At 38.8% G+C, this 487,587-nt stretch overlaps 1 protein-coding gene and 1 long non-coding RNA gene across 16 annotated transcripts; one reads left to right on the forward strand and one right to left on the reverse strand.

Annotated features, from left to right (window-relative positions):
- Positions 1 to 52,507: 52,507 nt before the first annotated feature.
- On the reverse strand, positions 52,508 to 486,569 carry FER (FER tyrosine kinase). 15 transcript variants are annotated; one of them, XM_077861816.1, is made up of 21 exons: positions 485,500 to 485,580; positions 461,379 to 461,524; positions 452,548 to 452,615; positions 439,949 to 440,215; positions 416,099 to 416,272; positions 410,119 to 410,218; positions 388,645 to 388,828; positions 385,886 to 386,023; positions 385,192 to 385,311; positions 370,878 to 371,000; positions 359,346 to 359,535; positions 300,849 to 300,941; positions 288,728 to 288,931; positions 278,517 to 278,639; positions 216,528 to 216,584; positions 208,657 to 208,772; positions 206,129 to 206,223; positions 161,607 to 161,730; positions 76,943 to 77,097; positions 57,873 to 57,995; positions 52,508 to 56,696 (listed from the first exon to the last, which is right to left on the reverse strand). In XM_077861816.1, exons 4-21 carry the CDS (start codon positions 440,153 to 440,155, stop codon positions 56,551 to 56,553), a joined length of 2,472 nt encoding a protein of 823 aa, XP_077717942.1. In that variant the 5' UTR covers positions 440,156 to 440,215; positions 452,548 to 452,615; positions 461,379 to 461,524; positions 485,500 to 485,580; the 3' UTR covers positions 52,508 to 56,550. The 15 variants fall into 15 exon arrangements, with proteins under 15 accessions (XP_077717942.1, XP_077717934.1, XP_077717926.1 ...); XM_077861808.1 differs by lacking the exons at positions 452,548 to 452,615; positions 485,500 to 485,580 and adding an exon at positions 486,365 to 486,569; XM_077861800.1 differs by lacking the exon at positions 452,548 to 452,615.
- Positions 58,964 to 94,749, forward strand: LOC144292134 (uncharacterized). Its single transcript, XR_013359632.1, has 3 exons — positions 58,964 to 59,323; positions 93,164 to 93,266; positions 93,663 to 94,749. It is a non-coding gene; the product is annotated as an uncharacterized LOC144292134 (long non-coding RNA).
- Positions 486,570 to 487,587: the final 1,018 nt, after the last annotated feature.

The raw sequence follows: 487,587 nt of genomic DNA on the forward strand, positions 1-487,587 counted from the left end.
AATTATTTAGTGATGTCTCAAATCCTTAGGAATAGATTGAGCTGAGTGCCCAATACTTCTTTAACAATGTGCACAGACATCATTAAATCTCGTATATAGCATTCTGACTTCTCTGAAACAACAAACTCAAAAATCTTCAATCTGGTTTCTCAAAACAAGCTTCAGAGGTTGCTGGGAGGTGGATTATGGTCAGAATTAATGTATTACCTACCTGCACTTCTTTACTAATTGCAGGTAACAGTTTACAGATTTTTTTCCCCTGTGGCCTAACCCAATCTTCCACTTTTCCCTATAGATGATTTTACCCAGGGAAAATCAGAAGTCAGAGAATGTGAAAGCTGGAAGCAACTTTAGAGGTCATGAGAGATACTCCATGATTGGTGGTTTAGATTCTTATGAAAATTGAAAAAAAATAAAACATATTAGCACACTCCCTGAGAACATGCATATTAAAAACATATTTGCAGAACTTCTCAGATCCCAGAAAAAGAATCTGGGTGTCTCGGGCTTGTAAGATTATTGAGATGAAGTGACTTGCTCAAGACCACAGAACAAGCTAATGAAGTCGGGGCTCAAGCCTAAAGCACAGGGGAGTCCTGGCTACCTGAGATTATTACCTGAGGCCCTGCTGCTACACAGCTGCCATGGGGGCCTTCACAGGAAGACATTGTCTAACAGACCAAACAGTCATAAAGTTTCTCCCTGTTCAAATATTCTGCTCCATTTAGTGTTGATTCCCAGCAATTACATCAATGACTCTGTTGATTGGCCTCCAGGATCATCCGTCGTTTAGAATATCCAACAATGCATTGTTAATAGAGTGCACGTTGACCGCAAAGAGAAAAGGCAAATCTTACCAAAGGTGTGGGGTTTCATGAGGTTGATGGAAGTGGTGTTAGAAAACTGCCTAAAAATCACACATGCTCAGACTTTGATAACCAAGGCCCCGGAGGGTTAGACTTCTTGACAGCTAAGAGGAGAGAGGGACACGGAGACTGTCTAGCTAAGCCCTCCGAAAGAAAATACTTGGCTGTGAACATGTTTAAGAGAATCCCCTGGGGAGACCAATGAAGCCCCTCACCCATTTTTATTAAGTGATCCTCTTTAGGGTCATTTAAACATCAAATGCAACTTGGAATATGTTGAAGTATAGTTTTGTTGGGAAGTAACACCAAACTCTGCAGGCTTTAATTTTTTACATCCTACAGAAACTTTTCTTTTCACTAACTGTACAATTTTGTTCCATTTTAAGTGAGCTCGCTTTAGATTGCTGCTTTTTCCCTTTACCCATTATTCTTGGATAATGGGTTTGTGCTTTACTTCATCCTAACTTCAAGAAGCAGAAACTTCTTTTATGTGTTGATCTTTAATTTCATGCTTCTGATCCCCAAAAACAAAGTGACTGGAGGACTGTCATTTTGCAAGTCTCCCTCTAGGATTTTTTTCAACCAGGTTCACAGATACAGAGCATCAATAATAATCTCTGGGCAATAAAATTGTTGTGCTACAAATTGAGTAAATTTTGATTAACTGGGAAGAACTTTTCTGAAACTCCATGTGCAGCATAACTCAATATTGTTTTGAAAAATGAGAATGTCATTGAAACCAAAGGGCATAGACATGAAATAGATGAATTCTGGGTTATTTATTGAATGCCTCTCATAGATAGAATTTTATAAAGTCTTATGTGGTTTGAATAATTTGTGACTGTACATGCTTCTGTTCCCAGACATTTTAATCATTAATGATACTGCAGCATAAAACACCCCCAAGACATTTTTACTCTCTTTGGTAATCTAAGAATGAATTATGAAGTTAACCTTGATAATTAGATTATTTGGGGTTATCCAGAAGAATGGAATTACTGTTAATTTAAACCATTGATCAGTTTCTTATTGGGGCTTTACAATGGCAGTCAAATTCGGGGGCTCATACTTAGGCACCTCTTCTGCTTAGGTAGCTGTCCAACATCTTTATAGTTTTTGCCCCAGTTTTTCTAAGGCTGAATACCAATGGCAGCATAGGGCTACTGGTAGGGTGACCATATAATTTATCACCTGAACTAGGGCAACTTTGAGGGGATACTTTTAATGAGCATGCTGGGGTGTGAACAAGGATTATCCCAGTACACAAGGACATGTGCCCACTGTACCTACTAATGGCCTGTTGATTCTTAGCGCTCAAGAGTCAGGGACTCCTGGCTCATTGTTTACAAAACTCCTCTACCCAAGACCCAGGTCCTGACTTATCAGGACACTGTGCCTCTTGGAAGCAGCTTCCCCAGGCACCCTCTGTACCTAGGAGAAGGCAAGCTCTGCTGCAGAGGATCAGCCCGGACCTAGCCCTTGGGATCTTCACCTCTACTTACTTACTTGTCCTCATTGGTTGAATTCTCTTTAGTAGGTCAAGGCTGAAATGAGATCCCAAGGATGAGAATGGAGTAAATCCCACCTAAGCACAGAAGGCTGAGCTGTGGTGTGTATGTGTCTGTGTGTATATGTGAGACAGAGTGAGAGAGAGATGATAATGATGAAATGGCGACAGCATGGAATCTTGTCACGGGTCCTGCCCTTTTCCGGACTAATGGCATGTTCTTTAATCTCTTTGAGCCCCAGTTTATCCATATGTAAAATGAAAAGGATATGAATCTCTACCTAACACGGTTGTTATAAGACCGAACAGTTTGCCTACCGTGCTCCATATCTAGTCTCCCCTTCTTCCTTTAGTGATAGAATTGGCCAAGTTCTAATGGGGCACACACTCTCACTCTCCAAACCAGCTGTTACATCCACCAGCTTTTCTCGTAGTTCTGGTGAAGGGGTTGCCTACAGCTTCCTGAATTCATCCTCACAAAGAAGCTGTGACCCTCCCCTCCCTCTTTCCCGTTTTATTGTGGCGAGGGAATGGCAATAACTGGAACAGCTAGCCTGGACCCAGAGATGACACCACCGTGCGGTGGAGACAATCACTTCTATATTAACACATGAGAGAAAAATCAGCGTTGGCCTCACTTCAGACTGTACTTGGGGGCCGGAACTCATACAAACAGAGCAGTGGCTTTGAAAGCTCAATAGAGATGGAGTCAAAAGGTACATGTTGTAGCCCTGCTCTATTGCTTGCATGACCTTGAGCATCTCTAAATGTCACTTTTCTCATCTTGTAATAGTAGAAATAATACCTGAGAGGCCGGTGATATGAAATAATGAATAAATATAGCACACCGTTACCACTTTTCTTTCTGAACCAGGGTTCATCTCCATGAGTTTACTCATTCATTTGCAGCCATTTAAGGATCCAGGCACTATCCAAGACGTGAAGTTATCTAGCGTTGCATAAGGCACCGGAAGTTTCCAAGCCTCCTGTGGGCAGAGACTAAATAGACCAACAAGAAATATTACCTGGTGATGAGTGTTACAGTGATTATGAAACAAGATGATGTTCTACAGATTGAGTAGGAGGGCACGATGGGACATGGTCAGAAAAGGGATCTCTGACGTTTCCGTTGAGACTGGATCACAAAAGGAGCCAGTTTGTGAAGATTTGTGGGGAAGAGATTCTGGACAGAGAGAACACCCAGGGCAAATAACCTATGGTGAGAAGAGCAAAGCTTATTCAACGAGGAGAAAGCCAGTGTGGCTGGAGCCGAGTGAGTAAGTAGTGGATAGTAGGAGATTAAATCAGAGGTAGGAGAAGCCAGATCATTTGTCCATATAGTTCATAGAATTAATTCCAAGCATAATGAGAAGTCATTAGATGGCTTTCCATAGGAAGGATAAAACAATGGCACTTCCCTTCAGGCTTCCTCAGAGGCCAATTCTGTACCTAAGTGCAGGCAGCACTTGTGAAAACATATCCTATTATTCAAGTCAAGCGGCTTCCTCAAATAGGGAGAAAATTCCAAGTACCGGTTATCTGAGAACGCACGGGGGTGTTACCAGGACAATGTTGACCCCCAAGGCAGGCACCACTGCTGAGTCCTTTATTGTCGTTCTTCAAGGAGATTAGTAGCTGAGAATTTTATGTCAGAAATGCCTGGCTTTGAATCTCCGTTCCTCTAACACCAAGCATCTGACCTTACATAAGTCACTCCACCTCCTGGAGTTTCATTTATTCTCATACATAAGATATGAAAAATGACACTAATTTCAGCAATCCCATTGGAAAGCTTCCATGGGATTTTGTATGTGGAATACCTGGCACAGTATAAAGACTCAATAAAAACACAGTACGTATATTTAGTTCTTGTATAGGCCTAGAATCCAATGAGAAATCACTAGGCCAGAAGAAATTAACTGTTAGAACAGGTTTGGAAATAACGTTTGCTACAACTTTGGTGTTCATCTTTCTGAGGGTCGCCTGCCCAGAGTTTCTCTCCCCAGAAGGGAAAAGAGAGAGACCTTGTGTTTGGTCAGCTTGAGCAAGTGCATGCGAAGTCTCCATAGAGGTACTGAGGTGGAGACTGGAGGCTTCAAGACTCTCCCTGGAATCCCACAAAGCCCCGTTGGAGTCCTCTAGCCTTCCCTGGTCTGCCTTCTCTCAGGCCCACACAGACGCCCCTCTGCTGCTCTCGGCCACACCATCACTCTCTGCGAGCTTTGTCTTACGACATTCCACATGGCTGTGTCTCGTTCCCACATTCAATAAAAAACATAAGCTCCTTGAGAGGAGAGACGACTTACCATCCTTCTCCTTCACTTGTGTTTTCCAAAGTGCTTTCAGGTACAGGCGGTGCTTAACTAACGTGGGAATGAATGAAAGAATGAACAAAGAGATAAAGAAGAACTCTCCGGTGATTACCCTTGCCTCCCTCCATTCCCATCTACCACGTATCTTCTGTTTGCCTTGGAATCCGTTGTCCACCCTTCTCCGTCCTGTCTCAGGAGACCAGGTCAACATGCCCTTTTGTCATCTGACTTCTGACAGCCTTGCTCAAGGAGAGGCAGTGGGCAAGAGGGTGAGGTCTGGACTAGCAAGTTCCCTTTATAAAACGACTCTTCCTGAGTTTCTGCAGCTGTTCCATCTCTCTAAGGCCCAGGGGTGGTAGCTCCCTGCTGTTGCTGGCCCTGGGAATCTCCTTTCTACCCCAACCCCCACCCACACCATTGTAAGGCATCCATTTTTAAAACTACTCTCAAATTAGTTACTTTAGATCTGCCATTTTTTCCCCCAAGGACACTAAGCTATCTCATATATGGGAACCCGGGTAGATGCAAGCGTGTCCTCTTCTAGATTAGGATTTGGGATCCATTTGTTGTAGAAGAGCAGATTCCACCTCTCCCCTTGGTAAACTTCCATTGTTTCCCAACCACACCGGATTGCTCTGAGCTGCTATAACTTGGGCAAATTAGGATGAAGCTGCCCGTTGTCTTGAAGAACTAAGGGAGTCGTTCATAAGGATTACAGAATTTACCAGGCATGAACCATTGCTGACAGTTAAATGTTTTTAAGAAGAGTAAAATAAAATGTCACATCATGGAAGAACTAAAAATACTTTTGAAAGTGTATATTGTGCGTGAGTTTTTTTCTGAGTTGCCAGGCTGTGGGTGTTGAAGACTCTTCAGAAGATTTGGTCTGTCATGTTTAGATGGTAGGTGGCAAAAGAAAGTCTTCTTTAAAAATTTCAGGATGTTCATTCCATTGTCTCTTGTTTAAGTGTGAATTATAGAATGTTGGATCCAAAAATAATTCGTGCTGGAGCAGTGAAGGCCACTTGGCAGCTCCCAGGGAGGACAGGTCACCCGGGGAATGGTGTCTCCCAACTACGCCCTCCTGGCGCTCAGGCCACCACCTAGATTACTCTTGCAACTGCTTCTCATGAAGACAGAACATTGTCTATCAAATAAAATCTTCGAAATGGCAAGGTAGGGTCAATATTTTGGAATTTTCATAGGAAAAAGCAGTAAGATATTTTCACTTGCAACATTAACGTGTCCAAAGAAGAAAATGTGACTGATACACATAAGTAAGACAGCAAAAGCAGGATTTGTGCCTGGCTGCAGTTATCGCAGTCACGAGGGATGGATGACAGGTGGGTTGGTGGCAAGTGGCCCACAGCATGTGCTCGTCATTGAGACGAGCTTGCCCCTCAGTCCCAAACCTTTCCTCAGGGGATTCACGGGAAAGCCAGGAACGGTGAAACTCAAGTGAGGAGTGGAGTACAGGCTGCCTGGTACCTGAGGTCGCTACGTGAACATGCGGCTTGTGAACACAGAAGGATACATAGACGGAGCACTGTCTGGACATTTGGGTGAAGTTTTATAAGGTATAATAATGTTTTTTGTATCAGGGGTGTTGAAGAAGAGGAAGAAGATGGGTAATGAGAGAACAGCATCTTCTGTGGGGAACTTTTTAATATATATTTCTGGACAATAAACACGCCTTTTTCAGAAGAAGAACAAGAGGAGGGGGAGGAGGAGAAGAAAAAATTAACTGTTAGAACAGGTTTGGAAATAACGTTTGCTACAACTTTGGTGTTCATCTTTCTGAGGGTCGCCTGCCCAGAGTTTCTCTCCCCAGAAGGGAAAAGAGAGAGACCTTGTGTTTGGTCAGCTTGAGCAAGTGCATGCGAAGTCTCTGCAGAGAAGGTAAGCAGCATCTGCGATTCGGCCACTAATCTCCCTCTGTTCTAGTTTTCAAACCAATTATTTTTCTGATTTATTCATTGAACAGAAGTTATAGGTACTGGATATACATCCTTGAGCCAATCAAACCAATTTAACTATCTCATTCTAGGGAGGCCTGGGAGGCTCAGTGGTTGAGCGTCTGCCTTCAGCCCAGGGCGTGATCCCGGGGTCCGAGGATCGAGTCCCACGTCGGCTCCCCACAGGGAACCTATTTCTCCCTCTGCCTGTGTCTCTGCTCTCTCTCTCTCTCTGTTTCTCATGCATAAATAAATAAATCCTTAAAAAAATAACTCATTCTAAAAAGGGCAGCTAAGTACTAAAGGAATGAACAAAGCAACTACAAAAGTCCAATCACCTGCGCATGCCCTTTCAAAGAAAAACATGCAAATAAAGGTTCTTTGTGAAAACTGGAGCCAGGCCTTGGGCCACATTACTGTTACCACCCCTGGCACCAGGTACAGACACACCTTATCCGAGAGATGCCCTGGAGCTAGACCTGTAAACGCTATTGGAGTTGCAGATGCACTGAGGGGTTAAGAGTTAGTACAAAATTTAGGGTGGCCAGAGTCTGTGACCCGGAGCCAAGACTCAGTCCTCTCTGGGCATTAGGACCCCATGTGCTTTCCAGAGATCCCTGGAAGGAAATGTTTGCATATTCCAGGTGTGATGCCTTTTAGTGACAAGGTGCTTGCCTTTGTGTCTGAACCAAACGTCATTTGCCTTTGCCAGTGGAAAGGTTAACAGCACATAATTTTTAAAAAATCCCTTCCTGCTTAGTTCCATCCCTCTATTCATATTACAGGAAATATAAGACTCTGGCAAATGAGTGTTACTTGGGAGCAGCCATGTGCTAGTTGTCAGTTTATCATCCCTTGGAGAGATCCTGGCAGCAAGCGAAGCCAAGATGGAGGAAAGCAAAGCCTGGGCCTGGAAAGAGGAACAGATATATGGTGACTGAGGTATTATTTTTATGATGCTACCGCCGTTGCAATCGTTGTGGATATGTGGGTGGAAGTTCAATGTGGAACAACGGTGTTTGAGAGTTCTGCGTTCCAAGCGCCACCCAATGCTGCTTGCACGCTTGAGTCCCTGGGGAGCTGATGAAAGGACATATACGTAGGGCCTTCCCTTGGATATTCTGGTTAGTAAGTCTGAAGTAGGGCCCAGGAATCTTCAGTTTAAAGAAATTCTCCAGGTGACTCTAAAGGACAGCCAGCAACAAGACCCACTGATCTTGGCCAATTCTATCCTCCGATAGAGAAGAACAGCAGTGGTTTCTGTGGAAGCATCAATGCCATGGAGTTCCCGAGCCCATTCGTTCCATGAGTGGGCAAATTTACGTACAAACTCCATGCCAGTATCATAATGCTAAAGGTGGCCCCTCTCTACTTCCCTGCTTTGACACTAACTTGTTCCCAGGAACAACCCAGGACCAATTTTCTCCCTCCTTTTCTGTTGGCCATTTCTTTGTGTGTGTGTGTGTGTGTGTGTCTAGAGGGAGGGAAGACAGGGAAGAGTCCTCAACACTTTCCTTTTTCTTCGTGTGGCAGTTTCTAGACTCCTCTGCACATCACCTAGGAGGGTAAAGAGTGTTTAAAATATGGTTCCCTGGAGGCTAGGTTTGTTGGATCGGAACTGAAAGGTAGGCCACTCAGGTAAGACATGCACGCCCCCCTCCGAATGGCCTATGCTCCCTAATTCCTTCTTCCTTCCAGCTTCCCGAACGCCCCTGCTCCTCCTTGAACATCGGCCTCGGTATTTCCATGTTCTCTACAGACACACCTCTGAGTGGATTCGTCATGCCCTGGGCAGGGCTGGTCATGCCCTGCAGTGGAACAGTAGCCAGTGGATCCGTGAAAGGTCAGGCAAGGCGGAAGGAAGGAAGAGAAGCGGGGAAATGTCCCGCTTCACTGAAGGATACATGATGTTTCACCATAAACATGGTGTTTATGCTAAAAAGAAAATAAAACTACGATTGCACGTGAACAGGAAATCCTTAATGTAAACTAATAAATGCATTTATTTTATTTTATTTTTTTTAATAAATGCATTTATGCTGCAAAATAAGCCAGAATCCAATAACACATTCTAAAATATCTACACGTTGTAGAGGGGCGGAGTTGTCAAACCAGCTCTATAAATTCTCACCAGCAGACACACACTGAGCTTCTATTTGGTAACCATGTTAAAGCAGTGAAGCTCATTAAGCATTGCTTTTTAACTTAGCAGCAACACTCCGGAGATGTCCTGTGAAAAGACAAAGGTGTGTGAGTAGAAGTGAAACAAAATGTGTAGCTCGATTGAAGCTTAAACTGCATTTTATCTCCAGTACAGCAATGGTCCTGTGGACTTGTGCCAAATATCTTTAAGGAAAAATGCAACCTCATCCTGGTGTGTGTGCATGTGTGGGAGCATGCACACACGTGCACATACACAACATCTTAAAATTAAGAATGCAGCATTTCCAGACATATGGCAGTCAATCAAAGTACGTAAAAATCTTACAACCCCAGATTCCTACTAAGGCCACTGCAGAAGAGAGAACGAAGGTGTCTGAGGAGGCCAGACAGGCTGCAATGTGTTTGCTGTAGGCTGAATAGTGGGTCTCCACAAAATTTATGTTGGAACCCAACCCCTGATGGGATGATATTTGTAGGTGGAGCCTTTGGGAAGTGCTGAGGTCATGAGGTTAGGGCCCTGATGCATGGGATTACTATCCCTATGAAAGAGACCCCATGGCGCTCTCTCCTCTTCTACCGTGCGAGGATACAGAAGGAAAATGCCAGTGTGCAAGCCTGGAAGTGGGCTCCCGCCAGGCTCAGAATCTGCCAGCGACCTCATCTTGAACTTCCCTGCCTCCGGAACAGTGAAACCTAAATTTCTGTTGTTTCCAAGCCACCCACTCTAAGGTGTCTTGCGATAGCTTCTCAAATGGACTGGAACAGTCTTCGTGGTTTTAGGATACAGCTCCACAGCCAGAGCCCTCAGGAAAGGTAAGAAGACATGGCTTGGTGCTTAGCTTTGGCTACTTACGGAGCAGCGTAAATCTTCAGTGGTTGTTCAACAATAGACAATATAATCGTGGAAGAGCTAAATACAATCTGTTACATTTTTTCCAAAAGCGGCAAAAAAAAAAAAAAAATGGGAGCATCTGTCACACTGTCTGTTATTAATACACGATGTACATCGAGGCGTGTAGGTACATACGAAGGAACGGGGACGTGTCAACACAAGGCAGAGAAACAGATGGTATGCTCCTTTAAACATGTTTTCTTGTCAACTTTGGTAGAACAAATGCTCCTGCTATGCTTTAATTTGTAAAGTATATATTTATTTTTAAACTGAGAATGTCTACCACATAAAGAAAAAATTTAATAGCAGTTTGGCGTTTCTTAAAAGTGATTTATCTCTAGCGCACTACTTTCCAAGCCAAGTAACCAATTTTACTTAAAAATTGAAAAATGACAGAGGATAATTTCTGGAGCAATTTTTCTACTCATGCCCTGTAACCTCTGAAGAAGTCAGGCCTAGGAAGACATGCACAGAAAGCAACAAAATTGTCAACATCTGTATTTATTTCTCGAAGGGAACTATCCAATCAGACATTAGAGGATGCCTTTGTGACCATGATTCTCAAATGGATGTGATTATTCTATCTTACTACTTTTAGAAAGATGATTTACAGCTCCCTTCTGCTTGTTTTTCACTTGGTATGTCTATTAGGTTTCCTTTTAAAGATTGTATTAAAAAAAAAACACATAACATTTGACTTGATGTAAAAGCAGAAAAAGAAATCGGCAAGCTGGCAGAAACAATTTGAGGTAAAAAATCTATCCGGGGAACCTGAGTTTCGGATCTATGACTGCAGTTCCTCCCGGGCCTGGAGATGGTCCCTTCGGCTCAGGGCCGGGGCCCCGTGCGCACGGCCGGAGGGAGGCCTGGCTGGAGTGCTTGAAAGCTTGGAGCAGAGGCAGTGGCCCAGGGGGCTTCTGTGATCTTCCCGGTGACCTTCTCGGGTCCCACACGTCACGGCCGCTGGACCTGAGAATCTCCTCCTCATCACGCTCCACCGTGAAGAGCCCTGTGCTTCCCACTGAATGAGACTCGGCCTGTTTTCCTCTCCCGACAGCACGTCTTCCCCCACGTGGGCCACTCCGCCAGGGGTGAGCCACCCAGCACCACCAGGGTCCCACCCATTCTCCCATTTCAGCTGAGCCACCACCTGCTCTACAAGAGCCCCCCGGTCCTCCCGGACAGCAACAGCCTCTCCACAATCACACAGGAGGCCTTGTATTACCATCTCCGATGGCTGCTGTGCCGATCACAAGGGTCTTCTCCGTCAGGGCGGAGCGAGGGCTGCTGCCATCCCGATGGCTCGCCCGTGTCTCCGTGGCTCCGCACCTGTCTGGCACAGAGAAGCCGCTCAGTAGCGCTCTCGTTCCCAGTGTGGGGAGGTTGAGAGTGACAAGCTCCAGGCCAGAGGGCGCTAAGAGGCGGAGGCGACTCTTGGGTGAGTTCGTTGTCAACACGTAACACGCTCGCCTCCGGGAGGAGCCCCGGCGTCCGACAGCCGCACGGCCTGGATGCCCCCCCAGACGTGCTGCTACGGTCCCAAGACAGGCCTATCCTCCGTGAGGCCAGCTGGTGCCCGGGCCCGGACAACTGGCGCGGTCTCGGGACGCTCTGGCTCTGGCTCTGCTGGCCTGACTGAGGCCCCTCACAGCGCACAGCCCAGGCAGCAGCCGCAGCAGCTCACCTCCCCGCCCGCGGCCCTCCCCAAACCAGAAGCAGAGGTCGCTCTGGATTGCTCCCTGCCTTTGCCCAGCCGTGCAGTGGGCCGCTGCGCCATTCCGCGCCTTCACCCTTCAGGGCTATCTGCTCAGTCTCTCTCCCTCCAACCCATATTTGCATCTGGGGCACCACCCACTTCTCCTTTTCACGCTCACCCCACCACACGACCCCTTGTCCAAATTATACTTCCTGGCAATCGAAACTCTTCAGTTGTGTTTCCGAACACTAGTTTTCCTCTGAGCTGTGAAAATACATGAGGATACTAGATAGAGTTGGAGACGTTTGTCAAAAAAAGAAAAGACAACCAGTTGAAATTTACTTGTACAGGAATTTTTTTAAAGGTTTTTTTTTTTCTTATTTTTAAAGATTTTATATATTTATTCATGAAAGACCCAGAGAGAGAGGCAGAGACACAGGCAGAGGGAGAAGCAGGCTCCCTGCAGGGAGTCCAACATGGGCCTCCATCCTGGGACCCCAGGGTCACGCTCTGAACTGAAGGCAGACACTCAACTGCTGAGCCACTGAGGCGTCCCACTTATACAGGAATTAATGCATTTTTGCTTTTTTATACCCATGTCCCTCTCATTAATTTATTCACATAATAATGAAAAAAATGAGTCGCTACCACATACCTGACATTTCCTCGGCACTTGGGATATGCGCAGAGGACCATGGAGAGACAGATCTCCCTGCCCTCTTGGTGAGGCAGTGGGGAGATGGGCAATAAGCGATAAACTTAGTAAATAAGTAAATTATATCCTATGCCATGGACAAAAGAGCAGAGCAAGAATTCAGAGCCTTGGAAGTTCTGCGATGGAGCATGCAGGTTGTGGGGGCTCAGATCACATCTGAGTGAACAGTAAGCCCAGTGGGACGCGGAGGGAATGAAGAGCAAAGGCCGCCAGGGGTAAGAGAAGGCCCTGTGGCTGGAGCATGGTGAGAAGGGCAAGTAGTGGGAGGTTTGTGTGACAACAGTATGGCCTTCTAAGCCATTGTAAAGTCTTTGTATTTTTTTTTTTTTAACCAGAGCAGAAGACATTTTCCTTTACTGTCCCAGAAGAGAGGGAGTGCTTGGAGGTCCCCGTGCCGAGAGGAGCCGTGGCCGCAGTCCTCACTCACTGTCCTGAGAACAGCCAGTTCCACCCACAGCAGCATCCAACCCAACTCACAGGTGTTCTCGAGCAGCCACTGCAGGCAGACCCAGGAGGCAAGAATGAACGTGAGAAGGGGTGAGGAGAGGTTTGAGGTTCAACCGAGACAGCAAGTGCTACTGTGCGTTTAGAAGGGTTTCCTGGTGCAGAGAGCTGCTCAACCAGAAGAGCCACAACCACAAAACGGTACCTATGTGCTTGGGGGGAAGTAAGAGGAAGAGTGCAAAGAACACCATGTGTGGCCTCGTAGATCTATAGGCTGAAAGCTCTGCCTAGGGAATTAAAAAATTAAAAAAAAAAAAAAACTGTAAAGAAAACGAATTCATGACCACCCCTCTAGGCATCTGAGAAAGCTACTGGGCTAGGAGTCGGGGCCACGGTGTCATGGTGGAGACAGATCTATTGGCGAGGGTGAAGGCGTCATCTGTAAATCAGGAAGTTGTGGCTATTAATAGGATTTCATGAAGCTGGCGGTGGGCTGAGGTGGAGGAGGCCATGGGGCTGGAGGGAAAAGGAGGGGAAGACACACACGGGAGCTAACGGTCTAGCTTCAGCAGCTGAGAACGTCTGCTTCACTGCAGCGCATTACGCTTGATAAGCTTCCCAGAAGTTCACAGAGAAGGATGGTGCCCTTGTTTCTGTGTTGCCTGGAAACTATCATCGTATCCTTATTCAGTTGGGTGGATTTTAAAAAGGAGAAAGGCAAAAAAAAAAATAGGTGCTACAAAGCCACTCATGACCCTTCCTCCCTGCAACAAGAGCACAGGGTGCTTGGGCTGTTCCTCGTATCAACGTGGGCGCAGCTGCTTAGGGGTGCTGTGTATCCCCCCGGCTCCCACTTCCTCTGCACACCCCTGCCTCTTGGGACCTCACTTGGTGTCACAGGGAGCGGCCCCCTCAACCTGCCAGCGCCGACCCCGTCCCTGGGACATTCCAGGAAGTCAGCAACCCCAAAAGTGGCCAAGAGGTCAAGGAAAACTTAGACGGAACAGTGGCCATTGTGTTCGATGACAAGGAGGCCATCTGTGATCTGGGCAAGGGACGTGTTCACGTGGGGTTGAGGAATGGAGGAGAAGTGGGGAGCTGAGGCCAGTTGGGGTAAGAGACGTGGCTGCGAAAAGAAGGGGGTGGAGTGAGGCGCTTGAATTTTAAGGCAGGAGGACCTCAGGCATTTTCAAATGTTGAACGTTAATGCGAAGGAGCCAGTTGCAGGGAACGGTTGGTGACGAGGAGAAGCGGGAATAACCAGCAGCACCGGCCCCGCCCGGGATGCGATGTTAATACGGTAAATGGTTGTGGCCTGGCCTCTGACCTGTGGCCGAAACCCAGCCACCGAGTGCACAGAAATGTCGCTGGCCGGCCCCTCACGCTCAAGTTGCTCCGGTTTCCCCCATTAGGTAGGATTCCGAGCCCCGGAGCCACGAAACAGAGCTAAGAAGTGACAGGTCATCTACCTCTGACGTTATACGATCCAGAAAAGACGCCCGCTGCTGTCACTCGCACACGACATCTTAACGTCCTCCGAGGTCTGCGACTAATATGCGAAACCGCGGTGACCACTTCTGGAAGCCATTCCCACGTTCACATCACGCACCTGATTTTCATTACCCGGGGAACTATTTTTTCCCCTCTAAAGACCTATCGCATCTGCTCCGCCTTTAATTGCTTTAACAACAGGCATCGCCTCCGAGCGGGACACTTACACACAGCGACTGGCTCGAGCCCTGCTCAACCGGGCTCTACCTCCGGGACCTGCGCCGACGGCACCTGCTCGGCCCAACCTGCTCGGCCCAACCTGCTCGGCCTAACCTGCTCGATGCGGCTTAATTTTCCCAGAAAATCTTACAGGAGATGCAGGTGGGAAAGAACCGCTCTGTGGCCTGCACAGCGGGACTATGTTTAGCGCCGGGGTTCCCATTCTAGCACGACTCGGAGCCCTGTGGGGTCCCCCCCCCGGGGGGCAAGCGTGCATAATGAATCGCCCCAGGATGGTCCGCAGGTGGCTGCTGGGGACACAGCCACAGATGCCGCCCTGGGCGAGGGCCCGAGGCCAGGAGGTCGCACGCCAGGAGGCAAGTGGAGCGCCCCGCCACCGGGCGCAGATGCTGTGACAACGGGACCACTGGGGATTTCCTGCAAGTGCGTAAAGCGTCTGGCCATGAAGAGAGTGGCAAGAGCCGCCACACCCCGCGGGGGGACACCCGCAGAGCTTGACGGCGTGGCAGGAGGCCCGCGGCCCGACCATCAGACGACAAGCCGTGCCACCCCGAGCGCCAGGTGGCCGGGCTCCTCGGCGACTCCTGGAGCCTCGTGGGCCCCGAAGGTGCGACCTCACGTGCCGGGAGCACAGCGGTCGACGCTGACACCGCAGCGTGTCACACGGGGTTCCTTATCCCACCCCGTCTGCTAAGAACTCGCTTCCTCATCGTCAGGGTGACTGACACCAACGGCCGGACTGAATATCCTTAGGCTTGGTTCAGGCAAAATTCTGTTCCCTGTGTACAATCTGTCCTATTTCTTTCTTCTTAAAGATTATTTATTTATTCGCTTGGGGGGCTCGTTTGGGGGGCTCGGCCTTGAGCGTCTGCCTTGGGCCCAGGGCATGACCCCGGGGTCCCGGGATCGAGTCCTGCATTGGGGTCCCCGCAGGGGGCCTGCTTCTCCCTCTGCCTGGGTCTCTGCCTGTCTCTGTGTCTCATGAATAAATAAATAAAAATCTTTTTAAAAAAGATATTTATTTATTTATTTATTTATTTATTTATTTATTTGGGGGGGGACACGAGCTGGGAGGAGGAGCAGAGGGAGAGCAGAAGCAGACTCCCCGCCGATGCGGGGCTCGATCCCGGGACCCCGAGGTCGTGACCCGAGTGGAAGGCAGGCGGCGGTGAGCAGCTGAGCCGCCAGGCGCCCTGGAAGCCGTCTGCCCCCGGGGAGCGGCCTACTGGGTGGGCCGTCGGTTCCGCCTCTAAAGGGGAGGCTGCCGGGGACGTCCGGTGAAGCCTTTGCAATTCTTCTCCGAGCGTCATGTGTTTGTACCAACAAACCACGTCGAATTCGGGGCACGTGGCCCTGGGGACTGCAACGTGGCGTCGCCGGCCGAGAAGGCCCCGTCGTGTGTTCTGGGGGGACTGGCTCAGAGGTGGGCGCGCCGGGATCAGTTTGTCCTGATCCGAGGCCACCCCTTACGTGATGACAGCACGTTTTCCAGTTGCCTTGAAGCGGTCGGCCCCTCTGTTGGCCAAAATGTTCCCAAGGCCTCCGCGTGGGAAGGCCCTTGAGGCGAATCCTGCGACTGTCCTGGTTGCTGCGCTCGGTGCGGTCGGCCCGTCGGCCCTTGTCACCCCCCCCGCCCGGTGCGTGGCTCGGGTGCTGTTCTGGGCAGCCCTGCGGCTCAGAAACGGCCCGACCTGGAGTCCCCAGGGGTCGGGGGCACGGCCCGGGAGGCGAGTGGGCACCTGGGAGGGCCTGGGTCGGACTCCATCCTGCGCCTCCGTTGGCATCACTGGCATCAGCCGGAGCTCCCGGGAAGGCGGGCGACGGTGGCCACAGAATGGAAGCACGCTGTCCCGGTGCGGGCTCTCCGGAAGCTGACCCTGAGACACGGTCTTAATGCTGACCCTGAGACAGGTCTTAGGCTGTTTGGAGGCTGCCCCAGGGACCCCGGTAGGGACGAGGGCAGGTGCAGCGGGGAGGGAGGGGCCACGGGGGGCATGGCGATCCGAGGCTCAGCCCCGCCGGGATCCCAGGGGTGGGACACACTTGTCACCCCCCGCCCCCGGGGAGGAGCGGCGGGGGAACTGGGCCCCGGGTCCGCCTCGCACCGTCGTTGGTTCCAGGCCACCTCTGGGAGCAGGGGCCACGGCGCGCCCCGAGGCCAAGGCACTGGGCAGGGAGCGGAGTCGCCGTCGGGGCCTGGGGAGGCCCCTCTTCCCGAGAGGCCCGCCGGAGACCAGCTCTGTGGCCGGGATGCGGGCCAGGTCCCCGCAGCGGAAGAGCCCTGGCGAGCCCGCCCCACCTGCTGTCTCAGCGTCCCGGCGACCGGGGGGCTCCACACGACCTGCGCTCGTGCCCCTCGGTCCTGGAGGCCGGAGGCCACGGGGCTGCCGCGGAGGCGCTGGGCACCGTGTCGCTGTGCCCCATGGCTGGAGGGGCTGGCGCGCCCCGCGGGCTCCCATCAGGCGCCCATCGTGTCCACGAGGCTGGAGGCCTCTCAGTCCCAGCTCTCACGCCGCCCCCGGGCATCAGGATTTCAACCCGAGGCTGGGGGACCGAACTCCCAGCCCCTGGTTGGCCTGGAGCTGCAGCTGGCGCAGCCCGAGGACACGGGGCCCCTGCTGTGCCCTCAGTCGTCTGCCCGGCCCGCCGCCTCCCCACGCGCCGCTGCCGCCTCTCCGTGGGCCACGGCACACAGGAGGGGACAGACTGTAAGCACCGAGTTTGGTTCCATGGAAGAAACGGGAAGAGGCAGCCGCGGGGCCCTGGCTGCACGAGAGCACCGTGGGGCGGTCGTGACGACGAGTAAGACACATCTGCCCCCTCCCTGGGGAGCTTGCCACGAAGAAGGTGAGACAGACAAACAGAAACTCCTCAAGGTGCCCAGGAGGTCGGAGGCACCCAAGTGCCCTGGAGGTGGAGGTGGTGTTGGGCGGGAGGAGAACCGGTGCTTCCTAGAGATCGTGGCGGAGGGCGAGGCTTTCGGGATGGACGGGGGTGGACGGAGGTCAGGGGGAGCTTTACAGAGACCCTGAGATGTTAACGGTCCTGAAATGAGAGCGTGATTAGGTGAGGGGAGGGCGGTGACAGGTACACACGAGAAACAGGCTCCCTTTTTTAGGGACTCGGTGGGGACAGAGACCTGCAGCGAGTCCAACGCGGCAGTAGAGTCTCAGCTGCTAGACAGCTTGAGGGCAGGATCGACTGACGTGCATGGGTCCTGCGGGCGTGCGGGGCTGTGTCTGGATCACAAGTGCTGGCTGGATGGGGCTGGATGACACAGCGGGACGGCCGCCAAGATACACCTCTGGAGGTGGAAGTGCAAACCCTGAAGAAGCTCCCTAGCGCACATCGGGTGGTAGGGTAAGGGCCTCCTGACCACGGCCCAGGCTGAGATCCAGGGAGCAGAGGATGGTCGTTAGGGGGCCCAGCAGCAGGTTCCGGGGCCCCGGAGGCTCCCAGGTCTGGGGCTCAGGGAGGAAGCCCAGCCCCCAGGGGCCAGACAGTGCCGGAGCATCATGACCCACACACCACAGCGTCACGCGGGCCTCTTGCTCTCTGAGGTCCTACAGCCCCGTTGGGGGCCAAGCCAGGTCAATGGCAACAAACCTGTGACAGTTCCACAGCAAGACTGGTAGCTCACCAAACAAGGCACGGAAGATTCAAACAGATGGTCACAAATGGAGAAGTACGACCCAAAGATAAGCCCGTGAAACATGTCCCACATCATTAAGGAAGAGATGTGAATTTAAACCAATAACGAGATCCCACTGGGCACTCCCTAAAATTTTTTAAATGGACGGTAGCGTGTGTTGGCGCCGAAGTCCCTCACGTTGCTGGTAGGAAAGCGCATGGTGCAACCACTTCAGCAGTCAATGAGCAAGTTCTCATAAATCAACGTATCCTGCCTATGCGACCCCGCAGCTCCACTCCTAGGTAACACCCCACATACCTAGAGGTCCACGTGCACAGAAAGGTCCGTAGAGCAGCCATAGTCATCATCTCCCCTGACTGGAGGGAACCCAAAGCATGGAACATCCATGCAGCAGAACGGCACTCGGCGCAGGGGTGGGGGTGGGGGTGGGGGTGGGGATACTGCTGGGGCAGCAGGGATGGATCGTGGCACGTTCTGTCCAGTAAAAGGAGTCAGACATGAAACGCTGCACATTGCACGATTCTATTTATAGGACACCCAAGAAAGACAAAGTTATGGAAACAGAAAATGGATTGGAGTTTGCTGGGCCCAGGGCCCAGGGTGGGGGTGGGAGCAGGAGGGCCCTTTATGGGATGAGGGAAATACTCTGTCCCTTAATCATTGTGACGGTTGTCCACCAGCTTAGATTTCTCAAAATTTATCATTCTGTGCCTCAAAAAGGAGTGGATTTTGCTTGGTATAGATTGTACCTCAATAAAGTTGTGTTATAATAAAAGTGAGGATGGGTGTTGCGGGGTGGATAGCCCAACGGTGGCGGGGGTGGGACGGCCTGAACAAAGTTGCCCAGCTCATCCCTTTGTACATTTCTGGATCATCTCCCAGTGCTCTGGACATGCAGCAAGTGGTCCTCTGCTCATGAGATCCTGGAGGCCGTGGCCTGTCCACGGGATCTCTGATGGGCGAACCGAGGGAGGACAGGGGGAGAGTACGGGGAGCTCTGCTAACCTGGGCTCTAGCTCTGCACTACCCACAACATGGCCAGTCCTCTCGCCCTTGGGCCTCTGTGTCCTCACGGCCGCATGCTCGCCTGTGACTGGATGGCCTTAGAGGAGGTGCTGTCAAGGTAATGCCACGTTGGCCGGGGACAAGATAGGGATCAGCTTGTTTCTGTTTCTTTGCAGAGATTTCCACCTACTCCAGGGCGCTCATGTCACCAACCAAAAGAACCTGGGGGAACTAAGGATGAATGGAAATGGGCAGTGACAACTCTTCAGGTCAAGGGAAGAGGGTCGTGTTTAGGGTCACAGGTATGGTCCGGTCAGGGTCAGGCCAGAAAACTCAATCAGAAATGTCTGCCTTGAGTGAGTGTGTCATTTGTTTCTGTCCTGCCTCTGACCTGGACTTGAATCAAGGGAGGAAAATGATTGCATTCTGTGACAGTGACGGCCGACAGGAATGTCAAGAGAAGAAAGGAGCCCATGTAAACAGCGAAGCAGTGTTCTCAGAAAGAAGGAGGTGTGGGAGAATGGAGTAGAATTCTGAAGGGGTGACTGGGTGTAAACACAAGTAGGGCCTCGGCCATCGCATTTCTTACCCGCGTCCTCATGTGTCGCCCCGCCACAAACGGGATGTGACTGCAATCTGCCAACACGTTTTCCATGTATGGTGACTCTTGAGTTCGCGACTGACCTTCTCCACTGAACCTAAATTCAGTTTTGCTGGTTATATTTGCAGGTGGCACACCACTGGGATGCAAAGGAGCTTTTCCAAATCTGCGGCCCTACAATTGCTCTCTTTTGCCGCCTGAGTTCATGGAAAACTATTGCCCTTTCTGCGGGATCTGGGGTCTGTTTTGGCTTCTCTCTTTTCCTTCCAGTCTCTCACGGGGGCCACCGGAGCCAAGATGTTTAAGACGAGGCACATGACGATCCAATCCCACCCCCCAGCAGCAGCCCTGCCGGCTCTCTGTTGACGCGTCTGGCGGTTATCTCCTGTCACGGATCAGAGGGGGAAAGCACGGCCTCGGCGAGGGATCCTTGACCTTTCCACCAGTGAAAGGCCTGCACCGGCACAGCAGACGAGCGGAGGTGCTTCTGCCACAGAGGGAGGGAAAGACGGAGCTCCCCGCAGTGTAACGGAGGCTTGCTTCGGAAAGAGAAGAGGAACGCAAGGCGGGAGCGCGGACTGCAAGGGCCCCAAAGCCCACATTTTGAGGGAGATGAGGCCAAACATGTGAGGTACGTCCACAGGTAAATTTCACGTAGGATCACTTCATCGCCGGGGCCCCGCAGAATATTTGAAAGTAAAAGGCTTAAAAGTGCAGCAGTAGTTGACAAGTCCGGCAGCTGAAGGACTCGTGAAGGTCGGTGACTTGTCACAAGTAGACAAACAAGAAGAATAAGTCACTTGCTTGCATTCTTCTCTTTTCATGTTGACAGTGGAGTAACTCACAGGATGATGAGTGACGTCGAGGAAAGAGACAGGTATTTGAATTTGTAGCTCCAAGCCCCTAAGGCTGCAGAGAATGCCGCAAGAAAGAGAAAAACAAACCCGTGCTCCGTACTCTGGAGAGGAAGGCGCCCAAGGTGCAGGGCCCGGGGCCCGGGGCTGGGTGCTGAACTGGACGGAGATGTGGGGTACCCAGAATGGACGCGTCTCGTTTAAGTGTCTCTCCGGGTTGTTGTTGTTGTTGTTTAATCACTTTATTTATTTATTTATTTATTTATTTATTTATTTATTTATTTATGTATGTATGTATCTATTTGTTTATTTATATTGGTCTCCATTTAAATTTGCTTGGTAGGGGGAACGTGTTCCCTGAAGGGGGAGCAGGACGTTGCGTGGGTTTCCTGGTCACCCTCCAGTTAGAACAATCCTCCAGTTATTCTGTGTTTCAGCACAGCCTTCGTTCAGAACTGACAAGCCCAGTCCCCTATGATAATCAAAACCGTGAACTAGGTTTAAAACTGAGGCGTCTCCACACACCACGCTAGGGCCAGCCCTGAGCAGAAGGCGGAAGGCAAGGTTGGCTTCCCTCTGCCTTCCAAGAGCTCGTACCCATCGCCCTCCGTAACGGGAAGGCTGTGCGGTTGCTGCTCCGAGTGCCAACCTCACTAAAAGCTTTCTTCAAATCCAGGCCCCAACAAAATGCTTCAGATTCTTGCCCTTTTTTTTTTTTTTTTTTTTTTTTTTACTGTCAAAAGGTGCAAGGGCTTTAAGGATCATCTGAATGCCTCCCACTCCTACGCTTTGAACTTCTTTTATTTTTTATTTATTTATTTTTATTTTTTATTTTTGAACTTTTTTTAAAAAATAGAAATCCATAAGGAAAAGACAATGAGCTTTCACCTGAGGGAATGACAGGTGGCTTAATTTACATCGTTTCCACTTCTTTAATGCAGCCTATTTTTTTTTTTTTTTTTTACCTTTAGACCTTATTTCTTGAAGGTGTTGGTTGGTCTTTGTTCTTTACTTTCAACTAAAATCATAAAATTTACGTATCTATTGACAAAGCTAAAGATTGTTCATAACGTTTCTATATGACCTTGGTTTAGCAAAGGGATGACCTTGGCCAGCGAAGTAGTAAGAAAACCGTAATTCATGGTGAGCATGTGAAGTGTCTTTCCGGGTACAGATCACAGTTCTATGTTCGATTTTTAGATGTGATAGTAATGCTTGGTCAAAGTACCAAATTCGTGATAATCACAGGCATTATGGGTAGCAGAGCTGTTCTTGCTTTTAAACACGTTGAACGAAAGACTACCCAGTGGTTTTTCTTTTTGTAAATTGCTTGATAGTTATTAGAAGTCACAAATATCTGTTACCTGACCTTTGTCTCCCTCTGTTATACGGTCCTGACCATATAATAAATAATTAATTTAATTTATTTATTTTAGGGTGAGTCCCTGAGCGTGTGAGTTGTGGGGAGGGGCAGAGGCAGAGGAGAGAGAGGATCTCAAGCAGACTCCCCACTGAGCACAGAGCCCGATGCAAGGCTCCATCTCTCAACCCTGAGATGATGACCCGAGCTGAAATCAAGAGTTGGACGCTTAAATCAAGAGTTAGGTGCCCTAAGGTTGTAATTACCTTTATTTGTTTTTGATGGATGAGAAAAGTGAGTTTCAAATGCAATCGACTTAATTTATACATTTTACAAATAAAATGATACAGTGATTTTGTCCCTCCAGATGTACTTTTCACCTTTGTCCCTACCTCCTCTGTGCCCGGAGAGGCTTACCTCAGCACACCCCATTATGTAGGTTCCCCTGTCCTCTGGCATTCGCTCACCTCAGCCAGGCAGATACCAGCAGGAGACAGGAAGAGGGGAAGAGAGAGTGACCAGAGTACAGAAGGGAAGTCGACACCTAGCTTTTTCCTGGGAAACAACCCGCTAATAATGGTGTGTCTACGACTCCTCCTCCTCCTCCTCGCCTCTTCCTTCCTGTTAACCTCTGGTTCTCGATGGCGAGCTACGGTGCTCCATCCGCATCCAACCGCCGCGCTGCGTAAACCAGACCGTACAGTGTTATTCCCAAACCAACAGGCTTTATTCTCTCCTTTCAGGTATTTTTTAGCGCGGATTTTGATTTTGAGCTTCCTTTGTGCAACTGCCTAGACGATTTATATGGTTTATTTCTGCTCTTGGCAGAAATCGGGGCAGACTTTCCGCCTAGTTTTCAAGGCATCTTAGGATCTTAGGCTAAGGCTCCTTGTTCCTCGTCTGCAGGACACTGGACCCGGAGCTCCTTGCTCCCCTGTTACAAACACAGTGTAACCCGTTCGTACTTACATCACACATCCCTTGCACATTATAAAATAGCGGCTATATTTTGGTTTTCTACTTGCACGGTTTCAGATTATTATTGCAAATGAATGCGTTGCATTTCCTCCTTCTGTAAAGCTGAGGTGAAAACGAACGTCCTACATAATAGTTAGATTTTTTTTTCTTCCTTGTTAATTAGAAAGCCTTCAGCTTCATTATTTAATCTCCAAGGACAGGATAAGTGATTACTCTGTATGAGTGAGTTGCAGTCTACAGTTCCATTTTAATTAAAATTTTTTTTCACAATATGGGAGATTTGTTAAGTAAATGTTAACAAAATAAGTGCTTGAGGACATAGGAGTCATCCTAAAGGTCTCTGTAAGATGATTACTTATCACACGATGATGATTCCCAGGAAGTTTACCTTGTATTAAATCAGCTTACGGGGGATCCCTGGGTGGCTCAGCGGTTTAGCGCCACCTTCGGCCCAGGGCCTGATCCTGGAGACCCGGGATCGAGTCCTGCCGCAGGCTCCCTGCATGGAGCCTGCTTCTCCCTCGGCCTGTGTCTCTGCCTCTCTCTCTCTGTGTCTCTCATGAATAAATAAATAAAATCTTTAAAAAAAAAGGAATTTCCTTCTCAAAAAAAATAATAAAAATAAATCAGCTTACGGTGGGAACAATGTGTTTTCCCGTAGTCACATTTTGGTGATATTTATATTCCGGTTTTCTTTGTGCCGCAGCCAACAAATCCTCACACGTGTTAAGAAACTGCCTCTTTGGCTCAAGAATTCCACTCTAGAAATTTGTATCGAGGAGACGAGAGCCAAGAACTCAGTATTCCCGGGACACGTGTATCCCAGTGACCCTCTGGAAGTCTCCGAGGACTGGTCGATGGACATTGGAGGTCGAGGTCCCCCTGTGAGGCCTCGTCGCATGTTGTGCCGCGGTGACTCCTGAGCAAGCTGTAAAAGTGATAAAATTTCATGTGGCCCTGGGTTGGGTGAAGCATTTTAATGAACTGCCGGCCGGGTTAAATCTGTCCTGCAGGAGCCTGGATGCCAATGCAGCTGTTATCTGATCAATGAAACAAGCCGAAGGTTTAAGAGATGCGGGGCCTGCGATTAGGGACAGGTAATCGGGTAACTGTCTATTAGCAGGACAAGCCCGATCGGTATTGATCAAGGAAAGGGAAAAGTCTGACTTGATTAACAAACCCTCTCGGCGTCAATAAAGTAATGGTGGGTTGTAAGGCTTGATTTTGCTTCCACTCTTCCGGAAGAGACCCGAGGCAGCCCAGGCTGGGGCGGGAGGGGGGGCGGTGTGGAGAAGGGGAAAGTATTTAGATGTCAGGAGCTTTTGCTGCAGGGGGGAAACCTGGGGAGGGAAAAGCAGGAGGACTGGGCTCGGGCAAGAGGTATCTGTGGGCCTGGAACCTTCCCAGAGTAGACTTCAACGCGGTTTTATGCTCTGCAGCTGCTAGGTTGGAGACTTGCCCCTGCACATCTGCTCTGGGGAGACAAGAGGGTCAAGGAAGAGAAACCTTTGTTGTATCAGGAAACTTCACGTCCCAGAACAGCCCCTCCACGGGGCTCCGAGAGCCCGGGGACGCCCCCCTGGGGAGCAGGAAGGGCTGCTACATGGGAATCCTCTTCATCTCCCTGAAGCAATTAGAGCCAGGCCCGGGGCCCTCTTCCTGGAGGAGAGCGCATGTTGCCGCAGGGTGGGTAGAGGGCAGGTGACAGCTGCACGTCCCCTCCATGTGCCTCGGGGCTGGAAATCAGAATTTTTATGTGGGTGCAGAAGAACAGGAGGACCTACGCTCGGGTATCCCCGCAGGAGGCGGAGAGGCGGCGCGCGGTTAGGCCTGGGGCCCGGGCCCCGCCGTAGAACCGAGCTTGGGGGACACGCGGCGAGCAGGCTGAAGATGTGGGCAGCCCCCCCGCCCCCGGCCTGGGCCCACCGCCCGCTGCGGGGCAGGGAGCACCACGTGGGCGCCAGCACCACGCCAGGGGAAGGGTCCTGCTCTGCACGTGGGCCCGTGTGTGGACGGGTCGTGCCATTTGGGGGGGATGAGGTGCAGGGAAGGCCCTTGGGGACATCTGCCTCTGCTGTCCTGCGACCCCTGGCTCGGGCCGGAGAACGGAGGCAGCTCCCGGCTTGATAAAACCTCACACAGAAACATTTTATTGCGGGGAAGTTTGGGGCTGGCGTGGCAAGGACGGAATCAGCTACTGGGGACTGCGGGGACTTCCAGGGCGCGTCTCTGCAGGCCTCGTGCCACTCTGGGTAAGCACGGTGCCCTTAGGGCCCCTGGCCCCGCCCGGGACCTCCTCCTTGGTGCCGCTGGGGGACACGGCAGGCGGGGCTGGGACGCTGCGCAGCCCTGGCCCCAGCCCCTCCCAGCGCCCGTCAGGGCTGAGTCCCCTGCCACCGGCTGCCTGCCACACCCTGGCGTTTGTCCCTAGACACGCGGTGCAGGAGCCGTGGGGTCCGCAGCCGGTCCCGGGCCCTGCTCGCCGTGGCTGCCAGGACGCTCACCGGGGGCGGGCGCACAGAGGAAGCACCCGCAGGACCGGGGGGTCACCAGCAGGACCAGGAGGTCACTGGCAGGACCGGAGGGTCACTGGCAGGACCAGGGGTTCACTGGCAGGTCACCAGGAGGTCACCCAGCAGGACTGAGCAGTCACTGGCAGGACCGGGGGTCACCGGCGGGACTCCCTCCACCGGCAGGGGCCGCTCCCCCGCAGGCTGCACCCTCCCGTTGGCTCCCGGGCACCCAGGGGCCGCGGGCCCGGCGCAGAGCCTGGCGCAGGTGCCCGCCCGGGCGATGGCAGCCGTGGGCCCGTTGGGGGCCGCCGCACCCTGGGGACCGGGCCAAGCGCTGCCGGCTCAGCTGCCCGCGCCGGCCCGTGTCTCCCCGCCCTCGGCGGCCCCGGTACATGGCACAGCCGAGTCCCCGCTCCGGGCTGGGGGCTCTGCCGGCCACGCTGCGAGGCCCCCGCTTGGCGCCAGTGTCGGGCTCCCCGGGCCGCGGGAGCAGCAGCGTCAGGCCGCGGGGCCCGGGGGCGTTTGTGTCACGGGCAGGTGACCGATGGCCCGTCACAGTGCTTCGGCCTCGGGGACCTTTGTGGGTGGCCAGTGCTGATGCTGGGCCCCTGACGGCCCCTCGACCGGGTGGCTGACGCGGTCTGAGCCCCGCACCGGAACACGGGACCCCCGGGGCCCGGCCCCTCGCCTCGGCCTCCGGGCGCTCCCGGGCGGGCTGTGATGGGGCTCGAGGACGGCCGCGCTAAGGTCCACCGGTGTCCGGAGCCTGCTTCTCCCCGGCCCGGCTCTCCCTCTCTCCGTGTGTCTCGTGAATAAGCACATTGGCGTCACCACCGTCCCCGGCGTGCCCGTGCCCGTGCCTCGCTATCCCGAGCCTCGCTCCATCCGTGAGTCCCCGCGAGCCGCAGGGAGGCTGAGGCACGGGCTCCTGCCGGGCCGTCTGGCTCTCGGGGAGGCCCTGGAGACCCCGCGGGTGGCCCCCGGCCCGGGCTCCGTCGTGGCTTCTCCAGATTATAAAGGTTCAAGGCTCCAGACCTGGGTTTGGGGGACGCTGGGGCATCAGAGGAAGCGCTGGCCCCGCTGCCCCCTCTGACCCCGAGGCTGGACGGGAAAGGCCGGGAGCCTCGGAAAGGACTGAGAAGCATTCAGCGTCATGTCACGTCTAGCCGCTGCGGCCACCACCCTCTTCCAGCTCGAGGAAACTTGGAAGTTCTAGAAATGAGGCAGCCGCCCTGGAAACTACTTGCCTCGTGCCAAGCGTGTCTCCCTCCAGCCCCCAGGCCGTGTGTTAGGGCCCGGCCCCAAAGGCGGACTAGAGAGCGGGCCTTGGACGGAGATTCGGGGCGTGGGGCCCCGGGGCAGGGCTCCAGGCCCTTGCGAGGGTGGCCTTCGGGGCTGGCTCTGTCCCCGGGCATGCGGGGGCAAGGCCGTGCGGGGACCTGTGGCAAGGCGGCTCTCGCAAGCCAGAGGGGAGCAGCCACCAGCAGCCAAGGGGCCAGAGCCTGGGTCCGGGACTCCTGACCTCCCGCGCCGTGGGTCAGTGGACATGTGTCCGCGGGGTGCGGGCCAGGCTGTGGGGTACGGGGCAGGCCATGGGGTACGGGCCAGGCTGTGGGGTGTGGGGCAGGCCACGGGTGTGGGGACGGGGCAGGCCACAGGGTGCAGGGCAGGCCGCGGGGTGCAGGGACAGGGCAGGCCACAGGGTGCAGGGCAGGCCGTGGGGTGCGGGCCAGGCCGGCAGCCCCCCAAGGGCTGTGCTTGGCCACAGACGCTGGCCGTTGCTGAGCCGCCGGCAGACAGCGCGTCAAGTGCTCTCCTCCCGATTGGATTCCGGCCGCGGTGGCGCAGAGGCGTCTGGTTCTGAGCATCCCCACCCCGAGGAGGTTACTGCACACTCGCCTTTCCGAGGGCTGATCCGTGGGGTGAATGGTGGGGTCCTCTTTACGAATGCGTAATTAACATGCCCTGATGCAATCAGTGGGGGGTCTCCCTGCCCCTTTCTGTTGCTAAAAAAAAAAATTTGACATTTATATTAGGGGAGTAGGAAATGTGCGACAGGGATGCCAGCCCCGCAGCTCTGTGGGGCGCCTCCTGGGCTGTGCTCCTCAGCGCCTGGGCTGTGGGAGCAAGGTGCGTCCACAGGGGCCCGGCCAGGGGACCCCCCAAGCTGGGCCGTGGCCCTGCAGCCGTCCCCGCCCACCCCCCCACCCCCCTCCGTGCTTCTCGCCCCCCCGCGGGCCCTCGGCCTCCTCCAGCCTGCACCCCCGCTGCAGCCTGGCCTCTGCGCCCCTGGCGGATGCCTGCCTTCAGCTACCCCGGCAGGGCCACATCGCCTCGGGGGCTTTCCCCGGCATCCCCGGCTCTGAATCCCGGGTCTCCGACTGACTCCCTGACAATGACCAAAGAGATCAGAGAGTCGGAGAGTCGGAGAGTCGGAGAGTCGGGCCAAGGGAGAGAGAGAAGGACAAAGGATGAGGGGAGGGAGAAGGACAGGAGGGGTCACCTGCTGCCCAGACTGTCCCGGTGAGTGCCTCCTATGGGAACACAGCCCTCTCTCGGGGAGCGGCCTGTCCTCCCTGTCTCACTGTGTCACCCCCTAAAGGTCCCCATCGTCCAGCTCCACGTGGAGCCTCCCGGGTGTGATGCTCTTCACCGCCAGCAACATGCTCTCCCCAGCGTCAGCCTGACGACCACTCCCCGTCCTCTGTCCAGGCCCAGCCGCAAGGCCACCCTATAGCTTGAAACCCTCCTCTGTGTCCCGACCCTTCCATGACCACTTCTGGTAGCAGGTACTGAACCATCATTGCATCAAGGGGGCTTGAGGGCAGGGATGCTCTTGACGTTTCCACCACGTCCACGACAGACTCCATGACTAGGAACCTTTGGTCCCCAAATGTCAGTAGCACCGAGGCTGAGTCCCCCGGGTCCCAAGGAAGGAGAATCAGACTGACACCGCGTCAGGGTTTTCAGCAGCAGTGTTAGGTTTGTCTTTACAAGACTGACTTCAGAGTCCTGAGTAGCAAGTGATTCAGTCCCCGAGTTCGTGCCCAGCGGGGCAGGGGGCGGTGGGCGGGGGGGGGGGGGGCGGCGGGTAACCTGAAGACACCCACAAGGTTTACTGCCCCCAGTACATTCTTTGGGAAACATTATTAGAAATCGTATTCCTGAAAAACACAAGTGAGGAGCCCAGAAGATTCATGGCATCAGAAACAAGAGAGAGAGAAAGAGAGAGAGAGAGAGGAATATGAGCCAGGGGACGGGAAGAAAGCAGAGAGAGTAAATACAAACGAATCCATCAGACCTGGATGCACACAGAATCCTCACTCAAGAGGACAATATAAAATCAGGAGTCACCAGCTCTTAGATGTAAATATTTAAAAGTCACATAAATATTGCTTAAAGTTGTGTTGGAAGGTCCTTACCAGAGACTAAAAGCAGAAACATAACGCTGGGGACTCGGGCTAGTGCCCTCCCCTCCGGTTACCCTTACTGTGTGTGTGTGGTTTTTTTTTTTTTTTTTTGAACCTGTGAAATGTATTATTTGTGTAATAAAAGTAAACTCATTTTTAAAAAATATCCATTTAATAAATAAAATTCAGAATCCCCAGGATTCTGAATATACGATCGATCTTTATGTCCCTAGTGTTTATCATCTCTGGGAAAGGGAAAGAATTGGGTGCAACCTGCGTGCCAACCACGGGGAACCATTACAGAAATTATGATATATCTCCTCCATTATGTAGTTATTAAAATAATGGGCTTATTGAAAACTCATGTAGAAATATGAAAAATGTTAGGAAATCATGTCAAATAAAGATGTATATATACATTTTATGATATTACGCCTATTTGAAAAAAAAAGGCTGAAAGAAAATTGTGCCCATGACAGCAGTGCCTGTGTGAAACGAATGAGCCTTATGGAAAATACATAATACATATTTTTTCTTTTACCCCATTTCCCCGTGTTCTACTTATAATGTTCCTTTTATGATTTTTTTTTTAAAAGCAGTCTTTCCTAAAAAGAGTAAGAAAGCACTGTTTGTCGGTGGCCCCCGGATGTCAGGGCACGCAGCCCCATGACTCTCATTTGGAGGAGGAACCTGGGTCTCTTCTGAAGCAGGAGGTCGGAAAATTACTGCCTTCTCGTCGCAAAAGAAGGCTGCGGGCTCCCGTCAACAATCCCCATCTGCGGTTACAATTTCTCCCTAGATGAAGAGAAAAGCAAGACTTCAGGAGCCGTGTGTATGTGTGTGCGTGTGCATGTGTGGTGTGTGTGCAGGTGTGCGTGCATGTGTGCATGTGCAGGTGTGCGTGTGTGTGCCTGTGCATGTGTGTGTGATTGTGTGCATATCTGTGTGCGTGTGCATGTGTGTGCAGGTGTGTGTGCGTGTGCATGTGCATGTGTGCGTGTGCAGGTGTGTGCATGTGCATATGCGCATGTGTGCGCGTGTTCGCAGTGTGTGAGTCACGCCTAAGAAGCCAGGCGCTAGGCTGCGGGATTAAGAAAGGCCGGGCTTGGGGAGGGGGCAGAGCCAGGCTGCGCGCAGGAAGCTTCAGGAGACTCGGATCCCTTTCGTTTGGGCCGTGGGAACGTATGGGGTGGACCCAAGCGCACAGATCAAAGGGGATTTTGTGCGGGACCAAAGATGTGCGACCTGGGGGACGGCCGGAGGCCGCGGGCGGGCCCCTCTGCTGTCCCGGAGGCGCCCAGCCTCCTCCTCCTGTAATAGGAGCCCCATTTAGCGGCGGGGGCAGGGTTTCCAGAAGAAAAAAAAAAGAGCGTCTCTTTTCCACCCTCCTGGAGCCCAAGTGTGCCGTGAGCCGCAGCCGTCGCCTCCCTGTCCCGCCGCCGTCCGTGGCCCTGGCCTGGGGCCTAAGGTTGCACTCCGCGGGGAGCCCAGCCGAGGCCTGCGCGACATGCCTGGGGCTGGGACAGCACCCCTGGGCCACCTGCCACCTGCCACCTGGCACCCGGGCAGTCGCTGCATCTTTTCTTTCCGGACGATCTTGCGTGCAGATGGGTGAGACCGAGGCGGGCCCCAGGGCCCAGGCCAGCCGCTCGGCACCCCCCTCTGCCCAGGGCTCAGGCTTTTACCTTTTCTGCAAGAAAGCTGCTGTTCCCGTCCCCTGGTGTCCCCTGGTGTCCCCACGGGCCGCGCCGTGGCGCCTGCTAACCCTCAGGCTGCGCGGCTCCGGGCATCGCCGGCCCCGCTTCCCTCCTCGCTCCCAGCTCTCGGCCCGGGGGAGTCGAAGGCACACGAAGGGCCCCCTGGCCCACGGCTCATCGGGGTGACGAGAGCCTGTCGGGTCCCAAGGAGAGCGGCGGTGCCAGTTAGTGAGGACGTGACCGTCCTGCATCCCGGGGACAGCCGCCAGGTGCCTGCCAGGAAGGGATCGGTGAGCCGTTGTGGGGCGGGGGGATCCTGGATCCGTCTAGAAGCGGAGAATCCAACCCGGTACAAATGCACATACTTTGAGTAAAAGGTAGCGGCCTGTAGGGCCCCCTCCTTGTCCCCGGAAAGCAGGTGCGGACCAGAGTGGCCGAGTAAGGAAAAGGCCTCTGGGGCAGGAGAGGCTGCAGGATGACCTGGAACTTTCTGGAGGTGCGCAGGTGACTGTGGGTGTGCTGAGGGAGCCCGGGAAGTCTGGGACAAGATGGTGATGGTTATTAAGGGATTAGCCTCACCCCGTAGGGTTATGTTCTATTATTTTAGTGATTTTAATGTGTTGTGTGCGGGGCCGGGGCGGGGGGACCATCATCGTGCCTCAGAATCGCTCTCACCTCCTCCTGACGCTTGCTTGGCGGCTGCGAGTCCCCGAGCCATTGAACCGGGCCCCGGGGAAGAGAGGCCAGGGGTCGCGGGTGGAACAGTGTCCCGGGGCGGCCGTGCACACCAAGCCATCAGCGCGGCCCTGGGAGGGGAGAGGCGGGGTGGGGGGCTGGGCCCGCGCAGGTGCTCAAGGACAGGGGGAGAGCTGCGGCCTCCAGGCCTCCAGCAGCATGTGCGCCCCGCGGGGTTCATGGACCACCTTCCAGCACCCCGAGAACCCACATCCCGGGGCCCAGGATCCCCTAAATCCGTTACGAAACCCAGTCCGCGCAGTGTTGCTGTTGGAGCAGCTGCAGCCTCGCGCCCACCGCACCGGCTCGGCCTGGAGCCCCGCCACGGCCCGGCTGCGCGACCTTCCCGCCGTGTGACCTTCCCGCCGTGTGGCCACGCAAGTGCACACGGAGCCCGACTTCCGAGATGAGAGGCCACGGGCACTGGATGCCCGGCGGGGGCGGCTTTCCCCGGCCGCCCCAGTCTCCTGTCTCTGGGCTCAGATTATGTTCCCGTTTTCCCCCCAAATCAGAATGAGGACAGTCTTCTGTGGATGACGGCAGGACCGTCGCGGGTGGGAAACAGGCTAAAGCCGCTCCAAGACGGCGGATGCGGGCGGGAACGCCTCTGAAGGCTCGGTAAGCGGGGCGCCCCGAACCCCAGCCCGGGAGTGGAGGGGAACCCTGGCCAGGATCCGGGGTGGGCCCGTCCTTAGAAGACAGGCGAGCACCTCAGTAATATCAACAGTGACGGGCAGCGAGGGTCCCTAACTAACTGGGGGGCAGAAGAACGAGGCCCAAGGCACATGAGCTGAAAAGGGGGAAGAAACGTGGGGTGGGCGCTCGAGAAAAACGGGGAGATCAAGCTGGGCGGCCTCTGGCTCGGGCTGAACGGGCCCCTCTTGGGTTTGGGACCGACACTTGCTTGCCCGGGGTGCCCGCCGAGCTCGGCAGGTGTGGGGTGTGCAGGGAGGCGCTGGCGGCCCGCACCCACACCCGGCAGGCCCCCCGGCTGCCCCCTGGCCCCGCGCCGAGCTGCCCTCCTGAGGGCCGGCCTGGGGGACGAGGCCGCCCGGCGCCCCGCGATGCCCACCTGACCTGGCCGGCCCGGGGCTCTCGGGCACCCCGCTCTCCTGGAACCTGTACTTGGCCGATGGCCCGGCAGCTGGTTTCCAAAGCAGAAGCAGGACTGGGCGGGGGGGATCCTTCCTGCAGCTGTCGGAAGAGGTGCCCCCTTCCCGCCTCCCCTTCCTCGGTGGTCCCCGGGGGCGGCCAGGGGGCACGGGGTGGGTGACCGGGGCGCCGTCCGAGGGCTCCCGAGGGCAGCCGGGGAGGGAGCCCGGGACTCGCAGCCCTGGGCTTTGGGAGAGGCCCCCTGGGCCCCCCGGTCTCTTCTGCAGCGTTCGGGGCTCCTGCAGAACCTCCGGGAGGAGTTGAGGCTGCGGAGGGGGCTGCCCGGCCTCCCCGGGAGGGGGCTGCGGCTGGGTGGGGACCCGGGCCCTCGGCCCTGTTGCAGCAAGCGGGGAGCAGCCACGAGCACCCCAGACTCCGGCCCCAGCTCAGGCCTGTTTCTAGGACGGGCCGCCTGCGCAGACGCCAGTAGACCCTGAGGCAGATGCGGTGCCCGGGGAGGGCTTGCAGGCTGCGAGGTCCCGGTGGGCGAGCTCGAGCCGCCGCTCCTGTCCCGGGCTTGCCCCCGCTGCTCCGCGTTTGCTCCACGCCGATCCTGGCCTCGGTTTCCCGCTGCGGGGTGGGGGGAAGCGGGCTGTCAGAGGCACCTGCGGGGGAGGGGAAGCGGGGCCATAAGAGGCACCTGCAGGGTGGGGGGGGGGGGCGGACACAGGTGATGCAGAATCTGCAGAGCAAGTGGGAGGTCACGGCGGGGCAGGGGCTGTGGTCACGGGCCTGCTGCAGGCCGGGCTGCACCTCGGCAGGTGGCAGGTGGCAGGTGGCAGGTCCCCCACCCCGTGCCCCTGCTTCACCGCCCAGACTCCTGCCAGCCCCCAAGGCCACCGTGGGAGAAACGCCCGCGAGGAGCTCGAGGTTCCAGGGCCTGGGCCCGAGGGTCACGGGCCGCGGGAAGGGGTGCAAGGCCAGGGCCCCGGGGACCGCCTGGAGCAGGGGGGGTGGGGGAGCATGGTGATCCTGCGCCAAGAATGGGCGCCGCCGGGGCAGGCGGGGCAGCTGCAGAGGGGGGAGCCGCAGCCCAGGACTCCCGTCCCCCAGCTCGGGACACAGACCTGCTGCCAGGCACTTGGGGGCGCAGGGCAGTCGCGGTGGGGGTGGCGGCCCCGGGAGAGGAGCCGGGCGGCGGGCAGCGCAGGGCTCGGAGGCTGGGGGTGGAGGGTGCCCCGATACCTGGCCTGCAGGTGCCTTGGAGACTGCGTGGGGGGAGCACGGTGACACGGGGGGGCGTGGTGATGCAGGGGGGCAGGATGATGGGGGGAGCAGGGTGTCACGGGGGGGCACATGGTGATGCAGGGGGGCAGGGTGATGGGGGAGCACAGTGGCACAGGGGGCAGGGTAATGGGGGAGCAGGGTGATGCAGGGGGCAGGGTGATGGGGGAGCAGGGTGACGCAGGGGGCAGGGTAATGGGGGAGCAGGGTGATGCAGGGGGCAGGGTGATGGGGGAGCAGGGTGATGCAGGGGGGCAGGATGACGCAGGGAGGCAGGGTGACACAGGGGAGCACGGTGATACAGAAGGCACATGGTGATGCAAGGGGGAGCACTGTGACCCAGGAGGAGCACGGGGGCTTCCTGGCTCAGGCTTTTGCTGCCAGCACTGCCCGCCCCCCCAGGCAGCCCTGGGCCCCAGGCGCTCCGCTCTGCGGGAACTGGGGTGCTAACAGGTGCTGCCGCTGCTCGTGCGGCTGTTTGGTTTGGTTTTTGTGAAGAACCCTGGCCACACAACATGCCAACTTCAGGGGTCCCGCAGGACGACTCCGGGTCTGGGGGTCCTGCAAGGCGCCCCCCCCGGCTGACCCCTGGCACCGACCGAATGTCTCGAGGACCCTTACCCTCCGCTCTCGGGAACTGTCGCCTCCGCAGGTGGTTTCCTTCACCATCAGCGCCCCGCGCCCCGCCATCCCAGGGGTGGCTGACTTATTCCCCAGGTGGAAGCTGGCGCCCTGGCCTCCCCCCAGGGCACTCCCCTCCCCCAGAGTGCCACCCCCACTCTGTTCCCTGCGCCTCCAGCTCGACCCTTCGCTTATTGCTTCAACTGCCACCCGTAAGTGAGATCCTGCGGTATGTGTCCTCCTGTGTCACTTCCTTCACAGACCGTAATGCCCTCCGGCTTCACCCATGTCGTTGCAGATGTCGCGCTTTCATTTCTTTTTATGGCTGAATTTTATACACACACACACACGTACACTTAATATATATGAATAAAAGAATCATTTACTTAATACATGCAGCAAGGTGTGTATGTGACACAGCGTCTTCGTTCATTCACCGGCGGAAGCGGGTCGCTGGCCGACCCCGGAGCCGGGAGTAACGCCGCAGTGAACGCGGGGGCCGAGGCCTCCTACAAGGTGTGTTCTCGTTTTCTTTTAATAAATGCCCAGAAGTGGAAGAGCTGGATCGTCCGTAGGAGGATCCTGCTTTTAAATTTTCGAGGAACCTCCCTACAGTTTCCCACAGTGGCCGCCCCGGTTTGCATTCCCGCCACCGTCAGGGTCCCCTCCCCTCCCGGTCTTGGCGCCCCTTGTTAGGCCTTGTCTTCGCGCTGGGAGCTTTTCTAACGGGTGTGACGGGACATCTCATTATTTTGATTTGCATTTCCCTGCTGCTGAGTGATGTCGCGCATCTTTTCATGTACCTGTTGGCCACTTTTATGTCACGTTTGGAAAAATGTTCATTCAGATCTTCTGCCCATTTAAAAAATTCGATTGTTTTCTTTGTCATTGAGTTGTATACATTCTTTATATATTTTGGCTATTAACCCCTTATTAGAAATGGTTTGCTGGGCGCCTGGGGGGGCTCAGCAGTTGAGCAGCTGCCTTCAGCCCAGGGCATCACCCCGGGGTCCTGGGATCGAGTCCCCGCATCGGGCTCCCTGCATGGAGCCTGCTTCTCCCTCTGCCTGGGTCTCTGCCTCTCTCTGTGTGTCTCTCACAAATAAATAAATAATATCTTTTTAAAAAGAAATTATATGCAAATATTTTCTCCCATTGGTTAGGTTTCCTTTTCACCTTGTTGATGGTTTCCTTTGCTGTACAGAAGCTTTTTAGTTTGATGTAATCTCACTTGTTTTTCTTTTGTTACCTTTGCTTTTGGTGTCAAATCCAAAATAATCATTGCTAAGATGGATGTAAAGTGGCTTACTTTCAATGTATTCTTCTGGGATTTTTTTTATGGTCTTAAGTTAGAGTCTTTAATTTTGGTGTATGGTGTGAGGTAGGGGTCCCATTTCATTCTTTTACATGCAGCTAATTTTTCCAGCAGGATTTGTTGAAGAGACTGTCCATTCCTCATCGGCTCCTTTGTCATAAACAAATTGACCATATTTATGGGGGTTTATTTCCAAGTTCTCTGTTCTGTTTCACTGATTTATGTGTCTTTTTTTTTAATGCCAATACCATACAGTTTTGACTACTATAGCTTTGTAACAGAGTTTGAAATCAGGGAGTATCATTCTCCAGCTTTGTTCTCCTGCCTCAAGATTGTTTAGCTACTAGGGGGTCTTTTGTGGTTCCACACAAACTTTAGGATTGTTTGTTTTTGTTTCTGTGAAAAATGCCATTGGGGTTTTGATAGGGATCACATTGAACCTGTAGCTTGCTTTGGGTAGTGTGGACATTTTGACAATTTAGCTTTCCCAATCCATGAGTGTGGAATACCTTCCTATTTATCTGTGTCATCCTCAGTGTCTCATAGTTTCAGTGTATACATCTTTCACCTCCTTGGTTAATTTTATTCCTATGTATTATTTTATTTTTGATGCAAGTATAAATGGGATTGTTTTCTTAATTTCTCTTCTGATAGTTAGAAATGCAACAGATTTCTGTGTATTGATTTGTATCCTGCAACCTTTAATGGATTCTCTGATTAGTTCTGCCAATTTTTTGGAGGAGTTTTTAGGGTTTTCTGTATATAATATCTTGTCATCTGCAAAGAGTGATAGTTTTACTTCCTCCTTTCTGATTTGGGTGTCTTTTATTTCTTTGTCTTGCCTAAGTGCTCTGGATAGGACTTCCAATAACTGCATTGAATAAAAGTGGTGAGAATGGGCATCCTTGTCTTATTCCTGTTCACTGAGTATAATGTTAGCTGTAGGACTGTATTGTATGGCCTTTATTATGATGAGATATGTTCCTTCTTTACTCACTTCTTTTTTAATCAATGGATGTTGAATTTTGTCAAATACTTCCGCATCTATTGATCATATGATTTTTATCCTTTGTTAATTTGGCATATCACATTGATTGATTTGCAGATGTTGAGCCATCCTTGCATCCCTGGAATAAATCCCACTTGGCCATGGTGGATGATCTTTTTAATGAATTGTTAAATTGGGTTTCCTAATATTTTGTTGAGGATTTTTGCATCTGTGTTCATCAGGGTTATTGATCTGTAATTCTCTTTATTGTGGCATCGTTGTCTGGGGTCTGGTACTAGCGGAATTGTGGCCTTGGGGGATGGTATTTTAAAAAGAGATATAGATATCTAAATTGGCCCCTCTGGATGGACTATATTAGCTGGGGGTCATTTGAGTGACAGACTCTGTGTGCCTGAAATCACTCCCTCCTTCCTTACTGACTTGACTCCTCAATTATTTATCCAACTAGAGCTTCCAGAAGGTTGCCCCAACAGTCCTATAATTATTCCCAGGTAGACCTGGATCCTCCAGGATACGGTTCAAACTGGGGCTGATGCCAGATTATGAAAGGGTGTGGTTTTTGTTTAAACTGTGACCCCTGCCACACACAGATTAGGTAACCCAAATTTGGAGGACTGTCATCACTTACATGTGACTCCGCAGCTGGAGAAGCTTTCTTTCTCATGTGTTCTGCTGATATCCTCACCGATATGCTCCTCCTAGCCCCCAGCAGCCCTCTTCACTAAGTCCTATGAGCAGCCTACTGCCTTTAGAGTCAACCAGACAGAGCAGCCAACATGCTGCCCTTGGGCTGACAAGATAATGGAAGGGACTGGTGTGTTGTGTAACATTTCTCTCTTCCAGCAGAGTCACATATCTTGCTCTGAATTTCATTGCCAGGACCTTCTCATATAGTTCAACCTGACGAGCAATATATATTTTTTGTTCCCCAGTATGCCTTTTAGATATATTTTCTGGAAGTCCACCCCTGTCCCTCCCTAGCGTTTTGCATGCATCCTAAATAAATCTCAGGTTGTATAAATTCAACATCAATGTTGATTTGTTTGAGGGAAAGGGCTCTGAATGGAACCAGTCAGGGGGCAAAGTCTAGCAGGGCCCCTGGCTGTACTTTCTAGTTTGCCTAGGACAGGCCCGTGGTCCCAGCTGAATTATTAAGGGCATCCCATTTCACTGTCAAGAATGTCCCATAAGTTTTTATGGTCTCCTCCCTTTCACTCTCCTAAACCCCCTTTGGTTTCTGTTAGCCAGTGACCTGGAGGCATCGCTCCACTTTGTGGGCGTGAACGTAGGGAGCTTCTTGTGAGTTCTGTTAGTTAATACCACCTCACTGAAGAGGTTCAATTAAGGCAGGTCCTTAAGCGTATCCTGTGCTGGAGCTGCACCAGGGGGTGTGAGACAATAGGTGGGCTAGGTCTTTGAAATGTAACTCAAGCTCTACTAATGTGAAATATTACAGCTGCTGTTACTGTCATGATTGGCCTTAATCGAGCGTAAAACATGTTCACAAGGTGACTGTGTCCCCCCCGCCCCAATTCCAACAGTGATAAATATTAAAGGACAGGCTCCCAAGAAAAGAGTGTGTTGACCACTGTGTCCTTTATTTCCTATATTTTTCCTCCTCCCAGGACTTACAGAATATTTCCATGGTGAGTGTGCTGTCTTCCCCTGTTGGACTTCCAGGCACCCCGAGTGGTGTGGAAACCACAGGTCCAGAGAGAGCAGTCAGCCCAAGAGGTGAGTCGCATTAGAAGATGGGTGTATAATGGAAGCCAGGGATGCTACGGGGAGCCTAGAACTGGGGCAGGCTGGAAGCAGATTCTAGAAGGGCAGAGGCAAGGGGAGAAAAGAAGGCGGCGGAAGTTTCCAGCATAACATTCATCAAAGGAAGAGGTAAAAGTGTTCAGAATCCTTCAGAGAAGTAAGCCAGATGGTGTGCCCAGCACCCATTATATTTTCTTCAAATAGGAGCATATTTCACTCTGGAACAAATAAGCAGATGGCAACTGCCACCATCCTACAAGCCATTATTGGTGCGTTTGCCTTGGTACAAGACAAATCTCCCTCATCCCTTAATCGCTGCACTGAAGCTAAGTTTGGGGTGACTCCCTCATCCTCTACCTGCCTCACAAAGGGGTGGGGAGGATGTAGCTCGGTCCTTCTGGCCCCGGGGATGGTGTTGCCCCCTGGGCCTTGCTGCAAGGCCTTCCTTCATGCTTCGCCTTTTGGGAAACTCCAAGGCTGAAAGAAAGATTCATCCTTTTCCTCCTCATCCGGGATTCTAAAGAGCATCTCCAAACTATAAAAGATGGGAAGAAAGCATCCCATCCATAAGAGACATAAAAATGCCAATTTCCTCTCTTTGAAAAACGTGCATCTGAGGAATGGAGGGAGTACACGTAATCGGGAGATGGGCTCCGCGCTGCGGCTCTCTGTCCACGGTGCTGAGCCGGGGGCGGGGGGGGGGGGGGGGGGGGCGGTGCGGACAGGCCGGGGCAGCTGGGGCGGCTGTCAGGCCCCGCGATCACCAGCGTCAGGGCTGGAGGCTTCATATGCACTTTTTCACCGTCAGCTTCTTAGCAGGAAAAATGCTGAGGAGCAAGAAGAGAGATTTTTAAAGCAGGTGTCGTCATGTGTCCCCCAGAGGAGGCCCGGGGTAGCGTCGGGGCAGCTCGGGGTGCAGTACTGATGCGTCTCTGAGTGCAACAGCCTGTGTTTGGTCCTTAGTGAGAAAAATATTATTTTTTAGATCTCAAGGCAAAATATCCCCGGCCATTGTCATGTTTTGATTTGCAGTTTGATACTTGACAGCAAATTATAGGGCTGAGAAGGCGAGGGCTCTTGTTAAACTAGCTGACCGCCAATTCAAAGCGTAGAAATCGAATAGCTGGGGAGCCCGCGTGGCCGCCCCGAGCACCGCTTTCCAGTGCGGCAGAGAGCCCCACTGGGCCTCGGATGGCCTCGCAGGACGCGGGCCGGTCCCGGCCTTACCAAATGCTGGCCGCTTGCATGTGGCCCTGACCATCCGAGCCAGGGAGCCCTTGGATTCGTACTTCTTTATTCTCTGAAGTTTTTTCATGCGGTTTAATAGGTATCTCATTGGTTTGATGGGCTGGTCATAGCTTTTTATTACTGCATATTAAAATAAATGCATAGCTATAAAAATGATAGGACACCCGGTCATCTCCAGGATTACCCTGGGGCTCTTGTGCCCCTTTAAGGAGCTACTGGGTGGGCCAGGCTGCTGGATGCACGAAGGGCCACAGCAATAGCATTGGGTCCATGAGCGTTTCTCGATTTCCCAAATGTCTTGCACTTGGTGTAGACGCCCTGGCTGTCTAGGTCTGCCAGAAACATGGGCTCCTCCGGTGTAACACCACTGATGCCGCAGGAGCACCGCTTAACTGGCTTTTACTATGTGCAGCTCACTTAGATAGACCTAATCTTTCAAAATGTTTATCTGTTTATCTATTGGGGAATAATAAAAGTGGATTTTTAGTGGTGAAGAGTTAGATATGCATTGGTTCAAGCCACCCCCCTCCCCATAAAAAATGAAGACTCTTAGCTCTGGAGATTTCCAGGAACGTACCCTGGGACGGAGTCCTGAAACTCCAATACCCTGACCTAGTCCCGTTCTCTTTCTTTGTGTCCCCTACCTTTGCGACTTCCTCCCCTTGACCCCTAGGGCCAAAGGCTCTTGACCACCTCTGTGTTAAATGGATGGGCACAGCTTTTCCCAGCGAGTGGCCATTCCCAGATCTCCAAAAGGCCGCAAGGCTGAGAAATGTAGCAAAGGTATCATTCAAATGGATTCAAACCGTAGAATCTGGGTCCAGTGTGGGTGGTTGGGATCCTGTGTTCAGGGACCATGATAATTTTTCCTTACCTCCAGTCCCTATTCAGGGCCTAGATCATAGATTAAAAAAAAAAAAATGAGTGCAAGGTTGAGTGAATTAACTCACTTCCCAGAAATGGGAAGTGCCTCCAGCGTGTCGTCTAGCACTCCTCATTGGAGCCTGTTCCCCGACGCAGCGAAGCCAGGGTTGTTCCCCACCCATTCCCTCCTAAGGCAAATGTCTCCTGACGTCTTCACAGAGGGCAGAACTAGGGATTTTCATCTTGCCACATGGGCTACAGTTGATGGACACGGGCATGTGGTTCGCCTGGAGAATGGGAGGGGGAACGTGCTGCTACTTCCAAAGCTATGGCAGGTAGAACCGAGGGTGACCCCAGTAAGTCATACCCTTTTATAATGACTTTCTCTGTGAGCGTGGTTGGAACCTGTGACTTTCTTCTATTCAACAGAATATGGCAAAAGTGATGGGAGGTCACCCCCTTGAACTGATTATTTACTTCACATGGCAAAGGTACCCCTATGATGATGTTTTGTTATATGAGACGCTGGTCTTCAAAGCCTGGAAAGAGAAGTAGCACCCACTGGCCTTGAAGAAACAAGCTGCCGTGTGTGAACTGCAGGTAGAGGGGTCACGTGATAGGGCATGGCGGGGGCGTGGGGGGTGGCCTGAGAGCTGGAAGCAGCCAGCAGTCTGGGGACTGACAGGTGAATTTTTCCCCCATTTGGGTCTCTGATGAGACCGCGGCCTGGGCTGACACCTGGATCGGAGTCTGTTCAAAGCCCCTGCCGCACAGGTTCTACAGTGGCTGCACCATTTCACACTCCCGTCAGCGATACAGGAGAATTCCAGTTGCTTCCGATCCTTGTCAACACTTGGTATGGTCGGTCTATGATCTCAGCGCTTGTGGTGGATGCGTGGCAGCACTTACGGACGGCGTCCGTCTGCATGTCCCCGATAATCAACGATGTTGAGCATCTTTTTCTAGTGCTTATTCACTGAAATCACCTATCTTCTTTTGCGAATTATCTCTTTCTTTTGCCCACTTACAATTATTGGATTGTCTTTTATGGAGTTGTAGTTGTTAGAGAAGTATTTTATGATTATTTTCTCTCAGTTTGTGGTTTGCCTATTTATTGTCTTTTGTGATGAGTATAAAATTTTAATTTTGATGAAATCGAATTATCAAATTTTTAAGGTTTTTGGTTTTTCTCTTCTGGAAACTTTTGACCATCCCTCTCCTACCCCAAGTCACAAACTCTTTTTTCTCCTCTAATGAATGAATCATTTCAACATTTCTAACTCATGAGTCATTTTAACTTATTGTGTTTTTTTTTTTTAGTATCATTCAAGCTACCTCAAAGGGGGTTGCTGTGACCCCAAAAAAGGGTTTTTTTCTTATACATATATTTAAAAAAAGGTTCATATATATACCCTTTTATTTCAAGGCCACTTGTTAAACAGATTTTTACTCCATTGTATTACATTGGCATCTTTGTCAAAGATCATTTGACAGTGTTTCCTTATATTCCTACTAGTGAGTCCTCCTCCAACCCTCAATTTTTGGCATCCACTGATCTGTTTTCCGTAATTTTTTTTTTTTTTTTGCCTTTCCAGAATGTCATATAAATGGAATCTTATGGTATAAGGTTTTCTCTTTTCAGTGTTACTGCGATGTAATTGACATGCAGAACTGTGTAAGTGTAACGTGTGTGGCATAATGATTCGACTTACATGTATTGTGAAATAATCACTACACTAAGTTTTTAACATCCATCATCCCATATGAATACAGGAAAAAAAAGGAAAAGAAATTCTACCGTGTGATGAGATTTACTTAGGATTTAGTCTCTTAATTTTTATACCCCACATAGCCGTGTTAGCTGTAGTCATGGTGTACGTTACATCGCTAGGACTTCTTTATAACTAGACGTTTGTAATCTTTGACCTCCTCTAGCCAGTCTTCCCCAACCCCTGCCTCTGGTAAGCACAAGTCTGATCTCTTTTTCTGTGACCTTTTCCTTTTTTTCTTTCTTCAATTAGATTGAACACACAAGTGAAATCACATGGTATTTGTCTTTCTGTCTGAATATTTCACTTAAGATAATGTCTTCCGTGTCCATCTACGTTGTGGCAAATAGCAGGATTTCCTTATTTTCTATAATATTCTGTCCATATATATACCATGACTCTTTTGCCCATTGATCCATTAGTGGACGGTTAGTTCTTTCCATGTCATGGCTGTTGTAAATAATGCTGCAACCGACTTAGGCGTGCAGATACGTAGTGTTTCACTTCCTTTGGCTATATTCCCAGAAGTAGAATTGTTGGGTCATTTGTTCTTAAAAATTTAGAATTATCTTGTTTATTTATAGAAAGATCTCTACTAAACATGAAATATCATATTTTTAAAGATTTTATTTAATCATGAGAGACACAGAGAGAGATACAGAGATACAGGCAGAGGGAGAAGCAGGCTCCCTGTGGGACTCGATCCCGGGACCACACCGTGAGCCCAAGGCAGACACCCAACCGCTGAGCCACCCAAGCGTCTCTAAACCTGAAATATTATAATTAGAATTTTTTTTTTGTAAATGTTAGAAAGAATTGATATTTTTATGATACTGAATATTCCTTGCCATGAAAAGATAGTTCTCCATTTATTTAATGATCTTTAAAGTTTTGAAATTTTGGGGGGCTAATGTTCATAGAGGGCTAGCACATTTCTCATTAGTTTATTCCTGGGTGTATTAAAGTTTTTGTTGCTATTGCAATAATATTTTTAAAGTATTCTTACTCTTATTTTTTGGTTAATTTTTTTTATGGTTGATCTTATCTTTAGAAATTAGCTAAATTCTCTTACAATAATTTCTTAGTATTTGGGGTTTGAAATGTAAATAATCATATCATCTATGAATAATAAAAATTATTTTCTTTCCATTTATGACACTATATTTCTTTTTCCTTGCTTCCTGTACTAGCGAGGGTTTCCAGTACAAGGCTAGATAGAAATGATGAGAGATATTGTCTTCTTTTGTCTCTAATTTTAAAAGAAACACTTTTAATGTTTCACCAGTGTTTGTTTACTGTGGGTTTTTTTTGTGTGTGTGTGTGTGTATTCCTTTATTTTAAAGAAGTTGTATTTTCCCCCCAGTTTACTAAGAGCTTTTGGTTGTCTGCAGAATTTTATGTTTTCCCCATTTTCTCTGTAATATGATAACTTACATTACTAGATTTTATAAAATCATTCTTTCATTCTTAGAATAAATCTAATTCAAAATTGGTATCTCACATAGTTTATTCACTGCTAGGGTAAGTAACCTCCTTACTTTGGGGGAGGCTCATTCATATTCATGGGGAAGACTGGCATGTAATTTTCTTGGACTTTTCTTGCTCTTTGTTTTCAGATTTATATGGCTTCATCAGGTGGATTGGAGAGTTGACTTTTTGTTTCTTCTTTCTCTCTGGAAGAATTTGTAAGAGGAAATTATCTGTTTCTTGAAAGCTTGTCGGATCACATCTAAAACTTGTACCCCTAGGCCTGGGATTGTCTCTGTAAGATTATTTTCTTATATATTCATTTCTAAACTTTTTGCTTTGAAATAATGGTAGATTTACAAGAGGTTTCACAGAAATGTGTAGAGAAATCCTGCGTGTGCTTCTCCTAACCTCCCACAAGATATGGACATTGGTATAAGTCATAGGGTTTATTCAGATTTCACCAAGTTATGTCTGCACTCGTCGTGTTTGTGTGTGTGTAGCTCGTGTAACTGGCCTGTAATTGTGATAGTGAGTGATCCCATCCCCACACGAGTCCCTTCTCTTACTCCTCACTTGCCACACCCATCCTTTATCTCTACCCCTACCTCCTGGCCTCACAAATCTGGTCTCCATTTCTGTTAATGTTATTTACTGAATGTCACACAAATGAAATGGTGCAATAGGTCTCCTTTTGAGATTGGTCTATACACTCGGCATAATTTTCTTGGGGTTCCTTCACATTGCGGGTATCACTAGTTCATCTTTTATTTGCTGACTAGTGCTTGGTGGTATGGGTGCGCCACAGTTTCCTCCATAGTTCATCAATCGAAGAACATTGGAGTAGTTTTCAGTATTTGGCTCTTCGGGAAAACAAAAGCTAGCAAATTAACTGTTATGTGGTTAAAATTTATTTTGAATGCTTCTGTGGTTTGAAGGCTTAAAGAAAATTGTTTTAAAGGTAACAGTGTATCTTACTCATGTGCTGCTCACATCTATCTCCTAAGCCTAGGAACATCATCTCAAATTGGCCTTATGATACTTTGAACCATGTTAAAGGATATTATTATTATTAAATTCCTCCAGCTTCTTTTAAGTATTGAAAAATAAGCTGCCACGAACATTTGTGTACAAGTTTCTGCATGAAATAACTCTTCATTCACAGGATATAAATGCTGTGGCAAGATTTTAAACTACTAATTTCTTTAACTGTTATAAAACTACTCTGAATATTTCTTCTTGAGTTCAGCTTTGGCAGGTCATCTTTTTTTCTAGGAATTTGTCAATTTGTTTAATTTTGTTTTCAAGTTTATGAGCAAACAGTTCATAGTATTCACTTATTACCTTTAGAGCCCCTTCTGTTTCAATGGTTATTTATATCTACTTTTTAATTCCTAGGATGTTCATTTTTTTTTTTTTTCTTGGTGAATCTCATCAGAGGTTGGTTCTGAAGAACCAACTCTTGGCTTTGTTGAGCCTCTCGATCCCCACCCCCCATAAGCAGTATGGCAGACAGTTCAATTTAGGGAAATATATTAAAATGCATTCTTTGGATTTTCCATTGTTTTTTTTTTCTTTTTTTTAAATGTTATTTATTTGTTTTCTGAAAATTTGTCCAGTTAACATCTTCCTCTGCTCCTGGATGGAAATTCAGACAAGTCACTCAGGGTTTCTCAACAAAGCACTATTGACATTTGGGGGCAGGTAGTCCTTGAAGGTGGAGGCATGTCCTGTGCGCTGCAGGGTGTGTAGCAGCCACCTGGCCTCTACCTGTTGGATGCCTGTAGCACAACAAAACATGTCTGCAAACATTGTTACGTGTCCCCTGGGGGACAAAATTGCTTTTGGTTGGAAATAGCTGCCATGACTTCTATGTTTAATATTAGAAAACAAAGTTCTAGGACAGCCCGGGTGGCTCAGCAGTTCAGCATCATCTTCAGCCCAGGGCATGACCCTGGAGACCCGGGATCGAGTCCCACATCAGGCTCCCTGCATGGAGCCTGCTTCTCCCTCTGCCTGTGTGTCTGCCTCTCTCTCTCTCTCTCTCTCTCTCATGTATAGATAGAAATCTTAAAAAGAAAGAAAGAAAGAAGAAAGAAAGAAAGAAAGAAAGAAAGAAAGAAGACAAAGTTCTAGAATCACATTTTTTTCTAAACATTTAAGTTGAATGCTTAGCTCATGAATTTTCAATCCTTTTCATGTTATAAAGTACTCCCTTTTATTTTTTTGTTTGTTTTGGTTGCCAGGAAATTCAGTGCAATTTATTGCCTAATTGCTTTAATTAGTGAATATCAGGTATTTGGTTTCCTTTCTCTGCTCTTTATAATTGTTTTTATTTATAGTTTTTTTTTTCTTTTAACTTATGTTTACTCTTGTAGATGACTTCTGGCCTTCCTGAAATAGTACTGGGGAATACATGTTTACAATACACGGATGACTATATTCATGGGTCATCTATTTTGGGGTAAAAAAAATTGAGGGAATACGGATATAGGCCTCATTCCAAACAATGAGAAGAAGAGAAAGAATGGGAGGGAACAATACACTGAAGAAGGGGAGATGATAGTTTAAGTCTGCTGGTCTCTCATTTCTAAGTTTCTATGCACATCAGAGCTCCTTAGAGGAGAGGCCGGATTGAGTTTGATGCAAAAAAGAAAAAAAAAAAAATTAGGAGTTAAGCTGGTCGGGGCAGATGGCTGCTGGTCTCCTTACTTGATGGAGAAGAGTAATAGTTCAACCATAACAGAGGAGGTGTTCCCATCTCTGGTTGGTGTTCCATGGAAGGCTAACGACGTGCGGTTTCTGGGGCTGGGGGCTGGGGGCTGGCTGTGACGGGGACTTCACTGCCCCACGTCTGTAGGATGGTGAGCCTGATGGGACACCAGTGAGCACATCTTCCCACTCCCACTCCTTCCCTTTCATAAGGCTGTTCCTCGCCCCCCGACCGTGCTCTGATACCGTGTCACAGTAACTCCCGGACATTGGGCAGGGAGACAAGAGGGGGCTTGTGAGCAGAGGGGAGGTCTTCAGGGGCTGCTTGGAAAATTCGCTTGGGATGAAAACCCAACAGGCTGAAATCATTCATTGGCTTTTATCCAGGTCTAGAAGGGAGCATTTGGGCTGCGTGCATGTGTGTTTTGCAGGAAAGGGAAAGAGCTTGGTGGACATGGAGTAAGACCAAGGGCTACTCAAGGGTGGGAGGTGGAGGTCAGCAGAGAATAGCTTCCAAGGTTGTCAGGACCTCAGCTCCCTGGGACATTTATTTTTCTATTAATTCTTGGCATTTATGTTATGGAGATGGATCAATTAGCCTCTCACAATGTTCTAGTCCATTGGCCTTATCACTTAACTATCTTTCCGTGCTACTGTCACCACAGGGAGGCTGCCAAAGAAACATTTTTAATTTGGAGTTACCTGTGTCCAGAGCTGGGGAAACACTGGAAGACTGTGTTTAATCAGCAGCCCCCCGGGTGACTAAACCTTTAGGGACTTTATATTTTTCTCATCGCCCTTGGATTCTAACCGCTGCATGGGGAGAAGCGAAGGGCCGGAGTCCATCTGGAAGGGCATTCAGGGCTTCCAGGACGACCTTGAGAAGGCTCGGAAGGTCACGAAGTTCAAAGCTGGACAGGGACTTAGCTACCTAGACATGCTGGTGGCAGGCAAGGTCCTTGCTGCAGGCACTAGGCCTGGACTCGGACGACCTGGGCACCAGGGGGGTAGCTGGAAGGCCGACTGGAGGCTCCAGGGCCAGTGGGAGGCTGGAGGACAGGGCTTGGGAACGCAGAGAATGCAGGGGTGCTCCTGGGGGGGTGACGGCCTCTCCCGGGAGGGACACCCTGCAGCCGCCCCTGCCTCCTTCCTGACTCAGTCCTGGGAGAAGGGGTCTCGGGCCAAGCGGGGGCCTCTGGCTTCAGCAGCGGGAGGGCCTGTCGGGATCATAGCAGACAGCGCAGCGGGGAGTCCCTGCTGGAAATCGGAATGCTTTTAGGAACGGGGGTGGGGGGGTGGGGGGGAGGTGGACGGTGATGGGAAGAAAAAACCCCAAAACAACAGGAGGTGGAGGGGAGAGGAAAAAAAAGCCGAGTCCTAGGTTATTTTTTTGTCCAACCTCATTTTACAGGTGAGGAAACTGTGGCCCGAGGGGCCAGGTGGCTTTTTTCAAACTTGCAATCAAGCGAGAGGCTGATGAGGATGCGACCCCGGGTCTCCCAGCGGCTTGTGTCAGCAGCAGGTGCCTTGGGAGGCGGCGTCCGGGCCCGGCCTGTGTGCAGTGCTCAGGGCTTGGTGCTGGGGGCTCGGTGCTCGGTCCTTGGGGCTCAGGGCTTGGTGCTCAGTGGTTGGGGCTCAGTCCTAGGGGCTTGGGGCTCGGTGCTCGGTCCTCAGATCCGGCGCCGACTCCAGGAGCTCACAGCTCTCGTCCCGGCAGCTCTTCACCCACCGAGTGGCCACGGCTGCCTGCAGTGGGAGCCCGCTCACCCCGGGCTCGTGGGGGGGTGGCCTTCCTGGGCAGGGGGGGGTGGGGGGTGCACCGCGACGGCCGGGGCTGCCCGAGGCCGAGGAGCACAGGTGCGGGGGGCAGTGTCAGAAATCAAAATCCCTGGAGGACGTGGTCCCGGGCTGGCAACTGGGCGCTGCCCTGACCGGGGATCCACTGAGGATCCCTGAGCAATGCTAAGGCTCAGGGCAGAGTGCTGAGGGGGCAGGGGGCGGGGGGGGACACAGGGGCTGGGGGCACAGAGGGGCAGAGGGGCCAGGGGCTCCGGGGGCAGAGGCACTGGGGCACAGACGGGCGGGGGGGGTAGAGGGTGAGGGGGCAGGTGGCCGGGGGCAGGGCCCGGGGGACAGAGGGTCGGGGGACAGAGGCCAGTGGGGGGCAAGGGGTTGGGGGCCGGAGCGCAGAGGGGGCAGAGGTGCAGGGGCAGGGGGCAACAGGTCGGGGTCAGGGCCCGGGGGGCTGGGGGCACAGAGGGGCGGGGGGCAGAGGGCCAGGGGGTGGGGGAAGGGGGTGAAGGGCAGGGAGGCCGGGCCTGAGGGGCAGGTCAGGGGCCAGGGGCCAGAGGGGCAGGGGGTTGGGGGCCAGGGGGCAGAGAGGGCAGAGGTGCCAGGGGCAGGGGGCAGGAGGTTGGGGTCAGGGCCCGGGGGGCGGGGGGCACAGAGGACCAGGGGGCAGGGGGTGGAGGGGGGCCGGGGGCGGGGTCAGAGCTGTCCAGCCTGTGGGTCCGTCTGTCCCCAGCAGCCCGGGCCTGCCCCCCAGGCTGTGGACAGGTGGTGTTGGGGGCCGCAGGGGCCGGGAGGCCACCGCTTCGAGCCGGACACCTGCAGAAGTCACAGGTGCGGCGGGAAGAAGGTTTCGGGCTGTGACCCGAGGCAGCTCGGGGATCCCGGCCCAAGTACCGGCCGCACCACTGTGGCCCCGTGGCCCGGCCTCCCTCCCGAACGGGCCCCTGGCCACCTTCCTCCCCCCAAGCCCTTTGTTATGTCTAAACAAGTCCTGTTATGAAACCACAAAGCCAGGGCACCTGGCAAAGGGCCAGTCGGCGCGGGAAGTGGGACTTGAAGTGCACCTGGGCTTCGACTTCCGAGTGGAGGGAGCAGCGAGGGACTGCGAGCAACACACACCCATCATCATCGGAACTCGTAAGCTTAATTACAGAGAAACCCAAAGCTAATAATTTTTTATGCACAGTTGCACCCCTAGGAGGCCAGTTACCATGGAGATCTGTCTCCTTCCTTCTCTTTCACTCGGAGCCGCTTATGTGGGAGAGGAAGCGAAGTGTAACCACAATGGAAAGATTCAGCGAGACGCCGCGCGGTTTGCTACAAATACTTAATATTTATTATGAGAATACAGTAGAAAGGCTCCGCGGACCTGTGCGCGGTCACTGGCCTGCTGGAAGAGAGGCTATTCAAAAATGATCCGAGTTTACAAAGATGATGAAATCCTGTTTTAAAGAACAGAAAACAGTCAAAAAACATTCTACAGTGTTGCCCAGGGTGGGAGGTGCGTCTCTTCCGAGGGTAAAAACTAACAAATAAAGGAGTGTTCAATACACATTCGAGCTGAAAATGGTCACAGACAGACAGACAACCAACTGCCCTTCTCAGTCCGCGGCCAGTCATCGTCCGACTTGTTCACAAAGCCACATACGCTCACCAAAGGCCTCGTGTGTAGGTTCTACACCTGGATTTTTTTTTTTTAATAAGCAGCACCCTATTTCCAGGTGCTACAACCTGCTACTATTGGCGCTGGAAGGGAACCCGGTGAACCGCAGGAGTGCTCTGCCCTGGTGATGCTGGCGGATGAACGCCTGCAGCTGGACCTCGAGAGCAGGCCCCCCGCACCCCGAGAGCAGGCCCGGGGGTCACAGTCCCCAGTCGCTTGTTCATGGGCCAGTGGGCCGCCCACCCCGAGGCCCGGGCCCGCGCAGCTCATCTCGGCCGGGCTCCCTGGGGGGCTGTCCTCGGGACTCTAACACACTGGGTGTTTATCCCCCCACCTTCATCTGGCTTCTCCTCCCCCCTGCGTCCTGGGGCTGCAACTTCAGGGCCCTGCAAGCTCCCGAGAACACATGGAACACACCCAGGAAAACACACCAGACAACCGTGCACAAGGCCTGAGGATCCACGCCGCCCCCCGGCCGTGCACCTGTCGCCTAAGCAGGCCACCCGATACCCTGGCCACAGAGGTGCGACTGTCGACGCCGGCCAGCACGGCCGCCTCCGCGGGAGCCCAGGACCCGGACGGGGTCTGTAATGAAGTCACACGGCGGCACCCGGGCCGACTCCCCTTCTGCCGTTTGCAAGAGGCAGAGGCCTGGCCTGGCGAGCTGCTGGGCCTGCGGGGCTGGCCTTTGGCCCGGGCTCTCCCAACAGACAGGCCCTGCATCCCACGCCCCCTTCTTAGACCCTCGAGTTTTGAATTCAGGGCCCCGGGGAGTTGGAGCCCCCATGAGGGGCGGGGGCGCGGCTCATCCTCACCCAGACCCCACGGGCATGAGCTTTGACAAGCGCGACGTGACAAAAACCTTCATCCTGAGAGCCTGGACTCCTCCGCTTCATCTTTCGCCCTCACATTTTTGGGGTTCCCCGGGGGAGTTGGGGGTCTTGCTGAGGGCCGTCTCCGCTTACCCTGCGGTGCTCAGAACACCGGCATTTCCCCTCCACGTGTCTTTCCCCTCCACGTGTCTGTCCCGTGATCCCAAACGAGGACTTCTCCGGGGGGCCGGGGCCGGCCCTCCCTGAGCACACCGGGTGGAAGGAGGGGTTCCCGCCGCTGACGGCCAGTCGGCCCTCCTAGCGCCCCATGTTACAAGTGTCCCCACACCTCCGGCGTGCTCATTCGGACATTAGCTGCCGGTAAAGGCTTTTGTGTTGTGTTAGAGGATTAGGTAACTGAACCTGAGAAAAGGAAACGCCGCCAGAAAGGGGAAAACAAAACCCTCAGAAACAAAAGCCTAACAGAAAAAGTTGCTCCCCGCGCGGCTGCCGCGTACCTGGCGGGGCACGAGGTCGGGAAAAGTCTCCTGAATGAATAAGGCGGAGAGACACCCAATGGGACCACGAGGGGGTCATGGTCCTGGGGGCAGCACTGCAGGCCTGGGCCTCTGCAGGCTGGGGCTGGGCAGGCCAGACTTCCACGGCTTACAGCGCAACCGAGGCTGACCTCGGGCCACTGTGACCCTGCCGGCGAGGGGGGCGCCTTCCCTGTACCCACCCCCCCAGCACTGGGGATCCCACCCCAGGACATGGCTGGGCACCTGCCCTGCACCCTCCCCCCCACCCCCGCCCAGCGCCCAGCTCAGGGATCCCACCTCAGCACCCGGCAGGGGCCCCTCCAGGGCCCAGAGTCCACCTCAGGGAGGCTGGGGAGCACAGGAGGCGATCAGGGCCATGGAACCAGAGAAGAGCGCAGTGTCCGCCGGGCGGCAGGGAGCCCTGAGGGTCCCTGGGGCCCTGAGTCTTCCGCTCCGTCGCCTGGATCACCTGACGGGCTCAGCAGGCCTGGCTGCAGGCTGTGCCCTGGGAGCAGGGGACAGACACAGGAACCCGGCCCCTGCCCCGTGGCTCCTCGATCCCCAGGAGGAGCTCGGCTCACGATGGTCCCTCAGGGCGTAACCGGGGGTGGGGGGGACAGGGCTGGCCGCAGCCCATCGGGGCCAGAGGTCTCTAACAGTGGGACCAATGAGGGTCTTACATACCTGGACTCTAAGCACCGCAGGGAAGGAGCCTGAGCGCTGAGGCCTCGCAGCAGGTGGGCTGGGGCCGTGAGTGAGGCCGGGAGGCCTGCACAGGGACAGAGGCCCACACGCCGGCCCGCGGCCTCTTCTGCTTCTTTTGGCTCCCAGATCCTTCTCATTTCCTATAGGAAGGATCTGGGCTGGAGGCACCGGTCTCCTGGCGCTTTCCGGTGACACTGTCTACGTCTCTGTTCTCCTGGAATTAGCCCACATCTGCAGCATCCCTGACAGCAACTGGCTCCTTGCTCTCCTGCCCCAGCACCTCCTTCACTGTCAAGCCTACGTTCTTACTCCTGGACAGGTTAAAGTGACTGGCACTCAGGTCAACAGGGTCTTTCTACCACCCAAGACTCTCCATCCTTATTAGGGAGCCAAGTGATTCTGAACGTCTATACTCCACAATTCAGAATTTAACCTCTGAGTCAGTGTGAGGCCGGAGGCCAGTTTTCAAGGGGGGGGGGTGAGCATATCCTAAGATTGAATTATGACTGAGCTACGGAGTTCATGCACCTTCTGTAGGACGGTATTATCCTTTAATACCGGATACTGTGGGTCTCTAAGACTATCGGTATCTCCTTCAAGTAGGTAATCTTGTACGTGAGTATTTCCTTTTGCAGAAGTGAATATACAATTCGGGATTCTCCCCAATAATATAGTATTCAGGCTTAATGTGAAACTAATCAAAACAGAGAAAAATAAAATTGAAATATTTAATAAAAAAAATGTCTGGTATGCATTGAGCAAATCAGAGTTAGTAATAAAAGAGGTAACTTTATTTTGATGGTAAACTTTCATGCTAACTTAATAGTATAATGGAAATGTAATATAAACTCATTTTCATATAAAATCTTTGTTTCCATTTAATTAACATATTAATACATAAAGAAGACGTGTCTTTTTTCAATGCCTGCCCTTTTGTTGCCCTTATTTTGCGTTGTTCTCGGTTCTGTGTGCGGGCTCTGACCTAGACCCAAAAGTCAGTCTTTGCAGACTGAGAACAGTGCCTACGGACGGTCAGTTCTGGTGGTAGGAGGCTCCTAACCTGCGGGTGCTGTGATCGAGGGGGGACCCGTAAAGGCAGAGGGCTGGGACAAATGGCCTGTCTTCAGAATGTGTCGGTCTCACTTCAGATGACCCCTGGCCACGTGACAGTGCCCACAGAGCAGAGCACCTGAGGTTGGCAGGTACACCCTTGGAAGGCCTGCCAACTCACAGGAAAGCACACTCCGGTGCAGTGCCTGAGCGCGCTCGTAATGACAGCACCACACCGTCACTGATTTTTGCATTGTAAGGTTGGTGTTCATCCCACGAACGAGGGCCTCAGTGTGGGGCGTATATTATGATTAAAACGCTTTCTTCTTGACACGGTCTTGCAGCTATTTTAGTGGTATTAGCCGAACTATATGAAACTATATGGCAAAACCAAAATGTGAGTATAAAACACAGACAAGGAAACCGTGTTGCGGCTTAAAGGAAATTAAACCTCTTTCAATGATTAAACATTAGCTTTTCTTTTAAAGAGAACCTTCGAATGAAAAAGTTGTGAAACGTGCACTGAACAATAGCAAATACAATTAGGCTCATGGTCTGTACTGATCTGCTGGTAAGATGTTTCAATAATGTCGTATTTGTGATAAAATGGTGATTTATGGGTGAAGAACTGTACTGCCTGTATTAGATTTGGGAGATAAGAGGGAAATGATTACATGAAATCTCTCACTGGGGACTCGGGGGCAGGATGGGCTGAAATAAGGCCTCTGGTTTTAGAAGTTTAAACAAAACCTATTAATCCTTTATTAATATTTTCCTGGAAGAGAAAGAATATATTCGTTTTGAGAAGTAACCTCAGATTGCATGGGATACGAAATTAATTTTCGGTTTCAGATATTGGTAGTAAACATTAATTTGACATTAAAAGATTTCATTTTTTGAAAAATGATGGGCTACCTAATTATTTGTCATAAAGGTTCCTGAGGGACTCAAGATGGAAAAATGCAGGTGAGTCAGGCTGCCTGGGCTCATCTTCTCCCCATCCCCACACTGTACTCATGAATTCAAGGAATCCTTGCAGGAGCTGTGTAGGAATGATACATGCAACTCTTTGGAAAAATCCATTAACAACACAAAGATTTGTGACCTGGCTTAATTACATTCAGTCTAGTGGCAATTGTGGTTGCTGTTTTCTTACTAAACAAGTTATAGGGGTCCTGTGCATTTCTGAAGCCTTCTTTCCCTTACATCAACTTGCAAATTCAGAACAGTATTTATATGTATGCTTTCTGGGTATGGATTAGCCTCTTAAAGTACATAATTCCAATAATTATCACTGACAGAAGGGATGAATAAATTATGCTCCAAGCACAACAAAATTAAGAGTAAAAAAAATGGTTTGCATAAGTTTTTCTTAAATGCATGTGCCTATATTAAATTTAATATACCATACAACTGATCCTGAAAGACTCCCAATGAGTTATTAATCCTCAACTATACTGCTGCCTGCTTTGGGACAAAGAATAAGATAGAATTTAAATGCTGCAGATGTCACGATGTTTTGAAAAGCTTCTTTAATTTAAGCACAGAATTATGATGTGAATTGCAAATTCTAACAGCCCGGATGAGTGAAATATCAATGCCACGTTCATTCTTTACACCAGAATGCAAAAGATTAAGCTTTGGGTCTTGTTCACAAAATTAAAGCCAAAACCGTCATTCCCTCTCCTTGCAGAGAGCTTAGCACTGAGGCTAGTCAGTGATGAGAGGCTGTTTTCTTTAAACAAAGAATATTACAAAGAGACTCGTTTGGAAGTACGGACAAAAGGTAAAAATGTCCCATCTGACTCGTTCTTTTGAAGGCTGGCAAGTGCCTGAAGACCCCGGCACTTAATTAATGCGTCTGTGTTTTGATTTACCGTATATGCCTTCAAAGGAGGTTTCCATTTATTTACCGTATCTGACAGAAGGGGAGACAATGCTGATTTTTTAAAAAGTTGCTTTGTCTGTTGCAGTGTGTTTTGCAGGGCGAGTTTATTCAGCTTTCATTGGAGTCTGGATGTAGTGATTATTAAATGTGCACACACCCTGCAAGGAAATTGAAATGACAGACACAAGGCATCTTCTTCTCTTCAGTATTGTCCTTTATACCTGTTAGAGTACTGGGTGCGGGTTCTGTGCACTGGTATTGGTGGGCAGCAAACAGCTGGAGGGGGCAGCGGGAGTTTTCTATCCCATAAGCTCTTCCAATAGATATAACCAAACGATCACTAAGGTGCTAGTTATCTGGACACAGGCCCGAGCACTCACTAAGAGCTCTCAAGCCACATTTACCCCTGAGCATGACCATCTCCTGCACACATATTTATCCTGAGAGGCAACTATATACAGAACACAGGGGTGAGTTCCCTGGATGCAGCTAATATTCAGCTCAACAGAAGCCTACCCTCAGCTCTGTGTTACGTGTTATCTACCTGGAGCATCCCCAGAACTGCGCCTGCACACCTGTCAGCTAAGATAAGGACGTCCAGGTAGCAGGATAAGGGTAAGTGAAGGGACAGCGGAAACGGGAGGGCTGTCCCTGTGTCTTCGCCCTCAGCGATGTTCATTTAACTTCTTAACGGTTTGCTCCTGCTTATTGGCAGCGTGTGTGTGATGGCAACATCAGTGTGTTGATGAACTAGAATCATGAAATCCTTTCAGCTCTGGAAATGGGTGGAAATCAAGAGGATTAACTACCAGGGTGTCTCCTCTGAGGTGAAGGTACTTAACCAAAGGTAGGCTCTTATTTCTGTGACCTTGTGCTCTGTAGTTTCGCTAAAAAGTTTTTTTGCTGCCATTAAGCTCTAACTAACTATGAACTTCTGGAAACATTTCTTACAATTTTTGTTGTGAATTCAGACCATAAAATAATAGGTCGGGGTGTGTGTGTGTGTGTGTGTGTGTGTGTGTGTGTGTGTGTGTGTGAAAAGGCATAACTCTGATAAGAAGGCAGACTTTATATTTTCCTTCTCTTCCCTTTGATTGCTTCAGTAGCTGCTCCTTTCTCCAGACCACCCCCCCCAATCAAACTTGCTTCTTGCTGGCACAGCTCCCAAAAAACCTCCTTTAAAGAGCTGCTATTTCAACCCTAAGCATGGGCTCTGGGAGGACATTCCATGCATCGCTGGCCAATGCCCAGACAAAGGAGCAGGGGAAACAGCTACCTTCCTAATAATACAGGAATGTGATGCTTCCCACACGGCACTTATTTCTGGCAAGAAAGAAGAGAAAAACCCTAAGAGGTCCAACTAATTCCCAATATAAAATGGTGTTTACAAACAGAATCTTGCCTTGGCAGAGCAAAGAGCCGCCTTTGGTTGGAATGTGTCCTGCAGACATGGCATTACCAATGCTGCTTTTAGCACCGATGGAGTAGGGTCTGTGGCATAGGGCAGCAGCCCGGGGACTGCACCTGAAGTAGAAAACCTCTGACAAACATCAGTGGTCCTGGTGTGGGAAAGATCTGCTCTTCCCTCACACCGAGAGGCTGTGCTTTTCTATTTACAGTGGCCTGAAATGGCAGGATTGCTGCGGTGAGCTAATAAAGCCCTTGGTAAGAGTGTCTGTTTCTTGAATACATTTTTGCCCTTGTCTTTTTTTGTGAGTGGCACATACTTCAAAACAAAACAAAACAAAACAGTTAATAACAAAAATCACCTTAGAAGACTGTTGCAGGTAATGTGGTATAAACTCATTGTTAGCGGGGAGAACGATGTCACTCTGCCGGACGCCCAGGTCCCGGAGGCGGTTGGCACTGCTCCGTCACTGTGTGACTTTCTTCTTGATGACCGTGAGCTCTTTCTGAAGTTCACTGAACTTGGGGCGGTTTTCAGGTTTATAATCCCAACACTTCATCATAATTTTAAAAATGTCCTCTGGGCAATGCTGGGGGGCTGACATTCGGTACCCTGAAGACCCAAGAGGAAGAGAGCAGAGGGTTCAGGAAAGACGGAAATGCGCACATGGGGACTTATGTGGCTGGTGATCTTCAGTACCTTATGTAGTAGGTGGAACAGAGACAGAAAACCCGTTTCAGGGCACACTGACTTCTGTTTTCTACAAGTGATGCAGAATTCAGTATTACAGAGCCATCGGGTTACCTTTTGGCTGGAATAACTCATTTTTCATGTGTTCATTTGTCACAAAGTCTGAGGCAAGATAGATCACATACAAACACATATTTTAGTTGCTCTCAGCATTTGCTTCTGCTTTTAGAATGTGCTGTTAGGTGGTGTGGGCCAAGCTTTAGAGAATCATCTATACAACCCAGGGTTCTGGAGATGAAGAGAGGATGAGGATTTTATAGACACTAATTCAAACGTGAAATAAAAATGAACAGGAGTTCTATTCCTTGACAGCCCAAGAACAGCCTTGAATTCGAAGCCACCTGGCGGTGTGCCGGGCCACGCGCACCTGCCTGTGGTCGCGGATGCGGGGAGGAGGATGGCTGAGAGGGGAAAGCAGGGGGCTGGCAAGTCCTCCTCCTGCACCAGGTCTACAGCCTGGCCCCTCCAGAGCATCAGCAGGCACCACCACCGCGTCGAAAGCATTCTCTCTGCTGCAAGCCGCAGACGACACAGGTGCACGCCAGTGTGTCACCATCACCCACCTGTTCCCGTTTCTGATCTGGGAGCAGTACATGGCTTCTTCAGAAACGTCAGAAAATTTTCAAACACCTCACTCTCCAGTCTAACTATGTTTCAATTTACGATACTATTAATGGCGCTCAGTTGGCACAGAATAAAAAAAAAAAAATAAGAGGTTGGGGAACGCTACTCTATTTTCTTGAAGGCAGGGAGAGGCACAGCCTTGCAGGTGTCATGCCAGGCCGGGGCAATGGGAGACAAGCCTGTAGCTCTGTTTTTAAAACTATTGGAATCCTTAGAAGTTTCTTTGGTGGTTGTTGGTTTTCGTTTTGTAAGCACCCCCCACCCGCCACCATCCATGGGATGCCAAAGCAGATACAGCGGCACCTCCGTGGTGTTGTTCACACGCCCTCCTCGTGCTGGGCCGTCCCTGGACCCGGTGTTAGCACGGCCCCCGGGGCTGGAGGCGAACCCTTCCACCCCATGTCTTTGGCTCACCTCTTTCCACTTGCTCCCGCGCCTGCTGATTTGTCATTCCGGGGTAGGGGCACACTCCTAAGCTGAAGGTCTCCCAGAGGAGGATGCCGAAGCTCCACACGTCGCTCTCAGAACTGTATCTCCCTGCAGGCGGACAAAACCATAACCAGGTAAGCGGGTGATGCGGGGGCCACTTCTGTTCTGCGTGCCTCTGCCGGGCACACGTGAGCGTACTTAAACTTGCCCACGGAACGCCAGTAACTAGTCACTGGTTTTCCTTTGCAGAACTAGTACTATTACCAACTAAATGAATAGGCAGGCTGCTAGTTTAACAAGATCAGCGTTCAAGTCGCTCCCCCCCCACCAAAACCAAATATCCGGCCAGCACGCCAGCCCACTTTCCCTGTGGCATTTAAATGAGATGGATGACTTACGTAGAAAAAGATATAAATTTGTAGACATCAAAGCCTTAGGAGACTAAGCAAGTCGGATTTCTGCAATTTTGTTTTCTGCCTGCATCATTTTCTTTCCATTAAAATCACAAACTTAAAACAATAATGAAAGCTTCTTCAGTTTTGTTTTGTTTTATTTTGTTTTTTTTTACTCATCACTGTGTGCAGATATTCCTACATCCTTAAAGTTCTCATTTTCTCCACGGTTTTATTTATGGAAAATATATTTTTTTCCTGCATATTTTGAATAGAGTAGAATCAATGTAGCTGGCTGATAAAAACAACTTCTTTAAATTACACGGTGCCTTGTGTTTCGTCAAAATATCTTGCTGCAAAAAAAAAAAACAAAAACAAAAACAAAAACAAAACTCTTGCTGCACCTGTTTTATTGAGCTACAAGAACTAATAAGCTCTTCAGAATTTTTTTTTTTTTTTGGTAGTCTTGTAGAGAAGCACAGAGATAAAAAGCACAAGATACCTCCTGGAGATGGATGTGGAAACAGAAAAATCCTTTCCATCTTCTAAGAGGCTAAGAAAATGTAAAGATTTTCACAACACATTTGTATTGTAATTTTCGTTTTACACCGAGAGCGTATACGATCGTGACGAAACCGCCCCTGTGGTGGTGTAAACGGATTTTTCCATGATTTCATTCCTATCCCCATGGTTAGCTGCCCGCCTCTACTCTGCTGCTCCAGGACCGGGAACACCCCTCCGTTATAAACGCCTTGTTACTTTCAAGGAAGAAGAGGCCTCTGTCTCTCGCTTGAACAAAGTCAGATGAGAACGGGAGCGAGCCTGCGCTTCGCGAGCTGAGTGTGGGTGCGGATCTTCCCCTGCAGCTGCGGGAATTAGCTTCCTTACTAGACAGTGATTATGGAAATTCACTACGCTGTTCGGCAGTAGGATTAGTTTTCTGGTCTGCCTATCCACTCTCTCCAGGTTCGCCAGCCCATAATTTAATATGTTTCAGGAAAGTCACTCAATGGCTACAAGATCAATTCTGGGAGAAAGTCAAAGGTACGCAAAACTAAATACTTTGTTTTTTGTAAGATAATACCAGGGTAGAGATCAAGAAGGGTATGTTGTCTATCGACCAAGATCACCTTCTAACAGTGAAAGTTAATAACCTCGTTCTATAACCTTGACTTTGAACCTGGTTTTGCTGGGATAATTTAAATTTATTTTTAAAGATATTTTAAATTTATCTACTTATGTTAGTGAGGTATAATTGATAAGTATTATATTAGCTTTAGTGTATAGCATAATGAATCAATATTTGTACATTTTGCAAAATGATTAATGTGGTAAATCTAATTGACATCCATCACCATACTTAGTTACAATTTTTTTTCTTGTGATGAAAACTGTAAAGGTTTACTGTCTTAGCTATTTTCAAATGAGCAATATAGGAATATTAATTACAGTCATTGTGCTTTGTTTTATATACCCATGATTTCTTTTTTTCACGACTGGAAATTAGTACCTTTTGACGCCTTTCACCCATTTTACCCATCCCCTACCTCTGGCAACCACCAACCTGTTCCCTGTATCTATAACCTAGGTTTTCTTCCTTTCTCTTTTCTTTTCTTTTCCCTCCCTCCCTCCCTTCCTTCCTTCTTTTTAAGATTTCATGTGAAAGTGAAACCATAAGTTATTTGTTTTTCTCTGACTTATCTCACTTAACATAATGAGCTTGAGGTCCATCCATGGTGCCACAATGGCAAGATACTATTTTCTACGGCTGAGTAATATTCCCTTGCATATGTATACCACATCGTCTCTATCTTTTTATCTGTCAGCGGACACTGATTGACATGTCATAGCTACTGTAAATAATGCTGCAATGAATATGGGAAGGCATCTATCACTTCCAGTTAGTGTTTCCTTTTTCTTCAAATAAATACCCAGAAGTTAAAATACTGTATCATATAGTTCTTTTATTTTTTTAATTTTTTTTTTTCCTTAGGAATCATCATACAGTTTTCCTTAGTGGCTTCACTACACATATTTTCACCAGCAGCGCACAAGAAGCTTCCCTTTCTTCACATCCTAACAAACATGTTATTTGTGGTCTTTTTGATTATAGTCCTAGTAACAGGTATGAGGTGACCTCATTGTAGTTTTACAGACACACACACACACACACACACACACACAGCCCCCACATCTTCTTTATCCATTCATCTATCAACAGACACAGGTTGCTTCCCTATCTTGGCTATTATAAATAATGCTGCGATAAACAAAGGAGTGCATATATCTTTTTGAATGAGTGTTTTCATTTTCTTCTGATAAACAGTAGTGAAATTATGGGACTGTATGGTGTTTTTATTTTTAATTTCTTGAGGAACCCCTAAACTGTTCACTACAGTGGCTGTACTAATTTACATTCCTATAACAGAGCAAAGGGCTTGTTTTTCTCCACATTCTCGCCAATACTTGTTCTTTCTTTTAGATTCTAGCCATTCTTATAGGTGTAAGGTGATATTTCAGTTTGGTTTTGATTTGCATTTCCTTGATGATGAGGGATATTAAGCATATTTTCATGTGTCTGTTGGCTCTCTGTATGTCTTCTTTGGGAAAAAATGTTCAGGTCCTCTGCCCATTATTTAATCAGATTATCTGTGGGTTTTTTGGAGTTGTGTAAGTTCTTGATATACTTCGGATATTAACCCTTATCAGATATCTCATTTACAAATATCATCTCTCATTCAGAAGGCTGCCTTTTTTGTATTGTTGATGGTTTCCTTTGCTGTGCAGCAGAGTATTTTGGTGTAGTCCCAATGGTTTATTTTTGCCTTTGTTTCATTTGCCTGAGGAGACCTACCTAGAAAAATGTTGCTAAGGCTAGTATCAAAAATATCAATGTTTTCTTCTAAGGGTTTTATGGTTTCAGGTCTCACATTTACATCTTTATTTTGAGTTTATTGTTGTGTGGTATAGTAAGACAGTGGTCCAGTTTTGTTCTTTTGGCTGCAGCTATCTAGTTTTCCCAGCACCATTTATTAGTATTTTTTAAAAAAATATTTATGTAAGTAATCTCTATACACAAAATGGGGATCAAACTCATGACCTTGAGATCAAGAATCATACACTCTTCCAACTGAGCAAGCCAAGTGCTCCATCCCAGCACCATTTATTAAAAAGATTGTCTTTTCCTCAATGTATATTCTGGTCTCCTTTATCATAGCTCAAGTGACCATATAAGCATGGTTTTATACCTGGATTCTTTTCTGTTCCATTGATCTATGTGTCTGTTTTTGTGCCAATACCATACTTTTTTGATTCCTACAGCTTTGTAGTATATCAGAATCTGGAATTGTGATAACTTCAGCTTTTTGCTTCTTTCTCAATACTACCTTGGCTCTTCAGAGTCTTTTTGTGATTCCATACAGATTTTAGGACTATTTATTCTAGTTCTTTGAAAAATACTATTGGTATTTTTTTTTTAATTTTTATTTATTTATGTAGTTACAGAGAGAGAGAGAGGGAGGCAGAGACACAGGCAGAGGGAGAAGCAGGCTCCATGCACCGGGAGCCCGATGTGGGATTCGATCCCGCGTCTCCGGGATCACGCCCTGGGCCAAAGGCAGGCGCCAAACCGCTGCGCCACCCAGGGATCCCTACTATTGGTATTTTGATAGGGATTGCATTGAATCTGTAGATGGCTTTGGGTTGTATGGACATTTTAATAATGCTATTTCTTCTAACCCATGAGCGTGGTATGTCTTACCATTTGCTTTTATCATTTTCAAATGCCTTTCTTTCATCAGTGTTTTATAGTTTTCAGAGTACAGGTCTTTCCCCTCCTTGGTTAAGTTTGTTCCTAGATATTTTACTATTTTAGTGCAAATGTAAGTAGAATTGTTTTAATTTCTATTTTTGCTACTTTGTTTTTAGTGTATAAAAATGCCATAGATTTCTGTATGTTAATCTGTATCCTGCAACTTTATTATTATTATTATTATTTTTAATTTATGATAGTCACACAGAGAGAGAGAGGCAGAGACACAGGCAGAGGGAGAAGCAGGCTCCATGCACCGGGAGCCCGATGTGGGATTCGATCCTGGGTCTCCAGGATCGCGCCCTGGGCCAAAGGCAGGCGCCAAACCGTTGCGCCACCAAGTGATCCCTGTATCCTGCAACTTTATTAAATTTATTTATTGTAATAGTTTTCTGTGCAGTCTTTTGGGTTTCCTGTGTATAGCATCATGTTATCTGTAAATAGAGACAGTTTTACTTCTTCCTTACCAACTTGGATGCGCTTTCTTTTTCTTATCCCACTGCTATGGTTAGGACATCCAGTACTATGTTGGATAAAAGTGGCAAGAATGGACATCCTTGTCCTGTTCCTTATCTTAGAGGAAAAGCTCTCAGTTTTTCACTATTGAGTATGATGTTAGCTGTGAGTTTTCATATATGGCCTTACTATGTTGAGGTATGGTCCATCTAAACCCACCTTATTAAGAATTCTTAACATGAATGGATATTGAATTTGGTCAAATGCATTCTGTGCATCTAACTGAAATGGTCCTATGATTCTTATCCTTATTTTGTTAATGTGGTGTATCATTTTGATTGATTTGTGACTATTAACACATCCTTGCACTCCTTGAATAAATCCTACTTGATTGTGGTGAATGATCCTTTTAATGTAATGTTGAATATGGTTTGCTAATTTTGTTGAGGGTTTTTGCATCTTTGTTCAACAGGGACAGTGGCATAGTTTTCTTTTTTTGTAGTGTCTTGGTCTGGTTTTGGTATAAAGGTAAGGCTACCTTATAGGATGTTTTTGGAAACTTTCTTTCCTCTTCCATTTCTTTGTATAATTCGAGGAATATAAATATTAACTCTCCCTTAAATGTTTGATAGAATTCACCCGTGAATCCATCTGGTTCTGGACTTCAGTTTGTTGGGAACTTTTTGATTACCAACTCAATTTGGTTATTAGCAACTGGTCTGATCAGATGTTCTACTTGTTCCTAATTTTTATTTTTAAAAAGTTTTTAAAAAGATTATTTATTCACAAGAGATATATAGAGGGGCAAAAACATAGGCAGAGGGAGAGGCAGGCTCCCTGTGGGGAGCCTGATGTGGGACTTGATCCCAGGACTTGAGTCAAAGGCAGATGCTCAACCACAGCTACCCAGGTGCCCCCGTTCCTAATTTTTAGAAGATGTTTCTAGAAATTTATCCATTTCTTCTAGGTTTTCCAATTCATTGGCATAGAATTTTTTGCAGTAGTCTCTTGTAATCCTTTGTACTTCTGTCATCTTGGTTGTTACTTTTCTTTCATTTCTGGTTTTATTTGGGTCCTCCTTATTTCTTGATGAGTCTGGCTAGAAATTTAGCAATTTTGTTGATTTTTTCAAAGAACCAGATCTTGGTTTCACTGATTTCTTTCTTTCTTTCTTTTTTTTTTTCAAGTCTCTCATTTATGTCTACTCTGATCTTTATTTCTTTCCTTCTACTAACTCTGGTCTTTATATATGTTACTCTTTTTCTAGTTCCTTTAGGTGTAAGGTTGGATTGTTTGAGATTTACTTTTTGTTTCTTGAGGAAGACCTGTATCACTATGAGTTTCCCTTAGAACTCCTTTTGCTGCATCTCAAAGATATTGAACCATTGTGTTTTCAATTTCATTTGTCTCCATGTATATTTTATTTCCTCTTTGATTTTTTTCATTGACTCATTGCTTGTTTAGTGGCATGTTGTTCATCCTCCATGTGTTTGTGCTTTTTCAAGTTTTTTTCCTGTAATTGATTTCTAGTTGCATACTGTTGTGATCAGAAAAGATGTAAAATATGACATCAGTCTTCTTAAATGTATTGAGACTTACTTTGTGGCCTAAGGTGATCTATTCTGGAGAATGTTCTATGTGCAGTTGAAAAGAATGTGTGTTCTGTGTCTTTGGGTGGAATGTTCTATATAGATCTGTTAAGTCCATCTGGTCTATTGTGTCATCCAAAGACACTGTTTCCTTATTGATTTTCTGCCTGGATGAGCTCTCCATTGATGTGAGTAGGGTTTTAAAGTCCTCTACTATTATTTTATTAGTATCAAACTCTTCCTTTATGTCTGTTAATATTTGCTTTATGTATTTAAGTGCCCCAATATTGGGTGATAGATATTTACAACTGTTATATCCTCTTGATCCTTTATCATTATGTATTGCCCTTCTTTGTCTCTTGCTACAGTCTTTGTTTTAAAGTCTGTGTTGTCTTATATGAATATTACCCTTTCCTTCCATATTTTTCTTCTAATTATGTCCTTTTCCACTTAAAAAAGTCCTACTTGGGCTGCCCACTACTCTTCCTTTAATTCTGGATGATAACCTTCCCAGGTGGAGTATTTTTGGTTGTAGGTTTTTTCCTTTCAGCACTTCGAATATCATGATGCCATTCTCTTCTGGCCTGCAAAATTTCTGCCGAAAAAATAAGCTTTATAGGATTTCCCTTGTATGTTACAAGTTGCTTTTTTCTTTTGCTGCTGTAACATTTTTTTAAATCTTTATACTTTGAAATTTTAATTATATGTGTCATGGTGTGGGTCTCCTTGGATTTATCTTGTTTAATGTGTTTCCTTCCCCAGGTTAAGTAAGTTTTCAGTTATTCTTTCTTTCTTTTTCTTTTTTTTTAAAGATTTTATTTATTTATTCATGAGAGACACAGAAAGAGAGGCAGAGACATAGGCAGAGGGAAGAGAAGCAGGCCCTATGCAGGAGCCTAATGCAGGACTCAATCCTGGAACTCCAGAATCATGTCCTGAGCTGAAGGCAGATGCTCAACCGCTAAGCCAGGCATCCCTCAGCTATTATTTCTTGAAACAAGTTTTTTACTCCTTTCTCTTCTCCTTCTGGAACCCCTATAATGTATTTTTTCACTTGATGTTAAGATGAAGGTTATGATCCCTTAACCTATCCTCATTTTTAAAATTCTTTTTTTACTTTTTGCCTTTCTACTTGAGTACTTTCTATTACCCTGTCTTCCAAATTGCTGATCTGTTCTTCTTCATCCTCAAATCTAATATTGATTACATCTAAGTATATTTTTCATCTTGGTTATTGTATACTTCAACTGATTATTTCTATTTTACATTTTCTACCTCTTAGTGAAATTCCCACAAAGTTCATCATCCATTCTTCTCTAGTCTGGTGAGCATCTTTATGGCAGTACTTTGAGCTATTTCTCAAATAGACTTGGTTATCTCCCGTTTCATTTAGTTCTTTTTCTGAGGTTTTTGTCTTGTTCTTTCATTTGGAACATCTTCCTCTGTCTTTTCATTTTGCTTATCTTTCTGTGTTTCTTTTTATAAACGAGGCAAAACTGCTATGTCTTCTATATCTTTCTGTGTTTCTTTTTATAAATGAGGCAAAACTGCTATGTCTCCTGAACTTGAGAAAATGGTCATGTGTATGGGCATCCCCTGTGTAGAATGTGTGTTTCTGGCTGGCTGAAGCTGTGGCTGATAGGCTCTGGGGGTCCCAGGCACTCTATACTGGGCTTCCCTGATGGGATGACTGGAGCAGAACTGGCCATGGGACAGAGCAATCCTAGACTCTTTGTGCAGAGGGTGCCCTGGCAGGACAGCTAAAGCTGAAGTAGACATGGGCTAGGGTGATCCTGGGGCTCTCCACACAGATCATCTTGACAGGAGAGCTGAGGCTAAAGTGGGTGAAAGCCAGGGGGTCCTGGGATGCTCTATGCAGGATGCATCCTGGTAGGATGGCTGAGCCAGGACAAGGTATAGGCTGAGTGGTCACAGAGCACTCTGCACCCAGGAGGATCCTAGCAAGTCATTTGGAGCCACAGTAGTATGGGCCTGGTGTCTTTCAGGGTGCATTGCACCTTTGTCATCTTGGCAAGACAGCTACAGATGTAATGAGCACTGATCGGGGTGTCCTGGTGTGTGCTGTGCTGGGTGGGGCTGCTTTGGTAGGATGGCTTGTGTTGGTATGGGCTGGGAGTTCAGGGTTCACTGAGGAGGTAGGTTGGCTTTCAAGGTGGAGGGGAGTATAAACCATGGCACTTGCCAGCCCCTCTGATTCGGAGAGAGTTCCAGCAGCTCCCCTGCTATTAGGAAGAGTTCCAGAGCTGGATCTTTTATATTCTAGTTGCTTTTTTAACCAGGCTTTTTTTTTTTTTTTTTTCCCAGTATCACAGAGCATCTGGGGCATGTATGTCATTGTGATTTTGATTTGCATTTCCTTGATCTTGATGATTAATAATGAACATCTTTCATGTACTTATTGGCCATCTGTATGTCTTCTCTGGAAAACATATAGGAGAAGCCCAGAAATAAACCAATGTATATATGTCAATCAATTTACAATGGAGGATCCAAGAACATACAAGTTTGCCCATTTTTTTAATTGAATATTTTTTTGATATTGAGTTGTATGAATTATTTTGGATATTATTAGCCCTTTATCAGATACATGATTTGCAAATACTTTCTCTCATTCAGCAGGTTGCTATTTCATTTTGTTGATGCTTTATTTTGCTATGCAGAAACTTGTAGCTTGATGTAGTCATACTAGCTTATTAAAGTAGAAAACCTTTGCTTTTCGTGTCAGATCCAAAAAATGGTTTCCAAGACCAAGTCAAGGAAATTACTGCCTATGTTTACTTCTAGGAGTTTTGTGGTTTTGAGTCTTCTGTTAAAGTCTTGAATCCATTTTGAGTTAATTTTTGTGTATGGTATAAGATAAGTTTCATTCTTTTGCATGTGATTGTGTAGTTTTCCCAGCAGCATTTATTGAAGAAACTGTCCCTTCACTATTGTATATTCTTGGGTCCTCTGTTGTAAATTGACTGATTGACCATATATACGTTGGTTTATTTCTGGGCTCTCTTGTTTCATTGATCCATGTTATCTGTTCTTATGCCAATACTGTACTATTTCAATTACTATAGCTTTTTAAGTACAGTTTGACATCAGGGAACACAATGCCTCCAACTTTTTTCTTTCTCAAAATTGCCTTATTCACGATCTTTTGTGGTTTCATACAAATTTTAGAAGCTTTTTTGTCCTAATTCTTTCAAAAACAAACCACAGATTGCTATGGGTAGTATAGACATTTAACAATATTAATCCTCCTAATCCAGGAGCATAGGATATCTTTCCATTTATTCGTATAGTCATCAATTTCTTTCATTAAATCTTACAGTGTATGCGTACAAGTCTCTCACCTTCTAGGTTAAATTTATCCATAGGCATTTTATTCCTTTTAATGCAATTGTAAATGGAATGGTTTTCTCAAGTTCTCTGACAGTTCATTTCAATGTATAGAAATGCAACAGATTTTTTGCATACTATACTTTGCAACTTTAATTGAATTCATTGATTAGTTCTAACAGTTTATTGGTAGAGTCTTTAGTGCTTCTATATACAATAATGTCATTTGCAAAGAGTGATAATTTTATTTCTTTTCCTGTTGTAATGCTTTCTATTTTATTTTTACCTAATTTCTCTGGCTACAACCTCCAATACTATGTTGAATAAAAGTGGTGACAGTGGGAATCCTTGTCTTGTTCCTGATCTTAGAAAAGCTTTCAGCTTTTCACTGTTGAGTATGGTGATAGCTGTGGGCTTGTGTCACATATGGCTTGTATTATGCTCATATATGTTCTTTCTATATCAAATTTGTTGAGATTTTATCACAAATGGGTGTTGAATTTTATTAAATGCCTTTTCTGTAACTACTGGGATGATAATTTTTATCATTCCTTTTGTTAATATGGCACATCTCTTTGATTGATTTGTGGAGGATAAAACATTCCTGCATCCCTGAGATAAATCCCACTTGAATATGGTGTATAACCTCTTAATTCATTGTTGAATATGGTTTGCTAAAATTTTGTTGAGGCATTTACATCTATGTTCATAAGGGATACTGGCTTGTAATATTCTTTTCTTGTGGTGTCCTTGTCTGGTTTTGATATCAGGGTGATGCTGGCCTTTAAAAATGACTTTGGAAGTATTTCCTCCTATTTTTTTTTTTTTTTGGAAAAGTTTTAAAGAAGAATTAACAATGTTTTTAAAAAAGGTTTATTTATTTATTCATGAGAGAGACAGAGAGGCAGAGGCAGAAGCAGGCTCCCTGCAAGGAGCCTGATGTAAGACTCAATCCCAGGACCCTGGTATCATGGCCTGAGCCAAAGGCAGACGCTCAACCACTGAGCCACCCAGGTGCCCCAAAGAAGAATTAACATAAATCCTTCTTCGTGTTTGGTAGAATTTACCAGTGAAACAAGTGGTCCTGAACTTTTGTTTGTTGTTATTGTTTACTATTAAGGAAACTGAATTAGTAATTGATTTGTCAGATTTTCTATTTTTTTGTAATTCAGTCTTGGTAAGTTGTATATTTTTAGGAGTTTATTTATTTGTCCATGCTTTATGGCACATTGTTGTTCACAGTAGTCCTTTATGACCTTTACTTCTGTGGTACTAGTTGTAACAGCTCCTCTTTCATTTCTTGTTTTATTTGAGTCCTCTCTTTTTTCTTGATAAGTCTAACTAAAGGTTTGTCAGGTTTTTTTCTTTTTTTTTCCAGAGAACCAACTCTTTGTTCATTGTTCTTTTTATTACCTTTTTAATTTCTATTTCATATTTCTGCTCTGAGCTATGTTATTTCTTTCCTTCTACTAACTTTGGTCTTCATTTCTTCTTTTTCTAGTTACTTGATGAGTAATGTTAGTTTGAGATTTTTTTTCTTTATTTATTGCTATGAACTTCCCTCTTAAAGTTGCTTTTGTTCATCTCATAAATTTGTCTCAAGTTATTTTTAAGAAGATATTATTTATTTATTAGAGAGTGAGCGAGTGTGCAAGCACTGCAGGAGGGGCAGAGCGACAAGAAGAGGCAAAGAAACCCAAGCAGACTTCATGCTGAGTGAGGTACCCCCTGTGGGGCCCAATTCACAACCCTGAGATCATGACCTAAGCCAAAACGAAGAGTCAGGCATTTAATTAACTGAGCCAGCCAGGTGCTCCTGAAGGTATTTCTTTTTTTAAGGTTTCTTCTTTAATTAATTGGTTTTCAGTAGAATATTGTTTAATTTCCCAGTAATTGTAGAATTTCATACCACTGTGGTCAGAAAAGATGCACGATAGGATTTAGATCTTCTTAAGTTTATCAAGACTTGTTTTGTGGCCTAAGATATGATGTACCCTGGAGAATGTTCCATGGGCACCTGAGAAGGATGTGTATTCTGGTGCTTCTGAATGAGATGTTCTGTATATATCTATGTAGTCTATCTGGTCCAGTGTGTTATTTAAGGCCCATATTTCCTTATTGATACTTCTGTCTGGACGACCTATCCATAGATATGTGGTATATTAAACACTTCTACATTATTGCTATTTCTCTCTTTAGATCTGTTAATATTTGCTTTGTATGTTTAAGTGAGCCTACGTTGGCTGCACAAATATATATTATTTATTTATCAATATTTAAAAATGTTACATACTCTTGTGGTATTGGCCACTTTATCATTATGTGATGCCTTTCTTTGTCCTTGACTACAGTCTTAAAGTCTTTGGTGTGACAGAAGCGGAGCTACCTTAGCTTTCTTTTGATTTTCATTTGCATGAAATATCTTTTCCTGTCTCTTCACTTTGAGTCTGTGTATGTCCTTACATCTGCAGTGGGTTTCTTGGAGGCAGCACATAGATGAGTCTTGTTTTTGTTTTTTTATTCATTCAGCCAGTCTGTGTCTTTTGATTGGAGAATTTAGTACATTTATGATTAAAGAAATTGCTGATAGGTATGTACTTATTGCCCGTTTGTTCATTGCTTCCTGGCTGTTTGCAGTTCCTCTCTGTTCCCTTCTTCTCTTGCTCTCTTCCTTTGTGGTTTGATGACTTTCTTTAGTGGTTGCTCAAATTTCTTTTCTAATTATCTTTTGTGTATTTAGTATAGACTTTTGCTTTGTGGTTACCATAGGAGTTACATAAAACAATCTATATTTATAACACTCTATTTTAAGTTAACAACCTAAACATTCTTTTAAGATAACAACTTAAGTTTGCATGGATTCGAAAGCTCTACAGATTTACTCTCCCTCATGTCTGGTTTTTGATATCACAGTTTACATCATTTATTTTGTGTACCCCTTAACTCATTATTTAGTTACATTTTTACTACTTTTGTCTTTTAACTTTTATGCTAGCTTTATAAATGATTAATCTCCTATCTTTACTAAATATTTAACTTTACCAGTGAGACTTATACTTTGTGTTTTCTTGTTACAATAAGCACCCCTTAGAGAGAAGTCCTTAGAGAAGTCCTTTTAGCATTTCTTGGAAGGCTGTTTTAGTGGTAATCAACTCCTTAACTTGTGCTTTGTATTTCCTTCAATTCTAAATGGTACCTTTGCCAGGTAGAGTATTCTTGTTTGCAAATGTTATACTTTCAGCCTCTGAATATACTTTCAGCCTCTGAATATACTGTGCTACTACTCTCTTCTGGTCTGCTAAAACCAGTTCCTGCTTAAAAGTTTCTGCTAAAAAATCTTCTGATAGTCTTATGGACGCACACTTATAAACAATAATTTGCTTTTCTCTTGCTGATTTTAAGATTCTTTTATTCTTTTTAACCATTGACATTTTAATTATGATGTGTCTTGGTGCGAGTCTCTTTGAGTTAGTTTTATTTGGAACTCAGTGAGCCTTGTAGATCAGGATGTGTTTCTTTCCCTAAATTAGGGAAGCTTGAAACCATTATTTCTTCAAGTTAAGTTTTCTGTCCCTTATTCTTCTTCTTCCTTTGGGACTTCTATAATGCAAACGTTAGTCTGCTTCATGGTGTCCTATAAGAAAATTCCTTGAGTTATCTCCACTTCTTAAAATTCTTTTTGTTGCTCTGATTTGGTGAGTTCCACTGCTTTGTCTTTGAGTTAACTGATCCTCTCTTTTTCATCTAGTCTGCTAGTAAAACCCCTCTACTGTATTTTTTTTTTTAGCCCAATTACTGCATTTTTCAGCTTTGTGACTTCTATTTGGTAAGTGGTACTCCATTAGATTTTCTATCCATTGAAGTTCTCACTATATTCATCCATTCTTCTCTGAGTTTGGCAAGCATCTTTATGATTATTACTTTGAAGTCTTTATCTGGTAACTTCTGTTTCACTAAATTTTTTTCCCTAAGAATTTCTTTTGTCTTTTCATTTGGAACATATTTCAGTGTTTATTCATTTTGTTTGACTCTTTGTTGTTTTTAATGCATTAGAGGAACAGCCATTTCTCCCAATCTTGAAGAAGTAGCCTCATGTATTACATGAATGTCATCAATTTTGCCCTAGTTCCTTGTTGTCTTTCAAATGCTTGTGATTGCCCATACAGACTATTTTATTTTTAATAGATCATAGTAGTTGAGGGTACTCTTAGATCTATCATGTCCAAAAGAATCTCACCACTGTAACTGATTTGCAGCCAGATCCTAAACAATGGCTAAGGTCCCACAGTCCTGTAGGACTACAAGTGTAAGCCCCACTGACCACTAGAGCCAGCTGATCTGGAGTTGTCCCCTGGGCACAGGTGTAAAGATTTGGGGCTCTAGATGAGTGCATAAGCTCATAAGTTCAGATACCAGGGAGGTAGGGGGAGAACGCAAAGGCGGTGTCTACCGTCTACATTACCTCAAGCTCTAGATGTGTGCCAAACCTGAAGCCTACCCCTCAGTCTGAAGCTCCCGACAAGCACATAGGCTTCTTTCATAGTTGGCTGTTGGTGCAGTGCCTTGGGGAATGGGTAGCTTGCCAAGAACAATCTCTCTGATTGTTACTGTCCTCTGGGACACAGGAATGCGAGTGTCCCTTAGTCAATAGAGCCCGATCAAGGGGCATTCTCTGGATGGCAGCCCCTAAAACTGGGCCACCAGCTGGGTGTAAGAGCTCTCTTCTGAGACATACTGGTGCTCTAGTATATAGCAGGACAGAGTATGAAGCGGGGCAGATGCCTGCCCTCTAATGTCTCTGGAAAGGATCAGTCAGGTCTTAGATGTGTGTTCAATCAGAAGCCTGCACCTCTGGCTGTAGCTCTGATAATAAGCTAATAGGTCTCTTTCATAGAAAGGCAGAGCTCTGGGCCTATTGCCTCTTGCTGTGCCCTAGGGGTGGCAGCTGGTTAAGAACTTTTTCTCCGTTGGTTACAGTCCTGTGGGATCTGTGAAAGTAAGCCCTGCTGACCACCAGAGCCAGGTGCTATCGAGGCATCTCCAGGTGGCACCTGCTAAAATCTGAGCACCGGACAAGGGTATAAGCTCCTTTCTGGGAGATTCTGGGAAGCAAAGGAGAGGGAGAGTGCAGATATAGCATCCTTTGTTCCTAGACAGAACCTCCACAGGCCTATAGATTGGTGCCATACCAGAAGTCTGCCCTCAGGCCACAGCTCCTGGACAAACAGATAAAGACTGTATGTTGCTGTCAGGGCTCTAGGGTGGTAGCCTGCCAAAGGGTGTTCTCGGATTGTTACACTCATATGGAACACAGGCATGCAAACCCCCTAGCCTCCAAACCTAATAATCAAGGTTGTTCCCTGTGTGGCAGCTGCAAAAACCAGGCTACCAGATACTGTGTATCTGGCAGGTACTGGTGCTCAGGGGTGCAGCAGAAGTAGAATGTGAAAATGGCATCTGCCAGCCTCTATCCCTGGAAAGCATCCCCAGGAGACCTGTAGACGTGTATTAAATAAGATGCCCCTCAGGTTGATGCTTTCAGACTAGCATCTGAGCTTCTTTCACATAGCCTGTCTGTTGCCTGCTGCTGCTCTGGGCTCTAGGGCAGGTGATTCCAAGCATGGGGCCCTTTAAGAGTTGTGTTTATATTCCTTGTAGCCTTATGGGTTACGTGGATGTGAGTCTTGTTGACTTCCTTTTTCTTTTTTTTTTTTTTTAATTTAAATTTGATTAGCCAACATATAGTACATCATTAGTCTCAGATGCAGTGTTCACCAATTCATCACTCATCAAAGGTAGATATTTTGGGAGCTTACCTCTCAGATGCAGGTCTTAAATGCTGCAGTGCCTGATGTGAGCGCTTAAACCCTTTGTTCTTCAGGGAGAAGCTCTAGGTTTTTAGTTTCCTCCTGATTATGGTTGTCTGTGCTGTGGATGAGGTTTATGGTGAGATTGAGTCTTAGCCTCTCTTACCTGCTGTGATGTGGGTTTTTTCTTTTCTTGTTTGCCTACTATGTAGCACTTGGCTAGCTAGTTTTTAGGGTTTTTTTTGAGAGAATTGTTCCATAGACCTGGTGTGTCTGTGAGAGGAGGTGTGAGTTTGGGCTCTTCTTAGATCTCCATCTTGAATTTTAATGGGCTAAGAGCAACTTACAATTGTACAGAATTTTGCTACTTCTCCACCTCATTTGATCTTCACGATACCCCTACATGGAAAAGGCACTATGTTCTCATCTTTCAAATTAGAAAACATAGGTGCACAGAAGTAGATGATTTGCCAAGGTCATGCAACTAATGATATAACTGATAGGAAATCTGGCCCTGATGGTTGATCCAGAACTCTTTTCACTATAAATCCTGCCTCGTTCTCATTTCAGAGTAGTCATGTCAGGCTAATTAGAGGATGCATCAGCTCAAAATTGTTAGATGACAAACAAAAAAATATCTTTTAATTTTCCCTTTTAGATTATTTCTATGTTGAAGGTGAGTATCCTAGCTGCCCTTTACAAGCACAGTATCTTTTGTAACAGCTATATTGAGCATGGCAGCAATATATGCTGAAAAGACTATTGAGTATGCTGCCATTTTGTGATTAAAAAGTGGGGGAGGGGATATATGCAATTATGTGTTGTGTGGCCAGAGACAGGAGGGAGAGGGGCTTACCTGTCATTGTAGGCTCCTTTCTGTTGTTTGATTTTTTTAAAAAACAAATATATGTGTCATTTAAAAAAAAAAATCAAATGACAGCAACACTAATGACAAAATAATGGTAAAAATAAATTTAACAGTATGGCCCTAAGGCAAAATTTCTGAGAGGTTCCTTAGACTGAAGGAGTTTTCTATCAGCCTTGCTCCCACATGTCATCGGAAACTTGGGTAGTATTTCAGCTACTCTGAGGCAACACGGAAGAAAAAAACCCTTGGAAATGAGGTAAAAATCTTACCACCAATCATAGAATGATATTTGCATAAAACCTGAAAGAAGTATGGCAAGAAATAAGTCTTTCAATAGATATATTTTCCACTCTGGTTAAACTCTGAGGAATTCCCTCCTGGGCTGGGTAATAAGTATGGCAGACTTATTCCACATCTACCGTTAAAATCTCTCCCCCTCTGTCATGTAAATTGTTCTGCATTGTATTAATATTAAAGACTGATAAAAAAAGAATGTCCCTCCAACCAAAGATCTTCACAGCTCTCTTTATTACTTAAAATGCTGTAGGTCTGGCTCTAAGAGATATCCAGAAATAGAATTTTGATTTGTAAATACTTTAGTCAGCTTGAAATTCAACTAAAATACATTTTGATTAAAAGACAGAATTTTACTTGGCATGATAGTTAAGAGGACACTCAAGGCAACCAAGAGGATCTGGTCAACAGGGTTAAAATAAATTCTAGAGAGCTGGATTTCAGGGTCTCCCAAGTCCAGTTCCAGCCCCTTTACAGGAATGCTCTAAATGTACAAGAAGGGGTTAACAATGTCTTGCTATTTAAAGAAAACCTCTGCGTAAATAACAAGTTACAGTCTTTTAGCCTGTGATTCTTCTTAAGAATACAACCGTAGACTAATATCGCTGTAGAAAATAGCAGGGGTGCCATTTTCTCTAGATTCTGAGGAAGAGTGGAATTAGTCTGTGATCATTAGAAAGCTTATAAAAACTTCTCTTGCTAGCACATGGGAAGACAAATTAGGGTGAGGATTCGTATCTATGGAGTGTTAAGCTCAAAAACTTCATTACTGGGAACTAGAACAACTTAGTCAATTTCTCGTAATGACAACTACATACAACATATACTCCATAGTATCATTAATATACAAAATACCAAATAGGTCCTGGTGTCTGAATCAGCCCCAACTAGCTTCCAAACGAATCATTTTACAAAGCTTTATCTGGAAAACATCTGGCGGTTCCTCACAAAGTTAAATGTGTAGAATTTACCATACAACTCCTAGTGCTTGCCCACAATAACTAAAAACAGGTCCTCAAACAGATCCTTATACACAAATGTTCATTGCACTATTCACAACAGCCGAAAGGTGAAAACTGCCCAAATATGCACCAATGAATGAATGGATAAACAAATTATTAATATACACAATGGGATATTATTCAGCCACAAAAAGGAATGAAGTTAATTATACATGTTACGACATGGATGAACCTCCAAAACATTTAAGAAATGTATACTATGTGTAGGATGATTCCTTTTACATGAAATATGCAGGACAGGTAAATCCGGAGCAACAAAAAACAGACATGTGGTTGCCAGTGGCTGGGGGGAAATGAGGGATGGGGAGTTTACTATTACTATTCTGGAGTGATGAAAATGCTGGAACTAGAAAGTAGTAGTGGTTGTAGAGTACTGTCAACTGTACTAAATACCACTGAATTATTCACTTCAAAATGCTTAATTTTAAGTTAGAAGAATTGTACCTCACTTGACAAAGCTTTATCTTTAATTTCAGCATTGAATTAAGGCATTTATAAATGCACTATTCGTCATGATGAAGTAATTTTCATTTTAAATCAGTCAAGAATAATTTTATGATATTTCTTTTTTTTTTTTTTTTTTTAAATTTTTATTTATTTATGATAGTCACAGAGAGAGAGAGGCGCAGAGACACAGGCAGAGGGAGAAGCAGGCTCCATGCACTGGGAACCCGATGTGGGATTCGATCCCGGGTCTCCAGGATCGTGCCCTGGGCCAAAGGCAGGCGCCAAACCGCTGCGCCACCCAGGGATCCCAATTTTATGATATTTCAATTTAAAACATACTGTACCCATTTACCAACTCATGGCTCATATGCCACTTCACTCAGTTAAAATGTAATTTATAATTTCAGTTAAAGCACAATCTCTCTCCTTTTAATCCTTGAGCCGTTACCCATCTTGTTGCAGCCCATTTTATCCCAACCACAGATAATGCAACCTGTATTTATTTCCAATTGCAATGATACACACACACAAATTCCTGCGAATTTAAAAGTGTAACTTCCCTTCTCTCCCCACAAGATGTATACAGGTTCCAGAGACAGAAATGCTAAGAAACTATGTTAATTTTTAGTGAGAAACTATAGACTTGATAATATTTTAAAACCATATTAGGTGAGGTTATTGTGCCAATTATAAGACATTCCAAAGCAGTGGTCTAGAGCCATAGCAACACTTAGAAAAAATAATAATTTTTAGGGATTAAAGAAACCCTTTCCAAAGTGCTTATAAGTATACTCATCTGTTAAATTTACCAATGTTACATGAAGAAATCTGACCAATAAGGTTAATGAATTAAGTTTCTGCTCCTGTGTAAGTACAAAATATGAATACTTACACATTATTGTGTTGATTTTCAAATCATTCTAACTTGGGCTCTACTTTACTCCTGTAACTTTGCTTGTGAATGTTTTGTGCTGATGGAGTATATTTTTTACCACAAAAAAGAAAAACAGTCTATTCTTACCATAATTAAGAGCTTCTGGTGCTGTCCATTTAATGGGAATCTGCTTTAAGCCAGAAGATGAATACACTCCACCATCCTCTTGACGAGACATTCCAAAGTCACTGATTTTCAGAACGTTATTTTCACCTACCAGGCAGTTTCTTGCAGCCAGATCCCTAGGTTACAATAAGGTATAGAAAATGCCTATTAAAACAAATTGAAAGCTGCTTTCACATTTATGACTTCCACACTTTGCATTTTTACATTTGCAATGTATTTATAATGAGGTTAAGAATGCTTGTGATTTACCAGTCCTTCTCATCTTTTCTGTCATAGGCAAAAATCACCAGTGAGAGTATTTGCATAGGGAACAGGCCCCATGCTAATTTTCTAGGCACCACATATATTTCCATTTAAATAGAAAAGTACTGATTCTAGGGTTAAGAGAAAATCACAGAGGAGAGGCTACGCAAACTTGGCCTTATTTCTCACTGGACTAGATTTCCTAGAGTAGCACTATTTTACATAACTTCTGTAATGATGGAATGTTCTCTATCTGTGCTGCCCTATAGGTAAGTCATTGGCACGTGTGACTATTGAATACTTGGAATGGAACTCATGCGATCGAGAAACTGCAATTTTAAATGTACTTTTAGTTAATTAAATTTAAATAGCTGCATGTTGCTAGACAGCCTTTGGCTGTTGTAGACTTAGAGCTTCCCAAAGGGTGGAGAATGACTGAGGTGCTAGAGAGGCTTGCAATTCTTTTTCTACTGCATCTGGGACAGGCAAAACTGCAATGATCTGGCTCTGCCTGTCTCTCTCACCTCATCTTGTTCTACTCTACATAATTTCTAAATTCTACCTATACTGGGTTTCTTTTTCTCCTCAAATGCAGGACAATCCCCTAATGTGCCTAATGTGACAAGCTTATTTCCACTGTAGGGCTTTGCCTGGAGTGCTCTTATTTGTTATTTGTTCTCTTTGCCTGGAGTGCTTTTCTTCTAGGCTATGTTATAGCTGGCTCATATTCATTCTTCGCTCAAATGCCCTTTTCTCAGAGAAATCTGTCTTGACCATCTCTTTTCATCACTGCGGTCTTCCTTATCAGATATCCCTACTTTAATTCTAGTGAGAAGCCCTTTAATAATCAAACTCATATATGTACCTATTTATACATTTTTATATATTTATATATGTAAAGACAGAGAATGTATATGAGTGTATGAATCTATACATATACACAGAAAATCAGATAATATGTCAAATAGTCTGAGTATGAAGAAAAAAGTTGTATAAGGGGAGAGATTTACTAGCAGGAATCCTATTTGAGGTAGGCTGTTAGGGAAGATCTCTTTGATAATATGGTATTTGATCAAAGACATGAAGGAAGTTAAGAAGCCAGCCATGGGGTTATCTAGAAGAAATGCATTCATGATAGAGACCCTGAAATTGGTACATACTTAGTATACTCAAGGAACATTAAGGAAGCTAGTATAACTGGTATGAAATGAGTGAGGGGAAGAAAATAGTCAATTTAATCAGAAGGTTAGCCAAGACCAAATGATGTATAGCTTTTTTACTAGTAAGTCCCTTGGATTTTACTGAGAGTAAGCTGGGAGGTAACTGGAGAGTTCTGCGCACAAGAATGATGTGATCTTACTTAAGGTTTGAAGAACCATATGCTATTGTGTAGAGAATGAACTGATGGAGTTCCATTAGAAGACTATTTCAGAAGACTATTTCAGAAGTCCAGGAATGGCAACGATAGCCTGCACGAAGATGGAGTCAATCAATAATATTTGCTGGTAGACTGGATGTGGAAAAGGAAAGAAAAGGAATCATGGATGACTCCAGGATATTTTGAGCCTGAGCACCTAGAAGCATGGAACGGACATTTACTGAAATGGGGAAGGTTACCAAAAAATTGCTAGAATGGATACAGGAATTTAGCCAAGTTGCAGGATACAAAAATCAACGCACAGAAGTGAGGTGCATTTCTATACACTAACAGTGAGGCAGAAGAAAGAGAAACCAAGGAATTGGATCTTATTTACAATTGCACAAAACCTGTAATATACCTAGGAATAAACCTAACCAAAGAGGTAAAGGAGCTATACTCTGAAAACTATAGAACACTCACGCAATAAATTGATGAAGACACAAAGAAATGAAAAAACATTCCGTGCTCATGGATTGGAAGAACAAATATGGTTAAAATGTCTATGCAACCCAAGGCAATCCAGTGCAATCCCTATCAAAATACCAACACTTTTCACAGAGCTGGAACAGACAATCCTAAGATTTGTAACCAGAAAAGACCCCAAATAGCCAAAGTAATGTTGAAAAAAAAAACCAAGAGTCGAGGCGTCACAATTCTGGACTTCAAGCTGTATTACAAGACAGTATGATAATGGGACAAAAGACACAATAGAATAGAAAACCCGGAAATACACTCAACTCTATAGTCAACTAATCTTCGACAAAGCAGGAAAGAATATCCAAAGGAAAATAGGCAGTCCTTCAACAAATGGTGTTGGAAAACTGGACAGCCACATGCGGAATAGTGAAGTTGGATGACTTTCTTACACCATATACAAAAATGAATAAAATGGATGAAAGACCTAAATGTGAGACAGGAATCCATCAAAATCCTAGAGGAGAATATAGGTAGCAACCTCTTTGACCTTGGCCACAGCTACTTATTAGACACATCTCCAGAGGCAAGAGAAACAAAAGCAAAAGTGAACTATTAGAACTTCTTTAAGATACAAAGCTTTTGCACAGCAAAGGAAACAGTCAGCAAAACTAAAAGGCAATCTATAGAATGGGAGAAGATATCTGCAAATGACATATCAGAGAAAGGGCTAGTATCCAAAATCTATAAAGAACTTATCAAACTCAACACCCAAAAAACAAATAATCCAGTCAAGAAATAGCCAGAAGACATGGAGACACTTCTCCAAAGAAGAAACAAATGGCCAACAGGCACAGGAAAAGGTGCTGAACATCACTCATCATCAGGGAAATGCAAATCAAAACCACAATGAAATAACACCTCACCCAGGTCAGAATGCTAAAATGAACAACTCAGGGAATAATAGATGTTGGGATGGATGCAGAGAAAAGAGAACCCTCTTATGCTGTTGGTGGGAATGCAAGCTGGTGCAGGAACTCTGGAAAATAGCATGAAGATTCCTCAAAGTTAAAAATGGAGCTACCCTATGACTCAGCAGTTGTACCACTAAGTTTCGAAGTTTTCACTTCGAAAACAACAGTGATTCGAAGGGGTACCTGCACCCCAATATTCATGGCAGCGATGTCCACATTGACAGACGAATGGGTAAAGAAGATGTAGTGTATGTATACATTAGAATATTACTGAACCATCAAAAAAAAAAAAAAAAGAAATCTTGCCATTTGCAACAAGGTGGATAGAACTAGAGGCTATTAGGCTGAGTGAAATAAGTCAGTCAGAGAAAGACAAACACCATATGATTTCACTCCTGTGTGGAATTTAAGAAACAAAACTGATGAACATTGGGGAAGGGAATGAAAAATAAGATAAAACAGAGAGGCAAACGATAAATGACTCTTGACTAGAGGGAATAAATTGTGGGTTGCTGGAGGAGAGGTAGGTAGGGGTCTGCTAAATGGGTTAAGGAGGGCACTTGTGGTGAGTCCTGGGTGTTAAAGGTAAGTGATGAATCACTAAATTCTATTCCTGAAACCAATACAGCGCTATATGTTAACTCACTTGAATTTAAATAAAAGCTTAGAAAAAAACAAAAAATAAATTACCATTACACTTCTCTCTCCTGCTGTCATAAAGAGGAAGCATACTAAAGTTGTAAACGCATCAAGAGATAAGGAGACTGGGTGCCTAATGAGTATGCTATATATATTCTGGACTGTCTATCTCTGTATTTGTGGGCTTTTGTGTGTGTGTGTGTGTGTGTGTGTGTGTGTGTGTGTTATATTTGCAGTCAAAAGTAATCAGTATGGATGGGGGAAGGCCTTAGTTTTGGACATGTATAGTTTATTAGATTTTCAAGTATAGATATAGACTAGGCAAGTGGGTCTATTAGTCTGGAGGTTAGAAAAGGTCTAAGAGTTGTCAGCTTTCAGATTTGAGGTTATAGAATTACAGAATGCTTTCACCTAGAGAGTGAGTGTAGAGAGGAAATAGAGGTGTTCAAGGCATGCCATCATTTAGTTGCCTGTTTTGTTGTTTCCCCCTCATTTCTCTTGGAGCGCTCCTCTTATGTGTACTCCAGTTACACAGGAATACAAGGGAGGCAACATTAGTGTCTGAAACATAATAGAAACCAAATCCTTGTGACCTGAGGAATCAGGAAAAGAGGTCCTTATAAGTGTATGGAAAATCATAGAGAGGAAACGGCCAGAGAAGAGGATTACCTGGTTCCATGTTTGAACCCACACAAGTTTCAGTCTAATCCTTGAGCTACACATTTGATGGGCAGACCTAAGCCCGTTTAGAGAACAAAACTCCTTTAAACCATGTCTCAAAGTAATTCCTGGCTGTCTCACACGGTCTCACACAGGGTACTAAAACACAGGCTTTGAGAAAGTTAACTGTGATTTGAATCACTGTGAGACAGAATTTGCATTCTGAACCCAACAGGGTTGATTGCCTACAGAAACAAAAATCTTAATAATCTCCAGCACAATATAACAGGGACTTAGAGTTTGTACAGTATAACATTCATAATATCTAGGGCACAACTCAAAATTGCTAAACATACAGAAAACCAGAAAAATGTGATCAATTCTAAGGGAAAAGCAATCAACAAATGCCAACATTATAGTAACCATAATAAAGTGGCTATTATAACTATACTCCGTTCGATAAAGGAAATATATTTGAAATTAATGGAAAAGCAGACATCCTTAGTAGAGGAATAGAAACTGTAGAAAAATTATAAAAATGGAGAAACTGAGAAATAAAATACAGTATCTAAAATTTAAAAATCACTGCATAGGATCAAAAGCATACTGATAACAGAGGAGTCAATACACTTGAAGATAATCCAATATAAAATACCCCAGCTGAAGAACACAAAGAAAAGAAAATAGAAAAATGTGAAAAGAGTATCAGGGATCTATACAATATCAAAATATGGAAAATACCTATTACCGGAGGAGAGGAAATAAGAGTCTGGGAGCCTACTTCTCCCAGAGGTAGAGGAACAGAGTGATTGAGGCAGAAAATCTGTTTGAAAAAATAATGACTAAAGTCCCTAATTTAGTTGAAAGAAATAAATTTACATATTTAAGAATCTCTGTGAACTCCAAACAGGGTAAAAATAAATAAAAAATCAAAACCAAAAAAACCCTCCTACACATATCCTTATCAAGCTGCTAAAATCCAAGAAAAAGAAAATGTCTTAAAAGTGGATAGAGAAAATGACACATTCGATACAGAAACCGATTCAAATAATCCAATTTCTCAAAAAAAAAAAAAAAAAAAAAGATGGGGGCAGAAGACTATGGAATAACATCTTTCATTTGTTAAGGTGGCAATTTTTCCCAATTTATCTATAGACTTAATGTACACCCAATTAGAATTCAAGCAGATGTCTCTGTCAACCCAGAATTCCATAGCCAGCAAAAATATCCTACAGAAATGAAAGCAGTACATTGTCATATGAAAGAAAACAGAATTAACGGTCAGTGGATCCACTCTACCAGAAACACTAGTAGTTCAGACTAAATGATACCAGAAAGAAATCTGAAACATCAGGATAGAAGGAAGCACAACAGAAATGGTAAATATGCAGGCAAATATACATTTTTTCCCTCTTAAGTTCTTTAAAATGTGACTGAATATTGAAAATATTACAGCATTATCTGATCAGGTTTTGTTATAAATGTTATACATAAAATGTTAATGTTATACATAAAATGTATACATGTTATACATAAAAATGTTATACATAAAATGTAACATAAAATGTTATACATAAAAACTACCAGAAAAGACAGAGGTTGAGTGTGTACAAAGGAACTCATATGGATGAAAATTTTCTACATTTCCCATGAAATGATATAGTATTAACTCTTAATAGTTTGTCAAAGGTTAGGTGTGCATATTCCAATCTATAGAGCAACTCCTAAAAAAAAAAGATATAAAAAGAAACAGCTAAAACATCAAAAGATATAATTATATAGGATGCTAAAAAATATCAAACATTATATAGTCAAAATATCAAATATTCAAAATATCAGTATCTAGACTAAAAAGTAGTCATTACTACTGATTCTACAGACAGAAGAAGATATAGATAATAATAGTTCTATATTTAAGAACAAGTATAATTTGGCATCAAAAAATATTCCCAAAAAGCAAATTTCAACTCAGATGGTTTCATTAGTAGGTTTTATCATACAATTTACATATTGTATGTATGATATTATGTACGTATTATAATAACAATATTATAGGAGCTGTTTCAAAACAGAGAGAGTAACTGTCTAACTCACTTCATGAGGTCAGTAGAACTCTAATACAAAAGCTGACAGACACTATCAAAATACAAGAAAATATCATAAAGACAGAGCCAAATATTTTAAAGAAAATATCATCAAATCAAATCCAGTAATATATAAAAAGGATAACACATCATGGCCAAGTAGGGCTTATCCAATTATGCAAGGTTGGTTTAACATCTGAAAATTAATAAATGTAATCCACTAGATTGACAGAAAACAGGGAACAAAACCATTTGATCATTCCAACTGAAGCAGAAAAAGCATTTGACAGCATTCAATATCTGTTAATGATAAAATGCTCAGCAAATTGGAAATACTAAGGAGCTTACTCAACCTGACGAAGGGCATCTACAAAAAATTCAACTACCAATATCATACTTAATGGTGAAAGACTAAAATGCCTGCTTTTACCAACTTCTATTCTTGAGGTTCTAGGCTTCAAAATAAGGCATAAAAGCAAAGCAAAGCAAAGCAAAACAAAACAAAAAAACAACCAAACAAAAAAACCACACACACAACAAAAAAAACCCCAAAAAGAAGTACAAATTTCAGACAAAAGTAAAACTAGCCTTATTGGCACTATTTGCAGACATGATTTTTTTTTTTTAACATAGAAAATCTCAGCCTAGAGGAGAACACAGGAACTAGCCTGTTTGACATGAAGTGTAGCAAATTCTTTCTAGATATGTCTCCTGAGGCAAGGAGACTAAAGCAAAAATAGACTATTGGGACTTCATCAATAAAAACCTTCTGCACAGTGAAGGAAGTAATCAACAAAAATAAAAGGCAGTCTGCAGAATGGGAAAAGATATTTGCAAATGACTTAGCTGATAAAAGGTTAGTATCCAAGATCCATAAAGAATTTACATAACTCAATACCCAGAAAGTGAATAATCCAATTAAAAATGGGCAGAAGAGATGAATAGACATTTTTCCAATGAAGACATCCAGGTGGCCAACAGACATGAAAAGATGCTCAACATGACTCATCATCAGGGAAATGCAAATCAAAACTACAATAAGCTATCACCTCACATCTGTCAGAATGGCTAAAAACAGTAATTCAAGAAACAATAGGTGGTGGTGAGGATGTGGAGAAAGGGGAACCTCTTACACTCTTGGTGGAAAGGCAGACTGGTGCAGTCATTCTGGAAAACAGTGTGGAGGTTCCTCAAAAAAGTTAAAAATAGAGCTACCTTATGAATCAGCAATGGCACTACTATTTACCCAAAGAACACAAAAATACTAAGTCAAAGGGATACATGTACCCCAATGTGTTTAGCAGTGTTATCTACAATAGCCAAATTATGGAAACAGCTCAGGTGACCACTGACTGCTAAATGGATAAAGAAGATGTGGTGTGTATATTACTGGAGTATTACTTGGTCATGAAAAGGAATGAAATCTTGCCATTTACAACAACATGGATGGAGCTAGAGTGTATAACACTAAGTGAAGTAAGTCAGTCCGAGAAAGACAAATACCATATGATTGCATTCATCTGAAATTTAAGAAACAAAAGAAATGAGCAAAGTAGGGGGGAGAAAAAAGAGGGAGGCAAAGCAAGGAACCAAATGTTAACTGTTAATAGAGAACAAACTGATGGTTACCAGAGAGGGGAGGTGGTGGTGGGGAATGGGTTGAATAGGTAGGTGCTTATCACTTATAGTGGAATCATTATATTGCATTAATGAAACTAACATTACACTGTATGGTAACTGGAATTTCAGTAAAAATTTTAAAAAAGAAAAAATGAGAAAATCATAGGGAATTTACATACAAAGAACTAAAAGCAATGAATCTAGCAAGGTTGCAAGATAAAAGTCTAATATAAAAAAATTTTTGTATGCTAGCAGCCCAACAATTAGAAAATAAATTCCATTTATAGTATTGCCAATAAAACAAATACCTACAAGTAAATCTAGCAAAAGACAACCATTAAACTTAAAACTACAAAACCTGACTGAGAAAAAATAGCAAATAAACAAATGGAAAGACATTCATTCCATGCTCATTGAGTAGAAGACTCAATACTGTTAAAATGGCCATTTCCCCCCAAATCTGTAAATTTAATGGACTCCCAACCATTGGTCTAGCAGTTTAGTAAAATTAGAAAAGATCTAGTAAAATTAGACAAGCTGCTTTCAAAATGACTGTGGCAATGCAAAGATCGTAAAATGATCAAGATAATTTCTTTAAAGTACAGAGTTGAAGAGCTTACCTAAACTGTAAATCTTAATTTAAAGCTACTGTTATCAACATAGTTCATTAAATACAAAGAGATATGATAGTTCAATGGAACAGAGTAGAAGGTCCAGAAATACATCCGCAAATGTAGGGTCAACTCTTTTTTTTTTTTAATTCAAAAATTTATTTTAATTTTTTAAAAAATTTAAAAATATTTTAGAGAATGAGTGGGGGGAGAGGCAGAGGGAGAAAAATCTTCACCCAGACTCCCCGCTGAGCGGGGAGCCAGATGAGGGGCTCGATCTCAGTACCCTGAGATCATGACTTGAGCTGAGATCAAAACTTGGCCGCACCACGAGCTGAGTCATGCAGGCGCCCCAGTGTCAGCTCGTTTTTGACAGGAGTCCAGTGGTGCCACAGTACACATCTCTGATTCCTGCTGCGCTGCGGGTGCTTCTTGGGGCCACATGCCATTACTCCCGGTCGGAACGAGCCTTTCTTCACTGCGCCACCTTAGCGGTTCAGAGTTTCGGCGTCAGTCAACACCTGCGCTTCTGGTGTCACCACCATCCTCCCTGCACCACCAGCTTACAGGGTTCCTTCTCTGCAGTGAGGATTGCGGCCTTGGGACCCATCAGTCCAAAACCAATTGAGAGGTACCTCCGATTCGATGTAAATACCGTTCCGTAACATTTACCAAAAACTCTTTTTGGGGTTGCAGGAAGTTCAAGTGGATGGAAATAGTATCTTTTGGGCATAGTCTATGAATTAAAAATGAAAGCTTAGGCCCTCAGGCAGTCAGCACACCCCGCACACTCGCTGCCTGCCCAGTGCCCGAGCAAGTTTAAAGGAGTCCGGAAAAGCAGATTGTGACCTCTGGCTGGGGCGCTGACCATCTAGTTTGGGAGATAAGGAAGACGTACCCCGTACCCCTTTCCTCTTCCCTCTCCATTCCTTTCCTTCTTCAGCTGGGGCGGCCCAGCCCAGAGCCCGGGGGCATAGGAGCCCCTCTGTGCATGCAGCGGCTGGAGGAGAGGCCTAGGGCCGCGGTGTTCCCCATGCAGGTCCCGCACGACCTCGCCTGGCCCGGCCGCGGCGCTAGGGGAGCCTTCCTTAGGTCTGCTGAGTAACTCGCCTCGCAAGTGCAGGTTAGGAGCTCACCCTCGGGGTGTGAACCGGAGGAGGGGTCTTACCGAGGCGTACAGACACGAGTCACGGATCCCAGGGGGCTGCAGAGCCTTAGAGGAGACCGGGCTGCGGCAGGTGGAGGCCGTGAGGTGCTCTCCCCGGGCATCTGGAAGGCCCGAGAGCGGGCGTCTTGCTTGGGGACACGGTGCTCCTCGGAGCAAAGGCTGCTGGATAGCAGGAGTGGCCGGAGGCCAGGCCTGCACTCTCCTGGATGCCTGACCCTAGGCGTCACTTCCCTGCCTGCGGCTCGGATTACACAAGGTCAGGGCTCACTCTTCACACGGGGAAGAAGTTAGAGAAATACTGGGGTGTGTGCCTTTGTTTTCGTTTTGTTTTTTTTTTTAAATACAAAATCTATTCCCATTGGGTCTGGATAATATGGAGTCACAAATAACTGGCAACATTTCGGAGGAGAAAACCTCTTTAAGGCAGCCCTAAGTTTTCCTTATTCTGGCTTAAAACATGGCATAAAACCAACCTCAGTGTGGTGGGGGTGGGTGGGTAGTGAACGAAGCAGGTATTTGACGTAATCGAATCATGTACCGCTTAACCCTGTCCCATGGCTGCACCGTGTGAACTCTGAAGAGCTAAAGTTGTTACCTTTAAGAAGGGACACGTCGAACTCCCTCCCCTCTCAAAAGAGGAAAAAGAAAAAACGCAAACAAACCAGAAACTGAGTAACAAGCATACGAAGACCGGTTTCCTGAAAAAGCCAAAGGTCATCATCAGTGGCTCTAAAACAGGAGATAGGAGCGTTTTGATGGGGAGGGAGCATGAACGCCAGTTTCTGGGGGCAACATCTTGCGCCCAGCGGAACAGTCAACGACCCACCGGGCGTGCCAGCAAACTGAAGCTGGGCAAGGTGGAGGGTCTTGGGCGACAGCAGGGCCGGGGGGCGGGGGGGACCATTTCCTACTGGCCAATACCACAGCCGCTACTGGGCCGACAGCGATGGGATCAGTGATCCGCCAAAAAAGAGATGAGCAGCCAGATTTAAAATGAATAGATCTTTTAGAAAGGCACAGGTGAGCATGAAAACCTCCCCCACGTGAGTTCCAAGCGCACCTTGACTACTGCACCCCGGTGTTCCGAGGCTCTTGCCTGCACGTGCCGCATACCCCCCCCCCCCCACAGCTTCCCCGCCACTCCGACCGCGGCGCTCGTGTCCTAAAGGAGAGCTCCCAAGGGAAGCCCCAGCTGCAAAACTGCGGAAATCAGTCTCATTACTGAACTGGGCTTTTTCTCTTCCCTGGAAAAACTGTTGAGTGTCACAGACTTCTGGGAGGTTGGAGACAGAAGTGTGGCTTCCGTGGGTGCGGGAACAGGCCAGCGGGCAGGGCGGGCTAGAGCGTAATTTATGCTTTTATTTGCCCGGGGCTGGTGCGAGGCCCCGCGGGCAGACGCGGTGAGAGCCCCAGGTCTCCCTGTTCTCGAGCCCCGCTCCCCCGCTGCTGTCAGGGCGCAGAGTCCTCTGTATTGCAGGACCTTCATTTACTTAAAGCCACTGCTGAAATGCAGACAGGTGACCCGTGGGGAAGGGGGCACGTAGTATCCCCGAGTCCTACTTGAGCATTAATGATTTGAACAGATAAATATGGATAAACACATACAAAGCCTCAGGGGAAATGGGGATGAAAGGGCGGTTCTGTGAACAGAGGGGGAAAGAGACAGGGGACCAGCATTGGGAACCCGCTAAAGACAGGCCCGGGCCAGGCACACGGTGGGCTCCTATGGGAAAGGTCAGGGGGTGGATGTTTAAAGGCGTGCTGTGGCACTAGGTGAGGGCCACGAGGCACAGGTGACTCCTCAAAAGTCTGTCTAGGGCAGGCTCTTGCGTATTTGTCCTAAAGCAGGTCACCTTCTTCCCGACTGCAGGGGAGACCATCGCTGGGGCTCGAACGCCTCAACCCGCTGGGGGAGTCATGCTTCACTGGGAGGCATCCTGTGAAGACACCGAAGCCTCTGGGGATTTCCTCTAATGAGGCTGCTGCCCAACGGCTGGGACACACAACGGCCGGGTCCCCGCCTGGCACAGCCGACCGAACGGGAACTATTTATGGAAGCTGCTGGAGGTCGCCTTCCTTTACTTACAATGGACGTGTTGTGTTCAGCACCTGCGGACGTGCTTCCCTCTTCTGGCTCTCTGGTTTCCTTTCCTGGGGCCAGTCCCCCATAAGGGAATTCTGTGGGGCGACACACACACACCCACTCCACACATTTTTTCTTTTTTTTAATTTTTATTTATTTATTCGTGATAGAGAGAGAGAGAGATAGGCAGAGGGAGAAGCAGGCTCCATGCAGGGAGCCCGATGCAGGACTCAATCCCGGGACTCCAGGATCGCACCCTGGACCAAAGGCAGGCGCCAAACCACTGAGCCACCCAGGGATCCCCCATATTCTTGTGTTTAGCTTAGACGTCAAAGCCCTAGGTGGTTAGCTAAAGCAGAGGAAGTCCTACTAAATATGGATACTGACAACAAGTTCAGGACCACACACGGGTAGTGATGACCCCGGCTTCAGTCCTACATTTACGTGCAGAACCCAACGGGAACGTTCTTTGTACGGTTTGTAGTTTGAGGAAATGAGTACTCTATTTGTAGAGTCAGGTATAAACCTCTCTCAGTCACTGCTCTCTGCTGTCAGCTCTCGGCCACATTGTGCAACAAGACACCAAACCTCTAGAGACTAGCTGAGGGTACACAATTTCAATAAGTCGTGATCTAATGTTAAATCTCTTAAGAAATTTAAAAAAAAAAAAACCCATCTGCTCCAGGGAATAGGGGAACAGGGGGAGGACAAATTAAAAAATATTGACGGAAAGTAAATGCCTAAATCTGTTTAGTCCAGAGAAATATACCAAATCCCAACAGGTGATTCAGCAACAAAATCGAAACTTCTGTCTCAAGCTCGCACATCCGGGGCCACTAGCGGTCTGAGGCTGCAGTAAGATGCATTGCAGGACTGGGCTCTGACGTTAGCCTCAGTCCTGACGCCAAGAGCCTCTGGTCCTACAAGACTTCTGGAAGGGAGATTTTTAAAATACCTACTTCTCCCACTAGGAGAGTACGAGAAATAAAAATGGATGCTTGAGTGACAAATGATGTAACTTAAAATACTACATTTGGAATGTGAATGTGAGACCTGGGGCTCAGGTTCCTCTGAGCACAAGGGAGAAAAAAAGCGACAAAACCACTCCTTACCAAAAAGCCATCATGGTAACAGCTGTCATTTACCGAGGGCCTTATACGTGTCAGGTACTGGTTTAAATGTTTTCCATGTAACCCATTTTCCATCAGTACTCAACGGCCTGCATACTAATCTGAACATTAAAATCTCAGATTTTTCCAGAAGCAGTCATGCACACAGTGGGTATAATATGAATTTTATGATTTCTTCGTACCATATCCACCCTGATCTAAGAGCTGTATGTTTTATAATGGCTGACAGAGGAAATCCAACGTGATAGTAAGCTACTAAGTACTCAATAAAGTTCTGAAATGAATTTATATCTTATTAATCACAATAGTAAAAATAGTACTGCATATACATACACACATACATACACGCACACACATACACACACACACAAGATATTATTCTGTCTCAAATGCTTGATGTGCACTTGCAACACCTGCAATACCTTGGAGGAACCGGGAGTCCATGGTCCGCCGGTTGACCACCACCATATAGGTCAGTTCTAACATCCTATTATACTCCAGCTTAAAGGCATTGTCTTCCTGTCACCAGCTGGATGGAACTAGCCACTAGTGGTGCTAGATGGTCCTGCTAAAGAGTTTTCCACATTTCTGGGGCAACAACAAGTGTTAACAGCTGATGAATGGAAGTCAAGGCTGGAGGGTAAGCTACAAGAGCGCCACTCCGTGTACCCAACGGTCCCACCTGCCCCAGGACCGAAGAATCATAGTACAGGCGTCCTCCTGCCTGACTCTGCTGAATAACTGTGGGTGCAAACCAGATAATGCACTTCCCAGTGCCGTAAAAATTAATATTAATTATCTATTAAGCACTTAGTAGATATTAGACACCTGTTATCCCTAACCCGAATTTGAGGGTACATGAGCCCTATTTGAGTGTAGCTATCTATTATGCAGATAAAGATTTGTGTGTTTGTTTATGAGATTAAGGAATCTGCCCAAGAACACAGCGATATTAAGTGACTGAGTACAGAATCTCTCTTACTCCAAGGCCCATGTTTAGTGTTTTACAAAGCTGAGTGTTCCTTTGGTCTCTTTGAAATATTAATTTTATCATGACAAAGGTAATCTTCTGCACTACCTGATGACATGCGTGTCTGGCATTCTGTCCCTGGGAAGTGATTTCTTTGTCATTTAAGTTTCGTGGAACAGAATCCCTGACTCAATACTTAGGCTCTAGAATATAGAATATGTTGAGAGGACTAAAATATGCATTATTTTTCTATCCTGTATCAAGGCACATAACAATGCCTCCACAATCTTTTCATTATAGCTCATACTTTCATGATGTGATATACGTACAATCGGGCCCAAATTAAGATATAAAAGACGCATAAAGGAGCAGAGTGACTGTGTAATCTGTGATGCTCACGGTGCCATAATGAACCTCGGGATCATTTACATTTTTACAGTCTGCAAAATGTTCAGCTGCTGATGAACAAACACACTCTAATTATGGTGGAAGGCACCTAGATTTAGATACTGAATGATCGGCTGTGGTTAACTGTTTGCAGGATCGTCGTCTCTGCACCATGGAGGGCACCAACTCTGCACTTTGCTGAGAGGGTCGGCAGTGGATGACCTCCATGCAATGCCCCATTGACCAACCCCTTCTCTCCCTCAACGGTCAGAGCTACTGGCCAGCTGGCACTTTTGCCTCTGGTTTGGAGATCCCTAATAGACTCTCAGGCTGTATGCCTGAGGCAGGGAGATGGCCTCATCCAGTGTACCACCAAAGAAAGTGTCCTTAGCATAGACTGAGCCCCTATGGCCAGAGGGGAAGCGTCCAGTCCTATTTTTTGTGTCACCAGTATCCTGTTAATGGAGAAGACTTTTCAGTATTTACAGGAGCTCAAGAGGAATAATGCCTCTGGTGTGCCTCAACTGTTCTTTCCTTGCCTCCCATTTACATTCTTTTAAATGAAATTTTCATCATTCCCATTTCAATTTCTAATGTTGTTTTCTGAACAACAGAAACAGTTTATGAACCGATATCCCAGGTGACTTTATAATAAATTTCCCTTCAGTTCTATGATTGCTTTCAGTGTATGAAATCCAAATAGGAGGGTCTAAGTTACGAATACAGGTCTATTTTGTAATAATTCATTTTTATCTTGAAAGAAATATCTGAAATTCAATTTCTTTTCTGTCTCTCTATATTTTCTTTCCATAGTCAGGAGAGCTTGCTTTAACTTCGTTCAATTTTAATTCTGCATTCTGTTTGATAATCCAATGCTATAAAAATAAAGTCTTAGGTTTTGATTTCATATAGGTAGCTGTTTTTCTCTTCTTGTAATTCTACAAAAGTTTAAAAATATTCATCCAACGTCCTTCCATAATTAGTTGTTATTCACTCTGTGATTCTTTGATGTAGTCACACAAATTCTGTATTTTGCATTCATGAAGGATTACTTGTCTGAGCAAATATTAGCTTTGCATATACATGTGTCCTTTTGGTCTCTTAATGAAATTTTCTTTTGCCCATTTGCAGACCAGTGACATAAAACAAAAGTGCCTGAAAGATTCAAGGTGGACAAAGTAATTTATATAAATGTAAAACCTGCTCACGAAAAATTCCAAAAAATTCTGGCAAATTTTATAGTGATCTCCAAACTACCAGAGCAAAAATGTGACAGGCTTAATGGCATTCTGTGAGTGTGCAGCAATAGCAGCACATCAAAGTGAGTATCACAGTATCCTGATGAAATTACACATGGAATAATTACCTGTGTGGGAACTTAATTAGAGCACAGGGTTTTAAAATTCCATGAAATACCAAATTGTCATTTTAGTGCCATCAACTGAATCTGAGCTGATATTAAGTAATAGACGGACCTTTTAGATTATTCAAATTATTTTTAGAGCCAAGTAATTAGGGCTACATTCGACACTTTCCTTATTACAACCTTGTTATTTTGGCACAAATAGTCATTCTGTTGAGTACATGCTACAAGATAATATGTAATTTAGACCATGAGGCCCACCACCTTTGATAACAATGATGGTGGAAAAAGGAAATGAAAGTATTTCTGGCTATCTGATCTAGGAACTGATTAAGGAAACACTACTAAGGATTCTCGGGTGCCGCTTGACATATGCGCAATCAACCTTCCTTTCTTCCTTCTTCCCTCCCTTCCAGGCTCCATGCCCAGTGTGGAGTCCAACATGGGGCTTGAAATCATGACCCTGCGATCAAGACCTGAACCGGGATCAAGAGTTGGATACTTAACTGAGCCACCGAGGTACCCCCAAATTCTCAGTATTTTACATATACCAAGACACTTCTTCTAATTTACTTTGCACTTTTTTAAAGTACCATCCCATTAATCTTATAATTACAGAATGTAGCTACTACTACTATCGATGTATGTACACATTGACCCATTAGGCTATCATTGGTTCAACTTTCCTTTATCACGGCCTTACTAGATACCAGGGCCTTTGCTATGTGCTACAAATAAAGATAAGCCAACTCCTGTCCTTAAGAAGTTCAATTTTATAAAAAGAGATAGCTATGTAAGCACATAAACTACCGTATTGGAAATGACAAGTGTGAGGGTTAGGAGTAAGCTCTCACAGACAGGCCTGGTATGAAAAATATGACCATATTATTTTGTACTTCTCCACCCTGTGTCTAGGCTAACTTGCCACTTGGACAAGCAGAATTTGGCAGAAGTAATGTAATGTCATCAAGTTCTGGAGTGTAGGCCTCCAGGGACTTTCAGCTTCTCCTTTCATCTTCCTGGAACACTCCTGATACCACGTAGAGAAGCCTGAGTGAGAAGCCATGTGTGTGGGGGCAGAGGGAAGCTTACACTCCACTGGGAGGCTCCAGCCATGTGAGTGAGACTCAACTAAACTCTGTGGGCCTGGTCAAGCTACTGGATGTCTGAAGCCACATAAGCGACCCCAAGGGAGAATAGCAGAGAGCTGTCTGGCTGAGCCCAGGCCGAATGATGACCCTCAGTGTATTTGGGGTGGTATTTTATGAAGCACTAGATTTAGTAACAGTGAGAATGACAGTTCAACAGCAAGGATCGGTAGGACGGAGTTGGAGGTAAGAGACCAAGGAAAACCATCACTGTTCATAAAGAGCACCTTCTTTCTCATCCATCCCTAATAGAAAACTGTGGCAGGGCGTTCTTACTGGTGCAATGATCTCTCCTGGTTTAGCTTCTGATCTTCAGCTTTGAACTTGCTTTCTCTCTAGCATCTAGCTTTTTATAAGCTGAGTTTGCCCTCTCTCAAGCTTTTCTGAACTCGTGATTTCTAGGCTATTGACTGGTATGTCTTCTAAATTCTGCTTCTTGGGATATCTCTGTGTCCAGCCAATGCCCTTCCCACAGGGATCTACCTGGCTCCAAGCTTTTGGACTACCAAGTCTCACCTGATATGAAAAGAAGAATAAATATTAAACAACTGGCATATGGAAGCTAGTTGATTTAGTGGTAAACTTGCCTTGGATGCTTTGAGGGAATTTTGATATCAGATTAGAACAAATACAGTAAGTGACATGGATATTGATGACTCGGAGTCATCAATAATGGTCAGCTATTGTGGGGTATATTTGGTATCACCAAGCAGAAAAATGCAGTAGACAGCTTATGATTTCCATTAAAAAGATTTAAAATTGAGGGAGAGAAGGCCAAGGGCTACATTGATTTGATTCCTTTAAAAAAAAAAAAAATCTATTTAGCACTTGCTTTTTGCCAGGCACTGTTCTAGGCAAAGCAGCGACAAAATAGACAAGAATTCATGTCCCGGGGGTGGGGGTGGGGGTATGTTCATTCCTCTGGTTTGAACTAGTTAAATGATGCATTGTCACATAGGACACATGGAAATAATTACTCAAAGACATATTCCATATAATGTAAAATGGGGATCCATCAAAGGGGGAAGGAGTGGGGAGTAAAGAAATATGTGACACATTATATCTAAGTAACTGTTGATTCTTTCTGTTAAAAGAAAATGAAGACAAAAATCTAGATGGCTTCAAGCTGGCTTGTGGCAGGGAGGAAGCAGAGGGGTATAAGGAAAAATAGGCTCGAGTCCTCATGCTGCTGACACTAGATGAGATCAGGATTAGGGTGCTAAAACACAAAAAAGTGGGTGTGGTACTTCCCATTATAATGGGGGGAAGAAGGGCATCAATTAGAATAAAAAGAACCTACTCTATAGGCCTAAAAGTAGAACTTACCAAAAAAAGATACATGTCAATGATCTTAAATGAAAATGCAGCAAACAGTGAGAACAAAGGGCCATTTAGATACACTATGTGTTAAGGGCAAGAACAAAAGCAGCACAATTCCACCCAGACACAGAACCAATCAGAGGAGGGTAATGTATAAAACATGTCATAGACAGGGCGTCAGTAATACCAGCAGAAACCAAGGGAGACGGCAGCAGGAAGTATCACACAGGGGCCAGAGGACCTGTTTTCTACACAAACAGCAACTCAACAAACACTAACAAAGGAAAATGGAGGCCACCTTTGAGTGTTTTCATAATACCATCGCTAATGGAAGAGAGGGTCATTCAGATTTGATCCATGTGGAAATAATGAGAGTCATTATGGAATCCCACACTATAGCCATGTGTGGTCTGATTATTAAACAGGCAGTGATGTCATTCTGTGTAGTTGTGCCAGCTTCGCAGCTTGGCTTGTAGAAGGCAAGGGTGATGGGGGCCTCTGGGGACACCTCACTGGGAGCAAATGTGTTTTTGAGAAAGAAGGGGTGAGTCTTCTCTAGGGCCTCTCCAGCTGTAACCTCAGAACCAATGATTTCTGTAAAGCTAGTTTAGGTTTTCCGCAATTTAGTTATTTTGGTGACTGGTTCTATTAATACAACCGGCAACACAACCATTATGCAGATAAGGAATTGGCTTTATTTTCTGGATGTTTCTATAGACCATTATATTAACTATAAACAGACATGTAAATCTCATCAAACTGTCATATGTTAAATAATGAAGTTATTGTCTAAAACCATATCAGGCACTCTGACTATTCTATAAAAGTTTTCTTCGTATTCTGGATCCTATTTATGTCATATTAGCAGAGAATATACTAAGCAGTAATGTTTTAAAATGAATGTTCAGTATCTTCTTTAAAATACAGTTGGATTCTGGGGCACCTAGGTGGTTTATTGGGTTAAGTGTCTGACTCTTGATTTCAACTCAGGTCATGATCTCAGGGTTGTGAGATCAAGCCCTGCATGGGGCTCTGCTCTGGGCATGGAGCCTACTCAAGATTCTCTCTCTCCCTCTGTCCATTCCCTCCCCTCCAAAAAATGCTTTTAAAAAAAAATAAAGTTGAATTGTTTGCATAAAAGTAATTCTTATTTGATCATAGTGGAAGAGCAGCTCCTCATTTTTATTACCAGCATCTAACTTTTTTCCTCTACAAATGGTCTCAGCAAAGTTCTGTCCAACAATAACAACAAAGAATTCCACTCAAGCTGAACTAATAAGTGGTTCAGGAAGATGCTTTATGAAAATAGAAAAGTCCTCCTGTTTCAAAAGATAAACGGCAGAAAGATTAAGGCCCAAACTCAAAGAAGGGATCATCATTTATTAAAAACGCAAAAAGCATCTACTGCGCGTAGTAAAATGCTAATAGCATTCATGAGAGTGATAGTGGATGAACATTTTAGTTGACAGCATGATTATGAGTAAGAAAAAGAGACAATGCTGAAGAAAGTGGATCTAAATTCAATAGCAAATGAGGCAGAATGTCCACCCATAGGAATTTTTAGGATGTTAGCATGTAGATGGAGGACAGAACTGCCTCCTCTGGGAATGTTAAAGAAAGGATAAGATCATTGATTCAGCAAGCATTTTCTGGACACCAAAGTTGTGGCAAACATTGACAGTGTTAAAAAAAAAGACCATGTTCCTGTCCTTAAGGAGTTTATACTGTGGTGGTAAAAAGCGATCTTGCAGGAGAGATAATGGGGGTCTGCAGAGGGCATGATGGGCACTGGAGGAAGTAGATGGGGAAAGATGATCAGAAATGCTTCATGCTTGGGTTCCATGCTGAGTGTGGTACCTACTTAAAGAAAAGAAATGCTTCATGCTTAAGGAGAACGTTGCTAAATAATCACACATTTGCTAGGGCAGTTATCTAGACATGGAGACTGTGTTTGACATGATGTACTGGGGGGGGCGGGGGGGACGACTCTCAATCTTATCATTACGTACTAAATAACGCTTCCGGAGTTATCAAATTAAAATGACACAATTTTCTAAACATTCACACTAAGTTCTGGTCAAATTTTAATGTTTGTTGTTTCAAAGCCTTATGCATGTCTGAACATATTTCACCAGGCCAAAAAAATTTGCCATTTTTTCCTACAGAATGGTATGGAAAAGTTATGTATATTGACACCCAAGGAAATACTATGAGAAATGTTACAGAAAAAAAAAAGGAAAAGAAAAAGACAATTAAAAGGGGATTCCCAATGTCTTTTGACTTCCAGGAAGAGAGGGGATAGGATTGGAAATGGGAGTCCCCAGAAGAGGAACTGAATATATTCTGAATAGAAGGCGCAAAATCAGAAATAAGGCAGGTCAGTAAGCAAAGAACCAATGTGAAGAGTCAGAAGGGGGGGTCAAATCAGCAAGGACAAGAGGTAGGCACTGTGTAGGTCTGAGATCTGGAAGCTGGAACTAAACAATAAAATTTTAGAAACAGGGCAGCCCCGGTGGCTTAGCAGTTTAGTGCTGCCTTCAGCCTGGGGTGATCCTGGAGACCCGGGATTGAGTCCCACGTCAGGCTCCCTGCATGGAGCCTGCTTCTCCCTCTGCCTCTCTCTCTCTCTTTATATCTATCTATCTATCTATCTATCTATCTATCTATCTATCTATCCATCTATCTATCTAATCTATCTCATGAATAAATGAATAAAATCTTTAAAAAAATAAAATTTTAGAAACAAAAGCATAGAAGAAAATCTTCATGACCTTGGGTATGAAGGAGTTCTTAGATTTGCTAACAAAAGCATGATCCATAAAAGAAAAAATTGATAACTTTAGACTTCGTTAGAATTAAAAACTTCTCTTGAGAAGAATAAAAAAAGAACAAGCTACAGATTGAGAGAAAATATTTGCAAAATATCTGATACAGGACTTGTATTAAAAATGTAACAAATGAGGGTGGCTCAGTGGTTGAGTGTCTGCCTTCCGCTCAGGATCAAGTCCCACATCGGGCTCCCCGCAGGGAGCCTGCTTCTTTTGCCTGTGTCTCTGCCTCTCTCATGAATGAATACATAAATCAAATCTTAAAAAAAAAAAAAACACACAACAACAACAAATGCTTACATCTAAATGACAAGACAATAGCGTGATTAACAAAAAATGGGGAAGAGATTTGAAGACTTTACAGAAAGATGACATGAATGGCAAGCAAGCATATGAAAAGAAGCTCACATCATTAGTTGTTAGGAAAACAGAATAAAAACCACAACAAGATATCATGACATTCCCCAGAATAACTAAAAACAGACTAATAGTAAGTGTTGCTTAATTGTATGGAGAAGCTGCAAATCCCACACATTATTGGTAGGCATGCAAAATGGAATAGCCACTTAGAAAACAACTTCGTAGTTTCTCGTAACATTAAATTTAATTTTTTCCATGCAACCCATCCATTCAACTTTTAGAGGTGTTTACCCAAAAAAACCTCCCCAAAAACATATACAAAGACTTACATATGAATATTCATAGCAACTTTGTTTATGATAGTTCCAAACTGGAAATAATCCATATGTTCGTCAACTGGTGACCAGAAAAACAAACTATGGTATAAAATGGAATGCCACGCAGAATTTAAAAGGCAAGATTTAGGCAACACGGATGGATCTATAAAGCACTTATGTTTTCAGTGCAAAAAATCAAAAGATTATATACTGAATAGTTCCAAGTAAATGAAATTTTAGAAAAGGTTAATCTACAGTGAGAAGAAATGGATTAGTGCCCCCCCCACCCAAGGGTAGGAGAAGGGGACTAAATACACAGCAACACAAGGAACTTCCTGGGGTGCTGGAAGCGTGCTGCTGGTTATATGATTATACGCATTTGGTAAAACTCATCAAACTGTACCCTTAAAATTGGTACCTTTTATTACATTTAAGTTATACTACAATAAAGGTAGAGTATATAAGGCACCCTAAGAGCCTTAAAATATGTCTCATCATTATAAAGTTAATGGTATTATTACGTATAAAAAACTTGGGTGAATGTGATAATATGAGTTGACATGGAATTTCAAAATAATTTAAGGATCAAGCAAATAATTTATTGTCAAATTTTAAGTTAAACTAAGCAAATAAGTACATTAAAATATTGTCTCTCTTTAATATATGAAAATTCTTCTGAGGATTCATATTCTGCTTTATTATCTTAGTGAGATTTTTGTCCAGCTATTTTCACAGGATCAGCACCCCCCATGATGAGCATTTGTTAGAAGAAGGGAAGTTTGGACAAAAGTATGCACATTAAAAGTATGTGGCTTTCTCCAATACTGAAGAGCTAACTGATCTATATGGTGCTTACATTTTCTTTTGTAGCCTTTTTTTGTAAAACAAACTAAAATTCAGTAAACCATTTTTGTATTACTTTCAGGATATTATCCTATTAAAAATTGTGTTTACATTAATAACCAAATAAAATCCCTTTATTTTCCTTTAAGTGCTTATAATGCCTCTTACAAAAGAAACTAAGAACTTGAACTCTTGTAACTTAAAGATCGAGTTATACTAATTAATTTTATATAATTTATCATTTATTTTTTTTAGTTCATTTTTTAAAAAGATACTAATGGTACAAAAATACCTTGAGAGCAAGGTAGTCCTGAGATAGTATGTACCTTTCTAGATCACTAGAAACATTTAATAAATTATTTCAAGATTTTCATGGCCTCAAAATTAGAAATAGTTTAAAAATATTAATGACAAAAGCACCCCTATATTTAGTGCAGCATTATTTATAATTGCCAAGATATGGAAGCAGCACAAATGTCCAACCACAGATGAACAGAAAAAGAAGAATGGGATGTTAGTCATAAAAAAATAATGAAACCTTGCCATTTGCAACAACATGGAGAGTTCTAGAGGGTATAATCCTAAGCGAAATAAATCAGTCAGAGAAAGAAAAATACCATAGGATTTCATTCATGTATGGAATTTGTGAAAACAAATGAACAAAGGAAAAAAAGAGACAAACCCAAATTCTCACATATAGAGAAGAGGTGGTTGCCAGACGGGAGGTGGGTGAGGGGATGGGTGAAATAGGTGGGGAGGGGTTAGGAGTCCACCTACTGTGATGAGCACTGAGAAATGCACAGAATTGTCGATCACTCTATTGCACACCTGAAACTAACATAACATTGTATGTTAACTACACTGGAATCAAAATTAAGATGTAAATTAAAATTACTTATTAAGCACATAATATGTAAAAAAAATCCTACCTATAGAAACTATTAGAACAGAACAATTAAATAGTGAACCTTTTATAAAAAATGATGCTGGAACAGAATACGGTCACAGCATCAATGTCACCCTTTGCATTATGCAACTGGTCCTGTTTTTCCTATTTTTAATCTTACACATTCCCCCCTTGCTCGTGGTCTTTGCATTTGGTGTTTATGTGTGACAAATCCTCTAAAGCCTTTACGTGCACCTCAAAGAGACAGGATTTGAGAAAGGTCATTATGCTCAGAGCGGCAAGAACAAAAATAATACACCGCACCGTGGTTTTGTCACAACCCTCCCACGTGCTGCATTCTCCGCTCTATGAGATTCCCCAGAGAAAGTTCGAATATGTGAAGTCGGTGTTTAGCTTAAATTCAGAACCCAGACTGAAAAATTCTCACCGTGTTTTACCAAGTCACACAATTGGTCTGGTCCCAAAAGTCTGTCTCCATCTACGACCGAGACAGGGGACTCGGCGCTCATGAAGTGAGACTCAGGCCAGCTCACGTGGTGTCGCTCAAGGGCTGCCAAGTCACATTTACTTTTCGTTTTAAAATGAGGCAATATAAACTTTAAGGCAATAGAAAACAGACTGAGAGGAGAAGGTGGTTTGAATAAATTTTGATACATTTATTTCAGTAAATTAAGGATTTTTGAAAAATTAACTTACATGGTACAGAGAACTGAAATTTAACAGTTCTGGGTAGGAATACATGAGGTTAGGGAAGGCATCTACGTGACGGGCTGCTATACTACACAGAAGATTTGACCCCAAGCTTTCAGAATAGGATTTTTCTTCTTATGGAACATTTACATGGACAATTTGCAATCACATATATAATATTCCTTCAAGGAAAGCTATTAAGATACCACCACAGAAAGGAAATGAGACAAAACCTGGTCTGCATTTGGCAGCCAGCAGGGCTTCCTGGTGGACAGGATGCCTCCCGACTCCCTCCCTCCTGCTTGTCATTTGATCCATCACCCTTTCTTCCCATGTGGTCTGAAGACAAAATCTGTATCACTAAGTCTAGAATCTGCCTGAATCTCTAAGAGCTGGCTGTAGAGCTTCACAGCCTAGCTCTGAATTTTAGGGGGAGAAACCTCTACAGGACACCTTACTTCTGTTGTATGACATCTTAAAATAGTAAGCATGAATGGCAGTCCAATTTATCACAGAATATTTGTTTGATCTGAGACAGAAAGATGCCTCAGGTTCATTTTCTTTCCTCTCAGCCGAGGCTCTTACAATATTCAAGTTGGGACAAAGAGAGAAATGCAGTCCTTTTCTTCGTCACGTTAATAACCACCACTAGGAAAACAGAATTTCAATAGGCAGGTAAATTAAAACTAGTCAATGGCCTGTTATCAGTGCAGATGATCTGCTCTGTAGGTTATTGCAGTCACATTCTGTTTTTGTGCAGAGCCAGTGTGAGAGGCTTGGGGAGGGTGGGCTGAGACTATTCACAGACTCGAGTCCGTGACTCCGCATTCATAATTTGACCTTCAAGTGTCACTGAAGTACGTTTCACAGCTAAAGTGCTTTCTTTTGGCACCTGTCTAAGTCACAATCCTAGAATCTCATTTTGGGAAACAGGATTCTTTTGAAGCTGTTTATAGGATTCCTCTATTGCTGTGTCCCACACTCCACATTTACATGCTTTTTGACAATGATTGTTCTATGGTCTTAGAAATGAACATTTCTAGTTTTCTTGACTATACATATTGTCTCCCCAGTAAGATTTTAGTTTCCATAAAGAAAAGAATGATTCTACTTTTCATTCCCATAAGCGTTCTTTGGTTAATTGATTCATTCCACAAATAGGGGGATCTCTATTCATAGTCCCAGTTGGTCACTTTGGGGGTTGCAGCACATCACTAATATATGTCAGGTGGTAGAGTGTGGTGTAGGGTTACAAGAGCAGAACAAAAATAGGTCATGGTGGCAGACAGACAGTAAAGATTATTTCTGATTGGTGAATGGTGGGGCAATGGAAGAAGAAATAATAACTTGGGCCCCTTGAAGAAAGAGTAGGGTTTTAAAAACTCTTTTAAAAGTTGAAAATAGCATCTATTGTTTTATTTCCTACTGGAAAAGTATCTAGTTTACTGCTAGGAAAAAAAATAAATAAATAAAAAGAAAACTGAAAAATAAAGACCAAGTAGGGGAAAAAAGAGCAGCTGTTATCCGACCGGCCAGAGAGAATGACTTCTCACGTCATGTTGAGTATACCCTAAGCCATTTATTCTGCGCAGTCATTTTTGAAAATGCACTTAAACTATATTGCAACCTGTTTGTTTTACCTACTATCACGTTACATGATCTTTCTGTAAGAATTATCCACCCCGGACTTAACATTACTTGAATGACAAAATTATTTTGAATAACTTTTCATTACATGGATGTGTTTTATCCCCCCCCCATGAATTTTAGCTGTTCAGGTTGGGTAGGATCTTAACCAGGAAAGATACAGAGAAGGGAGGGAGAAGGAAACAAAGTTTATTCTGAGCGGAGGGTACAACCTGGGCAGAGGGATGAGAGGGAAGAGCACAGCGGGCTCAGAGAATGGCAAGTACTCTGGGTTTTGGGGATCATCAGTGGGCCCTATGCCCATGAAGACTGGATTTGGGGTCCAAGTGTCATCACACAGCCATGTTGAGCGACTGAGGATTTCTTGAGAGAGATATTACGAATACAGCTGGGATTTAGAAGATTATCCAGGGAAAGGTAAGCAGCTGATAGAAGAAAAGGAATTAGAGACCATAATTGTAGGAGATTGGTGTTCTTAAGGGAGGCATTCCCCCTGCCATCATTTTTCTAATTCAGTTGCTTTTCATAGAGTCCTCAGCTGCTTCTTCACGTGGAATGCAGACTTTTTTTTTTTCAATAAGCAGTTTGTTCTCCTTACTCAGATCCTCCTTCCCTTCTTCGTCTAGCTAAGTCCTACACATTTCTTCAAAATCTAACTCAAGAATCATTACCTCTGGAAAGTCCTTGCTGGTTACGTACCACAACACAGGTCAGCATGTGTTTCAATGAATGGTAATCACAGACTGACTGGGTCTTAAGTGTCAGCTCCGTGCAGAACCTCTCACTAGAGTCTGGCACCTCAACACCCAGGTCCATGGGACACAGTACTTCTCATACATGTTTGCTAAATAAATGCCTCAGTGTCCCCCAGCCCCCAGTGTTTAAATGTGACTTATATTGGAGAGCTACATTTATAGTAGAGAAGGCCTGGGCAGGCAAACTAAGATTTACAATTTAGACATAATAAAATGCCAGAAAAATTGAGAATCCTGAAGGAAAACAAGTCAGTTATTTTTTGGAAGCTTATTCTCACAACAGGAAATCTATCAAAGTTAACAGCACTGCAGCCCAGAGGCAGACTCATTAGGGAATTGCTTGAAATGCTCAATATCGGAACAAGAGCATCAGAGCTCGTTGCCAGTGATCAAATAAAACCAGTAGCCATGTACACTCCAGCAAGAGGGTCCAACAAGAAGATAGATGGTCTAAAAAAATTATAGTCCAGGCACGGCAGATCAAGGGGGATGGAATTTAGAACGGTGGAGATTTTACAGCCTTCCCCTACTCTGATCACAGCAGCAAATTGCATTTTAAAGGGTTTTCAGAGAAATAGTCACGAAGAAAATCCGTGTAACGCTGAACCTCCAGCAGATTTTAAGACACAAGTGTCTCTGAGAAGCTACTATGGATTTAATTCAATTTAATTGTGTGTATATTTTTGATTTATTGAAAAATAGTAACTCCACAGGCTTGACTGGCTTGCGGCGATAGCGGGAGGTGCCCGGGGCTCCATCACGATGTCGCCGGTATGAAATCCACATGGCTTAGCAGTTTTCCAAAAACACTCTGATATTTCTGGCTTAAATGGCCTATAAGATACAACTGGCTGAGTCTCATTTCAGTTTATTTATCAAACTTTATCACGTTTGTCTCTCTTCTCTTCTCTACTGACTTTTTCCATTAGCATCTGAACACAAAACCTTGCCCTTGCCCTTCTGGCGGCTTCCCGTTTCTCTTCTCTGTGTCTCTACTCCTTCGGCTCCTTTCTTGGCACTACAATACGATTTTACCTGTCACTTCATGAGAAGTGCTCTTGTCTCCTACGGCTAGATGCTTTGCACACTTTTGCACATAGCGGATCCCTGGCCTCTTAATGCTTGGCACGTCTACTGGCACTTGACATTACGGATTGCTGCCTCCCTGAAATTCTTCCTTTAGCTTCTAGGATACCAGACCACCTTCAACTACACCCTCTTGGTCTCTTTTGCCCGTGAAATCTTGAAAACATCAGTGTTCCCTAATCTTGAAAACACCAATGCTCCCTAAGAGAGTCCCTAAGACTCTCTTCTCAGTCTACAGGCTCTCTCTGGATGCTCTCATCCCCTCCAATGGCTCTACCTGTCATCTACAAGCTCATGACTCCTAAATCCTTCTATTATAGATCCCTTCTTTGTTTCGGCGCTCACCTCTACGTCGCTAGACATCTCCACTGTACCACCCTACGGCAACCTGAAATTTACCATGACTCTACCTGGCCCCCCCATTGGTCCCTCAACAAAGAAGGATACCACTGTCCACTCAGTTGCTCAAGTCACAGTCGGGAGTGTTGTGTGCATATTTGCACCCCCTTTCTACCCGTACATTCTATCAATGACAAAACCCTGTCCATTTTACCAGCTTCATATTGTTTAAATTCATCAACGGCTGTCTGTTCACAGTGCAATTCCTTTATTTCAGCCCACCATCACCACTTGCCTGCCAGCTTGCTTGGTATTAGCCTCCTTTAGCCTATTCTGTACACTGCAGAGACAGTGGTGTTTCTACAAGGCAAATCGAATCATCTCACGATGTTATTTCATGAGTCCAAATCCTCTCAAGACAAAGCCTAAATCTCTTAAAATAGCTTACAAGGATTTTCATGATTTGGCACTAGTTTATTTTTCCATTCATATTAAAAAACATGTTTTCCCACTTCTTACTAATTAAAAACCCACTTAACTTAATTAAAACCCTTTCCCGCTTCTCATCCCCAGAGGTATCATGAGAAACCTCATCAAATACCTTGGAGAAATCTAGTCGTAACCACAGTGTCCCTAATCTACCAGCATACGCACGCTCAAAGAAACAGAAGTGTTTTATGAGTTCATGCCAGCTCCTGTTGACATCTCTTTACCTTCTATGGATTCATCCATTTGATAATCCATTTGAGAATTTTGTAAGAGCATCATCAAGCTCACTGGTATGAAGGTTTCCAAATATGTTTTTCATTCTTGTGAAAAATGAAGACCATCTTTGCAGACCCCAGTGCTTTAGTTTTTCTTCTATTCACCAGGGATCTTTACGTCACCATAAGCCGTTTGATGCTCTCAGTAGTAGGTTTTGTTTGCCTCGTAGGCTTCAATCAGCTAAGCCAGGAAACCCATCCCAGGCAGTTACACTTTCCTCATCACTTGTGAATGGTAAGGACCTCTTAGCAAGGTCCGTCCTCCTTTTTTGTTTTCTCCCGACCATCCCTGCCACTTGCTAAAATGACCACCTTTTCCAAGTACTGGCTCTTTTCTTCCTAATCTGAACACTACTTTCTATCAAAAAACATACCCATCTCCATTTTTGACGACTCTTGCTATTTGTCAATAGCCTCCGCTCATTTTAATTTGTACCTGCTGATGCTATCCTCACTGAATTTCTCACTAGAGAGTATCCTTGGCAGTAACACGAGTTACCTAAGTCACATCAGTATCTGGTTTGTTTATTATTGAAAATGTGACGACTGTACTTCTTAGCCTCCTTACCGTGAGGTGGACCATGTAACATGGGGATGTGTGACATGTGTCACTTTGGGGTCAAGGGAGTGAAAAGCTCCTATACAGCCATCTCTCTCCTTGCCAAGGCAATTGCATGTACTGAGATGTAAGACTCATGAGACCACCCTGGATCCCCAAGTCGCTGTGTAGAAGGGATCTGCTCTGTAGAGTTACAGGACTACTTGCAGGTTCTCCACTAGCAAGGAATCCAGTTTATATATTAAGCCACTGAGATGTAGTATTTATTTGTGATTGCAGCATATAGCTCAACCTTTCCTGGCTAATACAGGATCTTTCACTATTATTTCAAAATTTCAGCTTTATTTTATTTATTTTTAAACTGAGAGTTCCCTTTTTTTAAAGATTTATTTATTAATGAGAGACATAGAGACAGAGAGAGGCAGAGACACAGGCAGAGGGAGAAGCAGGCTCCATGCAGGGAGCCCGACGTGGGACTTGATCCAGACCCTGGGATCATGCCCTGAGCCAAAGGCAGATGCTCAACCGCTGAGCCACCCAGGCGGCTCTCAAAATTTCAGTTTTAAAGGTCTCCCATTCTAATGGAATTTTTCCCTCCTTTAAGATTTTAGGATGCTACAGTAGGTTGAATAATTAGCCATCCTCTGTCCTAACCCTCCCAACCTTGGAATATGTTACCTTGCATGGCAAAAGGAGCTTGGGATTTTGAGATGGGACAATGTCCTGGATTACCTGGGCAGGCCCAGTGTAACCACAAGCATCCTTATAAGAAGGCGGCGATAGAGTCAGTTGGAAGAAGGAAATGTGACAATGAAAGCAGAGGTTGGAGTAATAATGCTTTTGAGTATGGAGCAGGAGGCCGTGGGCCAAGGAGGACAGGTAGTCTCTAGAAGCTGGCAAAGGCAAAGAAACAGATACCACCCTGGAGTATTCCAGAAGGAATGTGGTCCTGCTAACATCTTGATGTTAGTCTTGTGAGACTTATTCTGAACTTCTGACCTTAGGACTGTTAAGAGAATAAATCTGTACTGGGTTAAGCCACTAACTTTGAGGTGAAATAATACAGGAATGATGACACAGATGTCAAACACTACCTTGAAACATCTTGAAAATGACTTTCTAAAGTCTAAGGAAAACATATCTAAAAACTATGTCTTAAATATATTCCACTTTTCCTTATCTAACTGCTGATTGTTAAGGGCTACTGGACAAGGGTTTCTTCTTAAACTCACTGATTTTACCATTTTCATCTTAGAGGCATGCATTTTGCTGCTTCTTTATCTGCCATAAAAAGATTTCTTTCCTACTTCCACTTCTGAATTATTTATTCTATGCTCCCCCAATAAACTAGAACACAGAGATCAATTCATCAAGCACTTCACCCTCTACACTGTGAAGTTCACCTTGCATTTAATATTCCCAGCGCTGGGGATATCCTCCAGCAAGAAGATACACATGGTACAATCTCTGAAGGATTGTTCCCATTCCTTCAGTTTTCATACTGCTGGGCAAAGCTCATAAATGTTATAGATATTTCTGACACCTGATGAAAGATGCATAATGGCAAAATAACCGTTACATCTGTTTTCTCATTCCAATTGGGAGACTTCTCAGAATTAAACTCTTACACACTGGCGGGTCCATCCTTCTGGCAGTCTGTGATTTTTGCACTTTCCCCCAACAATGTGTCATTATTAATTGTGCTCTTGTTGGTTTCTGCAAACCTAGATACACTTATATATAAGACAATGACTAGAGAAAACATCTGCTGGAATCTCTAAGAGACTTCAACAGAAAAGGATCCTTCACTGCGCTCCCCTGCTACTCGACTCTTTCTGCGGCTTCCAGGCAAACTGTCCATAACATTTTGGAGCCACCTTAATTTTTGAAGTGAGAAAACAGGCTTCAAAGTGGCTTTTCTAAGACGAGAGATAGAATCTTGCTAATGATTAAAAATAAGGACTCTGGGATCTGGGTTCGAATTCAGATTCTGTCCCTTGAACCACGAGAGACCCCTAACTCTGGAAAACCAACAAAGGGTTGTGGAAGGGGAGGTGGACGGGGGGTTGGGGTGACTGGGTGACGGGCACTGAGGAGGGCACTTGATGGGATGAGCACTGGGTGTTATACTATATGTTGGAAAACTGAATTTAAATGCAAAAAATTAAAAATTAAAAAATAAAAACAAAATCTGTCACTTAATGCCTACCTGTATACCTGTGGGCCTTATTTTCCTTGTCTGTAAAATTGGGAAATTAATATTACCCACCTCACCTTAAGTAAGATTTAAAACAGACTCTGGCAGATAGAAAGCACTACATATATGTTTAAGTTTATTTTGTTATGTAGTAAGTTTGTGATGGAGTCTGTGTTAGAAGTGAACCTGGTACTCTTTCCACTACCCTATTCTGGGTCCTTAAAGCCAGATGATATACTTGACTTGGTAGGATGTTTCATTACTAAAAATGCAACCATAAGCCAAACTAAAAAAATGTTAGCACGTTTTTATTGTTTTGGTAAAATACTACAGATTTTTGATAAAGAATATAAGCAATGATAGAAAACTAAAAAATATATATATTACCTGAAATCCTCTCACTTACATCTCCTTATGTATAAATGGATACAGAAAACATTCCTATATTATTGGATAAGTAATTTTATTAATCAGATTGTAATACTTTTTTTTTTTTGTAATGCTACTTTTTAATGGAAACCCAAATAGATATTTGAATTGATTTTTTTTTCTCTGAAGTTCCGTTTAATAGTTCACTAGGGAAACAGCACCAACACAATATAATAGAATTTTATCTGCTTCATTAGGTCATTAAAAAGGCATCATGCTCAACTCCACTTTGACTGTCTGGATAGTTAACAAATTCTAACTCTAAAGAATATATCATTTGAGTTTGGCTATGTACACATATAAAGCTATGCTACCTTCTTCCTATATTTTTGTTTTTCTTTTTAATGTACACTATTAATCCATTATTAATTTGTTTCTTTTAACAGAACATAAAGGGTCTGACGGCTCAACACTATAGAATAAAATCTGAAAACTATACATTTTTTTTTTTTTTTTTTTTTTATTTATGATAGTCACACAGAGAGAGAGAGAGGCAGAGACATAGGCAGAGGGAGAAGCAGGCTCCATGCACCGGGAGCCCGATGTGGGATTCGATCCCGGGTCTCCAGGATCGCGCCCTGGGCCAAAGGCAGGCGCTAACCTGCTGCGCCACCCAGGGATCCCGAAAACTATACATTTTAGTGGTTTAATGTACAATTCTGTTTCATTAAAACTACAACAAATTGAGTAGTAAATAAAGCTCGTTTCATACTTCCCTCCTTGACCCAGTTCTACAAGTCCACTGGAAGGGTTGTTCTTTCCTGAACATGCTAATTAAATAGAAAATGTAGCCATAAGTACAAGATAGGCATACATATGCTAATAATTTCACAGTGAGCTTATTTTATAAATGCTTAGACTTCAATATATGTTGTTTTGTTTTATTTAGTTTATACACACATAAATCAGAGACATATAGACCTTCTGCCAGCAATCATAATTCAATCCTTTTTCCAGAGGACTGCATTTATACTAAACCTAACATTTATATTTATTAATGATTCATATTCCATTTCTCAGGGCTTTACAGTATTGGCACCACCTTTAGCCTTATGGTGCCTTTGTGAAAATTTGGGTGGAACTCTGGGTTGATCACAGGCTACATTTAGTTTCTGTGCACTCCTAGTATACACACTGATGATGCCGCCTGTATAAACTGTGTAACTATATTTATGACTTTGTCTGGTAGGTTAAAACACAGAAGTGGGACAAAAAAAATGTAGACCATATTAAGTGGAATACGGAGCCGATGATAAAGCAGATTTATCATATTCAGGCACTCATTCTAATTTTTCACTTTTGGGAACTAAGAATGAAAAATATGTGGATTACATAGCCTCTTTTCCTCATATGATGTACAAAATCATCTGTACGTGCAAATTTTTCCTGGAACTAAACTCATGTGGAAATAGCATTTATCTCCTAGAATAAACGATGTTTATCTTCAATTACGACTGCCCAAAAGTTTCAGAAATGCTGTATGAACTAACAATTCTTACACCAACCCTCCCCCTAAGAGCAAGAGTCACTAGAGTAAAACGTAACTGTGAAGATGTATTTTTAAGGATCTAATATTAATGCAGTTAATTTTTTTGCAAGTTAATTATGGGACAAGACTTGGAAAATTTTTTCAAATGTCTGTACATCTGTCCATTGGACTGTCAAAAACACCAGAAATATGAAACATACTTTGAGCTGATGTCAGGTTATGCCTTGACCACAGTCATTGTGAGACTTATCTACCAAAAGATGACAGATTCTAAAAAGCAAGCTCTCTTGGGGTCAAGTTCTCTGATAAATTGATATGGTAAATGCCCTAATTTATCAGTAAAGGAAAATAGATCCCACTAGCAAAAGCAAAACACAGATTACACACCCTGGAGATATTTTCTAACTCGGCAAATTCTACTCATCTTGGGACCTGGGTAAATGTATGTCTGTAGCTTTTGTACTTTTTAAATTTAGTGACCTCTGCATTTTCTCTTCTTATTGAACAAGTTTCTTGATTATGATCTTTGGAATGATAATAAGTATATTGTATATACAATAAAAAAAAACTAATTTTAATTTGAACTCAGTAGTTTGCCACCAATACAATTTGACTGAATTTAACCTTAAGATTCTAGTTCTTGTGTCTCAAGTGGTTTGTGGAAAAAATATTATCCCTAACACTCAAAAAAAATAGAGAAGACAAATACAGGAAATGTTTTCTATAAAATAAAAAAATTGGAAACCTCCATCAAATAAAAGTATAGCACAGCAGTAGAATGTCATGTAGTGAATTATAACAATTTTCCACGCTATGGTGCCATTTTAGACCATTTTTCCACTTTCAAAGGTAAAAAGAACTAGTCAAAGATACAAACTCTTGCAAATACTTGCCTATCATTATTCCATAAAACCCATTACTTATTTCCAATACAATAGCCATTTTATAAAATGCCACTTTGACTACCTTAAAATCATTTAGTTAAAATTAAATCATAACGTATTCTGTTAGGATGACTCAGAGTTAAGGATAAGAAATTTGAATTTGCAATGAGCTCTACTTCAAGGTTCAACATTTAAAATGTCACATATAGGAATCCCTGGGTGGCACAGCGGTTTGGCGCCTGCCTTTGGCCCAGGGCGCGATCCTGGAGACCCGGGATCGAATCCCACATCAGGCATCCCGGTGCATGGAGCCTGCTTATCCCTCTGCCTGTGTCTCTCTCTCTCTCTCTCTATCATAAATAAGTGAAAATTGAAAAAAAAATAAATAAAATAAAATGTCACATATAACTTAGAGATTGTCTTAATAATAATACAGAAAAGACCCACGAAACTCCATTTTCAATAACCTCCCAATAAATCTGTACGCCAGGAGAACACTAATGACAGGGACTAAAACAACAACAATCACTTCAAAGAGGTATTGGCTCTGTGACCTGAAAAGGGACAACTTACTGTTCTCTGCCCCCCTCTCAAGAACCACCTAGCAGCCTTCCATGCTACTCTATGGATTTGTTTGCTGATTTTCTACTTCCTCATTAATGGGAGTTAGTATTTGATATTCTAGAGCAATGTCGCAGAAGTCTGCAGGGAAATAGATAACAAAGTAAACAATCACAAGTCAATGGAGAAAGTGCTGTGACAGGCTAGTAAGACAGGCAACCAACCAAGATTTGGTAGAGAAACAGGGCTTGCTGAGAGAAATGAGGACTAATCAGAACCTGAAGGAGGTAACGAGGTGAGATGGGTGCAGAATGCTGCTGGGGAAGTGAAATTATGTTTAAAGGGCATGGGACAAGAGATGTATACAGGGACAAATGGGTTTGGAGGAAGGCAGGGGTGAATGACAGGAAATGAGGGACCAGCAGAAAAAAATGAAAGTGACCTGATTAACTATTTTGACCTAAGACTCTGAAACTTGGTTAGGTGATAATTGATAACAATGGGTAAAGCAGATACAGTTTGGTAATATTTTGCTTTCCTAAATATTACAATTTATTCAGGTAAAAATGGATCTAAAAGGATCCTTAAGACCTCTAAGATCCTTATTTTGTCCGTCTCCAAGATCATCTCTCACGCTCACTGACACTTTGGTATTTTACAATCCCAACCATAAGGCATGCTGCAGGTGACTCTCCTGCTTGGTGAGAATACATACACACAGCAAAGCCATATTTTGACTGGCCTGGCCAAGGAAAAAGGTATTTTATGTCAGAAAAATATCCAAGTAACTAAGGGCTAAATACTCTCTGAGAAAAATGTCTAAACTTAATGAAACATTTTCTAAAATGCAGCACACATTTTCTTATATTCCTAAGTGGACTGAAAAGAACCTCTTACCATCCCTCAGGACTCAGGGTGATCATCACGAGCAACAGGGCTAAAATCCGGTGTCAGAGCAGGATGCCTGAGTGAGATTTGCAAGTGGGGTTCTTCTCACATACTCTCGGCAGTTTTCAGAACTGTGCCTAACTCTAGAGAACAAACTGATGGATACCAGACGGGAGGTGGGTGATGGGACGGGTGAAAGAGGGGAAGGGGATTAAGGAGGGCACTTGTTGTGATGACCACCTGGTACTGTATGGAAGTACTGAATCACTACTTTGTAGACATGAAACTAATACTACACCGTATATTAACTAACTTTAACTTAAATAAAATCTTAATACAAGGAAGGAAAAAAAAAAAGAACTTTGCCTCTTTCTTGTAGGAATTCTGTATTGCCCTTAGTGTCTATGTTTCTTCTCTCCCTGGTCCATACCCTTCCCCATGGCCTTTCTAATTTGCTGATTCAAATCTATGAGAATCTGAGAGCCAAACCTATGAGACTTCTGCTTAAAGTAAAAGTAAAGATGACCCAGAAGAAAACTCCTATATTGGAAGTGCCAGGATTACAATGCAGGGAACCGGATGGTATTTATTTAGGATATAGAGATATTTCAGAGATTATTTCTCATTCTTAACTATTCTCTGGATAATTGGAGTTGATAACTCATTGCATCCCAGGTAAATGAGCTATTATAGAGAGATTCCAATGGCTAAGTGCCCCCAGCTACAACAGATGCCCTTACTATGGTCAACCATATATATGTAAAATGCAGGAATAATCAAACAAGTACATAATTGAAGACGACTGACATTATATGTAATTCCAAAATAAATACATTTAAGTACGGATGGAGAAATTAATTTTTTTTTCTAATTACAAAAGCTATTGCTTGGTGGAAAAAATATGGCAAATCAGAAGAAAAAAATACTTAGAATCTAACTAAAGATATCACTCTTAATGTTTTGGTGTGTTTTCTTAGCATTTTCTCTATAGATACATATTTCTTTTTTTGGATAGAGAATCTATCTTTGTGTGTATACACAATTGTAAAAATTGGTCTGAAATTTATCTTCCCTATTTAGCTAGGAACAGAGAACATTTTCTGCTACAAATATTCTTGCATCACAGGATTTATAATGTCAGCATTTGTGTTCCATCAATGGGCATAACTTAAATTACATAACTAACACTTGATCATTGGATATTTTATTTTTCCAGATATCCCCCTCTTGTTTGGCTACCATGAATGTTGCAATGAACACCTGGTCACACACATGTATTTGCACATCTATGGTTTAACACAGCATATTCCTAGAAGTGAAATATCTGCGATAAGATGAATGCAAATTTGCAGAGTTTCAGAGACATTCTTAAATTACTGCCCAAAGAGGCTTTTCTATTTTACGCCCACCAGCTGCACATGTATGTCAGCTTTCCCACATCCACACTGATTCATAGCATTCTTTCTCATTCTTAATAATCTACAGGAGAAAAATGATAGTTTATTTATTTTGAATTTATATTTTTTATGACCAATGAATCTTAACATTTTTCAAATATGTTAGATTCTTGTTACATAAATATGTTAAGTTGAAATTTTTTAAGGATGGGGTGTTTGTATAATCATTTTTCTGTAAATTGCTTTTTCCTCATTTTCAATTGCCTTTACCACTTTTTTATTGCGTTGTCTTATTGATTTATAAATAAGCTTTATGATTAAAAGCTATCAATTACATATATTATATATTCCCCAATATTTTCAGCTCCCTTTTATTTTTCAAAGATTCTATTTATTTATTCGACAGAGGCCACAAGTTGGGGGGGGGGTGGCAGGCAAAGGGAGAGGGAGAAGCAGGCTCCCTGCTGAGCAGGGACCTCCCCCCCCCAACTCCAGTGTGGAACTCTATCCCAGGACGCTGGGATCATGACCTGAATCAAAGGCAGAAGCTCAACCGAATGAGCCACCCAGGAACCCCAAAATTTCATCTCTTAATTTTATTCTTGGTGTTTAAAAAAAACAAAAACAAAAACTATTGTCTCTTAATCTTTCCTTTACCACAGTACTAAGTCCCTTGATACATTTTCTAAGGCTCTCCTTTGCTTTTTTTGGTTGTTGTTTAACTTCTTTTGGACTTCCTCCCAACCCATCAGTTCTGAGATAATGACGCATAGAACATGGTAAGTAAAGTTGTGCCAATGCCATACTTGCCATATGGAGCAACATTTTAAACTCTGTGGTTCATTCTGTTAGTACTTCATCTATGACATGTGGATTGGGAAGGACTCTGTGTCTTCTATGAAGCACACATAATTATACGATGCATGGAATGTCTTATAAATCATAGGCACTTCATACACGTTGAATACATGGATAAATGTCACAAAACCATAATTCAGAAATTTTGATGTACAAGGAAGTGTTATTACATGTAAAAATAAAAGAACTGGCCAGATGAAACAATTATGATAATGAAAGAGATGTAACAGATGGATAAATATGGCTAAATCATGCAAAGATTAGTGATCAATAATATTACTCAAGTCAGTAACTGTGGAATACACATACTTAATCTCTTGTACTGCCAGTTGGATTAGATCAAGAGTTCTCTGCTTGTGTTTCTGAAATGGGAAGGGGCTACTACCCCAGGTCTCTACTCATGTCTAAAAGCCATTTGAAAACCAGTAGGTAAGTGCTAAAAACAAAAGATATTTTTGTTACAAACATGTAATTCGAACAGACTTCTTTGTTGTTTAAATTAGGATAATTAAAATGGAAAAGGAGTCTTAAAAAAAATTCTCCTAATTTTCTGGAGGGATGTTTATTTCACATAGTTCTTCATTGCTTGCCTGGTATGCCATCTGTATATGTCTTAAAAACTAAACACCAAGATGTAAATCACCTAAGTTTCTCTATTTCCGTTATTTATACAAAGTCCTAGGAGATTATTATTTTCTAAACATAATAATGGAGTTTATAAATCGTAAGGTCGATTATCTAGGTAGCCAAAGAGTCACATCACTGGCTTATGTAGTATGTACTCTAGATCTTATTAAAAAAAAAAAAAAAAAGGCAGCTTGTAGAAACATATTAGCATATTTCCTGAGAACGGCAACATCAATGTGACAATAAGAAGGTCCCGGTAACAACATTCTCTCTATATACAGCCTCTCTTCCACAAATCTCAACCCTGAATATCTCAGAGAGCGCTCTACCCCACTTGAATAAAGATCCCCAGAAAAATATTGTTTTGCTTCTGAATGTTCAATGTTGCTAGCAATCAGGCTGCCTCCTAGTCTGCCTCCATGGAAAGATATTAGTTGATGCCAAGTAAATGCAAAACATAGATGAGTGATTTAAGCAGGGGTGGGGAGAATTTTTTTTTTTTTTAACAACTCAGGCAAGGAGACATTTGTAATGCAAACATAAAGCACTGAAGCACATAATTTGAAGGTAAATTTAGCTTCATAAAATGACATGAAAAAAATTTTCTTTAAACATCCTGTTTCCTTCTCTTCATGTCATTGTAGTAAAACTCTGCAGGGGAATTTTTTTTTCTTCTATTTTTAAGCTTAGATGCTCAAAGAGAACATTTCCTTCAAAGAGAGAGTTGCTTTGCCATACTGGAGCTGTTACACAGTTTACAGCTAAGAAAAGAATTTTGTTAGATTAAAGCTTTCTATAGCTGAATGCCTCACACATTATTAGCACAAACGTATACTCTTGTCTTACACAGGACAATAAAATCTTGGTTATGTTTTCAATCAAGAAAATAGGAAAAAAAAAAAAAAAAAAAAAAAGGAAATAGGGACGCCCAGGCGGCTCAGTGGTTGAGCATCTGCCTTCGGCTCAGGTCGTGATCCCGGGGTCCTGGAATCAAGTCCTGCATCAGGTTCACTGCAAGGAGCCTGCGTCTCCCTCTGCCTGTGTCTCTGCCTCTCTCTGTGTGTCTCTCATGAATAAATATATTAAATATTTTAAAAAATAAGACAAAGGACATAATTCCAATCAGATTTTTTGAGACCCTGAAAGAACAGGAAAAGGAGATGGCACGGAGAAAAGCAGCAACACTTGTCTCTTTACAACTTGAAAATGGCTCCTAGAGGGGAGAAATAAAGAGAAACTCTTACAACTTATATACCCAATGTTTTCTCATAGTCTCCAATTTTCTTAATTTAGAATTAGAATCAATACAAAAGGCATTCATATTCATTTTCGTACTGGTTACACCTCCTTTCCTGGCCTGTGTATGGATGCAGCAAGCTCTTGAAAGGAACACGCTGTGTCCTAGGTATGTCTAATCCTAGCTCTCTGGCCCTTAGCAACTCCAAGAATGAAGGGAAATTGCCTACATCCTTAAAAAGACTTTCATGCTCTGGTTATTAACTCAGCAGCAGGAAAAGTAAACCAAACCAAATCAAACCCTACAACAAATAAACATACAAATTCCATATCTCACATATTCTCATCTTTAAGGATATGAATGAGGGTGAGAAAAGACCATCCAGACATACATAATCACAGTTTGCAGGCTTTGGAGTGGAAGGCCCTACAAGATTCACTCAAAGCTCCTCCCGAATGAGGGAAGTCTCAGATCCTGAAGCAGCCAGGGCCCCATGACTGGTGAGAGGCACCAACCACCACGGCCAGAATGCATGTTTACCAACCTCTAGTGGGTACTTGATAAAGGATCCCCACGCAGGCTCCGAGACAAGGGTGCTACAGTCATAGTCAACTTGTAAAATGTTCAATATGGTAATACCATTTACTTTTATAAAAACAATGATCAGAAAAAAAAGCAGGAAGAATAGGAGGGAAAAAAAGAGGGCAGGGAAGGAGGGATTCAGAATCCAGGGAATTCTCTACTTTCAGCTACATGAAACATCAGGGAAGATGTGTCGTCCTCAAACATGCTTTTGTGGTACGTTATGGTTTTGACAATTAACATATACTTGAGATGTGGCAATAAGCAGAGCGATTCCTTTCCCCCTGTGCAGGTTATAAATTAGTTGGGCACACAAACAACAAACAAGAAGATAAGTAATGCAATTCCTGATAGTCATACATGTTCTTAGGAAAAACAGAGCAGCTATGGGGATAGAGTCTAAGGGAGGTGGGGGGTGGTGGAGACTCAATGGGGTTGACAGCAAAGCCTCTGAGGAGGTGATATTTGAGCAGAGGAGACCTTTGAATTTGGAAGTGTGAGCTCCAGTCTGACTAGTGGGAAGGTCTGAGATGAAAAATAGGACAGGCTAAACAAATGCTTATTCAGGCTGGACTCGAGTTAGGGCTCTGTTTTCCTCACATGTTTTTGCCTGTCTTTTCTTTAACTCAGCTCTCACAAGACCGATTAGACTATCCGTTTTTCAGGCCGGCAAGACTACTAAATGTATGTGACTACGATCAAGCATGTCATTGCACACAACAAGCTCTTTTCTTTGCACCCCACGGTGGATTTGGCTCAAGCCGCACAACGTCTTACTCGCTGCCATACTCTTCCTGATGCTCCCGAGATCGCTGCAGGTGCTGACTGGCACTGTCCAAGTTACTTAATGGCAGTACAGAGCTGCAAGCATTTTTCATTGACCCCGAACTTCCTTTTAATGAGACAGGAAAAGATCACTCAACATAGACGGGCTCTTGCTTAAATTAGAGCCGCCAGAAGAAAGGCACGGATGTGGCTTTTGAAATAAGGTAACCACATCCCCCCTTTAGTGACAGGATATAAACAAAAACAAAGACAGTTTTGTCATTGTCTGCTGGTATCAATCTCCCTAACGTTGAAGACGTAAAATTTCCAGGTTCCCTTAGCGTCTGCTACCTATGATACAGCCTACAATCCTAATACTCTATGTATTTCTCACATTTTTATACAAAACACTGCACTTCACAGAAGGGGTCAGGATGAAATGGAAAGGAGCGTGGAGCTAACCTATATATTCAATATTGATGAGCCTCTGAGAGGTCTGCGACTTCATTTCTTCCTGTTCTCCAGGCCATCTTGTCCCTCGTTAGCTGAATTTGCCTTTGGATAAATCTTCCTCTAAAGTTCCCCAAACCACGCCATAGGCTAGGTGTGCTCTTCTGGAATTCTTTCAAGAAGAGATCATTTCTTACTCTTCTTTGACTTCCTGACATCCTGCACAGAGCCTGTTATATAGCAGTTGTTTAATAAATGTTCCATAGAGGCATGTCATTCTTGTTTACTTCACCCAAGTAACTTCATCATTTTAATTTTGAAAATAAGCTTCGTAGCCCTAGATTCTATCTTGTCTGTGAAAACTTCGCATGAAGCCTTCTTGTTTGTGTAATTCCCACACCTGTTCAGTGGCTTGCTATCAAACAGTGCCCCCACCTATCATGTACATAATTTATATAATAAAGACATTGGAGAGTGGAGTTGGGTTTAGATTATTAGAGTCAAGCAAAGGAAGAAGTGGAACTGAGCTTTCAAATGTTCTAGTGTGGTTCAATGATAACTTCTTTTTAAATTTTTTTTGTAACTCCTGGGAAAAGCAATTCCCAATGACAAATCCCATTAAATACCCAGCAGGAGGTAAACAGGCATTTCCAGCGTTCATTGTGCCCTTCTCTTATTTTCAGTCTCCTAACAGAGATGACTATGAATGCTTTCTTCCACTGAGCCCAAAGCTACCATGAGAAATCCATGGAAGGGGTGATAATTTTCAAGGAAAACTCACTGATAAGCTGGGAAGAAAGGATTCTGGGATCCATACTCTTGGTTGCCATGATGGAAAGAGCAGGTCCTGAAATCCAAGGCTTCTCCCACTTGATGTATCTAGATTTTTTTTTTAAGCTGGTGGTTTTTATTATTATTAATTTATTTATTTATTGATACTAGATTTTTAATCTTCTTAAAAATTTTAACGTTTATCCAGCATTTTTAGAGAAGCAGTTAAATTGATTTAGTCGGTGAAATCTGAGCAGAAGTGCTGATTGTCACATCTAGAGCGAGTGCGTGGCATGGCAAGTTCTCTGCCTCTGAGATTGTAGAAGCAATAGACTCTCCATCTTCCTGTGTCCCCTCCTATATTATTATGAGCAGATCAGTTTTCTGACCCATGATGGACTGTAGTGAGAAATAAATTTAGGCATTTTAAGTTTCTAAGATTCTCATATCGTTTGTACTGAAGCATAATCTAGCTTGTCCCGGCTGATATGAAAGCCAAAACTTCCCTGCCCTCTGCGATGCCTAGAGCATGGCTGATACTTGTAGTTGGTATATAGTACCTCATTTGGCCTCTCAGTTTAGGGAACCTTCAGTCAAGCCCAATGCAGAAAAAAAACAAAAACAAAACAAAAACAAAAAAACCTTGGAGGTGGGAAATAAGACGCCCTGGTCTGAGGTTGTCCTTCAAAATAGAAGGGGATTAGACTTAGTCTTACAACAAAGGGGGAGGGGGGGTTATGTGCTGCCTTAAACTAGGATGTTGCTTCTTCGCTGGAATGTAAATGGGAGCGAGAACAACAACAAGGTTGGTTAGAATCCTGGTTTAATCATTCCCCCTGGCTCACTCTGAGAGCAACATGGACCCATGATTGGGTCCTTCCTTAGGTTCCTCTGAGAGGGGGAAATGTGGAGGCCGAGAAAATTAAGGCCATTCCACTTTAAGTTCAGCGTTAGCCCAAGTACAGCCATCCCAGGGCCCTGTGAATAAGAGCTGAACTTTACCTTACTTCAGTTACAGCTTAACATCCGAGAAAGCCTCATATTGGAATAAAAACAGCCCAAGCCAAGGGCAGGAAGCCCCTATTAGAATAAGAACAGAGCTCAATGCCCTTGAAAGCCCCATATCAGAATGTAAACAGACCTTGAGAAATTCCTCCACCCTTTCTGGAGATCCCCTAGACCAGCCCTTAAAACTAAGCTGAAACCCACCTCAGGGTCCAAGTCCCTGCTCCGCTGTGTCGGGTATACTTGGACCCAAGCTCGAGCTTGTAAATAAACCCTCGTGTGTTTGCATCGGTGTCAGCTCCTTGGTGGTTTCTCGGATTCGCAATCTTGGGCACAACAACGTAAGATGCCAATGTTAGGGGAAGCTGGGTGAAGGGTGTATAGCAACTCTATTATTTTTGCAAATCTGTCAATAGAAAATTATTTCTGAATGAAAAGCTTAAAAACAAACAAATAAACGGAAAATTGCCAAAAAAAAAAAAAAACAAACAAAAACCAAAAACCCTAAAACTGCTATCTTTATGTCTAAGTATTTTTTTTTTTTTAATTTTTATTTATTTATGATAGTCACAGAGAGAGAGAGAGAGGCAGAGACACAGGCAGAGGGAGAAGCAGGCTCCATGCACTGGGAGCCCGATGTGGGATTCGATCCCGGGTCTCCAGGATCGCGCCCTAGGCCGAAGGCAGGCGCCAAACCGCTGCGCCACCCAGGGATCCCTATGTCTAAGTATTTTATCATAACTTGAAACTCTTAGGAGTTTTCTTTATTCCTAATAATTCCTTCAGATACTCCTGATGAAATAAGATATTAACATGGCTTAATAGAATGGAGAAAGGAAGTTGAATTTATATTTTCAAAATATGAAATATCTATCTATTCAGGAAAAAGGTCCTCTCTAGTGCCCCGTAGAACTCATCATGTTAGGGATACAAGGTAAGACAGACGGCCTCTATGCCCTCTGGACAGACTGATACAGTTAGGCCTCCATTAAGTCCCACCCTTGAATGTAGATCCTAAGAGTTGCTCACATTTACCTACGGGTTCCTACAACTTTTCCCATTCTCTAAACATGATATGCTCAAGAGAGGTGGACGAGGAGGAGCTATCACAGAGCGTGGACCAGAGTTCCAACTGGGAAGACTTTTCACTGGACTCTTGCTTGTGAGAGTCTTGATTCTCAGAAGACCTGCTTGCGAGTTGAAGGGCAATAGTAAGTTATGAGGTGACTGCTCTGCTCTCAAATATTCCCTACATATTTACACTTACGTAAATGATAAGGATGTCTATGTCCACCACGTAAGAATATCTTGCCTCTCAATTCAATACAAATTGAAATATACTCTATCTATCATCAGATGACTCAGACTAAGGCACATTCTGTGCATTCCTAATGTTTCCAGTTAGAAGATGGAGACTTTAACATTATGATCAGCCTCCAGTATTAAAGGAAAAAGCATTTGAAGTCCAAGACTTTCATTAGAAGCAAAATCAAATGCCAGCATCAATTCAACAGGCTTTAGTACTTACTATTTTTTTCTTTCTTGCTCTCTCAAACATCAATGGTTTTATGATGACAAGTTTAAAAAGACGTATTTTCTGGATACATAGGTCTTTCGTAATGCTGTTTCTATTTTCTGGGCTCCTGGTAAAAATACCACTGATTATATATGTTCTTACAGATAAGAGCTAAATTCTTTCCCAGGGAATTTAAATGAAAAATTTGGTCAGTATGAGCATGAAATGGATGGACCTTATGGTTAATGGTGTGGGGTAAGCTGCCCAGTTCAAGATGAATTTAATATTGTTTCAGAAAGGACACATTCTGTACTGTTTCTTTATTTGTAGTATTGGTACAATTATCCAATATAATGAAAAGGGAACTGTGACTTCATTTTACTAAAGGTAAAATCCTGTTCTACTCTAACCCATTCTTTCCTATTTAAAAAGCTGTATTTGGATCGTTATTAAGAGCCACTAAAATAATTCATTGCTTTCTTATGTGTAAATATGCCTTTGTTACGCACAGAAATAAGTATAGGTTTAAGCTACTGGTAACAAAAAACTAAGTGCTTTATCTATAATAATATTTCACATTAGATAAGATAGCAGATAGATTGTTTTGCTTACCAGGTACTACAGCTTTCTGCAATTTAGCTTTTGGGGGAGTCAGAGAAAAAAGTTTTGGCTTTTATTTCTGATATGATTCAACAACATATTTGCCAGTCAGCTGGTAATTATTAGCAGTTTTCTCCCCTCAATTCTATTTTTTTTTATTGCAATCCATCTAGCACTGTGTAGATCCAGTCAGCTAACTGGCCGCCCATCTTCCTAACTAGTACTTACTTCAACCATTGTAGAAATGAGAAGTTTTCGATCAATTCTTATTCCCAGGTCAATTCATCAACATACTAAGCTTCAGAACATGTCAGCAAAATGTGTTTTCCCATATCAACACATCATATCCAAAAGAAAACTGGGGGGTTTGCTTTCAGAACAGGGTGTATAAGTTACTATAATTTTTATGCTGCTTTCACCAAAACACCTCTAAATTTTAATGGGGGATAAAATGAAATAAAAACCACTTCTGACATCTGAGAATGAAGTGACAAACTATATTTCTTTAAAAATGCTCTCTGGGTAATGCTCAATAGGAATAATTTCCCCATCCTTTAGTATGGTCTCTAAGTTACAGATTGAGAGGTAAAGACAGGAGCCTTGTCCTTTAGGGATGTGGTGTGGGGATGGAGCCCCTAGGAGACAAGGAAGATTTTGATAACCAATATTAGAAACCTGGCCTCTCTGTGCTTTTTAGTATCTTTCAATGGCTCTGCTTCCCATTCTTTAAATGTTGTTCCAGCCTGCTGCCACTTCTCTTCCCTCTCCTCAGGCAATCTTATTCTCCCCCATGGCTTATAAGATGGCAGAGGCATTAACAGATCCCAGTTTTAGATACTGAAGCACTCCAGTATTTCAGGGGGACTCTTCTACATTCCTCCTCCAAAGTATGTCAAATTCAACAAGTCCAAAACAAATGTCAAATCTTTCCTCCCCTCAAAATCTGTCCCTATCTTGGTTCAAGGGTTGCCATAGGCCCCCTACCTACGCTAGAAATCCAGTCTCGAAATCTTTGATTCCTCTCTCTCCTTCACCCTACCAAAAGTCCTTGAGTTAACCCCTTCCTTGGCACTCACACTGCACATGTCATAGTATAGGACCCTAGTTCTTCCCAGAACTACTCTAACAGTCTCCTAACCACTCATAGAGACTCAGGGACTTCCCAGCCCCCAATCTATGAAGCATCAGACAGAAACCCAGGGACAGTTGACTGCATACTCAAAGTGAGTAGGAGGAACAAGAAAAGTGAAGAATTTTTGAGGCCATAATACTGCGTCAAACATTAAAAAAAGGAGTTCTGGGGGAAAGTAACTAACTGCTCTTAAGGTCTCGTGAATTTCCCTTCGAATACCTTACTGTCTTTGATAATGGCCATGACGAGAAACATGTAAGATAATTACGAATTATAAAACATCCTAGGGATCTGCAACTATCCTGTGAGCTGAATTATTTTCCTCTTTTTTAAACTGAGAGGTAGAGTAGCTTTCTCTTTTCCCCACCTTCCTTTCCTGATGTCCTACATTTGACATCCTCCCCTACACTTCCTGAGGCAGAAATCCCACCAGGTCCAATGTAACAGAAAGCTTCCTGGCTTGAGTTGGGATGTAGGGAACTCAGAAGACCTAGTCAGTGCATTAGTTGGGGGCTAGGGCTGGAGGGTGGGCTGTTAATGTATTCAGGGAGAAACGACAGGACATCCTTCCCAAGTTCAATGGCTTGAAGCCAACTTCATAAAGGAGTAGAATCAAGTCTGGTGGATCAAGCCCCAAAGACTGGAGTAGGGTTGAAAAATAGGTTCTAGTGTCCTTCATTGCTTCTTTCCTCGTAGGGCTGATGACACAGGGGCACTATAAAAAGTGCTTGTCTTTTATGGGCCTTTCACCATTCTCAGCTGCCTACCAGCACCCTACTACTGATCTTTCTACCCCTATTTGTCACTCCTTTCCAGCAGACATTAGTTCTTTTTCCTCTTTGGTTTCTCCAGATGGAAGGCTCACTAGATCAGTTTGTGATTAATGAGCTGGACTTCACCTTGGATACCGTCTTGGGTTCCCCCTACAGCCCTATTTCCTGTAATTGGGAGCCATATTGCCCTCCTCTTGTCCTTTTTCAAACTCCTAAAAGCTAGATCAAGATTGGTGCCATAGCAGAGCCTCTAGAGACATTTCAACAGAGAAAGAGAGGCCTGGCATGAAAGCTGGTCAGGGACAATCACGGCACAACTATACAATTTCAGTGAGTGTGAAGGGAAAGTCAATGAATGCATGGTGTATGGGCACAATGACTGATATGGTGTCCAGGAAATCACAAGCAGCCTCTGGAATATCCCCTTTCTTCTTCTAAAAGCCAATCTCAAGGCCCTTTATGATGTGCTCTAGGTTGGAGGTTTCCTTCTCCATCTCTCCATTCCCTCAGAGAGTCCAGTAAGGCCCCAACTGAACAGGTACTCAATTTATAAAAGCCACTGTTAGAATTAAGACACACTTAGAACATTTCCTCTCAAGGAAATAAAGCAACTTAGGAAAATTTAAGTTATAGCATTAGATTATACAAATTGCACAGCCTGTATTACTTTAATGTTAAATTAGGATGAGGCTTTGCTTCATATTGACAATATCAAAATTTCTTTTATGACCTAAAAATACTACAGGAAACTTTAGTACTTATCAAAGAGTTGAGGGGTGACTTGGCTTATACAAATACAAGAGATAACGAAGTTAAAATTTGGACTAGAAACCCATGTGTTTCCATCATTAATAAAACACTATTTTGATTTATTAAATTTATAAAACGTGGGCATATTTTGAATTGTAGGGAAAAAAAGGACAGATCTGAAAGTAGGAAGTAAAGATTGAAGCCCTAGAAACATAGGAATCCTCACTAAATCTCTGTTCTTTCACCTATAAAATGGTGATAATTACCTCCCTATAAGGATCAAATGAGAAGCTATTCATGAAAGTAATTTGTAAGTTATAACTAGCTAAATAAATGTAATTGCTATCATTAATCTCAAGACTGTTTTTCAAAAGAGTATGGCCTAGAGAATAATTGTGAGAAACATTTCAAAATTATTTTGTATGTGATATGCATGCATACTTGGAGACATTTACAAAATACAGAAAACCCAATGAAAATACTTTTATTATACATCTGCACTAATTTTTTTCCATCTCTTACAGTTGAAATGATCTCCTATTCAATCTTATATCAATATGCCCTACGATAGACCTAGGAGGGCTCAGGCCAAGCAGAGGGAAGCAAGTTAGTCCAGGAGAACTTTACAAAGAGTTTCTTTACTGTCTTTTCCACGTTAAGCATTTGTTTATTAGAACCTCACCTTGTAGCTAGTTTCCAAGATCTATAAAGAACTTATCACACTCAACATTAAAAAAACAAATAATCCGGGATCCCTGGGTGGCGCAGCGGTTTGGCGCCTGCCTTTGGCCCAGGGCGCGTTCCTGGAGACCCGGGATCGAATCCCACGTCGGGCTCCCGGTGCATGGAGCCTGCTTCTCCCTCTGCCTGTGTCTCTGCCTCTCTCTCTCCCTCTCTCTGTGTGACTATCATAAATAAAAAAATTAAAAATAAAAAAAATTAAAAAACAAATAATCCAGTCACGAAATGGGCAGAAAACACGAACAGATATTTCTCCAAAGAAGACCTACACGTGGCCAACGAGGACATGAAAAAATGCTCCACATCACTTGTCATCAGAAAAATACAAATCAAAACCACAATGAGATACCACCTTATACCAGTGAGAATGGCAAAAATTAACAAATCAGGAAACAAGTGTTGGTGAGCGTGTAGAAAAGGGGAACTTCTTACACTTTTGGTGGGAATACAAGTTGGTGCAGCCACTATGGAAAACAGTATGGAGCTTCCTCAAAAAGCTGAGCATAGAGCTACCCTATAACCCAGCAATTGCACCACTGGGCATTTACCCCAAAGATACAAATGAAGTGAATTGAAAGGGCACCTGCACCCCAGTGTTTATAGCAGCAATGTCCACAATAGCCAAATGATGGAAAGAACCCATATGTTCAATGACAGATCAAAGGATAAAGAAGATGTGATGTATACATACAATGGAATATTACTCAGCCATCAAAAACTGAAATCTAATCATTTGCAAAGACGTGAATGGAACTAGTGGGTGTTATGCTAAGGGAAATAAGTCAGAGAGAGAGAATTATCTTACGATTTCATTTGCATGTGGAATTTAAGAAATATAACAGTGGAAGACAAAATCAGAGAGGGAGACAAACCATAAGAGACTCTTAATTATAAGAAACAGATTGAGAGTTGCTGGAGGGCAGGTGGGTGGAGGGACGGGGTCACTGGGTGATGGGCACATGACGTAATGAGTACTGGGTGTTACATGCAGCTGCTGAATCCTTGAACTCTACCTCTGAAACTATTAATACGCTAAATATTAACTGAATTTAAGGAAAACAAAATTAAAGAGAAAAAAAGGAAAGAAAACCCTACCCTGCTGTGGCAATCGTCACCCACAACAGCAGGAAGTCAGCCAAAGTTCACGGGACAGTAAATGCCAAAGAAATGAGACCAAAGGGTGAGGATTAAGGACAGTTTATAAAGCAATGGGAATAAACCAGGCTTGGAATGAGAGAGTTCCGGATAGTCTTTAGAGAATAACTCTATTGTGTCCTTATCTATGAGATGTTGGTGAGTCAGGGAGTCTCTGTTCACTGCTCAAAATAAATGTCATCTTGTTTCCCTTGCTCAAAGCCCTCCAAGTGTTCCATCTACAGCTGTAATATCCAAACTCTCTGCATGACAGCAGGTTAAACAACTTTAAAACAGTAATATTTAGCCGTTGTTTTTTTTTTTTGATGTTTAAAATTACGTATGTCTCGACTAAATACAAAAAGCCCAACAGTATTAAGAGTGTCAACTTGGAGCTAGGCACTGCTGCACTAAAAATTAACTACATGATATGGGGCTAATTACCTCCTCTGAATCTCAATATCCTCATCTGTAAAAAAAAAAAAAAAAAAAAAAAAAGGAGGGATAACACATACTTCAAGAGTGTCTGTGAAGGTTAAATGAATTAATACACACACACACACACACACACATGTTAGTGCTTAAAATAATGTATGTCATCTTACCACTATGTAAGTATAACCTATCGTTATGATCGTCTCTCTTCTTTTTACCTCCGACCATTCTGCTACTTCCCTTGACTTGCTCCGAGAGCACCCCCAAGTTACGGTTTCCTGAACACCCAATGTGGATGGTTACCCTTCTGTCTGGTGTGCCCTCTCTTGTGCTCACTGGGTTCTTTCAGCAATGCCTCCCCGGGCACTAGTAAGTATACTGGGCTCTGGAGAGATGGTGGTGAATAAACTACACATGATCTCTGCCCTTATGAAGTTCATGATCTAACGAGAGAAACTTGGCTGGTTAAAGACTGGTGGTGACCTCCCATGTGGATATTAAGGCTCTGTCGCTGAGCCATGTAGCCTACAAAGTGGTCCCTGATGTCCTCAGACAAGGTAAACCATTCCTCTTGTGCATTGGTTCTGCTTCTAGGAATGTACCCTTAGAAAGCACCTGCATTTGTCTCACTAACACATTCATATGCTGTTCGTTCTAGAAAAGATCATGAACTCTGTCAGAACAGGGTCTCTATGTCCCTCTTCTCAGGGGTTTTTGTGTTCGACGGAATTCCCAGGTGCAGTGCTCTTAATAGAGGCATCATTGGTCACTACCTGGCTTGATTACCAAAGTTAAGTCTGCCTGGGAGCCAACTCTCAAATTTAAAATAACAATCTAAATTTAAGTTACTGGTTTGGGGTGGGGCTTTAAGCAGCTGGGGTAGGAAGAAGGATCATAATCATATCAGCATGCCATTTAAAATTATTTTTAATAAATAAAAGAAGGAAAACCTAAGATTGTAAAGCCTCGTTTGATGTTACATTTCTATTTTACTTACTTTTGATAAATACTGTAAGAGAAATTCAATAAATGTTTTAATTTGTACGTGGTTAGCTTCAGTTTTTAAAAGAAAACTATAATAATGATTATTTGGGATATGTCATAGTTCTGTGCTTAGTGTTAAAAGCACTGCAGACAAACCAAGTCACAAAATACAACAACAGTATGGAGCTTTTCTTTAGTACTTGTGGTTTCGTTATTATACCAACACGGTATTTTTTGATACTTCAGAACTTTTCCACATTTCCACTTCACAAGAAAATAAAACATTTTGTCTTTCCAAATGAGAGAAAGGAGATGCTCATAAGAGGATGGCACTTCCTTAAAAATAGAAAAATTATTCACTTACCATAACTTAGAAAAATTATTCCTTATGTCGTGATCAAAATCTTTCAGCTATTACTATTAATTAAGGTTCCAATTATTAATCAGAGGTAAAAATAACACTTCTAAAATTCTAGTCTTGGACACCTGGGTGGCTCAGCAGTTGAGCATCTGCCTTCAGCTCAGGTCGTGACCCCAGGGTCCTGGGATCTAGTCCCACATCAGGCTCCCCACAGGGAGCCTGCTTCTCCCTCTGCCTGTGTCTCTGCCTCTCTCTGTGGAACTGTCATGAGTAAATAAATAAAATCTTTTTAAAAAAAATCTAGGCTTTAAGAACAAATATCTTATTAAATTTTGTTTTTTACTGAATTTTATACTAACTTTTTTTATAGCCCTTACAAGGGAGCTGGAAACAGCTGGAAACTAGTTGACTTATGAGAAACACGTTGCATGTAGTTTGGTTGTGGAAATTTGGATCTTAGAGAGCAATCATCAGACCAATGGAGAAGATTTCATGGAGGTTTCATCAATTTTCCTTGACAGGATCTTGCTTTAATTTTTCAAACAGTCAAATGAAGATAACAAGTGCTTTCTTTTTATCTCAGAGATATATTAGCAATTGTTTTTAAGACTTTGATTATGAACCAGTATCAGGTAAAACTTCTCCCATTTAAAACTATCCATAACAAATATGGTTTAGGGATCCCTGGGTGGCGCAGCGGTTTAGTGCCTGCCTTTGGCCCAGGGCGCGATCTTGGAGAGCCGGGATCGGATCCCACGTCGGGCTCCCGGGGCATGGAGCCTGCTTCTCCCTCTGCCTATGTCTCTGCCTCTCTCTCTCTCTGTGTGACTATCATAAATAAATAAAAACAAACAAACAAAAAAACAAATATGGTTTAAAATGTGACCTTTACTATTCTAAGTTTTCTACCAAACTACTATCATTTATAAATATTTCAAAATAATTCTTAAAATAGCTAATGATAATTTTGGCTGATAGCTTCAATGTTTTTGCTGCTGCCAGATGCATTTTAATAGTTAAGACAAACTTCTTTTCTTAATTGAGCCACATTATCAAATGTTCTAACACTGCTTGCATATTTTCATGACAGTACTTTTCTCCTCTAAGAGGGAGAACTCTCTGAAATGAAGGATAGGAAATTATTAAATTACTTCTCGCTTTCAGTTAATTCCAACAGTTAATTGCAAACTTACAAATCTATGATACAAACTTTATCCAACTAGAGAACCTTTCTCCCCAAAACACACTATTTCCATTTAAACTGAAAATTCTAGTTTGAAAGATTTCCAACTTCAGTACCATAAACATTTTATGCACTGACTCCTATATGTTAGATTAAAAAGAAATCATTTTAGAAATTACATAGGAGTAAATAAACGTGGCTCGGCCATTTAGCAATAGGCCTCCCTTCCCTTTCAATCTGCCCCCAGCCCTTCTCTTCACCACTATCCAGTCCATCTCTGCTCCTGGTTTGTTCTTTATTTTGGTTCCCTACTAGGAAGAACCTGAAGTCTACCCTGATTCCCATTAACTGTAGCTCAGATGACTTGACAGTGCCCTTTCACCTAGGAGCTGCCATTTGGGGTGTATTCTAAGTTGTCCCTGGTCTTTTTCAGTAAGTATAATACATCCCTTTCTCTACCTCCCAACTGTTCCTGGCATTCCCCACAGACTGGCAATGCTCACAGACCAACAGGCCTCTCTGACATCAATATCAACCTGAATTGGACTGAAGGGCACTTGTCTCCTAAGGCAATGGGCACTGGATTTTGGCCTGATGGTCTTCAGTTTGGGACAGTGGAGGAGTTGACATCTTTTCCTTTTCCCTGTGTCCACCTGTTTCTAGCTAACTGCATCTCTATCCCAGCCTAAAAGCAAAGCCTGTTGGGGTTAAAGCTAAAAGTACAAGTTTCACTGGAAAAAGTGTAAGGCAGGTATTTTTGTTATTTTCACTATGTCCCAAGCTCCTAGACTAGTGCCTGGCCCACAACATAGCACTCACTAGACTAAATGAATGAATGCCTTCCTTGAGGGTGCAATTTATCTGCATTTTTATTTTAGTTTTCTCCTCTTTGGGGAATTTCCTTAGCTTGTTGCATCTGTCCTATGAGGAAAGATTGAGAAGTCTCAGCCCATATTTCGAATGTGGCATTTGGCTTACTACCACTTGCCTCTTTTGGTTTTATTTTCAGGTTTTGGGTAGTTTTTAAGTTTCTGAAGATCTGAGCATTTCATTTCCAATCTCGACAGGAACATGCTTGGTTGATTCTTCAAAGAAAACTTGGTATTGCTAATGCTAATGATAACAGTAATAGCAACTGATAACCGCATATTTACTATGGCCAAGTACTTTAGACACATTTTCTCCTATACTTCTTGCAACAACTTTATGAGGTTGAGAACATACAGATGCCATTCAAATATCAAAGCCAGGAATTGAACTGGGTCTGAGAGCAAACCCATTTTTAATTTACATATCTGAATGCTCTAATAAGCAGTATGCATGATGCTTACATGGTTCAGCAATGATTCCTAGGCCCCTATCTAAAATAAAACTATTATCTCAGAGCACATCAGAAAATAAACATAGTCACTAAGAGCAGGAAATTACCTAACACCGTATTAGCATATGATGGCAGTTCAGTTATTACTGACAGAATGAAAGTACTCACTAGTGTTATTTATATCATCTTTTATGCGGTGAGGAGAACTCACAAACTCAACAAATACATTACTCATCTATCTTTTCTATTACAAAAATGTATTTTTAAAATTCCATGGTGTAAGTTTTTAAAAATTAGTGTTCTATAATCTGGAAAAAGAAAGTTGAAGAAAAATATAAGAAGTGACATTACTTATTATCAAGTATAATAAGGGAAATATAAAAAGTTAACATTATAATGAAAGCTCACTATATAATTAATGCTGACCAACTGTTGTCTGTCTCCACAGAGGATCACTTGGGAGAAGTCTTACGTTACAGTAAGGGATTATTAGGATTGACAGAGAAGAATTCTGTAGCTGTAAAATGTATTCAACATGGGACAAGGTTATATTAAGTAAGGTTGCTGAATCTCTAACCCCTACTGAACTTCAAAAAGAAAATCAGCCATCAGCCATTTGGGATGGCTTCATTTAAAGCCCAGGTAAATCAAGAGTTGAGATTTTTCAATTTCTATTGCTAAGTGCTTTATGATGCTATATATTTGACCTTGTAATTTAACATATAATATTTCGAGAGACTGATTTACTAGAAAACAGTTCTTTGATGTAAAAAAAAAATAGTTTTCTCTTCTTCCTCAACTTCCTTTTATTTTTCTCGACTTCCTTTTAATAAATATATCGTGTGTCTACCATGTCAGAGATAAAAAGCTGAATAAACATGGTTGCCCTCTGCAAGATTACACAGCTTAATGCAGGAGTCAGGCATGTAAATGTAAAGTAAAACAGAGCAAGTGATACTCCTGAGTCAGGATTAGCAAGAAAAACACTGTTTGGGGAAGCAGATTCAAATATTAAAAGACCTTATTAAATTCCATGCACTGTATTAGGCACTGGGGATATAAAAGCGATGCCCTGGTCCTCAGAGAGCTTAACAGTCTAATGGTGCACTGGGCACTACAGCAACCACTAGCCACATGGTCCAGTGGAGCTAGGAGTTTGAAATGCACACTGGATTTTGAAAATTTGCACAACAAAAATGCAAAATACCTCAATTAAAAATTTCATATTAACTACATGTTAAAATGAGAAAATTTTCATATGCTGAATGAGTGAACTGTATTATTAAAATCAATTTTAAATTTTTCTTTTTATATGTTTCATGTGATTACTACAACAAATTAAGCAGCATACTGGTTCATACTGGACATACCTATTAGAAAATACGGGTAAATTACTATGTGAATCATTTGAAATCAGAGATTAAGTATAAACGTAAAAAAACCCCTACTTATGCAATTATTATATTTATAGTTATAAAATATTATATTTTATATAAATATTTATAATCATGTAAATATTTATAATTATAAAATACAATTATTAATGTATTTATATATATTTATGTAAAGATGAAATATAAATATGTTTTTATAAAAATTACATATCATATCTATTATTTATTGTGATGATGCCTATCAATATTAAAAGTAGGACCCCATGTATGCTGATATTTAGGATAGTTCCCCAAATTTGCTGTAATACACATCAATATGATGGACAGCTAAAAACACATACAGTTGATCCTGAACACCTCAGGGATTACTGGCTCTGACAAGCCACTCAGTCAAAATCCACATATATATTTTTGACTCCCTCAAAACTTAATTACTAATAAGCATATCATTGATTGGAAGCCTTCCCAATAACATAAATAGTTGACTAACACATATTTTGTATGTTATGTGTATTACATACTGTATTCCTAAAAGAGAAAAGAAAATATTACTATGAAAAATCACAAGAAAAATACATTTACAGTACTAGGCTATATTTAAAAAAAAAAGAAAAAACCAAAAACAAAACAACCAAAAACACCCCACATATAAGTGTAAGTAGACCTGCTCAGTTCAAACCCATGTTGTTCAAGGGTTAACTGCATATATATATATATGTATATATATATATATATATACACATACACATATACATATATATTTTACTGCTTAAATTTAATGGTGACATTTTATTTTATTTATTTTTTAATGGTAACATTTTATTTTTTAAAAAGATTTTATTTATCTATTCATGAGAGACAGAGAGAGAGAGGCAGAGACACAGGCAGAGGGAGAAGCAGGCCCCATGCAGGGAGCCCGACGTGGGACTCAATCTCCAGGGCGTGATCCTGGAGACCCGGGATCGAATCCCATGTCGGGCTCCCGGTGCATGGAGCCTGCTTCTCCCTCTGCCTATGTCTCTGCCTCTCTCTCTCTCTCTCTCTCTCTGTGACTATCATAAATAAATTAAAAAAAAAAAAAAAGATTTTATTAAAAAAAATCCCGGGTCTCCAGGATCCTGCGCTGGGCCAAAGGCACAGCTAAACCGCTAAGCCACCCGGGCTGCCCTAATGGTAACATTTTAAAACTGTGTCTCCCCTTTGCTAGAAATGTTTCTTTGAACACAGAGCAGTGACTTCTGTTAGCTCCTGCTCATAAAGTAAAACAGAAAACAGTGGAAGAGAACCAATGAGCCCCTGGAGATATATATATATATATCTGACATGCCACTATATATAATATATTATATATTATATATATATAATTATATGTTATATATATGCCAATATATATAATATATTATTATATATATATAAATAAAACATCTTCTTTAATTATTTCCTTGAGGTAAATTATTAAAAGTTGAATTGCTGTGTCAAAGGGCAAGCATTCTTACAGATGATTAGAACATCTTAATGATTTTAGTCCAAAAAACTCAATTTATACCTCTTCCAGAAGTTTATGAGTGTAGGTTTTTCTCTACTTACTAATTATAGGAATTAAAGATTTAAAAAATCCTTACCCATCTGATAAAAGTTGTATTTTATAGTTTTTATTTTGCATTTCATTTTCAAATGTTAATTAAAAATTAACCTGTTAATGTTCTAAATTAATTGCCTGTCCACATCTTCTGCTCATTTTTCTATCTGCTTTTCTGTTGTTTTTTTAAAGAACTTTCTATATGTTATGGAATATTAAGACTTAGTTTATCACATATATTTCAAATCTTTTCCCCTACGTTTATGGGTCATCATTTAACCGTGATTGGTTGATTGGTATATGGAAGTATATAGCAGTGAAAGAGAAAGCCAAGAGTCTTAGAAATTCAAGGAGGTCCTGATAAAATTACTAAATAATAGGAGACTTTAACATACCACATTTAAGATTAAACCAGAAGAAGTACAAAACAAGTAAGTGTAGGAGACATGGAAAGTTTCAGGAGAATTAATGAGAATATTAAGGTGCCAATTTGTGGGATTCTATTTTTAAACCGATAATTATTATTTTAACCTTTACAACTGTTTATGAAGATTTTCCACCTGGAGTTTATTGTGTCCTAACACGAGGTGTGAGAATCTAACTGTATTGCTCTGCCCTCACTCCAGCCCTACCACCAATGGTTGGCTAATTGTTCCAACATCATTTATTAAAATAAGTTTTTCCTACTATTTAAAACATCACTTTTTACTATATTCTAAATTTCTACCTGTACTTTATTCTATCTCTTGACATTATATTTTCACCAATATTTTTGCATGTATCTATGCTCACACATTGTTTTAATCACTATAGATTTATACTATGTTTTGACATATAAATGGAAAAATTCTTTATCCCTCTTTTACAATGTTTTCTTCATTATTGTGGCATATTTGCTTTTCCCATAAATACTTTAGAATCATTTTATAAAGTTTCCAAACCAAAACTGCATTTGGATTGAGAGTATATATTAAATGCACATGTCAGATATTAAAATAAAAGGTGAGTCATTTTTATTTGCATATTATGTGAATTTATCATTTTAAGTACATTACCACCCACGAACACTAGAAATTTATGCTTGATTAACCCATGGATATTGCCGAATATTAGTGTGGGCATCATAACATTGCAATCCCCACTCTGCATTGCTGCAGTCGAGATTACGCACATGATGAAGCATGTGTTTGGAGCAGCAAACACTCAAATGGGGACAAACTATCCTAATTGCATTTTTCTTGGTTTTAATTAAGTAACTTCCAAATATGAATTAGAAATATCACATAATCAATGAGGCTAAAGACAAGAGTCTAACGTCACATATTCATACTAAACATTTTTAATGCGGTTCCCTTATTTAGATGAAGACGTAGCACTTTATGTCCACAAAACCGACACTTGAAAGGGGTCACAGGCATTAATAATAGGTCAAGATTCCTGATTACATTTATAAAATGTATTCTGAGAACCTGAACATTTAAAGAATATCACTTCAAAATTAAGAAAACAGCTATTTATATTTCTCTCCTATAAAGAACTGTGTATCAACTAAGGTATGACAAAGATTTGTATGATGAATAACTGGGTGGGGAAGGAAAGTCTGAGGAAGTATGTGTTCTTTGTCCATCCTAGAAAACACTTAACCTGCTGCTGGCTGGGCCATTTTTATATTTCACATAGCAATTTAAATGCTAAGTCAGAGGCTTATAAAATTTCTAATTTCTAACTTTCAATAAAACTGGGGAAAGTTAAAATCAAACATGGATGAAGCAATGCTGGGGGGCGGGGCGGGGGGGGGCAGATAAAAGGCCTGATCTGTATACACATGATTATTTCCTCCCGCTGGTGATGAACCTTCATAACAGAATGACAGGTGAGTTATAAAGTGATTACAAATTTATAGCAACAGTGAATGGATGAACAATCTGCTTATATTAGCATCACTTAATACTCATGTATATTTAGTGTACTCAGGAAAAAAATAAGACGTTGGTATGACGCACAAATTATTTCGGTATCTGTGCCTTTGACATACAGCACAGGTGCTTGTACACAGCAGGCTCTTATTCAGTGAATGATGAATTACTCTAACACATTTAGTAGTTTCTGTATACTACAGGTAAAGTCAAACGTGGAAAATGAGAGGAGGAAGAAAAAAATAGCAAGAATATAAGTTAGAATTTCAATATTATTCTGAAGACAACAGCTGTTATTTGGAGAACAGATGTATTGATTTCAGGGGCTTACTCCTCAAAGTAGTATGTCCCCAGTGGAATGTAAAAATTAAGTTTGAATATAAAAACATGAAGGGAATTCTCACTTTTTCTAACTCCTAATATTCAGTTAATTAGGAATATATTTCTTAAAACAATAATCTTTAAAAATAAAAATGTAAACAGAGTTGAAGTATGCTTTGTATGGATCAAAATGAATCATTTTTGTTTAGGAATGACAAACATACAACACACATACAACTTCTCATTATGGGTTCTAATGCAACAGCAGCCTAGATCATCCCCAAAGGTAGATGATCTTAAAACACTTTCTATTTGGATTTTTGTATTGGCATTCAATACAGGTGGGTGACAACGCCTTCTTGTTTCCCCAAAGTGGCTATACTCAAAGGTGATCCATGAATAGATGAAAGTGTGTATAATAAAGGCTAATAATACTTGAAACATCATAAAAAAATCTTGAAACTTCCTCGAAGTAAGAATGCAGCAGTTAATCAATTTCTGTGTTTTGAAAGCATGTGATTTCTGGAAAGGGTAAGATAAAGATGACCATGTTTTCTGCTGGCTGGTGGGCCCCCTCGTGACCTTTCAAAAAGAGCCTGGAGAGCAGTTTCCGCCATCCCCCCCCCCCCCCCCCCCCCCCCCCGTCTTTCTACAGCTAACTCCTTCAGTTCTCACCAAAATGTAGAGCCCTCTAGGTCTTCCCTGATGCTCTAGATGAGTGCATTTCCCTTCCTGCTTCCATACTATTTATTCTCATCACTACATCCTGTTACTTCCTTCACAGCATTTATCACAACTAGTGCATACCTTATTATGTGTTTCTTTACCTTTTTATCTGCCTCCCCTACCTGATTATAAGCTACATAATCACAAGGAGCGATCTAGCCAGTACCTACTGGGACGCTTGGCACAATTAATCTGGTAAATTGCCACAAGGTGAATGAAAAAGTAGAAACTAGGTCTGAGGAGGTTTGTCTCCATTGACTGACAGTTCAGGGCTGTGGGAGATGTCACAGGCGATGAGTTCTTAGGCATCAATCAATCCCCTTATTGAAAATGAAAATTATCTAATTAGTTTAACTTTTAAAATTTTCCTGGTATCCATGCTTGGGCTTTGATAGACACAGCTCTGACATCACTATTTCACTCTTTTTTCCCCCAAGGACCTTCTGTGTGGTGGCTCCATATATGATGGAAGAGGTGAGTAAGTGAACAGAAGGCAAAGCAAGGGAGTATTGCTCCTGCTGCTCTAGGCCTTCCAAGAGGGAGGGAGGCTAGGCTATCTGAAGTGAAAGCCAGCCTGGCAAAGTGCAGGCTCCTCAGCCCCTGTGCACAGAAGATGGGGCTCAGATGACTCGGTGATAGGGTGCAAGGGCAGGGGACAGGACATGCTCTTTGGACTTCAATAGCTATCCCAGTCCACGCTGTGAATATTTAGAGGCATTTTTCCATGTTTCAAAGGTAACAAGTACAATTATTTCTAAGCACATAACTGCAGTTATCTATAGAGAATTCAATAAAGGTCAGGGAGTCTCTCAGACCCAAAGTATGGTTTCTGGAAATGAGCCAATTACTGGCTGCATCAGGAAAGAAAAAACAGCAGTAGGCATGAGGCTCCCAGTGCTAAGGAATGAATGAGCCACCCCTGGAGCAGTGCTCTCAGCCCTCACTGTTTCATCCTGACAAGGCGCTTGAACAAGGACTCCGGGAGGAGTCAGACGATGCCTAAAAAGAATTTCCAATCTAGGAACAAGGATATTAAGGACATCATGTGGATGCTATTACCCTAAAGCTGCTCCTAGTCTTCCATGAGAGATTTATAATATAAAACATGGGAATATCAGGTTTTTAGAAGAAGCATAGAAGAAATTAAAAAATCCAGTTCCTGTCTGTTACTTTAACATTTCGGAAACAATACTACTACTACTAATACATCTATGGGGTGATTAAAAGATTCTAGGCGCTGTGCTAAACACACCTTCACCAAAATTCTGTTAAGTATTACCATTATTCTAATTTTACAGACTGTGATATATGAAATTTGGGGACAGAGAGGTGAAAGGGGGAGAAGATGTACTAAAAAAAATCTTGTTGTTTTAAAATATCGTGTTGCAATAGGAGAGAGCATAACTGCAGATGTTTTTATGCTATTTAAATATAATGCATCTTTACAAAAAACTCAGTAAACTTATTTATGTAAAAGAATTTACATAAACCCTTAAGATGTTCAAATTACAATTTTCGCAGCAACTATGACTTTTGGCTATATCCAAACAACAGTTCACAAATCACTTGGATCCATTATATGATGTAAAGAATTCTGATGCATATAAGAGAAAAGGACAACCAATAATTCAAAATCTTTATCTCCTGGGGTGTTTGGACCTTGAGAATAATTTAGTGGAAAAAATTATTTTTTGCTTTGAGACTTTCCCTACTGATTAGCAATCGCCTTCTGTCTTGAAAGGAGAACTTATATTTCTAATCTTATATTTTCTTCCTATTAAGTTTTTTCTTCCACAAGAGGCTAAGGCTCAGTGTCACAGTTTTGAGATTTCAATTTAAGGCTGCTGTCCATCAGGGAAGGTAGCAAAAGCACACTAACAAAAGTGTCTTTCTTCTAAGAAAGGATAAAGCAAAATCGTGTAGCTGGAAGGTATTATATTTCTTTTTTTTTTAATTTTTTTTTTAATTTTTATTTATTTATTTATGATAGTCACAGAGAGAGAAAGAGAGAGAGGCAGAGACACAGGCAGAGGGAGAAGCAGGCTCCATGCACCGGGAGCCCGATGTGGGATTCGATCCCGGGTCTCCAGGATCGCGCCCTGGGCCAAAGGCAGGCGCCAAACCGCTGCGCCACCCAGGGATCCCTATATTTCTAAGAACAACTGATGCTTTTCTGAATACAGAGGAAGGGAGAAGGATCCACAAAGTGCTTTTTAGGAATTTACATAGGCATCTAAATAAAAATTTCTTCCATTTGACCGGCACACAAAGCATTCATACTTCCTATGAAGCACAAGCCACTGAATGGAAAACACTGCTGATAATTTCCCACTGCATTTTGTTTCTCAATTCCAATAGATTATTTTAACTAGAGTAAAGGAAACTGCCAAGCACCTAGTTTTCTGATCTTGTGGGATGTTTCTGGCCATCATCACTGCTAACAGAAGCCTACAAGTATAGTCAGACACTGAGATGTTCAGTATACAAGTTAAAATGTTCTTTAGCTAAAAGGAAAAGTGATGAAAATGCAAATTCACCTCCTTTTGTCTAGCACTTATTGATCTTAGAATTAAATTTTAATTTTTAAATGTACCATAAAATGATTGCTCAGCTTCTAATCTGAAAGGCAAATGTGAAATGCAATGCTACTAAGAAAATAAGGAGAAAATATTAAACCATGTCCTTCATGGGTATAATAGCTATGTCAGGTGCACCTGAGTATATTAAAACAAATATATATTTGATGAGGAATACATAATAATTTCATTTTCTATTTCAACAAAATACTTCTAGGTCTGATCCTACACAAGGAAGATAATAACATTACTTATTTGTATAGTTCACCATTTATAAACTACTTTTCTTTACATTATAACATTATCATTTAGTCAATAAATATTTGGTAGATCATGACTTTATGCAAAGTCCAATGCTCAGAGATTAAGACACAGAGCTTTATCAACTTTCACTATCAAGGGAGGATGTCAGAAAAATATACAGCTAACTGCAACAAAAATTCAAGCATCTGAAAATCTTACTCCCAGGTACCCCACTTTGCCTGAGGTTTACCACCAATTATATTTAAAGTTCACATGGCAGATGTACATTTACTTCCATCTTAGTACCGTACACTATAATGCCCATAGATTTATAAGAGCTTGACTTGGGCATGAAATTGTAGAACTATAGGGTGTACAGGATTAAAATACACATGATTCATGTGTATTCGTTATGTTATAATTAATGACACTGCTGACCCATGGAATCGCATACAACGATCACTCCCAAGTATACAGAAATGGGAGTACCATTTCATAGGATCTTTACCTTTCTAGAACATTATCCCAGAGGGAAGAGAACCTCTCTCAATTTGTAACATTATGATCATACTGGAGTTAAACACACAACTGAGAAAGAGTCAGTATTATCAACAAAGTACCTTAAAATAAAGGTAAAATCTACTATTCAGCAGGTGAAAAGGAAACCTAAAAATTGGGACAAACTGTCTCGCAATAGCTTCCTGTCCAAAAAGCTTTGACGTGAATATTAACAGAACATACACGTAGCTGAACATACATACAGCTAAACCTTTGATCGCAAACCTAGAGATTCTATTGCTTCTCTGTTCTCTGACATTTTTAAAAAGCATAATCACATATAGATGTATTTTTTTATCATTCACTTCGCTTTGGCCCTTACTCTGAACTGCTGAGTCATTTTAAATCATACATGAGGAAGAAGTAGAAAATCACATTATGCTTAAGATGCCATTTGTCTTCACTCAAACTGTGTTTGTCTTTGCTTACAAAGAGTGGCATCCCAAATGGCAAAATGCAATGCAAATGTTTTATGTGCATGAAGACAGGCGGCATCAGTAACAATTATCTTGAAATATGGCAGCAGCCTATAATCAAGGACACCAGCATAAGCAGAATGTAAATATCCACTTGTTTCTTAGCATAAAACAGAACAGCAACATTTTAAACAATGACGCAGATTTGGTTTAGTTCATCAGGTAGGTTCCAGAACTGGAAGGGTGATTCGTTTCCTTAACATTTTACGTAACACGTTGTCAAATTATATTTGCAAATATTTGCAAATGGAAATAAAGCAATGACCCCGTTATTTTTTTTTTTTTTTTCTGATGATCTGATGGGGCATCCTCCTTAGGAAGGGCAAAGAAAATCCATGAAGCAACAGGAGCAAAGCTTTTACCAAGGCTACTGCTAAAAATTAATTCCATTATAACTGATATCTAGATTCAATAGTATTACATTATTTTGTCAACATCTATCAGCTGGGAAAACTGGCGACAGTCACATTTCACAGGTTTCCATCTCTCCATCCAGTGTAGGTGAAAAGCATTTTTGGAAGTGTGGCGACCTCTTCAGGACACTAGTACCATTAGTCAGAGGGTAGCCAAGGGAGCACAGATCCGCTAACTTGTCTGTCCTGACTCTCTCGGGGCACTCATGTGACCTGATGAAGTAAATGTTTCCCCAGTTCAAACCACTTAGGACTTCTTTTAAAGTTCATCATTTTCTGGGTTCTAAAGTTCATCATTTTCTGGTTGCGTGCGCATGCCTTAAGGGTTCATTTATGTGAACAACACCCTGGATGGGAGTTTCTTGTTCATTTTAGAATTCTCTTATCAGAACAGGGTATGCCTTGAACAGGGGAGACTAACATGGCTTGGGAAAGGAAGGAAGAGGAGTCGGAAGAAAATGGAAGACTTTAATATTTTTGTGAGGTGTATTTTTATAATTCTGAATTATAAAGAGAAAGCATCTAACTACAAAATCTAACTACAGAATTTTTCCTGGCAAACTGCACCCCACAAAATCTGCCTGATAAAGTATTAACTTTAATAAGCTTACTTATAGGGATGTCTAAAAATAATCTGGACTGTTTTCATAACTCTAGGTTGAAAACCCTAAGAATGAGACAACCATTATTAAAAATGAATCTCACAAAACTCCTAAATGTAGAGATAACTTGTTAATATGCCACTTACTTTGCTATGCCCGGGTAAGCTCTTTGTACTTACAACTGCACAGGCTGGTTAGTATGTATGGTAGTATTACTTGGAAAACATTTGGTATCAATTTGGATCTGAGATAAAGGACTCCTCTCAATAAATCAATGCAAATTTAAAAAAAAATTTAGATTAAAAACAGATCAATGTGAATTTTATCTACTAATTATTTAATTTTACGTGTCTCTTTTCCATCTTCACTATAGTGTAGGCCTGTGGAATAGTTTGCCTAATTGGTCTCCCTGGTCTCATGTGTTCAAAATTAAAAGGCAAAACAAAAACTATTAGGAAAAAAAAATTAAGATCTTCATTATCAGTAACAAACATTTAATGGCTATTTTGCTAGGGCCTGAGAAATTAAAGAAAAATAATTATTTTCATAATATCTCCTATAAGGATAGTTAAGATAGTTATTATTAGCAGCAAGTATCTACTGGCTTATTTGGTAAGAAGGAGGAAGAGTGGCAAGGAGGGAAGGAGTAAAGAAGAAGGAAGGAAGGAAGGAAATCAATAGCTAACAAAGTAGATGAAGAGACAGGACACTGATTTTGGAAATTAATAAGATACAGGACAGGTAACAAGGATACAGAGAGGCAGGGATAGCTGGTGGGGGGTGGGCTTTGAGCATGGTCTCAAAGCAAAATCAGATGCAGAAAGGCTGAGAAAAGGACTGTAACTCTCTTTTAAATGTTTTTAATTATTCTAGAGGAGGGGTCAGTAAAACACGGCCCATAGGCCAAATCTGGTCTGCGGCCTGTTTTTGCAAATAAAATTTTACTGAACATGATCACGCCCTTTTGTTTACGCATTTTTTATAGCTGCTTCTGTGCTACAACATCAGAGGTGAGTAGATGTGATGTACACCATATAATGTGGTAAACCTCAAATATTTAACATCTGGCCCTAAAGAAAAAGTTCTAGAGCAAGGATCATCCATTTTTGCCTAATATATTATCCTTAAAAGTTCCACATCAAAATCTTGCATACATTATTATAGATGTCTTTATAGCCAATGAGGTCTTGGTAGATGGAAAATGAAGATAGTAGTGCCATTTAGAGAATATTAATTAAATCAAGTTTAGATCTGTCTCTTCAAGCATTTGCTGTGTTGCTCAATTCAAAAGTGACAAATGGAAAATCACTGACAGCTTTAGTAACCTTAAACAAAATAAATCGCTGGTATTAAACTTAGTTCTGGGTACACTATGCTCACCAATTGGCCTCAGGGTAAGTTACAAAAGACATGGCCTAAGGAATCAATTCTGTGACAGATCTTTATACCTTAGAGTAAGGGACATTAATGTAGTGGGTAGGGAAATGAACACGCATCGTGGCCTATAAGTGGCACACTGTGTGCACAAACAACAGACTTCATTTCCAAAAATGTCCCTTGGCACCATCATTACCACAGACACCAGAAAGTGTGAGGGCAACACTATCTTAAAAAATCTACCCTTAAGTGTTTGATGCAGACGTTTCTTTTTGGTATCTTGTTTCATTTGTTATCTATTTTCCATTATTTTTCTTTTGCATATTAAATAATGTAACATTAGATGACATTTTGAGTATATTATGCTCTTGGGTACAAATTGGGGAAATTTGCTTTTTGATACCAGATATCATTATCAAAGAACAAATATTTATAAAAAATCAGATATACTTTCTGCTGCAAAAAAATTAAGATTCCTCGACAACAAATCTACATTGCATTCTTTGATGCATGAGTTACTCAGTTGTATTATGTGGCAGACACTGTGCTAGGCAGTAGGATTAGGGCCTTAACATGAATGAAGTACGGTCTCACCCCTCCAGAGGTTCCTAGCCTTTGTTGTGCATGAGTGTACATAGAAAGCAACCGCATTTAAATGACTTAGAAGAAATGAGTTACTCAAAGAGAAGTTTCAAATGAAAAATTTAAGCAAATTTCTGTTGCCCCAGGAGGTAAATAAAAAGATCCTTCAACAGACACCATCTCAAAGCAGTGGTTCTTAGAACTTTTCATCATGTAATGTAAAAAGGTTCCTGAAATACTGTTGCCCTTGATTCTTAATGTCAAAAAACGTAGGAAAAAGATTTATATATATATAAAATTTACATTTCTTCTGTATATTTTCCTCCTGCTTAATTGAGGGACTACTGATATGTCTAAGTCATAGATAGGCAGGTGGAAGATCCTAGGGCCGTGTGAGCTCAGGCAGGAGAGAACCGCTTGTCATTCCAGCAATGGAGTAACAAGATTAACTCTGCAACAGGTAACTGACTCATCGTGGAAGACGAGCACTGGACTGTGGCATCACCGGGTTGATCCTCCATTCAGCACAGATGGGGGTCTATTCCCATCTCTTCTCAGAACCTAGAGGACTCTAGACCATCACCATGATTTCTTGCATGGAAAAATGACGGACAGGCAGGTGGATCAGGAAAGACCAATGCATCAAAGGATCAGGGACATCCATGAAAACACAAAAGGTTCCATCCTACCAAAAAGGGGCAGCATACCCGATGTGTCAGGTCAGAACACCGGCTGGCTGCTCTTTTCAGCGAGGTACGGACAAATGGCCTCGTGACGAACAGGACGTAGAACAGGAGCTTGGAAAACTGCAGTGGCCCTTCTGCGTTAGATATCCCTTTTTAAGTAACACTCAAGTGTTTCGTAAAATGGTTTCAATTCAGCTCTAAAACAGAGCTTTAATAAAGATGGTGGAGAGAAAGCGAATTCCTCTCCCTTCTCATAAAGAAAACCAACAGGCATAATAAATACGTCAGGTGAAACTGTCTTTATGTTGTAGTGTTTTTCTTCTAAAGAAATAAAGCTTTGAACATAGAAATGTGAGGGGCGCTGGAGTGGCTCAATCAGTTGAGCATCTGCCTTTGGCTCAGGTCATGGCCTCAGGGTCCTGGATGGATCAGTGGGGAGTCTGCTTCTCCCTCTCCCTCTCCCTCTGTTCTCCCCGTCCCCACTCATGCACCTGCTGCTCTCTGTCTCTCAAATAAATAAATAAAATCTTTAAAAAAAGAAAGAAAATGGAAATATGAAAATAAGAGAGAAGTTACATTCATTCAAACAGCCCTGGGCAGAGCGACCTCTTTCAGTAGTTGCTTTGGAGCCTCGGCGCAGGGAAAACGCGCTGAAGACACACTGACATGGCCACGCAGGTGCCCCAGCAGGTTCTCCCTCAGACCACCAGGCCGTCAGGTGACGTGACGGTTCCTGGCAGCAGATACCCAGAGAGGCCACGTTCTAAATACGAAGGAAAGATTACCATCTGCTTGTAACTCATCCAAAACTTATTTTTTGCCCCCACCTTTAATCCACCTCTTCCTACATTTTTTTCTTTTCCTCTTCTCGCACGCCTTCGAGCACAATTGCCCCTTCCTCCTACCTGCATAGAGTTTAACACTACGTATAAATGAATTGCCATTCAGTTTTCTCAAAGGCTTTCAATATCCCTTATTTTAATTTAACCTTACAGTCACTGGCCATGAGGTAGATAGATTCTGTTCATCCTCTCTTAACAGAGAAGGGGGACGGAGTCTGCATAGTGAGAAATACTCTTTTTCTTTCACATGATAATTATTTTTGGCTTTGTTTTTTAACATTGAAAAACTAGGGAGATATCTTTATTTTAGGTAAACAAATATGCATGCCTTGAGACGTGTGGGGGGGGGGGACTCAGCAAGAGACACTTTCACTGTTGCTATTGTTAAACTGTAGTCAGTAGAGATTAGTACAAGGCTGTAGTCTGTGTTCACATATGTCATTGTTATCCCACATGTCACAGTGAGTTCTGCTGGGCAAGTCTCCCAAGAAGGAAAACCAGTCATTCTCCTGGTTTTCTTCCCAGAAAGGAAAACTTTCCAAAGGAAACAGGCTTCCCTCTATGAATGGTGCTTTTTACAAATCTCTTGTTCCTGCCGTTAATTTATTTGTACAGAATTCGGGATATACCTGAATACAATGAAAATATATATTTTCTCTTTCCTTCTCTAGTTGTCATTATTATAGGTGGGAATATAAAGTTATCAAGGCTGATATAATGTAAGATTTTAAAGGAAGCACTAAACCTCAGAATGATTCCTTAAGCAAAGCAAATAAGTTAAATAAACGTTGTTCTAGAGTTAGTGTACCATCAAACTACGTGAGCAGCACCAGAAATGACAAATATTGGGTATTGCCATCAAAGTTAAAAGTAACTTTTGAAATTGTCTTATTTTAAAAATCTAGAAGCAGAATGAACTGTTTTTAAATATGTATGTGTAGAGTTCAGAAAAATCACAGATACATTCTTTTGTGTTTGTTTCTTCTCCAGCTCTCTCAGTGATTCATAATTAAAGTTTCAAGACTCACCCATTCATGTATTCATTTTCCTTCCAAAATCTCTACATTGTTATCTCCAGGTCAGACCCTTCCCTTGAGTTCTAGCTCCAAATACTCATCCGCCTACTAAATTGCTTCACAAGTATTTTACAGGCGCTTCCGATTCGACACGCACCAAACTAAACTCATCATTTCCATCTACAACCTGCCCCCACCTTCCTCTCCTCAAGGAAACCCATCCTTCTTCCTGTGTTTCCTGAGTGAATAGAGACCTGTCCGCCAAGCTGCACAAGCCAGAAACCCAGATGTTTTTGCACTGACTTCCTTAAAAGCTTCCCTGGTCTATATCTGCTCTTCCCTCCGGTCCCGTCTCTACACTGTCGCTAGAGTTATCTGCTTGAAGGAGAAATCTGACTGTTCCCACTCAACACCCTCCAGTGGCTTCCCACTGCTGTAAGGGGCAAGACCGACCTCCTGGACCTGGCCCGCCCCCACAGGGTCTGATCCCTGCCACCTCTTCAGTCACATCTCACGTCAGCATTAACCTGGCCCTACTCCGACTGCCTTTGGTTGCCTAGGAAGGCTATTCTTACTCCCAATGGATTGTTTCCTCTCTTTTCCACCTTCTCTTACTTCTTAACTGTCCATTCAAACGTCACTTCTGAGACGCCTCCCATGGCCATAGGATGGAGGCATTTCCTGCTTGCACCTGCTTTCTGGAATGATGATCTGTTAATATAGGTCTCATTCCTTAGACTTGAGGCACCATGAGGACAGAGACGCCCATCTGCGTTGCTCAGCATTTTATCCCAAATGCCAACCCCGTGCTTGACACATAGAAAGTAAATGCTGAACGACTTCAGTTAAACATCATGGAACATTTGCCACATGACTGCTTTTCAACACCAAGATGCTTACAAAGTAGATAAAGTATTCTTTAAGAAAGTTATGGGGGGAATAAAAGTAAAATCTTTTAAAGTTCTGATAAATATGGTAAAACTTTAGTGAGGAAATCCCTTGGGAATCAAGCTTATTTTTAATACAGCTGATCACATAAAAGAAATCAATAATTTGCCCCAGTATTTGTTGGGTGGCTCTTACAGCTTTGGAAACCCTCCTGTTCTGTCTTGTTCGCCCCCCTCCCTCCTGTACTGTTAATAAAATTACAGAGGTATTTTTATATCTTTAACTCTCCTCTCTCATTTTCCTTGAGAGTAGGGAATATGTTTACACAGAGCCTTTTACAAAGAAGGCTATTTGATACACAGTTTATGACTGATTTAATCTGTGTTATAGAGAGGGACTTTAGAAATTACGAAAATGAGAAATTTCACCAGGCAGTTTTATATAACATAAAAGCAAAAATGCAAGCACTCCAATAATCTGTTTCTACCAGGATATGTACCTAAGTATAAATTTCACATGAAAATTGTAATTTTCCTTCCTTTACATGATATATATTAAGGAAAAAAACAATACTTAAAAAATTTATAACATGGCATGATGTGATTAAAAAAACACTAAATTTTAAATGACATACTAATTACATTTTCATTTGGTTATAAAGAAGTTTATAGATTATTTGTATATCATGCCATATGGTTATGTCCTGCCTTGGGTTTTAAAAAATCTCAAACAGCAGATACAATTATTTTAATTTTATTCCTTCACTAGTTTATGTAAGTAACTAGAAGCCTAATTTTAAAGAGGCATAATGGAAATTTTAAGGATGAAGGGGAAAATAGTACTAACTGAGAATTAAAGTTACTTGTTGCATACTCTTGATATTAAATGGTAAGGAACTAAGTACTTTGGCAGTGTTCTAGCTATAACATTCACATTCTCACATTATTTACATAATGAATGGACAGAGGGCAGGGAAGGGAGAAAGAGGCTAAATGAAATATGTGCCTACTGAGCACTCTAATACATAATAACACATCTGTTGTTTACTGACAATTATTTCCAAGTATATGTTAAAAATTAATACTTTCTGGCATGTCATAAACTACTGCTTGCTTAAGCCATGGTTATTGTCTGAGATAGGACAGGGTCAATATAATAAATAACTACTGGTAGATGAAAACCAAATTGAACCAGGATAGTATTCTCCCTTTGTGACTCTTGGGAGGATGACACTATTCTGACAAGAGCAGTGATACTGTTTCACTAAAACTCTGAAATAATCACATTCAAATAATTAAAAAAATGCCTTTAGTATCCTAAAATTTTCATACTAATGCACAGCAGGCAAAGAATTTTGGTCTGTTGGTACAATACACAGAGGTTTGTGTAAGATATAATTTTTTCTTTCTTTACACATTACAAAGAAATGAATCAGAGAAAAATAAAAATGTAAAATGAACACGTAAGGGTGAAACAACGTATGATTATTATTCTAGAAAGTCCCTAGTCATGTATTGGCATTCAATCAGCACTTTGGACAGTAGATAAAAGACCTATTTCATTTTTTCATTAATTTATCCATTTATTTATTCATTCGCATGTCAGATGTTTATCAAACTCCCGCTGCATGAAAAGTACCCAATAAAAAAAGGTTCACAGAAAATCTGTAGTATTTCTCTCCCCCAAGCAAATCAGACTGTGCAATGAAAAAAAGTTCAGCCTTAAAAGGTTGATCTAAGAATACAAAATAGCCAACTATTTCTTTTCCATAACAAAAATATCTATCCAGAAGAAATATAAATAAGTGTACTAGACCACAAACTCTAACTATTCTTTCCAAGCCATTTTATATTTAATAATTAATATAATAGAGGTCATTTTATTCTATAATACATAACCTCCATTAGAAGGAAATGACCTTTTTTATACTAAACACATAGCAACTGAACAACATCTTCGCTTTCACGCCACTTTGGTTCCACAGATGACATTATTTCTCCAAGAATCAGGTACAATCCACTAGCATTATTAACTAGCAACACTAGTTGCAACATCAGGTTATTCAGTCCAGTAGAAAATAATTATTTTCATTGGCAAGTCAAAAGCCCAGAGACCTCTGGGGGAAAATATGACCCACTATAAATTATGATAAATTATGCATAGATTTAATTTTACTTATCTCTTTAAATCAGTGGGTTGGCATACTAGGATACTATTTGCAAGGTACAGGTCTTAAAGATCTATAACTTATTTAGAAAACATATGTTCAATTTAAATGCAAAAAAAAAAAAACCAACAAAACTCTGCAGATGATATTTTAGGTGCCATTCCTTTCAAGGTCATTTTTATTCCATTACAAGAATGAGAACACAAGAGGGACACCTGGGTGGCTCAGCAGTTGAGCGTCTGGCATGATCCCAGAGTTGCAGGATCGAGTCCAACATCGGGCTCCCTATGAGGAGCCTGCTTCTCCCTCTGCCTGTGTCTCTGACTCTCTCTCTCTCTGTGTCTCTTACGAATACATAAATAAAATCTTAAAAAAAAAAAAAAGAATTAGAACACAAGAGTGTGGTACAATGAAAATGCCAGAAGTGGTGGTAGCCTGCCCAACCTCGGCTGTATCACTAAGCCCTTGCACAGTTCTCCGCATACAGCAGGCTCCCAGTAAAATGAAAGTTATACAGCCTGCTTTTATTTGGCTCATAATAGTTTGAAGCAGTAATGTTAGAATTATTAGGATTAAAGAAAGTAAAACATTGGAGGGTGTCTTAGAGTCACCCGAATTTATGAGGAAAATACAGAAAGACCATTTTTTGAAGTTTGTGTGAGAATAGAAAGTCATCTTTTACTCTCTCTTTCTCTGTAAGAGACTATATCTAATATATCAGCAAACCCTAATGGCTTTACCTTCAACATACACCCAGAATCTGGCCACTTCTCAAGATCTCCACCGCTGCCATCCTGGTCCAACTCCCATTTGTTTCCCATTTAGATTATTTCAATAACTCTCTAACTGGTCTTGCTTCTGCACTTGGCCTCTTACAGTCTATTTAAAAAAAAAAAAAAAGGAATTCCAACTGATCTTTCAAAAACCTGGGATAGATCAAATCAGTTCTTAATAGCCCCCATGTCATGCAGCATAAAGGCAAAGCCCTTTCAATGGCTTACAAGGTTTTCATGATCCGGCCACTCAATAAGTAACCTCATTTTCTATCTCCGTTGTTGGTCTTCTTTAGACACACCAACATGCTCCCGTCTCAGGATCTTTTTGCCCTTGCTACACCCACTGGTATTCACATGGTTCACTCCTTTCTCTCTTCTGGGTCTTCTCTATAGTGTCCGCTCCAGCCTCCCATTCTCTTTTATACTATTTTCTTACTCTGTATAATATTTATTACCACGTGGAATATTTTATATTTACTTATTACTTTTTAAGTGCATTGTCTTCTTCCCTTCATTTGTGTAAGCTCCAGAAGGATGGGGCTTTGCTTCGTGCACTGTGGAAGGGAGACAGAGATGGTCACCCCAAAATATGCTTTTTGGCATAAGGATTATTTTCAGCTGAGTATTTTTTCAGAAATAGCAGATACAGGGGAAGTTTTACAATGGAGTAGAAGTTACCCTTTTGTAAGAGATATTTACAAGGGAGCTCTCCATTTATAGGACTGTCTGCCTCCCTGTACCAGGAAGAGAAAGTGGACTCTAAATCTCTAGAAAATCTTATCAACAGAGAAGACACTAACTTGAATCTGTGTTACCAATCCTACCCTTGTTTACTGCTTTGCCTGATAACTTCCCACAACTGGCCTCCCTCTCACCATCTACACATCTTCTTTAGTCTTTAGCTGGAGCTCTGGAGTTGGTATTTAAGGTGGTGGCTTAGACAACCTGGGAAGTTACTCAGTTTTCCCAGGTCTCTCCCACGTTTACAGTAGGCATACATGTTGTTTGACTTCTGTTTTTCCTGTTAACCCTCTATTACACGGGTGTCTCGAACAAAAACCTAGAAGATTAGAGGGAAAATTAGTTTTTCCTCCTCTCTACCACTGCAGCCACAGTATCTAGACTAGGGCCTGGCCCAAACATACCCAGGATTGGGGACACGCAGACAAGAGGGTAATGGGAGTAAGGTGGCAAACTACAGAGCTATGGGCTGTAGCTAGAGATCAGCTGCCCAGAGATACCTAGGCTTTAACTAGAGTGAGGATGTGGCCTTGTTGACACCAAGTTTGGTACAAGAAATGTTTAGCCCAATACTTAAAACATTAAACAAAATCAGACAGATGTATAGATGCTCCCTGAGTGGTTTTATTTTGGTCCAGACTCTCATGTTAGTATGAAAATGAGCTTCTGAGATTCAACAAGGCCCAAATCTGCTCAGACACCGTTAGGAAGTCTGAGGACCATGGTAAAATGAAGAGATATCCTGCATTTGCTCTTTCTTTATAAGGCCATCTTTTTCTGAAAAGTTTCTGTATCCTTGGCTAACTAGACAACTGAATTTAATCTTACAATAGTGTGGACATGTGTGATCCCTTCTAGGTATGTTTTGGTCCCCTTGAAATGTTGTGGGGGATATTTCATAGTGGAGAACCTTGAAATACTTCTTTTCTACTCAAATAATAGAATTGCCTTCTCTAATCCAAATCAGTGTGTCAGGGAAATTATTATTCTTTTCATTTTATATTAGAAGAAATAGAAACACAATAAGTAACTTCATTTATCCATGCAATGATTTTTTTTTTTTTTAACTGATCACCAACTAGATGCTGGTAACTATTCTCTGTATTGAGGAATGAATAAAACAAAGTCAATATCCTCATGGATCTCACATTCTAGTTGAGGACATAGACAAAAAAGCAAACCAGTATTTTATATATAGATACACACACACACACACACCACCACCACCACCACCACCACCACCACCACCACTCTTATACATATGTATATATTTATACATGCACATATATGCATATGTAGATATAAATAAATGTCAGGTGATGATAAGGACTGATGAAAAATAAAGCAGGGAAAGGTTATAGGAAATGCCATGATGCGGGTAGGGGAAGGTTCCAAAAGTCACACAACTAACATGGTAGAGAGACAGGATTCAAACATAGAGCCTTCCAATGTCAAATCTGTTGTTTTAACAACTATGCTGAAGCTGCTAAGTGGCTCTGCAAATGCTAACCTTCCAGCCTATTAGAGTTGGCAATGCAGAGAGAGACAGTCTGATGGGGACAGAAACACTTTGACAGGGAAATCTGAGCATGAAAAGGGCTTCTAGTGGTGCTTGGTATCTAATACAGAATGGATAATATTTGAAAACAAAAATTAGGCAAGTCTCCTGCCCCTCCCCTAGTAATTCTCAAAATTAGTAAGGTCAGTCAGTGTCTGGTAAACAGCACAGGCTTGGGTTCTCTAGATCCATATGTTTGTTGACTGCTCTGATGGTCCCTTGAAGGCCAGAGAATAGGAAGCAATTTGCAAGTGAGAAGGTTAGGCTTGTTTTTCCGTCATCTGTGTTCTAACAGATTTCTTAGAGGCCAGAATTTCCATTTGACCAAGACTAATTAGAAGAAGCTAGTTACTCTAACATGAATCATGTTTGACCTGAGAACTTGAATACAACCAGTGGTCACCCAAATCTCTGGGGTAATGTGTAGGATGTGTTCTGAGTTCCATAGTTCTGAGTGTGATCTCCTGCCTGTTATTTAGACTCAGTATGAGTTAGGATTCAAGAAGACTGCAAGGACTGAGTACAGGAAAGAGTCAAGCTGGACAGCCCTAAACCATGGTACTGTGAAGGAATGAATCATCCTGGGAAAATATGGAGATAAGACCTAAAAGGATTCTCTTATCCCTACAATAGGCTTTCCTGTAAATCATTACTTAATGGTCTTAAGTTTTGCTTCATGAGAGAAATTTCCACATGGTTGATCATACTCTCAAACAGGAAGAAACTGGAAATATATTCAACACATAGTTTAAATGTTTTGCTTAGATTCCCAGGCTTGTCATTAACTCAATCTAGACGTGAATCTTCCCCTTACCACCTGGTATGACACTGGACAAGTTATGCATGCTTTTTTGTGGTTCAATCTCTTTTACTATAAAACGAAGATGAGTGGTACCATTTTCATTGAAACAGGAGGACTAAATAAAATAGTGAACGTATTTGCCAAATAGTAAACACCTGATAAATACATAATAACCTTTTGGGGAGCCTGCTTCATAAATGCCCCAACCTCTGAGAATCATCCTCTCACACATCGAGATTGGCTCCTGTGAATCTGTTTAACAATGACTCTGCACACTCTCCCCTGTCTAGCCATCTTATTGATTAAAACAGGGGTAGACACCTTATATGAGCTGGGCCAATCAATTCTTTCTGCCAAGAATTTGAAGTTGGACCTCAAAGACTCATTAGTTATCTGCAGATGCCAGGCCTGGAAAGTTATATTGATTCAAATGTCACTTGAGAGCCCTTTACAAATGAAGCAGAGGAATGCCGTCTTCATAGCAAGAGGGAAATGAAGCGGTGAAACAGAAACACAGAGGAAAAGACAGAAAGAGATGCTGTCTTCGTCCCTGAACACTTCCCAGTTCCTAATTCCAATGGCTTCCAAGGATGGCTGAACTTCCTGTGTCCTGAGTTCTGTGAGAAAAGTCTATTTTTCTTATAATAAATGTTCTACTGCTTAAGTTAGCTTAAGCGGTTTCTGTTCTTTGTGATCAAAGAGGTCCTTAGAAAAAGTGGTAACTTGAACATTTATAGGAATTTAATGGGAAAGCTCACTTTTGACATTCTGAACCAGGAATGTATTTACGGTAATTAACTGAATAAAAGTGAGAAATAACAGAGAAGAGATATAAACCAACTCCCCTCTGATCATTTCAATGTAACATAGGACAAAGCTAGCCCCAACCAAACTATGAGATAGCTTCAATATGCTATTCCCTTTTTTCCCCTCCCTTCTCATTTTCAAGGACTGTTTACTAGATGGCCCTGAATTCTCAAACAGTGTCTTATATATGCTGTGTCTTTCCTACCAGTGACCATAAATCAAAACTTCTCTTCCTTTGATCCTTTTGCCCAAATCCTTCATTTTTGTTTTCTAAGAAGGCAGTTAGATCCTCTGCTACGTTAACTTAAGCCAACACATTAATTGATTCTAATGTAAGAGAAGATCTCCTTTTTCATTCCTGGAAACATATATGTGACTTTAGGGGAAAATCCCTTAATTAAAATGAATGAAACTAGTGATGGGAAACTCTGACACTGAATAAAGTAGCAGGATAATTTTTAGAAAGGTGCTTTTGTGATATCTTTTGTATGATAATCACATTGCATATGCACATATCAACCTATAGTAGAAAAAAATGTTAGGGAACGATTGCATTTTTTTACATATTTGAAATTATTGAACACTCCTTTCTGAACTGTAGCAAAATTTGTTTAGAAGCTAAAAATGAAAGTGCAGCTTAATATATTCAAAATCGTAATCAAATGTTGGAACAAGAAAATCAGTCATAAATGCTTAGTCAACTAACTATCACATTTCTATGCTAATCCTGTGTTTTTAGTTAACGGATAGAGCAGAAGGGAGTATCTACACAATAGTGTGTAAAAAAATGCAAAAATAAATTTTCAAGTTCTAATTGAATAGAGAAGCAATAACAAAATACTGCTTCATTCCAGCAATTCTTCATCAAAAACAACAAAAAACACCTTGGTATATCTTTCTAAAATTACATTTCACAGGCTTCAGCATCCTCTTCTGTTTTTAATCACGAACATAAAGAGTCCAGATGTTAAATATAAGCTGAGCCATCACACCGAGTACCATCTGGCCTTCGTCTCTGAATCTCCTAATTGGTCAGAAGATGAATTTCTTCCGGAAAGCAGCTGAGTCCACGGCAGTGATTCAGAGTATGAGCTCTAGAACTAGAGTGCTGGGATCCATATCTTGGAGCTGCCACTTTCTTTTCATATGATCTTGGGAAAGATAATCAACCTCTCTAACCATAAGTTTCCTCATGTAAAAAATGGGCCTAACAATAATAGCTACCATTGTTTTGAGGATTTATTCATTCACCAGTAAGTGCCTGGCACCATTCCAGGCTTTTGGAATCCAACAGTAAACACTACAAGTTAAACATCATTGCCCTCATGAAGCTTACATTCTCAGATATTCCATCTAAAGCATCTAATTAGCACAGTGCCTAGTACTCTAAGTTCTAAAAGTCAACTGTTGGGATTACGAACGCTGGAATGGAGACAGAGTGAAACACCTGCCTTCAAATGACTGGGAATGTGTTGGAACGAAGTCAGCACATTTAAGATCTAGCTAGCCGTGGCTCTGCCACTAACTGTTTAGATAGCTTTCATTTAATCTCTGAGCCTCAATTATTTAATCGGTAAGTTGACCTTAACGTCCCTTTTATTGAATACATGGCAATTCATGAGAGACATAACAGGTGAAGTTTTAAAAACATTAAAGGAACTATTTCCCTTTGCCTATTTTAGCTTTATCTTACTATTTAAATGATATTAAGATACATTAAGCACAAGAATATATTTTTAGGACATTGAAAGCAGAGCTTTCAAAGAGAGAGCTCAAATACTAGGTTCTCAGTTGCAATTTTAAAAAAATAGAGAAATCTTCAAGAATCACTGGAAAAATACAGATAATCAGTCTTATACCCAAATCTTTGGCTTCACAAAGCATGAAATCACAAAAAAACAAAACCAAACAAACAAAAAACCCAAAATGAGATAGAAGTAGCCCCTTACATTTTTCTTAAAAAGTAACACATTCCTTAAGCCTAATCAGAAACCACTGGATCAAACAATCTCTTTCTAGAATATATTTAGGTGAAATGTAATATTGTTCCTTTTTGGACAATCTTAGCTTTCCTTAAGTAGTTTTTCTAATGAAATTTAAAAATAAAATTGATCCATATCTACTTCTTTTCATAAATTATTCATTTTTCAAGTTTTGTAAGTTTTACTCAAATTATTTTTCTTTTCCAGTTAAAAATCCTAGCATTTTAACTTTCTTAAAATCATCCTAGGGCAGCCTGGGTGGCTCAATGGTTTAGCGTCACCTTCAGCCCTGGGAGTGATCCTGGAGACCCGGGATAGAGTCCCACATCGGACTCCCTGCAGGGAGCCTGCTTCTCCCTCTGCCTGTGTCTCTACCTCTCTCTTTCTCTCTCATGAATAAATAAAATCTTTAAAAAAATAAATAAAATCATCCCAGTATGTGGCTTGATACTCCTGCAGCTTAGCCGAATTAAATGGTATACATGGCCCTTGGTGAGAATGACCCTGTTTACCTGGCTCCATTCTTCAGACTTCCCATTCTGATAATATTGAACTCTTTAGTCTCATGATTAAGTCCTGCTTTTTCATGAAAAATATTGTTAACTTTTCCTTAGCTGGAATATTCCTTCCTTTTCCATTCAGCAACACCAAGTCTCACTCAAACAGTGTCTTCTACAATTACTGACTGCTCTCAACATAGTCCTGATTACTCCCATGATACCCACCCCATGCTGAAAGGTTATATTGGACCCTCTTAGTAGTACTCTGATGGCATTTTGCACCTATTTCCACTAAATTAATTATCTCTTTGCATAATTATTTTTTATTACATATACCCGAAGGCAGGGACAATGATATTCTTATTGACATCAGAGTAGGCACAGAGTAGGCAAATGTTCACATTTGTGAAGTACTGGAAATATCTTCATTCTCAATGGATAAGCAAAACCCTTATTAAACAATAAATCTATCTGATCTTACATACTTTAATTTGTGGAGTTAATAGCCTTACTCCATAATGACAGAACATCATTGTGATAAAGTGGCCAAAAGCAAAGAGAAATCGGTCCAAGTTTTAAAATTAGAAAATAAAATCCTTTTCTATAAGCATCTCTCCAAAAACAACTTTTCTGGTATTAACGTACAATATCATGAAATTAAGAAATGCTCCCCAAATTCCCCACAGATTGATCTTTAACGCAAACACATGCAATCAAAAGCTTATCCTCTTTTTACTTTCCTCAGACACCAAAGAACATGGCAGAGAGACAACTTTTAGAAATAAACCAAAATAAAAATAAATCGTGTAGAGTAAGATTCATCAGCAATAAAACCATAAATGCCACTCCCTTTATATCTAGTATAATGCCAAGCTTCAATCCACTTAACATCAAAATTAATCAGGTTTAATGCTTTTCCTAGAGTGGCATCTAACAATCTAGTAACATACCATACACACACAGCCCAAAGTTTATCAACATACTTCAAATCTTCATATAAAGTTCAAGTAGGAAAGAAGACTTCACACTGGCCTATAGTATAATTATAAAGAAAATGCAGATGATTATCACTACATTGAAACACAAAATATCCAGCAATTCACTAGCTATAAACAGAAATAGTTTCAATTAGAAATTAGGGTATCAAGAGAACCCTTCTGGAAGTTAAATGGAAATTACAACAAGGACATTTCCAAAAGCAGGCCATTCGTTTATGCAATTACTTCCTTTCCATTTTACAGCTGTCATACTTACTTATCTATAATGAAACATTGCTCTTTTCATAGTAATCAAAACAATAAAACAAAGCTAAAGAAAGAAAATGTGTGCCTCCCCCAATTTAAGATATTATTTTGAGGAGAGACAGTTAAAAATATTTTTAAGAATTCCAGGGATTTTGAATCATTGAACAGGGTACAGTATATAAGTTCATATTAAATTTAAAGCACATTAAAAATGTTTGCTTTGATCTATGGGACAAAGACTTCACAATTTATATATATTTTATAATATTTTAGTAATATATTTTAGTAATATTTGGGGATGTTAAGAATATGGCTTGGTGCCTTTCTTCACTACTTGGAAACCAAAACTTTCGATCATGTTTAATCAATTTTTAACATACCTCATTAGAAAGTTTTCCAATGAGGAAAAAATACTTTTCGCTGTAGTAAATACTATATATTTATATTTTTGTATTTGGTATTTCTTAGGAGAAAAAAAACACAACGTATCTTGAGTGCATCTTTTAACTATAAATCAATTGACATCCATTGCAATTACTGTTGCTACCACAGAAACAGTTTCATAGGATGACACATAGGAATAGGGTTCTATGGCACAATTCACTTCTATAAAAAATTCAACACAAAGAATATTTTATTTACTCAACATAGTGTCACGTGTTGGTGAGGTATTGAAATGAAAAGAAAAAGAAAATGAATTCATCCAAAAGAGCATTTACATAAATTTCAAGAGTAACAAAAGACCACTGGCTAGAGGGATCATAAAATTCAACCACTAATCAAGATTAAGAAGGACAAATAGAAAAGCAGGTGTTTTAGAAGGAATCAATGGAAGTGAGGGGAGAAAAAACATTACATCATTGCTATGTAGCTAATAAGGAAAACCATTAAAAAAAAAAAGAAAAGCATTGATTAAAGACAAAAAGAAAATAGTCATGCCACAGACAACAAATATGGGGCATGGTGTTAATGCTTATCAGTGCCCTAACAGATGTGACTGATCAATCACTGGATTCTTTGCCGCTGATTCCGGAATCCTTCTCAATACCCAACACAGAGAGCCACTGGAAACTGAAATCTATTTGTCAAACCTGCTTTCAGTGGTATTGTTTAAGATAGTCAATCAAAAACCTTCCCCACAGGCAAATCCTAAAGGTATAGGTACAACCTTCTGGGATACATGCTCAAGCATGGGTTGACAGTTAAAATTTTTGAATGCATGAAAATTCTAAACAAGGAAAATGGAAAAATAACATGACAGCAGACAATGTTATGATTCGGTGAGTAAGATCAATTTTTAAAAGCTAACTGTCATCTACAACAGAACAGTTTCAATTCTGATGATACAGGCACTTAAAAAAATATAGTCAACCAGTAGCAAGAAAAGCAATCACCACAAAAGTAGCAAGAAATTGAAACAATTCCCTCAATCACAATGCAACAGAAATTAAAGACTGCTACTGGTAACTGACAATTAATTAAGTAGTTTCAGTACTGTTTATTCACTGACTCTAAGGCTCTAGATAGTCTAATGGTTTGGGAAAACAAACCTGAGACAAAATGAATAACTATGGATAGAGAATTTGATGCCTGAAGTAGCTTTAACATATGAGCAGCCAACATTAGAGATTTTCTCTAAATGAAGAGCAAAACCCTGCATTGTCCCTTTTAACAAAAAATGTTTCGTTTTCCTAATGAAATGAATGATAATGCAATTCTTGTGCAAAATAAAATATTTTTTTAAAGTATTTAAAATTATCTATTATAATGTGATTTGATCTCTCATCATAGGAAGTAAAACACAAGGACAGTGGTTAAGTTTAGTTGTCTTAATTTCCAGAAATACAGTATCTTTATTGAAATGTATTTAAAAATATATGTGACTGCTGAGCCATATTGGAAACACAGGATATAATTTTAATTTTAGAATAAAATTGAGTAGGTGGCAAAATTTTTTGGAAAAATCAATTTGATAGAGTAGGCAGTTAGCCAGACATAAGCAGGGAACAGCTTTTTTCTGATCATTAAGAAGGGCAGAAAGCAAGTTTCAACCAGCCAGGAGAAACACTGGGGGCACACGCATACTCTTCCCTGTAACTGCTGCCCTACAATAAGTTATAGTTTCACGATAACACATTTGCATAGTGGTTTTGACCTCGTCCTCCTCTTGCAGGGGGATGGCTCCATGACAGCTCAGAGGAGGATCATGTAGGGCCAAAAACTCCCCGTCCCTATTGCAGGAGGAGACCTTGGATGATTGGTGGCAACTCTAGTCAGAGACCACCTAGCTATGATCCATACCCTTGCAGGCATAAAAAAAAGAAAGACCACTCCAGCCCCTGGTGCAGTTGCTGTCTCTGGGCCTGCCTGCTTGTCCACCTTGAGAGTGGGCTTTTGCTGTCATTGCTATTAAACTCTTGTTTATTTGAGAGTTTGGATCTAGATTCTTTCTTGGCCAAACTCAGGAACTGAGGCAGGGGCCAGGGGCCAGAGATGGGATAGATGGGACGCGCCGCTCACACACTGAGAGCACATAAACATACATCTCAGGTGAAGATACCTCTGTTCTGCTATAATGTGATTTGATCTGTCATCATAAGAAGTAAAAGAAAAATACATCAGTCATACGATTTTACCAGAACGTGAAGTCAAAGCCTACGTAATGAAACACATCAGAAAAAAATGGACTTCAACAACGGAACCAATTTAGATAAAGTCCAAAACAGTTCAATGTGACAATGAACTCTGTTCCAAGTCAAATAGTATCATGTGCTGTGTATCATGAATGAGAACTGCATCAATGCCCCACTTCATCTTGCTTGTATACACATAGCCATACTTGGGATCTCACATGAATTCTGCAAGACATCTTAAGTTGTGTTGACATTCAGCAGTGAAGAACATTTTCAGCTATTAAGCAACTAAAACCACAATCTATAAAAGCATTACAACCAAGTCACTGCTCTTAATGTGATTAGATAACGTTTTCTAAAATCTCCATTGAAATGACCATTATGTTAATATTTTCTACCCTTGGCCGATTCACTATCATCAACTGTTGTTTTACTATTATGCTCTTCCATGACTTTATAAGTAATTTCTTGCAAAATGAGAATAAGGGAGCACAGGAAGCAATCTTATTTAGCTGTAAGACTACAGCTGATTACGTGACTAACTTGTGGTACATCTTATCGGTATGTCATTCATGATAATAATACAATAGACTTTAATCAGGAAGCTCATTGTCTAGTTGGGTGGACTCACTTCAGGTAAGAAAAAACAAGTGTTTCAGTGAACTATATGAAACAACCATCAGAGAAGGCTTTCCCACAAAATATGAAAAACAAGAAAACAATTTTGCGAAAGAATTTCATTGCTGTATTGCAGCAAATATGTCACTTTCCTAACATTCTAATGGCAAAACCAGAAAATGTTTAAAAAATGTTCTCCTTACCTGTGTATACAGTTTTTACTCTCGAGATAGGACATACCAGAAGCAGCATCTAATGAAAACTTCACTAATTGTTTGAGTTTTATTTCATCCTTCTTCTTTCTCAGAAAGGACAGGAAATCACCTCCTAGAAGAATTGACAGACGAGCAATGAGATATAATCATGATGTACGGCTTACTAGAGATACAGAACAGGAAAAATTACACGTTTGGCCACACTTTCTGCCCATTTTGTTTGACGTGAGGATAAAACAAAATATGAAAAGAACACATTTATTAGAAAACAGCATAAACTTACCTAAGATATAGCGTAAGTACTTTAAGTGCTTCACACTGTGTCTTACCCAACACACAACATTCAATCAAACTCACGCAATTCTTCTATTTGTAATTTCTCACTAATTTGCCTGGCTAAAATTTTCTGTGAAATTTTATTTTCTCTAATACCAAATAAAAGATTATAATTATTATGAGTTTAAAATGTAAATTATATCAAATTAGTTACCAGATTCAGTGACTGCTTATGATAATTATGTCACTGGTGGTAGAGCTGGAGGTGGGGTGAGGGAGCTGTGGTTTTGATATGATTTAATCGCTGAGCCAGACTGTATTTTTGTGCATCAAATTTCCCTTAGTAGTGTTATGTCTTTTGAGCAATTCATAATAAAAGTAAAGAACTTAGATCTCAAAGGAAATTGAACTAGAAGAAGTCTTTCTATCTTAGGGAAAATGAAACTGAGCAGAGTGATATCTTAGAGCAACTCCTTAAACCAGCACAGTCCAGAAGAAATACAACACAGTAATTTTCAATTTTCTGGTAGCCACATTTGGAAACGTAACAACAAAAAAGATGAAATTCATTTTAATAATATATGTTTTCTTTAGCCCAATATATCCAAAATATATCAGTATGGATCATAAAAATTACAGTGGAAATATTTTACATTTTATCATCCTAAATCTTTAAAATATATGGTTTATTTTACACTTTGTGGGACATCGCAAATATTTGATCTGTATTTAGATTTCATAAAATTTATAGTTGAAAAAGAAGATTCACATGCCTAAGTTGTTTCAAACATGTTTAAAATTTTCTAACTGAATCATACCCATTTTCAATTGATTAAAATTAAATGAAATTCAAAATTCAGTTCTTAGAAGCACTAGCCACATTTCAGAAGCTGAGGAGCCACCTATCAATGGTGACAACCATATTAAAATAGTGTAGACCTTCAACTGTCCATTCATTCTTCACATAGCATTAAAGGCTATGGGAAGGCTCGATTATTCTTCCCTGTTAGTATAGAGTACATTGCATTTTTTTAAGTTAAATATATTAGAATGAATATTCTGTCAAAACAAATTATTCCCACTTTCTCTATTAGGCCCTCAGATTTTAAGCCAGAATTTTACAAGAGGGATTAGCATTTTAATAGCCATTTCCTAAATTTTGTAGTCCTTAAGGATCCAGGTTTCCTTAAAAAGAGCAACTCTAAAGGTGGAGACTTAATGGCTTTTTCTTTAATGAGAGTACCTGGAAAATAAACAATTGCCCAACTCTACTTATAATGTTGTCTTTCTCTAACTTCTCTTATTCACAAATCAAGTGTTAGGAAATTTAGGTGGGACATTTACAAAATCAATAGCTATATGCTTAAAAATAACCTTAACAGTGACAGATAATTTCTTTTTTCTGTTCTTTTAAAAAGAGTATTAAATGTATTCAATACTAAGAAGATTATTGAAATAGTCTATTACGCTTAACTTAATTTTCTGAACAAAATACACAAAAGCAACAGCAAGTAGCAAAGTTAACCAATGATTTCTCTACTTTAATAGTTGTGTCAATTAAGTGGACTTGAAATCAATATTTAGTTCAAGTTATTCCTTGGGCCAATATTCACATGTATTTATTATTTTGTTAGATATGTAGTGGCTTATTTTAGAAAAAGTGCAGACTTCTGGTCTTGAAACTACATAGCATTTTGTTTAAGCTTTGGAATAGCTTTCAAATGAAAAGAGCTTTTCTGGAATTTGGGCTAAAGCAGCCTATGACATAACCTCAGTGTTCTGTGAAATTGTAATATTTCTTTCCAAAAGTTAGCTCAAATTCAAGCACTTTTCCATCTGCCTCCTGTTCCTTTTTAAATTTACTCCTTTGGGGATGCCTGGGTAGCTCAGTGGTCGAGTATCTGCCTCCAGCTCAGGGCATGATCCTGGGGTTCCAGGAGTCTCAGGATCGAGTCCCACATTGGGTTCCCCATAGGGAGCCTGCTTCTCCCTCTGCCTGTGTCTCTGCCTCTCTGGGTCTTTCATGATTAAATAAATAAAATCTTAAAAAAAAAAAAAATTAGTCCTTCAGTGAATCCTCCTTTACCCCCTAACTGCTGCCCCAAATGGTAAACCCTAGGAAGAGAATTGTGCCTCTGTTGCTCGGTATTATCATTTCAGAGGCTACCACACCATGTCTAGTATGTAATAATACCTCAATAAACATCTCTGGAATGAATGGGTAAACAATGTGTACATATCTCTTTTTGCAGCTTCTAAGCTCCCCATGAAGACAAGAATCATTTTTCATTCATTTTGACATTTCTTCCCTAGTCACTAATGGTGAGACCTATGCTTTTTAAGTACTTGTTCAATGTTAAAATAGTGTTGAGAAAAGGATATTACATTTCTTATCAATGGCACTGGATGGATGCCATAAAATTCTTTAAATTCCAACAATAAAACTTAGTGCTCATTTTGACAGATGCTTCTGTAACACTAATGCCTTAAAACTGCGTCACTTAAAAAAACATTATCTACCAAGGACTGCTTCTTTGCAAATCAAACTAAAATAACAAATGCATAACATAATAAAGAAAAGACAACACTTAGCATTACAAATTGCCTGAACAATGGTGCCAAGTCAAGAAAGGTAAAGTACTAGAAAGGAGAATGACATACAGCTCTTTCCAAATACTGAGACACAGCCAAAGATACAGACCAAGGATTGTCTGATTGCCTCTTAGCTAATCCAACAATATTTCTGCCTTAGAGAAATTCCTTGCTTAAAATCATTAAATTATCAAAGCAAATTGTAAACTGATTTCCAACTTCTAGTTATTCGAGACACAGAATGATCTGAAGTAAAGGAGGAAAGCTGCACCATGCCACAGCCCTAGTCAGCGTCTTAAAGAGCACTGCAGAGAAGCAAAGCCTTCTATGAAAACGAAATAATTGTGATTCAGTCCTGAAAGCCTGAGCCTTGGGCAAATGTAAGTGTAAGAAGAAGTAAACTCCCCAGGAGATAGAGTTTGAGACTAAAGCTAAGTTACCCAGGAAATAGTTCAGACTAGGCCAGGATGTTTCCTGAGGCACAATACTTGATTATTACAATTAAGCAGAGAACACCTGGAGAGTGACATCAGATGATAGAGTTTTTAGTAAGCACTGTCACTTATTGTAGAGGATAGTATCTGTTCCTTTGAAATTCTCCTGTCATTTTCATCACGTGCCCAGTTAAAGAGCCTCTCTTAGAATCTGTGATATACACAATAATATATATACTCTTCCTATGTTTATATGTGTTTGCATATATGTACGTGTGTGCATATGCAGAGAGTATAGACTACCATTCCCACTATAGTAAGGATCTTGGTGTTCAAAGTGGGCAAAACAAGATATTAATTCACTTTTGTAAATCTGTCTTAACAAGGATTGTCTCTATACAGATATACTGTACATTTAAACCAAAACCAGATGGATTATTTTCAAGAATACTTCATCAGTGATAGGTTTCTAAGACAATATTTGTTTTTATAGGCCATTTTTGGTTTATCACGGAGATGGCATGACATGGTGAAAAGAGCGTGGATAGTGAAGTCAGAATGACCTAGGTCTGAATACCTATGTGGCCCGAGGTAAGTTGTTCAATCTTTGTTTTTTTGTTTTTTTATGAAGATTTTATTTATATTTTTGAGAGAGAGAGAGAGCACAAATAGGGGGTGGCAGCAGAGTGAGAGGGAGAAGCAGACTCCCCACTGGGCAGGGAGCCCAATGGAGAGGGCTCAATCCCAGAATGCTGAGATCATGACTTGAGCTGAAAGCACTTAATCAATGAGTCACTCAGGTGCTCCTAATCTTTCTAAGCTTCTTTAAAACAAGGATAAATTCCATTTATTTCTTAAGATGGTTTTGAAGACTAAAATGCATCTAAAACACTAAGCCTCTGCCTAGAGCATCACACACACAATACTACTACAACTTATTTTTGCTCAAGCTATTTGGCATCTAAAGAAAGAAAGAGTTATAGTATTGATTGGTTGCTTGTCACATACCTATTTTTCCTTTGTCACCTCAGTTTCCTGCCCTTCTATTTTTGTGTTCACCTAACCCTCAACAATAAAGGTGGCCCTAGACTGGCTTCAACACAATGAATGAGGCCCATTCCCCCCGCCCCCCTCCAAGTGACTGGTTCAGGGAGAGGCACATTGGGACCTGAGACACAAGGAGATGCTTAGGAGGAGAAAGAAACTTTGGTTTTATAGAGAAGCACCAGGAAAGCAGCATTCTCTGCCCCTGGAAGTATATAAGATGGTTTGTAGCATCATGGGGACTGGCAGATGAGGGGTGAAGCAATCATCATGGAAAGCAGAAGAGAGTGAAGGAAAGAGAATGGTTTCCGGTGACATGCCTGACCCATTGGATCAAACTGCCTCAATGGTGACTCCCTTCTAGACTTTTCAATTAAGTGAATAAAACCTCTAATTTTAAAAAAAAAAGATTTATCTGAGAGAGAGTGTGTGTGCGCACAAACAAGTGACTGGGGGAGAGGCAAAGAGAGCCTCAAGCAGAGGCCCTGCTGAGTGCGGAGCCCCACGTGGGGCTTGATCTCGCAACCCAGCAAGCATGACCTGAGCCAAAACCAAAAGTTGGTCGCTTAGCTGACAGAGCCACCTGGGGGCCCCAAATCTCTGTAATTTTTAATACATCTTCTGTGCTGGCAACTCAAAGATTCCTAATGGATAAAATAATATTTGTATCAGAATATTATTTGAGAATTTAAAAAGTTAATAGATACTAAATGTCTGGAACAAGTCGGAAGCAGTAAGTAGAAATGTTTATTATTACTTGAGGCCAACTTTTAGTAGGAGGAGAGAGGGCTGTTACTCTCAACAGCACTTTCTCAAAAGATTTCTTACTCTTGTGGAAATTTGATCCTACCTGTTCTTTCATTATTCATGGGACTCAAAGAGAGATTATTATATAAACAAGAACACTAATTTATCATTTATCAAGGGATCATCAGGGGTATACCACTAATGACTTCTTGTCATTGAGTCATGTAGAGATTTTAATTCATCTTCAAATAACTTCAAGGTTTATTAAATTAAGAGATATCAGTCCCTAGTAATATATGAAATATATAACTCATTGCCCTTGTCTTTTAGGATATAAATTTATTCCTGTCAAGTTTAATTGTGTTCACCAGGAAATTTAAATAGGATAATAAAGCAACTATTAAATTGTAGGAACCTATTTTGGAGGCCCCATTTATGTCATTGTTCAGAAGTTTTATTTTAAAAAAAATCAACTTGGGATGCCTGGGTGGCTCGTCTGCCTTTGGCTCGGGTCATGATCCTCGAGTTCTGGGATTGAGTCTCACATTGGGCTCCCTGCATGGAGCCACTTCTCCCTCTGTCTCTGCCTCTCTATCTCTCATGAATAAATAAAATCTTAAAAAAATAATAAAATAAAAAATTAAAAAATCAATTTTTTCTCTATAACCTGTAGTGAATTATGGCTGTTAGCTGGACCATTAAAAATAAAGAGGAAAAGGGATCCCTGGGTGGCGCAGCGGTTTGGCACCTGCCTTTGGCCCAGGGCGCGATCCTGGAGACCTGGGATCGAATCCCACGTCGGGCTCCCGGTGCATGGAGCCTGCTTCTCCCTCTGCCTGTGTCTCTGCCTCTCTCTCTCTCTCTCTCTCTCTCTCTCTCTGTGTGTGTGTGTGTGACTATCACAAATAAATAAAAATTAAAAAAAATAAAAAATAAAGAGGAAAAATACATATGATGATCATAAACCATGAATGGTAATGCAGCTTGTTCTCCATGAAACACAGAATAGATTTTATCTTTTTTTTTTTTTTTTAAAAAAAGACTATTTATTTGAGAGAGAGAGAGAAGGAGAAGGGAGAGGGGCAGAGGGGGAAAGAGAAGCAGGCTCCCCACTGAGCAGGGAGCCCGATGTTGGGCTGGATCCCAGGACCCCGGGATCACGATCTGAGCCAAAGGCATTCGCTTTAACTCAGCCACCCGGGTGCCCCAACACAGGATAGATTTTATATAATAGGAGATAAGCCAAAACAAGTTCTTGAAGAATAAATTGCTGCATATAGGGTACCCTCAGGAGAGACGGACAGCCCAGAGGAGATTAGCCAGGAGGATGCTCTAGTTGTCGGGTGAGGTGACGAGGGCTTAGATCAAGAACTATCCAAATAAAGACTAAAGCATTAGATCTGAAAAGACTCAGTAACAAGCCAGAAATGGTCAGGTTGTGGAGATGAGTAAGATGAAGCAATGAATAACCAAAAATGACTCCAGGAATATACTGGCTCTCCCGATTCCATCTTCTTCCTAAAAGCAGCACTTATGGAACAGCTTGCTACCTCAGTAATATCATTCAGGTAGGCCACACGCGGAGCTGAGTGTATGGCTTTCCCAATTTGGGTTAATATGTGACATCAGTCTTTTCTGACAAAGTTCCTTAACACCCACGTTCTGCTAACACTGCAAAATAGTGGGAACCTTTTGCATTTCTCCTTTGCAGATGCTCTTTGAGAACATAACTCAATAGCCATCAGGATGATGGCTCTATGAAATGAGGAGTACATTTCACAGTATGTTTAACTTGCTGGTTCAAGGGGCACCAGCTATAATCTTGCCAGACATGATATGAATTGCCACAACAGATGCCGGAGTCAACTTTCACAAACTCTCGGAATGTCGGTACTAGACGTCGGTACTAGATGCCACTTGGCAGGTAATCAGCTTCTTCACACTACACAGGAGGGGACAGAATTCACCTGACTTTTCCTTTGATGGTGGTGATTTTGGTGATATTACTCAAATTCTAAGGCAAGTGTTTGCTAACTATGTCTGGAGGCCAAAACCAGCTTCTTGTTTGTTTTTCGTAAATAAAGCTGTATTGGAAAATTACCACATTCACTTCTTTACATGTTGCTATAAATGCTTTCATGCTGTGACAGCAGAGTTGCAATAAGGGATTGTATGGGCCGTAAAGCCTAAAAATTTTATTATCTGGCTCTTCCCAGAAAAAGTTTGCTGACTCTTGTTTTAAGATATTTATTGCTCAGTATTCCATACAGCTGTAGCCCCTTTCATTTAAATGATTCCTATTGGTTGCTTTGTCTACTTTCAACCAAGATTTTACTTTTTGCTCCATGTTTGTTGCAACACAGCTCAGAGTGTCATGTTTGGTTTTTTTCTAAAAGATTTATTTATTCACAAGAGACACACACAGGGAGAGGCAGAGACAGAGGCAGAGGGAGAAGCAGGCTCTCTGCAGGGAGCCCGACATGGGAGTCGATCCCAGGACCCTGGGATCACACCCTGAGCCAAAGGCAGACGCTCAACCACTGAGCCCCACAGGTGTCCCCAGAATGACATGTTTTAATGCTCAAAGAGAAAGCTAGAAAGGTAGATTCACCAACTAATTTTACCCCTAAGGTTTATAAACATATTTACACACTCAGAAATACGTACAATAAGATCGTAAATCCCTTGCCACCCCACCATCCACAGCGCACTGTCGGCCACCAAGGCAGAGAAGTTCTACCGTCCGTCTCTCTCCTTCATGCCAAACTACTCACACTTTTCCATTTTGTGGCTTGTGTCTCCCAAAGCTGTCTTTGATATAAAGCATAAAGACAAGAATGGACAGGAAAATCAGGTAGAGAACATGCTACAACTACCTGGATGCTACAGTGGCATTTAAAAATAATCAATGGAATGTTTGTTTTGATGCCTCTCTCTGCTATAGGAAAACTTGCAGAGAGAAAAAAGAGGGCATCAATTTCAGCTTCTTTATATAGAATTTAAACAGATGTGAGATAAAAAGACATGCAAAAGTAAATTTATATTTAATACGAGAAATAGGTTTATAAAAGTTAAAAATATTTTTAGAAACTGAATTTATCATAGGCTAGATATTTTAGGGACATTAAGGTCTCCAAATCAGTGATATCAATGACTACTTTATGAGACCTATTACATAATATTATTTAAAATGATGAGAAATGTGTATTTCCATGTTCATATTCACATAGTTTTGTTGTTTATAGTTAGAATTTATGCAAAGGTTTTGATCACAAATACATTCACCAGTTATGAAACTTTCTAACAGATTACAAACCATTACTTTAAAAATACTTTTTATTATTTTTTAAAGATTTTATTTATTTATTCATGAGAGACACACACAGAGAGAGAGGCAGAGACACAGGTAGAGGGAGAAGCAGGCTCCATGCAGGGAGCTCAATGTGGGACTTGATCCTGGGTCTCCAGGATCACACCCCAGGCTGAAGGCGGTGCTAAACCACTGAGCCACCCAGGCTGCCCTAAAATATACTTTTAAAAAAACACATTACTGCAAAGAGCAATGTCAGAGAGAAAATCAGAATGAACCATAATAAAGAAGAGACTTTTTCACTTTTTAAAAAGTTGTGGTAAAAAAACACATAAACTTATCTCTCAACAATTTTAAGTGTAAAGTATAATATTCTTAACTCTATGCACATCATCATATAATAGATCTCTAGCATTTTATTCATCTTGCATGATAAATTCTATACTCATTGACCAACTCCCTATTTCTTCCTCCCAGCAGCCCCGGCAACCACCATTCTACTTTCTGTTTCTGTGAGTTTGATTACTTTTAAAAACCTCATGTAAGTGGAATTACACAGTACTTGTCTTCTTGTGGTTGACTTATTTCATTTAATGTCTGAGTTTCAACCATGTTGCAGAATACGACAGGATTTTCTCATTTTTTAAGGCTGAAAAACAGGCCATTGTATGTATATGGCACGTTGTCTAATCTGTTCGACCACTGATGGACATGCAGGCTGTTCCAACCTCTGGCTATTGTGAATAATGCTGCAATGAACATGGATGTGCAGTATCTCTAAATCTTGTTTACAATTCTTTTGGATATATGCATAGAAGATGAATTGATGGATCACATTGGACTTCTATTTTTAATATTTGAAGATTCTTCATGCCATTTTCCATAATGGCTACACCAGTTTATAATCACACCAAAAAGTGCACAAGGATTCCAAATTCTCCACATGATTGCCAAACCTTTTTATTTTCCAGGTTTTTTGATAGTAGCCATCTTAATGGGTATAAGGTTAATACCGCCTGCTTGCATGTCTCTGATGATTAGTGACATTGATCATCTTTTCCTGTGCCTGTCGGCCATGTGTTTATTTTCTTCAGAGCAATGTGTATTCAAGTTCTTTGCCTATTTTTTATTTTTTTAAAGATTTTATTTATTTATTCATGAGAGACACAGAGAGAGAGAGAGAGAGAGAGAGGCAGAGACACACAGGCAAAGGGAGAAGCAGGCTCCATGCCTGATGGAGAAGCCTGATGTGGGACTTGATCCTGGGACCCCAGGACCATGCCCTGGGCTCAAGGCAGGTGTCAAACCACTGAGCCACCCAGGGATCCCTTTTGCCTATTTTTTAATTGAGATATTTGTTTTTTTGTTAGTGAGTTGCAAGAATTTTTTATATATTCTGGGTACTAACTCCTTATCTCATAAATGGTTTGCAAACCTTTCTTCCATTCAGTATGTTACCTTTACATCTATTGACAGTCTCATTTGTCTATTCTTTTTTTTTTTTTTTTTTTGCTGTGCTTGTGGCGTCATATTCAAGAAATCATTGCCCATTCCAATGTCACGAAGATTTTCTATGATTTTTTATAGGATTTTTATAGTTCCATGTCTTATATTTAGATCTTTAATGCATGTAGAGTTTATTTATTTATATGGCTTAAGATAAGGGTCCATATTTGACTATTTAGGATCCTTTGAGATTCTATGTAAATTTTAGAATTTCTTCGTTCTATTTCTGAAGAAAAACCCACTGGGATTTGTAGGGAGTGCATCAAATCTGTAGACGGCTTTGGGTAATATGTACATTTTAACACTATTAAGTCTTCCAATCCATGAATGCAGGATGACTTTCCATTTATTTGTGTCTTCTTTAACTTCTTTCAGCAATATTTTGTAGTTTTCCATGTACAAATCTTATGCCTCTTTCATCATTTATTCCTAAATAATTTATTCTTTTTTATGTTACAGTAAATGGATTTAAAGAACAATTTCCTTCGAGAACTTTTCATGGTTACTGTATAAAAGCACAACTGATTTGAGTGATTTTGTGTCCAGTAACTTTGTTGAATTTATTAGTTCTAGCAGGGTTTTGTTGTGTGTAATCTTTAGGGTTTTCTACAAATAAGATCACTTATCTGAGAACGGATGATTTTACTTCTTTCCAATTTGGATGTCTTTTTTTTTTTTTTCTTGGCTACTTGCTCTGGCTAAAACTCCTAGCATTCTGTTGAACAGAAGTGAGAATAGGCACACTTGTCTTATTCCTGATCTTAGGGAAAAGCTTTCAGTTTTTCACCACTGATTATAATGTTAGCTGAGAGCTTTCTTATATGAACTTTCTACATTGAGATAATTTCCCTTCATTGATTGAATTTTGCCAAATGCTTTTTCTGCATTAATGAAGACGATCCTGATTTTGATCCTTTGTTCTGTAAATGTGATATACTACTTTTATATATTTTCATATGTTAAATTATCCTTATATCATACTTACACACGAAACACATATATAAGAGAACATAAATTTCCTGCTACCCTTCCCATCCACAATCTACAGTCTGTTACTAAAACAAAGTCTGAATGTCTGTTTCTTTCCCTACTTTTGTGTCAAATTCTAACTGCCATCCACACTCATCAAAGAGCAAAGTATACAAATTTTTAAATCACTCATCAGAAACCTAAGGTAGCCTACAGCAGAATCTCTTTTGACTTTGTGACTCACTAACCATAAAACTTGATTATTTATGTGAGCCACATGTCTCTGTACAAGTGGTTCTCTCAGTGACAGACAGTTCTTTTCTGAAGTAGCTTTTGATAATTTCATCCACCTGGGGTTATCTTAACTGTAATTTGCCTTGAATTGTATTGGCTGAATCAAGAGAAGGTCCAAAATTAGAAAAATACCCTTTATAACAGCATTAAAAAAAATTCCAGCATGAACAACAAAATATTTAGAAATAATTCTAAAGATAACTTTGAAACATTGCTAAGAGAATTAAAGAAGTACAAATTAAATGCAACAATATATCAAGTCCATAAAATGGAAGGTTAATATTGAGTGTTAAGAGACAGTTCTCCTGGGTGGCTAACTATAGGACATCCTACAAAATCCTAATAAGAACACCTCAAAGGCACCTGCATGCCTCAGACAGTTAAGTGTCTGCCTTTGGCTCAGCTCATGATTCCAGGGTCCTGGGATTGAGTCCCACACCAGACTCCCTGTTCAGTGGGGAGCCTGCTTCTCCCTCTCCGTGCTGTTCCCCTTGCTTATTCTCTCCCTTTCCCTCTCTCTCTTTCTCTCTCTGTCAAACAAATAAACCATTAAAAAAGAAAAAAGACAAAGTTAAAAAAAAAGTTAATTCTCCTCAAATTGATCAACAGAATGAATGCAATCTCAACCAAATTCCAAGCAGGCTTTTTTGGTTGAATTTTATAATCTGCTTCTAAATTTTCCATGGAAATGCAAAAGATCTAAAATAAAGAAAAATGTTGAAAAAGAACAAATAAAGAAGAAAAGTACTACTATAAAGTTGTAGTCAAAGAAGTGTTTTGGCGTCTGGGTAACAAGTAGATAAATGGGACAGAACAGGGCCCAGAAATAAGCACATCTACCTGTGTCCGACTCATTTACCACACAGACACCAAGCAATTCACTGGGGAAAGGAAATTCTTGTAAAGAACTAATAGTGGAAGAGCTAGATGATTGCCTGGGAAAACAGAAATTCAATCTCTACCTCCTATCATAAACAAAATTAATGCAAATGACTTGTAGAACTGATTACAAAGCTCCAAGAGGGAAATGTAGGAAAATATCTTTATTAAGATTTTGATATAGGAGGAGATTTCTTAGAACTCAGAAAGTACTAACCATAAAGGACAACAAAGGAAAAGAAAGCAAATTAAAATGAACTGCACCCAAATTAAAACCAAACAGAACAAAGCTTTTGCTTATCAAAAGACATTATAAAACTGAACAACTAATAGGTAAGCCATAGAACTGGCTTTCTCTTTAATTAAAAAAAACTGGTAAAAAAATAACAGATAACAAAATATAGCAACTTTACTATTTTTAGGTCTACAATTCAGTAGTGCTAAGTATATCCACATTTGCATGCAACAGATCTCCCAAACTTTCAAAACTGGCTTTATTCCAGGTTATATTTATATGCAATTTAGTAACAAAATGATAAACAACATGATAAAAATGGGCAAGATAGGGATGCCTGAGTGGCTCAGCGGTTGAGCTCCTCCCTTCGGCCCACAGTGTGATCCTAGAGTCCTGGGATCGAGTTCCGCATCAGGCTCCCTGAATGGAGCCTGCTTCTCCCTCTGCCTGTGTCTCTGTCTCTCATTCTGTCTCTCTCATGAATAAATAAATAAAATCTTTAAAAAATAAGTAAAAATGGGCAAGATAAACATCAAAAGAAAAATAGAGGAGTAAGCACAAAGAGTTCAATGTCATTTATGATTAGGACATGCAAATAAAAACCACAATGAGGTATTACTTTACACATACTACAACAATGGTGAAAATCAGAAAGACTGACAACATGAAAAGCTAAACAAAGTTGTCGAATAACTGAAACTCTCATATATTGTTGGTAGTTGTGTTAAATACTATAACCACTTTGGAAAACTAACATTTTTTTTTAAGATTTTTATTTATTTTGAGAGAGAGCATGAGCAGGGGAGGGGGGAAGAGGGAGAAGCAAATACCCCCCTGAGCAGGGAGCCCCATGTGGGACTCGATCCCAGAACCTCCTGAGATCATGACTTGAGCCGAAGGCAGACCCTTAACCTGCTGAGCTACCCTGCCACTCCAAACTGACAGTTTATAATAAAATTAAACTTACATCTATTAAAGTAAACATTCTACTATGTATTTACCTAAAAGAAATGAAAATACATGGCTGCAGAAAGATTGGTACAAATGTATTTATGGCACTGGCATTCATAACAGCCACAAACAAGAAAACTCAAGTAGTAGATAGACAGCTGCCTATTTATACAATGAATGATACTGAGAAATAAAAGGAATACATGTTAATGCATGCAATACTAGAGATGAAAAAATTGATTCCAGGTAAATCATATGTCCAAATGTAAGATAAAACAGTAACGCTTCTAATACGCCTATAAGGATAGGATACATACAACTGTACTCCTAAAGGAAAAGATGGACAAATTCTATTATTTTTTTTTTTTATTTACTTATGATAGTCACAGAGAGAGAGAGAGGCAGAGACACAGGCAGAGGGAGAAGCAGGCTCCATGCACCGGGAGCCCGACGTGGGACTCGATCCCGGGTCTCCAGGATCGCGCCCTGGGCCAAAGGCAGGCGCTAAACCGCTGCGTCACCCAGGGATCCCGACAAATTCTATTAAAACTTGGAACTTTTGCTCATCCAAAGGCATCATTAAGGTCATACAAAGACATCATAAGACATCAAAAAGTAAACCACACTATAAAAGAAGATATTTATAATTAACGTAATGAACAAAATAATCATATGCCGATACATAAAGAACTCCTACAAAATAATGTAAAAAAGACAAGCTAAGAGTAACAGGAGCAAAAATCTTGAACAAGGCACTTCACAAAAAAGGCTATTCAAAAAACCAAGAAGTATATGCCAATATGTTCAATATAATTAGTCATTTAAAAATGCTAATTAAAATCACAGTATCTTGGGGCACCTGGGTGGCTCAGTTGCTTAAGCGTCTATATTAGGCTCAAGTCATGATCCCAGGGTACTGGAATAGAGTACTGCAGGCTCCCTGCTCAGGGGAGAGTCTGACTCTCCCTTTGCCCCTCCCTGTGCACCCCCCACCTTGTGTTCTTGCTCTCAAACAAATAAAATCTTTAAAAAAGAAAAAACACACACACACAAAATCACAATATCTTGGTGCTTCCTAACAACCAGAATAGCTATAGTTAAAAAGACTGATCATACCTAATTTTGGCAAGGGTGTGGAGTAACAGATTCTCACATACTCTTAGTGGGGAGTGTAAGTAGGTGCAACCACCATGGAAACCTTTTTGGCACTTTCTACTGATGTAAACTTATGTATATACTATTACATATGTATGTAGATGTCTAACTCCAGGTAGATGTATCCAGTAGACATGTGCACCAAAAAACATATGTAAGAATATTCAAAGCAACATTATTCATAGTAGCCCCAGACTGGAAGGAATACGAATGTCCATAAATGGTCAAAGAGAAAAACAGTGTTGTAGTCACACAATGGAGTAACATACAGCAATGAAAATTAAGGAATTACTGCAACCAAAATATGGATGAATCTTATCAACATGGAGCTTGAGAAAAAACTAGACCAAAAGAGTATATAAGGTTTGACTCCACTTATGCCAAGTTCAAAAAACATGCCAAATTATCACAAAGTATATATATGGTTTTCCTGACTTACAGAATAACTTGTGATTAGCATACTCCTGTATAGGTATTATTTTGTTTGATCTAGGATTTTGTCATATTTACAAGCCAATAACTAGCCTGCTGTTTCTGCATGGGTCAGAGATGAAGGGCTTTATTATTCACAGCCCAACAAGGGGGTGTTGTGGATAAGTCCAGATGGGACTCCTGCGCACAGAGTAGGATACATTACAGGACAGAACTTTGAGTCTGGGAAAGCTTCCATGTTACTCCGGGCAGTGAGCAAGCCTGCTCTTTGTCTCAGAGACATTACCTCATCCCTCAAAGTTGCTCACTACAAACACATCCCTGAGAGATGGCCTAGGTAAAGATCAGTCTGGTCCCTGCATTCTGAGCATACCCACTAAGACAAACAGGAATGCAAAGATCCATCAGGAGTATCTCTCGACATATTTTAATAAAAAGCTTACTAGATTTTTTTTTTGTACCATAAAAATAGTAGCTCAGAGGAAGGCCATAAATATAATGCAACAAGATTTCAGCAAGCCATATGACCCATCGTTACAATGATGGTGAAAATGGAGATGAAGTAAGCTGGATAGAATTATACTTAAGTGTATTTGTAGGCTGAGGCATGATAGCCATGGAATCTTGATTTAAGGTTTGAGGGAAATCTGTGAGAAAGTTATCAGGGGTACAAAGGACTTGGAATTGCAGGCTTAATCCTTTTTTTCCCCCAGTATCTTCATCAAGAATTTGGATGAGGACATAAAAGGTATTCTATAAATAGTACAAAAAAATTAAGTGGAATCGTTGTGATACCCTGAAAAAACCATTTAAGGTGATATAAAACTGCTTTCAAGTAAGTGAAGAGCCTTTTTTATGTAGTAAGAAGTTGATTATTTTCTGTATAATTTCAAGTTTCAAGTAAGGTTTTGTTTTTAAGTGTACTAGGATACCACGTCTACATTATTTCTTCAAAAACACAGAGAAAGGAGCATGGGTGGTGCAGTTGATTAAGCATCCGACTCTTGGTTTCGGCTCAGGTCATGATCTCAGGGTCTGGAGATCAAGTCCTGCATTGGGCTCCCTGCTCAGCACAGTGTCCTCAAGTTTTTCCTCTCTCTCTGCCCCTACCTCTTCCACATACATTCACTTGCTCTCTTTCTCAAATAAAAAATAAAAAATAAAAATAAAAAAGCTAAGAGAAATCCTCATGTATGGGTTTATATTATTTTCTAACTTCAAATATTTGCTTCAGGAGAATTTAGAACAGAAAGTAAAGTCATTTAGCATTTAGAATAAAAAAGTATGAAGTGATGAGTCTATTTCCACAAAGAGGGATAGTTAATGATAAAAAAAAATGATTTCTCATACTGGTTAAAAGGATTTAGAGGTATTAAAATTTCCTAGGATGGACTGACTTTCCTAGCTATTAAATCCTTAATTTGATCTGTCTTAAGCAAATATATTATGACTACTGACATCCTAAAAAAGTACAGCAAATATAATTATTTGGCAATATCTTATTACACGTAGTACTTAGGCCACAAACACTGGGATTTCAATGAGAATTGGGGAAAATATTCCCCTTCCTTAAGAATTAAAACACTTGGTAGAGGAGTTTAATATTAAGATCATCTTTCAGGGGTATCTAGGTGGCTCAGTAGGTTGAGTGGCTGACTCTTGGTTTCAGCTCAAGTCATGACCTCAGGGTCATGAGGTCAAGTCCTGAGTGGGGCTCTGTGCTCAGTGAGGAGTCTGCTTGAGATTCTCTCCCTTTCCCTCTGTACCCCACCCACCCAGTTTGTGTCACTCTCTCTCTCAAATAATTTTTAAAAATAATAATGTCATCTCTCATCTACTTAATAGTTTATGACTATTGTCATAGGCATTGTCTCACTGAATGCTATTAATAATATTATTAATCTTAACTGATTTTCCTAAGAATATACTACAAATGGGCAGTGCTAGGTCTCAAATTCATGTAATTTGTCTAGAGAGGAGACTTTTCTTGGCTAGAGCAGCTTTCCAAGTATAGAGCAGGGAATGTGTCCTGAAAGGGCAAACATTTGTCATATGTCAAGTGGGGCACACATGACAGTGAGCAACATCAAGATGTGCCACGCGAGAGGGAGCTGTGGGGCATTCCTGGCAGGCTTCACAGTGTGTAGCCTCTCAGGTGACAGTTAAGTTCTTCTGCCAACCATCTCACAGGCTCTTGTGATACATTAGGCAGAAGTAGAGAGTTCTACCTAGAAAGGACAGAAGAATGAATAATGTTCAAAGAATTTGAGAGTAGGAAAAAATATGAGTACTACTATACATACACTCTCTCTATAGTAGAAAACATAAGACTGATATATATATCATGCTACATATATGTGCATGCTGATATAGATGTGCATATATATATACACACACATGCATGTTTACTTCAATTCTACAGAATTCCAGGTAAATTGTTGAAAGCCTACTAAAAATGAAAATATATTTTCTATTTTCTAGTTTTTTCAGTCCAGTAAGATAGAAATATCAGAAATAAACCACAAGTAAAATATTAGCGAAATAATAGCTAAAAATATGCATCAATAATACCGTGGAATGGTTTATAAACATGCTATGAAATCTGACGTGTATGACTTGACAAGGACTCAGAAGGTGGGTAAGGCTTTGAATGATAGAGCGTGATTTCAACAGGTAAAAGCAAAGAAGGAGAACCTACATTTATTTTTAAAAGAAGAGAATAATTTAAAAGAGAGAAAGTAAACATCCATAGAACCAAGATTCAAATTTCTGTTTGTGTTTGTTTATTTTTATCTTGCTGAAATTTCTGTGCTAAAGTGGCACTACCACTGATGAATACTGAAGTTTTCTCCTAAGTAACTGCTTAGGAGGAAAAGCTAAATCAGATTCACTGTATCAATGAAAATATTTTTTTTTAAAAAACTTCATTTAGGATATGAAATATACATTAATGCCTTATTTGGAGTTTATCTAGTAGAATGTTAAGTCTGTGCTAAAAACCATTATGATGATTTAGAAATATAAGTTTGACGATCAACAGTTATTTTTCCTTATTCAGATCATAAGGAAGAGGCTCCCAATTATGCTGAATGTTCTTAAATCTAAGTGGGGGAAAAAGATACATTAAAGTAATTTCATCTTAAATGTTTTTCTTAGGACAAGTACTTTAAGGAAAGAAATAACCCTGAATGCAGTCAAATTCTAGTAATCTAAGGAAAAAGAAAAATAATTTCTAGATTTTTTAAAAGATTAACCTTAATAGGATTTCACTATGTAAATTTGCAGAAGGCCTTCTCATCCCAACTTGGTCAGTAATTAATTGTAGGGAGTTAGAGAAGGTGCTTGATTTCTCTGGATTTCATCCATTACATAAAGAGATGGGGCTAGAATGACCTCTAAGGTTGAATGTAGACCCAGAAGGTCAGTCCAGTAGAAAGTGGGAGTGTGAGGATTACAGAGTCACCATTTCTGGATTCCTGATCGTATTTTGCTAACTGTAGGAATCCTCCATTCTTCCTACCCAATACCATCTCTCTCCATGAGGACTGTAGCACTACAACCCGTGTGGATGACCTACTGGTAACGCTGGAGCTCTTCGGCAGTTCTGTTCCCAACTCTCCCCTCCTCAATAATCAGTGCTATCATTTCTTGGATACCTGATTTTAACAATCTGAGAATAATGACTTGTTTACTCATTGTACTTCATTCTATATGTCCAGTCTACAATCCCCTTCTGTGCCTCGGCCATTTAACCTTTACTGTTAACTGCTTCAGCCTAAACTCTTTAATTACTCACTTTCAGATTAGTAACTTTCTTTTTAGATCTCGAACCCTAGCAAGAAAATGGAATGATCTTGCCTTACAGTTTGCAAGCTAATTCACTCCCACTGTTCAGACTTGAAAATCTTTGAGTATCTTCCTTCCTCATTCAACAAAAGATGGCTTTTACCAATATCATCAATCCAAAGCGAGTAATACATCTCTCCCTTCACAACCCATGTAACTTTATTTTACAAACAGTTAACATTTCATTATCTGTTTATATAGATTTTTAAAATTAAGTTATTCTCTTTGTGACCTCTTCACAACCACTCACATGCAATAATCCGGGTCTTCTATCATTAATTCCCAGAAGTTACAGCTTAGTAGGTAAGTCATTTTGTACAAGACCATGTGCAAATACACAACTACAACTGTTTTCAAATAAAATGATGGGTTAAATGCCACAGAGAGAGCATCAGAAGAATTTAGGTTACACAGGCATTCAAGTTCTTGTCAGTCATTTCTTATCGGGTATTTTCATTTTACGACATGAATACAAGCGTCATGAGTAAGCAGACAGAAAAATGCCTTGAATAACTAATATTTTCCTTTCACTATTAAACTTTTTCATTTTACCTAAAACAAAAATTTGTATTTATTTTTAAAAAGTAGTTTTATTAAGGTAAAAACCTTATCATCTTAAATGTAGACCATAGTGAGATTACGATTCATTCAAATAACTTGAGTAGATTGGCAAAAGGACATGAGTCCTTTTAAAGTAACTCCTAATGTGCCGGAAATGATTACAAGAGCACATGTTAGCATTTAGTCTAGAATTGAGGTCAGGATGAGAGTGAACTGCAGAGTTACCCATGGCTCAGCTACAGTATCTGACAGCACACTGCGGAAGGGGACCCTACAATTTTGCATTTAGTCTAGAATTGAGGTCAGGATGAGAGTGAGCTGCAGAGTTACCAATGGCTTAGCTACAGTATCTGACAGCACACAAGGGAAGGGGACCCTAAAATTTTGCAGGATCTAATCTGACATGACACCTGCCTTGAATACATTTCTTTGAGGTGATTATAACCTTCTCTGGGTAACCTATTCTTGCATGGCTACAGTGCCCTTGAGCAGGAATCTTTCACAGGGGCTCTAGTATCTGTACTGATCGGTCTTCTTTCTACAACCAGCACACTGTTTATCTGACTTCCAACTATATACATAAAGAGAAAGATATTTTATTAATGTTAGGGAAAAATGAAAAAAAATACCACCATGTTTTGCAATTCATTCACTCAGATTGCTGCACTCGTCATGATATGTAAGTCAGGACTTAAGATGAGAGAATATATGTTTCAATCCACACTCCAGAACACCAGTATGGAGATACCATATGTCTATATATATCATATATTACACATATATAAATACTGTCTAGGAAGAGGTAGAGAGTTTGGGAAGTTGCTGAAGGTGTGTGTGTATATATAGATAGATAGATACCTATATATCTATATCTATATCTATATCTATCTATATATCCAAATATCACCCTTTGTAGAAGGTTTTCTTGAACTGTTATGGATTATTTCTCTCCTGCCTTCCTCCCAGGTATAGCAATGGTTAGGATGGTTTTGAATAGTAAGTTGTTTTTGAATAGGTCTGTCCTATTCAACTAGGATAAAATAGGTTCTGGTAAATATCTGCTCTTCTTAGTCTTCTTCTTTCATTACTGAAACAAAATAGACAAGTACATTTTAAAGAAATTTATGTTTAAATCTCCTCTTGCCCCTACTATCACTCACTCAACCTGGTATTCAACTTGGTGGGTGTGGCTATAAGATTTTGGACTCTCAAATATAGTCTGTAGATACATGGGACCCAGAAAAAAAGTGAATGTAATTTCACTGTGTTGTCTTCCTTTTGTCCCAGAGAATGGGTAAGAATTTTGGCAGGTAGCTGTATTTCAAAATCCAATTTAGAATTATCTTCTCTTGTGGATTAAATACATAATGTGGGAATACCTTGACAGTATTCAAATATGAGAAAATAATGTGGATCTTCTGTGTGTATCTGTTGGTGGCAAAATCTTCCAGATATAAACTCCTAGATGGTAAAGAGTCTACGATCTTTCACATGCCTAGAGTTTAACTGTGTCCATCATGTTAAGAGTGAATTGGTAAATATTTACTGAAGGTACAACGAGGGCAGCCCTGGTGGCTCAGCAGTTTAGCGCCGCCTTCAGTCCAGGGCCTGATCCTGTAGACCCAGGATCGAGTCCCACATCAGGCTCCCTGCGTGGAGCCTGCTTCTCCCTCTGCCTGTGTCTCTGACTCTCTCTCTCTCTCTGTCTCTCATGAATAAATAAATAAAATCTTTAAAAAAAAAATGAAGGTACAACAAGTTTCTACAAGAGTTGTCTACTCTAAAGTGGTTTATCAACATCTTATTCTCATGCTTGGATGCTGTGAAAGAAGTGGAATTAGTCAACAGACCCAATCAGAGGTAACTCCCTATTCTTGAGGGAAGTCTAAGAAAAAAGAGTATTAGTGTGAGCTGACTCCATTTTCCAAATCTATCCAAAATAAATGAGAAAAAGAAGAAACTGGAAGTTTGACAATGACTAGTCATTTTAAGACAGATGTAGAGAAATTACTCAGAGATAGGAATCTATAAACAATGCAATATTAAGTTGGTCATGAAGATTTTGGTCACGTTCTTAACACTGAGGAGTGGGGGAAAAGAAGTTCTGGTTAGCAATGAACTAATAAACCACCAGTATCTCTACAAGCATTATTTTTAGGATTACTACTGCTATGCTAGTTTGTAGATTCCATGGACAAATCCTTAAGCCCTTGCTGTGGGCAAGGTGAAGAGAGATGAAGAGAGATGTCACTAGTAGTGTATGTCTAAATTGCTCCTTTTGTATTCTTACACTCTAGATATTCCTCACATAGCTGTTGGATCATTCTGAAACACTCTCAGATGCTTCTTGGGCCCAGCCTTGGACTGTAACAACTCCTTGGGGTACTAGTGATAGCTAACACTGGTACTAGCTAGTGTATATCAGAACTCTTTTGAATTTTAAGTTTACACTGAATAACATTTATGAGCCATAATTTTCTCCTCTATGAAATAGAAATTATAGTAATACCTCAGTGCTATATAGGATAAAACAGATTATTTATGATTATGAAAACCTAATCAGATAACAAGTTTGGAAATCTTATATAAAATAAAAACTTTTTGTCAAATTTGTAAAAGTTTTATTTTTTTAAGATTTTATTTGTTTATTCATGAAAGACACAGAGGCAGAGACACAGGCAGAAGGAGAAGCAGGCTCCATGCAGGGAGCCCGATGTGGGACTCGATCCGGGGACCCTGGGATCACGACCTGAGCCGAAGCTCAACCACTAAGCACCCAGGTGCCCTTGTGAAAGTTTCTTTTAAAAAGGTCACAGTAATAATGATAGCTGTGTCATATCCATTCTCTGCCATTATTCTTTTATTTCTGTTTGACTGTTTTTGTTGTTAGTGACCCAAATGACACACATAGCATGCATAGTGATTACTGGCCCCGGAGGAAGGGAAGTCAAATAAGCAGATTAATGAGAAGGCAGTGAAACTAGATAAAAGGGGGAAGGAATATAAGTAATGAAAATGAACCCTTGGGCTGTCCAGAAAAGGCCAGGAAACCAGGAGTATCACCCTGATGGATGGCCCAGAGTAAGTGGTCTGCTTCAATTACATTAAAGGACAGAGTTTCCAAAAGTTCTTAAAATGTAAATGGCCCATAACACATTGATACACTTTTTAAATGAGTTGTAAATGGAGAGAACATTGTTGACAATTAAATTCTGCAGTATGCTTTTTACAAGTAATTCCCAATAAGAAAACATGTTTAAAATTGCAAAAAATATTCTGAAGGCAGTAATTATTGATGCTATAAAGTATTTTATTTTACCTTAAGTTAAGGTACTTTTTTATTTTTTTAAGACTTTCTGGTTAAATGGCCAACTAGAATGGATTTAGGAGTTAATTAATATAGTATGGGAAAATCAAAACAGTATGAATATGTAACAAAACTTCATTACAAGTGATCCTGTGTCCTAAATACAACTTCTCTTGGAATAATCCTCTGTGACAATTGACTCTCTGATAGGGTGCCTCACAAATTCATTTCCCCACAAGTTCCCAATTTCTTCTACTTTACCACTGTTAAAATCTCACCCCATGTAGTTTCATTTTGCTTTTAAGAACGTAGCTGATATTTAAGAGAATATATAAAAGGCAAATGAGGTACCTGACATTAAGTGTATAAAAGGTAACATATTTAAGAGATGTGAAGGATCATTCATGATCAACTGGGATTTATAGCTGTGATGCAAGAAATTGTTCAACATATGCAAATCAATCAACATGATGCATCACATAATGAAATGGATAAAAATATGACCATTTCAACAAATGTGGAAAAAGCACTACAAAATTCAATATCTATTTATGATTAAAAATTTTCAACAAAGTGAAAAATAGAGGAAATGTATCTCAAAATAATAAAGGGCATATATGACAAGCCCATAGCTAATATCATACTTGAAGGTGGAAAACTAAAAGTTTTTCCTCTAAGATCAGTAGTAAGATAAGGATGTCCACTGTTGCTGTTTTTATTCAACACACTAGTCTAGCCAGAGCAATTATGAAAAACAAGGAAATAAAAGGCATCCCAAATAGAAAGAGAGAAGTAAAAATATCACTATATGCAGATGTCATATTATGTACAGAAAATCCAAAAGATGCCATAAAAAGTTGTTAGAACTAATAAATTCAGTATGTTGCAGAATATAAAATTAATACACAAAAATCTGCTATTTTATACACTAATGAAAATATAAGAAAACAAGTTCATTTATTTATAATTCTATCAAAAAGAATAAAATACCTGAAAATAAATTTAACCAAGGAGGTGAAAGAGCTCTATCCTGAAAACTATAAGGTATTAAGGCAAGAAACTGAAAAAGATATAAATAAATGGGAAAATATTCCATCCTCATGGATTGAAAGAATATTATTAAAGTGTCCATACTACCTAAAGTAATCTATAGATTTAATGGAACACCTATCAAACTCTCAATGGTATTTTTCACAGAAATAGAAAATCCTAAAATTTGTGTGGAGCCACAAAAGACCCTGAATAGCCAAAGCAATCTTGAGAAAGAGGAAGAAAGCTGAAGGCACCACAGTCCTTAGTTTCAAACTCCATTACAAAGCTATCATATTAAAACAGTATGGTACTGGCATAAAAACAGACCACAGATCAATGGAACAGGATAGAGAGCCCAAAAATAAACCCATGCATGTATTGTCAATTTATGACAAGGAGTCAAGAATATACAATGGAGAAAGAACAGTCTCTCTAATAAACTGTGTTGGGAAAACTGGATATGCACATGTAAAAGAATGAAAATAGACCACCATCTTACAGCATACACAAAAATAAACTTGAAATGGGTTAAAAACTTAAATATAAGACCTGAAATCATAAAACCTAGATGAAAAAAAGGTGTTGATTCTTTGTAATGAGTTTGGATGATGATTTTTTTTAATCTGACGCCAAAATAAAAGTAATGAAAGCAAAAATAACAAGGGAGACTACAGCAAATTAAAAAGCTTCTGCACAGCAAAAGCAACCACCAACAAAGTGAAAATATAACCTACAGAATGGGAAAAAAATATTTGCAAACTGTCTATCTGATAAGGAGTTAACACCCAAAATATATAAAGAACTCAAAAAAGTCAAAACTAAAAACCAAATAATCCTCCCAAAATGAGCAAAAGATCTGAGCAGACCTTTCTCTAAAGAAGATCTAGGAAAGGCCAATAGACACATGAGAAGATGATCAACATCAGTTAGCAGGAAAATGAAAATCAAACCCACAATGAGATATCACCTCAGGATTGTTAGAATGGCTATTACTAAAAACATTAGAAAATAACAAGTCTTGGTGAGGAGGTGGGGAAGAGAGAACTCTCTCACTGTGGGTGAGAATGAAAATTGGTGCAGCCACTATTAAAACAGTACAGGAGTTCCTCAAAAATTAAAAAATAGAACTACCATGTGATCTAGCAATGCCACTTCTGGGTACTTATCTGATGAAAACAAAGGCATAAACTTGAAAAGATACATGCACCCTCATGTTCGTTGCAGCATTATTTACAACAGCCAAGATACGGAAACAACCCAAGTGTTCATCAACAGATGAATGGATAAAGAATTTTTGGCATATACACACACATAAAGAATATTATTCAGCCATAAAACATAAGGAATATTATTCAGCCATAAAAAGGAAATTGCCTTTTACGACAACATGGATGGACCTTGAGCGCATCATACAAAGTGAAATAGGCCAAAGACAAATACTGTCTGAACTCACTTATGTGTAGAAACTAAAAACAAAACAAAAACAAAGTCAAAAAAACAAATTCATAGAATAAGGGACCAGAGGCGTCTATGTGGCTCAGTTGGTTGAGCATCAGACCCTTGATTTTGGATCGGGTTATGATCTCAGGGTCGGGGGATGGGGCCCCACGTTGGGATCTGTGCTCAGTGGTGGAGCCTGCTTTTCTCTCTCTCTCTCTCTCTCTCTCTCTCTCTCTCTCTCTCTCTCTCCGCCCCCCCCACCTCTGCCTCTCCCCTGCTGTGCATGCACCTGCACTCTCAATCTCTAAAATTAAATAAAATCTTTAATTTAAAAAAAAGGGATCAGATCTGAGGTTAGCAGGGAAGGAAATGGAGGGGGGAAGAGGAGAAAGGTGGTCAAAAGGTACAAACTTTCAGTTATAAGGTAAATAAGTACCAGGGATCTACTGCACAGCATGATGCCTACGGATAACACTGCTGCATGATATAAACGAAAGTTGTTCTAAGAGTACATTCTAGAAGTTCTCACCACAAGGGGAATAGCTTTCCTTGGTTTGCTTTCTCTCTTTATTGTAGGAGATAGTGGATACTAAACAACTTAGAGTGGTAATCGTTTCACAATATAGGTCAGCCAAAATAGTATGCCGTACACCTGAATCTCACACACTGCTGAATTTTAATCGTATCTCAAAACCGAATGAAAAAAAAAGTAGGCAAAGAAGGCTGGCTTGTCGCCTTCAGAGGCTCACTAGTAATAAACAACTGGTGGAGCTGGAGGACCTGAGGTTGCATAATGCCTCCAGCTCATCACCCAGGACCCAGGCAAAGCACCAACTTCTCTGAGCCTCAGCCTCATCATGCGTAACTGTGGCCAACTAATAACCAAGAAAGAGGGCTGTCGTGAAGATTCAGAACTTAGCGCACGGTTGGACACCTAGAAAGCTAAACTGGAAAAATATTTGTTCTTGTGGCTATTAATATGGTTACTGCTACGATACTGAACTTCCCCCAGATTTCCAGTTTGAGAACGATGTCGCAGCAGGAGGTTATAGAAAGCATATGTTTTCACTGATTTGCAAGGAGACAGAAGGCGGCCATTCAGAGTGACCACTAAACTCATCACAAAAACCTAATGCTGAGACTAAGAGAAAAAAAGTAAGACAATTTACTTTATTAGAGCACACTAAGAATTGTGTTCAGTCTAACGTGATATGCTGCTAATTTTGTACTTATCCTATAACAGATTGTCACTCTTCTGTTACAGGACAGAAGAGGGTCTAGTTTCTGAAATTCTATTGCTCTCTGTTGCCAGCTCTGCTCTCTGCCCGTTTTCTTGGCTACCTTCTTCCTCATATGCAATTTGGCTTATGTGAGGATATAAATCCTTACCCAAGAAACCCCGCAACAGCCACAAAGAAAAATAACTTAATTAGTATAGAAAATTAGCTGGGTGTTACAAAAGGTTCCAATTAAAAAAAAAAACCCTAATCTTTGAAAAATTACACACTGATTAAATAGTGAAAGCTAATGATTAAGAGAGTGTATCTTGCTGAGATAACTTCCAAACCATTTTTCTATGATTCTTTTCTGAAAATGCATTAGAAAAAATAAAAATGCTTATAAAAATTATGCTCATAGATATATATGCCACCAAAACATGAAGACTATCAGGTAACTATTCTTGTAAAAAGTGAAGGAACATTTTAAACTGAAAAAGATAATATTCTTCTTTCTTACAAAATATAATTTATAGCAAGTTGTAACTGTGATCAGTTCCCAATCATGATTAGCTTAAATGTTTTAGGGGGAGAACAGGCACATGTTAAAAATGCTAAGCAAATGCCAATTTCAAGATATTTTTAGTCAAGCAATTATCTAGAAGGTAATATTAAAAAGTTAGGTACTTTCATATTTTTGGTATTGATTTTATGGATCGGTTTTACAGCCAGGTGTAACACAGTATACTAGGCTCCCATAAAAACAGAAAAATGGCCAGCAAGGGTGTTAATGGAATAGCTATGTTTTCTTACATTAAATTTTTTCCTAAGTCTTAAACAATCAGAATTTTTTAAATTGCCTTTGCTTTAAGAAAGACCAAGGGAAGAGGGGTGAGACATGATGAGAAATGAGAGACTGAATGATTTAGGAGGGTGAATACACAGAGGAGACACAGAAAAAGAACCCTAATCATACATGTGGCATTGTGATGCTTAAAAACTGATTTTAGGGGATCCCTGGGTGGCGCAGCGGTTTGGCGCCTGCCTTTGGCCCAGGGCACGATCCTGGAGACCCGGGATCGAATCCCACGTCGGGCTCCCGGTGCATGGAGCCTGCTTCTCCCTCTGCCTGTGTCTCTGCCTCTCTCTCTCTCTCTCTCTGTGACTATCATAAATTAAAAAAAAAAAAAAACTGATTTTAGTTAAATTAGAAATGCCTGGCTCAGATAAAATTTCAATTTGATATATAAGTATGTAATATATATATTAGAAAGAATATTTAAGAACAAGTCATCATCTCATTAATCTTGTCTCTGTTTATACTATCATGCGTTTTCAAATGAAGTTCTACGTTAAAATTAGTGAATACTTAGCATTGCCAATTAAAATTTACACCAATTTAAATTGCTTAATCAGTAACATACTGTATCTGAAGAAAAGTTTATGTCAGTGAGTCCGACTGACACCCAACAGGAGAACACACATATCCCAAGGTTTATTTATTTGAGTTACTGTAAAAAAGTTGGAGCAGCACATTCTTGGAATTATTCAATAGTCTAAGTTTATTTTTTTTTTTCAATAGTCTAAGTTTATACCTGCCTGTGGATTATATAAAACAACTTCAATGCCCATTCTACATCGAAAATTTCAGTTGTCTAAAAACAATGAAATAAAACAGATCAAATCTTTTATCTGCCACATTAAAACAATTTTATGTCCCTAGCAACTTAGGTATTATTCAAATAGAAAAACCCATATGGCTCATCTTGCTGAAATGGATGTCACATGTACCTCAACATTATCTTGGAAATACAAGGACATTTTGAAAGATGCTTGACATCAACTCAACATCTTTCCTTTTGGCAAAAACCTTGTCATCTACCCTGGAATACGTCCAGAAACCATCCTAACTTGGATCCAAAACCACTCTTCAGAGCTTAATCATTTCCCAGCTCAACTATTAAAATTAAACTCTTCATAAATCTATCTTCAGTACACTCAGGGGGTGGAGACAGTTCAGCCAAATTATTTCCTCATCTAACCTTGTCTCATGTACTCTGGTTTTCTATACATCCCAACACATTTCAGAAATCGTTATTTTATTCATTCCTCTCCATCTCTGACAGGTTTTGAGCTCTCCAAAGATCACCTGTCTTCCAAACCACCTACTTAGTATCCACTTGTCTTCGAACTTTGCCTTGTCTGTTTCTCGTTATGAGTTTCTGAGTTTCAACATGATTTGGCTTGAACTACTTTCCAAACTCTTTCCTATTACAAATAGGTATTTTCTTTAGATTTCATCTCAATCATATTCCCTTGCACATTTATGGTTAACTTCAGATAAAATGTCTGATCCACTGAAAACTGCTGACACTCTGTGTTTGCATATTATTTTCCTAAAATGAAAAGTTTTTCTATTTAAAAATATGAAGGAAAAAGTTACTGACACATTAACACCCTAGTGTTAAAATGTAATTGGTAATGCTTTAAGTAGGAAGAAAAAGAAATGAATGCCTCAAATGCATTTTTAATTAGTCAACTAACATTTGCACTCAATGGTCTTGGCCTACATAAGTAACTCCTAATGCTCTGAAAATACTGACAATTTTCAAAGGTTGGATATTGTTTACTCTGGTATATCTGGGCACTATAGGAATCTGATAGCTCATTGAATTGAAAATCCAGTCTACTTAATGTTAGTCTCAGCTCAGAAGAATCTAACTTAGTAACAGATAGTATTTACTAAGAACTTAGAATGTGTTAGGAACTGTGCCACCCTCGTTACACATGTTATTTCATTTAATTTTGGAAACATTATTATTCTCATCCTTCATTTTATGAGTAAAGGCATTGAGGCTTACAGAGACTGTGACTTTCCCAAAGTCACACAGCTGAAAGTGACAGAGTAGGAATACAAACTCCTATAGGCTCCAGAGCCATAGTGGTCATAGTTACACCGGCAAAAGTCACTCTAAAGAACCCCAGCTTCCAAATGAGAGAGTGCACATTGAATACCACGGAGCATTTCTTTTACTGTAACGTTATAGTGAGTAACAAGACAGCTGGTAAATACCAGTTGTGATAACTGATCAGTATGAAGGTCTCAAACACTTTGGGGGACTTTTCCCACTGAACTTCCTTAAATAAGTTTTCTAAAGCAATCCTCATTCCATAATCAAATATATTGGGATGATATTAATTTGGTAGAAAGGGACACTATATAGAGATAAGAATATTTTCTGATAGTCTTATTCATAGAGACTTAAATCTGTGTTGTTATGATTACTGTATGGGGCTTTGTTGACCATTTATAAACTTTTTTTTAAAGATTTTATTTATTCATGAGAGACAGAGAGAGAGAGAGAAAGAGAGAGAGAGAGAGGCGCAGAGACACAGGCAGAGGGAGAAGCAGGCTCCATGCAGGGAGCCCGACATGGGACTGGATCCCGGGACTCCAGGATCACGCCCTGGGCTGCAAGGTGTCACTAAACCGCTGAGCCACCAGGCTGCCCTAAACTCATCTCTTATAAATGGACCTACTTTTATGCAAAAATACTGTTGAAGGCTTCTGGAACAACAGGTTTCACAAGGAGCCAAGAGCTTCTTTAGAGAAATCTCTGGAGTGCAAATTGGATGCTGCTGGAACTGCTGATTCAGAGACATTAAGTTTGGGAAATATTCATGAACTTTTCCTATAACATACCTATTTAGGTAAACAGTAGAATTTACCTAAAATTTATCTTCACGTGAGTAAACATAGATGTACAAACATTTTTCCTAAAGTGCTCTTTGTGGTAGCAGATGAAGAGAAAAACAATGAGCGAGCAGGGCATAAAAACATACGCAGGGATAGAAAAGGGGTCTTTCATTGTGTTTCCCTACATACTCTTTGAAAGTAACACTTCTTCTACCACCTACAACACAACTGTAGCAGGAATTAAACTGAAAATGGCTTACCCTGACCTAGGAGGCCCTTCATCATTCCACCTCTCCTCCCTCCAACCTCATCACCTGGGCTCATGGTGCCTCAGTCGCTCTACCCTCCTTCCTGTTTCTGGAACACAAAAGCCATTCCTACCAATGTCTTTTGCGCTTGCTATTCTGCGCCTTTACCCACAATTTGCAAAGGCAGGTTATTTTACCTTTCAGGTGTTAACATGGATGTCGCTTTTGCTCAGGCCTCTTAGATGCCACCTTTTACCAACTCTGAGCAAATCTTTTTCTACAGCAGTTTGCAATAATAAGTTTATTTAAAAATTATTTTTAGGGATCCCTGGGTGGCGCAGCGGTTTAGCGCGTGCCTTTCGCCCAGGGCTCGATCCTGGAGACCTGGGATCGAATCCCACGTCAGGCTCCCGGTGCATGGAGCCTGCTTCTCCCTCTGCCTATGTCTCTGCCTCTCTCTCTCTCTCTCTCTCTCTCTCTGGTGTGACTATCACAAATTATAAATAAATAAATAAATAAATAAATAAATAAATAAATAAATAAATAAATAAATAAATAAATAAAAATTATTTTTAAATATTTATGTCTCTCATCACTGAACTCAGTGAAGGAAGAGATCACCAATATATTTTTCACCAATATTTATAGCATATGGAACATAGCTCTTAATCAACTAGTTCTTATCAAATAAAGTAATTAATCCAAACCTTACAATAAATGGTTTATGAAGAATGATAAATCATGAGGAGTAACAGGTATATTTTTAAGTTTCAAAATCACTTAATACAAGGTGATATATGTTTCTAATAAAAATAGTCATTTTGGGAGTCCATTTTTTTGTCAAAACTGACTAGTTTAGAATATTTTTGAAAGAATATATGTACTTCAAGTTACTGCCTCATTAGCTTAGAAATTCCAATCTAAAAAGAACTTAATATAAACTCTTAAAAGTAAATAATCTCTATAACATATTTATAAATTGCATATATGATGACCTATCCTTTATGTTGAAAAAGCATATTGAAAGATGTAAAAAAACCTACAAGCCAGGTATCAAAGTCTTTCATTCTATTCAACACCTTATAGATACTAGCTATAAGAAGGGTTTCTTAATTTTAATAGCCAAGATAAAAAAATATAAAGATCCAACACTTGCTGGTAACTTATTTGGAAGTCTTTATCAAAGACTTGAAAATTTTCCCAGTACCACCATAGACAGGACTGATATGTAAGAGAAGGAAAAAAAGAAATCCAAACAAAATAAACCCAAATCTTAAAAACCAGGTGCTAACCTGAAAATATTTAATATATGTAATTTCTTAAAATACGAAATTATTAAAGATGCTATATGAAGCCACTTCTTTAATCTGTTTTCTATAGAAAACCTGTCATTTTGAATGCAAACCTGTCAAATATAATACTGTTTTCTCAAGTTTGACACAGAACAATTTCGGCAAACTTGTTCTTTCCAGCAAAGGTTACATTTTCTAGGTGTATTTATTAGACGCTCCACCTCAGGCCCAGCTGTGTCAGGTACTGAATCACATTCTTCTTGGTTTTGAAATTCATGCCCATAAATAGGCACCAGTGACAATCTACTTTAGTTTTACAGAGAAGGACAAATGAAGGCAAATAAAGAACAGGAGAGTTCCACATACATAAAACCTTGTTATGACAGTTTCAAATATTATGTTCACATTTTCCATGACAAGAGGCTACACAATGCTTAATATAAAGTGCAATCTCTCAAGATGAATTTGTGAAGAGGTTTTATGTTACACAGCATCTGAAAACCTAGTAAGGGAAAAAGGGATACCTAAATGAGAAGAGAGAGATTAAATATGACCAGAAAACTAGTGGAAAAGTGAGAAAAGAAAAATGCATAATGGATTTTCAGAAGTAATTAATTTGACTGGTCATAAAATGAACATTTAGCAAGAAGATTGATTTCACCTCCCCAAATTCATTCAAATTTATGAAGGGAAAGGAAGAGAAGGCAAAACTATATACATTCCCAACCACTTGGCACAACAAAGTAAAGACCATGTGGCCCAGAGAGCCTCAAAGATACCCAGCATTTTCCACAAAATTTGTAATAAATGTGAAGCCCTCTTTATATCATTTACCCTTGAAAGGAGACAAAGACCAAGAATCTAGCATGCTGCATTTGAACCCCATGCTATGCAGGATTTGAACCCCACTGCCTCTCTAACCTCATCTGCTACTATTCTCCCCTCACCCTCACTCATCCCCACTGCTCTCTCTCTGCCTCTCAAGTCTGCAATGCCCATCCTCCAGCGTCTCTGTAGCTTGCTCTCCCCTCTTTCCTCAGGCTTTTAACTCCATGCGCTGCCCCTACTGAACCTTCCCTGGCTGCTTTCTCAATGACTTCAAAATCATCCTCCCCCCCTCAAATTGCTATCCTCTTCTCTTTGAGCATTTCTTCGTGCTATTGAACATAATATGTATTTTACTTATTTGTCCAACATATTTCTTCCCTTACTATATACCGTAAGCTTCATGAGAAGGGGATTTGGGCTTTTGGTGGGGTCTTTTGGTTTTCTTCAACGCGAAATACCCAGTACCTGCCATATATACTATGCATTCAGCAACTGGTTGTTGAGGGAATAACCTAACAGCCAATGTTTGTCTGGCTATCATTTCTGAATACAAAGAATAACTTACAACTACAAACGGATATAATTTACAAATTATGGTAAGAAGATAGCATTGCTGTATCTTTGGCTAATGTTGACCAGAGGCATTTGTTTGCTTTCTACATAAATTAGTCTGAGCATTTGGGGTACCTCAAAGAAAGTAGAAAAAAATCTAAATATTCACTATTCAACTTTCATCAAAGTATTTTCTAAGAACTTTAATTCAATCCATTTTCAATAGTCTTAATATTGGAAAAATAGTTGTGCTCTTCATTGTTTTATTAACTGTTTACCTTATAACCCTAAATAGGAAAAATCTCATACTAATAGCTTTCAGATTGATATTCACTAGATAAGTTATAAGGGAAAACTCATTTACTTGTAAAGACATTACACGTAAAGTTTTATTTTTATTTCAGTTTAATTCTTCAGTTTTACTAGTCCTGTTTGTACTTCTAACATTTGCAACAAATATAAGTAGGCTTTTGACATTAAAGCTTTTTTTTTTTCAATATTTTACTGATTTGAGAGAGAAAGAGAGAGAACATGCATGCATGAGCAGGGGGAGGGGCAGAGGGAGAAGGAGAAGCAGACTCCCCACTGACAGGGAGCTGGACATGGGGCTTGATCCCAGGACCCCAGGATCATGACCTGAGCCAAAGGCAGATGCTTAACCAACTGAGCCACCCAGGTGCCCCAAATTTTCTTCTTTAACAATGTATTTTGAACTTTATCTGAGAATTTTAAGACTTTCCCACGTATAGTAACAAAAACTTAAAAACAATTAGCAAAAAAATCAGTTAAAACCATCAGTACCTTAAAGAACTATTTGTCCATGTGAAAGAAGGCACAGGTATTCATTCATCCTACACTTCCCTTTCCATCATGAAGGGACTTCAACTACCACTAAGTCACTTCAAAAACCCAATCTGAGATAAAGAATATATACTTCAGAACGCACTCTGTCCTGCTCACCAGACAATCTGCTCCTTGCAAGAGGTACTTACAGGCATCAGCACCATCAGACGCTTAGAACATAGAAAGCGTATGAGTAATATTGCTCAGATACACACAATGCATAAAACATACCAAGAAAACTTACTATTACCACATATCAACCTTTTGTTCATTTCACTGATAAAAAGAAAAAAAAATCCCTGTACACTTTAGAGTCACTCCAGCCAAAAGGTAACATTTATTTTAAAAAAAAAGCAGTAACATTTTATTTTAGGTTTTATTTCTCATATCCTCCTGGGTTCATGCTTTTAATGTTCTGCTCCACCTCAGGGAAAGATTATCCACTACTAAAAGAAAGTGACATACCTGAAAAACAATAGGAAACTGCCAATGCCATATGTGTGGTTATCGATTTATGTCATGTGTCAATAAAGTAATTTCAAAGAATGTTAGTGCTTTTAGCATCTGAAGAAATGGCTGTTTAAACTATTCCATCTGCATTTGCTTTGGGATATTAGGCAGCAAATGAAACAGGAAGGCAAACCAACGTGTCATTTGGCTGAGAAAGAAACATCGATTTAAAGATGTTATCTTTTCAAAATGTTTTGGCAGTGTTTTAAATTAGATCAAACTATTATCTGTAAGAAAATGGCAACAGACAGCATTTATTTTGTTTTTCATTAATGTAATATACTTGGATTATAAAATAAATGCTAACATTAGATACATCAGTTAACATTTAAAAGTTACTCATGTTCCCAAACTGAAATTTACAACTCACTAATTATTTCACTCAGATTCATTCATACCAAAGTTGTTTTAAAAGAGTACTCTGTTAACTGCTCCAAACAGAAGTCCATAAAATTAGGTTCTTCTGTGGTAATTTTCTTATTAACAAAAAAAATGCAGCCACTGAATTAACATCTTATAATTTTTAGTAAAAAGGTATTAATTTGAGAGTTACTATGTTGTCCTTTCCCTTCAGCTCAAAATTTCCGGCTGTGTAGTGATACTACTATGCAACCAGCCGTGGGTTAGATGCACGTAAGACAAAGTGCCTCTTCAGATTTTGAGGGCTCTCTGTTAGTGAATGTCAGGAGGCATTTTCCTTAATCATTTTCAGCACAATTTGCCCTTGCTACATTTATGATGAGAGAAATGCCAGGCAAATATCCAGAACCTTTGTTCCCAAGGAAGCAGAAGCCGTCATTTCCAGTGACTATCAGAATAGCCTTTCATAGCTGTGATGTCACATGACTGAAATAGTTGGTTAAAAATCACATACATACAAGGAGCACCTTGGTAGCTTAGTTGTTAAACATTGGACTCTTGGTTTAGGCTGGGACCATGATCTCCGGGGTCCTGAGACGGAGCCCTGCATGGGGCCCAGTGCTCAGTGAGGAGTGAGCTTGAGAATTTTCTCACTCCCTCTGTCCCTCCTCCCACTCACATGCATGAATGCATGCATGAATGAATGAATGAATAAATAAATAAATAAATAAATACTAAAATCATATATATAAAATGTCATGAACCGGAGGGATAAATTTTTTCTTTTTGAAAAAGAAAGAATTTAACAGGGGTGGCTTGGGTGGCTCAGTCGGTTAAGTGTCTGCCTTCAATTCGGGTCATGATCTCAGGGTCCCGGCATCCAGCCCCATGTTGGGCTCCCTGCTTGCAGGGAACCTGCTTCTCCCCCTCTCCTCCCTGCTCATATTTGCTCTTGCTAGCACTCTCTCTCAAATAAGATCTTTAAAAATTTAAACTAAAAAAGAATTAAACATCCCAGCAAAAACTAGTGAAATTACCCATAGAAATGATCAACTGAAATGCTTTTATTTTTAAAGATTTTATCCATTTATTTAAAGATTTACTTGGAAGAGACAGAAAGAGCATGAATAGGGGAGGGGCAGAGGGAGAAAGATAAGCAGACTCCCTACTGAGCCCGGAGCCCAATGCTCAATGCTCTACCTTCAATCCCAGGACTCTGTGATCATGACCTGAGCCCATACTTAACCAGTTAAGCCATCCAGACACCCCTTCATTTATTTATTTTAGAGAGAGAGAGAGCGTGCAGAGAGAGAGCACATGCAAGCAAGCAGGGGGAGGGACAGTTAGGGAGGGAGAAGAAGGAGAAACAATCTCCAGTAGATCCTGAACTGAGTACAGGCCCTAAGACCACAACCCCAGCCAAAATCAAGAGTTGGTCACCCAACAGAACCACCTAAGCACCCCACAACTGAATTCAAAGAAAAGAAATTTTGGGACACCTGGGTGGTTCAGTGGTTGAGTGTCTGCCTTTGGCTCAGGGCACGATCCCGGGGTCCTGGGATAGAGTCCCATATTGGGATCCCTGCAATGAGCCTGCTTCTCCCTCTGCCTATGTATCTGCCTCTCTCTCTCTCTGTCTCCCATGAATAAATAAATAAATCTTAAAAAAAATAAAAGAAAAGAAATTTTGGCAGTGCAAATATTTCAGTTGAGAGGTTAAAAGTATTTAGGAGAGAAAAAAAATCATGTTGAGATTTCTAAGTAAAAAATCTCTAGACCATATAAACTGTATGAGCTCATTTTTTAAAAAGACATGTTATAGAGAGGAGATCTATTTTAATGGTATCTAAAACCTGACAAAAAATTCTTTAATAATTCTAAAATTTTCAAGTTCGTAAGCAATTATAAAATTAAGATAAATTTAGGGATTTCCAAAGGGCAGCATCTGTGTGAGCTAAGGAATGTATCACATAATTTAACGTTTGGTTCCAGAAAGTTCTGAACACAGAACATCCAGATCAGAAAGAAGGCGGCAGTTACAAGTTTCTAGTGAAAGGACATGGAGACTGACATTTTCTAAGGCTTACTAAAATTAATTCCCTCTACTCAGGATCTGCACAAACTTTGTTGCATTTAGAAGTTAAGGTACTTAGTGTCCTCTTCATCCAGGAATTGGTGGCAGCCCTAATTTAACCACATAAATGAAAATAAATGATACCTGCGTAGACCATAAATATTAAGTTATGCTTATCACTTAAAAAAAATCCTCTTACAATTTCCTTGATTACAATTTTTTTTTTTTTTAGTTTAGTTTTACTTATTTTTAAAGAGAGAGTAGTGGGGAAGGGCAGAGGGCTAGGGAGAGAATCCCAAGCGGGCTCCCTGCTGAGCTCAAGCCCAATGCAGGACTCAGTCTCATGACCCTGAGATCACCACCTGTGCTAAAATCAAGAGTCTGATGCTCAACTGACTGAGCCACCCAGGTGTCCCTCATTTTAATTTCTAAGTACTAGATATGTTTGTAAAAATAAAATGGTTTGTTTTTGGCATATTAGAGCTTTCTGTTTTAGTTTTTAGTTTTTCCTAATGCCATTTAGAATTGCCTTTTGTTTGACTTTACTTATCCAGCAACTCATGAGCAAGCAAGTAAATAAAGTATTAGTAATTTAAGAGAGGATTCAAATGAAGACAGGATCATCTTGGCGTATTCACTCTAAACTTGAATCCTCAAATGCTTCTAATCTCTTTAAACATTGCTCTGGTTCAAGTATATTTTGGATTTATGATTTCAAAGGGCTCAGTTATCTGACGAGAACAGGAGCATATTAAGTCTCTGCATAATACAGTTTTGAAATGGCATGCACATTAGACACTAAGCAGTTATTAAATCTTGCTTTTAACCTACCAGTTTCCTAAATCTTCCCTCTACAGCTTGATTCCCAATAGAGAAAGAAGTAATTCAAACAAAAATTTCCCTGTTTACTGCAATAAGCTATTTACTTATCTGTGCACAAGGTTGAGAAATTATGGAACAGAGATTGATGTATTTGCCCACAGGGGATCTTGCATAGACATTTAGCTTGAATTTTCATTTGTATTTTCAATTCATATAAGGATTACATATTTTGACCCACTTATAAATTCAAAGACATAACAAAATAGAAAGATCACTATTTTCCTACTTGCTATTTAACTAATGCTGACAAGTCACTTTCAGCTTCCTGAACTTCATTTAGCTCATTTGTAAATGAAGATAACAATATAGCCTGGTTGAACAAATGACCTAATATTAAAATGTTTTGACAACTATAAAATTTTATGTAAGTGTAAAAATTTGTAGATTAGGCTTTTATAAAACTAGCTGGCTATTTCCACATCGTGCTTGTATAAAGAGGAAAAAACAGAAAGGTACTGTTTTGAAGTAGTCTGAGAACTGAGGTTTCAAACTTAAACATTTTCCTAACAACTACAATAATATGGGTTAGAGCTAAAATTCAGAGTCCAATTATCTAGCCACTTGAATTTTACATAATAAGGAAAGTTTGTAGGCACTTGAGTGGCTCAGTGGTGGAGCATCTGCCTTTGGCTCAGGTCGTGACTCGGGGATCCTGGGATTGAGTCCCACATTGGGCTCCCCATAGGGAGCCTGCTTCTCCCTCTGCCTGTGTCTCTGCCTCTCTCTCTGTCTCTCATGAATAAATAAATAAAATCTTTAAAAAAAATTCTTGAAGGTTAAACACAAAACATATCAACAGAATAGTCACACACGATGGTGGAAAGAGCAGAACTGAAAACAAATGTTATACTTCCCAATTTGTTCTCAGTCATTCCCGGCTAGAACATCTAGGGTTAGGAGTAGAGTTAGGGATTGAGGCACGTTCAGAATTTGGGTTAAAGTTTTGGCTAGATGATAGCAGACATTTTCGTCAATCACTTTTTTGTCTTAGCCAACCGGAAAAAAAAAATGATGATGATGATAACACAAAGTGGTCATCATGTGTGAAGCACTACACTATAGACAGAGATACATAACATGTATATATGTATTTACCTAAAATCACAGCACATTACACCTTACAACAAACCTATTAACTCTACTTTACAGGCAAGAAACCTAAGGCACAGAAGGGTTAAGTGAGTCGAGCAAGGTCACACAACACTGCCTGGCTCTTGGGTTTTTGTTTTTTTGTTTTTTTTTAAGAGCCATATTGAAGTTCAGTTTATATACATAAAATTTATCCATCTTAATGTACAACTCAATGAGTTTTGACAATTTTACAGGTGTGCAACTCTCACCACAATCCAGTTGAGACAGTTTCATCACAAAAAACAAAAAACAAAAAACAAAAAAACAAAACAAAACAAAACAAAAACCTCATACCTGTAAACAGCTGGCCTCTAAATAACAGACTTAGGAGCATCAACCCCATTCCACTCGAAAATCTGCTATTGATTTCCCAAGAATTTAACTTCTAATAGCCTACTGTTGAGCAGAAGCCTTACTAATAACAGAGTCGATTAACATATTTTATAAGTTCTATGTATCATATACTGTAGTTTTACAATAGTGCTAGAGAAAAAAGAAAAAACATGTTTACCATACTGTAAAAAAATCTGAATAAATGGACCCACACAGTTCAAACCCATGCTGTTCAAGGATCAAGTGTACAGTCAATCCCATCAGAATCCCCAGCCCTAGAAAACTACAAATCCCTTTTACCTATAGATGTCTTTTCTGGGCATTTCATAGAACTGGAATCATACATAGAACATGTAGTCTTCTGCATTGGACTTGTTTTAAGGTTCATGTATACCGTAGCATGCATTACCTAATTTCTCCTTATTGGCTAATAATATCTTTTGTTAGGATATACTACATTGTATATCCATTTATCAGTTAATGGGTGTTTATGTTATTTCTTTTTGGCTATTATAAAGAATGCTGCTATAAACACCCACATACACTTGTATTGACAAACACTTTCAATTCTCCTGGCTAAATACCTAGGATTGAAATTGTTAGTTAGAAACTGAAGACCTAACACTAAAATTGATATGGAAGTGCAAAGGACCTCTAATAGCCAAAACAGTTAAAAAACAAGTTATAAGACTAACATTACCTGATATCAAGACATTATAAAGCTATAGTCATCAAAACGGTGTTGTACTGGCACGAAGACAAACAAAAGGATCAATGGAAAAGAATGGAGTCCAGGAAAAGATCTACACATATATGTGAAAAATGCAGGTAAGAAGATAAGTGTGGAGAAAAAATATTTAAACAAGTAGTGGTGGAAAAATTACATATCTGTGTGTCAACAATATAAACAAGTCATTTTTCACAGCATATATAAAAATTAACTTGAAGTGGATCACAAACTCAACTATAAATTCTGTAACTATAAAACATATAGAACTAAACATAGAAGAAAATCTATGTGCTCTTGGGTTCAACAAAACTTTCTTACGTGTACCAACAAAAACATGATCTATAGAAGAAAAAAATTGATAATTTAAACTTCATCAAAATTAAAAATTTCTGAGGGTACTTGATGGGCTGAGCACTGGATATTTTACTGTATGTTGGCAAATTTAATTTATATAAAATATTTAAAAAATTTTTTAAATCTCTGCTTTTCAAAAGACACTCTTAAGAGAATGAAAAGACCAATCACAGACCAAGATTAAATATTTGAAAAATAACATCTTTTAAATAAATCCTTTATTGGAACTGTTATTTATAAGAGACAGAGAGAGGCAGAGACACAGGTAAAGAGAGAAGCAGACTCCACATGGGGAGCTCAATGCAGGACTCGATCCCAGGACCCCAGGATCATGACCTGAGCCAAAGGCAGATGCTCAACCACTGAGCTACCCAGGCATCCCTCCAATAAAGGATTTACATCCAGAGTATGTTAAGAATCAATACTCAGCTGTAACAACCCAATTTTTAAAAATGGGCAAATGATTTGAATAGACATTTCACCAAGGAAGATACACAAACGGCACATTTGCACATAAAGAGATGCTCAACATTATTAGGAAAAATAAATTACATTAAGGTTTTACACAAATATCAGGATGGCTAAAGACTGACCAGACAGAGCTGATGAAAAGATGGAGAAAGGGGATCTCTCATAGACTGCTATTGGGAATGCAAACTAGCATAATCCCGTTAGACAGCAATTTAGTAGCTTCCAACATATTTAAACATGCATATTTCCAAGTATCCATTCATTCCATTCCTAGAATTTTAGAAATTAAAGTACATGTCCATATAAAGACTTGTACATGGATATTATCAGCAGCTTCATTTGTAGTTGCCCACAAGAAACAACTCAAAAGTCTATCAATAACTGAGTAAGCTGTGGTATATCCCTATGAGGGAACTCTATTCAGCAATAAAAAGTGAACTGATACACATTACAAAATGGATCAATTTTTAAATTATGCTAAATGAAAGAAACCAGACCAGAAAAAAATACAGACTGTATGATTCCATTTTTATAAAATTCTAGAATACAAACTCACTTATAGTGAATAGAAGGCACCTCAGTGGTTGACTGGGACAGAGGGTAGAGAAGGGTATACAGAAGTCAAAATAGAGACAATAAAGTTTGTCATATTTAAAGTGTCAATATATCAAAGTCATTTTCAAAAAGAATGAATGACAAATTACACCGATTAAAAATTAGGTATTTGAGGGGCACCTGGGTGGCTCAGTTGGTTAGATGTCCAAGTCTTGATTTCAGCTCAGGTCATGATCTCAGGGTCCATGTTGGTCTCTACACTGAGCCTGAAGCCTCCTTAAAATTTAAGATTCTCTCTCTCTCTCTCCCTCTTCCTCTGCCCACCCCTCCCCCACTTCCATGCATGCATGCATACTCTCTCTCAAAAAGGGAAAAGTAAAATTAGGTACTTGACATTTTCTGAAATGAATGAAGCAAGCATGACACTTTAAGGAAAACAAAACAAACAAAACAAAACAAAAACAAAAACAAAAACAAAAAAGCCTGACAGTATTTGTTGCCAGTAACATAATCCAAGCTTTTAAGTGAAAATTAAAATTTTGGAAGACATGTATTTGTCACCATGAACTTGATAGCTTCTTACTACCTGTCTAATGAGACACTGATGGCAATAATAAATGTCATCTTTTGAGGTTGTATAATGAATCTTGTCACTATCAGAGGACCCAGATAACCTGGTCCCTGGATATATTTCAAATGATCAAGCATGATGCTAAAAATCATGCATAAATAAAAGATTCATTCAAATTGCAAGTTCAATCAATGGAGTTAACGTAATAAAGTATGAAAAGTTCATCAAAGTGGTCTCAGATTCCATGTTGCAACTAACCTCTGAAAAAATTCAGCAAAATCTACTGTGCTAACACAGAATGTGAATACAGCCTCCCAACAATGGCCTACCCTAAGCCCTAGAACACATAAACACTTTTCTAATTACGTTGTCATTTGGCACAGGTGACCTAAAGATGGGAGGCTGACCACATGAGCCTAATCTAATCATATGAGACCTTTTCAAAAAAGGAGAGAATATTCTTTAGCTGCTAACAGAAGAAAGTTAAAATCAGAACACTTGAAAGATGTGACATGCTGGGTCTGAAAATGGAGGGACCATGGGTAAAGGAATATAGGAAGCCTTAAGGAGACGAGAGACGCCTTCGGCTGATAGAAGAAAGAGAACCTTAGACCATTTCTCAGCTGCAAGGAACAGGATTCTGCTACCAACTATAGGAGGTTGGCAGGGAATTCCTTCCCGTGACTCCAGAGAAGAGCTCAGTTTGAAATCCTGATTTTTGGCTTTGTGATACCCGGAGCAGATAATGCAATCAAGACTGCCTATGTTTGTAATCTGTAGAACCGTGAGGTAATAAATGGACGTAGATTAAAGCTGCTAGGATGTATTCACTTGTTTCGCAGCAATAGAAAGCTAATACATTTACTATTACTCAAAATACTCGTTAACTTGCACCCAACAATCCTACTGCTAAAAACTTACCCTATATAGTTTGAAATGACTCTTAGGTTATTACTCCAAAGATATTCATTCATCATTGTTTGTAAAAAAAAAAAAAAAAAATACATATACATGTAAACAGAAACAACCAAAGTTGTTTGTTTGAAGTAGAAGATTGATTAAATTACATAAATCCATTAGTGGAATATTCTGAAACTATTATAAAGATAGAATTATATGGATAAATATGAAACTCTAAGTTATATTAATAAGAGAAAAAAGATCTGAAGAGTATTAGAGTATATCTTTATAATTAAATTTAAAGGATGTGCATAAAAATCAGGTATCTGCATTAAATATTTTCCTGGAAAAACACACACACACACACACAGAATTAGATAGCAATCAGCTTTGGGAGAGGGTTAGATTATTGAGTGGGAAATTTTCATTTTTAATTTTCTTTCATTACATTTTCAATTTTCTAATTTTCATTTATTCTCATTCATTTAAAAATATTAATACAGGTTATTAGTGTCAGATAAACACTAACCTCCCTCTCCTGCAAAGCTATCTTCTTTTGTTCAAGTTGAACCTACTATCTGGCATTTGTCATCCATGCTGAGACCAAAATCACCTTTCCTCAACAACTCTGCTCTACCTTTCAAATCTAAGTTTCTCAGTAACATCCCTTATTAACAACTGGGGACTTCATTTGCACTTATCTGAAAATATGTATATGTATATTACATTTAGTTAAAACTATAAGCTATTATTTTTAAAATTTTAGACCATATCATTTTTGATAACTATATTGAAAGCTACTTTAAGATATGGATCATAAATAGTGTAAACCATGCAAACATATATCTTACAGTGCTATCCTGATGAGGATGTAAAGGATGATGATCCTAAACCCTGCAGTTATATAATAATAAGAACTATTTCAATAGCAAGCAAATCAATGTGATAAAAATGGGAACAACTAGCCTTAAATAATAGAACTATGTGAGCAATATCTAATGGGCAATCTATAATATCAGTTTTATTTACTGTATAATGAGTTAGACCTATTTTTCATGTTCCTTCAAATTTCTTTTTTTTTTTTTTTTTAAGATTTATTTATTCATAAGAGACACAGAGAGAGGCAGAGACACAGGCAGAGGGAGAAGCAAGCTCCCTGCAGGGAGCCTGATGGGAGACTGGATCCTGGGACCTCAGGATCACGTCCTGAGCCAAAGGCAGACGCTTAACCACTGAGCCACCCAGGCATCCCCTCAAATTTAAGATGACCAAATACTTGTTTAAGCGAATCCTTGTCAATTATTAAATATTCATAAATTTTACCACGATCAAATTTTATATTTTCTACCAAGATGATATACGAGATAGTAACTTAAAAATATACTCCATCAGTTCAAGGTTATCCTTGATTTTTGGCAAAAGTGGTTAACCATAAGACCTGAAGGTGTTGAAAGTGACCAGAAAGAAATAGAGGACAAATTCCTCAACAAATTACTTGTTTTATTTGTTCACTTATGAAAGACATTTGTAGTTCATAAGGAATTCAAAACACTATGGAATTTTATATACAGCCAAACAAGAGGATGTGTGGTACTGTACTTGGAAAATAACAAGCAACAAAATATAAGTTAGTACTATCACTGTTATAAAGTCAAGCCAAGTAGACTATTTTTATAAACAGCTTTCCTAACAAAAACATACATAATTAAATTCAATGTGTAATCGCACTATAATAATCTCTCAAAAAAAAAAAAAAAGGTTGGCTGACATTTTCTAGACAATAGCAAAGTAACAGACTTTAAAATTTCGAGCATATGTACAGATCTTTGTCATCAGGAAAATGCTAAACAGAATTGTTGAGAACTTTACAAGGAGAAATCAAAGAGATTGAATGTATAAAAATAATAAAACATGACATTAAAATGTCATTGAGAAAACCTCTAAAATCTTACCTGGAACCAGTTCCATAATGATGTAGATAGGCTGTCTTTGTGTGCAAACGCCTATAAGTTTGACAATATTGGGATGATCGTATTGCTTGAGAATTCTGGATGAGAGAAAAGTATAAAAACAGTTATCGTTTAAAAACTAAAGCATTAAATCATGAATAGTGTGGCCAAGTAGAATATACTTTATTCAACATAATTTTCTTTTTAAAATTTTTGTATGAAGCCAAATTATGATAAATGATAGGATGTATACAAGTTTCATAAATACTGGCAAACTACAGGTACAAACAATTCTCCTTGATTCAATTAAATTTTCATTTAATATATACTATCTCCTTTGAATAACTAACAACCATGCCAAGTATGAACAACTTAGTCCCAAACATACATAATTCCCTTCAAAGTATCTTGTTTAAGCCACTACCATGAAAGCATAACTGACAAATATTAGTGGACCAAAAACTGTAAGCTGCTTGGAAGGCATCTTTTTGTTTTGTTGTATTTTAGAACATACTTTAATGAAAATACATAAATAATTTAATTCATATCAGTAAATGCAAATGGCTAATCATCGTGTTAGGTTTTATAAAATACTCTCTTCATCATGTTCAATTTCAAAATAATAACTTTTGAGTTTTGAGAAAACTGACCAAAGGTTAAACAATAATTGAGTAACAGTTTCAATATAGACTTGAGCTGAAGCAGAGGGACTCTACTTGGATAAAGACAAAATTTTACCAGAGCTATAAAAATAGCATAGCCTCATCCATGGCACTCCAGGCATAAGTTAAAAATAAATTATATTCCCTCATAGGCCTGTCTACTCTGAATATTTCTGTTACCAAATTTTATTCCAGATTAATTCACTCATATTTGAAAAATGCAGTTTTCTTTCCTAAAAGAATGAAAAAATGACTATTGGGAGAAAGATAAAATAGTTTATAAATGTCTTGTACAAGCCCAACTAAAGCAGAGATAGCTCTAAGAAAAACGTTTTAGATTGAAAATATATAAAGTTTTATAAAGGGAAAAGATAGAGTGGGAAAAATTCTAGAGATATGGAAAGTATCGTCACTTAGCTTGGAGCTTGCAACTTCTACAATGAATTAAAATTGAAGTCTTAGAATGGTTTGACTTTAATTCAAAATGTCATTTCTTAAGTTGGAAACTGTTTAGTAAAGAAAGCCCACAAAATAGCCAGGCTGAACTCAATATTAAGTCTAAATATATAACTCTATCGTCTATTTAATGACACTTGAGAGTTCCCATGTGTACAATTCTCATTTTTAACTTAAGACTTCCTAATTCTACTTTAGAAAATGGACTTCTCCATTGGACTTTATGAAATTTAATACTTTATCTTACAATAAAACAATCACAAATTAGAAAGCAAGAAAATTAATTTTCAAAATATCTTAACAATCCCTAAGAATAACTATAAAATAATAAGCCTGTGAATCTCCATTGTGATAGCATGCTTTATCATAGCATTTTTTTTGACCTGCCAATAATGGACATTTAAAAGTTTACAACATTATTCTATAAATAATACTTAATAAATGCATCCAACTAGGTTAATCCATTGTTATTGATACTCATTTTTAGATGATGAATGGAGAAATGTACATCAAAACACTCCATCCTATGGCACTTAGTTCTCTTGTTGCCATCACCTTGCTTCTCTGACACCACTTTATGGGAATTTCAATCTTATATACTATGCCATTATAGAGACACACCTCCATACATACACATACCCCTTTCCCTTTCTCCCTTTATACTGCAAATATCCACGTATTCCCCTTCTTTGCATCTCAGAATGAGAGTCCATCATTACTCTGGCAAAAACATCTTCCCATTTGTCTCATACTATGTTGTATATACTGGATTTAATCACTAATAGAATAGTCTTAATCATACGCAATACAGGAGTAGCAAGTTAGAACATTAAATTTTAGTTAGTAAAAAAAAAAAAAAAAAAAGGCAATCGACCTAGAAGATTTTAGAAAAGAAACTATGTGCAGATTTTGGAACAAATGCCCAACCACGAGTTGAAGAAGAATCTGAGCTTCTCAAAAAAGAAAGGTAAGAGCTCAGAAAAGACAATCAACTGAAAACACTTAAGGAGGGTTAGATAGATATAATTATACATATCTAAATATATATGTATAAATTATGTATTTGTATATGGAATATAGGATTTTTATTACAAAGACAATCATGACATTGCACATATACATGCCTATGATATATGCGTGTGATAAAAACAAAAAATACTGCAATATTCCAATACTGTAGAGTACTCAGTTTTTTAGCATCTGGTTCTTCTGACTATGATTGTGTAACTAATCTGTAGTTTAACTCAAAAACAAACTTTTTGTCAGAACATTGTCTAAGTGTTTACTTATGGGGGTTCTAAAAGTGCTTACCTCTACACTTCAGTAAATCATAATTTAAGATAATTCCAAACTTTACATTTAAAGTGTTCACAGATTATAAACACACATTTAATACTAATTTTGCAAACTCACTTGGCTTCTTGTAAAAATTTTATTTTCAGTTCCTGAGGAAGATCTTCTTTACATGTTTTAACAGCAACAGCAGTTTTATCCTTTAATATGCCCTTATATACTTCACCAAAATTCCCCTGAAAATACAAATACATTTACTGTTTGGGGTATAATACAGCCTTATCAATCTTTGCAAAACACAAGGAAAGCACATAATAATGAATTGAGTTCATCAAAGTATTCTGTTAGCTTTACTCAGAATTTTAAGTGGAAATAAAGATCAGAAATATTGCTCTTACCAATCCTCCAACTTTAAAAATAGTACTCAACCTACCTACCCTTTTGGGGATTGAAACTTGAGGAGAACTGAAAAGGAAAAAAGGGGGAAAAAATTCGAAGAGACTAGGATAAAAGGAGAAACTCAAATCGAAGCCATCAGAAGCACTTAAGTTTCACATCTCTTAGTTCTCTTTACCCCCCCAAGTTCTAAATTTTATTAGATTAATTAGTTATCAACAGCCCAGGTGGCTCAGCGGTTTAGTGCCACCTTCAGCCCAGGATGTGATCCTGGAGACCCGGGATGGAGTCCCACGTTGGGCTCCCTGCATGGAGCCTGCTTCTCCCTCTGCCTGTGTCTCTGCCTCTCTTTCTGTGTGTCTCTCTCATGAATAAATAAATAAAATCTTTTTTAAAAAAGTTATCCATTAATGTTTCAAGATACAGCAAATATTCCAAGAGGTGACCGCTGGTCTGGATCCACAAAGCTAAATGTCAGTTGAAGAGTATAAAGAGATAGGGGAGAGGCAAGAGAACAAGGTGGACTAAGGAATGTCACCAAGCAGCAGTAGATTGTCAATTTCAGAAAGACATTAAGGAAGAGGAGGTGCTTACCCAAATGCCAGGGTCACCCATGTTGAGTTTGTATCAAATGTATGAATCCCTAACCTTAAGCGATGGCTCTAACCTATTTTGACTTAACATGTCTTATTTCAACTTTGTTTCCTGTTAATAATAAAAAACAAATAACTCCAAAGTATTACAAAGAAGATCTAGAAAACTAATTTTTTAGTATTCAAGTTTTTATGTATGCATATCTATTTCTTACATAATTACAATACTAATATGCAAGCATTAAAGCATTAAAATAAGCTTCAATGCTATTGTTGAGCAAGAAGTAACTGAACTAGGAGCCTGCTGGTTATTGGGTTTGAGTTTCTGTTTCGTTTTTTTTTTTTTTTTTTTTTAAGATTTTATGTATTTATTCATGAGACAGAGAGAGAGAGAGAGAGAGGTAGAGGTAGAGACACAGGCAAAGGGAGAAGCAGGCTCTCCCCAGGGAGCCTGATGCGGGACTCGATCCCCGCATTGGGGATCATGCTCTGAAACGAAGGCAGATGCTCAATCACTGAGCCACCCAGGTGTCCCTGGGTTTGGGTTCTACGAGCACTGTTACTCTTTTATTTTTTTTTAAGATTTATTTAGTTTTATTCAGAGAGCAGGGAGAGGGGCAGAGGAAGAGAATCTCAAGGAGACTCCCTGCTGAGCTTGCAGCCCCAAAGCAGGGCTCAATCCCATAACTCTGAGATCATGACTTGAGCTGAAAACAAGAGTCAGACACTTAACTGGCTGAGCCACCCAGGTGCCCTGAGCAATTTAACTCTTAGTTCAAGGTGTGTAGATTTTATGTCATCAATAAACTTAAAATTGCTGAAATATTTCAATATATATTTTTAATATCTGTACATTTATTTACATTTTACATTTAATTTCTGTCAGCAAAGTTTCCTAACTTCTTTCTTCTTCTTTTTTTTAAGTTACAGTGTAGTTAACAGTGTTATGTTAGTTTCAGGTGTACAATGTAGTGATTCAGCAATTTCACGTATTACTTAGTGCTCATCGTCCTAAGTCTACTTTTGATCCCCTTCACCTATATCACTTATCACCTACTCACCTCCCTTCTGGAAACTGTTCTTTATACTTAGAGTCTGGTTTTGGTTTGCCTTTTTTTTCTTTGTTCGTTTATTTTGTTTCTTAAATTCCACACATGAGTGAAATCATATGCTATTTACCTTTCTCTGACTTATTAGCATTATACCCACAGGATCTACCCATGTTGTTGCAAATGGCAAGATTTCATTCTTTTTATGGTTGAATATACCATTGTGTGTGTGTGTGTGTGTATATATATATATATATATATATATATATATATATATATATATCACATATTCTGTATCCATTCAGCAATCGATGGATAATTGGGAGGCTTCCCTATCTTGGTCGTTGTAAATAATGTTGCTATGGAGACAGGGGTGCATGTATCCCTCCCTCTGAATTAGTATTTTTGTATTCTTTGGGTAAATACCTAGTAATGTAATTGCTGGATTATAGGGTAGTTCTATTTTGGAATTCAGTCATACTGAAATTCACAGCCCATCATCATTGACATTTTATCTTCAATGTATTCTTCGGTGATTCTCTTCACCTTTTTATTCTAACCAACTTGGCTCTCACTTGAGCACTCAAATGGTGGCTGAGCTTCCTTTTCCCTTCTGAACTGAAGTGATGATTTCCCTGTCACCCCTCCTCCTTCCACTGCCCTGGAGATGATATAAAGTCAACTATCTCCCTGTCACTGCTTTCAAACCATTTTCGCTCCTGCATTCCCAAAAACCAAGCTTTGAAACCTTATCATTTGATTATATATCCACTGCTCCCTTCAAATTCAGTTACTGAATTTGAAAATAGTTTCCTTTGTTTATTAACAATTTGAACTCCTGGAACACAGTACCCAGTGTTACTCCTGTCTTAGCTCTTATCAATTTCAATAGACACTTAAGAGTACCTTCTAATTCCTCAAACCCTCAGTTTCTTGAATATAATTCTTCCAATAATCTTCTACTCCAACCTATTTTCTAGGATCATACCTTAAACTTTGCCACTGTCGGGGTGCCTGGGTGGCTCAGTGCATTAAGTGTCCAACTCCTAATTTCAGATCAGGTCATGATCTCAGGGTTTTGAAATCAAGCCCCGTACTGGGCTCCACGCTGGATGTGGGTCCTGCTTAAGATTCTCTCTCTCCTTCCCCCTTGGTCCCTTCCCCCCTTCTCTAAATAAAAACAAACAAAACAGCTGCCAATAATGAACTCCACTGTAATACCTATTTTATTCATCCCATCTTCTGGCTGGCTTCTACATTCACAGCTTACTTCCTCTAGTATCTAGACGCCAAAAATCCATTGACTCTATGGGAACTTCTGAGTCTTTAGGTCTTACCACTTTTGTTGTCTAACACCACCCTTAATGTCCTTCCTTCCTTATCCAGTTTATTTTTTATTTTTTTAAAGTTTATTTATTTATTCATGGAAGACACAGAGAGAGAGAGAGAGAGAGGCAGAGACACAGGCAGAGGGAGAAGCAGGTTCCATGCAGGGAGCCCGACGTGGGACTTGATCCCGGGGCTGGGCTGAGGCGGCGCTAAACCACTGAGCCACCCGGGCTGCCCTCCTTATCCAGTTTAAATTGTACAGTCAGCAAATATAACTGCTTACCATACATTCTCAACTTCATTGCTCCTCTTAATCTATAAAACTCCCCTGTCAAATCTACAATCCTGATTAAATTCAACACTCTGTCTAACTTGCACCTATGCTGCTAAATGTGGCTGAAGAAAATCCACAACCTCACTGACTGGTTTCCCTTTAAATTCATGGGCACAACCCTCCACGGAGCTCTTAATGCTGCTCCACCAATTCTCATCTCTCCCTCTAAAATCACCTGTTTTCCCTAAATTACTTCCAACTGCAAACCACCATGCTGTTGTGTCTGAGGTGTTTTTTTTTTTTAATTTTTAAATTTAAATTCGATTTGCCAACATATAACATCCACTGCTCATCTTGTCACGTGCCCTCCTCAGTGCCCATCAACCAGTTACTGCATCCCCCCACCCACCTTCCCTTCCACAGCCCTTTGTTTGCCAGAGTTAGGGGTCTCTCAGGTTAAACAACACAATTCATTCTCTCGAAACTACTACCACATATCTCTAACTTCCTTTTGCAACAAAGCTTCAAAGAGCTTCATCCTTGCTATCTCTAATTCTTCTCTTCTTGTTCTCTCTTCGTCTATTCCAATCTGGCTTTCTGCTAAAACACTCTCAGGAAACTGCTCAGCCAAATCACCAGTGGCCATATTGTTACTAAATTCAATGGTTATTTCCCAGTAATCATCTCATTTGACCTATCAGCATAATTCTGTATCACTGACCACTCTGTTTTCCCTGATATACTCTCTTCTCTTGGCTTCCAAGACATCTGATCTTCTGGTTTTCTACCTTTGTAATTGATTGCTTTCTCAGCCTCTTTTGGTGATTTCTTCTCTTGTCTAAAGCCTCATATTAACATAGTGACCAGGGTTCAGCCTCTGATTCTCTCCTCTGATAGAGAACCACTCCGTACTGAAATCATCTAGTCTTATGGCTGTAAATGCCATCTATATATGGTGTATATATCCAACATAATGTTATTCAACCATAAGAATGTGGGACATCTTGCCATTTGCCATAACACGGATGAAACTTGAGCACTTTATGATGTCAGATAAAGACAAATACTGTATATACTATCACATTTATGAAATCTAAAAAAGCCAAAAAAAAAAAAAAACCCAAATCTAAAAAAGACAAATTCATAAAAACAGAGTAAAATGGAGGTTACAGAGGATGGCGGGGGCATATAGGACTGACATTGTCTAAGGGCATAAACTAAACTTTTGAGAAACAAGCACTAGAGATCTAATATACAGGATAGTGAACATAAACAGTATATGTTGTAATCAAACTTGCTAAGAGGCTACAACTTTCCAACCACAAAAAAAGAAAGAATAATTACATAATGTGCTATAGATGCTAACTACTACTTCAATGACAATGTTACTGTATATAAATTTATTGATTTAATATATTGTGTACCTTAAATGTACATGTTATGTCAAATATATTCAATTAAAAATCTGAAATAACTGCTACATATAACTACCAAATATACATGCTACCACTGCCAATTTGTACTTTTCATACAGATCTCTTTTCTAAACTCCAGACTTGAGTGAGAGCCAGCTGTCTTCCCAACCTCTTCATTGGAAGAAAACAGATAAAACCGAATATATCCAAAACCTAACTCCTAATTTTATTCCCCGTAAACTTGCTACACCTACCTTCTCTCATGCCCCACACAGACTCCATCAGGATATTCAGTTGGTTCACACATTAAAAATATAACCAGAACTCACAAGTTTTCACCACCTCCCCTGCTACCACCCCGATGTAGCAACAATCATCTATTAGTTAGGTGAGTGCAATTGCCTCCTAACCTGTCAACTTCTCAGTCTATACTCAAACAACAGCCACAGTGACCTTTTTAATAAGATCATGCCGCCCCCTCCACTCAAAGTCACCCCTCACTCAAAGTCATCTACTAGATGATCTTTTTATACATAATCATAGCCAAAGCAATTATAATGGCCTACATACAAGGTTCTACACGATTTACACCCTCAATGCCTCACCTACTTCGTATCCTATCACATTCCTCCCTGCTTACTGAACTCAGTTATGGCCAAAGTGTCTGTCTTGCTCTTCAAAGAAAATCTGTATTGGATACTGCCTTCTAGAACCCTCTTTCTGAGATGTCCTCATGGCTAAAATCCCTTTGAGTTTTTATACAAAAGTAACAATTTTAATAAAGCATACCCAGAACTTCCTATTAAAACAGCAGTGCTGGCCAGCAGTACTCCCAATCTCCCTACATTTTTCACAGGACTTAGAATACTTTAATATTATAAAATTTAGCTATTTGTTATGTTTATTATTTATCTATCTTCCCCTGCTAGTTAGACTGTAAGTTCCATAAGGGCAAAGATAACTTGTCTGCTTTGATGGCTGATGTATCCCAAACGTCTACAATAGTACCTGGTACAAAGGAGACATTCAATAAATCTGTCAGGAGTGAGTAAAATATTTCTTTTTGTTAGTTTTGAAAATATTTCTTGAATACCAACTATATAGTAAATGCAGTCTAATTATATATTGAAGAATAAAAAAGGATAAAAAAGTTAAGAGTTCCTATCTCAATCTTCTATTACCACTGAATTTCCAAGTTTGTTAGTATAGAAACCATGACGAATTCTTTTTTGCTCATGCACTCTGAAGGAGTATACTGTAAATATTCATTAGGAATAGGTAGTGAAAATATTAAATTATAAATTAACTTATACTCAAAAATATTAGCTGAAATTAAGCTACACAGTGTCTTTAAAGTTGCAGTCTTTTTAAGATGATTAAATTTATTTAAAATAACCTCGTGTTACTGCCTTGTCATTGAGAAAATGTTATTCTTTGAAATGGCTCTAGCAATGATCTAAAGGTCAAAATCCCTCCTAAGGTACCATATCTCACATATTAAACCAGACATCAAAATAACTGAAATATTTCTTTTTAAGTGAAAATATTTTTTCTTGGTACAAAAAAAAAAAGCCTTTTTTTCTATGTATATATTTTAGTCCTTTCTATATATTCTATTTCAGTAAGTGGTTTATTTTATAATTTTTTTTTAGTTATATTTTCATGGAAATTTCTTTGTAATAATTTTTGGCCCAATTACTGGTACTTGTTACTGACCTAAAGCAATGGAAAGAAGGACTACTTCCTTAAGAATGAGGAGCACATCACAAAAGAAATAAATGCATAAACTGCTGCTTTTAGTTTGACACTCTTTAGAATTTACTTACTAATAAGTATGAGCAGTCAATAGAAACTGCTTTCAATAGCAATTTAATGCTCCCATTTAGAAAGGATATTTTTAAATAATATGAAGAATCCTACAAAGTGGATTATTTCAACAGGGATTTACTTTGTTAACATACATCAGAGCTTAAAACAAAACAAAACAAAACAACCGGAAAAATCTGTCAATTCATCAATTTGACATTTGAATTAAAAATTAATAATCATTGCTTTCTTTACTTAAAATGCTGAGCCTTAAGTCTAGTACTGATCACTCAAATACATGAGTGATAGTTTTCTCTAAATATGTAAATTTTATATTATTTTTACATTGCACTATAAACCTATATTCAATTCAAACTCTCAAAAAGAAACATCAATTAAATCAACAAAGATGTTAATATTTACCCATTGGGACTCAATCATAAATCAGCAATTAATAAATTTGCAAATAGTCCATTTGATTAATGATTACCAAATATCTGCCATTATTATTAAGCATAATACACTTTCGTATGGCCTAGGAGTTGGAAGAAACTTCAAACTAGACTGGAAAAAAAGGACTTTCAACCTATGCCTTCTCTGACCACTACCAGAACTAGCTATAAAATGAATCTTTATATAAAAAGCTGTCTTATCCACATAATTGTTAGACTGAAATCATGCATTCAGTGCTGTCACACGCTATGATTCTATACACGATCCTGAAATCTCAGAGAGCAGTAAGCCTATCCTGTGTAACCAGAAACAAATGGAATAGAAATATTGGGTGTTTAAACTTCTGTTACCCTCCGTTTCATTCCCATCTCTGATCACTAGTTTTGGCTTTACCACACTGTAATGAACGCATCACGGTTTAAGTCCTTCCAGAGGAAAACAGACTATTTTAAAAAGCCAAGAAACATCCTTGAACTTGTCAAAGACTTTCACCTATCTACTCCACTGAATACTGCAGTATTTGTAAGAGATGTGGTACTGTGTTCTTCTGGGTTCACGTGGGATGTGCCTTCCTGCATGCTGGAATGTAAGAAAAGCTTTGGAGAGAACGGAGAAACCTACAGAGTGCAAAGTCACTGTAAAGGCTTGTGGTTATTTAGCTCAGCTGACTACGTACCTTGCCCAGTAATTCTCCCAATGTGACATCTTCGTGATTGAGAACCCATTTCTTATCCTAGGGCAAAGAAAAAGAACAACCTTTTTAGCCCAAGCAAGAGTGCATTTCCTGTAAGATGCACTTGAGGCTGTAGCCAAGAGAACTAAGGGGTATTTCATTCAGACCATTAAATCAACAGCATACTAACCAGTTGTAACTTCAGGAGGTTATGAAACAAATTTAAGAAATGTTACTAAACAATTGGACTTTAAAATCTACATTACTAACTTCTATCAGAAATCTCAGCTTTCAAAATGACAGTATCCTTGTAACCAAAACAGAACATGCCCTTTCCCTCCCATCATAAAGCTTAGGCTATACTTAAATTTGTCATTTCATAACAGTTGTGTCATAAGTACTTGAGAGAATATTCGTGTACAATGCAAAATGTCCAATTCCCACTTGATCATCTAAGATTACATTACTAACAGCTAATTTTTCCACATGTAAACGGGCCAGAGTTTTAGCTGTCTATGACACTCTTTACATGTAGGTCCTTATCTTTCCCAAGTATTTTCTTATACTATATATAAAGCAACAAGTATCAATTATAATATCGCTAGGGTACACAAGATTAGTAATGCAAACATGCCATTATAAAAGAGCATCCTATTATCTGCTCTCAAGAACTAACTACTACATAGGGAATATTTTATCATATAAAAATCTCATCTAGAAAAAAAATCAGCTAGGAAACAACACAATACTGTAAGGTTAAAAAGGCACATATAGAGATCCCTGGGTGGCGCAGTGGTTTAGTGCCTGCCTTTGGCCCAGGACGCGATCCTGGAGACCCGGGATCGAATCCCACGTCGGGCTCCCGGTGCATGGAGCCTGCTTCTCCCTCTGCCTATGTCTCTGCCTCTCTCTCTCTCTCTCTCTGTGTGACTATCATAAATAAATAAAAATTTTTTTTAAAAAGGCACATATATGTGTGTGTGTGTGTGTGTATATATATATATATATATATTTTTTTTTTTTTTAAGAAAAAGGAACAAATAATGAAGCAAAAAAGGAGAGAAAGGAAGAAATGAAAGGAAAGAGGGCTGGAAAAACAGGAGCCTGGGGGAATAAAGAGAAGAAAAAGAAAAAGTGTAGTCAGGCAATTAGTTATTATTCAGCAATAAATAGGAATTTATCCCAAATACATGAAACAGAGGTTTTTTTTTTTTTTTTTAATTTTTATTTATTTATGATAGTCACACAGAGAGAGGAGAGAGGCTGAGACACAGGCAGAGGGAGAAGCAGGCTCCATGCACTGGGAGCCCGACGTGGGATTCGATCCCGGGTCTCCAGGATCGCGCCCTGGGCCAAAGGCAGGCGCCAAACCGCTGCGCCACCCAGGGATCCCGAAACAGAGGTTTTTGCACATTTTGCCAAGCTAGCTAAAGCCAAATATACTTTAAATACATGCAGGCATAATGAGTCCATTTACATAAACTGTTACAAATGGACAACGTATCTATAATGATATAAATCAGATCAGTGGTTGCCTAAGGCAAGGGTTAAGGAAGATGGACTGCCAAGAAGGAATTTGGGGGGTTTATGGAAAGATTCAATTTACTGATATTTTATTGAACTATATACATTTAAACCTGTGAATTTGGTTGCATGTAAACTATTTCCATAAAGCTGATTTTTCTAAATGAAAAATGTAAAAAAGAAATATTACAAAAATGCTACTTTTCATTTCAGTAGCACTTTTGGGTTTAATTTCCACTCCACATACACTAATAAAAGTATACTATTAAAAAAAAAATGAAGTCTGACAGGCAGAAAAGTTATTAAAGTTACAAAACTGATTTGTTGAGAACTTTTTCCACCTCAAACAGTGGTAACATAAGAAGATCACATCAACTTTCTCCCTGCAAACCACTGAAAAACACTAGATAAAATTTAAGAACAAAAGCAAGAAAATCCCAAATTTTTGTTCAAGAGCTACTGAAATAAGAATAGCTGCGATGCTAAATCAAGGTTAAAGGAAGGCCAAAAGTCAAGTTAGGTAGAGAAGAGTTAAATTTATGTTACGAAAGGGATGTCTGGATGGAACTGGAGGGTATTATGCTGAGTGAAATAAGTCAATTGGAGAAGGACCAACATTATATGGTCTCATTCATTTGGGGAATATAAAAAATAGTGAAAGGGAATAAAAGGGAAAAGAGAGAAAATGAGTGAAAATATCAGAGAGGAAGACAGACATGAGAGACTCCTAACTCTGGGGAAACAAACAAGGGGTGGTAGAATGGGAGGTGGGGTGACTGGGTGACAGGCACTGAGGGGGGCACTTGATGGGATGAGCACTGGGTGATATGCTAGATGTTGGCAAATTGAACTCCAATAAAAATAAATAAATAAATAAATAAATCAATCAATCAATCAATCAATCAATCTAAGAAAAAAAGAAAAGCTTGAAATGGCCTTAAAAAAAAAAAAAAAAAAAGAAAAGAAAGGGATGTCTGGATGGCTTAGTGGTTGAGCAGCTGCTTTCGGCTCAGAGAATGATCCTGGGGTCCTAGGATCAGGTTCCCCATCAGGCTCCCCGCAGGGAGCCTGCTTCTCCCTCTGCCTGTGTCTCTGCCTCTCTCTCTCTCTCTCATGAATAAATAAATAAAATCTTAAAAAAAAAAAAAGAAGAAGACCCAAAAGTCAAGACCTTTTGGGCTACCTTTAGATTATGTTGATTTTGAAAGTAGCAGGCAATAGGTAAAACAACAACAATAAACAACCACACACACACTAAATGAAGCTCTTTACCAAAATGATAATGAAATAAAAACAAAAATGATGAGTAAATATAATAGACTTTACTTCTCTTGCGTTCTTTAAAATATGCTTGACAAACAGAAAGTATAAAATTTTCTGATGAATTTTTCGACTGACTTAGATGCAATACATATGAAAAGTACAACAAGGAGGGAAAGCTATAGAGACCCACACTGTAATAACGTTTCTGCATTCTACTTGAAGTGTTAGGGTATTGATTTTTTGTATATTGTGAAAAGTTAAATGTTTTTGATAGTTTCTAGAGCAAGTACGAAAAAACAAAAACAAAAAAACAACGAAAGAATAAAACTACAAAGCAACATAATCAAAAATACAAGAGAAAAAAATGTAATGGCATAGTAAAAAAGTGTTCAAATAAGTCAAAAGAAGATAAGAGAGGGGAAAAGGAAAACAAAAAACAGAATAAAATATACAATGGTAGTCCTAAGTCCAAATGTATCAATAAGTACATTAAATGTAAATTGTCAAAATACACAATCTAAACGACAAATTTTTAAAAAGAATCCTAATAAGCAACTGTATGCTGAAGAAACTCAGTAAGTATATTTAACTGTTTATACTAGTGTAATATAAACTTGAAAGTTTATTCAGTAGATTCATTATAGCTTACAACTTCAAACTTCATCCATTCTAGCCCCAGAATGGCAAAAATTAACTGACTTGAGATTCATCGTTTTCTTTTCCTTTCCTGAAAGGGACTACCATATAAATGGTGAAGAGAATAGTGAAAACTAGAAATACACACCTGAGACACTGTTCAAAGCTAGTCTGCTACTACCATAGCAATAAGACAACAGAATGTAAATACCCTCTTCTGGAAGAAAGCAGGACTTCTGAAGAGAGCAGAGCAGTCAAGAGGTCTGGTCTAGCTCATAGTGTATACAAATGAGCTCACTCTACTCAGAGAGACTACTAGGAAAGATTTTTTCCAGGACTCACTTGTGGCATAGTTGTATTACAATAAGAAGACAAAACAGTCTGGAATATACCATGCTATGCCAACTTACTAAAAGAAAGCCAAAATGTTGAAACAGCATGCTGGATAAAGAGTGGAAGCTCAGAGCCTGGCCCCAAACATATCCTATTGTATATATACATATGCTCAGTTATACTAGAAATTCTAAGATAAGTGAACACAAAGCTAAATTAAACATGGTCTTTATTCTTAAGGACTTTAATATAAGCATATTGAAAGTCGAATCTGAAAGAAACGTGTGAATAGTATGTAGTTTGAACACTGAGGTATATGTGGTCCATATAAAGAACATGGTTAAAAGAGGCAGACAACACATGGAAAAGTTTCCCAGGTTTCTCAAAATAACTTTCCCTTAATTTTCTACAAGTTACTGGAGGGTATTATGCTAAGTGAAGTAAGTCATCGGAGAAGGACAAACATTATATGTTCTCATTCATTTGGGGAATATAAATAACAGTGAAAGGGAATATAAGGGAAGGGAGAAGAAATGTGTGGGAAATATCAGAAAGGGAGACAGAACGTAAAGACTGCTAACTCTGGGAAACGAACTAGGGGTGGTAGAAGGGGAGGAGGGCGGGGGATGGGAGTGAATGGGTGATGGGCACTGGGGGTTATTCTGTCTGTTGGTAAATTGAACACCAATAAAAAATAAATTAAAATAAATAAATAAATAAATAATAAAAATTTTTTCTATTAAAAAAATTTCTACAAGTTACTAAATAAAGAAAACCATAAAGCTCTTGCTCTAGGTGGTCAGAAGTCATACACAGTGTTTGGGGGGAAGAAAACTCTATGCTATTCTACAGGATTCTTCAAAGGGGAAAAATAAGGTTAAGTTAATGCTGTTTTGGGTAGAAAAATGAGACACAGTAGGGTATATATAACTGTACATGAATGAAGCAGAGAGGCTGTGCAGAAATATCCATGTTTCTATTATCTACTCGTTGATAATTGCCATCATCTACCAACACCTGCCTTCTCTCCAGACTCCTCTCAAACTAAAGGATTTGTTTTTCTAGTTCACTCCCAACAAATTTTCTCCTAGTCTACCATGCTGTCTTTGCAATGGGTCCCAAGTCACTATTATTATTATTTTTTTTCAAAGAAGGAGAAAGAAAGAAAAAGGCGGTGAGGAGGGAAGGAGAACCTTAAGCAGGCTCCACATCCAGCATATAGCCTGACACAGAGCTTGATCTCACAACTCTGAGACCATGAGCTGAGCTGAAATCCAGAGTCCAACACTTACCGACTGTGCCATCCCTCCATCCCAAGCCACCACTTCTATGGGACTATATTGGAAAGGAAAAGATGCAAGGCTGGGGAGGAACATAGTCCTGGAATTTGAAGACAGAACTCCTAAAGCATATGTGTATATTCCATTAGACCCTTTTAAATGGTGGTTAAGATCTATACGTTCCATACATTACCAATAATCACTGCTAGCATTGCTTCTCGAAGAAAGCACATTTCAAAAAAATGAAATAAACTTTTAGAGTACACTATTCAAAATGTTACTTAAAATATCACATGAGAAATATAGCAGATGATAAAGACTTGGGAAAAAGAAGCCGTATTTTGCTAGAGAAATCACAAAAAGCTTCACAAAGAGGTAGAATTTGAGATAACCTTGACCATGAATGTAATTCTAATACACTAAAATGAGAAAAATACATGCAGCAAAAGCATAGAAAGAAGGGAGAATCTTCTAAAGAGTAAATACAACATCATGATAAAAGAAAAGAAATCTTAAAGGAGAAGAGTGTTGGATGGAAAACTAGAAGTACACTTTCTGACCAAACCATGGTGTTTTAAATGACAAGCCATCGGGCAGCCCGGGTGGCTCAGCGCTTTAGCGCCGCCTTCAGCCCAGGGCGTGATCCTGGAGACCCCAGATCGAGTCCCACGTCAGGCTCCCTGCATGGAGCCTGCTTCTCCCTCTGCCTGTGTCCCTGCCTCTCTCTATCTCTGTCTCTGTGTCTCTCATGAATAAATAAAATAAAATAAAATGACAAGCCATCTAGTATTCACTTAATTTCATAACCAGGAGTCCCTAAATTTTTATTATTCAACCCATTAAATTTTTCTTTAAATGCGAGCATTTGCTCCACTATACTGATACATAATATATATTATATAGCCTCCTCAAAACAAGAAATTAAAATGAAACGGCTACTAGACAAATTGGTGTAAATACAATCCTTCCTGCTCCTTTCCACTAAGTATAACTATAAACCATGGAGATAAGGTGAGGGACAGTGAAAGAACTTTGAAAGGTGGTGAGGGAATTGAATTGCTTTGGACTCCAGGAATGGGGGAACAACATAACAGGGTGTCTTAAGTCTCATCTACACAACAGAAGGAGGCTCGATTCTCTACCTCACAGTAGAAGGCAGTCCAGGGAAACCCATCTCTCCTGGATCAAATGGTAGTCCTCCCCAATACCAGGTAAACTCAGCACCAACAGCAGGTGGATGGACAAGAGTAAGTTGTCAGAAGAAACGCTCTCTTTTGCTCTGGACCAGAAACTCCCCTGCCTTGTGAAAGAATACTGGGGGGCCCCAGAAGCACTAGTAAGGTGAGCCTGTACACAAGCAGCTAAACCTGGAAAGTCTCTTTGTTCCTATGAAAGTGGTATATGTTCTACCCCCCACCAAGAAATACCAAGGGAGCTGGGCTGTACTCTCAAGGAAAATACCACCACAAACAGTAGCCTGGCCTGTGAAGCCTCTTTGTCCCTACAGACCTAAGACTTCTATCTCCTGTCCAGACACAGGCAGCTGAGGACCCTGACAGAGAGAACACCGCAAGCACCCAGCCTAGACAGTGCACCGTATTCCCTGCAGGCAGGGAAATAATGACAAGCAAAGAACCAAAGAACTCATGTGCCTGATACTCCCTTCTCCTACAGTGAAACATCTGGCAGCCCAACCTACAGAAATTCTTTCCATCCCAACACAGCACTAAAGGAGCAAGTGGGAACCAGATAAACCAGCAAACAAAACACCACAAAGACTCTGAAAATTAAACCATCATTGAAGCCACAGTCCACCTGCATGTTAAACCCAAATGATGTGAGTGTGAGTCCTGCAAAAATAAAAGATTTACGTAGGACCCAGAGTCTCCCAACAAAATAGATGAAATGTTCAGGGTACAATAAAAAACCATTGATCACACCGGTATATAAGAAAATTACAGCCTGAATGAGAAAAAGCAGTCAACTAACACCAACATGTAAACAGATCAGATGTAATTTTGATAAGGATTTAAAAGCAGACATCACCAATCATAAATTCTTTTGAAACAAATGGAAACATAGATTATCTCAACAATAGAAAGAGAAGTTATAAAAGAGAAAGAAATGGAAATTATAACATTAAAAAGTAACAAAAATAAACTCACTGAGTGGGCTCAACGGTAAAGTGAAAAAAAAACAGAATACAATCCCTGAACTTCAGGGCAGATCAAGAGAATTTACTCAATTTAAACAAAGAGACATTGGGTTGGAAAAAATTAACAGAGCCACGGGGACAATTAGAAAAGATCGAACAGGGATCCCTGGGTGGCGCAGTGGTTTGGCGCCTGCCTTTGGCCCAGGGCGCGATCCTGGAGACCCGGGATCGAGTCCCACATCGGGCTGCCGGTGCATGGAGCCTGCTTCTCCCACTGCCTATGTCTCTGCCTCTCTTTCTCTCTCTGTGACTATCATAAATAAATAAAAATTAAAAAAAAAAAAAAGAAAAGATCGAACATCTGTGTCATCAGAATTCCAAAAGAAGTGGAGAAAGATGGGATTAAAAAACTAATCCAAGAAATAAAGTCTGAAAACTCCCCAAATTTGGTAAAAGATATAAACCTACAAATTCAAGAAGCGGACAGAAACTTACTTACAATAAACCCAAAGAAATTCAAGCTAAGACATATATCATGATTAAACTTTTGAAACGTAAAGTCTTGAAAGCAACTAGAAAGGTGAGGCATTACCGACAGGAGAACACTGATTGGAACGGGAGACATTTCTCCTATGAAACTATGAGGTTCAGGAGAACGTGGCACAGGAGTTTTCAAGTGTTGAAAAAAACCCAAACTGAATGGCCGCTGAGTGAGGTAAACTATCTTTTAAGTATGAAAAGAATAAACAGACATTCTCAGATGAAGCAATACTCAAAGGATTCAGTCAACAATAAACCGGAAGTGAGTGGTAGCCGGTCCTTCCTGCAGCTCAGTGAGTTTCTCTGGATATCCCAGGTGCTCCAGTGGGGCAGACCGCAGTCAGGAGGTTCATCAGGACAGGAGAGACAAAACACAAATGGTCTGTAGGACAATTCTATCATGCTGGACTTTCGCAGCTCCTGATTAGGAAAGGGTTCACACAGCAGGACAGTTTCACTGGATTCCTGATTACCGCCAAAGGCATGGGGATGACCCTTAGCTAAACTACTGGAATGTTCCAAAGTTACTGAGTAATGTCAGTCCACAGGCCTGGCGAAGCAGGCCAAGATGAACACGTTGTCGGCACGTCTGAGGCAAACACAAGGAGCCATGCTGTGCTCCTGGGGCTTGGTCTGGGGTCCTCCCCTTGGCTGCTCATGTGGCAGCGTGTGATCAGCTACCTTTAAAAACCCTGGACTCCAAGACCCAGAGAGGATCTCCTGAGCAATGACTTATCACAAATGTCTCTGCAGCCTGCAGGTGGAAAGGAAGACATGAACGCGCAAATGCCGCATAACTGAGGCAAGTCAGCCTGTGTCTGATCTCGCCGTTGCTGTTCCTCTTGTCCTTGTGTATGTCCTTCACTGGGATAAACCTGAGCCTTGAGTAGAACTTTAGGTTAAGTTGCAGGAATCTCTCCAGGGCATCCGAGAACTACCATGTGGTGGTGGGACACTCTGAGGCTCTGAGCAAGGAGTTCCTGAGGTAGCAGATGACAGAAACTGTGCTTGAATCTGCATTTTTCTGATTCCAAAGGCTGTGTCTTTTCTAACCAATAACATGGCCTCCCACTGCCTCCCAAATTGGAATAACTTAAAACAATGCCTATGACTCAAGTGCAGAGAACGACTATCATGCAATTAATAGTTTTAACTAACTGAAGCAAAGTGGGTCCTACATTCTATTTCAAGTTTCAAGTTCTAGTCCTAAAAGGATTTGACTGGTGGTTACAGGGCTTTCAGCAAACAAGTGCTATGTAAATCAATTCCGGATTGCTCTTCACTCACTGGTTTTACTAGATTATAATCTAATTTAAAGCTTTACATTTCGCACATTCACAATTTTGGCATCAAAAACATATTACAATAAAACTTTCAAGTTGTAATTAAGTGAAATGGCTTTAAGTAAATAGCTGGCCAAATTATGAATCAATTTTGTATAATCATTATATAATTTACAGTCTAAAAAAGGAGCTCACACTTCAGTCTCCAGACCACTAATTTCCACTAGATAATATATGACAAAGCTTCCATCCATTTTCCTATAATGACTCTGTACCAGTTGTTCTTTGAGATTTAAAGAAACAATGAAAAAGCAATCAATGAAATTAAGCCATTATTATAGTATTTCCCACTTTCATGAAAACACTGTTCTTATAAATCCTCCATCTTCACACATGAATAGGTGTAATAGTAGGCATGAACTATAAAAATAACCAGAAATGAAACCTAATTACAGCTTTAAAATGTTAAAACCTAAATCGCAGAATTACTTTGGCCTCACAAAAGTAGCTATTTAAAACGAAGTGAACAAAGTACCAAATAAGCCATTTCTCCTTTGTTCACCTGCTGAAGACAACTACCCACAGTTGGCCTGGGCTGCAGGGGACTAATGGCACTTCTTGGTGGACTGCCACAGGGTGCAGGTGGTCCTTATTTATTATACAAACCAAGCCCTGCCAAATCCCTCTGGGATGGCTGTGTGTTTCTTTCTAAAGGTATCCTTTTAAAGGGCTTTATGGAGATAGAGGGACATGCTTAAAGTCAGATCTCCAACAGGTAAATCAGAGTAATTAGTGATGTAAGTGAATGCTTCACTTTGATTCCTGCCTAGTTCTATAAGAAGAAAGCTCCCCTAAAGAAAATACTTCTACTACTGCAGAAGGATCTCAATCTAGCCCTATAGCTCTTGCCCATATTCAAAATTCAAATGAAGAGAGTTCTTTTGAGGAAAGAGTGAATTCTATTTTAATGCAACATTTTCACTCTTCAGGTTGTTTTGATAATTCTGCCTTAAACAAATGCAAAACAACTCACTAATATTACAACCTATTTCCTAGCATGAGCTAATGTAAGGTAGGTCCAGCTTGTGAATTTAGTTATCAGAAATAGCGGAAATATAAAGTTTTATCCACAGCATGGTCAAAAGGATGGAAGGAATCATCCAACGTCATAGTATTTTTTTTTAAGGCACACATTTAAATACATGCTTTGAAATTTTTTTCACTCTGAAGATTAACACCTAAAGTAGATGGATGGGCTTTCTGAACATACTGACATTTCAGAGCTTTTATTTTGAAGCCACAGCACAACATCTTAGAATAATTAACAAAATGCCACAATACGGGACATAAAATGATTGTCAGAGTCTATAATTTTTCTACTATTCATACTGAGACATAATTGGTATCTCTACTTTTCTTTTGTACACAAGTTTTCAGTTTGCTTCATTACCTGCTTAGCCTGCTAAGCACATTTGTTCCACTTTAAATCTCAGCCATTGCTTATTTTTAGAGTCCAAGGATTACTCAGAATGTGTTCAGCTTTGTCAGTGAAGTTATCAGGGTTACATCAGAGTGAAAATCCTTATTGACAAGTATGCACAGTAGTCTGAATGTATGGAATCCATTTAAGAAGTAATTGAATATTTCTTTAAATGCTCTGTAAATTAATCATCCAAAAGCTGTTTCCCCTAAAATGATTTTTATTTGGGAAAGACTTATCACCTTAGAAGATATTTCATTACAGGTGCAAGTTACATGATATAGTTTTTTTTTTTTATGTGTATCGTATACTTTTATCCTTTCTAGAGAGACTTTTATTTCTTTTTAAAATTCATGTCTATTGAATTTCTCTACTTATATAATTATCTACCAGTATACTATTATGGGGGAAAGGCTGTACAACTCTGTACATATACTAATTTCCTAATTCATTTTTATTCATCTTGACTTTAGAAGGTGTCATTTTTCTTGACTAAAACGCTCAGAGCCAACAGTTACACCCTCCCAAAGGAAGGAGTGCAGGTGCCCTAAGTGAAAAAATGCTGATACAGACCCTTTCCAAGTTCTGGAAACTGAGTAACTGAAAATAATCAACCAGAAACATAGGCAGATTCAACTTAGTCTATCAAATCCTTGTAAGAAGTAACTTACGATTCATCTCTAAACACTATCATTTATAATTCCTTAAGATTAAGGCAAAGTACAGATTCTGCTCTCAGGAATTTATTACCCAGTGAGAATAGAAGAAGGGAAACTAGAGAGTATCTTTATTTTTAGAGAGCAAAAAAGACGAGACTTCTAGCTTTTTTTTTTAGTTTAGCATCTATCCTTGCTCTTCCCTACTTACACTTTGGCCATTAAGTAGATAAAGTCTCTGTCAGACTCATTAACAAAAAAAAAAAAAAAAAAAAAAAAGGATTCAAAGAAATGAAGGAGGACAAATAACAACCAACACCACATAAATACAAAGAATTGTAATAGTATGCATGATTATATGCCAGAAAATTAGACAACCTCGAAGAAACATAAATTCCTAGAAACATACTAGGAATTTCCTGTACCAGAAGAAATACAAAATTTGAATAAAACTGTCATTAATAAGGACATTGAATCGATAATCAAAAAAACTCTCCTAACCAACAAGTCTAGGACCACATGGCATCGGAAAAGATTCTATCAAGCATTTAAAAAAGGGGTTAATATCGATTCTTCTCAGACTACTCCAAAAAATAGAAGAGGGAAACCTTCCAAATTCCTTTGACAGGAAGATGAGGTCTGTATCAGGTGGATTTGGCTTTCTTCCCAGTGGCTAAGCGGAAAGGAAGAGATATGTCTTTGAGTTGAAGCAAGTCAGGGGCTTGCTCCTATGGACCTCTCTCCACCCTACATGTGTGGTGGCGACCTCCTAAGAAAGAGGTATACAGGAAATGACAATTGTCTTTCCTCAAGGTATACACTGGATGGTCCTTTGGTAGGGGAGTGGATTTATCTCTGGAACCTGACACTGGCAAAAAGCTACTGAGTGGCACTGAATCTTCCTCAGTATCTCCGATGGCTAAGGAAACAGAAAGATCCTTGGCAACATGGCATGGCGTGAGCCTTCTGTGCTACATAATGGTTAAGAGGGATGCTATGGAGTCAAGCTGCTTGGCCTTTAAATATAGCTGTGCAATTTTCACCAACTTTGCCTCTTTGAGCCTCAGTTTCCTTATCTGCAAAATTAAGATAAAAATAGTTGTTGCCATATATGGCGGTTCCAATTATTAAGTGAAATCTTTATAAGGTGCTCAGCAAAGTACCTAATATACAATAAGTGCTTACTGAACATCAAGCATCCTTCTTACTCATTAACCCTCAAACCTTTGGCAGGAGAAGAGTCCATCATCTCTCACAGCAATCTACCCCAAGCACCTTGCCTTTCCTTTTTAGGAAATAGGATCCTGCTCGAATGATTCCTTTCTCCCAAATTTCAACAAGTATTTATTGAATATCTATTCAGGCACTGTGATAGACATTGGCTGAAGAAGGTGAAAGGAGCAAAGCTCCTTGAGCATAGGAAAAAATTTTTTAAAAAGTTTGAAAATCACACACAAAAAAAGACACACAACACAAATACTGAGAGAATAAAAGTGTAGGTAACCACTTAGATAGCTGACATTTAGGCAAAGACTGACACCAGGTGAAGACACCAGAAGAGATTATACCAGATAGAAGTGAGAGCTGGAACAAAGGCTCCAAGATGTGGGAAGAGGGTAGTATGTTCAAGAAACAGGGTCCATTTTTAACCCTTGAGTTCCAGACTTGGCTAATGATTACCTACTGATGTCTTTATTTGAATGTCTAACAGTATCTTAAAGTAATCATTTTCATAATAGAACACTCTACTCCTATATCTCCACCCAGAAATACATTCCTCTCAGAGAATTCTCCATTTCAGTAACTACTATTCATCCAGTTTCTCAAACCAAAAATCTTGAGAGTCATTCTTAAGTCTTTTCTTTGCCTCATTCCCCATATACAATCCATCAGGAAACGTTGGATTTACTTTCAACAGATAACAATACATCTATTTTCTGTTCATCTCTGCTCACACTACTCAAAACCAAGCAAACATTATTTCTCCCCTGGACCACTATAAAAGTCTTAACTTGATTTCTTTATTCTATCTCCCCCTCACGTATACTCTGAGTGCATGAGGAGAGTTTTAAGTGATTTTTAATGCGATTAAGAACCTGTCATTCCTCTTGTTAAAATCCTCCAATAGTGTCTCATTGGTCTTAGATTAAATGCAAACTCTTTTCAACAGCATACTAAGGCATGATCTTGTTCCTACAGATCTGTATTCTCATTCCATTCTCTCCTTCAAGGGTCTCTTTTTGTTCTTTATACAGACTGAGCCTTTGGTTATCGTTGATTTTGAACCTCTGTACATTTGTACTACAAAGTCACTTTACCTGGAACTTATTTCTGTAAGTTCTTTCATAGGTGACCCATTTTTATGCTCCAGGTCTTTGACTCAAATTTTACCTCCTCAGAGAAACTTTACTTGACCATCCTATCCAAAATGGACTTCCAAAGGTAGTACTCTATTTATACATTAGATTATTAAGATTTGTGGGGCCTATTATCACATATCTAAACATGCAGAATGATTTATCAAGTTCAACTGGATAAATCTGTATTTGATAAACTTGATAAAGTTGTATTTGTACTTGGACAAAGATAACTCCCTAACAACCTGGAACGTCAAATATTCACTTCTGCAGGGATCTGCACTAGAACATGACAGCACAATGAGAGTCTGCTCCAGGCCTCATGCTCCTAGCCTGCCCTTTTCTCTTCCCATTCATGATCCCATAACATTCAAGGAGCCTCTCATGTATATGCCTACATGAACTCCATCCTCTACATCCAAGCTGCATCTGTAGAGCCTGTGAACAACCACTCATTGGACACTCTTAGGTAGTCCACCCTGAGAAAATAGACCTGAGTCAGAGGTCTGGGCTGGCCATGGAGGCAGACTGAGGGTTGCAGGGACAAGGAACCTCAAGTCTCAGAGACTCTGAAGGGAATGTTCAAACTACACGTGGACATATATGCCAGGGTCTACAAACACCTCAACTACAGGCAGAGTGCAACTGGTGAAGTGCCAGATAAGGTCACAGTGGGAGCTGTGTGAACTCCTTTGGGTCTAAAGACATCACCACTTCACCATTTCACTTAATTTTCTATGATTATCTCAACGTTTTTTTTTTTTTTTTTTTTTTTCCTTTTCTGTATCTCCTCCCTCTAAAAGATAAGCTGCACACTCATAGGGGCTTTGCCTATCCTGCAATGTCTGATACACACATGGTAGGTATTTAATAAACACCTAATGAGTCCTACTTCTTACAGTGACATAACATGAAAATACAACCAGTCTACTTTATCACATGGGATATACATTTGTTTATCCAAAAGTTTTAGTGGTTTCATAAAATAGTAAGATAAATACTGAGAATCTTTCACTTTGAACTAAAGGCTAGTAGTTAAGAATTAGGCAATAAGAAAACTTAGGTTTAGAAGAAAATATTCTAGTAGATTCTATATTTAGCATATTGAAAATCTGCTTCTAGCAAATCAGAACTTAGCAAATGTTAGACTACTAAAAATGAAAGCCAATTCCATTTGTCAGTTGGAATTTTATTTACTTGATAATTATGTATATAAACTACTGTATTATGTATTTTGTATCAAATTGCATCTCCTAGGACAAACTTTATCTGACTATGAATTTCTAGATTTCAAGATTAAGAGATCCAGTAGGATTCCACAGCACAGAATCCGATATTACAGTCCCTGACATCACTCCTAGTCAGGTCCAAGAAAACCTAAAAGACGTTCACTTAGTCAAAATTTAAATTTTACAATGCTCTTACATATCTGCTAAAAATCTGAGTCATTGGTCTCTGAATCTGATCATGCAGTGAAATTCTGGCATGTGTAATAAGACATGTGTTACACAGTGACATTGAAATTATTCTTATTATGTGACGCAAACACACTTAGAATGACTTGCCTTTAAAAAAGAATAAAAGTCAAATGGTTCCTTAACTCCCAGTTACAGGTATCCCAATAACATGCTGGTCTTTATACTTTGAAGGTAATAAAACCTTCAATTTCATTTATAGTATCAAATCAAAGAGGATCTTCTTAACATATTTTAATACCAAACCATGGGTTTCTAAGGAAGGAAGGAAATACCAAAACTCTTGAGCCAATTATAGTGCACCACAATACTCAACTATTAAGATAATCAAAAGGAATTAGTTCCAGTAAAAAGGCTTCTTGTTTGGCAAAGTGGCTGAAAACCAACTCTGAGATATCTTTATATACTCTATGAAAGCCAGAATCCTATTTCTACTTTGAAACTTCTGGTGGCACAAACACAAAGTAATAAAGCAGAACAAGAGAACAAATTCTGACCCCCAAATCCACAAAGGTATAACTGAATAAAACAATATTTCTCATAGGTCAAGTTCTCTATCCTGGAATGATTTCCAGCAAGCCCACTTTAATAACCCAAAATCTCCTCCAAGTCATGAAAGAAATTATAATATTTATAAAACTTATTTTTTCTCCCCTTAGTCCTCAAATTAGTCATTTGATAGATTATTTCTCTATTTTTAAAAAAGGTTTTATTTATTCATTCATGAGAGACACACGGAGTGAGAGAGAGGAAGAGACACAAGCAGAGGGAGAAGCAGGCTCCCCAGAGGGAGCCCAATGTGGGACTCAATCCTGGGATGCCAGGATCAGGACCTGAGCCAAAGGCAGACATTCAACCACTGAGCCACTGAGGTGCCCTGATGATTTCCTTGTTATATAACAAATACTGAAGAATGTTGGCTCATTTCTCTTTTAAGCTGGTCTTTAGAAGATTTATATATAGGAATTTTGAACTTATTTCTACAACTGAGACCAGAAACACTATCAAATTTATGCTTTATTATATATGGCTATAAAGTAGTATTATTTAAACACGGTTTCAAAGTAATCTTATTTCACCAAACAACTTTGGAAATCCATTTTAAAAACTGCCTTCAGGGGATCCCTGGGTGGCGCAGCGGTTTGGCGCCTGCCTTTGGCCCAGGGCGTGATCCTGGAGACCCAGGATCGAATCCCACATCGGGCTCCCAGTGCATGGAGCCTGCTTCTCCCTCTGCCTGTGTCTCTGTCTCTCTGTCTCTCTGTCTCTCTCTCTCTCTCTCTGTGACTATCATAAATAAATAAAAGTTAAAAAAAATAAAAATTAAAAAAAAAATAAAAACTGCCTTCAGAAATTAAGAACATTTGCAAGATCAGATATTCACACAGGGTCAATCACTAACAGCAGAACTGGTAGATGTGCTAGTCAACCTTGGCCAAAAAAAACTGGACTGCAAAGGAATAAGATCCATTTTGTCACTTGATAAGTTACCCTTTTCAGAAGGCAATTCCAAAGGAAGCTAATTCTAAAAGAATTAGAAGAATTAGCCTGGGTGGCTTCGTGGTTTAGGGCCTGCCTTCGGCCCAGGGTGTAATTCTGGAATCCTAGGATGGAGTCCCTTGTCGGGCTCCCTGCGTGGAGCAAGCTTCTCCCTCTGCCTGTGCTGTCTGCCTCTCTCTGTCTCTCTCATGAATAAATAAATAAAATCTTAAAAAAAAATTTAAAAATTTAATTTCTAGGAAGATACCACACTGTTAAATTTTTCCCCCTAAAATGATCTTTAATTAATTGAAGTAAGGTTGACATACAGGTTAAAGGTTACCTTAGTTTCAGGTGTGCAACATATCTCCAAGATAATCCTGACAATAAGCTTGTATCATTATCATCAGTATTGAGATTGGTCTTAATACTCTACAGAAGTATGCTTATGACTTACTTCTTCTCTGGGATTCCAGAAGAAATGAATGGCATCCATCAGACCTCCTTGTAAAGTTATAAGAGTATTTTTCAAAAGTTAGCCTGCATCATCTGGAGCACTTTGTAAAACAAGATTGATGGCTCCCACCATCTCTGATTTAGTAGGTCTGGCAGTGGGCCCAAGAATTTGCATTTCTAAAAAGTTCCCAGGTGATGTTGATGCTGCCACTCTACAATCCCCTTATGACATTACTAACTCATAATAGTTTGGCCTTTACTTAGGTCTTCCCTGGTAACTTTCTCCAATTTGTATAATATTTTAGCAGGATATAACTGGTCTTCCAGATTGTTCATTAAAAATAAACCTGTAATTTCAGGATGTATGAGGGCAAGGCTAGATGGAGAAAAGGAAATAGGCACATAAAAGAGCTTTTCTATGAAATTAATGAGCCACAGAATGAAAAGTCCCCAAATCAACTGGCATACATTGTCTGAAGCTTATCTGTTAATCCAATAGCAAAACCTAAATGCAAAGGAACACTTTTTGAAGCTACCGAAGATGGAATTCAAGACCCTTAATACATACTAATTTGTGTGGTTTCTGCTTCTATCCTTTAAGTTATTTTAATAGTTTGGTGTTGTATTAGTGATGATCTGCATGAATTAGCTCTGACAATTCATCTTTTGAGTTAAGACGAGAGGCTTGTCAAAGTCATGTGGTTAATAGCTGTATTACTCAAACTAGCAATCAAGCTTTCAAATATTCTGGTTTTGCATTTTTGCCAATTATTTGTCCAGTCAAAGGCTAGGAAAAGATACTTATTCAGAAAACAACATAGGGAAAATGCAAGTCTACAGCTTGAGTCCTTTCTAAAAGTTATTTTCTTTAAAGAACACACTGAATCCTTAAAAATGGGAATTATAACCATGACATTTTAAAAGATTATACTGTGCCAGACACTGTAATGTTTCCATGCATATGATTCATATGATTTTATATATGTAAGTTTCCATTTTAGTCTACTACGTAATTTTAAGTCCAGTTTACAGATTTAAAAAAAAACTCTGAAATTTAGATTGATAAAGTAATTTACCCATTCTATACATCTTTACCATAGGAGATCAAGAATTTCATAGCAAAGCCTGTGTTCTTCACTACCCTTTAAAAGGGGTATAAAATTCTCGTTTATTTGAAGTCCTCTACATGTACTACCCCCAATGATATTATTTTAAATCTATATTAAAGCCATATTAAATTGATTGTTTCATCAGTTCCAAATATTTATATGATGAATATGAAAACAAATCTCTTTTTAAATGGGCAAGATAAAGTAAAACTAGTAACTTTAATGATCATTATTCTTTCCAGTCAGTATAGAAAATTCCTGTGGATAACCTGACTTCTTAGATTTGACATGTAAAGCACAAGCAACAAAATCAAAAATCAACAAGTGGGACTACACCTAACTTAAACGTTTCTGTACGTACACACAAAGACAACCTATGAAATAGGAGAAAACATTTGCAAACCATGTATCAGACAAGGGGTTAATATCTAAACATATAAAGAAATCCTACAGCTCAATGACAAAACAAAACAATTTTTTAAGTGGGCAGAGGAACTAAATAGACATTTTTTCTGAAAAGACATCCATATGGCTGAAAATCCATGACATAGTGCAACATCCCTAATCATCAGAGAAATGCAAATCAAAACCGTAATGAGTTATTACCTCACAGTGGTTAACTTACACTGCAATATATAACTATACTGCAATATATAAATATATCAAAGCAATGCACTGTATACCTTAATTTGCACCATGTTATACATCTATTATATTTTAGTAAAAAAAAATTCAATCCATATGATGCAAAAATTCTCTTTTCTTACGATATTTCAAAGAGTTCAAAAATAACAGAATATGCGTTAATGTATAATACTTATGAGCATAAAAATCTTATGTCCCTTCCGTGTTATCTTAACAATCATGAATTGAAGACATAGCCAACGTTTTGCTTCGAACAATCCAAAACAATTCAAATAAGAAATACAGGGGAAAAAAACAGCATGATTATTACAATGTATATTAGTCCACTCAGGCTGCCATAACAAAATACCAGGGCATAGATGGCTTAAACAACAAATTTATCTTCTCATAGTTCTGGAGGCTGGAAAGTCCAAGATCAAGATACTAGCCACTTGGGTTCCTGGTGGGAGCTCTCTTCCTGGCTTGCAGAAAGCAGCCCTGTGTCCTCACACAGCCTTTTCTAGACGCATGTATGTGGAGATTGAACTATCTCTCCCTGTCTCCTCTTTTAAGATTCCCATCCTGTTGGGTTAGGATCCTACTTTTAGGACCTCAGTTAAACTTAAGTAGCTCAGAGACACATTCTGAGTTAGGGTTTCAACATATGAAATGGGAAGTCAGATAGGGAAACAAAGTCAGACACATGGTGTAAGTCTAGAATAAGCTTAAGGAAAATATATACAGTTCTCAAATAAAGGATAGTTTTAGGTTCTAAACACTGACTATATAGACACTTTACACTTTGAGTATTGTTTCTCAATAACAGCTTTTTGTTTCAAAAGATATGATCTAAAAGTAAGGCGTCTGATTTATATTCATGATTACTCTTTTATCAAAGATCAACAAAAAGTTGGTCTGACAAAAATCAGACACACCAAACACGTTTACAGGCATATGGACCGAAGTTTCTTTGGTTAAAGTGAAAACAGTGTCCCACATACTCCGCTTGCAACTTCACCTTTCCTTTTAGCACTGGTTCATTTTGTAGTTATTCCTTCTCAGCCCAAGTCTAAACAGAATGGTTGTTACACAATGAAATTTTTAATTAGCAAAAAGTTTAGCTACTTGGAAGCTGTTCCTCCAGCAGCTTAGTATCAGTCTACAGAATTGAAATGGATTAATTAAGTGGTCCAAAATTAACAATCTATTATGCACTCTCCTATCCAAGCAGCTCTGGTGTGCAAAGAGCTTGTGAAACAAATATAGATAGGGATATGCAGAAACATGTAATTGTATTCTCTGGCCTTTTCAAAAGGTGGACAACCCAGGCCTTAGAGGAAAAGGTTGCCTAGAACAGGGCTTTCTCAGCTTACTGTGTCTTAATTCTTTGTCCATGTACAGTGATCCTTCAACTAAATGTGACTCACTTCCAAGAGGAGTGAAGGAACTGCAAATACTCCTCTCCTGAATTCAGGGGCCCTTGAAGACACCAAAGGTAAGTCACAGACATAACAGTAGATAGCAAAAAAGTGGCTTGATTTACAGTAAGAAAACCACATTTCTGCTCAAAAATGTAGTTTTGTTCATGATCCTACTACAATTTGAATTACCATGTTACAATATCAAATGCTTCTCCCAGTTGTCTGTTAAAATGCTTGCATTATTCACCTGTCATCTTGTATCATAATTATCTGTTTACTTGTCAGGCTCCCTGATCAGACTGGTAGCTCTTTGAGGGCAGAGACTATGTCTCTGTCATCATTGTAGCTTCAGAGTTTGTCAAGAAGCTGTCACATAATGGGCATTCAATTAATATTGCATAGATGATGGAAGGAATAGGATTTTTTTTTAAAAGTCAAGAATTTGCCGCCCCATAACCATCTTAACCTTTTTAAATTTATCCGAACATCAATTTTAAAAGAAAAACTTATTTGATGCCAAGAACTGATATTTCAAGTTTTACTACAAAGGAAACTGAGATAGCAGTTTTTAAAAGCCTTGAACAGCAAATCTTATAAATGAAAATGATGATGATACCACTGTGATGACTGCAAAGGGTCTAGCAGATGTTGTTTTGATAAAAATGCTGTATTGCTGTGTTAGAAGGAGCTTATGAAATCATATATACACAAGAGTCAAGATCCATGTAACTGTCAAAAACAAGAGCAACTTTTTCCTATAACTAGATTGAGATGGATATTACTTCTGGAGACACAAATACCATACTTTCACATTAAGAGCTACAGAGACATTTAAAACAAAATGATCTTTAAAAAAAAACAACATTAAGAGCAGCCCGGGTGATTCAGCGGTTTAGTGCTGCCTTTTGCCTAGGGTGTGATCCTGGAGTCCCGGGATCGAGTTCGGTGTCAGGCTCCCTGCATGGAGCCTGCTCCTCCCTCTGCCAGTGTCTCTGCCTCTCTCTCTCTCTCTCTCTCTCTCTCTCTCTCGCTCTCTCTCTGTGTCTCTCATGAATAAATAAATAAAATCTTAAAAATATATATATTAAAAAATATTAAAAATTACTTTAAAAACAAAGGCAACACTAAAATCAGAAAATGCATTTAAGACTCCATCATCACCAATTCCAACAGATAATTCCACTTCCCATGTTCAGCTATGTGAATCATCAGTGAGTTAAGTATGCAGTCTTTTCCTTTAGAAAAGGTGGGGGGGGAGCAACACTTCATAATTTAAATTGTATTTGGCATTTATTACCATGTATATCTCTATCCATTCAATGTCCTATCAAGACAAAAGTATCTCTTTGAACAAACCTCTCCAGGATCAAGTCCTACCTGTACTACTGATATGGCACCATCACATTAACACAACAAAGGTGCAACCTTTGGAAAGACTTTCTGGCAATCACATTACCTAAAGAAAAGCCATTGTTTTAAAAATAAAACCTTACTTTGAAACAAATGAATCAAAAAGCAGACGATGGGACTTTAAGTACCTCTTAAAACAAACTCAATCAGTAGGGTTTCAGGTCTAGCCTTAAAGTAAGCAAATGAAATTTTAATTGCCACAGCTCAAACCTGCCAATCAACAAGAGACAATGTTGTTACCCCTGCTAAGAAAAGCCAATAAGCAATTCCCCAATTCTCCACAAGCATTCTCTCTACATTTAATCACGAACCCAGCTGAGTTTTATTGATCTCTGGGTCCATTATTTTTGGTGTTATTATTATCTTTACTAATTTGTTAGGCATTTTTAGCAAGCCTACATTACTGTAGGATTTCTACATTCAAGAAGCTCACAATCACAGGCATTTTCACAATAAATACAATAATGTCTTACATTAGCATTATGAACTAAATGCCAAAAACAGAAGAGAAGGATAAACTTCTTTCCTATTTTTGCATATGCATAGTTCTCTTTATAAATGAATTTTATTGTGCTAAAAAATGTTCAAAACTCAAAATTACAAAAATAATAGCCAAGTAAAGAGAACAATAGGAACCTGAATAATGGCTTCACCAGAAGAAGAGCAGGCTGACATTTAAGATTTATAGTCAGCACAACTAGTGAGCTACTAGGTATGGGAGAGAAGGGACACTACTCCAGAAATCTAGTTTGCATAACTGAGCAGATGATAGTTCCATGGCTCATGGATCAAGAAATAAATCATGAAAAGCCATCATGGTGTGGTTCTCTTCTATTTTATTTTGGGACACCCGATCCAGGTGGTGATCCTCGGAGACAATCACCATGGGATGAAAGCTTATAGAACTGGTAAGAGAATGGCAGCCTAACACACATCATGAGGGATAGAAAAGGAGAATCTAAGAAAAGACTGAAAGTAGGTTTTCAAAAGGTAAGAATGGTGGTAGATTGTGAAATGTGACTTTGCTCTTCCTCCCGTCCAACACGGAGTCTCTTCCTCACTTTGAATCTTTGCTTGCCATATTGCTTAATGTCACAATAGACTGCTGGCCAACGACCAAGTCCAGACCTCAAGAAACCTTGATGTTTCCATCTTCACCATCGAGGAACACTACCCTGAGATCACGAGGGTGTGAAGAAGCCTGGGATGAAAGACCAGCCTTTTACGCTGCCTCAGCAGAGCCCGCCCCTTAACCTGCCAGCTGAGTGTAAGCACAAGCAAGGGGCCAGGCTAAGTCCGCAGGACTTCTCAGGCAACCCACAGAATCACAAATCATGAAACACTGTTTTAAGACGCTAAGTTTCAAGGTAGTGTATTATATAGCAGTAAATAACAGAAACAAGAACCAACAGAGTACTGTATACTAGAAAAAGCAAAAAGCAAAGGCAGAGGAGAGTTCCCATAAAGAGTAATAAGAATTTTCAAAAAGTAGCACAGGTTTCATGTGGGCTGAGACCTAAGAAGTTTACTAAGGCCAGTAAAGGGAAGTCATCATGGAGACTTGCATTCAATTTCAGTACAGTGGTCAGGGAAGAAGTCTTGTTCCATGGGTTTCAAATGAGTCACTGATGAGAAAAATCAACGTGGTAAGACAGGTTATTCTTGTAAGTGACTTTATAAAGACATGAGTTGTTATCAAAGATTACAAGAGACTAGTTGAATGAAAGCTTTGGCTATTATTATGATTAGGATGGAGTGGTTGAGAAAAAAGACTGTAAGGGGACAAGAAAAATATTTTTTAAAAACAGAGAAAATTAATAGATCAAACGCCAAACTCCTCCTAAGGGAGATGAGAAGACCTGGCATTAGCTTGAGGAGTGTCTTAGTTCAGCTGCCACAACAATATACCATAGACTAGGAGGCTTAACCAATAAATATTTACATCTCACAGTTCCGCAGGCCAGAAGTCAAAGATCAAGCCACTGGCAGACACAATGTCTGGGGGGAACACTTTCTTGCTGCATCGTCACAGGGCAGAGAAGAGAGTGTGCGTCTCTTTCTCCCTTTATAAGAACGCTAACCTCATTTGGAGGCTCTCTCCTCATAACCTCATTTAAACCTAATTACCTCCTGACGGCCCCACTTCTTTAATACCATCCATAAGGCTTAGGGTTTCAACATATGGATTTGTGGGAGACACAAATGTGCAGTCCATAACAATGAGTTAACCAGAGAAAAATGAAAAATCAGCCAGGGAGGAGAGTTGATAAGAGTTGGGATGAGAAAAAGATGGAGGTTAGGGCAGGTGAAAATAATCGTTGAGAGTACACCAGAGTTTCTTACTTATCCAGGTTCTTAGTAAAAGAAGCAAGATCACCTGCTAAGATGGGAGGAACAGAAAATAGCTTAAGAACTGGGGGAAAAAAACTGGTGACCTATGGAAACAGCTGTGGAAATGGGGAGAAGAATCAAAAAGACGCGAGAACTATTATTTCAAACAACATGGTGAATATCTGTATTGGTAAGAGTTAGTCAGGGAGAAGAATGGCCATTTTCTCATTTAAATAGACAATAAGGACAGTATTTTAAAAATAAATCTCATGTATTAACAAACTTGATAAGGTAATGTTAAAAAGGGGGCACACTTGGGGCAGGTTGGCTTAGTCAGTTAAGTGTCCACCTCCTGATCTCAGGGTTGTGAGTTCAAGCTCTGCGTTGGACTCTACCCTGGGTGTGGGGCCTACTTTAAAAAAGGTGGGGGGCAGAACACGTTATTTCCTCCATGAGTATAGGATTGTCCTTTTAATTCCCTGTTTTCTCTCTTCTGTGGTTGTCAAAAGTAAAACACCCAACAAAAATGATATATGGATGGCAAACACATGAAATGATGCTCAACATCATTAGCATTAAGGAAATGCAAATTAAACACCAATGAGATACCTTTACATACGTATGAGAATGGCTAGTGGTAATTGATTTACTCTTTAAAAAACTGACAAGAATGTAGAGTGACTAGAATGCTCATGTACTATTGCAGGGATTGCAAAATGCTATAGCCATTTTGGAAAACAGTTTGGCAGTTTCTTATAAATACACATTTACTGAACAAACCACCAGTCCCATTCCTAGGAATACACTCAAGAGAAGAAAAAAAGAAAAGTTCACACAAAAACCTGTACTTGAGCATTTGCAGTTATCTTCAAAATTGTCAAAAACTGGAAACATCTTTCAACTGGGGAATAAACAGACTGTGGTACAGCCACACAATAGACTGCTACTCAGCAATAAAAAGAAGAAAATTAGTGATCCATGAAACAATCTGGATCTCAGTTGCACTTTGCTCAATGAAATAAGTCAAACTCAAAAGGATACATGCTATATGATTCGTTTTTCATGACATTCTTGATTTGTTTCAAAGAGCTGGGTTGACAACAGAGGGGCACAGAAGAGTTCTGGAGGGTGATGGAACTATTCTATAACTTGATTGTTGTGTTGATTATGCAACTATATGCATCTGTCTAGCTAAATTTATTAGAATGTTGGCTAAAAGGATTTCTATCTATCTGCATATAAATTATCCCTCCAAACAGATGACTGAAACAATGTAAAGTGCCATTTCAAAATCATGCTACAAAGACTGCTGTCTTATACTATTTTTGGCCCCAAAACAACAGGACCCTATACTAATATATTACAACCTTATGTATTTTAGAATGTAAACTATTATTTTAAGATCCCATTTAACAAATATCAATATACCATGTAATTAAAACTGCTCTTTAAATCCTAAATCCTGCTTTTAAATCCTAAATGACGGGTACCTGGCTCAGTAGGTTAAGCGTCTGCCTTTGGCTCAAGTTATGCCCCGGGGTTCTGGGGTTGAACCCCACAAGAGGCTCCCTACATAATGGGAGCCTGCTTCTCCCACTCCTCCCCACTCGTGTTCTCTGTTATCTCTGTCTCTCTCATATAAGTAAAATCTTTAAAAAAAATAAATCCTAGATGAAGTAAAGTTAAAGATTACTTCTCATTTTTTCAAATAACCTGTAAAAAACTGTACACTAGATCTTTTCCAATAATAATGGCATTTGTTTAGCATAGCATAGTATATAAAGTAGATTCCATAGTGTTTTAATTGTATTCAATACCAAAGTTTAACTTTTAAGAGAAAGAATTGCAGACGATTTTTACCAAAGCTTTTCCTCTACAAACTTGCTCGCAGAATCAATATATTTCTTTAATGATCTGAACTCAGTGGGGTGAGGTAGAGAAGAGCTTTTCGCCATATACACATCAAAATTACTTTATTTTCCATGATATATGTATATTACGTTCTGTTCCAGACTGCCGTAATTGAGTGAATACCACAATAAAGGAAGTCAAACTAATTTTTTGGTTCCCCAGTGCATATAAAACTTGTGTTTACACTATACTGTAGCCTAGTAAGTAATAGCAGTATGTCTAAAAAAAAACAATGTACATACCTCAATTAAAAAATGCTTTCCTGGTACAAACGCTGATAATCATCTGCTCCTTTAGCGCGTCAAGATCACTGATTACAGATCATGACAAATATAATAATGAAAAATTTCAAATATTGCAGAAATTACCAAAATGTGATGTGGAGACATGAAATGAGCAAATGCTATTGAAAAAAAAAATGGCACCAAAAGACTTCTTTGATGCAGGATTGCTACAAACCTTCAATTTGTAAAAAATGCAGTATCTGCGAAGCACAAAAAAAAACAAGGTATACTTGTACTCTTCATTTGGTGCTGTGTTTTCAGCACTTGCTGCATCTCTTCATGATTAAAACTTCTGCTGGGAAGCCTGGTGTAGATAGAGTTCCAGCACACACTGTGCTCTGGCAAAGCTATTTCTGCCCCTCATCCCTTTATTCCTATGGATAGTAACAGCTTCTTACTGTGTTGAGTTTCTCCACAACTAACCACCCCTAGTTTGCTCCCTTAATCCTGCCCATGATTCTATTAGTAGCTCCTTTTATTTTAAAAAACTCTTCATTTAGGCCATCTGAGTTGAATTTTTTTCTATCAGTACTTTACACACACACACACACACACAGACATCACTTATACATATGTAATATGATACTTCAGGATATGAACATGCCAACAACACTAAATTTCAAAAGATAGTAACCACCTAAAATGGTCATAATTACTCATTGCTTCGGGGGTTCAAACCACACAGATACTGAAACCATGTACTTTTTTTATTTTTTGGGACTATAAAAGTAATGTGTATGTGTGTGTCTGTGTGTGTGCGTGTGTGTGTGTGATAGAAAATATTGCAAGAGAAACTGCCAACACTACCATGCTTTGTAACAGAAATTTTAAAACATTTTAAAGAAAATTTATACTGAATGCCGTAAATATCTTGGAGCTTGTTTGTTCGGTTAAGAACATATTATGAGCATATTACCATAACATCAATACAAAAACACATCTAATAGGCTGCATAACATTTTATTATATGAATTTATAATCATTTATCTGTACCTTTTTGCAGACATTTGGATTATTTCTAAATCTTTACTATTGTTTTCAATGCTTTGTGATAATCCCTAAACTTGTAATATTTCTTTAGAATATATTCCTAGAAGTAGGGTTATTGGGAAAAGGATATGACTCTTTTGAATCCCTGATGAGTGATATTCAATAAAATATTCTGTGATTATGGAAATGCTTTATCTGCTGTGTCCAGTATGTAGCCCCTGGCCCAGTGTGTTCATTGAGCACATGAAATGTGTTAAATGAGACTGAGGAAATAAATACTGAACTTAAATAGCCCATTTGGCTAGCAGCTATTTAGTATTGCACAGCACAGCACTTGCTACCTAGAGCCTAGTTACCAGACAGAAAAGTTGCAGCAATTTACATTTCATCAGCAGAGAGCTCAGACCTTAATCAGCATTTATTGTTTTCCAATATTTGTCAATTTGTTAGGAAAAGATAGAGCATAATTACTTTTTCATTTATATTTCTTTGAATGCTTAGGTTAAATTTTTTTTCATGTATTGTTTTTCCTTCATGAATTTGCCCGTTTTTCTGCAAGAGAGTAAATTTGTTTTTCTTAAAATATATGCACTCTATCTGTTAAATAATTAATGCCTGCCATATCTGCTGCAAATAATGTACTTACTTGCCCTTTGATATATGAAAGTTTTATATTTTAATACAATCATTCATTTATTAAAACAAAAAGTTAAGAATAGTGGATCTATACTTTAAAACCTTATCCCTGCCTCAAACACATAGTAATGATGGAAATATAAAAAGAATTAATCGAAAAGGCTGTCCAGGACTCAGAAACAAAATATTTTCAAAAAACAAAGACACAAAGCATTAAGTACAGCTGATGCTACAGGCTTGGTGTGTTTCTTTTTTATGTGTCGAGAATTAGACAATTTTAATTATAGGCTTTCCTCTTACTTAGTAAAAGGGACTAAAAACAGATCCAGGATCCCTGCTTAAAACAGCAAAAAATACAATTCATAGAGGTGGAAGCCAGAAGGGTCTCTAATTATCAGGGGATACAAGTGAAACTATCATCTATCAGAATAGCAAAAATAGTAAGCACAGTATTACTAGATGTAAAGAAATGGGATTTTTTTTCACCCTATTGATGGGAGGATAAATCGACACACAAACACAGTGGGAAACAACTTGGGCAACGTCTAACTAAATTCAAGATGTGCATACCCTTTCATCTTGCTCCTCTACTTTCAGGTAATAAGAGAAATAAGAGAAATAAGAGAGACACATATCATACCTATACTAGGATGTTCTCTACGGATTGTTTGTGTTAGTGAAAACTAGAAGCAAAATTTTTAAATATTCATTAACAGGAAAATGTATGGAGTGTGTAATACCCATAAAATTTAAAAACTGATTTAAAAACTGATTTTTAAATCAGAACTTCCCTATTAATAGGAGCAAACAAAATTTTTAAATATTAAGTACAAAAAGTAAGTTGCAGAATGACAAACATTTGTAATATCTTAAAGATTTCATTTATTCATGAGATACACAGAGAGAGGCAGAGACAGAAGCAGAGGGAGAAGCAGGCTCCATGCAGCGAGGCCGTATGCAGGACTCGAACCCTGGGACTGCGGGATCAAGCCCTGAGCCGAAAGCAGATGCTCAACCGCTGAGCTACCCAGGCGTCCCCCATCTGTAATATCTTAAAAACATGCAATAACTGCAAAACATTAAAAACAAATAATGCTTATGGATAGTACAAATAGCATAGTATGGCCACAGTTTAAAAATATAAGGAAAGATAAATCAGGGGAGTAAATAGCACTAGGGGTTGAAAAGTAAATAGATTCAAGGAGGGCTTCAAGTTTATTGAATTGTTTCAATTCTTATTTCTAAAAAAAATTTAAGTATGGTAAAATGTTGGGGAAAAAATTAAAATGATTTTAGATATGGGTATTTACAATTTCATTCTCTGTGTTTTTTTCATATTCGCAGTAATTTATGTATGATAAAAAGAACAACAAAAAAAGAACCTACAAAGAATTCTCCAAAACCTTTTCCAAAATAAAATGTACACAAATGACTTAAGCTGTATCACGGGACTTCTGGTATCAAAGAAGATAGAGAAATCCCATTACCAGCTATTGCTCCTACGACCAGAAGTCTGGACAAAACGCAGAACCAATTACCTGAGGACAATGAAAAGTTAACAATGACAGGCAGACTGGGGAGGAGATGCAAAAACGTATAAAAACTCATGGCAAGGATGAGTTTGCTGGTTATTCTTCTGTTGTCTCCTGACTCTGACCCAAAGAGGAACTCAGAGAGCAAATGCCTAATAGTAAAGAGAAAAAAAAAAATTGAAGAAACCCTGCCTTCCTGGCCAGGGAACCAGGAAAGCAGGCCTTGGTTAGCCAGAGAGTGGGCAGAGAATTTCCCTTCTCTTTCCCTCTTCCTTCTTTCCCAGCAGATCTACCCCTGACAGTGCTGCAGTCACAGACCTACCCTGCAGTGGTGGCAATGAGGGGAGCACTGAAGCACACCAAAGGAAACAGGGAAAGGCAACTCAGTAGTTCCAAAAGTGCTGTGGGGACATTCTGGTATTTTCTTCTATTGCTTTTCTCTTGCCCTTTACTCCAACTATGACCCTAGTCAAGTGGAACTGCGCAGCAGGTCAAACAGCTGAAACTCAAGAGAAATCCCTTCTTCATAGCTGGAAGGTATGGAAATAAGACGATATGGCAGTCATCTTGAGGAGGAAACAGCTAGAGAAGATGATCCCATAATTTTGTATATTACACAACGCTATGTTGGGAGGTGTACGTCTATAGCATTTCCACACATTTCAAACTATCTTTTCAAGAATATTTATACAGCAGACAGCCTTAGAAACTAGGGATAGGGCACCTGGGGGGCTCAGTGCTTGAGCATCTCCCTTTGGCTCAAGGGCATGACCCTGGAGTCCCGGGATCAAGTCCCACATCAGGCTCCCCATGGGGAGCCTGCTTCTCCCTCTGCCTGTGTCTCTGCCTCTCTCTGTGTGTCTCATAAAAAAATACATAAAATCTTTAAAAAAAAGAAACTAGGGATCGTGTCCCCTCATGACTTGTGGAAGGAGAACTCAAGCAAAGTTCAGGCTGCCTGCAACACCATGACTAAGGTACTGTCTGCACCCATTGGCCTGCTGTTCCCTTACCAACCAAGTTCATGGAAGTGTGGCAAACAAACCTAGCAGCATCCCAACGTGCTGCTCTTCAAAACTGCCTGACCACTTGAAACACAAGTCCCATGCTCACCCTCCAGTTGCACATACGCTAGGATTCCATTTACATGACATTCTGGAAAAGGCAAAATGATAGGAGCAAAAACCAGGCCAGTAATTGCCAGGGGCTGAGGGGAGGGGTTGACGACAGAAGGAGAACACAAAAGAATTCTGAGAGCTAAAAAAAAAAAAAAAGAAAAAGAAAAAGATTTCTGAAAGCTGGGGAAAACAGTGCTGCATCTTGATTCCTACAGTGGTCACATGACTCAAAATATGTGTCAGACCTCAGAGAACTGTATATTAAGATGAGTGAATTTTATTGTATTTAACTTTAAAGACAGTAAATATATATAAAAACATTAATTTGAAATTTATATTTTCCAATTTCAAAAAAGCTGCTTGGAAGTTCACATTCACTAAAAAATCTAAAACATTCACCAATGAAATGCTGTACTTCATTCATAGATCTCTTAATATAGAACTAACATGAAAATATCAATAAACTAATTTTGGTAGTGACAGGATAGAAGGAATTTCACAGATCTAAAATATTCATGTTATTTGGTGTTCCTTCCTCCAAATTGGATGTTCTTTCTATTGTCTCTGTTTTCTTTTTCAGGTGTTAGATACAGAAAAAATAACCACTGATTTCCCTTACTAATTCTCTTATCTAAGTTAGATCCCTTATCCTATTTTTTTAAAGACTTTATTTAGTTATTGATGGGAGACACAGAGAGAGGCAGAGACACAGGCAGAGGGAGAAGCAGGCTCCCTGCAGGGAGCCCAACGTGGGACTCAATACTGGGACCCCGGGGTCATGGCCTGAGCCAAAGGCTCAACCACTGAGCCACCCTGGTGCCCTTATTATTTTTTTTTAAATTATTATTTTCCTTTTTTACAGAGACCAGATTTTACTCCTTAAGGATTTTGGTATCTGTTGCAGCTCTGTAAGATTGTTTCCAGTTACAGCTTCACCTCAATTCATATTATCCATTTTATTTATTATCACTATTGCTTAGTGTTCATCAAGCATCCCCACAATGTACAGGGCACAAAATGGTATTTAAATGTCAAATATCAAGCTCAAAGGTCCTGTCCTTTCATTCACCTTCAAAACTGTCTCAGGTTTGACATTAACGATTTCGATATAAAGACAGATAGCTTTAGGTTTGGGGGCAATATATTTCACTCAACTATTTAATACCAGAAGAACATGCTCATCTTGAATCTGAGACATATGAAAAGGGAAAAGAACTGGAATTATTCAATGAAAGAGAAAAATTTGAGATGATTTATAATGTATTTCCATGCCTAAGCTATAATTTGTGGGCTTGACATCGCTTAGAATTTTTCCTGAGTAAAATTGCAAGTACTAAAAAACAAAAGACAATAGCATTTAATAAAAGTTTATTAAATGAACGGATGAATGAAAAATGAATACAGAAGATCTCAAAGTACCAAAATAATGTTCATCTGTTTGAAATGACAAAGTTTATACAAACACAGTGTGAGTGGCAATCCTAAAAATCATATATAACCATTAAAAAATAGGAGATCAAAGTTGATCCAACCATCTGGAAAGCTTAGTTCAATTGACTCTGTATCTTTTCATTAAATTTTTAAAGCCTCACATGTAGATGATCAAATAAATAATTTCTGGCTAATTTGAGTTTTGTCAGTGTGTTTATTTTGGAGGGGCCATGAGAGCTCATTGTCTCTAATTATCCAGGATTACAAAATATGCCAATACTTTTTTCTTCCCTTTGCCTACTGATAACTGAAGCAATAAAAATAGGAAATAACCTAATCAACTTCCTGAGTGATATGCTAGAAGCCAGTGAATTCCTCCAATATATTGTATTCCTAAAATTCTTTCTGTCTCATTATAAATAAGAGTTCAACTGCAAAGGGTACACCTGTGTATACATGTATGTGCATGTGTGTATATATACATATATGTTATGTATTCAAATATACGAATATATATACATACATATATATGAGCTATATATTCACACATATATACACATATGTATGGATCAATATAAAATATTTAGGTCAAATTCACAAGCACAATATATAAATACTCCTAATTGTCAGCAGAACCTTATTTCATGTCACATAAGTTATCTACGTATTTTAATGTTAAGAGTAGAGTACTAAGATGACTTTAGTGGTTATCTATGTGAAAAATCATGAATGTTAATATAAAAACATATTTCAGATCTGCAGCATACTTGGGCAGAGGGTCTCCGTACTGCTTCATTTCATTTAAACTTCATTTTACAGATGCAAACGAAGATGACAGCTCTCTATTTCACTGAATAATTACACCCATAATTTCCTCTTTTATTTCTGGGCTTATAAAGATGTATCTCCCATGTCTATTTTGAGACCGTTTCTCACTTCATCTCTTTGAACTACCAAAAATGTCATTCCCATGGACACCTCTAAAATATTTATACAGTATTATCATAGTTTCTGTTATCCTCTCATCCGTTTCCTTCATTCTGTCTTCACCTGGAATTTTTAAAAAAATACCCTTACTTTTCGATTTGTGTTCCTTTGAACTGCGTTAAGTAGGCCATTAGGGTGGCAAGTGTACACACGTATACACCAATACTATAACAAGCATCCAAGCTGAGATAGTGCTTTCTTTAAGTCAAGATGTCTTTCACAATATTTTTTGCACAATTTGTGCCTTCTGGCATTTTGAGACTCATTAATTATCAAACGCACTTTTTCAATTTGATTACAGTATTTATCTGCACAAGTGGAATATAATGGAGAACCACCAGGATAAAACAAGTCACCAAAATCATGTTTTTCTTCTAATATTGCCTGAGTTGAGTGACTTCTAAAGGAATCATATGGTATTAACTTGCTGTCAGATTCATCAATATTTTATTTCATAACTAATTTAAACAAAAATTTGTCTTTTACGGATATAAGTAAATGGTAATATTTTGTATGTTTGTAACAGAAAAGAGTTAAATGGATTGTATCTGTGGCAAAGACTGAATCACCTAATCAATTCTTGAAAAATGTATTGAATCCCTACTAAGTACAAGGTGCCATAGGGATATAAAATTATTATGATATCCTTGATCTTTGGCTGATTACAGGGACAATGTGAATGCTTACAAATAACAAAACAAATATTGGTGAATAGAGTACAAATGGTCTTATTCAAATGAATACAAATGTATTAGGTGCCTAGCTATATCATATTAAATCCCTTCATATTAATAGTTATGTATTCTCAAGCTTGCTCCACTTACAATTTTTATCATGGAAATACCACTAAAATAACTATATTTGCATAATTGCCTTCTTGGACACTTTTCAAAGGCTTCTATTAATCATCAAGACACAGAGGGAGAGAAGTAGACACGAAATACAAAATGTAAGAAATCTTAAACTGATCAAGTAAGGAATAATATACATATATAGCTTAGTTTATCTTTAAAAAATAATGGAAAGATGGATAATATTTCATAGCATGAAAGAATGTGCTAAATGATCTAGGATTTTTTAAAAGTATTTGCTATGCTCATAAATGCCAATATTTCACTGAATTTACAGATATAATATTTGTTTAGAACCTAATATTTTTTTCATTATTTTCATATATTTGTAATATACACCACCTGAACTTAAATATTCTTGTAGAATGGACTTTAGTGATATTTGTGGCTCTATACTAGGGAGTCCACAAAGAATAAGAGATTAAAAAAAAAAAAAAGAATAAGAGATCAACATTATCAACCCTTTATGCACTCCCATAACCTTTTCAATAATTACTAGTTCTAATTTTTTTCCTATTATAAATAACATGATGAGTGAAGTTGAGTATCCAGTTTTTTTTTTTTCCATTTCAAGGTTATTTTCCTCAGATTGATTCCTGGCAATAAGATTAAGAGGTCAAACAGTGGGACAACTTATATAACTACTCACTTTGATGTCATCCTATTGGTTCTTAATTTTGTTAAAAATGTTTAAAAATGAAACCTAATTAGGGGCACCTGAGTAGCTTAGTAGGTTGAGCGTCTGCTTTCAGCTCAGGTCATGGTCTTGGGGTGCAGGGATTGGGTACCTGTGCTGAGCTCCCTGCTCAGCGAGAGTCTACTTCTTCCTCTCCCTCTGCCCATGCTCTCTCTCTCGCTCAAATAAATAAATAAAATCTTTTGAAAAAATGAAACCTAATTATGCCTTTATCTGCAAATATATTTATATTGAACCAATACATTCTATATTTGTTTAAACAACTGTAGTCCCTCCTTTGCAAGCTGTCAGCCCATGTCCTTTGTCCATTTATGTATTGGATTTTTAGCGTTTTTCCTCATTTCTTATGGGTTATTTCTATGATATGTACTAGTCCTAATGTGTGATTTATCTTATTATCTTGGATCTTTTTAACATTTAAGATTAGCCTGTTGTTAGATACTCAAAATTACATTATCTTTTTTTATTTTCTGTATACATTCAAACCTTTGAAAGTCTCATCTCCAACTTTAGAATTTTATAAATATTAAATTTAACTTTCTTCCCTATTATGATTTGACATTTATATGTAATTCTAATAAATTATAAATGTGTAAGACTATGAGAAGCCGTGTCTAAATTGGTGCTTTACAAAACTGCTAACCAATTTACCTCACCATCAGTGTCTGAAAGATAATCCCCTCTTCCCAAATAATTTTTTCTATTTTTTAAAGATTTTATTTATTTATTCATGAGAGACACAGAGAGAGAGACAGAGAGAGACAGACACAAGCAGAGGAAGAAGCAGGCCCCATGCAGGGAGCCCAGTGCGGGACTTGATCCTAAGACTTCAGGATCATGCCCTGGGCCGAAGGCAGTGCTAAACCGCTGAGCCACCCAGGGATCCCTCCCAAATGACTTTAGATACATCCTTGATCATATTTTCCCCATATACTTCCATATGAATAGTAATTTGTCACATCTGTGTGTTTTTAAGTGTAATGAGAAGACCTGAGCATAATACTCAAGGAAATCTAACTATGAGGAATGTACAAAAATAGCTACTGACTCGTAGGTACATATTCTTTCACATCAGGTCTTGGGTTAAGAACAGTTTCATCTCCTAGATGGTTTTCTTCTATTTTTAAAAATATGCTTAGTTAATTCTTCATTAAGTCTTCATTCCAGAGATGCCTGGGTGGCTCAGCAGATGAGCATCTACCTTTGGCTCAGCTCATGACCCCCAGAGTCCTGGGATCGAGTCCCACACTGGGCTCCCCGCAGGGAGCCTGCTTCTCCCTCTGCTTGTGTCTCTGCCTCTCTCTCTGTGTGTGTCTCGTGAATAAATAAACTCTTTAAAAAAAATTCTTCATTCCAATTTTGTAATTTTAGTTTAACCTCTAAAGGTACTTACATTTATGCATGTAATTACCTAGTTTGGGGGAGGCATTTTAGTCAATTTTTATATTTCTATCTACTAAATTATTACTAACTGGACTGATCAAGTGGTTTCTATATATCTGGTGAGCATATTCTCAATTTGTTTTTCCATATTCCTCTAGATCTTTGCCTTCGGTAACCTTAACTCTACATAAGAAGTTTAAGAAGAAAGAGTAGTAGGCTTAGGAAGTCTTTTAGCTATCTTTTACTTCTAGGAAAGTATTCAGGAGCTAAGACAAGACAAATACTAGCAGGATTAAGGAACCTAGGGGAAGCTTTTTGAAAAATTGTGTGACAGTCCCAACAATAGACACCTCAAGAAGAGTTGGCAAAATGTCTGTTTTGTCTTTTACTGCACTGCCAGCCCCAGGCGCATAGGCGGTACTCAGTGAGTATGTGCTCACTGTACGAGAGAGACAAAAAGGCACAGAGAGAGAAGGTGATAGAGAAAGACCGTGTAAATGTGACTGTGTACGTGTGTCAGTATGCCTTGGGATTTATCAGCTTGTCTCACAATCCTACCCAGTTTTGGAAGAAGGACCTGGGTAATGTACTTTAGTTGACGCAAAATGACCTGAAACAATTTTTAAGCCACCATTTCTCTCTTGGTCTTTTCTGACCTTGAATTCTGTTGATTCTCTTGCTCCTCTGTGACCTTGATTCTGCTATTAAAATTTCAAAGTGCCTAAAATCGGATTTTGCTGACAGACTCCAGATGAGTAACTTCCGTGTTCTCTCTGCTCTCATATTAGGAGCTCCATATGGCTTAGAAAAATACCACTCATCTGCTTGCCGTGTTGACAAAACTGCTAGGAATGACTGTCATGTCAAATGCTTCACTGTCGTAAGATGACAAAAGTTATTTTACTACTTTGCATGTATTTCCTACCTAGAAGAATATAATGAGTCAGCTGTCCAGATTTCTGCCCCCCCAAAAAAAAAAAAAAACCAACCCAATTTTAAAATATCATTAGATTTTCAACTTGCTTTACACCCAAAGCAACAAAACATTTTAAGGAAGTGGACAGTAAAGTAAGAGAATAGGGGGTATTGAGGAAGCAGAAAAAGGGTAAAATTGGGAGAATATGTTATATCATGGTCTAAGAATAAATCTTGGTCAGAGATGCTATCAGTCTTGTAATTTTGTGCTAGTAACGGCCTCCCCAGAAGTGCCAAATGTGAGGATCAATTATCTCTAAAATTGTTTCTGGCACTGTACATACTTTCACATTGCTCAGGCATCTCATCAAGATCAGAATCATTCAATCTATCTGGAGCACCTGGGTGCCATGACCCCAGGGTCCTGGGATAGAGTCCCACATTGGGCTCCCTGCAGGGAGCCTGCTTCTCCCTCTGCCTGGGTCTCTACCTCTCTCTGTGTCTCTCATGAATAAATTAAAAAAAAAAAAAAAAAAAAAAAGAACCATTCAATCTATCAATTCATTCAACGAACACCGAGTACTTACTAAATACTAGGCAACACAATGGCCCAAGATATAGATTATCCTCACCTTCATGAGGCTTACTGTGTAGTAATATTACATTATTAGCAGTATAAACAAATAACTATAGAAACTATGAATTTCCCATGCTTGTGTTATCTCATTTGAGATAATAGAGCTGATAAGGTAATATTATCACTATTTTATGGGTAAGGAAGTGAGGCTTAAAAAGATTCACACTACTAAATGTATAATTACAAAAAAATAAAAGTGTTGAAAAGGAAATTTAAACTGTGTGGTGGGGTATTTGATTTTGCTTAGAAGTCAGGGACATTCCTCTGAAAAAGTAATGTTTACAGTTTAGCTCTCTTGTTCAATCTAAAATGTGACTGACCAAATACAGGCTTAAAAATTGTAATTCTTAAATAGATGAATTTTACCATTTTCTGTCTTGGAATCACTTCAGAATGATTGCAGTGAATATACAGCTCATAAAGGGAAGACCAAAAAAAAAAAAAAATAGTGTTCATGCAGAATATCATTTTAGATATCTTCTTTTGAATTCTGATGAGACTGAAATTCAATTTTGGAACATCAACTTCTCCAAAAAGCCATAAAATAGGCATTTCTGCTTCACTGATTCTTGATCATTAGAATGCTTTGAGATGATTAAAGTTTATAGAGGTCATTGCTTATACCTCAAATAATTACCAGTCTATTCCCTGATAAATGTGACTTCTCTTATTTCCAAGGGTAGAAAACATGTACTTTTATTCCAAATTCGTCCTATATTCTCCCTATCTAAATTACAGAAATAAGGTAATGAAGAGAATTTATAGGTTCAGGATAGTTCTTTTTCTTTTTTCCTATCTGGATTAGCAGTCCTCACGTTTTAGAAAGCAGCAGCAGCACCTAGAAGACTTGTTAAAGGCCCCACTTCCAGGATTTCTTATTCTGTGAGTCTGGAGGGAGGCTAGAAAATGTACATTTCTAACAAGCTCTCAAAGGATGTTGATACCACCACTCTAGGGAACGCACGTTCAAAACCACACGTCTAGCAGCTGACCCATAGGGGTATATGCAACTAAAAGTGGAAAAAGTATCTGTATTTCCTAAATTAACTAAATTTCTCTGGTCCATAATTAGCATTACTGATGGTCATACTGAGAAACAGTCACATAAAACTCAGGATACTTATTATAAAGGTGAAATTACAGGCACCATTCCACTTCTTCCCTGGGAGTCAGCACAGCACAGGGTGTGACAGCAGACAGCCTGAAGGCAAACCACTCAAGGTGGAATCCAAGCTTTGCTTCTTTACAACTATGTTTTCTTGAGAGAATTACTTAACTTCCCTGTGCCTCAGTTTCCTTATGTACAAAAGTAGGAAAATAATAATGTCCATCTCATAGTTAATTTATGAGATTTACGTGAGGAAAGCACTTAAAATGATGTCTGAGTTAAAGTACATGTAGTGTTTATTAAATAAAAGCTGGTCTTTTCAGTAAAGACTTTCTGATACTTTCCCTGAGATTTCAGAACTGTGCATAGCTGTCCTCCTGAGCAGCTTCCTTCTTATCTTACTTTTGTTATTCATAAACTCAGAATGGAATTTCCAGCCCACATCCACTTAGAGGAGCTTCTAGTAAAACTTCTATATGATAATTACATCTTCCTTAAATATTTTATGCTTTTTTCTCTTCACTCCAGTTTTATGAACCCCTCATTTTTAGTCTGTTTTATTAAACATATTTTTGCAAGAGTCTCCAAATCCTCTGTTGGAACGAAGCATAATATGTATGTCAATCTGCTAATAAATATTAAAGCTGACTTTTTTGTATCTTAAAATACTGCAACTATTAAACAACAAAAGTAAACTCAAACATTTTGTACTATAGAACTAAAAAAATGACTTCAGCTAAGCTTTTAGTGCCTTTGACACAATCATGAAGTATTTATGCTATCCGTGCATTTACTTCAAAAGATGACTCAAATCCCTTCTAGAAAAAAAAGAAAAAAAATATATATATGTATGTATACATATATGTACATATATAAAATCCCACCTAGTAAGTCATTCTTTTGCTTTTTAAAAAATACATTCAGTCTTTACTAAAATGTAAGGAAATAGCTAGAGACCTTATTAAGTTGCATGCCATATCTGTGCAACGAAAAACTAAGGTCAGAATTTACCGGTTTCTTTTGCTTCTTCACATCACTTAGTAATGATGCTAGAGCCATTGGGGATTTTGACAACCACTTAAAGACTATGGGATTCCGGTGACAATAACAAAATGTTCAGTCTTTTGCAGAATTTCTAGAGACTCACAGTTGTTTTTTTATTGGTCCAAACTTGCAAATTGTTTCTTCATTATGACTTCTAACTGTATCCTATGTTCTTGCCAACAAGTCTGAATAGACAACCGATTTCAAAACAATTTCATATACATTAGTTCTTGACATGGAAATCTAGGATAAAGTTTTATAGGTTTATAAAAATCACGTGAAATGACATTGGAGAAATGGTTTTAAGTGGCATTTTGGTTTGGATGATTTCTATTAGAGAAATCGGAACAATTAACAAGAGTTTATCCAAACAGGAGATGATGTCTTTCAAGGCCATTTAGTTGACAAGAGTAAAATTGGCCTATAATATGAATTATTTTTTTGCCAATAATGGAGAGAACTAACATTGTATAATATCTAGTACTAATAGGATTAGGATGATTGTATATCACACTTAATGATATACTTATATAAGAAAAGAATATTACAACATGGATTATTTTTTAAACTATTTTTTCAAATTGTGTCTTCTACTTCACTCAGTGCTGTAGAAAATTTCTTGAACTACTGAATTTGACTTGATATTTAACTGTGAAATACATCTGTTTCTCAAGCTATAACTTACAAACACTAACTTTCTGAATTGTTCATTTTCCAATTATTCTTCCACTTTCCCATTTTAAAAACTTTGACCTCCATATCTTTTTTCACTATTTTCTTAAAGTTTATTAAATGAGAGAGCTCACCATCAAAATACATCTAAATTGTTTTCTATTTTCAGAATGAATTCAGTATAACTCATTAGTTCAATCTCTAACCCATGCAATGATATAGAGTCTCCCCTGTCTTTTGTCCCAGATTGCAAGCATATCTGTTTAATATATCTAGGTCAAATTTTTTTTCTGTAACAGGAACCTAACAGATATTAAGAAATTTAGTGCTATTATGAAAAAGATGACCTAGTATTCAGACATCTTGATTTTTTTTAAAGCTTCCAACGCTTAGTGGATAAAAGTTTCCCAAGTCAATGGATATTATACTTTCCAACCCAGAGAGCCATAATTGCATACATATTATAAGTGATATTTTTAAAGTACTTGAGAGTTTACACAAAGCTTTCATTACCTTGTCTTTACCACAATAAGGCAGGTAGATGAAGTAAGTACAAAGAAAGAATTTAGGTTTCAAAGTGATCAAATATATTGTCTAAAGTCTTATAAAAAAAAAAAAAAAACAATCTAGTAAGGGTACATTTGGTGGAGGAGGTACCAAGCTGTTGGCCTCTGAACAGCCTTTCTTGCCTAGTAAGCTCCAGGAAATAATTGGGAAAATCCTTAAGGGAAGAACATTGCTTTTATGGCCTCTAACTCCAAACTAGAATTTCTAAGGGGTTAACAAAGAAAATGCAATTTACCATCAATCAAATCAGTGATTTTAGGCTTTTCCAGATTTAGGCTTTTCTACATATCTAAAAAAAAAATACTTTGATTCACAAGATATATGGTAGCTGAGAATAACTTTCACATTTTTACCAGCTTAGAAATGTACTCAATTATCTACAAATAAACCACGAAAGAATGACAATACACAAGAAGTCACTGAATCATTAAAATAATTGTTTCCTTAACTATTAGTCATATGACATTTCCAAATTAGTAATCCCTATAATTCTCCCAAATTGTTTTTTTTTCTTTTCTTTTTCTTTTTCTTTTCTTTCTTTTTTCTTTTCTTTTTTTTCTCTTTCTTTCTTTCCTTCTTTCTTTCTTTCTTTCTTTCTTTCTTTCTTTCTTTCTTTTTCTTTCTCTTTTCATAAATTTTATTTATTTGAGAAAGAGAGCACAAGTTGGCGGAGTGGCAGGGAGAAGGAGAGGGAGAAGCAGGCTCCCAGCTGAACAGAGAGCCAGATGCAGGGCTCGATCCCAGGACCTTGGGATCATGACCTGAGGTGAAGCCAGGTGCTTAACCAACTGAGCCACCCAGGTACCCCAGGTCTTTTCTAGTTTCATTGCTCTTTCTTGAAAGTGGCTACTAGAATTATAACCTAAATCATTTAAGTCCTATTCCTATATACCTATTAAAACCTAGATTTTTTTGGACTTCTCATATACAATTGCATCTATGAGTTCATATCATTCTATGTTCTTTAAAATATTCTTTCAACTTGTAAGTATTGATCACCTTTTATGTGCCACCATTAAACCAGTACAAGGAAGACAAAAGTAAATTAATATAGTCCTTGACTTCACAGATACACAACTAGAAGTATATTAAAGAATAGTGGTACCTGGCTGGCTCAGTTGGTAGAGCATGCAATTCCTGATCCTGGGGTCATAAATTCAAGCCCCAAGTTGGGTGTGGAGCTTACTCAAAAATAAAATAAAATAGCTCTGATACTAATCATGGTTTGTGCAGAATTCTATGCAAGACAGGGAAAGGAGGACCTAATTTGAACTAGTAGGATTAAGAAAGACTTTAAATAAGAAATGATGCTCAAAATACATTCCAGGAAAAGAAGGCAGCATTACAAAGATTTTTAAAAGTATGAAACAACAGATCACATTCTGAAAAATGAAAGGGATTTTGACAAGTCTGGGGGAACATTGGTGGCTCAGTCAGTTAAGCATCTGACTCCTGATTTTGGCTCAGTCATGATCTCAGGGTCATAAGATCAAGCCCCACATCAGGCTCTGTGCTCAGTGGGGAGTCTGCTTGAGACTCTCTCCCTTTGCCTATCCCCCCCACTCACATGCACAGAATCACACACTCTCTCACTCTCTCAAATAAATAAATTGAAAAAAAAATAAATTAGTCTTATTGGGAAGACAGACAAGTAAATAAGAATTGTGATGGAGGGCAGCCCGGGGGGCTCAGTGGTTTAGTGCCGCCTTCAGCCCAGGGCGTGATCCTGGAGACCCGGGATCGAGTCCCACATCGGGCTCCCTGCATGGAGCCTGCTTCTCCCTCTGCCTGTGTCTCTGTCTCTCTCTCTTTCTGTGTCTCTCATGAATAAATAAATAAAATTAAAAAAAAAAAAAAGAATGGTGACTGAGGTGATAAACCCTATTCCAATCTGTACAGACTAACTGCTTTTCGGACAGATCGTCAGAGTAATCACAGTATCTTCAGTACATAGTTTCCAAAATTTCCAAATTTTTGACCTATTTAGTCAGTGACTTCTTGTGTGTTGTCATTCTTTCGTGGTATGAGTACCACATAGTAGGTGCTCAATATGTATCCACTTAATGCTAACTGAAGAGCCAGAGACATGCTCAGCACCTATGGATTCCTGGAAATTTTTGACCTATTTATTTCAGTTGAACACTGATGACCTCCCAGAAACCCCACATTCAAGACTGTAATAGCAGTGGAGGAGTCTCTTAAAGTTATTTCTAGAGAGGATTCAAAAAAATCTATTAACTCATAGTCCCATACTAGGATATTTAAAAATGGTTATTATGACAAGTTTTTCCATATCTTTAAAATGGGTAAGAATTTCCAGAACTAAGTAAAAAGCTGCATTTAAACTAAGCAAAACTTAAAAGTAAAATTAGTAACATGTAATGAACTGAAGAAGACGATTATAGTTTTTGTGACTCTTGTTTGAAACACTGCTGGTTCTCTAATGTTTGCTCTTCCAGATGAAGGAAACTTTAAGATATCTGTAACTCACAAAAATGTGATAAAACATTCTTCTGTAAAAAACAAACAAACAAACAAAAAAGACCATTCTTCTGTGAACAAATTAGAGCATTTAACTTTTCTCCCCATCTGAACCCTCTGAAATTCAAAAACTGTAAGCATTCTCTTTTTCATGGCAATTACAGTTAAGCATAAGTTCAGTAAGAATCTGTTCTCCTTGTAACAGGACACCATTGGAAACATTGGTCACTTTACTAAAGTCTTGACTGAAATGTCATATTTGAGAGATATGCATAGACTCAGATATGACCATGCAACTTAAAAGAATGGAGGTTGACCTTATGAAGCATAGAGCCATAAGCCCTTGAAAATCTTGGCCTGATACCTTGTTGAAAGAGTTCTCATCAGTCCTACCAGGTGAATAAAGAATGTCACCTCCTCGAGGTACAGGACCTCAGGATACTTTGGGGTCCTCGAGAAATCTGCCCAAATGTATAAGTGTTGAAGACATGTCTGATGGGAAGTATTTGGCTTGGCTTCTGGCCTAGAGGGGCCATTAAAAGTTCAATCTAGAGATGCCTTATTAAAGTTCCAGGAAAGCAAATTTTTTTGGTCTATACAGTCAATCACTGTTCTTGCTGAACTTATGTAAATAATTAAGCCAAGTGTGTTAAAACCGGACTTGCTTTTCAAATAAATTAGTCTTGATTTGGCTATTTCTAGTTAAAAATGAGGGTTATTATACAGAGAAAATGTTTCATTAACAAATCTTTGTAAATATTACATTTTAATGCTCTTTATTATAAACTAGACCAAATCCTGAATTCTTCTGGTTTCCTCAAACATTTGGCCTTTGGTTCTCCAACTCAGGTTTCCAATCTTCTTCCATTCTCTTGACCAGAAGTCATTAAAAAACTAAAATTGCCTTTTTTCCTAACCCTAAAAACTGATGCTGGAGAACCTGAGGTAAACTTCAGAGAAACTGCCACTATAGTTCATGTACAGACAATCTCCATGCTTGTTATTCTGTGGAGATAATGGATGATCCTACTTTCCCTATGACTGGATTGGATGATACACTTGGAGATGCCCTTATCTCCTGAGACAAGTTTTCTCCCCTTTGCCAGTGATTCTTCAAAATTAGAATAAAGCTAGGCCTCAAACAAAGAGGGCTTCTTGATGGTTCCTTAGTCATATCTATCCTAGAGGCCACTCCTCTTGATGTAAAATTGTACATAAAGCCTTTAGCCAAGCACACAGTGACCACCTTTTAACTAAGCCTAACACGCAGTCACCCATAAATCCAAAAGATAGCCCTCCAAAACCCAATAGGCTGACTGTAGTTCAAGGAGGCCTAGTATCAGATGGCTGGCTCCTACCAGGACCCAATGCCTATGCAGTTCCAACCTGTGTCCACAGCTTCCCCGAGGCTGGAGAGACTGCTCGCTGTACTCTGGGGTTTGCCTGGATGTAAGGACACATTATTAAGACCATTACCAACCCAGCCGACCTTCCAAATTTAAAGCAATGGTGGACATGTTTTGTGTTTCATTGGTATGACCACCTAATATCCATCTTTGTTCCCTCTTTAGGACTGGACGATGTTGTTTGGTACATAGAAAGTCTTAATAAGTATATGGTCAAAGCCCTAAATGACACTGAAAATAGGATTTCTCTATTAAATACTGACGTAAACACAAATGTGTAAAGCGGTTCTATAAAATAGAATGGCATAGAATGGCACTGCTACACAACGTGGAACATGTGCTAGCATAAAAACTAAATGTTATGTACATATTCCAAGTATCACTAAAATGTAACAAGATTGCTAAAAGATATAGATACTCAAATCAGTGCTTTAAACGATCTCTCTTCCCTTCAGTGATTATAAATCTTGTGATTTGGAGAAAAATTATGGTCACCTATCAAAGGTCTTTTATTTAGGCTTCTCTTTCTCCTAATAGCATTAACTTTATTTTGTTGTCAATTCCGGGGTCTCCCTGCCTGTTGCCAAGACTCCTTCACTGTTATAAATTCCAGATGACAGGTGATCCTTTCTACTCGAGGAGGTTCATATATGTTGTCTACTTTGGAGTGGCTCCTCTGACTTTGGTAATTAGTATGTACATAAATACCCCTACTAACGTTGACCCATAGGGAGAGACATCTCTATGCCCCTATTCAGGAAGAAGTTAGAGAAGTTAGAGAAGGTAAGACCTTTTTGCCTTCAACAACCTTAAAGATTGAAGGTTCAAAAATGTACAAGGGGGAAATGATGAGGGAGCAGAAGGCAGGCAGGGACAAGGTGACACCCCAAACCTCTCCCTCCACCCCGCCCTGCCCCACCCCACTCCTCAGGGACTCCTGGCTGCCCTAAAAGGAAGGCAGAAGGGAATGTAAATAAAATTAACTTTCATTATAACCTCAAGTATTGGCCAATACTTCAGATAGGCAGGGTATAACTTTCTCCAGGAAACTTCCAACTAACAATGTTAATGCTTAGAGAGAAAAACAACTTTAGCTTAACAATAGCAAGGCCTCCAGTATGTTTTAAGTCTTCTTTGGCATATAAAAGTCCTTTGGATATTTCTCTTTTTCCTTACCTCCCCCAACTCCCGTATATAATCAGCCATTCCTCACAGTCCCAGTTTAGCAGCTCTTTCTGCCCACGGGTCCTGTAAAATCACTTACTTTAATAAAATCACTTGTTTGGGGTGCCTGACTGGCTCAGTTGGTTAAGAGGCTGCCTTCGTTGCAGATCATGATCCCAGAGTCCTGGGATCAAGTTCCCCCATCAGGATCCCTGCCCAGCAGGGAGTCTGCTTCCCCCTCCACACCTCCCCTCAAATAAGTAAATAAAATCTTTTATAAAAATCAGATCAAATCAAATCACCTTTTTTTGCAGAAAAAGAAAGAAAGAAAGAAAGAAAGAAAGAAAGAAAGAAAGAAAGAAAGAAAGAAAGAAGAAAAGAGTATTACTGTCACCAACTGAAGTGAGTCCAGGGGGAAAAGAAAATAGAGATTTATTACTCAAAAGAAAATATAAGCATTGCCAAAAAGTATTGCTAAAAGTCATTAACTCTTAGGTTTACCACGAGGAAATATCTGTATGGTAAACCACAAAACAACAAGGGCCATGATTTGAACATGAGAGTTCTTTGTTACTAAGAGACACACAAGAAATTATAACTGAACTTTGCTGATCTTGATTCTATTTCTCATTAAATAGTCACCAATCAAAGGCTTCAGGATGTCCCACAAGATAATTTCTCTCTATGGGTATTTCTGTTATAAGACCTCATTTTTAGTAGACCATTTAATGGTCTAGTTTTAATATATGTAACAGTTATTACATAAATAACAGAAGGAAAAACTTAAAGTTTCATTTTCTCTAAGGCTCATAGATGAATGAGGCATCCTATTTTAAAAAATCACTTGCAGATATCTTTTTAATGTCCTTGGTCTTTCTAATTTAAATGCTATTATCTTGAAGTCATTGAAATTCTTAGCATGTGTACTTTGTCTACGAAAAGTAAAGTAGGATGTGGGACAAGTCTTGTGTGGCACAATTATATTCTTCCCTTCAAGGACAACGTAGCAGAAGGTTAACACTAATTTTGTTAATACGGTAAAGAAAGATAAATGGCTCATTTAAAAAGTGAAAACAAGCAACGCCTGTTCTTGTATTTCATTTTCACTTTTGAAATAGGTTAATACAGGACAGTAATTTGCAAATAAGGAATATTAAATATTATGTAAGATTGCTTGACCGCTTTAAATTAACAGCAGGGAGAAGTCTCATCAAGGTGTTAAATTAATGTTATGGAACCAATCAAACATGGTTCACAATAGTATAAAATACAGACAAGCTGAGTATGCGTGCATCAGAAATATTTTCCTCTCTACTTAAAAACAGTTACAAAGTTTGCTAAGAGCATGATAACCCCTTGAAAAAGTAACTTCTAATATAAAACCATAGAAGAAGAAAATGAAAATGTGGGAAATGAACTATTATACAAATGGAACCAAAACAGAACCTATCTTATTTCCAAAGGGAGCTCACTCATTAACCTCAACCACGCTACACTTTAGAAACATTAAGAACTAAATAAAATTTCTATATTGTTCTAAAATATAGTCTCAGTTATAACATTTTTTCAAAAATTACATCAAGTATTTATTAAATATCCAGATTTTCTCAAAAATAACATCAAGTACTTACTGAATTATGCATCAGACACTGAGATGCACAAAAATGAATGGGAATATCCTTATTAGATCCAAGGGGCTTATTAGCTGATGGGGATGTCGGACAAAACAACAACAGCTGGCTGAATGAAGAAGTGCTGTAACTCCTGCAGAGTCCAATGTGAGCGTGAGACAAGACGATATTTTTATGGAATACTTTACGAACATCTACGCTCTGTGAAGTCGACAAATAATTAACATGGCAATTACACATCATTTTCGGAGGTTTTCTACCTGCGATGCTTTTGCGGGCCGCAGGCTGTGGGGCCAGTGAGAGGGGAGGAGCAGAGTTGTGAAGGAGAAGGGTAATGTGGCTCAAGAGACCAGCCACACACAGGCAAACCGCACTCTCCTCTTGCAGGTGTACTTCTACCTCTTACCAACACCCCTCTCCACTCCTGACCTTACCTCTCCTTGCCCCTCCTGAGTTAGGGACAAACAGGGCTGGGCAGTGATAGGGTAGGGGGCCAGGGAAGCAGGCTCACAAAAACCCCCAAAATGCTGAGGTGTAAGGAAACCAGGGATCAAGGAAACAGCCAGACCGCCCTGCCCTAGGTGTGGGTGGGGAGGGTGTCTTGTTATGACAGCTACTTGAGACCAAAGAATAATTAGACCCCAAAGAGGAAGTTAGTCATTAGGGATGTTATCACCAGTCCTTACTCAATGGTGATGTCAATGGAGACATTAAAAGAATTTAGGATCCCTAATTGGCTTCCAATAAGAGACCAACTCTACAGGCCCTCAGAACACAGGCGGGACCCCTCTCACTCCAGAGAGCTTTCTCTGTATCCATACTTAATAAACTTCTGTCCCTTACTCACTCTCCTGTGTCCACGAGATTCATTCTTGGACTCTTGGAAGTCCCACGGGACTCCAGGGACCCGTATCACTTCTATTCTATTGACCCCTTCTCTCCTGCTTGGATTACAGAAGTGCCAACATCAAGCACAGTCTCAGTCAGAGTGAGTGCCTTGGTCTTCTTCTTGGTAGGGACTTCTTGCTTTCACTCTTTAGTCCATTCAAATATCAGATCAGTTCTCACTGTCTAAGCTTTGAAAAGACATTAAAAAGAGATGATGATCCTCCACTAAATTGTATAGCACAGATAATTTCTCAAATAAATTATGGGCAAAATATTTGTGCACTTTTTGTGTTTGGGTAAAGTGTGAATGAAAACAAAATTCAACAATACCCCATTCCATGTGAAAAAACTTTTTTTTCCACTGGGTGTGCAGATTTTCTACAAACTAACCTAAATGTTACATTGTTCGGGTATATACTTAAGATATTTGTAAATGTCATAGGGGTAATCTTTTGGTATTTTGGAACTTCTTTAAACTTTTTAATATATTTGATGCTAATTTTATTAATATTTTAATCATAAATCTGGGTCTTACAGATTTTTACTATTCTATTCAGCAAAAACTAAAAATAGAGAAAGAAATGCTGATGCAGAATTTTTTATATTAAGTTGTATTTTATATTATGCCTTTGGCTATTATTAAAGGACACTAAAAGCAGCAACTAATGAAATGTCTTCCTAAACTTTTCCAGAAATGCTGTCAAAGACATTGTTATATCTAAAATCCCAAGAGAGAAATTTCCTTTGGAACTTACTGGTAAGTAAAACTTCACTTTAAACAAATTAATATCCTTCCTCCTCTCTAGTCATGAAATTAGTGAACTCTTTTCTGTAATGGTTTACACCTAAATTTCAAGCTCAACATAAAGGTTATCAAAGGTCATTAAGAGCCTGCATTTTGTATTTTATTTACGTTGTTAAATGTCCGCCATTACTTATTTTTTCACCAGCGCTGGTAATTTATTTCTATTTTAACATCTTTCACTGGAATATAACTTGATTATGGCTATATACATTCTTTCTGAAACATGGTAAGATAAAAATTGATTTGTTTTTAAATGTGCCAATAAAGGCCTTAGCTAGCCTTCAACATTTTAGTGGGGAATGTGGTATCACCAACTATGCCTTAGATATGTTTAGTTCACATTTACCCCTTGCTTATAAATCTGCAGTGGAATGACATTTTCTAGAGATAAATCCTCATCTTGGTATTCGTGATCTAAAAAAAGTCTGACTTTAGCCAAAACTTTTAAGATTACTCACCTTTCTAAATCATCTGCTTCCGTCAAACTGACCTGGACTTCCTTAAAACAAGTTCCATGTCTTAGATTATTCCCTTACCATCATTTCCCATGTCTTGGATTATTCCCTTATTATAACCACAAGAAATTTCCCTACACCCTCTGCCAATCCTCAGGACCAACTTCAAGTCCAGCTTCCTGTGTAAACCATTCCTAGGCCATTTGTTCTTCTTCTGAATTGATATATATTGGCACATATTAGTACTTTAAAAATAAATTTTATTGGTTTTTAAGAAACCTTTATAGGGGCCCCTGGGTGGCTCAGTCAGCTAAGTGCCTTCGGCTCAGGTCATGATCGGGGTCCTGGGATCAAGCCCTACCCGGGACTCCCTGCTCAGCAGGAAGGCTGTCCCTCCCTCTCTCTCTGCTGCTCCCCTTGTGCTTGTGCTCTCTTGCTGTCAAATACATACAGAAAATTTTTTAAAACAACCAAAAACTTTTATATATTTTTCAAATTGAGTTTCATAAAATCAATTTTTTGACGTAGACTTTTAAAAAAGATAATAGAATGAATCACATATAAGAAACATAAAAAATTGTTTTATAAAACTTGTTACAGGCATAGGCATACATACATATCAATACTTATAATTCTGTGTGTCCTGTATAAAATACAATTTCTTTCTATGCATGGGGGTAGGGGAGAGTCTTAAAAACACCACTGTAGTATTCTATTAAACATTATTATATAATATTATTTTAGAAAAATTTTAATGTTACCAAAATAATAACATGTTCAATGACAAAAATTTAAAGACCAAACTTAAGCCAAAAGAAAATTATCCATAACTCCTCTACTGGAGATAATCAGATAATCATAATATTCTGGGGTACAGTTTTTCAACTTTTTTTTTTAATTTATTTATTTATGATGGTCACAGAGAGAGAGAGAGAGAGAGAGAGGCAGAGACACAGGCAGAGGGAGAAGCAGGCTCCATGCACCGGGAGCCCGACGTGGGATTCGATCCCGGGTCTCCAGGATCGCACCCTGGGCCAAAGGCAGGCGCCAAATCGCTGCGCCACCCAGGGATCCCTCAACTTTTTTGTACACACAAACACACACACACACACACACACACACATTTTCTATGTGTATGCTCATTTCATTTTTTGAAAATGGGATACTATCTTAACACTATTTTATAATTTTTTTCTACTTTAACAACACATAAGATGAATATTTTATCCTTTTAACAATATTTATTTTTTATTTTTTTTAAGATTTTATTTATTTATTCATGGGAGACACAGAGAGAGAGGCAGAGACACAGGCAGAGAGAGAAGCAGGCTCCATGCAGGGAGCACGATGTGGGACTCAATCCCAGGACCTGGGGATTGCGCCCTGAGCAAAGGCAGACGTTCAACCACTGAGCCACCCAGGAGTCCCCTAACAATAATTTTTTAATAAACGATCTCCCTGAAAAATTGTAACTGTTGAGGGCAGGTACCATAGTTTCAATATTTTTTTAATTTACGTTTTGAATGGATAAAACACTCACAGTATTTTCAAAAAATAAAATCTAAACCGTAAAATAAAATAATTGCAAACAGTAAAAAAGTTTCCCTGAAACCTCTTCTGCTGATATCAAAACCACCAAAAAAATTTATCCTCTGTTAGATATCATCATCAATAGCAGCATCTTGAATATATTTTTAAAGTTTCTTTATCATTAAAAAGTAAATTCAGACATATAATTTTATGTTCTCTATAATTTTTATACAAAAGATAATGTAACATAAAGTCTGTTTTATAACTTAGTTTCTTTTGTTAACAATGCACTTTGGAGTTGTCCTCAGTGAGTATACAGAAAGTTTCCTCATTTACAGTTCTCCATCCAGTGAGGTACCATAGTTGATTTAACTAGACACCTACTGATGAAGGTTTCAATTATTTCCAATATCCTGATATTACAAACAATGTTGCGTGACTAACCTTGTACTGACACTTCATATGTACATAAATATAATTAAAGAATAGATTACAGAATTGTTAATACTAAGTCAAAGGTATATATATTTTGTAGTTTTGATGATTTCGCCAACTTTCCTTCTACAGAGATTCCGCTAACGTATACTCTCATTACCAAAGTATCTAAGAGCCTTTTCTGCACAACTTTGCCAAGAAAGTGAATTATTAAACTGTGAGTTTTGCCAATCTACTAGGTGAAAAAATGATACCTCGTTATAGTTTTAATCTCCATTTATTCCACTGAGTGAAGTAATTATTTGCCATATCCTTAAAAGACATTTGCAGTTTTATTTTTTGAGCAATTTGGTCACACCCCTTGCCAATTTTTGTTTGGTTGTCTCTCTCTTTTTAAACAACTTTTAGAGGCTCTTTGTATACTAAGAGATTGGTACTTTTGTGGTATGGGTTTCTCGTCATTAAATTAACAAATGTTTTAAATTATGTACTGATCTTTTTTTTTTTTTTTAAATACAATGAATGTATTTTTTATTTTTATTTTTTTTTAATTTTTATTTATTTATGATAGTCAGAGAGAGAGAGAGAGAGGCAGAGACACAGGCAGAGGGAGAAGCAGGCTCCATGCACTGGGAGCCCGACGTGGGATTCGATCCCGGGTCTCCAGGATCGCGCCCTGGGCCAAAGGCAGGCGCCAAACCGCTGCGCCACCCAGGGATCCCTGTACTGAGCTTTTTAAAAGCAGTTATTATATATATTTTTTCTCTTTTTCTCATTCATCCCTTTATGCTTTTATCTTTATTAATTCCTTCTGCTTTGTTTTATTTAATTGTGGATTTGTTTCTCTTAATTTTTTTGAGTTATATACTTCACTCAATTATTTCACTTTTTTAATGATGTAACTATTTAAGGCTCTAAATTTTTTTCCAAGTGTAGCTTTGGCTGCATCAACTTAAGTTATTTGTAAAATTCTATTTTCCCCACCCATTTCCCACATTCACTGATGCAAGCAAGGAATGTAGCCTGAGAACTTTAGGGTAAATTCCTCTTTCAAAAGGTATTTTTGCTGGAGCTTGGTAACATCGATAGCAGCTGGGCTATCTGAAAATGTCTTAACTTTGTGCTATACAATTTCTGCCCAATCAAGGTTGGCTACCATAACATGTACTTTGAAGTCAGTGAATTATGATGGGGGAACAGAGGACTAGCTGAGGATAAGGCACGAGCCCAGGGCAGCACACTGACAAGTCCCTGAAACAGGCAGAGGGACATTCCTCTATGGTCTCAACTGCCGGGATGTTCAGACTTTTCTAAGGGCAAGAGGCAATCTTAGCTTCACCCCCAGGAGCCTGTAAGTCTACTTTAACATATATAAATTCCTTTAGAAATTTCCTTTATCTCTACCCCCCAAGATACATGTTGGTGATCATCCCCCATGCACATGGCCCATCGATATCCACCTCATGGCTCAGGTTTTATTAGATGGTAATAAATGACCTTTCCCAACAATAGCCGGCCCCTCAAGGTCCTGGAAACCTTGCTTCCAAAATTCTTTAGAGAGGACGCTATCCTCAAACCCCTCCCATTCCCATTCCCAGGTATATAATCAGCCACCCCTCACAGGCCCAGGGCAGCAGCTCTTCCTGCCCACGGGTTCTATCCCAGTGCTTTAATAAAACCATCATTTTGCACCAAAGACGTCTCAAGAATTCTTTCTTGGTCGTCAGCTCCAGACCTCCCCCCACCAGACCTATATTCCAAAACTTCATCAAGCTATACATGGTTCTTAGTTTCATGAAAAATGCAGTTGATAGATATTTTGCTTTTGTTGTTCTCTTCACTGTGGTTTCCAGCAGGGAATAGGGTAAAAATTGCGAAGTCATCAACCAAGTTTATGCCAGAAACCCTCCTATATATTTTCTTGTATGTTTCTACATGCTTCTCTGGTCCTGTGCACATAGAAACGTCCCATTAATACTTTAAAATGGTGAAATGACACACTTCAGGCAATGTTTGTGCTATAAAAACGAAATCTGGCCTTCTACTTGCATTTAAAAAATTCCAGGGGATCCCTGGGTGGCGCAGCGGTTTGGCGCCTGCCTTTGACCCAGGGTGCGATCCTGGAGACCCGGGATCGAACCCCACGTCGGGCTCCCGGTGCATGGAGCCTGCTTCTCCCTCTGCCTGTGTCTCTGCCTCTCTATCTCTCTCTGTGTGACTATCATTAAAAAATAATAATAATAATAATAAATAAATAAATAAAATAAATAAAAAATTCCAGTGAATTATTCTTTTAGCTTCTTGGGATTCATCTACCTGTTCCGATCATCCCTAAAATATTTACAAGGTAAATAAATATATATATGGAATGATTACTGAAAAACTTAGCTCCTTAGACTGAAAAAAACCATAATATTTAAGAAAGTATGAGGTAGGCTTATGATAAAATACTCCTGAGAGGTCATTTAAAGAAGATCAGAGGTCTCCAGGGCCTATTAATTTTGAGTCTAACATTGCTCTTCCTTAAATTAACTGCTGGTCAAGTTTGAGATAAGAAACTGGAAGTCAGTCTACATATTATGTGTCGTTTGACAGGCTTCTTTTACTTTACTAAATGGATCAAGTCTAAAACCCAAGTTTAATACAACTTCCCAGATGATGCTAAATGAAGGCTGAAAGTTTCAAAGCTACCGCGCACAACAGGTTATATACTTCCTGCTGGACTAATTTTCATAAAGGATGACACCGTAACTGTCAAGTTTACTGTTACTTCCTAGTGCTAGAATACTGGAGTGTAGAAACAAGTTGTTGTTACACTACTGACATGACTGAGACCACAGATTATAATTGATGCCAGTGGAGACTGTAGTAGAAAGATGATAAATGGAACAGAATCAGTTTCAGGACACACCTTGAAAATTTACAAGAAATATGATTCAGGATAAATTACAAACTCTGACTTTCCTCCCTCAATTCACAGTTGTTGAGAAGATTTAATAAAATAATAGAAGTAGAGTGCAAATAATATTGGCGCCCAATAAATGTCTTTTGTAGTTTTGATGACTATGCACCCAATAAATGTCTTTTTTCTTCCTTCATAATTTAAAATCTTCCAAATTTGCCCTCTGTTGTGATTTGTCATGTGAAAAAGTTTTTAAAGTAAGAATATGGTATTTTACAGTTTCCAACATATATCTGGGGATTCTCTTACATGATGTTTACAACAACCATGTAGGGTTACTGTAGGCGGTTGACTTGCTCCAGATCACATGGTTGAGTGTAGTGAAAACTGGCTTTTAAAATTGGATTCTGGGGATCCCTGGGTGGCTCAGCGGTTTGGCGCCTGCCTTTGGCCCAGGGCGCGATCCTGGAGTCCGGGGATCGAGTCCCACGTCGGGTTACCGGCATGGAGCCTGCTCGCCCTCCTCCTGTGTCTCTGCCTCTCTCTCTCTCTATGTCTATTATAAATAAATAAATAAATAAATAAATAAATAAATAAATAAATCTTTAAAAAAATAAAATAAAATAAAATAAAATAAAACTGCATTCTGGGCAGCCCCGGTGGCTCAGCGGTTGAGCACCACCTTCAGCCCAGGGTGTGATCCTGGAGACCCGGGATCAAGTCCCACGTCGGGTTCACTGCATGGAGCCTGCTTCTCCCTCTGCCTATGTCTCTGCCCCTCTTGCTCTCTTTGTGTGTGTCTCTATCTAATAAATAAATAAAATCTATTGGATTCCTTCTGCTCAATTCAGAGGTCCACATGGAGATTTATTACATTCTTGATGAATTTATCCTGAGGAGGACATGTTGTAATTTTTTGTGTTCTTCTACTCTTAACAGACCTAATTATTGATCTAAGAGGCAATTAAATAGAAATCTTAACAGTGAGCATTCTATATCAGAAGTTTTTTTTTCCCCCAAACTGTGGCTTCCATAATTGGAAATCTAATTTGACATGCTAAATTTCATTTTCAAGAGCTAAAAAAAAAAATCTCACTTATTTATCTTCACATTTTTTAAACAGACAGCACTTTTTAAAAATCCTATACAAATTGACAGCATAAGAGGATTAATTGCAAAAGCACAGCTAGCTAGATGCCTCTTAAAATAATATTACTGAGTGTGATATTATGATTTATAGTAAGAAATTGTATTTTGTCTTTGTCTTTATTTCTGGCACAGAGCTCCTAACACCCTTGGAAATTCCTAAATGCTGAGAACCATAAAGGTGTCTTTTGTTATGTTAACAAGTGACAGTTGGCTGGCTTCTAGGTAACCTAAGGATAGGGCTAGTTGCCATAAAAACTTACCCTGTTTAAAAAAAAAAAAAAAAACTCACCCTGTGATTTGAGGGTTGGAGTTTTCAGTCCCACCCCCTTGACCTCAGGGGAGGGAAGAGAGGCTAGAGATTGCGTTCAAGCCCCAGTGCCCAATGATTTAATTAATCATGCCCATTAATAAAACCTCCATATAAACCCAGAAAGACAGGCTAGGGAGAGATTCCAAGTTGGTAATGGTGTGGAAATTCGCAAACAGTTGTACCCTTAGAAATCAAGAAAGTGCCATTCCCCTTCTCATATACCTTGTCTCACATGAATCTCAAACATCTGGCTGTTCCTGAATTATGTCCTTTCATATTAAACTGGTCATCTACTAAGTAGACTGTTTTTTGAAGTTCTGGGAGGCACTCTGGCAAATTAATTGAACCTACAGACGGGGTCATTGGAACCTCCAATCTATCACCAGTATGTCAGAAGCACAGGTGACAACCTGAAGACTGGCATCTGAATTTGGGCAGAGGAGGTGGGACGGTCTTGTAGAATTAAGTCCTTAAATTACGGGAGCTGATTCTATCTTCAGGTAGTGTCAGAATTGAGCTAACTGGTTGGTGGAGGGGGGAGGGGCAAAAATCAAGCAATACAAAAACTGAAAAAATAACAATGGGCTGGGGAGAAAAGTTCTTAGAAATTAATAACGTATGTTTTACTCTAATTTACTTAGGCGGCCATATTATTGCAAAAATATTCCCTTGAAATTACTAGCACTATTAAACATAGATCTTTTGTTTTGAAGGGACTCACTATGCAACGTTATAAAATTTTATACTGAGCTTCTATTCAAATGAAGGGAATTTCTTAAATTACATAATAAACAATTGGCCTTTTAAGATGATATACATTAATTATTAAATTAATCCAAATCTGTGCTCACCTCCAATCACTCTTCCATTAGACCCCACTGTTCCTGCCACACTAGCTTCTGCAGCTCCTCATTCACAACAAGGAACACTCTTCCCCCAGACACTCATGGAAGAAATCCAGCCAGCAGCAGCATGGTTCTAGTGGTTTAGAATTGTCATCTGTTCTCATAGGTCAGTAAGCATGATGTGTTGTTAAAGGCTTTAATGTATAACCATACAGAGAAGTCCTTGGTTTGGTTCACATTTCTCTTCAAAATTCATTAGAAGGCCTTCCTGCTTGGATCACAACGTTTTTAAAAAGTATCTGCCCCTACACACTGACACACACACACACACACACACCACCCAACCCCTGACCTCATCGTCACACTCAGGTCATTATCTTCTTCTTCTTCTTCTTCTTTTTTTTTTTTTTTTAATTTATTTATGATAGTCACAGAGAGAGAGAGAGAAAGAGAGAGAGGCAGAGACACAGGCAGAGGGAGAAGCAGGCTCCATGCACCGGGAGCCCGACGTGGGGTTCGATCCCGGGTCTCCAGGATCACGCCCTGGGCCAAAGGCAGGCGCCAAACCGCTGCGCCACCCAGGGATCCCCAGGTCATTATCTTCTTAACAGGTTTCATTTCATAGTATTTATTGCACTCTGACATAGTATGTAGATCACTGTGCAGCAGAGTGTGTGTGTGTGTGTGTGTGTGTGTGTGTGTTAAGGAAATATTTGTTAGATGAATAAATACTAAATCACATATACTTTCCAGGCTCCATTAAAATTTTAAATTATTTTCACAATCTAATTACGTAATTAAAGACTATGGATATAGATTTAAGGAAAAATAAGTCTCTTTCATTCCACAAAATGGTAAACTGAAAAGACTTCAGTGGATCAAAAACTGTATCAGAAGCCTCTAGAGAAGGAAAATCATTAAGCAGTAATACTGGACGAAGCAAGCAAGCTATGTTACTTAACAAGCTACATAAAATAAACAGTCTTTAAATGACCTGAAACTAACACCGTGAAGAGATTGTCTAATTAAAAGTACAGTTTTGTCTTGTATGAACTGTTCTTTGCTTGCCTGTATCCAACATGAAAGCTGTTGTCTCAAACCTGTCTGTCACAGAAAGACTTACTCTCTGCAAAAATCTACTTCTACTCTCTGGCCTCCTGCACTAAATTCTGATGAAAAGCAGTAAGTACCTGATTTCAGCTGGCATGCAACTCATTTGTCTGAAGTTCAGAGTTCTAGAGTTCTTAATGGCTCATTGCCTTAACTCACCTGAATTTATTCATGAACTTTAATTTCCATTCTGAAAGAAATTTCTTAATAAAAAAAAAAAAACAGCTAAATCTGAAGAAATATCAAACTTAACAAGGTAAATAAACTTTCAAGTCACTGTTTAAATGGTAAAGTTGAACTAGGTGTCTTTCTTAACTACACCTTATCAATCCCTATATTTTACCTCAAGTCCCAGCTCTATCACCCAGTATTACTGTTTATTGATTTTCCTTTCATAAAAACCCGTAGTACAGTTTTTGACGTTACAGCCTTTTTCAACTTAACATTTTATGGAATCAAAGATACCTCCTTTTCCTTAAATCCACACCCTTGTTCCTTAGAATAAGCAGTTTATTCTAGTCTCTGAAGTCTGTTCTCCACAGTCTAGACAGATAGTAGGTAGATCATAGGCTCCCATCTCAGCTCTGCCTCTTACCTATTGTGTCATCTTGTGCAAGTCAGTTATGATTTTTAAGCTTCAGCTCCTCATTCATAACATTGTCTGAGGTTAAAAACAACACTAACTTTGTATGGGGCTAATTATAATACTTCATAGGAATATGTAAGGGTTAAATGAGATAATGCATATGAAAAGCTCAGCAAGTACCTGGTTTCTAGCAATTGCTCAATGAATTCAATGCTTCAACAAGTATTTACTGAACACCTACTATGGGAGAACACTGTTCTAGGCATGGGGCTACAGCTGCACTAATTGTTAAAAGTAATTCTGGCCCTTATTGGAATTTACACTTGGGGAAGACAGACAAGTAAAAATACATCAAATGAAATCATTTCAAGCATACACAATTGTAGCAAACAGATATGAAGAAGGAGAAGAGTGGAACCAAAGGGCGTAAGGTGTTATTTCACACAAAATAGTCAGAAAAGGCCTCTGTGATAAGTGATAGGAACAGAAACTGACCCAGGACGGACTCCGTGCATAGCCAGTGTGCTTGCTAACATAAGAAGGGAGGTGCTGGGTGATCAATAATCCCTGTTTACAACAATGTCTTGCGTCTTCCATACCTTTTCACCAGCTTTGGGAAGCAGCACAGGAGAAATCTGCCAGGGGAAAGTGAGGGAGGGCTGTCTCGGGCACCCACGAGCTTTATCATCCCGAGAAAGCTAAATAAATCCTAATTCTAAAAAAAAAAATCCTAATTCTAGATTGTCTAGTTTTCTGTACTTCTAAAGATAAATAAGAGAATCCTTTGGCCACCGTGTCCTCCAGTTAGGCAGCATGATGATATACTTGTATTTTCATGGGTAGGAATGAAATAAATAGGAAGTAAGCAGTAAGTTGCTATAAACAGAAATTATATTGAGACCAAAATAGCACTCTTTATGGAGGCTAAAAATGAAGTCTTGGCAAGATGGAAATGAGATGTTTTACAGCATATTATATGGTCAAAGACATTAACTTCTTACACAAATTAAATCAGGAAATAGATTCCCGTTATAAGAGTATAAATAATTTCTCAAAGGAAGATACATAACAGATAATACCACCATAATAAAATCCATATCAATTTGTTCTTCACTCATAATTGAAAACTGCCTAACTTTCACAACCTCTGCTTTGTGATTTTCTTTTAAAAGCATAATATGATTCATTAAATAATGTGCATAATAATATTTACAACAAACAGATAATGATCTGCCTATTTCAAATACCAGCACTGTAGATCAGGTTAATAGTCGACTAGATAAACTTCAAAATTTCTACCTCATAAAACAATCATACATAGCTCCTTAATTTTCTCTAGCTTTCAGCAGTATAAAATGCTATATAAAATGATGAGACAATCAGCTCCACAGCCAGTGTTGGGGGTTTGGGAGAAAGAGAATAATTGGCCATGTAACAGTCCACAGAATCTACTCCATTTCTCTAGGCTCGATTCAGGGAAAATTTCATATAGAGAAGGATATAGCTTTATTTGAAATTATATATTCTTATTCAAGCCCAGATCTGCATTTTTATGCGCCTCTTTTATGGCTTTGGTCTCTCAATTTAGACCTGGCTCAGCAAGTAGGAAATGCAAATATTTGGTTGGCTGTAAAACAGGATATCAATATCTCTGAAAACCCAGTTGCATATCTTGTTGACCTAACAGGGGTAAGAAGTATTCTCACTGTGCTTAATTTTATTTCATGCTGGAATTATACTGGAATTAAAGAACATACTTTTGCATGTACCGGTAAGTATACAAAACTCCTGTCATTTAAGGGACAGAGGGAGGGCAGTGGCAGAGGAGATGTTGAAGACAACCCCCTACATTTTTGGTTTGAGCAGCTATTGGGTGGTACTAGCTCCCTCATTATCCAAATGTTTGCTTTATGCCACTCTGCTTTTACAAAAGACTTATATTAGCACCTATGTTTGCTAACTAAAAGAAATTCAAAGAGGATTTTTGCTTTTGTGAAACGGTAATTGCTTCTGTGTTTTATGTTATTTGACTTACAAAAGATTTCGCAGGAACGCTCTATTTTTGGATAGTGGGGAAAACTTGTGCCATTTATTGAAAAAGGAAAAAACAAAGTTTGGAGTTAAACTCAGTTTTACGTAAAGAGTAGAAAAGTCTATGTCTTTCAGGAAAAAGAGTAAATGTAAGCTAGAAATATAAGTTTCTAAGTCTCTGGTATATAAATAGTAAATGGAGCGGCAGGAGTAGATCATCTTAGGCAAAGAAAAGAACTAGAATTCTGCAGAACAACAGCAGTTATTCATTCATTGCCTACCAAGGTCTAGAAAAGTGAAATTTTCCTAGTATCCATCTTTTGAGCTTTCTAGAAGATTTTGGGTTAAGAAAACCATTTCAGATTTTACTCCTCTATCTTGCCTCCTGTATCCTCAAAACTAGAAAGACTTCCTGCTTCTGTGCTTGTATTGCTCTCTGAATCTAAAACTTTTCTCAGATGGATTAAAAAATGTTTAGGCAATAATCTCCATTAAAATCTTTGAAGGGAAAAAAAAAATTCATTCATTGATGGAGGAAGAAACATTGACAGAGTTCTCTGTTTCCTAGAGAAAAACATGACAAGTTGTTTCAAACTAACAGAATTTTTATAGGGGTTTCTGAAATTGAAATGGGGGTAATAGCAAATGGAAAAATACAAATGAAAAAAGAGCCAATCTTATAATTCTAGAAAAATTGGCAAGAAGGCTAATTTCTTAGCCACAGAATTAGTGTCAAAATCTTCCGTGAAAGGAAGGTTAAGGCTCAGCCCCTCAGTGATGACCGAGTAATACAACATGAGTTCTAGACCAACAAAGGATAGTATAACTGTTGCTTTTTTTTTTTTTTTTAATTTCTTTCGCTGAATCTGGATTACATATTAGCATTCTTGGGAATAGCGCTTGCTTCATATTAAAAGTCATCCTTAGATATATAAAAATTGAATTAGCAGGTATTAACCTACCAGATTTTATGGCTGTTTATCCCTCTGCTGTACTTCATAGTAGATGGCCTCAAAGAAAAGGACAGTTGACTACCCCAGTTCAAGTTCTGATACATCAAAAGTACTTAAAGGCCAAGCCAGCTCTATTGCTCTACTTTGAGCCAGGCCCCACAGGTTTTACCATAAAACACAAACCATCTTTATACCCACTGTTTACCTCACAAATCTCCTAAAGCACATGGAAGTAATGTGTTCTGTGCTAGATCTTAGAGGTAAAAGTTACCTAGAACAATTTCTCACCCAGCTAGCTACCTGCCAGCCCCACATAAGAAACTTATGATTTATTATATTTGAGAAAAGTAAGGTAGTTTTTAAAACTTCTTTATAATATATTGTAAACTTAACCTCCAAAATTAAAATTCTATTTCACTCATAATTGCTGGACATATTCTTTGACTTTCTGCATCTTAAAATCTCTTATAAACTGAACTCAAAGTCAAACCTTATAAAGTAAGAAAAAAAGCCTCAAGTCTTTCAAGGAAAACTGGGAAGAAAAAAGAAGAATAGGCCATTTGAAACCCAGCAAATGCAGATTAAAAAGGCAGCCTACCTTAATAAAACCAAGGAAATGCTATGCTTCAACATTAGTGTCATTGGTAATCACAAAGCCCTCTGGTTTCCAAACATTTATAAATAATCTAAGAAACTTATATACATATACACATCATATACACACAAATGTACTTACCTTAGGAATAGGATTCAGCAGAACTACACCTGACTTCTTAGTGATGACCTGTTTTGTTGTATAGTGATGATCTATAAGTTGAGGAATGTTTGAAAAACCAGTGCCTTCAAATCGATATAGATTCTGGAGAAAAAAAAAACAATAAAGAAGAATAAATATGAAGACATTGCTTCAGCAAGACTCCATTCAGTAATAAATTAAGTTCCACTAAGAAAAACTATTGTTGCACAACAATAGTGTGAATATACTTGATACTAGGATCAGATGGTAAAAGTAAAAATAAAAGATCACCATTTCCTCCTTATCAATACAGTAGTAATTGGTATTTCTATGGTGGGGTTATTCACACATTATTCTTTCACCAAAAGCACCTCGTCATCTTACACACCACTGACAAAGAAAGAAAATGCACAGTGACAAAACTACAAATATCGGCATGCTCAAATCTTGCACTTTGTGATTTCATAACATAGGATAAGTAACATTTTCTCAGACTCTGTCACATTCCCTTTCCCTGTATTTATATTTCAAATAGGCAAGCAGGTCATATGGATGAACTGATAGCAATACATTTAGCAAATAAAAAATATCTTACTGGTCACACCTTTCAATGCAGGAAGCACTGGAATCCAAAGTAATAGAATAAAAACTTCTGATAGTTCACAAAGGTTGCCCATATATATGCAGGTGATGTATACAGATACCAATATGAATGTGCTCTAAGAAAACTCTATGTTAAGAAATAAGAATATTTAAAGAGTACCTAAATTTGGATATTATTTATGTCACTGGAAGATTATTTTCTTAGTTAAAAGATAAAAAAAAATTAAGGTTCCTTTTCCATAGCAAAAAGTAAGATTCAATTTACCAGAATCTGATTTATATACCACCTTTAAATGGACATTTGTTTTATCAAGTAAGGAACAAACAGGAGTTAGTTTACTGTAAAACTAATCATAGAATATCATTCAATTCAGGGCAGGTTGTGTTAGAGTAAATTCAGGGCAACTGTTGATAAGTTGCCTGAAGAATTTTTGAATACACCGGCCAGACCTACTATGATATATTAACAATGATGCTTAAGAATATTTCATACTGAAGACACTAATCTATTATTAGTCATGCAATGTGCTAAGCAAGTTCTCTCAGCATTCAGTTTATTCATCGGTGAAACAAATAATATTTGGATCTCCTCAAAGAGTAAGTATGAGGCTTGACCAAGTATCAACATACAAACCCCTTTGCTCAGTATATGGCACTGGTACACGTTCAATTATTAAATCACTAAAGCAATAATAATCCTTGGGTTACAAAAATAATTCCATATCCAGATAAAGAAGAAGAAACTTAAAGTGTAAATTACCTTTTCTCAAGGAATAATCATTATCTGTAAATAATCAGATATACTGAAAGCCATTCTTACATTAAACTGATTAAAAAATAAAGAAATGAAAAAGTTCATAGATGTGTAATGCATAATAACAATAGTAACAATGGGGATATTTCAACCAAATATACAGTATTATATGCTTGAAAGTTGCGGAGAGTCAATCTTAAGCATTCTGACCATGCGTACAAGAAGAGTATTTAACATTAACTGTGAGGTGTTAATGGTTTTGATCCTGGTAATCATTTTACAATGTGTATCAAATCATCATGTTGTACACTTACATACAATTCTATTAGTCAATAATTACTGACAATTCATTCCCCCATAAAGTTAAAAATGTAGGGGCGCCTGGGTGGCTCAGTTGGTTAAGTGACTGCCTCCGCTCAGGTCTGATTCCTAGGGTCCTGGGATAGAGCTCCACGGGGCGAGAAGTTGGCTTCTCCCTCTCCTTCTGACCCTCCTCCCGGCTTAGGCTCTCTGTCTCAAATAAATAAAATCTTAAAAAAAAAATAAGTTAAAAACCCTATGTCTCTTCCCTTTGTCTTCCTTCTGTCTACTGTCAACATAGCATCAGGTGATCCTGTTACAGCAGATCATTCCATTACTTTGCTTATATTCTTACTTCCCTCAGAATAAATGCCAAAGTCCTTACTATGGTCTCTGAAACTCATCTGTCCTCTGTCATCTCTCTTACATCATCTCTTACCACTACCCACCCCTCTCCCAGCTTCCCTCCAGCCACATAATTTTAGTGAAACACACTATACACACTCCTTACTCAGGGAGTTTGAATTTGCTGCTTGAATAGTTCCTCAGATGGTCGTACGGGTAACGACCCTTACTTGCTCTCTTACTTGCTCCAGTCTTTCAGCATATGTCACCTTTTCAGTAAGGTCTTCTCTGACCACCCCATACAACATTCAATACTCCATTTTCTCGCCCCAACTAAACTAATCTCCCTTTTCTTACTGAAATTTTGCTCAGAACTTATAACCATCTAATATCATAGCTATTTTTCTTGTTTATTGTCTATTTCTTCCTCTAGAATGTAAGTTCATGAGTTAATAAATTTTTAACATCACAGTATTCCCATGGTTTAGAACAGTGCCTGACATGTACTGCCTGGATCAAAAAATACGTACGAATAAATGAAATATAATGCATATAAAATGAGTGTGAAGTTAAAGACACAAGTAAGATAACTCAACTTAGAAATGAATACTGAAAACACACACCCAAGCTCAAGACACTGAAGTATAATGTTCAACAGTAAGTAACATGATAAAATTCAGAGAATCAAATTTCAAATCAGCCACTAGTGTCATAATATAATGTCTTGTACAAAATTCTAAAACACTTGTATAACTAGAGAAACAGTGAATAGAATAATGGGAATTTTCATTTAAGAACATACCTGGATTTTAAGTTTAAAGAGAGTTTTCTGTCATTGACATAGTAATCATGATGGGTGAAGACAGTGAATACAAGGGATGATATAAGAAACTGGTTTCTAGCAATTATCATTTTAAAGCAATCAGTTCACATCAGTGAAGTTCTCAGAGTCCTAATTGTGCAAAACCAGTTAACTCGCTTTCTTAACTATGAAGATAAAGTAATGAATCTAAAAACAATGCTAAGATGACATATGCTTACCAAGTTCAGCTAAGCATCAAGCTAAGGTCAAGAGTAACACATTCAAGAAAACTGTTGAGGACTTGTTCCTTGATACTCTCAAAATTCCAAATATTAAAATTTGATCTTGTTACAAATCTGTATAAATTTCTTATAGCTCAGATGATAAGGTTTGGTTCACCAAAAAATGGATTCTTTTTTAAGTTTTCTACATGGCTGTGAAAATAATACAAATGAGAGAATCCAGACTAATCTTAAGTAAGACACTTTTCCTTGGAGCTACTAATGATCTCTTAAGTGAATTCCAAAAGAAGCAATAAAAAATAGTAGTAGAGAATAAATTTTTGCAAACTTCCACAAAGGTCATTTTGTTGATTGTCATTTGTATTACATGATTAAGCATCAAGTAATAGGTCATTAAAAAGTATGCATAGGGATCCCTGGGTGGCGCAGCGGTTTGGCGCCTGCCTTAGGCCCAGGGCGCGATCCTGGAGACCCGGGATCGAGTCCCACATCAGGCTCCCGGTGCATGGAGCCTGCTTCTCCCTCTGCCTGTGTCTCTGCCTCTCTCTCTCTCTCTCTGTGACTATCATAAAAAAATTTAAAAAAAAAGTATGCATAAAATATGATAATTCAAATTTTATAAAATAAAAATTATATAGATGCCTATAATTAGAATATATCAAAAAATACTCAAAGAATATACACTGAACCCATAAGGTGGTCTTATGAAAACATTTGCTACATCTAGAAGTTGTTTCTGAGTTATCACTGTGCTACTTAAGAATCATATGGATGAAAAACCCATAAAAAACAGCATCAGATTTTGTTGCTATACATACTTCCAGAGTACTATTATTATACAAAGAAGTCAGAACAGAATATGCATACAAAAATGAGATGGGGGTTCAATGAATGTAATGTGGGGGGTTACAATGAATGTAATCTGAAATCATATGCCTGAGAAGATCCCCTGAAAAAGAATTGAGAACAAGAAGGCTTAAGGAAAAGCAAGGGAGCAAGGAAGCAAATGAAAGAGAAAGAAGAAAGGAAAGAAGAAAGAAAGAAAGAAAGAAAGAAAGAAAGAAAGAAAGAAAGAAAGAAAGAAAGAAAGAAAGAAAGAAAGAAGAGAGAGAAAAGAAAAGAAAGAAAAAAAGAAAAAAGAAAAGAAAAGAAAGAAAAGAAGGAAGGAAGGAAGGAGGAAGGAAGGAAGGGAAAAAAAGAAGAAAAGAAAAGAAAAGAAAAGAAAAGAAAAGAAAAGAAAAGAAAAGAAAAGAAAAGAAAGAAAAGAAAAGAAAAGAAAAGAAAAGAAAAGAAAAGAAAAGAAAAAAGAAAGAAAGAAAAGAAAGGATTTCTCAAAGAGAAAAAAAGAAAGGATTTCTCAAAGAGGGCAGCTGAGATGCATAACCTAAATTTAAAAAAAAAAAAAAGCTAAATAAAACATTCCCTTTTTTTGGTAAAATACCTAAAAATGGAAACATAAAACATAAGCTTTAGCTTTCTCCAATAAAAACAGCACATGGAATACTTGTAAGTAACTCATTAAACCAGTACACAGGAAGGGTGGCTGGAGAGTTTGGGAAATCGTATTAATAAGGTTTCTTTCTTTTTTTTTTTTTTTATTAATAAGGTTTCTATATGTCTTTTCCTACTTAACTGTTACTCATTATTCAGATGTTGTCTCAAACTTAACTTCCTTAAGTTTCCCAGTCAAAAGCTTTTATAGCAATGTGCATCTACCTTACAGCTTATAATTATTACTTTACAGTTTATAATTATATATAACATGTGTGATTTACAAATGACTGTGGGCCTCCCTCCTAGATTATAGGCTCCACCATCGTATCCTTGGGCCTTAAAAGTACTCACTCAGTCTTTCCTGGAAATTAATGTTAATGAGCTTTTGTTAAGGCTTTAATTGTTAAGAAGAAAGTAAGTCCCCTAAGTCTTTAACTGTGTGTCAAGGGCACAAAAAATGATAACCTAGGGCAGTTTCTTTTGACTTCAAGGTACTTATCACCTCTTTTGGATACTTGAAGGGTAGGAGTAGAGTGATTAAAATAATTCAAAATATACAATGAGGCATAAACATGGGATGAACTGTCATTCAAACAAGTTTTGTTTTTTTAAATGTTTATTTTCTTTAATTTCAATCCATCAATATATAATGTATTATGAGTTTCAGAGATAGAGGTCTTCAGTGATTCATCAGTCCTATATAATATGCAGTGTTCATTACATCACATGCCCTCATTAATATCCATCACCCAGTGACCCCATCCACCCACCCTCCTCTACTCCAGTGACCCTCAGTTTGTTTCCTACAATTAAGAGTCTCTTATGGTTTGTCTCCCTCTCTGATTTCATCTTGTTTTATTTTTTCTTCTCTTCCCCTGGGGTCTTCTGTTTTGTTTCTTAAATTCCACATATAAGTGAGATCATATGATAATTCTTTCTCTGATTGACTTATTTTGCTTAGCATAATACCCTCTAATTCCAACTACATGGTTGCAAAAGGCAAAATTTCAATTTTTGATGGCTGAGTATTATTCCATTGTAGATAGGTGTGTGTGTGTATGTATAAATATATATCTTTTTTGGATCACTACATTTGTATCTTTGGGGTAAATACCCAGTAAAGCAATTGCTGGGTTGCAGCGTAGCTCTATTTTCAACTCTTTGAAGAACTTCTAGAATATTTTCCAGGATGGCTATACCAGTTTGCATTCCCACCAACAGTGTACAATGGTTCCCCTTTCTCGGCAACCTCGCCACCATCTGTCGTTTCCTAACTTGTTCACTTTAGCCATTCTGACTGGCGTGAGATTTTGATTTGTTTACAATTTTGATTTGTATCTTCCTGATGCCAAGTGATGTTGAGACTTTTTTCATGTGTCTGTTGGCCATCTGTAAGTCTTCTTTGGAGAAATGTCTGTTCACCCATTTCTTGATTGGATTGTTTGTTCTTTGGATGTTGAGTTTGATAAGTTCTTTATAGATTTTGGATACTACCTCTGTAGCTGATGAGGCATTTGCAAATATCTTCTCTCATTCTGTTGCCTTTTGGTTTTGTTGACTGTTTCCTTTGCTGTACAGAAGTCTTTTGTATCTAGATGAGGTCCAAATAGTTCATTTTTGCCTTTGTTTTCCTTGCCTTTGGAGATGTGTCTAGCAAGAAGATGCTGCAGCCAAGGTCATAGAAGTTGCTGCTTGTGTTCTCCTCTAGGATTCTAATGGATTCCTGTCTCACATTTAGGTCTTTCATTCTCAAACAAGTTTTGAATTTACTCACCTTCACTTAGTCTTCCTTAAGACTCATGGCATGAATTTAAAAATACATGTCGTTCAAAAAGCCTAGAGATTTTGACAACAATAGAACAAAGTAAACCTGTCTGGTACACGCAAAGACTAAATCTACCAGCTTGAAGTGGAATTCAGCACATAATAGACATCCAATAAATACCTGCTGAATGAATCAATGATTTAACAAATTGGGCTACCCAATTTCACACAATAATTAAAATCTCCACTTTTGGGTTATTTTTGTTTTATTGACTCATATTCCTGGGCCTTACACATTACTTGCTCAATTAGTATTTCCTGAATAAATGGATAAAGAAATAAAAGATTATGATATGCCATTACATAGAGGATTTTTTGTTTTATTCTAAAATATTCAATATTGTTATTTTTAATTCATCATCATATATTATTTCAAATTTCTTGGCTCAATCATCCTTAATTCTGCATCTTTAATATTTCCCTGTACATGAATTCTACCTGTCTCACCTAGTAGGTTTTAAGTTCACTGGGAAGCCATACATTTTTCAGTTTCATCTCCTTACACTGAATAACATGGTCCTTTGCAAAATGGGTCTTAGCAAATGCCTGTCATATAAATAAATGAGAGAAATATAACTTGGCATTTTTCCCTTAATAATAAGATCTTTCCAGAGCACTTCTTACTACATGTGTTTTTGTTTTATCATACACAACAATAAGGATTTGCATCTATATTTACTAAACAAATGGAATAAGGCTATTTGAATCTCTGAAAATCTATCAACATTTATGACACAAACAGTTTTAGAAACAAACTCTAAATATGTTTAGGTATAAACTCTGTTGTATCAAACACCCTAAACAGGCTAATAACTATGGAACAGGTCTGTACCTAAAGCCAGAATTACAATGAGATTCAGATACTCCTAGATATGCTTAATATATCTGACTTGATGAAATTAATATATTTAGTTCCAATAAAAAGTACAACTCTTCTTGCCTGAAGAGCTAAGACAAAAGATATTCTCTGCCACAATAGTAGAAAATGTAAAAATTCAAAGTATCTTTGTCCATCTTGATCATTCATAATGTTCACATAATGTTCACAGCATGCAGAGTTTCACAGCATGTTAAAAAGTAACTGTGATATGCATACAAAAAAACCCCAGCCTCAAAATAATTGCCATCCTACACTGCAGTTGACAATGTTGCTAAAAATACCATTATTTGTGATTGATGAATACCTCAAACCTAAATAAGTAAATTCTAAAACAACACTTTCATTACCATTTAAATTTCACAAATAAATCTCATGGAAACCAGAAAGACATTTTTTAAACTAATTTTTCCAATTACATGGATATTTCTTACAAAGTACATTTGTATTTTTTCAAAGTCATCAAACAATGGCAAAAATGCCTAATATTTGCATAGCACTTTATACCTTATAAAATATATATTTACTGATTTGCTTCCCACAATTATGATACAGGCTATTAACCCCATTACCTTCCAAACCACAGACTTTCTAAAGTGCCAAACTGGGATGAAATCCCAAGTCTTATGATACCAAGTTCAATGCTTTTTTCATGTTACTTGCTATTTTTCTCATTTTCTAAAATCTCATCTATCTTTATGTCTTCCTCTCTTAAGACACCTATCCCCTCATTTATGTACATCTTTTACAACCTACTTTAGATTATAAATTCCTTGATTGGACTCTAATAGGCAATCATTAAATATCTGATAATAAATTTCCCCATTTATTGGCTCTTTTCAGGCAACACGTATATGAGGAAGGAAATGGGATAATTTTAGCTCAAGGAAGATTCACCTACGCAAAATGAAAAAGAATTAAAAAGTCTCCAAAAAGTCTAGATCACCTTAAGACTCCTACTTTTAACTGAATGAAGAACTCAACATTATATAATGAGAATTAGCTAAATAAAATTAAGCATTAATGCCTGAGGCACTCACAGAAATACAAGCACTCTCATCTTTAACAGAGATCTTTGAAAAGTTTCAATGACAGAAGGAAGCTGAAAAAAATCTTCAAATGTGAACCTGCAAGTCTTATTTTCAGAATATATTATGCCGCTCATTTTAGTCACTTAAAACAAAATGGCAATATTAACGACAAATGATAATTTGCAAGTAGACCTTTTCCTTTTTGTTTTTAAGAATAGTAATTTAAATTCATACAGTTACATTTTAAACTGTAAGTGGTAATAAGGGGAATATCTCAGTCTTGTTTCATGTAAGACATATTTTTAAAATCGTAACTTTTAGAGCTTAGAAAATAGAGGGAGACACTCAAATTTTAGTTTATACTTTACGTAGGAATTTGCCTTCTACAATTTGCATACCATTTTATAATATTGCCAGCATGGTCATTGGTTGGAATAGGGAAGCTTATAAAATATAAAATATATTATAACTTAAAGACACACAATCCGTAACTTAAAGACACACAAATTAGAAAAGAGTTTGCCAAGGAAATGAGGAATGACATACTACTAGAAACAGTAGGTTGGATGTACGAACATAGGAAAATGTGATTATGAAGTTGAGGTCTGAATACTACACAAAATTAACAATGCTGTGAAAATTATAATACAAACTTTAATGGATTTATTCCTTTCAATCCATCTGAATGGCATCTATTTTCATTCAAATATAATTTCTATGTGTGAATATATGAAATGCCATTCTATACTCTGAAATGATCACTTTCACAGTATGTCAATTTTACCTCAGAATTATAAATAGATACATTCATATATACATGGAGAGAGATATGCAGATATAAACATATCTACCTAAAACCCTCTGATGTTTGTCTAATGATAATCGTTCAATCTTTTTGTAAGGTAATGAGTATCATTTGAGTGCCTGGACATAATGCTATTTGAAATGTTGGAGTAAAAAGTGACAAATAGAAGACTTCATATGCCAAGAATATTTAAAATTTCTCAGTGGGTAAAGTTAAACAAAATTTTGAGATTACTTTTCATCTGTTCAATGCTTAATCAAGAATATAACAAACTTAAGTAGTTTAGCAATACTTAAATAAATTTAAATAAGTAAATTAGTATTAAAACAGGCAAGGTGAATATTTCATATGATGAAATTTTTCATCATAAAGGGGGAAAACCTTAAACCAAAATTAATAATAAAGCTAATTCAACTATCACTGTCCCATTTATTAAGGAGTTTTATTATCCCTATTTAATAACATAATTCTTTTTTTTTTTTTAATAACATAATTCTTAAAAATCTCTCATGGTACATTTTTTATAGCAATTTCAAGGGCCAGTTTCTTTTGTTTTTGTTTTTGTTTTTTCAAGGGCCAGTTTCAAGAGCATAAAATTCATTACTAAATTTATCCAGAAAAGGGGCGGAAATTATGATAATCATATTTTTAAATGTTTTAATTTAAAATAGATTTATTTTTTTATTTTTTTATTTTTGTTTTTTGTTAAAATAGATTTAATGTTCACGTTTAACTTAAAATATTTTAAATGTTGGAGCGCCTGGGTGGCTCTGTTGGTTAACTGATCTCAGGAGTATGAGATCAAGACCCATGTTGGACTCTGTTTAGCTAGGAGTCTGCTTGAGATTCTCTTCCTCCCCCTGCTTGTGCTCTCTCTGTAAATAAATAAAATCTTTTAAGTTAAATTTGTAACAACTATTTTAATTTATAGCATCTTAAAACATGTATGTCCTTAATAAGATTAACATTTTAGTGAATTTTGGCATACTGTATTGAAGGAATTCAGAAAAAAGTAAAATTAAGTACTAAACTAAAGTATTATGGGCATTTATCACATACTATTCACCATTTTATTATAATTATACCATAATGAACAATATAAAAATATACATATAAACTAAATTGGAAACGTACATCAACAAATTGTATGATAAAGTGTCTCCTTTGTCCATCAGAATATACAGAAAGGACATATTCACCAGGTTTCCCATGACTCTCTCGCACCAAGAAGTCTCCTTGTTGTTTTAATAGATCTTGCGCTTCTATTCTGGGAATTGCACCGTGGTACCAGTCCTGTTCTGCCAAGGGCTTCTCACTTATGGGGATCGTATCAGAGAACTTGAACAAACATTGAGAAAAAAAATAATAATAAATTAGATAAAATAGGAATTCTTCCTGGTAAAATTCATAGCAATTATAAATACTTCTTACATTTGCTCCTCCTTTTAAATCAACCAATTAAAAGTTTCAGGATGAATCTGAATTTTTCTTAATTCTCAAAGAAAATATCTCCTGGAATATTGGTGCTGAAGTTTAGCTCAAATACATATCTTTCAGTACTTTGAGTTTGTTTATCCTACCTATCATACATAGATGCACACAAAATTAGCATTTATTGTTAGAATTTATAGTCTTATTCACCATATTATAAAAGAAATCCATATATTTAAAATTTACCAACCAGAGGATTACGGTAAAAGGGCATATTACCAGAGAATGGTCACAAAACAATTTCATTTTTATTTAAATTAAAAGTTAATTATTTTTATGGAATAAACTTGCAGTGACACAGGCTATAGACTGCCCATGTCCTCTGTTCCAGAAGCAACATCTACGATTTCATCTGATGCTGCCCTGCTTCTTGCCTTCCCCTTCCCAGTCTTACCCTCATTCCCCCAACTTCCTTAGCCATTACCACTGCCACATGGCTGGTCCTGATCCTGTACAGCAATGGACAATAAAGCCTTAGGAGAAACAGCAATCATTGAAAATCACCAATGTGAAATTATAAACACGTGGCAAAAACAAGAGAGGACTATAAGCTATGACCATGGCAGAAAAAGCAAATTATCTGTTATTTTAGGAGGCCACATGCTAATACCAAGGGAGCTAGTTATATTTCCTTGAAATGTTTCTAACTGATCATAGATGGAAACCTATTTTCTAGGTAAGAGTAAAAAGTTTGTTTTCATCATCCAAAGAACTAAATTGCTCCAGATGGTTAAGAGTACCATATGGCTAAGCTACAATAATGTGCACTAACTCTTAAGATACTTAGAATACAATATGCACAATGTCTCATGAGAAAGTAGTTTATAAAAAAAAAAAGTAGTTTATAAATTGGAGAAATTAGAATTAATAATAAATGAAAGGCAAATATTCATACATAGGGTTTCTCAGGCTGATATCATGAACTCTATATAGGGACAAAGTATATGACATCTTTGTGGTAAAAGAAAACTAGTTCTGAAGAAAGCCTTCTTGTTTTGCACCACTAAAAAGGCCCAAAACTTACTGGTCAAAGTTCCATTTTACAAGTTATAATCCTATTGATTTAAAAAAAGAACCTTGAAAAATCCCAAATGGGCTTCAAAGAAGTTTTGGTTTTTACTTCTTCCATTTATGATACATTTAATTCTTTAAATATATACATGGTGTGACTTACACAGAAGTTTTTTGTAAACTAATAAGCCTTTTCTTTTAGTACTAATCATGATAAATATAATATTTCAAAGAACTTTTAAATCCAAAAGTGGATTTAAAGAAGAAATTATATAGAGGAACCAGTCGCAAGTATGAAGTAAAAACAAATGCATAATTTACACAAAATTAACTTTTTATGTATACTGATACCAATGGTTTATAATTCTTAGTCAGTTATTAAATATAGCCTTTTCAAAATTTTATCACACTGTATCTCACTATAACAAATACCAAATTTTTTATATAATAGAAATATTTCCAAGAGTTGTCAATGGCAAAAGTGTTTAATTGATTTTTTTTCTTAGAAAAAAAATCAATAAAATAAGAAATTCAATGTCACCTCCTTGCAAAGAACTTGTTTTCATCATTATCTTTCAAGAAGGTTACATATTAGAAAGGTGTCACAAACAAGGATGTCATGTGCTTGATTTCTTGTCCTATTCAACCTATCCTCCCAAATGTTGATTTATTTAGTACAGTAAAATGGAGAGCCTAGAGAATTCATTAAGTCAGAAGGGCATTTGAAGTACAAAAGCTCAGCTAACACAGAGAAAATCATTTAAGGATTTGAATGTGAGGAATTTGTTTGGAGGGGAAAAAAAAATCATCGCGAAAAAACATCTGTATCTATTTGTTTGCTTTAAAAAAGAAGTGAATGGGAAGGAACTTACATTATTTTATCACAGGGATTACACCTCAGTTCTCTGGATTTATTAGTTTCTTTGAAATAGAAATCTGTTGTTACCAGCTCCTACACAATACCGTTACAAAGTATAAGCTGAGGGCGCCTGGGTGGCTCAGTCAGTTGAGCATCCATCCAACTCTCGATTTTGGCTCATTTTGGCTCAGGTCATGATCTAAGGGTTGTGAGATCGAGCCCCACATAGAGCTCCGCACTCAGTGCAAGTCCACTTGTCCCTCTCCCTGTGAACTGCTCATCTGCACAAGTGTGCACATTCTCTCTCTCTCTCTCTCAAATAAATATAATCTTTAAGAAGTGTAAGTTGAACAGTTTGTGAGTATATGTGTGCATACACGCATGTGCACACACATACACAGGGAAAGGCCCTATATAGGCCCTGTCTGGGTCTATCAGGTTTTACAGAGATTTCCCTGCAAGCATTGGAGGGAACATTTTTATGAACATGTTGTCAATTAAATTCCAACACAATTCTGCAAGCTTATTAGTAATAGAATGTAGAATGGATCAGCAACAAAATCCAACATCCCAAGAGCCACCATAATTACATCAAAAAGGAAATGAAGCTTCTTACTTCAAATATTGTATCTTTCTAATGCTCAGTAGGGAAAGATTTTTCCTTGTCAGGAAGTTACCTAAGATTATTGCCCAAGATATGGGGGGAGGGGTTCCTTTTTGAAGTTATAGTTAATCTAACACAGTTTATTAGTTGTACTTAATAAGACAAGCTTTCCTCATTGACTGGGCTAGCTGTTTAGCTCTTTTCCCTGGGTCTTGTTCTTAAAGAACATTCCAGTAAAAACATATCGGGCTTAGTGAAATAAAAAGATTCACTTAAGTGAAGAGGCAATGAGGAGTCAATACTAGAAAATAAAAATATTTGGGGGGAAGGTGGAGAATATGGGCCTATTTTTTTTATCCTCATTCAGCTTAATTTCCAAGTATGTAATGAAAATCTGTATGCCTTTATTTTTTTTTTAAAGATTTAATTTATTTGAGAAAAAGGAGCAGGGAGAGGGGTCAAGGGGAGAGGGACAGGAGGGAGAGAGAGAATCTCAAGCAGATTCTGCACTGAGAGGGGAGCCTGATATGGGGCTCCATCTTACAACCGTTGAGAGATCATTACCTGAGCCCAAACCAAGGTCAGATACTTAAGCAACTTAGCCACCCAGGTTCTTCCATTTGTATATATATATCAGGGACACCTGTGTGGCTCAATCAGTGGAGCATGTGACTCTTGAGCTTGGGGTTGTAGATTCAAGCCCCACTTTGAGTATAGAGATGACTTGAAAAAAATAAAATCTTGGGGCACCTGGGTGGTTCAGTCAGTTAAGCATCCAACACTTGATATCAGCTCAGGTCATGCTCTCAGGGTTCTGGGATCAAGCTCCACGTCTGGCTGCATGCTCTGCACAGAGTCTACTTGAGATTCTCTCTTTCCCTCTCCCTTTGCTCCTCCCCCACTTACACACACAGTCTCAAATAAATAAATAAAATCTTTATCTTTAAAAGTAATAAAATAAAATTTTAAAAAATCAAACTCTGAATTCTATGAAAATCAGGCACAAATAAATGATTAGAAAAAAAACCCGAAAATATAACAGTATGGAAATATATAAGTAAACCCTTCAAGGAGCTTGAACAAGCTGAATAAAACTTCCATATCAACATAAAAAAGTTTTTATGAATTTTTATTACCCATAAAAATGACATTTAATTCTCTTTTCTATTCTCATATAAATTTAGTCATTAATTTTATAGTCTAAGTAAACAATTATTTCAAATCTAGTTTAATATTATACTAGGGTGAAAACAAGCAATTCCAGATTTTAAGCATTTCGAAAAAATTGTGTAAAGACCTCTTCAATTTTAAAGCTATGTATCACTGGGAAATTCTAGATTAGGAATCAAATATATTAGAATTAGAAGTAAGAGAATCACCTCCTTGCAAAACATTGGAATAGTCTATTGAATAGGAATCGGCCTGGTGGTGGTAAAAGCTATTTTCAGTGAAAGGAAAATGTAATCATAGGTAGAAAGCATATTTTCTACCATTTAGGTTTTGGTAGTTGAACAAATACTTAACATAAAATGAGAACGTGAATTAATAATGTTCTTCTTGCTATATTTTTCAAAATTTCTAAGTAACTCCTTCTTAAATTAATGGAACGAGTTAATTCTTAAAACAATGAAAAATAAAAAATATTCTAGATATTTGATCTTCATGATCATTGCCTCAGGCTAGACAAAGGATGTAAATTAAACAGTGTTTTGTCTTTAAGAGGTCCTAAGGCCTATCTGTAATTCTACAAATTCTAATATTTTTAGCAATAAAATAGAACTGATCATTGTTTTATGTACTGATATCTTAGGAAAAACAAAGATACTTCATCTACTCTTTATTTTCCACAAATAAACTAGCAACAAAGCTCTTATTCATAAATTTCTTGATTAACAATTTGTTGTACTTTTTGAGAACCTGAGTTTGTTTAGTCTTAGCTATAATATAACTTTCTTCCAGCACAATAACTATGTAGAATTACATGCTGATTAGAGATCTGCATTCTCATACAATTCTTTCCAAAACTTTACCTAAAAAGATAGACAAGTAAGCCAAACTCAGATACCTTACTTCCACAACTTTCCATTTCCTTGACTGCCCTTTTGTATACCTTCTTGGATCTCTCACAGAGACACTCCCTCTAGCAAAGCATATCTGCTTAAAAGTTTTTGTTTTTAGCTTAATGCCTCTGCTTTTTCCTATACCTTCTGGTTTCCTCTGGCTTTGTCTTTTTTTTTTTTTTTTCTTGCCTCTTTAGTTCCCTCTTTTCTTTATTAATAATCATTTTCTTTTTTCACTTTATTATTTTTATCCATTTACTTTTTCCAATTGTATTTGTGACTCTCATTCAACCTCTCTCATCTGATCGTTTCACTCCATGTTTTCTACAGTTTTCTTTCTTTCAGTAGCAAATAGTCTTTCCTTAAAGGGGATTTATTTAAGCTTGACAGTATTATATATAAAATGTGCCACAATGTCAATAATAACACATTTTAGTCAGTTAACTTTAACAGTGCTAATTTCATGTTACACATATCAAATGAAACTATTATTAATTATTGTAAGGAGTCATATCTCAATAAATTTAAACATTTATCAGTAAGTTGGGATTTCTGGTGAAGAATACATTATCATTTGGACATGATCAGATCATTTGTTTTAAGCATTTGATTAAACAACTAAAAGAATAGATGTACTCCCTATACAGTAAAATTACTGGTTGCAGAAAATAAACCCAATGAGCCTTTCTTAAAAATTATGTATGATAATGCTAATGATTCAAAAATAGCAATTCTGAGAATATTTAGTTTTCCTGAACATGACTAACTACATAGAGAATGCAGTGTACATATGGTAGTGAGATGATACAAGAATTTTTATTTTTATTTTCCTTTATTTCTCATTTCTTCTACACTCTAGTGTCTGAGGAGTGGAAGTGGCTAGAAAGAGAGGAGGTAAGTTAAAATCTTAAGAATAAAGAAAGACAATGAAGATTTAAAATATATAATATTTAACCTGAATTTAACAACATGTCTTGTTAAAAGAAGTACAATGTTGCTTTCTGCTAGGCTTGAAGAATACTAAAATCCATAAGTAGTTTATTATGCATGAAAAGAACTACATTTCCCTATGCCAACAAGAGAAGCCAAGCATTTTAATACTAACATCACATGATGTACAACTTAAACATAGCTGCGTTATAATTTTCAAATTTTCTAAAGAGAAGTAAGCCAGCTAAACTTATTTACTATATTATTCCATATAATGGAAGCATATCTTTATTCTCCATTTTTTTTTCAAAATTCAAGTACAGTGATTCTAAAACTGAAATAACATATATGCCAATACAATATAGAAAAATATGATTTTTAAGGAAATAAGAGTTAAATAATTGTTAAATAATTAAATTATTATTCTTTATTATATGTATTATATTATTTATTGTATTACTATATATTATTAATCATATTATTATTATTATTCAGTTAAATAATGAAGCATGTAGCCCAACATGGGGCTCAAATTCATGACCCTGAGATCAAGACTTGAGCAGACATCAAGAGTCAGATGCTTAACCAACTGAGCCATCCAGACGCCCCAAGAGTTTAATAATAATTCTTCTAAGGTCTTAAGAACAATTATTTGGACAAGGTGTGCTTTATTCTGATTTTAAAGAATGTTTTTCAAAGAGTGCTACTATAAGAAAGGTGTTACCACTCCACAGAGCAGTAATACAACTAGGAGCCACCAGGGGCTGTGAGATGGAGCAAGTTGTTTGCTCAACCACGTACTTAGAAATTCTTCAGTAAAAGATGGCTCTGAGAAAGGGAAGTATTCTTGACATGACTAGATGTCATTGAATAGAATGTGGCTTGAAAGACTTCCAATGGAAATGGATATACATGATTACCAGTAGGCTCCCAGATTATGCCAGTAATCCTAAAACCTCTAGCCCTGACTTCAGAAGCAGTCTCTGAGAAGTAGTTCTCAAAGCGAATTTATGGCCTCTCGCAGCACAGGAAGATGCTGGATATAGAGTAGTTCTTGGAGCCCAGAGGTAGTAATGAAAGGTTATTTAAGCCTTTTACTATATTGGAAAAAAGCCCACATTCTAGGAGCTGTTAAAACATTTAAAAACTACTCAGATCATAACAAAAAATATTATAAATCTACCACCTGATACACCATATTCGATTAAAGCCAAATTCATGTATCATCTGATTACCTGATATTCTCCTTCCATCAAGGTCAAAGTATTCCATGACTGCCTTCAAATAGGCTCTACATTTTAGCCCCACTATTAAAAATGTTGAAATAAATAGCTATGACAAGTCCAATGGAAATAATATTAAGATTAATTCTAGTTTCATTTCCCTATGTATACTGGAATTAATTGCCTTCTTTTATCTAAAATTATGCTTTAAAGTTTCAATTTTTATATGTTCATTTGAATGAAGAAACAGGGATTTCATAGTTGTTGCTTTTTTTAAGATTTTAAATTACATATGTTTCCACATATAAAAGAATGGATCTGGACCTCTGTCGTGCACCATATACAAAAATTAACTGATACTGAATCAAAGGCCTACATGTATAAGCTAAAACTGTAAAACACTCAGAATGAAATAAAGGTGAAAATTTGGATGGTCTTGCATTAAATGGTGGGTTTTTAAATATGACACCAAAAACATGTGCCATTAAAGAAAAATAGATAAACTGGACTTTGCCAAAAACTTCTGTCAAATGGCATTATCAAGAAAGTGAAAAGACAATCCATAAAATGAGAAAAAAAAATTGCAAAGTATGTATGTGTTAAGGGGCCTGTATCCAAAATATATAAAGAACTCTTACAACTCAAGAATTAAAAAGCGACTCAATTAGAAGTGTTCAAAGAAAATGAACAGTCATATCTCTGAAGAACATACACAAATGACTAATAAGTACATGAAAAGATGCTCAACATTAGTAGTCAGTAGGAATATGCAAATAAAAGATGTATCACTTCACATCCACTAGTATGAATATAATTTAAAAAAAACGGAAAACAACAACATTGTAGAGAAATTAAAACATGTGTATACTGCTAGTGTAAATGTAAAACACCAAACTACTGTGGAAAAATGTTTGGCAGTTCCTCAAAAACTTAAACACAGAATCACCACATGACCTAGGAGTTCTCAGGTATACAACAGAGTGAACTGAAAATACACGTCCCCATAAAAACTTGAACAGCCATGTTCACAGCATCATTCATATTCATATTATTATTCATAATAGGCAAAAAGTGGAAACAACCCAAATGTCCATTACAAAAGATGACTTTTCTTCCAAGTCATCAAAACCGGTCCTCATAGTCTCTAGAATATATCATAGATGTCTAATCAAGCTTCCTATACTTTATTTTGAAGATCAAATCATAAACCAAGTCCTATGAACTACTATTTATCTGTGAAGTTATAAATCATTAACTTAAGAAAACAAGATTAGGATATGAGTCTTAAAAGAGATTTATTCCGTCATATAGTTTTTGCCTAAAACTATTTTTAATTCTGTATTTGCTATTTACACTTGGGTAAACAATATGTGATAAATTCATGAATAGAACATTATTCAGTGATAAAAAGGGATGAAGTGCTGTTACATGCGACAACACAGATGAACCTTGAAAACATTACACTGATCAGGAAAAAACAGGCACAAAAGGTCACATATTATATGATTCTATTTATCTGAAATATCCAGAAGAGGTAAATCCTTAGGGATCAAAAGTAGATTAGTGAATGCCAGAAAATTGGAAAAGGAGGGAAATAAGGCTAACCACTACTAGGTATGGAGAATCTTATTGGGGAGATTAAAATGTTCCAGAAGTAGACAGCACAGATGGTTGCACAACATTGTGAGTACACTAAAAACCATTAAGTGTACACTTTAAATGATGAATTTCATAGTATGTGACATGTATCACCATAAAATATTTTAAATATGGGGCCCCTAGATGGCTCAGTGGTTGAGCGTCTGCCTTCAGCTCAGGTCATGATCCTGGGGTCCTGGGATCAAGTCCCACATTGGTCTCCCTGCAAGGAGCCTGTTTTTCCCTCTGCCTATGTCTGCCTCTGTCTCTTATGAATAAATAAATAAAATCTTTTAAAAAATATTTTAAATATGCTTAACTATATCATTTTGGCAAGGTTTTTTTTCTATTTTTTTATAGAGAAAAATATTGTTTAGAGCAATAAAAAAATTCTATTTTACATGTACAAAGTTAGAATTCTCTAAAAAATACTATATTGTGTCAGAAAAGAATTTTAATTATGATTAGTCTCTAAATTGTTATGCTTCTTAGATTATCATACTTAACACCTGAAACCTTTACATTCATAAACAAGACCCAAGACCTCAATTACCTGTGTCTTTGAGGGAGAAATCCTTTCTCCAAATACAAGGATACCTAATGATTTAGAGAAAAAGCTGTGTACATTTATTTACAGTGAACAATAGTGTTATAAACTATACACCACCCCAGTCTTTTTGGTTCACGAGATTTCGAAATAAATCAGGAAATACCAAGGAGCACTTAACTGATAGAAGCAATGATGGCCTACAGCATGAAGATACAAATAGACCAAACTGGGCATTGAAGTGAACGTTCTCTAGAATCCTCAGTTACAGAGGGAACATTTTCCTGGACAAAATGGGCATTTCATAGCTTTGAGGATATTGATAATTTATGAAAAATAGATTGCAACATATATTTGAATGAGGTACATACTTTGTGGGAAAGGCACTTCATTTCAGCTAAAAGCATCCCAGGTTATCAGGAAAATGAACAAGCAAACATTGAGAGTGTTATCCCTTTTCCACTATCATCGAATTCTTATTTGTCTGTCGCTGGCTAAAATCTGAAGCTCTAAATTCCATTCTCTCCTAATTTTTTTAAAAGATTTTATTTATTTATTTATTTATTTATTTATTTATTTATTTATTTATTTATTTATGAGAGACACAGAGAGAGGCAGAGACACAGGCAGAGGGAGAAGTAGGCTCCAGCCCAACGTGGGACTCGACCCCGGGACCACCGGATCACACCCCGAGCCAAAGGCATATGCTCAATAGCTCAGCCACCCACGCGTCCCCCATTCTCTACTAATTTTACACCTGGGAATAAAGGTGAAGATAACCTGAATTTATAATAGGCCTTCATGCTCAAGTATTTACAAGAGTTGACTACAGAAAAATCAAGTGGGGAAACACCTTCCATGAATTAGTCCACAAATAAACTGCTACTAGTCACTGGCACAAAGACCTCCGACTAAGTGAAATAAAGGTGAGTTAATGACAACTCAATGATGTCATGTGTTTCACTGACTTATTTCAATGCTAAATAATTTTATGAAGCGCAAACTGAGGTATCCGAACATTTTAAGAACTGATTTTCTTTTTTTTGAAGAACACATTTGAACATTTCCTTTCAGGAACTATTTTTCTCTTTTGTAAAAACTTTGAGTATTTCTTTTCTAGAACTCTTTTTCTTTTCTTCTAAGTCATGAAAACCTGTCCTCGGGATCCCTGGGTGGCGCAGCGGTTTGGCGCCTGCCTTTGGCCCAGGGCGCGATCCTGGAGACCCGGGATCGAGTCCCACATCGGGCTCCCGGTGCGTGGAGCCTGTTTTCCCTCTGCCTGTGTCTCTGCGCCTCTCTCTCTCTCTGTGACTATCATAAATAAATTAAAAAAAAAAAAAAAAAAAAAAAGAAAACCTGTCCTCATAGTCTCTAGAATATGTCACAGGTGCCTAATCAAGCCTCCTATACTTTATTCTGAATGTAAAATCATAATAAACCAAGTCCTATGCACTACTATCTATCCGTGAAGTTATAAATCATTAACTTAAGAGAACAAGATTAGGATATGAGCCTTAAAAGAGATTTACTGTCATATAGTTTTTGCCTAAAATTATTTTTATTTTCGTATTGGCTATTTAATGCCACAGGAGACGGTCTGCATCAGTTCACAGCCCTTCCCTGTTCCCATTAAACACTTCTGGAGGCCAGAAGTGACCATAGGAGCACCAAAGGCTAACACTGAAGGAGAAAATCTCTCATGTTAAAATATAATTTTCTTCATTTTTGTTAATTAAAATAACTGATGCTTTGCCTCCATTGTGTATAAAAGAGTGTTGCTTGAGTGGAATAAATACGGGAACATGTGTTACATATTAAAAAGGAATTATAGCAAATAAATCCAAAGTGTGAATGGAGATTTAACCGATCTGTGGTTAGGAAATACCATGATTTTCTAAATAAGGCTAGGTCACATTATTTTAAAAAACTGAGCTTTTCAGTAATAAGAAATAATATTAAGATACTATGTAGAAACTTGGAAAGATGGAGGGCGGAGCACAAAATTAATTTGTACTGAATATTGTTGTTTTGACCATCATTCATTATCATTCTAAAGCTCTACTGTGAATGAGGGATAGCTGGGAAAAAAAGTTTGACAATTCAATTTTAATGGTAATGAAGGGGGATCCCTGGGTGGCTCAGCGGTTTAGCACCTGCCTTCAGCCCAGGGCATGATCCTGGAGTCCTGGAATCAAGTCCTGCATTGGGCTCCCTGCATGGAGCCTGCTTCTCCTTCTGCTTCTCCCTCTGCCTATGTCTCTGCCTCTCTCTCTCTCTGTCCCTCATGAATAAATAAATAAAATCTTAAAAAAAAAAAAAAAGGTAATGAAGTAAGAAAAATGCTTTAAAATTTTACCATATAAATGGAAAAAGAATTTACTTTATCCTGCTTGGCTATAGCTGCTATTAACGACAGATCTGAAATATTTCATGCACCACTCTGATATGTCAAACCCAAAATTCAAACAGACTTCAATTTAATGACTGAAATGTTCTAAAGAGTATGAACACACATATAAATTAATACATTTAAAAAATACATATACAACAGTCCCTATTATAAAAATGTTTCACTGGAAAAAAAATTTGTCTATGCTCTTCTTCTAATAAAGCCTCAAAATACCTAAAATGTTTCCTATGATCATTTATATGCAGTACAGGAGATTTGGAATACAAGTTTATTTCCTTCCTCCCTGTATCAGTTTTACATAGAATTTGTAAATTATACATACCTAATTATATGTATGAACATACTCATATACATACAAAAAGTTATTATTATGTACTTAGTTTTATATCTGTAAGGAAAAATTTACCTATGATAGTCATTGTTATCAGAAAGAAGTTAGAATATGATTATTTTCAGTAGCACATAGAGTTCATCCTACTTACTGTTGAAGAGCCCAGTGCAGACTTTGGAGACCTAATTATTCCAGCAATTGAATGACGGATGGACTCAAATTTGGATAGCCTCTCCTTTCTTTCCTGGAAAGATACAGAAAGAAGCCTTCAACAATAGTAAGCTAGTTTATACAGTTATGCTGGGTAATTAGGTATTTATCCACAGCTCATTAAATACTAAATAAAATACAACATTAAAGGTGACATTAAAGGTGACAAATCATCAAATGCATATAAACTCTATAGTATTTTGGTCCCTTAATAAATGTCTTGATTTGGGGAAAAATAAGAAAGAAATAAAAATTCTTAAGAAGAGAGAAAAGAAGAAATGCAAAGGAAATCCATAGGGAACCAAGTATTAACATGCAGGTGAAAAAAAGAAAAGACACAAGCTATGAGGAACCAGTCTAATATAGATTTCAGAGTGTAGTTGTGAGGGATTTCCAAGGAAACAGTAAGAGAGGGAAAACAGGAGGAGAACTATATTGAACATATTTTTTTAAATAGTGAATTCCACTTAAGTAGCTAGGAACCTTCCCAAAGATTCACATGATCTCATGATGACGATGACGATGATGATGACACCACCAGAAGAGGACCACAAGAAAATAAAAAAAAGGATGAGGTGGTGGGAGAACTCCACTAAAGAAAGTCAATTCAGATTGTACTTGCTTTAGGAGGTATATTTCTGGGTATCATATATCACAATCGAAAGAAACTTTTCCTTATAATTTCATATCTTTAGATCCATTTAACAAATGCAAACGAACGGCTAGGTAAGAGGGTAGACACAAGAGGAAATAGAACAAAAATGAGAACTAGGAGGTAATAAGGAAGGATTGTGAGGGCCTGTCAATTTTTTTTTTTTTTTTTTTTGTAAACATGTGTGAAATGTGGTTTGATTTCAGTAGTTTATTTTGGAGACAAAGCAGTGCAAGAGGCCAGCCACACTTTCCCGCTTCCCCAGGCATCAGGGTTGGACTAGGAAAGGCGCCGTACACACATTATAATCAGGGTTCAACACTCAAGTCGTGTAATTGTGGTTAGTCAGTGGGTCCTCGGGTCACGGGGTCCTCACCCGACCCAGCCCTGCCTGATGGCGGTCACCACCCAGCCCTTCCTCTGCGGAGGGTAGGCAAACCCCCCGCCCCTACTGAACCTGAAGGTACTGCCGCACGCCCAGGCCTCACAGCAGCGTCCTCACCGGGCCACAAAGGACAGCCTGGAGGCCTCTCCCACCTTCTCTAAGTGAAGGGGTATCTGAAGGTCATGCTCACTGGGTCCTTTGCATTTCGCCTTGGTTCACCCTGTCCCAGGGCCGGCGAAGGCCCTCTCTGGCCATCTTCTCTACGGAAGGGCGGGTGGTGCGCCCACGGGCACCGTGGGAGGTGCCCGAGGCGCTGGTGGCATCTGCCGCGCATGGAGGAGAGGGTGACTATTTCCTCACTCCTGGGGCCGCAGCTCCCTTCATACTTGGCCGGCTTTGTGCTTGGGGCTTATGGTGAGTACAGGAGGGTGAGCGCGCCCGCAGGGCGGGTGTCAGAAGATGTGAAGCGCAGAGGCAGCCCTCCTGGCCATGGAAGCAAGCCTCAGCCACCTCAATGCCGGGGAATGCACTGCCCTGGGGTGACTTCTCGGGCAGGCAGGCAGGCAGGCAGGCCACACCGCGGGGCACAGGGCATCCAGCCGGCCCGTCAGAGGTCTCTGGTCTCAACTGTTCATCACATAGGAGGACGCGGAGGCCCAGCAATGCCTGGGGTGATCTGTCCAGTCACAGCTCAAATCCTTGGCACGGGTAGGATCAGCCTGGGGCCCCTCCTGGGTCCCAGGAGCCACATGTGGTCAGGGAGGGAGCCCCCCTTTGCAGGGCTGCATGCGACCCATACTGAAGGGCCTGGAGGCCTAGGGTGCCAGACGTGGAGACGGGAAGCCAATTCAAGGCCTCCGCCTCCCCTGGGAAGCATCCTTTAGTGAGTGGGCCACAGGTGGACCGCAGCCCAGACCCTATGTGGGACCTCCCCCCTAAAAAAGGAGCGGGTGCACCTCCTGCTTCCTCTGGCTCCTGCTCTGGGGAGCAACACCCAGCAGCTCCCCTGGCCACAGCGTGAGGCCCCGTTCTTCCCACAGCCATGGAGGTGGCCAGCAGGAGGCAACAGAGATGGGGCCGGGCCTGTGTGCCGGGGGCTGGAGACGACAGGAGGAACCCCTCGTGCACTGTTGGCCAACAAGCGCCCAAGCAGGGGCAGCCCCCAGGGGGTCCACAGCAGCCATGGAGACACACAGATGTGGATGTGCACATGCACTCGTACACACGTAGCAGCTGCGCAAGCTCTGGTCAATTTTCCAATAATGACGACATTTCAACTGTTTAATCAGCAGCAGACAAAAGAACTCAAGGTCCTATTGCCATGCGCTGGATTTCAATATGTCTTCCAACAGTAGTGATGCTCAATTTTACGATCAGTGGAAAATAAGTAAAACAGGCCACAAATAACATCACTCGTTTCCTTTGTCCCTAACACCTAGAGGACGTGTCTCCACACCGTAAATGCAGACATTTTTAGCCATATGCTCTCTGATAAACATTGTAGTTTCTGAAATTCAACCTCTGTCTCTCCAATTGACTACTTCTACTTTATTTATTTTTCATTCTAATGGTTGCAGTTCGAATATTCTTATCATTCTACAAACATATATGCACGTTAATAATTTAATCTTATAATAACCTAACAGAACAAATGACCTCAACTTCTTTTTCATCATTACTTACATTACTAACTTGCTTACGATCTCATGTAAATCACTATCCATACCTCATTTTGATCACCTATGAAATGAAAAAGTTAATACAAACCTTCTTTTGAGCACAATTACAAGTTATTGCACGTGATTATAAAGGAACATGTCAAAAGCATGTATATATTTAATAAAATCTACTTTAAAAGAGAAATCTTTACTATAGCACAAATGGCCATCACCTTAGGAATGTGAGCATACATTCTATAGGCTTAATCCTAGCTGTAGCTTCACTTTACTTTCTAGTAAAAATTCGTGTGCGGAGTCACAAGAGGCGCTGAAGGAAAGACAGCCTTGAACCACCGAAAGAATATAGTGAGACCTTTCTTTAATGCATGGCCAACTTCGACTTGGGTGTTTGGGGTTTTTTAAAAAATCTAATTCTGGGGGCATTGGGTGGCTCAGTCCATTAAGCATATGCTTTTGGCTCAGGTCATGACCCCAGGCTCCTGGGATCGAGTCCTGAGTCGAGCTCCCTGCTCAGCGGGGACTCTGCTTCTCCCTCTCCTTCTGCTCTTCTATTTCAAATCAATCAATCAATTAATCTTTTAAAGGATAAAAAATTAAAAAAAAAAAAAACAAATCTAACTCTGGTGCTTAAGAAATCTTCCAAAAAGAAAAAATGTTTGGGAAGGTAAAATCTAATAAAAGGTTTACCCAGAATATGGAGAATAAAAGAGTCAGGGAGTAAGATACACACAGCAGTTGTATTATGTTATATTATTATATTATATTATATATTATATTATATTATATTTGTTATATTATGGTAACACATGTATGCTTTGCAATATATTTATATGTAGTATACTCATAGTATGTAATATGCTTACAAATATTTATATTTTTTTTGGCATTATATATAGCGCAGTATGTTTTTATAGAACAGTATAATTATATGTAGCACACATATTGGAAAGTACCATCGAGGCTATAGTTTTCTACTTCCCAGCCTAGTTTACTCATTTCTTCCTGTGGAGAATTTCTTGCCCCGGCTCTGAGTGGCTGTGGAGAGGGCAGAAATGTCAGTAGAAGCAGTAACGCTACTGCTGATCCTGCTGCTGCTACTACTGACAGGGAGGTGGAAGTGCTAACTTGACCTGTTTGGCAATGAGAGCACCAAGCACCTCTTCTGCGAATTTAGACTCCTCCTCTGAGTTAATGCTTTGAAATACGGGAGACAGTAGGGTGCCGAGGAAAGAGTACCAGGAGAACTGAGAAGCACTAAGAGGTTATGCAGAAAAGTGGAAAGTTCAGGGGAGAGTTTTATGTATTAGAAAGCACTTTATTTGTCCATGATCAAATAATATGCACTGAAATGACAACAGGAATTCTCTTTGAGCTACATCTTGGTCATCAAACAGGAAAGAGAACCATTTCCCTCAAGACCGTTTGATAATATCAAAACAGAAACCAACACCAGATAAGTCTACTGGGCAGGTCCGCGTGTGGCGCAAGGAAGACGTCAGAAAGTGCTTCCTTTGTATTAAGTGATGAAGCATAATATACTACTGTGTGTTTAGGGGATATGATTAGTTACCAAATACCCCAAGACCCTTTCATTTAAAGTACTCTTTAAACAAGTTGATCTAAAAAATGAATTCTCACAAACACTAAGTAGACCTTCAGTTTCATACAGGAATAAGCAAATACAAATGAAATTTATAAACAATTTTAATCTGGGCTCCCTTGGTGCCCAGACTTCCACAAGTAAAACATGAGACTCGCTTGCTAACGCTGGTCTATGCAGCATCATGTATCAGCGCTAAATTATGGCCTAATAATACTTCGGACTGTGCTGAATTCACTGACAAGTTGACTTTTGTTATTAATGATTTAAATGGCTACTTTTAGAAATTAAAAGGTTTCCCTTCAATTACCATGGAAACAGGAACTAATACTGCCCGTAGGCCGCCTAGGGCTGCAGCTGCACTCATTTTATCCCCCTCAAGACGCGACAAGGTAAAGCGCTTCCTCCAGGTAACAAACACGGGGATTCATTCAGGCAACAAGACGTCCCCTCATAGCAGAAGGACTTGGGGACCAGAGAAAGGCGGAAGGAGGGACGATGTTATGAAATAATATTCTGACGAGATGCCCAGGAAAACATTCTAAGTATAAATCTATCTTGAAAGAAAAGTTCTAGATGCACTTTCAATCTTATTCATGAATAGTGTTTCATTTTCATTATTTTAAAATTAACTGAAGGATTGGGGCGCCTGCACGGCTCAGTCAGTTAAGTGTCTGACTCTTGGCTTCAACTCAGATCATAATCATGGGATCAAGCCTCACTTCAAGATCCCTGCCCAGTGGGGAGTCTGCTTGATGATTCTCTCCCTCTGCCCCTTCCCCGCCACACTCTCTCTCATTCTCTCGAATAAATAATCTTTTAAAAAATAATAAAATGGGGCGCCTGGGTGGCTCAGTGGTTGAGCATCTGCCTTCGGCTCAGGTCATGACCCTGGGGTCCTGGGATTGAGCCTCCATCAGGTTCCCCCGCAGGGAGCCTGCTTCTCCCTCTGCCTGTGTCTCTGCCTCTCTCTGTGTCTCTCATGAATAAATAAATAACATCTTTTAAAATAATAATAAAATAAAAACTAAAATTGACTGAAGGGTCTCACAATTTCTATCCCTTTCTCTCTGTCTTTCCATATATATATATGAAATTCCCTACATATATATATAAATATATATGGAAATTTTTCATAATAAAGAGAAAACTTTCTTAATAATTAAAAGTTTTCGGGGATCCCTGGGTGGCTCAGTGGTTTAGCACCTGCCTTGCCCCAGGGCACGATCCTGGAGTCCCGGGATCGAGTCCCACGTCGGGCTCCCTGCATGGAGCCTGCTTCTCCCTCCTCCTGTGTCTCTGCCTCTCACTCTCTCTATGTCTATCATAAATAAATGAACAAATCTTTAAAAATAATAATAACAATAATAATAATAATTAAAAGTTCTCCTATTACCAATTTATAAAAAAAGAACTCTAAGAAATAATACGCAGACTACTTGTAGTTCCAGTAAAAACTGTATCTATTAGATTTTTAAATCACTCTTCACTAAAACTCCCAAACTGCAGTAAAACAGGCTGTCAGGCTACCTGCTCCCTTTGCTCGGTGAGGCAAGCACCTAAGAGGCAAGAACCAAAGCCCTGCTGAGTGGAGTAAGTGACAACAATCAGCCGCTCTTCCTAGTGACAGCCTAACTGGAGGGCAGAGCAAGTCACAAAGGAACGACTTTAACCAAAAAGAAGCTACCGGCTCTCAGGAGAAGGCCGTGGAACGACGTGCCGAGGTAGGAAGCATAAGGCCCTGATGTCTGAAGACATACCTGAGCAGAGTCTGGGCAAACGAACTCCCTAGCATGTCTCGGTCTCTATCTCCTCATCTCAGGCTCCGGTGCCCACCGTCCGGCTCCCGGTCAGGTCACTGCCCTGATCATCGGAAGGACCCCACACGAGTTCTGCGCGGCGGGCAGCCCTGGAGGTACCTCCCTGGGGTGGTTAGTCACCCTCCGCCTCCGTGTCCCCAGAACTCGACCTCCAACGGACAGGCGAACGATAGTCAGAGGTGCCACTGGGATGATAAGTCATTAGAACAGGACCAAATATTCTTTCTCACAGCCGTCTGTAAATAATCCCAATCTAATAACGTTCCGAAAAGGAACAAGGACAGTGATGATGTGGCCCCGGGGGCGCCGTCACATACACATTCAGACCAGGAGGCAGTGAGGATCAAGAAGGGGTAAGGACAGTCACGCTGCAGCTCCAGGCCCAGTGCCAAGCATCTTTGAGACTGCTTATGCAAAGCAGCCATGAAATTGGGAGGGATTTTGTGAGAAATAACTACAGGGAAATTATAAGCTCAGAGAAGATTGTCTCCTGAAAAAAAAACTCGAGTCTGTTGATAAATGACTCCATAATGTAAATGAAATACTGCAAATATCGGTACGTCTTTCATAAAAGGAATGCACTTATAAATAAACAAATAACTTAGTCTTTTGCAGATGTTGACTTGCTGGGGGAGAATGAAGAATACACGGTTTTTATTCCCATCAGGATATAGAATTTAAGTACTAAAACAGTTTGTAAATGATTTATTTTAGCAATTGGGTTCTGACTGAAGACAAATCATTTTAGGAGTATTCGCTGCCTGGTAACCGAGTTTGTCATGCTGTTTTTCTTTGATGCTTGCATATTAAGATTTTTTTTTTTTAAAGAAAGACAGCCTGCTTGCCAAGTCAACCACTTTCATGTGCTGAAATAACAAAATTGGAAACCACACGTGCAAAAGGAATATTTGAATGATTATTCGGATTTTGTCTTAAAATAACAACGCGAAGAGAATTTACAGGACGAGAGAGTAGAGTTTGCTGAAACCCAGGTTGTAAAACATCATATTTTTCTTGCTTTCTTGAACGTGTGTATCTTAACTAAGATTATGTCTCTGAGGAAACAAGATCCCAGCAGGAGGCTATAATCAGCTCCTTTCCTGTTCAATATCTAAGTACGATTCATGTTCCAGGTGCTTTTCTCAAATGGATGAGCAAAATGGCTATAGATACTCTTTCCGTAAATTATCCAATATTACAAAATGCACACCAACCTGTTTCCTTACAAGCACCTCACTGACTCCCGCATTTTAGGTGCTGATAGGCTCTGCTCAGTAAACAACTGTAAATCTCAGGTTTTTTTTTTTTTTTTTAATTATACTATTCTGAGTTAAATTATCAAGACTCAGTTGAGATACTGCCTTTATTTTTTTTTTAAAGATTTATTTATTTGAGAGAGAGCAAGAGCGAGAGCGAGAGCGAGAGAGAGAGAGAGCATGCCCAAGTAGAGAGGAGGAACACAGGAGAGGGAGAGAGGCTCTCAGGTCGACTTCCTGCTGAGCGTGGAGCCCAATGTGGGGCTTGATCTCATGACACATAATCCACAACCCAAGCCGAAATCATGAATCAGATGCTCAACCAATTAAGCACCCAGGTACCCCAAGATGCTGCCTTTAAAACAACGAAGGGGACATACTCATAAGGCAAGAAATTTATCTTCTTTGCTTAAACAAGGGACTTCTAAAACAGAGTGCATGATAATGAGAGGGAAAGTGAAATGTCATTAGCGGTCCCCGTGTCTAGTGATCAAGGCACTAGGCCAGCTGCAGCCACACCCTCACAAACTCCACGTTTGCCACTCTATTTAACACCTTATTTCGGGCAGCCCGGTGGCTCAGCGGTTTAGCGCCGCCTTGAAGGCCTGGGGTGCGATCCTGGAGACCTCGGATCAAGTCCCATGTCAGGCTCCCTGCATGGAGCCTGCTTCTCCCTCTGCCTGTATCTCTGCCTCTCTCTCTGTGTCTCTCATGATTAAATAAATAAAATCTTTAAAAAAAAAATCCGTAACACCTTCTTTTGATCAGGTCAAAATAACCCTATTGCCATTTCCTGAATAAGCTGCTCATGTCCTTCCAAAAGCAGCTTGCTCTCCTCTCTTTCCTACCTCTGCCTTCCATTTCCCTTCTCCTCTCCTCCCTCTCTCCCCTTAACATAATAAATACTAATAAATATTAGCCATTATTATTTTAGTTGTATTAATACCGACAAGGACATCTCTAGGCTATTGTGAATGGCACTGCCAGAACCACGGATACACATGTACTTGAGTACCTGCTTTCACCTCTTTTGGGAATACGTGTAGGAGTGGAATCGCTAGGTTTGGCCTTCTGAGGAACAGCCAAACTATTTTCCACAGCAGCTGAAACATTTTATATTCCCACTAGCAACATAGGAATCTTCCAATTTCTGCACATCCTTGTTGAAACTTGTTACTTTCCATTTTTCTGATCATAGCTATCCTAGTGGGTGTGAAGTACTCCTTGTCTTCATTTCTAAAGGATTTTTTTTCTTTTTTTCCTGGTTACAGAATTCAAAGTTGATGTTTTTCTTCCTTTTTTTTTTCTTTTTCTCCCCTGGCACTTTGTCTCGTCTCTACGGTTTCTGGTGTGAAGTCAGCTCTGATTCATAGCATTGTTCCTCTATACATAATAAATATTTTTCCTCGCCTGCTTTTATAATAGACAGGGATATAAGTAAATGTAATCTCATTTTAATTATCCTGCTTGGAGTTTGTTAAATTTCACGGACTTGTTGGTTGAAAGTGTTAGAAAACACTCAAACGTTATCTCTTCAGATGTTTTCTACTCCCATCTCTCTCTTCCACCCTCCTTAGATTCTAATTACCTGTATGTTTGTCCATTGGATATCACCCTATGATTGCAAATACTCTGCTTTTCTTTTCCTTTTTGTTTTCCATTGGGATATGTCCTATCAACCTATAATCACATCTCACTGATCCATTATTAATAATTCCACTTAATGAACTCCTTAGTTTTGATATATTTTTCATTTCCAGAATTCCCATTTTTTATACATCCGTATCACTGCTGAAATACCCCACCTTTCGTACACACTGCCATCTTTCCCACTAGATAGCTTACCATTTTTGTAATAGCTATGTATGTATTTTAAAGATTTTATTTATTTCAGACAGACACAGAGAGAGAGTAGGAGGGGGTAGTGGGGACGGGCAGATGGAGAAGCTGACACCACACTGCGCTGGGAACCTGACCTGAGGCTCCATCCCTGAGCCAAAAGCAAATGCTTAATGAGTGAGACACCCAGGAACCCCTTGTAATAGTTGTATTAAAGACCATGATAACTCCAATACTTAGACCACCTGTGTCTGTTTATTTTCTTAGCCGCAAGTCCCATTTCTTATTTCTCTGTTTCACTTTTGAGTGTGTCATAGAATTTTTGATTGTGAGCCGAATGGTTTTATATAAAAGAACTGCAGAATCTGAATTCAATAAAGAGGGACGCGTACTCCTTTTACTCTCGGGCTGCTAGACTGGGACTCGGTAATAAGCTGGGTCTGGCCTTTGCTGCAGCTTGAGTTTGAATCAGTTCACCACCAGCTTCAAACACTCTGAGAGCTAGATCAGTTTTCCTTCAGCTAAGAATGGAATCTGAGCCCCGGCAAGATTGCAATATCCTGGCTAAGCTTCAAAGTCCGTCCACCAGCTTCAGGAACTAGAGGAGACCTCTCCAAGCTTTGTAGCCTCTTCGCGGGAGGGGGGGAGGCATGCTAGGGAGGGGCACCCATGACTTTATGCATCTAAGAAGATAATTTTCAGCCCTTTTGTATGGTCTCTTGTGCTTTCCATATCTGGATACAGAAATTCATCTGCATTTTTATTAAGACAAGTAATCTACCAGTCATCATTTTATTGACCTTTATTCACAAACCAAGAAAACACACAGACGCAATTTAAGGATCTTCAGTATGACCAAGGAAAGGCCGCTATTAATTCATCAAAAGTTACAGACTTGTATTTGACTACTATTTTCCAAAGCAGTCAGTTACCACAAAAGGTCTTCGGAGTTCAAGACTCTATTCCTCAGAAGATCATTTAAAGGGTTAAATTCCAAATATCTACAGAGTCTTCATTCTTATTATTTCCTTCTGATTTGGTTTTCTTTTGTTGATTGCTTTTGAGAGATAGGGAAAATGAATTTGACTGATTTTGTATCCGGGGCAGAGGACCTTAGAAGGGTACTATAAAGTCTACTATGTACATACTTCAGTTTTGTATGAACTATGTTTTAAGTTTTTAATTTCATCTAAAAAGCTCCCTGAGGGGCCCCTATTGGTTAAGTGTCTGCCTTCGGCTCAGGTCATGATCCCAGGGTCCTGGGGTCAAGCTCCACATTGGGCTCCCAGCTCCATGAGGAATCTGCTTCTCCCTCTGCCCTTCCCTCCTCACTCATTCTCATGGTCTATCTCAAATAAACACATACAATCTTAAAAGAATAGAATAGAATAGAATAGAATAGAATAGAATAGAATAGAATAGAATAGAATAGAAAAATAAAAAATAAAAAATAAAAAATAAAAAATAAAAATAATAATAATAATAAAATAAAACATTCCCTGAATGGTCTGGCTTCTTAGTATTCTCACAGTGCACATGAATCAATAATCCTGTTATCTATTCAGCGCTCCTTTCATTACTGGAACTAGTAATTGGGAATGTTTGGAGTTTTAAGGCCTCAGTCAAAATTTTACTTACTAGAATGGAATCAGAAACTTTGGGACCTAAAAGAATATCCTGAGACTTAATTTTAAAAATAAAAAATAATTTTTGAGACGCCTGGGTGGCTCAGTGGTTGAGCGTCTTGCCTTTGGCTCAGGTCATGATCCTGAGATCTGGGATCGAGTCCCACATCGGGCTCCCTGCAGGGAACCTGCTTCTCTCTCTGCTTATGTCTTTGCATCCTCTGTCTCTCTCATGAATAAATAAAATATTTTTAAAAAACAAAACAAAATAAAAAATAATAACATTTTAATGTTATTTAACGTATTTAACCCTTTAACAAAAGAAAACCAAATCAAACGGAAATAATAAGAATGAAGACTCTTTAGGTATTTGGAATTTAACCCTTTAAATGATCTTCTGAGGAATATAGGCTTGAACTCCAAAGGCTTTTTGTGGTAATTGACTGCTTTGGAAAATAGAAGTCAATAATAACAGGAATGTGGTGCTTATAACATTGTATTTCTATTATCAACAAATAAAATCCGGCTGGGAGACCTGTGTTAGAAAGAAGGCAATCAGGTTCCAGGCATTTGCCTCACCCTTGACCTTCGGAGAGAAGCTGCTAAACCATGGGACTATTGGTTGTGACTGCCTGAGAATAAAGTCAATACAACAAAGGGTGGAGCTGAAAAATGATAGATAAATTCTTGATGACGTGGTTTGAATCTCTGGATATATCTACATATGTGAGTAAACGAACTCTCTTATGTGTTTTATCTCTACTGCCTCAGTTGACTGTTACATGGAACAAATACAGAGTTTCCTAGACTATCCACTAGTAATTGAGGATTTCCAATAAGGAATTACAAGAAGTCACAATTTTCACTCACCAAATAATAACCTAACATATGCTTTAGACATATATTTACTTTTAATAGGAACACAAATCTTCTAATATTGAAATAATTAACATAAACGTAAAACTTCTTTGTAAAACAACACTGTGTTGTCTTATGTTGTGATAATTACTTTTACTTACTCCTATTAATTTAAGAGTTTCAGGAGCACCTGTGTGTCTCAGTGGGTTAAGCAGCCAACTCTTGATTTTCATTCAGATCAAGATCCCACAGTCCTCAGCAGGGAGTCTGCTCCTTTTCCCTCTCCCCTGCCCTCGCCAAATAAATGAATAAATCTTTAAAAAGAAAACAGTTTCAGCACATGACATATAAAATAATTGCTAAACATGTTTGGAAAAACCCTAGTTTGAATGATTAACAGATGTCATATCGCAAAAGGTTCGGTAGTCCCATGGATTTTAGAACTGCCCCATGAATCAAATTTAAACAGGTTTCTTAAATGCGGTATGTCTCAGGGCCTTAATAACACATGTATTCTTATTTTTGGAGGAAATATTTATTCTGCAAGATTCACTTCAAAAAATGTTGTCACAAAGCTTTCATTTTCTTCTACTTCACATTAGTCAGGGCTTCTTCTTGGATATTGCCATCATATATAACAGATGCAAATTAACTAATTAAAGCGCCTCTCTTTCTGGCCACAATCTTTTATCTCATCAGTTTGCTTTCAACCAGTACCACGATGACCACTTTTTAGCCTCACTGGACCCTAAGGCTTTGAGTCTCTTTGTTTTACCCAATGAATCACCTTTTCTTCTTCTCTTTATCTAACTGAGATACCATAATATATCATTCCAATGATACTCTTGCCAATATTCCAATATTCTAAATTTCCTTGCTGTCCTAGCTCTTAGTGGTCCCCATGTAGCAAACCCCAACCCTGGATACTTGGGTAGCTCCAACTATCTCTCTGAGCACACATTCAAGCAATTCATTATTGCTGGAGAGAATCACATGATTCTTAACTTCAAATGGGCCTCAAATATCTGACAATACATCTACATTTCTCTGGCTAATGCACTTCTTGTTCTCCTAATGATTATTAACCATTTCAAATATTTCCCACTTTTCTTGTGTTTGAAACTGCTTCATTCTAACCCCTCCAGCTTCTTTAGAAAGAAACTATAAGCCTGGAACCACTTCATCTTGCCTTCTCAAATCTACAAATCTATTACTTCTCTGCCCTTCTAATTTGTTTCACCATTTGGAAATACGGAGCTGTCTCCAATCTATGGCTGACCTTTCTACTAGTACTTTGTATCGCACTCCCTCCCGCTCTTCCAAGAACCTTCAACCTTAACAAGAACTCCACAGATCTGTCTTTGAAAATTTGTTTTTTCCTATCCAACAACTTTTATATATATTTAAGTTGCTGTTATAAGGGAAAAAAAGAGAGAAGCAGTAAGAGAGAAAGAATGGAGATGTGTAGGGAGGGAGGAATGAAGAGAGGAAGGGATGAACCTCTCCCGTCACCACACATCCTCCTTCTCCTGCTGCTGCTGCTTATTCTCCATAAACAAAATTCCTAAAAGAGTTCTCTATGCTTCCTATCTCCATTTTCCTCTCCTCCTACCCATTCCTCAATCTGTTCCCATTGGCTTTCATCTCATCACTCAAGCAAAACAAATGCTTTTAGTAAACTAACAAACTCTATTTTACTAATCCAACAGAGATATTTCTTACTTACTGTACCTGACCTCTTGGGGGAATCTTCCTCTATTTTCCATATACTCCTACATGAAACATTTATTAACCTGATGTACTCTCCCCCAACAGGCATAACATGGTCATGTTATTCTAAGATCTATTGGCTCAGGTCTCCTCTTTCCTCACTCCATACTTCCTCCCTGGGTAATATTTAACATGGGCCACCTTCACCACCTAAGCCAAGCCCACTCAGAATTTCAATCTCCAAATCAGACTTTACCATGGAGCTCTAAACCTGTATATATCAAAATATCCATGTGACTTTTCTACTAGAGAAAACAGAAAAAGTCAACACCTTTCATGCTGAATTCCTAATTCCCAAACAGCCCTTTTTTGGGGAGTTTCTCATTTCAACGAATGGTACTAATCATTCTGTTATACAAACCAGGTATCTGGAAGCCCAAACTCATACTCACGATATGTATTCCAAAGGTCAGAGGGCTTTATCAGGTTTTTATTCCAATTATCTAAATATTAAATAAATGCTACATATTTTTTAAAGATTTATTTATTTGTTTTACAGAGTAAGACAGAAAGAGAGAGCACAAGTGGAGGAGGGGGTGGAGAGGGAGAAGAGAGAATCTCAAGCAGGCTTCCCGCTGAGTGTGGGATTGAACCCACAGTGTGGGACGGTCGTGGGATTGAACCCTGAGTCCATGATCTGAGCCAAAATCAAGAGTCAGACATTTGGCCAGCTGAGCCACCCAGGCACCCCAAATAAATGCTACATATTAATGACATATTTAAGCAAGACAGTAGCTATCAGACATCATGTAACAAATAGACAAACGGGTACATTTCTTTGAACTACTCTTGTACTAAAGAACCTCAAAGGACTTATATGAAAGAAACAAAACTGATAGACTCAAATTTAACCAGGCATTCCAATTACACATAACATTCTAACTCAAACAGACTTTAGGAAATCTGCAGTTACCTTTACTTAAATCTTGGGAAATCCTCAAAAACAACGGAAGAATATATTGGGAGTTAAAATATTTTTTTCTTTTAGCATTTTTCAAAAATATTGATTCCTCTAATGATTTTGATTTGCAAACTAGCTAATTGTGTTTATAAATAGCTCAAAATTTTGGTACAAAGAACATTTAGCTTATTAAAAACAGGTTCAGGAATGGCATAATATGTATCTAGAAATAAAACTATTGTTTTAATCATAATTTGCCAATTAAAGTTAAACACTACTTCCAGGACTTACTTTTTATCAATATGAAGCCTAGAATCTCAGCACCCAGTTTCTACTCCTTACATAACAGGCTCTAATCTGCTTAAGTTAATAAAGCACCCACTGGATATCCTGGTATTTTTGTAAGTTCATTAACCATTTCATTAATAGGCAATGAGCAGTGTAAAGTCAACAAAAATGAATAACATACTAAACTACTGGCCTAGAGCAGTTGGGCTTGAAATCAAGAATATCTTTGATTAGGTGTGAACATTTAAACCACAGTTTTTCATCTGAAAACTAAAAATGGGTATTCACCACATAACCATATCAAAGTTTCACAAAATTATTAAAGGTACAGCAATGTCCACTATTATTTAAAACGGTATTTTTTATGAAGCAGAATCATTACATTGAAGAAAAAGTCTAAAGACTGATAATTTGAACATTCGCTAAACCCCTTGCTCTTACTGAATTCCCCAGACATTTCATAACTAGCTTTGCCCATCTCTGTCCTTACAGAAAAGAATACTGCGATCTATACCTATTGGAGATGCTCATAGAAAAAATAACAAATCTCATTTTCACCCATCAGCAAAGGTTCTATATAGCTCTGACGACAGAGCTCACTAAACCCCTAAACAAAGCCTCTCTGGAAAGGTTTCCTGCCACTAACTCGTTTAGAGCAAAAGCTTGTGAAGATTCTAATAAAGTATCTGAAAAGTTCTGAATGGTACTTCAAAATTTTTATTCCTGATGAGTTTTCCACCCCACAACATCCTTTTTGGCTCTGATTATATATTTTCTGAATCAAGATGTAATTAAAGTAAAAAACTGATTTGTTGAATTAGATGTAGCAGCACTGAATATGGAGAGGCTCTATTTTATTAAAAGGATGGCCACAGGGAGTATATATTCTTATGCATGTCTTGATTAAATTTCCCTACACTCACATGACCTACATATCTTATAAAGTATAACGTTTGCAGGAACCATAATTGTTCTTCACTATTTCAGTTCTTTGTCAGGCTAGCTCTCCTATTTCAAGATCTATACTGTAAATATTCTCTCCTTGCCAAGCTTTATAAAGCAGATGCAACGTGTTTTATCTGAGAGTCAGAAAAGGTGAGGGAGAAGAAACTTTCCTGTAAAGAAGGAGAAAGGCTGCTGTAAATATTTGTAATGTCTTGTTGTAATCAGATGGATTCACAATTTCTAGGATGGGTAAGAAAAAAGAGAAAGTTGTTCAGAGCCAATCTAGGCCCGTTTAACACTAGCTGCTATGCCCGAGAGCCCACGGCAAGCTCAGCAGGTTTTTTTTTTTAAGTCATATCCAAGGGAATTTGAATAATATTCTATAGGTGTAGGGTATTCGATTCTAATATATACTTTCATAGCCCTAGACACTGCAAAAATTCTTCCAAAGCCCCAAAATGCCATCTAGCCATAATCAACCAGAGCTTTTCAGAAGTCAAAATTCACTCCTCAGGGCATATTTTAAACCTCCTTAATTCCTGATAAACTCACAATAGGCATTTAAAATGCCAAGAACGTAAAGAACTTTATCTCTAACTGATGTGATGCTGAAAGAAGACAGGTTTTACTTTTTCTAAATTTCAATGTAAAGAAAAAATATCAATGATTTCCTTAGCCATAGTCTCATAGAAATTATAAATTATATTATTTTCTATTCTTTCTTTTTTTTTTTAAGATTTTATTTATTTATTCATGAGAGACATAGGCAGAGGGAAAAGCAGGGACTAGATCCCGGGACTGCAGGATCATGCCCTGGGCCGAGGGCAGGCGCTAAACCGCTGAGCCACCAAGAGATCCCCTATTTTTCTATTATTTCTAACCAGAATATCTTTGCATAGCTATGCTTTATTCCAAGTAAAATCCTGATCTTTTATTACTACTACTCAAACTGTAGTTTAGTATCTATATAATTCATTGACAGATACGTGGTATTTCATTTGAAATAACACCAAGAGAAACAACAATTCTATAAGGATGACCCTTAATTAAACAATAATCCTCAACACCAAAAAAAAAAAAAAAATTTAAGAAAGGAATCTGTAGTTTCTTTCTCATTAAGAAACAAACAAAACACACACACACACACCACACACACACACCAGATGCAATATAAAAGCATTACTGAAAAGCACCTTAGCTTCCTTCCTTTCTGCTTCATCTTATAAAATAAAGCAGATTAAGTTAACTGAGGAAAATTATACAAGAACAGCACACAATTAGGGCATACTCTGTCAACGGGTGAAAGGCCAACGACACCTACAACAATCAATCTCAATGCTGGCATAGTAGCCCAACTAAATTATACTTTATTTTCCACAGAGTTCTAAAATTATCTGACATAATTCAGCAATTGAAATAATTTCTTAAATTAAGGATAGTCAAGCCCTTTTCGGACTGAAAAATTATTACGGCAAATACCACCTCTTACTCCACATTCTATGAACTTTTCTCAATAGCAACAATTTTCCCCAAAAACTATCTTTTTTCTAAGCACCTGTTTCACCACCACCTTTATATCCTCACTAATGGCCTCACTTCTCTTCACAGAAAATAAAAATGAAAATTCGGGCAGGAATTCTCCGGACTTTGTTTCTTCCTCATCCTCCCACTGACGATCGTAACCTCCATCCCACCCGGCTGGGTGAGGGGCCCCTGTCCCCCTGACAGTGCTCTCCAGCCTGCTCTCTCTTTCCTGCTGGGGGAAAGAACTGGGAGCTATCAGGGAGTCCTCACTCTCCTGGAGGCTCCCCCTGCCTTTTATGGGTTCTTTGCTTCCGACACTATTAAAAAAAACAAACAAACAAAAAAAAACTAAACTAACGAAACCTAAAATCTTATTAGTAATGAGCAACGAATATTATATAAACCTGAAGAATCACTGACCTCTACCTCTGAAACCAATAATAAATTATACATTAATAATTGAATTTAAATAAAAAATAATACATTATACATTAATAACTGAATTTAAAATAAAAATGTTTTTAAAAATCTTACCAGATTTTAGTTTGCTCATAAATCATTTAAATTGCCCATAGATCATTATTCTAATGTTGCCCTCCCTCCAAAATTTAGCTACCTGAAAGTGCAACTGTAGGAAAGGAAAAAAAAAATTATATAACCAATATAACCATGTCGGCTTATTCCTTATTATCTACTTGCTTCTCATCTCACCGGCTCCATTTGCCACCCCCCCCCCAACCCCCATACAACTTCAACATCACTAAACTTTTTATCTACTTTATTTGGCTTTTCCCCAGAACATTTTCCTGTAGGAGCCTTCCCTCTTTTCCCTAGGCTTCAGTGACATCGCCGTCTCTTGGTTTTCCTCCCATCTCTCCGACTGCTCCACCTCATTGTCTCTTATAACATCCTTTTTCATTGCCTGCCTTTTGAATGCTGATGACCCAACCTTCCTATCCGTGGCTAGCCTCTCTTTTCTTCCTCCCTACTTGGACATATTTATCTCCATCACTTCAGTTACCATCTACTTGATGATCATTCTGAAGAGCTGCGTCTCAAGGCCAGACTCTAGCTAGGACTCATCAGCCTTCCCCACATCTACTCTATTTCTCTACCTATGATCCTTACTTTTGTGGGCTGCACAAAGAAATACAAAAATTCTCAATACAGAAATCTGAAGGCCAATCTTTAACTATTTTTTCTTCCTCATATCCAGATTTGTATCCGTAAAGTAACCTTAAAACCAGTCCCCTTCTTTCGGTACTCCACGGCATGACTAGTTCAGGCATCAGCAATCCTCCTGGATTGCTCTTTGCTACAGTTCCCTACACAGCCCTTGCAGAGCTCTTTTAGAAAGGTAAACCAGATCCTTTTACTTTGCTGCTTAACATCTTTGAATGGCTCTCCTGTTGAGTTCACCATAAAATCCCAATTCACACATAAAGGTTCTTCTGTAATACAGCCTCTACAGACTTAATTTAATCCCCCCCTTTCACCATTCCACCTTCCATGCCTATAATCTAGTCATATATATAAATACTGAAGATTTAGAATGCACAGTATTTTCACTTCCTTGAGCAATATGTGATGTGTCTTCCCTTTTCCTGAAATACTGTCCCACTTTTTTTTTTTTTTTTTGATGTGTGTTGGTGGCAGAAGGATGGCAGGGGTGGCTGGACACTGTTTACCCATCTTTAAGACCCAATGCAGACATCCAAAATTCTACCCTGAGATCAGGCCCCCAAAATCTAGAGCACCCTTCTATGTACTCTGATAGCATTTACACTTACAGAACTCATCACACTTTTGTTATAATTATCTCTTGATTTGTCGTTCACTAAACTGTGAGCTCCTTCAAGATAGAGCTTTATCTCATTTAGTTTTATATACGAAGCTAAGACAGTGCAGATGGCATACTGTAGTTTGTAAAATGGCCACAACAATATTTCCAACACACATGTTCTTATAATAAAGACTCTGAAACTCCTTGCATTGAGAAGTGGGGTCTGTGTTCCCTACGCTTGAATTTGGGCAGTCACATGACTGTTGTAGAAGTGATACTACTGCAGGACTTCCAAAGCTAGGTCATAAAATCAGCATCCACCTAGTTCTCTTGGGACACATTCTTAAACCCAGACACCCCAGCTAAAAGGAAGCTCAAGCAATTCATGGAGAGATGCTACAAGGAGGTGAACAGAGCTTAGTTGGGCTCCTAGCCACCAGCATCCAAACTGCCAGTCATGTGAGAGAACCATATTGGAAGTAGATCCTGAGGCCTCTAGTCCAACTGTTCCAGCTGACAACATATGGAGCTGGGATAAGCCTTCTGTGTGGAACTCTTCCAAAATGGAGATTCATGAGCAAATTAAAGGATTATTATTGTTTTAAGTCTCCAAGTTTTGTGGTGATCTGGTACATAGTAATAGATAGCCAGAACAGTGCCTGTCACACAGAACACAGACACACACGTACACACACTGCACACAGACACACAAAGTTCGGTGAATCAGTGAGTGAATTTTCCAAATCAAACATGCTACATAAGTTAGATTTGGTGGATTTAGCAGAGAACAATTACCAAATATTCTAATTAGGATATTTATATTATCTTAGCTTTTTTATCATAGCCTTTTTTCATTATAAAAATAGATTTAGAAAATCAAACAAAAAATATGTAGCTTACAGTAAATACTCTGTAATTAGCATCAAGCCTGATATACAGAACTTTACCAAATACTGCAGAAGGCCTCCATGTGACCTCTTCTAATCATAACCACCTACATCCCTTCCTCCAAAGGAACCACTATCATGACTTCTGTAGTAATCACTCATTTGCATTATTTTTAATCCTATTTTTAGGCTTTTGTGTATATCCCTACACACTATAGTTTAGTTTTGATGATTACAAAAAGTTTTATTCAATGTATCTTTAAAGCATCTTTTTAGTCTGTAAGTTCCTTCTTCAGCCCTCTATTTTCCTTATAATATAGCTGTTTAAAAACCCAGCCACTTGGGATCCCTGGGTGGCGCAGCAGTTTGGCGCCTGCCTTTGGCCCAGGGCACGATCCTGGCAGACCCAGGATCGAATCCCACGTCGGGCTCCCGGTGCATGGAGCCTGCCTGTGTCTCTGACTCTCTCTCTCTCTCTCTCTCTCTCTCTCTCTCTGAGTGACTATCATAAATAAATTAAAAAAAAAAAAAAAAACCCAGCCACTTGACAGTTTGCCACATCCTGTATTTTGAGGATTTCGTTTCTTGGGGCAGTCCAACATGCCCTCTCTCCTCTTTCTTATAAATTGGGATCAGAGGCTAGGTCAGACTCAGTACTTTAAGTGAGATCAAGGTGCCATACATCAGGGGATTAAATAATGTCTGGTTGTCTCTTGTTTGGTTCTAACTGCAGCTAATAATGCTCAATGTCTACACCTACTAACTGATTGTGTGTTATAAAATCGTGATATTCTTTCAAATTCTATTTCTTTTCCACTATATTAGTTGGAATATTTCTGTAAAAAGATGCTTTCCCTTCATCTATTATCTGATTAATCAGTAATAGTTATTTAGTAATATAATTCATATAGAAAAGGGAGGACAGGGACATCTGAGTGGCTCAGCAGTTGAGCGCCTGCCTTTGGCTCAGGTTGTGATCCTGAAGACCTGGGATCAAGTCCCACATCGGGCTCCCCGTAGGGAGCCTGCTTCTCCCTCTGCCTGTGTCTCTGCCTCTCTCTGTGTGTCTCTCATGAATAAATAAATTAAATCCTTTAAAAAAAAAAAAAAGGAAGATAAATGACTATTTTTTACATGCATATATTTCTTAAATTCAGAGTCTTTGAAAACAGGAATTATAAAAAAATTTTAAATCTTAAATATATTCATTGGAGAAGGAATAATGAGTATTTAAATAGAAAAATAATGATGAGGGTGATGATGAAGATAAAAATAATCAGAGCTAATATCTACTATGTAATAAAATTTTCAAAAGGCCTTTGCATATATTAACTCATGTTATCCTCACAAAAATATATGAGGTAGGTACTACTATTTTCTCTTTCATACAGATGAGGACACTGAACCACAGTTAATAAGTGATCAAAGCAAGATGAAGGCATGGGTATGGACCCTGCAAGCATTTAAAGGTAGTCTACAAACCTAAAGATATTCTCAAGTTCATTGATAGATTTCTAAGGAATCACACAGGATAATCTCCATTTCACACCATGATATTTAGTTATGTGAAGATGAAACATGATCCCATAAAAAAAAAACTTGGAAAGTGGCTAATGAAGTACTGAATCTACTTGAAACTTAGCTCTAGTTATTCATAACTCTCTTAAATTATTTTCCTTGGTCATCTTCAATTTCCTATCTCTCTTTGGATGAGAAGTTTTAACTGAAATAGTTAACTTTCTTCCCCTTAGCTTGTCCAAATTCCTAGTATAAAATTCAATATACCTAAGTTCCTTTACTGACTTAAGCCATATTTTCTTTTCTAAACATCTGCTTCTGAGACAGATAGTTCTAGAGCTATTACACAAAGTAATAATCTCCGTATTAGAACAAAATATTTTAACTGTGTCTTTACATTTTAATGTAAACAGATATTTACCCTACCATTTACTTCTGTTTACTTGTAAAAATTATTCTTCAGAAGTTCTTTTATTTGAATTACAAAGCACCATTATACTGGAAAAAAATTTTAAAGGTTTTTTTTTTTTAATTTTTTTTTTAATTTTATTTATTTATGATAGTCACAGAGAGAGGCAGAGACACAGGCAGAGGGAGAAGCAGGCTCCATGCAGGGAGCCCGACGTGGGACTCGATCCCGGGTCTCCAGGATCGCGCCCTGGGCCAAAGGCAGACGCTAAACTGCTGCGCCACCCAGGGATCCCCTGGAAAAAAATTTTAAATAAAAATACATAAATTAAATGCTGACTGGAGCATTACACATACTTTTCATTATTTTAAAACCTTTACGTAAGAGTGAACAAGTTAAAAGTAAAATAAAACTGTATCAGCAAATGAATTCTTAGCAAAGCAATTCAACCAGCAAAATACTCAAGCATACTGAATCATTGGACTGGTAAAAGACTCTTGAAAAAATAAATTTAAATAAAACTATATTTTTAAGAAACCACATTCAAATCAGCTGGAAATAACTCTATTATACATACAGCTCATCCTTATATTCCCTTAACCGTAACAGAGAGCAATGTTATTTAGATAACATTGAGTATAACAAAATCAACAAGAACTCGTCATCTTATAATTCCTGTTAAAGAGATATAAAAAAAAAAAATGAAGCAAATATAAGCCATGCAGATATAATACTAATTATTTGGACTTCAATTCATTGGGTATTGTGAAACGATGATTCCTAATCAGAATGCCTAACATAGTAAAGAAAATGCTTTCCTTTTCTTTTTTTTAAGATTTTCTTTATTTATTCACAAGAAACACAAGAGAGAAGCAGAGACACAGGCAGAGGGAGAAGCAGGCTCCATGTGGGGAGCCCGATACAGGACTCAATCCCAGGACCCCGGGGTCACGCCCTGAGCCCAAGGCAGACACTCAATGACAGAGCCACCCAGGTGTCCCAAGAAAATGCTTTCCTGACCAGTTTTGTTTTTATGTAAATAATGCTTACCTAAACCAGGACAGGAAAAAAAATGTACAAGTACAAAGATTAATACTCATCTGGCAAATCTGCATGAGATCTATTACAATTTCATACTTAAGTCTGTCTTAAACAGGCATGTCCCAGTTCATTAGAATCATTTGGTGGATTAATGCAAGAATATAATTTCACCAGAAATACAACATGTAGTTTTCTTAAAAAGACATCTGAGGTAGATTTATTTATTTATTTTTAAAGATTTTATTTATTTATTCATGAGAGACACAGAGAGAGGCAGAGACACAGGCAGAGGGAGAAGCAGGCTCCATGCAGGGAGCCCGACGTGGGACTCAATCCCGGGACCCCAGGGTCACGCCCTGGGCCAAAGGTAGGCACTAAACCACTGAGCCACCCAGGTGTCCCCCTGAGGTAGATTTAAATGAGAAATCTGTGTAGAATGGCTATTTGTGATTAGCTAAATGGATTATTAATTTAAATACAGTTACTACGTTTACCAAAAAACTAATAATTTTTTCACTCGAGCCTTAAATGATGGTTTTACTTTCTTCATACTAAGGATAAACTAAGTATATCAATGAAGAATGTGAATCTCAAATATGAATCATCAAATATGAGTCATCAAAAGAAACAAAAGATATTATACTAGATATAAAATAACGTCAAACAGGGAAGATATTGAATACACTTTTGGACATTGTGTTATGAAGTTTATATAATAGCCTATGAAAATCTATAAACTATTAGTAATAGGCCTACACATACATTTTTCATACACAATCTTCAATAATAAAACATCCTAAATATTTAATCATTCCTTGAGTTACTGACAAATGTTTATTTTGTCACACATTATTAAAAAGAAATGTATATTTAAAAAAAAAGAAATGTATATAATGTGATATGTCAATTATATATCCAAAAAACTTTTAAAAACACAGGACTGTGTAGTCACACATGAAAAAAAAGAAATCTGAAATAATCTAAAACTTTATTTAAAACATGCTTTTTTAAAAAGATACTATATTACATGAAAAGTTACCTTTCATGTCTTTTTTATAAGAACAACACAAAGACAAAAATAACAAATAAATAACCAGCTATATGACAGTGGCTGGTACATTTTTTTTCTGTAAGAGCTACATTTTTTTTCTGTAAATATCTGAAAATATTTCAGCCACATGGTCTCTGTCACCATACTGAACTCTCCCCATAGAGCACTGTTGCATGAAAGCAGCCACAAAAATTACATCAACAAATGAGCGTGGCTATGTTCCAACAACTTTATTTATAGATGCTGAAATCTCAATTGCATATAATTTTTGTATGTCACAAAATATAGTCTTGGTTTTTTTTTTCAATTACTTAAAAATGTAAAAACAATTCTTAGTTTGTAGGCCATTAAAAAATAGGCAGTTGGCCAGATGTGGCCCATGGGTGAGAGTTTTTCAACCACTGTTATATTACATCGTTTAAAAAAACTACACCACAGGGACGCCTGGAGGGCTCAGCGGTTGAGTGTTTGCCTTCGGCCCAGGTCATGATCTCGGGATGCTGGGATCGAGTCCCACGTTGGGCTCCCTCCATGGAGCCTGCTTCTCCCTCTGCCTGTGTCTCTGCCTCTCTCTGTGTGTCTCTCATGAATAAATAAATAAAATCGAAAGAAAGAAAGAAAGAAAGAAAGAAAGAAAGAAAGAAAGAAAGAAAGAAAGAAAGAAAGAAAGAAAGAAAGAAAGAAAGAAAGAAAGAAAGAAAGAAAGAAAGAAAGAAAGAAAGAAAGAAAGAAAGAAAGAAAGAAAGAAAGAAAAGAAAGAAAAGAAAGAAAGAAAGAAAGAAAGAAAGAAAGAAAGAAAGAAAGAAAGAAAGAAAGAAAGAAAAAGGAAGAAACTACACACAGAAGCTATACAGGCCATTGCTAGAAGGACAGGCAATGGAGTCAGACTGAGAGAGTTCAAGTCCTAGCCCCACCACGTCCAATCTCTATGATTTGGGACACGTCAACACCAAGGATTGCCAGTGGCCGCCAAGAAACTGGGATGGAGACACGGAATGGTTGTGACTCAGAGTCTCGAAAAGAAACCAATTCTGCAGGCACCTGGATTTTGGACCCCTGGCCTCCAATAACTGGGAGAGAATAAATTCATGTTGTTTTTTTAAGCCACCAACTCTGTGGCAATTTGTTAGGAAACGAATACATTGCTGACACAGAAACAACAGATACTTCCTTTGTAAAGGAATCATCAGCTACCCTCAATAAACCAAAGAGGGTTTAGAATAAAAAGGACCCTTAATCAGGAAAACGAGTCAAAAATCTATTCTCAAATTCCATACAGTAAGATTAAAATGCACATAATGTGCTTTTTTTTTCTCTTTCATTTCCCACTGCAGTTTTTAGAAACTTATCTCTGATTGGAACAACACTGTGCCCCAAAATCTACTGTCAGAGGCATCGTTGTAGTCCCAAGGACAGTTTTTCTCAGCAAGAGCCCTAATAATTCCAGAAGCTATACAGCAATGCTCGCAGCTCAGCATTCCTGAGGTCCCAAGACTCTCTCTGTCTGGGTTTCACTCACCTACAGTGCAGTAGCCAAACACCGGCTTTTTCATTTGCTTTGCTAGCATCTACTTTCACACTAATTAGCACACGCGGTTTGAAGTTTCTTTTGATATTCTGGGGCCCAATGCTGTTTCTGATAATAAGGTGCCAGCAAGTAAAAAGGAAATTTCAAAGTCAACTAACTCCCAGGACAAAAAGTAAGTTGATCAATAAAAGTTTATGCAAATAGAAAATAATATCAAAAAAATTAATATTGAAACTAAGTATAATAATTACTGGGCCGTAGTCTTTATTCTATCACATTTCCCCCAAAAAAGCAGTTAGAAAACAAACAAAACTGTTTCATATAGAATCATTTAACAGAAGGAACCTTCTGAACTATGAGATTTTCTACTTTAACCTTTTCACTTCACAAGAAATGAGAAAATGAGATGCCAGAGGAGGTGAAATGACTCGCCCCATGACGCACATAGGATCACAAAGCTACCTCTTCCCTTACTCTCCTTTGCACTGTAATGCATCGCCCATGTCTCATCCAGAAAGTCAGCCAAATGCAGGGAATTGGTCACTCATTAAAAAATTTAAGGCATGGGGGGGAGGGGGCCGCGGGTAATTACAGTGATGTCAAATCTCATACCAAAACAGTTATCACACTCAAATTTACAACAGTCAGTACAAAACTGTGGTCCACTTACACCTAAAAAAGATGCACTATTTTTTATACCACATCTCAAGAATATAAAGAAAACAGAAATGGACCAGTAAAACTTAAACACGTTGTAAGACTGAGGAATCCTGGTAACGTGAAGACACACGCACACACAGAGCCATTGTGGTGGAACGGTGAAAGGGTAGACGGGACTAAAAACGACAGATAAAATGATCTATTTTTTTTATATTATTATTAAGGATAAAACACTAAAATAGCCAAGAGGCTTTTGAATACAGACACGGGAAAGTCTGGATCCTATTTCAGAAATGCCTCATTCAGTGGCTTATTTATTTGACCTCAAGCAGTTCAGTGAAAAGCCAAATTATTTTTGTGTTAAGTTTTGTCCAAGACATGAAGACAAGAGCAATGCCACTACTGCTAGGTTTTAAGGGCTAAGTCGGAGAAGACCAACATAAGTCACCGCTCTACTTCCCTGCAGAGCATTGACCTTCTTAGGAAATGGCTCTACCCCGAAGGTAGCAAACATTTACTGAGCACTAACTGTGCTCTGTACTTACGTGCACTGTTCTGTGTATTTAATTACCTACAACACTATACAGTAGGTCCTATTATCCTCATTTTATAGATTAGAAAGCCAAGGTTTGGAGTAAATAACTTTTCCAATAATGGAAATAATAATAAAAAATACTTTTCGATAAGGTAACCTAAATCAAATCACTTCTTCCCCTCCCGATACGGACTGGCCAGCAACAAGATAATTAATAGAACCGGGCAGCCCCGGTGGCTCAGCGGTTTAGCGCCGCCTTCAGCCTGGAGTGTGATCCTGGAGACCTGGGATCGAGTCCCACATGGGGCTCCCTGCATGGAACCTGCTTCTCCCTCAGCCTGTGTCTCTCAGGAATAAATAAATAAAATCTTTTTTAAAAAAATCAAAATTCTTAAAAGAATGATTTACTTCGGAAGTAAGTGGCACTAATGGGATGTCTCATTTGGCCACACCTTTTAAAAACGGTTATCCTCACAAAATAAATTATTTCTGTCTTCTTATAGAGTTCAAAATGCATGTAATTTGACTTTATCTTGCAGAGTCAAGGCTGTGGGACTGAATTTTGGAATTTCTTCCATCTGTATTTTGTACCTTTCCCCCCTCCCCCATATTTCTCCCTTGGTGTTATAATGTGGGTTATGACTTCTGCTACTGACGACAATGCCTGGCCCCACTCCCCTATCTACCCCATGTGGGCACTTGCTATATGTACCATTTGCTGTTTCTAATCTATGGTACTTTTGGAAATCATGAAAGTAAGTTTATCAGAACTGTTTCTAAATATGAGCAAAAAGTTCTAAGATTCTTTTTTTTTTTAATTTATTTATTTCTTTATTTATGATAGTCACAGAGAAAGAGAGAGAGAGAGGCAGAGACACAGACATAGAGGGAGAAGCAGGCTCTATGCACCGGGAGCCCGACGTGGGATTCGATCCCGGGTCTCCAGGATCGCGCCCCGGGCCAAAGGCAGGCGCTAAACCGCTGCGCCACCCAGGGATCCCAAGTTCTAAGATTCTTGATGAGTAAAGTCTATGACCTTTATGACATGAACTTGGTTATGTGCGCCTGTGAAATCACATCAAGACTGCCGAGTGTCTGTGACGTAACCAGGTAACTCCTTAAAAGAGACTGGTCTCTTTCTTCTTCTTTTTTTTTTTTTTTGAGACTGGTCTCTTTCTGAAGGCAGAGATTCAACGTACAAGAAGATTCCACATGAGGAGGCTGGCTGCGGAGGCTCTGCGGCCAGGTACCGTCGTGGACTCTGAAGGCCGCAAGTGGTCTCCAGTTGATGGCCAGCGAGAACATGGGGACCTCAGTCCTACAGCTGCAAAGGAGGAGTTCTACAAACGCCGGAGCCTGAAGCAAACCCCAAGCTCCAGCTGAAAACAAAGCCCCACCAATGCCCCAACCTTGGTCTCCCAAGACCTTGAGCAAAAACCCCAGATGCGGTGACTGGGCTTCTGACCCACGGAATGGCAAACCAATAAATGGGTTTTCTTTCAAGCCGTGAAGTTTGTGGGTGTTGGTTACACAGCACAGCAAAGCAAGAGGAGGTCTCCCGGCATTTGCCTCCCACGGATTGCCCCTTTCTTTGGGATCGGCTCTCCTCCTGTTACTCCCAGTCTCTCCGGTCAGCCTGGCTGGCCCTGCCCGCCTGCTGTCCCCCAAACTTCCGGCCTTAGCCTTCTCCTCTAAGACGCAATCTCCTCTAATTTTTTTTTTTTTTTTGAGCAAAAATTGTGTTGAACAACTACACTGTTCCAGGGTAATCCAGGCCCTAGGGAGCTGTCAGTGGGGGAAAAAAAGAAAAAAAAAGAAAAAAATCTGTTCCTGTGGAGTGTTCAGAGAGGACTCCTTTCTCTCTGACAAGCAGACTTGAGCAGACTTGTCCCCTGGGTTCCAGACTCGAACGGCCAGATGTTTTGCAGATTTCTCCACAGACGTCCCCAGGAGTCTCTCACAGGCACTTACTCTTTTCGTTGAACTTTGTATTTTATCCCACGCTTTCAAATGCAGCTACACACGCACCTGTCCGTCCTCCCGTCCCTCCCTCTCTTCAGGAGGTGGCTTGGGTTCTCTTGGAGACCAACTTCCCTCCCCTACCCACGCTGCCCTTCCTTTCACTCTCCCTCCGTGAATTACTCCCTTCATCTCCTCTTTCATCTGAGTCTTCAACATCCTCCTCTCTACTCATCCTTGTAAGCAGCCTCATCTGTAATTCTGCAGATGAAATTCTGCAGGCGGAAGTCATCTGTAATTCTCTGCCTACCGATTCTGGGAGCAAAGTCAACTCTCCTATGCTTTTACAACTAAGAAATAATACTTTCTTGACCCAGGGCATCCTTCAAACACCAGGTCTTTACTCCCTTTTCCTGCCTACCCAAAATTCTCCTGAGTGGTGTATTCATTGTCTTCTGCTAATAATTACAATTATTTGGTGCATTTCTTTTGTATGAAGCAAACTACAAGGCAACATTTCTGCTTTTTCATTTAATCCTTTAAAAATAATTTTTAAAAAATAAAAAAATAAAAATAATTTTAAAAATCATTATTATCTCCATTTTACAAATGTGAAACTCAGAAAGGTGAAGTGATTTGTCTAAAGCCCCACATTCTAGACTTAAATGCAAATGCACCTTATTCTTAAATATTCTGAAACTGTTTCCTGGACTGAAACGTCACTTCTTCACCCCAAGCACACCCACATCGACTGCGATCTGACCTCTGCCCTCACTACTCCAAAGAAACTATTCCCACCGAAGTCACTAATAACATCTTCAAAATTGCCAAAATCAAAGAGAGCTTTTCAGTCTTTATCTTTCATATTTCTTCCCTTTCTTTGTCCTCTCTCTGCTTTAATTATACTGCTCACTCCCGTCTTAATCTCCAGCTTCAAAAGAACATACCCAACTGCCTGCCAGTCACGTCTACAAGAAAGTTCAGAACACATCAAACTTTGCACCTCAAATTGAAACCATTAGCTCCCTCCCATCTGCTCCCCCCACTTCAGTTACTTATTGAGCAGCAACAGCAGGACCTCAGTGACCCAAGTGTCCAGCAGCCACCTCCACTCACATCTACGCCTTTCCCTCGCTTTCGCTCTGTAGAGCCATGTTATTCAGTCTTTCCTGCTCTCCCTACCCCCTCAAAATCATACTTGCTTTTTCTTGCCTTAGATTTCAAAAATCTATGATAATTTATAAAATATAAACATTAACATCTAGCCAAAGCCTAAGCTAAGTCTATATGAACTATAAACTAACTGTGGAGTTTAAAGGCTTTATGTTTATAATAAGTATTCGATATATATTTCTAAATAAATGATAGCATAGCTATGTGCTTATGTAGAGAAGTATAATTTTAAGATAATAGTTTGGCCTACCATTTTTCATGACAATTCTTTATTATTTCTCCTCTCATTATAGCCCATAATTAGAAAATTAAAGAGTTTTCATTTCTTGTTGGCCATCCACTCTCAGTGACCTTTACTGTAGCAAACAAACACACACAAACCCTATAATCTTTACAAGCTCAACTCCGTATGATGCTCCAATACCTTATTTCGGTTAACTTGAATACAAAAGAAAAGCTAACTTTCACTGCATGAAATAATGCAGTAAATAAACCGTGTGACCAAGGGTTTCTGGAATTCTAGTAAGCACTATCTCAAATGCTGTCTAGATTCCAGCTGGAACATCTGGTGATAGGAACTGACTTGCAAGGGACGCCTGAGTAGCTCAGCGGTGGAGCGCCTGCCTTTGGCCCAGGTCGTGACCCCGGGGTCCTGGGACCAAGTTCCACATTGGGCTCCCCGCAGGGAGCCTGCTTCTCCCTCCACCTGAGTCTCTGCCTCTCTCTCTGTCTCTCATGAATAAATAAGTAAAATCTTTAAAAATAATATTAATATTTTTTAAATCCACAGAAAAGCATAACAAAAAGTAAACGATAAAGGCCTCAGTAATTATTTGGCTAAGTGATTAGATAGATAGATAAAGATAGATAAAGTAGTCACCTATCATCTATGCTTTCATTTTATTTTAAAATTTTGGCCATACTTTCTACCATTTCTACTCCCTCTTACTCTCTTAAGAGTAAAAAATAGGGCAGCCCCGGTGGCGCAGCGGTTTAGCGCCGCCTGCAGCCTGGGGCATGATCCTGGAGACCCTGGATCGAGTCCCACATCGGGCTCCCTGCATGGAGCCTGCTTCTCCCTCTGCCTGTGTCTCTGCCTCTCTCTCCCTCTGTGTCTCTCTCATGAGTGGATAAATAAAACCTTTAAAAAAAAAAAAAAGAGTAAAAAATAGTCTTAATATATATGTACTTTGGAGGGAGATGCCTTATAAAAACTACATTATTCATAGCTAGAATAAATCTTTTGCATGAAATTAATTAGAAATTGAGCAAATAGGAACACCTGGGTGGCTCAGGGGTGGAGTGTCTGCCTTTGGCCCAGGGCGTGATCCCGGAGTTCTGGGATCAAGTCCCACATCAGGCTCTCTGCTCAGTGGGGAGCCTGCTTCTCCCTCTCCCTCTGCCCCTCTCCCTCTATCTGTGCTTTCTTTCATACTCTCTCCCAAATACCTAAATATATCTTAAAAAAAAAAAAAAGAAAAAGAAATGGAGCATATAAAGTAATTATCTAAAATTGCACAATTAGCAAGGACAATCTGAAATACGTATAATTTTCTTGTTTTCTCTGAACACATATAATACCTATTAAAATCCTTATAATCTTTATCTTCATTCTTATAAAAAAAAACTAAGTTCTCCAATAAATATCAAGAATATACCAACTTGGGCACCTGGGAGGCTCAGTCAGTTAAGTGTCTGCCTTTGGCTCAGGTCATGATCACAGGATCCTGGGATCCAGCCCCACATTGAGTCCTGCATTGGGCTCCCTGCCCAGCGGGGAGTCTGCTTCTCTCTCTGCCCCTCCCCCTGGCTCGTGCTCCTTCTCTCTCAAAAATAAATACATAAAATCTTAAAAAAAAAAAAAGAATGTATCAACTTAATTACTTATCACATCAGTGAGACTGAAATATGTATATAACTTTAAAACATCTTCTGACATATTGTCAATTGGCAGGGCCAATTAGTCTTCTTAAGAATTAAATCAGAAACTAGGGATCTGGGGGGAAAGAAAATTCCACACCTTCAAAATAAAGAATCCCGGGGCCCCTGGGTGGCTCAGCAGTTGAGGGTCTGCCTTCGGCTCAGGTCGTGACCCCGGGGTCCCGGGATCGAGTCCCACATCAGGTTCCTGCAGGGAGCCTCCTTCTCACTCTGCCTGTATCTCTGCCTCTCTCTGTGTATCTCTCATGAATAAATAAATAAAATCTTAATAAAAAAAACATACAAACACATAAAAAACAACAGTGAAAACAGCAGTGCTACACCAAGTGTATTTTCCTACTTTCACTAAAATTTTGTTTATTCTTTCCGTCAGGATTAAATTCAGGTAAGTGTGGCAGAGATCTGTAGAAAACCTACCCTTAAATAAAGTTTCATGTTTCTCATGAAACAAGCAGTCTGTAAAGTCAGTAGTCCAGAGCTGGGCCCAGTTACCCAGGAGGGACAGTAAGGCCCAAAGAGCTTTCTTCCCCGACCTCCTCCTGCTAATCAGCTACCACCCCTCAGTCAACACTAGATCAGGTTGATGAACACAGAAACTAAGGTTTGGGATGGGTATTCCACATGACGGAGCAAGTCATCCCAAAGGGCTCAGGGTATAAAAAGAGACAGGAAACCAGAGAACTTATTCTGTGATAAACGAAGGGGAATGAAAAAAGGTATAAAAGAGCTAATCAGTAAGAAGGAGTTAAATCAAACTCGGGAGCCTTGAAAATACAGAGGCTTCCACACAAAGGTGAAAGGATAATGAAGGAGCATCACGGACCACTTCTCAATGCTGAATTACATGGAATAAGGGAGAATGAGGGATCTTCTCTGAGAAGGAAGTCTGCTTACTAGAATAAGATTGTGGAGGGCCCGGTAAAAACCCTGGACAAGATGGAGAGCTGTAGGAGGAGGCTTTAGGGAAGTGAAAAAGTCAAGTATGGATCTGCCAGAGACAATACCGAATTAGCCTCACATTGTGAGACTATCTGAAGGAGAGAACAGATGGCTAACAACGGCAACACAGCTGGGGCGGGGGGAGGCGACAGCTCACAAGGGAAGACAAACCAGCCCTGGACAAGGTCCCATTTCCAGGGGAATCCAAGTTTGGTAAAAGAGGAAGGCTCCCGCCTAAAATAAGACCTCATGAGTCAGTATGCATCTTGTGGTCATCAGGATTCACTAGAAACATCTTAAAAGAATATCAGAGAGGGACGCCCGGGTGGCTCAGTGGTTGAGCATCTGCCTTTGGCCTAGGGTGTGACCCCGGAGTCCGGGATCGAGTTCCGTATCAGGCTGGGCTCCCCACAGGGAGGCTGCTTCTCCCTCTGCCTGTGTCTCTGCCGCTCTGTGGGTCTCTCATGAATAAATAAATAAAATCTTTTTTCAAAAAAAGAGTGTTATCTATTTATTCATGAGAGAGAGAGGGAGAGAGGCAGAGACACAGGCAGAGGGAGAAGCAGGCTCCCTGCAGGGAGCCCAATGCGGGACTCAATCACAGGACCCCGGGGTCACAACCTGGGCCAAAGGCAGCTGCTCAACCGCTGAGCCACCCAGGCGTCCCTAAATAAATGAATGAATGAAAGAAAGAAAGAAAGAAGGAGGGAAGGAAGGAAGGAAGGAAGGAAGGAAGGAAGGAAGGAAGGAAAGAAAGAAAGAAAGAAAGAAAGAAAGAAAGAAAGAAAGAAAGAAAGAAAGAAAGAAAGAAAGAAAGAAAAAGAATATCAGAGAGTAAAAACCAAAGATGTCAGAACATCCCTATGTAAGATGGTTAGTGACCCCTTAAGAATTAAAAACCCTCCTTTGAAAAAAAAAAAAAAAAAAACCCTCCTTTGGGATCTCTGGGTAGCTCAGCGGTTTAGCGCCACCTTCAGCCCAGGGCGTGATCCTGGAGACCGGGGATCGAGTCCCGCATCGGGCTCCCTGCATGGAGCCTGCTTCTCCCTCTGCCTCTCTGTCTCTCTCATGAATGAATAAATAAAATCTTAAAAAAACCCAAAACCCTCCTTTGATCAATTCAGGTACGAAATCACCACAGAAACTATTATATGCGAACCTGAATATGTTTGTGTCTGACTGAGCGCAGTAACATCGGACTGAGCAGACCAACAACAGTACATGTTTAAATGTTTAAAAGGATAGAGATTGACCATCAGTAATCTTTAGTATATTTAGGTCAATGGCGAATAACTAAAGATAAATCGTCAGTTACAAGTGGATATAAAAGAAAATGAATAAAAACTGAGAATCAAAAACAATTCCAAAACCAAAAAATAGAGAACAATCGTTTCGAACACAAAATAAAAATACAAATAAATATATCAAAAAAAGGTGTCCTAAAAGGTACATATCAGGAAACGAAGCGCAAAAAGGAAGCAAGACTCTCCTGCAAAGCTACAGAAAACTAGAGGAGTACAAGCCTAGAGGAGTACAGCAAGGCTGCGAGTCCCTAACTGTCTTGGGCTTCATCACATCCTTCCACATGAAACGACAGATGGACAGCAGGACACCAAGGACTCCACACGCTGTAAACTTGGCGGCCTCCATGAATCTCGATCACTCAGAACTTACAAGTGTACGGAGTGATCCTCCGCTGACGAACAGGACCTACTCGGTGACGACAGGACACTAGTGTTCAGAGCCCCTTCACTGAAATGTTGGATTCGGGGACAGTAAGACGGGAATCACGGATCCGCTGCAACTCTCAGCAACGCAAGAAAATCCCCCCCGAAGGCGTGTGGTCACTGGAGACCATCGGGGCGTTTTCCGTGCTTACCTGAGGGCCTGAATGTGTCTTTCGTGACCGAGGAGGTGGAGGAGCGACGGCCCAAAACCACACACGGGGTAAATTAAGGGGCTGGGCCGACGCAGGCAATTAGGTTTAAACCGCAAAATAATGGGCAAACAGAATTCTTGTCTAACAGCAGATCTGGGACAGAGACGGCAGGCTGGAGGTTAGCACGTCACGGAGTCGGGTCCCGGGCGGCCGCTCACGATCGCTGAACACCTAACAGGAGAAATATCACTTTCCTTTCCTCACAGAAACCACAAATAGGAAGGTAAAGTCGGGGGGATCCCTGGGTGGCGCAGCGGTTTGGCGCCTGCCTTTGGCCCGGGGCGCGATCCTGGAGACCCGGGATCGAATCCCACGTCGGGCTCCCGGTGCATGGCTCCTGCTTCTCTCTCTGTCTGTGTCTCTGCCTCTCTCTCTCTCTCTCTCTGTGACTACCATAAATAAATAAAAATTTAAAAAAAAAAAAAAAAAAAAAAAGGAAGGTAAAGTCGGGCTCCCCCAACTGACTAAAACAAAACAAAACAAAAAAAAAAACAAAAACGAAATTTTAGAACCGAAAACCTCCACAGTCGCACACTGTGGAATGAGCACGGCTTCCCCTCAGACTCCCCACAGGAGTGCGCCCCGCTCCCTGGGCTTCGGCAGAGGGGAAAGCACAGATTCTCCGCAGATCTGAGCTGAGCGGCGAATTAGAAGATAAAGAATTAAACAGAAGCGGCGACAAAACACTCCTGATTTTCCAAGGGGCCGAGGTGCTGGGCGCTGGGCAGGCGGCCTCCCCCTCACCTGGTCTCTCCCGGCTCCTGAGGTGGAAGGAGCGGCCGAGCCGTGCCTCAGGGCGCAGGCCCTGCAGACCTGCGAGCAGCCGGCCTCCGGGCGCCGCTCACAGCACGGGCACCTGCTCCCCGGCTCCATGAGGAAGGGGCGCCGCCGAGCCCCCCGCCGCCCAGGGCCACCGCCTGAGGCCCGGCCGCTGCTGTCTCCCCCTGTTGGCTGGAGGCAGGCGCCTCTGGAGGGAGCCCAGGCGGGGCTGCCAGGCGGGCCTCGACACCCAGGGCCCTGCCACCCAGGGCCCCGCCACCCGGGCCTCAGGAACACACCGACCTGCTGATTCCTTTTTAGGTAAGATCACTCGCTTTCTTCCTTTACCACCCGAACACGTCCTTGTGCTTCGGGAACTTGGATCCTGAGACCTCGGAGAACGCGCCTAACTTTTAAGACAGCTCGTTGCGGGCGGCTGCGCCCGAGCGCCTCTGACCTAGGGAGCTCACGCTGCCGTGACTGAGGCCTCGCTCGCCAATGCTTTGTGACTCCGATGAGCCCGAAAGAAAGAAATTCCATTGTGCGTAAATGATCTTCAAGGTCCCAATAAAAATAAAAATTAAAAACTCCCTAGCAGCAAGAGTTTTTGAGCTTAACAACATATAATGAGGTGATAGGACTGGAGAAACGGTAGGACGTCTGGGATACTTAAAACCCTAAAATTTGGGGGGAATCCCTGGGTGGCTCAGAGGTTCAGCGCCTGCCTTTGGCCCAGGGCGTGACCTCGGGGTCCTGGGATCGTGACCTCGGGGTCCCACGTCGGGCTCCCTGCAAGGACCCTGCTTCTCCCTCTCCTTGTGTCTCTGCTCTTCTCTCAATCTCTCCCTCTGTCTCTCAATGAATAAATAAAAATCTTTATTAAAAAAATCCAAAATTTTTAATCTGAACATGGGGCTCCTGTTTTGATCCTCTGTTCTATAATAATCTGTGAATTGCTACGTAAACCCTGGTTTTCTTCATTCATTTTTTTTCTTTTTTAAAGAGAAGATACTGTGCACCCATTAGGTGCCAGATGCCATACCCAGATACTGGACAGAACATTCTTTAAAATGGACCAAAAAGGGCAGCCCAGGTGGCTCAGCGGTTTAGCGCCGCCTTCAGCCCAGGGCCTGATCCTGGAGACCCGGGATCGAGTCCCACATCAGGCTCCCTGCATGGAGCCTGCTGCTCCCTCTGCCTGTGTCTCTGCCTCTCTCTCTCTGTGTCTCTCGTGAATAAATAAATAAAATCTTAAAAAATAAATAAATAAAATGGACCAAAATAAATAAATAAAATAAATAAAGTAAAATAGGCCAAAGTTTAAGGAACTCCTTAAAAAAAAGCAAAATAGGAAAAGCAAAAGAAACCTACTATACAAGAGTCAGACTCAGTAAAACTCTCCTGGAGTCACAGTTCCATCGTAACATCTCCTCCCTTTAAACCCTCAGCCTCCCTTTCCAATTCAATGCAATTTAAAAATAAATAGAATTTATCTCTTTGCCTAGTTTCCTGTTTTTCTATTTAAACACATGCACATTTTTATTTTGTTGTCCATAACAACAATACTTCTTTATGTCACGTCCACCAGGGAAAAGTCCTATTTCACCTCCTGAGAATAATTTTTATGAAATTTACACTTAATAAATAATAACAGACAACATGGGGTGGGGAGTTTCTTATGAGCCAGGCGCTGTTCTAAGTACTTGAAGTGGATTCCCTCATTGAATCTCCTAGAATAATCCTGTGAGACAGGCTCTATTACAAGCCCTTGTCTACAGATAAGAAAACGGAGGCACAGGAAGCTGAAATGACTTGCCCAAGGTCACACAGCCAATAAGGGGATAACGTACGGTTCCAGTCCAAGCAACTCTGCTCCAGAATTCACGCAATCAACCATTATACTATGTCACCTGGGCTCGGTCCCTGCTCCACCTCACCAAAAGCATTCTGCTGCCAAAAAAAAAAAAGAGTCTCACAGGATGTAGTGGCAACTTACTCATCTTTCTGCTATAGGTTAACATACTCAAGAGACAATGCATACTGATGCTCAATATTCTTTCCTTGGTCTCATTTTCCCACCTAGATCATTTTAAACATAGTAATGCATATTATTACACCTACAAATTTAATTGTATTTTCCTATCTTTACCTCCTATTTTCTTTTTGGTCTTACTCACTTATTCTTTCAATGTTCACTTAGCATTGGCTAGGTACCTGGCATATAAATTCACAGGCTCATAAAAACTGCAAAATTTAAATCTGGTAAATCAAAACTAATGTTTACAGTCAAGGAATACAGAATCTGAAGTAGCTCGATGTCTTGCTTCTTGGTCTAGCCCAGAGAAAAGTTAATTCAGTTATGTCTCCTTTGCTCACCTAATACCGACTGGTTCTGCTTTTCAGAACTAGGACATTTTGATGTCATCGAGCCGCCTTATGAGGCAGACTTCCAGATCAGTAATAAAGATAATAAACACAATGGACGTTAAAGCTGTGGCCTAGGGATGCTATAACAAAGTACCACAAACTGGACAGCTTAAGACAACAGAAATTTATTTTCTCACAGATCTGGAGCTCAGTGTCTGAAATCAATGTGTTGGCAGGGCCACCCATGCTCCCTCCAAAACTTCTAGGGGAGGATCCTTCCTTCCTGTGTCTTAATAGCTCCTGGTAGCCCCAGGCAATCCTTTGCTTATAGCATAACCCCATTCTCTGCCTGTGTCTTCACATGGCTGTCTTCCCTTCTCTTCTTTATTGGGACGCCAGTACTATTGGATTACATCCTACTCCAATGACCCCGTCTTATGTTCATTATATCTATAGGTCTTATTTCCTAATAAGGTCATATTTATAGGTATTGGGTATTAGGATTTTAACATCTCTTTTTGCAGGATACAATTCAACCCATAATGAGGCGCTGTGATCTTTACACTTTACACTAGAGTTAAATGAGTATCTATTGATGCTTATCTTTTGGCTTTTGATTTTAAGCCTTTTCTTGGGTCATGCTAAAAGCATATTTCCCATCCAATGGTGACTTGCGATTTAGTAATCCTTGGTAGAGAACATTGTCAAAGTCTTTTCTAAAACCTAAGTTTATACCTTACTATCTTCATAGAAAAGAACTCTAAGAATAATCGGTCAGGCATGATTTCTTCCTTAGAAAATGTTTTCCTGGGATCCCTGGGTGGCGCAGCGGTTTGGCGCCTGCCTTTGGCCCAGGGCGCGATCCCGGAGACCCGGGATCGAATCCCACGTCAGGCTCCCGGTGCATGGAGCCTGCTTCTCCCTCTGCCTGTGTCTCTGCCTCGCTCTCTCTCTCTCTCTCTCTCTGTGTGTGACTATCATAAATAAAAAAATAAAAAAAAATAAAATAAATAAAATAAATAAATAAAAAGAAAATGTTTTCCTGGGCAGCCCAGGTGGCTCAGTGGTTTAGCGCCACCTTCGGCCCAGGGCCTGATCCTGGAGACCCGGGATCGAGTCCCACATTGGGCTCCCTGCATGGAGCCTGCTTCTCCCTCTGCCTGTGTCTCTGCCTCTGTCTCTCTCTGTCTAAGAAAGAAAGAAGAAAGAAAAAAAGAAAAGAAAAGAAAAGAAAAGAAAAGAAAAGAAAAGAAAAGAAAAGAAAAGAAAAGAAAAGAAAAGAAAAGAAAAAAGAAAAGAAAGAAAATGTTCTTCTCCTAGGAGATTATTGTAATATTTAATGACTATCTGTTATTATGGATTCTAAGAGCTGGCCAAGTACTCAAAAAATATTTACAGACCCTCTTCTACGTGCCAAGTACTGCACAGAACTAAGGAAATAGCAGTACACAAAATGAAAATAACTGTCTTCTTGGAGCTACAGTTTGGGAAGCTGGCAGAGATTACAGGGAAAGAAAACAGATACTAAAAACATATACACATAAACAAATACCATGATTAAGTGAGTTACTAAATATAAATACACATATTAAAGTATCTAATGCACAGAAATGCTTTCTAGAACCCTACTACATAGTAAATGTTACCCAACAAAATAGTAGCAGGAGGAGGAGGAGGAGGGGCAGTAAAGACGCTAGAAGTGCTCTGTAAGAAGCGAAAACGGGCAACAGGATACCTAATGACAGCAGGGTAGACAGATAAGAGAGCCCGTTACAGCTAGAGCAGTCGGAGATGCCTCAAACGAATGGTATTTGAGCTAAAGTGATGGAAAGAAGGAGGCCAATCATATGAAAACCTGGTAAAAAAAGAAAAGAAAAAAGAAAAAAATATATATATATATGTTAGAGGAAACAAAAAGGGCTTGAGATGAGAAGCTTGGGAAGTCAAGGACAATCCGATCAGAAAGGCTGGAGATGGGAGAAGAGGAGGGAGGCCTCACTGGGAGGAGACAGGCAGGGACAAGATCATTTCTATGGTACGAAATCTGAATTCTAGGTTGATTACAGAGAGATGCCACTGGAGGGACATTAGCAGGAGACCGATTAGACCACGTAGAGATCACTCTAATTACTGATAGAAAATCAATGTAGGATGGGCAAGGGGGCAAGCAGGTGGCATGACTGAAGTAGTCCAGGCCACATTTATGGTCACATTTATTAGGATGCTCACGGTGGAGATGCTGCATGAGGTGGGACTTGGGGTTATATTTTGGACATGGCATCAGGAGAACTTGCTGATGGAATGGATGTAAGATTTGAGAAAAAAATGAAAAAAACAATGCTTTTCTCCCAAGGTTTTGGCTTGAGTAGCTTATTCAAGGGGATACCATTTACTAAGAAGTGGAAAACGGTGAGAGTGGGAGATTTGGTGGTTTTGACAAGTTAAATTTGAGATTATCAGTCCGATTACTGGATGAAATGATCAAATTCTAAGCCAGTCTCTATAAATGAGGTTGACCTTCAGCGTGTCTTAGTCATCCATATGAATCGTCATCATGATATAACAAAGAATTCACTATGGTAGCAGTAACTAAGCATTATTTTTACATGTTGAAGAACTATGTTGCAGGGTGATGAGTTCTGGTAGACATGTTAAACGTAGAAAAACTTCATATTTACATTTCCGAACTGTGTGCATTTAGTTTGATTTTTAAAACATAAGGTGAAAAACATCCCAATTTCAGAAATGTGGTTTCTTTGACATTGAGCTCCACCTGCTGGTAATTTCTTACCTTTAGGTCTGGTAATTTCTGAATATACTATATCATGAAAAAGAACTAAACTATGTTAAAGTGAGCTTCCAAACCCAGTATACTGAAAAACCACACTTAGGAGATATCATGGTAACAACTTCTTTCTTTAGAGCTACAAGTTATTGAGTTTAGTTACACGCCAGGCACTGTGCTAATTTTTAGAAGTATGATCTCATTAATCTCCAAAATGATTCTGTGAGTTTTCTAGGACTTGGCACATTTTACCTATAAGGAACCTGGGCTCAGAGAGGTAGTGTAACTTTGTCAGAAAATTTTGAGTTTGAATCTGCCACTCTGGTTCTGATCAAATTCCTTAACCTCTTCAAGCTTCAGTATGAGGAAAACCACTTTCCTGTGGGATTATTTGCCAGGAGTAATATTTTATACATGTAGCACAAAGTCCCTTTCTTTTAGTAATTTTCCTTAAGTGACATATTAGCGACTTTACAATGGCAAATATTAATGGCCCAAATCAAGTGACTTGCAAAGAATGATCTTTTGGGAAATTTTGAATCTTGAATTGCACTGGATTTTTTAAATTCCATTTAGAAAACTATTCCCTCCAGGGGTACCTGGGTGGTTCTGCTGGTTAAGTGCCCGATTCTTGATTTGGGGTCAGGTCAGGATCTCAGGATCGCAGGGTCAAGACCCTGTCAGTCTCCTCCGGGGAGGGGGGGGGGGGTGTTGTCTGCTTGAGGATTCTCTCTCTCTCTCTCCCTGCTCAGGCCTGCACACATCCACGCATGTGCACCATCTCTCTAAAACACGTAAGTCTTAAAAAAATAAAAATAAAAAGCTACTCCCTCCAAAATGGAACATGTTTCATACAAGACTTGGATTTACAGCACTCATTGACCACTCACCTCTACAATCTATACAAAGAGTGACCACAACCAAACCCAACAAAACAATCTACAAACTTAAATTAAGAATGAGGTAGAAAACAGTGAGGCATCAATAAGTAGAGTATATCACAGAAATTACAAGCAAAAGTTGAAGTTTAATACTGACTTTTTAATCATCAAGAATAGTTTTTAAGCATATCGAGGAACAAGCTTCAAATAACTTTCTGGGAGTTGGTTATGTGTTTCACACACATATGCAAATTATTTTAATACATATTTCCAATAATTTTCAAAGAAAAAACGGCCCTTCGGTTTAAAAAAAAAATCAGCAAATAAATTTACTAATAAATTCTTACAGATTCACCTTCAAACAAGTAGAGGATGCCTGCAATTAAGAAAGAACTCTTCCCAGGAAAAAAAAAAAAAAAAAAAGAACGCTTCCCAGGGGGACGCCTGGGTGGCTCAGTGGTTGAGCGTCTGCCTTGGGCTCAGGTGGTGACCCCTGAGGTCTCGGGATCGAATCCCGCATCAGGATCTCCGCATGGAGCCTGCTTCTCCCTCTGCCTGTGTCTGCCTCTTTCTCTGTGTCTCTCATGAATAAATGAAAAAAATCTTTAAAAGAAAAAAACACTCTTCCTAAGGAATATAACCATCCATCGTACAGCTAACTGCAGCTGAGAAAAATAGTACTAAGACCTGTTAAAAGCATACGTTATTCTAAGTCTAGATTATATTCTTGGATAAAATCCGTTTATAGCCAGCTGCATTCTCAAACCTCCACAGGGCTGATTTTGGTGTTAAGGCCTCCACCTCCACCGAGGGACTATAGGTTTTGCAGACATGGCCCTATGAATCTCCTTCCTGCGTTAGCTGTACTGATACTGTCAAGGGCACTGTCACCGCAAAAGTCAGTGTTAAAGCCTCCAGGAAGAAATTCTATTAGAGCTAAATGCAATGAAAAGCTTTGCTTCCCCTGCAATGTGACATGCTTTCTTTTATTTAATACTAAGTGTTATATGACTTTATCTCCTTTTTCATTTTGGCCTTTGGGAAGCTTAGAGTCCAAATAACAGCTCTGGCGTAGTAACTACATGTGCTATGATCTATATGGCTTCCCCCCAGTCGTGATAACCTGTTACAGCCTCTATTTTTCCTGGCTGTGATTTTAGTTTCTGTTTATATTTCACTGAAATCTCGTTAGCATTAGCTACCTCAAATATTCAGGGGACAAAGAAAAAGAACGAATGCGGAAATGAACACAGGCACACATAAATCTATATATGAAAAACCTTGCAACGTGCAGTTTACACATTCCCAGGGCTGACATACTTTCCTCCTGACTATTTAAGACAAAAGCCTGACCATCTGCAGTGATTACCTATATATGATGACATCATGCTCCCTGCCATCTTCAGGTACAGCTGAATCTTAAGCCATCAGCATTTTTTCACTTCCTGCCCATCAGATGGAGGACTCAGGAAAGCTGGAAGGACACGGGAAGATCCCCGGGTGTTCTTTGTGTTTTTTTTTTGTTTGTTTGTTTTTTTAATCATTTGAATCCCAAAGCACATTGAACAGCTGCTAAGCAAGAGGTCAAAGCTGTCCCTGACTTTGACTTTCGGAGAGGACAGAGAGGCAACATCCCAAAAGAACACCCGAGAAGCCTATCGGAAATGACAGAAATTAAATTAGGTTTTCAAATTCCTACAGAGAATAAAAAGGCCAGTGTTGTTTCTCAGTGTCTCTGGCCCATGTTGGTTTCAGTTACACATACACCAAGTATCTGAAGTATCCGCACAATTTACCACAGCACCTTTGAAGCATGGTATATTTTTTGAGATAGAAATGGTTATGATTTCATTCCTTACCACTGTTTTTGCAATTATAATAAGGAACCACCAAATTAAAATGAGACCTCTAAATTGTAGGCTCTCCTAAGATGCTAGAAGGTGCACAGGTATTCACTTCTCTCAGGGAGTTAAAGAGCTAGTGAAAAGTCAGAATTAACGTGTTTGTATAGCATATCTATACCATTAGAGAGTCTCTGAAATTTAAAAAAAGAGAGAGAGAGAGAGAAGAGAAGCCTTATGGATTTCCATTATCATCAAAAGAAGCTGGTAATGAGCCTTTCTGATTGTAACATATTTTTAATAAACTATGACAGCTATACAAATAGAAGATGATATAAAATATTCATTGCAGCATACGACAAACAATACCTAACCAAAATGTAAAAAAAAAAACAAAAACAAAAGAAAACAAAAAAAAATGTAGGATCCCATGTTCAATTAATTTTTATTAGTTTTAAATTCAGAAATTAAGTCCTTGAAAACATGATCAAATATAATCAAATATTAAATTGATTACAGTTATAGAAAAAGTCTATATAATTATATTTTACACAAAGCGTGGACAAAAAGGTATCTCAGCAAGAGTTTTCATGATGATTTGAATTTCATCTGTGTCATCTAACTGAATGAACACGATAGAGTCATCTAGCAGTTTCCTTTTCTAATAATACACCTGCACTGGAGACTAATAAATGGCAAAGACTATGAATATTTTATAAGTAATAAAACTGAGAAGGGCTCACTGTATCAAAAAGTATAGATATCTGTAAGAACCAAACTCTGTTAACATAAACCCTAACTAAGTGATGGTGACATAATTCATAGCAAACTGATAATGAAAGTCTATACTCCTCCAAGCCTCCTGCCCACAAATGCTACAATAAATTATGATTTTTCAGATTTCTGTTTGGAGGGATTACATTACTAAAGTAAACATCAAAATGTTCCACTTGAGTATTTTCTTACCACCCAAAAACCATTTGGAAATCAATAATTTAGTGTTAAAATAACTAGAACAAACAAATTTTCTTGAAATATTAGAATTTGGAGGGTGCCTGGGTGGCTCAGTCAGCTAAGCATCTGCCTTGGGCTCAGGTCATGATCCCAGGGTCCTGGGATCGAGCCCCAGGTTGGGCTCCTTGCTCAGCAGAGTCTGCTTCTCCTTCTCCTTCTGTCCCTTCCCTCTACTCGTGCTCTTTCCTTCTCTCTCTCAAATAAATAAAATCTTAAAAAAAAAAAAAAAATTGGCTCTTGACCTAAAACTTGCAAATAGGAGAACGAATCTTACCAAGTATCTGAACCACAAATCGTATTCCTTGATAGATTTTACTGAACACTTTAAAGCAAAAATTTTGACACCTTAAAATTAGCTTGGTTCAATAATATTTTTAAGATTTTTATTTATTTATTTATTCATGATAGACATAGAGAGAGAGAGAGAGAGGCAGAGACACAGGCAGAGGGAGAAGCAGGCTCCATGCAGGGAGCCCAACTCGGGACTCGATCCCAAGACTTCAAGATCATGCCATGGGCCAAAGGCAGGCGCTAAACCACTGAGCCACCCAGGAATCCTCTTAATTTATTTTAAATTCATGTGCTCTCCTGTGCCATCTCCTTTTTCCTAGTCCCCTTTCTCTTCAATTTTGACCTACCTCTTATTTCTGCATGTTCTTTACCTTCCATCCTCTTTACCCCTATTTATCTTCTTCCTCCCTTCACCTGTTACTCTCGTTCCTGTCCTCTCCTCTTCAGATCTCTCTTTTTTTCCCTTCGTGAGTCTTCCTTAACAGGCTTAGGAGACAAAGGATGGCAAGAAAGAGGGATTCCCTCCCAAAGCAAATTTTTATTACAATAGCCTGATTTATCCCCTAGTCAAAACTACAAAACTATGTTGTGGGATAAGAAGGATGTTCTGGCTCCAGGAAGACTGTATCTAATTGGGAAAAAAAAGAAATGAAAAAAGGAACACAAACCATCTAAACTGCCAGGGTTTCAGTAGTTTCTGACTCCTTGGAATATCTAAGATTCTAGTGACTCTTGGATTAATTAAACATCTCAAAAGACAACTAAGCCTTTCTCTTGCCTGACCTTCTACCCCGACCAGTCCTGGTCTTGGTCCTTCGGCCCCTGAGGCCAGCCCCCTTCCTAATCTCCAGCCTCCTTTCTTTCCATTACTTCCCAGGGCCCTGCCTCTGCCATATCCTCCTGGCGTTGGCCCCTGGGGCCTTCTCACGTCCCGGCTGCACCCAGAAGCCAGTGCTCCTTTCCAAAGTTTCAAGACCCTTTCCTTCGCCTTCTCCTCTATTCTTTTTGTCCACGTACTTCTCTCAAGCAAGATTACTTTTGCGAAGGGAAGGGCCAGGGTTGGGCAACACTGTGAGATGGACTAAATCCATTTTCAGCAATGTCCGACCTGCCTTCCGGCAGCACAGCCCGCCCGAGGCCGCCTCAGCGAGTGGCTGCCGCGCCCGCGCCACCCACCGCCGGGCCTCGCGCTTTCTCCTGCTCCTGAGCCCCGGGTCCGGGGTACCTGTTACCACCTCATGAAGCTTAACACGCTGCAGAATTCAAAAGAGCAACATCCTTTGCCCAAGAGTCCTCAAACTTTTCAACCCAAGAGACCCGAAAGACACCATGCTTTCTCAGGGGACATCACAGTTAACTATGGCCTTTAAGAAAAGAGAAAGGAAGAGAGGAAGGTATGCAGGCCCCCGCCCCCAAAGAAAAAAATATATATATATGAAGGGAATTGGAGACAAAAAGATAAAAGGGCGGCCTGTGCAATTTATTTTAAAGGATTTTTGTTTGTTCCTGAGAGACACAGAGAGGCAGAGACCCAGGCAGAGGGAGAAGCAGGCTCCATGCAGGGAGCCCGACGTGGGACTAGATCCCAGGATCCCGGGGTCACGCCCTGAGCCAAAGGCAGACGCTCAACCATTGAGCCACCCAGGTGTCTCACAGCCTGTGTAATTTTATTTTATCTTTTTTTTTTTAAGATTTATTCTTTTATTTATTTATGATAGACACACAGAAAGAGAGAGAGAGAGGCAGAGACACAGGCAGAGGGAGAAGCAGGCTCCACGCTGGGAGCCTGACGCGGGACTCGATCCCAGGATTCCAGGATCGCACCCTGGGCCAAAGGCAGGCGCCAAACCACTGAGCCACCCAGGGATCCCACGGCCTGTGTAATTTTAAAAGCACCCCTCACACTCCTTCCAAGTAATCTGAAAAGACAGCCATAAACAACCTAACACAGAACAAAAACTAATACACACATCCGGAGTTGAGCGTGCTTTCATACCAGGCCCATGCTAAACTGGAACACATTTTTTTTTTCCCTGAAAATTTTAGGTGGAGTTCAAGATACATAGAGCAGGGAACAAATATCAAAAGGATAGTTTATGAACTTCTCACAGATTGACAAGATCCCTATACCCAGAAGACATATCCAAAAACAAGTCATTCTGGTTCTCCAGAACACTACTGTGTGTCTTTTAGTCACCCCCGCCCCCCAATTCCAAGGCATAACCACTGTCAAGGGTAAGTGGGTAACCAGAATCCTAACTTGTAGTATCATGAATTAGCTTGGCCTCGTTTTGAACTCCATATAAAGGGAATCCCAAAATATGTAATGTCTGGTATCTTTCACTAAACATTATGTAAGATTCATCGCTGCTGTATGTAGTTGCAATATATTCATTCTCATTACTACCGAATATTCCACTGGGTAAATATCCTACAATTTATCTATTCTACTGCTGACATTTGGCAGTTTCCAGTTTGGGTCTAATATAAATAGGGTGCTCCTGTGAATATTCTTGTCCATGTCTTTTGAGGCGTATACGTACTGATGTCTATTGCACCTATGCCCGGGAGTGGACACACTGGGATAAGGGTACGCGTATGTCTATCTTTAGTAGGTACTGTCAACTAGTTTTTCCAAAATGGTTGTTATCACTACACTAAATATCTGAACCGCTAAGACATTTTCGAGAACAAAGTGCATCCTGGCCATGCTTAAATAACACAAAATACTGAATTTTTTTGTCCATATAGAAGTAATAAATATACTAGTTGAGTCTAATTTTCTGCATTTTTTTCTATCAGTGTTAAAAAAAAAAACTTTATTACTTTTAAAACGTATTCTGGAATAGTTTGCCCTTCTACAATAACTGAGTAGGTGTTTGGTTTGGTGCTTATATACTGGAACATGTAGAGACAGAGCCTAGCTTTTTACTAAATACTGGAATCTAACCACTGATGGTTTGTTTCACTTTGCAACATCAGGCATATTGGAGAAAAGTTAATTGAGCATCTACTTTTCACGAGGTACTGCATTAAGCACCAGCATCCCTATATTATTATAAGAAAAAAATATTTGTAAGAGATGAGGTATTTTTAATAACAGCATAAATGAAGCCAAGGCATTTTCACTCTCAATGATAATCTACAGGCCTCTCAGATACTCGCCTTCATTTACTGAGGTGTTTGCAAGTGGCTTTGTTTAAAATAACTATAGCATAGGAGAAACAAAAAATTATATTCATTTATAAATAGAAATTTTTCATAACTTTTTAAGGTTTATTTATTTGAGAAAGAGAGAGCAAGTGTGTGGGGAGGAAGGACAGATGGAGAATCCTTCAAGTAGACTCCCTGCAGAGTGTGGAGCATGGAACCCAAGGGGGGACGTGCTCATCCCAGCATCCAGGAGACCATGACCTGAGCTGAAATCAAGAATCGGATGATTAACTGAGCCACCCAGGTGCCCCAGAAATTTTCAGCAATTTTATTACTCTCAGTTATTATGACGAATTAGCCGTGTAACTAAATATTTTTTCTTAGATAATTAAATTTTGTCTTCTCAATGTATCTGCATTAATCTGTAATAGTCCAAAATCTTTTTTTTAATTCTTTTTTTTTTTTTAAGATTTTATTTATTCAGAGAGAGAGAGAGAGAGAGGCAGAGTCACAGGCAGAGGGAGAAGCAGGCTCCATGCAGGGAGCCCGACGTGGGACTCGATCCCGGGTCTCCAGGATCACACCCTGGGCCGCAGGTGGCGATAAACCTCTGAGCCACCGGGCGCTGCTCTTTTTCTTAATTCTTTTTTTTTTTTAATTCTTTTTTTTTTTTTTTAAGATTTTATTTATTCATGAGAATACACAGAGAGGAGAGAGAAAGAGGCAGAGACACAGGCAGAGGGAGAGGGAGAAGCAGGCTTCATGCAGGGAGCCAGACGTGGGACTCGATCCCGGGTCTCCAGGATCACACCCTGGGCTGAAGGCGGTACTAAACCACTGAGCCACCAGGGCTGCCCCCTTTTTTTTAATTCTTAACTAACATAGAATGAATGCCAGTTCATAGTGTGTCCATGAGTTAAGTAAACAGTTAATCTGGGAGGGGAAAAAAATCAGAGGAAGAAAATCTAGTAATAATGAAATTGTTAATAAATTTAAATGCTTTATTACATTTAACCCTTTTTTGTGTGAACTGAATTTCTCTGCTTTCATTTTTTATCTTTATCTTGACTGATATTCCAATATTCCCAATTTTCTTGGAAATGTAGATTTAGGAGTAATCATTTGTTGTTTAAATAATGACAGAAAGGGGAGAAAAGGCCACAGATACAGGATTACAAAGAAAGGATTGAAAACCAAGGGCTGAGGGCTAAAGCCTCAGGAATGTTAATGGCTGATTTCATCACAGCACTTAACTGATGTTTTCCTGTTAATCAGTTGTTTATTGCCATTTTCTGCCTGCTAAATGTAGATCCATGAGTGCAGAGATTTTTGTCTATTAACCCCATTGTCTCCGTACATGACACAATATTCATAGAAATGCTTAATAGTGTTTAACAGGTACAGGAGGGAAGAGAAGAAATGGGGACAAAGGTGGAACAGACAGTAAAGAAAGAGAAATGGCGAAGACAGAGGAAAGAAAAGGAACAAAATCAAAATGTGTACTGAGCACCCTAACTATGTCTGGAGCTCTATATCAAGCCTCTGCCTTTGCATTTCTTTAGTCCCGATGATGCTATGAGGTGCCTATTACCAACTACATTTTACAGATGAAGAAACTGAGGTTGGGAGGGAGGTAAAAATTCACATAAAGGCAAATAAACTCTTCACTAATACAGTCAACTTTCAGTTATTAATTGATTTCTTCTGTTCCATCTCCCCCACCAAACCCTCTCGCAAAGTCTAAATCTATTTTATCTTTGACCCACCCTTCAAAAAAAAAAAACCCATAGATAATATTCATGTACTAAGTGATCATAAAATACTTGAGGAATCCTAAATAACAATATGAATCTCAATGTTTAATCCTTTTTTCATTAATCATAGTAGATATTTAATTCTTGCCTTTCTTCTTTTATTATACCCTTTTAGGGCTAATTAATCCCTGGCCATTAGTTTGTGCTAAGATATTAGGAAATTCAGGGACGCCTGGGTGGCTCAGCGGTTGAGTGGCTGCCTTTGGTTCAGGGTGTGATCTCAGGATCCGGGATTGGGTCTCGCATCCGGCTCCCTGCATGAAGCCTGCTTCTCCCTCTGCCTGTGTCTCTGCCTCTCTCTCTTTCTGTGTCTCTCATGAATAAATAAAATCTTTAAAAAAAGATATTAAGAAATTCATAATTTAAAGAGTAAGTTTGAAATATATATACACATACGCCTATTTACCTATGAAGATACACATATAAATGAAAATGAAAAGTAGTTTTTATACACACACGTATACACACACATGTATACATATATAAATGAAAAAGCTACTTTTTTTTAACTATTTACTTGATTTGGCCTATATATATATACTGCATATGCATATGAGCCCAGGCAACAAAGGTATAAATTGAAAACATTTTGAAATTTTAAGGGCTTTTTCCTGGATAGAAGATCCAACCTAACCCAAAAGAACATCACCAACATCATCAATTGGCCCATATGAATAATTTCATTTGTATGAACCAAAGAAAAATGAATATTTAAAGGAATCCTTTTTTTAATTGAAATATAATTGAAAAAAGAAGAAATAATTAGTTTCGGGCATGATTCAATATTTGTATATACTATGAAAGAATCACAGTAAGTCTAGTTAATATCTATCACCAAACAGTGACAATTTTTTTTTTCTTATAGGGAGAACTTTTAAGAAGTACTCTCATCAAATTTCAAATACATAATAGAGTATTACTAACTATAATCACCATGCTGCATATTACATACCTTGTACTTATGTATTTTGTAACTGGAAGTTTGTACCTTTAGATGACCTTTACCTGTGCCCCCATTTCCCAACCCTGTCTTCGGCAACCACCAATCTGTTCTCTGTTAACTATGAGCTCATTTTTTTTTTTAAAGATTTTCTTTATTTCTTTATTTGAAAGCGAAAGAGAGAGATACAGAGCACGCACACAAGCTGGGGGAGCAGCAAGCAGAAGAAGAAGAAGAAGAAGCAGGCTGAGCAGGGAGCCCAATGTAGGGCTCAATTCCAGGACCCTGGGATCATGACCTGAGTTGAAGGCAGACACTTCACGAATTGAGCCACCCAGGTGTCCCGAGCTCATTTTTTTTGTTTTAAAAGATTCCACAGATATCATGTAGTATTCATCTTTCTCTGTCTTACTTATTTCATCTAGCATATAATTCCTCAAGGTCCACCCATATCATCACAAATGGAAAAGATTTCATTCTCTTTAATGATGAACAATATTCCATTGTGTAATATATACCACATCTTCATACTTAATCCACTGATACACACTTAGGTTGTTTCCATTTCTTGGCTGCTGTAAACAATGCTGGTATGAATATGGGCGTGTAGATATCTTTTCAGGTTAGTACTGCTTCTTTCAGATAAATAGCCAGAAATGAAACTGTTGGATCATAGGGTAGTTCTATTTTTAATCTTCTGAGGAACCTCCAATATTGTTTTCCACAGTGGCTGTATTAGTTTGAGCTTCCACCACAGTGTAAGCAGGTTTCCTTTTCTCCATATCCTCACCAACACTTATTCTTTCTCATCTTTTTAATAAAAGACATTCTAACAGGCATGGAGTGATACCTCATTCTGGTTCTGATTGGCATTTCTCTGACAATTAGTAATGTTAAGGAATCTTGACTGGAGTCATTTGAAAAAGCCAACAAGGCTTTTGTAACCTAATCATAACCATCTCTTAACTTCATTGTTTTAAATATTAGAAATTTATATACTAAATAAACATCAAGCATAAGATATAGCTGTAAATATACTTCAGGTATCAGATCTTAGGATAATTCAATAATATTAATGGCCTACAAAGCCACTGAAGGTTCAACATGATAAAATTCCTGCCTTAGGAAAGCTAGAAGCAAAGTTTATTAATCTACAAAACTAATATATTAATTCAAGGTTAATATAATAATTAACATCTATAACTGACATTGTTATCAGGTTTAAACACTGATATTAAACACTTATTTTGAGAGTAAAATCTAAACCTATAAAGTTGCACAAAACCTTCTAAAAAGTGTCTCACACACAAACTCCATTTATATACATAATAGTATTATAAAGAATTTACCAGTTTTCTTTATAATAACATAAGGTTGAAAACCATGTAAATATGTCACTCCTTTGCTCAAAATCTTCAATGTTCTCTCATATATCTAACAGCATCAAAGTCTTTACAATAATTTTCCATGACTGTATGATCCAAATCCCTATTATTTCTCTGATCCCATCTTTGAGTTATTCTCTCTCACTCTGTTCTGAAATATTCTCATTTCAGGCAGTCTCAGCATTTGCGCCCTTAGTTCTTTCAGATCTCTGCATAAATGCCACTTTATCAGTGAAGACTTGATAACCCCCATATATAAAAATACATCCCATCACTCTTTTTCTTCCATCTTGCTTTATTTCTCTCCAAAGAACTAATCATTACTTGACATACATATATGTTTAATGTTTAATATACTTACTATTTAATATATATACATTGAACTGTTTGTACCTAAAGAGTGAAAGGTCCAGGAGAACAGAAAAAAAATGTTTATTTTGTGCACTACTATTCCTCAAAACCTAAAATGATACCATTACCCCTGACAACAAAAATTCATTGATTGAACAAATGAAAAAAAAAAAAAAAAAGGAAGCAACTGTATATGCACTATTATGAAATGATACCTAAAATATATTACATTAAAAAGTAAGGTACAGAACAATATTGTTTTATGCACTACCATTTCTGTAAGAGCAGGAGGCATATAATGAACGTTTATGTTTTTATCTGTATACAATGCTTCTGGAATGTTACCTCTGAGGTAGGAAACGGAGAGACCAAGGAAGGACACTTAGACTCCTATATATCTGTACATGTACTACCTATCCAGAGAAATTAAAGTTTTGCCTTTATGAATAAGATATACACAAGATAATCCTGCAGGAAAATCTACAATCTATACCTAACTCAATGAATACTAATTAATTTATACATGAACCAAAGTGTAATATTAGAATAAAACTGTAATAAAATCTTACGTGTTTCAATAATATATAACACACATTATTTCATTTCAGTGTCATAAAAATCCTGTCAGGCAAGGTGGATATATATTCATTCCTTCTTTCTATGGAAAAGAAAAGTCAGAAAGGTTAAGAAACCTGACTGTGGTTAGAAAGCAGAGGCAAAGCTCAATTCGGGTCTCTTAATTTTTTGTCTGGTACTTTTCTCAATATATTTGATGAAAAGAGGCTTCAAATTAATATTGATCTTATGTATTTCAAGAAAGAAAGTGTACCCGATGAGGAAAACAGATAAAGCTTCAATGATGTTGTCAATCTCAACTGTTATCAGTCCATTTTAGAGTTTAACTATAAAATTGAAAATATATCAGATACTACTATAAAATGGACTATTAATGAGTCATAATGACAGACAATATTTAGTAAACAAACCAGATATTTTGTTGGTTGCAAATATAACAAAACAGGATTTTACTGACAGTGCTGTTCAACTAAGCAGAACTTAAGAAGATTTGCAGAAGATAAATAGACGTTGCATATTAGTCTAGCAAAAGAGCTTAAAAATGTGCAACTTCAGAAACATCAAAGTAAAGGCAATTATCTCTCAGAACAGCTAACCATATTTAAAAAGTAAGAACTCATTATGAAGTACCATCAATTCTAGATATATCTGACGTATAAGAAAGATTCTGTCAACAAAAATTATTATACGTTGTGCATAGCACATGCTATTATAAAGTAAAACAACTAGGTTGCTCTGGAATGAAAAGGAAGTCCAATTTCTCAACTCAACAGATACTGACTGAAAACTTATCTTCTTACAACTAAACAGATAAAAACAAACAAAGTAAAGTGATGCTTTTAAGTTAATTAATTTTAAAAATAGGAAAATCAATGTTACTCAGGGATTAGAAATTTCTGGTATTTCCATCATTATCCAAGGACAGCCAACAAAGAATTCACCTTCCTCATAAGCTCCAAAGGCAGATTCTTCTGCCCTGAAGAGCTAGAATTGAAGAATGAAATAAAATAATCCTTGGTTTTATAGAACATTTAAACAACTCAAGATTCCTACAGATTTCTCAGCACATTTAATGCCCAATCAGCTATGAAAGATTTATCTTCTAATTCAGTATTTCCCAAAGTATGTTCCATTGCACTGTGGCCCCTTCAAGACACTCTTTGAAAAGGAATTGGGTCAATATTTTCAGAGACACTGCCTTCCATGCTACATTTCCCCTACCAGGCATTGGATATTAAAAGTTTAGAAAATTCCAGCAGTCAGTACAAAGGCTTCTTTTGTCTTAGCCCAGCATGTCCCAAATTCTGGAACTCCTTTCTCCTCGGAACACTTTGAGAACACCAAATTCTTTTGATTTTCTACTCACGGGTTACTCCCTTAGTTTCCTATTGGGTCCTCCTCTCCTAGACCACTTAACTTGAAGTGCCCCAAAGTTCGATCCTTCTTTCTCTTTTCTTCTCTATTCTCTCTTACTTGGTGACTGCATACAGTCACATGATTTTAACTTACAACCCTCAAATTTATATCTCCAGTCCAAATCATACTCCTGAACTTGTGGCCCAAATACCAAATTTTGACAATGACTTGTTTTTCTTAAAAAGACAAACTAAAATCTTGCTCTTCCTCTTCAAAGCTGCTCGAGGTATAATCCTTCCATGCACTCAAAACAAATTTTAGTCTTCTAGTCTGCCTGCTAAAAACATTAAAATCATCCTTGCCTATTCTTGCCCATATCCCATATTTAATCCATAGGAAATTTCCTGGGGTCAACCTTCAAAATACATCTGGAAGCCAAACACTTCTTGCAACTTCCCATGCTCCTCCCATCCTTGCTCAAACTGTAAACTATAACGTGAGCCACTGCAATAATCTTCTTCCATCTTGTTCCTCTTAAGTAGTTTAACATTTCTGCCATAGTAATCCATTTAAATAAAAAGTCAAAGCACATCATCCCTCTGTTACTGCTCTCCAACCCAATGGGGCTCCCCACTTCACTCAGAGAAAAGCTATAATCCTTAGTTAATGGTCCACAAAGCCCCAAGAACTGTTCTCCAATGCTTCTCTAAACTCGTTCCCTATACTCTCACCTTCTCCTCTACTCAGACTTCCTTAACCACCCCTTGAATAGTCCAACATCCTCCTGCATAATAGCCTCTGCAACAGGTGTACCCTCTGAAATGTTCTTTCCCGAAGTTAAGGGATTTAATAGCTCCATTACCAGTCTTTGTTCAAATGTCAACTTCCCAATGATGCCTATCCTGACTTGAATTTAAAATTCTGTCCCAACCTCTAGACACTCAACCCTCTACTCTACTGTTTCTATTTCTTGTCATTTATCATTTTCTAGTAATAATATATAATTTACCACTTATTTATTAACTGCCACTCACTAAAGATTGTGATCTCTAAGAGAGGGCTTTTTTTTCTATTAATTTTATTCACGGAGGTATCTCAATCACTTAGAAATGTACTTGACACATTGTAGGTGCTCAGTAAATATTTTTTGAATCAATAAATGAAATATACTTATGCCCAGACAATAGAGAAGTACTGTGCAATACTTACTATTCATTAATATTATTTTCTCCTTGGTATTTTGACCAAAATAAGGCCAAGGTTTAAAAAAAAAAAAAAAGAAGGATGACTTCTCCTGGGACCCTTGGGGGGGGGAGGGGCTCAGTGGTTGGGCCAGGGCAAGATTCTGGAGTCTCAGGGTGGAGTCACACATCAGGCTCCCTGCAGGGAGCCTGTTTCTCTCCGCCTGTGTCTCTGCTGCCTCTCTTTCTGTGTGTCTCTCATAAATAAATAAAATCTTTTAAAAAAAAGGATGACCTCCTGACAGAGATATATTATATTATCTGTCTCCACAATTTTTTTAGATTTCTTTAAATAAACAGCCTGTCATACTTACTGTATAATACAGCCAAAATAAACATTAATACATCTAAGAACCTGACGATACAACCTTAACTCTGATTACACATTGAATCACCTTAAAAATTGTATAATATTTTATAAGATCACTAAGATGGGCTGTAGCACCATACGGCACTCCTTCCACAAAAGCATTCACCACTGAAGAGTAAGAGTAAGTGTCCTGGTTAACACTGCCGATAATTAGGATCCTGTAAAAGGGTTAATTAATGGACTCTCTTACTCTTAAATAATATTTAGGCCAAATTTTCAAGATTTTCCATTATACCATAGTTTTATTTTTAGTTCTTCCAATTCTTCGATATTCAACTAGATTTTTTAATGACCCATTGATTCTTAAAATGTTATTTTATTATTTTAAACTCCATATATTATGGCATTCCACTGTAAATTCCTTAAAGAATTACTGGAGGCACTGCCTCAAGGAAGAGATATGTTCATGATTAACATTTCAATTATTTAAAATAAATTGGATAAAATGAAATGAGTCACATCACTCTGTAAAAACTTCCAGGGTGTTATTCACCATCACTTAATAATGGGTACAAGAGAAAGTTTAAAAGTGCTAGAAAGCAGTTTGTTCTCATAAACGGCTATATGTTCTCTATGAAACATTATTTATTCATTTGTTAAAAATTTTGTCTTCAATGATTATGAAAGATAAAATTGCAAATGATTGCAAGTTCCTAAAGAAGTAAGAATTGATTAACTGTTATATTTTAAGTTTCAAGGTCTGGTTTATAGTCATAGTTACCAAATGAGGATATGCTATCATCCAGTGAGTTGAGTATCTTGTTTTGTCATAATAATGCCAATATGGGTCATGTGACAGAGAATTAATTAAAATAAATTAGGGGACAGCCCCGGTGTTTCAGCAGTTCAGCACCGCCTTCAGCCCAGGGCCTAACCCTGGAGACCCGGGATCAAGTCCCACATGAGGCTCCCTACACTCTCCCTCTGCCTGTGTCTCTGCCTCTTTCTCTCTCTGTGTCTCTCATGAATAAATAAATAAAATATTTAAAATAAATAAATTAAATTAAATTAGATTAAATAAAAAATAAAATAAAATAAAAAATAAAATAAAATAAAATAAAATATAAAATAAAATAAAATAAAATAAAATAAAATAAAATAAAATAAATTAGGTAGTCAGTTCTAAAACTATCCGCCACTGAATCAAGCTTTGAAGTATCCAATTCCACACCCACATGGAGACAAGGAAGTATTATAAACTACACTCAGGGAACAAAGATTTACTAGCCAAGGTTTTTAAAACCCAAGTAAAAGAAAAAGCTTCAGAAGTTCCTCTGAAAGAATGCATATAACAGATAATTATCAAGAATCAGAAAGGGCCCTTAGTACATAGAGGAAAATCTTTATTATCTGATAGGACAGTAAAAGAGAGAAGGGAAATATAATTCACAACAATGTAATATACAGATTAGTATGGCTCAATTAATAACAAACATGGGAATAATCACAATAATTTAAATATTTCATATTTTCACATTTATCACATTTTTAAGTCCTTTAATTTATCGAGATCCTTATCTGGCCCCTTCCCCAAGAAATCAGTGTCTGTTTTTTAGAAGCCCCATTTGCACAGTTTTTCAGTGACTCAGAATGCTCTACTGCCTTTTCTTTAAGAAAGGAGTGAAATACACTCCCACTGTGCCCTCTACCTCCCTTACAACTCCTGCCTGTGTTTGTGTGGACCTCCAATCCCCAGAACCACGCTGGGATGGACACCTTGTCTGTAAAACCCTGGGTAACTATCAAATCATGATCCAGACTTCAGATTGTTCTGTATAAAATGCAAAACAAATGTTTTTATTAGCAACAACAAAAAGTGTCTCCTTTCTTACAGAGACACTGGAATATGTTTAACAATCAAATTTTACTATTTAGAACCACATAAACTAAAAATGACGATAATACCAGCTATAGTATCATTAACTATGATAGTTCTATCTATGGACTACATTCAGCTACTCACAGAAAAAGCCAAGGACATAGCTAAGGCTTTTTCAACCTTGGCACTACTGATATTTTGGGCTGGATCCTTTTGTGTTGAGGGTGTGAGGCAGAGGCTGTCCTGTGCATCATAGGATGCTTAGAAGAATCAGTAGCCTCTACCCATCAGATACCGCTATAGCACCTACTAACTGTAACAACCAAAAATATGTGGAGACATTGCCAGATGTCCTCTGGGGGGCAAAACTACTGCCTTGGTGAGAACCACCAACCTAAAATGGCTAGAAAGAAGGAAAAGAGGAAAGAAGGGAGGAAGAGAGGGAGGAAAGTATTTATAACTAGGCATTCTAAACAGTTAATGAAACTACATAAAATGAAGCTGAATTTCTAGATGGTGCAATTGAATGTGTTTATTGTAGTTTAAGAATATTTATATGAAAAACCTACTTTTAAACAAAATCAAATGTATTGTCAAATAGTAAACACATCATCAATCTCAGGTAAATAAGATTGTATTGTACTTAAGAAGGAAAAATAAATAGCTTTCTCCTTATTTCTTACTTCTATCTTAAGAACAACACTCTATCTTCCTGCTGTCTCCCAGGATGAAAAATACTACGGTCTTTGCACTCAGTTCTGAAGGCAAGAGAAGAGCTTTTTCCTCTGACTCTAGAAGTGGTTCCAGAAAGTGTTCTCCAGATGACCTGAGGTGACTGACAAGCCTACTTTGCATTTATGGACAAGTTTAATAGGATCTGCACATTAACAAGACTAATAATTTGTCATAGCAAAAGAATTAAGTTTTGTATTCACTTGTTACCCAAATAGTACTCTTTCAAGTTTTTCTTTTGATTACTTTTTGGCTTACCATAGATGTAACTGATCGTGCATCTTCTTCATAATTCACTACTGGAGGTGGCTCTTTCCCTTCATTTTCTTGTACTTTTTGCTCTAGTAATTCTTTCTGTGCTGTAAACTTTGCCTCAGTGCATCTCAGCTGCTGGACTGACTGTTTCAGCTCTTCTAGTGTCTGTTTTTGGCTTAGCAGAAGCACAATACTGAAAGAGAACACGTTAGACATAAATTATTTCAACTTCTTTAAAAAATGAAGACTTTAAAGAAAACCATATAGGCACATTATGCTTCTGTTTCATTTTCATCTTTGTAACAGTCCTTCAGAATCATTCGAATTATAAAACTAAACAGCTTGCACATCACGATATTTACTAAATGTTAGCATTAACAAAATGAAAGGGTAAAAAACAACAAAATGGAAGAAAATATTTGGAAGCAAAACCCAAATTCTGGATGCTTTCAAATCTAATGTAATCTATGGCATTCATTCTATTCAACAGCTAAACCATTTACCTCACAGAGTACGGACACTTAGGCTGAGAAGTGTGGCGCCTAAGGGGAATTAATACGACTGAAGCAGAATCTCAGTTTATTTCAAATCTCAAATGGAATGTAGCTGAAGGAAGACCTGTGCCTTGGGTAAAATAAATCATATCAAGGTGACAACCCAGGACGAAGCTGTGTTTATATTGCACGGGGTGTGTTTTTAGAGTTGGAGAAAACTGTTCTGACAAGGACTGAGGACTGAGCTGTGACTGAGGAAATGAACACAAGTCTCCAGATCTTCCCAATACCAAGGCTACCAAGATAAGTGACTTCCCCATTTCTTCTTTTGAGAACTGCATAGGCCACATGTTCTTTTATTGTGACCTATGAACCCCTGAAATCTGCCCTAAAGGGAATTTCAAACTATTTCAAATTCACCCACAAGAAAAAGGTAGTGGTGGCAAGGAATACCTTCTGGAAACACTGTCATACATGGCATATTAATATTTTTTTTTAGGATTTTATTTATTTATTCATGAGAGACACAGAGAGAGAGGCAGCGACACAGGCAGAGGGAGAATCAGACTCCCTGCGAGGAACCTGATGTGGGACTCAATCCCAGGACCCTGCCAGGCACTCAACCACGGAGCCACCCAGGGGACCAGCATATTAATATTTTAAAGAACGGTGTGATGTACCATTGAAAACAGGTCATTAAAATGTAAGTGACACTAAACTGTCAATAAGGGAAAACTTCAAAACTGGAGAATAAGATCAGAAAATGTCACCTTCTTAAATTAGAATCTAAATGGATCAATATTGATTGAATAAGTAATCAGAGGCAGAAAGAGCCCACTAAGAGAGACTTGTTTATAAATATGATGTTGATCAATATTTTGAAAACTCAATTCCAATCAAATTGAGCAGGGTGCCACCTCGGTGAATGCTATAAAGAAAGCTATAATCTCCTCATTATACTGCAGTGAGTTTCAGGTGAGTATCCTAACAAAAAAGGGAACTCAGGTAGAGAACGGAGTGAAATATGGAAAAAGTAAAACTAATGTTTAAGATTATTTTTAACAAGAACTTAGCAGTTCAAAAGATTAGCCCCTCCAACCAGTGGAGTTCACGGCAAGAGTAATGAAGAAGGGTATACATACCATCAGAGCTCATTAACACTTCCCAAGTAAAATCATCGAGGCATAATGGAAAGAGTGTAATTACACTGAACGAGAACAGATTCAACTTAATGACTTAATCACGCTGTTTTTCTCATCTTCAGTTTTAACATCGGAAAAATTGATAATAATACCAAACTGTCAGGGTTGTTCTGAATACAATGAGATAATTCTTGAAAAACTGTTAGCACAATACCTACCATAAAGTCAGAATACAGTAAATAGCAATTATCATTTATATCACCGTCATTCAGCCATCTGTGACCTGGGTTCTAAACCCACACAGATTTTCTGACAAATTCATGCTGGTTTGCCTATTAGGTAGTAAGTCCTTTTACATACTAAGTTAGTTACATATTTTTTTTCTCTATAAATCTCTTCAGATTTTTAAAACAACCACTTTTGTGGACATAAATTCATGAGGACTAGGTTCTGGCTAAGATTACAACCATATGAACCTAAAGCTTCTTGGGAGTTCCTTCTTTGTACCTCCTAGCCACCAAAGAATCACATGACAAGAGGACAAGGAATGACAAAGTAAATGTACAAAGTAAGATGGTAAAAACACATATTTGTATACATACATAGGATGAGTCTGAAAAACAGGGTGAATGATTTCACAAATGTGAACCAATTATTAGAGAAGTATACTTGAAAATAATAACACTGTAAAACCATTGCTGCTACCATTAGCCTTTTGTAAATAAATTTCATAAATAGGAAAAAAGGCAAAACAATAATCAAAGGAATGATTAATAAACTTCAAAATAAAATATGAAATATCAAATAAGGAACAATAATTGCAAAAAAAGTCAATATTAACTGAACATCTGAACAAAATTCAAAGAAATACATTTATGGGAAGTAAAACATACATTTTGTTATCTCTTCAACTATATGGCAGGCCCCCTAAGATGACTACACCCTCCTCTCCAGAACCTGTGTATATATGACCTTACATAGCAAAAGGGAGTTTAAGGACATTGGAACGAGGAAGTTATTTTAGATGATCCAGGCAAGCCCAATAGAAGCATCTGATAAGAGGGAAGAAAAAGGGGACTATGTTAGAGAAGGCAATGTGACAAGAACAAAAAGGGAAGAAAGGCACAGTGATGTGGGGCCAGGAGCCAAGGAATGAGGAAAGTACCTAGAAGCTGAAAAACAGAAAAAGTAGATTTTCCCCCCCGACCCCTGTGGGCCCCAGAGTATCCAGAAGAAATTAGCCCCATCAACAACTTGCCATTACACCCGTAAGATTCATTTCCAACATCTGATCTCCAGAAACATAAGAGAATAAATTTGTGTTGTTTTAAGTTACCCAGTCTATTGCAATTTGTTATGGCAGGAAAAGAAAACAAACACAAACCCTAAGAGAGATGGTACCATTTTAAGCAGTTGAACTAGAAGGATTGTTATATGGTTGTGCAGTAGCCAATAACAACCAGAATATACACTTAGGAGAAAAATATTAAAGAGTTAGAAGTATTATTAAGCCAGGGGAAAAAAAGGCTGTATTACATGAAGGATGTAAATAAATTAGTTTTAGCTTCATTAAATACTAAACACATTTTTTGAAGGATTAAACCATCATAGGAAGTTAGAATTAAAAAAAAAAAAAAAAAAAAAAAAAACAACTTAAATAGAAATATCAGACAGCCCAGCAATTCTGTTTCTGGGTATTTACCTAAAGAAAACAACAACACTAATACAAAAAGATATCTGCATCCCTATGTTCCCTGCAGCATTATTTTAAAAAGCCAAGATATGGAAACAATCTAAACGTCCATCAATAATGGGTGGATGAAGATGATGTGGTATGGTGTGGTATGGATACAGATTATTCATATATATTATATATAAATATATTTAAATATATAAATCCACAATGAAATATTATTCAGCCATAAGCAAAGAATGAAATCTTGCCACTTGTGACAATATGGATGGACCTAGAGGGTGTTATGCTAAGTAAAATAAGTCAGACAGAGAAAAACAAATACCATATGATTTCAATTATATGTAGACTCTAAAAAACAAAACAAACAAAACAAAACAAAAACTTTGATAATACAGAGAACAAACAAGTGGTTGCCAGAGGAGAGAGGGTTAGTAGGATGGGCAAAATTTGCAAAATGAGTTAAGAGGTACAAACTTCTGGTTATAAAGCAAATAAGTCACAAAGATGTAAAATACAGCACAGGAAATATTAGTCAATAGTATCATAATAATTTTGTTGGTGACAGTAACTAGATTTATCATAGTGCTCATTCTGCAATGTATACAAGTGCTGAATCACTACGTTTTTTACACATGAAACTAATAGGATATTGTATACCAACTATAGTTCAACAAGAATAATAAATTAATAAATTAAAATCTTTGAAGTCCTATATATTACATTCAGTTTAGAGAAAAAAAAGCTCTATTTTTAAACATGACATCTCATGGCATTTACAGTCTCAATATTACTACTATTTCACCTTTATTTTACTCCAGATAATAAATGGGGTATTCCAAAATGATCAACATAAAGGAGAAAAGTTACTATTTTCAACAAATGGTACAAGCACAAGTGGACACCCAAATGCAAAAAAATGAATAAAAAACCAGACCTTATACCATTCATAAAACTTAACTCAAAATGGATCATAGACCTAAAAGAAGACATAAACTATAAAACTCCTAGGGGATATATAGGAGAAAACCTAGATGACCTTGGGTACGATAGCTTTTTAGATAACACCAAAGGCACAATCTGTGAAATAAATATTTGATACACTGGACTTCACCAAAATTAAAAACTTTTGGTCTCTGAAAGACAATGTCAGGAGAACAATAAGATAAGCCATAGACTGGGAGAAAATGATGAAAAACACGTATCTGATAAAGAACTGTTATCCAAAATATACAAAGATCTCTTAAATGTCAACAATAAGAAAACAAATAACTGAATTTACAAACAGTCAAAGACCTTAACAGACATTTCACCAACGGAGATATACTGATGGAAAATAAGTATATGGAAAGATGCTCCCCATCATAGGTCCTCAGTGAAGTGCAAATTAAAACAATGAGCTACCACTACACACTTATGCGATGGCCAAACTCCAAAATGCTGACAACATCAAATGCTGGCAAGGATGTGCAGCAACAGGAGCTTTCATTCACTGCTGGTCGGAATACAATATGGTGCAGCCACTTTAAAAGGCAGTTTGGCAGTTACTCACAAAACTAAAAATACTCTGACCATAAGATCAAGCAATCACACTCCTTAGTATTTAGTCAAAGGAATTAGAGATTTATGTCCACACAAAAGCCTTCACACAGATGTTTTATATAATAGCTTCATTCATAATAGCCAAAACTTGGAAGCAACCACGATGTCTGTTAGTAGGTGGATGGATAAACCGTGGTTCATCCAGACAATGCAACGTTATTCAGTGCTCAAATGAGCTACCGTGCCACAAAAAGACATGGAGGAAATTTCTCTGTGTATTAAGCGAATGAAGCCAATGTGAAACGGCTACACCATGTCTACTTCTAAATACATGGCATTCTGGAAAAGGCAAGCTATAGGGATAATAAAAAGATTAGCAGTTGACAACAGTTGAGGATGGATGGGGGCAGGATAAGTAACTGGAGTATGGAGGATTTTTAGCAAAAATTACTCTATATGATACCATAATGATGGACGCACATCATTATGCATTGCTCAAACCCACAAAATGTACGAGAGTGAAATGTAATTCATTTTTTTGTAAATGTAAACTTTTAAAGATTTTTTTTTTTTTGAGAGAGCACTGAATGTGTGAACTGGGGTGAAGTGGGGGGAGGAGTAGAGGGAGGAGGAGAGAGAAAACCTCAAACCTCAAGCTAACTCCCTGCTCCCTGCTGGGAGCACAGGGCCTGACATGGGGCTCGATCCCAGGACCCTGAGATCATGACCTGAGCCATCCAGAATGAATGCAGAATAGAATGTAATTTAAAGTAAAACTTTAGGCGATAAAGAGGTATCACTGTTAAGTTCAACGGTTGTAACAGACGTAACATTCTGGTTGGGGATAATGATAAGGGGGAAGATATGCATGAGTCAGGACAGGGGTTATCTGGAAGGTCCCTCAAGCTCCCCTTCAATTTTGCTCTCAGAGCCATCAGAAAAAACCAACCTGCCACTGCCGCACTTCATTTCAGACTTTTGGCCTCCAGAACTATGAGAGAATAAATCTGTATTTTAAGCCACCAGGCTTACAGTCCGTTGTTCTGGCAGCCCTAGGAAACTAACACACATATACCATGGAATGCTACTTAATAAAAAGGAATGAGAGTACCTGGGTGGATTATGATGAATGTAAAAAGCCAATCTCAAGAGACTGCATACACTGTGACTCCATTTACACAACATTCTCTCTTGGAAAAACAAAACTGTAGAAATGGAGGATAGATTAAAAGTTGCCAGGAGTTAAGGGTGTGAGATGGAAGGCAGTGCAGCTATAAAAACGCAACATGAGGGATCCTTGCGATGTTGGAAATGTTCTGTACCATTACTGCATCAATGTTAATATCTGGATTATAGTATTATGTTGTAGTTTTCCAAGATGCTACCATTGGGGAGAACTGAGTTTAGGGTACCTGGGAATCTCTCTGTATTGATTCCTACAACTATATGTCAATCCATAATTGTCTGAAAATGAAAAATTTAATTAAAAATGCATATCAGGGCAGCCCCGGTGGCTCAGCAGTTTAGCGCCGCCTTCCGCACAGGGCATGATCTGGAGACCCAGGATCAAGTCCCACATTGGGCTCCCTGCATGGAGCCTGCTTCTCCCTCTGCCTGTGCCTCTCTCTCTCTCTGTGTGTGTTTTTCATGATTAAATAAATAAAATCTTTTTTAAAAAATGCATATCATTACTGCAGCATCATGCTTCCTCAGGTGAGAGAAGGTTTTAATAATACATGTCTTGGGTTCCTAAATACTCTGTTTTAGGGATAGTCCTTTTTTATTCTCCTTCAGGAGTTCTAAAATATCTATTGTACTGTATCATATTGGCAATCACTTAGTCATTCTGAGACACTATCCTAATACCAGGAATTAAGTAAAAATATACATTTCCTGGTTTTTAGTTTAGTGGTTTTGAAGAACAATAAGATTTCCTAGGAGCAATAATATGTCCTGTTGCAAGGTTCTAGTCCTAGCTTTTTTAATCAACATGTCTGATCATGAAATTAATAAGCAACATTAGCTTCTTCTAATTAATCTCATGGAGTTTTATACATAATGATAAAATTTCACTTACATTAACATCTTGCTTTTGTTCAATAGTTAATTTTTTAAAAGTATTGCTATAATCACTATACCACATATTATTCAATTATTTTATGTTTATAATACCATTGAGTAAACAAGCTATACATACTACAGTAAGAAGAAAATTATAGAAAAATGAACAACTGTATAATACAAGATATATTGGAAGCCATAAATTAATTAATTTTTAAGACTTTATTTATTTATTCATGAGAGACACAGAGAGAGAGGCAGAGACATAGGCAGAGGGAAAAGCAGGCTCCATGCAGGGAGCCCGACGTGGGACTCGATCTCCAGGCTCCGGGATCATGCCCTGAGCCAAAGGCAGACAAACGCTCAACCACTGAGCCACCCAGGCATCCCAATAAATAAACTTAAAACGTGAATGGGATCATGGTCTTTGCACGTGCAACTTACTCCCTATCACTGACTACTCTTTCCATGCATTCTTCACATGGAGGGCAACTTCTGTTGCCCTAGCAAAAATGCCACTTTCTAGGAGACCCCTGACTACCTATCGTAAGTAGGTGCTCCTCTATTATTCTTCTATCTGAACTTATCTGATAACAATTATCATAATTGTTCATTTCTTATTTGTATTAGTCTACTCCGAGAAAGTGTAAGCGTCATGAGACATGGGATGATATATATCTTACCTTTCATTGTATTCACAGTGCCTAGCAGACATGCAATAAGTATTATCGAATGAATCCCTTATGTAGGCAGGACTATTTTCTGAAATACACATAATTTTCAAATCTTGAGACAAAAATAAAAGATCCCTGAATTTGCAGATTAGAATACCCTAGATGGATCAAGTCTTTTTTTCTTTTTTCTTTCAAGTCTTAATTAACTATAAGCCAGAGGTGATTTTACAAGTCTCTTAAAATTTCAGGGCCTCAGATGATACACAATTTGAAAGATCGGGGTTAAATCAAATGATCTCAAGATTTTGCATGGCGCTGAGTTTTGATTTTATAACATATAAAGTATTTTTAAGTATTAGGTGATAATGGCATAAAACACAAAATTGAATAATCGTTCACTTTTTGGAAGTCAAGCCAAACATTAAAACCAATAGTAATATTACTTGCTCTTCATGCCACCGAGTCATAAATAACATATGCTTGGTATACTCTCTCATAAACTATTTTCTAATACAGTAGACAAGGATCATAAATCAGGAGAAGATTGATATTATTTCCATTTGAATAAATATGCTTTAGAAGTAATGAGTAAAGTTATGTATACTAGAGTGACATTTTGCATTGTATTAAAATTATACCATTTCAAGTGGCTGGTTTTATTGCTTTTACTCTAATTTTTTTTTAAATATAATTCTACAATAGCTACATATCAACTGAGACTGCATTATTTATATAAGCTAAAACTCTACTTGTTAGTGTGAATTTAATGTCACATAAAAACCATTCTTTAAGTTTATTTTTCATTTTAGATTATTCAATTATAGGAATCAAAGCTATCAAATGATTTGTCATAGAATTTATTTTTTCCCTGTAACCATAAAATGTTTTAAAGACATTTATGTTAAACTCAAATGTAAAGGTTTTAACTTTAGTTCCCTATTATAATTCAACAGAACCAATAATGTCTTCTGTTAGGCAAAAATTCAGTAGAATTGCAATAATTTAAGAATATAAATATCTGACTTATAGAATACTTTTAGCATTTGTGAAGAACTATAATTCTGTTTTATTGTTTAATTACTTCCAATTAACAGTACATGAAGCTAATAAAGTACTGCCTCGTAAAAAAAAATTGTAATCTATTTCTAAAACTAGATTGAAAAAGCTTTTAATTATATCTGTATTTAAATTTATATGTAGATTTGTATGTAGATTCACATACATACACACACACAAAAAGGAAATGTTTATGAATTCTTAAGAAACTGAAATGCAAACATTTTCACTAGAAATGAAAGGTTGCTTCAGGTTGCTTCGCAAAATATTTTAACATATAAGGGAAAGACAAACTTCAACTCTACTAGCATCTAAATTACTGAGATTTCACAATGACTGCTTATAGTTATATAAATGTACTTAACGTTTTCAAGATTATGCCACAAAGCTAACAATAAAAATATCAGAATAATATGGGCTAACAAAATTTGAGTTAAATAGGACTCAGCCCCTGAACTGCTTGACATACTTATCCCTTCTAACTTATTCTCATAAGAACACTATTTAACAAGATCAAGCTGATGCTGTGATCAAAGAGACATATGCTGTGGAGTCTGGAACTCATGCATTTTCCACCACTGCCTAGGTATGTAATTATAATTTTTTTTAATTCTCTAAGTCATAAAGGTAAAATACAGGCATAGTGAAGACAGCATTCAATGTGATAACGTACATACATCTTGTGTAACATGTGGAAGAGAGTAAGAACTCAATATAAGTTATTTCCCACATATCTACTACCTGTTAAGCCCCAACTCCTATACACCCATTCTCACTTCCTAATAAATACAAATAAGTGGAGGAGAGTGGATCACATTCATTACACAGATGAAGAAAGAGTCAAAGATGTGAGTCAAGAAAATATAGCAAAAAAAAAAAAATCAAAGAATCTCACAATTTCTAGATTAAGATAACACTTAAAAATAACACTGTTTCCTCCAACAGTGTATGGTCAGACATGCTAGAAAGAGGGTCAGCATCTAACAGTCTTCATACTCACTACGCATTTTAAAACAGGGGTCATTTATAATGTATGCATTTACAAAACTGTAAAAAGTACAACTACCTGGTCATCTATAAACATATGAAGAACTTATTCCCAAACACAAAAATATATTTATAATTCTTGTTTTGATTTTTTTTTTAATTTATTTATGATAGTCACAGAGAGAGAGAGAGGCAGAGACACAGGCAGAGGGAGAAGCAGGCTCCATGCACCGGGAGCCTGATGTGGGATTCGATCCCGGGTCTCCAGGATCGCACCCTGGGCCAAAGGCAGGCGCCAAACCGCTGCGCCACCCAGGGATCCCATAATTCTTGTTTTGAATATCATATGTGCAATGGTTGATAAATTTTATTTTTATAATGCAAATAGAATCTTCAGTTGATGCAATATTGAAATTTTCCAGATTAAACGAACGCCCAGATCAACTCAGATTTTCCTGTTCTCATCTTTAAAAAGCTCACTGATTACAATATAATATTTAATGCCAAGTTATAATAAGAGTCACAGTATAAGTGGGAGAGGTAGAACTCTAATATTCTGATTTGTATAATAGAATAGATGGTGTTGCCATTCACTGAAATAAGTAATACTAAGAGTGATCAGTTTAGCATCTGCCTTCGGCTCAGGTCATGATTTCAGGGTCCTGGAATGGAGCCCCACGTTGGGCTCTCTGCTCAGAAGGGAGCCTGCCTCTCCCTTTTCCTCTTCCTCTTCCCCTTTTTCTCATGCTCCCTCACTCTCTCAAATAAATAAATAAAATCTTTAAAAAAATAAAATAAAAAGTGAGCACTGGACCCAACTGAGAAGAAAGGGTGAACATAATATAAAAAATAATGTAAAATTTGTGATAAAGTAGGAATGACAAGATACAAAAAAATAGGCCCAAGAAATAGAAGTACAGAAGATGGGTACAAATGCAGTAGATGTGGATATCTAGTCACAAGAAATGAGGGAGCTGCCACCTGAGGATTCTAATTTTTTCTATAATGGAGAAAGGTCCATCTGCTACCTATGATGGAGGAGATGAGAGGATCATAGATTTGAGAGAAGAGGAGAATATCTGAGAAGTTATGTAGAAAGAATGAGTATAGACCAGAGAAATCTGACACATCACAATTCCTTGAGAATCTTGATAAATCAAGCCAGTCCTTGAGAATCTTGATAAATCAAGCCAGTTATAAGACAAATTTATACACTCTAGTCAGGAGTAGAGAAACGATACTAGCTACTCCTGTTGGAGATTCAAACAATAACCAAAGCCAAATGTGAATTTTAAATTATAGATCAAAATGGAAACATTAAAAAAAAAAAACAGCAGAATACATAATTAGTAAAATCAGTGAAAACAATAGTATCCCCATACCAGTACAGTAGGAGGATCCAACAGGACACTTACAGATCCACAAACCAGCAAGAAAAACAATAGTAAGACAAAACAGCACAGCAAATCTTAGGGATTTTTAGAACTGAAGAAGATTGGGATTTCCTAATAAGCGTGTTTGCTTCCTTCTAACACAGAGGCCAATTTCTGGATTAACACTGATCTGCCACTTTCTGAACAAGGAATGCACAGCAAACCTAGTGGACACTGATGAGGGGAATAAACACAACTTCTAACAGGATTTTTTAGAAAGTGGTTCAAACTGTTAAAACACTGAGACGTGATCAGTACACTAAACTGACAAAAAAAAAAAAACCCAGATCGCTTTTCCAGAGTCCTAGAGAGCAACTCAACGATACCACATTTTACACTTAAAATGAAAATTTAGCTTCTAGAAATTTTACATCCATGATAACATGTGACTGAAGTATTCTGTAAAATTCTATCAATTAAACTTTCTTCCTTCAAATTATTTGTTTTACTCACTCAGACTTCTTTTCACAGGTCTTAGAGGACTCCTCAATTCTCTTCTCTAGCTCCAGGACAGCCTCCTCCTTGTTTACAAGCATCTGCTGTGTCTGTATAAGTTCCTCTGCTAAAGTTTTCAACCTAGAATGAACAGTTTCCTCATTATCAATCAATACATTAGTTACACTCACCTTATGCACAAAACCTGAGCATTCAGACATCTAACGCAGTGATGTCCAAAATGGTAGCCACGTGTAATTTAATTTAAAATAAAGTAAAACTTCAGTTCCTTGGTTGCATTAACCACATTTCAACTGCTAAACAGATACATGTGGCAAGTGGCCGTCCTGCTGGACAGTGCAGAGAAGAATATTTCAATAATCACAGGTAGTGCTTCAGGGCAGTCTGAGAGTCTTAGTCATCAAATAGAAAAAGACAAACAGAAAATTTAAAAAGAAGAAAGGATTTAAGCAAATAAATAGCTGTACTGTCCCAGGAAGAATGTATAGTGAAAAGACTATGGTTTTTGTTTTCAGATAAACGTGTATTTACATTTTGGCTTTGCCACTTTCTATGAGATGCTGGGCAAGCTGCATAAGCTCATTTTAAATATATTTTCTCACTTGTAATTTGAGTGCAGTAGCACCTGCTTCAAAGCAGTACTTTGAGGATCATATAAACTAATGTATATATAATGACTAGTACTTAGTAGGTACTGAGTAAATGGTATCTAGTATTATTTGCAGAGATTATCTCATTTAATTCTCACAACAACCAATACCAATATTTTAAAGAAAAGAAAGTGAGGCTTAGTTGAATGGCAATTTAAGTGGATAGTAAGCTATTTCTCTTTTCATATAGTGTAATGATGCTTTACAGATATTTTACATATAGATATCAACAATTAAATACATAAAATTAATTATGTACTTATAGATAATTTTGGGCTGCATTAAATGCACGTGGTCCTGAGTAGAAATACTCCTGCCACAAAAACACACACAACTATCATATCACACTAAAATTTTTATCTTCAGCCTCTTTTTTTTTAAGATTTTATTTATTTATTTATGAGAGACACAGAGAGGGAAAGAGAGAGAAAGAGAGAGAGAGGCAGAGACACAGGCAGAGGGAGAAGCAAGCTCCCTGCAGGGAGCCCGATGCAGGACTCGATCCTGGGACTCCAGGATCATGCTCTGGGCTGAAGGCAGGCGCTAAACCGCTGAGCCACCTAGGGATCCCCTATCTTCAGCCTCTTAAAGCAATATATGAAACCCAAAATATACAAAAGTAAATATTAAATAATCCAACTCTATGAAAGTTTAAATTCATTGGAAGTTAAAGAGATGATAAAGAAAGTCAGAAACAAGCGTTGAACTATGAAGAAATATTTGCAGTGCAAAGTAGAAGCAAAAGCCTTCTTAGAATGGGGCACCGGAGTGGCTGTTGGTTTTGTTTTTTTTTTAATTTTTATTTATTTATGATAGTCACAGAGAGAGAGAGAGAGAGAGGCAGAGACACAGGCAGAGTGAGAAGCAGGCTCCATGCACCGGGAGCCCAACGTGGGATTCGATCCCGGGTCTCCAGGATCGCGCCCTGGGCCAAAGGCAGGCGCCAAACCGCTGCGCCACCCAGGGATCCCAACTGTTGGTTTCAGCTCAGGTAGTTATCTCAGGGTTGTGAGACTTACACTTAGCACCAGATTTTTTTTTTAAAAATTACTATGTTAAAATTAGAGAACATTCTCAAGAAAGCTACATTTCAACCTCTGGTTTCAAGTTACCTACTAAACTATACATAAGCAGGTAAACAGCACTTACACATAAGGCTTGCCTGTTACACCATCTCATGAAAGTCCAGATCACAGGACACTACCTCAGGACCTGTCCCAACTACTTTCTGTCACCCTAGTCTGGAGGCAACTGAGTAAAAACCAGTTTCTCCGTATTGCCTTGGCCATATTACATAAAAGCTGAATTTGAGAGAAAGCTCTTTCCTTCTCTTGACAACTTTTCACTCCTCTGTTCTTTGACTTCTCTCCTATGCCTTCTCTCATTCTCTCCTCCCTCTGCTCAATCTTCCCTTGACCTCTTCTCAATTCTTCATTCATTCATTTAAACAACTGTTTGCTAAGCACATACCTTGTATCTGGCATTCTGCTGTTGTTAGGGGATAACAAGAACCAACTGTGGCCTCAGGAAACTTACATTCTAGTAGAAGAAACATCAACTTTTGCCCTCCTTCTCTATTCTCTTTGACTACTACTGCTTCCTTTCCACAGTTGCTTAATTCTTCTCACTGTACAAAATAAATACATGGTCCTCCTAAACTGTGAGGCAGCACCCTGGCTTTAAAAAAAAAAAAAAAAAAAACTGAGTAAGACTTTAAAGTCAAAACTTCTTAATATTTCTAAATCCCTAAAGATTCTTGGTAGTAAATTCAAAGTGGAAAAGACAAATGATTTAGAAGAATGGAATCCTGTGGGGAAAGTATTTTCCCTTCTTTACCAGTATTCCTTCAAAAAAACCTGGAGAGGGATGGAGCCAGTGAAGAGGAAAACATTCTAGTAATTACAGTTTATGTATAGATGACATAATACATGTTAGGGTAGTTTGCAAATTTCAAAGCACTATTCACCATGCCATCATGGTTACATATGTTTGCCCATAAATATAATAGTAACAGTTCAAATGGCTTATTCTTTACATTTTTAAATTAAATATGTTGCACTTTAAACAGTTTGATCCAAAACAGTTAAATGTCATGAGACTACCTTAAAAAAAAACTTACGAAACCGACATAAATACTTAACATTTCCTGAATGCTAACCAGTTTAAAGTACTTAAATCCATAACATTCTTATAACAATATTATCTCCATTTACATATGAAGAATTGAGGCATAGAGATTAAGGATTAAGGATCTTGTCCAAGGTCACCAAGCTGGTAGGTGGGAAGACACATTAAAGCCCAGGCAGCTTAGATCCTGAGTCCATGACCTTAACAACTAATAACCTCTGTTTAGTAGTTTCACCTCATAAAATTTATCTGGTGTGTGTGTGTGTGTGTGTGTGTGTGTGTACACACACACACTTGTTAAAGCATATATATAAACACAAAAATATTTATTGAAGCATCGCTTGTAATCAGAATAACCAAGGTGAACTCACTGTGATACTAATGACACTTAACCTTCAAGCACTACACTTGCAAGATCTCTTCCCAGACTCTGCATTCACTTTTCTATTTGTTAAGTCACTGTAATTTTCCTTAAGGATGATGTGCACGTGCACGCATACACACACACACCCCTTCCACAAGACCTGTACCCACCCCTAGTAATAGGAAGAAACTGAAAATAAATGCCCATATATAAATAACTGCATTAAGGAAATGTTATTACATGTAAGCATTAAAACACTGTACACTATTAATATGTCATATATGTTGAGAAGAGGTAATGCAAATGGTATGCATAAAATAAGCCCTCTTTATTTATATATATATATATACACATACACACACATACATACATGCCTATGCTTGTATATAGATTCTGGAAAGAAACATGAACTTTTTTTACCAATTACGACCAGAAGGTAGAAATGGGGTCTATAAAAAGAAGAGCTTTGATTTTCACTGTACACCCTTTTATAAGATTTTATCCTCTGCAAACATTAGTTGGATTTTTTTAAAGACTTAATGTTACTTAAAGGTACAAAAACAAAAACAATTATAGATAGTAACAAGTTGTCAGTACTCATACAATGACTTTTCTATCCTCAAACCATTGGACATCATTATCTAAATCTTACAGCACTCTTGTAAGAGAACTAACTTCCTAAAAAATTATATATTATAAACTTGCAATACTGTCACATTCGTCATGACATTTTGGTTAATTTAAAAAATAAATAAATAGAAAAGGGTTACAATGCCTGAGGTAATTTTTCTGATATCTCTTTTTCTCTATTACAGCAACATAAATTGAAAAAATAAAACTTTTCTTATAATCTCCCTTAAAATATTATTGCAGCAGCATAGCAATTTATGGATGACCTTCTATACCATGACACAAATTTTTATTAGCTTTTCTCATGATTAAACAGAAGACAGCTCCTAAGTCAACCAGTTAAGAGTTCCTATTAAGTATATTTATATCCTAACACAAAACCTAATCCACCCCAACCAACAAATCCATCTGCCTTCTTCCATGTGATTTCTTTGTGTCCCTTATCAAAATATCTTTTTAACATGTCACCTGCCTTCTAATATTTTACAGATTTCTAAATCTTTCCGAGTCACTCATTCAAAAAGTATTCCCCTAATATAATCTAACATAATTGTAGTACATGATCAACCAAACATCAAACTTAAGCTAAGACTATAAATGAGAACAGCAAAAAGCAAATTTGAAAAAACCACAGTCCTGCTTAAAATGGAAGAGTATTGCATTATTTATCATCCCACTGATTGACAAAGTTGATTCAGTCTAATGGGTTAAATTGGTGTCATTCCCTACAACAGGAGTCATCAAACATTATCTGTAAAGGTCTGGAAAATAAATATTTTAGGCTTTGCCACCAAGAAGCAAAATCAAGGATATTATGTAGGTATTAATACAACAAAAGAGAAAACAAATACAAATATTTTATTGAAAAACCAAAAATAGGGCAGCCTCGGTGGCTCAGCGGTTTAGCACCTGCCTTCAGCCCAGGGCATTATCCTGGAGTCCCAGGATCGAGTCCCGCATCGGGCTCCCTGCAGGGAGCCTGCTTCTCCCTCTGCCTGTGTCTCTGCCCCTCTCTCTTTCTCTGTGTCTCATGAATAAATAAATAAAATATTTTAAAAAAAAACCAAAAATATAATAATAACTAGGAACGATTCATTGTAACACCGGTGTATTAATGGGAAGGATAGAAATCTTTTTAAGTTAATAATTTTTCCCTTCAGTAGGGTTCAAAGTTAGTGCTCATCATCAAGAGCAATTATAAATTTTTGTTAAAGCCGATACATAATGAGATTTCATGTATTTCATCTTTGAAAGGATCTTTTCATACAGGTGGGTACTGCCAAATATAAATAACGGCCATAAGCAAATGACTCTAATTGAGTATATTTACTGTTTAGAAGACATTTATAAAATTATATTGCATGCTTTTTAGCATGTCATTACATTGCAGACTCACTGCTCCTGAGGGTTAGGTGGGAGCTCCTTACACAGTTGAATGGATTTTTGAAATGCCAAAGTATTTGCAGAGGTCCAAAATTCACTGCTACAAACGTAGTTTGAACTTAGAAAATACATCAGCTACAAATTTGGTGGGAATGGTAATCTTGCTTCATGTTTCAATGTTTGATGGCACAGCAAGTATATACAATAGCCTGATATTACCTAGGATTCAAGTAACAGTAGTTGTCATCTACATGACTTTACTACAGTATAAACCCTGCATATAAGCAGTGTACTATCTTGTAATTTTAGGTTGAATTCATTAGGAAAATATTTAAGTCTTTAGCACAAGCTAGTTTTTCCAAAGCTTTTGGAATTCAGTGTTCAGTAACAGTGGTTGAGGGAAATTCTGATTATTTAGAAAAATTTCAGTCTTGGCTCCTGACCTCAAAAATGATTTAAAAAAAACAAAAAACAAAAAATCACAATAAAACTTTAGTATTCCAATTCATCAAAACCCTATGTGATAGGGCAAGTGGGATATTCAATTTTAGTTTTTGATAAAAATTCATGGAATTGATGACGGTCAAGTCCATTAGTCCAAATGAAGGTCCTTACTGACATTATTAGTTTAAGAACACATGATTATATTCAAATATTTTTTCCATTAAGTACCTGCTGATGAAAAAAATACAGGGAATAATCATATTGTGTGAGCACCTAACATTTTCACAAGTTTTGTAAATTTGCTCAACTAAGTCTCTTTCTGATCCATGCATTTTTAACACCATCAGTTGGAATACCCCTTAAGAGATAACCACTTCAGTTTGTACTAAATTCGTGTTTTCTCAATCTCTTTGAAAATATTATTTTCTTTTCTGTTATTTGAGCCACGTAGACTATTCGTAGAGAGTAATTTAGTCACTTCAAACTTGGCATTGACTCCTCAAATAAACAACTGAGCAGTTTGGATCACACCTGCTGACTTACCAGGAGGCAGGGAAAACCACTTGAAATCATTTATTTTTTAAATAAACTAATGATGTAGCCTCCCAATCTTTTCAACTCTTGAAGAGAATGTTCTCACTGAAAGGCTAATAGACATAAGCAAATGTATTTTCTCCAGACAGATTTCCTATTCCTTAGTTACTGCAGTAAAACACTAATGAATTCACCAGTGGTAAATGACTTTCCCTGTTCAGATAACAAATGAGCCACCCAGAAACTTACTTCAATCGCATCTTCATTTTTGTACTTTTTCTGAAGGAAGTCTGCTGTGATTAGGTATTCCAGTTTAAATGTTATCATTTTTCTGACCCGTGCTCTCCTGTGACCTTCTGACACTGAAATGGGTATTTAGACTGGTAATGTCAACGTACACTGTATCGTTTTAGCACAGCCTGAGTGCCACTGCACAATAAACACAGGAGTTTGCCATCTATTTCAATAACAAAATAATCCACACTCCACTGCGTCTTATCTTGATAAGCACTGAGTAATACATAGAATTGTTGAGTCACTATATTTTACACCTGAAACGAATATGACACTTCCATGTTAATTACACTGGAATTAAAATTTTTAAATTTTTTTAGAAATTTAAAAAGTGTAACGTTCAATATCTATTCCCTCTTTTTTGTTTTGACATGATAGGCATGGGCTGATAATATAAAGCATTAAAATCCTGTAGTACAGCAATATGTGTGGCACTCAAAATGCTATTGAGTTCTAAGTTTCACTGCGATCTGAAGTGCTCCAAGCAGCAATGGGAAGTAAAAGGAATGCCATATATGGTCTCTGTCACAAACGCTCAACTCTGTCATTGTAGCAAGAAATGACCCATAGACAAGAGGTAAATGAATGAGCATGGCTGTGTGCTAAATAAAACTTTATTTATGTACTCTGATGTTCAAACTTCATATAATCATTGTGTCAGAAAATATAGTACTTCTGTTGATTTTTTTTAAAACTTTTAAAAATGTAAACAGTAGTCTTAGCTCACAGACTGCACAGAAATAAGTAGCAAACTGGATTGGCCCACAGACTGTAGTTTGCTAATTCATATCCCATTAAGTCCAAAAGAATTACTTTTCCACATAGATAGTTACCATTCTTCAATTAAGAAATCTTATTTAAAAAAAAAAAAAAGAAATCTTATTTATATCCCAGTATAAAAGCTAAACACTTTAAATTTTGAAAAAGATGTATTAGGAAACACAAGGCTTGAGGTTGGGCGTTAATTTTGAATACAAGACTATTGCACACAATCTTTTGGAATTCAAATATTATGTCCTACCGATAAGTAATAATAATCTATAATAAAGAGACCTCATTTCAAACCAGAAACCAGAGTCAAAGAAGATGTAAATACACCATAACTCTTTTTTTTATTTAAATTCAATTTGCCAACATATAGTATAACACCCAGTGCTGATCCCATCAAGAGCCCTCCTCAAGTACCATAACTCTTTATCATTTTGCTAAAATTAACGAATATTTCTCTTTGGGCAGACATGTTAATGTTCATCTTATTTTGAAATAACCTGCTATTTTGAATTTGCCTTAAACTACTGATGTGCTTGTTCGTAACTCCATTTACCTTGCTTTAGGTTTGGCACAGATCACAAATGGATGATCTATTCTAAATGCCAAAACCAATGTAATGAATACTTACTTATATTTCTCTAATGTTCAAATTTTTAGAGACCTGTCTTCAAATTATTCTGATGAGTTAAAATTACTGAGTCCCCAAGTTATTCAATTAAATAGTGATTAGATGAGGAAATATTTGCATATATCATTTTAATAAACGGATGACTAAAATCAATAAAGTATAGTAACTATCCTAGCTTTGGAAAAGAATCTATTTCAAGATTTGGAAGAGTGATTCAAAACAGAGGCAGATGGGGGAAGGGTGATGAAGGGGAAGAAGAGAGACTGTAGATCACAGAGAAAAGGAAACAACCTCAGATTGCAGCTTGGAGGTAATAGAATCTAAATGTATGTGTGATAGGAAGTATACGGTCTCCAGTGTCCAGTGCTAGAAATTATCAGAGGCTGAGGAAGCAGCTCTCTACACATCATGATCTACAAGGCAAAAAAATTTCCAGTAAGTAGGGAAAACCAATCCTACAAATATTTGAGTTTAAATCTTCTATATATCCATACCTTTATAAATGTAACTGATACATATAATGAAAACGTGAGAAAATGCTTCAAGGCACATATTTAAATGGGTAAATGCAGGAACTCTGTCATTTGCTATTATTACAGCATTAGATTTCCATCAAGCCTCCTTTTGGATGTAAATACCAGTGGGTGATAATGTCAGAACCTCTTACATTTAGTTGAGAAAACTCTACATAATACCATAAGCAGGAACCAAGAATAGAAATTATTAAATTTATGAGTAAGTTTCTGTTAATAAAAATGAAAATTTGTATGCTACATTTAGGAATCAAAAAAAAAAAAGAAGAAGAAGAAGAAGAAGAAGAAGAAGAAGAAGAAGGTTCCTCCTCCCCCCAATTAAAAGGCATCTTTTTATCAATAGCAAGTGAAAGATGTAACCATAGGGAAAGGACATCTACTTGACCTTCAAAGACCTTATAATTTAACGCTGACCCAGAAGTATGGCCGAGAAGAAAAAACAAAGCGTCAAAAGGGAATTCCAGGTAGTCTACTGTAAAAATGCTATTCTCCAGTGACACTATACAACACATTACAAAATTTAACAAAAAGGCATTCTTTAAACATGAAAGATAACATATTCAAGTAGAGCAGCAGTCCTTAGATGCCCTCTGAAAATTCACAGGAACCCACCCCCAGAAAGTAATACACACATTTCCACACATAATTTTACTGGGTTTATGATACAAATTTTCAGTCCTGTAAACACGTTAAAATCACCTGGAAAGTTTACAAAAAATCTCAATGCCTAGACCTTGCCTCACAAAACGTGATTTAACTGGTTTGGGTTAGGTTGCAGACATCAGAATATTTTAAAGCTCCTTCAGTGATCCTAACATAAAGCCAGAGATGATGACATCCACTATTCAAAAACTCCCTGAAATCTCTCCATAAAACCCTCTTCATTCACTTGCTCATTCAACAAAGATGTTAATTAATCATTTGCAACATCTGACATTTAACCAAAGATTCTGAAGAGTCCAAGAGAAATGTAGTCCAATTTTTCCTCTATTTCAGTCACTACTAATCAGCGTCTATCAGACTGCCAGTATGGCTTCTTGCATTATTAGAAAATTCTCCAGGAGTCAAATACTAATGATTCTCACTTTCAAACCAGTGTAACCTTTCACAAAGGACAGGGTCACCAGGTCACTTGAATAAACATAAACTAACGCAAGACAAACAAACAAACAAAAAACGATTCCAAAGTTTTCCTATACTATTTCTTGTTACAGCTCTTAAATGGTCTCAGGAAAAATGCATAACATGGGAAGGCACGGGCCATAAAATATTGGCATTTTCAAATAAAGCTTTTGAGAGTGTTCTATTCTAAAACTATATAGAGCAGTATTACTCGGGAACAAACGTTTAGTGAAAGGATAAGGAATGGACACGATGGGAGGAAAAACAAATATTAATACTCTGAAGAGAGTCATGCTAACCAGTAAAAATGCAAAGATTGGAGAAATAAAACCACATTTATTTAACGTTATTATAAACATTGCCCCCAACAAGCTTCCCTATTCACCTCATCCATTCACCTCCATTCCAACATACCATCTACATATATATATATGTACTATTTTTTTAATTAATAGACTAATTCTCTAAATACTACTGCATACCTTGTTTTTGCTTTTTATCATATACTTTGGAGATCTTTCCATAAAGGCATATATACATATACACACACACACACACACACACATATATATACATAAACCTACATAAAAACCTAGTTTTTATTTAAAAACTACATAATGGAGAAAAACTGTGGCTATCGTATGGATATACCATAATTCAAACAATCTTTTACTGATAAATATTTAGGGCATTTCCAGTATTTTGCCAAAACAAAGGGACTGTTTTGACACCTTCATACTCCTTGCCCTCTACTCAAATTAATAGCGCATATACGAAAATGTGATTTCTCAGAAATCCACATATTGCAGATTATTAAAATCTACTATATTGTACACCTGAAACTAATATAACACTATGTTAACCAAAAGAAAAAAAAATCTAACCTATGTATTTTGAAATTTTTTGTGTTTACTGAACTTAATTAATGAAAGAGACATAATATACCTTGTAACATAGTTTTCTTCTCATATTTAGGAACTAACAAAAAGTTTTCAGACCTCCGGTATCTCGAAAGGCCTGGGAGAAACTTAAGCATGGTGCTTGGAGTCCTCAATGTATAAAACACCTCAAGCAGTAATTAAAAGAACAACGAAAACCAATAACAATATAACTTGCTATGTGCCAGGGACTATCCTAAGTATTCTACATTTATTCATGTATGTAAGCTTTACAACAACATTATGAGTTGGGTGCCATTATTATTACCAATTTATATTTGAGGAAAATGACACTAAACGGACTAAGTAATCTGTCCAGTTTCACAGAGGTAATAAGCCATACTGTCAGGATTCAGAACCAGGCAACCCACCATGTTACGCTTGTACAGCTTGTACATATATATCTTTGCTTACCTACAGGCTAAAGTTCTAGAAGTAAAAGTTCTAATTCAAAGTGTATGAGCAGAGGATCCCTGGGTGGCTCAGCAGTTTGGTGCCTGCCTTTGGCCCAGGGCGCGATCCTGGAGTCCCGGGATCGAGTCCCACATCGGGCTCCCGGCATGGGGCCCGCTTCTGCCTGCTCCTGTGTGTCTGCCTCTCTCTCAATCTCTGTGTCTATCATGAATAAATAAATAAATAAATAAATCTTTAAAAAACAAAACAAAGTGTATGAGCATGTTGAATTCTGATGTATGTTGCAAAACTGTCCTTCAAAAAGCTCACACTAATTTACCTTTCTGCCAAGACTTTATAAGAGGGCTTATTTCTCCGTAACCTCCATAACAGTGTGTATTATCAAGCTATTTCTTGCCAATCTGGTAGGTGGAATAGCTTCTTTTTAAAAAATGAATATTTCTTTGTCATAGGACTATTGGTCATTCGTATTAATTTTTGCAAAGCTATCTGTTCATTTGCTTCATTCATTCTACTGGACATAATATTTCAACACATTCAACAACAAAATTAATAAATTAATGCCTCAAGAAAGAAATTAGTTGAACTTTAAAGCACAATTATGATGGTAAAAAGAAAGACTCTGCATCATATTAAATATGTGTGTGTGTGTGTGTGTGTGTAAACACAAATTTTTATTTATTTTTTTTTTTTTTTAAACACAAATTTTTAAATGGAATTACCTTAGATTATTTTACCAGTGCCAATCAACACTTTGAATAACTCATTTCTGGAATAAAATTCTTGAAGACAAACTGTTCTTTAAAACTTCTATCCTGGGATCCCTGGGTGGCGCAGCGGTTTGGCGCCTGCCTTTGGCCCAGGGCGCGATCCTGGAGACCCGGGATCGAATCCCACGTCGGGCTCTCGGTGCATGGGCCTGCTTCTCTCTGCCTGTGTCTCTGCCTCTCTCTCTCCCTCTGTTACTATCATAAATAAATAAATTTAAAAAAAAATAAAAAATAAAAAAAATAAAAAATAAAACTTCTATCCTGATTTAGACACTGTTCAATGAAATGTAGCTAAAGTTTTGCCTCAGTAAGATATAAGCAATTAAATCTTCTATCACATTATCAAAGATTTATTACCTTAATTTATTATATTTTTGTTCATTGCTTCATCACCATAATTAAGAAATAATGATTTATGCGCATAACTAGTTTTGTTCTCATTATATGCTGGAAAGCAATAAAACAAATTATTCTTTGGTCACAAAATCTCTTATTTTACATAAGCTTATAACAGGTAGTTATTTTTAATTTTACCATATTATACTCCAGTATCTCTATGCTCATTCTTTCTTGGTGTTTATTAAAATAAATTTTAATAATTTGTTACATTTAGCATAAACACCTTAAAGGTATTAGCCCTTCCCTTGCAACTTTAAATATACAGTAAATATATTTTGATGAATAAATGAATACATTACTTGGGAACAATACAATGATTTTTAAGAAAAGAGGAGTAATTTATGTTATATTCCTTCACAAAGCAGGACAGGAATCAAAAAATGAAATTTCTCACTGCACATGAATTGAGAAACTATTTTGTGCCATGAATCCAACTCTATTGTTTGGAGCAGAGTTTCTCAACCTTGGCACTATGAACATTTTCACCAGATAATTCTTTGTTGTACGTGGCTGTCCTATGCACTATAGGATATTTAGCACAAAACATGGCCTCTACCCACTACTTACCAGCACTACCTTCCCACCTAACAAAAATGTCTCCAGATATTAACAAATGTTCCCTGGGGGGGAAAAAAGTCACCTAGGGTGAAGACCACTGGTTTAAAGACAGCTAACATTACAAGAGTATACCTAAAACCAAAGTGGGACTTTAGTGAAGGACTTTGAAACCTGGAAACAGCTTCAAGAATCCCACTATGACTCCTAGAGAAATTCCTCCCTGATGCAGTGTACTCTCACCCCTCCCTTCCACTCCTCAACAGTCAATCCATCATAACTTTGAAGCCTTCATTTGCTCAGGTGATTTGACAAGCATCTGTTAGTTTTTCCAATCTCACCTGCCCAACTGTAAAGTTATTAAACCCCTTTCCAAGAGTTAGTCCCAGGATCCTACCACTCAGTAAATTATCTGTAACACTATGATATTACTGAACAATAGAAAGGAGATTGTTTAATTTTATCAGGTGGGGCCTTTCAGCCAAGTCTTTTGAGGTAAAGCACCAACAAGTCAGATGATATTATGTCCAATATGGAAGATAAAATGAGTCCATAATCTTTCCTAGCTGTGGTTCTGAACCAGAAGACAAATACCTATAGTGCTTAATAAAAGTTTGTGTTGCTGCTAAAAAAAAACAAAAAACAAAAAACAAAACAAAACAAAAAAACAAATCAAGGGAGGAGTTAAATATTTAAAAGCAGAATGCTGGGACGCCTGGGCACAGGCTCAGAGGCTGAGCGTCTGCCTTAGGCCCAGGGCATGATCCTGGAGTCCCAGGATTGAGTCCCGCATCGGGCTCCCTGAATGGAGTCTTCTCTCTCTGCCTGTGTCTCTGCCTCTCTCTCGGAGTCTCTCATGAATGAATAAATAAAATCTTAAAAAAAAAAAAAGAAAAAAAAGAATGGTTTACCTATGTTTTCTATGTTTAAAAATATACTATTGGGATGCCTGGATGGCTCAGCCTTTGAGCATCTGCCTCTGGCTTGGGTCCTGATCCCGAAATCCGAGATCAAGTCCCACACTGGGCTCCATGCGGGGAGCCTGCTTGTGTCTCTGCCTGTGTCTCTGCCTCTCTCTGTGTCTCTCATGAATAAATAAATAATCTTTAAATAAAATAAATTAAATAAATAAATACTATTGATAGACTCTAATATTTGAAAAGGAGTAAAAACACATTAATATTTCTCAAAACTCCTTTAAAATATTAGGCAACAATAATAAGGTGAAGAATGAATTTATTTTAAGCCTCTATTAGAAGACATCCCTGCTTAAGGAGAAAAGAACCCAATTAAAAATCAAATTTTTGTACTCAACACTAATGACACCTGAGTCTCTTCTTTAACATTCAGGGTTCTCATTTCCAAAATGGTTCTGCCAAGAAGTTCTGAGTATTTAATGGGATATAAATAAATAAATAAACAAATAAATAAGTTTTGAAAAGAATGAACCATTATTCCAATATAAGATATTAGCAATAACTAGGCAAATGAATATAACATCACACAGTATTTTGATTTTCAGAATTACCAAAATTAGTGATCACAATGAATAAAGCTAACATATTTCTCAAAACATTTCTTTCTGACCAAAAAACAACCAGTTCATTTTTATTTTTTTTAATTTATTTTTATTTTTTTTTTACCAGTTCACTTTTAATTTACTTTTCATTACTTGTAAAAAATAAAGATTGGAATTTTGAATCTGATAAATAATAACTCTAATATTTAAACTGTTCAGATTTTCTAAATACTTACATTACTTGCAAACTTTCTGCTGTTAAATTATTCCACATAATTTCATTTGCCTGAAGATTTTCATTTTCTTCTAGTAAGGAAGTATCAAACTCAATTTCTTGCTCTTTAGCAGCCGTTGTTCTAATAAAGCATGCCAAATAATTTTGATCAATATGAACATACTATTATAATATATCTTAGCGCACACGAAAGGCAGAATATTTATTATCCAAAATTATGTTTACAAAAGAGAGTAAATACAAATAAAATAAATCAAATTAAACCCCTGGCACCAAGATCTAGTCACATAACTTAAACCTTAATTTTATTTGTAGAATATGGATATTAACCTGTTTTGTTTCCTATCACAGTGGTAATAAGTGTGCCAGGATAAATGACTGATGCATCATAAATTTAATACACATATAAAATCATAGTATTGTCGTTATAAAAATGTTAAAAAATATGACTTCATGGATTAAATATAGGTGTAAGCAATGATATAGTAACAATGATAAATTTTTAAAGATAACTACATAAATTAGTTATCGTTGAAAAAGAACTTTAAAAATAATTAAAAGCAGACAAATTAATCAGTAATATATGTCCTAACAAACTCTTTAATATCTTATTTTAATTTAGTTAAATATTAATAGAGTAGAAAAAAGTAATATTGTCACAAATACTGAAAGAAGAATGAAAATAGTATACATACCTGTGAACATCTATGAAATTATTATATTCTGTGCTAGGGTCTATCTGTTCAACTGACATTTGAATCTCTTTATGGACATTCACTATTTCCTCTGTAACGAGACTGGTTATCTGGCTGTATTCATCAAATATACCTTTTCTGAAAACAAAAACAAAATTTTACGTTTTTTAGTATTCAAGGGAAACACAGGCCCAGAAAGGATTCAGAACATACGAAATGTCATACCAATATTTACAGATGGTGATTTCATGCACCACCTTACTTCATATACCTGGATAGTAAAGGGATTACACAAATGCACGTGTTAACAATTTACATCTGATAGAATCATTGCAAGTGATCTAGAATATGACATTACCTTCTCCACATGTATCTGACAGGTCCAAAATGTTGGATCAGGTTGGTCACTTTCTATTTCTAAATACTGGCATAGAAATGTTCAATTCCATCACCCGAAACTGTGGATTGACTCCAGTCTCTTTGGGGTTTCTCTCCTGTGGCTGCTAGTGCCTCAAAAGCCCTACCTCTGGTTTTTCTCTTGTTCCTGGGCCTCGGCTCTTTTCTGTACACTTAATTATAGAGTTCAACTGGTTGTGTACCTTCGATGACATCTAGATCTCTTCTCCTGACCTCCAGTCAGCAGGAAAAATGTCATCATAAAAGTATTAGCTTTACCAGTGAATACAAAACGAAAAACTATTCTGTAGCAAAGACCCGATCTCCCTTGTAAGAATGCTATGCTGTAAAGATAGGCCATTGGTCAAGAGTGCCCTCTACAAATGTGGACAGACAAGCTTATCCTGCCTTTTCCCAAATAAATATAAGGCATAGTTTGCCTTTCTTTTTCAAAATCATTAGTCGTAAAAATTTAGTACTTACAAAATCTCTCTTATTTAGTATTTTCCCAATAGCCAAATGCTGTTTGGGTAAAAAAAAAAAAAAAAAAAAAAAAAAAAAAAAAAAATTTAACTGCTTTAGGCAATGCTAGTTTGAAATGATTACAGAAATCACCTGACAAAATTTGAAGAAAAGGGGAAGACAGAGAAATTTAAAACCAATTTAGCAAATATCCCTGGGGTTTTGACCACAGAGGTAAAAGTGCTGAATGATATTAACGTAAATGACTCCATCTAGATAACCCTCATAAAGCAATGCCATAATGTGATGTAGAGACGATTATTATCCACCTTTAAGACAGATGGAATTTTAAAAAAGGAATTCTCCTAATGCTGTTGTATAAATGTGACATGGAATTCAATTTCAGTGAAATCATCATGCTTGGATATTTTAGATCTAAAATAATTCATTGTGAAAGATAATATGCTATAGAAAACTACCATGTCTCAAAAAGACATCTATTGATGATTAATATGCCCTTATTGATGATTCATGTGAAGAGTTTGAAAAAATACTCATGAAATCAGAGTAGGGAAGGAAGTATTTCTGAATCAACAATATATAATTTAAAGTAGACATAACTATGGGGCTCCTGTGTGACTCAGACTGTTAAGCATCTGACTCCTTGATTTCAACTCAGGTCATGATCTCAGGGTCATGAGATGGAGCTCTCATCTGCGACCCCTGCTCCATCATGTACTTGCACACTCTCTCTCTAAATAAACTTTTAAAAATTAAAAAAATAAAGTACACATATCTAAATCCATAGATTAAATATTTTAAGGAGATATTTTACTATTTTATCACTACCATTAAAAGTTTACATATTCAAGTCAACTAAAAACACTTTTTCATCTTTTTACTGAGAAAATGGGAGATCACCTAAACCATCTAACAAGGCAGATGAAGTCTGCCGAAGGGTGGCTTATCCTTTTGTAGTCTTGTATTGATACCTCCGGTTAACGTGTACCTTTGATGTATTGCCCAAAGTATATTGTTAGCTCCTTGAAGGCAAAAATCATGGCCAAATCACAGACTGTGTTTTGCATACTGTAGAATGTCAATAAACATTTGTTGATTTTACTCTCATACAATAAGCCGGCAAAGAAAACTTCAAAAAATTATTTTCTTTAATGGAGCTATAGGGCATAAGGGTAAGTGTTTAAGTCTGTCAGAGAAAGACAAATACCCTATGTTTTCACTCACATATGGAATTTAAGAAACAACAAATACAATGAGGAATGAGGAAAAAGAGGGAGAGAGAGAGAGAAACCAAGAAAGACTCTAATTTAGAGAACAAACTGATGGTTACAGGAGGGGAGGTGGGTGGGGTGACAGGTGAAATAGATAAATGGGATCAACAGTACACTTATCATGATGAGCACAGAGTAACGTATAGAATTGCTGAGTCACAACATTGTGCACCTGAAACCTACATCACACTGTATGTTAACTTAGACTGGAATTAAAATTTAAAACTTTAAAAAATTATTTCCTTTGGACTTCTTAGTTGCTCAATACTTAAACACTCAACCCTCTGAAGATAGATATTCACTTCTTAACACCTGTCAATTAATGAATTTTTTTTTTTTTTACCTAAATTTCCAGCTAATGGGAGTAGAACAAAAACATACAAAAAGAAGGACCATTCTTAGGGCTAGCTAGAAGTTCTAAGAGATGATAATAAAATGAATGTATACCAGAAGTGAAAATCAAGAAGGATCAAGGTAAAACAGATCTGAAAAACACACTGGGCTCACAAAACGCAGACAACTCTTATCCGAAAACTTACCCAGGAGAGAGAATAACATTAAAATCATTTCAGGAAGGGGATTTTATGCCAAATAGGAAATGTATCTTACAGTGCTTTTATCATTTCTTCTTGCATCTTCTGAAGAGAGTCCAGAAGCAAAGGAAGTGTGGTGTCATAATACTGATTCTGATGAAGCTGTGCCCCTTTCAGTGCCAATACATACTGATTATGCAATACATGAAGTTTCATTGTCGCTTTGTCATATCGTTCCTTGGCCTTTTCGGTTTCTTTCCCTGGAGAAGACATTGAAGAAAGTTAATGAAGAGATAAAGAGGCTTTATCCTAACTATATGCAACCTGAGTGACTACTATTTTATATTTCACACATTTTATGAAGAATCAACAAAATTTTATTGGACATAAATGATATGCTCAGCTTTATGCAAAGTACCACTTATTTGCCAGTCCTGTGCACACAGGCTGCTATGAAGGAGGCATATATTACAGTAAATGTTTGATAGTTAATGGATACTTTTGTAATAAAATTTTACAGAAAAATGATTCTTATCTTTAAGAAGCTCACACCAAACTGGACAACAATGTACATGAAACTGTGTAACTAAGAAAACATGAAAACTTGTAAATAATGTTAAATTTTGAGGCCTGTATTTGAGGGATCAATAAAGACCACGGGAGCAAGGAGGCTTTGTAGAAAAACCAAACATGGGGTATGTACAGGAAGGTAAAAGAAAGACAGAATGGACAATAATCCCTCCCTCTCACCCTCTCTTTCTGCCTTTCTGCCTTTGATTCGATGAATAGTATTAACTCATCACCACCAGGAACTGTGCTAAACATTAGGAATTCAGTACCTAGCAAAACCAAGTCCTCGATAGAGCCCCTGGTCTGGTAAATTGGAATACTGAGTGAAAATATGGAGATAATAAACAAAATTCCATAGGCAGGCAAAGAAATAAGCTCAAAGAGAGGAAGTTTTAAGGAAGTGAAAGAACTGTGTCTGTAGAGGCAGGGCAATTTTAGGTTGTAAATGACCTGAAAATCAAGCAGAGAATTTAAATTTGACATGGGAGATGTCCAGGAGATATTGACAATACTATGAACTAAAATTTTGTGTGTACCTCCACTAAAATCATTCAGAAAATATTTACAGATTAACAATATAAATGACTATATAAATAAAATTTTTAAGCAGATCTTCAATTTTCAGTGCCAACTGAATATTTCTTGTCAATTATTTGGATCTAAGGAATAAACTTTTCAAAATATTTATTAATTTTTGCCCGCTTTTCCAAGGAGAATCCTCTAAAAGTAGATCTATGTTGAGAATTTTTGATGCCACAGGCTCTTATCTGCTGCCCCTCATCTCAATATTCCTGATAGGTAGGAGTTGGAAAAGCATTCCCTGTTGGAGAATGTCTCTAGCTCAGAGCCAAAAGCAGAGAAAAAGTCAGTGTTTTTGTGGAGAGAGGAAACCTCAGACCCTCCAAAGTGCACAGACAGGCAGGGCAGCAGAATGAGAACAGTTCCCTTGCCTTTCTCATCTCCCCTCCAATTCTCAAGCAGAGGAACCACATCTAGCTGGTGGAAAAGGAAATCTTTCCAGCATGCTGGAAGCTGGAAATTCTACTGGTTCCAAGTACTAGAACTACCACTGAATTCTTGCACACGATTATTTCACGGAGCTTAATCTCTAGCCATTCCTGCACATGGGGATACTATTAATTACCCAAGTCATTTGAAATTGCTACCCTAGATGATTTATTTTGCTTTATAAAATAAATAACTTCTCAAGGAGAAAATATTTGAATCACCAGAGTATCTTTCCTAACCCTTCTCACTGCTGTTTGGAAACAGGTTCTAACACCAGACTGAGGGGATGGAAGTAAATATATTTACTCAGTTCTGATCTGAAAGGATCAGAAAAAAACAACATGAGCCACTAAAGAAGATTTTTCTCACTTTTTGACTACAAATCACAAGATAATATATATTATGTCATGAGCCAAAGTCATATACATTTTTAAATATGTAATTGAAATAAATTCATGACATAACTCTTCCCCTTACTATGAAGGATGCCCTGTGATTTTTTAAAAATTCTATTTGAATTTTTCATTTTTTTTAAATCTTCACTGAAAAAAACAATACATTTTTTTGCCTCAGTTAATATAAATCCCTAGAGAAATTTTCCCTCACACTGTATGGCATTAGGGATAATCTTTTTAACTTCACAATTAACAAATCACTTCAATAATACTAATCATGAATGATTTTTAAGATTCTCAGAAATACATTCTCCTACATGTTCAATCACCATGATAGTTTTTTTTCATAGAATACTATCCATATTGCTGGGCAGCACCAGTGGCTCAGGAGGTTTAGCACCGTCTTCAGCCCGGGGTGTGATCCTGGAGACCTGGGATCGAGTCCCACGTCAGGCTCCCTGCATGGAGCCTGCTTCTCCCTCTGCCTGTGTCTCTGCCCCTCTCTCTCTCTCTCTCTCTCTCTCTCTCTCTGTGCGTGTGTGTGTGTCTCTCATGAATAAATAAATAAAATCTTTAAAAAAAAAAAAAAGAATACTATCCATATTGCTACTTGGCATCCTTCTTCCAAAAATAAATCTCAAAAAATGTCCCCAAGAGTCAATGCAATGATGCATCTATGGCCAGCCACTAAAGCAACAACCTTTTTTTCTCCCTATCCACATAAGTCCGGATGAGACTCCTATATGAAGCTAATATCCAAGAGCCAAAGTGCATACCTAACCAAATTGGAATGAATTTTCTTGGCTGGGAGCTAAGTCACATTAATGTCTGAATCAGAGCAAAAAGTCCACAAACACCTGCTGCAGAAGCTGCCAAAGAGAGCCCTTTCTAAGGCCCTTGCTTTTGTGTTCTTTTTAAAATTTCATTTATCACTTTAAAGCTAGTTTATAGATACATTACTTAAAATTCAGCAAAAGTTTTTTCTTTAATTCAGCAAATTCTAACAAGAGTTCAAAAAGTCATATACAATTACACAAATTGATTCCAAATAGTAAAGTTTTCCAGGGTCTACACTGATAATAAGAAAATAAGGCAAGCATTTACCAAGCAAGAACATTTAAGTACTGTATTCTAATTTGTTAATTTTTATTGTAAACTCAAAAAGGATTAACTATAGTAAATTCAATTAATTCCATATGTAATGTCTTTTTTAAAAATATTACTTTTTATATGAATTCTATTATTCCTAATTAGTTACTTGGGTTTTTTAGTATAACTTCAGGAGTCAAGCTCTGCATACAAACATTTTCATAGAGACATTTAAACCACCCATCTGTCCTCCTATTTGCACAGATTTTTAAACTGCACACTGCCCATCTGTCTTTCTAACTAGTGAAAAATGATGCACTAAATATGCAATACTCAGCTAAGATTTTGTAATCTAAAATAACATTTAAAAAGTTAAGAATTTAAAAAAAAAAAAGTTAAGAATTTCTGATTTCTCTTTATCATATCTAAAATACGATAAACAATCCGAAAAAGACTTACAATCAAACCTAATTATCAATAGCTTAACAGCAGTCATTAACATGATTTAGAAAAAATTAAATGCCTTTGAAAACATCCAAGGCAAAATCCATTACATTAAAATGCTACTGTTACTAATAAAGTATTTAAAAAGAGCTTTGGGTTTAAAACTGAATTTAGGGGTATGTCTAAGTAGGTTTTTGGTTTGTTCGCTTTTGTACTCTTTAGCTAGCTCACATACACTTATGCGTTTTGTTATGTGGTGTACTTGTGCATGAACATGATCTATTAACCTATCTATATCTCCCTCCCATGCTCCCTCCCCTGTAAAAACGAACAAAAAGTTTCAAAAACATGCTTATTTGCCATGATTTTAAACAGGTTTCTATTATATTTTTTCCTGATTTGCTTTAATATAATTACTTAGGTCCCACAGAAACTATATAAGAAAATTCAAGAAATAGTAATACTCTGTGAAAACCAAAGTTCCAAATAAATTTGTTTTCAATTCCATTCACTTACTAAAATGTGTTGCAAAAACTACCTAACATGATTCTTGCCACATAGCATCTTGGTGCAGAATATTTCACATCAGTATTACTCTTTCTTAACTTTTAAATAACTACATTCGAGCTTAAAATTAATGTGAAGTGTGCAGAGCAAGTAACTTTTTATTGACAGACACTGAATCATACCTCTGTTGCCATATGATGCTTAAAAAAAAAAAATGATGAGCGGCACTGAGGCAGGGCATGAAGTTGTCCTATATGTCAATTAACAGGGAGGATAAAGTCCAATTTTCCTCCTCCACATAATGAATTTCACAAAGAGACTGAATTATAATTCTTTGCCACCACTTGTTGACAAATCTGTTTAATGTTTGTAATAACAGAGTGTATATACAACATGTCATGCCATAAACAATGTTATGAAGCTAGCTAAACTCAATTATGCAAGTTTGACATTTACAAGAGACAGGCAAGACTACTCATTAAACTAGTCTAGAAAGTCAAGTATTTTTTATTATAAACTTCAGAAGTGTTTACCATTTGTTAAATATTATGATGGAAAGCCTCCTGATAATAAATGAGAAGCGATTATTTTCGAAAAGCAAATGCCTGCAAGTAGACTCTGCTTTCATTTGGGTTACTAAACAGCCTACCACCTTACATTTTTCCTTCCTTTCAAAACATTCCTCCTCAACTATACAATTTCTGCTTACTACTCTGAATAAGAAAACAATGAACAAGAATTAATCCTAACTTATGAGTGACGGGGCAAATGCCCACATACGTTTTTTCACATGGAAGTTAAAATTCAAGTATGACACGTGGGAACAATCAATGAGCTACCCATTTTACTCAATGCTATTCAGACAAAAGCAAAGTCAAGAAGTCAGTTTTTCTCTCAGCTCCTTTGATTAGCTGTGCAACCCAAACAAGTCTTATAATTAAATTTTAGTTTCTAATTTCCCGTCCCGGGAGTTAAATAATCTGCCCTTAACAATTCATTGGGTTATGATGAAGACTGAATGGCAAACCATCAAAATACAACACCAAAGGCACAGAATTTGGAGAGATGGTAAAAAAATCTTTGGATCAGATACTCCTATAAAGCACTAAAAAATACTATAAGTATATCCACACTGTGCTACTTTTAATAAATTTCCCAGTATAAGAACAACTGATATATCAGTCCAGAAATATTTACTAGACATGTGTTAGGGCTCTAAACTGTTTAAGTAACTAAAAACAGTGGTATTTTATTTAAAAATTGAACAAAATACCTTTAAAGAGTAGGCTCTCTAACTCTGTGCAATATCATTTCCTTATATACAGTGATTGCTAGATTCAACTGACCAATAATCTTTCAAAAACCTAGAAATTGAATGGTATACAATACTCAAATCTATATTCTATAATATAACAAAGCTGTGAAGGGGAGGATTCCAGGTAGCTGGGATGAAGTAACAGCATAATTCTGAATTTCCCACATAGCATCTGAACAAAAAGAAAAATAAATAAATCTACATCCTCAGCATAATAGGCAGAGAATGTCCAAATTTTAAATTTTCTGTGAGTAGAAAATTAAACACCAAATCTCTGCAAAAGATCTCTCACCCTCCCATTGCAAGCCTCCATGGACACCAAGGGCTGTTCAGAAAAAAAGAAGAAAAACAGAGAAAGAAAAAGAGAAAACCTAGCAGTGTGCTTAAGACTGATCTAAAACCATTATCGGGGCACCTGGTTGGCTCATTTGGTTAAGCATCTGCCTTTGACTCAGATCATGATGCCAGGATCCTGGGATGGAGCCCAGAGTCAGGGTCTCTGCTCAGCAGGGAGTCTGCTTCTCCCTCTGCCCCTCCCTCTTGCTTCTGATCTCTCTCTCTCTCTCTCTCTCTCTCTCTCTCTCTCGGCTTTCTTTCTCCCAAATAAAGAAATAAAATCTTAAAAAAAAAAATAAAGCCATTATCAGAAGAACAAAGTTCATTGTACATGTGAAAATACTGGAAAAGCATAATGGTCAACCACAGAATTGACTGCAAGAAATGAACTAAAAAAAGGGCATGTGATAGGCAAACGAAACAGTCTTATAAAGGTAACACGCCAGGGGGCAAATGTTTAAAATGAAGAAACTTTGGAAACTGTGTAGGAAAAAAAGAAGTGAGAGAAAAAATAAATCCTACAGAAAAAAAAAAAAAGAAAGAGAAATATATTAGAATAGAATAGAATAAAAAAGACACATCAATCTTTGTCAAGAGCATGAAGAGTACAAGATTTTACTCTACATGCGAGCTAACAAATTAGCCGCCTCAACTTCATGGACATGGGCAGAAGACACAAGTCTCCTGGGACAGAGACAAAGGACAGTTTATTTCTCATAGCAGTATCAGTAGCTAGGGTATCATCATTAGTCAGTGGGGGGAAACATGTTATACCAGGTCAAATGAAAACCAACAAGGTTAGTAGAAAATATATGTATCATGAATAACAGATAAAGATATATTCTTAAAATTTAAGGAGAAAAAGACCAAAAAGTTGAAAGAAAAAAATGGGCAAAAGACAACTCACAGAAACAAAAAATACTTTAAAATGCGACATTAAGCATATAAAAAGATGGTCAACCTCACTCATAATAAAAGAAATGCCAGCTAAAACCATGAGATGTTATTTTTTTTACCTAGCAAATTGGCATACTAGCAACTGTGTAGAGAAACTGGTACTCTTACACAATTCTGATAGGAATGCAGATTGGAACAATCTTTATAGAAGGTATAAACTACAAATACATTTACCTTTTACAACTACAATCACAGACTTCTAGAAATTTATGCTTAGGACATTTCTCCAATGATAAAAAACAACAACCCACACGCACAGGGTTATTCATGGTAGTAGTGTATCTAATTGGAAAAATTAGAAAAAATTCTATGTCCATATACAGGAAGCACTTGAATAAACTTAAAATGAAGTGCTACGCAATAGTTAAAAAAGAATGAGAAATAAAGCTACAAACTGAAGTATTGTTATTTTTAGGGCACAATGTCAAGTAGAAAAGCAAAGTGAAAAAATATAATAGTTTTTGTGTAAGAAAGAGAAATAATTAAAGAAAATATAGTTCTCTAAGTATATAGTTTTATACAGTTCTGACTTTTGGAATCATTAATGTTTAACTATTAATGAAACAAGTAAACAAAAGCAGTAAGAATAAGAGAGGAGAAAACAACTAAAAATGGGATAGAACAGAAACAAATGAATCAACCCTTATTTCCAGTGAATAATGTAATCACAATGAAAGGAGTGAGGAAGAAATGAATTAATATAAACAGATATAGAAATTAGGCATAGATATACTTGTGTGCATGTTTGTATAAACATTTACTTATTTTTCATTTCTGTCCAGTGAGAGGATCTAGATAGAACAAAGACACCCCAGTAGCAATGAACACACCCAGTGTCCAAATAATGGTTTCTAAATACTAAACGGAAGACCATTAAAAGGAACTGTGGTTCCTTAGAGACATGGAGCAGAATCTAGAGCATGGAAAGTACAAGATAAGCCAGAAAATAAGTATTCAATGAATGACAGGAACACATCAAAAGGACAGAGGAGTCACTTTCAGTTTCTCTCACATACAGAGAAAGAAAAGATAAAATAAATGTGGCAAAATATTAGTATCTGGGGAACATGAGTGAACGGTATATGGGTATTCTTTGTATTATTTTTTCAATATTTCAGTAAGTTGAAACAATGTCAAAAATAAAGGTTAAAAATTGGGATCCCTGGGTGGCGCAGCGGTTTGGCGCCTGCCTTTGGCCCAGGGCGCGATCCTGGAGACCCGGGATCGAATCCCACATCGGGCTCCCTGCATGGAGCCTGCTTCTCCCTCTGCCTGTGTCTCTGCCTCTCTCTCTCTCTCTGTGAGACTATCATAAATAAATAAAAATTAAAAAAAAAATTAAAAAAAAAATAAAATAAAATAAAGGTTAAAAATTGAAAGCTGTGTTGCTAATGAAATAAGTCAATCAGAGAAAGATAATTATCATGTGATCTATCTCCTATGTGGAATTTAAGAAACAAAACAGAGGATCATAGGGGAAGAGAGGAAAAAATAAAACAAGATGAAATCAGAGGAAGACAAATCATAAGAGACTCTTAATCACAGGAAACAAAAAGAAGGTCACTGGAGGAGCTATAGGTGAGGGGATGGGGTAACTGGGGGATGAACATTAAGGAGGGCACATGATGTGATGAGCACTGAGTGTTCTATAAGTCTGATGAATCACTGACCTCTACCTCTGAACCCAATAATACATTATACGTTAATTAATTGAATTTAAATTTTAAATTTTTTTTTAAATTTTTTTCTTTTTAATGATAGTCACAGAGAGAGAGAGAGAGGAGAGAGAGGCAGAGACACAGGCAGAGGGAGAAGCAGGCTCCATGCACCGGGAGCCTGATGTGGGATTCGATCCCGGGTCTCCAGGATCGTGCCCTGGGCCAAAGGCAGGCGCTAAACCGCTGCGCCACCCAGGGATCCCTGAATTTAAATTTTAAAAAAAAATTTAAATCAAAAGCTGTGGAAATCTGATAAAAAATCAAAAGCATCTGAATATTCATTAAGTCTAAAAAATTGGAGTTAGTCTACAGATGAAACATCTCAATGATTTGTTCTTTAAATATCAAAATTCTTACTTCCCAAAAGAAAAAAGAAAATTTAGTTTCAAAATGTGTTTCAAAGCAGGTATGTTTCCACACTAAGCAGTATTAGTACACAAAGCTAGCCAGAATAAAAAACAAACAAAAAACAAAACTATCATTCTACTTTATAAGACTAGTCAAGTGTGTGGAATAACAGTGTCTCCAGCAAATGAAAGGCTTTTATCCTGTAAATCTTTAAAGGATGCTCTGTGAGGGACAGTCTTTGCCTTAAAGATGCTTGACAAGAAATTTAAAACAATGGCTCACAAAACAGTCATAATAATGTTAGGATATAATTATGGAGGAAGAAGTGTAGAGATCACCATTTATTTAGCATGAATAGCCAACCAGTAAGTGACCTCAAACTGAATAATGTACTATAACACACAACATTATCTAGTAAGTTGGTGAATACCTTTAATTAAGGGGATTAAAAGCTGCAGGATATACAAAAAATATGTAGAAGATATTTTTCTGCCTCTGGAGAAAAAAAAATAGGTAATGGGGTATAGAAAACTCTTCACTGTACACTTACTGGTTTATATCTTATGATTTTGTTTTTTTTGTTTGTTTGTTTTTATCTTATGATTTTGAATTTGGAATCACATAAGTGTGAAGAGGGAGCCCAAGAATCCCATTAAGAATAAAAAAGTAGGGATGCCTGAGGGCTCAGTGGTTGAGCTGCTTCAGCTCAGGGCGTGACCCTGGGGTCCTGGGATCAAGTCCCACGTCAGGCTCCCCACAGGGAGCCTGCTTCTCCCTCTGCCTGTGTCTCTGCCTCTGTGTCTCTCATGAATAAATAAAATTAAAAAAAAAAAATCTCAAGAAAACCAACAAGCTCTAAGCAGCCTATCTACCCTCTACCCTCTCCCCTGTATAAAGGGGCATTCAGGCTTTTCTCTTAGGCTATGACTATGAACAAACTGCCTTTGCTCCTTGCTAAAACGAATCCATTCACTTAGGGCCTAGATTCACCACCTCTTACCTCCTCAAGGGCACGGCTATAGCCATTCTTCCTTCATTCTGTGGCCTCATCAGCTTTTCCTTTCCTCCTAGAGCATTGTTATCAGCAAAAAAGCTGAAGTTGCTCTTAATCTTTAAAAATAAAAAATAAAAAAAAAAACCTCCCTTAACTACTTTCAGTTACTTCCCTCTCTTTCCTTTACTGCAGAACTACTGAAATGATTTGTCTGTACCAGTGATCTCCACTTTCTTTCCTCTCTCTTTCTTAAATTCATCCCATTTTAGGCTTTTCCCTCTACTGCAATATTGAAACTGCTCTTTTCAAAGCCACCCATAACCGACACTTTACAAAATCCCAATCTTGGTCCTCACCTTATGTTTAAGCACTACTTAACCTAATGGATCTGCTATTCTTCCCTGAAATCCTTTCCTCCCCCATTTGGATTCCAGAATAACACAGTCTTTTGATTTTCCTTTTATCTTGGAGTTCTTTCAATTTCTTCCTCATTTCCCTGACTTCTTAATGTGGGGCTCAGTCTTGGGACTCTTCTCTTTTCTATCTTAATTAATACCCTTGGTAATGTCATCAAACAGCATGACTTTAAATACCTAATATTCAAGTTTATACTTTTACTCCAGACCTCTCCCAAGAATTTTCCAGAGCTAGAGATTCAAGTACAAACTTGATGTCTGTACTGAGATATCTAATAAGTACCTAAAAACCAAACTCCTGATCTTCACCTCCAAATCTGCTACTCCTACATTTTTCTCCATCTCAGCTAATAATAGTACCATCCTTCCAGTTGTTCAGGCCAAAAATCTTAAAATCATCCTTGATTTCTTTCTCTCACACACTACATCCATTCATCAGCAAATCCGTTAGGCTCTATTTTCAATATATACATTCATGTATTCCATGTTTCTAAATATGCCTACAGTCTAAACTTATTTGTAATCCCAAAATCATTACACACAGTACTCTCCAGGCCAATTACAGATAGGCACATGCACAGAGTAGCAAAGGAGTCATTTGATATACATGTTCCCAAGTGAGGTCAAATAAAGCCATGTCTGCCTTTTTGTTTCAGCTCTCATACTGTGAGCTGTCCATTTTGCAGTCGGTTTAGCTCCACATTGACTACATTTTTGTGCTTAGTTGATGATTTTGCTGTTTAAAATGGCTAACCATAGTGCTCAAGTTCTGTCTAGTATTCTTATGACCAAGAAGGCTATAATGTACCTTCTACTAGAGAAAATACGCATATCAGATAGCTTTGTTTAGTAATGAGTTATAGCACTGTTGGCTTCGGGTTCAATGTTAACAAATCAACAAGGTGTCTTTAAACAAAAAGACATAAAACAAGATGATGTACTGGATCAGTCATGAAAAATGTCGTGACCTTGCTGATAGAAATCTAACCCTTTATGCTACATCCACCAAGGGTAATGAATCAGTACTCAGTTAATACTAATTTAGTGTTCAGAGTGATTTCACAGAATATAACCACTGAAGATAACAAGAATCAACTGTATATCCAGAAATTAACCTCTTTCTGTTACTACCACCCCAGGTCCAGGCAAGCATAAGCCCTTGCCTGGACTACTTCAATAGCCTGGAACCAATCTCTTTACTTCCATCCTCCTTCCACCCCTCATAATCTCAACAAGGCTGCCAGAGTTATCCTATTAAAATGTAAGTCAGTTCATGTCACTCTTCTGATCAAAACCCACCATGGCTTCCCATTTTATTCGGAGTAAAAGCCAAACTGTTTTAAAAGAATGACCAAAATCCTTCAAAATCTGGGTGTCCTTGCTATATGCCATCAGTCTTCCTCTCTGATTTCATCCCATACTCCATGTCTTTCTTTATTGGTCCCCCAGTTACAGTCACAAAAGTATTTGTACCACTTCTCAAATATGCCAGACATGATCCCCTCAAGGAGTTTGCTTTGGCTATTCCCTCTACCTGGAATACTCTTGGCCCAAGATAATTATACACTCCCCTTCCTCACTTCCTTCACCCTTCATTTATGGCTCTCTCCATGAAGCTTGACCCAATCATCCTACCAACATCCTATCCACCTACCATTTTTCATTTTTCTCCATAGTACTTATCACCATCTAATATACGTTTCACTTACTTGTTGAATTAATTAATTAACTTCTCTAAAATATAAGCCTGATAGAGGCAGGAATTGTTGTATGGTTTGTTATCTACAAGATTCCTAGTACAAATAATGATGCCTAGCACATAAAAAGAAAATACATAAATTGATATAGCTCTTACTATTAAAAAATAAATTTAGGCTTAAATAAAATTTTTAAAAAGTTAAAGTTATAGAAAAATTACAATTTTACCTTCTGCATCTGTTTATATCATCTTTCTAGTAATCAAGTCCAAAACTAATAGTGTTAAGGAGCTCACCTATAAAATATAGAGGAAAATCAGCAAAAGGATATCATTTCTTTTAATCTTTTTGTATGTGAAACTTAGCTTTGTTTATTCAATAAAACTAAGAAAAATAGGGACAAATTATTGTGCTTTCACTTTATTTTAATTTTAGGAAGTTATCTGCAGAATATAAATGAATCATGTAGCATATTCCATCACACATAATATTTCAGCATCTAATGAGAATATTATAACTGTCACTCCAATTTCTGCAACTTTAACCCAATGCAAATTAGATTAACAATGAAGAATGTCGTTACTCTTTATGACCTTGTAAAATTCCTATCATATTAAGATCCATGCAATGAAAAGCATTCATGCCATAAGTAAGCTGCTGATATATCATGTATTAATACATAGGTCCAAAGAAAAAAAAAGGGGGAAAGAAAAGAAAAAGAGAAAACCTCTCATTTTCAAGCCATATCAATAGAAGTGATGATCAACAAACATTGCTTGAATTTGGCTTTTGGTCTTTACAAGTCCTGTATCCAAAATGGATTTCTTCCTTATGTTGACCTGAGAGGTAAATTTGAATTTCAGAACATTTGTCTACAGGACCTCCATATATCAGATTTTAATATTTAAAAATCTCCAAGACTTAGAGATTATTGAATAGGAAGGCCAGTTGCCATTCTTGCTGGACTGAAAATGAGAAAATCAACTAAAAGAGTCTTTAAAAAGTTTTACTCATTCTTTTTAATTTGGATTTATTTAAACATAAATTTAACCATCTGTCTCAAATCTGGACTCATTTCAAACTGGTTTTCATAATTAAAGTACTCTAAAGAGACAACTCAATGGATCTAATCAATTTTAATTGGCTATAAAATACCACAGAACTATTCATAATGTATGAAGAGGCAATTTAAGAAAATCTACTTCCCAATTACAGAAAAATTTACTTCTGAATAAGACTTGTAGCTAACACCCCACAGTTCTAGCAATAGGTATCCTCTTGTTCTCTCTGCACAGAATAAGTGAGGGCTTGTAAATAATCAAGGAGCTTACAAATCTCTTAGCATTCTGTTTTGTTTCCCATAAAGAAAGAAAATTTGAAGGAGAGTTTGTTTCCCTACTCTTGTTATAAAAGTGGGTGAAGAGAGCTCCTTCTAAACTTCACTAGACTGTTACGGGCATGTGTAATGTGAAGTAGCTCATCCTGTCTTCTTTTTCTTGAATATGATGTATGACAAATCAGAAGAATTGAGAATTCTACTCATGTAAGAGAAACTCCCACAAACGTTATCGTGAGTATTTTGAGGATTGGTAAATGTAAAACTCTAGCATAATTCTAGTCACACAGAATCAATTAAATAGGCTATATAAAAATACGTAACTATGAGAGTTATTTTGAACACCTTTTCTGATACTTCAGTACATCTTCAAGCAAACTACAAAAGTTCAAAGCAGGGCAGCCCAGGTGGCTCAGTGGTTTAGCACCACCTTCAGCCCAGGGTGTGATCCTGAAGACCTAGGATCAAGTCCTGCGTTGGGCTTCTGGCTTGGGCCTGCTTCTCCCTCTGCCTGCTTCTCCCTCTGCCTATATCTCTGCTTCTCTCTCTATCTGTTCCTCGAATAAATAAATAAAATCTTTAAAAAAAATAAAAATAAAATAAATTAAAAGTTCGAATTAACACTGTATGTATTTGAACTCACTTAATTCAATACTGTATAGTAATACAGTGTTGCTTACATTTTATAAAATTACCATGCATTACATTTACTCTTAAAAATATATTTTTTAACTTTGGAAAAAAATGCTACATGTCATATGAACAAAGGGACTGCATATAGGTACACAGGTAAAGATCATATATATTTTTTTACAACATAAACAAGTGGAAGACTATAGTAAAATTTTAAAATCTGGCAATTGGGACACCTGAGTGGCTCAGCAGTTGAGTGTCTGCCTTTGGCTCAGGTCGTGATTCTGGAGTCCCGGGATCAAGTCCTGCATCAGGCTCCCTGCATGGAGCATGCTTCTCCCTCTGCCTGTATCTCTGCTTCTCTCTCTATGTGTCTTTCATGAATAAATAAATAAAATCTTTAAAAAAAAAGAAAACTATAAACTCTCAGATACAAGAGGCTCAAAAACCACAAACACAAGAAAAAAAAAAACCTACAGCAATATACATCATGATCAAATTGCTTAAAACCAATAATAAAAAGAAAATCCTAAAAGCTACCAAAAGAAAAAAAAAGGTGCAAAACAACAAAGATAAAGATTAGAGCAGATTTCTCTATGACATGATACATGATATGAACATCTTTACAGATCTAAACAGGAAAATAAAATGCCAAAATAGAATTCTATACCCAACAAAGATATACTTCAAAAACGAAGGTGAAATAATAACGTTTTCAAGCATTCAAAAACAAAGAACTTATTACCTACAGATTTACATTACAGGAAACAATAAGGTAAGTCATTCAGGCAAAAGTAAAATGATACCAGATGGAATACAAAATGCTAGAAAAAATAGCTAAATAGATAAATATCTGAGATGTTCCGTTGTAGTTTTAAAAATAACTGACTACTTAAACACACACAAAAATATTAACAAGGTAGGGTGGACTTTACAACATATGCAAAAGTAAAATATATTACAACGATAGCACACAGACCAGACGACTATACTAATGTAAGAGTCCCAGGTTAAAAGCAAAATGTCATAACAACACCTGAAGATATACTATGGTAAACTAAAGATAACAAAACAAAACAAAAAGTTATAGGTATTAAAGACAACAAAAGAGGTCAAAAGGAATCTTTTTTTTTTTTTAAAGATTTTATTTATTTATTCATCAAAGACACAGAGAGAGAGAAGCAGAGACACAGGCAGAGGTAGAAGCAGGCTCCACGCAGGGAGCTCGACGTGGGACTTGATCCCGGGTCTCCAGGGTCACACCCTGGGCCGAAGGCAGCACTAAACCACTAACCCACCAGGGCTGCCCAGTCTTTAAAAGGAATCTTAAGAAAATGTTTCAATTCATTCAAAAGAAGGCAGATAAAACAAAAAGGAGAAAAAAACAAAAAGTGAAACAAAGAGAAAACACACTGCAAGATCACAGGTTTAAACCTAGTATTATCAAAAGTCACATTAAATATAGTTTAATTATCCCCATTAAAAGGTAGAGATTAACAAGATAAAAAAGCATGACTTAACTATACAGTGCTTACAAGAAATGTAACTCAAAAACAAAGACTAAAACAGATAAAAGAATGAAAAAAATAATATATATGTACATATTAGTGTAAACACTAATCAAAGTAATGATGGAGTGGCTATGTTAATATCAGATAGAACAGACAATGCACCAAAGAATACTGCCAAGGATAAGAAAGACCATTTTATAATGATAAAGGGTCATGTCATGAAGTGGATACAATAATCTTAACTGTTTATTCACCTAGTAACAAATTTTCAAAATATATGAGGCAAAAAATTGACAACTACAAGAAGAAATAGACTATTAAACTAATCCACAATTACAGTGGGAGATTTCCATTGCCCTCTCTTAATCCTTAAAGAGACAGAAAATCAGTAAGAACGTTAAAAATAATAAGAAAAAAAACACAATCAGCTTACTGGACTAAGCTGACAATAGAGACCATTTCAACCAACAGCAGCAGACTATACATTCTCATCAAGTGTATATGAAACATTTATGAAAACAGAACGTACTGTGGGCCAGATAACATGTACACATAAATTTAAAGAAATGAACTCATAAAAAAATTATCAAATCAAAACAGAATTATAAATAAAAAAACATAAACATTGCTAGAAAAATGCCAAAAGTTTAGAAACTAAATCGCGTACTTTTAACCTACAAATCCAAGAAAAAAAACAAAAGGGAAATTAGAAAATATTTTTAATTGAATGAAAATGAAGATGGTGCATGAAAATTTTTGGAATGTTGCTAAAACAGTACATAGGAAAATTTACAGCCCAAAATGCTTGTATAGAAAAAAAGACAGTTCTCAAACCAATGATCTTAGCTTCCACATTAACATTTAAATTTTTCAAATGGTGCAAACTAAGCCTAAAACAAGCAGGACAGAAATAACAAATATTAGAGCAGGAATCAATTAAAAAGAAAGTAGAAAAATAGAAAAAAAAGCAATAAAGACAAAAGTGATCTTTGAGAAGATTAATAAAATTGATAAACCTCTACTCAGAATGATTATGAAAAAAGTAAAAAGACATAAAATACCAGTATTGAGAATGGGAAAGAGAAAGTCACCATAGATTCTACAAATTAAAAAGGTAAATAAGGAAATATTATGAACAATTTAATACCAATAAATTCAACAACTTCGGTAAAATGGACGTTTCCTTGAAGGACACAACCTACTGAAACTCAAAAAAAAAAACCAGATTAATAAAAAAAAAGAAACAGATTAATAGTCTGCTTTAATAAAAATAAATAAGTTTATAGTTTAAAAATCTTTGCCAAGAAGTAAAAAACAAAAACAAGCAGACCCAGATGGCTTCACAAGTGAATTCTAACAATATTTAAGAAAAATACCAAGTGAACACAAACCTTTCTAAAAAGTTGAACAGGAAAAAAAATAAAAAATAAAAAAATAAAAAGTTGAACAGGAAGTAACCATTCACAGAATAGCATTATCTTTATAATAAATTGAGGCAAAAATACAAGAAACAAAGATATAAACAAAAATTTTTTCGAAACTTAACCAACCATATCCAACAATATAAAAACTGATAATGCATCATAAGCAAGAGGAGTTTATCCCAAGAATGTGAGATTGGTATAATATTTGAAACATGAAAATCAAAGTAATTCATATCAAACAAAAAGAAGAAAAAAATATTTATCTTGATAGATACAAAGAAAAACATTTGACAAAATACATCTACTCTAAAACAGAAATAGAAAAGAACTTCAACCTGATAAAACTTTGAAACTATGACTAACTTAATACCTAATTTTGACTTTCCCCCTAAGTTCAGAAACAAGACAAAAACACCTTTGCTTCTTTCTACTTATATTCTACATTCTACTGGAGGTTCTAGCTAGGGCAATTAGGCAATAAAAATAAAAATATATCTAGATTGGAGAGGAAAAGATAAATTTTCTTTATTCAAAGACAATATAAATTTGTAGGAGTTCTTTTGTGAAGTCATTTGCACATTTGCACATTTATGGATAAATGTGATGGAAAAATTTGCCAATATTTATAGGCATTATATCAAGACCTTGGTTCAGATACAAGCTTTGTAGATTCACAAAATTGTTTTATGGCTAAACGTAAACAAGTGCTCAACCAACTTAAAGTATACAGAATTTAATCTGCAATGGAAAAGGAAAACCTGTGCATTTTGTATTCAAGAGCTCATTATTCTATGCTGCTATCAAGAAAACTCTGAATTATTAATTTCAGCTTAATAGACTAAAATGATTTCAGGTGTTCTCAGTTTACATGTTATAAATAATAATCAATAGACTAATGTTCAAATTAGTTCAAGTCAATTTAAGACAAATATTTGCTTTCTCAGCACAGCACAAAGCAAAACAAGTTTAATATTCAAAATATATTACAAAAGAATAACAGAAATGCTACATTTATGTTGCAAATGAGTATTATATTTTACATTAGACAATATAAACTAATGTTCCTTTGGATAAAAGCTTTAATACTTAAAACTGGAAGTATTCTGAGTAATCCACACAGCAAGGGTCAGGAATTTGGAATTTCAGCATTAACCCAGCCTTCCTCCTGACCTCCTATAACTGCTAAACCTCCAGTTGCATTGTAACTGAGCCCTTGACTCTGAACCTACTCTCAAATCCAGAATTTTTTTTTCTAATGGTTTCATTTATTTATTCATGAGAGAGAGAGAAAGAGAGAGAGAGAGAGAGAGGCAGAGACACAGGCAGAGGGAGAAGCAGGCTCCCTGCAGGAAGCCCCTTGTGAGACTCAATCACAGGACCTCATTATCATGCCCTGAGCAGAAGGCAGATGCTCAACCACTGAGCCACCCAGGCATTCCTCAAATTCAGAATTTAATCCTTAATTATAGGGAATTATTTTCAGGCCTCGTTTCCCCCAAAGCCTGTTTTCCCTAAAGTGTCTCTATCTGGAAGCTGTATGTCAGACTGGGATTTTAAGACCTCCTAATATCTATGGTTGCTAAAGCCATTGCCAAGGTATTCACTGTCAGTGCCCAGCAGTCCTTAGGAACCATTCCACAATGAGTCCGGTCTGGCCTAAACAGAAGAACCAGGATTCTGACATCTGCAAATGTTGGAAATTTTGCCACCACATCATCCTTATAACTTCACAAAAGAATGCCTATTTCCATGTTAAACATAAAATGCAGTCTGAGGGCAGCCCCAGTGGCTCAGCGGTTTAGTGCCGCCTTCAGCCTAGGGTGTGATCCTGTGATCAAGTCCCACATCGGGCTCCCTGTATGGAACCTGCTTCTCCCTCTGCCTGTGTCTCTGCCTCTCTCTCTCTCTCTCTCTCTGTCTCTCATGAATAAATAAATTTTTAAAATTTTTAAAAAATAATAATAATTAAAAAATAAAATGCAGTCTGATAACAAAGTGTTCAAAAATATAATTTTATACCTTTTCACATAAACATGCATATAAAGATAGTTTTGATTATAGAAAGATAAATTTATGTATCTGTCATGTATTGAGAACAATTACATAAGAACTTATTTTAAAAACGTATTCTATAGGTTATAAATTGATTTAATGGCAGCAACCAAATTTTTGAAAATAGAATGACAACTTATTTTAAAAACGTATTCTATAGGTTATAAATTGATTTAATGGCAGCAACCAAATTTTTGAAAATAGAAAAATATCACTAATACCTTTGAAAGAAGAAATGTAAATTAATTCACATATTTTAATTTCATGAGATTCAGCCAAGTAGTATACTTCTTGGGACCAATTAAAATTATAATCTTCAAATTTTCTACTTGCCTTCCTACTATTACTACAACACTAAATTGTATTTTATCTACATTAAACGTAATAAAAAAGTAAACTATATCTATGAAAAATATTTGATAATATAAGTAAGCACTATGTACAAGAACTATTTAAAATTTTATTAGGACATCAGAATTAGATTTCATTTTTTTAAACCAAATAAACTAATCATTAAAAAATGGATACCAAAGACCAGAGAGTAATTATTTCTTTTTTAACTAATCATTCTCCAACAGATATAAACCTAGTGTGAAATACTTAGCATAGCTGAATTACAATACAGTTGGATTACATCATCACTTGCTCTGGATGAATTTAAATATGGATATTTTTAATACAGGGCACTAATTTGAGAATGGTAGCCACGCATTAAGTAACAGACTTCATAAAATTAACAATTTTGACAGGTTGAATAGTAATGCTTAAAACAAAACTACTTCTAAACTACTCTTGATTTAGTAAGGGATCCCTTGCACATAAAGGGAATTTTGAAACGGAGTAAGACTTGTAGTTCATCAATTAGAATATCAACTACAAATGGGTAAGCTCCATGAATATCTGGGAAATGCTGCTTGAATTTCAATAACTTAAAAACAGCAAATGCTCAGTAAATATTTGATTATCTAAACCTTTCTTAAAATAATAAAGGAATAATAATTAGGTACATTAAATTTTGAAAAATCTATAAAATAATCATCCAGTGTTGGAACCTCTGACTCCAAAGTAGGTATATGATCTTTACACATACCATATTTTAAATTTTGTCATTTCAATGATTTAAGATAATTACAGAAGCATTTCAAAAGATATGTTTACATTAATCAAGAGATCATGATCTCAAAATACTGGCTGGGGTACATGATAAATAAGTAACTAGAAATAAGAGAACTTTAAACACCAATTCATCTTCCCTAAAAAAGAAAACAAAACAAAACAAAAACAGGAGAGACACTGCAAAAAGCAGAAACGTGAGGTAAATGTGGGAGGGGTGGGGACAGGAACAGAGGGAAACATAGTAAGTATGTTTTGGAAGGAAAATAGAAGGAGAGGGAGAGCAAAAGAACGGGGAAGGACATCCAGAAGCAAGGGGAGGAAGCAAGCAGAGAACAGCCAGAGGAGGAAGAGTAGGGATGGAGACAAAGGAAAGAAGAAAGGGGAAGGAGAAATGCACCTCAATCAGTATTTCTTTTAGTCTACTGGGATTAACAACAGAAGCATGGTATTTCCATTGTGCAAGATATATTCAAATGTAAAGCTATTTATTTTGCTTACCTCCACAAAATAAGAATATATACATGAGACGTAAAAGACCAAGAGACAATATGTTAGTAAAAAGGTAAATGTAGGGATCCCTGGGTGGCGCAGCGGTTTGGCACCTGCCTTTGGCCCAGGGCACAATCCTGGAGACCCGGGATCGAAACCCACATCGGGCTCCCGGTGCATGGAGCCTGCTTCTCCCTCTGCCTGTATCTCTGCCTCTCTGCCTCTCTCTCTCTCTCTCTCTCTCTCTCTCTCTCTCTCTGTGTGTGACTATCATAAATAAATAAAAATTAAAATAAAATATTTTTTTAAAAAAAGGTAAATGTAAAAAGAAAAATAAGACAGAGCTGCTAATAAAGCTTATATTTAGACAGTTACAAAATTCCTTTAAAAACCTCCAACTTTGGGCATCCCGGGTGGCTCAGCGGTTTAGTGCCTGCCATCAGCCCAGGGCGAGATCCTGGAGACCTGGGATGGAGTCCCATCAGGCTCCCTGCAGGGAGCCTGCTTCTCCCTCTGCCTGTGTCTCTGCCTCTCTCTCTCTCTCTCTCTATCTCTCTCTCTTTTTCTCTGTCTCTCTCAGGAATAAATAAATAAATTTTTTTAAAAACCACCAACTTTTATAATTTAAAAAAATTTAAATATGAGGACTGTGTACTCACATTTAAAGACTCATAACCATAAATACTTGGTTAAAACATAAATAATACACATCTCTTTCTATTTGCTTCCAAAGGTTCTTATGAAAGTGTTAGGACGATATGGGCAAATAAAATTAAGCAATCAAAACAAAATAATGCTTTAAAATGATCTTGTATTTTAGTGGCTTTTAAATACCACAGGTAAAAATAAGGCTAAAAAAGGTGTCTAAACAAATACAACCTTATTTTTCTTATTTAATATTCAGTAATTAAATAAGTAAAGCTGATGCTGGAAAGAAAATTTTGAACACTCTTTGCTTTCTATTACAAGTGCTACATAATTCCATTTAGTATAAACTACTCAAAAATATTTTACAGCATTTTAATAAAGCAAAAATATAAAAGGACTTATTAGATAATTTGACGATTAGTCTATTTTGATAATTTTAAAATGTGAATTGGTCCTAAGTGGAATCATTCTCCTACTTATAAAGACAACATTCAAATGATAAGAATAAAAATCACTAAAATAAACATTTTTCACAATTTTTTCATACCTTTAGCTAAAGCTTCTTTATATTTCTCTTTGGCAGAATTCATTTCTTTTATTAACTGTCTATAGCTGGATTTTAATTTCTCTAATTCTGTCTTTGTAACCTGTCAAGAAAAATAAAGAACACATTTTAAAAGCTTAAATTTACACTGCTAAGAATTTAAATCCAGAAGTACTACCTTATATTTTATTACTTACAGATCAGAGTTGCTCCTTAATATACATTATAGACAATATATTAAAAATCAGTTTAAAAAAATAAAAATAAAAATAAAAATCAGTTTAGAAATCAATGATAAATTCAACAACATATGAAAAAAGAAAAAATATTTTTAGAAAAGTAAGTCAAGAAATAATGCTGCCATCATCTAAAGTTTAAAGATCAATAAATTAATATACTATGTATATAAATATTTACTCTAATAAAAAAGCTAATTTAGATATTCATTTTAATTATACAGAGTAACTTGGAGTTGTTCTAATTTACCAATTCTAATATGGGTATTTTTGATTTGGGTATTTGGAATATTACAATGTCACTTTAAAGATGTATCTAACAATCACTGTTGGCTACATACATAACAGTGGTCATTACATACATACATGAATTTGGTTATTATTTCTATGGAAAGACTAAACAAATGCAAATCTTTGATTCTCTAGTCAAAACCCATTTAAATAGCATTTAAGGAAAAAACAGGGGTCTTAGAAGGGATCTCAAAAACATCTAATGTACCTTTGAGAAGACTAAGAAATCAGGAGCATCAAAAACTTGCAAAAGGGGCATAAACAACTTAGAAGAATATTCGAGTCAACTTTTAACAAACTCGGCACTACCATTGTTCTTGACCGGAGGGTAACATTATATAAAAAAACGAAAATATCAATAAGCTATGATACAGACATAAATGAGTCTGAAGCATTCCTTAAAAAAAGAGAGAGAGAGAGAGAGAAAGAACTCAAGGGAGATCTGAGTGGCTTAACTGGTTGGGTGGCCAACTCTCGGTTTCAGCTCAGGTCATGATCTCAGTGTCCTGGGAGCAAGACCTGTGTCAGGCTCCACACTCAGTGAAGAGTCTGTTTGAGGGTTTTTTCTCCATCTCCCTCTCCCCCTCAACCTGTTCATTCTCTCTCTCTCTCTCTCTCAAATAAATAAATAAATCTTAAAAAAACAAAGAAAATTCAGTAATTAACTTTGTTTAATGGACTTTATTTTTTAAAGATTGAGTTTCAGAGCAAAACTGAGTAGAAAATACAGAGGTTTCCCATATACTCATGCACAGTCTTCCCCCACTAAAGTGGTAAATTTGTTACAATAGATGAACTTGAGATGATACATCATTATCACCCAAAGTCCACAGTTTACATTAGGTTTTATTCCTGGTGGATTAAATCTATGGATTTAAACAAATATATAACAACATATATCCACCATTATAGTATTATACAAAGTAGTTTCACTGTCATAAAATCCTCTGGGCTCCACTTATTCATTCCTCTCTCTCCTAACCCCTGGCAACCACTGATCTTTTTATTGTCTCCATAGTTTGCCTTTTCCAGAATATCATACAGTTTAGCATCACACAGCATGTAGCCTTTTCAGAATGGTTTCTTTCACTTGGTAATAACGCATGTAAGTTTCCTCCATGTCTCTTTGTGGCTTAATAGCTCATTTATTTGAGCTATTCAATAATATTCCATATTCAATATTCTGTTCACAATTCTGGGTCTTTTGACACTTCATATAAATTGTAGAATGAGTGTCAATATCCACAAAATAACTTACTGGGTATTTTGATTGAGACTGTGTTAAATCTAAAGAGCAAGCTGGAAACAACTGGTATCTTGACAATACTGAGTCTTCTCATCCACAAACATGGGATACGTCTCCAATTAATACTTCTTTGACTTCTCTCATTGGAATTCAGTTGTTCTCCTCCTACAGATCTTGTATATATGTTGTTAGATTTATACCTAAGTGTTTCATTTTTGAGGTACTAATGAAAATGGCATTGTGTTTTTAATTTCATATTCCACAAGTTTATTGTTGATGTATAGGAAACTGACTGACTGGGCAGCCTGGGTGGCTCAGCAGTTTAGTGCCTGCCTTCAGCCCACGGCATGATCCTGGAGACCTGGGATCAAGTCCCGCATCGGGCTCCCTGCATGGAGCCTGCTTCTCCTTCTGCCTGTGTCTCTGCCTCTCTCTGTGTGTGTCTCTCATGAATAAATAAATAAATAAAATCTTTAAAAAAAAAAAAAGGAAACTGACTTTTGTATGGTAACACTGTATCCTGTAACCTTGCCATAATCACTTATTAATTCCAAAGTTTTTTTTGTTGATTCTCTTAGGGCTTTCTACATAGACAGTTATGTCATCTATGAATGAATACAGCTTTATTTCTTTGTTCCCAATATGTATGTATTTTTTTTCTTGTCTTGTTGCATTGGCTAAGACTACAAGTACAATGTTAACAAGCAACAGTAAAATGAAATATCCTTGACTTGCTTCTGATCTTAGTGGGAAATTTTCGAGTTTCTTATCATTACACATGATGTTAGCTGTAGACTTTCTGTAGATATTCTTTAGCAAGTTGAGGAAGGATTCCTCTTTTCCTAGTTTACTCATTATGAATGAGTACTGGTTTTGTAAAATCATGTCAAGTGCTTTTCTGCTCAATTTTTGTTTGTTCAACCAAGTCTTATTTCACTTTTGAAGGAAAACTTCACAGGGTATAGAATTCTAGGATCATGCGGGTTTTTTCTCTCAACACTTAAATATTTCATACCACTTCCCTGTCTACTTATTTCTTAGGAGAAGTCAGATATAATTCTTATATTTCTTTTATAACTAAGGTGCTTTTTACTCAGGCTTATTTCAGGATTCTTTTCTTTATCTTTGATTATCTGTAGTTTTAAATTGATATGCCTATGTGTAGTTTTTTGGTCATTTTTTCTGCTTGGTGTTCTCTGAGCTTCCTGGATTTGCTGTTTGGTGTCTGACACTAAGTTAGGGAAATTCTCAGTCATTATAATTTCAAGTATCTCTTCTGTTCCTTTCTTTCTTCTCCTTCAGGTATTCCCATAAATAACATAAAACATGTTATATCTTTTGTAGTTACCACATAGTTCTTAGATACTCTGTTCCTTTTTTTTTTTAATACTTATTCTCTGCTTTTCAGTTCTGTAGATTTCTATTGATATATTCTCAATTTCAGAAATTCTTTCCTTGTGTCCAATCTCCTCTTAAGCCCATGAAAGTCATTCTTCACTTTAGTACATTATCTTTGCTCTCTAAAATACTAGACAATGCTAGAATGCCAGAATGCTTTTTGTTTCTTTCTTAGGATTTCCATCTTTATGCTTCCATTACCCATCTGCTCTTTCATAATTGTTACGTTATCCATTACAGCCCCTAGCCTATTATTCATAGCTGTTTTAAGTTCCTGGTCTGATAATTCCAACATCCCTACTGTGTCTGGTTCCAATTGTGTATTTTTGCCTTTTGGGATCCCTTGTTATTTTTTCTTGATTGCTATGCAGGATATATCAGGTAAAAGAAACTGATTATATAGGACTTTACTAATGTGGTAATAGCTGTCAGAAAAGCTATTTTATACCTATTTTAGTATATTAAATAGGTATATTTTATACCTATTGATTCGATCTCAGGCTGTGCCTCTGGCTATGAACTTCACACATGTTCCTCAGCTGATGGGCCAATCCCCACTCAAAGAGAACAGGAGTTATGAATTTCCCTTCCCCCAGATTAGTTAGGTTAAGGGTAAATAGTTTCTCCTGAGAGCAGACTTTATTAAGAACGGAACGTGGGCAGCCCGGGTGGCTCAGTGGTTTAGCGCCACCTTCAGCCCAGGGTGTGATCCTGGGGACCAGGGATCGATCCCACATTGGGCTCCCTGCATGGAGCCTGCTTCTCCCTCTGCCTATGTCTCTGCCTCTCTCTCTCTGTCTCTCATGAATAAATAAATAAAATCTTAAAAAAAAAAAAAAAAAAAGAACGGAACGCTTTGGCATATTCATTTGTCTGTCTCTCTAATTTAGGGGGAGCCATATGCCCTGTCACTTTTCAGTTTGTTCAATTTTTAACTCTTTGTTAGGATGGAGTGACAACTTCCAAACTTCTTATGTGCCACACTGGAAACTGAACTCTTAACTTCTGAAATTGCTAAAGAACCAATTCATTGTTCCCCAAACTGACTAACTGCAAAAAGCAAGCATTTATCCTGCTTCTTATATGTGACCTATATATCTCAGGGTTGCCAAACACTTGCCATAGGAAAAACTTTTTCTGAAAAATTACAGCTAACAATCACATTAGGAATGACAGAAGCAAAATATTGTCCTTTTATAACAACTACCAAAATAATGGATCCAAGCAGCAAACACCAATTAGTTCTAAAAATTATTTGGTGAATGGCTGAAGGAAAACTTTTTTAATAGGTTGATCAGGCTCTCAGCACCGGAACCTAACAATCAAGTTTAACATCACAAAAGCTAAACAACATTACTTATCTCTGATATGGAAAAAATAAGAAGTCTATACTAGTACCTATAATGTGTTCTTGCCCAAAATAAATAGCCAGAATTTTCTCAAGTAGTTTACAGGAAAATTAAAGGATAAAGAAATATGTGAAATAACATCACAAAAATGCTAACAATAAAATAAAATTTAAATTCAGTTCTATAGAGCAAATTACCCAGTTTCTTCCACAAATAAATGGCATTTTTAAAAAGTTGGGGGGAGGTACCTATAGATTAAAAGAAAACTATTCAAATGCAATGTGTGAGCCATGTTTGGGTCATGATTCAAATGAATCAACTGTAAAATACAAATAAACAATCATTTGAGCATAGTCAGGATTTTTAATGACCCTAAGGAATTAATGTTATTTTTAGGTGGGTTAATGATAATATGGTTAACTTTTTTTTTAATGAGTATTTATTTCAGCAATATAAACTAAAATGTTTATGGATAAAATGATACCTGAAATTTTCTTTAAAATGATTCAGTGTATTAGAAAAATTGGGTGAGTATACATTTAAAAAAAAAAAAAAAAAACCTGGGCAGCCCAGGTGGCTCAGCAGTTTAGCACCGCCTTCAGCCCAGGGTGTGATCCTGGGGTCCTGGGATCAAGTCCCACGTCGGGCTTCCTACATGGAGCCTGTTTCTCCCTCTGCCTATGTCTCTGTCCCTCCCTCTCCCTCTCTCTCTCTCTCATGAATAAATAAATAAAATCTTTAAAAAAAACAAAAGAGGGATCCCTGGGTGGCTCAGCGGTGGGATCCCTGGGTGGCGCAGGGGTTTAGCGCCTGCCTTTGGCCCGGGGCGTGATCCTGGAGACCCGGGATCGAATCCCACGTCGGGCTCCCGGTGCATGGAGCCTGCTTCTCCCCCTGCCTGTGTCTCTGCCTCTCTCTCTCTCTCTCTCTCTGTGTGTGACTATCATAAATAAATAAAAATTAAAAAAAAAAAGAACCTTGACTATGTAGGTGGATCAGTCGATGGGAATTTGTCTTCTCTATTCTTTTGTACATTCGAAATTTCATAATAAAAATATTGTAAATAGTTATCCAGAAGGGACAAACTCTCACTATAAATAAAGTAAAATTTTAAATATCCTAATTTACTTTGTCTAGGTTTTCTTTTTTATTACATGTAAAAATAAAAATAATAAAAACTAGAAGCTATTTCAGTAAGCAAAAAATAAAAATTCTAAGTGATAAGAAAGCACGGTATCATAGTTTAATTGGCAGCATTCTTTTTCTCTCAGAGTACATAAAGTAACAGTACATCTTATAATCAATCATGTTTTATATTCAATAAGAATATTACTTACTAGAGACACCAAAACTTATTAATCATAAAATGATGACTAAACAATTTTTAAAAACAAACAAGATAAAATATGTCAGTGAATTTAAAAATCATATTTAAAAAAGAACTCCAGAGTAGAAGGACAAACCTTGATCATTTCCGCCTCTATCTGCTGATGAACACCTATAAAACTTTTCTTCACCTGCTGCTTGTCTTTGATCATCATGGTGAGCCTGTGTAAGGGTCCAGAATTTAGGTCCTCTGCATGTGTCTTCATGATTCTGCTAAGTTGTTCTGTTTGCTGAATCATAAGTAGCCAAGACTTTAAAAAAAAAAAAAAAAAAAAAAAGTAAAATTAGCAGCTGTATTAAACATTTCCATTTTACTGTGCTTTAAGTATTCAGGAATTTTAAATACTTCATTTTACACAAATTATTATATTAATATAAAAATGCCAGGTTTCTGGCAATCGTGCAATGAGCTATGAATGGTTCATATTTAACATCTTCAAGTACAAATACTTCAAAATTCAGTAATCAGACTATGTAATGTTCTACAAAAGGGATTAAGGCTTTTTTAGAGTCCACACTTGCAATGTTCATTTTACCACTTCTTGTCTGTCAACATACTGATATAAAGCTTCTGCCTACACCATGTTACTGCCTCAGTAAGGTCACCATTTCCTAGTGGTCAAATGCAACAGAAATTTAACCATTTTTACTTGTACCATTTGATCTGATCCTGCTGACTCAATTCTTCCTGAAATTCTTCTTTTTCAGTTTGCATGGCTTCTCATATTCCAACATACCAACTTGTCTTCTCCTCTTCCTAAAAATCCCTTCTCGATCTTTGTACCTGCTTTGCTTTTGCTGCTTATGTCTTAAATACTGGTAATGTCTGGATTTCTTTCCATTCTCATTTCTTAGCATATACCATTAGTTCTCAATGGTTTTTCCAGCACATTTCATTAAAGCAGACATATGTAATGGCGGATTTGGGACAAGTGGGTATATGAATACTCCTGGAAGAACAAGTCATTTGTTATTAGACATTCTAGTTTCTAGATACTAAAAAAAAGTAACTGAGGAATACTCTTCACTAAAGGTCTTCAAAATTCTATTTAGAAACAATTATTGGAGATATATCATGGTCATGTAAGATCCATTTTAAAGATTAAAAAATTAACAAGGTATGATTTTAGATATTTACTGAAGATTAGAATAATTTTCTATGCCATTACTTTTGACCTGTGAATGAACAGAATTATTCTTCATCTGTTAATGTTCCAATATAATCCTAAATTAAAATCGAATGAGCACCAAATAAAAATAATAGCCTAAAGGAAGCAAATTCTTAGTCATAATAAGAACTTATCAGGGTCTAACTTGATAATCTTGTTTTGGTACACTGTAATGTACATTTTTTAAAAGTTATACTTTGAGGACATTTGTTTAGGGAGAAGGACCATTTGTAGTTGTGGAATGCTATTATGAACATGGAATAAAATGTGGCCTATGAATTCATCATACTTACTTTCAAATTAAAAAATCTAACTACTAATGTGCTTTAAATACCACAAAGCATTAAAATATAAAATTTAGGGGATCCCTGGGTGGCTCAGCAGTTTGGCACCTGCCTTCAGCCCAGGGCGTAATCCTGGAGTCCCGGGATTGAGTCCCACGTTGGGCTCCTTGCATTGAGCCTGCTTATCTCTCTGCCCCACCCCCCATCTCTCATGAATAAATGAATAAAATCTTTTAAAAAATAAAATAAAATATAAAATTTAACAAAGATGAAAACAGCAGGAGAAAAACTAAACGTAGATTAAAAACAAATAAAATGTCCTAGTAACTCTTGTAGCTTTGTCTTTTTCATCTTATATTTATACTATATTATTTTACTTATAAATATATGTATTATATTATTTTATGTATAAATATATACACACATATATCTCTCTAAAAACACATTTCTGGGAAAACATTCCATAGCATATATAGAATGTTAAGGTTACCAAAAAGAAAGTGAGGGGAACAAGTGTTTCATTATCTAGCTTCAAAAAATAAATATTCTCCAAGTGCTTTGTAGGAACAAATTTTTCTAATTCTATATGAGAGTCTTTGCAGCCTAAGAGAAAAGCCTTCTTGGAACCCAACGTTAAAGATAACACAACTAAGTCAGTTTGCCTTCCTCCTCCCAGAATACATTTCATCCTGCCTTAGAGCCCTGTTTACTGTTAGTCACTGTGCCAAGTCCAAGCCTTCCAAGATACATATCATCACCCCAATTATCAATCCTATATTGCCTTCAATATTTCCTAATCTAACCCAGGGTACTCTCTAGAGAATCCCATCCCCTCAAACACTCCTGCTCTATTATTAGAAAACCATTTATACCTCTTAACAGGACTTTCCATTTATCTTTTAGCTCTAACAAAAATCTGGCTTTATCTCACTCTCAACATCTATAATATGGCTAATAAATATTCCTTCTCTTTATTCCTCCTCTTTCTAAAAAAGTCTCTATTCCTTTGAGGCTCAGGTCACCCTTTCCCAACAATTCACCAGCAAATCTTTCTGATTCTCCCCCCAAAGTCTACCACAAATCCACCCACTTTCTTTCCATCTTTGCTGTCAACCCTTTTGGAGGTTACAACTATCTCTGGCTTAGACTATTAGAAAACCTCCAAACTGGTGTCCTCTCTTGTACTCCTGTCTCCCCAACTAGAATGTCTTTTTCCTCACCAATTTAGGTACTTACTGTGATGCCTTAAACAATAGCTACTAAATAGTCCTTGAAAGAAGAAAGGAAAGGAGAAAGAGAGGCAAGGGATATAAACATAAAATAAAACCATGAGCTAAATATATGCTGTTAAAAAATGTGTTAATTGTTTAAAACTGGAATTGGATAGCATGGTAGCAATGCCAATTATGAGAGAGAAGGAAAAACTGACAGCCTATCTTCAACTGATAAAACAACTGAGGAATAAGAACAGCACATAACACAGTATGAAACACCACCTAAAAAGAAGGCATGAGTGTGCAAGAAAATGTCTAGATAGCATACAACTTGAATTACATGAGTGGCTAGAATATTTTTGTAAAGAGAGGAGAGTAAAACGTTAAAGGTTGTTTGTTTGACAAAGTAAAGTAAAGATGGGGGATCCCTGGGTGGCTCAGCGGTTTGGGGTTTGGTGTCTGCCTTCGGCCCAGGGCATAATCCTAGAGTCCCAGGATCAAGTCCCACATCGGGCTCCCTGCATGCAGCCTGCTTCTTCTCCACCTGTGTCTCTGCCTCTCTCTCTCTCTCTCTCTCTCTCTCTGTCTCTCATGTCTCTCATGAATAAACAAATAAAATCTTAAAAAAAAATAGAGATGCACTTCAACATTCGCAGTAACACGAGCATAGCACTTTGCAGATATGGCTCTTTGGTAGCATAGGAATGAATGGTCAGGGCACAGATAAATTATCTTTGGTCAGGGTAATTTGTACAAGATAATTCTTTGTAACCTAATAAACAAAATACTTTAGGCCATTGGCAGGCATTTGAATTGCTTTATTATACAGAATCTTGCTTCATGGTAATAATTCTATCAATAAAGGTCCTCATAAGGGGAATTTACCAGTAGTCACTCACTGATGCTGAAAACCATACAAGAATTATTAAAAAAAATTAAAATATCTAAAGTTTAACTTTGGAATAAAATTAGTCATAAAGAACAATAATACAATATGACAACAAAACCACTTTAAGTTTATAAAACAGAATATAAATATCATAAATATTGAGAGATAAGCTACTACATGTGAATGCAGTAATAATGTAACTATAAAAAACTAGACAAAAATCCTAACAGATACTAACAAAAATCAAGAATGAGAAATTTGAAAAAAAAAAAAAAGAATGAGAAATTTGATAAAATTGTGTCCATTTCCTAACTTTTCAAATAGAAGAGTCAATAGACAACTTTATTTCTAAAGTTCGTAAATAAAGGAATATAGACATTAAAATTCTGTAAGTTTCAATAAATAGTTAAGTGAATGTGTAGGAAGAAAACATACAATACAGATCTTCTAAACAATCAAAAGTGATTTTGAGGAAAATTAACATTGTTCATTAAAAAAAAACAAAAGAAACAAAAAATTACTAACAATTAAAAATGAGTTGCAAAATAAAAATTATACTAAACACATCTGTTAAACATTATCTGCTAAACATCTATGAAAAGGAAAGCAAAAAAAAAAAAAAGAAAAGGAAAGCATTATCAAATTGGGGGGAAACTTCACTACACACAATAAATAAGAAACATCAATAAAATAAAATAATATACAACAACAGAAAGACAAGTAAGAATTCCCCAGAAAAATATGAAGGATAAGATTCAGCAGTCACTATGTTCAAATGATTTAAAAATGAATTTTAGACACAAAAAAATAAAACAAGGGCATATTATCATGTTAAAGAATATCAATTACAATGAATATAGAACTGTCACGAATCTTTTCGATCCAGAAAACAGTTCATCAAAACACACAAAGCAAAACAGTGGAAAATGAAATGAGAAATCAAAAGTAGTGGGAGAATTAAATGTATTCATCTCTACCTGTGGCAGTTAAGTTTTAAAAATAAATAATAGAGTATCTGAATAAGTAATTTATTTTTTTATATATATATTTTATTTATTTATCCATGAGAGGCAGAGAGAGAGAGAGAGAGGCAGAGACACAGGCAGAGGGAGAAGAAGCAGGCTCCACGTAGAGAGCCCGATGTGGGACTCGATCCCGGGACCCTGGGATCACACCCCTGAGCCCAAGGAAGAAGCTCAACCACAGACCCACCCAGATGTCCCCACCCTAAAACTTCTAGACATTTATCTCCAAATCAAATCCTATCTATTAAAACAATGAAATGAAGAAATCAAGCAACCTACCTGTTGGAGGTTCTATTTTCCTAACTGAATCCTAACATTAAAAGACAGCAAATTCTAAGAGACCAATAACCACATGGTTATCATAAACCAATCACCAAAATATCTCCAATAGCATAAAAAGCTCAAAATGTTTTGCTAATGAATAATTCCAAACATTTATGAATTAGATACCTTTGATACTACTACCTAAAATGTTTCTAAGAAATGAGAATGAAAAAAGCTCTGAAAATCATAGCACAGACATCAAAAAGTGGCAAAGATACTATAAAAATATTTTATAAGTGCCAAAGAAAAATCTTAAATAAAATATTAATAGATCAAAACAGTCCATTAAAAGAAAAATATCTCATGGCCAGTTTGGGGACATTTCAAATATGCATGTCTAATAGTCATATATAGAAGTATTTCCATAAAAGTGAAAGACAAAGAAGGCCACTTAATGTCAACAATGTTATTTAATATAGTTTCCAAAATGCTTCTAAAAGAGAGAGTATGAGTAAAAATATTTTAAAGTAAGATGCTTACACATTTTTAATAATAAAAAAACACAAATTAAGCCATTTGGAATTACTATTTTTCATGTTTCAGGTTGACAAAATTAAATAAAACAATACATTCTAAATGTAATAGTTTGGGGAAACAGGCTCTCTAGAACACTGTTAGTGGAAAGGTGAATTACTGAAATAGTAAGTAGGCAAAACTTTATACCCAGAAATTCTACTTCTTGGAATTTATTTCACACAAAAGATTTGCACAAGTATATGGATTATGTTTACAAGGACATTTATCACAGTTTATTCATAACAAAAAGAGTCTATCAATAAAAAATCAAAGAAATGAATTACAGTGAAATGCAGCCATTAAAAATTAAGGTAAATTTGAGACCACTGGGTGGCTCAGTGGTTGAGCCTTCGGCTCAGGGCATGATCCCAAGGTCCTGGGATCCAGTCCCACATCGGGCTCCCTGTATGGAGCCTGCTTCTCTCTGCCTGTGTCTCTGACTCTCTGTGTGTGTGTCTCTCATAAGTAAATAAATAGGATCTTTAAAAAAAAAAAAAAAATTAAGGTAACTTAATGTGAAATGATATAGAGAAAGCTCAAGGTATATAATGAGGCTAAAAAGTCAAAGTGCAAAATAGTTTAGGGAACACAATCCTATTTTATAAGATAAATAAACATCTTGTGTGGGCATATGCATCAAAAAAATACAAAGAATAAAAATAAATATAACTATATGCAAAATATAGAAAAGATAACAATATTATTTTTGTCTTCAAATCTGAATTGCCTTATAAAAATTTAAATATTAGAACTAATCAAAACCAAAATGATTTATGTACCATTTCAAATTCCATCCACTAGCTGTTCAAAATAGACACACACTGTGACCTAACACTACAATAGCACTTCCAAATATAGAGCCTACTAAAATATGAAACACCAGCCTCAAATGTATCACTCCAAATTTAGTACAGATGCTTCCATGAAATTAAATCACAGCTCTCATGCATAACAGGAAACATTCATATCGCACTAGAAGCCAAAATAATATCTAAAGTAAAATAATATAGGGGCACCTGGCCGGCTCAGTCAGAAGAGCATGTGACTCTTAGATCTCAGGCTCGAGAGTTTGAGCCCCATGTGAGGTGTAGAGATGACTTAAATAAAAATACTTTTAAAAAAAAAGTAAAATAATATAGAAGATGAGGGGTTTTTTTTAATCATTACTTGGTAGTGTGAGGAAATATGAAACAATATCCAGTTAAATATAATAGAAAATAATAGCAGCTCTTCCATAAAGAAAGTAAAAACTCATTATTAACTTAACTCACCATTAATTTAACTTACTTTGGGGAAATAAAGTCTAAGTTAATTTTTTAAATTGAATGTTAGACTATGGACACCTGGGTGCCCCAACTGGTTAAGCATCTGCCTTCGGCTCAGGTCATGATCCCTGGGTCCTGGGATGGAGCCCCACTTTGGGCTCCATGCTCAGCGGGGAGTCTGCCTCTCCCTCTGCTCTGGTCTCGTGAACGTGGATGGATGGATGGATGGATGGATGGATGGATGGATAGATAGATAGATAGATAGATAGATAGATAGATAGATAGATAGATAGATAAAGAGAAGAAAGAAATGAAAGAGAAAGGAAGGAAGGAAGGAAGGAAGGAAGGAAGGAAGGAAGGAAAGAAAGAAAGAAAGAAAGAAAGAAAGAAAGAAAGAAAGAAAGAAAGAAAGAAAGAAAGAAAGAAAATAAGTAAGGTAGACTATTTCTGAGTAAGGGACAGGCAGAGCTGGGTCAGGAAAGACAGGCCATGGAATCAGACTCACAAAACAAAATCCCCCAAATGCTGACATGTAAGGAAACTAAAGATAAGGGAACAACAAACCAGACCATCCTGCCCTAGGTATGCATGGGGAAGATTTTTTTTTTTTTTTTATGACGGTCGCCTGTGACCAACAAGGAACAACAAGACCCAAAAAGGAAGCCATTAAAGATGTTCTCACCAGTCCTTACTCAAACCAAAGACATCACAAAAATGGTAATAAGGCCATAGCTCCCCAGTCAGCTCTAAAGACAAGACTGTCGGTGGAGGCCCCCGTTGGCAACCCTGTGGGGACCCCTCTCCCTCCTGAGAGCTCTGTCTCCTCGCTGAATAAACTTCTATCACTCTCCTGCTCTCCTGTGTCCCTGGGATTCATCCTTTAACTCCCTGGGACCAGAGCCTCGCTCTCCTGCTTCACTTCCACAGATGGAACCTTAATCCGTTGAGGCCTACACAGTAGCAAACAGGTATGAAATGTGAAGTACAGATCCTGCCGGAACTGCTTATATGTCTATGTATTAGTAATTTACAATTAACAAATTAATCATGCATATTAGCAGATACTCAGAAATGAGCTGAAGGAAACCAGAGATCGTTGACCATGATTCCTTTGGGCTAGAAAGAATGCCAGAAAGAGGACAGAAATTAAAGTAACGCACTTCTCCCAGCCTTGACAGAATAATTGGAATCAAGTTAATCTTCCCACTGAAATAACTAGAAAACTGAACATAATGTATGAAACTTCAGATTCCAGCACAGGACTGGAATCCCAAGGAGTAGTGAAACATGTGAAATTGCCCCAGGTTTCTGCCTGGAAGTCTTTCTGAAGGGAAGTGTAGAGAAAAAAATCAGAATATAAATCCAGAACGAGTATAAATTGAAAAGTCAGAGAGAAAAGTTTGACTTTAAACTAATTACGATGTCCAAGTAGATAACCTTAAGCAAGGGAGTGACACGGCCATTAGAGATGGTAAATTAGAAAGTCAAAAAGAAAACTCTCTGGCCCTCATACTGCTTGTAGATATTTCTTTCTTTTCTTTCTTTTTTTTTTTTTTTAAATACTAATGCAAAGCCTCACCTCATATGAATTATCTTGAAGCCTAAATAGTCTGGTTTCATAAATGTGAATTATACCTTAACAGAAGAAAAATATAATGCCATTAGGAAAAGATTTTAAAATAAAATCAGCCAAGATGAAATAACAGGAACCAAATTTACACTTCTAACTGGGAAGAAAAAATGAACAAAAAAATCTTGAGAAGCATTATTTCTCATTTTGTCCAAAAAAATGAAAAATAACAGTTTTCAAGATACTGGCTCTCGGGCGATGAAAGACACAAAGGGATCCCTGAAAGAAAGAAAACAAACAAGATGAGGCCTCCGGTGGCCCTGACTGACTGACCTGAGAGGAGGAGACAGAGAAGGGGAGGTGAGCGTACGGAGGGGCCCGGAGAAGCCTGGGCATCTGCAGAACCCTGACCAGTGCAAGCCCGTGAGGACTCTGCATGAACGGGAGTGGGGGGTGGGGGGATATGTCAGGGAACAGTTCCTGCAGTTCCTATATGGTTCCTATATGGTTTGGACTACTGTCTGTTTCCACCAGCACCCCCCCATGAAAAATTCATAATTCATAATTCATGGGACCTTGGCTGGAGTCATCAGCCCTGGAGTTAGCACTGCTCTGACCTTGCCTAACAAATCTTAAAGTCAAGATCCAAAGCATCAAGCTCCTTCCCTGTAACGTAACTGTGCTCCCTAACAAAACTCAACAAAACAGCAATGTAAACTACCAAAAATGAAACTGAGAAGAAAAAATAATGGAGAAAAAAATAAATGGGACATCACTGAGCTGCAGGACACCTTCCAGACATTTAACATACGGGTAATTAGAAGGAGGAGGGATATGGAAAGTGTTTGAAGAAATAATGGCTGGAAACATTCAAACGTTGATAAAAACCAAAAAGCCCACAGACTCAAGAAGGTCAATGAATCCAAGCACAAGAAGGATGAAAAAAAACTATGCTATTAGTATCGTATTCAAGTCAAATAGTTTTAGACATTCAAAACATGTCATAATGATAATATTCATAAAATAAGCTGATTATATACACAAAACCTCGTAGATTTTATAATTCATTTGATGACTTCTCGGACATCTTATTTTTTCTTACAACATTTGCAATTTCTTCCCCTGTAAATGGAGCAGGGAAACACGACTCTTCCCTCTATAGAGTATGTTGCAGCATCTAGAACAGCAGGTACATTCTCATCTCATTTAAAGAACCAAAGAACTGAAGTTACTTGGGGACTCAGGGAGGGATGGATCTTCTGTATTAAGTATGTCCTCCAATATCAAGGGAATTTTGAATTCCCTATTTAATGCACTTCTCTAGCAATGGAAAGATTGAAACTTTTAAGACCTTGTCATTTCAAGTAGAACAGATTCTTAGATATCAAACACTAATGCAATAACCAAAACAAATACTAAATGAAAAATAGTAGGTAAACAAAAAAATAATAATTAAATAAATATTTTTAAGATAAAATAAAATCAAAATAATCAATAAAGTCAATAGTTGGGTTCCAAAGACCAGTACCATACACGGTGTGGAGTGAGCCACACATTAGCTTGCTCATTGCCCAATCTCAAAAGATAGCTACTTCCAGAAACTACACGACTACCAAAGTATTACTATTGCTATTAAAAAGGGTCAGTCTAGATATCTAAACATAGGTTAGGAGGCCAGGAGAGAAACTGCACATCGTTTCTTTCCCACTACTTTTTCTTCCAGCTTCCCAGACTCAGTGCCCCTCAATGGCTTTTGTTCTTGGACTTACAAAGCTGCAAGTCCTGTTCTTCTGAGGAGGAACAATATCCACAAAGGTAACGGGCCAGAGCCACCTTTGCCCTTCAGAATCAAATCATATCACCTCGGCAATTACTCCTACCAAAAGTTAGGCGCTGACTCCTCCAAGCTTTTGCACCCTATAAACTTTCTCCTCCAAGCTCTTGCACCCTATAATCTTTCTCTCCTTGGCTACTTCTCTCTACATAGTCATCCTCATAAACTCAAGTCTTAGAGCTCATGTCTACAGAACATTACTTTGTTAATCTCGTACTGGTGGCTTTTTTGTTACTACAGGGCTGATCCATTTGGCTGTTTTAAGGAAAATACATTATGGCGAGGCTTCTGGACATGTTTGCCTAAACCCCTCCTGCTTCAGTGTGATATGCAACTCTCACCCTGCTGCATCCCATTCTCACTCCCCACCCGCGTCCTAAAACAGTTGTTTAGTTATTCCCTATTTCCTATATACCCTCAAGCTCCTTAACATTTCTTTAAAAGCAGACTTCCCTTTCCTCCTGGGAGCCAACCAACTCTTCCAGTTACTGCTCAATCTAACGTTTTTTAAAAATTCTCATATAAACCTCTGGGGAAATACAGTTAAAACTTTGTATTTGCTCCCAGGACTTATAAACCAGACTATATACTTAGACCCTCTCTTTTTCTGAAGCTCTGTCAAATAAATGCTGTTTTCTTCTCTCACATTCTGTGGAACACAGAACCAAGAGGAGGGGCTGATGGTCTCCATTACTTCTCCCCAACTTCACCCCTATCGAGCCTAATTTTGCTTGTCTGGATGACCTTCTGCTCCTCCTCCTTAACATGATCGACTTCCTCTATTTTCACAGGATTTCTTTTATATACTCCTCATATCAACACTCTGAGGCAAATATCTTCATCTTATAAATGGTATCAGAGAGATTAAATAATCTGCCCAGGTCACACAGCTAATAAATTAACCTCTTACTGTGCTAGACCCAATACCATCTAAGATGCTGGAGGATACAGAAGTATGGGAACCTAAAGGCACCTGCATCTAAAGACTGCTTTCCTCTTTCCCTATTTACCCAAAATACACGCCTCTAAAGAACAGCTAGTAAGCTAAACGCCAAACTAATGAGAGTACTTTATAAACTGGTTACAAATTATACTGTAATTTTTAATTAATCTCTATTTAGTACTTTATCATTAAATTAGAGGTCAACAGCCACAAGTAAAATCTATCCACTCCTTTAGGCTACCTACTTTGCAGCATGAGTAACATCTAAAGTGAGTAAGTCCTTCTGGGCCAGGATTACTGAGTCATTCTTGATATGAAAGTAAAAATAAAAGTGGCCTTGTACTATATTTGGGTTTCTAACTAGAATAATGATCTACACTTCAAATCCCTCTAAGCAGAACAATTAAGGAATAAATCCTCATCTTCTTCTATCTAACCACCATGCTGCATAATTAGAAATAGCACCACTTTATGACAGACATACATATAATACACATTTCCCTATTCCCAAGGAGACAGAAGCACTGGTTTGAGACTTTTGAGTTTTGGAACATCTTTCAGAATTTTGAGCTGTAAATTAAAGGATATTAATATTACATCATAAGATGCTGTTTCTACCTGAAAGTAGAAATGTAGATTTTCAAATTCTTATATGTGACTTTTATGGTGTTAAGACCAAAAATAGGGATCCCTGGGTGGTGCATCGGTTTGGCGCCTGCCTTTGGCCCAGGGCGCGATCCTGGGGACCTGGGATCGAATCCCACGTCGGGCTCCGGGTGCATGGAGCCTGCTTCTCCCTCTGCCTGTGTCTCTGCCTCTCTCTCTCTCTCTCTCTCTGTGACTATCATAAATTAAAAAAAAAAAAAAAATTTAAAACAAAAATAATTCCTAGAAACAAATGCATCTCTTATTTCACAATGAAAAAAGAGGAATAATTCCATTTATAGAAATTTTATTCTCTCCTATCCCTCCAACCCCTAAAAAATGAAACCATACACTATATAGCATGTATTACATAACATCATAGATTTCCAAAATAATTAGGACAAATCCTAAAATGCCTATTTTACTCTTAGGAAACCAATGGAGGTGAATAGTGTCAGTTATATTAGGATGAATACACAGTATTAAAAAATTAAACATTTCACTCAATTTTTGAAAAGAGAAAACTACACATGGGGGGAAAATTGTATCCTTTAGAAACACAAATCATGCTTTCCACCTCTGAACCAGCAGATGTACACAGACATAAATCAGTATTCCATAAACAGGTAGTAATTTAAAGTTCTGAGTTCATTATACCAAAAAGTATTTATCCTGAATAATGAGTCCAAGAACACACAACTACTGTAGCTATAATTATAGCAAAACACTGAAAATATCAACAAAATGACTCAAACTTAAAAAATACCTAAATAATAGTTGTTATAAATAGGTTTTCTCTACAGATTATATCTTCCAACTACCTGCTTTCTTTCCTGCTTGAATGTTTTTAAAACACAACAATAAAATTCCATGAAGAATGCACAGTTTCTGTGCCACACAATAATTCAAAATAAATGGTTCTCTGAAACAGCAGTTTTAATTCAGAGTTTGTCTGAATTCCTAAGAATGATTTTGGAATTTCTGAGTCCTCAGGAGATATAGAAATCCAGAATACAAGTCATTATATTTCCCTAAAACTGAAGATTTCAAAGACTGAATTTCAAGTGCAAAGTACTTTCCATTCACAAGAGCTTGTCTTTGCATTTTTTTTCAAAGCTTCCTAGTTTCCCATGGCCAGTGGTTCACAAGTCTGCTACAATGAGAATCACCTGGCAGCCTTTTTTTAAAATACCAAACCTTGAATCCCATGACCAGAGATTCTGACTTAATAGGTTTTGGATGGGGTCCAGGCATCAGTATTTCAAAGCTCTCCAAGTATTTCTAATGTACAAGTTCTGCTGTAACAAAACATTTGTGCCACTAATAATCACTGGGTTATGCAAAAATCACACAATAAAAACCACGGAGCTTATAAAAAAAAAAAAATTGGTGTTAGAGGCACAATAGTAAAAAAAAAAAAAAATGTATCAGGAACGCATTTAAAAAAAGAAACCTAAAAAACATTTTGCATGGTTTTACATATATTAAATGGTTAAGAAACACATAAGTACTATAGAAAAACAAGGCACTTTACCTTGAAAAGATCTGAGGTGTGCTTTTCAAAAAAAATGTCAACAGGGTTGCAGCTTTTGAGTTTTTGTAAGGTAGTAGAAAGAATTATCTGAATTTGGACAGAAAGCTGCAAGACCACATGTGGATAGGTGTGACTCATAACACAACAGATGAACAGCGGTAGCCAGTAAATGATGAAAGTGTGTGGCTGTGTGAGTTTTATGCATTCCTAGGCAGCTCTATTCATCTGGGTAGTTTTTGGCATTCGTCTGGCACTTCTTCCAGATTTGTGCATAAATGAATACAAACTCACATAATATTCAAATTGTTCCCTAATATAGCAATTGCATTAGAACAAATTCATTTTTTTAAATCAAGCTTTATAGCAGAATTGACTCCACAGCCAGATTTCAGAATTACTGTCTTAAAATACAGACAGTTGAAAATCTAGTTATACAGGTTCTAGTTACAATTCATATTTATTATGTGACTACTAAATAATAAGGCTGGTTCATCAAAAAGCATTTTTCATTACTTTTAATTCCCAAGTAGTATATGGAATATAGCCAATATTTCAGTCCACTTCATGTTCAAAAGATAAACCAATATTTCCCTTCAAAGATGTTGTGCTGAGAATTATCTGTATCACTACACTATTTCAGAAGACAGTTGACTGTCATCTGACAGGTTTTCAGCTTTACTGAGATATTAGTGACATACAGCATATGCAAGTTTAAGGTGTACCCGTAATGATTTGATATATGTATATACCAAAGTGATTACCATAATAAAGTCACTTAACACCTCCATCCCCTCACATGATTGTCCTTTTTATCTTTTGGTGATAACTACTTAAGATTACACTCTTAACAACTTTCAAGTATGTATTACAATACAGTACTCTTAAATATAGTCACATGCTGTACATTACAACCCCAGAGATTATTCATTTTACACATGGAAGTTTGTACCCTCTGATCAATACCTTTTCATTTCTCTCCTACCTCCACCACCTCCCTATGCTGGTTTCAACAACCAGCATTTTAATCTTGATTTCTATGAGTTGGCTTATATAGAACATGTACTATTTGTCTTTGACTTATCTCACTAAGCATAATGCCCTCAGGTCCACCCATGTTGTCACAAAAGGGAAGATTTCCTTCTTTTTTATGACTGAATAATCTTCCATTGTGTATATTTACCACATTTTCTGTATCCATTCATCCAGTGATGAATGTTTAAGTTATTTCCATATCTTGACTATTGTAAATAATGCCACAATGAACATGACACGGCAGGTATCTCTTCAAGATAATGATTTCATTTCCTTCAGATATATATCCAGAAGTGGGTTTACTGGATCATATGGTAGTTCTATTTTTAATTTTTTGAGGAACCTCCATACTGTTTTTCAAAGTAGCTATACCAATGTACATTTCCAACAACCGTATACAAGCACTCTATTTTCTCCGCAGCATTGCCAACACCACTTATTATCTCTTGTCTCTCTGATAACAGCCATTCTAATTGTTATGAAGAAACATCTCATTGTGGTTTTGATTTGCATTTCTTTGATGATTAGTAATATTGAGCATCTTTTCACCCATCTTTTGGGCATTTGTTATGTGTTCTTTGGAAAACTGTACTCAGATCTTTCATCCATTTTCTTTTTTTGTTGGATTGGTTTTTCTTGCTATTGAGTTGTAAGAGTTCCTTACATTTTGAGTATTAAACTCCTTATCAGATAGATGATTTACAAATACTTTCTCCCATTCCTAACATTACCTACTAATTTTGCCCAATGTTTCCTGCTGTGCAGAATATTTTTATTTTTGCTTTTGCTGCTTGTACTTTTCGAGAACTATCCAAACACTGTTGCCAAGACCAATGTCAAGGAGTTTCTCCCCTATGTTTTCAACTTATAGTAGTTTTAGAATTGAAGGTCTTACATTTAAGTTTTTAAGTCATTCTGAGTTCATTTTTGTGAATGGTATAGCAGAGAGGTTCAATTTCATTCTTTTGTATGTGAATATCCAGTTTTCCCAAAACTATTTATTAAAGAGATTATTCTTGGCATCCTTGTCAAATATTAGTTGGCTATATATGCATGGTTTTATTTCTGAGATCTAAATTCTGTTTTATTGGTCTACACGCCTGTTTGTATGCCATATCATACTGTTCTGATTGTTATATCTTTATAATAAAGTTTGAAGTCAGGAATTTGATGCAAACGTAAAAGAGCCAAGGGTGCCCAGGTGGCTCAGTTGGCTAAAAGCAAGAGCCAAAAAGATCAAACTGTCTCCAAGTAACCAAGTATCAACAATCCCAAAACAAAGCTCAAGAATATTTTTTTTTAATGAAAATATTCAGTACCTGAAAAGGTAAAATTCACAATGCCTGGCATCATATCAAAGACTACCAAGTATAAAGATGCAAGAGAAAAATGAGAACAATCAATCAAAACTGGCCCAGAAATAACAGAGATTATAAAAGACAAGAAGAATAAAAGCTACTGTAACTACATTCCAAAAAACTAGAGGAAAGAATATTAGGTAGACACATGGAAGATTCAAAAAAAAAAAAAAAAAAGATTCAAATTGAACTATTATAGATAATTCATTTATTTAGGACTTGTTCATTTTCAACATGGAAATGGCTCAGCTACTCAATTTCTCTTTCCTTCTCTCCATCTCCCCCACCCGAAACCACAGGTGTATAGCAAAAGGAAGAGCTGGTTTGGGCAGGTATGAGAAGATAAAGGAATAGTACAGACAGGCATTTTTTTAAAAGATTTATTAATTTACAGGAGAGAAAGAGAGAGCATATGGGTGAGTGGGGGTAAGGGCAGAGGGAAAGAATCTTTAAGCAGATTCCAACATGCAGAGCCCAACATGGGGTGGATCTCACGACCCCTAAGATCATGACCTGAGCCAAAATCAAAAGCCTGACACTTAACCAACTGGGCTACCCAGGCTCCCACACACATTTAAATTTATTTTTTTATTTTTATTTTTTAAGGATTTTATTTATTTGTTCTTGAGAGACACAGAGAGAGAGAGAGAGAGAGAGAGAGAGAGAGAGGTGCAGAGAGGCAGAGACAGGCAGAGGGAGAAGCAGGCTCCTTGCAGGGAGCCCGACATGGGACTCCTCTGGGATCACGCCCGGGACTGAAGTCAGCACTAAACCGCTGCTGCTCCATTTAAATTTATTTAAATTTAAATTCTGGCAAGACAGTAAGTGGTATTGCCAGAGGAAAAGGAAAGAAGAAGTTACACTGCTAGAAAAGGAAAGGTCAGGGAGAGAGAGTTAAGTTCATTGATAGGGTTATAAAAGGGCACCAGAAGTGAAAAATGCCTGACATGAAAAATAAAATTAACGACAATTAGGCATTGCATAAAATAAGACTAGTGAAATGGAAGACTTAAAATAGAAAGTAACCACAATGAAACAGAGAGAAAATAGAAAAACAGAGTATCCATAAACTCTAGGATAATTTTAAATAGTAAAATATATATACATATCTATAATTGGAGTCCCCAAAGGAGAGAAAGGACTAAAATATTTTTATAAAAAATAATAGCTGATATTTTTTAAGTTGATTAAAACTGTAAGCCCACAGATATAAAAGGTCAACAAACACCCAGCACAAGAAAGATTTAAAAAATTACACAGCAGCATAAAACAGATTGTTTTAAATCAGTAATAAGGAAAAAAATCTTAAGCCAGCCAGAGGAAAAAACATTAGGCATGATTATTTCATCAGAAATAATGCAGACAACAATAAAACACCTTTGAAGTATTAAAAGAAAAAAGCAGCCACTGTTGCTACCCACAGCCTGCCTGGTAACTGCCACTAATAAAAGCTACCCAACTTCAGAACATCATCTCCCAGGGGCCTGGCCCACCATTTCAGGGCCAGTCAGGCCTTCCTATGTGCAGACATTTTTCAATAAATATACCTACAGCACTGTTAAAACAAATAAATAGGGATGCCTGGGTGACTCAGTAGTCGAGCATCTGCCTTGATTCAGGGCCTGATCCAGAGATCCAGGAATCAAGTCCCACATTGGGCTCCCCGCAGGGAGCCTGCTTCTCCCTCTGCTTATGTCTCTGCCTCTCTCTGTGTGTCTCTCATGAATAAATAAATAAAATCTTTAAAAAATAAAATAAAAATTAAATAAATAAATAAATGGAAGGAAGGAAGGAAGGAAGGCAGGAAGGAAGGAAGGAAGGAAGGAGAAAGAAGAAACCACCAACCTAGAATTCTGTATATAGCAAAAATATTTTTCAAAAACAACACAACATAAAGACATTTTCACATTTACAAAACCTGAAAAAAATAAATTACCTGCAGACTTCCATTATAAGAAATATTAAAGTTTTCTTTAGAAAAATATAATACCAGATAGAAATAATAATAATATTTCTAATAAATAATAATAATAATAATAATAAAAATAATACCAGATAGAAATCTGGATCTACACAAAGACATGAAGAGTACCATGAGTTGTAACCTAGTGGGTAAATATAAAGACATGTTCTTATTTATTTAAATTATCCAAAAGATAATCAACAATTTACAGCAATAATAATAATAACGTATTGTGGGATTTATAACACAAGTAGAATTAAAAAGCTTCATGATAGTAACACAAAGTATAGGCAGGAGAAATGAAAGTATACTATTGCAAGTATATTATTATAGATAAGGTTCTATATAGGACTAATTTATAAAAGTGTAGAAAGTTAAAGATGTATATACTATGAATCCTACAGCAACCATTAAAATAACACAATAAGAATGATAGGTGATGACCCAGTAAAGTAGGTAAAAATAGAATGAAAAAAAATTAAAATAAGAGAAAAAAGGAAAATAAGAACAAAGAAAAAGCACACAGAAGAGAAAGCAAACAGCAAACTGACAGACTAAACTCTGACAATATAAAAAATCACATTAAATGAAAACAGCCTAAACACACCGATTACATGGCAGTGACCGTCATGTGAGGAAACAAACAAAGCAAGACCCAACCACATGCTACCGATAAGAAACCCACTCTAAATATAACAACTATATAGGATGATAAACACATAATATGCTAACATTAACCAAAAGAAAGCTGAAGTGGTCCTATTAATATCAGACAGAGTAGATTTCATAGCAAAGAATATTGTAAGTGATAAAGAAGGTAATGTCATAAATTAAAAATGAGTCAATTCATAAGAATTTAAAAATCCTCAAAAATAGTCCCCTAATACATTTTGTCAAAAAAAATCTAAGCATTTATTACCTAATTAAGGTATTATTATCTAATTAACAGAGATTCACAATTATGATAAGTAAAAATTGATGAAACTGCAAGGAGATACAAATTCACAGTTATAATCAAGAGTTTCAATATTCATCTTTCAATAATTGACAGAATAAGTGGACAAAAATGAGTAAAGAAATAAAAGATTTGACCACCACTATCAACCATCTTGACCTAACTGCCATTTATAGAACATATCACCCAATAACAACAGGATATCCAGTGCACATGAAACAGTTACCCTGACAGACCATATTTTGGACCATGAAACAAGTATTCATAAATTTAAAGGCACAAAATAGGCTCTTGGAGAGCAATGGAACTAAGTTCAAAATCAGTAACAAAAAAATGTCTCTGGAAAAAAAATATTAAATTCAGGTAAAATCAAAGTAAGAAAGAGCAAATAAAACCCAAATTCAGTGGGGAAAAAATTAATGGATTTCAGAGGAGAAATCAATGCAATAGAAAACAAAATCAATGAAATCAAAAGGTAGTTCTCAGAAAATATCAGTAAAGTTGATAAAACTCTAGCCAGTCTGATAAGGAAAAAAAAAGAGAGAGAGAGAGAGAGAGAGAGAGAAGACAAACCTGCCAATATCAGGATGAAAAAGGTATTAAAAGGATAATAATGGAAAATAATAACCAACATAAAAAATTTGACAACTTAGACAAAAGTGAACAAATTCCTTGAAAAGCACAATCTATTAAAATTCACTCAAGAAGAAAAAGACTATCTGAATAGCCTTCTAAACATTAAATGTTTAATTAAAAATCTCCTGTCAAAGAAAATGTTAGGCCCTGATGACTTCATTGGTGAATTCTTCAAACATTTAAGTAAGAAATAAAAGCAATTCTACACAAACTTCACCAGAAAACTAAAGAGAAAAATTCTCCCAACTTGTCCAATAAGGCCAGCATTACTCTGATACCGAAACCATACGACATGACAAGACAACTGCAGACCAATATAACTGAGACAAGAATTTCAAAAACAAAAAAAAAATTTTTAGCAAACTGAATCCAAAGATTAAAAAAAGATACAATATATAATACTAGGTGGGGTTTAATCCAGGAATACAAGATTGTTCTAACATTTGAAACATCTGAAAATCAGTGAACATGTTTCAATATATCAACTGAAAAAAAATACAATACAATCATCTAAGCAGAAAAAGACAAACCACTTGACAAAACCCAACATCAATGCATGAAAAAACTCAACTAAGTAGTAGAACCTTCCACAAGCTTATATTAGATAGCTACAAAAAACTCACAGCTAACAGCATACTTAATGGTAAAAAGACTAAATGTGTCTCCCTTAAGATCAGCAACAAGACATGGGCATCTGTTGTCTATACTCGCATTTAGGTTTTGCTAGTTCCTAGCCAGTGCAAAAACTCAGGAAGAACAAATAAAAGGCAAACAAACGGAAGGGAAGGAAAATTGTCTTTGTTTGCAGAAGACCCAATCAACCTGTGTAGAAAATCCAATGGAACCTACAAAAAAGCTACAAATAAGCTAGTTTCACAAAGTTTATGTTATGAGGTTAGTGTATATATATTAACGAACAGTCAGAAAATTAAATTTTAAAAAATACAGTTACAAGAGCATCAAAAAATATGAAATACACATAAATCTGAAAGACCTATACACCAAAAACTGTAAGACTACTCAGAAAAGTTAAAGACAATAAATACCACATTTATAGACGGGAAGACCCAATATTGTTAAGGTATACATTTTTCCCAAATGTATCTATATAGTCACTGCATTCCAGTCAAAATCCAGCAGCTTTTTTTTTTTTTTAAGATTTTATTTATTTATTCATGACAGAGAGACAGAGAGAGAGAGACACAGGCAGAGGGAGGAGCAGAGTCCATGCAGGGAGCCCAACGCGAGACTCGATCTCGGGTCTCCAGGATCACACCCCGGGCCAAAGGCGGCGCTAAACCGCTGGGCCACCAGGGCTGCCCTGCAGTAGCCTTTTTAAAGATTTTACTTATTCTTTCATGAGACACACAGAGAGAGAAGCGGAGACACAGGCAGAGGGAGAAGCAGGCTCCCCACAGGAGCCCAATGTGGGACTCGATCCCGGGACCCCAGGATATCGCCCTGAGCCAAAGGCAGATGTTCAACTGCTGAGCCACCCAGGCATCCCTCCAGTAGCATTTTTTAAAATAAATATTGACAAACTAATTCTAAAATTCACATGAAACTGCAAAGGAACTAAAATAGCCAAAAGTATTTTGATAGAAAAAAAATACTGAAAAATTACACTACTGACTTTGACTATTATAAAACATCAAAATAAAAACTGTGTTATTGGTGTCAGGTTAGACAAAAACACAAATGGAATAGAATAAATTGTGTAGAAATAGGCTCACAAATTATGGTCAATTGATTTCATCCAACAAAGAAGCAAAGGAGAAAGCTTAATCTTTTCAACAAACGCTGCTAGAACAAATGGATACGTTTGCAAAAAACTTTGATCATACCTTGCCCCTTACACAAAAATTAACTAATGACACAACACTCTAAAGAAAAAAAAAATTGATATACTGGACTTGTTTAAAGTAGAATAAATGATGACTTTTCAGTGTTAAGAGGAAAGGCTGACATATTCCTTGCTTTTCTTTGGGTTTTCAACCATTGTTCACTGTTATCTCTCAACATTTACTCTTTGAAAGGCAATCCTGCCTGTTTAAGCCATCCGTCCCAATCTTTATCACTTTTCCCTAGCCCCCTTTCCCATTCCCAAAACTCTCCTGCCTTTCTAAATTATTTTAGTATTTGTCTCCATCTATCCCTCATCAAAATACCTGACACTGCAGTGTCTACACTGATGATTCTTCCATTGGCCTGACTTCATAAATCTTCAACCTTCTTACTTATTAATTCTATTTCTTGCTTCTTTCATTATCTTACTTCTCTAAAGAGTAAAATTCCAGTTCAACATGGTAAGTAGAACACATGGCTATGTTCCACTTCTTCCCAAAATCCCACTAAAACAATGGGATATTATAATAATGTAGTTATTTAAAGTATAAATTCACAATAACAAAGAAAATAGAACAAGGGGCAACAACAGATAAAATATGATGCCAAAAAAACATAAGAAAATGAAAAGTAGGTAAATGGTAACTGATCAGCATATCAAGAAACGTTGAAACACAAGTGTTACAAAAAAAAAAAAAAAAAAGAAACACAAGTGTTCAGCAAAATGTAGGTCAAGGGTAGGTCAAGTAGAAAAGGCCATGTAGGGGAAAAAGGTGGTCAAAGGTACAAATTTCTAGTTAAAAGATCAAGTAAAAAAAAAAAAAAAAAAAAAAGATCAAGAAGTACTAGGTGTATAATATACAACATGATGGCTATAATTAACACGGCTATATGATATATAGAAATGTTAAGAGTAGATCCTAAGAGTTACATCACAGAAAGATTTTTTTCTTTTAATTGTATCTATATGAGATGATGGATGTTAATGAAACATACTGTAATAATCAGAATCAAATTATCATGCTGTATACCTTAAACTTACACAGTGATGCATGTATGTCAATTATTTCTCAATAAATAAAAAGAAGAAAAGGCTAATTAATAGGGTCAGATCTATAATCAAAGTAAAGCTCAGAAACTGGAGAAACCTATATGAAAGAAGAGGAGACGATATTAAAACAGAAGAATTGATTCAAAGTTTATAAGGAGCAGACACAACTCTCATTTCTATTGCTCAGCCCACACAAACATGTAATTGTTCTTCCCCCAATTCAGAATAAAACAAGAGGAGAAAATAAACCAGAGAGCCTCTGGACTAAGAGACATCAGGCAGCTTACCAAAAACAGGAAGATGAACTGAAGTATGACTCTTAGAACACTCAACCTACTTTCCCTATCAATTCTCATACATGACAGGGTGGTCAAACCAAATGAAAGACAAGTAATTTTTTTTTATTTTTTTTTAAGATTTTATTTATTTATTCATAGAGACAGAGGGAGAGAAAGGCAGAGACACAGGCAGAGGGAGAAGCAGGCATCACACAGAGAGCCTGATGTGGGACCCGATCCAGGGTCACACCCTAGGCTGCAGGCGGCGCTAAACCGCTGCACCACCGGGGCTGCCCGTAAGACAAGTTAAATACGAATTTCAAATAAACAATCAATAATTCTCAGTTCATGTATGTTCCAAATATTGTATGCAAAATTTAACTGCTGTCCTATATTTTTATTTGCTATGTCTGGCAACCCCATTTGCAGACTAGAGACTAGAGAATTCCTTTTTGGGGATCTAGATTAGCCATAGGAAAGGAAATTAAAGATGCCAACATTAAGGAACTCTCAATGAAATCACAGATCCTGACCTGATCATACAATCAGACACATACACATGTTCCACAGGGAACAGTTTCCTCCAAAATTTACTCAAATCCTAAGACATATCAGTACAGTAAAAGAAATACACTACTTTTTAACTTTCCAAAGTAAAGCAAGGAAGATTTTCTTTAACTTTAAATAAGTATAGTGAAATGTGATTTTTAAGTAAGAAAATGGAAATAAATAAAGAAGAAATCCTAAGAACTATTAAGGTGTATAATATTTCATCTTTAATGCCCTCAAAAAACAATTAACAGTGCAATTTGGCCTTTATTTTCATGGCACTTAACTTTAAATTTTATATTTTTATAATCTGAGAGTTAAAAAATCACATTGTTTATCCAAAGAGTTTTTTAGTGTGATGAACTCATCAGTATATTATTACTTTAGTAATGAATGATAGCAAAGAATGCTATGTGTTAAAAAAAAAAAAAAAAAAAAACTATCTATGAGGGCAGCCTGGGTGGCTCAGCATTTAGCGCCACCTTTGGCCAGGGTGTGATCCTAGAGACCCCGGATGGAGTAGCATGTCGGGCTCCCTGCATGGAGCCTGCTTCTCCCTCTGCCTGTGTCTCTGCCCCTCTCTCTCGCTCTGTCTCTCATGAATAAAAAAAAAAAAAAAAAAAAATTTTTTTTAAAAAAACCCTCTATATGATTCACTACACGAATGATTCATGGAAGAACTCAGGGAAGGTGGGTTTTAATGGATGTTTGTTTCAAAAGATAATAGTAAGTCTCAAGAGACACAAGGAAATAGAGTAATAAAGGAAACAAAATTTGTAAAAGTGGCTCTCATCCAAAATCATTATAATAATCTATTTTTTTAATTTCGAAATTCAAAAATTTCAGACCTATTAACTCAGATTCAAGAGGTAGGGTACAAAATGTATAATTTTTGAAACTTCCCCCATGAGATTCTGATAATCAACAAGATTTTCAAACTACTATTTGAGAGCGCTACCTTGGGTATGCTCATTCAACAGTGTGATCTATTTGCCCTAAGCACAATTATGATGCTATCCACAATAAATAATGAAATTATTCTCCTTACCTTGGATACATTGCTGACATAATTCATTTGAACAGTACTTTCCTTATCAACTTGATTACAAAGGTTCTGTAAAGTAGATGCATATTCTTTATCACTTTTTATTCTCAGGGCCATAAATTTCTTCACTGTTTCCAGTAACCGTAATTCCCAGTCTTGCAATTTTAGCACAGCTTCATGTGAATTCTTCAGGTCACTCCCAAACCCCATTTTTGTAAGGCACTGTCTTATCCTCCACACTGCGCTGTGAGCCTTCTAATCAGCACATATCTGTGTATGTAAACAGAAAGAAAAAAAAAGTCTTAAAAGGAAATTTATCTTCAAAGGAAAGTTATGGCCTATTTTTAGGGTAAAAAAATCACTACAAATTAATGCTTTCATCACCCAAATATCAAGAATGAGATGAGGATGCCCATTCTCACTGCTCCTACTGAACACTGTGCTGGAGGTTCTAGCCAGTACAAGGAGATCAATGAAATAACCTCCATGGAAATTGAAAAAGAAAGAAGTGAAACTATCTTTATTTACAGAGGACATGAGATTGTATAGAGGAAATCCTAAGGAATGTAATAAAAAAGAAGTATTAGAATTAAAAGTGAGCTTTATAAGATCACAAGATACAAGATCAATATATAAACATCAATCGTATTTCTTTTTTATTTTTTAAGATTTTATTTATTTATTCATAAGAGACAGAGAGAGAGGCAAAGACAATTGTATTTGAGGCACCCCTCAATTGTATTTCTTTACACTAGCAACGATCAATCTGAAAATGGCATTAAAAACAATCCTATAGGGCACCTGGGTGGCTCAGTGGTTGAGCGAGGCACTTTGGCTCAGGTCGTGATCCCAGGGTCCTGGGATCGAGTCCCACATTGGGCTCCTTGAATGGAGCCTGCTGCTCCCTCTGCCTATGTCTCTGCCTCTCTCTCTGTGTCTCTCATGAATAAATAATAAAATCTTAAAAAAAAAAAATCCTAAAAGATCAAAATAGGAATAAATTTTATAAAATACATTAAAAACCTGTGCTCTTAAATTTACAAAATATTGTTTAAAGAAATTAAGGAAGACCTAATAGACCTAAATAAATAGACTCATGTCAATGGATCCATAAGACTTAATATGGTTAAGAAAGCAATCCCCTCCCATTTGACCTACAGATTTAACTTAATCCATACTAACATATGGATTTTTTTTTCAGAGATTGAAAACTTAATTTTAAAAAATCTTGAAAAAGAAGAACAAAGCTAGAAGGCTCATACTTCTTGATTTCAAACTTAATAAATAGCTACAATAATCAAGACATTGTGGTACTGGCACACAGACAGAGATCAGTGGAACAGAATGGAGGGTCTAGATGTGAATCTTCACATTTATGATTTTCTACAGGGATGCCAAGTCTTTTCATTTAGAATAAAAAGTCTTTCAACTGATGGTGCTTGGACACCTGGATTTCCACATGCAAAAGAATGAAGCAAGATGCCTTCCTTAGGCCATCCATAAAAAAATTAACTCTAAAGGGATAATAGATCTAAATATCAGAGCTAAAACTATGAAACTCTCAGAAGAAAAAAAAACAAAAACAAAAAATAAGAAACTCTCAGAAGAAAACGTAGTAAATCTTTGTGATCTTGGCTCTGGAAACAATTTCTTAGATATGATACCATAAGAAGAAGCAACAAAGAAAAATATGTAAATTACATTTAATCAAAATTTTAAACTTCTGTACTCTACAGGTCATTATGAAAGCGAAAAGAACACAGAATGGGAGAAAACACTAGCAAATACTTATCTGATAATGAACATCCATCTGGAATATACAAAGAATTCTTGCAACTCAATAATAAAAAGGCAGATAAACCAATTAAAATGGGCAATGAACATTTCTCCAAACAAGAGTTGCAAATGTCCAATAAACACATGAAAAGATATTCAATATCATTAGCCATTAGGAAAATACCAAACAAAACCGCAATGAAATACCACATCTCACCACTAGGATGGATGTCTTTAATCAAATGACAGATGATATCCAGTGTTAGAGGCTGTGAAGAAATGAGAACCCTCATATACTACTTGTGGAAATGTAACATGGGGCAATTCCTCAAGGTTAAAAGCAGCTATGATATGAACTAGAAATTCCACTCTGGCATATATTTCCAAGAGGAATGAAAACATATGCCCACACAGAACTCATACATCAATATTCCAGCAAAACTATTCATAACAGTTACAAAGTGGAAATAATCCAAATATCAATCAACTGATGAATGGATAAATAAAACACAATATATATATACAACATAATATTAGCAATGAAAAGGAACAAAGTATTGATAGAAGTTACAATATAATCAATCAACTCTGTGAACAGAATAAAAACCACTGAATTATACCGTTTAAATGGGTGAATTCGGGATCCCTGGGTGGCGCAGCGGTTTGGCGCCTGCCTTTGGCCCAGGGTGCGATCCTGGAGACCCGGGATCGAATCCCACATCGGGCTCCCTGCATGGAGCCTGCTTCTCCCTCTGCCTGTGTCTCTGCCTCTCTCTTTCTCTCTGTGAGACTATCATAAATAAATAAAAATTTAAAAATAAATAAATAAATAAATAAATAAATAAAATAAATGGGTGAATTCTTCAGCATGTGAGTTATATCTCAATAAAGTTGCTTAAAAAAATCACTACAGCATAACTTATAATCATCTAAAGGTCAGTTCTCAGAAATTTCCTCAAATTATCTTGCTTGTTTGCTATAAATCCCGAAAACTATGATAGCGTTTATTTTGCTCTCCAGACTTCTAAAATTTCAGGCAATGAATCTTTCAGGGCCTGTTAAAAGAAATGAAAAAACACACTTCTTATTTTTAGTTCTGGCTTATCCATACCAGAAGTCACTTTGTTAATTCAGCTGAGATCCTCTAAGCTATAGAGGAAAAATGAAAAGAGTTTTATGTTTCTAACCTCAGTGGTAACATCTAAAGAGATGGTAAAAATATGGGTTTTCCAAATAGAGAACAAATCACAATTTCTTCCCAACAGAAAACTGTCCAGTTTTATGATCTATCAAATAAGTAGAGGAGAGAAAAAAAGTTTGTGGAAAACTGTACTACATCAAAGCTCCTGAAGTAGCAACCAGGTCCAACCAAATGGACCTTATTATAATTAAGTCAATACAAAGTAATGGACTTATTTACTTTAATGTGGAATAAGAGAATTCCAGTTTTTTTACTTTGGATGTAGTAGCTTTAAAAATTTTACTTTCATACAGTCTATCTTTATAGGACACAAAAGTTTATAAAGAAGATTTTTCTATTTTTTTACCTACAGCTCATCTAAGCCTTAGTAAAGACACATTCTACTTCAACCTGTTTTCAATGAAAAAATAAATTATTTTTTAAACCAATGAAATGTGAAATATTTTCCTTTTTTTAGAACTATATCTGAGGGGCACCTGGGTGGCTCAGTGGTTGAGCATCTGCTTTCAGCTCAGGTCGTGATCCCACAGTCCTGGGATGGAGTCCCTCATCAGGCTTCCTGCAGGGAGCCTGCTACTCCCTCAGCCTATGTCTCTGCCTCTCTCTCTCTGTGTCTCTCATGAATAAATTGATAAAATCTTCTCTTTAAAAAAAAAATTTTTAAATAAATAAATACATCTGAGTTTGTGGTTCATTTTATTCTATAACTTGGGATAAATATCACTTCTAGTTCCAAGTTGCTGAACACACCGCCAGCTAGGTGCTAGGAGGGTGGCACACCCAGACAAGGCATGGAAGCTCTGTACTCCTCCACGTGGCTGTTCCTGATGTGGCCTTTATTAGCCAACAGATAATAAATGTCGCCTCCATGGAAGCAGGGTCCCTATATTTCTGGGGCATCCCAGCATCCCCATGGTGCAGTGCAGGACACACAGCGTGCACCCCAGAAGGACTCATTGCATGAACAAATGAAGGAAAGATGACATCATGCTCCTGGAAATGCACTGATCCAAACTCCAGTCCTTGGGGATGTCCTAGAAGCGAAACCCTGAAGGACATCCTGGGGACCTTGGGTGCACAGGACAGCCTCATCCAGGATGAGAACTGACCCCAGCCTTCAAGTGACTCCTTTTCCCAGAGATCCAGACACCCCTATGCCCTTGAGCACAATCCTGGAGAATTAAAAAGTTTGAAAGAAAGTGCATCTGCTAATGTGCAACATTTATGTTAGTCAATATAGATTTATTTAATGCAGTAAATGACATAATTGGACTTTTATTTCCATAATATATTTTTCCAAGATAACTAATATTTTGAGTACCCATGGCCTACTGATGTCTCCTGAACGAACATATTTCCTGTATTATTACTCTTGTATAAAACTGACATTTAAACAGTTTAATAAATGAGCAGTTGTTTGAAAAAAAAATATCACTTCTACTTCTAAATACATCGAGCTCTCATCTTAACTTTGATAATTTTTTTTCTTCCATTATCAGGAACTTCAAAAGGATTATGAAGAGCTCAAAAGGATAAAGAGGGAACTAGAATCTAGCAGCTATACGAGAAACACTCCAGCCCATCCTAAAGGCAGTAATTCTAGGTCTAGAAATATAAAATAATTTCATTTATAGTCCACTCCTTAAGGAATGACAAATGATAAGAATTTTAAAAACGACTCCTTAAAAAATTAAGACCTCTTCTAATTGTTAAATTTGTAGAGATTATAAATACTTTAGGAATTAAGGGAATGATATCCTACAATTTTTTCCATAGATGTCAAATGACATAAATACAACTATTTGTTTCAGTAGTGTTTATAGTAATAATAACAGAAGAAATAGGATCCCTAGTCAAAAGGAACTGACTAGGGATCCCTGGGTAGCGCAGCAGTTTGGCGCCTGCCTTTGGCCCAGGGTGCGATCCCGGAGACCCGGGATCGAATCCCACATCGGGCTCCCGGTGCATGGAGCCTGCTTCTCCCTCTGCCTGTGTCTCTGCCTCTCTCTCTCTCTCTCTCTCTCTGTGACTATCATAAATAAATAAAAATTAAAAAAAAATTAAAAAAAAAAAAAAGGAACTGACTAGGTAAATTACAATCAAGTCTGCTGCATCTGATTGTAATGAAACAATCCTAGGCAGTGCCATTCAAATCACAGTCTATGTGAATGTGTTCAGTGTCCAACCTTTACAATCATATGTGGTAGATGTGATCATAGTATATTCATTCAGTGGAATATCATTCAGTCCTAATAAAAAATGACAAAATCTTTTGTGTATTGATCTGGAACTATCATTAAAAACTTCTAACTGAAAAAAAGTGAGACACAGAACTTACATCGTATAAAAAAGACGAAGAATGATAGAAATCAACTTTCCTTGTAAGTATAAAATATATTTTATATTTTATATATGTAAATATATAAAATATATTTATATTTCATGAAGAACACGCAATGGCTGGGCACTGGAGTGGGAGAGGGATTTTTCATTATATTCTCTTTTGTACATTTGACTCGTGCTGACTATATTCATACTACCTTTTCAAAAAATAAAGAATTTCTGAAGAAAAAAAAATAATAATAATGAAAGCTAGATTAGCCCAGAAAAGTTTCCTAGAAATACCAAGATTTGAGATAGGAGTGGAAAATGACCATAATTTAGATTATAAAAAGTCAAAGAGGAAATGCATTCCAGGAAGTAGGAGCAATATGGGACAAAAAAAAAAAAGGAATATGAGGTAAAGCTAAGAAAAAAAGTCTCCAAAATCAAGCTATATGTGGCAAGTGATAGAAGATGCCATACCAGTTTTCCTGCTATTCCACTGTTCAGGAAACTACTAAGGATCAAATTCCTTGAATTAATCGGTTTTTAAAGCAAAATAATAACATGGTCATGAATGTGATTTTTTTTTTTAATGACTAATTTACTGGTGCTAGTTACATAAGTATGTTCAGTTTGTGAAATTTCATCAAGCTGAGCATCTGTGATTCAGGTACTTTTCTATCTGTATGTTATAGTAATAAATATAAAGAGGGACATAGAAATAGATTTTAATCTAATAGCTAGGCATAAAATAGCCTGAAGAAAGAGGAAAAAAACATAAAGTGAAACATAAGATAAATGAGTAAGTCATAGCAATATATAACTTGAAAAATGAGAATCTACAACTGACAATATCAGTGAGACTTAAGAAGAAAGATTCTTGACTTGGTGTATCAATTTAGGGAACAGAAGAGAGACAGATGATCCAATGACAACTTCAAAGCTTTTAATAAGAGATGTTGAAAACTGGGATGCCCGAGTCGCTCAGCGGTCGAGCATCTGCCTTCGGCTCAGAGTGTGATCCTGGAGTCCCAGGATCGAGTCCTGTATCAGGCTCTCCGCGGGAGCCTGCTTCTCCCTCTGCCTGTGTCTCTGCCTTTCTCTCTCTGTGTCTCTCATGAATAAATAAATAAAATCTTTAAAAAAAAAAAAAAAAGAAAAGAAAAAGAAAGAAATGTTGGCAATATCAATGGAATTGGAAGAATGAGAATATGGAGCTCCTTTAAGGAAAAAATAAAAGAGATTTGGTAGAGTTACGGATACCAGGATGAAAAAGAAGATATTCACAATGCCAAATGTCAGAGAAAGATGTGAAAATTGCAAAAAAAAAAAAAAAAAAAAAGTCATTATTGGAATGTGGGGATAAATTTGATATAGTGAAGCAGTATCTCAGAAGCTCCTACCTCTAATAACTAATATAAAGAACAAAAAACTGCTTTTAAGAAAGATCAAAAATTTAAACATAATAAAGCAAATACCAACTTCATGCTACAAGTTTCACAGCACGGTTTCAAGGAAAAGAAAGAGAAAATTCTGGTGCTCTATGTACTATGGCAACGTGCCCAATACTACCCCAACTTCCAGAAGACTTTCTGAGGAATCAGAGTTAACAAAATCCTGAGAATTCACACTAGATACTCCAATATGAAAAGAAGCAGGCCAATCTAGTGAAAGTCAAAAAAAATACCTGAAGAGAGAAGCCTCCCTGCACCAGGGCAGGGCATTACAAAATGTAGAAAGGTCAGCCTCAGCTTGCCATACACCAGGCTCTGTGAAGAACTGGTGGATGAAATTAAATCCAGGAGAAGAAGATGTTTATGGGATTTCATAAGAGAAAGTGAATCGGAGAGCTTCCAACTAGGCCAAACTCAGCCCCAGCCAATATCTCTCAACCACCTTCAAGCTCCTATAACAAAGAAACCAAAATTAAAAGCAGAACCAAGCTTCTGGTACAGATAAGATGACACAGAACATTTTTCCCAGTTCCAATGCCCAAGACATAGCTATAGACACAGGAAATAGCACAAAAGACTACCAAAGAAGAACTCTGGAAGAGGGACAGAAGGCAACCTCCATTGGCCCTAGGACTAGAAGAACAGCACAGAGGCGGAGCATTTCATGTTCTCCGCACCCAACAGAAGGTCACTGAGACCCAACTTTTCCCAACCTCCCACTTAGTAACAAAAGGCAGCCCATCTACATAGGCTAACTCACACAGGATGCAACAGAAATCACTCTGATGACAGTCAGAGAGCCAGACCCTACCAAAAAGAGAAATTATGAGCCCCACCAAAAACAAAGAGCCAGGAAAAGCACTCTCCTTACCTGCTAGGCCTGAGAATCCCCTTTCCACCAAGAAAAACTGTAAGAGGCAAGAAGAGCCAGCAACAGCGACCCAGCTATCAGGTCAGGAAGCCTCCTCGTCTTCTCAGGTCTGGGGATGTCCTTCCCCACCCAAGGACAGCATAGTGGGCAGGCCGAACCAACAAAAGGATCTGAGCTGAAACTGCTGCTCTCTAAGACTTTCCTCTCCTACTCAGAGCCAGTGGGACAGCCAGGGGGCACAGTAAGGAAATTCTACCTTAGTTCTTTTCTACCAATAGATACCTAAGTGGCTCAGCCCATGAAAAACATCTTCTACTCTATCAGGCAACACCGCAGGAACCTGTGGGAGTCCTAGTTATATTAGACAAACAAAGCAAACCAAGATAACAGCACAAAGACTCTGACAATTAACTGTCATTGAAACCACAACCCATAAAAATAGGCCAAAAGGTCTGCATGCTAAACCTAAACAGAAGAACTTCCTGTGAATACAAAACATTGAAAGGGACCCCAGGGTCTCTGACATTAATAGATAAAATATCTAAGATTCAATTGAAAAATCACTTCTCATACCAAGATCCAAGAAAAATCACAACTGAATGAGAAAAGACAATCAACTAATGCCAACATTGAGATGAACTGGATTTTGGAATTATCTGAAAAGGATTTTAAATCGGCTTTCTTAAAAATGCTTCATCAGTTATAAATTCTCTTAAAAACAAATGTAAAAATGGAAAATCTAAGCAAAGAAATAGAAGTCATAAAAATAACCAGATGGAAATCACAGAACTAAAATAATGCAAAAACAGGAAGAAAAAACTCACTAGATAAGCTCAATAGAAGAGTGCAGATGAAAGAGGATATAATCAGTGAGTAAGGAGAGAGCCATAGAATTGAACCAATCCAAACAACAGAGAGAAAACAGACTGACAAAAAAGAATAAAGCCTTGGAGACCTGTGGGACAGTGACAAAGGATCCAACATTTATACCACCTGAGTTCTGGAAAGAGAGGAGGAAGAGAGTGGGACTGAAAGATCATTCAAAGACGTATGTGCATCTTGGGGAATAAGCTAATATAAAGTTACAGAAATCAAGACAGTGTGATCTTGGTAGAGTATAAACAAAGAATTAGAAATACAGAAAAACAGAGAATCCAGAAATAGACCCATACAAATATGCTCAACTGCTTCTTGGCAAAGGTCTAAAAGCTATTCGGTGGTACTGGAGCAGCTGGTGATCTACAAGCCAAGAAAGAAAGAGAGAGAGCAAGAGACAGACAGACAATCTTGACCTAACACCTTAAACAAAAATGAACTCAAAAGGATCATGAACTGGGGCACCTCAATGGCTCAGGCGTCTGACTCGATCTTAACTGTGTGACCTGATTTTGGCTCAGGTCATGATCTCAGGGTCATGAGATCAAGCTTGCACTGGGTGTGCAGCCTGCTTAGGATTCTCTCTCTGCCTCTTCCTCTCCCTTGCCGTCACGTGAGCACAAGTGTTCTCTTTCTCTTAAAAAGAAAAAAAAAGGATCATAAACTTAAATATAAACATAAAATTACAAAACTTCTAGAAAAACTTCTTGGCACAAAAGCACAAACTGTAAAAAAGAAAAATCAAGAAACTGGAAGTAAAAAAAACTTTAGCCTGTGAAAGCCCATGTGAACAGGATAAAAAGACAAGCTACAGACTTTGAGAAAATATTTGGAAAGGATATATCTGACAGAAGACTAGTATCTAGAATATAGAAAAATCTCTCAAATTCAAGAGTTAACAATAACCACAACCCAACTAGAAAATGAGCAAGAGATATGAAGAGACATCTCACATAAGAGGATATGAAAATAGCAGATAAGCACATGAAAAGATATTCAACATAATTAGCCTTCAGGGAAATGCAATTAAAACTACAATGCGAGGGGAGCCTGGCTGGCTCAGTGGTGGAGCACGAGACTACTGATCTCAAAGTCATGAGTTCAAGCCCAATGTTGGGCATGGAACCTACCTAAGAAAATAAATAAAATTATTTTTAAAATTATTAAAAGAAAATAAATAAAATTGTTTTTAAAATTATTAAAAGAAAATAAAATTACTAAAAAACCTACAATGATATAGCACTATACACTTATCAGAATGGCTAAAATAAAATATAATGACAAGACCAGATGGTTGTGGGAACATGAGAAAAACCGTATTACTCATTTGGTGTTGGTCAGAAGACAAAATGGTACAGCCACTCTGGTTTCTGATAAAACTAAACATTCAACTACATTATGACCCAGCAACTGCATTCTTGGACATTTATGCCAGAGAAATTAAAACATATCTTCATACAAAAACCTGTACACAAATGTTCATAGCAGATTCATTCTTAATAGCCCCAAACTGGAATCAGCCCAGAGATCCTTCAATGAGTGAATATATACGACCCACAGTAAAAAAGGAAAAATTGATACAGGCAACCACTTGGATGAATCTCCAAGAATTCTGCTGAATGAAAAAAGTCAATCCCTAAAAGTCACATAGTGTAGGATTCCATTTATATAACATTCTTGAAATGACAAAATTTTGGGAAAAGGACAGAGTAAGGGTTGCCAGGGTTTAAAGCTTGCAAAACAGAGTAGGGAAAAGTCATGAAAGAGGAACACAAGGTTTCTATTAGTATTAGTACTGGTATCTCGTCTGATCTCGGAAGCTAAGCAGGGTCGGGCCTGGTTAGTACTTGGATGGGAGTATTAGTACTGGTACTTTGATGGTGGGTGGATACATGAGCCTAGACTGGTAATAAAATTTTATAGGACTTAATACATACATAGCAAATGAATACAATTAAAACCAAGTACAATTAAAATGCATATTTCTATGAATAATATTAGTGGAATTTGTCAATGTTAATATTCTGGTTGTCATCTTATACATAGTTTTGAAAATGTTATCAATAGGGGAAACCGAACAAAATGTACCAGGGATTATTATTTCATACAACTCCATGTGAGTCTACAATTACCTCCACAGAAGTTCTAATTTTTTAAAAAAAAGTAACGCCCAAATCTCAAAGTATAGCTTGGAGGAAGAACAACATGTGGAGAGGGCATCACAAATTCAGCTACATTCTTCCATTAATAATAGGAAAGAGCTGCCCATTAACCCTAAGAAAGACGAAAAAAAAAAAAGGGCAAGGAAAGTATACAGTTATGCAGCAGCCACAACTTACAGAGAGAGACAGAGACATAGAAGGGATCAGACGGGCTGGTATATCAAGGACTGATCTGTCATGTGAGCTGCAATCCATCAGGGAAGTCCTCTGCTCTGTTCCCCCCGCATGTAACTCCAGTCCTTAAAACTGGGCCTTGCATGCAGTTTGCAATTAAAAAAAAAAAAAAAAACTGTTGAACGAATTAGGTACACACAGCACTGGAATGCTACACCCATTCTCTCATGCCCCACAGTCCCTACGACTTCTCAGTCTTCGTTCTTTAGGATACTTGATAATACTAGGTATTAATTTTACAACCCTAACCCTACAGATTCAAATTCCAACCCCTTTGCCTAGTAGTCAAAGCCAGCCGGCCGCACACAACCTTCCGCCCTCAGCAACAGAACCACACCTTACTACACAGGGTTCCTTAAATGTCTCTGTGTCTTTGCAGATGTCCCTTCAGGCTGCAGGCTTTTCCTCCCTCGTCTGCCTGAAGAATTTTCGAGAGTGAAACTTTAAAGTAGTACTCTCTGTGGAGGCTTCTCTGGCTATCCCCACAGTCAGAACCACCCGGGCCGACTCCGCAGATCTCAGGGGTCAGGTATGTATCTGTGATTAATATAAATACTTCTCACGGTATACATTAGCTATTCGTTGAAATATCTTTCTCCCACTAAACTATGAAACGTCACATATTTTTCATCTTCGCATCACTGGGGCTTAAGTTACAAGCCAGAATACAGTAGGCATTCAATTTATTGCAAACAATTTCAAGAGTGAAGCCATTTTTTAAGAGATTTGTACATGAAATTTTAAAATAAAAATATCTATAATTTAGTAGATAGTAAGTACAAATCAAGCAGGAACAGTATTAAACAAAAATGCATGCATGTATTAGTAAAGATGTCTACTTTAAATAGCATCTTTTAAAAAGTGAAGATAATGAAACTAATGAATTATTGACTATTTAGGTTTATTTAAATTAATTTTATTCAGCTTGTTATTAAGAATCAAATGAGTTATGCGGAGTTTTCAATTTACCATAGTCATCAAAAACTTTAACCATTAAAAATTGATATATTTTCAAAAATTAGAAGTTCATACTGTATAAAAGAAATCCATACATACTTTTAAATAAAATAGGTATTTATTAAATAGCAAAATATAAAACAGATAACTAGTTTCCTTGGTAGGATAACAGAATTCCAAAAAAAAAAAAAAAAAAAGGATAACAGAATTCCCATAGTATTTCTTAAGTATAAGGGTATATGCAAGTATTTACTCTAAAATGTCTCCTGTTTTTAAACTTTTCTCTTCACAACGGGCAATTTCTAGGTTCTGTGAGAATACAGATGGAAATATTGTTTTTATGTAGCATAAAGAAATTTTCATCTGTATTGAATATTCTTTCAAATAAGATTCATTTATTTTTAACATAGATGATGTCTTATGATCAAAGTATTTTCTTTATTTTAACATTGACAAAGAGATTCAAATACACCATGGAGTTATGCTGAATTTTAAAAACATACAAATAAGTGAATAAAAACTATGTAATAGAAAGAGGAAGTATTTCATTCTTCCCCCAAGAGATATTTTCACAAGCTAGCAAGAAATTCAGCTGAGTTGGAATTTATAATCCTTGACTCATAAAACCCATCAAAATCAGTTTATGGTTCAAATTACTTTATTAGTATGTTTGCTCACTGATAAAGCCTATATAAAATCATTTATCAGTTGAAGTACAAATGTAGTTATCTAATGGTATTTCTTACCTTTCCTAAGTTTCAATACTGACAGAAATCAGAAACGGTGACTCTATTGGAACAAAATTTTAAGCTGCCTGCAGCAAGACAAAAACAAAGTCAGCCACCAAGTACGCAACTAATAGATTTACAAACCAAAAAACTGATGTCATATGAATACAAAGTAAGCTGTTTTTTTCATAAGCAGTTATACAGGCAGGAATGAGGAGTCACCAAAGTTTAACTATAAAGACACATCATTCATTTCCACTTAATATATGCTGACCTTGGCCACCTTACAGATTCAGTATTTAAAACTCCTCTCATGCTTTATTTGAAAGTGTTGCTTTTAGCTTAATTTAAAATAAAAGTTAATTTAACTGAAACAGCACTGGATTGTCCAGCCAGCCTACTGGAACAACATTAACGGATAATATATCCAACTGAGAAGGAACACTGCATGATCTATACACAAATGAACAATATGTTTGTTTCTGAATTAACTACTTTTTAATTTTAGAAATGTATGTGAAGTACTGACATTTAAAATTATTTGGGGAGAGAAGAATTATTAACAGAATTTTTTTCTTTGTTTTAAAGTACTAATATATATCAGTAGGCATTTATTGAGTAATTCTGGGAGAGATCCTATTAAGGGTACAAAAATAAAATTCCAGTTACTGCCGTCAAACAATTTACGGTGAACTAAGACTAAACAGACAACTTCATGGGTAATGATGATACACGTCACGTCATTCAAAATTCATTCAGCAACGTGTAGTGAACATCTATCTATGTGTCAGATATATTTCTCAGTGCCGGGAATATCAAGATCCATAAGATTATAGTCCCCAGTCTCAAAGGCCCACAAGTTCCTAAGGGTAACGAACCTGGAAATAAACAACTGTCCTATCATCCAATAGGTTCCCAAAGACAAATGTGTTATAAACTCAGCGGGGATACACAAGCGTGCGCATTTCTAGAGGCCATCCAGGAAGGCTTCACAGAAGACAAAAGCATGAGGCATAAAGTGCTACAAGGACACAGAAAAGGGAAAGAGCTCAGCTGAGTAGGAGAGCTCCAAAAGGCTTTTTAAGAGGAGAACGTCATGTCACAACATCTACCTGTATCACATGGTGCCCCTTAAACACACATGTTATACCTCACTTACACCTCAGGAAAGCTGGAGAGCATTTCCTAATTAAAAAAGAGGGACATGGGGAAGCCTGGGTGGCTCAGCGGTTTAGCGCCGCCTTCGGCCCAGGGCGTAATCCTGGGGACCCGGGATCGAGTCCCACGTCGGGCTCCCTGGAGCCTGCTTCTCCCTCCGCCTGTGTCTCTGCCTCTCTCTGTGTGTGTCTCGCATGAATAAATAAATAAAATCTTTAAAAAAATAAAAATAAAGTAAAAAATAAAAAAGAGGGAGAGGGGCAGCCTGGGTGGCTCAGCAGTTTGGCACCGCCTTCCGCCCAGGGCCTGGTCCTGGAGACCTGGGATCGAATCCCATGTCGGGTTCCCTGCATGGAGCCTGCTTCTCCCTCTGCCTGTGTCTCTGCCTCTCTCTCTCTGAGTCTCTCATGAATAAATAAATAAAATATTAAAAAAGAAAGAGGGAGAGAACCTCTCCAACAAGCCTTGAGGGATACTTAAGAAGAGAGCACATATACACGTGTTTATCTGCAAGTGTGTACACAGGAGGTGGCCCTGGAAACAGTTCTGGGTAACTCTACCATTTAATAGCTGTATAACTGCATTTTAATTAAACTTCTGGAAGCCTGATTTTCTTATCTTTAAAATTGGGGTAGTAGGGATGTCTGGGTGGCTCAGCAGTTGGGCGTCTGCCTTCAGTTCAGGGTGTGATCTCAGGATCCAGGATCGAGTCCTGCATCAGGCTCCCTGAATGGAGCCTGCTTCTCCCTCTGCCTGTGTCTTTGCCTCTCTCTCTGTCTTTCATGAATAAATAAAAATCTTTTTAAAAAATAAAAATAAATAATAATAAAATTGGGATAGTAACACCTACTTTGCAGGGTTGTTATGAAGATTATAGGAGACAGGATATATAACGTGCCTGGCTTTGGAGAGACATTAAAAAGTAGTCATTACTAATAAAGCATGAGAGAGAGAGATAGCACCCACACAAGACAGAACACGGAAAAGCAAGTGATGAAGGAGGGTTACTTTCCAAGTAGAAGTTTAAACACAAGCAAGGTCACAAGGGTAGGAAAATGAGGGACATGTTGGTGAAAAATTGTTGATCTGAAGGAAAACGAGAACAAAGATTAAAAACATTAAGTATGGCCACAATGCACACGACCTTGTATGGTCTAAATTGAGATACAACCATTATCTAGACACTTCTTAACCTTTTACTCTTCCTATATGATCAATTATTATAAAAAGAGCTCAGTGTTCAAATTAAGGCCAAGCAATTTCTTCCCTTCAAAGAGAAGAGCAATACAGGAAGAAGTCAAAATAATTTCAAAATCCATATGTCTCCTTTCACATAGGTTCATTAAAGGCACACAGTAGCAGAATGGCAACCATAGAGGTTTCCTAAGTTATAATTTAAATGAACTAATCCAAAGCCAGTTTCTACCCTGCAATGACAGGGCCCCTCACGCCACTGTTTTGTTTTGTTTTTTAAAGATTTTATTTATTTATTTATTCATGAGCAACAGAGAGAAAGACAGAGAGAGAGGCAGAGAGAGAAGCAGGCTCCATGCAGGGAGCCCGACGCGGGACTCGATCCCGGGTCTCCAGGATCACGCCCTGGGCCAAAGGCAGGCGCCAAACCGCTGCGCCACCAGAGCTGCCCATGCCACTGTTTAGAATACCGAGGAGAGTCTGTTCCGTTCTTGGCTTCTTTTTATAAGACAAGTCCTTTCTCGAAAGGCAAGGTCTAATTCCCACTCCTGTTCCATCCTTTCTCTAAAGTCTTGTCTTCCCAAGTTGTTCCTCTAGAATTCCATTTAGGTTGTAAATGAACTTCCCGAAATCTCTACCCTTCAACTGCCTACCCTATCTGAAACCTGGATCCCCAAAAACACAGTGTTCACAGGCGGAGGATAAACCTTCCCTACATTGTACCACCTCTACCCATGGGGCTGGGGGGCTTGGGAGGTAGATGGATGGGTAATATTATCCTGATTCCCTAGTGCCACGTCCAAATCACTGCCCTTCCAATTTCATTCAAAAATCTCTTCTCATTCAGCTCTACCAAGTCCTACCCCACCTAGCTTTGTTGTCTCCAAATCTTCCTTTCAGTCTCCAGTCTCCACTTGCCCCCAAATCTTATTCTCTAACCCAATTCATATCCTCATCCATGGAAATTTTAACCTCTATAGTCTTTCTCTTCTCCAAAGATCCATTCAACCCAACTTCATTTCAACCACCCACTGCTACTGCCCATAGCCTAAATCTTAAACTGTTTCATCTCTGCAAAGGTAAACTTCAAAATTCTAGTTTTAGGCCATAACCTACTATGTACCATTCTTCCAGTACTGTTAACTATTACCACATCCACTCTTTAACCTCTAAAATATCTCCAGCCACCCACTGATTGAAGTATATTCTCTAAAATTTATCGGGACCCCCATATTCTCTCCCTTTAAGGGTGATGCCACCGATCATCCAGAACTGGGATATTTTTAAAAGTAAAATGAGGTGCTGTTCTTTATTATTCCAGAACTGTCCCAGGCAAACTTGGGCATGTAACTTCCCTACTTCTTTCCCTATAAATATTAAATCAGTTGATTTTCCCTGACCTCCTATCTTTCTATTGCATTTGCCCTAACAACTTTCAGCTGAGTCAATCCTTCTTCATTTCCTCTAGCCATTTTTTTAAAAAAGCTTTACTAATCAGTACCTTCAGGACTGTGTTCATATCGCCTACTCCAGATGGCTTCTTGGCCTCTGCCCTTTGTTATAATACCACTCAGTAATGAAAGGGTGTCCTATTCACAACTATCTTCATGTACTCAATAAATCTTAAAGTTTTACTCTATCTCTTACGTGTTTATTCTACAATGCATAAGAAAAATAATTCCTTTTATAATTTCAGGTAGGTTAAAGAAGTCAAAGAGAAGTACTTCTAAATCAAAGCAATTATACTAATATAAATTAGCAGGTATTTTTCTTATTCTGAGCTCCTTAAATTTTATCTTCCCTATATATCCAATTGCTCTGGTTGTATGCTATTACTCTCTGCTGGTGTTTCTGTCCTCCTATATATCCAAAAATTTTTGGAATTATATGGAACATAGATAAAAATCAAAGGATAAGCAGGAAAAGCAAATTTCAGAACATGTACATCAGTGACCTATTTTTAAAATTATACAAACATAAACATGTGCTTCTAAATATATATATTTTTTTCAAAAACCAATTTGATATAAATCAAACTGTTAACATTAGCTCCTTCTGAAGACTGAGACCTGGAATAGTAAGAAGAATGTCACTTTCTATTTTATCTATTTCTAATTTGCGTATTTATCCTAAGCATGTATCTGTTTTATAACATAAAAAAATATAAGGAAAAGACTTCCCAACAAACTTTTTTTTTTTTAAGAGATGTTTTCATTAGAGAAAGAACATGTGCGTGTGCACAAGCATGTAGTCAGAGGGACAGAGGGAGAGACTCTCTAAGCAGACTTCCCGCTAAGCACAGAGCCAAGTGCTGGGCTCAATCCCAAAACCCATGAGATCATGACCTGAGCTAAAACCAAGAGTCAGGAGCTTAACTGACGGTGCCACCTAACCACTCCTCAACAAATATTTCAAGACTGAATGTTAAGAAAGTAAAGATCAAATTTCACAGATGGAATGCTTAATATTAAAAAAATGTTCTCTTTCAAATATATTTATTTTATTTACCAAATGACAACAGTGCTTACATCTTCATGATAGCTACTTCTCTGAAAAATCTCCCAATTGTATCACGACTCATACAGTGCTCTGGTTTCATCTCTGTCCCTTTCCTAGTCTCCTAAATGAATTCCAGCTCTAACTGAGCACCTCAACAATGAATCAATCAAACCAGGTCCAACCATTACTGTGGCTGCCCAAAAAAGGAACCTGTCTTTTTGTACTAGGGCTTAGTAAAAGTCTTCCATTCATTCATTCATTCATTCATTTATCCAATAAGTATTTACTCAATGTCTACAATATGCCAGGCAATGAGTGAGGCCCTGGGTACACAGAGATTTAAAAAAAAAAAAAAAAAAAATTTGGCCGCAGCCTCAGGGAGCTTACTATATAGGCAGTTTTAACACACGGCAATAACTGCTATAAGGGATCCCAGGATAAAGTGTAGTAAAAGCACAGAGTATAACCTAAACCCAGCTGGAACAAAAAGAAGGAGAAGGCTTCACAGACCTCCCTAACCCACCATGAGTAGTCCCTTCCTCACTGACACTTTTTTCTATCCTCTCAACCAAATAGGACTCTTCCCCTCTTTAAAAATGCTGCTTACAAGTTCCTCCTACTCCTTCCCCCCAAAACACCACTTGTTCCTAAATGCCATATAACACTTAAAGAAAACCAACCAAATCTGTAAAACTCAGAAGCGAGCAAGAAAGGAGAGAACTGAATGCCATTCCACACAAGCACCAGAGAGGACCTCTTCATGCTTAGCTCTGGTTGTCTCTACTAACGGGTTTATTCATCATTCGCATTTTAATCTGCTTCCTGCTTGAAATTGGGCATTTTTCAAAGACAGAACCTTAGACTGATACTGCTTTATAACGTCCATGGCAACTAGATATACATTCCTAGGTATAACCAAGTGGTTAGAAGGTGGGAGTGGGTAATGGTAGGTAGTGGAGGAGCTCCTTCAGACTTCTGTTGTTTTAAATGAATTTCATTTGCTGACAGGTGTCAGTGGATCAAATACAACATGGATCTCCCACAGTTTCCTTATCTTTAATTTAATGCAACCAAATGTAAAAACCTCAGCCAATGTCTACTTAATGATGGAATGACGGTTTTTTAAAAAAGCTTGGAATAAACACTTTTATTTCTAGCAACCTCTGAGAACTGGAAGGAAAAGAAACAAATTGCAAGTAAGTTTTAGATGAATAAGGTTCGAAGGAACCAGGCAATTCCCAAGAAAGACATTAAGTATACACAAACTGTATCTCTTAAAGAAAATATAAATCATGAAAAACAAAAAAGGACTGTTCAAAATTAAAAGAGAATAAAGGAGACATAAGAATCAATTGCGGGGATCCCTGGGTGGCGCAGGGGTTTGGCGCCTGCCTTTGGCCCAGGGCGCGATCCTGGAGACCTGGGATCGAATCCCACATCGGGCTTCCGGTGCATGGAGCCTGCTTCTCCCTCTGCCTGTGTCTCTGCCTCTCTCTCTTTCTCTCTCTGTGACTATCATAAATAAATAAACATTTAAAAAAAAAAAAAAAAAGAATCAATTGCAATGCATGAAACCTGATTGACTCCTGGATCCAAAATTCTAAAGAAAAAATTTTAGGGACAATTGGGGAGATCTGAATAAGGACCATTATGTTTAAAGATATTCTTAAATTAATGTTAATTTTCTTATATGTGATATTGATATTATAACCATGCAGGAAATTATTAGGATAGGCATAACAAAAAATTTATATTATCACAATCTTTCTAATATAGTTTTAAACGATTTTAAATATAGAAACGGGGCACTTGGGTGGCTCAGTAGGTTAAGCGCCAGGCTCTTAATTTTGACTCAGGTCATGATTTAGGTCAGGGTCCTGGGATCCAGCCCTGAGTCAGACTCTGACTCAGTACAGAGTCTACTTGAGTTTCTCTCCCTCTGCTCCTCCCTTCCTTGCACTCTCTCTCCCTCATTCTCTCTAAAATAAATAAATAAATCTTCAAAATATATAAATATATATAAATCTTTAATATATATAAAATAAAGCTATAAAATATATATAAACATGTAAAATATATATATAAGGACATAAATATATCTTTATTAACTTTTTATTATATTAATTCCAGAAGTATTTAATATATTAACTATTTTTTATATATAAAATTTATATATAAACTACATAATTTATTAACTTATATAAATATAAAAATATAGGGACGCCTGAGTAGCTTAGAGGTTGAGCATCTGCCTTCAACTCAGGGCATGACCCCAGAGTCCCAGGATCAAGTCCCACAACAGGCTCCCCGGAGGGAGCCTGCTTCTCCCTCTGCCTGTGTCTCTGCCTCTCTGTCTCTTATGAATAAATAAATAAAATCCTTAAAAAACAATCAAAAGTCATAGAAATTAAAAGCCACCACCAAGGAATGTAGACAATGATAGTATAACAGCACTGCGTGGTGACAGAGGGGAGTAGTTACACTTGTGGTGAGCACAGCATAATGTATAAACTTGTTGATCATTCTGTGGTACACTGGACACTGATGTAACACTGGGTGTCAACTATACTCAAATCAAAAAGATTTTTAATAAAATAAAAACAGAAAGTCATATAAATTAAATTTCAAGGGAAAAAGCAAAACAAAGTATTAACCAGTACATATTACAAATTTGCCAGATGGTTTTATTTCCAGCACTAACATTATTTCTAACATTATAATTAATTTCCCTTTCGGTGAAATAACCGATCTTTGACATAATGGCAAAGATAGTTGTCTAAAAGGTTTCTGGGCATGATGCCAGCATCTACCCAGTTGCTCATCCACCCAGTTGCTTAAAACCCAAAAATCTCAGAGTCATCCTTCAGAATGTTCTGTTTCCATACCCAAACTATTCAAAGTCCCACAAATTCTGATTCAGATGTGTTTCAAATCCATCCACCTCTCTGTTCCATGTTGCTGGCACCTTACCGGGCCACCACTATCTCACCTCCGCTCCTACAACTGCCAGCTTTCACTTTCACCTGGCCGGTCAGTCCATTCCTCTCACGACAGCTCAAACAATGATATAATCTAGAATAAAATACAAGCTTCCTACCAAACTGTTCAAAACCCTGCATATTTTTAAAACCTCTTCCTACCCATCTCTGCCTCTCTCACTAAGTCAGCAACACTGGGCTTTTTGATGTTCCTCAAACTCACCAAACTCTTGCATAAAGTGCTTATACCCCCTATTCCTTCTTTCCCTCCACCACCCCCAGCTTTATTAAGATATTACTGACATACAACATAGGTAAGTTTTAAGGTGTGCAACATGATGACCAGATCTATGTATACAGTACAAAATGATTACCCCAATAAGGTTAACATCTCTATCTCTCCACATAATTATGATGGCGTGTGTGTGGTGATAACATTTAAGATCCACTCTCTTAACAAATTTCAAGTACGTAATACAGTACTGTTAATTACAGCCACCCAGTTGCACATCAGATCCCCAGATCTTATATAAGCTATAAGGATGGACTGTCCAGCTTATGCATCATCATGTCCCCAGAAGCAGCAAACTGCCTGATACTTAATAGAAGTGTATTGATATACAGCAAACAAATGAATGAAACAGTAAATGAATATATGACTTACTGAACAATGTGACTAATAATGCTATTAACTGAAATACAAAAACCAGAGGAGAGACTGGGAAGAAAATAAGATATACTGAGTTTGGTGTCAGGTGGTTGAAAATACAGGACTAGTGGACACACAAGCTGGAAAGGGTTATAGATTGGGATTCTGATGATCATAAATGTTAGCTGAAAAAACCAATAGTTATATCGCAAATGAGACAGAATTCAGTAGGATAAATGACAAAAAATACATAACTGAAATAGGAAATGGTGGAGTAAATAGAATAACACAGACACCACAAAATCAAGACAAGTCAAAACTCTTTCATGGTTTCAGAGCCTAGCAATTCACAAAGAGTGAAGTAATCCTACCTTACTACTGTTCATTGCTGGTCATGTCTTAGCTAAAGCAGCAGGTCCATGTTGAAGGATTACACATTAGGGATGAGGAAGACCCTTGAGAAAATGTGCAGTGGAGTCTCACTGGAACGACCACAGGTCTGGCCAGAAAACAGGAGCTGCAAGAAGAAATTCAAGGAGTCAGCAATGTTCACTATGGAGAAAAAGCGAAAATGCACACGTGGAGCACACAGGGCAGGCTACCATCGGAAGTTAGCCGTGACGGTGTATCAGAGTCACCGCGATAAGAAGAATGCTGTATTTACCAAACGTCTCTATCCCTGCTTACTCTCCTCTTTCTTCCCACAACCTTCTCGATGAGTAACATGTCTTCCCTTTTCCCCTAACCTAGCCCCTCAGTTTTGAATAGGTAATTCATGTTTTTCTCCATTTTCAGATCATAAAACTAATTTCAGGTTTGAAGCATATCAAAAGCAGCAAGTAAGTACATTTGTTAAAATATTACTGCAGCTTAAAGGAGTAATTAACTGCGTAAGAAAACCTCTGAAAGGCTGAGAAGGTTTAGGAAAGATTCTCCCAACAAACTCGTATTGTCTCTAATATGCCTAAGCATGCCAAAGCCTGACTCCTCCATCGGCTCTTCTCTCAATTCTTATAACTAGGAGAATTCCTAAGGTGCTTCTTGGTCACTCGCTCTCTTCTCTACCACTGACGTCAACATATGTCCCTTACAGCTCTGTCACTGTGCCTCATTTTCTGCCCCAGGGCCTTGTATTTCTAATCCCAATTTCTTGGCTATAAGCCAAGCCCTCCCATTCTCTGAAGCTTCTCTTTCTTGTTTGCCTATTCTTTTTTCCTGTCATTTCCCCTACTTCCTTGACTTTCACAAGAATCAGAGGACATTTCATGAAGGTTACCTATAAGATAAATCCTTTCCTCTGGTCAAGAAACTAGCCAAAGTATGACAGGAATATCTTCCAAGTCTCCTACTTTTCTAAGCTTTCTGCTCATTTCCAAAGGGCTTCTTCTTGGCCCCTGGACAAGTATATATTGTCCTGTAGATTTGGCAAGGTTCCCAAAGCTAGAACTGGTTGGAAATCTAACCTACATATAATGAAAGTATTATTACATCCCTCTTCTTCCATTAAACTGTGACATGATTGAGGACAGGGGTTATCATCTTAACAGAGCCAGCATCCTACATAATCCCTGGAACACTGCAGCCACCAAACAAGTAAATACTGAATGAACGAATTTCCAAGGGAGATCATGGCTTTTCCCAACTTGTACACTTTGGTGTAAAGGAAGGCTTTGACAAGAGTTTTTACATTAAATGATAAAATTCATGACTTTAAAGGATACTTAAATGTGAAAAAAAAATTTTTTGAGATTTTATTTATTCATGAGAAACACAGAGAGAGAGGCAGAGACACAGGCAGAGGGAGAAGCAGGCTCCATGCGGGGAGCCTGATGCGGGACTCGATCCCGGGTCTCCAGGATCATGCCCTGGGCTGAAGGCAGTCTAAACCACTGAGCCACCCAGGCTGCCCTAAATGTGAAAATTTTAATCATGCTGCTGTCATTAGTGTATCTTCAGTTAAACCCCTTAGATATAATACAGTAAACCTGATTACTTATAGATCCAAAGAACAAAAGGTATGAGTGTGCACCTAAATGTAATTCTATGTTATCTATTAGATATGGTATCTAATTCCACTCCAGAGACACACCCCAAAATTACTGGACAATCCATTTACTTTGAAATTTTTTTTAGCCATTTCTCTATCAAAAAAGATAGCTGAAAATACCTAGAATTTCATATTTGGGTCCTTCACTGTGATATAGAAAATTATCTTTAAAGACCTAAGAACAAGAAATGTAACTATTCAACTAAGATTTCATACCCAACATTGAGCAGTTTCGAGTGTCTTGCTCAAGGAAGCTAGTCAAAACACCCACGTGTTATTTATGTGTCACTCTCCAACGTGATGTGTTTCTATAATTTTTATTTTTCAATGAATAAAAACCCTATTTTCCAAAAGATATCGAAATAGTTTGGGTTAAAAAGAAGTAGCAATTTCCATGGCAGCATTTCTAAATGGAACATTTCTTTTTTTAAATGACTATAAACCTATGAGTAAAAACTATATTCTTCAGGTTACCTCCAAGATATTATCCTCCTCATTGGAGCTCAGCAAAGGTTTCTACAGACAAGTTGAAAATGCATAATAACTATTTTTTAATGCACCTTAATCTTCCCCACCAACTTCCCCAGCCACACAGGCTACCATCTTTAACTTACAATCATAGTAAAAATATAGTTCCTATTCCTTAAATGTGCTTCTCTTCATGAGGTAAGAAAGGTAACTGGGGTGCAAAATGTATGGAGACATCCACTCTCAGAGTCATACAAGTGCCACCCTATAGCTGCATGACCCTGAAAGCCAGTCTAAAATTATGTGTCTTTGGCATTTCCCTTGCCTCTCACCCTCATAGCACATACTTCTATTTCCCACCTCTATCCCTTCTACTTCTCGAATAAGTAACACTCAATTGTGATTAACCAAAATTTAATTCCGGTTAAATTTAGATCGATCCCTGCATCCGACACGATACTCAGTGCAGAATCTGTTCAAGATTCTCTCTTTCTCTCTCCAAAACAAATAAATTAATCGGAAAAAAAAAAAAAAAAAAAGGTGGAGTCCAAGACGTCAGAGGAGCAGGAGACCTTGGTTTTGTCTGGTCTCAGGAGTCCAGCTAGATAACTACTAAATCTATTCTGAACACCTGCAAACTCAACTGGAGATCTAAGAATTGCTGCAACTCTACAAATAGAAAAGCAACTGCTTTCTGCAAGGTAGGAAGTGTGGAGAAGTGAATCAAGGTGATATATGGAAGATAAATGAGGGAAGGGGAGGGAGCCCCCAGCAGCAGGCTACCAGAAAGTGGTTGGTGGACCAGCAGAGTACAAAATCAGAACTTCTAGAAGTCTGCTCTGGTGAGGGACATCCCTGCCTGTGAGGTGCTCAGGCAGCAAAGAGGGGGTGGAATTTGAAGGGGGTAGTGTGGTCTCAGGATCCTGGGGGTCACAGGAAGACCAAGGGTGCCAGTTCCAGGTGGCCACAAACCATGAACCCCTGCAGGATGGGTCAAGGGGCCCAACAAGTGGCAGGACCACCACGAGACCACCCCCCAGGGATCCCTGGGTGGCTCAGCGGTTTGGCGCCTGCCTTTGGCCCAGGGCGCGATCCTGGAGTCCCGGGATCAAGTTCCACGTCGGGCTTCCTGCATGGAGCCTGCTTCTTCCTCTGCCTGGTCTCTGCCCCTCCGCCCCTCTCTCTCTCTCTTTCTCTATGTCTATCATGAATAAATAAATAAAATCTTTTAAAAAAAATTTAAAAAGACCACCCCCCAAAAGAGGGTCGGGGGTGTAAGCCCAGGAGTCTGCAGGATTTGGAGACTAGAAATAGGGTCATGTGCCTGAGATAGAAATGCCTGTCACAGGCTGGGTGAGCACAGAGTGTGGACAGAGAGCAGAGGGAGGAGTAACTGCTTACCTCTGAGGGCGTGCTGAGGAGGGGCCCCAAGCTGTCCACTCTGACCTGGACACTGGGAGGCTGCTTTTGTACCCCACCCTCTAAAGCTGCACGGCCACCCTTCAGGGATCACAGAGCAGCCTGGAGCCACTTACATGTAGCCCGGCGCCGTGGCAGGGGGGTGCAAGTCCACCACCTGGCAGGAGGGGATACAAGTCCACCACCTGGCAGGAGGGGTGCAAGTCTACCACATCTCAGGGGGAGGGTGCAAGTCCACCACCTGGCAGGGGGAGGATGCAAGTCCACCAAATGGTAGGGGGGGTGCAAGTCCACCACCTGGCGGGGGAGGGTATACAAGTCCACCACCTGGCGGGGGGGTGCAAGTCCACCACCTGGTGAGGAGGGTGCAAGTCCACCACCTGGTGGGGAGACTGCAAGTCCACCACCTAGCAGGGAGGGTGCAAGCAAGTCCACCACATGGCGGGGGGGTGGTGCAAGTCCACTACCCCAAACACTGGAGAATCAGCACAACAGGCCCCTCCCGCAGAAGGGCAACAGCATCTGGCTAAGACCAACTTTGTTTTTTTTAAAGATCATATTTATTGATTCATGAGAGATACAGAGAGAGAGGCAGAGAGACAGGCGGAGGGAGAAGCAGGCTCCCTACGGGGAGCCTGATGCCAGACTCGATTCCAGGACCCCGGGGTCACGCCCTGAGCAGATGCTCAACCACTGAGCTACCCAGGGGCCTGAGGACCAACTTTGCCCAGTCACACAGAATGCAAAACTCCAGCGTCAAGGGGAGAGTATATAGAATCCATGGGGTTTTTTTCTCCTGATTATTTAGTCTTTCAATTTAAATTTTTTTTCTCTCCAGCCAATTTCTTCTTTTATCAACTCTTTTTGAAGTCTTTCCTAACTTTCATTTTTACAGTTACATTCTATCCTTTCATTGTATTTAATTTTATTTTTCTATATTTATAAGTTTTTCTTTGACTATGATTTTGGAATGTGGTTTCTTCTAACAGACCAAGAAACATCCAGAATCTAGTGTCTGATGATACTCTTTTTTTAAGTCTTTTTTAATTTTCATCTTTCCAATCACATTCTATAGTTTTAATTTGGTCAATTTTATTTTTTGTATATATATGTAAATATTCCTTTCTTTACGATTTTGGGACATAACTTCCTCTAGCAGATCAAAATACACCCATGATGTAGTGTACTGCTCTGCTCTGTTCACCTGTCTCTTTATATTGTCTTTATTTTGTCTTTTAATTTTACATTTTTTATCTATTTATCCATGAGAGACATAGAAAGGCAGAGACACAGGCAGAGGCAGAAGTAGGCTCCCCAGGGAGCCTGATGCAGGATTCAATCCCAGGACCCTGGAACCACAACTTGAGCAGAAGGCAGACACTCAACCACTGAGCCACCCAGGTGCCCCTTTTAATTTTCATTTTTACAGTTACATTCTATCCTTTCATTATATTTAATTTTATTTTTGTACATATATGTTTTTCTTTCTTTTCAATTTTGGGATCTAGTTTTCTAACAAATGTACCAAAATTCATACAGAATCCAGTGTATTGCTCTGTTCTGTTCACCTAATTAAATTTTCTCTCTGTCTCTCTGTCTCTCTCTCTCTCTTTTTTTTTTTTTTTTTTTTTTGGTTTGGGTCTCTTCTGATTTCTTTAGAGTATATTTCTCTGAAGTTGATGTTGCCATTTTAGTACTTTGTTTTCTCATTCACCTATTCTCTGGGCAGGATGACAAGACAGAAAAACTCACCTCAAAAAAAAGAAAACAAGAGGAGTACTGACTGCCAGGGATCTAATCAGTATGGACACAAGTAATGTCAGAACTAGAGTTCAAATGTTGATTACAGAGATACTAGTGGGGCTTGAAATAAAAGCATGGAATACACTAGAGGATCCCTTTCTGGAGAAATAAAAGAACTAAAATCTAATCAATTTGAAATTTTAAAAAGGCTACCTACCAATAAGATGCAATAAAAAATGTAGGCTCTAACTGCTAGGATAAATGATAAAAGAGAATTAGTGATACAGAATAAAAACTGATGGAGAATAAGGAAACTGAGATAAACAACACTAGATCATGAGGGAAAAATTCAAGAGATAAGTGATACCATAAAGCAAAACAACATTAGAATAACTGAGATCCCAAAAGAAGAGGAAAGGGAAAGAGAGAGAGAGAGAAAGGCAGAAGGTATACTGGAGCAAATTATAGTGGAAAACTTCCCTAATCTTGGGGAGGAAACAGGCATTCAAGTACAGGAGACACAGAGAAGCCTCCTCAAAAACAATAAAAATAGGTCAACCCCCCCCCCCACACACACACACACACAATAGTGAAACTTGCAAATCTAAGGGACAAAGAGAAAATCCTGAAAGCAGCTCATGACAAGAGATCCATAACCTCCAAGGGTAGAAACAATAGACTGGCAGCAGACCTATCCACAGAGAGCTGGCAGGACAGAAAGGATTGGCATGATATATTCAGGGTGCTAAATGAGAAAAACATGCAGCCAAGAATACTTTATCAAGCTAGGATGTCATTAAAATCAGAGAGCTAAAAAGCTTCCAGAAACTAAAAGAATTTGTGATCACCAAACCAGCTCTACAAGGAATATTAAAAGGGATCCTTTAAGAAAAGACAGAGCCCAAAAGTAACACAGACCAGAAAGGAACAGAGACAATATACAGAAACAGTGACTTTACAGGTAATACAAGGCACTAAATTCATACCTTTCAATAGTTATTCTGAATGTAAATGGGCTAAATGCCCCAATCAAAAGACACAGGATATCAGATTGGATAGAAAAGCAAGACCCATCAATATGCTGTCTGCAAGGGACTCATTTCAGACCCAAAGACGCCTCCAGATTTTAAGTGAGGGGGTGGAAAACCATTTCTCATGATAATGGACATCAAAAGAAAGCTGGGTTGGCGATCCTTATATCAGACAAATTAGGTTTTAAACCAGAGACTATAATAAGGGATGAGGAAGGACACTATATCATAAATAAAGGGTCTATCCAACAAGATCTTACAACTGTAAATATTTATGCCCTTACATGGGAGCAGCCAATTATACAAGCCAGTTAATACCAAAATTAAAGAAACACATTGATGATAATATAATCATAGTAGGAGATTTTAACATCCCACTCAGTGCAATGGACAGATCATCTAAGCAAAGATAAATAAGGAAACAAGGGCTTTGAATGACACACTGGACAAGATGGACTTCATGGATATATTCAGAACATTCCATCCTAAAGCAACAGAATGCACGTTTCTCTCTAGTGCATGTGGAACATTCTCCAGAATAGATCGCTTACTGGGTCACAAATCAGGTCTCAACTGGTACCAAGACTGGGATCATTCCCTACATGTTTTCAGGCCACATGCTTTAAAACTGGAACTCAGTCACATGAGGAAACATGGAAAGAATTCAAATAGAGACTAAAAAGCATCCTGCTAAAGAATGAATGGGTCAACCAGGAAATTAAAGAATTTAAAAATCCATGGAAACAAACAAAAATGAAAACACAACTTTCAAAACTTCTGGGATGCAGCAAAGGTGGTCCCTAAGAGGGAAGTATATAGCAACACAAGCCTTTCTCAAAAAACAAGAAGGGTCTCAAATACATAACCTAACCTTACACCCCAAGGAGCTGGAGAAAAGAACAGCAAGTAAAGCCTAAATTCAGCAGGAGAAGAGAAATAATAAAGATTAGAGCGAAAGTCAATGAAATTGAAACCAAAAGAACATAATACATCAACAAAACTAGGAGCTGGTTCTTTGAAAGAATTAGTAAGATTGATAAACCCCTGCCCAAATTTATCCAAAAAAAAAAAAAGAGAAAGGATCCAAATAAAATCATGAATGAAAGGGAGATCACAACCAATACCAAGGAAGTACAAACAATTATAAGAACATAGTATAAGCAACAATATGCCAACAAATTAGGCAATCTGGAAGAAATGGATGTGTTCCTAGATACATATAAACTACCAAAACTGAAACAAGAATAAATAGGAAACCTGAACACACCCATAACCAGCAAGGATATTGAAGCAGTAATCAAAATTCTCCCAAAAAGAGTCCAGGGCTGGATGGCTTCCCAAGGGAATTCTACCAAACATTTAAAGAAGAAATAATACTTATTCTTCTAAAGCTCTTTTAAAAAATAGAAATGGAAGGAAAACTTCCAAACTCTTACTATGAGGCCAGCATTACCTTGATCCCCAAACCAGACAAAGACCCCACCAAAAAGGAGACTAACAGACCAATATCCCTGATGAACCTGGATGCAAAAATTCTCACCAAAATACTAGCCATTAGGATCCAAAAGTACATTACATGGATTATTCACCATGACCAAGTGAGATTTTTTCCTGAGCTGCAAAGGTGGTTCAAAATCCATAAATCCATCACCGTGATACACTACATCAATAAAAAAAGAAGAACCATATGATCTTCTCAATAGATACAGAAAAAGCATTTGACAAAGTACAGCATCCTTTCTTGATTAAAACTCTTCACAGTGTAGGGATAGGGGGAACACATGCCTCAGTATAATAAAAGCCATAGATGAAAAGCCCACAGTGAATAGCATTCTCAATGGGGAAAAATTGAGAGCTCAGGAACATGGAAGGGATATTCACTCTCAGCATTGTTGTTCAGCATAGTACTAGAAGTCCTAGCCTCAGTGATCAGACATCAACAAGAAATAAAAGGCATCCAAATTGGTAAAAAACACACTCTTACTCTTCGCAGATGTCATGACACTGTCTCCACCTCAAAAACTCCCCTCCAAAATTGCTAGAACTCATACAGGAATTCAGCAAACTGGCAGGATATAATATCAATGCACAGAAATCGGTCACATTTCTATACACTAACAATGAGATGGGAGAAAGAGAAATTAAGGAGTTGACCCCATTACAATAGCACCCAAAATCATAAGATACCTAGGAATAAACCTAAGCAAAGAGGCAAAGGATCTGTACTCAAAAAACTATAGAACGCTCATGAAAGTAATTGAGAAAGACACAAAGAAATAGAAAAGTGTTCCATGTTCATGGATTAGAACAAATATTGTTAAAATATCTATACCACCTAGAGCAAACTATACGTTCATTTTTTTTAAAGATTTTATTTATTCATGAGAGACACAGAGAGAGAGAGAGAGAGTGGTACAGAAACAGGCAGAGGGAGGACAAGCAGGCTCCATTCAGGAAGCCTGACGTGGGACTCGATCCCAGGTCTCCAGGATCAGGCCCTGGGCTGAAGGCGGCGCTAAAACCACTGAGCCACCCGGCTGCCCCAATCTATGCATTCAAATGCAATTCCTATCAAAGTATTATAAACTTTTTCACTGAGTTGGAATAAATAATCCTAAAATATGTATAGAACCAGAAAAAAAATAACTAAATAGCCAAAAGAATCTTGAAAAAGAAATCCAAAGTTGGTGGCATCACAATTCCCTATTTCAAACTCCATTACAAAGCTTTTATCATCAAGTCAGGATGGTACTGGCACAAAAACAGACACACAGGTCAACACAACAGGACAGAGAACCGAGAAATGGACCCTTAACTGTATGGTCAACTAATCTTTGACAAAGCAGAAAAGAATAGCCACTGGAAAAAGAACAGTCTCTTCAATAAATGGTGCTGGGAAAATTGGACATCCATGTGCAGAAGAATGAAAATGGACCACTTTCTTACACCAGACACAAAGATAAACTCAAAATGGATGAAAGACGTAAATGTAAAACAGAAATCCATCAAAATCCTAGAGGAGAACACAAGCAGCAACCTCTTTGACCTTGGATGCAGCAACTTCTTGCTAGACACATCTCAAAAGGTAAGGGAAACAAAGGCAAAAATGAACTATGGGGACTTCATCAAGCTAAAAATCTTTTGCACAGCAACGAAAATAGTTGATAAAACCAAAAGACAACCAACAGAATGGGAGAAGATATTTGCAAATGCCTTATCGGATAAAGGGCTAGTATCCAAAATCTATAAAAATCATCAAACTCAGCACCCAAAAAACAAATAATCTGATCAAGAAATGGGCCGAAGACAAGAACAGACATTTCTCCAAAGACATACAAATGGCCAACAGACACATGAAAAAAAATGCTCAGTATCACTCAGCACCATGGAAATACAAATCAAAAGCACAATGAGATATCACCTCACACCAGTCAGAATGGCTAAAATGAACAAGACAGGAAATGACAGATGTTGGCAAGGAGGCAATGAGGATCCTCTTACACTGCTGGTGGGAATGCAAGCTGGTGCAGTCAGTCTGGAAAACAGTATGGAGGTTCCTTAAAAAGTTGAGAATAGAGCTACCCTACGACCCAGCAATTGTTCTACTAGATATTTACTCCAAAGATACAAATGTAGTGATGCGAAGCGAAGGGTTTCCTGCACCCCAATTTTTACAGCAGCAATGTCCACGATAGTCAAACTATGGAAAGAGCCCTGATGTCCATTGACAGATGAATGGATAACGATGTGGTGTATACATATATAATGGACTACTACTCAGCCATCAAAAAATAAAATCTTGCCATTTTCAACAATATGGATGGAACTAGAGGGTATTATACTAAGTGAAATAAGTTGATCAGAGAACAAGAATTATATGATCTCATTCATATGTGGAATTTATGAAACAAAACAGAGGATCATAGGGGAAGATGAAATCAGAGAGGGAGACAAAACATAAGATACTCTTAATTATAAGAAACAAACTGAGGGTTGCTAAAGGGGAAGGGAGAAAAAGGGATGGGGTAACTGGGTGATGGGCATTAAGGAAGGAATGTGATGTGATGAACACCTGGGTGTTGTGTAAGACTGATGAATCACTGGAGACCTCTACCTCTGAAACTAATAATACACTGTATGTTAATTATCTGAACTCATATTTTTAAAAAATAATAAAATAAACCTTTAAAAGAAAAGAAAAAGCAGGAAAAGGTAACAAGAAGTATGGGAGAGGTAGGCAATTTCAAACTGATGTTATTCATCAACGACTTAGAACATGAAGTGATATTTCAGCCAGAACCTAAGGGAGATAAGGAAGTATGCTACGGATAGATAACTGGAAAAGAACATACCAGGCCAGGGGAATAATAAGTGTGAAGCACTTGTGTAAGGACAAGCAAGGAGCCCTGAATGGTAGAGACAACAGAAAAATCTGAGTTCAGAGAAAGATCCTGCATGAGAAGGAGAGCAAAACAAAACTAGCTCATTTTGAGGACTTGAGCTTCTACTCTGAGTTACATGGGAGGCCACTGCAAGGTTCTAAAGAAAGAAATTATCTTTTACTTTTTAAAAGGATGACACTAATATTCTGAGGCTAATTATCTGAGAGCCAAAGTAGTAGTGGGAACCTTGTTAGGAGTCACGAGGAAGACAGGATGGATTGTGTTGAACCAGAGTGAACCCCAGATGGAGGTGGTGAGAACTTGGTCAGATTTCAGATGTATTTTGAAGCCAACAAATATGCTGATTGTGTGGGGTAAATAAGAGAAAAAGAATCAAGGATAACTTCAAGGTTTGAGGTCTGAGCGAGAACAAGGATGAAGGTGCCAGTTACAGATGTGGGAATAATTTTTCTTAACTGGGTTTCTACCACTCCAATCTAAAAGAAGCTGGACAAATATAAAATTTATGCCAGAAATGAGGCAATACAAGTGACAGTCCTAAAATGTGGAACTGAGTCAGTATAAAAGTGGAGGGTGTTTGGCATCCCTCCATTGTAGGTTAAGAAGTCGGCAATCCTAAATAAAAAAAGCAGCTGGTAAACTGCCATGTCTTGTAAATTAGACTATGAGCCTCCTAAAGATGGAACTATAGGATATTTAGTAAAAAAAAAAAAAAAAAAAATCTTAGGATGTTGGTATATTGCCAACTATGCAGCAGTCTTCATAAGGTCATTCAAAAAAGCAGCATACTTTGAGTGAAGTCTTAATAAATCTTTTCAGTCTTTCACCACAAATCCAAGATGGCTGATAATCTTCCAATTTACAAGGATGAAAACTAAATATACCTAAACTAAAATTAGAGCATGTGACCATCAGAAACAAAATATGAGAGAAGCCTAATGCTCCAGGCTCATCCCCAAGCACCCTAGCAGAGAAGATATTTACCCATTATAAAGAACTATCCGCAGGGCGCCTGGGTGGCTCAGTCAGTTGAGCATCTGACTCCTGGTTTCAGCTCAGGTCATAATCTTAGGGTCCCAAGATCAAGCCCTACATCCAGCTCAGCACTCAGCGGGGAGTCTGCTTGAGATTCCCCCTCTGCCTCTGCCCCTCCCCCTACTTGCATTCTCTAAATAAATAAATAAAGTTTTTTTTAAAAAGAAGAAGAACTATGCCCTGTCACCCATCCTGGAAGAAGGGACACATTAGCTCTGAGTTACTACCTAGAGCAGCTGCTCTCAATGGCTAGAAAGAGAAGCCAACAAGAAAACTGAGAAACCTACGATCTGCATGGTTTCTCAATCTCAGTACTACTGGCATTTTGATCTAGAAAATTCTATGTTGTAGGAGGCTGTCCTGTCCATTGTAGAATATTTAACAGTATTTTTGGGCTCTACCTACTAGATACTAGCAACATCTACCTAATTTCCCCGTCCCAACCTCCCATTATAACAACAGAGATGTCTCTAGACATTGCCACATGTCCCCTGAGGTAAGAACTGCCCCATGTTGTGGAACCACTGGGTGACGGTGATGGGAAAATTCTTTAGAGGCATACCAGGCAATGATTTGATTCCAGAACTAGGATTCAGACTTTAGGTACTTGAGAGAATCTGATCAAATGCAAATCAATAAAATATTAATTTTTAAAAAGTTGTATTGCCCAAGAAACTCCTCACAAAGATTTGTTACTGCTCAACCCCTAATACAGCTCCTGGGACCACAAAACCTCATCAATATAAAGTAAGTTGTTGAGGCAATGTAGTCCCCAGTACAGGAATCTCTCAGTAGTCACCCTGTCTCTAACTAGGAGAAAAAAAAAAAAAAAAAAAAAAGACCTTCCTGGTTGGTACAACCAAAGACAGCCATATTGGCTAATCAAAAATTGTATTCCGGGCAGCCCAGGTGGCTCAGCAGTTTAGCACCGCCTTCAACCCAGGGCCTGATCCTGAAGACCTGGGATCGAGTCCCACATCAGGCTTCCTGCATGGAGCCTGCTTCTCCCTCTGCCTGTGTCTCTGCTCCATTCTCTCTCTCTCTCTCTCTCTCTCTGTCTCTCATGAATAAAAAAAATAAAAATAAAAATAAAAAATCGTATTCCGCTGCCAGGGCAAAGAGTCTTTGCCATACCTGTCCAGTGAAATATGCACATGTCATGGAATGGAAAATCTCTGTAGATTGTTTCTCTTTTCTAATTGAGAGTTTTTATTGTCTTTATGCTATTTTCCTTCTACCACTGAATAGAAGCTTTATTACCATTAGTTATACGTATCATTTAACAGTAACTTCCTAAACCCTAAGTGTATCTATTCAAACAAAACCCAGAGAAATTACCCAGAGATCTTAGTTAGATGCAGTACTTAAAGGAGTCTTTGAGCTGCCTTCCTTTGTTGGGGGGCAGGTGCTAAATGCACTGGAAGTTGTAAGTGAAAAATTTGCACTGTCAGGTGAGGGCATTTTTTTTAAGGTTATGTATGTGTAGAAGGACATGTATGCACACTGAGGATTGTAGGGAGTCTTTTAGTTATGCCTGCCCAGTATCCACTGCCCCTTCCCAAGTCACACTACAGTCTTTCTTTCAGTGACCTCAGTCCACATGATTCAGACCATGTGACTGACCATACTCCCTATTCCCAGTTCCAGCAGTTAGTACCTGATCCAGACCTAGTCTATTATCAGATGCTATCCCTTTGGCCACAGATGTCAAAGATGGAAATGTGAGATGTAATCCTAGGATTTATACTAGTGAGATGTATATCCTATCCATTCAGTGAGATGTAATCCTAGGATTTATACTAAAACTATAGGTAAGGGAAACATATTTTATATTGGGTCCACTACTTTCAAGATTGTAAGCCTCGGGGCCCCTGGATGGCTCAGTGGTTGAGCATCTGCCTTTGACTCAGGGTGTGATCCTGGGCTCAAGTCCCACATTGAGCTCCCCGCAGGGAGTCTGCTTCTCCCTCTGCCTGTGTCTCTGCCTTTCTCTGTGTGTCTCTCATGAATAAATAAGTAAAATCTTAAAAAAAAAATTAAAAAAAATGTAAGCCTAGAGCCATCAGAGGGCTCTACATGGAGAAAGCCTACCTGAAAGTACCTGTAACACAAGAGATAGCCACTAAGTAGGTGCTGAGGCCATTATTTGTGCCCTTAAAACCATCTGCATTTGAAGAAAGTACACTACTGTCTGTGCCAGTAGCCCAAACTAGTATGAGTAGGGTTTCGATCTCATACAACTGAAAGGAACTGAAAATTTTAATTATCAGTTATCAAATGAAACTGATAGTCAATTTTCAAATGAAAAAAAAAAAAAAAAAAACCCTGAAGCTCTAAGAGTTAAATTATTTGCCTAAATTCATACAACAAATTACAAGTAGTGTAGATTCAACCCTAGGCAGGTCTGGTTTTAATATGAATGCTTTTTCTACTACATCATACTCTTGTTCAGGAAAAACAGCCTGAAAGTTCTCTTCAGTTTGTAATTATCCGGAGCCATAAGGTAAGTCCTTACATAGAGTGAGTACTCTATTAACATTTGCTGCATGACCAAAAAAGGAAGAGTCTTATGTCCTCCTATTCTCTGTCCTTCTCCTGTCCAACCTACCTCTTAAGTTATGCAGAACATTTCTGAATTATTTTTATAACATAGGCCAACTTGAGGACATGTCTATTTCTTTACCACCCTCACCCTCCTCTAAAAACTGTATCAATATATATAATAAAGCAAGTGTCTCTAAACCAAGCCACTTCAATCCTAGAATGCCAGTTCCAGCCATAGGGTAAATCAAATCATAGGCTCCAACGCACAAATGGGAAGTCAGAACCCTAGAAAGAGACCATCACCAAGGTCTAGCCACTCTTTAAAATAAACTGTGAAATTCAGAAAAGGACACAGATTATTCTATTAAGTGAGAATACTGCTATTCATGTTAATATTTTAAGATATTTGTAAGAACTACAACAACTTCTATAAAGTACCAGCTATTTATAAACAGCCAAATCTCTTTCAAATATTATTAAGGGTGACAGAGAAGGGAAGTGGGACAGGATTTATGAATATAGGATCCCTGACATTTTCAAGAAATCTGTCTAAAACCATGAGAATTTTTGACAAAGCTGGAACCCTCAGTAACAATGCTTCACAGGTCAACTTTTGTTTTCCCTGGGAGGGATGGTGGATTGACTCACAACCAGGTCAAAGGACTCACTGGATTCAACATTCCATTTGTACACCTTCTCAAAAATATCTACTTTCTGGCTAACATCTACCACTTTCTTAGATTTCTTTATTTTTCTTTATTTCTAGCAGCTGGGTTTCTTTGTCAGGAAAATTTTTCTTACAAAGACACGATGTTTCAGCACTTGACAAAAGTTATATTATAGGACAACCTCAAACACAAAACAAAGCCAAGACAAGAAGTGAACATTGGGCAGTTAGCTAGAGGGTCATGCATGTACAAGGGTCTCACTTCCAGTAAGAATTCTTTGGAGCAAAACTGCAAGAATTTCAACATGGACCCTGAGAATCACTCCCAGATAACTGAAACTGCTGTCAAATCCAGGATTGCTAACAGTTTATTTTATTTAGACATTTACCACTTGCATTCATTTCAGGTTTAGCATAGAGAAGAACTAAATTCAAATCCCAGTTAACACTTTATAGCTGGGTCTCCTTGGAAATAGGATGTGACCTGACATTGGTTTCAGATCACAAAAAGGAAAATACAAGGTAACTGATTTACAGAGTTGTCAAGAAAATCAAAACAAATGCATAAGGAGTGTCTAAAACTTTCAGCAGGCACCAAATGTTAATATCCCACCCCATAACAATATCTGAATCCATGTAATTTCCTTAAAAACTTTTACTGACAGAAATTGTTTCTACCTTGAAGGTTAAAATGTTTGTGGGGGGGAGGGAAAAAGTAATATATATGAACACTTAATCATAATACAATATGTTACATTATTTATACATATATATACATACTTGTATATGGTAGTAAGAGAAAGAAATTAGTTCCCTGCTTTGTAAAAATGTTCTATTATACATAATCTAGATAAAGATCCTATACTTTGCCCAATATAACTGTTTATATATAAGGTAAGTCCTTACATAGAGTGAGTACTTATATATAACTGGAATAGCGATCTAACAAGTTGCCATTAATGATTACTTAAGACAACTGCATTGTTTAGATCCCTTTAATTACTTTACTATTGACAATTTATTCAATATATAGAAAGCTAATAGGCCTCACAAAGTCTACTTAACCAGAATACACAAATTTAGATTGAATTAAGAATGGATATGAAATGTGACAGTGACTAGATCCATATCGTTAGAAAGTCTACCATAAACCACAGATTCCATACTGGGGGGAAAAAAAAGGTGATGCTTGAAAATGTCTCCTTTGCACCTAGCAAATCTGCAAAACATTAATGAAAGCTGAAATGATGGTTAACCTGTATAATAGTATATACAGAAAGCATGTGATTCAGAAGGAAATATAATTTAAGAGAAAGTGAGGACACTGTATAAACATTTTCATGAAGTAAGAGGTGGTATGGTGGCTAGGGTAGATGCTGTTCCAGTTACCATCCAAACTGAGTATTAGTAAGAGTCAAATGCATTTTCTTTTGTAGAGCGTGAAAATAACAAAAGAGCCCCCACCAACTAACAAGAGCAGCTTGGGAAATCCTGCCCTGCTGGATACTCATGGAGCAGAAAGGACACAAAAACTAGAGAAATGTTCCATTCCAAGGACACCATATCCAAGAAACAGCAGCAAGTATCAGGCATTGCAGTTACCAAGAACTCACTCTTCATCTTTGCAACAACGCAGCAGCCTTCACGATCAAATCTGAAATACTCTTTCATTCTGCAAACCCCAGGACACAGAGGAGTCAAGAATAAGAACCTTTGCTGTAATATACACTAATGATGTAATGCAAAATCTTCCAGACTTCATTTGAGAAGCAAAAAAAAAAAAAAAAAACTGTTTAACAATAGAATTGTTTAGGGTCTGGAGGGATCACTTAAAAATTTTCAATGAAATTTGACTGTATTTTATGAAGTTATATCCCAGACCCACAAAGCATTGGAGAAATAACACTCGCTAACGCCCAGGGTCCAATGAACATAGGTTTTCTAAGTCTTCACCTCTAACTATATATTATATATACCACCTCTATCCAGGAAGACCTATTTAAAAGCAATCTCATTCACAGCAATATAAAGATACTTTTCTGACTGAACTGATGTAAAGAGCATTTTTATACACTAAACTCCTAGAATATAAATATTTGAGCATTAAGGACTTCCCCCTTTCCTAAAACCATTTGTCCCAGGGCACCTGGGTGGCTCAGTAAGTTAAGCATCTGCCTTCAGCTCAAGTCACAATCTCAAAGTCCTGGGATAGAGCCCCTGGGATGGAGCCTCCAGTCAGGCTCCCTGCTCAGCAGGAAATCTGCTTCTCCCTCTCCCTCTGCTGCTCCCCCTACTGTGCTCTCTCTCTTCCCCTCTTGCTCTGTTAAATAAAATCTTTCTTTAAAAAAATTAATAAAACCATTTGTTTTTTTTAATTTTTATTTATTTATGATAGTCATACAGAGAGAGAGAGAGGCAGAGACACAGGCAGAGGGAGAAGCAGGCTCCATGCACCGGGAGCCCGACGTGGGATTCGATCCCGGGTCTCCAGGATCGCGCCCTGAGCCAAAGGCAGGCGCCAAACCGCTGCGCCACCCAGGGATCCCTAATAAAACCATTTGTACCACTACAGAAATACTTTTTTCTGCAAGTAAAATAATTTATACTGGAAAACTTCCATTTTTCTACAATTCACATTATTTTATTTACAATAAAGACCATGGAGTTACTGCTCACTTATTTTTAAATGTTCATTACCAGTTACTCTGATTTTTAAATGTCAGACTCTTCATTATCAGCTACATAAAAGTAATAGTCATCTTTTCTTCGGGAGCATTACAAGACTGACCAGTGAAGAGGCATTCGTTTCAGAAAAACATCGAAGTGACTTGGGTCTCAACTCTGGTACTAGGTGTGTCTCAAAGATCTCTCACTAATAACAGTTACACACATTTTTAAATGACTTGCTTTCCTTGGGACATCAGAGTAGATTCAAATTTATCCCCATGATGATGTCACCCTCAATCACTTGCATTCTGCTATGCTTTCTTGAGTGGAGGAGGGTGAGACGAAGTCACAGAGAGCATGCTGGGAAACTGCACACTAGAATATGTCACACATGTACATAGCTCATACTCGAGTCGGAAAAAAGTTGAAAATCACTTAGATGCAAAATTTTGTTTTACTGCCGAATAGGACATAAAAACTATGTGATCCAACTCCTAACTCTTCATTCAGCTCAGTGCTTTTTCATGACACTCTGCTCTGTGCACTTAAATTACAAGTGTGTGCTTTTTAGGAATTAGAATCCTACACTTATAGAATGCACATTTTGAAATGGAGATATTTATAAAAATAATTGTTCCCTAAAGAACAATTATACACATTAATAGTAGTAGGAAAAGATGCACATAAGAGTTTTAAGTACCGTTATCTCTGAAAAATAAAATGTCAGATCAAGTAAATGTTGTTTAAGGAAGGGGATAATACTAGTTAGACATTAAAGGAAGTAACATTTAGCTTTTTTGTACCACTTTTAAGCAAATATTTGTGGCTAAAATGAGAGGAATTTTGGGAAAGCATCCACCCACAGATGATAATCTAAGGTGAAAGAAAAATAATTCAGGAATCCAGACAAACTAGACATATTTTGGGATAAAAAAGCATTTAAAGTGAATTTCCAATTACCCCTACTGAGACATAGTAAAGAACTATAAAAGAACAGCTAGTAGGAGATACAGGTAATTATTTCCTCTGTACAAACACAAATGTCATTTGATTTACTCAAATTTAATGTACATTACTGAACATCCAAAGTCTAAAATTTGAGGACTTTTAGGATGGTAGAAGCAGCACAGTAATACTAGAAGAGATAAAATGAAAGCTACCATGTAAGGAAGTGAATATGAAAGCTGAGGATTTCCTAAATTCAGACATTTTACCAAGACTGTCAAATTCCTCTTCATGACAACCTTGTGAGGCAATCTTATCATCCTCATTTTACAGATGAGGAGACTACGATTTAAACAGATCAAATATCTTGCCCAAGGTCCCACAGAAGAAAATTCTGATTTGTGACTGAAACCCAGATTAGCTGGCTCCAAAAGAAATAAACCTTCTCTCACTACACCCTGCAACCTGGCAAAAAAAAAACACCTGCATTAAAAATTTTAGTATTTTAATTAAAACCTTCAAAAGGAGGAGATGATATCAGGTTTATAGTAAGTGATGATATATAGACTAATATTAGTCATAGTTTGATAACTATACACAAATGTTTAAAAAATATTTCCAAGTCATCCATAACATTAAATTTTATAAAGCTAAATATTTACTATTCCCCGAAATGCAGAAATTTGAAAAATTTTGTAGAAGGGCACTAAGTAAATTTGATCCTACCTAGATATTTTGAACCCAAAGGAAAAACGTGAGCGGTCCCTTATTTTGTCAGCCACACAGCAGCGTTGCATGGGTAACTAGGATTATGCTTTTAAGGAAAAGTGGGAAATTGCTTGTCTGATTTCTTTTGTTTTAACTCTAATATGTCCTCTATTTATTCTTTTCTATTTTTCCTCTATATCTTGGGAGTCTTCTTCTAAATTAGGGTAACCAAGTTTTGACTTCAGGAACTGCAGATGCAGATCTACTGCAATAAAGCCCACAGAACTGTAGTGATCGGTAGTGTATTACAGAAGAAACAAAAGTTTCCGTTATTTTCCAAAGTATTGACTCATGGAATTACTTATTCTCTATACTCTTTTGTTGTTCTTGCTGTTGTTTTAATGTAAGCTCTACGCCCAGCGTGGGGCTTGAATTCATGACCCTGAGATCAGGTGTCCCATGCTCTACTGACAGCTAGCCAGGTGCCCCATTTCTCTATAGTCTTTTTAGCTGATCATAAAAAATTTAACTTTTATTTTTAAAAAGATAAAAATAGTAAAGAATGAAGAAAAGAGGGAGAGAGGTAGGTTAAAAAAAAAAAATGGACCCTCAATTAAAAAATATCTAAACACCTTATTTTTGAAGTTCCAAAACTGTAACCTGCTTGTTCTCTTCATCTCTCAGGTTGTGTGGTAAATTAACCACACTTAAGCATGTCAAAGTCAAATGAGATATGGAGAAACAATGACAAAGCAATTTAAGATCTATAAATCCTGAGACATAGTTCTTAATTTCAATATTTAAGAAATTAGTTATATACATGAGCTAAGCATGAAAAACAGATTTAGGGTATATGAACACCGAAAAGCAGGATTCAATTACTCAAAGAAGAATGCAGAAATTTCCTAAGTATGGAAAAACTACAAATATACACATACATGAATTTATGTTCATTTATTATTCTTTTACTATAAAGTTCTATGTTAAAACATTCTTCTGGCAACACCATGAAACAATACTCAAGATAGTTTTGAGTCCTATCAAAACACTGACTTAAATGTGTCTAATTACTTCATTTTCCACGAAATAGTTCTACTAAAATAAGTTCCCATTTATAGGCTTTCTTTTTCCATTACAAAAATACACTTATTCCAATACAACATACATGAGATTGATCCAATTTATTAAGTATGTTACTGAAACGCTGGATAATTCATAGCTCTTTGGACCTGTCTTCAAAAGAAGATGCTCATTTGAAAATCAAGTACAAAAAAATAAAATAAAATAAAATAAAAATAAAAATAAAAATCAAGTACAGGGGGATCCCTGGGTGGCGCAGCGGTTTGGCACCTGCCTTTGGCCCAGGGCGCGATCCTGGAGACCCAGGATCGAGTCCTACGTCAGGCTCCCCATGCATGGCGCTTGCTTCTCCCTCTGCCTGTGTCTCTGCCTCTCTCTCTCTCTCTCTCTCTGTGTGTGACTATCATAAATAAATAAAAATTAAAAAAAAATCAAGTACAAAACTATCATCTACTAACATAGGCGTCCAATTTTAAAACAAGCTTTTATTTGTGTAACAAGTTCATTTGATTTCTTTTTTTTCGTATTACCAAAATGCAACTTACTCCTCTGGGCCTTGATGTACAAACATGACTTCCTAATCACTCACAAGATTGCTTTGTAAGACTCATGGAAATTAAATTACTATAGTTTTTATAAACACTATTCCCATCTGCAAATGGAAATTAAGCTCCTTACAATATTTTAGTATGTCACATATATATATATATGTCATATATTTTTATATGTTATGTATTTTTTTTAGTATGTCATATATTTACGCTGGTTTTCAAACTGGATCATTTCAGTTCCTCTGTTCCTCTTTCTTTACTGTGTAATAGCTATCTTGGAAATGTTATTGCTGTGTAGGTGGTTGGGTAGTTACTGCAAATTCAACATTCTTCCATTATTTGAAATTTTTTATAGAATAAAGAAGAAAAAAATGGCAGCTCGAAATGTTCACAGGCCAGAGTTATAACTATGTTAATAACGGAAGATGATGGGCATCCCGGGTGGCTCAGCGGTTTAGCGCCGCCTTCAGCCCAGGGCGTGATCCTGGAAACCGGGGATGGAGACCCACGTCGGGCTCCCTACAGGGAGCCTGCTTCTCCCTCTGCCTCTCTCTCATTCTCTGTCTCTGTGTCTCTCATGAATAAATTTTTTAAAAATTATTAAAAAAAAAATAACTGAAGATGAAATGCAAGTGATTTGTCTACCAAAAGTATGAATTCTTACTTCCAAACTACCGACATCAACCTTTAACGTAGTGCAGGAGCTGCATTAACATAATTTTACCTGGTATATAGTTAATGCTTCCTGCCATTGGTGCAGAAGAGAAACAGATCTTTACCAAAGGTCTTTCAGGAAGAAAACAGAGAAAAGGTTTCCAAGTATGTCGCATACTCTTAATATATTCTCAGCACCTTTGGAAGTATAGTTCCCTTGGCTCGAGAGTACTAGCATAAAGGATTCTTGGTTTACAAAAGATGACATTCAGCCTTCCTTTGCATTCTGACAAATGTGTGGTTTTTGAGTATTTCTAAGGGCCATAAGGTATACCAAAACTACATCCCCAAACTTATGAGATCATTAAATTTTGCAAGGGTGTTATTGATTCCTGTTCTCATTCCATAGGTTAAAAAGTGTTTTCCTAGTCTTTAATCACTAAAAGTTTTGGCTTTTTCTTATTAATTTTTCCATAACACTTTTATATATAACGACTCCATTGGGGAAATTGTGTTATTGTCTTAAAATACTTGGGAGAAAGTGGGAAATGGAACTACTACACTTTCAGAGCAGTTCATGTCAAAGTGACAGTGAGACCAGTATAAATATATGTAGCTTCTTACGAATTAAAATGATACAGGGGTTTTTTTGACCATTCAGGTGAATGTAAATGAAAGACTATCAGCCTTAGTCAATTTTTAGATTCACAGCTGCATAGCACGACATATCAAAATCACGAGTGTACAAAGTAAAAGAACGACCACTTCACAGTTCATCTGTGCACCACGACGCCCCGGGCCCAGCCCAGCCAACACCTACACCAACACCTACACCTACACCTACACCTACACCAACCCAACCCAACCCAACCAGCGTTTCAGGAAGTTGATACGAAGACTCTGGGGCAGAAAACGACCCTCAAGGTGCATCCAAACCCCTCCTCAGCCGTAAATGGCAAAGAGAGTACAGAGCAGACCCTGCCTCCTGGCATGAGCTTCACGCTTCACAGTTCATCTCCTGACTACGCCTCGGGGGTCCCCCGCCCAGGCAGACTTGGCGATTGGATAAAAGGGAGACATCGGGGAGGTTCTTGGACGGGAGATGGGCTGGGGAGGGCACCGGAGTCAAGGGGGACCACAGGGCCCGAGAGGTGGGACGGGACCCAGGGGGCACCTGGGATTGGGGTGGGCGCCGGGGTCGAGGAGGGCCACGGGGACCAAGAGATGGGACGGGACCCAGGTGCACCTGGGGCTGGAGAGGGTACCTGGGGCTGGAGAGGGCGCCGCGATCAAGGGGAACCACAGGGCCCGAGAGGTGGGATGGGACCCAGGTGCACCTGGGGCTGGGGAGGGCACCTGGGGCTGGAGAGGGCGCCGCCGTCAAGGGTGGCCACAAGGCCCGAGAGATGGGATGGGACCCAGGTGCACCTAGGGCTGGGGAGGGCACCTGGGGCTGGGGAGGGCGCCGCCGTCAAGGGGGACCACAGGGCCCGAGAGGTGGGATGGGACCCAGGTGCACCTAGGGCTGGGGAGGGCACCTGGGGCTGGGGAGGGCGCCGCCGTCAAGGGGGACCACAGGGCCCGAGAGGTGGGATGGGACCCAGGTGCACCTAGGGCTGGGGAGGGCACCTGGGGCTGGAGAGGGCGCCGCCGTCAAGGGGGACCACAGGGCCCGGGAGGTGGGATGGGACCCAGGTGCACCTAGGGCTGGGGAGGGCACCTGGGGCTGGGGAGGGCGCCGCCGTCAAGGGGGACCACAGGGCCCGGGAGGTGGGATGGGACCCAGGTGCACCTAGGGCTGGGGAGGGCACCTGGGGCTGGGGAGGGCGCCGCGATCAAGGGGGACCACAGGGCCCGGGAGGTGGGATGGGACCCAGGTGCACCTAGGGCTGGGGAGGGCACCTGGGGTTGGGGGGGGCGCCGGGGTCGGGGTTGAGAGGGACTAAGGGCCCAAGACGTGGGATGGGACCCAGAGGCACTGGAGCTGGGGGGGCACCTGGGGCTGGGGGGGGCACGTGGGGCTGGGGGGGCACGTGGGGGGCACCTGGCGGGGGCACTGGGCAGGGCGCCGGGGGCGGGGGGGGTGGCCGGAGGGGGGAGGAGGGCCGCGGCCGGAGAAGGGGGCGCGGGCCCGCGGGGTGGAGCCGCCCACCCGCCCGCCCCGCCCCCGCGCGCAGCCCCCCGAGCCGGCGGCGGGGCGGGGCCGCTGTGCCCGCCTCAGCCCTGGGGCGCCGGCCGCGGCCCAAGAGCGCGAGCCCCGGGGCGGGGTGGGGTCGGGGGTCGGGGGTCGGGGGCCCGGGGGCAGCGCGGCGCGGCCCGAGCGCGGGGCGGGGGCGGGGGCGGGGGCGGCCGAGGCGGAGGAAGAGCCCCGGGCGCCGCCGCAGCTCCGCGCAGCGTCCCGGCGCCCCCCTGCGGGCGGGGAGTGTTGCCCCCGCTCCCCGCCCCCGCCCCCGCCCCCGCCGGCCGTCCGCCCCCCCCGGCGTCGCCCCGGGCAACAGCGCCAGCCGCCGGCGGCGCGGAGCTCACCTACCTAGGACCTGACAAGCAGGAGCCCCTCAGACCCGGGAGCCAGTCGCCACCCCGCGTCACGGGGGCCGCCGCAGCCAATGGGCGCCGCCGTCACGGGCGGCCGCGGCCAATCAGGGCGCTCTCCGGTCCCCGGGCACCTCGAGGCCGCAGCCAATGGGCGCGCGCCGGGGGCGGGCGCTGCGGCGGCCCCCCCTCCTCCCCCACCTCCCAGGAGGCGGGGCGCGGCCGAGGCCCGGAGGGCGGGGGGGCCCGGATGGGCGGGGCGGGGCCCGGGGGGCGGGGGCGGGGGCCGGGGCGCCCGACGGCCTGGGGCGTGCGCTGCCCTCCTGCAGCCCGGGAGCGGGCGGGAGCGGGCGGGAGGCGGACGGGAGCGGGCGGGAGGCGGGCGGGAGCGGGCGGGAGGCGGACGGGAGCGGGCGGGAGCGGGCGGGAGGCGGACGGCGGCGTCACAGGAAACTTGGGGAGGCTCGGCCGGCCGCGACCGGGAAGTGGCCGGGCCGGGGGCGATAAGCGGGGCCGCCCGCGGGGGACGACCCGGAGGAGCGGCCGCCGGAAGGGGCCGCGGGGGCGGGGCGGGGCGGGCGGTCCCGGGGGCCGCCGCTCACCCCCGGAATCCTCCGCCCTTCCCCGCGCGCGGTGCACGCGGGCGCTCTCGGCTCGGCTCGGCTCGGCCGACGCAGGGCTCCCCCCCCGGAGCTCCCGGGGCCTGCGGGCGGTCGGACCTGCCGCGGGGGCGCGCCCGAGCGTGCGGCGGGGCCCCCGCCCGGATCCCCCCAACCGATGCCCGCCGCGATCCCGACCCGGCCCCCGCCCCGTCCCCGCCGCCCGGCCCCCACCCGGTCCCCACCCGGCCCCGCCGCCCTGACCTCTTCCAGCGCCCGGGTGCGCGGCCCACCCCGACCGGCTGGCTCCTCCAGGGAGGGTGGTTCAGGAGCGCCTTCACCCAAAAGAATTTGGTGGGAAGTGAGTAACGTGAGCTAGACGGAGATAACCAGGTGATCCGCGGCAGCAGCCCAGGTGCCCTGGTCCCTGTGGCCGGGCGTGCGCGCAGCCACCTCTGAAGGCTCCGCATCCCGTCGTCGGTGGAAGCACATTCTTTGCCTGGAGCAAATTAACGTCAACCTCCTCTCCACCCTCCCCCACCCCACCCCACCCAGAAACTTTTGAATTACGTGGAAGCCAAAGAAGAGTGGTGAATTTTCTGTTTTCAGCAGTGGTACCTGTTTAAGCACAGCGAACAGCCCTGCACAGAGACAAACCTTAAATTGGGCTTTGCTTGTCTGCTGTTTCAAAGTCAAAAAAAAAAAAAAAGGAAGGCAAAAATAATGCTGTTAAACAGAAAAAAAGTTTTAAGAACCTTAACTGTTCCTCTTAAAGATGTGGGAAGAGATTTCCCTTTCTCAGTTTGCCTTAGAAAACCTGTTGTTGAATATTCTTACTTCTTTGTATATACATTCTTTTTAAAAGTAGTTAGGTCGCTGTCAGTTAGTGTTTTGTCAGCTTTACATTCCAGGAATGTCTTTAAAGACTTGGGAGATACCGAGATATCACTCTGAAATGGGAACATCTAGAGCCGAGCAGCACCCAGAAATGGATAAAGAAAATGTGAGACAGAGGAGATACCACTCGGCCAGAAAAAAGAATGGAATCTTGTCACTTGCAACTCTGAGGATGCACCTTGATGATACTGTGCTAACTGAAATAAGTCAGGCAGAGAAAGACAAATAGCCTATGATCTCACTTTATGTGGAATTTAAAAAAAAAAAAAGCTCATAGATGCAAAGAGCAGACTGATAGCTGGGAGTGAGACTGAAATGGATGAAGGGGGTCAGAAGACACAAATTTCCAGTTATGAAATAAATATGCCATGTGGATGTAATGTACACCACGGTACTATACTTAATATTATAGTGCATCTTTGAAAGTTGCTAAGACAGTAAATCTTAAGAGTCCTCATCACAAGTTAAAAGACTGTTGTAACTATGTATGATTCCAGATATGAACTAGACACATGATCATTTTGCTATCTATACAAATATCAAATCATTATGTTAAACATCTGAAATCAATATAATATGTCAATTATACT

The sequence above is a fragment of the Canis aureus genome, chromosome 2, assembly GCF_053574225.1.
Source record: "Canis aureus isolate CA01 chromosome 2, VMU_Caureus_v.1.0, whole genome shotgun sequence".
Lineage (NCBI taxonomy): Eukaryota > Metazoa > Chordata > Mammalia > Carnivora > Canidae > Canis > Canis aureus.

What these genes read in the sequence shown, in the direction of transcription:
- FER (XM_077861808.1), bottom strand. Translation starts at nt 440,155, where the DNA reads ATGGGGTTTGGGAGTGACCTGAAGAATTCACATGAAGCTGTGCTAAAA. An exon ending in GAAGAAATGATAAAAGCACT is followed by an intron (nt 386,024 to 388,644) that starts GTAAGATACATT and finishes TTTTGTTTTCAG; the next exon opens with AAAAGGTATATTTGATGAAT. An exon ending in AGTAAAAACTGTATACACAG is followed by an intron (nt 77,098 to 161,606) that starts GTAAGGAGAACA and finishes ATTGTAACCTAG; the next exon opens with GGATCTGGCTGCAAGAAACT.